We start from the raw sequence: 552,598 nt of genomic DNA, 5'->3' as shown, positions 1-552,598 counted from the left end.
ATGAACATGGAATGTTTGTCATTTGTTTAGATCTTCCTTGATTTCTCCCAGCAATATTTTCTCATTTTTGAAGTGTTGCACTTCCTTCTGTTAAGTTGATCCTAACTGCTTTTGTGGATGGAACTACACTGACTTAATTGTATTTGGGGAGGTGTTTTTTTGCTAGTATATAGAAATGCCATTGGTTTTTTGTATATTGATCTTGTATCCGGTGACGTTGCCAAACTCATTCATTACTTATTCTTTCTTTCTTTTTTAGCTGTGCTGCACAGCTTGAAGGATGTTCCCCAACCAGGGATTAAACCTGAGCCGTGGCAGAAAGCCCCAAATCTTAACCACTAGACCACCGGGGATCTGCTAACTACTACACTCCCTTTAAAGTCTTTATCTTTAAAAAAATTTTTCACATATGTGTATTCCTTGGGATTTTCTACGCATATAATATTCCATCTGTGAATAAAGATAGTTTTATCTTTCCAATACAGATGCCTTTAATTTTTTCCTGCTTTGTTGCACTGGCTAGAACCTCCAGTATAGGGAGTTCCCTGGTAACCTCGTAGTTAGGACTCAGAGCTCTCACTGCCATGGCCTGGGTTCAATCCTGGTTGGGGAATAGATCCCACAAGCTGCATGCTCTGGCTCAAAAAAAAAAATAGAAAAGAACCTGCCATACAGTGTGGTATATAAATGGCACAAATAGACATGGTTGCCTTGTTCTTAGTCTTAGGTAGGAAAACATAATCCTTCACCAGTGAATATGTTAAGCTGTGGGGTTTTCATCAGTGACCTTTTTCAAGTTAAGGAAATTGCATTCTATTCTTACTTAGTTGAGGTTTTGTCATGAATAGGTATTAGATTTCATCAGATGCTTTTCCTGCACCTATCAGCTTTTCCTGTCCTTTCAGCTGTTAATACGGTATATAACATTAATTGATTTTCAAGATACTGATACAACCTTGAATTCCTAGAATAAATCCCACTCAGTCATGGTGTATAATCCTTTATATGTTGCTGAATGGCTTGCTGATATTTTTTAAAGGAGTTTTTTTATAATACATCTGTGTTCACTAGAGCTATATTCTGTAGTTTTCTTTTCTTGTGATGTCATTGGCCGGTGGTACTGGCCTCATAGAACGAGTGAAGTGTTTCCTCCTTCTTTATTTCTGTAAGAGTTTGTGAAGAAGTAGTATTTTTTTTTTAATATTTGTTAGAATTCACCAGTGAAGCCATCTGGGCCTGTTATTTGAAGGATGATTCTAAATTTCTAATTCAGATTTTTCACTTGTCTCCAGGTCCCCTGAGGGTGGATACCCACTTCTCTTAGGAGATTGGAATGATTGATGTTTTGATACAACATAAAAGAATCTCAAAATAATGATGCTTAGTGAAAGAAGCTGGTCAAAAAAGAAGGACATTGCCGTGTGCTGTCTTGGTCTGTTCAGGCTGCAGTAAAAATTACCAAAGACTGACCGGCTTATAGACAGCAGGAGTTTATTTCTCACAATTCTGGAGGATGGGGAGTTCAAGATGAAGGGACTGGCAGATTCAGTGTCTAGTGAGGCCCCGCTTCCTGGTTCACAGACAGCCGTCTTTTTGCTGTATGTCTTCACATGACAGGGATGGCATGCGAGCTCGCCACAGTCCCTTTTATAACATCAGTTATCCCAGAGCCCTCATGACCTAATATCAATACATCCCAAATGCCCAGTCTGCAAACACCATTACTTTAGAGGTTAGGATTTCAGCATGTGAGTTTTGAGGGAATACAAACCTCCAGTTTATAGCAGATTTCCATTTATATAGAACTCTGCCCAGCACTTCATGGCAAATAGATGGGGAAACAATGGAAACAGTGACAGACTTTAGTTTTCTTGGGCTCCAAGTGGACAGTGACTGCAGCCATGAAATTAAAAGACACCTGCTCCTTGGAAGAAAAGCAGTGACCAACATATTAAAGAGCAGAGACATTACTTTGCCGAGAAAGGTCCAGACGTCTAGTCAAAGCTATGGTTTTTCCAGTAGTCATGCATGGATGTGAGAGCTGAACCATAAAGAAGGCCGAGCGCCGAAGAATTGATGCCTTCAAACTGTGGTGCTGGAGAAGACTCTTGAGAGTCCCTTGGACTGCAAGGAGATCAAACCAGTCAGTCCTACAGGAAATCAGCCCTCAATATTCATTGGGAAGACTGATGCTGAAGCTCCAATCCTTTGGCCACCTGATGGGAAGGGCTGACTCATTAGAAAAGGCCCTGGTGCTGGGAAAGATTGAAGGCAGGAGAAGGGGACGACAGAGAATGAGATGGTTGGATGGCATCAGCGACTCGATGGTCATGAGTTTGCGCAAGCTCCGGGTTGTTGAAGGACAGGGAAGCCTGACGTGTTGCGATTCACAGGGTCACAGAGTCGGAGACGACTGAGTGAACAGCAAGTAGAAAATGTAAACTAACATAGCAACAGAAAGTAGATCGCGGAGTGCCTGAGGACAGCAGGGTTGATGGGGAGGGCGTTGGGGAGGACTCAGAATTTAAAGGGTGTGAGGAGACTCTGGAGGGATGGTGGGTATATGCACTGTCTTGTGGGGATGGTTTCACAGATGTACATTATGTCAGACTTACCAAATGTGTACTTTGAATATGTGCAAGTTATTCTATGTCAATTACAGCTCAATAAAGCTGTTTAAAAAAAAAAAAAGTTGGACACTGATTTGCACTGTGGCCTCTAAGGCCCCAAGGTTTACTGTCTCTTCTGGGCTCCAGATCCTGGGGTGCACTTCAGGCCGAGATGATGAGGGGACCTGTGGACCCCAAGGGCTCTCTGGTCTCCATCACGTGGAGACAAACCCAGCTTAGCAGGTCCTTTTCTCGAGTCTAACACAAGCATTTTCCTTATAACATTGTCTTCAGATTTACCTTAAAGGCTGTACAATATGCAGTCCAGTGAGTATAACACAAATTACTTAACCATTCCTCTAGTGGCTGGGCACTCAGGCCATTCCCTATTTCCAAGTAGCATAAATAAAACTGCCAGAAGAGCAGTATTGCTTAACTGCTGTCTACAATCCTAGATAGTAATTTAGCAATACATTAAGTTCTTAACATGCTCATACACTCTGATACTATTTTCATTCGAGGAACTTATCTTTATCTCAGCATTGTTTAAAAACAAAGCAAAAAAACGGAAACAACTTCAACAGCAGGAGTAACTTAAATAAATGGAGGTCTAGTCACCCAATGGAGCATAAGACAGAAAAAAAGAAAAAATGTGAGCCAATAGTGACTGAAGTGTATTGGCTGATAGGTTAGATGAAAATAAGCTGGTTGTAAAATGGGACATAAAATGACTATGGTTATTTTTTCTTTTAAAAAATAAAGCTCACATCATATCTGTCTATGGTGATGGTGGTTTAGTCGCTAAGTCCTGTCCAGCTCTTGCAACCCCATGGACTGTAGCCTGCCAGGTTCCTCTGTCCATGGGATTCTCCAGGCAAGAAGACTGGAGTGGGTGGCCATTTGCTTCTCCAGGGGATCTCCCCGACTCAGGAATTGAACCTGGGTCTCCTGCATTGCAGGCAGATTCTTTACCAGCTGAACTACAAGTATCTGTACAGGGAGTGAAAGTTGATTTCTGAAGACACTTAGATGTTAACCTAGAGGTCTGTTCACCCACTGTGTTCCCACGCCCAACCCCGGTGAATTCTCCCTTGTCAGTCTTGCTCTGATGGCTCTGAAGACTTTCAGAAGCTGCCAAGGCCAAGAGGCTGAGCTGTGTTTGGTGCCTTGGTGCTGTCTCAGGGCCTGCTCGTGCTGGGGCTAGGAGAACGCAGCAGGGCAGCCCAGCAGAGCCTGGTGGCTGGTCCCATAGGCCTGCCTCTCGCTGGGTACAGTATGATGGGCCAGCTTCCCCGACCGTGTGTGATGGGGCATTGACTGCCACAGATGAGTCTTGAACTTCCGGGGAGAAGTTGCTGAGCCCCGTTAGTGTCCAGGCCCCCACAGAAGACCTGGCTGAGGCCTGGGAGTACTCTCTCGGGCTGGAGGTCAGGCAAGGGAGTGATAGCATGGTGTGCCTCGGCTCTGGCACCTCCTGTGGGGCTACAAGGGCCTTCTCCAGGTGAACATCATCACCCACCACAGGGAGAGATGGTCTGAGGTCTAGTTTATCCTGGTCCACACAAACCTGCCCATTTCCCACCTGAGGGTCACTCCCTCAATTTAGATTTAGATTACACACTCCTAGATTTAGATTACAAGGGGATTGGAGTGTGGACTACAGTCGAGTCAACCAATTTCCTTGAGGCATCGTTTTCTCACTTAAAGTTGCTGGTGATGCATGCACCTTGCAATACTGTTCTAAGACCTGGGAAGTGTGTTTCCGTTCACTGGGAAGTAGCGATCATGAATCATGGCTATTATCATTAATAGGAGTCCTTGGCTTCCCTGTGCTGTGCCTAGTCACTCAGTCATGTCCGTCTCTTTGCAGCCCCATAGACTGTAGCCCACCAGGCTCCTCTGTCCATGGAATTCTCCAGGCAAGAATACTGGAGTTCGTGGCTTCTCCTTTCTTCAGGGGATCTTGCCAACCCAAGAAGTGAACCAGGGCAGATTCTTTACCAGGTGAGCTACCAGGGAAGCCCTGGCTGAAAAAACCCATTCCCCCGAGGGGCTCTACTCCATGGCCCCTCAAATGAGAGAGTTTCCCACAGATATTTCTCTAGCAAAGACTTGAAAAGGGTGGCCTACTGGGAAGAAGAAAAGGGCTCTCGTCCACTCGACAAGTATTTACTGAGCAACTGCCATGTGCCAGGCCCTCTTCTCAGGGCTGGATGGATCAGGAACCGAGAGCAACTCTCTCCAAAACCAGACTCTCCCTGAGAGACAGCAGAGAGTCTGAGCAAGGCTCAGGTCCTTGGGTGGATGAGGCTGCCATCCGCTGGATTGGGCTGGGATGGTCACTAAGAAGGGCGGTCTGGAGGGAAGATTCTGAGTGGGTGGCACCCCTGGGATGTCCTTGGGGCGGCGTCTATGAGGCCATCTGACGTGCGAGTCTGGGGAACCAGAAGAGGTTCTGGCTGGAGCTTTATGATAAAGGAGGAAGAATAAAAGTAGCCGAAAGGAAGGAAAGGTGGTTCCAGAATAGCCTGGGGGCAGGTTACTTTGCCTTCTTGAGCTCCCAGGATGGCCCTCAGATGGCGCCCCTCATTATCCCGTTTCTCGTCATTGTCCCTGCCCTGACTGCAGGGAATCTGTGTGCCCCAAGGTGCACAGTGGAATCTCACCCCCAGGACCTGCCTCCTTGGTCTCTTCCTCCCAAGTCCAGCTGGCTCATCCCTGACACTTGATTCATTCACTTATTCACATAATCGTTTAACTTAGAAACTTTTTATTGAGCTTCACTCCTGGTGCTCTCAGTAGAGGATGCCCTGGCCCCCTCTTGGGGGTGCTAGATATATGAAGGGACATTTCATTGTCACAGTGACTGGGCAGGGAACAGGGGCACTCAGGGTCCTGCCCAGAAAGGACTGCCCTCCCGGGATTCGGGAGCACTTGGCAGAGAAACTCCCTCCCAGCCCCCTGCAGCTGGCACAGGAGGGCCCGCTGGGAGGAGAGACAGTGCTCTGTAGCCTGGGGCGCAGCTGGTACTTGCCAGCGTGGTTTGAGGATCGTGACTGCACCACGGACCAGAGAAGAGCAGAGAGGCTTCCCCGGGGAGGTGACTTGGGACCTGTGCCTGGAAGGATGTGGAGCATCCACAGACACAGGATGGGCAGGAATTCCCCGGCAGAGGGAAGCAGGTATGCAAAGGCTGAGGAGTGTGGGTGGGCTCGTTTACCGGCCAGGGAATGCGAAGGGCAGCAGAGGAAGAGAATGGGTGGGAATCGCAGGTCGCTGTGGGCTTGCAGGACATCCCTTCCCTTCTCCAGCCCTAGAAATTCCTCAGGATGTTGGAGAGGATGTCGTACTTGGCTCTCTCGTACAGGTCCCTGGCCGCAGGTGGCAGGTTGGAGCTGTCAAGTTGTGGAGGGTCTTCCCCCGGAAGACTCAGCAGAGTCCTCCCCCGGCGGCGGGGCTGCAGAAGTGATGCGGCGGTGAGCGCCCTCATCGATCGCCTCCTGTCCCGCGTGTGGCCCCTCTCTCCCCAGGTGGGGATGAGTCTGGAGGCCCAGGCAGTGACCTTGGTGATGGCGCTGGAGGGGTCCCCAGTCAGGCCCCAGAGGGGCTAGGAACGCCTGCCACTCGTCCACCCCGGGAGGCTCCACCTCCGGCTTGTCTTCCCGAAAGTGGTATGGGGAGGCGGGTTACCAGAGCTCAGGGCCCAGAGAACAGCCGGTGGAAGACTGAGTCCCCTCCCAGCCCCAGGAGGAGGCCATCAGTTCCTGTCCCCATCCCCTTCTACCAGACGACTAGCCGTCAATCATCAAGCTCTGGCCACGCCTCTCCTCTCCAGACTACTGGCGTTTAGACCGGTTCAGTTTCCAGGTCTAAGGTCTGGGACCTCCAGAACTGAGGTTCCACGCGCCTAACTCAGTGGCCCAGGTGAGGGACCCTCGATCACTAGGGGTCACCGGGCAGAGCGCCGCTGAGACGGGAACTGGGGCAGGTGAGGGCGCAGGGGCTCACCTCCGGCTCCAGCTCACGGTCCGGCACGCAGTTGAGCGACAGGAGGCGGAGTTGCCGCAGCATAAAGAAGGAGCCGGTGCAGTTCCGCTCCTCCTGCCGGGGAGCAAGCACACTGGCTGCAGCGGACGGCGCCCTCGCCCAGGTCTCCTGACTCCCGAGCTCCAATCCGCCCGCTAGACGCCGGAGGGAGCAGCGGTCGCTGGGGACACCCGGGCAGGCTCCGTGCGCGCCCGATAACATTGACTTTCCTGCAAGTTCTTACACGGGAAATGGTCTCCATAAATTAGCCGAGAGAGAGTAATATTGTTTAAAACACTCGTGTGTACATCAAAAAGGTACCGAAGATGATACACCAACAGTTAATGTTGTCTCCTGAGTAGTGGGGTTGCAGATTTTTTGTTTTTTACGTCGCTTCTCTAAATTTTGTTAGTTTGCTATAATAAAATATTTTCCTAATTTTAGAAAAGCAATTATCTGTTCAGTTCAGTTCAGTGGCTCAGTCCTGTCTGACTCTTTGCGACCCCATGAACGGCAGCTCGCCAGGCCTCCCTGTCCGTCACCAACTCCTGGAGTCCACCCAAACCCATGTCCATTGAGTCGGTGATGCCATCCAACCATCTCATCCTCTGTCATCCCCTTCTCCTCCTTCCCTCAATCTTTCCCAGCATCAGGGTCTTTTCAAATGAGTCAGCTCTTCGCATCAGATGGCCAAAGTATTGGAGTTTCAGCTTTAGCATCAGTCCTTCCAATGAACACCCAGGACTGATCTCCTTTAGGATGGACTGGCTGGATCTCCTTGTAGTCCAAGGGACTCTGAAGAGTCTTCTCCAACACCACAGTTCAAAAGCACCAATTCTTCGGCGCTCAGCTTTCTTTATAGTCCAACTCTCACATACATACATGACCTCTGGAAAAACCATAGCCTTGACTAGACAGACCTTTGTTGGCAAAGTAATGTCTCTGCTTTTTAGTATGCTGTCTAGGTTGGTCATAACTTTCCTTCCAAGGAGTAAGCGTCTTTTAATTTCATGGCTGCAGTCACCATCTGCAGTGATTTTGGAGCCCAGAAAAATAAAGTCAGCGGTTATCTGGGTGGATTATAAAAGCATCAACAAAAACTAAAAGAAAATTTATGCTTTTCAACTGTGGTGTTGGAGAAGACTCTTGAGAGTCCCTTGGACTGCAAGGAGATCCAACCAGTCCATCCTAAAGAAAATTAGTCCTGAATATTCATTGGAAGGACTGATGCTGAAGCTGAAACTCCAATACTTTGGCCACCTGATGCGAAGAACTAACTCATTGGAAAAGACCCCGATGCTGGGAAAGATTGAAGGCAGGAGAAGGGGACGACAGAGGGTGAAATGTTTGGATGGCATCACTGACTCATGGACATGAGTGTGAGTAAGCTCCAGGAGCTGTTGATGGACAGGGAAGCCTGGCGTGCTGCAGTCCATGGGGTCACAAAGAGTCAGACATGACTGATTGACTGAACTGAACTGATGTGGATTATGGTCCCCCTTTGTTCTTTCTCTTTTAATATTTAGTCACTTCTTTTAGTGTGTATTGCTTTTCTAATAAGGATGGACAATTTGTAGTAAGAAAAAGCCATAAGGAAAAACCCAATTTAAAAAAAAAAAGCTTCCACAGTCAAACCTCACCTGTCTGTGGATGGGTGGAAGCAAACTCGGCCTCCGGGAAGGAGGTGAGAGAGAGGGGAGATTCCTTGTCCTGCTCATTGGGGCAGGGAGCCAGGGGATGGATGGGAGACTCACCCCGCCCTCCCTGAAAGGACACTGTCGGGGTCTTCGGCGGTACCGGAACAGGAAGCACACAGTCTCTTTAATCCTGAAGTTGAGCGGGATCGTGGTGGAGTTCTAAAGAAGCAGGAGAAGAGTCACGGTCATCTCCCTTTTACACAGGAGAGAACAAAGGCAGGGAGGAGAGAGATCACAGTTCCAAGTTGACAGGGCTTGCCCGAGGTCTGCACTTCCCACCTAAGAGAGGCGGCCGCTTCAAACAGCCTCAGCAGAGACTGAAGGCACGCAGGGCTTCTGGAAACCAGCAGAGGCCACCACTTCATGGCTGGACCACCTTGAGGGGTCACCTCCCATCTCTGCACCTCAATCTCCTCTTCTGTGACAAAGGACCTAGAATACTTGCCTCCCAACTGCCAGGAGAGAGATAAGGGGGTGGGAAGGGGGACCCTGGAAGGCCCCGGTGAGGCGCCTTCTGGTGGGACCAGTCTGGCTCTTGTCCATCCTTTGAAACAGCTCTGCTTACTCCTTCAAGTCCAGGGCCTGAGAGCAGAATGGACTCCCAGACCCCACATTCCACTTTTGGGCAAATCCCGGAATTGATCAGCTAGCCAGCTGTCAGGCCAGAGAGAGAGTACCAGTCTCCATTTTACCTTCTGAGTAGAGAAACATTATAGTAATAACACCAGCATCTGCTGTTAACCAAGCACTTTGTGCCTGTTTGGGGCGCTCGCTCCTGCCTGCTGGCCTCACGGGATGTTGTGAGGTAGGTGGTACCCGCGCCCCGGGCTTGAGACCCTGACCCTCACCAAACCAGGTGGCGGCGGGGTGCTTTCCAGCAGGCCAAAGATGCGCTGTCCTCGCCGCCCCTGGTTGAAGAACTTCAAGGCCTGGGTGACAATCTCTTCATAGCTCAGACCACGCTGGGCCACACAGGCCACGGCTGCCAAGCCTGCTACCAGCACCAGTGCCTTCCAAGCCCCTGCCATCGTCCCTTCTCAGATCCTCTGCCACTTGCGGCCCCTTTTAGGTGGTAATCACGCAGCCTTGCCCAAGGCCTGCTGGCGACATGCGGGGGCTGAGGCCTTCCTGAAAGGGGCCTCTCTTTTCCTTTGCTAGGCACCCAGTGTTAGCCAACATTCCAAAATACCAGTGACTAAGAGGCAAGTAGGATTGGCCAATAGGCCTAGCAGTGAGGCAGCCCCGAGCTGGGGGCAGGAGACCAGTGCGATGCTGGGCACGACCCTTCACTCTGGTCTCAGTGGCCGTCTCTCCCCCCACCCTGTGCCACAGGGAGGCCACCTCTGGCTCTGATACTCCAGGACCCCGTGCCATCTCTGGCCTGGTTGGTGTGGTTTGGTTCCAAAACAGCTGCCTAGGATCCATGAGTTCTCTGTGTGACCGCTTCTCAGCTGAAGCACAGACAGATGGTCCGGTCGAAGGCTGTACTCTGGCTGACACCTACCATGCATATATTTTAAAAATACTAGTTGTTGTTGTTTTAGTTGCTCAGTCATGTCTAATGCTTTTGTGACCTCCTGGACTAGCCCGCCAGGCTCCTCTGTCCGTGGGATTGCCCAGGCAAGAATATTGGAGTGGGTTGCCATTTCCTCCTCCAGGGGATCTTGCCCACCCAGGGATCGAACACACATCCCCTGCGTTGGCAGGCAGATTCTGTACTGCTGAGCCACCGGGGAAGCCCTAAAATACTGTCAATCCTTAAAACTCTGGATGCCTGACTGACAAAAAATAATCATAAGCTCTGACAATTCATGGCTCACTAGTCCGGCTCACTAGTCCCTCTCACTGGGTTTGACGGCAGCAACCTCTCCAGGGAGAGCCTCGCTGCCCACATCCCCCAGGCCGATCCCTGCAGGCAAAGAGGGGAGGCTGTCCCCAACAGGATCAGGGTAGGGACCCCTGGCTGTTGACACAGGCGGCCCCAGGCAGCAGCCCGCAAGGGGAGCCGCAGGAGCCTCCCCCTCCTCCGAGGGCTCCCATTTTCCTCCACTCCCTGTTACTGGGGCCAGCGTGTTGACTTGCCAGCCCGCCCTTTGTTCTGGGTTCCTGTTCTGCAGGAGACTCAGAACTGGGGAGGAGGGGAGCAGCCACCGTGTTCTCACTGAAGCCCGCCAGTGGGGAAACCAAGGCACAGAGCAGCCCACCCTTGCTCCAGAAGCTAAGGGTGGAGCTGTGGAGCTGAGAAGGACAGAGCCGGAAGTAGGGAGAGGGGGCAGAGCACAGAACAGTCCTTGGCAGACCCAGCAGGTCCTCAAAGGCCCGAGTCTCATCATCAGATCCATGCAGCCGTGGCGTATAATGGTGAAAAATTACAAACAATAGAAACGTGCTTCAAGAGCAATTTGGTTAGAGCACTTGGGGTATTTCTACTCATGGAATACTGCTACTACTTGTTGGAATACGTATCCAGTTGTCAGCGGGATTGCATTCATCAGCGGTTCTTAGCTGGAGAATGAAGGTTCTGCTGCAGCTGATCTTGTGTCCATCCCAGGAAGTGTGATAGGGCGAGATGGCAGGTGCTCACTGTAGAATCCTACGCTCTTCCTATCATGAAACGTCCTAATTTCTCCTCCGAGTTAAAATGCAATGAGAATCTGTGTGGTAAAAAGGAAAGTGCAGTTTTAATTTTGCTGCTCACAAGAAAGCGTTTCCCTAACTTTCACACTGGCACCCTAACTCACTTTCAAGTCCTCAGGAGGACTTCCTCCTCAGGCCTTCCTCCGCCCCCATCTCTGCTTTCTCATTCAGATACAGTTTTCTTCATAGCACTTGCTGGTGAATAACAACAGTTGTTTATTGTTTATTTTATTTCCCACTTTGAGGGTAAGCTCCTTGAAAGCTGATTGTTTACCCAGTGCCAAGACGAGTATCTGGCATACAGCAGCTGCTCAGTAAACGCTGGCTGAGGGAATAAATGATTTTGCCCTTGAAGGATTTTATGCATAGCTCAAAGACCAGTTCCTCATACCCCACACATTTCCACCCAGTATGGCTCAGCGAGATGGCAGCAAGGTTCTCTTACACTCAGAACATCCGGAATGGAATTTTGTTATAGCCAGGCCTCTTTTTTTCTGGATGTCTCGCTGCAGCATATATTCTATTTCTGGTACAACAAGTTGTTATAAAATGTTTATCAGTTTGAAGGATGCATTCTGATGTATTTTCCACACATATACATGGAAAGGGAAGCAAGGATTCCCCGCTGGGGAGATTTTGCCCCTGGATACCCAGGACAATTGTCAATGTCTGGAGACAGTTTTGAGTGTCACAGCTGGGGAGAAGGCGCAACTAGCACCTACTGGATACTGCTGATCACCCCACAGTGCATAGGGCAGCCCCCACAAGAAGAACGATCCAGCCCCAAATGTCAGTGTCCTGAGGCTGAGAAATCCTGAGACAGCAACACACCAGACGAGCACATAGCAGCTGGACAGATCAGTCTTAAACACGTGGTGCTTGGCCAGAGAGGAAAGAAATAGAATGAGATCTGCAACCCCCCCCCCCACTTCTCTCTAGCCATGTATATGCATGGAAAACACATCAGAATGCATCCTTCAAACTCATAAACATTTTATAACACCTCCAAGGCACAGGTAAAAATGAATGATGGTTGACAGGGCAGGAAATGGTATGGGAGGGAAAAAAGGCAGAGAAGGGGCTTGCACAGATCAATACAGCCCCCACTGTAAGATTCAGTTCCTTGTACAGAAAAGTGTACACTGGTCAGTATCCATGACAACATCACTAGCAAGGTGCCTGAAAGGATGTTTGCTAAAATGTTAGTAATGATTACCACTGTGTTCTTCTCTGAATGGAGCTGGCAAAGGATTCTGAGGTTTTTTTTTCTTTTCAACTTGATTATTTGACAATTTTTTTTTACAATAAACATCTTTGTTTTACAAAAACAACAAAAATATTTTTATTTTTAAAAATTATTAATTTTAATTGGAGACTAATTACGTTACAATATTGTAGTGGGAAAACAATGAAAATATTGTTAAAATACTCATATGGAGTCTATGTTTTATTCCATATCTGCAACTGTTATTTTTTAAAGATGAATGGAGCTCTTTTTATTGAGGTGAAATTCACATATCATAAAATTTGCCCTTTCAAAGTGTACAACTCATAACATTTTCATCCTCCTAAAAATAAACCATGTGCCAATTAGCAGTCACTCCCTGTTTTCCCTTCCCCTTTCCCCTGACAGCCAATAATCTTCTTTCTGTCTTTATGGGTTTCCTTTACTGGACATTTCATGTAATTGAAATCATAACATATGCGGTCTTTTGTATCTGGCTTTGTTTACTTAGCATCATAGTTTCAAGGTTCATCCATGTTTAGATTAATTCCTTTTTATGACTGAGTTAGATTTCATCATATGGATAAACCACATTCGTTGATCCATTCATCAGTTTATAGACATTTGGATTATTTCCACATTTTTGCTTTTGTGAATCATGCTACTATGAATATTCACATACTAGTTTTTTATGTGGACATATGTTTTCAGTTACCTTGGGCCTATACTTAGGAATGGAATTTCTGGGTCATATGGTAACTCTGTGTTTAATTTTGTGAGGATTTATCAAAGTGTTTTCCAAAGAGCCTGTACTGTTTTACATTCTCACCAGCAGTCCGTGGTATTCCACATCTCGCCAACAATTATTATTGTGTCTCTTCTTCGTATACCCATCCTAGCGGGTGTGAAGTGATATTTCATTATGGTTTTGATTTGTATTTCCCTAAGAGCTAATGACATTGAATATCTCTTTGTGTCTGTTTATATATCTTCTTTGGAGAAATGTCTCTGCAAATCCTTTGTACAATTTTTAATTGGGTTCTTGTCCTTATATTGCTGAGTTGTTCACATAATGTTTTTAAAATTAAAATGTTTTAGATTTCCATTGGAGGGGGAAATACCTCCAGTAAAACCAAGGCTTTAGACGTGTAGAATATTTCTTCAGGGACTTTGCAGGCCCCCATCACATGGCTCCCCATCAGCGTGAGAAGCTCCAGTTGTCCCCAGCCTTGATCAGTGAGGCTGATGAGGCCTGGAAAAGTTAGTAAGCATGCCCAAGTTACACAGTTGAGTCCTGTGTAGAATGATGGGGAACTGGGAAGTTTTATCTCGAGGAGAGGAATGACAGGGTGACTTTGATTCCCTGCTCTGTCTCTGAAAGGCTGCCATGAACAAGAGGACCAGATTGTTTTTGTGGACTCAGAGGACAGAGACAGAACCAAAGGTTGGATTCCCAGGAAGAGATATATCAACAAGAAAGGTCTCAAATCCGAGAAAGGTCCCCTTGACAAAAGCTGGAGTGCAGCGTGGTGGAGGAGGCCTGGGAGATGTTGAACTGAGTCTGGAAGACCACTTGGCAGGGAAATTGTAGACCTGAAGGGTCATTTGACGCCTGGCTTCCCCAGTATCCATTTCCCCCACCCCTTCTCCCTACCAATGAGGCCCAGTTCCCCTTAGAGGATCTGCATGGTTCTGGGAGAGGAAAACTCAACTTGGTCTAAGTCAAGAGAACCTGTCATCTCTCCACCACTATTGATGATTGATTCAGTGTGTGCATGTGATTAAGCTGCTCCACTTAGAATACATCTCAGAATTTTCAATGGGAATACTAGGCACTTGCCCTCCTCCTGGAAATAAACAAGGAACAGTGACTAGCTGAGACAAAGAAAACATCTCGGGATGTGAGGTAGGCCCCTAAGGATGAGGTCAGCACCACAGAAGACAGAAAAACAGCTCCTGATGACATCACTGAGCTGCTGGGTCACACCTGGCCTGAAAGTGGAGGGCCTCGGGATGTTACCCTTAAAGCGTCTCTGAATGGGCTTTTCTGTTACTTGCAACACATTACAACACATTTAGCGTTCAAACATCCAGTAGAGAGGCATAGGGACAAACTATGTAGCCTTTATAATCCCATCAAACCGTAAGACTGACATGTCCAGAGGTTTGAGGTTGGATGGCATAGTCAGGGCTGGGAACTCAGGCTGGGGGCTCTTCAGTGGAAAAAAAAATTGGGATTTTTTTTTGACAGGTAGACTTTACAGAGTATGAGTTCAAAAGGTCACACTCTGTGATAGCCACATAAAAATCCTTCAATACTTTGTGCTCAGTAATTGACCTAGAGCAATGCAGAATACAGCTGTCTGAGCCCTGCCTCAGCTTGAGGATTCCATAGATCTGGGTTCAAATCCCACTGCTGCCACATCTCCACTGGTTCTTGGCCAGTCTCTCTGGGATTCAGTGTTGTTGTCAATTGCTCAGTTGTGTCCGACTCTTTTGCGACCCTATGGACTGTAACCCTCCAGGCTCCTGTGCCCATGGGATTTCCCAGGCAAGAATACTGGAGTGGGTTGCCATGTCCTTCTCCAGGGGATCCTTCCCGCGCCAGGGATCGAACCCACTTCTCCTGCACTGGTAGGCGGCTTCTTTACCACTGCTGCTATTCAGTAGGTCTCATCCTTGCAGCAGAGATAACAACTCTTACCTTGTAAGTACAGTGAGATCTTTAAGGCTAATGTGAGTGGAGGCAGCTCAGGTGTGGTGGCTTTTATTTAAGGCTGTGATAAGTCAGATGCAGCTGAGACCATTAGTAAGCACGGAGCTCTTAACCCTCCAGTCTCTGACAGAGGGACTCAATTTTGCACAGAGACCCTGATTACAGGGCTGGTCAGTGGAAGTGCCAGGATTCCAACCCTGGGTCCCAGGGTCGTGTCCTCCACCGTGCCGCTCTGCCTTCAGCCTGGGGGCTGCGTGTCTTATTCCCTGCATGCTGGGAGCTGAGCTGCAGAGGGTGAGGGCAGGATTCCACGTGTCCAGCAGGAGGTTTCTCCAAGACCCACCCAGCTTGTGACTGGACCCTGGGGCCTGAGGTTGGAGCAGGGCATGGGTGAGGCTCTGGAGGGCAGCTGGGGGTGCAGGGAGCAGGAAGTGGACACTCCAGGGAAATGTTTACCACCTGCTGGAGCTATGAGATCCCATTTGAGTGACCGTTTCCACTGCACATTCTGCTGGCCAGAACCACAGACAGCTGAGACCCCTGACTCCTCCTGAATGACCCCATGGCTTCCATGCCTCCTTGAAAACATGGTTGGAGCAAAAAACTTTCACAAGGTCTGAAATAATGAAGAAAGAAGCCTGGTGGGATATTGGGCAAGCTCTGCCCTTCATGGGCCTCAGCTTTCTCCTGGCTGTAACAGGGTGGTCAGGAAGGGGACACAGATTTCAGAAACTCTTAGCCCTTGCCCAAGTGACCTGTGCAAGTCCAATAGGGTGTGGAGAAAGCGGCTGTGGCCACATTGGTCCCCCGGGGACACACATCTGATGTTCTACAACCAGCAATCTGGATACAAGCTGCCCCAGAGACACAGAGACTTAGGAAGACTGTGGCCTCAGTCCCACAGGTTGACCTTAGTCCTGAGCCAGCAGGTTTGTACCCCCTGCCCTGCTCCACCCCCCACCAGGGGGTGCCACCCAGCCTCCAGGCTCTCACTGCCAAGGCCAGAGTGTCTCAAAGTTCTGCCCCATGTGGCGCGCTCACAGCCTGGCACCAAGCAGTTGGGAGGGTGTGTCTGGGACATCCCGAAGGCCGTCTACCCTGAGGCTCTCCCTGGCAACGCCTGAATGAGGACATCTGTCCTCGGAAAGGGAGGAATGAATCCCCCATTGCACTCCTTCCACTCACAGACACCCCAAGAAGTAAACCTGGTTCTGAGCAAAACAAAACATGTCCCTAATTTCCAATTCCAATCTATGGGGCTTTGGTGCAGTCAGTGACTCCCAGGATTGCAACTGCGTCGTTACAACCCTGTGGCCTTGCTGCCATCTGCTGGCCAAGTAACTTGGGTGCTCGGGAGAGGTTCGGTTTCGTGACTGGGCCTCAGAGATCCCCAACCTTCTTCATATTTGCAAATCTGTCTTCTTGGAACCTTTTCTGTAGAGAGAAAGTAACCAGTGCCTCGAGGGCTCCTAGAGGGCTCTGGACACTCTGGAGGGAGGAGCAGCTACTTCTTCGCTGCTCTTTCTGAACCAGGGGAGCAGGGGGCCACCTCCGCAAGCGCCAGGAACACGGATGTTGGCTGAGACAGAAGAGACACAATGGCATTCTTCTGCCTCTGGCCTCTAGCCTGCCAGGTCTGAGACCAGGAGAGCTCCCATCTTCCCTTCACCCTTCTCCTCTCCCTTCCCTGGCCACAGCAGACCTCTCCTCTGACCTTCCCTCAGAGGCTCCATGGCGTTTGGGACAGCTTCTTTCCCCTCTCCTTGCCTCAGTTTCCCCACCTGTAATGCAGTGATTCTGGATTCGCATCTAAGAAAGGTGGCCCCAGGGGAGGGCTCCATGCTTCCTGTTTGGGTGGCTGTGACCCTTCTTTCTGGACACACCTCCTGGTGTTCCCTGGGCAGGAGTTGTTCAGATGTCCTGAATACCCTGTATTCACACACCCAGCAATTCCACTTCTGGGGCACAGGGGACATAGAGAGTTGTCAACTGAAAAAAGAAAGAACAACCTAAAAGTTGAGAATTCTGTTTTATTCAGAAGCCTTAGTGAAGACTTAAGCCTGTGATGTAGTCTCTCAGCTCGGAGGGACTGTTCTAAAGATGTAAGGGAGGAGCCAGAATGTATGAGGGTTTTTTTTTTTTGCTGAGGAAAAAATGTGCAGTTGGTCATCCAAGGGCTTCCCAGGTGGCACAGTATGAAAGAATCCACCTGCCAATGCAGGAGATGTAAGAGACATGGGTTCGATCCCTGGGCTGGGAAGATTCTCCTGGAGTGGGAAGTGACAACTCACTCCAGTATTCCTGCCTAGAAAATTTCAGAGGCAGAGGAGCCTAGTGGGCTACAGTCCATGGTTGCAAACGTCCTCGCTCATTTCCTTCCTTCTACTTTTGCCCCAACAAACCATTCTCCATTTTACGAGTTTTTAAAGCTAGGTAATATACACATGATTTTAAAATCCTTGCTCTACAGGTCATCTCTTCAGAGCTAATAACTGTTCTCTGCTCCCTGGTCCCCTTCCAGACTGAAAGGCATTCGCGAGGCTGTATATAGTCATCCCCACCCCCATCACTCTAGGCCTCTCTATCTCTCTTTTTTCCCCTTACGCTTTACACTTCGTTTACCAGTTCTCTCCCCATCATCAAAAACGGACTTGGCCGTCTCTTAGGCAGTGCCCGGTCTTACAGGCTCAGCCGAGCGTGCCAGTCTTCAACCAGTCACTCCTCTGTTCCAAAGCTCGACACCTGGGGTGCCACGCCTTTGCTTGTTAGCCCTGTCTCCTTGGCCAGGCAGCCCCTACTCCAAGGCTGTTTTTAAGTCACTTCTTCTGGGGGTGGCCCGCCACCACGTTATCTCTACCAGAGCATCTGACCCCATCTACCAAGGCCCGCGACACTACTTAGGGTCTACAAGTCTATGGCTACGTTCTCTAATGTCCTTCCCCTGAGTGGGGAGCGCCTGGAGCCCGAGCCAGGTCCCTGCGGTCTACTTTGCCCAGGAAGAAGAAACCAGTTACCTCCCCGCTTAGCAATTAGATGCAGATAGACTACGACTCCCAGAAACCCTTTCGCCTCGGGCTGGAGGTTTGCCCTCTACACGTGCCCGCGTGCAAGAAACTGAGCATGCGCAGCTGGAAATGAGCATGCGCAAAAGCCTACACGGGCGGAGACAGCCTCTCCCAGCAGGCAGTAGGGGCATTTTTTTCATCCCCGCGTGACAAGTGACTTCCGGCGTGGAGGGGCGGGGTGCGTGGCTGAGCCTGCAGCTGCGAAAGCTTGGGGGGCGGCCGGGGGGCCGGCGCGTGCCTGAGGCCATGGAGGCCGTGCCCCGCATGCCCATGATCTGGCTGGACCTGAAAGAGGCCGGTGACTTCCACTTTCAGCCAGCCGTAAAGAAGGTGAGGGCCGCTCCTCCTCCCCGCCCCCTCCCCTTTTCTCCCGCGTCTCTCCGTCCGCCGGCGCGTGACGCCCCCTGCGCGTCTATCATCTCCCCAGGCCCTGTCGCGGGGTCGGGTGAGGCCAGGAGGGGCCTCCACTGGCTTTCCTTCGCCTGGCGCACCCCCATCGCACCTTGTCTGATCCCTGCGCGCTCGAAGAGCGTCTCCCTCCCCTCCCCCCGACCCCACCAGCCCCGGGTAGCCCCCGCTGTCTGATCGGAACCTGCTTTCCGATTCCGTCCCCCGGCCCTCCGCGGTCCCCGCCGAGGCACCTCACTTCCTCGGTGTGACGCTTTGAACCTAGTTCTGCTCCTCCCCGCATCCACGCCAGCACCGCCCTGGGAGAATCGGTGGGTGGCCCTCCTTAACCGTCAGGGTGGAAAGGCTGTGCCTGGCCTTCGTTGTGCTGTCCGTCTACGACCGGACTGGGACGGACGCCGAGGATGGCTCAGGATGTGTTTTAAGGCCCCGGCCAGCCTGACCTCTGCGATTGGAGTCGCTCTAACGCTTGGTGCAATTCTGTCTGGTCTCAGAAGAAGAACCGTAATCTGGAGCCCCTTTGGACCAAAAGATACAACTTTTAGGGGAGCGTTACTGCTTTCGCGACTGCGCAGAGGGGATAAATACTATTGTAGCTTCCAGAGCGACCCTAGCAGTCCTTTGTTTACTCCTCATTTGGATGGAAGAGACAGGCAGTTTTGGCTTTGAGGGAGGCAAGGGATCGCTGTGGGGAGATCAGGTGTGGCTGGTACAAAGCAGGACCAGGTGTGTCGACTGGGCATCAGGTACCCTGTGAGACATCTGCCTTGGGAAGGACTGTCTGGTACCGTTGAAGGACAGAGCAGAAGTGAAAAGGAACAACCAGGAGGCTGCTGCAGGTTGACATCCTTGTGGGTTTAATGTGGCTGCTGCCTGAATATTGACGGAGCCCCAATGAGTAAGGTGGTGGAGAAGAAAAAAAAATAGAAGAAAGAAAATGGGTCGGGGAAGAAGTTTTCCAAGAAGCTCTCCCTTTCTCGGTTCACACTGCCCCTGCCTTCGTTCAGACACTAACAGTTTGTATTCCGTTGAGTCCATCATTTAATCTCTTTGGGCATCTTTTTCCTCATTTGTAAAACCAGAAAATTAGATTGAAAAAAAAAAAAAATTGGCTGAGCTTCCCAGCTTATGGGATCTTAGTTCCCTGACCAGGAATCAAACCCCAGGCCCCAATGGGCCAATGGAGACATCCGAGAAATTAGGTTAATTGATCTAAAGTTCCAGAATTTTACTTCTTTCCCAAAGTTTGGTCTCCTTTCCATCTACTGTTTTAATTCCAAGATGTATATCAAATTAAGAACAGAAGCTAAATACTCCCATCATCCATGGTGGGAAAAAAGAATACACAGAGGAATGAGACCATGTTAGTACCAGAGAAAGTGAAACAAAATCTTGACCCTGTGTCAAGAATTAGGAAGTTTGGCTCAGAGTTCTAGAACTGCCATTGCTGATCTCTGGTTTCCATTTTTCTACTGCAAAAGAATGTCAGGATCTGGTGATCTCATCTATCCCTGGTTGCTCAGCTGGTAAAGAATCCCCCTGCAATGTGGGAGACCTGGGTTCGATCCCTGGATTGGGAAGATCCCCTGGCGAGGGGAAAAGCTACCCGATCCAGTATTCTGGGCTGGAGAATTCCAGGGACTGTATAGTCCGTGGGGTCACAAAGAGTTGGACATGACTGAGTGACTTTCACTTTCATCTGCCTACAGAATTCTGGGCCATTGGTTTCTTGGTAAAAGGGCAGAGTAATGTCACAGAAATAGTATAGACACTGGAATCAGGCCAACTTTGGTTTAGGTCCCACCTTTTCGACTTAATAGCTGAGTGACGTCAGCTGTTACAGATGATTACCTCACTAATCTGGGCCTCATTTTTCTCACCTGTAACAGAACTAATACTATGCTTATAAGCTTACAAGCATCAAGAGTTAACGCAGGGACTTTGCTGGTGGTCCAGTAGTTAAGAATCTGCCTGCCAATGCAGGGGACATGGGTCTGATCCGTGGTGCAGGAAGATTCCACATGCTTTGGGACAGCTAAGCCCGTGTGCCACAGCTACTGAGCCTGGGCTCTAGGGCCCACGTGGCACAACTATTGAAGCCCTGGGCCCAGAGCCTGTGCTCTGCGACAAGAGACGCCGCCACAATGAGAAGCCTACGCATTATAGCAGAGCAGTTACAAAAAGCCGGAGCACAGCAGCAAAGACCTAATGCAGCCAAAAATAAAATAAATAAAAAGAGAAAAACAAGATATACTTAAAAAAAAAAGAGTTAATGCATTTGAGTCCCCAGTACAGGCCTTGGCATATTGTAAACAACACTTTGAGCTTAGCATCCTCTTTCTCTGTTTAGGAAATAGCTCAAGTCCTATGACATCTCTGTGAGTTAGAGCGGGTAATTGTCGTTGTTCAGTAGGTAAGTCTTGTTCAGCTCTTTTCAACCCCATGGACTGCAGCACGCCAGGCTTCCCTGTCCTTCGCCATCTCCCAGAACTTGCTCAAACTCATGTCCATTGAGTCGGTGATGCCATCCAGCCTTCTCCTCCTGTCGCCCCTTTTCCTCCTGCCCTCAGTCTTTCCCAGGATCAGGGTCTTTTCCAGTGAGTCGACCCTTCATATCGAGTGGCCAAAGTATTGGAGCTTCAGCATCAGTCCTTGCAATGAATATTCAGGATTGACTGGTTTGATCTTCTTGCTGTCCAGGGGACTCACAAGAGTCTTCACCACAATTCAAAAGCAGCTACTATGAACACCATATTACAGGTGCAAAACCAAGCTCTGGTCTCACAGCAACCTAGGGGCACAGCCAGGACTTCCTCTGTTTTGGTGTTTGTCTTTGGAAAAAGTCTTTCCAGCCTGTGTATTTGTAACTTATAACTTCTTTCCCTGCTTTTTCCTCCCAGTGGCTCTGAACCCTGGACATGCTTTCAACATGACACTGTTCACAGGTCTCATTGTTTGCTCAGGAAAAAAGAAGCCCAGCTTCTCCAAAGCCTGGTTGGGCTCGGGAGGGCCCCTGGCCCTCTCAGCCCCAACTGGCTGGCGTTTGTGTAGGTGTGCTGGGGTCCTGGCGGCATCTTCTAGTATCTTAACTCCTAATCCGTGTTGCCGAGGTCCAGGCTCTGCCTGCTGCAGGGCCTGCCTTCTCAGGCTCTGTGGCGACACTTATGTCCTGACCAGACCTTGTTTCTCGCTCTGCAGAAGTCTGTGCTGTAGGGACACTGTCTGAGAGAAGGTCTCTGTCCTTTACTCTCGAACCTTCAGCCGCCTCTCACCTCTGTGTAGTAGGGGGAGTGAGTGATCAAGCCACAGAGGGTTTTGTCAGAGATTAAAAAATCACCTCTCTGCTGCATTGACTCACCTTGTGGCTGGAGATTTGTTTTCACTTCCCCTTTTTTTGGTGTTTTATGAGAACTGTGTTTAAAAAATAGAAATGGATTGGTCTGATGTGTGGTCAAGAATATGGGCTCTGGAGCCCAAACTCCGGGTTTCCAGTTGGTGCTCTGTTGGTGGTTAGTGCTGTGACCTTGGCGAGTGTCTTACTTCCCTTGCCTCAGTTTCCTCAGCTGTAAAATGGGGCCGACAATGCTGTCTACCTCTTTGGGTTGTTATTAGGGCTGAGTGACTTACTGGGCACTTGGCAAGTGTCTGGCCCGTGGGCAGGAGCTCTGTGTTTGCTGCAGATCTTGGAGGAGGAATAGGACAGGTGGACAGCCTTCTTCGCGGACAGTTTGCTGCGATCAGAGGCATCATCTCTCACCCCGTCACCACTGCGTGACCGCAGGGCAGGTGTTCCCAGCGGTGGCAGCTGAAGCCTTGTTTCTGGGACTCTCAGATGTCACTCAGATCCCTTCGGCCTCTGTCCCACAGGGCCTCTGGGCTCCACTTTCACTGTCGCCTCGGGGTGAGCAAACAGAAGCCTCCTATGAGAAGGGAGTTAATCGGAGAAAGAACATGTTCCTATTTAGATAGTCAAGTTTTACCCTATAGCTCAGGTCACATTTTATGTCTGTGAATTGGGGGACAGGCGGGGTGAGGGATTGGCTAGATCACAGCGAGGATTGTAAACCAAGAGCCCATAAATGGGCTTCAGCGTGTCTGTAAACCCCCTGAACATGTTGGCAGATCCTTACATTTATGCATAGATGGACATTGGTGGGGAGATTGTTTTGTGGCTTTTATGTTCTCAAAGGATCCAACAAGAGGCTAAGAAATGATGATGTAAGGAAAGTGTTTTTTTTGGTATCATTTAGCTCAGCAACTCATTTTTTTTTGGCCACATCGCTTGGCCTGTGAGATCTCAGCTCCCTGATCAGGGTTTGAACCTGGGCCACAGCAGTGAGAGTACCAAGTCCTAACCGCTAGACCACCCAAGATTTCCCTCAGCAGCTCTTAAGACATTCATTTTCCAGATTTCAGACCTACAGAAGAGTTGAAAGAATAATGCAGTGCTCGCCCAAATTCCCTCTACTTAATTTTGAGAGTTGGCCTTCTCTGGTGGTTCAGTGGTAGACAATCCGCCTGCCAATGCAGGAGGAGCGAGTTTGATCCCTGGAGAAGGAAGTGGCAACCCACTCCAGTATTCTTGCCTGAAAAATCCCGTGGTCAGGGGAGCCTGGTGGGCTGCAGTCCATGAGGTCATGCAAAAAAGAGTTGGACGTGACTTAGCAACTAAATGACGACGATGGTAATAGTTACATTGCACCGTATTTGTGTTCTCTCTCTCTGTAAACACACACAGACGCACACACACACACACACACGCACACAGACACACACAGACACACACACAGACACACCCACCCACCCACCCACCCACCTCCATGGACCTTTGAAAGTAAGTTGTACCCGTATCAGCAGGTCCTAAGAGAATTTTCTCGTGTCTAACTATACTGTTTTCATCATACCTTAGAAAATCCACAACCATTTTCTACTATGTTTTATATTTAAATTTCACCTGTTATCCCCAGACATCCTTTATAACTGTTTTTTTCCAAATTCAGATCCAATCACGGTTCTCATAGGGTAGTTGTTCTTTTTTTTTTCTTTAATGTCTTTTAATCTACAATAGTCTGCTCCCCTCTCGCCCCCTTAATGGTACTTGTCTTTCACGGAGACTGAGGTAAGTGTTGGGTAAATTGTCACACCGTCCCAGTTTTTCTGAGTGCCTCCTGTGGCCTTATTTAGTGTGCTCATCCATCCTGTGCATTTCCTGTAAAGGCAGCTGTTTGCTGAGGATCGAACACATCAAATCAGGCCCCTGCCATTCCCGACAGACTCATTGTTTGGGGCGGGGGTGGTTGCTGACATGTCGCTGCTGGGAGGCGCACAGTCTGATGGAGGCACTTCCTGAACGTGGGGAGAGCAGCAGCTGATGCTACGGGAAGTGATATTTTAGCTGAGTGTTAGCAGAGAAAGTGGTGGGGGCAACCTGTGGACAAGCGTTGAGAGCCGAGAGCGGTCATTCCAGAGTGCTGTTGGCTGGGTGTCCCTGGGAGCCGGCGCTGCTGGGAGCTGACTGTGCAGGGCCGTGAGCTCTGCTCTGAAGGGTCTGGTCCTGGAGGTTTGCGGAAGCACTCTTGTGCACATTCTTCTCAGACTACTTTTTTTTTTTTTCCTTTAGATTATAGCTCTTTCCCCATAATCTCACTGTCCTGAGCAAAGCAAGCTGGGCTTTATTGTTTTTTCCCCCAGGAGTGCGTGTGTTTCAGAAGGATATAAAGCCAAGAGGAACACTGGAGTCATGTTAGACGAATCTGACCATCGGATGAGGGGTGGGTTTGACGGGGTGGGGAGTCCCGGCCGGAGGTGGACGGGGATAGCGAACTGGCAGGAGGTAAAACCACTGGAAGAGGGTCGGGCTCAGAGATTTGGAGCTGTGGCCAGATGGAGCTGAAGGAAGCTCAGGACTTGCTTCCCTCTGCCTGTCCGTCCTCTCGCTTCCCTGCCAGGCGGCTAACGTGGTCCCACGGCCTCCCAGGTTCCCGTGGGCTCACCACGTGGCCACGTGTCACAGCCCCTGGGGAGGGGCCCAGGAGACGGGTGGGCCGCCGCTGGAGAGAGCAGGCCATCCCCGCCCTTCTCTGCCTCACAGACCTTGGCTGGGCCTTAAGGAGCCTTGGGGGCTGGTGCCCTTAGTGCATGTGGGGTGACGGACCTGGGCCCCGAGACTGCTGACCCAGACGCCAGGTCCCCCAGCAGGAGTGGCGGAGCTGCCACGATGTGTGTGTTGTCTTGGTGGTCCAGGCCCCGCCTCCAGGCTGGTGGGTGTGCCCACCGTCCATGAGAGTCAGTCCTGCTGTGGGCGGGCGTGCCAGCCCCGCCTCTGCTATGCGGAGTAACCTCCCCTCCTCCCTTCCCCGATCATTCCCAGATCATTCCCATCACACCTGCCGCAGGCCTTTCCTCACCGAGGAGGACGCTGGTGAACCCTTTCCCGAGGAGGGCGGGCTGGTGGGGAAGGCTTTGCACACTCACTCTCCTGTGACTCTCTTCCCGACATTGGCTGGTGGGTTGGGATTACGATGGTGATCCTGGGCCCCTGCGGGGCCCCAGACACAAGGGAGGCTTGAACTCGGGGCCCGTTTACGAATGCTCAGTAGGATCCCACTTCAGCTGACTGAGTTCCCCGACTTCCTGAGCTGGCCCAGTTCTGGGTTTGGTGGGGAGGACAGCAGCATGGTGAGGGCCAGCCAGGGGATTCCAGCCAGGTTGTGCAGGTGTATTTTCCATTTTGCTCAAAAAAGGAGGCTGCCCCAGAAAGTGTCTCGGTGCTGCCTTGCTACAGAGGCCGAGTTCCCAGTGGGGCAGGAGAGGAGATGCTGGCAGAGCCGTGGCTGGTGCTTGCCGAGGACTCCGAGGGCAGAAGCTGGAGCAGGGAACGATGCTCTGTGCCTGGTTCACAGCCTTCCCCCTCTCTCTCTCTAGTTTGTCCTGAAGAATTATGGGGAGAATCCAGAAGCCTACAATGAGGAACTGAAGAAACTGGAGTTGCTCAGACAGGTAGGAGGACAGTGTTTTTACACAGGTGTGAACAGAATTGGTTTGATTGGGAGATAAAACTGTTCTTACTTAAATTCAATCATTTTTCCTCTGTAAAAGCAGAATGATGGAAAATATATAAACTGTTGTCATTGCTCAGTCGTATCCAAGTCTTTGGGACCGCATGGATTGCATCATGCCAGGCTTCCAAGTCCTTCCCTGTCTCCTGAAGGATGCTCAAACTCATGTCCATTGAGTCGATAATACCATTGAGCCATCTCATGCTCTCTGAGTCCTTCTCTTTCTGCCCTGTCTTTCCCAGCATCAGAGTATTTGCAATGAGTCGGCTCTTTGCATCACGTGGCCTAATTTTTAGATTCAATGTCAGCAACAGTATTTCCAGTGAATATTCAGGGTTGATTTCCAATAGGATTCACTGGTTTGATCTCCTGGATTGATGTTTGACTAGCTGAATGGGACTGGCTTATTTCAATAAATGACCTTTTTCCCGACCCACAATTTGCCTTTGTACGTTATGATTACAGAGTGCACAGTAGGTTGCGCTACGGTGTAGCATAGGTATCTTCCAATGGTCTGTTATCCTTAGTTGAGTGTGTGTAGCTATGTCTTACCCTTTGAATATATCCCTCGTTTCCTCTAGGTGTACCTCTGGTAAAATAAGCTTGTTTTCTGAGTGACAATTGGCGACCTTTGCCAGAAAGCTCGTGGGTGTCAGCTTTCAGACGTTGCCGCTCGTGGCTGTCTGGATGGATCCCTTCTCGTCTTAGGCGCTCTGTAGCGTGTGTGTGAGTCTGTGTCGCCAGTGGCGCCGCTTCGTTCTGGGCGGGGCTGATCTTAGTACACTGTAAAGCCCTGCTGCATGTGTTTTTCCTGCAGGCCCCTGTGCTTGGGAGTTTTGCTTCTGCCCATGTCTCAGTTATTCTGTTGCTTCAGGAAAGGACACCATCCGTGGGTGTTTTTGATCAGGGGTTGTCCCCTTGATATCCAGCCTCATGTGGACCTGCCGGATCATGTAAACGGCTGTCAAGCTCTGCCCTTAGGGACCCTCCTTCCGGGTCTTCATAGTGCCTGCCGCCAGTTTCCGTTTCTCCCCACATCTTTGGGGCCTTCCGTTTTCTCCCTGCTCTGTCAGTAGTCTTTTTGTTGATGTCCATTCTGAGCTGGGGAGGAGATACCCTGTTGTAGCTTTCATGTGAATTTTCCCGCTGATTAGCGATGCAGAGGCAGTGTTCCTCAGCTGTCATTTAGAAGAGTCCCAGACCAATTTGTACCTGGTGAACAGGAGCTCTGGAAGGTGGGCCCCTTTTTGAATTCTGTTTTGATTACCCACCCCAGGACATTTCGGGAGGGCACGTGTCATTGAGAGCCCAGCAAGCCTTGAAAATGCGTCTTGAGTGTGTTCCAAAGCACCGGTTTCAAGCTGCTGTTACGGGAAACGGCCACAAGATGGCAGCACTTTTCCTGCCCAACTGGTGACTCTGGCAACCGGGGCCTTGGAGAAAGTCCTGCTCCTGGGCTGTCAAATAGAGGGGGATGTCCCAAAAAACACTGAAGGGCTGGGGTCCCTTGCTTCTTTCTCCTCACCTTTAACCCTCCAGACACGTCCCACCCCCTGGAATCAAGGTGCTTAGGTGTTATTGTTCATGGGTGGGCCGAATGTCAGGATGGAGGCTGGAGATGGGATGTTCAGCACAAAGAGGCGCCCTGGAGGTGTTCTTTGAGCTAAGAGCTTCCACCATCCTTTGGGAGTGCCTGGCTTCGTTTGAGTGCTTGAGGGCCTAGCTGGATCTGCAGATGGTGGTCCCATGCTGAGGGTTCAGGCCCTCCAGGGGCAGATCGGGGGTTCACTGGCTGACTTGTCGTCCCCAGCTCCCTGGGCCAGCCATGCAGTCCCGCCTTGATCCCAAGGCTGCCCAGCCCCAGGCATGCGACAGCCACACCTTGTCACCTAGGCTTGAAGGCCTTGTAGTAGACTCTTTTTTGTCATTTAGTTCTTTTTTATTTGCTATTTCATTTGGAGCTGATCAGTGCATAGAGTATTTTTGACGTCATATTTATTATTGGTTACTACTACTACTACCAAGTCACTTCAGTCGTGTCCGACTCTGTGCGACCCCACAGACGGCAGCCCACCAGGCTCCCCCGTCCCTGGGATTCTCCAGGCAAGAACACTGGAGTGGGTTGCCATTTCTTTCTCCAATACATGAAAGTGAAAAGTCAAAGTGAAGTCCCTCAGTCGTGTCCGACTCTTAGTGACCCCATGGACTGCACCCTACCAGGCTCCTCCATCCATGGGATTTTCCAGGCAAGAGTACTGGAGTGGGGTGCCAAGTGTACGTAAATGAGGTAGCCAGATACATGCGCCTGTTGTTTACTTTCTACTTACTCATTGCCTTTGTACGTTATATTCCAGAGTGTGGAATAGGTTGCCCATTGCTGTAGCATGAGACTGTTTCCTGACGATCTATTTTCCCTAGCTGAGTGTGTGTAACTGTGTCTTACCCTTTGAACTTATTCCTCATTTCCTCTTTGTCTGCCTCTGGTAAAATCAGTTCATTTTTTATGTGAGAAAATCTGCGTGCCTTTTGTCACATAGTTCCCGTGTATCAGTTTTCAGACATCACTTCTTGTGGTTGTACTGTGATGGGTTCCTTTCTCTGTCTTTCTTAGTGTACTTTGTAACATTGTGTCTTGATCTGTGTATGATGTTACCAATGGCCCACTTTCATTTTTTGGGGGAGGGGGTGTTCGGCCTGATATTATTACACTGTAAGGCTGTACTAATTTTTTTTTCCAGGCCCTTGTGCTTGGAAATTTTGCTTCTGCCCATGTCTCAGTTATTCTATTGCTTCAGGAAAGGACACCATCTGTGGGTGTTTTTGATCAGGGGTTGTCCCCTTGATATCCAGCCTCATGTGGGCCTGCCAGATCATGTAAAGGGCTGTCAGTCTCCGCCCTTAGGGACCCTTCTTCTGGGTTTTCATAGTGCCTGCTGCCAGTTTCCGTTTCTCCCCGTATCTTTGGGGCCTTCTGTTTTCTCCCTGCTCTCTCCCGGTTTTGGTCAATAGTCTTTTTGTTGATGTCCATTCTGAGCAGGAGAAGGTGGTACCTTGTACTTTTCATGTGAATTTCCCTGCTGATTAGCCATGGGGAGGCTGTGTTCCTTGGCTTTCCTTTAAAAGAGCCTGAGTCCAATTTGTACCCCATGAGTAGGAGCTCTGGAAAGTGGGCCCCTTTTTGAATTCTGTTTCGATTACCCACCTCAGGACATTTCTGGAGGGCACATGTCATTGACAATCGCAGCAGACACAAGCACAGGTCTTCAAGTTGCTATTACCGGGAACGGCCACAAGACGGCAGCACCTTTCCTGCCCGACTGGTTACTCCAGCAGAAAGCCTTAAGGAAAGTCCTGCTCCTGGGCTGTCAAATAGACGGGGACGTCCCAGAAAAACACTGAAGGGCTGTGGTCCCTTTCCCCTCACCTTTCACCCTCAAAACACATCCCCCCCTGTGGAATCAAGGTGCCGTTAGGTGCTGTCGTTCCTGGGTGGTCCGAGTCTCAGGCTGCAGGCGGGATGCCCAGCACAAGGAGGCGACCTGGAGGCCCTCTTTCAGCTCAGAGGTTCCACGGTCCTTTGGGAGTGCCTGCTTGGTTTAAGTACTTGAGGGCCCAGCTGGATCTGCAGATGGTGGTTCCACCCAGAGGGCTCAGGCCCTCCAGGGGCAGATGGGAGGCTCACTGGCTGGCTTGTCCTCTCCAGCTCCCCGTCAGCCACGCAGTCCCGCCTTGATTCCAGGGCTGCCCAGACCCAGGCATGCGACAGCCAGACCTTGTCACTGAGGCCTGAAGGCCTTGTAGGAGACTCTTTTTGTTACTTAGTTCTTTACTTGATGTTTCATTTGGAGCTGATCAATGCATAGAATATTTTTAACATACTTTTTATTGGTGGAGTGTACCTAAATGAGGTAGCCGGGTATACGCAGCTCGTTCATTGCCTTTGTACGTTGTGACCCCGCAGTGTGGGATAGGTTGCCCGTTGCTGTAGCATGAGTCTTTCGGATAATGTATTTCCCCTACTTGAGGGTTGTACCTGTGTCTTACCCTTTGAATATACCCGTTTCCTATCCGTCTGCCTGCGTTCTGTCACGTAGGTCCTGTTACCAGTTTTGAGACATCACATCTTGTGGTTATCCTGTGATGGGTCCTGCGTGTGGGTTCACTTTGTAACGTGGTGTATGGTCTCTGTATGGTGATACCAGTGGCCCAAGTTAATTTTTTTTTTTTTTGCGGGTGGGCAGGGGCTATTACTACATTGTAAAGCTGTGCTGCATGTTTGTCCAGTATTTTTACACTCTGTCATTTTGTTCATTTTAAATTTCATTTCAAACTTATCAGTGCATAGAGAATATTTTTCATGTTTATTTTTCCTGCGCTCTGGTTGGTTGATGTAGTGCGATACATGTATGTTTTTTCTTCCCCTGGATTATTTTCTTCGTGCACTGTTACTACAAATTCTGGAGTAGGTTCCCCCATGCGGATCTGGAGTTACTGGGCTGCCCAGAGTGGACCAGGCTCTCCATCCAAGGGGCTGCTCTGTTTCTGGCATATACTGCCCACTGCCTCATGCCCAGTGCGCTCCCACCCGGGAACCCTAGCCTGCCTGGGTGGGTGACGTGTGACCCAGTATAGGTTACCGAGGCCTCATGGGAATAGAGCAGGCGGTTGTTTCAGGTTTTTTGTTTTAATGCAGTTTTATTCTCTCTTTGAGTTCATTTACAATTGTGTATGTACTTGAGATACAAGGAACATGATTCACATATGCATATGGCAATTCTTTTTCCCATTCTATTTTCATATACATCATCACAGAGTGGTGAGCAGATTTCCATGTACTATTCGGTTGGACCTTTTTGTTCAGCTTATAGATAAGCGTATTAATGTTATGTGTATACATAGTATACACTTTATATATAGTATAAAGCATGCATAGCTTATATATGTTTAATTACGTATATCTCATTCAAAGTGTTCTATATCTCCGTCTTCTCCAGCTGTCCTTCTATGACCCTAAATTTGTTTAGTAAGTCAAGAGCAGCTGTTTGGCAAGTTCATCTGCATCCAGTTCTTCATCTGTGATGTCACAGAATATTCTTCTCTCCGTATCTGACTGACCTGGGGTGGTCATCTCCAGATCCATCCAGGTTGCTGCCAGTGACACTTCTGCATTCTTTTCTGTGGCTGCTCGTCCACTGTGTGCACGTAGCCAACCTTGTGTCAGCTGGTGTGTGGCTGTAGGCTTTGGACGCTTGCATCCTCGCCTGTTGTAGACAGTGTCCCAGTGAGCGTTGGGTGCACGTGTCTTTTGAAGGATGGTGTTCTCTGCATCACTCCTAGGAATGGATTGCCGCACGGGCTGGTCGCTTGTCTCCGTTTGTGAACCTGCAACTGTAGCCTTCTCCATGGCAGCTCTTAGCAGTTTACATTCCCATAGCCGAGCCGCCGTGTAGGATGGTTCCCTTTTCTCCACGGCTTCTCCAGCATTTACTGTTTGTAGACTTTGGGCTGAGTACTGAAAGATGATACCTCATCGTCATTTTGATTTGCACTTCTCTTAAGAATTAGGAGTGGTAAAGGTATTTTTATGTGCGTTTTTACTTTCTAAGGATGAGTAAGATTTACTTTGGAAATTGGCTTTTGAAAGCCATTGCTAACGAATTCTTACCTACCGCTATTTCTAGAGCATAGGTGTCTTTTTAAAAGAGTCTCACAGGCCTTGTGAATATTATGTGTTCTTAAGCACAGGTTTTCCAGTTGTTGTTACCAGAAACGGCCACAAGATGGCAGCATTTCTTCAGACCCAGCTTTAGTCTCTGGAGCAGTCAGAGCCTCAGGAGAGAGTTGGGTTCCTGGGTTGTAATTAGAGTGCAGAGTGCACAGAGAATACGCAAGCCCTTGCGTCTCACTACTGCTTCCTCACCCTTCACCCACCAGTCAGCGTAACCGCAGAAAGGTGCTTTGCTGGGGGTGCCGCCAAAGGTCTGTGGATGGACTTTAAGGAAGGAGGCTGAAGTGGGAACCCCACGAGGAGATATGAAGAAAGGGTTGACTTTTCACAGCTCTTGAACCCCAGAATGTCCACCAGTTTTGGGGTGCTGTAGGCTTGCAGTAGCTATGGGAGGGCCGGCCTGGATCTGGAGTTTGGGGTCAACCAGGCAGTACAGATCCAAGGAAGGCTCACTGGCTGCCCCAGACTGCCCAGTGCCCTCAGCCCTGGGACCCAAGCCTGCTCAGGCTGTGAGGATGTGACAGCAACCCAGGTCACCGAGGCTTGAGGGGAATACTGCAGGCCTTTCTTCTTCTATTTGTTTAAAAAGTTTATATATACGTACAGTGGATTGATTTGCAGTGTTGCTTTAGGTGAACAGCAATCTGATTTTTCATATTTTATTACTGTTCTAACATTTGAGGGGAGAGTTTACTTACCAATATAATATAATCAAAGATGTCCCTGTATATATGTACAGAGTTTATCCAGGGATCACTTATCTCTTTGGTATGGAACTGTCTAGATTTTTTTCACTTTGTATAACTAGATGGATCTATTTCTGTATTATTTTCAACAGTGAGATTATGTTGCTTATCTGCTAGATGATTTTTTTCTCCCCAATAGTAAATGTGTTATGGACATGTTGACATGTCAGTAGAGAGCCTTGTCTTCAGTTTTCACGGCTATTGTACCTCATATTTTTAGATATAGAGATATGGGTCAAACATTAAGTACAATAAAAATTTTAATGCATGTTTTGTGGAGAAGTGGAGCCGATCTGGTGGAAGCGTCTGGCCGGCGGGCTGGTTGTGCAGTGACTGCAGGTGGCTGTGGGCTTCCTTTGGCTTCTTACGCTGCACAGTCCACCAGCTCCAACGTGTCCGTCCGGGCATTTGTGGGCACACAGGCGTGTCTTCCGCTCCAAATGACAGTCGGCCTCCTCTCACCCTCCCGCAGAACGCTGTCCGTGTCCCACGTGACTTCGAGGGCTGCAGTGTCCTCCGCAAGTACCTGGGCCAGCTCCACTACCTGCAGAGTCGGGTCCCCATGGGCTCGGGCCAGGAGGCCGCTGTTTCTGTCACCTGGTGAGCGCGGGCGGGCAGAGCCGGGGAATCCTGGAGGGTGCCCCTCTCCCCTCCCCGTTTCCTTGCTGTAGAGGACGGGGAGCTGCTTGGGGGGTTTTCCCAGTCCTCCTTCCCTCCCGCCCTGCACTGGGAGGAGGCTCGCTTCACCAGCTCCCGCCTCACAACTGTGGTGGCCTGTCCCCAGGACTGAGATCTTCTCCGGGAAGTCTGTGGCTCACGAGGACATCAAGTACGAGCAGGCCTGCATTCTCTACAACCTTGGTGAGCTGCCTCCCCTGCCCCAGGGCCCCCTTGCTCCTGGCCTTGCCCCTTAGAGCAGAAGACACCTGGATCCTGGCCCTGTCCTGCCTTCCCGCAGCTCTGCCTGCCTCCTGGGCTGCAGGGAGCCCCCCGGTGGGAGGCTCTGCTAGGCTGCCTGCTCTTGGAGCTGCTGCTGTGTGCTCCGGGCACAGAGGTGGCCTCCCCTCGTTGTCTGGACACCCCATCTCCCCTCGAACCCCTGGTGGCTCAGGTTTGCTTCTGGCGGGAGGAGACCAAGGCTGGCCTAGGCTGGCCTTGCCATCAACCCTGCTGGTGCAGCCTCAGCCTGCAGAGCAGAGGCTACGAGGGCCCCTTCCCTACCCCGTTCCTGCCTGGTGCAGAGCTGGAGCTCCATCCCCCCAGATCCACTGGCTCCCCACACCCCCCGCCTCTGCCTGGGCGCCGACATGGGCAGTAGCCACAGCTGAGCCCTGACCCGTCTTCCTTGCTTCCCCAGGGGCGCTACACTCCATGCTGGGGGCCATGGACAAGCGGGTGTCTGAGGAGGTGAGGAAGCGGGGCGGTGTGCTGAGTGCTGTCAGCTCCAGAGTGAAGCCCACCCTGGAGCGGCCCCGCCTCTGACAGCCCCTCTCCCCCAGGGCATGAAGGTCTCCTGCACCCACTTCCAGTGTGCGGCTGGCGCCTTCTCCTACCTCAGGGAGCACTTCCCCCAGGCCTACAGCGTGGACATGAGCCGGCAGATCCTCACTCTCAACGCCAACCTCATGCTGGTGAGGAACCGCCCTCACTGGGGCCGGACGCTGGCACACGGGTCAGGGAGGGACAAGCCGGGGCCTGGGCTGCGACCCTCTGAGCCCCAGGTGGGTCAGGAGCTGCTTGGAGGGGAGGCTGGGCGGAGAGGGGTGAGCGTGGTCTGTCCCGGTGAGGAAGGAGGGCCTCTGTACCCACCGTTCCAGGGCCAGGCACAGGAGTGCCTCCTGGAGAAGTCCATGCTGGACAACAGGAAGAGCTTCCTGGTGGCACGCATCAGCGCACAGGTAGGCCCGGGGAACGTGGCCCTCCAGGGACTGGGGCCAGGCCTGGCCTCCTCCCAGTCCCCGACAGAGCCCATCCCGGCCCCCAGGTGGTGGATTACTACAAAGAGGCATGCCGCGCCCTGGAGAACCCCGACACTGCCTCGCTGCTGGGCCGGATCCAGAAGGACTGGAAGAAGCTGGTCCAGATGAAGATCTACTACTTCGCGGCTGTGGCTCACGTGAGGGCGCCGCGGGTGTGGGGGTGGGGCGGGCCGGCGCCGAGGTGCCCCCCTGGTAAGCAGGGCTGTGTCTTCCGTCCAGCTGCACATGGGGAAGCAGGCGGAGGAGCAGCAGAAGTGCGGGGAGCAGGTGAGCGAGCCGCGGCCAGGAGGGCACTCAGGCTGTTCCAGCCCCGTTGGATCCCCAGCGGGGATGGTCCCCCCTTTCACCCTGGGTCCCTGCCGCCCCAGGGGACAGGCGTGGCAGGCTCCCCTCTGAGTGGCTGCCTGGAGGTGTGCACTGTGGGCAGAGCCGCAAGCAGACACTAACCTTGGTGCTGTGGGCTGGCTGGCGTGTGGTGGCTGCTCAGCCTCCTGTCTCGTCGGGGCTACCTGCTGGTCAGACAGGGGAGGCAGGAGCAGCAGGGTCTACACGGAAGGCTGGACCAGGCTCTGCTGCCCCCTGCAGGTCGCGTACTTCCAGAGTGCCCTGGACAAGCTCAACGAAGCCATCAAGCTGGCCAAGGTAATGATGGGGAGAGCCTGGCCAGGCCAAGGGGGTCCTCGCGCCGGCCATGGTTGTACTGAGCTCCGCTCCTCCCCACAGGGCCAGCCCGACACTGTGCAGGACGCGCTGCGCTTCGCTATGGACGTCATTGGGGGAAAGTGAGTCTCTGGGCCTCGAGGGGCTCTGGTTCCTTCGCTGCCTGCATCGTTGGGAGGCAGCCACCAGGGCCAGAGAGCAGGGGCCCACATGGCAGGGGCGAGGTCCTGGGTCCCTGCTGACAACTCAGGACTGCCCCCCTCCCATGCCAGGTACAATTCTGCCAAGAAGGACAATGATTTCATCTACCACGAGGCTGTCCCAGCACTGGACACCCTTCAGCCTGTGAAAGGTCTGAAGCTGAAAGGAGCCTGGGATGGGCTAGGGGGCGAAGATGCTGCACAACAGAGGCAGTCAAGGTTGGGTGGGCCTGGTCTCCAGGACACTCTGCCTCTCCCTCCCAGGTGCCCCCTTGGTGAAGCCTTTGCCGGTGAACCCCACAGACCCTGCTGTTACGGGCCCTGACATCTTTGCCAAACTTGTACCAATGGCAGCGCATGAAGCCTCATCTCTATATAGGTGAGTGGACAGACAACCCTGTTAGCCCAAGTTGGGGTGTCTCAAGAGACATGGGCTGCCAACAAATTGGTCTGTCCCCTTCCTGCAGTGAGGAGAAGGCCAAGCTGCTCCGGGAGATGATGGCCAAGATTGAGGACAAGAACGAGGTCCTGGAGTGAGTGCAGAGCCCAGGCGGGGGGTTAGGGGTGGGGGTGGGATCCTCGAGTGCAGTCTGCGGCGGAGGGAGGGAGGGGGTGGTGAATGGCCACGGAACAGCAGGCTCCTGGCTCAGCCTCTCTGGCCAGGGCCTCGTGCGTTTCCAGCAGTGCCCAGGGTAGGTTTTGTGCTTCTAGGCCCTTGGACGTTGCTTCATTTGGGGGGCGGGGGGTGCTCCTTCTATGTGAGAGGTTGAGCCCACACCCACCTGGTCCTGTTGCCCCATAGCCAGTTCATGGATTCACTGCAGCTGGATCCTGAGACAGTGGACAACCTCGATGCCTACAACCACATCCCACCCCAGCTCATGGAGAAGTGCGCGGCTCTCAGCGTCCGCCCGGACACCGTCAGGAACCTCGTCCAGTCAATGCAGGGTGAGTATGGAGCAGGTGGAGGTCACCTGCTGTCCCCTGTTAGGCAGGGACGGAGGTTCCCACCTCCCCCGGCACAACACCCACCCGCAGCTGTGAACCAGCACCCCCGTGCCCTGTGGCTGCACTGAGCTGCACGTGCGTGTGACGGGGCAGTTGTGCCCCAGGAGCTGATCGCCCCGTGCCCCCCTCCCCCGCCCCGTGCCCGCCCGCAGTGCTCTCAGGGGTGTTCACGGACGTGGAGGCCTCCCTGAAGGACATCAGGGACCTCCTGGAGGAGGACGAGGTGCTGGAACAGAAGCTGCAGGAGGCAGTGGGCCCGGCGGTGGCCAGCACGGCCGTGTCCAAGGCTGAGCTGGCAGAGGTGAGGCGAGAGTGGGCCAAGTACATGGAGGTCCATGAGAAGGCCTCCTTCACCAACAGCGAGCTGCACCGCGCCATGAACTTGCACGTCGGTAACCTGCGGCTGCTCAGCGGCCCCCTGGACCAGGTGCGGGCCGCCCTGCCCTCGCCGGCCCTCAGCCCAGGTGAGCCCTCCTACCCCCACGGGGCGGTCTGGGGTGGGGTGAGGGCTCCGGCCTCACCGCTGCCGCTGCTCCCAGAGGACAGGGCGGTGCTGCAGAACCTGAAGCGCATCCTGGGCAAGGTGCAGGAGATGCGGGACCAGCGTGTGTCCCTGGAGCAGCAGCTGCGAGAGCTCATCCAGAAGGACGACATCACGGCGGCGCTGGTGACAGCCGACCACTCGGAGATGAAGGTGGGCTGGGCGCGGGCGGCGGGTTGGCTCTCGGCACCCCGCCTCAGCGGCAAGGCCCTGAGCGCCCGTCCTCCCCACACCCCCGCAGAAGCTGTTTGAGGAGCAGCTGAAGAAGTACGACCAGCTGCGGGTGTACCTGGAGCAGAACCTGGCCGCCCAGGACAACGTCCTCCGGGCCCTGACCGAGGCCAATGTGCAGTATGCGGCTGTGCGGCGCGTGCTCAGCGACCTGGATCAGAAGTCAGTATCCGGCCCTGGGCCCGCCTCCTGGAGCCAGGCTGCAGCGGCTCACCTCCCGCTCTCTGCCCGCCAGGTGGAACTCCACGCTGCAGAGCCTTGTGGCCTCCTATGAGGCCTACGAAGACCTGATGAAGAAGTCCCAGGAGGGGAAGGACTTCTACGCAGACCTGGAGAGCAAGGTGGCTGCTCTCCTGGAGCGCGCACAGTCCGCCTGCCAGGCCCGAGAGGCGACGCGCCAGCAACTCCTGGACAGGTGAGTGTGGGGACACCCCGGGCACAGCTGCAGAGCCAGGCCGGGCTGAGGGGGCTCTGACTCCCCTTCTCCTTTGCTCACCCGACAGGGAGCTCAAGAAGAAGCCCCCGCCACGGCCCACAGCGCCAAAGCCGCTGCTGCCCCGCAGGGAGGAGGGCGAGGCAATGGAGGCTGGGGACCTGCCTGAGGAGCTGCGCAGTCTGCCCCCTGAACCCTTCCTGGGGGCCGCCACCCCACTCCACTTCCCTCCTAGCCCCTTCCCCAGCTCTGCAGGCCCAGGACCCCACTACCTCTCTGGCGCCTTACCGCCTGGTACCTATGCAGGCCCCACCCAGATGCTGCAGCCCAGGGCTCCCCAGCCCCCGGGGCACCCAGGGGTGGCCGTGGCCCCTGGACCAGCTCTCTACACGGCCCCCGCCTACGCCCCGGAGCTGGGCCTTGTGCCCCGGTCTTCACCCCAGCACGGCATGGTGAGCAGCCCCTATGGGGCGGTGGGGCCACCCCCTCCGCTCGCTGGCCTCCCCTCAGCGCCCCCTCCCCACTTCTCAGGCCACGAGTTGGCCATGGGGGTTCGGCCAGCCACCACCACCGTGGATAGTGTCCAGGCCCCCATCTCCAGCCACGCAGCCCCGCGGCCAAACCCTGCCCCGGCCCCTCCCCAGGCCTGCTTCCCGGGCCCCCCACCACAGCCGCTGCCCCTGCCCTACACCTACCCGATGGGGCCCAAGCAGCCCCTCACAGCGCCCCCCGCCCAGCACCACTTCCCTCCCGGGGTGCCTGCGGGCTTTCCAGCCCCAAGGATGGCACCCCAGCCTCCCCCACAGCCCCTTCCACTCCAGCACCCACATGTCTTCCCACCCCAGGCTCCAGGCCTGATGCCCGCCCAGGCACCCTACCCGTTTGCCCCTCAGCCTGGGGTCCTGGGGCAGCCATCACCCGCCCTGCACACCCAGCTGTACCCTGGGCCCTCTCAGGACCCTCTGCCCCCCCACTCTGGGGCTCTGCCTTTCCCCAGCGCGGGGCCCCCTCAGCCTCCCCACCGCACCCTGGCCTATGGTCCTGCCCCTGCCCCCAGACCCCTGGGCCCGCAGGCGGCCCCTCTCTCCATTAGAGGCCCCCCGCCTGCCATCCAGCCGGCCCCTACTCCCCACCTGGTGCCTTCACCCGCCCCTTCCCCAGGACCGGGCCCCGTGCCTCCACGGCCCCCTGCGGCAGAGCCGCCCTCCTGTCTGCGCCGAGGCAGTGCCGCTGCTGACCTGCTGTCCTCCAGCCCTGAGAGCCAGCACGGAGGCCCTCAGCCTCCTGGGGGTGGGCAGCCCCTGCTGCAGCCCACGAAGGTGGACGCGGCTGAGGGCCGGCGGCCACAGGCCCTGCGGCTGATCGAGCGGGACCCCTATGAGCGCCCCGAGAGGCTGCAGCAGTTGCGGCAGGAGCTGGAGGCCTTCCGCGGCCAGCTGGAAGCCGCAGGGGCCCTGGACACGGTGTGGCGGGAGCTACAAGACGCACAGGAGCTCGATGCCCGGGGCCGCTCCATCGCCATTGCCCGCTGCTACTCGCTCAAGAACCGGCACCAGGACGTCATGCCCTACGACAGCAACCGCGTGGTGCTGCGCTCCGGCAAGGACGACTACATCAACGCCAGCCGCGTGGAGGGGCTCTCACCCTACTGCCCGCCCCTGGTGGCCACCCAAGCCCCCCTGCCTGGCACAGCGGCCGACTTCTGGCTCATGGTGCACGAGCAGAAAGTGTCGGTCATCGTCATGCTTGTGTCAGAGGCCGAGATGGAGAAGGTGAGGGGGGGGCTGGGTAGGCGCCCAGTGGGGACCCTGGGACACCAGCCCTAACTACCTGTTTGTGCCTCAGCAAAAGGTGGCTCGCTACTTTCCCACTGAGCGGGGCCAGCCCATGGTGCACGGGGCCCTGAGCCTGGCCCTGAGCAGCGTCCGCACCACTGAGACGCACGTGGAGCGGGTGCTGAGCCTGCAGTTCCGTGACCAGAGCCTCAAGCGCTCCCTTGTGCACCTGCATTTCCCGACGTGGCCTGAGTTGTGCGTCTGCTGCCCTGGTGGTGGTGGGAGGGGTGATGTGGGCTCAGACCAGGTCTGGCTCAGAGACCCCCTCATCCCTCCGGCAGAGGCCTGCCCGACAGCCCCAGCCACCTGCTGCACTTTATCCAGGAGGTGCATGCCCACTACCTGCATCAGCGCCCGCTGCACACGCCCGTCGTCGTCCACTGCAGGTAGGTGTGGGCAGCTCCCAGGGCTCCTCGGGGGCCCGGGGGCCGGCCTGACCCCATCTTCTGGCCGCAGCTCGGGAGTGGGCCGCACGGGGGCCTTCGCACTGCTCTATGCGGCTGTGCAGGAGGTGGAGGCTGGAAGCGGGATCCCCCAGCTGCCCCAGCTGGTGCGGCGCATGCGGCAGCAGAGGAAGCACATGCTGCAGGAGAAGGTGAGGCTCAGTGGGCGGGCATGCGCCCTGCCCCGGGGGACGGCCCCAGCTCACCAGCCCGCGTGCCCCCGCAGCTACACCTCAAGTTCTGCCACGAGGCGGTGGTGAGACACGTGGAGCAGGTGCTGCAGCGCCACGGCATGCCCCCTCCCAGCAAGCCCACAGCCGGCACCGGCATTGCCCAGAAGGTGAGTGGGGCCCCTCCTGGGGTCTCTGAGCACCTTGTGCACCCTCTTCACCCACTCGTGTCTCCCCAGAATCACCTTCCTCAGGACTCCCAGGACCTGGTCCTTGGCGGGGACGTGCCCATCAGCTCCATCCAGGCCACGATCGCCAAGCTCAGCATCCGGCCTCCTGGGGGCGTGGACTCCCCGGCGGCCAGCCTGCCAGGCCCTGTGGAGCCCCCAGGCCCGCCGCCCCCCAGCCTCCCAGAGTCCACCCAACTCCCCCCCTCCTCTCCACCCCCCCTTTCTTCCCCCGTGCCCGAGGCTCCCCAGCCTGAGGAGGAGCAGCCGGTCCCTGAGGCCCCCATCCTGGGGCCGCCCTCCTCCTCCTTGGAGCTGCTGGCCTCCCTCACGCCTGAGGCCTTCTCCCTGGACGGCTCCCTGCGGGGTAAGCAGCGCATGAGCAAGCAGGACTTCCTGCAGGCCCACAACGGGCAGGGGCTGCGGGCTGCGCGGCCCACCGATGACCCTCTAAGCCTCCTGGACCCGCTCTGGACGCTCAACAAGACCTGACTGGGTGGACACTCAACAAGACCTGACCGGGCGTGCCCGCCTGGTCCTCACTACACCGTCTCCTGGGTCCGTCTCTCTCTCATTCCTGCTGCCTTCAGCCCTGCCTGGCCCGGCCCGCACTTCTCTGGGGTAGCGGGTCTTGGGTCAGGCTCCGCTCCTCTGTGGGACCTGTTTTTCAGCTCTTTGCTATCAAATAAACAAACCTGTTCTGTGGCCAGTGTCTGCCTGTTGCTGCTCCTGGGAGGCCACCCTGGCTTCCACACTCTGACCTGCTTACACAAGGAGCGTCTAGAGCTGGCGCCAAGTCCCCCCCCACCTTGTAACTGCCCTGTGACTTGATGTGGCTCCTGGCAGGAGCCGCTGTGAGCTGAGCAAGGTCTAAGCCAGTGCTGCACTTCAGGCACCAGGAGGGTTTGAGTGATGGCAGAGCTCGTCCAAGGGAAGACACAAGGGGCTCAAAAGGCCCCTGGCTGATGTCATTTAAAAAAACAGGTTTAATATTACAGTCATGAGGCAGGACAGGACAGTCAGAAGCAGCTTCCCCAAGACTCAGCACTCCCCCCAGTCCAGGTCCAGTGCGTTGCCCACCGAGCTCCCCAGCCAGAGGGGTGGGGAGGCCCACCCTCAGTCCAGCTTCTCCAGCACAGAGGGCACGTACACCAGGCTGAGCTCGCTGCCAAAGTTGCAGACAATGGCAGCGTTGTCCAGCACCAGGATCTGGCGGGCCGGCTGGGCCTCGCTGTTCTTGCCCAGGTAGACTGTCTGTAACAGGTCCCCGTAGTTCAGGTCCCAAAAGGAAACACAGCCCTGGCCGCCAGTCACCAGCAGGTTGTCTGAGATGACACCCAAGCTTGCGCCACAGCCCAGGTCCTGGAGACAAGGACAGGACAGGCTTGAGGTCTGGAGCCCTTCCCGACAACCCGAGGCCCCATGGCCCCCACACCTACCTGCTGGATGGAGTAGAGCTTGATGCCCGTGCTGCGGTCCCAGATGCTGATGAGGTCGTCCAGGCCACTGCTGATGACACATGAGGTGGTGCAGGTGAGGGAGGTGACATCCCCACGGTGAGCGAACATGTGGCTGACCCGGCTGCCGGTCAGCACGTCCCACAGGCAGATAGCCCCATCTTGGCCTCCGCTGGCCAGCACCATGGTCTGTGGGAACAGGTGTGGGGACCTGGTCACTGTGGAGCCACCTCTGCCCCAAGGTGTCCTAGTGCCCGGGTGGGAGGGAGGCTTGGCCTGCCTCTTGGAGGCCCTGGGACCAGCTCCCAGGAGTCAGAAACAAGGCCGTGGTGGCTCTGGCTACATCCACACCCCACCCATAGCCCTCACCTGGTCGATATACACAGTCGTGATGGCCCCCGAGTGGCCCTGCAGGGTGAAGAGGCAGCACGAATCCTCCAGACGGAACACCTGCGGCAGAGACAGGCCTCAGGTGCTGAGCTCTTGGGGTTTTCTTTTAATTAGAGGATAACTGCTTTACAACAGTGCTGCTCTCTGCTGTGTGTTACCAGCTGCGAGTATCCACATGTCCCTCCTTTCTGTCCCCCACACCTCCTCCTGTCCACCCCACCCCTCGCCGTCTCCAGAGAGCGCGGGCTGCACGCCCTGTGTTGCACAGCAGCTTCCCGCCGACGAGCTGCTCCACACACGGCGGTGGATGCCACTGCCACTCTCAGCTCATCCCCCCTCCTTCCCCGCTGTGTCCACAGTTCCGTTCTCTATGTCTGCGTCTCTATTCCTTCCCTGCAAATAGGTTTAGCAGCACTATTTTTCTGGATTCCACAAATACATGTGATTATGTGATTTTCATTTTCCTCTGACTTCTCTGGGTTTTTCCAAATCACACTTCGGTCAGGAATTCCCTTCCACAGTTCATCCAAGACACCTCCAACCTCTCCCCGACTGACCCCAGATGCCCCCCAACCCCTGTGCTGGGCCACCCCACGCCCAAGAGATCGTGCCGACACTTACTCTCAGTGTGTGGTCCTGGCTGCCAGTCACGAGGCGCCCGGCAGCCGCCTTCAGGGCTGTGATGGGCTTCTGGTGTGCACAGGGCACGGTGTGGGTCAGGTGGCAAGCCACCCTGTCACTGCTGCTGCAGACGGGGGAGGCGGGGGAACTGCCCCGCCCCGGGGCCCCTGGGGACAACAGGCCAGGTAAGGGGCCTCGGAGAAGACGTCTGCAGTGGCCCCCGTGCTCCACCCACTAGGTGAGGCCCCTGGCCTGCCCAGGTCCCTCACCTCGGAACTGCAGGGGGCTGAGGGCAGCATGGGTCTCCAAAGAGAAGAAATCGAGGGAGCCGTTGAGCCGGGCGGCCACGATCCTGAAAGACAAGGGCAGCTGCCAGGGGGCTTGCCCTCAGAGCCCCTGGCCGCGGGGCTGAGTGCCACGGGCCTCCACAGGCCCGTCCCACCGGCCGGGGAGCAGTGAGGCCACGAGGGACCTCGGCCAAGATGGACGCCCAGGTGCTGGGACCAGCTGCAGAGCAGGAGGGCCCTGCAACTCCAGTGCCACCCTCTGTGCCTCAGATATTTCATGTGTGAAATGGGAACAACCGTGTGCACCTTGGGGAGGCGGGTGGTCATGAAGAGGAAATGAGCTGATGATAGTATAAAGTGGTACCTGGGGAACATCATGAGTAAGACTGGAAATTTAAAAGCCTGGGGGAGGGGAGTCCCCCTCCACAGCCTGGAGCCACAGGAGAGGCTTCAGTGGAGGAGAGAGGAGCTGAGGTGGGGCTGTGAGGAGCCACAGAAGGCACTGCTGCCCTACGACAGAAAGGCAGCTCCGACAGAGGCACTGCCTCCTCTGTTCCGTTGCCACAGAGAGATAAGGCTTCCCTCCACCGCCTGGGATTCCCAAGCGCAGGCGGACGGGCCGAGATGGAGATGTGTGTGCTCTGTGGCCCCAAAGCCGTGAGGCGACTGGGCTTCACAGGTTTTCAGCCCATAAAGCTGAATGTTCCACAGCAGAACTGGAGCAGAGGAAGGAGAGGGTGGAGCCAGGGACTCAGAGCTAGGCTGAGCCATGTGGGCTTTCCCTAAAATGTCAAAACACCACCAGTGGGGGAGAATTCCAAGCTCAGGGGAAGCCAGTGAACTTGGCCAGGCTGCACGGTAGGATGTCAGCTGAGGCCTGAGCAGAAAACCAGGCCATGGCGGCAATGACAGCAGCAGCCATCAGAAACTGACAGCTCAGGGCAAGGGGTGGCCCCACCGCAGAAAACAAGGCTCAAGGCTAGCTCAGACGCTGGGCCACACAAGCTCAAGGGCCTGGAAGGAAGAGCCAGCCAGCACGACGGGCAGCTGAGGTGGTCACCAGAGGCACCTGGGTGGGTGAGCCCTGGGTCTATCAGCCCAGGGGTGCGTGGGCCCAGGATGAGTAGCTGTGATCCCCACCCCACCCCACCCCCACCCCCACGGAGGCAACGGTGTGATGGCGCCCTGGGAATACCCAGCCAAAAGGCATGGTGAAGAGGGAGGTGAGAAGAGTCTACAGCATCAAAGGGGGAGGCAAGTTTTTACAAGGCAGTAGTTCTAAAGATGCGTTTTTCTGGAACTGAAAACCCAGAAGGGTCAGTACTGACAGGCTACCTAGACAGGTCTGACCTCAAAAGGTGAGAGGAAGACTGCACTCTGCACAGTCAGTGGTGAAGGGCCCTCTTTCGCTCCCCACCTTTACCCTCTTGAGTTGTCACCTCCCATCAAGACAGACTTCCTGCAGCTCCCAGGTGTGGGTCCTGTCACACCAGGGAAGGGGAAGCAGGGCTCGACCTCAGTGTGTGTGGAGCTGGCCGTCTAGGGGTGAGGCAGGCGTCCTAGCGCTCCCACCTTTTGTCTAGGAAAACGAGGGCCGTGATGCCTGACGACACTTCCTCACTGCTGCAGCGCAGGGTGCCCTCGATGGCGTCCCACACCTGGGGACCCAGAGGCTGTGAGCACCTGTAATTGGGAACACCCACAATCCCCCTGCCTCCCTCCAGCTTCCGCTGCCCACCTCCAGCCGGCCACTGCTCCGCCCCACCACGATGAGGCTGCCCTGCAACTCCAGACTCCAGATGGAGCCGTCTGCGCTGGGGGCCCAGGCGAAGGACGGGCAGCTCTTCTCGGAAGGAAAGCCAGCCTCGTCCTCAGGAGCCGGGGGGAACGTAGGCCCGGGAGAGGGTGGGCGCAGGGCTGGCGTGTGCACGGGAGCCATGCTCCCCTCCTGGTACACGCGCTGCACCAGGCGGCTGAAGTCGTAGCCTGAGGAGTCTTGAGCGCGGCGGCCTGCCCGGTACCGGGGCTCGGGCTGAGCCGGCTCGGGGAGCTGTGCTCGCGCGGAGAAGTTGGTGTCAATCAAGCAGGTGAGGTCTGGCTGGTCCCCAAAGAGGGCAGGTGGTGGAGGGCCCCGGGGCCGGTGCCGCAGCGGAGGGCTGTCCCCAGGCTCCTCCGGGCCACCCTTCCCGCCGTCCGACAGCCGTTCCCAGGTCTCCTGAGTCTCCAGCCCACTGCCAACACCGCTGTCCCGCCGCTGCCTGCTAAGGGCGGGGAGACTGGGTGAGGGCGGGGCCTGGGCGAGGGTGAGGGAGGGGCCAGGGTAGGGTGGGGTTGGTCAGGGCTGGGGCGGGGCGGGGCTGGGGCAGGGCTAGGGCGGGGCGGGGCGGGGCGGGGCAGGGCGGAGCACCTACCCCGGGTGTGGGATGCGGGTGAGGCAGTCTCCGGTCTGAGCGTCCCATACACACACGTGGCCTGCCAGGCAACAGCTCACCAGCAGCATCCCGTCGCTGGCCAGACACTCGATGTCCTGCGGGAGCGCGGCATGCACGTGGGCACTGGCGGGGGCGCGGCTTGGTCCCCCGCGCCCCCGACCCCGCCCACACTCACCATGAGGTGCCCGCGCAGCACCAGGGGCACAATCTCCGTCTCGGGAGGCGCGTAGCCATAGTCGTCGCAGGGCAGCTCCCCCCGCCGCCGCCGGCCGGGCCCCGCGCCGGGCTGCCCGTAGTTGCGCGGGCAGAGCACACGGTACAGGCAGAGCAGCAGCAGCACAAGCACGATGCCCGAGGCCAGGCCAAGCGCCGCCACCCTGCATCGGGCAGAGTCTGGTGAGCGCTGCCGCGGCCCCCCACCCCGCGGCCGCCCCACCCCCGACCCGTGCGCCTTACTTGTACAGGGTGAGGTCTCTGTGCGCCTGCGCCGTGCCTGGCCCCTTGGGGCCGGCCTCCCAGAGCCCACCCTGCCCGGGCCGGGGCGGGGGCCAGGTGCTTCGGCCGTCCTGAGGGTGCCGGCCCTCCAGAGCCTCTCGCGGGTTCAAGCGGAGCGTGACGGGGATGACAGGCAGCAGGCTGACGTACCTGGGCCGGGCAGCGCTCAGCCTCAGCGGAGACACCCGGGCCTGTTGCTGCCCAGGGCCCCCTCTACTCTCTCCATGGGACTCGGCCTGCCCTGCCAAGCTGCAAGAACATCCTCCCAGGACAGTCTTCCCAGCAGTAGGTTCCCCTCCTCCAGCTCTGGCACCCCAACCTTGCTGTGTCATGGACACCAGCACCCTAGCAATCAATGCCCCCTCTGTCACAAATTCTGGCAGAGTGGGAGGAAGTGAGGTGTGGATCTCATTTTAGCTAAGTAGCTGACAGCAACCTATGACCTCCCGCCCAGGGACTCAGGTTGTGGCTACTGGGAGTACTGCTTCCAACCCCACAACCTGATGGGTGTTTGAAAGAAAATTCAGAATTCAAACCCACGGTCTCCCTCCTGAGGGAAGGGGACCAGGTGGGAGGGGGGGCCCAGCTCTGCCCGCCCACCTCTTGGCCAGTGTGATGTTGTAATAGCTGAAGAGCGTGGGCCAGTGGCGGAAGGACAGTTTCCTCCAGAGCTCCTCGTCCTCGGGCCCCCAGGTGACCTCTGGGGCCGGGCTGTCATGGATGCCCTCGGCTGGACCCCCGGGCTCAGGCGGCTCCCCTGGCAATGTCTGATTCTCGGGTAACTTGGAGGCGTCCGGCGGGAAGATGGAAAAGGCAGGGTCCGGGTGGCTGGCAGGCAGCACACCACTGGGCACAGGCAGAGGAGCCAGGGCACCCTCACCCAGCGGGCTCTGCTCCGTTACCTGGGCGGCCAGGTAGGTGCGCAGCCCAGCTGGGTCCGTGTACACAAGGATGCCGATCCAGACCACCGTGCCAGCCTGCAGCAGGGAGTGGGCGCTCAGCAGGACCCCAGGGAAGAAGGGGCAGCCCTCACCCGCTGCACACTCGGCCCTCACGCTGCAAAGCGGCAGGACCAGCCTCAGGCCAGGGGGTAGAGAAAGGACACAGGCCACCGGTCCTTCCCTTCTGCCTCAAGTCCTCTATGACTAGGACCAACTGCCCCCATGGACAGACCCAGCTCCCTTTCCAGCCTCGAGTTTGAGACTCCTGGCCGAAACAGAGAGAGGCACCCCGGGTTTGATACAGAACTTTTCCACCCTAACCGCCCCCTCAGCTTGGGCCCCACGGTCAGCATAGCCACAGGACCAGCTGCCTGACCTGCTCCAGGGATACCACGGGTCTCAGTCCTCAGAGGGCCTCAGCCCCGTTTCCCCTCTCACTTCAGCCAACCTTGCTCCTGCTCCCCTTTGCCCAGCCAGCGTTTCCTGCTGCCTGCACAGTGAACCCTGACTTGGGGAACCACCTGGTTCCATCCCAGAGCACCCGTCCTGGTCACTCTGGGCAGATTCCTCTCCCTGATGACACCAGCTGCTTCTCCAGAGACAGGCTTCTCACCCCAGAAACCACAAGGTCTGGGCAGGAGAGGAGAAGGGGAGGCTTCCCAAAGCCAGGCTTCCAGAGGCCACGAGGGCCTGGGGAGCACCCCCCAAGACAAATGCAAACGGCAAAAGGACTCTGAGTGCAGGCCTGCAGGCGGGGGTGGCAGGTACCATGATGAGGCGTTGTGCCAGGCGGGTTCGGGCCAGGAAGTAGATGACACGCAGCCGCTTGGGGAGACGCAGGTTGCGGAAGGAGGATGGCTGCAGCGTGATGGTGTGGGGCATGGACGGCCGCACAGTCGGCTGCCGCTCAAAGCGCGTTGGCCGCCCCACCGGCTTGGCTGGGGGCAGGCAGGCCTCAGGGGGCAGCCGCTTGTTCAGGTCCGCCAGCTGTTGGGGGTGCAGTGGTCAGAGCCTGGAGCCGCGGTCCCAAAGCTCCCACGTGCGACTGCGGCCCTGCCCTCTCTTGCCCAGAGACCCCTGAGTACAGCCAGGGCTGAGGAGGAGGTGGGGCAGTGCTCAGCTCACTTCTACCTCCATCCGGCGAATGTCAATGGACAGGACAGTGGTGAAAAACAGCATCTGAAGGAAGAAGTCAGACACCAGGCCCACGACGGCAAAAAGGCAAAACTCCTGGAAAAAGGGAAATGAGAGGACACTGCGACCTCAGGGCCCAGCACTGGAGAACTAGTTCCCTGCCTACTGCGGCCGCAGCCCCATGTGGGAGCCTCCAGACCACGGCCATGGGCCCTGACCACTGCACCCCCAACAGCTGGCACCCTGGATGCTGCAGGGCAGTTTCTTGCCAGGCACAGCGAGGAGGAGAGATGCTGGAACTTTGACATCTGGGAGCCGCCAAGGAGGCTGCAGCAGCAGCTCCCTCCCTCCTCACGAGGGGGCAGCAGAGACCCCTTGTACTGATGCCCCAACCTGGACAGTTCTGAGTGCCAGCAGCCTGCAGTATTCCAAAAGCCCTACCTACCTGAGGGCCCACCCCTTCATGTGCCAGGGACCAACACTTACTGAGAGCCCAGGCCTGGCCTGGTTTGGGGGCTCTCAGAAATTTCTTATTCCTGGCCAGTGACTACACTGGACCAATGAAAGGAGAGGAATAGCACAGGGGAGAATTAATTCTACCCAGAAACTGAAAAGGGGAGTCTCTTTTCTCCCCAAGCTCTGTGGATAGACGGAGTTTTCTCGAGTTTGGGTTTTCCTCCTCTGCCCTTGTTGAGACCTCTAGTGCATCACCATGGCTTCTACTCAGATGTGAGTAAAATGAAGAATGGAGTGCACGGTGGCTCGTCAGTCCTCATGTCCCGAGACCATCCGCGTCCTGCAGATGCCCTCTGGTGGGGTAGGGTGGGGAGCCTGGGGGCCCTGGGCTCCTTCCCAAGCCTCAGCAGGCCTGCCAGTTGTGGGGAAAGGACAGGAGGCGATGACTCCTTACTCCCTTCACAAAACTCCCAGAAAAGGCAGCAACAGTGGGCTTCCTGCTTGCAGCCCCACGGCTCAGCAAGGGCTGGCGGCTCTCCCAGGGTGGGGCCACGTGTCTCGAGGGTTGGGAGTGGGTCAGGGCTCAGGCCTTGAAAGGCAGGGGAGCCTCACCATGTTCTGCCTGAGAGCTGGGAAGCGAGGCCTGACTGGACTGTGCTGTGCGCAGCCAGCTTCCCCTCCTGCCACTCAAGTGAGAGACGGCAGCAAGCAGCCACGGGCGAGAGGTCACGGGTCTCAGACTGCCAGGCTGGAGCTCGGCTTACTGAGTCCTCCTCCTGGGCCAGTTACACCAGGACCTCTCTGTGCACAGTGACAGCCAGCCTGCCAGCAGAGGGGCCACCTCACAGGAGAGGGCAGCAGCAAGGCGTGGTGTGCCCTGCACAGCTGGGAGGCTCAGTAATGGGCTCCACACGGCCCAAGCTGCAGACCCGGAGGCCTCACCTGGATGGCAGGCACGAGGGTGAAGTAGCCAATGAGGACGATGCCCAGCTCTGTGGCCATGTTCTTCATGATGGACCAGCTCTCACTGCTCAGGCCTGCAGGGGACAACGGGGCCATAGGGCAACACATAACCTCTGTCCACCGCATGTGGGCCGATGACTGCATGGCCCACAAGACAGCCGCCCACCAAAGTGCCCCAACCCTAAGGACCCTGCTATGGGCACAGCTCTACAGGGAAGAGGGGCCTGGAGGTCCAGAGGAGAGCTCCGACCATCTGAGGAAGGGAGAAGCAGGGTGCTGACTTGAGCAAACCCAGGAGAGCTACATGCACCCAGACCGGCATGTCCAGCCTCACACGTGGCAGAGGGCTCGAGGGACAGGAGAGCCGGCTGCGTCCTACCTCAGCCCCTCCCGGGCCCCAGGCTACCACACAGTCGCACATTTAAAGCTCTGAACGCCTAGTGGGCAGTGGCCGTTTCCCCTGGTCTCCTCGGAACCCCACGTCTAGTGCAGGGCCTGGCGTCTCACACAGGCTCACAAAGCTTTGCTGAGTGAAGGAACAGCCTGTCTCTGGCCCTGTTCCCACAGACACGGGCTGAGGTGGAAGAGGAAGAGGAGCTGTGAGAGTTCAGACCTCCGGGCCCAGGCTCTTTCCCCACTTTCCCCAGGACCCAGCTCCTGCCACTAAGGCCACATGAGTCTTTCCTGGCAGTTGTGGAGGCGCCTCTGAGCTGACCGGCTCCAGGGGCCTGGGCCTCATGTGATAGAGTGGGGCAGGAAAAGAGTAGCTGCCAGCTGGACAACGGGCCAAACACATGAGCCCACAGCAGAGGCGGTTTGTGGTCTTACTGACACGTGGACCTGGACAAAACAGGGCCCTGGGCTCCATGGCCACACAGGGCTCATGCTAACAAGTGGGCGTGTTAGTGGAGGCTGGGGCGAGGGAGGCTCCTGGGCTCCCCGTTCCCTCGGCAGGAGGAGGTGCAGCACAACCCCCGCCGCCATGCCCCCGAGTCCCCTCCTGTTACCTTGGGCGATGCGCAGCTTCACCTCGAGGTCCACCGGGGTGGAGACGACGGACTTGGTGAGCACCAGCACGTTCTCCAGCCCGATGACCACCACCAGGTAGGGGAAGATCTCCCTGGGGACAGAGTGGGGGTGGGGGGAGGAGGGTGCTGAGGGAGCCCCCAACACACGGCTGCTCCTCAGCATGCCTGGCTCCTGGGGGCCTGCGAGGTCTGGTCCACAGTGGGGGCTGCCAAGCAACTCCCACATCACAGGCCTGGAACCCCACCCTCCAGGAGGCCTCTGTCTACATGGCTTGCAGCTTTCAGGCCGGCTTCCAAGTCGTGCCGAGGAGCCAGCCACCATCCTGCTCTCCATCTGTCTAGTACCATGGGAAGAGGCCCCCACTGCCCAGCTGCCAGAGCACAGCTCCCCAGCCCTTCCCACACCACACCATCAGCCAGAGGAGCCCCCACCGCAGCACGCCGGGCCAGGCCAGGCCATCAGGACTAAATGGAAGGGGATGAGGCCAGCCTGAAGCCCTACTCGCCTCTGAAGAGAAGCTGCGTGTGGAGAAGGGTGATCGTTTCTAGAGAAAACTCCCCTAGCGCTCTCAGACCCCAGGCTCCTGCTCCCTGACTAGGGAGCACCAGGCTCTGGGGGGCGAGGGGAGGGGCTCTGAGGAGGCAGAGCAGACAGCTATCGTGGAGGGCTGATTAGCACCATCCGGTCTAGGAAAGGAAACGAGCGTTCTACAAACAAGGGAAGGAAGAGGAAACACATGATCGCTGTTCCTGGGAGCAGCCTGACAAACCAAGGCAGGGCACAGGCCAGTTGGCCATGATCACTAACAGGCCGGCGGGGTCCAGGGCAGGACCATGTTTCTGAGAGAAACGGAAGGGAAGCAAATGATGGGAAGGTGACAAGTCAGAGTGTGCTTACGGCCTGTGTCTTTTAGAAAGCTTACTCCAAAGGGACCCACCAGGCAATTTAAATGTTTTAATATTGAGCAAGGAAGATACGTACTGTCTCTACGTTACACTCATCTATGGCTTCAGCTGTCGAGAAGCAATGTGCACATGTATTTAAAATATATAAATACATGGTCGGATGGCATCACTGACTCAATGGACACGAGTTTGAGCAAACTCTGGGAGACAGTGAAGGACAGGGAAACCTGGCATGCTGCAGTCCACGGGGTCGAAAAAGTTAGACACAACTCAGCAACTTAACAAAAACAACTCACACATCTATATACCCTCAGACACACAGACACAATACATACCCACATATATGCATAAACACATACATACACACATATAAATACTTACCCACATATACACACATGGAAATACACACATGAATATACATATACATACACACGCCTATGGATGTATTACATGTAAATATACATATGGTTTGTATATACATATGTATGATCATAAGCCAGGTAACTCAAAGAAGAAAAGACACATATCTCTTAAGTGTCAAAATAACCACGTGAAAATATGGGTAACAGCAAGTGTCCAGCACAGGGCAGGCCAAGCACCCAGAGGTGCACGATGCTCCAGCCTGCAGGCCCACCCTGCCACCCAGGGGAGCCTGCTGGGACCTACCCGCCATTGAGGGTGGGCGTCAGGCCGAAGAGTGTGCAGAGCCCCACAGACATGAGCAGCGAGCTGAGCACCGTGACCACGGCAGCCAGAGCCAGGCCCCACTTGGACTTGACCATGTCGATCTTGCCTGGAGGGCAAAAAACGCGTCAGGGCAGCCTCTCCCCAGAGCCTGGCTCACCAGGCCCTGTATCCTGAGAGCTGGGAGCGGGCATGCCTGACGGTCGAGGAAGGGAAGGCCCTGGTTTGTGCAGAGAACGTGGACCCTTCCCAGTCTCGGGGCACGGTGTCCTTGGAAACCTTCCCAGGAAGGGACTTTTTGTGAGTAGTGGGAGGAGCCCTGTACCTACTCAAGCCCCTCAGGCCCCGCTAGGGGATGAAGCCCCAGCTTTGGTGACCAGCTGGCACATTCTACATCTCTGCCTGGGCCCCTGAAAAGGCAGGGAAGGAATGATCTGGAAATGCCCTATTATCTGGGAGAAAGCCCCAGCCTCCATGCTGTGGACCTACGTGTGGAGAAGTAGATGTAGGCAAACAGGATGATGTAGGTGGTCACCAGGGGGATGAGCTCAGCGATGCCAATCTCCTCCTTGAAGTGCACATGGACCAGGCTCTCTGCCCTGAGGCTGCAGTTGGGGCTGGGGTGCAGGAGCATCAGGCGGGCCCGCAGGCTGCCCAGGAACCTGGGTGGGGGGTGGGAGATGGCCTGTCCCTCTCTGTCCGGGGGACAAAGGCAATCCCTGAAGGAAGGTCTGCTGGGGATTCCCTCCTCGCTGTGTCTAACCTTCCCTTCAGTCTTGAGGGGGTTGGCCCAGCTGTCTCAGAGCGCCACTGAGCACCCCACTCCCAGCCTATCACTGCACTCTCACTGCCACAGGCCCAGAACAGCCCACTGGGGGCCCCCTCCGTGCCCTCGCCCCTTGGGGAACTGTCTGCTGCACTCTCCCAAGTCACATGGGGCTCTGCAGTCACCAGCTGGGGACCCCCACCCGAGGCTCCAGAGAGACCATGGAGGCACCAGGACCCTGAGCTTGCCAGGCCTGCCTTTCCCCCCGTTCTTAGCCAGCTGTCAGGTGGCCCCCCTCAAGCATGAGCAGATAGCACCCTGAGGGACATGAACATTTCAGCAGAAGGCCTGAGAACTCCGAGCTCCTAGGGGCACTGTGGACACTCCAAACAGAAAAGCTGCCTGCCATGCTGCAGCCCAGCCTTACTTGGCGTGGTAGTTCTGGAAGACCAGGGTGATGGTGTATGAGACCAGCCGCTTCCTGGTGTACAGGCTCACCCCGCTGTACTTCCCAGGGACGCCGAACAGCAGGTCTGCAGAGGGCAACAGGTGATAACAAAGGAGGGGCAGCTACGTAGAGACACCGAGGACCCCTCTCTACCCCACCCTGAGAAACTCGGGGTAACCACAGATCTGCTGGAGCAGCCTCTGAAGAGGACGTGGTGACTGACAGGCCCCCAGTGGCTCTCGAGGGACTGCCCCGGCACCTTTGAGTGTGGCCGAGGTCTGCAGGGTTTTGGGCTCGTGCTGGTGGATGGTCCTGATGATGTCGGGGTCTGCGTGGAAGCGCTCCCTGTCATTCTGCCAGAAGTTCCCCGGGGACAGCAGCAGGCATCCATGCTCAGGCAGAAGGTTGCGGAGCTTCCTGAGGCCTGGCAGCAGGTCAGTCACCTGCAGGCACACGTCCTCTAGGCTTCTGGTCCCGGAGCTGTGCAGGGGACAGGACGAGGTGCTGCCGAGTCTGCCAGCTCCACGTGTGAAGCTCCCAGGCACTCGGTGTCTCAAAGGGCTGAGGACAAGGGCAGCCGGGGAAGTTCTTCCAGGGGCTCAGCCACCACGCTGGGAGGCAGCCTGACCTTCCAAGTGCAGGTGGAGCCCCAAAGCCCAGCCCCTCCGAGGAGAGGCGTGCTCAAGAGTGAACAAAGCTCCTTCACTAGAACTCCTGCAGTTCGGCAGGCAGAGGAGGCAGGGTGAAAACCAGGGGCTGTGTGTGGTCCAAGCCCTCAGCTAACCTCAACTAGCACTGAGGCAGCCTGCAGGGCAGCACGCCCCAGAGAAGCACTGTTGGGCTGGGACTCCTGGAGGGGACCTCTGGGCACAGCTGGCTTCTCGTCAGCTTGGCCACCATCACACTTGCATCTCACAAGCCCTGGGCAGTGAGCCCTCAGGGCCACCAGTCAACTGGGTCTCGGAGAGCCTGTCCCAGGGTCAGCCCAGTGGACCCGTCTGTGTGAGGCCTGGGGACGAAGCTCAGGGCTCTCCCTGGGCTATGGGCACAGGTCTGAGGGGCAACACAGCTGCAGTGGACCCACTGCGTGCTGAGAAAGGCGAAGAGAGCTCACCCACCCTCTTAGTCTCGCAGAGCTGGCCAGCCCGGTGGATTTATATTGAGGGCCGCGCCCCACCTTAGGTGTGGAGCTGGGTCAGGGAGGCTGGGCCCCAGCATGGATACCTGTCTTTCAGCACGTGGTTCCGAATCTCCTCCACCAGCTGGAATGCCCTCGAGAGAGGTGAGCGGAACACATCTACTGCTAGGAGGTTCTTGTGCCAGGGAGACACGGAAGACTTCACAAATATCTGCTGGATATAAGCCACCGGGGGCCCCACGTACTGCGGAAGAGATGGGGGACGGTAGAAAGGTCAGTATTCATGCTGGGAAAATCCTGTGGACAGAGAAGCCAGGTGGGCTATACAGTCCAAGGGGCTGCAAAGAGTCGGACACGACTGAGTGACTAAATCACCACCAGAAAGGTAGCTCAGCACAAGAGGGAGAAACACGGCCGGTCCTGGGTAAGGACTGACTGAGCACCTAGTATGGGCAAAGCCATGCAGCCCTTCAAACACGAAGATGCCCAGGGACTTCCACGGCAGCGCAGTGGTTAAGACTCTGAGCTTCCACAGCCGGGGACTCGGGCTGGATCCCTGGTCAGGAAATGGATCCCACATGCCACGAGTAAAGATCCCGCATACCCACAAAGATGGAAGATCCCTCATGCCACCATTCAGACCTGGTACAGCAAAGTAAGTATTAAAAAAAAAAAAAGACTCTGTTCTTCCACCGCAAGGGGTGTGGGTTCCACCCTGGTCAGGGAACTAAGATCCCACATGCTGCATGGTGTGACCAAAAAAAAATTTTTTTTTACAATGAAGACATTCACAAGGGCCTTCTCACCACCGAATAAACCACTTTCCTACCTATTTCTCAACAGAACAGCGACCACAGCCCATTAACTGAGTCTGGCACCTGTTTCACTAAATAAAGCTTTCCTGGAACAGAGCCACGGCCGCCCCATTCCACACTGTTCTGCTTTCACACCACGAAAGGTGAGAGTTCACAACAGGCGGAGTGACGCTCAAAGCCTGCCCAAGACCTGTACTACCTAGCCCTTGACGCCAAACGCCTGAGGACCTGCCAAGAGGCCACAAGCTCCCCAAGGGTAGAACCTATTGTGCTGACCCTGGTTTTGCCACTTGCAGGTCAGTGGATTTTGAGTTCAGCAGATCCAGTTTTAAATCTCTGCTCTCCAAAGTGTGTGGCTTTGGAAATGACTCTGATGTCTCTGGATTTCAGTTTCCTCAGTGTGACATGGGGATAATGACATTCACACTGCAGCATCACTAGGACGCGTGTACACACACACACACACACACACACAGTGCACACAGAGACTAAGTGTCCATGGACGCGTAGGCAAGCACAGGTGTGGCTTGCACAGGTGTCCTCTCACTGGCTGGCACGACTCTCCTATGAGCAGCAAAGTGACTCCAGGTCTCAGGACTTGAGCAGGATGGTGTGAGGATTCATACCCAGATCTCACTGAAACACCACACTTCCCTCACTAGAACCTGCCATTATATCCTTAAAGGCACTTAAGTGACAAAGTGACACACACGTAACAGGAAAGGAATGACTCTCGGTGGATGTGTCGAGGAGCAGCCCCAAAACAAGACTGGACTGGCTGCGGCAGGGTTATGGCCGGGAGGAGCTGCGTGGGGGCCACAAGGTGGGGAGGGGTAGTGGCGGGGGGTGAGAGGGGTGGTGAGGCGGTGGGGAGGGGTAGTGGGGGAGCGGGAGGGGTGGGGGGAGCGGGAGGGGTTGGGGGCGGGAGGGGCGAGAGGGGCAGTGAGGCGGCGGGGAGAGGTAGTGGGGGGCCGGGGAGGGGTGGGGGGGGCCGGGGAGGGGTGGGGGGGGCGCGGGAGGGGTGGGGGGGGGCGGGAGGGGTGGTGAGGTGGTGGGGAGGGGTAGTGGGGGAGTGGGAGGGGTTGGGGGCAGGAGGGGCAAGAGGGGTAGTGAGGCGGCGGGTAGAGGTAGTCGGGCGGGCGGGAGGGGTGGTGGGGGGGCAGGAGGGGTGGTGAGGCGGTGGGGGGGTAGTGGGGGGCAGGAGGGGTACTGGGGGGGCGGAAGCATTGGTGAGGCGGTGGGGAGGGGTAGTGGGGGGGGCAGGAGGGTTGGTGAGGCGGTGGGGAGGGGTAGTGGGGGGGGAGGTAGTGGGGGGCAGGAGGGGTACTGGGGGGGCGGGAGCGTTGGCGAGGCGGTGGGGAGGGGTAGTGGGGGCGGGAGGGTACTGGAGGGGCGGGAGGGTTGGTGAGGCAGTGGGGATGGGTAGTGGGGGGCGGGAGGGGTAGTAGGGGGCAGGAGGGTGGTGGCGGTGGGAGGGGTGGTGAGGCAGTGGGGAGGGGTAGTGGGGGGGCAGGAGGGGTAGTGGGGGGCAGGAGGGGTACTGGGGGGGCGGGAGGGTTGGTGAGGCGGTGGGGAGGGGTAGTGGGGGGCGGGAGGGTTGGTGAGGCGGTGGGGAGGGGTAGTGGGGGGCAGGAGGGGTAGTGGGGGGTGGCGGGAGGGGCAGGAGCAGCCCAGACAGCACAGAGGCGTCCTGATGGGAGTCATAGAAATCACAGAGCAAGGAGGGAGCCGGGATGACGCCTGACTGAACTGTCTGGATTTTAACCAGGTGACGAAGAAAAGCCCCGACTATCTCAGAGGGAAGGGCGACCTTACAAAGCAGTGCTCCAGGGAACACTAAAGTTAGGCCATCATCCACCCGGGACAGGGAAGGCCAGCCTGCAGCCCTGAGGTGCTGTGAGGTGCCGGCTGGAGGAAGCCAGGCCTGGTCGGGGATGGGGGGACGTCCCGACACCTGTGCGGCCGTCAGGAATTCTGAAGGGCAGGTGTGAGCAGAGGACGCCATCCACCAGCAATGATGCTGTGCTCCAGCATGAGCACGGGCCAAGATACTGATCACACAAAGCACCCCAGGCACCACCTGAGCCTTGGTGAAGTGTGCACTTCTGACAGGCGCTGGGGACAGAAGCCTCACCGGCTTAGCCTTCTGCATGGACCAGGCCCAGCGGACGATGCCAGGAGGTGCAGAGGGACCTGCACAGAACGGACGCCACCTGAGCTCCTCGACTCGACACAGCTCGCAGCTCCACAGGAGAGCGACACTGGGGTAAGCACCCTCCAGCATCTCCGTGAAGGACACAGCATGGCACCCAGGGACAGCTGGCCCTGTAGCGCCGCTAGACTCTGTTCCCAGTGGGCACGAGGCTGTGACCGCAGCGACCACCTCCTCCACCCCCCACCCCGAGGCCCAACTGAAGCTTCAGTTTCCGAGCAGGACTGCTCCCTGGCCTTCCAGTCCAAATCCAGCCCCCGCCAGGCCTCCATTTCAGCAGAGCAACAAAGACCGCACTTCAGAACCAGAGCTCTCGATCACGGCTCTTGGGGCGGCCCCAGAGTTCTGTGAGCACCACATTTCCTCTCAGATTTCTTCTCCGAAGTGTATCTACTATCATCACCTCGTCATTGTTAGGGGAGGGGATCCACGGCTTTCAGACTGCACAGAATCTGAGCCCCCCTCGGCCCTGCATGCCTCTCTCTCCTTTGACCTTCCATCCGCTCTGGTAAACCCCCTGGCTCGTCTGCTTTCACCCCTCAGCAGGTGAGCCTCACCAGGCAAAACCACAGAGAGGACAGCCCACGCTCAGCCGTGCACTTTGCCCGGCTGGCACTCCGTCTGCAGGCCGGCCCTCACTCGCCCTCCTGACTTCCAGCTGAACTCTCCAAGCGGCTATCCCACATCCACCCAGCTCTTTCAGGATGTTGGGTCAGTCCAGCATGTCTGTATGAAACTCATCGTCCAGTGTATGTGCCTTCAACTCCCCTCTTCCAGGCATCCAAACTCTCTTATGGCGGTTTATCTAACAGGCAGGAGCCTAACTCCTGTCATTCATTCACTGTCCCACTCACTGTCTTGGTTGGGGCTCCCCCAGCAGCAAACCCTGGACACACGGTGTCCTCAGGAAGTGGTGGGAACACGGGGAAGGGAGCAGGGACGGGGCAGGGCAAGGAAGGCTGCCACCACGGGTGGGCTGCTGAGCAAGTGACCCTTGTGGACGACAGTTTAGCTGAGTTACCCCACATAAAGGATGACGGCTGAGGTTACTCACCAAGCCCTCCTACAGTTACAGATTAAGGGCAGCTCCTAGGGGATGTGGATTCTCCAGCACCTCAGGCCTTCAGTGCCAGAGGCCTCTGACAAATGAGATGTGGATGCTGGTGGCTGGCAGGCACGACCATGGGAGCAGAAGAGGTGGGCAGGACCTACCGCTCACTGCTGGGCCTCCCCATAATCCCTGCTTGAAACTCAAGACACAGACATGGAAGCCTACGACATGGAAACAGACGACACAAGGTATCCTAAGTGGGTGATGGAGAGCGCGTAAGGGCCAGTGGACTCCAGGTGCCTCTGGGAACAGAGGGAGGGGCCCTCACAGATGGGGGCTTCTAATGTAGCCCCCATAAGCCCCACTTCCTCATGCTCATGCCCAACGGTAATTCCCCTGGAGAGTGGGCTGGACCTGGTGACTTTCTTCTGAGAATATAGCAAAATGATGAGCTCTTTATTTCTGATTGGGCTGTGAAAGAGGCCATTATGCTAAGTGAAATAAACCAAGCACAAAAAGGCAAACACCACATGATTCCACTGATATGAGGTGCCTAAAGGAGTCAAATTCAGAATGTCAGAAAGCAGAAAGATGGTTCTCAGGGGTTGGAGAAGGGGGAATATAGTTATTGTTTAACTGGTGCAGAGTGTCTGTTTTATGAGATGAAGCATTATAGAGAAGAATAGTGGTAACGGTTGTACAATGTGAATGCATTTAATGCCACTGGACTGTACACTTAGATATAGTTAAGAGAGGGGATTCCCTGGTGGCCCAGTGGTTAGGGCTTAGTGTCTCTGCTGCCACGATCTGTCTTAAACGGAAGGAAAACATCCTGACTCTCCCACGGCCCCGTCCTCACAGCCACCACTCTGCTGGCATCAGCCGCACTGTGACACGCTCCAAAAAGGTCCGCAAGGCACGGAACTGAGGGGGTTTCCAGCCAGCACACAGTGAGGGACCAGGGGCCGCAGCCCCAGCCTGCAGGGGGCGTGCTTCCCTCACTGTCTGACATGGATGCAGGCTCTGAGACAACTGCAGCCTTCACAGCGTGACTAAGAGACCCTGAGCTAGAGGACCCAGATAAGAAAATCAGTCTCAGAGAGATGACAAGAGGATGCCCAAGGCCACACAGCAGCAGAGGCAGGATTCAAGCCTGGGGCTGCCCAATTCCCAGTCTGTGAGTCCTACATGCCGGGGTGGTTCTGAACCATGTGGGTCCCATGGAGAACAGGGCACAGAAGCAAAGGCCCAGCACAGCAGTGCTGGAGGGGAGCTGAGGTCCTAGGGCCTGCGGGGTCTCAGTTGCCACTGTCTCAGCATGAGAGCCCTGACCTGGGCTCCTCGGAAACCTCACATTCAGGCTTAGGATGCCACCACCCACGCTGCAGGGCTGGCCTGGAAGCCCAGGCACCCAGGCGGACTGGCAGGCAGGGTCTGGCATGAGGGTCAGGTTTCCATGATGAGTCAGTCTAGCAGGGCCAAGCCAGAGCAGGACATCTCAGGCTTGCTGTTGCTTTAAACACAATCCCTGGGCCTCCCTGGTGGTCCAGTGGTAAAGAATCCGCCCGTCGATGGACGGTTTGATCCCTGGTCTGAGAAGATCCCATGTGTGGTGGAGCAGTTAAGCCTGTGGACCATGTCTGTTTAGCCTGTGTTCTATGGCCCGGGAGCCCTAGGGTGCTGAAACCCGTGCACCCTAGTATCGCAACAAGAGAGGCCACTGCAATGAGAGGCCCGCGCACGGCAACTGGAGAAAAGCCAGCGCAGCAACAAAGACACAACGCAGCCAAAAATAAAGAAAATTAAAACAAAAAGCTTGTTTAAACACACACATACACACACACAAAATCTGTCCTTCACTTTCAGAGAAAGCATCCTAGAGCTCCAGGCCCGTTGCCTTTGCGCTGACATACCCAGGAGCCCCTGAGAGCACTCCCACTGCTCAGCTCCTGGAGGACAGGGCTCCTGCTCCTTGCTCCCCAGCCCTGGACAGGCGGGGAATGGCTGTGGGGGGCGGCACAGGGGCCATGCTGGGGTTCACATTCTAGCCCTACCCCCAGCTGCGTGCCTCAGACAAGGGTCTCTACGCTCTCCAAGCCTCAGTCCCAGGCTTACTGAGGGAAACGGGGACAGACCCTCAGAACTCGGCAGATCACTGTGCGGACGGAACAACACAACACCAGCAACCAGCCAGTGAGCCAGGTGGCCCGGCGCACGCCAGTCATACCTAGTGGCGTCATTGTGTCCTAAAGCTCTTACATGCAGCCTTGCGATCCCTGTAAAATGAAGCCCCCTTCGCCTCTCTGCCCCCTCACCCTCCTCCTAGGCACCATCATCCCCGTCTCCAGGTTTCTCGAAGACTGACCATCTTACCACCACTCTCACCACGTCGCTGCCTCTAAGGGCTCAGCTTCCCACTGCCGAGAGGATTCATTTAAACTGAGAGCCCAGGATTTAACTTGGTCCCAACTACCTGATCACCTATCAAGCTTCAAGAAGAAAGCCTCACTTCAGACTTCTGTCTCTTAGTGACACATATGCAGAGCACGCCTGGTGCACTTAGAACCTCTGAGCACAGGACCCTCTGCCCTGCCCTCCGCTCTGGCCAGATGTAAGCAAGGACAGTGGTGACAGCCAGACTCATTTACAGATCCAGTGATGGGCCAGACACCGACCTGAATTTGCATCCTTTCACTTCATCCTGTGACAACTGTAATGCAGGTATAACTATTATCCCCATTTTACGAATGTGGAAACCAAGGTACAGAGTCGTTACATAACCTGCCCAAGGTCACACAGTTGAGAAACGGCAAGTCTTCACCTTTCCGCTTTGCTCTGGTAAAAACACCCCTCCTCCCAGTGGGAACTGACCTCCCCACACCCCCACATGGGGGTGATCAGTGACTCCAACACATGCCAGGCCTAACCCAGGGCACAAGATGCCGGCAGAATTGATTGGAGTCCTTTCTGGAGGACACACACACACGAGGCCCAACCGCAGGGTGCAGCCTCCATCCCACTGCAGGAACATATCAATAAAAGCGGAGAAGAGGGCTACACAGAGAGATACCTCCAGCACACAGAAAGAATTATAACTCAGTAAAAGAAATCCATCACCCACACACCTATGGGCACCTTATCTTTGACAAAGGAGGCAAGAGTATACAAAGAAGAAATGACAGTCTCTTCAATAAGTGGTGTTGGGAAAACTGGACAGCCACCCGTAAAAGGATGAAACTAGAACACTTCCTAATGCCATACACAAAGGTAAACTCAAAATGGATTACAGACCTAAATGTAACACCAGAAACTATAAAACCCTTAAGAGGAAAACTCAGGCAGAACACTCTTTGACATAAATCATAGCAAGATCTTCTATGACCCATATCCTAGAATGATGGAACTAAAAACAAAAATAAATGGGATCTAATTAAACTTAAAAGCTTCTGCACAGCAAAGGAAACTATAGGCCATCATCAAAATATCTACAAACAATAAATGCTGGAGAGGATGTGGAGAAAAGGGAAACTTCTTGCACTGTTGATGGCAATGTACACTGATTCAGCCACTGTGGAGAACAGTATGGAACTTTTCTTTAAAAACTAAGACTAAAACTACCATATGACCCCAAAATCCCACTACTGGGCACACACTCTGAGAAAACCATAACTGAAAATGACACCTGTACCCCAATGCACACTGCAGCACTGTTTACAACAGCCAGAACATGGGAGCAACCTGATGTCCACTGACAGATGAATGGATAAAGAACCCGTGGTACATATATACAATGGACTATTACTCAGCCATAAAGAGGAACACATCTGAGTCAGTTCCAGTGAGGTGGGTCAATCAAGGGCCTGTTATTCAGAGTGAAGTCAGAAAGGGAAAAACAAGTATCATATAGCAATGCATATATATGGAATCTAGAAAAATGGTACAGATGAACCCGTTTGTAGGGCAGCAATAGAGATGCATGGGAGATAAGTCATGTATCTTACAAGTCACACTCATCTCCCATGCTAGTAAGGCTATGCTCAAAATCCTTCAAGGCAGGCTTCAGCACTATGTGAAATGAGAACTTCCAGATTTGCAAGCTGGGTTTAGAAAGGCTGAGAAACCAGAGATCAAACTGCCAACATTCTCTGGATCATAGAGAAAGCAAGGGAATTCCAGAAAAATATTTACCTCTACGTTTAGAGGTAAACATTTAGCTTCATTGACTACACTAAAGCCTGTGACTGCGTGGATTGTAACAAACTGTAGAAAACTCTTAAAGAGATGAGAATACCAGACTATCTTACCTGTCTCCTGAGAAATCTGTACACGGGTGAAGAAGCTACAGTCACAACCTTGTATGGAACAAGCAGCTGGTTCAAGACTGAGAAAGGAGTATGACAAGGCTGTTTATTGTCAACCTGTTTGTTTAAACTTTACACAGAGCACATCATTCAAAAAGCCAGGCTGAATGAGTTACAAGCTGGAATCAAGATTGCTGGGAGAAATATCAACAACCTCAGGTATGGAGATGACACTACTTTAATGGCAGAAAGCAAAGAGGAACTATAAAGAGCCTTTTGATAAGGGTGAAAGAGGAAAGTGAAAAAAGTTGGCTTAAAACTCAATATTAAAAAAACACAGATCATGGCATCTGGTGCTATGACTTCATGGCAAACAGAAGGGGGAAAGGTGGAAGCAGGGACACATTTCCTCTTCTTGGGCTCTAAAATCAGTAAGTGGATGGTCACCATGGGTCACAGAAGGTCTTGCTATGATTTATGTCAGAGTGTTCTGCCTAAGTTTTCCCCTTAGTAAGGGTTTTACAGTTTCTGGTGTTACATTTAGGTCTGTAATCCATTTTGAGTTTACCTTTGTGTATGGCATTAGGAAGTGTTCTAGTTTCATCCTTTTACGGGTGGCTGTCCAGTTTTCCCAACACCACTTACTGAAGTGGATGGTGACTGCAGTCATGAAATTAGAAGATGACTGCTTCTTGGCAGGGAAGTTATGACAAACCTGGACAGTGTGTTTAAAAGGAAAGATACCACTTCGCCAACAAAGGTCCATCTAGTCAAGGCTATGGTCTTTCCAGTAGCCATGTATGGATGTGAGAGCTGGACCATAAAGAAGGCAAAGCACAGAAGAATTGATGCCTTCGAACTGTGACAGCAAGAAAATGAAACCAGTCATTGGAAGGACTGATGCTGAAGCTCCAATACTGTGGCCACCTGATGCGAAGAGCTGACTCAGTGGAAAAGCCCCGATCCTGGGAAACACTGAGGGCACAAGGAGAAGGGAAGACAGAGGGGGAGATGACTGGGTGGCATCACCAACTCAATAAACACGAACTTGGGGAAACCCTGCGAGATGGTAAGGGACAGGGAAGCCTGGCGTGCTGCAGCCCATGGGGTCACAAAGGGTCAGACATGTCTTAGCAACTGAACAACAACAGAGATGCAGACATAGAGAACAGACTTACGGACACAGCGGGGGAAGGTGAAGGTGGGATGAACTGAGAGAGAGCACTGAAGCATTACCATATATAAAACAGACAGCTAGTGGGAAGCTGCTCTAGAGGGGCGGGATGGGGCGGGGCTGGGAGGGAAGTTCATGAGGGAGGGGACACATGCCTACCTATGGCTGATTCATGTTGATCTATGGCACAAACCAACACAACATTGTGAAGCAATTATCCTCCAATTAAAAATACATTTTAAAAAAGTAAAGTCTTCACATGGAAAGAACAGGGACATCACAGTTATCCTGCAACAATTCTAAATATAAACTTTTCCTAAGGGGGGTGAAAATCACTTAAGAGGCAAAAATGCCAGTTACAATTAAACATCCCTGAAAACTTGTACCTGTCCATGTTTAACACGTTAGTTAAGAAGAATGCTAAACTATTCTCTTGGTACAAATTCCTTTCTAAGATACATTAAACAAGAAACAGGGCAAGTTTGTTAGAGAAAGTGCTAGCGTATAATCTTTTTGAAAATTTATCTTTTTTTTTTTTCTTTTTGTAAAAGCAGTGCAAGTCTATTGTAATACACAACCTAAAAGTGTTGTTTGCATTTTAATGGATTTGATACTAGTTTTTTCCCACGCACCAGGGCTTCCCTGGTTGCAATGCAGGAGACCTAGTTTTGATCCCTGGGTTGGGAAGATCCCCTGCAGTAGGAAATGGCAACCCACTCCAGAATTCTTGCCTGGAGAACTCAATGGACAGAGGAGTCTGGCGGGTTACAGTCCATGGGGTCACAGAGTCGGACATCATTGAGCAATTAATACTTTTTCTATGCATGTATTTTTTAAACAGTTGGTATAGTACATGTAGTGTTTTATCTTTGGCTTTTCTTAATTAATCTACTTTGTTGAGCTTAAAAATCTATTTAATGGGTACATTCAAGTATCTGGCTGTACTGCAGCCATGAAATTAAAAGACGCTTACTCCTTGGAAGAAAAGTTATGACCAACCTAGATAGCATATTCAAAAGCAGAGACTTTACTTTGCCGACTAAGGTCCGTCTAGTCAAGGCTATGGTTTTTCCTGTGGTCATGTATGGATGTGAGTTGGACTGTGAAGAAGGCTGAGTGCCGAAGAATTGATGCTTTTGAACTGTGGTGTTGGAGAAGACTCTTGAGAGTCCCTTGGACTGCAAGGAGATTCAAACAGTCCATTCTGAAGGAGATCAACCCTAGGATTTCTTTGGAGGGAATGATGCCAAAGCTGAAGCTCCAGTACTTTGGCCACCTCATGCGAAGAGTTGACTCACTGGAAAAGACTCTGATGCTGGGAGGGATTGGGGGCAGGAGGAGAAGGGGACGACGGAGGATGAGATGGCTGGATGGCATCACGGACTCGATGGACGCGAGTCTGAGTGAACTCTGGGAGTTGGTGATGGACAGGGAGGCCTGGTGTGCTGCGATTCATGGGGTCGCAAAGAGTCGGACACGGACTGAGCGACTCAACTGAACTGAACTGAAACTTTAGTTATTTCTCTATTTAAAGGATATCTAGATTATTGCACATTTTCCATTATCAATATACTTCTTTGAATAGCTTTGCATATTAAAAAAAAATCCACACAGCTCAGCTCAAAATGAGCAAAATACTGATACACCCTTCTTGTCACAAAAGAAGATGTGCAAATACAACAAGACCTCAAAAATATTCATCTGGAAAATGCAAATTTAAAACCACAACTAAGCACCTCCCTGATGGCCCGGTGGTTAGGAATTCACCTGCCAATGCAGAAGACATGGGTTCAAACCTTGGTCCAGGAAGATTCCAGATGCTGCGAGGCAACAAAGCCTTGAGTGCGGCTCAACTACTGAGCCCGAGACCCACAACTACCAAAACCTGAGCACTCTAGGGCCTGTGCTCCACAGCAAGAGCAGCCACCACGATGTGAAGCCCACATGCCGTGCCTAGAAAGCAGCCTCCACTCGACGCAACTGGAGAAAGCCCACTTGCAGCAATGCAGACCCAGCACAACCAAAAATAAATAAAATTCTTAAAAAAGAAAGCCACAGCTAAATTGTTCCATACTTCTGTAAAAAAGACTAAAAACAAAAAAACACAAAAAAACCCCTGATGGTACCAAGAACTTTAGAGCACAAAGACTGAACTTTACTGTACAGAAATTTAAAAAATACTTTAGGAGGCTGACAGACGTGAAAAGAGTGACACTTGACCTCCGTACTCTTCCTTCTAAAACCCCACAAGCTGAGACTAGTCTAGAGAGATAGAAACAAAGCCCCGCTTGAGGAACACTCCTCGAAACTGTCAAGGTCATCGAGACCAAGCCAAGTCTGAGAAACTATCACCAAGGCAAAGTAAGGAAACCAGATTTCCTCAGCTCGTCCCCACGTCCTTTCTTCTCTCCTGAGATCCCATCCAGGATACCATGTTATATCCAGCTGTCCTGTCTTGTGAGGCTTCTCTTGGCTGGGACAGTTTCTTGGCCTCTTTTTTCTGATGACCTGGACAGCCGTGAGGAGCGCTGGTCAGGACTGTGTAGACTACTCCTCACAGATCTGTCTAATGTTCTTCTCATGATCAGACTGGGATTATGGTGTTTGCAGAGGAAGAACATAGAGATAAGCACCCTTCTCGTCACACATCAAGGTACATACCATCAACCTGATTCACCACTGCTGATGGTGACCCCGAACACCGTGTTGAGAGCCACCTATCAGGGTTTCCACTGGAAACCCACTCTCTCCTCCCCTTTCCACTTGGCACTCTCTGGAAGGAAGTCACTGTGCGCAGTCCACAATGAAGGAAGGGGGATTATATTCCACCTCTCTGAGGGTGAGCGGCTACATAAATTCAGAATTTTTTGCTCAGATTTGTCTATTCTCCTCCACTTAATTATTCAATCATACAGGCTCAGCTATGTATGTATTTTGCTGTGAAATGTATCTTCTTTTTCAGCACTGACCACTGGGAGCTCCTGGGGCTGGCTCCCGTGTGCTGTTGACAAAAGAACCCACATCTCCGTGTTCTCTTCCCAAGCACCCTGCGTCTCCTCCGGGGCAGTGAGGCTCCATGTGTCCCCACGACCGTTCTGCCAGGCACACTGAAGACAAGGAATAAACGTGCTGAATAATAAAGGAATGGATGAGGAATGAAGGACATCACAGCTTCCTGCTGTGAGCAGCGGATGCTTGTGCTGTGCTGCCCAGGGCCTGCACTTCCTAATCTTCCTTTGGAAACAGCCTCTCTCACCCGCAGCGTGGTGATGAGGCCAACCAGCAGAGCACCTCCCTGCTCACAGGGTCTCAGGTGGGGGCAGGCAGGTAATCTCATGCAGAGCCAAGCGGGCACCCACACGGTTGAATCTGCTGTAGCCCCCATTAGGGAGAGGACACTGAGCTGACCCAGAGGGGCTACAGTTGAGGGATGGACTCGTTCTGAGGCCTAACCCATGCTGTCCGTTAGTAAGTCCTGCCTGCGGGTGAGCTCTATGACCCCCAAGTGCCCTCTCACTTCCCCAGGTTTGGGTTGAGTTTTCTGTCCCTTATAATTAAAGCAATCCTTACAAGTCCTGCATTGCTGACCTTTACTGTTACAACAGTCAATCCTGGTCAGATAACTGACCACGGAGAGGCCTGACACCAGGTGACTGAGCCAGGGCCTACGTCTCTTTCTCAACCTTTCAGGGGCTGGGGACCCCAGTGAGAAAGAGAAACCCTCAAGCTATTTTGTACCCCCACACTATCATCATCCCAGGCCAAAAGAGGACATCAAGGAAGTGGAAAGGGCTCACAAACAAGTGAACCCCTGCCCTTGGATAGACCCCTAACTGTACCATCAGGCCCACTGAACTCTACTAGTCACAAAGCACTCACAAACGCAGACTACCCCACTGTGACCAGGAACCATCAACTCCATTATGTGGTAAAACCCTATCAAGAGGTTAATGGAGGGACTTTCCTCGCGGTCCAGTGGTTAAGAGTTTGCCTTCCAATGCAGGGGACATGGTTTCGATCCCTGGTTGAAGAACTAAGACCCCACACACTGCTGGGCAATTCAGCCTGTGCACCTCTACTAGAGAGAACCCCGCATGCTGCAATGAAGACCCAGTGGAGCCATTAATAAATACTTTTTTTTTAAAGAGAGAGTGAAGGAGACAAAAGGCTTGATCCCACAGTGAGCCAAGTGTCAAGCTGAGACATGAAGCTATGAACTGGTTTCTGCCTCATCAGCTCACCCTAACCTTCGTGGCTGAGTACCACTGAGCCTGTGTTCTGCACTTCCTCCTGAAACCATGTGGAGTCATAACACACACCTATCTAACCAGATCTCTACTTTAGCAACATCAGAGCAAAGCTGACATCAAGTTACCTGGCTGCTACATTACCCGGAAAGGCAACAGGAAGGAATGTGCGATCACTGCACAGAGAGGGTGGGAGAAGAGGAGCTGTGTGCTCTGAGCTGGGCTCTGCTCCTCAACAACAGACTTAGCAAGCCCGGCACCAACCCACGGGACCAGGGACCAGCACACGAGGGGAGAACATGTCATCCACAGCTGGTAGGTATAAGCCAGCAGGACGAGCTCATCATTTCCTATAAGGTTTCCAAATAATGAGTCCAGAGTTCCCACAAGTCACCTGCCGCAGCCCAGACCCTCACCTGGAGGTTTTGCATTCCTATAGGTCTTCTTCCTGTTTCGCATTCATGCTCAGCTCAGAGACAGCTGGCTGAGGAGAGCACGATTCAGAAGTAGCAGCTGGCTTCAGGTCAGGAGATCTGGAGTTCTAACCCAGTGGTGACCCCATGACAGCTAAACTGAAACTGAGTCACACTGTCATTCCCAGCTTCCTCAATTGCAAAACAGCTAAACAAGCAGAACCTGCACACTTTACCTGACTGCACTGTGAGGATGAAACAGCACCTACCAGATTTGAAAAAGCTAAGTGCTCACTGCTAATATTAAACAGTGATGGGACTCAGAAGACAAAACATTCTCCAGGGATACTCAGTAGTTCCCGCAACCACTTGGGCTCAAGGAGGAGGTCCTGTTCGCCAGGGCGCTGCCTGGACTGAGCACCCACAGTATGGACCCAGACCTAGCCGGCCGCAGCTACGGCAACTACAACCCAGCTTTTCTAGGACAGTCCCCTTCCTTCCATGTCGTTCAGTGTTTCCTTTCAAAACAGGAACGTGTGACTGGATGTACTATTAAATGTAAGCTAAACACTTTCAGCGCCTTTATAAAGTGGTTCAAGTGTTAAGCATTCGCCCATCAGAAGCTGACCACCCTCGCTCCACACAGAACCCCTGCCATGGCCAATCCGCACCCAATGCCCAGGGCGCTCCTCAGGACACGCTGAGCACCTACCCACTCTGGCTGCTCATTGGGCTCTCCAGGCTTGTGGTCAGAGGTCAGAGGTGGGGGTGAGTAATCTTTCACAGGAGTGGTGAATTCCACGGGTCCTGTTCCTGGCAAGGGCAGCTTCAGCAGGGGGTAGCTGGGATGGACAAAAAGGAGAGAAGAGTCAGGACATGATGGCAGGTAGAATCCATGCTGAGATAACAGTGACACGGGAATCACTGCAGCTGCACTCGCCTCCTGTGCTAGAACTGCACAAGTGTACAAAATACTAGTCATCAAACTTCAGGGCTATGAGGAAACGCAGGAGCCTCTAGATTAGAATTTTCAAGCTCCTTTTCGGTCACAGGAAACCCAATTCATAAACTACTTAATGAAATAGATTACTGGCTGAAAATGTCTAGAGATGTAATAAGGCAAGGTGCTAAACAAACTTCTGGTCATATCAGACACACGTAAGACAATGAGAAAAAACTGGGGAAGGACTTCCTCGGTGGCCTAGTTAAGACTCCACGCTTCCACTGCAGGGGGCACAGGTTCGATCCCTGGTCAGGGAAGTTCCACATGCCAGGCAGTGTGGTCAAAAAAGAAAAACAAAAAAACAGAGAACCAAAAATCCAGAAGGATCCTGATTCAGACTGCTATGAAAATTGCTTTAGTTTAAAAGGACAGACCATAAGACTGTGTATAACACATTGAGGGTATGGTTTACACTAGACCACGCTGAATTGAAAACAATGGATCCACCACTGGCAAAGGAAAAAGCTTGGACTAACATCAAAAAGTTGGCAAATGGATGTGCTTTTGTTTCTGACTTCATTTCTTTAAAAAAAATTTTTTTTTTAGAACTTCCCTGGTGGGCCAATGATTAAGATTCTGAGCTTCCAGGGTCTGCAGTACATGCAGGTTCGATCCCTGGTCAAGGAAGTTACGCATGCCACATGTGGTCAAAAAAAATCTTTTTTAACTGAGAATTAAGATTTATGTAATACAATGCACAAATCTTAAGCATACAGTGAGTGCAATGAATATTTACACATACATGCATCTGTGTACCCACTATGTAGATCAAGCTACAAAATATTTTTAGAACCTCAGAAGGTGGCCTTGTGCGCTAGTGAAGAGCATCGTCTACCACAAACCACTATCAGAATTTCTATAATCACAAATCAGCTCTGTTTGTTTCCTCTGGCATATAACTGAAATCACCCATTCCGCTGCCTACTCATTTGTGACTGGCTGTTTCAACTTACATCCACCAGATTCATCCACACTGGTGCGGGCAGTTTCATATACATGCACTGTTTCATGCATACGCACTATTCCACCAAGTGAACATATTACAGTGCATGTATCTATTCTAGTGTTGAGGAGAAACATTTGGCTGTTTCCAGCTGAAACTATCAAGAAGAGAAATTATGGAAATTTTTATGTATACACTCATTCTTATGTAAGCACTCGTTTCTGTAAGGTATATCCCTTGAACGAAATGGCTGGGTTGTGGAGCATACACACATTTAGCTTTGTGGATAACACCAGATTTCCAAAGTACTTATTTGAATTTATGTTCCCGCTGGCTGCGCGATGGGAGTTTCAACTGCTCCACCTCTTGATCTTGTCAGTCCAATTAACTGGAACCATTTAAAGGAGGAGGTGCTGGTATAGCTCTGTGGTTTCAATATATAGCAAACAATGTATGCTTATCTTTCATATGCTTATTGGTCACCTGGATAATTTGCACATATTTCCAATTTTCCTTCTTTTCTTGATTTTTAGTTTCATTCCACTGTCACTGGAAAAGATCCTCTGTAGGATTTCAGTCTTTCTAAATTTATTGAGACTTGTTGTGATCTAACACAGGGTCTAACTGTGATCTAACACATGTTCACTTAGGAAGAATGTGTACTAGTCTCGTTGGTTTCAGGGTTGCTCAGGTCCTCCATTTTCCTTGTTGATTCTGTCTGGTTGTATCCATCACTGAAAGCAGAGACCCACTGTCACTGGAGAACTGTGTATTTCTCTTTACAGTTCTGTCCATTTTTGCTTTATATATTTTAGGAGTCTGTTAGGTGTTAAGAGGTTTATAATCATTATATCCTCCTGTTATACTGAAGCATATATATAGTATCAACATATCAATATAATCAATATATCATCAACATATAGTGTCCTCCTTCTTTGTCTCTAATAAACTTGTTAATGTTGTTTGATAATAATATAGCCACGTCAGCTCTCTTTTGGGTATCATTTAGCATGGAATATCATTTTCCATCCTTTTCCTCGCAACTGCTTTGTGTTCTAATATCCAAAGTGTAGTGGATACCTACAGTGTCTCCCGAGGCACCAGGACGGGACCTGCAGGCCACAACCACTGAGCCCACACACTCTAGAACCGTGCCCTGCAACAAGAAGAGAAGCTTGTGTGCCGCAACCCAGAGCCCAGGTGTCGCAACAGAGACCCAGCGCAGGCAAGAACAGAGAGCACGCAGACACTTTTCTTAAATATACAAATCGTGCTGCCTTTTTGTGCTGTTGCACTGGGTCTTTGTTGCTACGCACAGGCTTTCTCTAGCTGCAGCGAGCTGGGGCTACTCGTCTTTGCAATTCGCAGGCTTCTCAGCGCTGTTGCAGAGCACAGACTCTAGGTCTGTGGGTCTCGGCAGCTGCAGCTCACAGGCTCAGCAGCTGGCTCGTGGGCCTAGCTGCTCCTCGGCATGTGGGATTTTCCCACGGCATTTGTGATCTTCCCGGACCTGTGTTCCCTGCATTGCCAGGCAGATTATTTTTTTTTATTTTTTACTATTTTAAATGTTTCATTTATAAAATTTTACCTCACATATAGAAGGAATTCTAAATAATAAACAATTAGGTAAAATGTTATAAAGATAAGTTAATAATTATTTTTACTAGCAACAGATCCTTGGTCCCCGGTACTCCAAGGGATTATACTGGTAATCCAAGGCAATTTAAGCAATAAAGTAGGAATTCTGTATATAACTGGATCTGGATTTTTCAAATGTGTGGAGAGCAACAGAATTTTCAATGGTATTTTCATACATTTTCAATGGTATTTTTTTTATTAGCAGTTATTAATCAGACCCTTAAGAAAAAAAACTTTCCAAAAAATAATCCTTGAAAATGGTTTAAATTTAAACCCATTAACTTCACAGGGTTTCTATTTAGTCATATATCTTTTAAATGTCAGACTGTCAGGCTTCCTTCTTGAAGGGAGTATAACAGTGCCTGTATCAGAGAATAAAACTATTTATAAATATTTTTAAATTGTCTAAAATATAATTTTATATAAATGGTAATTAATTTGGGAAATCAAAAATTGATTATAATTAAATTGCAAATTATAGTATTACATTGAATACACTTTATGTTTTTGGCCTATAATAAAGATACAGGTTGCTGTACATCAGGAAGTCAAAAAAAATCAATGTAAATTAAGTTGAAGCTTGAGAGGTTAGCTCTGTTCAGAATCAGTGTTGATTTAAAAATTAATGCAAGTTTAAACAAACATGCTTTGCTTTATCAACATAACGTGCATAACACTAAGACAGAGTAAGGAATGCATTAAAAAAAACCAAAAAGGTGCTTTCAGCCTGTGTGTGGACATGAAGAGGTGTGCACAGAAACACAGAGCTGGACAGGGAAGTCTCGATTCTTTAAAATCAAATTGTCTTTTAGCAGGAGAGTTTGACCCACTTACACTTAATGTGAACACCGACAGGGAAGGATTGGCTTATGCTGTGCAGCTATCTGTTTTCTGTTTGTCAATGACTTTTGCTCGTCGATTCCTCCATTGCTTTTTTGTTTTTAAATAACAGGGAGGGGTTGATTTTTCGTAGTGTGCCACTTCAACTGACTTCTACTTTCCTGTTCTATATATCTTAGAAATTATTTTCTTAGTGGTTACCTTGAAAGTGAAAGTCACTCAGTTGTGTCCGACTCCTTGGGACCCCATGGACTATACAGTCCATGGAATTCTCCAGGCCAGAATACTGGAGCAGGTAGCCTTTCCCTTCTCCAGGGGATCTTCCCAACCCAGGGATCAAACCCAGGTCTCCCACATTGCGGGTGGATTCTTTACCAGCTGAGCCATGAAGGAAGCCCGTAGTTACCTTGGGAGTTCTATTATTAACAACTTATAGGACTTCCCTGGTGGTTCAGTGGTTATTAAGAATTCACCACTAATGCAAGGGACACGTGCTCAATCCTTGGTCCAGGAAGACTCCACATGCTGCAGGAACTGCTGAGCCCACGCTCTGGAGTCTGTGAGCTGTAACTGCTGAGCGCACGTGCCATAACCACTGAAGCCACCCGCCCTAGAGCCTGTGCTCTGTAACGAGAGCGCCCAGCAGGGAGAAGCCCACAGACAACAGCAAAGACTCGGCACAGCCAAAAACTAAACAACAGCAAAACCGTGTAACAATCTAGGCTGAACAGTATCATTACAGAGGAATTCAAAAGCAAATCTGGGCAGGCAGAAGAAAGGATCAGCAATCACGAAAATAAGACAACTGAAATTAAGCAGACTGAGAGTGTTGCATCCACAGTATACACTCTGACAGTACATCCTGGTCTTTCTCCTTTTATATTGTTACTGTCACAGATTACACTTTACACATTTCTTCTCATTAACATAGCTTTTACGTTACATTTAATACACATGACCTTTAAATCACACAAGACAAAGAAACTACAAACCAAACCAAAAGCACAGCAACACTGATCATTTTGCTAGTGTTTATTTTCTCTTATGGTTTCAACCTGTATGGCAGGTCCAGTGGTAACAAATTTGCTCAGCTTTTGTTTATATGAAAATTGCTTACTTTGTCCTCCAATACTGAAGTACAGTTTTGCAGAAGATAGAACTCTTGGTCTAGTCTTTTCCTTTCAGGACTTTAAATGCCTCCATGGTGAAAAAGTTGTCTTAAAACTCAACATTTTGGCATCCAGTCCCATTAAGTCATGGCAAATAGATGGGGAAAAATGGAAACAGTTATAGATTTTATTTTGGGGGGCTCCAAAATCACTGCAGATGGTGACTGCCGCCATGAAATGAAAAGACGCTTGCCCCTTGGAAGAAAAGCTATGACCAACCTAGACAGCATATTACAAAGCAAAGACATTACTTTGCCAACAAAGGTCCGTCTAGCCAAAGCTGTGGTTTTTCCGGTAGTCATGTATGGATGTGAGAGTTGGACTGTAAAGAAGGCTGAGCGCCTAAGAATTGATGCTTTTGAACTATGGTGCTGGAGAAGACTCTTGAGAGTCCCGTGGACTGCAAGGAGATCAAACTAGTCAATCCCAAAGGAAATCAGTCCTGAATATTCATTGGAAGGACTGATGCTGAAGCTGAAATTCCAATACTTTGGCCATTGACTGCAAAGAGCTGACTCACTGGAAAAGACCCTGATGCTGGGAAAGACCAAAGGCAGGAGGAGAAAGGGACAACAGAGGATGAGATGGTTGGATGGCATCACTGACTCAATGGACATGAGTCTGAGCAAGTTACAGGAGCTGCTGATGGACAGGGAAGCCTGACATGCTTCAGTCCATGGGGTTGTAAAGAGTCGGACAAGACTGAGTGACTGAACTGAACTGATGGTTTCCGAGAGGAAATCAGCCATTAATCTATTAAAAATTCCTTTTATGTGAAGAGTTGCTTCTCTCTTGCTGCTTCCAAAAGGTAAGGTTCACCTGTTTGGAAGCAGGTATCAAGGGCTGTCTCTGGACTCAGCTAAGGTTCTGCTGGGGGAAACTCTGCACGAGGGCTGGGCTGACCCCTGGGTGTAGAGAGGAGCCCAGGGCCCAGAGCTAAGGCTGCTGGAGCTTTAGCTCTACTAGAAGATGAAGGCGGGCCATATGCTTTATTTATCTACATTCACTTTCCACACAGTAGCTGCTCAAAACACACTCACTAAACTGAAGGCAGCCTGTTTCTCAAGATTTGAAATATTTAAAACATCTGTGAATTCCAGGACTTTAAACATTCCTGCCAAGGAAATCAAACTAGTCAATCCTAAAGGAAATCAATACCCTGAATATTCACTGGAAGGACTGATGCTGAAGCTTTAATACTTTGGCCACCTGATCTGAAGAGCCTGCTCACTCGAAGAGATCCTGATGTTGGGAAAGACTGAGGACAAGAGGCAAACGGGACGACAGAGGATGAGATGGGTAGATAGGATCCACTGACTCAATGAACACGAACTTGGGCAACCTCCACGAGACAGTAGTAAAGAACCGGAAAGCCTGGCATGCCGCAGTCCATGGGGTCCCAAAGACTTGGATGTGACTTACTGACTATACAAAAACAACAACAAAACATTCTAGCAGGAAAAAAAAGAAGGGCAGCACGCCCCAGAGCATCCGCTTTCTTAGGATGAAATCTATTTGGAAACAGCCACAGACCTTGAGATACCTAAAATGGCTCACGGTCATTCTCCAAGCTTGCCCTGGAGCCACATACAACTGCCCTTCTGCTTCTGAGGCTCTGCACCTGGCTGACCACTCTTGCCCCTTCTTCTTCAGGATAACTCAGTTTCAAGCCTCAGCTGCAGTATTCCTTCCACAGGAAGTCCTTCCGCTCCCCCGCAAAGTCCAGGTTAATAAGGCCTCTCCTCCTCCTGCTGCTGCTGCTAAGTTGCTTCAGTCGTGTCCAACTCTGTGCAACCCCATAGACGGCAGCCCACCAGGCTCTGCCGTCCCTGGGATTTTCCAGGCAAGAACACTGGAGTGGGTTGCCATTTCCTTCTCCAACGCATGAAAGTGAAAAGTGTAAGTGAAGTCGCTCAGTCGTGTCTGACTCTTAGCGACCCCATGGACTGCAGCCCACCAGGCTCCTCCGTCCATGGGACTTTCCAGGCAAGAGTACTGGAGTGGGGTGCCATTGCCTTCTCTGGCCTCTCCTCCTAGGATCTACCAAAGGGCCCCATACTCCTCCCTAAACGGTCCTTACCACTGACCGGGAACCTGTCTGTTTCTGTCTCTGTAACAATGACGACAGCTTCTAACTCTCACTGAGAACCTGTGATGTGCCAAGTGCCTTCCATCTTTTTGCTCATTTAAGCCTCACCACCGCCCAACGAGGCACGCAGAAGCTATATCTCACCCAAGAAAGTGACAAAACCAGTATGTGAACACAGACAGTCTGGGCCCAGAGTCCACTCTCTATCAAGCTATACTACCTGGTATTACAGTTTTGTTCTGTTTTGTTTTTTCAAAAATGACCATATATTCCTTTTAATATAAGCACAAGAAAAAGATTCTACAGAAATACAAAATGCAAGGTAATCATCACCATCCATGGCTACCAAATGTGAGACCAAAAGGAATGCTTGGAAGAAAAGTGTCGGGCAATTTTACAAGCAAAAGCACTCACTGTATCAAGGTCAGAAAAAAAAGACCAAAGACAGAAACTGGAGGTTTCTACCACCACCCCACATTGCTTCTGCAAACTCGTTTCATAGGCCAGATTCTGTCGTGGCTTACTCTGACCTTACAGGGGCACAGGGAAGGAACCAAGTCTCTAAACCCCTCCCTGAATTTCCTGTCTCAGCTCCACCCATCCAGCTGCTCAGGCCAAGCACTCTGAGCTTGCGCTCTCTCGCACTCCACACCTGGTGCTCAGAAAAATCCCAAAGACTCCACCTTCAAAATACATTCAGACTTGGCCACATCTCACCACCTCCAGGGCCTCCCCTTAGACTGAGCAACAGCTATCAACTCTTATCTGGAGTAATGGATGCACTAGCCCAGCTAGACTTCCTGCTTCTCCTCCTGAAATCACTTGTTTCCTCATCAGGTGCAGGTCACTCTGAATTTCCCCATCTCCCAGCCCACACACCTCTCTGCTGCTGTGCCCGCAGGGCCCACGGCCAGCCACCCAACACCTCTCCAGGGCCTGCTGCTGCCCTACCCTTGATCCCCCTCATCTGATCTCTGGACATGCTGGCTCAATTTCCAGCTGCCAGCACTGGCATCTCTTCACCTGAGAGTGTTCCACTGCTGCTGGAGGCCTCTCTGCCTCACAGAGACGGGCCCCAAGTGCCAACTGAGGGTTAATGCTAGCTGGAAGCAGCCCTGTCGGTGGTTCATGTTATTATTGTATAGATTAGGGGTCGGCAAACTACAGTCCATGTCCTGTATTCATGTGGTCTGTGAATTCAAAGTGATTTGTACATTTTAAAAGGGTTAAAACCAACAAGACCTACTATAATTAACAACCCCCCCCCCAAAAAAAAGATGCCCTTTCCACCACAGAGGACTGCAATGCAAAAATTGGAAGTCAAGAGACACCTGGAGGGGAAAAATAAAAAAGAGATAACTGGAAGAACAGGCAAATTTAGCCTTGGAGTACAAAATGAAGCAGGGCAAAGGCTAACAGAGTTCTGTCAAGAGAATGCACTGGTCATATCAAACATCCTCTTCCAACAATACAAAGAGACCACTCTACACATGGACATCACCAGATGATCAGTACAAAAATCAGACTGATTCTATTCTTTGCAGTCAAAGATGGAAAAGCTCTATACCGTCAACAAAAACAACACCTGAAGCTGAGTGTGGCTCAGACCATGAGCCCCTTCTTGCCAAATTCAGATTTACGTGAAGAAAACAGGGAAAACCACTAGGCCATTCAGGTATGGCCTTAATCAAATCCCTTACGATTATACAGTGGAAGTGACAAACAGAGTCAAGGGATTAGATCTGATAGACAGAGTGCCTCAAGAACTATGGATGGATGTTCATACACTGTACAGGAGGTGGTGACCAAAACCATGCCAAAGAAAAAGAAATGCAAGAAGGCAAAATGGTTGTCTATGGAGGGCTTACAAATAGCTAAAAAAAGGAGAAGCGAAAGGCAAGACAAAAAAGGAAGATACCTAACTGACTGCAGAGTTTCAGAGAACAGCAAGGAGAGATAAGAAAGCCTTTTTAAATGAACAATGCGATGAGAAAGAGAAAACAACAGAATGGGAAAGACTAGAGATCTCTTCAAGAAAATCAGATAATAAGGAACATTTCATGCAAAGATGGACACAAAAAATGACAGAAACAGCAAGAACCTAACAGAAGCAGAAGATATAAGAGATGCCAAGAATACACAGAACTGTACAAAAAAGGTCTTAATGACCCAGATAACCATGGAGGTGTGACCACTCACCTAGAGCCAGACATCATGGAGTGTGAAGTCAAGTGGGCCTTAGAAGGCATTACTACAGACAAGGCTAGTGGAAGTGATGGAATTTCAGCAGAGTTATTTCAAATCCTAAAAGATGATGCTGTTAAAGGGCTGCACTTAATATGCTAGCAAATCTGGAAAACTCAGCAGTGGCCATAGGACTGGAAAAGGTCCATTTTCATTCCAATCCCAAATAAGGGCAATGCCACAGAATGTTCAAACTACTGGACAATTGTGCTCATTTCACATGCTAGCAAGGTAAAGTTCAAAATCATTCAAGCTAGGCTTCAAAAGTATGTGACTGAGAACTTCCAGATATACAAGCTGGATTTAGAAGAGGCAGAGGAGCCAGAGATCAAATTGTCAAGATCCACTGGATCTAGGAAAAGCAAGAGAATTACAGAAAAACATCTACTTCTGCTTCACTGACTACACTAAAGCCTTTGACTGTGTGGATCACAACAAACTGGAAAATTCTGAAAGAGATGGGAATACCAGACCACCTTATTTGCCTCCTGAGAAATCTGTATGCAGGTCAAGAAGCAACAGTTAGAACTGGACATGGAACAGACTGGCTCTAAATTGGGAAAGGAGTACATCAAGGCTGTATATTGTCACCCTGTCAATTGACCTTATATGCAGAGTACATCATGCGAAATGCTAGGCTGGATGAAGTAAAAGCTGGAATCAAGATCGCCAAGAGAAACATCAATAACCTCAGATATGCAGATGATACCACCCTAATGGCTGAAAGTAAAGAGGAAATAAAGAGGCTCTTGATGAAGGTGAAAAAGGAGAGTGAAAAGGCTGGCTTAAAACTCAACATTCAAAACACTAAGATCATGGCATCTGGTCCCTTCACTTCACGGCAAACAGATGGAGAAAAATGGCAAGAGTGGGAGACTTTATTTTTTTAGGCTCCAAAATCACTACAAATGGTGACTGCAGCCATGTAATTAAAAGACCCTTGCTCTTTGGAAGAAAAGCTATGACAAACCTAGATAGCCTACTAGAAAGCAGAGACATCAGTTTGCTGACAAAGGTCTGTATAGTCAAAGGTATGGTTTTTCTAGTAGTCATGGGCCATAAAGAAGGCTGAGTGCAGAAGAACTGATGCTTTTTAACTGTGGTTTTGGAGAAGACTCTTGAGAGTCCCTTGAACTGCACGGAGTTCAAACTAGTCAACTCTAAAGGAAATCAACCCTGAATATTCACTGGAACAACTGATGCTGAAGCTTCGATACTTTGGTCACCTGATGTGAAGAGCTGACTCACTGGAAAAGACCCTGATGCTGGGAAAGACTGATGGCAGGAGGAGAGAAGGGGACAACAGAAGATAAGATAATTGGATGGCATCACTGACTCAGTGGACACGAGTCTGAGGAAACTCCAGGCGATGGTGAAGGGCAGGGCAGCCTGGCGTGCTGCAGTCCATGGGGTTGTAAAGACTCAGACACAACTGAGCGACTGAACAACAACATATAAAACAAAACAACCAAAGAAAAATATGTGATGCAGGCTCCACGTGGCCCTCCTATGCGGCCCTGCAGGGGATGAGTCTGCTGACCTGGTGGAGGGTGCAGCTCTCCCCGTCAGGAAGCTCTGACGCGGACGACCTGCACTGTTCCTCAGTGTCCCCAAATGTGACTCTCGGGCAGCCCACAGGGTAAACTTGCCAGATAATGTGCCTCCCCTTCCAGCTACCTCTCCCACCCACTGACCACTATTCATTCCATCTTGCACATAAGCTGCTGCTGCTGCTAAGTCGCTTCAGTCGTGTCTGACTCTGTGCAACCCCAGAGACGGCAGCCTACCAGGCTCCCCTGCCCTTGGGATTCTCCAGGCAAGAACACTGGAGTGGGTTGCCATTTCCTTCTCCAATGCATGAAAGTGAAAAGTGAAAATGAAGTCACTCAGTCGTGTGTGACACATAAGCTACATGCACTCAAATCCTTGTCTCGAGGAGCCCGAACTAACACACGCCCTCTACCCACTAAATGCTAACCAAACTCCCGTGTATCCTTCAAGGCCACCTCATCTTTCCAACCCAAGCAGTTAGGCACCTCTCTTCTACACTCCCATGACAACCTGCAGACACCGCTCCTCAATTCACCTGCTTAATTAACGTAAGAGATGTGACGTGGGAACATGTCCTTCTAACTTTCGCATCCTCATACCAGCCACATGGAAGATGTTCAAGACATGTAGGCTGATTTTTAACCTACCAGATGCTGTACTGAGGACTAGCTTCATGGTGTGCACCTATATGGCTGCGTAAGACCCCACGTTCAGAAGGGCCTGGAGCTTGGGGTTTAACGCTCTGCAGTAGATATACAGAAATTCTTAACAAATCTATCTTTTGATTTGTGTTTCATAAGCCAAGTCCATCACAACGGCACATGATGCGGAGTATAGGTTCACAGGCGGTCTCTCCACCCTCGGCCAGGAGTGTGACCACCAGCGCCCCTGCCCGCCTGCGTCCCAGGATCTGGCCATCCCCTCTCAGGCCAGGTGTCCATGTGCTGCTGCTGCCTACAGGCACCCGACCAAAACCAGTAGGGCTGTTCAGCAGCGCACCCCTCACTGTGTCCTGGAGCTGGGCGAGGCGCCAGCCGTGGCTTATCGCAGGCTGGCTGTACCACAGCACATCGGATGGGCAGGAGCAACTTGGCAGGAGCAAGCCTTTCACCCACTCGCATCTGAGCATACTCCAGCACCTTTAATGGTACTTTTCCCTTGCTTTTTGAGGAGGCAGCCCTGCACCTTCATGCTGCACTGGGTCCGACAAATGATGGTGTTATGATGGGAGCTCAGGCGACACCAAAGACACACAGGAAGAGCACCCAGAAAGATGGCACACAGAGGCATGGCACAGGACTCCCCTCCAGAGGCACCAGCAGTCGGACGCGCTTCCTCTCTCCCCTTCTCAGGGGAGAGCAGCGCAGAACTAGGATTGGGTGGTCAAAGTCTACAAGGGGAAACTTCGGAGATCTCCTGATCTCTCTTCTGTTTGAGGAAGTCTGGGTTGATAAGGGCGCCTTTGATTTCCTCCAAGCCCTTCAGAACTTTTCCAGAGTTTGTGTGTGGGGCCAGGGGTAACTTATGCTTGGAGGGAGCCTCTGGCTTCAGAGTGCTGAACAGGACCCAGGAGCGGCTGCTGTAGCTGGGCCCCAGGCTCCTGCATCTGGGCTTTGGGACACAGGTCCATGGTGCTCTGGGACATCCTTCCTGGCCAACCAGCCCAGCTCTCAAAGCACAGGTGCAGACCCAGCTTCTGTTACTCAGATTTCTTTCTCATTCATGAAAAGAATCTAAGCATGTTCAGAGTGGTCACAGGGTACAGAAAGAAGAAGCCTGTTCTATAAGCCCGTGTGCCCACCTGCAAAGGGGCGACGATAATCATGGGGAAACCTGAGCCACGGCAGACACGGGAGAGAGAGGTTGAGAGCAGAGGCCACCACAACCGAGACGTCCGGTCTCAGCTTTAACGGGCTGCTTTGCTCCAGAGAAAAAGGAGGAAAGGGCCATGTCTGCTCTCGGACACCCACACACCCTGCAGGATTCGCCTCCTTTAGGGGGTTCGGAATGGTCTCATTGTGATTCCAACTTGCTCTCTAAGGTAAAATTCACCCTCTGTAAGCACGAGCAGCACGTTATGGAATCACAAGTGACCCAGTGACCCCCACATAAACCTCTGACCCACAGGGACGGCAACCCAGCTGGCCTGGCACCCAGACACTGTTCCTTCACACCACAGCATGCCCACCGCTTCCCACGGTAGACCCAAGCGACAGGATTCTGCCTTGCTGGGCCACTGCTGGGCATCCTGGTGGCCTAATTAGCTCTAGGAAATGTAAGTAGACACCTGTCGCCACAGTGCCTACTTGCTACAAGTTTCATCAGATTTTCCCAAAGGAAAGAGCATTCATGGCTCCCAGGGTGATCCTGTGATGAACAGGCGCACAGCTCAGGAAGCTGCTAGAGCCAGACAGAGGGAGCGAGAGCAGCAGTCCCTTCATCAGGCTGAACAAGTTTCTCGTTCCACGTAGAATACAGGTAAGCAGTTGAATCGAGCCTGGGCATCTAATGAAACCACTATAAGCGGTCTATTCACTTCTCCAAAGAAGACATACAGATGGCCAATAACCTCATGAAAAGATGCTTGACAGCACGAATTATTCAGTTCAGTTCAGTCACTCAGTCGTGTCCAACTCTTTGCGATCCCATGAATCGCACACGCCAGGACTCCCTGTCCATCACCAACTCCCGGAGTTCACTCAGACTCACATCCATTGAGTCAGTGATGCCATCCAGCCATCTCATCCTCAGTCGTCCCCTTTTCTTCCTGCCCCTAATCCCTCCCAGCATCAAGGTCTTTTCCAATGAGTCAACTCTTCACATGAGGTGGCCAAAGTATTGGAGTTTCAGCTTCAAAATCAGTCCTTCCAATGAACATCCAGGACTGATCTCCTTTAGAATGGACTGGTTGGATCTCCTTGCAGTCCAAGGGACTCTCAAGAGTCTTCTCCAACAGCACAGTTCAAAAGCATCAATTCTTCAGCACTCAGCTTTCTTCACAGTCCAACTTCACATCCATACATGACCACTGGAAAAACCATAGCCTTGACTAGATGGACCTTTGTTGGCAAAGTAATGTCTCTGCTTTTGAATATGCTGTCTAGGTTGGTCATAACTTTCCTTCCAAGGAGTAAGCGTCTTTTAATTTCATGACTGCAATCACCATCTGCAGTTAACTTTGGAGCCCCCCAAAATAAAGTCTGACATTGTTTCCACTGTTGCCCCATGTATTTCCTATGAAGTGATGGGACCAGATGCCGTGATCTTCATTTTCTGAATGTTGAGCTTTAAGCCAACTTTTTCACCCTCCTCTTTCACTTTCATCAAGAGGCTTTTTAGTTCCTCTTCACTTTCTGCCATAAGGGTGGTGTCATCTGCATATCTGAGGTTACTGATATTTCTCCCGGCAATCTTGATCCCAACTTGTGATTTTCCAGCCCAGCGTTTCTCATGATGTACTCTGCATATAAGTTAAATAAGCAGGGTGACAATATACAGCCTTGACATACTCCTTTTCCTATTTGGAACCAGTCTGTTGTTCCATGTCCAGTTCTAACTGTTGCTTCCTGACCTGCACTAATTATTACAGAAATGCAAATTAAAACTACAATGTGGGGTTGGGAGGAAGATTCAAGAGGGAGGGGACATATTTACAACTATGGCTGATTCATGTTGCTGTATGGCAGAAACCAACACAATATTGTAAAACAATTATCCTCCAATTAAAAATAAATAAAATTTAAAAAATACTACACTGAGGTACTACCTCACACTGGTCAAAATGGCCATTGTAAGACTGTCTACATATAATAAATGCTGAAGAGGATGTGGAAAAAATTTACATTCCCACCAAAAGTGGTGGGAATATAAACTGGGACAGCGCTACAGAAACCAGTATAGAGGTTCCTTAAAAAATCAGCTCCCATACAGCCCAGCAAGCCCACTCCTGGGAATCTATCTGGAGCAAACTCTAATTCAAAAAGGCAACAGGCACTCAGGTTCACAGCAGCACTCCTTACAATAGCCAAGACATGGAAACCACCTAAATGCCCATGGACAGATGAATGGATATGGAAGATGGAGCATGTATATATAAAAAAAGGAATATTAGTTATAAAAAAAGGATGAAATAACGCCATTTGCAGCAACATGGACGGACCCAGAGGTGATCGTACGAAGTGAAGTCAGCAAGAGAAAGACAAGCACTATATGATATCACATATATGAAGCTAAAATATGACACAAATGAACTTTACAAACAAAAACAGACGCACAGACACAGAAGTTTAGAACCAGTTACCAAAGGGGAATGGGGAAGGATAAATAACGAGTTTAGAATTAGCAAATACAAACTACTATATAAAAAATAGGTAAAACAAGGTCCTACTCTACAGGAAAGGGAAGAATATTCAATATCCTGTAACAAACCATAATGGAAAGAATGTGAAAAACAGTATGTATACATGGATAACTGAATCACTCTGCTGTAGAGAAGAAACTGACACATGAGAAATCAACTATCCTTCAGTTAAACACAAAAATCACAGGAACTTCCCTGCTGGTCCAGTGGCTAAGGATCTACCCTGCAGGGGCTTCCCTGGTGGCTCAGCGGATAAAAATCCACCTGCCAACGCATGACACGTGAGTTTGATCTCTGGTCCAGGAACATGCCACATGCCAAGGGGCAACACAACCTGTGCACCAGTTACTGAGGTCATGCGCCCGGAGCCCGTGCTCTGCGACAAGGGAGGCCACTGCAATGAGACGCCCACCACAACTGCAGAGTAGCCCCGCGCGCAGCGACTAGAGAAAAGCCCGTGCAGCAAGAGGACCCAGCACAGCCAACAGAAATATACAAAAATTATTTTTCAAAATAACAATAAATGCACAAACTTAAAAAAAATTCAGCGGCACTGCAATCGTCTCTCTCAGGCTGAGACTGTGGGAGGGTCTGTGTTCGGCATTACTGTCTGGCACAGCTCTTGGCATACACTACAGCCATCTAGATTGAGGTGGCTATAAAACCCAACTGCGTGCACTCTCCTCAACGTCTATTATGTAGGGCGGCTACCTCAAAAAGCCTCTCTGTCCTCTGTCTAGGCAGATCCTGGCCCACTGGCCACTGGCCCACTGCAACTGACACTCTTTCTCCGGCTTCTTGGTCAAGGAGCAGACCCCTGCAGTGACAGTTATCAGCACCAAAGCATTCCTCATAAAGTTCACATCACCACAGTGAAGTGGAGAAACCACAGATGTGGATCCACCACACAGACCTATCAGCTGCCGCACACACCACTTACTATCTCTCCGTACAAGTGTCATCATCAGCAGAGGAACCAGGGAATAACTGCCGCCTCCAAGGATGTCAGGCGAGCAAATGAAACAGCATGCGGGGAAGCGCTCGCACGCGAAGCCAGTGCTCAGTGAAGATGAGTCTCCACTCCCTCTCGCCAGCCCAGCCCCACCCCGAGGGCCCCCACCCGCTTCCCAGGACTGATGTTCCGCCAGACACACGTGCGGGATCTAAGACAAGCGTCTGCCCAGCTGGGCTGCAACTGGGCTGCTGCTGCTGCTGCTCAGTCACCAGGCTGCAGCTGACGCTTTGTGAGCCCATGGACTGCAGCATGCCTGGCTTCCTGGTTCCTCACCATCTCCCAGAGTTTGCCCAAGTTTAAGTCCACTGAATCAGTGATGCCATCCAACCATCTCATCTTCTATCACCCTCTTCTCCTTCTGCCTTCAATCTTTCCCAGCATCAGGGTCTTTTCCAGTGAATCGGCTCTTCACACCACGTGGCCCAAGAACTGGAGCTTCAGCTTCAGCGTCCGTCCTTCCAGTGAGTATCCAGGACTGGTTTCCTTTAGCATGGACAGGTATGATCTCCTTGCTGTCCAATGCACTCTCAAGACTCTTCTCCAGCACCACAGTTCGAAAGCAGCAATTCTTCGGCACTCTGTCTTCTTTTGTGGTCCAACTCTCACATCCATACCTGACCACTGCAAAGACCATAGCATTGATTATATGGAACTTTATTGGCAAAGTGATGTCTCTGCTTTTTAATACACTGCCTTGGTCATAGCTTTGATTCCAAGAAGCAACTGTCTTCTAATTGTAAGGTTGCAGTCACCGTCCACAGTGATTTCAGAACCCAAGAAGAGGAAACGTATCAGCGCTTCCACCTTTTCCCCGTATATTTGCCATGCAGTCATAGCAGCAAATGTCACGATCTTCATTTTCTGAATGCTGACTTTTAGCCAGCTTTTTCACTCTCCTGTTTCACCCTCATCAAGAGGCTCTTTAGTTCCTTTTGCCTTCTGCAATTAGAGTGGTATCATCTGCATACCTGAGGTTGTTGATATTTCTCTCAGCAATCTGGATTCCACCTGTAACTCAGGCAGCCCAGCATTTCGAATGATGTGCTCTGCATATGAGTTAAATAAACAGGGTGACAATGTACAGCCTTGGGGTACTCCTTTCTCAATTTTGAACATCAGCTGTTCCAAATAAGGTTGTAACTACTGCTTCTTGACCTGCATACAGTTTTCTCCAGAGACAGGTAACATGGTCTGGTATTCTCATCTCTTGAAGAGTTTCCCACAGTTTGTTATGATGCACACAGTCAAAAGCTTTAGCGTACTCAATGAAACAGAAGTAGATGTTTTTCTGGAATTCCCTTGCTTTCTCTATGATCCAATGAATGTTGGCAATTTGATCTCTAGTTCCTCTGACTTTTCTAAACCCAGCTTGTACATCTGGAAGTTCTTGATTCAAGTATTGCTGAAGCCTAGCTTGAAGGATTTTGAGCATAACATTACTAGCATGGGAGATAAGTGCAATCGTCCAGTAGTTTGAACATTCATAAAGAAAGCTGAGTGCCGAAGAATTGATGCTTTTGAACTGTGCTGCTGGAGAAGACTCTTGAGAGTCCCTTGGACTGCAAGGAGATCCAACCAGTCCATCCTAAAGGAGATCAGTCCTGGGTGTTCATTGGAAGGACTGATTTTGAAGCTGAAACTCCAATACTTTGGCCACCTGATGCAAAGAGCTGACTCATTTGAAAAGACCCTGATGCTAGAAAGAGTGAGGGAAGGAGAAGGGGACAAAAGAGGATGAGATGGTTGGATGGTATCACCAACACAATGAACATGGGTTTGGGTGGACTCCGGCAGTTGGTGATAAACAGGGAGGCCTGGCGTGCTGTGGTTCATGGGGTCACAGAGTCAGACACAACTGACTGACGGAACTGAACTGAACTTGAACGTTCTTTAGTACTGCCTTGTTGGGAAACTGGGATGAAGACTGACCTTCTCTAGTCCTGTGGCCGCTGCTGGGTTTTCCAAATTTTTTGACATACTGTGTGGATCACTTTAAAAAGCATCATCTTTTAGGATTTTAAGTAGCTCTACTGGAATTTCATCATCTCCACTAACTTTAGTGGCAGCAGTGCTTCTTAAGGCCCACTTGACTTCATACTCCAGGATGTCTGGCTCTAGGTGAGTGATTACACCATTGTGGTTATCTGGGTCAATAAGATCTTTTCTGTACAGTTTTATGTATATTCCTGCCACCTCTTTTTGATCTCTTCTGCTTCTGTTAGGTCTTCACCACTTCTGTCTTTTCTATGTCCATCACTGCATGAAATGTTCTTTTGATATCTCAAATTTTCTTGAAGCCATCGGTAGTCGTTCCCCATTCTGTTGTTTTCCTCTATTTCTTTGCATTGTTCATTGAAAAAGGCCTTCTTGTCTCTCTCTGCTATTCTCTGGAACTCTGCATGCAGGTGAGCATACCTTTCCCTGTCTCCCTTGCTTTTTGCTTTTCTTCTGCAACTGGGCTACAATGGTCGCTCAATACTGTTATTATCACATCTGCCTCTTCTCCTATTCCCCACCCCATTCTAATTCACCTTGAGTCAAGGAATCTTCCATACTTGAGACCTTAGCCACAAAGGTCAGAAAGTTTTCATACCAGAGGCCCCTATCATAAATCCAAGGACAATTTATTTTGAAACACATGTGTGATTTCAAATTATTCATTCAAAGATAAATCCCAGTTGTACCCAGCTACATTCACAGCTGCTGCCCACATCACACACTCCCTGTCTGGGAAGCTGTCTGGACCCGGCTGGCCAAATCCAATCCTCAGAAGGTGAATGGCAAGAAGAAACACCCTTTCCTTTCTGGTACTAGAGCTGTCCTTGTGGAAAGGGAGTCACAACTACCTCTTCAACTGCCCATTGAGAAAACAAGTTTAATTCAGGGTGTTCATCCATTACGGATTTACTTAACACCCTTCCAGGTGCAAAGGCACATACACAGAGGCTATCACAGAAGTGAGAATTTATGACAGGGGAGCTGGACACCACCCACCCCTACAGAAGGCGAGAGGAGCAATAATGACCAGGAGTGTCACCACTGCTGCTACAGAAGTCAGAATAAAAAATACTTTTAGCTGAGATGTGGTAGAACTTTTCAAGACAGACACACAGTCTAGTGTTCTCAGCATGTGGGCCCCTGGCCTGGGAAGCTGTTTAGAGACGCAAGTTCTTGGCTTCACTCAGACCTGACGAACGAGAAACGCCAGTTTCGTTTAACGGGCCTTCCTGGTGATTCTGATGCTAGCGCAGCTTTAAGAATCTCTGACCAAGCACATGAGCCAGACCTAGAAAAGGATGATTCTGAAAGACAGAGATGCATAAATTGACGTAAAGGAAAGAATACAAGCAAAACCAAGAGCTGGGTTCTCCGAACACTCCTAATTCATCAGATGCAGGATAAAGCCATAAGCATCTTATCACGTACAACACAAATTATCAAAGTTTAAACAAATACACTGAGCCAGAGTGAGGAGACCGGGGGAACACAGTGCCATAGCTGCAGGCACCAGGATCCCTGGCCTGGATCTGAACTTGGTTCCCTGCTCATTGGTTGTGTAGACCAGGCAAGCTTTAATCTTCCATTCTCCCTTTGGTTAAATGGAAATATAACTGGACCATTTCCCAAGGTTTTTATGAGGATCAACGAGACATTTAATTATATACCTGCTGAAGCACCCAGCAGGAAATTCTCAATGAATATGCTCATCTTTCCTTGTCCTAATTAAGGAAGAACTTGGGATCATTAACAACTGAACAACGAGTTCAGTCCTGAACCATCCTTCTTCCAGCACAGCAATGCAAACTTCTATAAACATTAGATGTGCAACAAATCTGAAAACCAGAATTCTTCCCAGAGACAAGGACAACGAGGTGGGCTCTTTTCTTGTCAGTGTTTGAGAGCCAAAGGGGACCACTGGTTGTCACCTTACATCAAGCCTCTCCTTCTACAGTGTCTTCATCAGCCGCAGCTTTCAGGGTTCTCCAGGGCCCTGGGACAGCTCAAAAGACGTGGAGAGAGGGCGGCACAGCCTCCCAACAGTGTGGTGAGTGCGGCGGCCCTGGGACCAACCAGAGGTCAGAGGAGGCTCCCCAGGAACCCAAGAAAATGACTGGAGAGGGAAGTGCCCGGTGATCCAGTGGTTAAGAATCCACCTTGCAATGCAGGAGACACCGGTGCGATCCCTGGTCCAGGACCTAAGACCCCACATCCTGCAAGACAACTAAGTCCAACATGCCACAACCAGAGAGCCCGCACGCTGCAAGTACTGGGCCCACACACAACTAGAGTCCATGCAACAAAAGGTCCTGCGAGAGGCAATGACAGGCCCACGTGTAGAAAACCCTATCCTGGGATTAGCCTGCAACACTGATGGGATCCCAAGAAGTGTTGAAATGGACTGTTCCTGCAACACTCCAAGGCTCCTGCTCTTAACCAGATACCAAAAGGAAGCTACCACTGCTGAGAAGGAAAATTAAAAGATCACACGTTTATTCACCCTGCAGTTTCTTAGCAACATCTCAACGTTATTTTGAGAACTTCTCAATAATATGAACAAACCTGGCGACTTACTAAATTAGGGTGAGCCTGGGCTGTTTTAGTGCAGCGGCTTCCACCCCAGGACTACAGGTTCCCACTGGTGGCCCAGAATGAGCCTCAAGTTCCACTGTGTAAAAAGACACAGTCCAAGGGCTACACAACAGTCAGGGTTAGGAAGTCGACTGGCCTACCATATCCAGGGCAACTTGGAAACATACCAGCAGGCTAAGATGCAGAGCCCCGTGAAGAGAATGATGGGGATGGGGTAGGACGCACAGAACAGCCCATGGTTGTAGAAGGCCTGAGATATCTTCTCACGCAGCCTTTCAGTCAGGGTCATCCTCAGCTGAAGTCACCTTGCTGCCATCCCGGAAAGTGACCATGGATCAGCCTGGCACACGCTGGATGGCACTGACAACGTACACCATTTGCAGACACCTGGCAAGAAGGGAGAAAAGCGAATTAGCAAGGAGGACCTAGCTGTGAACACTAGAGCACCCAGGGGAGGTGGCAGGGATGTGGAGACCGAATCAGGATGTGTACAGGCAAGAGCTGGAGACATCAACTCCAACCCACACACTCATATACACACGTGCATAATCTTGGTCAGCTCCTAGTGACTGCGGGCAGTGTCCAAGTAAGTCTAACCAAAGAAACCAAAAAACTGCCCCTCTAGCTCTAGTGACAAACTGTCAACCATCTTCCACATTAGGCACTTTCTTAAAAAGGCCACTTCCTCGAGAGGGCATTGTTCTCACATGTGGCACAGGAGAGCATGCCTGTGTGATTGACAGCAACTTCAGCTGCTCTCAGCCAAATGGACATTCTGGAAACCCTCCCCCCTGTTCTCTGTGCAAAGGCCAGACCAAGAGAAATCCTTGGGAAAAACCTTCAAGGACTGACCCCTCAAAAAAACACGTTTCTTGCACAAACAGTGATTCACTGATAAAGAATGTTCAGTAAGGTCAGCCCTCAACGTAAAAACACCAGAAAGCCTAGGCCCCTGGCATAAAAGAAACTGCACTGCAAGGTGGAAGTCTCTGCTTCTGGTCCCCCGTTGTTCTGGGAACATGTGGGGCAGAGGGCCCCTTCTGCTCCTGCTGCCCAAGCTGTCTCCTTCTTTGAGTGACAGCGCCCAGCGCGACTCAGAACACCAGCTTTCTGCACAAGATCCGCCCTGCACGGACTGTCAGTTAAGGTCCCCTCCCTGACCCCCACCAGGCTGGTCATGTCTGTCTCCCTGGACTTTGACTTCTAACAAAAAGAAGCAAAACTGGACATGGCGGTACTGAATCCTCCCCGAGAGGTTCTGGCTCCCAGATCACTGCGCTGCTCTGGCTCCAGTCCTTTCTGAAGACTCATTAGGTCTTCCTTCCGGCCATCCCATAGTCTTCCAATTAAATCTCTGTTTTGTCTGTGCGTTGCTTCCCAACAGAGAAACTTACACCCCAAAAAATCAGAATATAAAATTCTAATAGAAAGGCCCAAAGAATTCCTTTCCCTGCTGAGCTCTCCAATGAAATTCACATTTAAATCTACTTCTGGAATTCCCCAGTGGTCCAGTGGTTAAGAATCTGCCTGCCAATGCAGGGGACACAGGTTCAATCCCTGGTCTGGGAAGATTTCACACGCTGTGGAGCAACGAAGCCCATGGACCACAACCACTGAGCGCGTTGTACTAAAGCCCATGAGCTGCAACTACTGAAGGCCGTGCGCACCGACAGCCCGTACCCCACAGCAGCAGAAGCCATGGCAAGGAGAGACCACGCAGCACAACTAGAGAGCAGCCCCCTGCCCGCTGCAACGAGACAGAAAGCCAGCGCACAGCAATAAAGACCAAGCACAGCCATTACATTAACAGATAAAAATAGAACTATTTCTTAAAAAAAAAAAATCGACTTCTCCTGTTCCATGTTGCTATTTTCCAGTCTGTGCTACACAGAACCTGCCCAGATGTGTGTCTTGGCGTGATCTGGTTCACTGATGAAACCCAGGCCAAAGAGGTGATGCCTCAGCAGTGTGACACCAGAAAAGAGAAGCCAAAGCAGCCACACCACAGCCGGTTAACGAGAAGGGACTCACTCCATCCGCCTTCCCGGAGGCACACGCCTCAAGCATGCGTGCAACCCTCCAGTCCAAGAACCTTCTAAGGAGACACGACCCAGAGCCCTCTGTGGGTCAGCTCAAAAGGCAGCAGGCAGGGGAGCCAGCAAGTGACAGCTCTGCCCAAGTAGCAGAGCTGCGAACAAGAGCCCAGCCCCCCAGGCTCACCTGCAGCCTCAGAGCTCACGAAGGTCTCAGGCCAGGGCCCGCGGCAGGACCCTGCAGCTGCGCTCCCCGCCAGCATAACCCAGGACTCTGGGGAAGCGACCTTTCTGCTCCCACGCCCCTAACCCTCCGTCCTGCCCCAAGGGGGAAACAAACACTAATGAGAAGCCTGTTTGTAGAAAGACACTGTCAGGAACAAGCTGGAGCTTTTCCAACCTCAGTCCTCTGCCAAGCCCCACATCTCTTCCCTTAAAGGTCCCCAAACCAAGCCCACCAGGAAACTGTGATGCTGCTAATCCTAATCTCCTTCTCAGGCCTCTTCTGTTCTCTTATACATGAAATTACTAATATGAGAAAAAAAAAAAAAAAAGAAAAACATCTCCCTCCCATTCTGCAGCAAGTACAAGTCTTTCTGACATGATCTTAGTCATTTTCAGTTCCCATTCATCTTGATTACGGAGTAAAGTTATGACCAACCTAGATAGCATATTCAAAAGCAGAAACATTACTTTGCCAACAAAGGTCCATCTAGTCAAGGCTATGGTTTTTCCTGTGGTCATGTATGGATATGAGAGTTGGACTGTGAAGAAAGCTGAGCGCCGAAGAATTGATGCTTTTGAACTGCGGTATTGGAGAAGACTCTTGAGAGTCCCTTGGACTGCAAGGAGATCCAACCAGTCCATTCTGAAGGAGATCAGCCCTGGGATTTCTTTGGAGGGAATGATGCTAAAGCTGAAGCTTCAGTACTTTGGCCACCTCATGAGTTGACTCATTGGAAAAGACTCTGATGCTGGGAGGAATTGGGGGCAGGAGGAGAAGGGGATGACAGAGGATGAGATGGCTGGATGGCATCACCAACTTGACGGACGTGAGCCTGAGTGAACTCTGGGAGTTGGTGATGGAGGCCTGGCGTGCTGTGATTCATGGGGTCCAAAGAGTCGGACACGACTGAGCAACTGAACTGAACTAAATTGTTCATTTTCATAGCACCCGGAAAACAAAATCATAAAACAAACAAAAAAAAAAGAAATCCAAATTCTAGTTCATTACACAGCCCACCTACCTGAACCTGGGAAGAGAATTACTTATCTTTCCTCCACTATGTTCACTTTGACACAAAGCTATTCTAAAGCACAATTTATCCAACCTGAACTGAAATTTTCTTTCCTACATTGCCCCACACTTATAAATTTCTTCAGCTCAAAATCTACACTCTGAACTCAGCTTCCTGAATTTAAAGAGACACAACAGTTTTTATGTGATATATACACATACAGTGGAATGTTATTCGGCCACAGAAAGGAATGAGGTTCTGACATACACTACAACATGGACAGACCCTCCAAACATGCTAAATGAAATAAGGCAGACGCAACAAGACAAACTTTATATGATGCCACTTATAAGAAACATCTAGATTAGGAAAATTCATAGAGACAGAAGACAGATTAGAGGTTACTAGGAGCCTGGGGACAGAGAGGATTGGGAGTTACTAATTACAGCTGCTTTCTGGGGTGATGAAAAGTTTTAGAAATAGATAATGGTGATGGCTGCACAACACTGTGAATGTAATTAATGTACCTGAATCACACAATTAAAAATAGTTAACATGGCAAATTTTATGTTTATACATATTTTAACACAATAAAAAATAATTTAAGAAATTAAAAACATAATTAAAAAAATAAAAAATAGTAACTTAAAATAATTTTTAAAAATTAAAAACAGACAGAATATGTAGAAGGGATGGAGGCTCTGGGGGCCTGAGCGGACCTATTACACAAAAATGCAAATGATTTTGTCCAATGCCTTCACGGGAGACCCTGCTACACGCAAAAACAAAGGGCTCTGTTGTTATAGACCCAAATTACAGAGCTGTATGTATGAAGAAAAAACACTATTGGAACCAGGACAAAGAACAGCCCTGGAGGAAGTCTACGGAGAGGACAAGCCCAGATCAAGTCAGACCCACTGGCTCAGAGGACAAAGGGCACAAAGAACAGGAGGAGTCCCTGAGGGCGGGCTGGGGAGGCAGACTGGTGCCACTGTGTCACGGGCTTGCCAAACCCGTGATTCTGAACCTGCCCCGAACCAGACCACAAATGCCCAAGTTTTAGAAAAATCCATACACGTAACATACATTAACATAGAACATTATTTTTTTAAAAAAGAGATGATGGTCTATTTTGTGCCTGTATTCACCAAACTTTCAGCATTTAAAATTCTCTTCAACCAACTCACAAAAGTTAAACACTCAACCAAGAAAAATAAATGTGTCAAAGCCCCAAGAAGAGAGTAGGAAAAGAGATGCAAAAAACAACATAGACTGCAGGCTCTGTCTCAAAGCTTTCCAAGAGCACTTGTTGAAAAGCCTTACCATCTCCCCTAAATTTCAGCCATACTGGACCCATCATGCTTATTCTTACCACAAATATTTACTATCTCCTTTCTCTGGAATAAATACCCAGAACTGAAACTGCTAGGAAACATAAAATGTACTATACAACCTAAGACTGCCAACATATTTTCCAGAGTGCCCACACCGCTTTCCACCAGATGGACTTTGTTTCTTGGCATACACACCAGCATTTGCTATTGCTACTATTCTTTATTTTAGTAGGATTAATAGAGTGTATAGGTATCTCATTTGATCTTGATTTGCATTTCCCTAATGGATAGTGAGAGGAAAAGGAGACAAGGAAAGACACACCTTGAATGCAGAGTTTCAAAGAATAACAAGGAGAGATAAGAAAGCCTTCTTCAGTGATCAATGCAAAGAAATAGAGGAAAACAACAGAATGGGAAAGACTAAAGATCTCTTCAAGAAAATTAAAGACACCAAGGGAACATTTCATGCGAAGAAGGGCACAATAAAGGACAGAAATGGTGTGGACCTAACAGAAGCAGAAGATATTAAGAAGAGGTGGCAAGAATACACAGAACTGTACAAAAAAAGATTTTCATGACCCAGATAACCACAATGGTATGATCACTCACCTAGAGCCAGATATCCTAGAATGTGAAGTCAAGTGGGGCTTAAGAAGCATCACTATGAACAAAGCTAGTGGAGGCGATCAAATTCCAGTTGAGCTATTTCAAATCCTAAAAGATGATGCTGTGAAAGTGCTGCACTCAATATGTCAGCAAATTTGGAAAACTCAGCAGTGGCCGCAGGACTGGAAAAGGTCCGTTTTCATTCTAATCCCAAAGAAAGGCAATACCAAAGAATGTTCAAACTACTGCGCAATTGTACTCATTTCACACGTTAATAAAGTAATGCTCAAAATTCTCCAAGCCAGGCTTAACAGTACATTATCTGTGAACTTCCAGATGTTCCAGCTGGACTTAGAAAAGGCAGAGGAACCAGAGATCAAATTGCCAACATTCACTAGATCATCGAAAAAGCAAGAGTTCCAGAAAAACATCCACTTCTGCTTTATTGACTACACCAAAGCTTTTGACTGTGTGGATCACGATGAACTGTGGAAAATTCTTCAGGAGATGGGAATACAAGACCACCCTACCTGCCTCCTGAGAAATCTATAGACAGGTCAAGGAGCGACAGTTAGAACTGGACATGGAACAACAGACTGGTTTCAAATCAGGAAAGGAGTATATCAAGGCTGTATATTGTCACCCTGCTTATTTAACTTATATGCAGAATACATCAACATCATGTGAAATGCCAGGCTGAATGAAGCACAAGCTGGAATCAAGATTGCTGGGAGAAATATCAATAACCTCAGATACAGATGGGCAGATGACATCACACTTACGGCAGAAAGCGAAAAGCCTAGAGGAACTAAAGAGTCTCTTGATGAAAGTGAAAGAGGAGAGTGAAAAAGTTGACTTAAAACTCAACATTCAGAAAACTAATATCATGGCATCCAGTCCCATCACTTCATGGTCAATAGATGGGGAAACAATGGAAACAGTGAAGAGACTTTATTTTGGGGGGCTCCAAAATCACTGCAGATGGTGACTGCAGTCATGAAATTAAAAGACACTTGTTCCTTGGAAGAAAAGCTATGATCAACCTAGACAGCATATTAAAAAAGAGACTACTTTACCAACACAAGTCTGTCCAGTCAAAGTTAGTTAAATCTTCTTTAAAGATTTGACAGAATTTACTAGTGAAGCCATCTGATCTTGGGCTTTTTCCTTCTGTGTGGGAAGTTTTTAAACTATTAACTCAATCTCTTTATCTGTCAAGTCTATTCAGATTTTCTATTTCTTCTTAAATAAATTTTGTTAGTTTGTGTGTTTCCAGAAATTTGTCCATTTCACCTAGGCTATCGAATTTATTAGCATAATATTTGCTGTTCATAGTGTTATAGTCATTTTTATTACTGAAGGTTGGTGGTACCGTCCCGTCCCCACTTTCTGTAATGATTCCAGTTATTTGAGCTTCCTCTTATTCTCTGTTGATCTTTTAATAAAACAAACTCTAGCTTTTATGTACTTCACTATCTTCCTAGTCTCTCTGCATTTGTTTACACTCTAGTCTTTATTATTTTCTTCATTCTGTTTGTTTTGGGTTTATTTTTCTCTTTTCTAGCTTCTTTTTCTTCTTTCTCTAGTTTCTTAAAGTTACTGATCTGTTTTTTCTTTCTTAATACAGGCACTAACAGTTGTAAATTTCCCTCTAAATACAACTTTAGCTGTATCCCACAGCTTCTGTATTTGTGAATTTTTGTTTTGTTTTCATTCATCTCAAAAGTATTTTCTAATGCCTCACGTACTTTCTTCTTTGATCCACTAGGTATTTAGGAGTTGCTGAGATTTCCTTATATAATATATTCTAGATATTCTAGATGTAAGTCCCTGCCAGATACGTTGTTCACAAATATTTTCTTCAAATCTGTAACCTGTCTTCTTAAAAATTCTTTTATTTATCCTAATTTTTTTTCCCCTTTATGGGTCATGCTTTAGGTGCCATGTATAAGAATTCTTCACCAGACCTCCTTGGTGGTGCAGTGGATAGGAATCCACCTTTCAAAGCAGGGGACACAGGTTCGATCCCTGGTCTGGAAAGATCCCACATGCTGAGAAGCAACTAAGTCAGTGGGCCACAGCCACTGAGACGGCGCTCTGGAGCTTGCAAGCCACAGTTACTGAGGCCACACGCCACAACGACTGAAGCCCACGCACCCTAGCGCCTGCACACCGCAACTACTGGAGCCTTCACTCTACAGAGTCTGTGCTCTGCAACCCGAGAAGCCACCATAATGAGAAGCGATGAGAAGCTCGTGCAGAGTAGCCCCTGCTCGCCGCAACTAGAGAAAGTCCATGCAAAACAATGAGCACCCAGCACAGTCAAAGGAAAAAAAATTAAAATACTACAATAGATAAAAAATAAATTTTAAAAAAAGAATTCTTCACCAAGCCTTACTTCTGAAATTTTTCTCTGATGTTTTCTCCTAAAATTTTTAATTCTTGTATATTAGTGGCTCAGTGGTGTTGGACTCTCTGCGACCCCATGGACTACAGCCCACCAGGCTTCTCCGCCCATAGAATTCTTCAGCCGTTTCCTTCCCCAGGGGATCTTCTGGAACCAGAGATCAAATCTGGGTCTCCCGCATTGCAGGCCATTGTTTACTGTCTGAGCCCACCTTTAATCTATGAAACATGTGAGTCACTTTTTTGTGTAGATGTGAGGTTAGGTGCGCATTTTGTTTTTCCCCCCGTGGATAACCAATTGTTGCAACACCGCATGTTAAAAAGACTACCTTTCCTCCACTGAATTGCCTTGGCACCCGTCTTAGCCCTCTGGGCTGTTACAACAGAAACAGCATACACTGGGCTGCTTAAACAATAAATATTCACTCCTCCCACTTCTGGAGTCTAGGAAGTCCGAGCCGAGGCACTGGCAGGTTCAGCTGCTGCTGGGGGCCCATCTCCTGGTTCACAGACGCCGTCCTCTCACCGTGCCTTCACACGGCAGAAAAGGCAGGCAGAGCTCTGTGCGGCCTCATTTACCAGGGCAGGTTCCCATTCATGAGGACTCCACCCTCACGACTTAACTATCCCCCCAAAGGCTATGACTTCCTAATATAATCACACTGAGGGTTTCAACATAAGAACTTGTGGGGGACACAAACATTCAGTCAAAAAGCAACTGGCTGTACTTGTGAGTCTATTTCTAGGTTTTCTAAACTGTTCCACTGATCTGTGTGTCCATCCCTCCCCCAACACCACGTGGTCTTGATGACTGTAGCTCTAAAGTCTTGAAATGGGTAAAGAGATTCCTCTCATTTTACTCTTCTTCAAAATTGTTTTACCCTTTCTAGTTTCTTTGCCTTTCCATATAGATATTAGAGTAATCTTGTCTATGTCTAAAAAAAATCTTGATAGGAATTACAATAAACTTGCATTATCAATTTTGAGAAGAATTGATGTTGCTCCTATGTTTAGTCTTCCAACCTATGAACAAAATATCTCTATTTATTTAATCTTTTGTTCCCCCCCCCCACCCTTGGCAGCACTGCAGCTTATGGGATCTTAGTTCCCTGACCAGAGATTGAACTCATGTCCCCTGCAATGGAAGCATAGAGCCGTAACCCCTCACAGGAACTCCCTCTTTAATCATTACTGTATTACTTTAATCATTACTGTTTTTAGCGTACAAGTGTTGTACATGTTTTATTAGATTTACACCCAATTTTTTTTGACTGGTTCTGTTTTCAATTTTAGTTTCCCCATGTTAATCGCTAGTACAAAGGAATATAACTGATTTCAATATGTTGCTCTTGTATCCTGCATTTGTGCTGAACTCGATAATCAGTCCCAGTCTTTTTTGTACATTTCTTGGGATTTTCTAAGTAGAATATCATGTCAACTGCAAAAGAAACATCTTTCTTTCTTCCTATAATGTCCACACACACTTTTACTGCACTCCATCTCCACTCCTTCTGAGACTTTGATAACATGAAAGATAAACATTTTGTTATTTTCCCACGGGCCCCTGAAGATCCCTGCATTTTTCTTCAGTTTATTTTAAAAACCTGTTGTTCAGATACATACGTTTTACCCTTCTACCTTCAAGTTAACTGACTTCTTAATATATCTCTATTCTGTCACTGAGTCCACTCAATCAATTTTAAATATAGTTTCAGTTATAAAACTTCCAATGTAAGTGTCTATCTTTCCATTTGTTTCAGAAATGCTCACCATCGAGAGGAATAATGTGGTAGTCCAGGGGTAGAGAATCTGCCTGCCAACGCAGGAGACATGGGTTTGACCCCTGGTCCAGTAAGATCCCAAAAGCTGCGGAGCAACTAAGCCCATGTGCCGCAACTATGGAGTCTGCGCTCTAGAGCGGGGGAGCCGCAACGCCTGAAACCTGCACCTACAGACCCCGTGCTCCACTACAAGACAAGCCTCTGCGACGCGAATCCTGTGCGCCACAACCAGCGAGTAGCCTCCACCTGCCGCAACCAAAGAGCCCACGCAGCAACAAAGACAAAGCACGGCCAATATAAACAAACTTATAAAAAAGAATGTGCACCCTCAAGTATTAGAGCCAGGTTTTAACTAATAATTATAGTTTAAATTCCTTTGTTGATTCCAACATCTCTATTATGTCATGACGGCCATCTGTTGACTGTATTTTCCCCTTAGGAGATGATAAGATTTTCCTGATTGCTTATATGTGGAATAACTTTGAATGTTTGGATACTATGCTACAGTATTCTGGATCTTGTTCAAGTCCAATAGAAAATGGTGGGGTTTTTTTTTTAGTTTTTAATTGGATGATATTTGCTTTACAATATTGTGTTGGTTTCTGCCATTATCAACATGAATCAGCCAAAGGTATACATATGCCCCCTCCCTCTTGAACCTCCTCCCACCTCCCATCCCAAGCCACCCCTCCAGGCTGTCACAGAGTCCCTGATTTGAGCTCCCTACCTCATACAGCAAATTCCCACTAGCTAAGTGTTTCACATATTGCAATGTATATGTTTCCATCCTGCTCTCTCAATTCGTCCCACCCTCTCCTTCCCCGACTGGGTCCACGAAAGTCTGTTCTCTATGTCTGTGCATCCACTGCTGCCCTGCAAATAGGTTCATCAGTACCATCTTTCTAGACTCCATATATATGCATTGATATGTGGTATTTGTCCTTCTCTCCCTGACCCATCTCACTATGTGTAACAGGTTTCAGGTCCATCCACTTCATTAAGACTGACTCAAACGTGTTCTTTTAATGGCTGAGTAACATTCCATGGTACACACGTACCACAACTTCTTTATTCACTCATCTGTCAATGGACATCTAGGTGCTTCCATGTCCTGGCTATTGTAAACAGTGCTGCAGCAATCACTGGGGTACATGTGTCTCTTTCAATTATGGTTTTCTCAGGGTATATGCCCAGTAGTGGGATTTTTGGGTCATATGGTAGTTCTATTCCTAGTTTTTTAAGGAAAAAAAAGATGAAACACTTCAGGAATTTGCATGTCATCCTTGCACAGGGGCCATGCTAATCTTCTCTGTATTGTCCCGATTTCAGTGTATGTGCTGCTGAAGCGAGTGCACATTTTTGTTTTAGCAGCAATCTCCCTGATTAAGTCCAATCCACAAATTCCTATCCTCTCTCCCTGGGCTGTGGTTCCAACACCAGATCATTTCAAAGCCCCTGCGGTATCATTCTGACTTGTCTCAAGCATACTGTGCAGATTCCGGCACGTGACTTGGGCAGCAGTCTAGCCTCTGGTGTGCTGTTTAGGGTCAAATGCACAGATAATATTTAGGAGAATCCAAGAGTTCATACACGGTATTACGGGTTCACTTTGTTGAGTTCCTTCCTCTTTACAGGGCTTCCCTGACAGCTCAGCTGGTAAAGAATCGCCTGCAATGCAGGAGACCCTGGTTCACTTCCTGGGTAAGGAAGATCCGCTGGAGAAGGGACAGGCTACCCACTCCAGTATTCTTGGGCTTCCCTTGTGGCTCAGCTGGTAAAGAATCTGCCTGCAATGAGGGAGACCTAGGTTTGATCCCTGGGTTGGGAAGATGCCCTGGAGAAGAGAAAGGCTACCCACTCCAGTCCATGGGGTCGCAAAGAGTCGGACATTACTGAGCGACTTTGATGTTCCTCTTTACAACCTCTCCAAGACATTCCAGCTCCCAGAGGACCTTTTGCGGGTCTACTGGCAAGAAAGGAAAGAATTTCATTTCTTTCTACTGCTGAGCACCTCCCACAACTATGATTGCTTCCCAGGTCAAGTAGTAAGAATTGAGAACAAAATCAGCAAATTTCTTGAGACCATAATCCCTGTAAATAAAAGGATTCCTCTCCCTGCTGGCTGCCAATGTCATTATTGCCTTCACCACCACAAAATTTCATGGGGGACAAGAGCAGGAGAAAATGGAAGGGAAAAAAACAAACAAGACACCAGACTTTCCTCCTGCATCCCTACCCTCCAATCTCTTAAGAAGTCCCTTTCTCACTCCTCAGCCTGGAAGGACAGGCTTCTCTTGGAATTCTGTCTAAACCTAGTGTCCAGTTCCAGGTTCTGGGTTACCTTTGAGTCCATGCTACAAGATACTCTATGGAGAGAAAAAACAAAAACAGTTTCCTTTCCAACCGCTGGTCCATGCCATTGGCCCTAGTCATTTAAGTGTATTTAGCCAGGACTTACCAGGTGACACTAGTGGTAAAGAGCCTGCCTGCCAATGCAGGAGATGTAAGAGATGCAAAGAGAATGGGCTTCCCTGGTAGCTCAGCTGGTAAAGAATTTGCCTGCAATGCAGGAGACCCTGGTTCAATTCCTGGGTCCAGAAGTTCCCCTGGAGAAGGGACAGGCTACCCACTCTAGTTTTTTGGGCTTCCCTGGTAGCTCAGATGGTAAAGAATGTGTCTATAATGCGGGAGACCTGGGTTTGATTCCTGGGCTGGGAAGATGCCCTGCAGGAGAGCACAGCAACCCACTCCAGTATTCTTGCTCGGAGAATCTCACAGACAGAGGAGCTTGGCGGGCTACAGTCCATAGGGTCACACAGTTTCAGACACACTGAAGCTACTTAACACACATGCAGCCAGAGACAAAGGGTACTGTGTGCTTACCACATGCTGAGCAAAATCAGGACCCTTACATTTTCCCTTGTTTGTTTTAAGGCCACGCCATGCAGACTTAATTCCCAACCAGGGATTGAACCTGTGCACCATCCATGGGGAGCATGGAGTGTTAACCACTGAACTGCCAGAGAAACCTGAGAACCCATTTTTAACCTAAAAATCTTAAATTTCTGGGTTCTTTGCCATTAATGAAACTTTCCATACTATGGTCCTTGGCATCATTTTGTCAATCATATTGTTATTCCATTGTGAGAAGCATGGCCTTACTGCGTTTAGCAACTTTTCAAAGAGAACATGTACTTTTCCAATCAGAAAAAAAATTAAGTAAAGGATATAGGCAAAAGACACACAACAGGTCTTTCCTGGTGGTCCACTGGTTAGAAGACTCTGCGCTTCCCATGAGGGGGCATGGGCTCTATCCCTGGCTGGGGAACTTCCACATGCCACGTGGTCAAAAAAAGTACAAGAGAATGGAAAGAAATGTTGCTAACAGGGCTTGTTTTTCTCCATATGATATTCTTACATGCAAAGGCAGTTTAAGTCAACTTTCTGTACTTTTAACCTTTTTATAACAACTATTAAGTCAACATTAAGTAAACTTTTAAAGTTTAGCATAAAATATTACAGAAAAGCACACATTATAAGCACACAGCTCCATGAAAGTAAACAAAGCCATTTGATCTAAGTATCACTCAATCAAGAACGGGAGTATCACCTCCAAGTTACCTTTTATGAGTTGAAATGGCAATTACTTTTCAATTATAAAAGTGGTATACATGGACTTCTATCAAACAGTACCAGAAGGTAGTTCTGATTTTAGTTATTTTAATGCTTATTATCGTCATAGATTGTCAAGATATGTAATATTCACTTTTTCAACTCTTACAAAATCTCCCATATGTTTTCTACAGGTTGATTCTAAAACTCAATAACCATTAAAAAAGCATTTCGAGTAGCTGCTAATGAAATTTTCATTTTCTGAGAAATCCCTAGCAGGGCTGACAGAAGTTGTATCTCTCCTGAAGCCTGGAAGAGATGATGGCTTCAAGCGCAAAGACAGCAACACGAGACTTCACGGAATAAGAAAACTCCATGAAACATGACACCACCGAAGGAACACAGTAATTCTTCAATTACTGACCCCAAAGAAATGGAGATCTGCAATCTACCCAACAGAAAATTCAAAGTATTTGTTTTAAAGATATCCTCACTGAGCTGCAAGAAAACAGACAATTCAATGAAGTCAGAAAAATAATACGTGAACAAAAGTGTTGGTTGCTCAGTTGTGTCCGACCACAGACTTAATCAAGCAGAAGAAAAAAAAATCCATGAAGTCAATGACAGGTCATTTGAAATTATCCAGGTTAAGGTGAATGAAGAGAAAATATGAAAAAGTGAAGAAAGCCTTCACAAATTATGGGGTATGAAGAGAGACAACCTAACAATTGTTGGAGTCCCCAAAGGAAGAGAGAGGGAGAAAGGGGCAGCAGAAAACTTATTTAAAGAAGTAATAGCTGAGATCTTCCCAATCTGTGAAGAGATTTAGACATCCAATGGCAATCCACTCCAGTACTCTTGCCTGGAAAATCCCTGGTGGGCTGCAGTCCATGGGGTCGCTAAGGACTGAGTGACTTCACTTTCGCTTTTTACTTTCATGCATTGGAGAAGGAAATGGCAACACACTCCAGCTTGCCTGGAGAATCCCAGGGACGGGGGAGCCTCGTGGGCTGCCGTCTATGGGGTCGCACAGGGTCGGACACGACTGAAGCGACTCAGCAGCAGCAGCAGCAGCAAAAGATCTCAAGATACAACATAATGAAATCACGTAAAATCAAAGACAAAGAGAATTTTAAAAGCAACTAGAGAAAAAAATTCCTCGCATACAAGGAAACTCCCATAAGGCTACCAGTGGATTTCTCACATATTGCAGGCCAGGAGAGAACGAAATGATTTATTCAAAATGCTGCAAAAAAAAAAAGAGACAAAGAGAGAGAGAAATCTGCCAACCTATATCCAGAAAAGCTGAAAACTCTAATTTGAAAAGATAGATGCACCCTAATGTTCTCAACAGTACTATGTACAACAGATAGGAAAGGAAAGGAAAGTTGCTCAGTTGCATCCAACTCTTTGCGACCCCATGGACTATAGCCTACCAGGCTTCTCAGTCTATGGGATTTTCCAGGCAAGAGTACTGGAGTGGGTTGCCATTTCAGATAAGTACCCCTCAAAAGATGAATGGATAAAGAACATGTGTTCTTTATGTGATACACACATACCCCTACACACATGCATATAATGGAGTATTTCTCAGCCATTAAAAAAAGAAAGAAATATTGCCATTTGCAGCAACATGGATGGACCTAGAGTACATCACACCAAGGGAAGACAAAGACAAGTATTATATAATACCACTTACATGTGAAGCCTAAAAAATAATACAAACCATCTTATTAACAAAAGAAAAACAGGATCACAAAGCAGGTCTTGGTAAATTTAAGAAAGTTGAAATTATATCAAGCATCTTTTCCAACCACAACGCTATGAGATTAGAAATAAAGTACAAGGAAAAAAAACTATAAAAAACATAAACACACAGAAGACAATATGCTACTACACAGCCAGTGGCTCACTGAAGAAATCAAAGTGGAATTCAAAACATACCCAGTGATTAACGAAAACAAAAGCACAACGATCCAAAACCTGCAGGATACAGCCAAAGCGAACCTAAGAGAGTATTTTACAGCAACACAACCTTATTTCAGGAAAAAAAATATTAAATAAACAATCTAAACTTACACCAAAAGCAACTAGAGAAAGAACAAACAAAACCTAAAGTTAGTAGAAGGAAAGAAACCATAAAGATCAGAGCAGAAACAAATGATATAGAGTAAAGCAATGACACTCCAATAAAAATAAAATAAAGATATAGATGAAGGAAATAATATCAAAGGTCAATGAAACTAAAAGCTGATTCTTTGAAAAGATAACAACTGATAAACCTTTAGACAGACTCTTCAAGAAAAAAAGGGAAATGACTCAAATCAAGATCAGAAATGAAAAGGAAGTTACAACTGACAGCACAGAAATACAAAGAATCATAAGAGGCTATTACATTTTTGAAAAATATAAATGTCCAGGTATTGCTTTTTTCCTCCAAAGCTCCAGAAATGTTTCTAATGAGCAGCCATGCTTAAAAACAACTGGACTATATGATGATCTTTCACGTTTATCTAGTTTGTTCCACTTTTTCTATTTCATATTCAGGGCTTCCATTTCCTTTATGTTTTCTAATTTCTCCATCCCTTCCTTTTTTTTTACATTCTTTCTCAAGCCTTTATCAAGCGTAGTATATACAAATATATATAGCATGTATAATATATATTTTAGAAAACTAATGAATTTTTGCCTAACTAAAAAATTTATGACATTTTGATTCCACTAGTTTGACCCAGTATGATTAGAATGCTAGATTTCTAACTGAAAAAAACAGATATGCAACAAGAAACAAAAGTTCACCATATAGCACTGGGAACTATAGTTAATATCTTTAATAACCGACAATGGAAAATAATCTGAAAAATAATATATGTATATATGTGTAACTGAATCACTTTGCTGTGTACCTAAACATTATAAGGCAACTATAGTAATACATATATTTTTAAAATAGACTTATAGCAACCATACACCAATGAAAAGGACAGCTTGGAAGATATGGAGAAATTCTTAGATACTATTTCCTAAGACTGAAACAGGAAGAAACAGAAAATATGAACAGACCAATCACAAGTACTGAAATTAAAACTCTGATTAAAACACTCCCAACAGGACTTCCCTGGTGGTCCAGTGATTAAGAACTCGCCAGTCAATGCAGGGGACACAGGCTCCATCCCTGGTCCAGGAAGATCCCATATGCTGTAGGGCAACTAAGCCTGTGCTCCACAACTACTGAGCCCGCAGGCCTGAGAGCCTGCGCTCTGCAGCAAGAGAAGCCCATTCACCACAACGGAAAAGTAGCCCTCGCTCTCTACAGCTAGAGAAAGCCCACGTGCAGCAACAAAGACCCAGTGCAGCCAAAAAAATGACTACTGTTTTAAAAAAATTAATATGTTAAAAAAAAAAGAGAAAAAGAAACGTGTCTACCTTAAAAAAAAAAAAACTCTCAACAAACAAAAGTCCAGAACCAGATGGCTACACAGGCGAATTCTGTCAAACATTTAGAGAAGAGCTAACACTTATCTTTCTGAAACTGCTGCAGAGGAAGGAAGTCTCCCAAACTCATTCTGTGAGGCCAACTATCACCCTGATACCAAAACCAGACAAACATACCACACACACACACAGACAGGCCAAGATCACTAATGACAGACACAGAAATCCTCAACAAAATTCTAGCAGTAGAAATCCAACAATACATTAAAAAGATTATATACATCATGACCAAGTGGAGTTTATCCCAGGGATGCAAGGATTTTTCAATATCCATAAATCAATGTGATACACCACATCAACAAATTGAAGACTAAAAACCATACGATCATCTCAATAGACGTAAAGAAAACTTTGGACAAAATACAACATCCATTTACAATAAAAACTCCCCAGAAAATGGGCACAGAGGGAACCTACCTCAACATCATAAAGTCCACTTATGACACACTTACAGCTAACATCATACTAAATGGTGAAAAGCTGAAAGCATGTCCTCTAAGGTCAGGAACAAAGAACACCCACTCTCGTCACTTTTAGTTCAACAGAGTTTTTGGAAGTCTTAGCCATGGCAATCAGAAAAGACAAAAGAAATTAAAGGTATCCAAACTGGAAAAGGGAAAGAACCGGTGAAATGTCACTATTACAGGTGACATGATACTATACACAGGAAATTCTAACAACACTACTAAAGCTCATTAATGAATTTGGTAAAGTTGCAGGTTACAAAATGAAAACATAGAAGTCTGTTCAATTTCTATACACTAACAATGAAAGATCAGAAAGAGAAGTTCAAGAAACAACTCCATTTACCATCATATCAAAGAGAATAAAATACTGTACCTAGGAAGGAGGAGACAAAAGACCTGTGTTCTGAAAATTATGACACTGATGAAAGAAATTGGAGATGACACAAACAGATGGAAAGATATATCATGTTCTTGGATTGGAATAATCAATACTGGTAAAATAACATACTACCAAAGGCAATCTGTAGATTCAATGCAATCCCTATCAAATTACCAATGGCACTGTTAATAGAACTAGAACAAAATATCTTAAAATTTGTATGGAGACACAAAATATCCCAAATAGCCAAAGCAATCCTAACAAAGAAAAATGGAGCTGGAGGAAAAGGCCCCCTTTCTTCAGACCACACTACAAAGTTATAATTATCCAAACAATATGGTATGGGCACAGAAACAAAGACAGATCAAAGGAAGAGGACAGAAAGCCCAGAAATAAACCCATGTACCCATGGTCAGTTAATCTAAACAAAGGAGGCAAGACTATACAATGGAGGAAAGACAGTCCAAACAGTGCTTGGAAAACTGGACAACTCACACGCAAAAAAATAAAATTAAAACATTATTTAACACTATACACACAAAAAAATTCAAACTGGATAAAAGATCTAAATGTGACACTGGATACTATAAAACTCAGAGGAAAACACAGGCAGAACACTCACGACAGAAATCTCAGCAATATCTTTTTGACCCGTCTCCCAGAGTAATGGAAATAAAAACAAATATAAACAAATGAGACCTAATTAAGCTCAAATCTTTTGCACAGCAAAGAAAACCATAAACAAAATTAAAAACAACTCATATAATGGGAGAAAATATTTGCCAGTGATGTAACCAACAAGGGATTAGCATCCAAAATTTACAAACAGCTCATGTGGCTTAGTATCATCAGAAGAAACAACCCAATCAAAAAATAAGCAGAAGACCCAAACAAACATTTCTCCAGAGAAGACTTACAGAGGGCCAAGAGGCACATGAAGAGATGTTCAACATGGCTAATTATTACAGAAATGCAAATCAAAACTAAAATGGCTATCACTTCACACCAGTGAAAATGGCTATCATCAAAAGCCACAAACAATAAATGCTGGAGATGGGGTGGAGAGAAGGGAACCCTCCTACACTGTTGGTGGGAATACAAACTGAAGCAGCCACTATGGAACAAAGAAGTACGGAGATTCCTAAAGAAACTACAAATAGAACTACCATGAGATCCTGCAATCCCACTCCTGGGCATGTATCCAGGGAAAACCTGGTCTGAAAAGATACATGCACTCCCCAGTGTTCTTTTTAGCACTGTTTACAATAGCCAAGACATGGAAGCAACCTAAATGTTCATCAAAAGAAGAATGGATAAAGAAGATATGGTACATATTACAATGGAATATCACTCAGCCATTAAAAAGGACGAAATAATGCCATTTGCAGCAACAAGGATGGAACTAGAGACTGTCATACTAAGTGAAGTGAGTCAGAGTAAGAGAAATATGGTATGATATCATTTATATGCAGAATCTTTAAAAAATTATACAAGCGAACATATTTACAGAACAGAAATAGACTCACAGGCTTAGAGAACAAACTTATGGTTACCAAAGAGGACAGGTTGTGGGAGGGACAGTTAGGGAGTTTGGGACTGACATGCACACACTGTTATACTGAAAAAGGATAACCAACAAGGACCTACTGTATAGGTATTATGATACCTATACAGTATTATGAAACAACCTAAATGGGAAAATAATTAAAAAGAACAGATACATAAAAAACACTGAATCATTTTGCTGTACACTTGAAACTAACACCAAATTGTGAATCAACCATATCTCAATAAAACAAAACAAAGCAAAAATATCTGCCAACCAAGAATACTTTACCTGGCAAACCTATCCTTCAGAAATGAAGGAGAGATAGACTCTCCCACACAGGAACCTTCTTGTTGGTCCTGTGGTTAAAAATCCACCTGCCAATGCAGGGGACATGGGTTCGATCCTTCGTCCAGAATCTAAGATCCCACAGCCACAGGGCAGCTAAGCCCGCGGCCACAACTTCTGGAGCCTGAGTGTCCTGGAGCCCATCTGCAACAAGAGAAGCCACAGCAACAAGCCCCCAGCACAGCTGGAGGGCAGCACCCCACTGGCCACAACTAGAGTTTGCTCATAGCAAAGAGTCCAGTGCAGCAAAAAAGAAATATATAAATTAAAAAAAAAAAGATTTTCCCAGTCAGAAGAATGTGTAGAGCATTCGTCATCACTAGATCTGCCTTACAAGAAATGCCAAAAGGAGTTCTTCAAGCTGAAATGAGCGGACAGTAACAACACGAAAACATAAGGAAATATAAAGCACACTGGTAAAAGCAAGTACACAGTCAGATTCAAGATACAGTTGGCCCTCCCTGTTCAGGAATTCCACATCCACAGACTGCACGAGACTGACTGAAAATATCTGAGGAAAACAAACTCAGAAAGTTCCAGAAAGTAAACCTTGAACATGCACTATTCCAGCTACAATTTACATAGTATTTACAACTATGTACATGATATCTACACTGCACTCGGTATTATAAGTAATCTCAGATGACTTAAAGTTTATACATAAGCACTACTCCATTTTATCCAAGGGACTTAGACATCCTGGATTCTGGGTATATACAAGGGATGGGGGGTGTCATGGAACCAATCTCCCACATACTGAGGATGACTTTAGTACTGTATTATGCTGGTATGTTATCTCTTAACTCTAGTATAAAGGATAAGGCACAGAAGTATTAAAAATCACTAAAGCTACAATAATTTCTACATGAAAAGATGCAAAGTGATATCAAAAACATAAAGTGGAAGAAGAGAGAAAAGCACAGAATTTTTATATGCTATCAAAGGTATTAGCTTAAAATTGATTCTTATCACTGGAAGGTGTTTTTTACAAACCTGACAAAAATCACAAAACAGAAAACTAGAGCAGACAGATAAAAGATCAAGATCAAAACATGCCACTAAGCATTCTCCAAAATATAAAAGCAGTTCAGGCAGCTCAATATCTGAAAAACAAACAACCCAAGTAAAAAATGGGCAGAAGACCTAAATAGACATTTCTCCAAAGAAGACACACAGAAGGCCAAACACAGGAAAAAATGCTCAACACCACTCATCATTAGAGAAGCGCAAATCAAAACTACAATGAGGTAGTTTAAATGGCCATTATAAAAAACTCCATAAACACTAAATGCAGGAAAGGATGTAGAGCAAAGGGAGTGCTCTTGCACAGCTGGTACAAATGTAAACTGATATAGCCACTAGGGAGAACAGTGTGGAGATTTATTTAAGAAAAAAACTAAAAATAAAACTACTATAGGACACAGTAACCCCACTCCTGGGCATATATCCTGAGAAAACCATAACTGAAAAAGACAAACGTACCCCAATGCCCAGCGCAGCACTATTTCCAACAGCCAGAACACAGAAGCAACCTAGATGTCCACTGACCAATGAATGGATAAGGAAGTTGTGATACATATACACAATGGAATATTACTCAGCCATAAAAAGGAACAAAAGTAAACCAAAAGGAATAAATCTGAGTCAGTTTCAGTGAGGTGTATGAACCTAGAGCCCGTTACAGTGAAGTAAGTCAGAAAGAGAAAAACACATATTGCGTAACAATGCATATATACAGAATCTGGAGAAATGGTACCGATGAGTCTATCAGCATGGCAGCAACAGACTCAGACAGAGAGAACAGACTGTGGACACAGAGGGGGAAGGAGAGGGGGCCAAACCGAGAGAGCAGCGCTGACACATGTCCATCACCACGTGTAAGACAGAAGCCAGTGGGACGCTGCTGATAACACACGGAGCTCAACCGTGCTCTGTGGCAACCTAGAAGGGTGGGATGGGGGTGGCTGGGAGGGAAGTTCAAGACGGAGGGGGCGTATGTATGCTTATGCTGGTTCACACTGTTTTATGGCAGAAACCAACACAACACTGTAAAGAAATTACTCTCCAATTAATAAAAACAAACAAACAAAATTGTTAAAATACAACTCTTCACTTTACATTGCAGGCTGATTAGATGGGTCTGTTTTATTTATTGTTTTTTTTGTGGGAGGTGATAGATATGTATATTATCTTGATTGCAGTGATAGTTTCAGGATGTGTATGTGTGTATATATATACGTTAAATTCATCAAATTGTACTTTAAATATTGTGCAGTTTATTGCATGACAATTTTACCTCAATTAAGGCACTAAATATACTTTAAAAAATATATACCACTAAGGAAAATTATCAATTCAAAAAAAAAATATCAAGAGAGGAAGAAAGGAAAAAAGGAACTACAAAACAGTCAGAACATAATAAGATACAACCAGCTGAGCCAACAAAAAGACCTAGTAAATCTTTACCTATCAATAATTACTCTAAATTTTACATCTTTAAATCATCCATCTATTCAAAAGGCATACAGTAGCTGACTGGATTAAAAAATAAAAAATAGACCCAACTATATGCTTCCCACAAGAGACTCAATTTAGATTTTTTTTTTCATCATCAAGGAGAAACTTTATTAGAACAGGTAACCAAATGACATTCTATATCATCTATTCAAAGAGACTCAATTTAGCTTTGCTGCTGCTGCTAAGTCACTTCAGTTGTGTCCGACTCTGTGCAACTCCATAGACGGCAGCCCACCAGGCTCCCCCGTCCCTGGGATTCTCCAGGCAAAAACACTGGAGTGGGTTGCCATCTCCTTCTCCAATCCATGAAAGTGAAATGTGAAAGTGAAGTCGCCTAGTCGTGTCCAACTCTTCGCGACCCCATGGACTTTAAGGACACAAAAAGACTCAAAGTGAAAGGATGGAAAAAGATATTTCATGCAAATGAAAACCAAATGAGAGCAGAAATGGCTATACTTATACCAGACAAAAACTTAACAAGAGGGCTTCCCTGGAGGTTCACTGGTAAAGAATCTGCCTGGCAATGCCGGAGACATGGGTTCAATCCCTGACCCAGGAAGATCCCACATGTCACAGAGTAACTAAGCCCATGAGCCACAGCTACTGAGAGTGAGTTCCGGGGCCCCTGCTCTGCAACAAAAGAAGCCACCACAGGGAGAAGGCCACGCACCAGGACAAGAGCACAGCCCCCGCTCACCACAACCAGAGAAAAGCATGCGCAGCGAAGGAGACCCAGCACAGCCAAAGACGAACGAAGACAAAATCAACAAAGACACTTTTTAAAGTTGGACAAGAGACAAAAAAGGTCACTATATCTAAATATGCTAAACAAATGCTAACAGATCTGAAGGGAGAAAAGGACAAGACAGTAACAGTAGGGGACCTCTACACCCCACTGTCTACGCAACAGAGATTGTTCAAACAGAAAATCAATACGGAAGCATTTGAATTTGAACTAAACTCCAGAACACATGGACCCATCAGACATACACGGCACAAAATATTTCATGCAAACAGCACTGGAACACACATTCTTCTCAAGCGCTCACGGAACATTCTTCTCAAGCGCACACGGAACATTCTTCAGGATAGATCCTGGGTTGGGCCAGAAAACAAGTCTTAGAAAACTAAAGAATGAAGGAGGGACTTCCCTGGTGGTCCAGTAAAGAATTCGCCTTGCATACAGGCGAGGCAGCTTTGATCCCTGGTCACGGAACTAAGATCCCACACGCCAAGGAGCAACTAAGCCCGTGTGCCGCAACGACTGAACCTGCACCACAACTAGGCAGAGGCTGGGCGCTGCACGGAAGACCCTGCGTAACGCAACTCAGGCCTGACACAGCCAAAGAAAGAAGCCGATACCTAAACAACGAAGGGTCTTTTCTGACCACAATAATATGAAACTAGGAGTCAGAAACAGGAAGAAAAATGGAAAACTCACAAATGTGGAAAGTAAGCAACAAACTCTTGAAGAACCAATAGATCAGGGAAATCAAAAGAGAATTTAAAAAATTTTTTAAATCATGATACAAAAATGGAAACCAACATACCAAAACTTATGGAATGCAGCAAAGGTAGTTTTAAGAGGAAAGTTTATAATAATAAAGGTCTGTGCTTAGAAAAAACAACTATCTCAAATAGACAGCCTAACTTTACACCTCAAGAACCAGAAAAAGAAGAATAAACTAGGCCTTCTACTTAGAAGGAAGGAAATAACAAAGATCAAAGCGGAAACAGTCTAGAAAGACAACAGAAAAGATGAATGAAACCAAAAGCTTGTTTTTTGAAAAGACAAAACTGACACAGCTTTAGCTAGACTCACCAAAAGAGAAAATTCAATCAGAAATGAAAGCAGATGATATCACAGAAATACAGAGGATCATAAGAGACTTCTATGAAAAATTAGATGCCAACAAAATTGACAACCAAAAAAAAAAAGAATAGTATCTTAGAAATACACAACCAATAGAGTTGACTCATTGGAAAAGACTCTGATGCTGGAAGGGATTGGGGGCAGGAGGAGAAGAGGATGACAGAGGATGAGATGGCTGGATGGCATCACTGACTCGATGGACGTCTGAGTGAACTCTGGGAGTTGGTGATGGACAGGGAGGCCTGGTGTGCTGCGATTCATGGGGTTGCAAAGAGTTGGACACGACTGAGCAACTGAACTGAACTGAAGATTAAATCAAGAATAGAAAATCTGAACAGCCTGATTACTAGTGAGAAGACAGAAAGTTTTAGTCACTCAGTTGTGTCCAGCTCTTTGTGACCCCGTGGACTGTAGTCCACCAGGCTCCTCTGCCACAGAATTCTCCAGGCACCAATACTGCAGCTGGGTAGCTCCAGCTTCCAGTTTAACGTGGCAGAGTAGAAGGACACGCACTCATCTTCTGCCAGAGCACCAACATCTCAACTAGCCGTTGAACAACTATCGACTGGCAGGACCCACCATCCTGATATCCAACACCCAAAGACAATGAAGAAGCCACAGTGAGATGGTAGGAGGGTTGCAACCGTGATAAAATCAAATCCCATAACTACCAGGTGGGCGGCCCACAAACTGGAGAACAACAGTATCAAAGAAGTTCTCCACTGTAATGAAGGTTCTGAACCCCACATCAGCCTGCGGATCCAACAAAGGGAACTGGGAGTCCCCAGGGAATCTGACCTTGAAGGCCAGCGGGATTCGATTATAGGACTTCCACAGGGCTGAGGGAAACAGACTCCAGTCTTGGAGGGCACAAACAAAATCATGCACGTACCAAGGCCCAGAGCAAAGGAGCAGTGACCCACAGGTGACTGAACCAAAGCCACCGGCTGGTGCTGGAGGGTCTCCTGTGGAGGCGTGGGTCCGCAGGGGCTCCCCACAGGGATGGGGGCACTGGCAACAGCAGTCCTGGAAGACTCCCCTTGGAGTGAGCCCTCCTGGAGGTCACCGTCAGCCCTACCATAGAGCCTGCAGATCCCAGAGGTGGGTCACCTCAGGCCAAACAGCTGACAGCTAGAGAGTGCAGCCCCAGCCACCAGGAGACAACTGGATTAGAGCTGTACTGAGCAAAGCCTTGCCCACCAGAGCAAATCCCAGTTTTTCCCCACAGCCATTCCCTCCCATCTGGAAGGTTACTCAAGCTCATTACCCTCCTCCATCAGAAGGCAGACAGAAGAAGCAAGAAGAGCCACAATGCCACAGCAGCTAGAACAAAAACCACATTACAGCAAGGGAATCAGGGTGAAAAAGCAGATAGTTATGTCCCAGAGGAAGGGACAACATAAAACCGCAGCAAAACAACTAAATGAAGTGGAGATAAGCAACCTTTCAGAAAAAAAATTCAGAATAATGATAGTGAAGATGATCCAGGATCTCAGGAAAACAATGGAGAAGATGTAAGGAATGTTTACCAAAGACCTAGCAGAGCTAAAGAGCAAACAAACAGAGATGAATCATACACTAGCAGAAATCCACCGCAGGATAGCTGAGGCAGAAGAGCGGATAAATGACCTGGGGGACAGAACGGTGGAAATCACTGCCAAAGAACAGAATGAAAAAGATAATGAAAAAAAGGAAACAGCCTAAAACACACCAACATTTGCATGACAGGGGTCCCAGAAGGAGAAGAGAGAGAAAGGACCTGAGACAATATTTGAAGAGATAACAGCTGAAAACTTCCCTAACACGGGATAGGAAATAGTTAACCAAGCCCAGGAAGTAGAGGGTCCCAGGCAGGATACACCCAAGGAAGAACACACCAAAACACATAGTAATTAAACTGACAAAAATTAAAGACAAAGATAAAATATTAAAAGCCACGAGGGAAAAATGACAACAACCTACCAGTTGATTTCTCAACAGAAACTGTACAAGCCAGAAGCGAATGGCAAGATTTATTTAAAGTGACAAAAGGGAAGAACCTGCAACCAAGAATACACTACTCAGCAAGACTCACATTCAGATTTGATGGAGAAATCAAAAGCTTTCAAGACAAGCAAAAGCTAAGAGAATTCAGCACCACCAAACCAGCTTTACGACAAATACTAAAGGAACATCTCTAGACAGAAAACAGAAGAGAAGGAAAAGACCTACGGAAAATAAACCCAAAATAATTAAGAAAATGGTAATAGGACCATACATATGAATAATTACCTTAAATGTAAGTGGATTCAATGCACCAACCAAAAGACATAGACTGGCTGGGCAGATGAAAAAATGTGCATGTATGCACCTCACTCACACATCATTCTGCTTGGCCACCGCCCCCAGGCTGTAGGTGCTTATTTTATATTGATAGGTTAATCATGTTCCTATTCTGGCCTACAACTGCAATCACCTTTTATTTTCTGCCCGGCTATTGACTGTGAAAACTGATAAGCATCTTTTACTATTGTGATTATGTAACTATTACTCACATAATACCACTGTATCATGATTGGTCAATAGAAAAATAGAATTCTGTATCACTAAAACTACCATTTAATAGAAAAAGTTGTAATCACTTTTTAAAACCCAGATGCATATCAGAATTATCTTGGAATTTAAAAAAAAAAATGCCCAGGCACTGCTTTTTTCCTTCTCCAAAGCTCCAGATCTCTTTCTAATGAGCAGTCATGTTTAAAAAACAACTGGACTATATGATGATCTTTTACGTTTATCTAGTTTGTTTCACCTCTTTTATTTCATATTCAGTGCTCCCATTTCATTTAGTTTATATTTTACAAATTCTCCATTACTTCGTTTTTGATGTTCTTTCTCAAGCCTTTATCAAGCATAGTAGAAAAGCTTTTGTATACATAAATAACATACATTTTATATATATTTTAAAACTTATGAATTTTTGCCTAACTAAAAAATTTATGACATTTGGGGCCGGGGTGGGTGGGGAAGAATATTGGAGTGGGCAGCCATTCCCTTCTCCAGGGAATCTTCCCAAATGCAGGGATCAAAACCAGGTCTCCTGCATTGCAGGGAGATTCTTTACCATCTAAGCCGCCAGGGAAGCCAGAAGAGACTGAATCGGAAATCAAAAACCTCCCAACACACAAAAGCTCAGGACTAGACAGCTATACTGGTGAATTCTACCAAACACATAAAGAGGACTTAATGCCAATCCATCTCAAATTCTTCCAGAAAAACTGAAGAGGAAGGAACTTTTCCATACTCATTTTAAGAGACCAGCATTACCCCAATACCAAAGCCAGACAGGGGACACTGCGAGAAAAGAAAATTATGGGACAATATCCCTGACAAAAAGAAAGTCAAAATTCAACAAAATCTTAGTAAACTAAATTTAGCAGCACACTGAAAAGATCACACTCTTCCCTGGTAGCGAATTCCCCTGGTGGTCCAATGGTTAAGAATCCACTTGCCAATGCTGGGGACGTGGCTTTGGTCTCTGGTCCAGGAAGATCCCACACGTCACGAAGCAACTGAGCCCACGTGCTGGAACTACTGAGCCCAAGGGCTGCAGCTACTGAACACCTACACAGCCTGCGCTCCGTAAAGAGAGAAGGCCCTGCAATGAGAAGCCTGCGCACTCCAGTGAAGAGCAGCCCCTACTCGCTGCAACTAGGAAAAGACTCAGCACAGCAACAAAAGCCCAGCACAGCCATAAGTTAGTGAATTATTTAAAAAAGATCACACACTATGACCAAGAGGTTTTACTCTGGAATATAAAGATGGCTCAACTTGCAAATCAATAAAGGTGATACACCACAGTCACAGAATAAAAATCCTATGATCATCAACAAATACAGAAAAAGCATAACAAAATTCAGCATCCTTTCATGATAAGAAAAAACTCTCAACAAACTGGGAACAAAGGAATGCACCTCGACACAGGAAGGGCCATATATGACAAGCCCACAGTCAACATCATAATCAATGGTGGAAAGCTAAACGTTTTTCCTCTAAGAGCTGGAGCAAAACAAGGGTGTCCATTACTTTTTTTTTTCTTGGCCATGCCATGTGGCTTGTGGGATTTCAGTTCTCTGTCCAGGGATCAAACTCAAGCCCTCATCATTAAGAGCATGGAGTCCTAACCACTGGACCACCAGGGAATTCCCATGAAAGTGAAAGTTGTGCAGTCATGTCTGACTCTTTGCCACCCCATGGACTATACAGTCCTTGGAATTCCCCAGGCCAGAATACTGGAAAGGGTAGCCTTTCCCTTCTTCAGGTGATCTTCCCAACCCAGGGATCGAACCCAGGTCTCCCTCATTGCTGGCGGATTCTTTATGAGCTGAGCTACAAGGGAAACCCAAGAACTGAACCAGGGTCTCCTGCATTGCAGGCAGATTCTTTACCAAGCTATCAGGGAAGCCCTGGGAATTCCCAAGGGTGCCCAGTATTGCTGCTTCTATTTAACATGGGACTGGAAATCCTAGTCAGATCAATTAGGCAAGAAAATAAAATTTTAATACTCAAATTGGAAAGGAAGAAATAAAACTGTCTCTGCTTGCAGATGACATGATCATATGTCCTAAACTCCACCAAAAAAAAAAAATTCACACTGATAAATTCAGTATAGTTGCAGGATATAATATCAATACACAACAGTCAGCTGCATTTTTATTGGGTTGGCCAAAAGGTTTCAAGCTTTTCTGTAGCGCCTTACAGAAAAATCCAAAGGAACTTTTTGGCCAACCCAATAAATATTAACAACAAATTGTCAGAAAAAGAAACAAGAAAACAATCCCATTTAGAGTATCATCAAAAAGAATAAGGCTTAAGAACAAATTTAACCAAGGACATAAAAGACCTGTACACTGAAAACCATAAGATACTGATGAAATGAATTGAGGAAGATAGAAATAAATAGAAAAACATTCCAAGTTCATGAATTGGAAGAATATTGTTAAAATGTCCATATTATCCAAGCAATCTAGATTCAACGCAACCTCCATCAAAATTCCATTGGTGTTTTTCACAGAAACAAGAAAATAATCCTATAATTCGTGTGGAACCATAAAAGATCCCAAAGAGCCAAAGCAATCTTGAGAAAGAACAGTAAAAGTTACAGGCATCATATGCTGTAATAATCCAACAGTATGGTACTAGCATAAAAACAGAAACACAGACCAGCGGAACACCGCAGCTAAGTTCTGATTGAACCGTACATGTAGGGCCAACTAGTCTTTGACAAGGAACCAAGAATACACAATGGAGAATGGACAGTCTCTTCAATAAATGGTGTTTGGAAAACAGGATATCCACATACAAAAGAACAAAACTGGATCCCTATGTAAGTGGTGATCCCTTGCACCACTTATAAAAGTTAACTTAAAATAAATAGATCAAAGGCTTAAGTGTAAAATCTGAAATCATAAAAATCCTAGAAGGTTACATAGAGAATATGCTCCTTGACACTGGTCCTGGCAATGCACAGGCCAAAAAAAAAGTAAAGAAAAAAAGTATTAGGTTGGCATACAGTTCATTTGGGTTTTTCTGTATCATGAAAAAACCAGAACAAACTTCTTTTTGGCCAAAACAATACTACATTAAAGTACAAGGCTCTATCCAGCAAAGGAAACAATCAATAAAATGCATAGACAATGTATGGACTGGGAGAAAACATTTGCAAACCATTTATTTGATAAGGGATTAATATCCAAACACACACCACTCAAGAGCAAAAGAAAAAACAAAATAACTTGATTACGATATGGGTAAAGGACCAGAAAAGACATTTTTCCAAAGAAGACAAACAAATGGTACATGAATAGATGCTCAACATCATTAATCAGAGATATACAAATCAAAACCACAATCAGACATCATGTCACACTATTAGGATGGTTTCAATAAAGAAGACAATATATGCTGGCAAGGATGTGGAGAAAAGGGGATTCTTGTACACTGCTGGTGGAACTGTAAATTGGTACAGCCATTATGGAAAATACTATGGAAATTTCCCCCAAATGTAAAAACCAAACTACCATTTCTTCAGTAAGGAGTCCTGGGAAAACTGGACAACTACATGCAAATTAATGAAACTGGAACACTCCCTAACACTATACACAAAAAAGAAACTCAAAATGGATTAAAGACCTGTATGTAAGGCTGGATATTATAAGACTCTTAGAGGAAAACCTAGGCAGAAGACTGTTTGACATAAATTGCAGCAAGGTCTTTTTCGATCCACCTCCTAGGGTAGGGAAAATAAATAAGACCAAATATAAACAAATGGAACCTAAACTAAAAGGCTTTTGCACAGCAAAAGAAACCATAAACAAAAGGACAACCCTCAGAATGGGAGAAATATTTTCAAGTGAAGGAACCAAGAAGGGATCAACCTCTAAAATATATTAACAGCTCATGAAGTTCAATATCAAAAGACAACGCAGTCAAAAGGTGGGCAGAAGCTCAGGCTTCCCTGGTGGTTGAGTGGTGAAGAGCCCACCTGCCAGTGCAGAAGAGTCCCACGTGCCTCAGAGCAGCTGGGCCCGTGCTCTAAGCCCAGCAGACAGCGTCACTGAGCCCGCAAGTCGCAGCTACTGAAACCTGCACAGCCTGGAACCCATTCTCTGCAACAAGAGGAGCCACTGCAAAGAGAAGCCCCGGCCCCACAGCTAGAGGGCAGCCCCACCAGCCGCAAACCAGAGGGAAGCCTGCACCGCAACCAGCAGTACGCGGGGCCAAATACAAAGAATCTTTTTCAAGTGGGCAGAAGATCTAAATAGACATTTCTCCAAAGATGACATACAAATGGCTAAAAAGCACATGAAAAAATGCTCAACATCACTTATTATTAGAGGAAAAACTATAATGAGGTATCACCTCAGACGGGTCAGAATGGCCATAATCAAAAAGTCTACAAACAATAAATGTTGGAGCAGGTGCACAGAAAAGGGAACTTTCCTACACTGTTGGTGGGAATGTAAAGTGGCACAGCCACTATGGAAAACAGTATAGAGGGTCTTTAAAAAAATAAAAGCAGAGCTACCATGTGACCCAGCAATCCCACTCCTAGGCATATATACAAAGAAAAAACCATTTGAAAAGATACATGCATCCCAGCGTTCACTGCAGCACTATTTACAATAGCCAGGGCATGGAAGCAACCTAGAAATGCTCATCAACAGATGAATGGTTTTAGAAGATGTGGTATATATATACAATGGAATAATAGCCATAAAAATTAATGAAATAATGCCATTTGCAGCAACAGGGATGGACCTATAGATTGTTCTAATGAGTGAAGTCAGACAATCAGACAATCATATGATATTGCTTATATGTGCAATCTAATAAAAGGGTACAAATGAACTTACCTACAAATCAGAGAGCTACAGATGTAGGAAACACACTTATGGTTGCCAGAGGGTAAGAGCAGGGAGATAAACTGGAGGACTGGGGTTGACATATACACGCCACTATACATAAAACGGACAGCTAATGAGGATCTGCTGTAGAGCACAGGGAGCTCTACTCAATACTCTAACAGCCTAAATATGGGGAAGGAGTCTAAAGAGAGTGGATGTATGTGCAACTGGTCCACTTCACTGTGGACCTGAAACTAACATAAGACTATGAAGCAACTATACTCCAATAAAAATTTAAAAAAAAATCAGCCTACCATATAATCCAGCAATTCCACTTACGGGCATACATCCAAAAATACCACTTCTTGAAGAGATTATCTGCATGCCTAGACTCAGTTCAGGATTATTCACAATAGCCAAGATATGGAAACAACCTACCTGTCCATCAGCAGATAAACAGATAAGGTAGGGTTGTGTGTATTAACATATTGCTCAGTCATGAGAAAGAAGGAAATCCTGAAATTTGCAGCAACTTGGAAGAATCTAGAGCACACGATGGTAAGTGAAATCAGCCAGAAAGACAAATACTGTATGATCTCCCTCGTAAGTGTAATCTAAAAAAAAAAGTGTCAAACTCATAGAAACAGAGAGTGGAATGGCGGTCACCAGGGCCTGGGAGAGATGGAGAGATGCTGGTCAAAGGGCAGAAGACTTCACTGATAAGATGAATAAGCTCTGGGGAATTTAACACACAGCACAGTGACCACAGTAAACAATACTGTGAGTACCCGAAAACTGCTGAAAGAATAGACTACAAGTATTCTCACTACAAAAAAAAGAAAAAAGGTAACTGAGGTGATGATGTGTTGACTAACCTGATTGTGGTAATTATTTCACAAAATACACATATGTCAAATTACCATGTTGTATACTTTAAATAAACACAATTTTGTTAATTACACTTTAATTAAACTGACAAATGCTTGAATATTTATATACATATTTACATTTAAAAATATACAATAAGATACAGACTTCAACTACATATTTACATCCTTCTCAACCTCAAAGCTAAAGTCAAGCCCAATGGGAACACATTAAAAGACTTCCCACTAAAGTCAGAGGCCAAACAAAGCTATGTACCTCACCACCAGTATTTACTACTGTTGTGGAGGTACCACCAATCACAAAAAGACAACAGAAGGAAAACACAGGTATACAACCAGAGGAAAAATTTACTTATGGATAATATTATATACCTAAAAAATCCAAGAGAAGCAACTGAAGACCTAGCATAATTAATTAAAAATCAGGTAAGATGATGAAAATTAATATATACAAATCAACACTTCCATATGCACCATCATCAAGTCGATAGAAGGGAAAATGCTTCAGGATTAAAAACAAACAGGAAAGCCCTGAGAATACACTCGGCATAAAGCCCAAGTGTATTAAGAAATCCATCAGAACTAACCAGACTCAAAGAGAAAGGCATGTGATCTCAATAGGGAAGATTCATCAGCAAAATGCCACTTTTCTTACACTCAGCTACAACTATAATTTAGTCCCAATAAAAACAAACAGGGCTTTTAACGAACAAACTTGTCTTAAAGTTCATATAGAAAAACAAAAAACAGCAAGGAAAGTTGTGAAAAATAAAGATAATGAATTAGAATTTACTTTACCAAACACTGATATATGCTATAAAACTAGGGTAACTAAAACAATACAATACCAACACATTAAAACATGGATTAATATCTACAATCGAAAGTCCAGAAATAGACCCAATATACATGATATGTGGCAGAGTATATCATACATAGTAAATGATAAAGGATATTTAAAGAAGTGGGGAAAAGATGAATTGTTCAATAAAAGGTATTTCAACAAATGAGCAGCCAACTGAGAAAAATTAAGTTGGACCCACACTTCATACCAAAAAAATTCCAAATGGATAATGACTAAAAGGTAAAAAAGGAAACATAAAAAGTACTTTAAGAAACCACAGGATAATTTTTCATACACTTCTACCAGGGAAAATCTTTCTATGTATGATAGAGAACCCAGAAGCCTTAAAAAGTCAATTAAAAATCAATTTTTTCCATGCCAAAACCATCCTAAGTATCAATAAAAAATTTTTTTAATCTATAAAAATATAACTGCAATTGCTATCACTGACAAAGTACAAAGTTTCTTCCTATGTAAGTTTTTTTATGAAACTAAGAAACACTAAAGCCCAGCAGAAAAACAGGCCAAGGATACAAACTGACTTCACAGAAAACAGAAATGGCCCTTAAACCTTAAATTAACTTTTCTACAGGATGAACTAAGAAGTTTTGGAGGAAAAAAATCTAGTTTTTTTTTAACCTAACAAACTGGCAAAGGTCAGGACTTCCTGGTGATTCAGCGGTTAAAAATCTGCCGTGCAATGCAGGGGACACAGGTTTGATCCCCGGTCCAGAAGCTAGATCCCACAGGACTCGGAGCAACTAAGCCCGCGAGTCACAGCCACTGAGCCACAACCAGAGAGACCATGTGATGCAACAAAGATCCCCCGCGCTGCAACCAAGACTCGACACGGCCACATAAATACATTTAAAAACAAACCAAAAAACTGGCCAAGTCCAAACTGTGAGATACCACAGTGTTGGTGAGGGTGTGCCATACTGGCTGGGGGCTTAAGTGGACAAAACCTCTGCTGCTGCTGCTAAGTCACTTCAGTTGTGTCCGACTCTATGCGACCCATAGACGGCAGCCCACAAGGCTCCCCCGTCCCTGGGATTCTCCAGGCAAGAACACTGGAGTGGGTTGCCATTTCTTTCTCCAAAGCATGAAAGTGAAAAGTGAAAGGGAAGTCGCTCAGTCGTGTCCGACTCTTAGTAGCCCCATGGACTGCAGCCCACCAGGCTCCCCGGTCCATGGGATTTTCCAGGCAAGAGTACTAGAGTGGGTTGCCATTGCCTTCTCCAGGACAAAACCTCTACGGAGGTTTAACTTGTAAGAGCTAGCAAAACCACAGAAGCACATACTCACCGCCCAGCACTCCTGCCTCAGGTAAGTGAACGGACACATGCCCGTGGCCACTCGTGGACTGATGCATACAGAATGTACCTCAGCAGTGTCTGCATTAGCAAAATGTAAAACACCTTACATATCCATCCACAGAGCGATGGCTAAATAAAAGTACATCCTGACAATGGAATATTCTCCAGCTGTAAAAGACAATAAAAAGCTCTTTCGTATTGACAATGATCTATCACAAACAGAGAAAAGAGCAAGTGCGCTACTTTTCATGTAAAAGAAAGGAGCTCTCTGTGTATTCGTCTGTATTATGCATAGAACAGGCCTGAACAGACACTCGAGAACTTGTAACTCTGGCTGCCTCTGGGAGAAGGATCTGGTGGCCAGGGGCAAGATGGAAGGGAAACATTCTGGTGTATACCGTGTTGTACCTTTTAAATTTTGTGCTCTGTGAATACAGTATACAGCTCTGTGAATACTGCCCTGAAAAGCTAAAATTTAAAAAAAAAAAAAAAAGTGAAAGCCTCCTTCTAGGAGCAGCAGCCTTCTGCTCTGAGCTTCTGTAACTGTATTTCGACTTGGCCCTGTGTTTATTCTGACTTTCCCAGCCTCCACTGACTGACTACAGTCCCTCCTGGGAGGTCACGGCTGAGTCACCTTTGTGTTCCCTAGAGTGGTCAGGACTTCATTTGGTGCCGAGAGGAAAGTCACTATAGGTCTGTTCACTGTCTACTGGTGCCAAGAATTCACCTTTGGAAGGCAAGTTGATTTGCAAAGTGGATCAATGATCAGGACAGGAAATTCTGCTTCTCTGAGCATTAAAATTACCCAAATAAGCTGGAATGATTTTCAGCAGACTTAAATTAACTGTACTGAAAAAAGAAAGGAGTTTCAGTTAATGAATGAAAGCTGATTTCAAAGAATTTGAAGCCTGAAGACTTCACATTCAAGAGGATGACTACTGCCACAATTAGGGTAATTGCTGGGATGGCACAGCAATACTCGTACTGAAGGAAGACCAAATTAAATGGTTGTGATGATCATCGCAAATAACCATTACAGGATGCTGACCCCTCTGCACAATTCAGCATCAACAAATACAATGAAGACTTTCTTCCACAACGCCAGCAACCTACATTTTCATTCCCTCTTGACATGGTCAGCAATGACTAACAAATGGATTGAACTGACTGCTAAGAACATGGGCAAAGAATCTGTTTTAAAGCTAGAAACAACGCAGGAGTTCAGTGAGGCAGCCCTGTCATTTCGTAAGACTGCTGGCCCAGAGGTAGGGTGCCCTCAGCCTTGGTCTGAGAAGCACAGCCAGGACCAGACTCCTGTTCTCAGCCACACATGGCTATGTCCAGACCTCACGGAACGGAAGCCTCTTGCCTGTGGCTTCCTGAGAGAAGTGTGTTCTTCTGAAAAGTACCATGCTTCTTGAGAGTTTTCTCAAAAGTGAAGGTGCGATGAGTCTAGATTTTATTACTGTCTCAAGAGCTTTTAATATAAACACCATATGGAAGATGGTTCCATTCCAAACACAAAGCATGCAGAAGACCTGTTAGTGAGGGAGAGAGTGCCGAAGAGAGCCAACAGACGAGAGGGACACCTGGTGAAAGTTTTTTTGGCAACTGGTGCTGGGAAAACATGACAGCCCCATGCAAAAAAGTTAAAGTGGACCCTTATATCATATGCAAAAACTAACTCAAAATCGATCAAAGACCTAAATAAACAAAGAACCAGAACTAATAACACTCTTAAAAACACAGGGGTAAAACCTTCATGATACCGATTCTGAAAGGATTTTGTGGATGTGACACCAAAAGCACAGAAAAGAACAACAGATAACAAAATCCTTTTTGTACATCAAAGAAAACTATCCACAGAGTGAAAGAACAACCCACAGAATGGAAGAATATATTGACAAATCATGTATCTAAGAAGAGATTAATATCCAGAATATAGAAAGAACTGCCACAACTCAGCAACAACAAAAAACTCGATTCAAAAACCGGTAAGTAGGGACTTCCCTAGGGGTCCAAAGGACTCTGTGCTTCCAATGCAACAGGCACAGGTTTGATCCCTCGTCAGGGAACTAAGATCCCATGTGCCTGCTGCATGGCCAAAAAAAGGAAAAAAAAAGAGCAAAGGACTTGAATAGATACATTGAATATAAATGGTCAAAAAGCACATAAAACTGCTCAACATCACTAATCATTACAGAAATAGAAATCAAAGCCATAATGAGATATCACTTCACACCCAATAGGTCGGCTCTTATTTCTTAAAAAAAGAAAACTAACACGTGTCAGGACACATGACTGGGCTTGCAATTCATCTAAAAACTAAGACATATTATTTGAGAGCATGTAATGTATTAAGGAATTTGGAAGGAAATCGCTACATTACTTTATATGCAACATACACTGTCTGTATGTCCTGTATATGTATAATCAATGCACTAATTCTTCTCAGTCTGGTTCTGGGAGTTATATGAATGCACAATTATTAAAGTATCCCCCGCAAAATAAAAGGGACTTCCCTAGCAGTCTAGTGTTTAAGACTGCGCTTCCAATGCAGGGGTGCAGGTTCGATCCCAGGTTGAGGAACTAAGATCCCACATGCTGTGTGGCTAGCCAAGAAAAAAGTATCAGTAAGGATGAGATGTAACTAAGTGATACATCACAATGGATCACTACTCTCTGGTTCTGTGTATATTTCAATTTAATGATAATAAACATTAAGAAGCAGAGAAGTCCTTTGAAATGTACAAGGCTTTTTCAGAATGTACCCCTTTACAAAATTTAGCAGCAATGAATACACAAGGATCAAAGCTCTGAACTTAAGACTATAAAAACTCTTAAAAGAAAATAGAGGGCAAAAATTCACATTAGATTTGGCAATTCCTTGGTATAACACCAAAGGCACAGGGAACAAATGAAACATAAACAGACTGAACTTCATAAAAATTTTTAAATTGTGTGCATCAAAAGAAACTATCAACAGAGAACTTTCTGGGATCCAATGGCTACAGCTCTGCATACTCACTTCCGAGGCCCCAGATTAGACTCCTCGTTCGGGAACTTTTATCCCATAAGTTGTGCAGCATGGACCAAAAACACAAAGATACTGTCAACAGAGTAAAAAGGCAACCCACAGACTGGGAGAAAATATTTACAAATCATATATCTGATAAACGATTAATATCTAGAATATAAAGAAAAGTCCTAAAACTCAACAACAACAGAAAAATTAGATACAAGGTTAAAAGTTTAAAACCAAATAAAAAATTTTTAAACAGTGATCTGATTAAAAAATGGGCAAAGGGCTTGAATAGACATTTCCCCAACTAAGATATACAAATGGCTAATAAAAGTATGAAAAAATGCTCAACATACTGATCACTAGGGAAATGCAAACTGAAATTACAATGAGTCAATAGCAACCATGGAAAACACTTCAGAAATATTAACAGAACTTGCTCTGAACCCAGGACAGTGCTAGTGCTACAGCTGCTGGGATTAAAAATACAAAAACAAAAGCCCACCACTGAACTGTGTCAATCCAGACTCCTGCCCATTTATAAACATTTAGGAAGGCAGGGTTTAGCAACGTGAAGTGAAGCAGGGGGCTAGTAATTTGAGACAATATATAATCAATACTGGGCTTCCCCAGCGGCTGAGGTAAAGAATCAGCCTGCAATGCAGGAACCACAGGAGCCACGGGTTCAATCCCTGGGTGGGGAAGATCCCCTGGAGGAGGGCATGGCAACTCACTCCAGTATTCTTGCCTGGAAAATCCCATGGACAGAGGAGCATGGCGGGCTATATACAATCCATAGGGTCACAAAGAGTTGGACACACTGAAGAGACTTAGCACACATACACAATCAATACTAGGTTGTGGGTTCAGAATGTAGACTCATAATTTCTTTCTTCGTGAATTAAAGCAGATGCCAGTATACTTAGATAAATATTGCTGCGACCTTACATCAGTTAGACATCTCCTCTGTTGTCTCATCCATTTTATAAACTGTATAAGCACAAATTTAGGGCAGTCTTTGCTATTTTTTACGGAGAAGGCAATGGCACCCCACTCCAGTAGTCTTGCCTGGAAAATCCCATGGATGGAGGAGCCTGGTGGGCTGCAGTCCATGGGGTCGCTAAGAGTTGGACACAACTGAGCGACTTCACTTTCACTTTTCACTTTCATGCACTGGAGAAGGAAATGGGAACCCACTCCAGTGTTCTTGCCTGGAGAATCCCAGGGACGGGGGAGCCTGGCAGGCTGCTGTCTATGGGGTCGCACAGAGTCAGACATGACTGAAGTGACTTAACAGCTTAACAGTTGCTATTTTTTTTTTAATTTATTTAATTGGAGGCTAATTACTTTACAATATTGTAGTGGGTTTTGCCATACATTGACATGAATCAGCCATGGGTGTACATGTGAGTATTTACCATTTAAATTATGAATATTTTAAAAAGGTTTTAAGGTCAAATTGAGTACATGAACTTCAAAAATATTTTATAAAATGGTCAGCTCTGTGATTATGATATTTAATTGTTAAACTGCTTATGCTAGAATAAATTTCAAAGTACACATGTAAAATGAGATTTAGAAATGCTGCTCTCTTCTAGGCTCATATCTTCTAGAGTACACTTTCACTTCTGCCTTAGTTACTGAAGATATCTTTCTGAATCAGTGTATGATGCTGTCAATGGATCCTATCTCAAGTCATAAGTCTTCATTTGCAAACATTAAGAAAGTTGCTCTTAATCTGAATACTGATCAAGGGATAAATTTTAATTGTATTATTTGTTAAATACTGGACTATATTATGGAAAATGTTTTTTCAAGAAATCATTTTAAGTATATAGATCAGTGTTTTTTACAGGTAAAATGCTAAAATAAGCTGCCCATGATAGATATGAATATCTTTGAGTTTTACAGGATATTACAAATTAACAGAAAAAATATTTAATTTATGCAACAGTTATGTTCACACAAATTTGTAGGACTTACAAAGAATTGATATTTGAGAAAAGCTTTGGTTCACTTACACTACATATACTTTCAGAGCATTAGGTACCTTGTACTTTAAACCTGTGATAAACTGACAAATTTTTAAAGGGGAAATATTACTGTAAAATGAACAATTACGTATTTCTAAAGACTGTACTGCTGCAAATTTGATCGGTAAAGCTCTTTATTCAGAGTTTTGAAGAAATATTCTCTCTTCAATTAAACATTTTCATACTGGAATGATGTAAGTTAAAGTGATAAGGAGTATTATTAAAATAAATGTTTATATATAATAAAATTATTCTTAAGATGTATTCTCAGTGAATAGTTGAGATCTGTACTATGCAACCATTTTCTATGTTGATTTTAAGTGATCTTTTAAGAAATTTGTTCACCAAAAAAATATTTTAAAAAAACTACAAAAGAGATAATCACTTCATAGGCATTACAATGGCTACTATCGAGAAAACAACAAGTGTTAGCAAGGATGTGGAGAAACTGGAACCCTTGTGCATTGCTGGCAAGAATGTAAAATGGTACAGCCTCTGGGGAAAACAGTCTGATGGTTCCCAAAAAATGAATCATAGAATTACCATACAATCCAGCAATTCCACTTCCATACTGGCCCAAGAGAACAGAAAACAAGGACTTGAACCAATATTTGTATACCCACGTATACAGCATCACTCACAACAGCCAGAAGGTGGAAACAATAAAAATTTCTATCAACAGATGAATGGATAAACAAAATGAGGTATATACACAGAATATTATTTAGCTTTAAAAAGGAAGTAATTCTGACCCATGCTACAACATGAGAATATTATGCTACATGAAACACACCAGTCACAGAGACAGTAACAGGGTACAATTCCATTTACATGATATACTTAGTCAAAAGCATAGTTATATAAAGTATTTAGGATGGTTACTTCCAGGTACTTGGGAGAGGAGAAAATGAGTTACTACTTAATGGATATAGAGTTTCAGTTTTGCAAGATGAAGAGAGATACACAGAGAATGGGATTCCCAGGTAGATCAGCTGGTCAAGAATCTGCCAGCAATGCAGAAGGTCCCGGTTCACTTCCTGGCTCAGGGAGCTCCCCTGGAGAAGGGATAGGCTATCTACTCCGGCGTTCTTGGGCTTCCCTGGTGGCTCAGACAGTAAAGAATCTGCCCACAATGAGGGAGACCTGGCTTCGATCCCTGGGCTGGGAAGATCCCCTGGAGGAGGGCATGGCAAACCACTTCAGTGTTTTTGCCTGCAGAATCCCAAGGACAGAGGAGCCAGGTGGGCTACAGTTCATGGCATCGCAGAGTCAGACACAACTATCCATAGCACAGAAATAATGGTGGTAATGTTGCAAAAATTTATAAATGTTTTTTAATATCATTGAACTGTACACTTAACATGGTTAATATGGAAACTTGTATATTTACCACAATAGAAAACTGGAACAACAAAAAACAATGCGGAAACAGCAGGGGGCAAGCGAAAGCAGAGTTCAGAGGGATTCAAGTGTACAAAAAAAAATGAAAGGATATAGGATAGCAAGACAGATTTGGAGACAGGAATGTAATCACTGTAATGTTTAGAAAAGACATGAAATGTGTTTTTTATGGTAAAATTTGAGAGAAGGAGCAAAATGTCTAGCCATTAAAAAGAAAAAAAAAAAATGTTATAAGCCAGAAGTAAGAACACACAAGCCAGGGGATTCTGAATATACATGAGACTGTGAGCTCCCTAGGGAGCAAAGCAAAGAGAGACCCATTCTGACACAGTTCACAGTATGGTTTAAACAAAATCAAACCAATGGTTCAGAAGAGGCATGACCACTCCCAGGCACTGGACCTGAAGGAAATTTCTATTTGGACTCACAGATTTTCTTGGAGACTTCTTGTACAGCTCTTAACACAAGCTGATGGGGCAGTGTGAAGCAGGAGGAGGCCAGAAATATGCTGCTAATGATCCAGTTTCATTCAAAGACAAAACACTGCCTGGAACAGGTGCACCGAAGCATGTGCCAGAACAATCCCATGGACATTCTTTACCACAGCTGAGTTCAGGATAGCTTTTGAGGGGGTGAGGAAGTCAAGTTTATCCTCCTGACAAGAATATGAGACGCAACATTCTCTGCTGCCTGCTGAAGGCAGGTCTTGATATTCCTAACAGTCACTGTTGCTAGGGGGACAACTGAGAATGAATGTCAAACCCAACCAGGGCTCATGCCTGAAAGATGAGAACTAATCGCTCCCTGAAGCTGCGACAGCACAGGGCTTCCCTGGTGGCTCAATGGTAAGAATCCACTTGTCAATGCAGGAGACACGGGTTCAGTCCATGGTCTGGGAAGATCCCATGTGCCTTGGAGCAACTAGGCCTGTGCATTGCAACTGTTGGGCCTGTCCTCTGCAGCCCAAGAGCCTCAACTGCTGAGCCCATGTGTCACAACTACTGAAGCCGGGGTACCCTAGACCTGTGCTCAGCAACAAGAGAAGCCACCACAGTGAAAAGCCCGCACGCGGCAGCTGGAGAGTAGCCCTCACTCACTGCAACCAGAGGATCCAACATGGCCAAAAATAAATGAAATCATTTTAAAAATTCTTCCATTCAAGTGGCCTCTTACAAAAAAAAAAAAGATAAGGCAGCATAAACACTGCCTGGCAGAGGAAGAAGGGGTGGATGCGCCAGCCTAGGGCAGATTATAAGAATGGGGAGCTACTGAAGATTGTTGAGAAAGAGAGACCATGATTGAAGACTTTGTGAGTGACAGCACAGTCTTCTGAAAGGTGCAAACGAAGCCCAGAGCCACATGCAGCAGGCTGGACTGGACAAGGCTGCTCAAAGTGAAAGCCACTGAAAAACATCAAAATAAATGAGAGCCCATGTTTAAAAAAAAAAAATGTTCTAGAACAGTTTTATACTTGAAAAAAATGTTCACACAGAAAATGGATACAGAACAGTATGAACCCATTACACAGAGAAAGAAAAGAAGGATGAGCAAGAAAGAAGCCTGAGAAGAGCCCTACAGGTGGTTGCCACTGGGGTTATGGACATCACAAATTCTGTGCGCGCACATGGGTGAGCTTACCAGTTTTTAAGAAGACGAGTGATTCGGATTAAAAAAACAACTCTAATTCCTCAACTTAGAAACTGCAGGGAAAGCAGAAACAGCACTACAGTTGAGAATATAATTATGACATTATCCACAAATAAAAAGGAAATTGACTAAAAACAGGAGCCAGAGACGCACAGATCTTCCTCAGTTTACAGAGGAGTTACACCCTGATGTGTGTGCGCGCGCGTTAGCCGCTCAGTTGTGTCCAACTCTCGGAAACTCCATGACTGTACCCTGTCAGGCTCCCCGGTCCCTGGGATTCTCCAGGCAAGAGCACTGGAGTGGGCTGCCATGCCCTCCTCCAGGTACGTGCTGATAAACGCATCCTAAGCTGACAACACTGTAATGCCAAAACTGCGTTTGCTACACCTAGCCTGCTGAACGTCATCACTTAGCCTAGCCTACCTTAGATGTGCTCAGATCACTGACATTAAAGTTGAGCAAAATCATCTAACCCAAAGCCTATTTTATAATAGTGTTGAATATCTCATGTAACTTATTGAATACCATACTGAAAAATACCAAAATGAAAAAATGGTTGTCTGAATACAGAATGGCTCTAACTGTATTAGTTGGTTACCCTCATGAGGACATGTCTGACTGGGAGCTGTGGCCCAATGCCGCTGTCCAGCATCACGAGAGTGTTGCTGTCAACATATCAGAGCCCTGAAAAGATTAAAAAAATTCAAAATTTGGAGCATGGTTTCTACTGAATACGGGATTGCTTTGGCACCATCATATCACTGAAAAATCGTAAGTTGAGTCATCATTAATTCGGAGGACTGCCCAAGCTTGGCAAAATTGTAAGGCGATGCTGATGAGATTCCAAGTGAATCATGAAGACACTGACCTCGTGCTCTGGTTTTAGAGCCAGGGCTCTCTAACTGTGGTTCCCTCAGGCAGCAGTGGCTCAGCAGTAAAGAATCCGCCTGCAATGCAGGAGACACAGGAGAAGCAAGTTCAATCTCTGGGTCAAGAAGATCCACTCAAGACGGACATGGCCACCCACCTCAGTATTCTTGCCTGGAGAATCCCAGGGACAGAGGAGCCTGGCGGGCTATAGTCCACGGGGTGACCAGAGTCAGACACGACTTATCAACTAAGCATGCAAGGCAGCAGTAGCAGCACCTAGTAACTTGTCTGAATTTCAAATTCCAGGGTCTCCCTCTGACCTACAGATTCTGGAGGTGAGGTTAAAACAACTCCTCCAGGTAACTGCAACTCACACTTAAGTTTGAGAACTTAGGTATGAAGTAATACTATCTCATCTGGGTAATACCAGCTTATATAATTAGGAAACTATATTTCTTGCTCAAAACCCATTCTGTTATTTTAACCTAAACTCCTGAAGAACACTAATCTAGTCAATTGTGAAATAAGCTGGAAGATGACAAAGATATTTTTTAATTAGATACAATTCTGAAACCACTCATTCTGAAATAATGCACTAACCACTGGAGTGGAATGAACTAAAGAATCTAGTTTATAAAAAGTGATAAGGAATCAACATGTTTAGAATTTCAACATTTAGATGATTTGAAAATATTCTAAGGTTGCAGAACACCACAACTCCAACTATTACAAATGCCATATTTGTGTACACTGATTAGTCTCTTGGGCTTCAAACTCAATGAAGTTGTTTAAAATAGAAGAAGTTCTGCTGCTACAATGCTGGTGGGAATGCAAACTGATACAGCCAATAAGGGGAACAGTATGAAGGTTCCTTAAAAAACTAAAAACAGAACTACCATATGAACCTGCAATCCCACTCCTGGGCACACGCCCAGAGAAAAACATAAGCTAAAAGCATGCACGCACCCGTGTTCCCTGCAGCACTGCTGACAGCAGCCAGGACGGGGGAGCAGCCTCGGTGTCACCAACACGGAATGGACACAGATGCAGCACATACATGCAACGGAACGCCGCTCAGCCGGGAGAAGAATGGAAGAACGGCGACTGCCGCAACACACAGGGGCCTGGAGAGTGAACTGAGTGAAGTGAGCCACGCCGCAGAGGAGAACCACCTTATGACATCCCTTACGTGTGGAATCTAAAAAGAAATGATACAGATGAATTTTCTTAGAAAGCAGAAAATGATCTTATGGTTGTCAGGGGGAAGGGAAAGTTAGGGACTTTGGGAAGGCCATGTACACACCACTCTATTTAGAAGAGATAACCGACAAGGACCAACTACATAGCGCACAGGATTCTGCTCAGTGTTACAGTATGTGACAACCTGAATGGGAGTAGGGTTGGGGAGAGAATGGATACATATATATGTATGGCCAGTCCCTCATCTGAAACTACCACAATATTGTTACTTGGCGATACTCCAATATAAAATTAAAAAGTTAAACTCTGAAAAAAAACAGAAAAGGTTCAACAAAATTTTAACTTCCTTTTTTTTGGTGCCACATCACACAGCTTATGGTACCTTAGTTTCCTGACCAGGAATTGAACCCAGGCCCTCATCAATGAAAGCACAGAGCCCTAACCTCTGGATAGCCAGGGAATTACCAAAACTTTAACTTCTAAAGGGCTATATCAGTCACTATAGCTTCAAACTTAAAGAGTACTACTATATTTGCAACATAAAGGCTACTGAAAAACCAAATCTTTGACACTCAGAATACAATTTCTAAAAGAATTTATCATTGGTCATTAATATGAAATACCCTGATTATGCAGAATTACACTGAACTTCACTAGACTTCCAACTTAGGAACAAACAGCATGACACTTTACATATTTTATGAATTCAGAAAATGCTGAGTATTAAATAAACCAGGGGGTTATTACTGTTTTTACAAACTCCCAACAACAAAAACTCAAGTACATATCCCCAATATGTGTGTACATATCCCCAGTTTTTGTGTAAAAATTATATGTATGTTCTACTGTGATCAAGATTGCCAGGAGAAATATCAATAACCTCAGATATGCAGATGACACCATCCTTATGGCAGAAAGTGAAGAAGAACTAAACAGCCTCTTGATGAAAGTGCAAGAGGGGAGTGAAAAAGTTGGCTTAAAGCTCAACATTCAGAAAACGAAGATCATGGCATCTGGTCCCATCACTTCATGGCAAATAGATGGGGAAACAGTGGCTGACTTTATTTTTTTGGACTCCAAAATCACTGCAGATGGTGGTTACAGCCATGAAATTAAAAGACGCTTACTCCTTGGAAGGAAAGTTATGACCAACCTAGATAGCATATTCAAAAGCAGAGACATTACTTTGCCAACAAAGAAAGGTCTGTTTAGTCAAGGCTATGGTTTTTCCAGTGGTTATGTATGGATGTGAGAGTTGGACTATAAAGAAAGCTGAGTGCCAAAGAATTGATGTCTTTGAATTGTGGTGTTGGAGAAGACTCTTGAGAGTCCCTTGGACGGCAAGGAGATCCAACCAGTCCATCCTAAAGGAGATCAGTCCTGGGGGTTCATTGGAAGGACCGATGTTGAAGCTGAAACTCCAATACTTTGGCCACCTGATGTGAAGAGCTGACTCATTGGAAAAGACCCTGATGCTGGGAAAGATTGAGTGCAGGAGGAGAAGGGGACAATGGAGGATGAGATGGTTGGATGTCATCACCAACTCAATGGACATGGGTTTGGTAGACTCCGGGAGTTGGTGATGGACAGGGAGGCCTGGCGTGCTATGGTTCATGGGGGTCGCAAAAAGCTGGACATGACTGAGTGACTGAACTACTGTGATAATACCAACTATACTTATAAAATACAAAATAAAAATTAAATAAGGCTGAAATAAAAAGACTGGCTTAATTTTTTTTTTTCCTGAGACCCATGTGCCCCCGTGATGCATACACATACCCACTTTGGACTCTACTGCAAAGTGTCCACAGCCCAGCAACCCTGCAAGCTGTGTCCCAGACCACTCAAGGGAGAAGCTATGGAATGCAGAGGTCAAATGAATATCTCCTTCCTGTTGAGTTGGACCATCCCTGACTCAAGTCTGTGACTCTGGGCTCCTCCCTTCACCCCAATGTCGTCTTCTGCTACCTCTCATTTGGTGGGTAGTGGAGAAGACTGTGAAGCCAGCAGATGCAAGAACGGCATAAAAGTATGGACTCTGTTTTCAGACAAACCTGGATTTGCAACTGGGCTCGGCTTCTAATTCACCGGGTTACCCAGGGCCAGTCAGATAACGTTTCTAAAACTAATGAGTAAAGAGGGTGATAACAGGGTCATCTCTCCTGGTTATTATGATGGCTAAGAGAGATAGGCTGCCATGAGAGCACTCAGCAGAGACTCTAGATAGCCCAAGTGCTCAATAAAATATCTTACCCAGAATTATTACTTCAGGAGGCAAAAGAAGTCACCTGGACTTTGTTTCAGCAGCCAACTCAAGAAGGGAATACGTTACTTTGGAAGGCCTCCCTTGGGGCTCAGCTAGTAAAGAATCCGCCTGCAATGTGGAAGACCTGGGTTTGATTCCTGGGTCGGGAAGATCCCATGGAGAAGTGAACGGCTACCCACTGCAGTATTCTGGCCTGGAGAATTCCATGGACTGGATAGTCCATGGGTCGCAAAGAGTCGGGCACGACTGAGCAGCTTTCACTTCTACACTTCTACTGTGGAAGTAGTAGGTAGTGCAGTCGGGCAGACTTGGTTTGAAGGTCTGATCCCCAGTGACAAGCTGGGTGACCCTGGCAACTCCCTTTCTCTATGAGTGGGGAGTCTTCTTATCCGTTCAATGGGAGTGTTGATACAAACTCTACATGAAATGCCTGTCAGAACCAGTAAAACTAACAGTCTCTCTCTTTGTCGCTAAGTCGTGTCCGACTCTTGTGACCACATGGACTGTAGCCTGCCAGGCTCCTCTGTCCATGGGATTCTCCAGGCAAGAATACTGGAGTGGGTTGCCATTTCCTTCTCCAACTAACACTAGTGGGAACCAAATGGCCACCGAGGGTGAGGATAAGCAAATAACACATAAACCTAAGTGTTATTCCAGAGTCCTTGGGACACGTTCAAGTACATGTTAAGAGTAAGCATCCTCTAAAGTCTACCATCAAATGTTAATAAATGCCTATGTACCAAACCCCACAGGTATGGGTCATTTCCCAACTGGACAGGTGACTTCTTCATAACTGCTTGAATTCTTCAAGCAATTCACAATCTTCATCCTCCACTGTCATAAACTGGGTGCAGTAGAGTTTTCATACCCACCTCCGGACAGTAAAGAATCTAGATGAGGGGGCGGGGCGGGGGTGGGGAAGACCTAAACCACCGCATGGAGACCACCCGGAGAGGTGCTGTTTTTGCCACAAGGGCAAAAGAAAAGCGGGGTCTCTCAAACACCAGAGGAGTTCATAATCAATGAGGATTACTTCAGCTTCAACACACCACCGAAAGAATGACTGTAGAGATATAGCAATACACATTTTGTATTTTTTTACATCGCGTGTCCCCCACAGGAAATGCTGCAAAATGTGAGACACCTAAAACTCTCATCAGCATAAAATTATAGATACAAGTCGTCAATTAGAGGAACACCTAAAAATACACCCAACCGGACACCCTTGCCCCTGACTCCCTTACAAAAGCTTCAGTTTTTAGCTCGATACCCTAAGATGGCAGCACCCCCATAAGGACACTGCATAACCCAACTTCACAAACGTTGGGTCAGAAGCACACTCAAAGCTAGCATCGTGAAAGAAACCTTTACTAAGTCCTCTTCACAAAATGTATTGCAAAATCCCCAGGAGTTTAGTCACCCAGCTCTATCACCACAGAAGGTGCGGGCAGCGAGTGAGACGACCGGGGAAAGTCACCACGGCCAAGAGCATGTCCAGCTGCACAACCATCCTGACTTCAGGCTCCAGCACGGTACACTGGGGCGATGAGCCCACCCAGAGTATAAACAGAGGCGACAGTAGTGAGCACGTTGATTGGTGAGGGAAACAGAAAACTAGACACCAGGCAGAACCCAGGGAAGCAGCTAGCTACGTGTTGCCTCTCAAGCAGATCACGCAGAACAGACAGGTGCGGACAGCGTGCTCTCCCCTCCCCGCAACACGCAGACAGTCCAAAAGCAGGTTCTAGAACCGGCAGCTCCCCGGGGCACGGCGGGGCCCCGGGGGCGCAACAGCGCGACCCCGTCAGGCCAGCGGTCGCGGGGGGGGGGGGGGGGCGGGCGGCGAGGAGGAGGGCGACGGGCGCGCGCGGTGGGCCCGGCCGGGGGCGCGGCCGCGGTGACGGTGGGGTCGCGGCAAGCCGGCCCCCTCTTCGGCCGCGGTCTCCCGGCGCGGCCCTCGCGGCTGCTGGACAGCGCCCACGCCGGCGCGCTCGCGGCCCGCATCCCGGAACCCCGCGGGCCGCGCAGCGTGAGGCCCGGGCCGGCCGGCGGACGCTGAGGGGACGCGCGCGGAGGTACCTGCGGCAGCAACAGCTTCTCGGCGGCGGCGGCCGCGGCGGGAGGACGGGGGCGGGGCGCGGCGTGCGCGCTCCCGGCCCGCGCGGTCCGGGGCGAGGCGCCCTCCCTCGCTCCCTCCCTCTCTCTCTCCCCGCCGCCCGGCGCCCGCGCAGCTCTCCGCCCCTTCACCTCTCACCTCCTACCTTTCCCCTCCCGCTCCCGCCCCCGCCGCACTCCGCACGTGCTCCCAGCGGCGCGCACATGCGTAGTCGAGCCCTGCCGCCCGCGACTCCCGCTCGCCCCCTGGCGGACGCCGGGCCGAAAGACTCCCTGGTAGGGAAGATGTCCGGGCGGGGCCGGCGAGGCAGAGCGTCACGCCGGGACAGAGCCCCGAGTACAGCACCGGAGCTTTTTAACAGCACATTCCAGGGCATATTAGCAAGAACACTCACAGGACGCCCGTGTTCTCTGTTTTAGAACAGGGAAAACTTAAAGGCAGGGGAAGTATGCAACAAATGCAGTTGGGTCAAATTATGTCCATGAAAGTGACTTTCTCTAAGGCCGTTTGAAAACGATGTTGCTAAGTCGTGTCTGATTCTGCGATCCTTTGCGCTGCAGAAAGCCAGGCTCCACTATCCCCCGGAATTTGCTCAAGTTCATTGGGTTGGTGATGCTATCCTACCATTTCATCCTTATCTTTAAAAGGATGTTTTATGAATACTTAACTAATGTGGAAAGATGTTCTTAAGAGAAGGTTCAGACTGAGCTCAATTTTTTAAAAAATCCAAGGAAAGGATTTTAGAGTGATGCTGATGTGTGCTCAGTGGATACCTCTGGGTGAAGGATTAGGGTGTTGAGATTTTTCCATTCCCAAAAATCTCCATGAGATTTTTCCATGGGCACACATGAAACGTGGAACACTTGGTTGTATTCCATGGAACACGTTTCTTGTAATAGCAATATCTATGTCCCATTTACTCCGTGCCAGGTGCTTGGAACCAAGACACCCTAAAACCAAGTTCCTCTGTGGAGTTTATGATTAACCTCTCTAGCCAAAATGTTCCTCCCTTTCTTGTCCGACACCTGTTTCCCTCGAGACTGAGGAGTACCAGAGTAAAGAGGGGATTGAAACCAAGCAGGACCCTGTGGTGCCCTCCAACAAGCAAGTAAGTTAGGGGGTGCCGGGAGAAAGAATTACAGATGTGGTTTTCTTGACATTTTTTGATCCAATCCTATGATTTAAGGGCCCTGTAAGGGCCACCACGATGCTTGTCCTTGAACAGGTGTCAGTAATCAGTGATCTTAAGGGAAGACAGAAATGCAGGAACAGAAAAAAGGCCATCAATCAATAGTGCAGAGATAGAGCAGAGACCTAGTTCCCCCTCAAGGGATACACACACCATACATCTTTGAGTTCTGCAGGAGCCAGGCCTGCACCCAATGGAGGATGGAACAATGGTGTTGACCCTCCTGACTTCAATCAACTAAAGCCTGGATTGCAGGTTCAATCCCTGGATCAGGAAAACTCCCTGGAGTAGGGAAATGGCAACCCACTCCAGTATTTTGCCTGGAAAGCCCATGGACAGAGAAGCCTGGGGGCTACAGTCCAGGGGTTGAAAAGAGTCAGACACGACTGAGCACGCATGCACCCTTAGCGTAATCCTTCCCCAGTTTCGCTGTCTGGGGAGACATTGCTTTGGGAAAGATGCCTGGTGTTCTTCTTACTTGCTGCAAGTAACCATCAAACGTTCCTTCTCACAAACTTTGAGTTGGTTGTGTCTGTTGCCTCAGTATCCACCAAGAGGCAAACCGGATTTTCAGGTAACACTCCTGGGTAAAAAAAAAGCCTATCGTGGTGTCCCTGTTTCTTGTTTGTAGGAAAAAGGCTTGACCTTCCCTGAGTTCCAAAGGGCAAATTCAAACAGTTACTAATCCAGGAAGTGAGGGAATGCAGAAACAGAGGGAAACAGTCCCTGTTCCTCCGCCAGGGATTGATATAACAACAAAGCCCTTTGAGTTCCTCTGCTTGAAGGAAGGCCCCCAGCCAGGTGGACAATAGTAACTTCAGGCTGAGTACAAGCTTCCTAGACCACCACCCTGTTCATCACCAGCCAATGAGAAGAAAGTCACACACTGCAGCCCTCACCCCCAATTTTGCCTATAAAACCATGAACACCATGGTGGACATTCAGGTCTTTCAAGCACGAGTCGCCCATTCCCCTCAAGTGATCCTTGGAATATATCTTTCTCTGCTCCAAAGGCCTACATTTGTTTGTCGGGCCTCACTGTGCACCCACCATGTGAATTTGGGTCGGACAACATAGCTGAGCTGAGCAATTTGCACAGTCCTTGCATCTGATCTTCCAAAAAACCCCGAGTTAGGTCTTGTTACCAGGTCTCTCAAGAAGAGGCTCTATCCGAGACGAGGGTACAGGTCCCAGTGGACGCACTGCTGGTACATTCCTGGGATGGGTAGTGATCGTCTGCAGGTCTGAGGGAACCTTGGCCTGATCATGCCACACACAGGTCTCAAGTGTCAGGGCTCAGCCTCACCCCATCATGCTACCCTGGGCACACTCCCCTCAGAGCTATCTGGACATAGAGACGAACCCTGTCCTGCCCTTGAGGGTGGCATCGCTGGGGGTGCATAAAGGGCAGATGTAACCACACCAAGGTTAAAATCAGTGGCGGCCCTTCGGGCAGCTCCAGCTCCCATCACCCCTCACAGGCCAGTCATGCCCCTCCCATCAACCCTGTACCAACATCTCCAAAGCCTTGCCCTCCTCGCTCACACCACCGTCATGGCAAAATGAAACAATATTGGTGTTGGGCTGCATCCCCACAGGCTTACAAGCCCTGTGCTTGCCCACTTCAAGACGGAAGAACGAGCCTGGAGTCAGCAAGAGAGACACCAACAGTGTGAAGAGGTGGTCCCCAACCTCTTTGGCACTGGGGACTGGTTTTGTGGGAGACAATTTTTCCATGGACTGGGGAATGGGGGTCAGAGGTGGTTTGCGGATGATTCAAGAGCATTGGAGAAGGAAATGGCAACCCACTCTGGTGTTCTTGCCTGGAGAGTTTCAGGGACGGAGGAGCCTGGTGGGCTGCCGTCTGTGGGGTCGCACAGAGTTGGACACGACTGAAGCGACTTAGCAGCAGCAGCAGCAAGAGCATTACATTTATCGTGCACTTTCTATTATTATGTCATCAGCTCCACCTCGGATCACCAGGCATTAGATCCTGGAGGTTGGGGACCCCTGCTTTAAGAATGGGGGAGCTTACCTAATCTAAAGCAAGGTCCTGGAGCAACACCCCACCAGTGGCAAGCGGGACATGGAAGAAAGGGAAACTGATTACCAGCTGTAGGGGAATTGATGTCAGGTGGGCTCATAAGTTAACAGGGAAACCAGCGGGAGGAGCACGCACCAGATGGGCCCTTTGATCAGAACAATCACCAGCTGGGGTGGGGCAAGTACTAGCAAGGTCAGGCACGTGAGCAGCGTACAGGTGAAGCAAGCATGTCTGGGGCAGGGGAATGTACCAAGAGCAAGAGAACAGCCATCTTGAGTGGCCTGACCATACAAATGGGGATATTGACCTCGGCCCAGAGTGAGCTTTTAACATTTTGTCCTGTATTCAGACTTGGCTTTTGGCTTTAAAAGAGAATGTTTATTCTATAAAGGAAGAATTTTTTGGTTATTTTTAGAGGGGCAACAACAGAGAGCAGTATAGGGGAGCCTGACCTACACCCTTACCCAGCTCGCATCACTCTACATCTGATCCTTTATAAGCCATCACCGGGCCCCTCGGAAGGCTTGGACAAAAGGCACCTCAGTTCTCTGTCACCAGTCTCCCTTCGCTCTGCACTGCCTCATTCCTTTTGACAAATATGATGTCTATCCAATGTTTTTCGTTTTCTGAGTGATGTCACCCTGCGTGACCAAGTCCCGATCTCTTCCTTTCACCGTCAAATTCCTACAAAGAATATGGCTCTGAACTTGGCAGAAAATCTTGGGGGGAATGTTCAGTTAAGTCAGAGTCTTCCTGAGCCCCACCCCAGGCCCACGGGACCAAAGTCTTCTCTCCAAAGGGCACTGGAAATGTCTTTTCACAACCCACACCACAGGGATGTACGTGACTAGACTGTCTATTGGGTACTCCTGTCACCCTGCTTACTCCCCATCCCTTCCCCACCCAACCATTTCACCCAACCTTAGTTTACAGGGGACTGACCCTTAACAAGATCTATATGCCTTCTCCCAAAAAACAAGGGCCTCCAGAACTGACACTTGGTTAAGTCCTTCTGTGCCCCGCAACACTGCCCCAAATCCCCCACTGCACAAGAACCCCCCCACTGCACTGGGGTCCTTCTGGGGACCCTAAGGCTCATGGGTCCGGGGTGAATCCACTCTTGAATCTCCCCAAGGAGTTGAACGTAAAGTGGCCATGATCTTCGGTCTTCTTATAGTTAACAACTATGTATTCTAGATTCTACAACTGTTAACATTTTCTAGTGGTGAAGAATCCACCTGCCAGTGCAATACACGCAAGAGATGTGGGTTCGAACCCTGGGTCGGGAAGATCACCTGGAGAAGGGCATGGCAACCCACTCCAATATTCTTGCCGAGAAAAGTCCACAGACAGAGGAGTCTGGTAGGCTGCACTCCATGAGACTGCAAAGAATCAGACACAACCAAGCACACACAAACAGCATCACATTTTTCTAGAAGCAACCAAAAATACCATCCCTTTATCCACCTATCAATCTTATTCCTTATGCATTTCCAGGTTAAGTTGCAGACGCCCGATTTTAGTTTTTAAATACAATTCAGGTGGAACGGCTTGTCAACTGGAAAACAACACACAACCTGGATGCTAGAACGGTGTTTTCTTTGGGGACATGACAGCCAACTAACTACAGCCTGAAAACAGCCTCTCAGATAGGAACTGTTGCAAAAAGGTAAGAGGTGAGCCAGGATACACAGCAAACAAACAAAAAACATGTAGTCAAGCACCCAAAGTCTGCTGCTAATCACAAAAACAGACATCTCAAGTATGGGAAGACGTAAGAGTCTGGGCTCACTGAAATCATTCCATTGATATGCATCTTAACTGTGAGGGCTAGTACCCTGGTTTTCTTCATCCTGAATGCCCCTCGGGGTGTACTACTGGTGGGAGGTAGGCAGCTGCAGTGGCTGACGGCTCAATGGCAGGCAACATTTTTTATTGAAATGGGCTACAAGCTCCACTTTGCCCTTACTACCCAAAGCTCAACCTTATTTTGGATTGCTCCCCACGGTAAATTTAAAAAAAAAAAAAAAAAAGGAGCTGAAGAGTTCATCCAGAAGTAATAACAGTTCCCAGTTCTTGAGATTCCATGCAGAGCCAAATCTCATGACAATCTTGAAAAACAAGGGCTAGGTCTATTTCACAAACGAAGACAACTTCCTTGAGAGGGGAGGACATCTCCCCAGGGTCATTCTGGTAACTGATCAAGCACATAACAGCCACAGGCTGGGTTCCAGCCCACTGCCCGACCACCTCAGCCTGTCATGGAGACAGAGAAGGGTGTTCATGATGAAACGGTGCTCTCTTTGCAATCAATTGCACTACCAATCATGCTCATGCGAAATTAAGCATTAGTGATAGCAGCTGGCAACATAAGACCACAAAGGGCCGCTTTAGACCAGAATCCTTGGATTTGAGTTAAGGGTCTGACCTGCAGCTGCTCTGCAGTCAGGAAAATGAACTTAACCTCAGGGAACCTGGACTTCAGAGTCAGGTTCAAAGACACAACCAAGAAAACTGAACTCTGTGGTTTCCAAAAAACTTACATCACTATGAACACAGGTAAAACTCTTAAGATTCTTAGAGCCAGCAGTCATCTGAATAACCATGATAACAGTCATTAAAAATACTCAAAATCTCCAAGTTGTATTAATATTCAGTCAATGCCTTTATTAACTATCAAGTTCCTACGTGTCAGAGACAGGGATCCAAGTTAATTCTCTGTACTGGAGAAGCTGTCTTAGTGGACGCCTTCAAACAAGACCTTACAGGCAATATTATAAGGTCATAATAGCTGCCGATAACAGTGACAACTATTGATTGTAAAGCCCAGAGACGGGCTTCACAATATTATTGCTGCTACTGCTAAGTTGCTTCAGTCGTGTCCGACTCTGTGCGACCCCACAGATGGCAGCCCACCAGGCTCCCCCGTCCCTGGGATTCTCCAGGCAAGAACACTGGAGTGGGTTGCCATTTCCCTCTCCAATGCATGAAAGTGAAAAGTGAAAGTGAAGTTGCTCAGTCGTGTCCGACTCTTAGCGACCCCATGGACTGCAGCCTACCAGGCTCCCCCGTCCCTGGGATTCTCCAGGCAAGAGTACTGGAGTGGGGTGCCATTGCCTTCTCCAATTACTACCTCATAAAATCCTCACCGTGGCCTTTAGAGGCAGGTCAGGTACATACGCCTCATTTTAAGGATACAGAAATGAAAGCACCCAGAGCCATAACAACTTGTTTGAGGTCACAGAGAGGCAGCATCAATTGGCAATCTGCACAACCCTGAAGTCAAAATTTTGCCACTGAGCTTTCAAGCTCTGTGGGTGGGAGTTGGTGGGCTCAGGACACCAAAGAGAAGGGACCACCAAGGGGATGCTGTATGAGCAGGGCCTTGTAAGGTAAGAGTTTGCAGCAACAGCTACTGCTTAAACCACATGCCAGGGCTATCTTACTTTCATCGCTTATTTGATCCTGACAATGTTTTAAACCCCATGAAACAGGCTCTTCTTATCTCCCCATTTTGTAGATGATAAAACTGAGGGCTGGCAAGGTTAAGTCACTTGAGATTATAGTCAGTGACTTCATTGTTCCCTTCTCTGTGAGCAGATCCTACACACAGCCCTGCCCACTGTTAAGTGACCGTGATCCCTCCCTGTAGGGTGAGCGACTTCAGTGTCAGCCCTGGCCACAAGTCTTGCTTTGGTCAATGGAGTGTGAGTGAACGTGACCTCCACAGGTCTGGCAGAAGTTTTTTTAAGCACCACTGCTTGTGTGGGTCAGCCTCTTGTTCCTTCCCTTGGACAAAAGAGCAACAGTCCTGCTTTGGGACTGGCTCCTTCCACTTGGGTCCCAGACTGAGAGGCCCTGGAGCAGAACTGTAGCAATGAGCTGCGGCCCCTGGACATGCCCTGCGAGTGAAGACTATGTTTGTTAGTGGAAGTCACTAGGATCGGGGGATTGTTTGTTACTAACACAGAGCTCTCAGTGAAGAGGAGTCAGGATGCTAACCTCAGTACCCATCATTTAAATGCCATAAAATTCACCTGTTTTAGGTATAAAGATTTTTAGGCAAGTGCAACTATCACCATAATGTAACTTTAGAACATTATCATCATCCCAAAAAAGCAGCTCAGTGGAGCTGTTTCTCATTTTCACCACCCTGACAGCCCCGACCCCGCATCCCACACGACTGTATGACATGTAATCTCTGTGTCTGGCACAGAGTTACGGAAGTTCATCCATGTTGTAGCATGTATCAGTAGTCCACTTCTATTTACGCAAACAGTACTTCATTTATGGAAATGCCAGACTTTGTCTCTCTTCATCTGCTGATGCACGTTTGGGTTGCTTCTACTTTCTCGTGATTATAAATAAGACCGCTGTGAACATTCACATGACTGCTTGTGTGGATGTATGTTTTCATTTCCCTTGGGTGAGTACCTAGGAACTCAGTTGCGGGGTCATACACTGGATCTACATTTAACGTTTTTAAGAAACTGCCCAACCGTTTTCCAAAGTGGCTACACTATTTTACGTTCCTGCCTACATATGTGAGGGTTCCAATTTCTCCTTATCCTTGCTAACACTTGTAATTGTCAGATTTTTTTTTGATATAGCTGTTTCAGTGGTAATACGGTGGTATCTCATGGTGGTTTTAATCTGTATTCCCCTAATGGCTAAAGATGCTGATCAACTTTTTACGTGTATGTTGGTTATTCCTATGCTTGCTTTGGTGAGGTGTCTATTCAAATCTTTTACCCATTTTTCACCTGGGATATTTGTCTTCTTATTGAATTCTAAGAGTTCTTTATATATTCTAGATCCAAGTCCCTTATTGTAGATCTGGTTTACAAATGCTTTTTTCAGACAAACAAATAGAATGGGTAACTATTTCAGAAATAAATAGTACTGGAACTGATACAACAAAGAAAAGTAGCCACAAATAAAGGCCAATAACAAAGAAAAAGTTTTAAATTACCTCCAAAGAGTTACTTGACCTTGACCAACCCAAGTCCAAGTCCAAGAATAAAACGCACTAAGAATTTCAAAACATATAAAAAGCAGCAAATTCCTCAACACGGCTTATGAGATACATACTGCTCTATGCTCAAACAACTACAATTTTTTACATGAGAGCAAAATGTCCCCGAAGAATATTTTAGACCTTGGTAAGATCTGGTAAGTTTCATCTGGCTAAATACTGGATTGGACCAATATTTATCCATAAGATCTTTCCGAAAAATGCAAATGAACTTTCTGGCCAACCCAGGAAGTGGGCATAATATCCTTTAAGTGATGACTTTTTTTTTTTTTGCCTCACCAAACAGCTTGTGGGATCTTAGTTCCCTGACCAGGAATTGAACCTGCATCCACAGCAGGGAAACCCCTAGTCTTAATGACAGGATCACCAGGGAATTCCCAATAATGAAAAATCTTGATACTGACATACATTAACCTTTCAATAGTTACTAAAGACAAATTTCACAGAGGTTCATTTATGAACTTCACACATAAATAAACCAGAACTATATAAGGAGAAAAGAACATTACTTCTTAGTAAATACTATTGGGTTATTTATTAATAGCTATCAGCATGAAGACAAATTTGAACAAGTCTACATTTTAAGCATATTTTTAAAACTATTGATATTTTAAAAGTAGAGAAAAAAACAAAGAATAGCATCTTCATTCCATCAAGGAAGAAACATACATTTCTGAATTCTGAAGAATTAACATACCATCAGAAAAAAAACCCAGAACATTCCAAGGTCCTGTTCAAATAGTACTGCTTCCATATATTCCTCCCTGATTCTCTGCCCCCTCAATATAAAGAAAACAAAAAAAGTGAGGGTAAATAACTGCTCTTTCCTGTGACCATCAGCCTATAAGCCTCACTCACATTACCTGAACTGCCTTGATGGGCCTTGTTACCTTCTCCACTGCATCACGTTTAGCTCCTATTTTCTATGCCCATTCAAGTACAGCAGGTGTCATTATTTTATTAAACCCTTATACAAAATAGGTATTTGAAAAATATTTCTTGAATTGATGTGTATCTGAATATTAAAAAAATGTTTCTGAAGATTATTTTCTAAAAACCAGAATGTAGAAAAACATACACAAAGGCAATGATAAAATCTTACTTCCCCCAATATTACAAAGAATAAAAAATAAGGTTGACACCAGCTTTTAAATGGTAAATGATTAAGGGTGATAAATAGATCCTATACACGTGGAAAATTCAGAAAATTATATCTAGTTGTCAACCTAAAGTTGGTGGAGGAAACCAAGAGGTGGCTGTTCACTAGTGCCGTCATCCAGAATGGGACGACCTGATGGCAGCTGGGGGCTGGCCCACGCTTCCAATCGTGAATTCCACTCCAGGGAGTAGGCTCTCAAATGCCATTATTCCTTACCCTCGTAGGCCCCCTCTCTGCTTTATTTAGAGGACTGATCATGGTCTAACTCTACATCCCTTACTTCTCAATTCTGTTGACTGTCTGTCTCCTCCCCTGGAATGTCAGTTCCACGAGGGCAGAGACCTATTTGGTCATTGTCACACCCTCAGAAAGTGTTGGTTGCTCAGTCGTGTCCGACTCTTTGTGACCCCATGGACTGTAGCCTGCCAGGCTCCTCTGTCCATGGAATTTCCCAGGCAAGAATACTGGAGTGGGTTGCCATTCCCTTCTCCAGAGGATCTTCCCGACCCAGGGATCAAACCCAGGTCTCCTACATTGCAGGCAGATTCTTTCCCATCTGAGCCACCAGGGTCCCACACCCTCAGAAGGTACTCAATATTTGCTGAATGGATGAATGTTCTAAGGAAACAAGTACTTGCCTCAATCCCCAAACAGGCATACTATATAAAATTCATAAGAGCATAATTTATAATTACAAAAATCAGAACCCACATGCCCAGAGAATAGCTATGCAAATTAGAAATTAATGATACCATAAAATGCTAAGTAGCTATTAAACATTATAAAAGTTTACTGAAAATATTTATAAACCAAGTGAAAAAATACGTATCATGTAAAAAGTGTCCTGCGGTGCCTTACCCATTCAGAACTGCAGCTAATATGAAACGTGTATAAATACTTACATATTAATAAAAGAATGGCGTTCTTTAATAGCTACTTTAAGTGACTTATACTCGTAATTTTAAAATATTCTATCAAATGCCGTATTTTGAGAAGAAAAGCAGCTACTGTGTCAGGATGAAGGTGAAAAGTAAACGTGACCATCCATGGGAAGCCACGAGGTGGGAGCTCACTGTGTATCGGCCACGCTTATCCTAGATGTCACCCTGGACACCTGCCATCCAGGACTGCCTCCTGGCTGGCACGTTCACACCCACTCCAGCTTTGAAAGTCACCACAACCAAAAATGGGGAGTTGGAGCTAAAGCGTTTTGTATGAAGAAGGCTCCAAAGGACCCCATTTCTGCTCTGTTGCTTTATCTTTCACCACCAAAAAACAGTCCCAGGTAGCTTCAACCACCCCTAAATCAGGTCACAGAACAGCAGGAGACATTCCTTTGGCGAAAAAGGACACACTCTTGTCCTGTATCTTGTACTGGTACGTGAGGCTTCGATCCTGGTGGGTGTTGGGCTGCAGTGGTCTTCTCCACAGGATCCTCAGCTAAGTGACAAAGAGAACAATGAAAGAGGAGAGGCCCCCTAAGCACCTGCTCCACTGTGAACCCTGTCTGCCTCCTCAGTGACCTTCAGCTGAGGCCAGGTGCGATGCGGTAAATGGGACCAACTTCCGAAACAAAGCTTACTACCCATCACCTCAAAATAAAGGTTTCCCCTCCATTACAATAGTAATATTTGCTCATCCTGGAAAACATGAAAGACAAAGAAAAGTAGAAAACACTCATCCAGAGAAAAACCATGAAAGTACTTTTGTGTATTTCCTTTTGGTCTTTTCTGTGAGCATGGTTTCGTACTCTTGGGCTAGGTGAGCTTGGAAGGCCAATGCACTAGAATGCCCACACTCAATCCCGAGGCTCCAAAGACTGGACATTTGTCCTGAGTGACTACAACGCTCTGCACGGCTGAGCGGCTTCAGAGCCACACGCTGCCAGTGGAAGGGTCTCCTCGGGGTGTGCCTGGCATACCACCAGCACAGCCTCTCTGAGCCTGCTCGGATGCTCTGTTTTCCAGACCTGACTCTGAATGACTCTGGGCCAAAACTCCCACCCACCCTTAATGGGTCAAAAGTGGTCAATGCAAAGTTAACCTGGAAGAGGTGGCAAAGGCTCTGGGGTGATCCCGAAAGAGAAGTTTCAGAAGGCAGAGAAGCACGGCAGCCCCCGGGCATGGGGAGAACCTGACCTCCCTTCCAGGCACAGGCAGGACTCCATGCTTCCCCCTAAGTACTCCAAACATCCCGGCGGTGGGGTTAGGGGGTGGCAGTAATGCCAGCCCAGAAGAACAGCCTCCCAAGTCTCCACTTGAAAAGGAATGATGTTGCCCTGAACACACAGAGCCTGCTGTGACCCTGCGGTGGAATTCTGCTGTTTACTGCCTTCCCCAGGGGATAGCTGGACAGTCATCTCCTCTCCAGGAGCTCCTCTCTGGCTGCAAATGACCACCGCGCAAAATCTGCCCTCGTGCACGGGGCTGAGAACCCCTGGAGTGGACTCTGACCTGCACTCACACAACTTCCGAGACCTCCCTCCCACCTGAAGACATATCCTAGTTGACTACCCCAAGGCCCGACACTGTCCCATGGGCAATAGGGCGCACAGAGGAGGCGAGCAGCTCCCGCTGAGCCAGGGCCCCACGCACCTGCCCGTGCACGTCTTTGCAGAAGCCGGTGGCCAGGCCCTCAGCCCGCAGGATCAGGTGGCTCTGGTGACTAAGGCCATTCAGCAGGACGTCGCTCTCCTCATCCTCAGTGTCTCCACTGTCGTGTACAAGGCACACAACGTTTCCCTGCAACAAGATGGAGGCTGTTGGGAGGGACGCCAGGCTCAAGACACGCGGGTCTCTGGGAGCCTCCACTGCCCCGCACGCCCTCTCACGGGCCTGGGCTCGGGGCCCGGGCCTGCAATCGTCTGCTGGAACAGCTTCACCAGCACACCCAGCCTGGACGTCCAGCTCAGTTGGTCCGCAAGCAAGGAAGAGCATCCAGTTGTGGAAAAGAACAAAGCACATCAGTGTGTCCTGTTTCGGGGGCAGTGGACAGCAAAACACACACTGTGTGTTAGTAATTGAAAAGAAGTACCAAACCGTGTGGATGGTGGGTTACTCGGAACGCGGAAAGAAGAGCAGGGAGACGAGCGTACATACAAATGCGTTCATGCCTGCTCAGACGCTCCGGAAGGACATACGAGGGAGGGAAGGAGAGACTGACTTTTTGCTAAAGTCGACTTTATATCCTGTTTATATCTTCTTTTTTTCTTTACTAAACTATTTTAATATTAAAACTTTAATTAAAATATTAAAAACTTTATAATATAAAGATATTGAAATTTTAGTATTAAACTATTTTATTAAACTATTCCCAAGATTTACTTTCTCAATTAATTTAAGTATTTTTACAAAAAGAAGTTGGTAGTGGCCCACACGGGGCTTCCCTGGTAGCTCAGCTGGTAAAGAATCCGCCTGCAGGAGACCCCGGTTCGATTCCTGGGTTGGGAAGATCCCCTGGAGAAGGGATAGGCTACCCACTCCAGTATTCTTGGGCTCCCCGGTGGTTCAGGTGGTAAGGAACCCGCCTGCGATGTGGGAGACCTGGGTTTGATCCCTGGATTGGGAAGACTCCCCTGGACAAGGGAACAGCCACCCACTCCAGTATTCTTGCCTGGAGAATGCCGTGAACAGAAGAGCCTGGCGGGCTACACTCCATGGGGTCACACTGAGTGACCTAACACAGCACAGGGGGCCACACAGCAGGCTGAGCTGCACAAGCTGACTACCTGCTTCACTCCTCCCCCAGCCCCACTGAACTGTGTCCTGAGGCGCCTTACACGTCCCCCTCCTCCCATTCTCTCCCCATCACCCTGGCGCCTGGCCCTGCGACTGTAGGCAGGATGGCCTGAGAAGGTCCCCTAAATCCAGCTTCCAGGCAGGACCCTGCACGCAGGAGGTGAGTGGCATGCACCTCTGGATCCACACACCCTGACTAACCCACTTCCCCCGTCCCCACTGCCCTGTGCCCAGCTGGCCCTGTGGGACACACGCTCAGCTGATGGCTGCAAGCTCCCCCTCAATTAATTCTTGCCGTCTGGTTCCTGGGAGGTGGGTACCACAGGTGTTACTGTTTTGTTAAAATCTCTATGAGGCAAAAGCTCTATTTTTGCCTCATAACTTAACAGTGAAGGTTACACCCTATCCCTGCATCGCACCTCACAATTTTCATATTGTTGTTTTTGTTTTGGGACACACTGTGTGGCATGTAGGATCACAGTTCTTTGCCCAGGGATCGAACCCACACCCCCTGCAGTGGAATCACAGAATCTTAACTATTGGACTGCCAGGCAAGTCCCTTCACCTCACAATCCTTAAAGCAGTTTTACATCTATTATCTTAACTGACCTTCAAAACACACTCAGAGCGATACTGCCATGTGGCAGAGCGGGGACAGACGCAGTACCACACGTGGCCAATCCCAGTACAGACAGGGCCAGGCACCCTTCAGTTTTCAGGGTCTTACTTTTTAGCAATGGAGGTAGTAGAGTGCAGGCTGCGTGGGGTGAAAATTTCTGGGCTGCCGAGTAAAGAAAAAGCTCCAAGCCATCAGACAGAAGAGGTAACTGCCAGCAAGTGGCCTCTGGGCCTGTGGGGTTCACGACAGGAGCTCGGGGTGCAGCCCCTGATTACCTTCCACTCCTGGCACACGGTGGCCCTGCAGTAATGGACGAAGTCCAGCACTGCCACTGGCCCCACGCCCAGGCTCAGCAGCACGCTGAGGTCGTCCACCAGCAGCACCGGGCACCTCCACGCGGCCTCCCCACTGTCCACAGGCTGGAGGGCGTCTCGCACAAACGCGTACAGTGGCTGCAGGTCCCCGGCGTTGGCCTCCCTGGGACACAGGGCAGAAGTCACCAGATAGCTCACGTGCTCTCCAGATGTTCAAGAGACAACACAGCAGCACGGGGTGGGGGTGGGAGGGAGGAGGGAAAGAAGTGGGTCCAGTGCTTGACACCAAGGGGCTCATGAGCTGCCTGGAAAGAAAAGCCATGCTCCCGTGGGCATGTTTATTTCAGTTCAACTATTCCCTGAGGCCTGCTGGGTACAGAGCACTGTGCTAGAAACTCAGGGACACAGAAATAAACCCCCCCCAGAGGCCCACACAGCCTCTCAGTCCAAGGGCTTAACGTCTCTGCTTTAAAGGGAGAGGCCTTCCTGGGAGGTCATAACTGAGGATGAAAGCTCAGCAGCAGTTCACGCATCCAGGTGCCAAGCGGCAGCCTGAGTGCTCATGTTCGGACCAGGTCCGACCTACTATTGGCCCCGCTACCTCTGCCTCCCCATTGACTGCAGCAGCGGTCTCCCAGCAACGGGGGTGGTGGGGAGGTGGGCTCAGAAATCAGAGCCTGGGGCACAGGTACTGGCCTCATGGCCCCACACTCCAGGGCCAAACCCCGCTAACAGCAGGTAGAATGATGCTGTCTATATAATCTGGGCTCAGGTGGAGGCCAGGCCCACCTGTTCAAAGACACCCAACTTCAGAGACGGGACAGGCTGTGCACAAGGCCACACACACAGGCCACACACTTGGCCTTTTTTAAAAAAAAAAAATTATTTATTGATTTGGCTGTGCTGGTTCTTAGTTGCAGCATGCAGGATCTCCCATCTTCGTGGGTTCCTTAGCTTTCTACAGCTTCCGGGACAGGCACACAGTCTCTGACAGAAAGACCTTGAGTGATGATGCGACACGCAGGCAGTGCCTGCCTTCCGCAGCCGGCTCTGCCCTCCCACTCGCCGGGGAGAGAGGGAGGGCTCACACGGAGACCGGGGCGGGGCCCCCGTGCGGGTGTGCTCTGGGCTGGGGGCGGGCTGACTGACCTGAGGAACTGCAGGGGGTGCGGCTCCTCCCGGGGCCGGAAGAAGACGTCCACCGCGGACTTGAGACCCTCGAGGACCACCAGCTGCCCGCGTTCCCGCGCTGCGGTCAGGCTGACACCCTGCACCCGACCACGGAGAGGAGAGTGAGTTCCCGGGCTAGTGGGGGCCTCATCAGAGAGGACCTGGCACCAAGGGGCTCATGACTGCAGGACTCCAGCTCCTGCGAGGGCTCCGGGCCCATCTGGAGCCCTGCAGACGCGCGTCTGGCTGCCTGACATGGGAGTCCAGGTCTTGTCTCCCCTGGGTGTTCCCCACACACAACCCCTGTTCTATTATCACATGTGCATTTACATGTAGTTCTCACATTTTCTTTAAAAATATATATATATTTTTACTCTTTTCTTATTTGGCTGCTCTGGGTCTTAATTGTGGCATGCAGGCTCTTTCCCAGCACCATGAGGGGTCTAGTTTCCTGACCAGGGATCAAACCCAGGCCCCTTTCACTGGGGACACAAAATCTTAGCCACTGGACCACCAGGGAAGTCTCTACTTGTCACATTTTTTTAAAAACTTATTTCCTTTTGCTTATATACTTATTTTTTACCTAGTAATGCTTTTTACTTTATGATAGTAATATAAAGTTGCCTTTTTAAGGGCATGTAGTTACAAAATCCCATGGATGGAGGAGCCTGGTGGGCTGCAGTCCATGGGGTCTCTGAGAGTTAGACACAACTCAGTGACTTCACTTTCACTTTTCACTTTTATGCACTGGAGAAGGAAATGGCAACCCACTCCAGTGTTCTTGCCTGGAGAACCCCAGGGATGGCGGAGCCTGATAGACTGCCGTCTGTGGGGTCGCACAGAGTTGGACAGGACTGAAGCGACTTAGCAGCAGTAGCAGCAGCAGTTACAAAATAAAGTACATTTAAAAACAAAGTAAATAGTAACCTGGTGGTGGGGTGACAGTCTCTGTTGCAACAGCTCAACTCTGCTCTCATACCAGCCACAGACCACTCAGACACAAATGGGGGTGGCTGTGCTCCAATGAAACTTCACGTACAGAAAACTTGGGGTGCAGACTGTGGCTGGTCAACCCCTGCTCTTGACCAGCGCTTCGTAAACATGGGTCTTTATGAACCACGCAGTCAAGAATCTCCTGAGGGCTTCCCTGGTGGCTGAGTGGTAAAGATCTGCCTGCTAATGCAGGAGTTACGGGTTTGATCCCTAAACTGGGAGGATCCCACATGTGTCAAGAGCAATTAAGCCCCTTCACCACAACTGTTGAGCATGTGCTCTAGAGCCTGGGAACTTGAACTACTGAAGCCCACACGCCCTAGAGCCTGTGCTTCCCAACAAGAGAACCCACTGCAATGAGAAACCCATACACCGCAGTAAGAGAAAACACCCGCAGCAATGAAGACCCAACCTAACCAAAAATTTAAAAATAAAAAAGAGAATCTCCTGAGATACCTGATTAAAATGCAGATCTCTGAGCCCCACTCCAGAGCTAGAAGCCTTGGGGGCAGGGCCTGGGAATCTGCATTTCAACAAACACCCCGTGATGGTGACACTGTCCAGACGTGCAACCTGCGGTTCTGCAGAAGAAGCAGGTGACGTAGAACTCAGACTCCTTGTGTCCCCAGACCAGGCCTTGATCGCTCAGTCACACACTGGTGTTCACTGTGCAGCACCATTAGCAACAACAGCCGGCCTGGCAGAGAGGACTCCTGACCGTCTCCTTTGCTCTTGCTCATTACTATTGTACTGATACAAGAACAACACTACAGCAAGAGGACGGAAACTCACGCTCTAATGCTTGGCACACCCAGAGCTGTGCATGCCATTCCTGCCGTGTTGGTGAGTCAAAGGTAACAGGAAAAGCAGCCAAACCGGATATGAGAATACACACCTTTCTCATCCCAGCTCAAGATGCCAGGGCCAAACGCATGCCTCACCGACCTGGAATGCAACCCGTGTTCCTGACACGACCGTGCTCCCTGCGCTTGTGCCCTGACCTCTGGCACAGGAACCTCTCCCTTCCCTGCAAAGGATGGGAAACCCTCTCGCCCTCTCACTGGTTTCCCTCCAATCAGAGAAGAGGACTGACAGGCCGTCATTTCGAAGATCACTGCTGATGGGTGGCCTGGTTCTCTCCCGCTCTGGGCCTGACTTAAACCAAAAACCAAAAACACGTAACAACAAGAGCCCCAGAAATTCACCTGGTCACAGGTCACAAGTAATGTGCCAGGTGAGGTGCCAGGAGGGTCACCAGCCCCTCAGACATCTTACTCTTGCTTGGCTGCATTCAGTAAGACAAGGGGCAAACCAAGACGAGGTGAGGGGCAAGGGACAAAAGCCCTAGGCTACGGGAGAGACGGTGGGAGGCACTCAACTGGGCAGAGACCAAGCTGTGATCTCTAACCCACTGGGGACAAGATTAATGTTCACCCTGACAAGGAAGAAACTTTAACTGGTCCAGACTCAGTGGAGAAGGGTTTGATTTAATCCATAAAAGGTCTGGTTCTAAACACTCGACAAATGAACAAAACACGCAGAGATGCTGCCCTCGCCCTTCAGATAAAGGGTTCAGGATCCCATGATTTCCTTAGTCCTTCCCTTTCTAAGTTCCCTGCAACCCAAACAGGGAAGCCCAGCCTGACAGCATACATGTGCCTGGCACACACACTCACTCAAGGATCTCATCACAGAGGTCTAACATACTTACCAGCTTCTGCCCCACGATATTATAGTGACTAAAGGACTGGACGAGGGCCACAAAGCAGACTTTACAATTAGCTGGAAAACAAAATAAACTGATTCTTAACCAACTCTCTATTTACAATCAGTCTCAGATACTTCCTGCCTCTGGAAACAAAAGAACTGAGGCAGATCTAGAGAACCCATGCCTTGCAACCTGACATACTCAATTTGATTTGAAGAGGTACTTTTTTCATATCAATAATTATACCTTATATTAATAAGCATATCTTATTTCATTGATTCTGAGATGTACTTTACCTGTGAGATGTATCACTAGGAACCTTAGTTTGTTCCCCTGAAAATACATTACAGTTTTAAAAACGCTGTACTTTTCTAACTACTTGTTGGTTACAGAGATACAACTGAATTTTTAAACCAGTCTAATATCCAAGAGGATATAAGAAGAACACAAAGAAACTCTAGCTACTTTATGAACTTAATTAACAACTTATCTGTAGATGCTCTTGCTCTGTATAAGCTGACAATAACATCATCTAGAAAGGAAAATCACTTTCAAAGCTGTAAATTATTACAACTCAGAGTGCCAAAGGTCAGCCTTGTATTCTGGCCTGGCTCAGTGGGGACTCAAGGAGAATCAGTAAGTCTTTTTTTTTTTTCATTTGGCTGTTTTCTTCTAATCGATTTCCGTATGTGAACCGCAGAGCTGTTTCTTTTCCCCCTCTGTTCCTTAGGAAGCATCTATTGCCAGGGCAAAGTGTTAATAGGTTGAGTGCCTAGAGACTTCAACTACCCAAGGACCAAGGATCAATTAAATGAAGAGGCCACACAAGGCCCTAAGGGAGTCAGTGCCTGCACAGGTGGTAGAGAAATGGAAGGCAATACTGGATATAGTGAATACATGGCAGACTCTGGCATAGTAGGGGTGGGAACAAGATGGTCCAGTAATCCCATTAACTAACAAATAACCATCTGGTTACCCAAACACCAAAGGCCTGACTAGTTAATACTATTTCTAGTGCTACCTGAAACAGGCCTCTTCCTCCCCGACCCCCCGGCCTTGGGTTTTCTTTTTTGATAGTCTTATACCTTTGAGATAGAAGGAGAGAAAGTGGTGCACAAGGAAACTGCCATCTGTCTTGGCATCACAGAGTAGAGTCAGCTTCCCCTACAAGTAAAGAAGAACACAAAAAGATGTATTAGACTCCCTGGAAAGAGGTCAACTGAGTGTCAAAATCTGGTGGATTGTGTCTACTCTTAAATCTCTATACCTGGACACTCATACGTGTGTGTGTGTTTATTTAACCAGAAAAAGAAGAAAATAAGTAAAAATTATAGAAAAACCAACAATGAAAGTGATCTGTATCAAACGTACTCATTTTGGGGAAGCGTATCTCAAGCTATCATCTTCCCCAGGCAATGGAGAATAAAATCCCTTCGTTTCCTCACTCCTCTCCAGTCTTGCTGCTGCTGCTGCTAAGTCGCCTCAGTCGTGTCCAACTCTGTGCAACCCCATAGACGGCAGCCCACCAGGCTCCTCCGTCCCTGGGATTCTCCAGGCAAGAACACTGGAGTGGGTTGCCATTTCCTTCTCCAGTGCATGAAAGTGAAAAGTGAAAGTAAAGTCGCTCAGTCGTGTCCGACTCTTCGCGACCCCATGGACTGCAGCCTACCAGGCACCTCCGTCCATAGGATTTTCCAGGCAAGAATACTGGAGTGGGTTGCCATTGAGAGAATTAAATCCTGAATAAAGTAAGATTTTACCATCAGAACCCAACAAAAATCACCGACTTTCCAGATTGCAAGGGCTCTTCTAAAAGGTCATCTAATCCAATGTCCTCCCTAACTCTAATCCTCATGCCAATTCTGTCCCATAGGCAGGGGAAAAGAAAGCAGTCGTTCCAAGAGACAGCCAGGATCAAAGTCCTCCTCCCAGTGGCCTTGGAAACTACGTCAGGCAGAGCTCTCATTGTGGAGAGCCCTGGAAAGACCTCTAAAGATGGCCTTTGCAGGATCTGGCTGTCCTGCCTTTGCAGGGTCTGGCTGTCCTGCTCCAGTCACCCTTTGTTCCTTGTCAATGATAGGGAAGGTCATCTCTCTGTTGTCCTGATATTTTTTCCTCTCATAAAACATGAAAGATTACACTAGCAGACTCTGAGGGTTACCCCTGGCGCTGTCATTTCCTGGTGCCCACTTCTATCCCTCACTGTGGCCCTCAGTTTGGACTTTGGAGGTGTTAGTAGTAACTGGCAATGTAAGCAGCGCCATCTGGAGGCTTGGGCAGAGAAAAACTGCAGGGCAATTAAAATGCACAAGGATTTACTGAAAACTATTCGCCTGGGACTATGGAGTAACACAAAGGCTTTAACACTAGGTGTCTTGGCTGCCTGGACGAGCTTACCATTTCATCAGAAAGACAGGAGTTATGAAATAAATCACCTATGTCTCTAGGAGAGGCAACCCTCGGGCTAACGAATGAACGTTTTTGAGATGCTCCAGACCGTGGTAAGGAGAGAGCGACGAAAACAGCAGGGAGGCTGTGGTGCCAAAGGCGTGCTGTGCAATCAAACGTTAGCTGCGAGCAACTCAGAGAGCACTGTTCAAAAACATGGGGAGGAAGACGAGCAGAAGCATTCGCTGAAACCTGCCGAGTGTTCCCAGGACAGAGGAGGCCGTTAAGGAGAGGTCGTTAAGAAGTTGCTCCCTTGTGATGGGGAGGGCGGGGGGACGGGGGGGGGGGAGCGGGGACAGAAGAGACTGGCGGGCTACGGTCCATGGGGTCACAAAGAGTCGGACACGACAGAGCGACTAAACCACCCCCACCAACCTGTTTGGGCGCTGGGACTCCCACCACGCTGAACACGCACAAGGGTCGCCTATACACTCAAGTCAACTCAAACGAATAACATGCTTCCTGTGGTCTTTCAAGGGCGCACGCGACCTTCGAAAACCCGCAGGATGCCCATCTTGCGCGGGCCTAAGTGTCTAGCCTAGCCTCGGGGTCGGGTCCTCTGCGGACTACAACTCCCAAGCGCCGCCGGGCCACGGACGTCACGTGATTTCCCACGGGTCCGCGCGCGCTTCATCCGGGTGTGCGGTCTTGTGCCGCGCTCCCAGAATCCAACCTCCTCCTCGACCTTGCGACCTCTTACCTGCTCCGCCCCTTCAGGGGTGGTGTTGAGAAGGTTATTGAGTTCTGGGAACATTCCGAGCTCCAGAACGCACGGGGGCCCCGGATGGGAAGATGGGCTGTCACGGATACAGCGGAGGCTGGAGGGCAAAACCCACCACACAGGACCACGCGGGAGGAGTGCGCATGCGCGATTCCTCTGGCCGCAGCCAATGGAACGCGCGGATCGGTCGCACTCGGCGCATGTGCAGAGACGCGCACAAGGCCGGGGAACCTGGACGCTGAGCTGTGCGGGCTTCTTACCTGCATTCCACTCCCAGAGAGCTTCCCACGACCAAGGCATGAGGAGGTCGGGTCTCTTCTTCCTTCCCTCAACCGCGCGTTCTTCTCATCTCAGAGCCTCCTGTCAAGCTCCTGCGGTGTGCCTCACACTACTAAACGCTTTGGCTGCAATGGGCGAACCAGACAGGCGAAGACGCCCGCTCTCGCACAAAACAGAAAACAGACGTAATAAACATGGAATAATACATTGAAAATTTCTTTGGGGGGGGGGGAAATGAAGCTGGATAAAGGAATAACGGTGAGATGGGGGTAGGTTTTGGATAAGACAGGTTATCAGAGTAGGGTCACTGACCAAGTAGGGTTGGAACACGCCCTGCATGATTCTCTTTGAGGTTTTTGCACTGTTTCCCCTCCCTGGGCTGCAGCCGTTAAAAACAAACAAACAAACAAAAAACATATCACTTCTTTCAGGTCTTTGTTCACATGTCAGTTTATCAGCGAGGCCTTCCCTAAGCCTCCATGGAACAAGAGATCAATTGCCAATTTTCCGCTGGATCATCGAAAAAGCAAGAGAGTTCCAGAAAAACATCTATTTCTTCTTTATTGACTACACCAAATGCTTTGACTGTGTGGATCACAATAAACTGGAAAATTCTGAAAGAGATGGAATACCAGACCACCTGACCTGCCTCTTGAGAAATATGTATGCATGTCAGGAAGCAACAGTTAGAACTGGACATGGAACAACAGACTGATTCCAAATAGGAAAAGGAGTACATCAAGGCTGTATATTGTCACCCTGCTTATTTAATTTATACATAGAGTACATCATGAGAAACGCTGGGTTGGATGAAGCACAAGCTAGAATCAAGATTGCTAGGAGAAATATCAATAACCTCACATATACAGATATGCAGATTACACAACCCTTATGGCAGAAAGTGAAGAAGAACTAAAGAGCCTCTTGATGAAAGTGAAAGAGGAGAGCGAGAAAGTTGGCTTAAAGCTCAACATTCAGAAAACGAAGATCATGGCATCTGGCCCCATCGCTTCATGGCAAATAGATGGGGAAACAGCAGAAACAGTGAGAGACTTTATTTTGGGGGGCTCCAAAATCACTGCAGATGGTGACTGCAGCCATGAAATTAAAAGATGCTTACTCCTTGGAAGGAAAGTTATGACCAACCTAGACAGCATATTAAAAAGCAGAGACAATAAAATAAAAAGCAGAGACATTACTTTGCTGACAAAGGTCCATCTAGTCAAAGCTATGGTTTTTCCAGTTGTCATGTATGGATGTGAGAGTTGGACCATAAAGAAAGCTGAGCGCTGAAGAATTGATGCTTTTGAACTGTGGTGTTGGAGAAGACTCTTGAGAGTCCCTTGGACTGCAAGGAGATCAAACCAGTCCATCCTAAAGGAGATCAGTCCTGAGTATTCATTGGAAGGACTGATGTTGAAGCTGAAGCTCTAATACTTTGGCCACCTCATGTGAAGAGTTGACTCATTTGAAAAGACCCTGATGATAGGAAAGATTGAAGGTGGAAGGAGAAGGCGACGACAGAGGATGAGATGGCTGGATGGCATCACCAACTCAATGGGCATGAGTTTGGGTAAATTCCAGGAGTTGATGATGGACAGGGAGGCCTGGTGTTGTGCAGTCCATGGGGTCGCAAAGAGTTGGACACAACTGAGCGACCGAACTGAACTGAAGTTCCCTAAGCATCCTATTTAAGTTCTTAACTGTCCCTTCCCCAGCAATTCTTGTCCTTTCCCCTCACCCCTCTTTTATTTTTCTCCATATTATTTATATCTGGAGCTAGTGAAGGACAGGGAAACCTGGTGTGCTGTAGTCCATGGGGTTGCAAAGAGTTGAACAAGACTGGGCGACTGAACAAGGCAAGTTATCAGAGTGAGGCACGAGGAAGTGCTGCCCCCTTGTGAACACACCGCAGAACAACTTGACAACCAAGCAGCTTAATCTGCAACAAGGCAGGGTTGCTCAGTCGTGTTCCTCTTTGTGATCCCCGTGGACTATAGCCCGCCAGGCCTCTCTCTTTAGAATTTTTCAGGCAGGAATAGTGGAGAAGGTTGCCATTTCTTCCTCCAGGGGATTTCCCTGACCCCAGGGATAGAGCCCGCGTCTCCCACACATCTCCTGCATTTCCAGCATTGCAAGTGGATTCTTTACTGAGCCACCAGGACAGTCCACTGCAGTTGAAGGGCACTTCATATTCACAAAGCCTGCAGGCTGTAAAGGACGCCTGCCCTCAAGAAATGTAAAAAGGCAGGGAATCGATAAAGAATTGAAAAGAGGGCAGACTTAGGACTTCCCTTGTGGTCCAGAGGTTAAGAATTTGCCTTCCAATGCACTGGACACCTGGTCAATCCCTGGTCCAGGAACTAAGATCCCACATTGCCATGGGGCTACTAAGCCTGCTCTAAGACCTGACATAGCCAAACGAATAAATGTTTTAAAAAAACAGAGCTGACTTTCAAGAATCCAATTGCAAGAGGGAAACTACACTCACGCTGTTTACTACAAAAGCACAGGATAACATGCTGCACATTGCTAATTATTTAAGAAATGTAAGTAAAATTGACAACTGGGTGTCTTCTCCAACCAGATAGAAATGGCCACCTGCAAAAATCTACAAAAATCAATATGAGAGGGGCATGGAGAAAAGGAAATCGTCCCTCCTGCACCTGTGTGGGAATGTAAATAGCTGATAAGGTGCTATGGAAGCGCCATAGGAAAGGAAAACCAGAACTACATTAAGATCCTGCAGTTCCACTCCCGGGCCTATTTGGATGAAACCATCATTCGAAAAGTCACATGTACTCCAAGGAGCATTGCAGCACTATTTACAATACAAGGACAGTGAAGTCACCAAAACGTCCAATGACACAGGAATGGAGAAAGGAGATATGGCCCATATTTACAATGCAATATTACTCATAGAAAAGAGTGAAATTATGCCATTTGCAGCAACAACGATGGACCTAGACATGATCATACAAAGTTAACTAAGAGAAAAAAAAACATCATATGTTACCATTTATGTGTGAATTTGAAAATCTGATAAAATTTAACTGATTTACAAGTAGGAACAGACTGACAGGCCTAGAAAACAAACTTATGATTACCCAGGGGCAAGGGGAGTGAGGAGCAGTGAGTTAGAACGTTGGCATTCACAGATACACACATATGTGTGTGTGTGTGTATACATACATATATATATATACATATACATATATCGACAGGGAAGCCTGGCAGTGCTGCAGTCCATGGAGTCACAAAGAGTCAGACATGACTGAGCGACTGAACTGAACTTATATGTATATTCACATATAAAATAGACAGTCACCTGGGATCTACTGTGAGCACAGGGAACTCAACACAACATTGGCCAATAAGCTGAACAGGAAAAGAATCCATAAAAGAACAGCTCTCTGTATATATAAAAATGTATCACCTTGCTGTACATTTAAAACAAAACATTGTAAATCAATTACATTCTAATATAAAGCCCAAATTTGTAAACAGAAAGGGAAACAAGAAAGAAATACCTACTGTATTCTGCTCAGGCCTCAGTGTCCTGTGCTGGGTCACCTCCAGAAAGCCTGAGCGGGTTTGGGTTTCAAGCCTGGAGTGTCCAGGGGCACTGGGAGCAGTGGAGGACGTGCCACAAATGAGCGACACCTTCCATGCCCCGGTAGCACCTCGTCCCCTCTGGAGGAAACCACTATCTCAAGATGGGGGGCCCCTAAAGGTAAACCAAGCCAAGTGCACCCAAAGGATGCTGGGCCCTCTGGCCTGGAAGAGGTCTGAAAAGTCACCTGGTCTCCACATCTGCTGGACCTGATGCTCCCATGGTTAGCCTCCTTCCTTAAAGTTGCTGCTGGTATTTAAACCAGCAGCCGAAGTATATAGCGGTTTGGGATTCCTTGCAGGGGGTTGGGAGAAAGGTGAGGGTAAAGAAATAATGGAATACAAGCCCTTGGGTGTTTATGCTGGCACATTCCAGTCTTGTTTACAACCCAGGAACTGGATTTCGAAAGTTCCATTTGCTTGAGCTCGAGTGGGGCATAAGGAAGTGCTGCCGCCTTGTAGACATTTCTCCTAATAGTAACTTTACAACCACCAACGCTTAAGGGTCCTTCATATTCATAAAGCCTGTGGGGCTGTAAAGGACAGCAGCCCTCAAGAAGTGTCAAAAGGCAGGGAATCGAAAAAGAATTCAAAAGAGGACAGCTTGGGACTTCCCTTGTGGTTCTGCTGCTGCTGCTGCTAAGTCGCTTCAGTCGTGTCCGACTCTGTGCGACCCCAGAGATCCCTTGTGGTCCAGTGGGTAGGAATCCTCCTTCCAATGCATGGGAAACTGGTTTCATCCCTGGTCCAGGAACTAAGACCCAGCAGCTCCCAAGGCCACGTTAAGACCCCACACAGCCAAATACATGAATAAAGAAACATTAAAAAATAAAATCAGGGCAAGTTTTCAAGAATTCAATTTCGAGAGGGGAAACTGTACGCACACCCTTTAAAAAACAGCACAGAATACTATGTTCCATCCACATGTCTGATTATTAAAGAAACGCAAACAAAACTGACAACCATATCACCTGGACACTATCATACCAAGGGAACTTAGAGAAAGACAAATCTCACATGTTACTACTTAAAGTTGGAATTAAAAAACTGATATAAATTGAAATCATTTGCAAAACAGGAAGAGACTCACAGACTTAGAAAACAAACTTAAGATTACCAAGTGGAAAGGTGAGGGTGCAGGAATAAATTAGAAGGCTGGCATTCACAGGTACATATATATACGTATGTGTGTGTGTTTGTGTGTCTGTGTATGTAGATATACACCTGTCTGTCTATTTTAAAGATATGAGAATCATGTCTAGTTCCCTTCTTGTTGCTGCAAATCTCTCCCCTGGGGACCTGTGTTGCCTGGTCCGCTCTAGAAGAAACTACAGTCTCCAGATGGGGGATGGGGGTGCGGGCCCTCCTAGAGCTGAACCAAGCTTAGTGCAACCAAATGTGCTCACTCTCTCTAACAATTAAGGAAATGCAACCCAAAGTACTGTGATGTAACTGCCGCACCCTAGTTCACTTCAGTTCAGTTCAGTCGCCCAGTTGTGTCCGACTCTTTGCGACCCCATGAATCGCAGCACGCCAGGCCTCCCTGTCTATCACCATCTCCCGGAGTTCACTCAGACTCACGTCCATCGAGTCCGTGATGCCATCCAGCCATCTCATCCTCGGTCGTCCCCTTCTCCTCCTGCCCCCAATCCCTCCCAGCATCAGAGTCTTTTCCAATGAGTCAACTCTTCTCATGAGGTGGCCAAAGTACTGGAGCTGATTCAGCTTCAGCATCATTCCCCCCAAGAAATCCCAGGGTTGATCTCCTTCAGAATGGACTGGTTGGATCTCCTTGCAGTCCAAGGGACTCTCAAGAGTCTTCTCCAACACCACAGTTCAAAAGCATCAACTCTTCGGTGCTCAGCCTTCTTCACAGTCCAACTCTCACATCCATACATGACCACAGGAAAAACCATAGCCTTGACTAGACAGACCTTAGTCGGCAAACTAATGTCTCCGCTTTTGAATATACTATCTAGGTTGGTGATAACTTTTCTTCCAAGGAGTAAGCGTCTTTTAATTTCATGTCTGCAGTCACCATCTGCAGTGATTTTGGAGCCCCCCAAAATAAAATCTGACACTGTTTCCACTGTTTCCCCATCTATTTCCCATGAAGTGATGGGACCGGATGCCATGATCTTTGTTTTCTGAATGTTGAGCTTTAAGCCAACTTTTTCGCTCTCCTCTTTCACTTTCATCAAGAGGCTTTTTAGCTCCTCCTCACTTTCTGCCATAAGGATGGTGTCATCTGCATAGGTGAAGTTATTGATATTTCTCCTGGAAATCTTGATTCCAGCTCGTGTTTCTTCCAGTCCAGCGTTTCTCATGATGTACTCTGCATATAAGTTAAATAAGCAGGGTGACAATATACAGCCTTGAAGTATTTCTTTTCCTATTTGGAACCAGTCTGTTGTTCCATGTCTAGTTCTAACTGTTGCTTCCTGACCTGCATACAGATTTCTCAAGAGGCAGGTTAGGTGTTCTGGTATTCCCATCTCTTTCAGAATTTTCCACAGTTTATTGTGATCCACACAGTCAAAGGCTTTGGCATAGTCAATAAAGCAGAAATAGATGTTTTTCTGGAAAACCCAAGTAAGATGGTAAGTGTTGCAAGAGGGCATCAGAGGGCAGACACACTGAAACCATACTCACAGAAAACTAGTCAATCTAATCACACTAGGACCACAGCCTTGTCTAACTCAATGAAACCAAGCCATGCCTGCAGGGCAACCCAAGACAGGCGGGTCATGGTGGAGAGGTCTGACAGAGCGTGGTCCACTGGAGAAGGGAATGGCAAACCACTTCAGTATTCTTGCCTTGAGAACACCATGAACAGTATGAAAAAACAAAATGATAGGATACCAAAAGAGGAACTCCCCAGGTCATTAGGTGCCCAATATGCTACTGGAGATCAGTGGAGAAATAACTCCAGAAAGAATGAAAGGATGGAGCCAAAGCAAAAACAATACCCAGTTGTGGATGTGACTGGTGATAGAAGCAAGGTCCAATGCTGTAAAGAGCAATATTGCATAGGAACCTGGAATGTCAGGTCTATGCATCAAGGCAAATTGGAAGTGGTCAAACAAGAGATGGCAAAAGTGAACATCGACATTCTAGGAATCAGAGAACTAAAATGGACTGGAATGGGTGAATTTAACTCAGATGACCATTATATCTACTACTGCAGGCAGGAATCCCTCAGAAGAAATGGAGTAGCCATCATGGTCAACAAAAGAGTCCGAAATGCAGTACTTGGATGCAATCTCAAAAACAACAGAATGATCTCTGTTCGTCTCCAAGGCAAACCATTCAATATCACAGTTATCCAAGTCTATGCCCCAACCAGTAATGCTGAAGAAGCTGAAGTTGAACGGTTTTATGAAGACCTACAAGACTTTTTAGAACTAACACCCAAAAAAGATGTCCTTTTCATTATAGGAGACTGGAATGCAAAAGTAGGAAGTCAAGAAACACCTGGAGTAACAGACAAATTTGGCCTTGGAATGTGGAATGAAGCAGGGCAAAGACTAATAGAGTTTTGCCAAGAAAATGCACTGGTCATAGCAAACACCCTCTTCCAACAACACAAGAGAAGACGCTATACATGGACATCACCAGATGGTCAACACCAAAATCAGATTGATTATATTCTTTGCAGCCAAAGATGGAGAAGCTGTAGACAGTCAGCAAAAACAAGACCGGGAGCTGACTGTGGCTCAGATCATGAACTCCTTATTACCAAACTCAGACTTAAATTGAAGAGAGTAGGGAAAACTGGTAGACCATTCAGGTATGACCTAAATCAAATCGCTTATTATACAGTGGAAGTGAGAAATAGATTTAAGGGACTAGATCTGATAGATAGAGTGCCTGATGAACTATGGAATGAAGTTCATGACATTGTACAGGAGACAGGGATCAAGACCATCCCCATGGAAAAGAAATGCAAAAAAGCAAAATGGCTGTCTGGGGAGGCCTTACAAATAGCTGTGAAAAGAAGAGAGGCGAAAAGCAAAGGAGACAAAGAAAGATATAAGCATCTGAATGCAGAGTTCCAAAGAATAGCAAGAAGAGATAAGAAAGCCTTCTTCAGCAATAAATGCAAAGAAATAGAGGAAAACAACAGAATGGGAAAGACTAGAGAACTCTTCAAGAAAATTAGAGATACCAAGGGAACATTTCATGCAAAGATGGGCTCGATAAAGGACAGAAATGGTATGGACCTAACAGAAGCAGAAAATATTAAGAAGAGGTGGCAAGAATACACAGAAGAACTGTACAAAAAAGATCTTCACAACCCAGATAATCATGATGATGTGATTACTAATTTAGAGCCAGACATCTTGGAAAGTGAAGTCAAGTGGGCCTTAGAAAGCATCACTATGAACAAAGCTAGTGGAGGTAATGGAATTCCAGTTGAGCTATTTCAAATCCTGAAAGATGATGCTGTGAAAGTGCTGTACTCAATATGCCAGCAAATTTGGAAAACTCAGCAGTGGCCACAGGACTGGAAAAGATCAGTTTTCATTCCAATTGCAAAGAAAGGCAATGCCAAAGAATGCTCAAACGACCGCACAATTGCACTCATCTCACATGCTAGTAAAGTCATGCTCAAAATTCTCCAAGCCAGGCTTCAGCAATACGTGAAGCATGAACTCCCTGATGTTCAAGCTGGTTTTAGAAAAGGCAGAGGAACCAGAGATCAAATTGCCAACATCTGCTGGATCATGGAAAAAGCCACACCCTAACATACACATTATTCTACATATAATTTAGATAACCAACAAGGACCTACCTTGTAGCACAGGTCAGTATATTCAATAACGTATAATGGAAAAAGCTATCTATCTAGTTACCTTTATCTATTTTTAGTTGTATGTAGATAGAGCAATAACTTCTGTACAACTGAAAGCATGTCAATTCAATATACTTCAATAAACAAAATTACCCACTGTGTAATTCACAGCATTCAATTCCATACAAACCCTCCTCCAAACCATGGGACAATTTCTAATAAATAATTCTGTTCTTCTGTTCTTTTAATACTATGTCCTTTAGTTTCTCTGGTTTACCAAGTCATTGGCTGTTTAGACAAAAAGATACTGCACACCTAAGAATCTAGTATTTTTCAGTCGTTCAGTTGTGTCTGACTCTTTGCAACCCAACCCCATGAACTGAAGCAGGCTTCCCTGTCCTTCACCAACACCAAGAGCTTGCTGAAACTCATGTCCATCGAGTCAGTGATGCCATCCAACCATCTCATTCTCTGTTGTCCCCTTGTCCACCCATCTTCAATTTTTCCCAGCATCAGGGTCTTTTCCAGTGAGTTGGCTCTTTGCATCAGGTGGCCAAAGTATTGGAGCTTCAGTTCCAGCATCGAAGTGAACCCACACTGTCTCTGAGGTATGTGAATACTCATTTTGAAGGAATAAATTTATGAATTTTTCTGCAACCGTGAGTCATCTTTTCACTTTTCCCTCCACTTTCTTGATGATGTTCTTTGAAGCAAAAAAGTTTACAGTTTTGATAAAGTCCAATGTATTTACATTCTTTGGCATTGCCTTTCTTTGGGATTAAAAAGAAAATCGATCTTTTCCAGTCCTGTGGCCACTGCTGAGTTTTCCAAATTTGCTGGCATATTGAGTGCAACACCTTAACAGCATCATCTTTCAGGATTTGAAATAGCTCAACTGGAATTCCATCGCCTCCACTAGCTTTGTTCGTAGTGATGCTCTCTAAGGCCCACTTGACTTCACAATCCAGGATGTCTGACTCTAGGTGAGTGATCACACCATCGTGGTTATCTGGGTCGTGAAGATCTTTTTTGTATATTCTTTGTATTCTTGTATATTCTTTTCTGTATATTCTTCTGTGTATTCTTGCCACCTCTTCTTAATATCTGCTGCTTCTGTTAGGTCCAAACAATTTCTGTCCTTTATTGTGCCCATCTTTGCATGAAATGTTCCCTTGGTGTCTCTAATTTTCTTGAAGAGATCTCTAGTCTTTCCCATTCTACTGTTTTCCTCTATTTCTTTGCATTGATCACTGAGGAAACCTTTCTTATCTCTCCTTGCTATTCTTTGGAACTCTGCATTCAAATAGGTATACCTTTCCTTTTCTCCTTTGCCTTTAGCTTCTCTTCTTTTCTCAGCTATTTGTAAGGCTTCCTCAGACAACCATTTTGCCTTTTTGCATTTCTGTTTCTTGGAGATAGTCTTGATCCCTGCCTCCTGTACAATGTCACGAGCCTCTGTCCCTAGTTGTTCGGGCACTCTGTCTGTCAGATCTAATTCCTGGAATCTATTTCTCACTTCCACTGTATAATCGTTAGGGATTTGATTTAGGTCATACCCAAATGGTCTAGTGGTTTCCCCTACTCTCTTCAATTTAAGTCTGAATTTTGCAATAAGGAGTTCATGATCTGAGCCATAGTCAGCTCCCAGTCTTGTTTTTGCTGACTGTATAGAGCTTCTCCATCTTTGGCTGCAAAGAATATAATCAATCTGATTTTGGTGTTGACCATGTGGTGATGTCCATGTGTAGAGTCTTCTCTTGTGTTGTTGGAGGAGGGTGTTTGCTATGACTAGTGCATTTTCTTGGCAAAACTCTATTAGCCTTTGCCCTGTTTCATTTTGTACTCCAAGGCCAAATTTGCCTGTTACTCCAGGTATCTCTTGACTTCCTACTTCTGCATCCCAGTCCCCTATAACGAAGAGGACATCATTTTTGGGTGATAGTTCTATAAGGTCTTCTAGGTCTTCACAGAACAGTTCAACTTCAGCTTCTTCAGCATTACTGGTTGGGGCAGAGACTTGGATTACTGTGATATTGAATGGTATCCCTTGGAAACAAACAGATCACTCTGTCACTTTTGAGATTGTACCCAATAACTCCATTTCAGACTCTTTTGTGGACTATGATGGCTACTCCATTTCTTCTAAGGGATTCTTGCTCACAGTAGTAGATATAATGGTCATCTGAGTTAAATTCGCCCATTCCAGTCCATTTTAGTTCACTGATTCCTAACATGTCGACGTTCATGCTTGCCGTCTCTTGTCTGATGACTTCCAGTTTACCTGCTTGATTCATGGACCTGACATTCCAGGTACCTATGCAATATTGTTCTCTGGACTTTACTTCCATCACCAGTCACATCCACAACTGGGTATTGTTTTTGCTTTGGCTCTGTCTCTTCATTCTTTCTGGAGTTATTTCTCCCCTCTTCTCCAGTAGCCTATTGGGCACCTACCCACCTGGGGAGTTTATCTTTCAGTGTCCTATCTTTTTGCCTTTTCATACTGTTCATGGTGTTCTCAAGGCAAGAATACTGAAGTGGTTTGCCATTCCCTTCTCCAGTGGACCACATTTTATCAGACCTCTCCACCATGACACATCCGTGAACTTCCAGATGTTCAAGCTGGATTTAGAAAAGCGAGAGGAACCAGAGATTAAATTGCTAACATCCACTGGGGATCATCAAAAAAGCAAGAGAGTTCCAGAAAAATATTTGTTTCTGTTTTATTGACTACGCCAAAGGCTTTGACTGTGTGGATCACAACAAACTGGAAAATTCTGAAAGAGATGGAATACCGGACTACCTGCCTCCTGAGAAATCTGTATGCAGGTCAAGAAGAAATAGTTAGAACCGGACATGGAACAACAGACTGATTCCAAATCGGGAAAGGAGTACATCAAAGCTGTATATTGTCACCCTGCTTATATAACTTATATGCAGAGTACATCATGAGAAACACTGGACTGGATGAAGCACAAGCTGGAATCAAGACTGCTGGGAGAAATATCAATAACCCTGGATATGCAGATGACACCACCATTATGGCAGAAAGCGAAAAAGAACTAAAGAGCCTCTTGATGAACGTGAAAGAGGAGAGTGAAAAAGTTGGCTTAAACCTCAACATTCAGAAAACGAAGATCATGGCATCTGGTCCCATCACTTCATGGCAAATAGATGGGGAAACAGTGGATACAGTGACAGACTGTGTTTTCTTGGGCTCCAAAATCACTGCAGATGGTGACTGCAGCCATGAAATTAAAAGACGTATGCTCCATGGAAGAAACGCTATGACCAACCTAGATAGTATATTAAAAAGCAGAGACATTACTTTGCCGACAAAGGTCTGTGTAGTCAAAGCTATGGTTTTTCCAGTAGTCATGTATGGACTGTGAAGAAGGCTGAGCGCCGAAGAATTGATGCTTTTGAACTGTGGTGTTGGAGAAGACTCTTGAGAGTCCCTTGGACTGCAAGGAGAGCCAACCAGTCCATTCTAAAGGAGATCAGTCCTGAATATTCATTGGAAGGACTGATGTTCAAGCTGAAACTCCAATTCTTTGGCCACCTGATGCGAAGGCCTGACTCATTGGAAAAGACCCTGATGCTGGGAAAGATTGAAGACGGGTGGAAAACGGGACAGCAGAGGATGAGACGGTTGGATGGCATCACCGACTCAATGGACATGAGTTTGAGCAAGCTCTGGGAGTTGGTGAAGAACAGGGAAGCCTGGTGTGCTGCAGTCTGTGGGGTCGCAAAGAGTCGGGCACGATTGAACGACTGACCTGAACGGAACTGAATGTAATTACTGTTTTTCCTTTGTTTGCTTGCACTTTTGGTGTCGTATCTAAGAATCCATTTCCAAATCTCAGATCATGAAGATTTATACTTGTGCTGTCTTTTAAGAATTATGTAGTTTGAACTCTTACAGTTATGTCATCGATCCATCTTGAGTTAATTTTTGTATATGATGTGAAGTAACAATCTCTGTCATCTGGGATTCTGATAGGGATTGTGTTGAATCTGTAGATGAATCTGAAGCACATTGCTATCTTAATGATGTTAAGCTTTTTTGATTCATGAACCTTGGATACTTCTACATTCATTTAGATCTTCTTTAATTTCCTTCAACAGTTTACAACTTTCAGAGTATAAGGTGTGTGCTTGTTATGTTTATTCCTGTACGTTTTATTCTTTTTTATGCAACTGCAAACTGAAATTCTAAATTTTATTTTTCAGGTTGTTCGCTGCAAGTGTGTAAAAATACAATTTTGTCTATTTATCATGTATCCTGCAACCCTGATGAAGTATTTGTTCCAACAGATTTTTAGTAGATTCCTCAGGATTTTTTATATATCAGACCTTGTCATCTGCAAGTAAAGGTAGCTTTACTTCTTTCTTTCCAATCTGGATTTCTCATATTTATTTTCTTGCCTACTTGGCCCAACCCGAGCCTCCGATGCAATGTAGAATAGGAGTGGCAAGGGCAGTCATCCTTGTTTTGTTCCTCCTCTTAGCAGAGAAGCATCCAATCTTTCACTATTGCGTTTGATGGCAACGGTGGTTTCTTCACTGATGCCCTGGATCAGGTTGAGGAAGTTCTCTTCCATTCCTAGTTCATTCTCTCAATCTTTGTGATGCTTCTCCCCTAGCCCTGGGTAGTTCCCTTACATGCTGAATACGGAGGGTGACTCTGCAGGTCTCTGGGTTCTCTCTCTTTGCAACTCTCTCTTCTCCGGTACTGGGTCCGACGTCCATGGCAGCCTTGGTCTCCCCAGACTCTCAGCTCCATCTTTTCCACTCCAAGATCTCTACACCTTAGCTCCTCCTCCCTGCTGGAAACTTGAGGCAGTGTGCCGGGACAATCAGAGGGTTCACTTTGTTATTTTCCCTTTTCTCATGGATCACTGTCCTTTGCTACCTGATATCCAATATCTTTAAAGTTGTTCTTTCATATACTTGCATATTTTGCTTTTGTGGGGGGGTGGTTGTTTGAAGCAAGAAGGTAAATCTAGTCCTTGTTACTTTAACTTGGATGGAAATGGAAGTCTGTGGATTATCTTTTTTTCCATTTAGCCACAGACTTTATTGTTTGAATATTTGCAACTATTTTTCTGCACACAAATTTCAATTTCTTACAAAATTCTATATTGCCTACTGCTACATCATTCTCCATTTGATGCCACATTTCCGTCAAGAACTATTTCCCCAAATCACAGTCTGCCTGATTGTGTGTTGTTGTTGTCCAGCTGCTCAGTTGTGTCCGACTCTTTGTGGCCCCCTGGACTGTAGCCCGCCAGGCTCCTCCGTCCACGGGATTTCCCAAGTAAGAGTACTGGAGTGGGTTTCCATTCCCTTCTCCATATGCATTATCTTTTGATGACCCCAAATTTATCAAAATTGTCCTTTATTGTTTGAGCTGTTTAAGAAAGTCTTCCTTACCCCAAAGGTCATAAGGATATATAAGATTTTCTCCAAAAGTTGTGAAGTTTTTCTTTTTACATTTAAGCCTTTAATCCATCTGTATTTGGTTTTTGTGTCTGGGGTGAAGTACGGGATACTATTTTATTTTATGCCATGTAGCTTGTAGGGATCTTAGTTCCCCAATCACAGATTGAACCCAGGCCCCTGGCAGTGGAAGTATGGAGTCCTAACGACTGGACCACCAGGGAATTCCCCAGGTCACTGTTAGTATATTTTGTTCAGGCTTCCCTAGTGGCTCAGATGGTTAAAAAAAAAATCTGCCTGCTAATGCAGGAGACCCAGGTTTGATTCCTGGGTCAGGAAGATCCTCTGTAGAAGGGCATGACAACCCACTCCAGTATTCTTGCCTGGAGAATCCCATATCCCATGGACAGAGGAGCCTGGCAGACTACAGTCCATGGGGTTGCAAAGAGTTGGACATGATTGAGCAACTAACATTACTATGTTTCATTTAACCTTGCTGTAACTTGATCAAAACTGACTGAAGCGACTTAGCAGCAGCAGCAGCAGAGGAGAAGCTGTGTCATTTTAATATAAAATATTGGCTCTTCCTGTGTTTATCCATCTTCCTATCAATACTCATGGGTTGGTTATAGTCTTTTTCCAATTACAGTGTGAACATACTCAACCATGTCTCTTTGATACACATGTGCAAGTGTCTACAAAGGGCATTTAGGGTGATTTTACCATAAAGCTAAGAAAGCTCATTTTTTATTCATAATGTTGCATTCCTTTTCTTAAAGAGAATTACTCTCCCCTTTTGAATAAGCCTCAGGTTCCCAAATACCTGGATTTGCCCCAAGCCATAGTTTATGCATAGACAGACCAACACAATACAGAAAATTCTAACAGAAGAAGGATTTGATGCAGAAAGAGGGTGTTGGAAGGCACTGGAGGAACAAAAGAGAGAAGGCGGGAGGGTTACACAGCAGCTGAGAGGCTGGTACGGCCCCTGGACTGCAGTGCTCACTTCCGCACAGAAGGGGCTGGAAGTCTGAAAGCTACACCCTCCGGATTGCTTTGCCAGCTGCGAGAAGCCTTTTTTTCCCCCTGCTGCCAGTGACTCTTCTGGCAGCATCAGCAGCAGTGGTGGGTGACCTTGGGCTTGTGGCGGAGGGAGGAAGTTGCAGCAGCTGCCAGAGTGCAGGCTCCTAGGTTTCTACAGCAGCAAAGCTTTCAGTTGAGGCAGGAGGCAAATATGCCCCCACCCTCAAGCACTTGGAGATTCATTCTCTACTGACCTCCTAAACTCCAAGATAAGAATAGCAGGGAGGAGGCTGGAGCCTGCATAGACCACATATTTCTCGTTTCCAAAGTCAGGAAAACTCCCCAACCGCACATGCACAGAGAAGGCTCCTTGGAGGCCAAAGGGGAGTCATGTCAAGGGATGTTCTACCCATAGGCCTTTGCGGTAGAATTCATCTTGGCCAAGAGATGCATATGCACACCTGGGAGGTTCCTGAGGTACATCAAATATGGACTGTGAACCAGGCAAGTCAGAATGATTGGCCAAAGGAAACCTGGAGGAAATACCACATAAAAATAACTCAAACTGACACTAGAGCGCAACTCAGGGACTCTCCCTCTGAATCTGCCCATGCGTCTTCCACACTTACTGTACTCTTTTTCCTCCTAAGAAACATTTTACTTGCTTCACTGCTTTCTGTCTTTGTGGAAATTCTTTTCTGCAAACACAAAGGGCCAGGGCCCTTGTGACTGACCACTGGCAAGCACCCTGTGTCTCCACCTTGTCCCCTTCTCTGCAGCACCTGCTCCACAGCACCTTGGCCTGGTGCATCCTACATCCCCACCTCCCTCCTGGATGCTGCCAACCAGGGCTGCTAGAAAACACACAGATCTGCCCCAGCTTCTATTTATACCATAGTTAACCCCTGCCGTCTTGTCTCAAAATTAATCAGTTGCTTCCTCCAAGTGCCTGATACCTCCACCTTCTGTAACAAAAGAGTTTTTATAGCCCCAAGTTGTAGATGAACCTGCCAAGTCCATAGCCTACAGGCAAAAGCTGAAAGCAGGCTGAGGTGATCTCCTGCACGTCCACAAGAGGGCAGCAGACACTGGCTAAAGCTGCCCACTAACTAGCCCTGCAAAAAGCAACACTTAGAACCAGACATGGAACAACGGACTGGTTCCAAACTGGGAAGAAGTATGTCAAAGCTGAATATTGTCACCCTGCTTATTTAACTTATATGAAGAGTACATCCTGCAAAATGCCAGTCTGGATGAACCACAAACTGGAATCAAGATTGCTGGGAGAAACATCAATAGCCTTAGATATGCAGGTGACACTACCATTATGGGAGAAAGCAAAGGGAAACTAAAGAGCCTCTTGATGAAGGTGAAAGAGGAGAGTGAAAAAGTTAGCTTAAAACTCAGCATTCAAAAAAGTAAGATCATGGCATCCAGCCTTATCACTTCACAGCAAATAAATGGGGAAAAAAAGTGATAGACTTCATTTTCTTGAGCTCCAAAATCTCTGCAGAAAGTGACTACAGCTATAAAATTAAGAGACATTTGCTCCTTGGAAGAAAAGCTATGACAAACCTAGACAGCATATTAAAAAGCAGAGACATTACTTTGCCAACAAAGGTCCGTCTAGTCAAAGCTATGGTTTTTCCTGTAGTCATGTACAGGTGTGAGAGTTGGACCATAAAGAAAGCTGAGTACCAAAGATCTGATGCTTTCGAACTGTGGTGCTGGAGAAGACTCTTGAGAGTCCCTTGGACAGCAAGGAGATCAAGCCAGTCAATCCTAAAGGAAATCAACCCTGAATATTCATTGGAAGGACTGATGCTGGAGCTGAAGCTGAATACTTTGGCCACCTGATGTGAAGAACTGACTCACTGGAAACACCTTGATGTTGGAAAAGATGGATGGCAGGAGCAGAAGGGGACGACAGAGGATGAGATGGTTGGATGGCATCATCAACTCAATGGACATGAGTTTGAGCAAGCTCCAGGAGAAAGTGAAGGACAGGGAAGCCTGGCATGTTGTAGTCCATGGGGGGTTGCAAAGAGTCAGACATGACTGATCGACTAAACAATATCAACAACCAGCCCTGAGGGTTACACACTCAATTTACAGACCTTTGGCCAGAAGCCTGGCTCATTGGCATCCTTACCTCTCTCTCTGGAAGTGCAGCAGTGGACAGTTCACGGGCTTTCTTGCTCCTCAGCAGTGTCCCCACCACCCCATAGAAAGAAAAAGAAAAACAGTCAGTCATGTCCGACTCTTTGCAACCCCATGGACTGCAGCACGCCAGGCCTCCCTGTCCATCACCAACTCCCAGAGTTTATCCAAACTCATGTCCATTGAGTTGGTGATGCCATCCAACCATCTCATCCTCTGTTGTCCCCTCTCCTCCTGCTTTCAACCTTTCCCAGCATCAGGGTCTTTCCAAATGAGTCAGTTCTTCACATCAGGCAGCCAAAGTATTGGAGTTTCAGCTTCAGCATCAGTCCTTCCAATGAATATTCAGGACTGATTTCCTTTAGGATGGACTGGTTGGATCTCCTTGCAGTCCAAGGGACTCTCAAGAGCCTTCTCCAACATCACAGTTCAAAAGCATCAATTCTTCAACGCTCAGGTTTTTTTATGGTCCAACTCTCACATCCATATATGACTACTGGAAAAACCATACCCTTGACTAAATGGACCTTTGTTGGCAAAGTAATGTCTCTGCTTTTTAATACCACCCCAAGGCTCCCTCCTAATAAAGGCTGGAATCCTCACCTGGCCTCCCCGGGCTGCCTGCTCCTGCTCCTTGTTCCAGCGCCCCCCCCCCCCAGGCCTCCCAGGTTACATCTCTGACCTAATGCCTTCTACCAGTCTGTCCATCACTCACTCCTCCCCACCTCCTTGGCCTTCTTGCTGGTTCTTGAGAATGCCAGGTGGTTACCTCCAACTGGTTCCCTCTGCCTGGAGTGCTCTTCCCTCGTGTATATGATCTGCACTAGGTTGCCCCTTCCCCTCCTGACCTTCATCCTTTTGCTACCTCCTGGGGCAAATGGTATCCAGCACACACCAGTACATATCCCATTACACATCTTCTTACATGACGCTGATGCTACACTGGGCAGTGGGGTGGGGGTGAGGGTATCTATGATTCCTGCCCTTGAACCTAGGCAGGCTTCTGTAATTGCCTTGACCAAGAGGATGGCAGAAGTGACATCATGTGATTTCCAAAGCTGACTTTAAGAAGGCAAATAGGTCCCACCAGGCTGTCTGCCAGACATCCACCTTTGGAGCCCTGGGAGCTACATAAATGTCTGACTGCCTTGGGGTTTCTCTACTGGAGAGTCCCAGTGGGAGGACCATGGGAGACAGAGGGAGGCACTCAGGGAGTCTCAGTGGGAGGACCACAGGAGACAGAGGGAGGCACTCAGGGAGTCCCAGTGGGAGGACCACGGGAGACAGAGGGAGACACTCAGGGAGTCCCAGTGGGGTCAGTCTCCAGCTGTTGGTCTTAAATCAGGCCAGACACCAGACATGTGAGCCAAGGAGGCTTCAACATGGTGATCCCAGTCCATGTAGCCTCTAACTGCAACCTAGAGAGACATCCCAAGTCGGAACCACCCAACTGTGATGCTCCCAAATTCCGGAGCCACAGAAAGCATGTGTGTATGCTGAGTTATGTCCAACTCTTTGTGACCCCATGGTCCATAGCCCGCCAGACTCCTCTGTCCCTGGGATTCTCCAGGCAAGGAGACTGGAGTGGGTGGCCATGCCCTCCTCCAGGGAATCTTCCCGACCCAGGGATGGAACCCACATCTCCTGCATTGGCAGGTGGGTTCTTTCCTGCTGAGCCACCAGGGAAGCGCACTATGGAATACACGCAGAGATAAAAAGGAACAAAGTTCGGATCCACTGGACTCCCAAAGTCATGATGCTAAGAGAAAGAAGGCTTACCCGAAGGAGTATGTACTGTATGATTCTGTTTATAAGAAATTCGAGAGCAGCCAAAACCAATCAATGGGGGAAAGGAATCGGCTTTGGTGCTGTCATCAGGCCCAACTCCCAGGTCAGCCCAGGAGCTGCTGTGCCTCCTGCTCCTCCCTCCAGGCCCTCCGTCACTAAGTGACCCTGGGAGAGTCACGACCTCTCTCTGGGCCTCAGTTTCCCCCATGGAAATTTCAGTGGAGGCTGGAACCAGTGTGCATTCTTCCTTCCATCCTGACGCCCCAGGATCCAGGGGTTCCCATGGACTGCAGGCCTCTGGACCAGGCTGGGTGTCAGCCATCCCACTTGTGGGGCTGGGGCTCCCTGTACTCCCCTAAACTGCAGGGCCTGGCAGGTGAGAGAGCTGGCAGTCCCTCCTCAACTTCTGAGCCTCCTCTCTCCAAAGGCTCTGCAGTGAAATCGCAGCGTTGAGAATAAAAGCCCCTTGTCCAGCATCCTGAGCCCTAATCCTCTTACGTGAAAGCCAGAGGAGCTGCTGGCAGAAGGGCTGTTCTGATTTCCCTGCCAGCCGGCCCTCGTCTCATGCTCCGATGCCAGCCCTGCCCCATCACAAAGGGCCGGTGCCCCCGCCAACCAACCACACAGCTGAAGGTAACCCCATGGACCTCTGATGATGGATGAAGCGGTCAGACCGTGAACTCTGGTAGGGGACGGAAAACCCAGCAAAGTCTGAGCACCTGCTCCAGTGTGCCCTGGCCCAAGGGTCTGCCTTCCTCCTCTGGGAGCCCAGACTATTCCTTGAGCAATAAGGGGGGTCTTCAGTAGGTAGTCACGCTGGGTCTCCTGGGCTCACCCATCCCTTCAGGAAGCATAGACTGAGCCCAGCTCAGCTAAGGTTGACAGCGCCCAGAAGAGATGGACAATGGGACTTCTACCCAGGGTCTCCCCATCCGAGAAGCGGACAGATAGACGCTTCCAATGAGGCCAGATGCACCACAGCACTGGTGTGGCCACAGGAGGATGCATCCAACCTGCCCAACCACCCTCCACCCAGGGAGGCTGGGCAGGGCTGTGTGGACTTTGGTGAGTGAATGGAGATGGGTAGGTGGCTGGGCTTCCCTGATGGATCAGCAGGTAAAGAATCCGCCTGCAAGGCAGGAGCTACAGGAGATGCGAGTTCGATCCCTGGGTTGGGAGGATCCCCTGGAGGAGGAAATGGCTGCCCACTCCAGTACTCTTGCCTGGTAAATGAAATGGATAGAGGAGCCTGGTGGGCTGCAGCTGGTGGGGCTGCCAAGAGTCGGACACGAAGCACAAGGTGGCTGGGATCGGGCTGGGAGGAGAGGAGGCGACAGCCTCTCTCAGGAGGAAGGGGTCCAGGGAGAACAGCTGGCCATGGCCGCATGAGGCACTGCAAAATGTAAACTGTGCTGGAAGCCCACAGACCCAAAACATGGGGCCCCGCAGCCTCCACGCAAAGAGCCCCAGGCAGGCGGCCTTTGGCACACGGTGGCTGCCTCTCCGCCCTCTCCTGAGCCTGCTTGAATCTTGCTTCCGTCCCGCTGCCCCCTGGACCTGCTCATTCAAGGTCGTTGCCGGCCCTCCAGCAGGCCCCACCACCGTCATCTCAGGTCAGCAGCAGCAGGCCACACAGACCAGCCTCTCTGGCTCAGTCACCTGGGTGGTCCTCCTACCTCCCAGACTGTTCCTTCTCCAAACCCTCTGAGGGTGCCTCCTCGTCCTCAAGACTGCCTCACTGTGCTGGAACCCAGGGCATAGGCTTGAACGCCCTGGTGGCTTCTGCTTTCGAAATAATCACAACCAGTGTGGAGGGCTCTCTGCTGGGCCTCAGGAAAAGAACAGCCCTCTCGTTCCTCCTGCCTCACAGCCCTGATGCGCTGCTGGGACCCCGCTCAGCCCCCACCCTGTGCTGCTAACACAGCTGTGTGCCTGGGTCTCACACGGTACCCATGGTGCGAGTGCCGTGTGGCTTACAGCAGACAGGTGAGAACGGTTCTCCAAAGATTTCTCACTGTACCTGACACTCATCACACACCGTCACGGCATTTCACACCCTTGTTGATCCAGCCATTCATTCATTCACTCGCCATTGCTCATTCAACCCCCACGCATTCCCTTTTCCTAGACTCCTGGGAAACACAAGGAAGGCTTCATGGAGAAATCAGAAAATAAGTACTGTGCCCAAAGGATAGATTTTTTTTCTTTAAATAGAAATTTCAAAATATTTCTCCTAAAGGATTAATAAAAGCATAAAGATTCTGCCTGGGTGAAGATATTTGAACAAACAGATAGGAACATTAAGAGACAGAAACACCAGTCTGGAAAAAAAAGCCTATAGAAATATCCTATTAAATATCATATATCCCTCTCTCTGTACACTTTGTGAGTGTGTGTGTGTGTGCACACATGCTCAGTCATGTCCAACTCTTTGCAACGCCACGGACTGTAGCCTGCCAGACTCCTCTGTCCATGGAATTTTCCAAGCAAGAAAATTGGAATAGGTTGCCATGCCCTCCTCCAGGGGATCCTCTTGACCCAGGGATCAAACCCACATCTCTTGCATCTCCTGAGTTGGCAGGCAGATTCTTTACCACTGAGCTACCTGGGAAACCCCATATACTTTGTTTAAACAAAAATAAAATCATATATGGATTCGTGGCATTATTATAATTTGTACTTGGGAATAACGTGACTACATTTATGTTTTCTCTTAAGAAAAAAATGTACAGTTTGTATAAACCTAATAAAAAATAAAAGCAACAGAAAATAAGAAATACTGGTCTGAAGTGTGATGTATTGAGTGAGTGACTGTGTGATAAAAATCACTTCCCAGCAGTGCACGCTTGATTAATTTCATCCATGAACCTTCAGGTTCCCACTCAGCATAAAAAAGAAGGAAATCCTGGGACTTTCCTCGTTGCCCAGTGGATACTGTGTACTCTGCACTTCCACCACAAGGGACACAGGTTTGATCCCTGGTCAGGGAACTAGGATCCTGCATGCCACACCATTAAAAAAAAAGAAGAAGGCAATCCTGCCATTCTGCATTTGTGACAACATGGACCTAGAGGGTATTATGCTAAAGTGAAGTAAGTCATATAGAGAAAGACAAATACCATGTGACCAGGACCTCCCTAGCAGCCCTGTGGATAAGAATCAGCAATCCAATGCAGGGGACAGGGGTTTGATCCCTGGTCAGGAAACTAAGATCCCTCCCATGTGCTATGCAGCATTTAAGCCCACCCACCATAACTACTGAGCCCATGGGCTCTAGAGCCCGTGCTCCACAGCAAGAGACGCTTGAGTGTTGCAACTAGAGAAAGCTTGAGTCCCCCGAAGAAGAGCCCACAAGCTGCCAGGAAGACCCAGTGCAGCCAAAAAATGATAAATGAACACCAAAACCTAAAATACCATATCATCTTACTTATATGTAGAACCTAGAAAAACAAGCCAAACAGACTCATAGACACGGAGAACAAACTTAGTTGTCAGAGGAGAGAGGGATGGGGAAATCGGTGAGGAGATGAAGAGGTCAAGCTTCCAGTTATAACAGAAATGAGCCTCAGTCAGGGATGTAATATTACAGTGTAAAGAATATAGTCAATAATACTGTAATAGCTTTGTATGGCGATGGATGGTTACTAGACTTGTCATAGTGATGACTTTTGTAAGGTATTTGAACATCAAATCAGTAGGTTATACACCTGAAACATAATACTGTATATCAACTAAAAAACAGGAAAGGCAAAACCTTCATACCTCTGAGGGTTGTCATGAGGATGAAATGAAATTCTGCTGTTGAGTATGTTACATAATATCTGGTAACTATTAGAAAAGAATCTGCCTGCCAGTGTAGGAGATCTGGCTTTGATCCCTGGGTCAGGAAGATCCCTTGGAGAAAGAGATAGCAACCCACTCCAGGATTCTTGCCTGGGAAATCCCATGGACAGAGGAGCTTGGAGGACTACTGTCCATGGGGTTGCAAAAGAGTTGGACACGACCAAGCAACTGAACAACAACAAAAATTATCATGTTTACCAATCACAGTTCAATAAAGCTTAAAGAATCGAAAGTTTCTGTGAAGGAATAAGCTGGTCATCCCAGGGTTAAGCAGAAACCTTTCAAGTTTCATCATCATGCCGTTATCACTCCCCCATCTACAAACACGCCAGAGAAGTCGAGGTATGATGCAGGCCAGTGCCAGCCTCGGCTGACCCCACAGGGAGCCAAAATGGGCCAGCAGCGTTGTCTAGCACTGGGTCAAGATGGCCAGCTTTTTACCCCCACCTGGATCAGTCACTGGATGTGGGCCACGCTGGGGAGGGGGTGACCTCAGGCCAGGTGGCTCCGCGCAGCTGGGGCAGTGCCTGAGGGGCTGGGTTGCTGACCACATTCTTGGGGGGAATCTGGATGGGACATGGAGGAAGTGGGCTGGAGGGCAGAACCAGGCCATGAAGGGAAGGCGGAGATGACAGGAATGGGGTAGTGGGAGGAGCCTGGCCTGGGGCTGGGCCCTGGACAGCCGAAGCTGGAGCAGTGCTGGTGAGGTGAGGCCTGTGAGCTGTCACAGCCTGAAGTGCCAGGCTGAGCCATCTGCCACGTAAAGGCCCAAGCTGATGGGCCCAGGAAGTTAACTAGCCACCCCAGACGCAGCTGCACAGCAGGAGCTTTGCAGTCTACAAAGCACTGCTCAACCTCCCCTGCATCGTGAGCTGGCTTTCAGCATCATTAAGCCTGCATCCTGGGACCAACGTAGCCAGAAAGGAAGAAGGGACACCAGGGGAAAGAGCCAGGCTCCTTGAGGGGTGAGAGATGACCTCTAGAGGGCTTGGCTGGGGTGCGAATGGAACACTCAGCAGATGTACAGATGGCGGAGACCCAAGCAGTTTGCTCCTTCGTGGCTCCTGGAGGACAGAAGGGGCTTGAAACAATCCTAGCAGGTTAAAAATATTAGTAGGAAACTCAGGGGGCTTCCCTGGTGGCTCAGTGAATAAGAAGCCATCTGCCAATGCAGGGGACACAGGTTTGATCCCTAGCCTGAGAAGATCCCACGTGCTGCGGAGCAACTAAGCCCGTGTGCCACAGCTACTGAGACCGTTCTAGAGCCCGTGAGCTGCAACTGCTAAAGCCTGTGAACCTAGAGCCTGCGCTCTGCAAAAGAAGAAGCCACCACAATGAGAAACCCGTGCATCGCCAGGAAGAGTAGCTTCCACTCACTCCAAGTACAGAAAGACCACAAGCAGCAATGAGGACCCAGCACGGCCAAATTAATTAATTTTTAAAAAAGAGAAATATGAAATTCACAAGGCCCCATCCAGCACATGGGCCCCCAAATCCGGCTGAACAAACGAGTCATCACATCCCTTGGAAAATGACATCAGGGACCGTATGGGTCTCAGCTCCAGGATGACTCAACAGAAGGATGTGTGATGCTGGTCGCGGGAACAAGGCCACTGAGTGAACCCCTCCAACGCAGGTAAGGAGGGTCCTGATTGCCCTCATGGGGCAGGGGGTCCTCAGGGCCAAGGGACACGCCTGCTCTCCTCCAGACCACACTTGCTGCCTGGGACCCCAGACTCTCTTGCCCTAAAGGCCCCAAGCCTGCTTGCCTGGCTTTCTTCCCTAGGATGGTGTCGGAGAGGCCAAAGTGTGTGAGGAAAGCTGGGACACGTTAACTGCGGTATCCCTATGCTTGCTCCTGGACCAGCTCATGTTGAAGGTGGAGCCAGGAGTAACAGGGAAGGGGACCAGGCTGGGGGCCGCAAGGCTGCTCTTCCAGCCCCTCACATTCTGGGACAGAGCTCTGGGTCCAAGAATTCTAGGTCCAAGTTTAGCCTTCCGAGTCATTGGGAAGGTGTGAAGGTCAAAGCAGAGGTCTGCTCCTTGAACCGTTAGCCTGAACCATAACTTGTGAACTTTAAGACATGGATCTGCCTGGCTCTGTAGACCTAAGTGGCCCCTCTGGGTTCACACCCGGGCTACAGAGAGCGCTTCTGGGCCAGCAGCATGCTCTGAGAAGAGCACCCAGGCATCACCCAAGAAAGCTGTCATATGATGAGAGCTGAAGGGACTTGAAGACCTTCACCAGGAGAAGAGAAGGGTCAGGACCTGCATTTTGGCTGAAGATCACCAAAGGAAAAAAGATTCATTTTAAGTGCACACAGCGTAGAACTAGGACCAAGAGGAGGCTTATGGAAGAAAAATGACCCATTTAACAAGAAAAGGGGGAACTTCCCTGGTAGTCCACTGGCTAAGACTCCTCATTCCCAATGCAGGGGGCCCGGGTTCCATCCCTGGTCAGGGAACTAGATCACACACGCCACAAGGAAGATAGAAGATCCTTCGCTCTGCAACTAAGACCCAGTGTAGCCAAATAAATGAACATTTTTCAAAAATAACAAGAAGGCCTGGAAGGTGGGAGAAGAAAAAGAAGAATGGGTCATGGTGGGAGGCAGTGAGTGCCTTCTTGCTGAAGGAAGGCCTGCGGGGCTGGCTCAGGTTCTTTGGGGATTTTCTAGACAAGATCTAAGCCACAGCTAGAAAAATAGGAAGGGGCTTTCCCCATGACTCACTGGTAAAGAATCAGCCTGCAACACAGCAGACCTGGGTTCGATCTCTGGTCGGGAAGATCCTCTGGAGAAGGAAACGGCAACTTACTCCAGTATTCTTGCCTGGAGAATCCCATGGACAGAGGAACTTTGTAGGCTATAGCCCATGGGGTCACGTCCAAGTCACGCATGTGACTTGGCAACTAAACCACCAACCACCTCCAGAGAAGCAGGCCCAGCTGGTAATTAAGCTCTTTCCTACCTGAGAGGGTCTCTGAGTGTGACCAGTGAAAGGCATGCAGCAAGCCTTTCACAGACAAAAAAAAATCTGCCCTAGTCCCGCTGTGACGCATCTGAAAACTCTTTCCATTTTCCAGGGAGTGTACACTGAGGCACAGAGCAGAGGAGTCACAGGAGTCCTGGCTGCCCAGCTTTCCCCGCGATGCTTCAGAGGGGACCCACCCTCTGCTTCTTTCGGCCATGTTCCCATCTGCCTTTTTGTGGGTTTGTCGGCATTTAGGGGGGCAGTGACAATTCTCACATGGACACATTTTCATGAATGCCAGCAGCCAGTCCTCTTCCTGATACTTGGCAGCAGCCAGGTGGCCACAGGAGCCAAAAGGAGGTCTTTTTTTTTTTTTTTTTCCTGTGGGAACTCATTCCAGTTCCAGCAGAGGAACAGAGCCGCGTCAATGGGCTTTCTCGGGCTTGCTCCTGGAAACCTTGCCTGGCCTTGTTGTGGTTTTGGGCAGGGACCCAGTCTTACCCCCAGGGTTTCTGTTTCTCTGTCTGTAAGACAAGGGTGAACTCCAGCCCTGGCTGGCCACAGAGCCGGCCGGATCAGGAAGCATGCCGTCCTCCTTGAGAGGGCAAAGCGGCAGCCAGAGTGAAGACAAGTGAGAAGCAGGGCCGGCTGCCTCCCAGGAGAGGCCCAATTAGGGCAGCGGGCAGTTCCCACCAGAGGCCCTGGCCAACCCTCAAAGCCGGCCGTGCGGGCAGGCGGCAGCAGGCTGCGTGATTCACAGCGGCAGCTCAGGCCGCCCACTGGGCCGGCCTCAGGGACTTCAAGTGTGCACATTAGTGCCAAGGGGGATGCAGGCCAGCTCCCTTCCTTCTGCAGGGAAGGGGTGAGAGGGAGCCAGCGTGCAAGCACCCAGCTACAAGAGGGCAAAGCCAGATGAGGGGCCATTCTTTTGAGGTTCCTGGGACCTCTGCAAAGCCTCCCCTGGGGGTCTCAAAGATGGAGAGCGTGGGGATCCAGAGATGGTTCATTTCACAGGCCCCAATCAGCACACCCGGAAGAAGGTTCAGCCCTATCCCAGCCTTGGGGACCATGGACGCAAACAGGAAACTGCCCTGTTCTCAATGCACCAGAGTCTACTGTTCATTCATTCATCCATCCATTCAACAGAACTGCTGCCTACCTACCGAGCCCTGGAGCCACGGCTGTGAAAACACAGTCAGGATCTCTGCTCTCGGAAAACTATATGCAGGGGCTTTCCTGGTGGCTCAGTGGTAAAGAATCCGCCTGCCAACGCAGGAGACATGGGTTCGCTCTCTGGTCTGGGAGAATCCCACATGCTGTGGCGCAACTAAGCCCGTGAGCCACAACTATGGAGCCTGTGCTCTAGAGCCTGGAAATTACAGCTTCTGAAGCCCCCGTGCCCTAGAGCCGATGTTCTGCCACAAGAGAAGTCACTGTAAGGAGAGGCCTGTGCACCACGACGAAGAGGAGCCCCTGCTAGAGAAAAGCCACATATCGAAGAAGATCCAGCATGGCCAAATATAAATAAATTACACACACACACACACACACACACACACACACACACACACACACAGAAGTCACACAGAAAGCAAGTAACCCAAGAATGAAAAATCAGAGCGGCAACAGTGTGGTTTCGAACACTGACTCGAGTCAGGAAGCCGAGGTTCAAATCTCAGTTCCAACTCTGGCTTCTGACTAGGAGGAAGTTATTTAACCTCTGTGCCTGAGCTTCCTTCTTTGCAAGTGTTATTTGCTCAGTTGTGTCCAACTCTTTGAGACCCCATGGACTGTAGCCCACCAGCCTCCTGTGTTCATGGACTTTTCCAGGCAAGAATACTGGAGTGGGTTGCCATTTCCTTTTCCAGGGCATCTTCCCGACCCAGGGATTGAACCCAGGTCTCCTGCCTTGCAGGCAGATCCTGTACCACTAAGCCACCTGGGAAGCCTTCTCTGCAAAGTGGAGATAATAAAAATATCCATTGCACAGGGTAATTATAAAGAAAAAATGAATTAATATTTGTAAAGTACTTCAAACTGTGCCTGACATACAGAAAATATCCCTACGTATTTGCATCCCAGGGACGAGGGAGCCTGGTGGGCTGCCATCTATGGGGTCGCACAGAGTCGGACACGACTGAAGCGACTTCGCAGCAGCAGCAGCAGGTATACTAGAAGAAGGACTGAGCCAAGCACCCATAAAGAGGACAGAAAAAGAACAGCAAATAAACTCAAAGAGGGAATTCCCTGCTGGCCCAGTGGCTATGTCTCTGCGCTCCCACATGTCAAAACTAAAATCTGGCACAGACAGATAAATAAATAACAAATACTTTTTTAAAAAGTCAAAGAAAGTTAAAGAATGGCAATAATAAAAATAAAATCAGGAAATAAGGAAATAGAAAACAAATACACAACAGACATGATGAACGCAAAGCCAAAAAGTTTGGTTTTTGAAAGGACTGATATAACTGATAAGCCTCCTCTGTGACTAATCAAGAAAAACAGAGAAGGCACAAATAACCAATATCCAGAAGAAAGACGAGACACAACTATAGATCCTGCAGGCATTAGAATGGCAGGAGGATGCTGAAAACAATATTATGCTAAAATTTTTTGACCTTCTAGGAGAAATGGACAAGTTTTCAGAAAAATATGTCATCAAAAGTGACACAAAAATAGAAAATAGTTAAGGAAGCTAAATCCACAACTAAGAAAATATTCCACGAAGAAAATCCCAGGCCCTGATGGCCTCACCAGAAAAAACGATGCCAATATTAGACACTCCTCAGAGAATATAAGAAAGGGTACGCCACTCAATACACCTCATGAGGTTATCATAACCTTGATAGCAAACATCTAACAAGAAAGGAAAGTTAGAAGCCAACCTAACTCAGGAATGTATATGCGAAATTTCTAAAACTACATGCTATCCAATTTAGCATAGTAATAAAGCAAAAGGTTAATGCATCCAACCAAGTTATATTTATTCCCGAATTGCAAGATCAGTTTAACATTTGAAAACTCAATATAATTTTATGCATTAAGAGGATCAAAGAAGAAATTACATGATTATCTCAGTAGATGCAGGAAAGCTTTTGATAAAATTTAAGATCTATTCAAAGTAAAAACATGTCGCAAACTATGAATAGAAGGAAATTTCTTTAATTTGATAAATGATATCTGCAAAAAAAGCCCTACAGCAAACAGTATTTTTAACGATGAAAGGGTGAAGGCTTTCCTTCTGAGGCTGGCAACAACATAAGCATACCTGTTCTCTCCATATCTATTCCTAATGAAACATCCTGGCTAGTGCAATAAACCAAGAAAGCGAATAAAAATGTATAAGAATTGTTAAGGAGGAAATAAAACTACTTTTCTTTGCAGATTATGTAATTATATACACACATAGAAAATCCAACAGAATCTACACAAAAATTCTTATGAGTGTTTATCAAGGTTGCCAAATATCAAATCAGTGTTAACAATGATTGAAAGTGAGTGAAAGTCGCTCAGTCGTGTCTGACTCTTTGCAACTTCATGGAAATATACAGTCTGTGGAATTCTCCAGGCCAGAATACTGGAGTGGGTAGTCTTTCCCTTCTCCAGGGGATCTTCCCAACCCAGGGATTGAACCCAGGTCTCCTGCACTGCAGGCAGATTCTTTACCAACTGAGCTATCAGGGAAGTCCCATTAACAATGGTTGTTTCTATGTAAAATACATTAGAAACCAGAAAATGAAAAGATATCACTTATAATACTATTTTTAAAAACCAAGTACATAGAAAGAAATCCAAAAAACATGTATGATGCAAAAGACCACAGAAAAGTATTTAGAGAAATTCTAGAAGACCCAAATAAATGGAGAGATAGACCATGTTCATTGACTGGACAACTCAATACTGTAAAGATCAGCTCTTTCTAGATTGACCTATCGATTGTATCCAGTTGCAATTAAATCTCAAAGATTTTTCAAGATGTTTTTGTTTTGGTGGAAACTGACAAGCTGGCACTAAAATGTGTGTACAAATGCTAAAGACTCAACACTACCAAGACACTTTGAAAACCAAAGTGAGGCGACTTGGATCACTGGATATCAAGGCTTACTGTGAACCTAGAAATGCAGCGTGATTGCAGTACAGAGGCAGACAAACAGACCAAAGAGATAAAGTAAAGGACTCAGAGGCAGACAGATTCACATAGACATCTGAATAATGCTCGAGTGACACTTCAGAGCTGACGTGGGAAAGTGAGAAATGGCAGCCCTTCGGTAAGTGATGCTGGGCCAACTGGATATCCACCTGCCAAAAAAAGAGAAAGAAATTGGATCCCTACCTAATGTCACTTACAAAAATCAATTCCGGTGGATTACAGAGAGCAGTGTGCTGATAGATGTTTTAACAACTAGCTACCCCAAAGGAACAATACCTGACTTTCAGTGTTTATTGAACCTTATGTTATAAATACTCCTACCATGGCTCATTCCAAGTAACTGGTGTGAGGTCACTGAATGCCGAGTAGGGAAAAAAAATGCACAGAAGGACTACATAGATGATATTTTCAACATACAGATTCAATTGACATAGATATAATAAGATGTGATGAATCCTGACTATTTATTACTTTTTGTTTTGTTTTTTGGCCATACCTCGAGGCATGCAAGATCCTACTTCCCAGACCAGGGATCAAACCCTTGCCTCTGGCAGTGGAAGCGCAGAATCCTAACCACTGGACTGCCAGGGAATTCCATTACCTTTGTTTTTAATATTTTTATTTATTGTAAATTATAGGTTATTTTTAATCATTGCTGTATTTTGAAACTGGTTCACAAAATACATGAAAATTTAACAACTTTCTCATGAGCCAGTGTTAGCCACTTCTAATGTACCACTGCTTTTAGACCTGAATGTGAAAGGCACAGTCTTTTATTTAATGTGGAATTATTCTTCAATCTTTAGAAGTTTACTATAAAAAGAAAAGATTATTTAGTAAAACACTTTCATGATCTCAAGATAGGGAAACACTTCTTTTCCTTTTGGGGGTAGGTTTGTTGAGGTGTGTGCAGAAAAGTGTTAATCTAGCAGGTCTGAGCATTCTGTCCTTAGAAAGACTTGCTTATAAATTGGCCCTTAGCTAGTGTCTGGGAACGTAGTGTTTGGAAGGGTTCTCACTGTTCCCTAAGTACAAAGAGTTTAGACACTATCCGCTGTGCCTAAACTGCTGTGTAAACAATGTAGTTTATGCTAAATAGCCGGTTTCTTTCCGGGAGACTGGAATTTTGGTATGTGCTAAGCTGTATATTGTCACCCTGCTTATTTAACTTCTATGCAGAGTACATCAGGAGAAATGCTGGGCTGGAAGAAGCACAAGCTGGAATCAAGATTGCCGGGAGAAATATCAACCACCTCAGATATGCAGATGAAAGTGAAAGTTTGGAGAGTGAAAAAGTTGGCTTAAAGCTCAACATTCAGAAAACGAAGATCATGGCATCCGGTCCCATCACTTCATGGGAAATAGATGGGGAAACAGTGGAAACAGTGTCAGACTTTATTTTCTTGGGCTCCAAAATCACTGCAGATGGTGATTGCAGCCATGAAATTAAAAGACGCTTACTCCTTGGGAGGAAAGTTATGACCAACCTAGACAGCATATTCAAAAGCAGAGATATTACTTTGCCAACAAAGGTCCATCTAGTCAAGGCTATGGTTTTTCTAATGGTCATGTATGGATGTGAAAGTTGGACTGTGAAGAAAGCTGAGCACTGAAGAACTGATGCTTTTGAACTGTGGTGTTGGAGAAGACTCTTGAGAGTCCCTTGGACTGCAAGGAGATCCAACCAGTCCATCCTAAAGGAGATCAGTCCTGGGTGTTCATTGGAAGGACTGATGCTGAGGCTGAAGCTCCAATACTTTGGCCACCTCATGTGAAGAATTGACTCATTTGAAAAGACCCTGATGCTGGGAGGGATTGGGGGCAGAAGGAGAAGGGGATGACAGAGGATGAGATGGCTGGATGGCATCACCGACTCAATGCATGTGAGTTTGGGTGAACTCCGGGAGTTGGTGATGGACAGGCAGGCCTGGCGTGCTGCAGTTCATGGGGTTGCAAAGAGTCGGACACGACTGAGTGACCGAACTGAACTGAACTGAAGCAGTGGATGTCTACATAACCATTCCCCGCTAAAAACTCTGGATATCTCATGAGCTTTCCCTGTAGACACCATCTCAAAGGTGTTGTCACAATTCATTGCTGAAGAAATTAAGCATGTCCTGTGTTGCATCTGCTGGAAGCTCCTGGTTTTCTCTGGACCTCTCTGTGTATGGCTTTTAAATTTGCTGATTTTGCTTTGAACCCTTTCCTGGGAATACATGACCTCATGTGAGTCTGACCTCATGCCCAGCTGTATAAATCCTGCTAGTGAGTCATTAAAGCTGGGAATAATCTTGGGCAGCCCTGACACAAGGTATGAAATTCACCTTTTTAAAGTGTACAGTTTCATGAATTTTGACAAATGTACATATTTGTATAGCCATCATCACAAGCAAGTTACAGAACATTTCCATCGCTACAAGTTTCCTTATGCATCCTTGCAGTCAGCTCTTTGTCCATCCTCAGCCCCTGGCAACCACTGATCTATTCTCGATAAGGTTCTACTGTATAGCATAGGGAAATGTGTTCAATATCCTGTGAAAAACCATAATGGAAAAGAATGTGAAAAAGAATATATATGTATAATCAAGTCACGTTGCTGTGCAAAAGGAATGAACACATTATAAATCAACTATACTTCCATAACATTGAAAACAAAAAGAATGCCCGTGAATGACTAAGGAAAAGATGATAATAGAACAATTGGCTAAAGAGTTATTAAACGGGTGCATCACAAAAGTAGAAATATAGATGATGAATAAATATATGAAAAAGGGTGCAATCTCATTAATAATTAGGGAACACAAGTTAGAAACACAATTGCGTACCATGAGGAAGCCTGTAAGAATGACTAAAATTGAAAACGTATGACAATATCAAGAGTTGGGAAGAATATGGAGTAAAGCAGTTCAGCTCCACTGTTGGTGGGAGTTATTAGCTGATAACAAGCACTTTCGACACTATCTTGTAAAGACTGGCTAAATTCCATCCCAGCAATTCCACCCCAAGGTGTACACTTGGGACATGAGTCTCTGGAGGCTAACGCCTATGATGGACACATTCCTCCTGGGCTGTGATGAACCTTTGCCCGGAGTACTGCGGAGTCTGACTGGCCATCTGATCCCTTCTGATAACTTTGCATATATTTGCTTCCATGTGCATGGCAGAATCTCATTGTAACATACTCAGGAGACAATATTATTGTAAGTTCTCTTCAGTGGAGCCCCATACTTTCCCCAAGCTACTCTGGTACCTGTGTTGAGTTCCTGGGGTGAGGGAGGGGCCTCTGCTATAGTTCTCAGCAGTGGTGGTGCTCACACACCTCAGGAAAGCCCCTTCATCCCTGTCCAAGGATTCAGCCTTTCCCTGGGCCTGGAGGTGGGTGTGCACAGCCCCTCCTGTGTCTCAGAATCTCTCCATGGACTTTACTTCGTGTGACCTCATGTTGTGGGGAGTAAGCTCCACCAGGCAGGGCTTTGGTCCACTTTGGTCCTTGCTCTATCCCATGCCCAGATAGTCCTGTGAAAAGACAGGGATGTTACAGGTGAAGATGCTGAGGCTCAGAGAGGCCACCTGATTCCTACATGGAGAGGCCTTTCAGCCCTGAGTCCCAGGTTTCCGGCTGCTTTTGGAGTACAGGATAACTTTTTTATGTCTATAAACCACTGGTCATCCAGTGGTTAAGACTCTGCCTTCCAATGCAGGGGATGCAGGTTCGATCCCTGGTCAGGGAACTAAGATTCCGCATGCCACGGGGCAACTAAGCCCACGTGCTACAGCTGCTGAGTGTGTCCTACAGCCCATGCTCCGCAACAAGAGAAGCCACTGCAAGAAGCCTGCACACGGCAACTGGAGAAAAGCCTGTGCAGCCGTGAGGACCCGACAAAGCCAAAAATAAATACATAAACAAATCAAAGAGAAAAGGAGGCCTTGTGAGTAGACAGACACACACAGACGGAAGCCGAGCACGTGAAGGCAGAGACAGTGATGTAATTACAGGTCAAAGAACGCCAGGGATGGCTGGCAGCCCGCAGAAGCGAGGAAAAGACAAGGAAGGACACTTCCCCAGAGCTGTGAGAGGGGGCATAGCCTGCTGACCCCTTCATTTCAGACTTCCAGCCTTCAGAACTGTGGGAGAATAGGTTTCTACTGCTTGAAGGTGTTCACTTTGTGGTCATGTGTTATGGCAGCCCCAGAAAACTAACAGAGGTGTGTTATGTGTGTAAACGATATGCCTTGTATCCACAGATGGTTCACCACTGCACAGAGGTGAAATGTTTCCCAAGTGAAACGACCCATCGGTGCCCAAAGGCTTCCCGATGATTTTCCTTCCATGCTGCCTCAGTTACCCACATTTTCAGTCTGTCCTTTCTTTAGGGAGGAGGACACAGGACAAGCTGTGGAGTGGGGTGGAAAAAACACAAAGACGGTCTCTGAGAATCATCCTCTTAAAAAAAAAAAAAAAAGCACCAAGGGGGAAAATGAAGGGGAACTCAGTGCGAGGCAATCACTGGTGGGCAGGGGCAGGTGAGGGAAGGGACGACAGAGAGAGACAGGATGCTGGCCAGCCCCACGGAGCAGAATTACTGAGAAACACAGGCAGAAGGCAGGAAAGAGGACCACCGGCACAGATACACATCAGTATACCCTATTCCAGCACATCAGCCCCTTCGTGTGGTCAAAGACCCTTGGCAGCACTAGGGAGGTCCATTCGTTAGGCCTGCACTGTCTCTGGTCCCCTTCCCATCTGGGTTCCCCCGTCTCTCTTGCATGTGCTATGGAGGTAGGAGAGAGCCAAGGGGTTGATCTCCGTTTCATAATATTCTTGTGGGAAAAACAAACACAAAACTAACAAACCCTTGTGTCTGGATGGGATTTAGAATTTACAAAGTGCTTCCACATACAATCCGTCTTGACTGGGCCTCCTTGTGAAAAGAAGTGCTTATCCATGAAAGACAGGTCTGTCCCCTAAACCAGAGATTACAGGAAGTCCTGAGCAGAACCACGCCAACGCTCCCAAAGTGGATACAGGTCAGGTTAGGAAACCACAATACACACACAGACCAACACCCCAGTACGCAGCCTTGTCCAATAGCAAAGAGCAGGCTGAGCTCACAGGCACCAGCGGAATGCCATCTGGGAAAGAGTCCAGAGATGAAAACAGAGGACTTAGTTGTCGGTAAATAGGAGACTAGGTGAATTGGACCAACTTTTCCACCAAGGACAATCAAAAGGCTGTACGAACATCTTAAAAGCATCAAAGAGCTAACGAGATTCTAAAGAATTGCTAGGCTGACATCCCAGAGAGGACAGGAATCTAGACAGGGGAGCCAAGCATTCAGGGCCCCTTTTCCCTGGAGGTGCTTGCCCATTTTAGGAGAGGTGACTAAGAGAATGAATTGTGTTTCTGAAAGTCTTCAAGGATCGGGGCTGGGGGAGGTGTTGGACACTGATAAACCACTGCCTGCCTTGGGCTAAGACTCCAGACTGTGCCCTAAGCCTTCCCTTCTCCAGGGGATCTTTCCAACCCAGGGATCCAACCCAGGTCTCCCGCATTGCGGGCAGATTCTTCACCAGCTGAGCCACAGGGGAAGCCCCCTAAGGGGTCAGGATGAACCGAAGTAAACCAGCCCTTGCACAATCTGCTAAATCCACAGTCTGCCTTTTGTGGCCAGGAAGTGTCAACCTGGAATCTGCAAGAACGTGATCTCAGAATTCCATTGCCCCTGGGCATGTGACAGCAGCGACTGAAAAGCCCCTCTATCCATCCTAGATCTGGAAACTGCAATAAACAATTTTTCAGATACAGTGTCCAGCACAAACTAAAAAATAATGAGGCACCAGAGGAGACAAATCAGGGAGAAGCAGCAGAGATTAGGCAAAAGAAACACTCACAGGGATTCCAGTTATGGAATTATCACAGAGGGAACACAGGCAAAGTTCTAGAAAACTCTCACCAGTAGTCAGCAAAATTCTGACTATTTGAACTGTTAAGTCTCTAATCCATTCTCATTTCCTGCCTGGATTGCTACAGTCATCATTCCATCTGCCTTTACCATCACCTACCTTGGCAATTAGCTTCCCTGTGGCTCAGTGGTAAAGAACCCGTCTGCCAAAACATGAGACGTGGATTCAATCCCTGGGTCGGGAAGATCTCCTGGAAAAGGAAATGGCCACCCACTCCAGTATTCTTGCCTGGAAAAGCCCACGGGCAGAGGAGGCTGACAGGCTGCAGTACACAGGGTTGCAGAGTCAGACGTGACTTAGTGACTAGACAACAAGCACCTTGGCAATCTGTCCTAAAATGCACTTTCCAACCCCATCCCCTAAGATGTCTCCCCCTCACAATCTTCTAGTCACACAGCAGAACTCTCCTGTGACTGTCCTTTTCTTCTTCATCGTCCTGAAAAATGCCTCCCATCCTTCAACGTCCAGTGTAAACCTCTCTCCTTGAAGCCTTTCTGAATTCATAAATCCAACTCTCACAGCTTTGTATATACTAGACTCTGTTGACACAATGTATTAAAAATGTTTAAAAGACTATTTCTCACATACACTGTTAACTTTTTGAGGTTACAGTTTATCTTATTCATCTAGAGCTCCTGGCATCTAGCATAGCACCTGGCTGAGTATGTGCTGAATAAATGGTCTAAGAAAGAGGGAGAGTATTTTGAATAATAGGTGCTATGGACTGTTACGGACTGAATTGTGTCCTCCCCAAATATCATGCGTTGAAGCCCCTAATGTGACTGTGTTTGGAGATAAGGTAATTAAGGTTAAATGAAGTCATCAGAGCAGGGCCTTAATTCAATAGGACGGGGTCCTTATAAAAAGATGAAGGGACACCAGGGAGCTCTCTCCCTCCATATGCACACATAGAAAAGGCCATTGTGACACAGCAAGGAGGTGGCTATTTGCAAGCCCGAAACAGAGGCCTCACCGGAAATCAACTCTGTCGATGTGATCTTGGACTTCGAGCCTCCAGAAAGTTCAGAAAATAGATGTCTGTTGGTTAAGCCTCCCAGGCTGTATAGTATTGTTATGGCAGCTCAAGCAGACTAATACATAGACCATTTCTCGGATATGAAACGTGTATGAACACACATCCTCACTAAAGGTAAGAATTCAACTCAAAGTGACAAGAAAGGGTAGGGAGTAGACATAGGTACACCAGGAAAATGGCTTTTTAAAAAGTTTTATTTCAAGAACTTTGTTGTTGTTTGTTTTAACCGGTATCTCAAAAAAGGGTGGGTCAAAGTACAAAAAAAAAGTCAGTTGAATAATAGCATAGGTTTAGAAATCACAGCAGCAGAAGCAAGGTACAGACAGCACAGACAGACAATCCAACGCGTTGTAATTCTCTTCGGGTTCTTTGCTTATGGTGTGTTTTTTCCCTCCTGTACAAAATACACCAAGGCATGCCATGAGATCAGAAAAAGAAAGGAGTTTAACAAATGGTTACAAGAAACAGAATCTGTACAAGAGGAGATAATGCTTCTTCCCCCGCCCCCCGCCCCCCCATTTCCTCTCTTGCTCGGCTTCAGGTTAAGTTGTTCTGAAGACAGTTCACTTCCAGGTCAGCCGGGTCACCCTTGCCACCCTCGAGTTTGGGCGACATGGAGTTCTGGATGTTAAATGGCTCCTCCTCTTTCAGGCAGGACTTGAGAGCTTCCTGGATTTTGTGGGGAGCGCTAGAATCATCCTGGAAGAGAAAAATAAAAGCTGAGGCAAGAGTGGGAAGGAGACAATGGGTGGAGGAATCAAGTAACATCTCAGACTTTTCTATTTTACTTAAAAAAAAAAGTAATACTGAGAAAAGGAAGAAAGTGCTGGGGCTTGGATGAACCAAAGTGACTCATTAGCAGCTACTTTTTTGGAACATCATCCTTAAAAAACACTGGCCATGTACGGATGAAAACCCAACAGGTAACTGCGTTACAAATACCTGTAATGGAAGCCAGACTGGGGAGAAACAGTCCCTTTTAATACTCAGCCTGGTCCCTCTAAAGCCTCACCTGCTGGTGAGCTGTGCCCGGCCCCTCTTCACACGGCCCTCCATCCTGAGGAGTTCTGCTCTCGCCAAAAGGTCTTGATCAGGAACATGACTTGTTGGTGTGCAAACAGGGCTGTGGTCAGGCACAGAGCTGATTCCGGCAGAGTCAGGGCCCCGCTCCCCACAGCAAATTCATGTTCTCTGACTAGAGGCCAGAGATGTGCGAGCCTATCAGACTTTATCTACCACACAGATGCCGACTTACATGGTGCTCCCTCAGCCTAAGCCCCGTGCTGCTGGTTTGCAGCCCCTCTCTGATGGGTCCCCGCACCTCCCTGCCTCTCTGTGTTGCCTGCAACCCCAGGACAAGCTCCTGAGTCTAGCTGAGCTTGTTAATGCTTCCCAGGAAACCCGCACCGGTACAGTCTTCCAGCTCTGCGTTCAGAGAACTCCTACAGCGACACCTTCTTCCCACTACTCTTCCTTCAGGAGTCCCTGAGCAGATTTTACCCAGGGGGCTCGGTTCTTTCTCAGAAGCCCCAAATAGCTATTGTAAGTGCTCAGAATCTTTGCAGATCAAAGAGGCTGTGTAGCCACCCAGGCAGGTTCATGGAGGGCAAGAAGGGTAATGTGCCTATCTGACCAGCCAGCTCAGCCCTTTCTTGCTTTAATCACTTCTGAAAGCCAAGGTACTCATGGTGATTAAGGACCAGGACATTCTCTACAGAATGGTGAGCCCGAGTCCATGCTGCCTGGTCCTGAGTCTGACCTGTAATGGCACTAGGTCAGGGGAGGGACTAGTTGGAAAGTAGGGAAAGGCGCTAGGCTTGCATCAGACGCTACAGGTGTTCAGTGTACTGTCCGTGTAGAAACCACTATGACCTGCCCCCACTCCAGCCTCACTGAGCACTGTCGCAGAAGGCCGGCTTGCACAGAGCAATCTGAGAGTTTCAAAGACTTCAGGAGTGATTTACAGACAACAGCGGAACACACGCTCCCCACTTCCAGTGTGTATGAGACAGGCACAAGGCAAAATGAACTTCATTCTGTGTTGAGGCAGATTTCAGGCAAGGCCGCTGCACACAGCGCCTACAGGCAGTGGGTATTTTCTACCCCTGCTTGGAGAGGCTGAGAAAAAACTGGTCAGTGGCATAAATGTATATGTGCTGAGATGGAAAAATGGACCTGATATATTAAGTGTATTATGTACACACACACACACACAGAGGTTTTTTTTATGGGAGAGGGAAACAGGATGAGGTAGAGCTCATGTGAGGTGTTGGGGGAAGACGTTGGACATAAACACCTGAGACCCTGAGGAGAAGGGACTGGGGATCACAGCAAAATTTGGAGCAAGACAGGATGGCCTACACTCACCTCTCCTCTGGCAAGAATGGAACTCACTTTCACGTTTTTCAAGATAACCACCCCTACCCTGGGCCCATCACACTCTCCTTGGCATACAGGGGCACAGGGATATTCTCCTAACATGAAAAAGTGAATTTAGTGAGTTGTATAGACCTGTGCATCAAAACTGATGCCATGAAGGTGGGGAACCTAATTAAACCTGGCCTCTTGAGGACTTGGACAGAGGAGAAAGCTGCCTTCCAGGCCAATGGGTAGGAGAAGTCAGTCCTACAGATCAGGAACACAGGTATCCATCCGACAATGGTATGAGACAAGCTAAGTGCCTTCAGCAGGTAGAACAGGTGAGGGCATGTCTAGACCAGGATGGAGCGATTCTCATCCACGTGTTTGCTCCAGAACGCCATCCTCTTAGGCCTAGGGTGGCTGAGTCCCTCCAGCTGAAGGCCCCTCTGGCCTTGATTTGGTGGAAGTCCCTTATCGTAAGGAAACTGGACCTCCCCCTGGCCTAAGCCCTGGGAACTATTTCCAGCTTTCTGTCCCAGCCATATGGGCATTCTTCCACCAGGGGTTCAGGCCTGGATGTCTTCTTGTTCAGACACAAGCCTCTATCAGAAGGGGGCGGGCAGCCAGTGTTTTACCAAATATATGGAGGAAACAGAGACTGGGAAGTAGGAAAGATTTAAACTGGCAGGGTGGGGTGAGGATGGGCAACACTAAGGGGCCTCCTGGAAGATCCATCCACTCTCAGGAGGACCAAGTCCCCGCCACGACACTGCTGACAGCACAGCTGGGAGATGGGCAGGGCGGCTTCCGGCGCTCAGACACTTCGCTCACTTCGCTCACGTCGCTCACGCCATACAGTGGGAGGTGCCCAGCCTTCCACACACTTGCCATTCCTCCCGGAAAAGGGCAAACCTTCATAACAGGGGCTGTAAAGCCACAGGCTTTTCCTTTTCCTTCTGAAGTTTCTTTCCGAGGCTGGCTGCTCAGTGACACAAGACCCTCACACACTCAGCTGCTGGCTCACCAGCCACAGGGTCCCACGTCACTGCAGAGGGCCCAGTCCAGGAGCAGCACAGAGTGATGAGTGTAGAAGGGGAGAGGGACGTGCCCCGACACAGACACCAGCCATGGACCCTTTCCCAACCAGACCCAAAGTGGTACTTTGTTGTTTGAAATCTTTTCAGACAGTGGTTTATAGAGATTATTGGAACTGAGTAGGAAAACGACCCATTCTATCTCCTTGACTTATGTAAAAGAAATAACCCCTCTACTAAGATAAAGAAAACTCTACAAAATTTTAGGAGATGCCAAAATCAACAAGGTTTTTTTTTTTTTTTGAGGGGTGAAGGGAGAGGGATGGGGAGACTAGCTGCCCCTGTTTCGGCTCCCAGCTCATCTGGAGGTTCTCTCACTTTCATCCTGCTGCCAGCAGCACTTGTCAGCAGTCACTGCGGTGGCTGAAGCAATGGCCAGGGCTCCACTTCATCATAAGGTGGTAACTGTCTTCACTGTCAGTGCACAAGATCTTGACTATGACCAAGTCTGACTTCTGGGTGAGGTGGAGGGAATGAGAGGTGAAGTGGAAAATCCAGCTGCTGGACAGGAGAGCCACCCCCCACAGGCTCAGGGCTTTGGCAGAGGTGATAGGATGTACCCTGGGGCACAAGCTGAGGGAATGATGCCCATGGAAATGGCCCGCAGGATCCCAGAGGAGCCAGAGAGCTGAGCGCCGCCCAGACAACCCCAGGGCGCTTCTTGGGCAGAGTCCACCATGGCTGACCACCCTGCTCCACTCTGTTTTTGCTCTGCCATATGCTGAACTCAAGGTCAGTGGCAGTTTTCCTGGATAAATGCCTTGCTTTCCCAAAGTTGGGTCCGCAAGAACTGGAGACCTTTCTGTTGGCTCCTGCAACCAAGGCCTCCAAGAGACGCTATTTCCTTCCCCTCCATCTTTGTGAGGAGGAAAGGTGGACATACCAAGGCTGCCAGAAATGCATGAGTCAGAAGCTTTGCCAAGGACCCTTGCACTCTGTGGCTAATAAATATCCTGATTGCAGGCACTCCTGTACAGGTCAGGCCTGCTGTCCCTCATGTATGATATGGCACACCAGACAGTGGGTCTGAGAGACCTCATGGCAGGCCACTGATCACCGGTAATTCATAAATGGCAACTACATGCACATCACTGCCAGGGGCTGGGTATGTTGGGATGGGGTGTTCCAAGACAAGGCACATCCTACATCCTTGTGGGTTGATTGGAGTGGTCACCAATCTCAGACGTGATAGGACATCTTGTTTCCTTGACAGTTATGCTCATCTTAAACTTAGTATCTTGGTACATATCACGTAAAATATATCTGTTTTTTCTCTATCCTTTATAGCAAAGTCTTTTAAAAATTAGCTTAAATTGGCCTTTTTTATTTCTTATTTAAATTGACTCCTTTTCTCCTCCTTCTGCAGGTCAACTTGTTCTTTTCTGGGGTTTGGTGAACAGCCTCATAGACTATTATTTTCTCCTTTGCCTTCTGGGGATGCACTTTCCCCAGTTATAAAAAAAAGGAAACGGTCTATCGGGAGACCTCTTATTGGGTTTCAACTTACATTTATAAACCCATCCTCGTTAAGGACAGATTTATCCCTACACTATTGGTTCTGCCAGTGTTCTATGCTTCCCTTTATATCAAAACTTTAAAAAACTATCCTAGATTGGCCTCTTTCGGTGTATATAACCAGTGTATATAAGCCTGCTCATTTTTAGGGCTCTCAAAACAGTGTCAAAGAGATTGTTTTTCTGGCAATCCCAGAGGTTTTCCCATTCACCCCAAAGAACAAGCACCATCTGCTTCAAAGACCAGCGAGAAAGTCCCTAGCAAGAAAAGCAGAGGCTTTCTTCTCAATGTAGAAAAGAAGACAAAAATCAGACTTCTAAAGCTGAGATGAAGCTGAAAATCATGCGCCATCCCAGAAACGGTTCTTCTGTACTTTGTGCTACTTTGCCTGTCCAGGAAGTGACACGGCATCACGCCCTTCTTCTCACTCTCATGGCCTGTACAGGCCACACTATCCAGACCCTCAGAGCTCTGAGCAGTGGGTCCATATGCTGAAGTGAACCAGAGACGCGGGCAGGGGCGGGAGCAGGCACAAGGGCAGATGCGAAGACCAATTACCTGACAGATAGCATTTCATAGCGAGCCCAGGCACAGGCAGTGAGAGGGAGGGGAACGCGGAGGGTCGCAATGTTTCCTTACGTTTGGGTGAGAGCCCTCGGCAATGGTGGACAGGGAGAAGTTATCATTGTGGAGCTCAGATGGGGTCCGGAATTTGCTGGTTAGGACAGAAGAGAGAAGGGAAAATGTAAGTGAAACAATCACAGCGACATCTGATAGAAGCTTCACAGGGCAAACACTGTATTTCGTCAAATGTCATGAGTGTACCCCTATTTTCTGTACCACTAAGAAAAACCTTCTGTCATTTAAACCATGGTCCAACCCTTTCTTATCACCTAGAGTTTTCATTACACACTTTAAGGCACTCATTTAGACTTTAGATAAAGAACTGACAACGATATGAACAGCTATGACCACGTTTGTGCCTGCCAGACAATTACAACTACATCATGACTGCCATCTGGCCAACAGTGATTATAAGATGCCAGCGACTGTAAGACACAATCCAATTTCAGAGATGCTAATATGTGGGGAAAAAATGGGTATCTTAGAATCAATACGCTACAGCAGTATCTGTAGTGCACTGGGTACATGTATTAATAGCGTTTGCAGAGTGGCAACCAGGCTTGGGAAAGAAAGGAGGTGTGCAGAGGAAATAAGGAAGGTGGCATTTGAGCTGAAGGGCTGGGGGAGCCATGCTCTGTGCAAAACGCAAACTGGTTCCAGGAGGAAGACCTAGAGGAGGCTCCTTCCCTGGGCCTCAGCTCCTGCTTCTCTACTGCCCTGGCAGTGTTCCTTCTCTCCCCAGTCATCAGCAGCAGCCCTGGTAGGTGGGCCCATTCCCACCCTGACCCTCCCCCCACCCCTCAGTGGTGGTGTGAGGAGCCAAGGGCCTTGGCTTATGATCACATGCACAGATACAGCCCTGCCTCAATGCACAGGCACAATGGAGAGGCCCTCGCAGCCCCAGGACGGTTAGCTGAAAGGCGGCAGAGAGCTGCTGGCATCTGCACGTCCCACGAGTTTACCCAGCAAAGGAGCAACAGATGGCGTTTTGTCCCTTTCCCAGGACCCAGGGCAAGTCCTTCAGTCCCATTCTCTGGAGAGTCTCGGGTCAGGGGGAGGGAATTAACTGGGGGGGAAACAACAAGGGGAAAGGGGGGAGGGGCGGTCCTGCATAAACTGCCTCTTGGGTACTGAGGAAGCTGAACTCCAGTCTCCTCCTTGTCTGACTCCTGTGACATTTCAGAAGGTTCTTTACTTTGCTAAGTGGTAACAGTGACTGTCTCATGGTGGGTAAGGTCACATCCAAGTGTTCAAGGCGTGGGCTTCAAGGGCAAACGCATGCTGGTTCTCACAGGTGCACGGGTGTCACTCCTCTGCCCGGAGAAGAGCTGAAATGAGATTCCACATGCACATATGGCCCTTCAAATCCAAGTGGAGGAAGTGAGGCCGAGGTCCTAGCACTCCCCACATCCTACTGAGAGGGAACGGGGACTTCCTTGAACCCTCTGTTCTGCCTGGACCAGGGTGGACCAGTTTGAAAAGCAATGTGCTGCTAAATCCTTTCACTGAAGAGGATGGCACATCCTCTAGGGGCTTACGTCAACATCCTGCTCCTATGAGCAGCTAGATAGAGGGAGCTGGAGGAGTCACTTCATGCTGATTTGGGAGCGAAATCCTCATACCGGCCTCTGGCTGTCAAAGACCTGGGAAGCAGGTGTAATCAGATGGGGGTGGGGGGCTGAGCGCAGTACTTAACCAGTTACTTGACCAGAGTCAGGAGCTGCTATACTCTGGTTGCCTTTCCTAAGCATTCTAAGAGAAGGTGGCGAGTGTGTGTGTGTGGAATGGTGCTGGACAGCTGCAGTCTGCCACAAGGGCCTAACCTCTGCTGCAATTCCAGCACATTCTGTGTAGGAAAGGGTAAGCTTGGGTGAATCTCTGGTATGAAAAACGCAAGCAGGGATGGACAGCAGATGCCAGAAACTCTCAGGACCACATTCCTAGATCCCACAGGGCGGGGCTGGCAGTCACAGACTCACTTGGTCCTGCGCAGCTTGGTGTTCTCGGTCTTGAGCAAGTAGAGCTTCTTGGCGAAGAACACCGTCATCATGAAGAGCAGGAGCAGCACGAGGGCGGCCGAGCCGACGGCCACGCACATCACCTGGAAGTCGGTGATGATGGATTCGCAGCGCATCCCCTTGTGCCAGATGTAGTCCTGCGTGTTGCACCTGCAGCGGTGACAGGGTGAGGCTGAGGCGACGGGCAGGTAGCCGTGGCCGCAGCGAGCGTCTGACCCCTGACCTCAGGGCTTAGGTCAACATCCTGCTCCTATGAGCAGCTAGAGGAAGTGGGGTGTCCTCATCTGTGCAGACTTTAGGGTTGCTATTCTTGCCTCATCTTTACAACCACACCAGGAAGAGTGTGTGGCACAAATGCATCAAGGGCGGTTGACACAAATGAGGTAAATGGGGTGCTGAGAAACTGAGCACACTGGCCATTCACAGGCCTGTGAAGTGACTGAGGGAAGGGAACCCCGTTTTCCACTTCAATGACAACAATCACAGGATCCGCCCTATCCTGGGGCATTGCAGTCCCATCTAGTTCACATGGCTAACCAGACACTGAAAATAAGGAAGCGACAGACAAGGACAAGCACAAAGATAGATGTACATTCTCCCCCATCTCAGCAGCCCCCCAAGTGCCGCCCCTATAGCTTCCTGTCCTGTCACCATGAGAACTGTCATGAAAGCAGAGTGAGAATCAACCCTCTGGGTGGGTTTCAGTCCTTTTGTTGAGTGACTTTCTCCTGCCCTTGGGGACATTCCCAGGCTCCAACTCTTCCAATGACATTGCTGTTTCCATGGGAACCAAGCTGCTTCAAAGAGGAAAAAATGTGGAAGGATACAGAGGCAGGCAAAGGAGGGACATGAACCTCAGAGTGAATGACAGAGGAGAAAGGAGTGCAGAAATGGGGAAATCAAACCCGGGAGAATTAGCTACTCCACACCTAGAAGAGGGTGGGGCTCTGTGGTGAGCAGTGAATTCTCTTATCCAGCAGCCCCTCTGCAGTCGTGGGAGACTGTTGGAGGACAGCGGGGAAAGAAGGTCCCTCTAACACAGTGCTCTGGAGAAGTTCTGCCATAGCTCTGCTCGCTTCCCTGCAGCGGTCGGGTGACACAGACAAAAGCATGCTGCAGTCTGCAACCAAGGGCTCGGCAGCCTCCTGTGAGTGGAATGTAAAACAGTTTCCAAGCTGGGGCTGGGCCTGGGTTACCCGTCAGAGGAGGCATTTCTGGTAGGGAGGCCCAGGGTGGATGATCCTGGGATGGAAGCTGTGCAAGGGGGGCTGGAGTAGACTAGTGAGAAGTCCTCCTAAGGCAGGATCCACTGGAGGATCCATGGTCAGTTTAGGCATGCCACTCAGTGAGGTCATGCTTACTACTGGGGGGTCCCTTGATAGCTCCAGGAGGTTCTGGGAACTGTTCTAGTGCTCCAGAGGCAACGAGGCCTCCAAATTTAATACTCTGATGGGGAGCTAACTTTGAAGGTGAAAACCCAGGCCTCCAATAGGATGAAAGATACTAATTTTGCACAGAGATTCCATAGCTCCCAGGCTAAAATCATTACTATAGTCCTCCCTCCACAACTAGAGTCTGAGGAGCAAAATCAGGATTTCCTTGTATTTCTGGTAGCCCTTAAGCAGCCAGCAAGGTCTTGTTGCCATAATATCTTGATCACAGTTCTTTTTGGCAATGGCTGGACAGCTCCAATCAGAGCTGTGTGGACACATTTTATAATAGTGACCCTAATGACACAATCATTTATAGGAAAGAACTTCATAGGAAAGAAACTCAAGCTTTAATGACAAAGGCACAGCATGCATGCATTATATTATTCTTCTATCAGAACATTAAGACCTATAGAATCTGAATTCTTTATATACCTCCAAAAAGCCCCAGAAAAAGAAACATAGGGAATGGCACTTAAAAAAACAGAGATACCCAGATTACAGAAATGTTTCACTCTTAGGACTGGTGGAAACAAGTCCCAGAAGAATCTGAGGTCTACTTGCCACTTCTAGGGCCTGTAGAGGATGGAGAGAAGCAAACCACTCAGCCCTGGACATGTGCTTCCTCCAGAATAAGAATAAGCCCGTGAGTTCTCCAGCAGGTTAACTACCTTGCCGTGAGGGCAGGTATATGCGGTTAATTACTAATGAGGCATGGGCTGGTGGCTGCACACAAGATCGTTACTCTGACACTGAACTTTCTGGGTCTTTAAAACATGTCAGATTGAGTATCTCCAGGAAGACAACAACCAAGGTAGAAGGAGCAAAGTCACTACCCAGAACTAAGAAATGCCAAACATCTGCTGTGTGAGGAAGGACACTCTGCTTGACTTGACCTGTTTGAGTGGCTGCTCTCTGGGTCTTTATCCAGTGAGAAGGTCCTCATTCGTGCCACCTGAAGTGCGTGCCCCCCTGGGTCACAGAGCCCTTCTGCCTCGCACATGGCTCAGAGGGAGTGGTCAGCAGTTCTCTCTTCTCCCAGGGCGTCTATGGACTTTCTCCTTCTGCAAATTTAGCTAGAACTTGCCAACAAGAACTTGCCCTCAAGCCAGCAAAGGCCTTTTCCAAAACCCTTGGCCAAGTCCTTTCGTTTCGCCTTTATAGTTTACTGGTTTGGTAAAGAGCATGACACTTAGAGGAAATGCACAATCTTACTTCTGAGGAAACTCTCCTAGTGATGAGCTCACAGAAGTACATTTAAGCTGTTAGTCTGTAGAATATTTACTGGGACCATCTCTTGACCCATAAACACACAAGTTCTGGGAACCTGTCACACCCCCCTCTCTGCTGAGGCAGCCTCCCATGCCCCCTTCAGGAGTTCTCTTGACAAAACCCCTGGACACCTGCCTGCCACATCCTTACCTGCAGAAGGCCCCAATGTTCTCCACCAGGTAGCACTGGCCGCCATTGTGACAATAACTTGGGAAGAGGTCGCACACTGACCGGCAGGAGCCGTTATGTCTCACAAAGCCACTGCGGCACACGGTGCCATTCTCGCTAGGGGCCAGGTCCCTGCCTGGCTCTCCTGGGCGGGGCCTGAGGGCAATGCTGCTGCCCGGGACCATGCCCAGAGTATGCTGTGGAGGGACAGCGTGCCACCGACTGGTGGGCTGGCCTGTCCCGGGCCCCAGACCAGGCTTCTCAGTGGGCACTAGAAGGTCATTTTCATCTTCCAGGTCTCCGCCTCCCACTGCATCCTTGTCCTCCTCTTCTTCCTCCTCTTCATCCAAGTCATCATAGAAGGATGTAGTAGGGTAGAAATCAGACTCATCAAAGGGAGTGAAGTCATCGTATAAGTCAAGCAGGCTCCAGGAAGGGGTCTCTCCCCCGGGATCAGGGTGGTGCTCTGAGGTACCTGGCGACCCAGGGAAGCTCCCCAGGTCGGCGCCACGGCCCTCACCATCCAATCCTTCGAAGTAGTCGATGTCAATTATATCTGATGCTGGGTGGGGCTCCAGTGTGCCCTGAAAGGGGTAAGTGGGCTCCGGCCCGTGAGGGTCAGGTGTGCTGCCTCCCAGGTTCAGCCAAACCTCCATGGGGCTCTCCTTGGGGAGTTCAGGGCCTGGGCTCGGCTTGTCGCCAGGGGTGCGGGAAGGTGGTTCACTGGCCTCCGTAGCCTCGAAGGTGGCTGCGGACGTCGAGGACGGCCCAAGGGCCTCGTCGGGAGTCGGGAGCGTGGCTGGAAGGGCCTGGGTGTCGCCGCTGCCCGCCTCTGCGGTCACTCCGCCCAGGCCTGGGCTCTCGGCCTCCAGCCAGGCTGTGCCTGTCACCGCCGCCGACGCCTCCAGCGCCTCCTCAGCCCCGACCCCAGGGCCCACCAAGGCCTGCTCTCCGCCGGGCGCAGTCCGAGAAGTCTCATCTTTCCCAGCTGCTGGTGGGCCGGCCTTCTCCCGCGTGTCGTTAGCACGCGGCTCCCACGCCGGGACGCTCTTCACAGGCGTGTCTGCCTCGACGGCGCTGCCCGCCTCAGGCACTGTGGGAGGGAGGGAGAGGGGCGGGGCGTCAGCGACCGCGCGCGCGTTAGAGCTGGGGCAGCGCCCCGCCCCCGCCGCGGCTGCTCTCTCAGACCCCCGCCAACCTTAAGCCTCAGCGCCAAGCTTTCCCAAGGCCACGCCCCATCATTACGCCCCGCCCCGAGCCCGCCCCACAAGCCGGAGAACACACCCGACCAAACGTTATCCTCGCTTGGGCCCTGCCCCCAAGCGAAAGGCCCCGCCCCCGACATCACCCGCGCTCTAACCCGGGCGGCCCTCAGTTCTGGCTCCTGCCAAAGTCTTACCTTCGGGGCTCCATTACACACCAGGCCCCGCCCCAAAGTCTCACCCTTAGGGCTCCGCCCCGAACTCGCATTCCCCTGCCCCGCCATCACCTCCAGGTCCCGCCCCGAAATCTCACCCTCAGGCCCCGCCCCAACAGGCCCACCCCCAGCCAACACCTCTGTCTCCACACTCTGGTGGCGGCCGCCGAGTCGCCTCCAGCAAGTCCCCGCATCTCCTCTTGCGCCCCTTCCCCCGCCCGAGCTGCAGGCAAGACGCTGCCCCGCCCCCTTGGCAGAGCTCGCGGACACCTCTTGCACCCGAAGCCAACGGGACCCTGGACCAAGGTGGGGCGCCAGAGCCGCTGGGGTCCCGGTAGCTGTCTGTACCTACCCGGCGCGGCCCCAGAAGCGAGCACCAGCGTAACCCCCAGAAGCAGCAGCAGCGGCGGTGGCCCCCGGCCCGGGCCCCCGCCCTCGGCTCGGCCCATGGCGCGGCGCCCCGACCGCTGTCCGGGGTCTGCCCGGCTGGCTGCGCCCTCGGCTCACCGGCCGCCGCGCCTCCCGCCCGTGCTGCGGCCGTCTCAGCCCACGATGGGCAAAGGGAGAAGCCGCATGCCGCCGCCGTCCGCCGCTGTCCCCGGCGCGCCGCGCCTCCCCGCCTCCCGCGCCGCCGCTGCCGCGCTCAGCGCCGCCCCCACCCCGCCCGCCGCGCCCGCCCCGCCGCACGTAGCTCTGACGCCGGCCCTGCTCAGTCCTCCTGCGGTGGGGACAGACAGACCCCCGGCTCTGCACGCGGAGACAAACGGACGCGGGGTATTGCGCGGACAGGCGCACAGTGCCGCTCGTGGCATTAGCCGCCAGGTGCACTGGCGGGGAGACCTGCGGGGCGGGGCCGTGGTCCCGCCTTCCCAGTGGAGGGGCTGGCGCGGGCACCCCAACAGCGAGGAACCCACCCGCCAAGCGGCGAGCACAGAGGGGGGCGCCCAGACACCCGCAGGCTCGGGGCGGGGCTCGGAAGGGCCGCAGGGGGCGGAAGCCCCAGCCCGCGCTGTGCCAGTGAGCCGAACCCAGGGCACACGGAGCTTCTCGGATTTCTGCACCAAGCCGGTGTTCAGGGCGAAGGGTCTCCAGGAGATCCCCGAGACCCCACGAGGGCGGGGAGGGCGCTGACAGTGCCAGGCAAGGGGGCGAAGTGGACCTCCCAGGCTCTAATCGGATCAGACCTAATCCGTCTGCAGCCAAAGCCCCAGACCTCGCACAGCCAGGTCCGCCAGAACGCATCCTGGGGGCAGGGGGCAAGAATTTCCCTCCTCAAGGCAGCCTAGGGTGCGACCTGTAATCCCGGTTCCTTGGTCCCTCTCCAAGATACATCGCCCCCCATTCTTCCGGGCCACCAAAGCTCAGGTTGGTGGGTAATCCCGGCGCTTCGTCGCTCAGTCGCGTCCGACTCTTTGCGACCCCAGTGGACTGTAGCCTGCCAGGCTCCTCTCCATGGAGATTCTTTGGGCAAGAATACTGTAGTGGGTTTGCCATGTCCTCCTCTAGGGGATCTTCCCAACCCAGGGATCGATCCCGCATTGCAGGCAGATTCTTTACTATATGAGCCACCAGGGAAGCCCAGGAAGACTGGAGTGGGTAGCCTATCCCTTCTCCAGGGGATCGTCCCGACTCAGAAATCATCGAACCGGGTTCTCCTGCATCGCAGGCAGATTCTTTACCAGCTGAGCTACCTATCCCTAAGAGACTAGATCAGAGTCTAGGGAAACAGCCTATGCCAGGCCAGGTGTTACAGTCTGTGGGTCCTGTCCTAAGCCCGCTCTGCGGTACAGAGCCACTCATCTCCAGATGCCTGCTTGGTGGTAGGAATCGCAGCCTAGTCACCTACTTTGTCCACCAAACCGACTGTCTGCCTTTTGATCTATTAACCCTAATGATGATATTCAAGGTCACTGCCAGAGATGTGGGCACTCTGAGACACTCCCATTTCTGTCACTTGGGACCCACATAACTGACCAAGAACTGTCACTAGTACATGTCTCTGGATGGGGTTGCCTTGATTCAAAGCCTGTTTCTTTCACTGGAACTAGATCTACTTGCTCGTCCTGGTTGGTCCCTCCTCTCACCATCTACCTGGCAAATCCTTTAATCCAGAAAGGTCAGTTCCCATAACCTTCCCATCCAGGAAGCCTTCTGTCTGACCCAAGTAGTTAGATACTTTTGCCCTGATGGGGCTTCCCTGGTGGCTCAGAGGTTAAAGCGTCTGCCCGCAATGCGGGAGACCTGGGTTCGATCCCTGGGTCGGGAAGATCCCTGGAGAAGGAAATGGCAACCCACTCCAGTATTCTTGCCTGGAGAATCCCATGGATGGAGGAGCCTCGTGGGCTACAGTCCACGGGCTCGCAAAGAGTCGGACATGACTGAGCAACTTCACTCACTCACTTTGCCCTGATCTCATTGTCTGTCTCCAATAATTCCCTACTAGACTGCAAGACACTTGCACGGGCAACAGGTGCAGCTGCTTAAGGAGGGTAGGAGGCATAAATGAACGGATGGCAACCATCTTAGTCCCACCATAGGACTGTGGGTCTAGAAGGGGCTGATGTGCTAAAGCTCTTTTCATGGCTTCATATTGCCTCTGGGGACAGTATATACCAGTTTGAAATACAACTTTCTCTGAGCAGAGGACCAGGCAGAGGTTTGCTCTTGCCTGTAGCCAGAAAGGTACTAATGGACCTGCCAACACCACCCCTTCTTTCCTGTAGCTTTTCTCTGCATCTTTTTTTTTTTTTTTTTGGCCTTACATTCAAGGCCTTGTGTGTTGCTTTGTGTGTGTCTCCTTGAGTCTTGAGTAGGGTTGTCAAGGTGGAGGATCTTGGTGGACATGCCCACCTCCTCCTTCCTGAGGCCAGTCTGTGGGAAGGAGGCCTCATAGATGGGTCCTTTGGTGCCTAGAGCATGACAATTACTCCTGTGTTTTTCACAAGAAAGGTCTGGGTGGGGGCTCTTTCCACACCCCTCTGTTAAAGCTCTACTTACCCCAGTTTATATTTCCTGTCATATATTCTGTTAACACTTAAATATATCCTTTTAAATTCAATTTTTGATTTATGTAAAACAAGCATATGGTATAAAATATGAAATATCTCCTTCCTCAGTGACCTTCCTCACTTCTCTGGAATGAACATTCTATTACTACTTTCTTCATTTGGGGATTTTTTATCAACTATTGTCAGTTTCATTCTGATCCTCTCCAGATCTCACCAGCAATTTCAGAACTAAGCACAGCACACCTGGTTGGGTGATAACCTCCATAAGCTAGAAGCTCATCAAGGCAGTGACCAATAACCCATAGAGTGTCATATGAATGTGGTTATTTTTTTCTGGGCACAGTGTGAGGGTAGGCTAAAAAAGAGAAGCGAGAATATGTAGAAATTGGAGAGTGAAAGAAAGGTAAGTAAGACTACTGTCTAGAGCTTACACTCCATGTCCCCACATTCAAGTCTCCTGGATTTGGGCATCAGGGATGTTTGAGGCTATGGCTTCTGCATGCCTCTGAAGTTCCCATTGGGTTTGGCGGAACCAAGGAAGGCACGAGGCCCACTGCCATGGATACAGCCTGCCACTCTGTGCATAGAAGGCCCCTGACAAAGCCAGGGGGCTGCTCTCCAGGGCATAGCTGCTCCTGTTGCTGTGGCTAGGGCATATTTCAGTCTGAACAGGAAGTGGCACAGTTCCTGGCTTTAAGTCCTCAGGAGTAACCATTAACATTTTCCTGAGGTTTCAGTTTTCCAAGTGCTCTAATTAGTCTTACTCTTCACAACCATACTACTACTGTTGTACTGGTCACTTTACATGCTTGCAAATGGACACTGAGATCATGCTAATAAACTGCTAAGATCAGGACTTGTACTAACATTTTGATTTCAAATCTTCCCATTTTATTATGGAGGCTTTTCATTCTTGCTTCTTAATTTCAGAAGAGTAATCAGGATGCAGAGGTAGGGCCTCACTTGACAGAATGGAACCCCAGCCTCTCCCCCTGGCCCCCTGGGTGTTTTAGGAGTTGATGCTATGGGGTCTTCCCTAGTGGTCCTCCATGCTTCCAATGCAGGGCTTGCAGGTTCAACCCCTGGTTGGGGAAATAAGATCCCACATGCTGCACTGCATGGCCAAAACTTAAAGGAAACAAACAAAAAAAGCTGATTTTTTTTTTTTTTTTTTTTAAGAGTCAATGTTCTCTTAACAGGGTATAACACTGCCGTCCAGACTCATGTCCTGGATCAGCCAGAAAGGGACATCTAGCATGGCCTACTCTCCAGCGCTCAAGAGTAGACACACCTGGTTCTGGGCTACAAGGTAGTCAGCTCTGTGACCTTTTTGGTGATGAGCTGCTGGGAATGATCCTTCTTGCACCATTACCAGGAAGATGCAAAGAGCCAAAAGGCAGGGGTCTGAGTTCTTTGTGCTGACCACCACCTCCTCACTACCAGAAGCTTGGCATTCTCAATTTGCACAAGTGAAATCATCTTAGAAAAAGAGATTACAACTTGGAGGTGGTCATCCTGTTTGGAAGTGGGGCTGCCATCAAATTGGAAAGGCCCTGAACTTCATTACCTCAAAGCCACATCAGTTGGGAGAAAGGCACACTGCACATGCCAACACAGCCTCTGATGTGGAGCAGCCAGGCTTGCCTGAAGAGTCCTGCCACCTCAGCAGGCAACCTAAGCTCTGCTAGAGAACCCCACAGCTCCTGCAGGGTGACTGGAACAAGGAATGCTGGTCAACTTGGATGGCCATGGGAGAGCCATCACTGTCAGTGACAACCAAAGAAATCAGGAGCTCCGCCCACTTCCAAAGCCCTTGCAGATCCCCTGACAGTGGTGTCACTGTACTGTATTAGGAATGGTGATTCTGCTGAGACCCACAAAGGCTGTACCCTGAGTATGTGGTGGTATAAGGTGGCTGCCAGCAACCAGGCATCTGGCTGATCCACATGGGTTTGTAACGGCCTGGAAAGGCCTCTGGAGGCAGAAAGGAGTAAAGATGGCTCCAGTTCTGCAGGGCGAGCCAGAAGCAAGATGGGGGGCCACACAAGGTTCTCTACCGCTGGTGTCCCCTGACAGCTGGAGTAGGGAAGGGTGGCCCAAGAGAGAGGTAGTTATGATTAATTCAGTAAACTTTGTTTTGGCTGATTCTTTGGACTCTCTCTTCTTTTACCCTTTTAGTCATCCTCTGGGAATTGAAGGTCAACCCTCAGTTTACCAAACCTTGAAGGACAGAAATCATGATGAACATTTTAATTCACAGACTATGCACATTATCCCCCAAGAAACAACTGATTATACCGTTCCTTTTTGCTTCGTGGACACCTGGCACTATAGAACCTCTTGACGGTCTGGTATTCCCCAGACCATATACGTTATCCCCCATTTCTATCTACAAAAACTTAAGTGACCTGGAGTGCAGGGGTCTTGCCTTACCTTATTCATAATTATGACTGTATGCCGGGTCTAGTGCCTGCTACACAATAGGCTCTCAAATGTTTATGAGACTAGTGGGCTCACAGAGTGACTGTCAGAAACTGCAGAGAGCTTGCTCTATCATACAACTTTCTTAACCAGGAATCCTCAAAGGGTAGTCCCAAGACCCATCAGAGTTCCCTGAGAATCTGTTAAAAAGGCAGAATTTCAGAATGGACCCCAGACAGACCTGCTCAGCAGCTTTGAGAATCGGGCCCAGAAGCTTGTATGTTAACAAAGTTGTAGATGTTCCTGATCTGCACCAAAGTTGGAAAAACTGCTGTTCTTGATTGCATTTGGGGGTGGGAGGCGGTTATTCCACAGAGAGGATTCGAGGAACCTGTGGAAACGTAGTTAACTGTACAAGTCTTGGTGTGTTCTAAAAAGAATTCACACCCAGGTTGACAGACCAGTCTTTCGTCTGAATCAAGGATTAACATCCCTCATCACCCCGAGAGGAGTGGACGAGTCCTGTGAGACCCAGCTGGTTCCAGCACTCTTCCACTGGAGGGAAGGGTCGAATAGGTCAGAAAGCACAGCACCATCAGCTAACATACTTTCATGGAGGACCAAGTGTCCACTTCCTGGGAGACAAAGAATCCGCTTCTTTTGCTTAGCTAGGTTCACAAGCATCTTGAAAGCACTGTTTCTGTTTTTTGTGCAGGGCCTGCACCTGTGGGTGCTCAAGGGCCGGCCATGAGAATGTGCCAGAGTTCACAGAATCATCAGCCCTCAGTGCCTGCCTCTGAGTCGGGGATGTCTAAACTGCGACCTGACCAACATTCTCTTGTGCACCAAGCAGAACTACCACTCTGCTGGAGGTGCTGGGATGCTGGCCACCTTTCCTGAAGAATACCCACCCATGTCTCTTCAGTTTGACCACGGAAATCAACAGTGCGCCAGGAACACTCAACCAGACGTTCCTTAAGCCTCATGAAGGTGAGAAGGTGGCCAGTCAGTCAGGAAACTCAAACCACTGAACTTTAACTAATGACCAAGACGAGGTGAGCTGAATGTTGAGATTCCTCCTAGGACACATGAAGAAACTGATACAAACGCAGAGAATGGGACCAGAATCCAGAAATGATGTTCCATTTATTCACTGAAAAAGAGGGAGATTAGGCCTTCTTGATCAATTTCTTCCAGTCTCCCCAAACTCCCTCCCTTCACTTTTCCAAAATAACACACTGAGAAACATTTTTGTACAAAAACCACGTATTATTCCCCCCCTCACAAAATTGGGTGGCTGTATTACAGGAACAAAACCAGATCAAAGACATAAAAAGAAAAAGTCACCACTTATACTGAAACACAACAGTGTTAAGAATTCAGGTATTCTGTAGAATTATTACCAGCATAGTTAAAATATTTCCACCTGGATCTTTTAAATTTGAAAGTGATCACATTAAAGACCTGAGGTTGCAAGAGACCACAGTATGAACCAGAATTCCATCTTCCTTTAAAGACCTCAGTGGAAAAGGTATTTGGAATGAGTTTCCTTTGGGAAAGACTGGCGGGAAAATTCAGAAAACCCTGGCCATTGTCGAAAGGCACTGGGGTCTTTCTGGAGTCAAAAGCAATGGAACTAAACTCCAGTAGGAACAAGCTCATTTCCACTCCAACAGTCTGGAATAAACTCACAGAAGGAACAAGGTCTCCTTGGTTCCAGTACTCTGATGGTGACCAGGGCCACCTGGTTAGAGGTAACACCTGAGGGTTTGAAAGGCAAGTCTTAATTGTGGTTTGATTTTTTTTTTTTGCTTTCTGATATTAAGGAAAAAGGTTCTAAGGTGTTTTATAAACACCTTCCCACACCCTCACACATGTAAAGCTTTATAGAATATATAGAAAAGATATCCAAAAGATGTTCCACTTTGCATTCTAAAGGAAACTGCCACTTGAGAATGTGAAGGGGCCAGGTGCTTCGGAAACCAAGCTCGACCCAAAACACCGTTTCCCCACCCATGGAAGGATAGAGGAGAGGGAAGACAGACAAGAAGAGAAAACCAAGAACTCTCAAGTCACTCATCAGGAGGGGTAGAAATGGGCTCATATTAAGGCATTTTTGTGGCTCTTCCTCTGGAATGGCATTCCACTCTCCCAGCCTGAGCACCCCACCCTCAAACCATGATGCTTTGATTGCCAAGTGAGTTCTCTGGTACCCACAGCATCTCCTTGACAACCAACCATGTGATAGATGAATGTGAGATCTCAGACGGGGAAGGGAGAAGGTATGAGAGGCTGCTGGTCTTGCCCCACTTCTCCAATCCCACCCCAAACCTTAAGTACCGCTTCACTAAATCCCACTCACCCTGACTACTTCAAGAGGTAGTTTGGGGACCTGTAACCCCAGCCAACCTAACCAAGTCCATGAGCTAAACTCAGCACTATCTACTTTTTTTTTTTTTTTTAAGTTTTTTCTTTCTTGTAAAGAGGGAGAAAAAAGAATGCACACAAAGCAGTGAACAGTGGGCTAGATTCACTGGATGACCATTGCCCAAGACCCTCAGAACGTTCCTGGTGGGAAAGTTCCCTAGACTCAGGGAACTCAGGAATGCCTCCCAAATCGCAGCCCTCAAAGCTTACACTGCTTACACTTTTGACAAAAACAAATTGCCCACCCCCTCCCCTAGCAATCAAACAAACCGTCTGCATAGAAAACCAGAACCAGTGGGCCAGGGCAAGGAGTGGATCTCTTCTAAAGCTTGTGCTCTCCCCTACCAGGGATAAAAGGGGGTGTTCTGCCAGGCAGGCTGGAGGCTCTCACGGTCCTCACTAAGGATAACATCAGGGGGGGTCACTTTTCCCCATCTCTTTAAATTTTGGTGCGTCCACGTGTGGCAAAAGTCTCATGAAACTTCACCATCAGCACCATTCTTAGCTCAGATAAGCAGAAATAAGGTCACTTACAATGCCTTAAGGTTTGTCCCCTCTGGCTATCCCCTCTGCCCATCACTATTTTTTGGTTCCTATTAATTTAGGATGCTCTCCTTTAAAGCAATAATGACCAAAAGGAAAAAAAAAGAAAAGTGATAATGATTATAAAGCATTATCCATATAAGCATAAGACAAAGCAAAAACAGAACAAAACTGCAGGAGAGCAAAAAATGATACAGACACAGACCACTAACGTTGACAGGACCTGCAGACACACTGTCAGCATACCCCACAGCGGGTCAGGGAGACGCCAGGTATTTCAGGGTGACCAGGGCACACTGGCTTCCCCTTTGAGTGCTGGAGGAGGACTAACACAGCAGGTGTCAGAGCACGGAGAGGGGTGGCAAGAGGAATGGGGAAAAGTCAGGGTGCGTGCTTGGGGCTGTGAGAAGAAAACTCCTGAAAGAAACCCAAGGAAGCGGAGGAACACAAGTCTTGTCATCCCCACTCCAGCTGGGGGCACTGGGCGCGGACGTCCCCTGCGTCTTTCGGGCTACGGCGCAGCTGAGGCTGGTGGGCCAGGAGCGGGAGGTGGAGGGCCTCCGTCCGCAGGTGCTGGAGGTGGTGGCTGCTGCTGCGGCGGAGGGGGATCTGCAAACACATCCAAAAGGAACTTGTCATTGCCGGAAACACAAGGGGCCTGGGCAAGAGCCCATGCAGAGAAACAGGACTTATAACGGAAGTTTCTTTATGGCCTGTGAGGCACGGCTGCCGCTGCAGGCTACATGGGGTAGTCCACCTGAACCTCCACGTCACCGCCCGCGTGGCTCCCCTGACCCACGCGGCTCGGGGGTGCGGAAGTGTCTGAGTCCGCCCCACTCTCAATCCCTCCAGACCTTTGCAGAACTTAATTATATTTTGATTTTATCATTATCTTAATGGTTCTCACTGCTAATTCTATCTCTTCAGTTAAATGATAAGTTCCTTCCTGGACAAGTTCTGTGTCTTCTTTGCGTTCTCTCAGAGTGCCAAGGCTAGCTGGGGACGAAACTGCCTATCAGAAACTGCTGGCTCTTATGAACTGTCTCCACCAGGGTCACAGAGATTGACTTGAGGCAGCGGCCAACAAGCTGGATAGCCTGGGGAGGCCCCGCAACTCCTGAACTGTAGTCTCTAAATTTTTGGCCAAAACTAGGTCAGGTCCTGAAGGGAACAATTAGGAAAGGAGCTCTTTCCTATTTCTACTTTGACTGCTTTAGTGTACAAAGCAACCATAGAGATAATTCAATCCAGGGTTTTAAAAACTTCAAGATTTTGCCACGGATGAAAACGAATGAAACAATTAAAGCACCTCCTTGCTTACCAGCTAATTCATCCAACCTTCCCCTCAGGAGGTGTCCACCCAATTGCTAAGGCTCTTCAAAGCGTTCTGAAGCCCATCGATTTACTCCCTAGTGTCACCTTTCAGGGGAGCAAAGTAAGGCCTGAAGAGGGAAGTGACTTGCCTGATGAGGCCTGCCCAATGCCCTGAAGCCAAATCAGCAGCTCAGGATCCCTGAAATTCATCTGGGGCAGGAAGTGATGGGGAGCACCCCAAACATTCCACACCCTCAAGGTACTGCACTGAGGGCCCTTCAGGATGGAATCGTGTATACAAATCAGGTGTTATCAGCAGGACAGGACAGTGGTAAAGACCAAAGATATTATGTTTGCAACGGGGATGGCAGCGTGGTCAAGCCTCCCAGTCAGCCAGCACATTTTTACACTGCCTGTGGGGCAGCAAGGCTAGGAAAAGAGGTACGCACTAGACTATGATCTCTGATCCTTGACTTAACAACAAAGATCGCTTTAAAAAAAATTTTTTTTATTTATTTGGTTGTACCGGGTGTTAGTTGCAGCATGCAGGATCATTAGTTGCAGCACGTGGGATCTAGTTCCCTGACCAGGGATCAAACCCGAACCCCGTGCATTGGGAGCGCAGTATTAGCCACTGGACCAAGGAAGTCCCTTGTTTCTCAACTGTGATCCTGTACTGACCTGGCTCAAGTGCTGTCTTTCTTCTGTGCACCTAAATCTGTCCTTGTTCCTAGGGGTCCAATGAGAAAGGAGATGCACCTGTGTTGATGGCACTTGTCTCCTGGCCCTAGGAAGTCTCCCAGAGAACTATAGTGAGCTCAAGCCACTTAATAGCCTTGTGTAACTTACGGTAAATCCTACACTACTATCCACTTGTTCATGTTTTATTTTCCCAACTAAAGCTCCTGGAGGCCAGGAATACCTCTGCATCCTAGCTCTCTGTGTTGTATTATAAATTCATTATTATTACTTTATGTTTTTATATTATAAATACATTATCATATTATAAGCTGTATTACTATAAACAAACAGGGGCTGACTCCACCTCATGAGGACCCAGGTCCTCCTCTAAAAGGACCTGGGATCACAGATGTGGCAGGGTATATGGCCACTGTCAGCTGCGTTTTGGAATCATTACCATGGTCCACAGGGTAAGAGGGCAGGCCAGGCTCTGATGCACCCCTCTGGAGGCCACGGTTGGAGCAGAACAAGGGCTCCATGGCGAAACTGAGCTGGTTTTGCACAGTGCCACAGACACTGTTCAGCAGCATATGTGCCCGCTCGATGGAGCCCGCTAAGACTTCAAACTCCTTCTCAACACAGCCCTGAATACTCCTTTCTAAGTCTAAGCAGCCACTACCAATATATTGGACAAAAACTTATTATTATTCCTGCCCTAAACCAGACCCTATTCTTTTCTTTACACTTACCTCTTTTAAATCCTGAATCCATAAAAGGCTCCTGTAGAGAAAATAACTACCAGTAGTTCTGTGTATCGACTCGGATTCAAATTAGATAGGCTCAAACAGGCATGGGTGAGGCGTGCCCTTGGCCTCGCCAGAGCCCTTGGTGTCACGAATGCATCCACGAAGGCTATGGAAGGCTCCAGACTAACTGGGAGCACTCTGTGCTCGCCACATGGGTACCTGTCCACCAGGGATGCTGAAGCGCAATGACCAAAGCCCAGCTTTTAGAAGCGCCCCTCACAGGCCATCCTGTCCAGGGATCTGTCACACCCCAGAGGGAACAAACGGTGCTTGCCTCCCTTGTGTACAGCTCTCCCCAGAAGTCCCGAGGGTAGTGCCTCCCCCCGCCTGGGTACTTACACATGCCGTTAGGTGCCGTGAGGGGTACCCGGGGTCCTAAGATGTTTCCTGGGATTGGAGGCATACCAGGAGGGGTGGGGCCACCCCCAGGGGGGTGGATGCTGGCTGCAACGGTGGGCATCATGCGGCCTGGCATGGGCTGCCCAGGCATCATGGAACCTGGGCCTGGTATCTGACCTGTGGAGGGAGATTCAGAGTACTAAGGTAAGGAAGACAGGAATCAACTCACTGCCCGAGAGTGCTAAATACAGACAGATATCTAACCTCCAAAAGGATTGAAAGATCAACAGAACAATACTCTGGAATAATTTGTCTAGCTTTTAATTCAGGGTGGGGTCGGGGACATGGAGGGATGGCATGGAGGGAGGCCGCTCTGTGGGGTCGACGACTACCCTAAACCCTGGTATAGGCAGGTAGTTTTAAGACGCTTTTACCAAAAAAAATCCTAACAGAAAGCATTCACTCTGGTGAGTTTGGGTGAACAATGGATTGTCAAATATCTTCCTGAGGACACGAAATACCAAGCACGGACCACAGGGAATAGAGGGCTTACCAGCAAGTCAGTGCAGTCTAAGAACTGAAGCTCAGTCCAGACCGAGCTTCACGCACAGGCTATCTGGGAAGGTATGCCTGAAAGGGGATTGGTCACTACCATGAAATCACCATTAAAAAGGGATCCTAATTGAAAGTCTCAAGTCCTTTTCACACACAAAATATCTCTCGCTCTACCCCGGCCATGAAGCACTGGCCCTGGAGAACCATGGTGGGGGAGACACACGAGGGACAGACAACTCCTTCGTCTCTTCCTGTTGCTCTGATGTGAAACATGGGAGACGCTGGACACAAGAACGGTGAAGCACCTCCTGTGTTCAGCCTCACACTGAACCTGCAGAACTTTCAGCACACTCTTCCTGAAAAGAACCAGACAGTAAATATTTGGACTTCACAGGTCATATGGCCTCTGTCACAACTTTTCAACTTGGCTACTGTAGCATGAAGACAGAGAATATGCAACAAATAAGTTTTGCTGTTGTTTAGTCACTGTTCAACTCATTCGCAACCCATGGACGGTAGCCTGCCAGGCTCCTCTGTCCATGGGACTCTCCAGGCAAGAACAATGGAGTGGGTTGCCATTTCATCCTCCAAGGGATCTTCCCGACACAGGATCTTCCCAAACTCGTGTCTCCTGCGTTGGCAGGTGGATTTGTTGTACCACTGAGCCACCAGGGAAGCCATACCGAATAGGTGACATGTATTATAATACACCCTTATGGACTCTGAAATGTGAATTTCCCATAATTTTCATGTGACATAAACATTTTTTGGTTTTCTCCAACTACTTAAACTGCAAAAGCCATTCTTATCTTATGGCCCCTACAAACACAGGAGATAGACCAGATTTGGTTGTGATTAGCCAATCCTGCCTTTTAATTTCAATTTCAAAAAGAAAAGCAAGGACTGGCTAAACTACAAACAAACGAAATTAAAAGATGCTTGCTCCTTGGAAAGACAGCTATAACAAAGAGAGACAATATATTAAAAAGCAGAGGTATAACTGTCAACAAAGATGTGTATAGACAGAGCTATGATTTTTCCAGCAGTCATGAATGGATGTGAGAGTTGGATCAAAAGAAGGCTGAGCATCAAAGAACTGACCCTTTCCAACTGTGGTCCTGGAGAAGACTCTTGAGAGTTCTTTGGAACGCAAAAAGATCAAACCAGTCAAAATCCTAAAGGAAATCAACCCTGAAGACTAAATGGAAGGACTGATGCTGAAGTTGAAGCTCCAATACTTTGGCTGCCTGATGGGAAAAGCCAACTCATCAGAAAAGACCCTGATGCTGGGAAAGATTGAAGGCAAAAAGAGAAGGGGGCAGCAGAGGATGAGATGGTTAGATAGCGTAACTGACTCAATGGACATCAGTTCAGTTCAGTCACTCAGTCGTGTCCGACTCTTTGCGACCCCATGAATCGCAGCACACCAGGCCTCCCTGTCCATCACCAACTCCCGGAGTTCACTCAGACTCACGTCCATCGAGTCAGTGATGCCATCCAGCCATCTCATCCTCTGTCGTCCCCTTCTCCTCCTGCTCCCAATCCCTCCCAGCATCAGAGTCTTTTCCAATGAGTCAACTCTTAGCATGAGGTGGCCAAAGTACTGGAGTTTCAGCTTCAGCATCATTCCTTCCAAAGAAATCCCAGGGCTGATCTCCTTCAGAATGGACTGGTTGGATCTCCTTGCCGTCCAAGGGACTCTCAAGAGTCTTCTCCAACACCACAGTTCAAAAGCATCAATTCTTCGGTGCTCAGCCTTCTTCACAGTCCGACTCTCACATCCATACATGACCACTGGAAAAACCATAGCCTTGACTAGATGGACCTTTGTTGACAAAGTGATGTCTCTGTTTTTCAATATGCTATCTAGGTTGGTCATAATTTTTCTTCCAAGGAGTAAGCATCTTTTAATTTCATGGCTGCAGTCACAATCTGCAGTGATTCTAGAGCCCCCAAAATTAAAGTCTAACACTGTTTCCCCATCTATTTCCCATGAAGTGATGGGACTGGATGCCATGATCTTTGTTTTCTGAATGTTGAGCTTTAAGTCAACTTTTTCACTCTCCACTTTCACTTTCATCAAGAGGCTTTTTAGTTCCTCTTCACTTTCTGCCATAAGGGTGTTGTCAGCTGCATCTCTGAGGTTATTGATATTTCTCCCAGCAATCTTGATTCCAGCTTGTGCTTCTTTTAGCCCAGCGTTTCTCATGATGTAGTCTGCATAAATGAGTTTGAGCAAACTCTGGGGGTAGAGGAGGAGAGAAGAACCTGGCATGCTGCAGTCCATGGGGCCATAAAGAATCAGACATGACTCAAACAACTTAGCACGAACACACACTACCAGATATCTAACTGGCACCTAACAGAGGTAGAGCAGGAGAGGAGACAGCTCAAGTGAAGAGCTGTTTAGCAGTGCTTAGAAGACGGCCTGTTTTAACAAAGACAAAGCTTTAAGCCTCACACCATCTATTTCCAGTGTCTGTTCCCTGAGCCAGGACTCAGAGAGAGAAGCCTTTTACTACAGGGTGTCCATGAAGAGAACCTCAGTGAAACACAAGAGGCAAGAAGAGAGGTGGTCCATTGTCTCTGGGGGACTTTTTTTTTTTTTTTAATTTTTAAGAATATTGATTTTTAAAATATTGATTCCTGTGGCTACACTGGGTCTTAGTCACGGCATGTGGGATCTAGTAACCTAACCAGGGATTCAACCTGGCTCCCTGCACTAGGAGCATGGAGGTCCACTGGTCCACCAGGAAAATCCCAAGACTGCTTTTTAAAAAACATAATACATTGGCCTTATGCCTCAGAATAAACAGGAGAGCAAGTCTGGGGCTCTAGGGGACCCCTGCTCTCTTATGCAATCTGAGGAAGTGCAGAAGAGTCCCAGAGGTCTTCTCCACATGCTGGAGAACGAGTTGATCAAATCTCCTTAGAGAAAGCAAGAGTAGCTGCTGGGCTGACATGACTGCCACCCTCACACCACTGAACATGTCATTAAAGCTGCTGGGGCCTGGGCCACAGGGTGAGGACAGATTTAGGCAGTGCTGAAGTCTATCCATGGAGAGGGTGACGCAGAGATGAAAGACACAAAGGCCAAGTGCCCTACAAGCCATACAAAGGATGAGGACACGTGAAGGGTAGGCAGGCAAACCAAGGGCAAACTATGGAAGGAGCAAGCGAATGAACTTGATACCTTGTGGCTAATTAAGACCAATCTGTGGACAATTTAGGATTTTGGATGATGTGTATACAAACTGATGGAGGAGAATTAGGAACAGGGTAACAGGAGACTAAAGTAAGCACAAGGCCTAGCCTGAGTTACAGAGTCACGAGATAATAGGAATGTTGTTTCATGTATATGCAACCTCTTCATACTTGGGCTTCCCTGGTGGCTCAGAGGTTAAAGCGTCTGCCTGGAATGCAGGAGACCCAGGTTCGATCCCTGGGTCGGGAAGATCCCCTGGAGAAGGAAATGGCATCCCACTCCAGTACTCTTGAACTGGAGAATCCCATGGAGGGAGGAGCCTGGCAGGCTACAGTCCATGGTGTCGCAAAGAGTCGAACATGACTGAGCGACTTCACTTCACTTTCTTCATACCTGCCCTCCCCTCTGAGATAACTACATCACCTTACTATCTACCACCTGCAGTACATGTAGGAGTAATGAGCTCAAAAGATTATTTTAAAAAAACTCCCAGGTTAGAACTAAGCTGTCCATGCTTGGTCTGTCTCCACGAATCAAGGCACAAGGGATTGGATGAGTCAAGCACACAGAACGAGGTGAAAGACGTGGCCAGTAAGGCTACAGGGGCCTGGCTAAAGGGTTCTGGAGAAGCGCCTGATTTTCTGTGTGATGCAAAGCGATAAGGAGGGATGGGGAGAGGTGCCCTTGGTGGCTCAGTGGTAAAGAATCTGCCTGCCAGTGAAGGAGCCATGGGTTTGACCCCTGGTCCAGGAAGACCGCACATGCCCTGGAGCAACTAAGCCTGTGAGCCACAACTACTGAGCCCACGCTCTAGAGCCGGGGAGCCACAACTACTGAAGCTCTTGCACCCTAGAGCCCGTGCTCAGCAACAGAAAAGCCGAGAAGCCCATGCACCACAACTAGAGAGTAACTCCCATGGGCTGCAACTAAAGAAAGCCCACATGTGGCAACGAAGACCCAGCACAGCCTTAAAGAAATTTTTTTTTTTTTTTTAAAGAAGGAATGCAGAGGAGTCTGAGTCTAGAAGAGCTTTTGCAGAGAAGTAGGGGCTGAATGAGGGCAGCTGGAGCAGAAAAGAGCTGGGAACAGCACCCTACAGGCATCCTGGAGATGGAGGAGAGAATGAGGAAGAGGAAGGGGGCAAGCATGAAGTTGAGAAGGAGAAAAAATGGGAGTCTGGCGTCTGACTGGCATGTGCAGTGAAGAGAATGGGGAAGGACTTTCACTCTGCGGTCAGGAGGTACGTGACTGGCTGCCATTCCAGTGGAACGCTGAGATGGGGCGAAGGGAAGGCGCAGAACCCTCAAAGTTTCCAATGGGAGGTAAGCAGCACACACAGAGCCTCATTATTCTGAGAATTAGGGTCAGTCCTCTGGAACTCTCCCAGTTTCCTTCTTACCACACACGTGCGAGGTCATTACTAAAAACAAGGCTTTGTTTCCCACTCTCTGAATCTCGTTACTGTTGTCATATACTCGCTCAGTCTCGTCTGACTCTGCAACCCCATGGACTGCAGCCCACCAGGTTCCTCTGTCCATGGGATTTCTGTGGCAAGAGTACTGAAGTGAGTTGCCATCTTCTTCTCCAGGGGATCTTTCAGACCGAGGGACTGAATTTGTGTCTCCTGCTTGGCAGGCGGATTCTTCACTGGTGAGCCACCTAGGAAACTCTCCGTCTCTACTGATTCTCTACTGGTATTCCAGGTGGTGAGCAGGGAGAGAAGAGAGATCTTTGCTGTTGTTGGGGACAGGAGGCCTAGTTTGAGTCCAGACCTACAAAATCTCAACCTGGAGATGAAAGAACCCTTTTAATGGACTTGCTGTGATGAATGGAAGCTGTTCACTAGAGCAGATAATACAGCTCATGGTTGTTAATGGGTACAGACTGCCCCCTTCTACCCAGTTCAACCTGGACAAGAGGCCTTTGAGCAAGTTAGGAAGAACATTTTGCCAGCCGTTCTCAGATCTCTCTCTGGAAAACTGACATTAGAGCACTGAATAATGCCTTTACAAAAAGGTCAGACTGAGTAAGGGAGAAAGAAAGAAGGAAGAGCACAGACCAGGTGTATGCTAAGTGAACGGACACGTAACTGCTCAGTGCTAACCATTCTTATCTGCAGCAGCACAAAAGAGTTTTCCACTGTGATATCTTGAGCAAGGTATGGGCTGCCCAAACTCCTGGCTGACCAGTGAGCACACCCGTCAGTAAGCCATCCAATAACACTCTCAAAGGGGAAAGTACTGGTGGAAGTTGCTCAGTCACGTCTGACTCTTTGTGACCCCATGGACTATACAGACCGTGGAATTCTCCAGGCCAGAATACTGGGGTGGGTAGCCTTTTCCTTCTCCAGGGGATCGTCCCAACCCAGGGATCGAACCCAAGTCTCTGGCATAGCAGGCGGATTCTTTACCAGCTGAGCCACAAGGGAAGCCCAAGAATACTGGAGTGGGTAGCCTATCCCGTCTCCAGTGGATCTTCCCAACCCAGGAATCAAACTGGGGTCTCCTGCATTGCAGGCGGATGCTTCACCAACTGAGCTAGCAGGGAAGCCCCTACAATTCCATTCTCAACAGGGAAAGCAGAGATGAACGAGACTGCAAACTGAACAGTGCGATCTCCACTTCACGCTGACCTAGATGAGCGGTTCTGGACAAGCTGTTTAAGATGACCCAAGCCTCAGTTTCCTGAGATTACTATAAACAGCAATGCTAAATACATGCTGTACTCTAACATCCAGTTCTCTGTACGATCAGGGAAATGGTTTGTTATGATGCCTTACTATGTCTATGGCTCTGACTTATGGGAGGAAGAACAAACATTCTCAAGTTAGAGTAGACAGCAGCTCAGAAAAAGTTAAGAGATTTCTTTACGGTCTTCAAACTTTTAAGAGGAATCAGATCCAAGTCTTTTGATTCTAAATCTAATTCTTTACCATATTATTCTGTGCTCAAATCCAACAGGTCATGTGAAAGGACTTCATGTACCAGTCAGCATTAAAAAAAAATGATATAAACTTTAATTCCAAGCACCATGTTTTCTTCTTCACTGTATCAACAGTAAAGAGACTGCTCTGCCTCCTGCAATATATAACTCTAACAAACATACTTGCTAGCACCTTGCAGTGGGTGGGGTGGTGGCCTCCAAACACATACACACACATTCTAATACCTGGAACCTGTAAATGTAACCGTATTTGGAAAAAGCATCTTTGCAGATTTTAGCTGAGGATCTTGCAGTCACCCTAGATTATCTCAGTGGGCCCTACATCCAATGCTGAGTGTCCTCATAAGGGACACATGGAGGAAAAGACATAGGGACAGGAAGGAAGATAAAAGATGGAGTAAAGAGAGGTGTGACCATAAGCCAAGGAAAGCTACCAGCTACCAGAAGCTGGAAGAGGCAAGGAACAGATTTCCTTGAGAGCTCCTGGAGGGAAGCATGACCTTGCTCCAGCAGCTCCCAGAAATGTGAAACCCCTACATTTCTGTTCCTATGAGTTACCATGTTTATGAAAGGGGAAGACAAAGACTTGAGTAGCTCATCCAATGTCTTAAGTAAGGGAGCCTGGCTCTGACCTAGGGGCTCTGGCTCCAGACATGGTGCCCGTAACACAGAACACTCTGAGGATGAAAGTGTGGAGCATCCGTCTTCCAGTAGACTATATGATGGAAACCCGGTTGCACTAAACACTTAGCTCCAGAAACAGTCTTGGAGAGAGGGGAATCAGTGGCACATTAACACAGACGCACAGGATTCCCTGGTGGCTCAGATGGTAAAGGATCTGCCTGGAATGCAGAAGACGCGGGTTCCATCCCTGGGTCGGGAAGATCCCCCGGAGAATCCCATGGACAGAATCCCCACTCCAGCATTCTTGCCTGGAGAATCCCATGGACAGAGGAGCCTTGTGGGCTACAGTCCATGGGGTCGCAAAAAGTTGAACACGGCTGAGCAACTGACATTTTCAACCTTCACAAGGTGCTATCTACTAAAGCAACACTGGGATAAGCTGTAAGTGCTGCTTCCAAGCCACCTGCTCAGAGGCAGTGGGTGACTCCTCTATTACCCTAAATCTGTATAACAACAAGCTGGGCCAGGGGCGCTCTAGGCTTTTAAGACCAAACTATATACCCAACAGCTGGAAAACAAAACAACGAACCCTTTCGTTTGCAATAAATCCTGAAGCTTTCTGTACAACAGAGTTCCTCTATCCTCCTGTCATAAACGGAGCCATAAAGCCACCGGAGTACTGGTATTTAAGGTATGAGAAGACGATGGCTCCTTGGGAAGAGCTGGCAACAGAAAGGAAGGACTAGAGGAACAACAGTTTACTTCTGCTTGTGGGACTTTGCACAGACAGACATTCCTCAGGAAAGCAAGGAACACTGTGAGTGAGGCAATGTCTCTATGCCATCCGGAGGCGCTGGTGTGCCCAGGGCAGTGGATTTAGAGAACAGATAGCGAGGAGACAGAATGCTGCTCTGAGTTGGGGTGTGTTACTTGCAGGCAATGACAGGGACCTCATGGAATCTTTCAGGTTGTTAGAAAGACTGAAAGAGAGGGCCCAGACTATAATTAAGGAAATGAAGTCTCAGAGAGGCAATGGAATTTGGTCCCAAGTCACAAGGAACAAGGGACTGAGCTGTCTGACCCCAAGGTTCATTGTCCTTTCCTGTACATCATCCTGCCTTAGAAGGGTATTCCTTTCCCTGGAAAAGCTGATTTCTAAGGACAAAATTTGAAGAGGGGTAGAGTTTAAGAGGACTGAGGAGAAGCCAAAAACCAACTTCTTATAAGTCAACCCCTGTCCTTTTGCGATCTAAACGTCCTTGGCTTTTCTGGTTTTTGATATAGGTCTCATCATTTTTAAATGGATGACAAGATGTGAAGGCATTTCATTTTTACTGAACATTAAGAAGTCTGGCTCACAGGTACCCAAAATGAATAGGGGCAGGCCTTACCAAACAAAATACAGGGTGTGGGCATGTATTTTTATTAAGGGAAAGAAAAAAAACCAACAAACTCAGGTGCTTCCTTTTCCAGTAGAGAGGGAGGTGAGAGAGAGATGTGGCTTCAGAACAGCAGCATCAAAGCATAAACTGGTGGGAGTCTGACCTACATACTGAGATTTTTTTTTTTTTTTAAAGCAGTAGGCATCTGAAGCCTGAAAAATTGGAAGGTTTGCTAAAATTAGGCTTTGCCTAGTGGAAAAACTCCTCTCACTCTCAGGTTTATTAGACCTTATACTGAAGTGTTACAGCCATCACACTCAACAGAGTATCATCTAAGGACTTCATATTTATTCTCTGGGATGGGAGAGGCAGGTGGGTAAAAGAACACAAAACAACGAAAGGGAAGCCATGAACTTCCAACCAGAAGCACATTTCCTTGCTGTTTCTAACCACCCACAACACACCCGCTGGCGAGTCCCCCAGAGAACGGAAATAACCATGAGGGCCAAGGGAGGGGAAGCCGGGGCTCCCCGGAGGCAGCTTCCGGGAGGGGGGAGGCCCACAGACGCTCTTTGTTGAAGACTGTGCCCTCACTGTTCTCTCTGTGGGGATAACCTGCCACTCCGGAAAGCGGCACGGCAGCCTTGTTATCACATGATGCGAGCAGGACCCAAGGCACCGCAGATAATAAAAACTTGGCTGCCGTGATGAGCTGGTCCAGTTCCCTTTTCAGTGTGGGGCTCTGAGTTGGGGGGAGAGAAGAGGCTAGGAAATAGTGAGTGGCTGTAATCCTTTCCTGAGCACTACTTCCCACAGGGAGGGTTGTGTAAGTGGATCTAACGTGGGGGCCTGAAAGTCAAGCGCTTAATGCCCTGCTTGGAAATTTCATTGAACAACCAGTATTTTATTCACTGATGCAAAATATTCTAGTTTTATTATTAACACATCTCTATCATCCCTGAGTTCTCACTAGATCAGATCAATTCCTATTCTGATTTTGGGGGGGGGGGGTGCCGCACTTCTAAAAATTCTTACACTATTGATGAGGAAATGATACAGGTTATTTAAACCAACATGTCCTTTTCTCTCTGTTTTTCACATACAGAAACACAAAAAAAGGCTTCCCCAATGCAGGCGGCTCACTCCAGATCCGTGAGGCATGAATACTCAAGAGCACCTCATTGACTATTAAAAGCCCGAGGGGAAGGCAGAGCTTACACTGCACTCACATTCTAGATTTTTAGGCAATCTCCCTAAAATACACTTGGCCCTCTGTTCCTCCGTATCCATGGGATCGGCATCTGCGGGTATGGAGGGCTGACTGTATTCACTGTTCAGTATCATTTTCTTTAAGAGACGTGTGCATCTATGGATACTCATGCACCCCCGACTGGGGTCCCGAACCAACCCCTGGTGGAAACTGAGGGATGCCTTTAGGTGCCAAGGCCCCTGGGGGAGACACCCTACAGTAACAGGTGTCCTCCTTGATCACAATTGAGAACACCTCAGGGAAGAGCAGCCACTACCCCGCCATGCTCCTTGGCTCCCCATGTGCTGTCATGAACGCAGTGGGCCAGGGCTGTGGGCAAGCATGTGTTCAAGAACTGCTGGCTGCCATGACTCTTTCATCTGTGCCAATTGAGAAAGGAAGTCGTGCAGGAAGAACTAGTTATGGCTTTAATTTTCGAATCACTTCTATGAGATCAAACTGTGTTTCAATTTAGATGAAAAGACAAAGTGCAGTGCTGTGTATTTTATGAAGATTGACAAAACCTAAGGGTGGTATGAGGATGGCTATGGGCACCTCCAGTTTCCACCTGCCAACTGTACACTGGAGATTCTTCCTTTGACTTTTCGTTTGATGAAAACAAATCATCTTTGGACACTTTATAAGGGAGAAGAACAAAACCTACAAAAAGCTAGAGTTCGCAGGTGAGTAAGGGGTACGACCAAATAGTAAGAGCCCAAGAAGACAGATAGCAGCAAACAGATGTATTCTGTATACAAAAATTCTAAGCACATGAATGAATTAAAGGGGTGGATGGAAGGACTGCAGAGGTACAAACTAAATGGAATATTTACAGGTGTTGGTTTAAACTAGCCCCTCTGGTGCTTGGGCCCAAAAGGGCTTGACAGTCTCACAACACGGAGCCATATTTTAATGGGTTCTACCATGAACTGATGGCCAATTATGTGGAGAAAGATTACATGTGTTTTATCTACAAAATAACAAATTCTATGAAGTCAGAGAGCTGGACAAATTCATCACTTGACCATCTTTCACCACTTTCCCAACTTGGCTGGTTTTTAGAGGCTGATTTTTCTCCTTCCTTCACACACCATAAATTCTGGCCAAATACCAAAAGCTTGTCTACTGACCTGGATAATTACCCCCAGCTTATAACATAAATGTTGCTGCCTGCTAATTTTTCTAAACCTAGGAAATATTAGTCAGAAGGACTATATTCACAGTTATGAACTTACACCTGTGACAAATAAGAGACTAAAGTTGTTCTCCACCTAAAATATTAGAGACTCCCTCGCTTGCCTTAATACAAAAAGCCCCTTTAGCCAGTTTCTAGAATCTGGTGTACCAGACTTAGCGGTTAAAACCAGTCTTTTCTGAACTGCTAATATTAAGTTAGCTTTTAATTAGTGGGTTCAATTTATTATTTATAATTTTACTTTCCAACACATCTGATTTTTATATTCAAACTCCAAAGCAACCCCACAAAAGGGGAAACTATGGAAAATGACCACCTTGAGGTGGTGGAACTCTTGTACCCTAAGGGAGAGAATGTAAACTGGCATTACCATTTTGGCAAAATTTTGGCAGCATCAACTAATGTGAATACATGGATTTCCTAAGACTCATTCTAGGCACACGACAAATTTCACTACTTCAGGGCGCACACAACAGAAATGTATATACCAATGCCTTAAAAAGACAAGGGCAAATGCATGTTCACAGCAGCACTATTTCTAATAACTAAAATGGAAAAGAATTGAGCATCCATCAACAGGAGAATGGATCATGGTATATAACAAATCACGGCAGAGCCACACAGTGGAACACGGGCAGTAAGAAGAAAGAGCAAATCTATGACCAGCCGTGACGATGTAGATGCATCTCACATCCGCAGTATCGAGTGAAAGAAGCCAAACCGACAACCACCAGGACGAGAGCCCATCCAGGCATCATTCACCACCAGCCCAACTGGTCTATGGTGTTGGACTTCATGAGGGGTCTTCTGAGTGTTGGTTACAAAGGTACGTTATCTTTGTTAAAAATCATCAAGCATTTACTAGGGCTAGTCTATTTTTTCATATGTATGTTACATTTCAATAAAAAAATTTTCAAGAAAAGGGACTTTCTTGGCAGTTCAGTGATTAAGGCTTCACACTTCCACTGCAGGGGGTGTGGGTGCGATCCCTGGTTGGGGAACTAAGCTCTCACATACCACATGGCAGAGAGAATAGCTTGGCACAGAAACACTCTCATTACACACACAATGATCCTTTTCTTCCAAATTCACTTAAGAAAAGCTTATTTCTCTAAGTAAAAAGAGAAACATAACCTATCTACATTCTTCAGACTATTTTACGAACTCTAGTTTTTCGCCACTGTCTCCCTGAAAGAATATAGCTGTATCTGAGTCTATTACCAATCCCCTTGGTCCTCCATCACAGGAAGGGGCATCGTGATGTCACTTTGCAGGAAGAGGGAGTCCGGCAGGAAGCCTGGCTCCACCGTGCGGCAAGGCAACATAGCCTTGACATGCATTAGTTCTTCCCTTCTAAAGGGAGGACAGTGGAAGTAGAAATACTGTGGGTGAAGGGCCTGGCGTACAAACACCTGTTCTCCCCAGGATGCAATTTAGAAAAAAAGGCAGAAGGATACTTTTCCTAAATGCAGATGGTGGAGAACTTCCTGAGAAATTCTGTGAATAGTTACTGCGGATGGTGATGCTTCAACACCATTAAGAACAAATGCCACAGCAAACCTCTTCTTAAACATTTATCCCAAGAGTTTAAAGAAAAATTTAAAATAACTGTTTTTGAAAAAAAATCACTTTGGGATCATCATTCTGTTAAGCATTGATAGCTTTTAACATGTTAGAAAATTAGATTTTAAGACCCACTCAAGCAGACAGACAGAAGGACTGAGAAGTAAAGCAATCCCGTGTCATGAGCCTGGCAGACTTCTGAAACGATCTCCACAAACGTCATACAGATCAAGCAGCCAGTCTAATAGTGGTAGTAAACTCCACAAGTGCAGAGTGTGTGTGTGTGCGTGTGCATGCGTGCGTGTGTGAAAGAGAGAGAAAGAGCGAGAGAGAAAGCCCCATTTTTGAGTCAAGCCAATAAAAACTAATGGCTAAACATGTTTGGGGCTGTAAAGTAAAAATTCATGTTGGTAACATAAACTGTCAGATCGTAGTTGTTTCAGTCATGGCTTTCCCAGGCAAACATACCTTGTTTATTTCTATGAGATTTAGAAATTCTGCCATTTGAGAAGTCAGGTCAACCGACATTAGTAACAATGAGAATCTTCTCAGGCTTCCAAGGATCTTTCTATTTCTATTTCACCTGAGCTCTGCACGCCTTGGCCAGAGAGCCTGCATCCCACCCTAGAAAGTACAGACTTTGGCCCTGGAGGCACCTAACACATTCCCATAAAGTACCTAAAAAATCTTACAGGAAGACTGTTGCTAGAGCAATATAGTACACCACACAGCCACACATATTACCTTACAGGAAGGGAAGGAATATGGGGAGAGATGTAGTTAAAGGTACATTTTAAGTTTTAATGATGTCAGTAGTTAAGTTTGAAAGAATTATGAGCTCGACTTTCAAGGTGGTAAAAAGCTGCCAACTTGAAGGGCACCCATGAACTAAAAGATGGGACAATTTCAGAATGAAAATGAGTAAGGTCCATAACACTGAAACACATAAAAATACAGGATATACAAATTCAAAATACTAAAAGCATACACACGCAACAGAAAAATCCTTATTGGTCACTTTTGGAGACTCTTTGTGGGGGAGTGGAGGGGTGGCTTGGGGGAGGAGGGAGGACTCATTATTCAGATGACTGATAAATAAAGGGAAAGAATGAAGCATTTATCTAGGCTTTCTTGCAAGGACTGATTTTCAGGGTAATAAAATGACTGGTGAATAAAAGCTTTTGTAACAAAAGAATCACTGCTAACAAATCAATGAATATAAATAAATAAAGGCAGAAAGGACAATTAATTCAGAAATCTCACATTTTGCAACACCTGATGAAATAACTGATCTAGGAAGCAATTCTCATTGGCAGGTGAAATCTTAAGTGAGTCATTTAATGGGGAACTTAGGAACACCAAAACCACTGGCAAACCTGAATGTCACCAAGAGAGAACGGACACCACAGGAAAAATGTCTGCATCCCCAAAGTGACCCTAAACCTGTGAAAATATCCAGCGCCATCCTGTGGTTTATTTTTGGGAGATGTGTGGGAGGAGGAAAGAGGGGAGAAGGCCATGTGAAATGACACCATGCACCTTGAATGCACAATCGGGCACAGCCACAGGCGCAAGATCTAGATTTCTTTAGCACATGAAGTGAAGCTGTGTCATAGGTATTTGGGGGCTTATTACACTATTCTACTTTCACCTACGGAAGACTTCTACGACAAAAAGCTAAGAATGGCACAAAGGTGATGATCACTGAAAATGCATCGTAAGAGATCACTGTACTTTGAAATGTCAATTAAAAAAATAGCGTAGACAATCCAAGGATGAATTTTTAAGGAACTTTTGGGATATACTGGCAACCTATCCAAGAAAAAGGCATCATGCCAAGAGGACCCTGGAAAGAGAACCCAGCAGGCTTCATGTGCTGATGGCTACAAAGCCAGATTCACTTGTCTACCACGTCCTGGATGACGATGGACATGCTGCCCAGTCTCAGTCAGAAATCCCCAACAGTGAGGTCTGCCCCTCTCATGCTCCGAGCACAGGGATGAGCCCAGCCACATCTGTGAGCAGCTTCCTCTCACCTGGCTGGGGTGGATGAGGCGGCGGCATCTGGTGGTGCATCAGAGGGTAGGGAGGGGGCTGCTGATGAGGCATCATGCCGGGATGTCCTGCTGCTCCCAGCGGCGCCAGGCCGGGTCCTCCTGAGTGCTGGTGTGCCTGTTGAGGGTTCGGCCCATGCTGCTGCTGTTCCATTTGCTGTCGGGCTCGCAACTCAGCGTATTTCAGCTGCTCCATGTGGAAGTTCTGGCGCTCCGTAAGCAACTGCTGCCTCTGTTGTTCTAACTGTTAGGAAAAGAAAGGCGAAGAGAAATGACACCAGGAGAGGCTCTCAGGATTGAATGCCAACACAGGACATCTACACGGTGCCGAAGTTCCCCAAACCTCATCACCGTTACATAGTCACCTCCTCTCCTGCAACCACCACAGTCAGAGAAAAGGCACTGCTTCTTGAGTAGCACTGAAGTCAAGCTTTTCTCTATGTTAAGTGTAAGATTTGCCTTTCCTTGGAACTTTCACCCCATGTGGGGCAACTGTACTCAGCGCACTGGTAATCCCTTTGTTGGCAGGCCCTCAGATATTTAAAAAATAGCTTCCATGACCACCTTAGTCTCTCAGGTGACACAAGCATCTCTTGTTCTCTTGATAGTTCCTTAAGATACTAGTATTTCAAGTCCAACCATTTTAGGTGCTCTCTTCTGAAAGTGATCCTTTTTGGCTACTATTTTCGAATGTGACATCACAGTTAAATCCTCTGCACGAGTGGACGTGGCCTTAGCTGAAAAGATACACATCTTCTCGATGGAACTCTGGCACTGCCACTGTAAATCTTAGCTTCCAAGTAGCCAAAATTATACTGGGTGACACATTCAAAGCATATTTTCAAAGTCTAAATAAAAATTTACATGACTCGTGGTCTGAAGAAAATAAGCATTTCAGTATTCAAGATAATCTTTCTGGGACCCAAATTAAAATACAGAGAAATAAGAGAAGTTAGTTATTATAAATAAATAATAAATACATTATTATAAATACATGAGAAGTAAGTTATTATATGTGCTAGAAAATTCAGAAACCATATGCCAAACAGTAGCACAGAATGGGTGGTCACCTTAAAAGCCATCAAAATTAATTTAAACCCAGAGCTGACAGAGAAAAATCATCTTTAACATGAACAAAAATAAAAATTCAGGTTTCTAGAAGTAAGCATTATAAAGATCATAAGGAGGGTTTGATCTATTTCTACTCTATAATGTTCTACCCCACCATTGTCGAGAGCAAGATCTTATTCACTGGGAGGCATTGATCTATAGCAGCCACAATGGCTCTTGGGCACTTGAAATGTGGCTAATCTGAAAGGAGATGTACTATCAATGTAACATCTGCAATGAATTTTGAAATCTGAAAAAAATTAACTTTTCATACTGATTACATGTTAAGAATAACATACATATATTGCATTAAACAAACTATCTTTATGATTTTTTTTTTTTTTAATGTGGCTACTAGAAAAATTTAAATTAAATATATGGCTCACTATATTGCTGCCGGAGAGCACTACTCCAAGTTAAGGAAATGTAAGGTTTTGGCTTTCAGGAGCAGTCAGTTTTATAGATAAATATTACATACTATCATTAGCAAAATCTAGGTAGAATATGCATGGTATTTGCTTGCGAATCTGGGCTCTTAGCAGGGAGCAGCTTGGGGAGAAATCCCTAAGGAGCCTAGTGAGAAGCTTCACTGGCTGTCAGGAGTTAGCCAGGAGCGAACATCCACAGATGGACTGGGTTTGGGAAGACAGGCCGTGGACACAGCGTGAAGCCAACCAGCATGGCCAGGTGAGGAGGAGAAGAAAGGGAGAGAACAGATGGCAACACTTATACCATGAGTGTGTTTAGCTGGCTTGCAGAGAGTCTCCATTGGGAGATGGAGATCTGAAACAAAAGGATTCTGTGAGTGGTTGAGGGTGATCAGGTGGAGAAGGCGATGGCACCCCACACCAGTACTCTTGCTTGGAAAATCTCATGGACGGAGGAGCCTGGTAGGCTGCAGTCCATGGGGTGGTTGAGGGTCGGACACAACTGAGCGACTCCACTTTCACTTTTCACTTTCATGCATTGGAGAAGGACATGGCAACCCACTCCAGTGTTCTTGCCTGGAGAATCCCAGGGACAGGGGAGCCTGGTGGGCTGCCGTCTCTGGGGCCGCGCAGAGTCGGACACGACTGCAGCGACTTAGCAGCAGTAGAGGGTGATCAGGAGAGAGGAGACAGGGTGCTACTGCTACCACGGTCTAATAGGCTGGTGGGGGCTCTTCCTAACAGTGACCGAAGAGGCAGGAGCTGGCTCAGTAACATACCCTTCTTTTCAGAATTGGAAGGGAGCTGTAAGAGAACAAAATTCTCAACAGCCAGAGAATCCTCTGGAAGTCCAGCTCTGCAAGATGACTAATCAGTGAGATAAGGGAGGTAAAAGATAAATCAAAAAAAAAAAAAAAGAGAGAGAGAGAAATCTAAAGATTCTGACCATAAGTCCTAGGTTTTGCTTTCTTCTAACAGTTCTTTCCAGGAAATTTAGCACTACCCTGAAGTTAGACTTACGAGGTTGCCAGAAAAGGACCTCAACCTACGTTCCTCTTGAGCCACTATTGCTCTGGACAGCTTGGCTGAAGTCCTGCAGTTATGTAAGAACTCTAGAATATAGGTCAAGATCTGCTTTATAAAAAGCTGAACTGTTACTGGAGGGAGATTTTGTGTCTCTGAAGGGAAATTTTACCTATCTCCGTGTTTGTTTGTCTGTCTTTAAATCAAACTAGCCTTTCTTCAGGAGCTGACCTTAGGATCAAAGTATTAATCTTGAAGAGAAAAATCTGCCCCACCTTCTTTGTCTAGTGAAGTTGCTCAGGCATCTGACTCTTTGCAACGCCACGGACTGTAGCCTGCCAGGTTCCTCCATCCATGGGGTTTTCCAGGTAAGAATACTGGAGTGGGTTGCCATTTCCTTCTCCAGGAGATCTTCCCAACCCAGGGATTGAACCCAGGTCTCCCACATAGTAGGCAGACGGTGCTTTACCATCTGAGCCACCAGGGAAGTCCAGTCCTTGTCTAAAATGAACTGACCTCAATTATACTATTTTCTCATGAGCTTCAATTATCACTTCAAAACATACAAAGTAATTAAATGATAATTAGAAGAATTAAAAAGGATGTGATTAAATACACACACACACACACCTGGGAAGAACCCAATTTAAGCTTTAGATTAAATGTGCAACGAACAGCTCCTGTGAAGTGAGAGCAATGTTCACGGCAGGTTACCAGCTGGCTCCAGGAGGACCACTTCTGTTCTGGGGAGCCTGCAGCAGAGCTTATGGACACATACTGGCCCCACCATGCAAAAGAAATCCCTCTTGTTACAGGTAACTGACTATTGCTGCCTGCATGCTAAAGTTGCTTCAGTTGTGTCCGACTCTGCGTGGCTCTATGAACTGTAGCCTGCCAGGCTCCCCTGTTCATGGGATTCCCCAGGCAGGAACACTGGAGTGGGTTGCCGTGCCCTCCTCCAGGTGATCTTCCCAACCCAGGGATCGAACATCTCTTACATCTAACCTGCCCTGGCAGGTGGGTTCTATACCACTAGCACCACCACTGTTATGCAATCTAACTGCCACTTCTGTGGCAATCAAATGTGAATGTGAACTGTGAATTTTTGAGGAGAGTACAATAGTTCTCAGCAAACTTGAAATTCACAAAACCAATAATCCAGCGATTCTATATGTGGACATCTGTGCTAGAAAACTGTATGTATGTTTGTATAAGGATAGTCATTAATGTATTATTTTTGATGTACATTTATGTCTGAGATACACTGACCAGAAAAGAAACAAGTTGCAATAATAATGTTTCTATCAATTATATATATATATATATATAAACACTTTGTGGTCACATACAAACATTATCTACTCATTGAAAATGTTCTGGAAGACACTAAATTATTAAGTGATTATTCCTAGGAATAAATTTGAAGTCACTTTTTAATGTATTCATATTATCTATGTAACCACAAAACAAAACACTAAAACTGACCAAGTAACATGCTTCAGATAACCTGACTTTCTTTTCTCCTTTTTCTATGATCAAAGACTATAGATAAGTCCCCACGGCTAAGCCAAATAGTATAGATTACTCCTGTAAACAGGGAGCTAATGAATCTGTTCACTTTCTTTCGCGGCTCCAATATGGGTCTAGGGAACCCGATATCACACAAAGCTGCCTGTGGCTCTGATCGGAAGACATCCTCGACCCCCACAGCATTCATACTCTGCCTTCCTCTCCCTCTTCATTCCGATGCTGTGTATGTATAAAGCAGCAAATCCAAGCAGAACCGGAACACAACAGAGCACTTTTCTACAACAAGACCCCAAACGCACACACAGCTGCAACTGCAGCTGAAGTTCACACAGAGCTTCTCTCCCAACTTCATTTGCATAGGACAGGGAGGAAGGGTGGGAAACAGTAAAAGAAAGTGGCGGCCTCAAAAATCCATCTACACTGCCAAGGGTAGTGGCAGAGCCTTGAAGACTCTGACTAGTTGGCCTCAGAACCGAAGTAAACAAACACACCTTCCTTTGAAAGGTTTGATATCAATGAACAGAAATCCACTTAAGAAATAAGCGGGCATAATCATTCCTTTGTACACCTCTGGAAAAACAAAACAACTCAACTGCATCTTTCTGCTTCCACACCTGCTTCTGGAGGTGGAAATCCCAAAGCAGAGCTGACATCATTTTTGTGACCGGTCACCTGTAAAGTCCTTGTAAAGTGCCTGCTGCCTGAAGCCCTGTGTCTTTTCAAGTAAACTCGCTTCTAAGTATAGCTTTCTTAATCTCAGATAAAACTATCCATAATGTCACAGTGCCTGTCTACCATTAGATTCAATTACATGACAGGCAGTACAAAGATGAAAGGAGGCTACCCCAGTGGCTCAGAGGTATGAAGAAACCGCCTGCAATGCAGTTGCCGCAGGAGATCTGGGTTTGATCCCTGGGCTGGGAAGATACCCTGGAGAAGGGCATGGCCACCCACTCCAGTATTCTTGCCTGGAGAACCCCACGGACAGAGGAGCCTGGTGGACTGCAGTCCTGCGTCCAACTCTAGGGTCACAGAGCCGGACACAACTGAAGTGACTTAGCACACACACACGCACAGAGATGAACTACTGTCAATACAAATACACAGGAAACTATTCTTCTGCGGGAGTATAAAATTAACTTTTTTTGCTAATTTTTCCTTAATTTGTCATAAGAGACTTCTGTGATTAGAGCACCATTGTCCCTGACTTCATGCTGTTCCCTCCTCCTAACTCCTGCCCACCCGCCTACTCCTTAGTTTCAAACATGTCAGTCACGCTTCAGCCTCAAGAGTCTCTGATACTGGCTGTTTCTAGGCCTTAAAGACATTCACCCAATTGTCAGTTTGCCAAGGCCTACTCAGATGACATCAGTTGATACGCAAACCCTTCCCTTGCCTCTCCCAGTCTCACCTACCCATCCTGAAACATAATGGTATGTATACATACACAGTAATACACATGCGTACAAATACACAGCACACGGCACCTAGCATCCTTCATTAATATTTAAGGTCTACTAAGGCAAACAGTTTTATTCACCAGTGTATCCACAGTACATAACATGCCTAGAACAAAGTAGGTGTTCAATAAACATTTGCTAAATGAACAAATGAACTTAATCCACTGTCTATGCCATGCATACTGCCAGATCTAGGCAGTAGATCTAAGTAGTCTAAGGAGACTCTTGGTCTCCTTAGCAATCACACCTTCCTCTTCACAGTTTGGCATTTGGGCCATTTTAAAAAAAAATAACCAGCTCAGATCAGTCCTTCCTCTACCAGAAAGATGTCCTTGACAATCGGAGGCAATCCTGAAACTGTCCCATCTTTTAGCTCATGGATGACCTTTCAAGTTGGCAACTATTTAACCACATTTTAACTACCTTGAAAGTCGAGCTCACAATTCTTTCAAACTTAACTACTGACATCATTAAAACTTAAAATGTACCTTTAACTGCAGCATCTCTCCCCATACTCCTTCCCTTCCTGTAAGGTAATATACGTGGCTGTGTGGTGTACTATATTGCTCTAGCAACAGTCTTCCTGTAAGATTTTTTAGGTACTTTATGGGAATGTGTCAGGTACCTCCAGGGCCAAAGTCTGTACTTTCTGGAGTGGGATGCAGGCTCTCTGGCCAAGGTGTGCAGAGCTCGGGTGAAATAAAAATAGGTAGTTAGGGAATATACAGAGTTTGTCTGGGAACTGACAAGATGAAAACTACTGACCCCAGTTAAGGTGAGGACGCTGAGCTGGCCCTGGGTTAGAAACTCAGAGAGTCTGCCCAACTGTGCAGCCTTCCATGCCAAACGGATGACCTGACTTTCTCAAATGGCAGAATTTCTAAATCTCATAGAAATAAACAAGGTATGTTTGCCTGAGAAAGCCATGACTGAAACAACTATGATCAGACAATCTGTGTTGCCAACATGAATTTTTACTTTATAGTCTCCGCTGAACTCCCTAGGCCTCATTTACCTCATGCGGTATCTTTGTGTCAATCTCTCATCTACTCTCTCACTTCCTGAAGGTTTCTCACAGCTTCCTACAATATCTCTTTTTCAGAAGGTACATGATTTCTATACCTAGCCAAATGAGAGCATCAAATCCAGAGGCTATAAAAGAAATCAAGACACAGATCCTCATGGGCCTCCACGTATTTCCTCCCCTTTAATTCGAGTAAGAAGGCTGTAGGTAGGGCCCAGGCCCTCCAGCTCTCTCCAACCTGCAACACAGCCCATGTCTGGCACCTGTTCCCTTGGGTGACGTGTGCCATCGGTTTGGCATGGAGCGCTGCAGAGTTGGGCAGACTCTGAGTTTCTAACCCAGGGCCAGCTCAGCATCCTCACCTAAACTGGGGTCAGTAGTTTTCATCTTCTCAGTTCCCAGACAAACTCTGTATATTCCCTAACTACCTTCCTCCTGTACCAGTATTTTATGAACGGGCTGTAACAAAACTACTGAGCTCTAATTATAGCTGTATTCATAATATCTACACTAGATACTGAGTTGTTAACAGCCTTACTCTTAATTTCTCAGTAAGACTCAAAAGAACATCTGATTTTTAAGTAATCAGAAGAAATATCATACCTGATTCTGAAAGTCTAAAAAAAGATTTTTGAAACCTATTGCTACATAAACAAAACCAAATGTTTAATTCAAAAAAGTATGTCCTGAAGCTACTGATCTGTAGGCAGAGATGAGCAGGATCGGACTGACAGCGCACTGAGAGCCGGGGCCAGAGCACTAGGCCGCGGGTTGTAACATGCTGCTCCCAGCTCAGCTGACCGCTCTTCTCAATTTCAACTTTCAAGAGTCACAACAGGGGCTTGTTAAAACCCTGCATATCTCAGTCTCCGGGTGAAAAAGAGGTAAGAATGGCTCATTTCCTTACAAGTTATGAAGTAATAGATCAAAACATAGAGCTGAACTAACATGTTTGAGACCCAGCTCTGTCATTTATGAACTGTGTGATCTGTTCAAGTTCTAGAACCTTTGTCTATGAGAAGAGTTAACCAGAAATAGCCTCACGCTCTCACCTAGCATCCCTGCTGGATTCTAAAATGTTCATAAAGCAAGCAAAGGCTTATAAATATTAACAATTTAATCTATAATTCTTGATAACTGATTTTCATAAAGGGGGCATATAAATATTTATTGAACACTTACTCTGTGTTCTAGGCAGTGTGCTAAGCACATGCCATAGTTCTCTCATTTAATCTTCACAACAGGCCTGGGAGGACAGGAAATCATCAGCAGGAAACAGCCAAGGCTTTGCTCGCCCACAGGATAACAGGAGAAAAAGAGCATGTCTTACTGTGCATGGAATGAATGGGAGCCATTTTACAGTTTGGAGGACGTTCTGGCTGTTATGACAGAGAGCCTCCAAGCGGGCCCCTATGACTCTGCTTCCTAACACTGAGGCCTTGCCCACTGAGCCCTGCCAACCTACGGCACCCCCAGGCCAGAATCAAGGCTGGGCTGTGGGGCTGAGAGAATACAGCAGAAGCACAGGGCTGTGACTGACAAACTGAGGTTATAAAAGATACTGTGGCTTCCACTTTGGCTGCTCTTTCCAGTCGCTGGCTCTAAGAAGGGAAGCCACTTCACGAGGAACACTATGGAGAAGCCCATGCAGTAAGGGACCAGAGTCTCCTGCCCACAGCCATGTGAACAAGCTTGGAGGTGTGTCCACCAGCCCCAGATGAGCCTTACGAAGAGGGCAGCGTAATCAGAGACCCTGAGCCTGATGCACTTAGAAAAGCTGCTCGCAGATTCCTAACCCCTAAGAAGTGTGTGAGGCACTGTCTTCAGTCACTGCTTTGGGGTAATTTTTTACACAGCAGTAACTAATACAGATAGGTTACTGACATTCAGTGCCTAGGGGTAGGGACTGTCTTACACAATAAACTTTCCTGCCCCAAATGTTGATTTACAAAAGACAAGCTGATCACCAAAGGATCTGAGAAGAGCAACCTTGTGTGGTGAAAAAGATTCAGCAGAATGTTTACCCACGTTTTTGGTTGTACTTTTTTATTCAGACTATTCTGTAAAATGTTTTATGAGCTCAATTAGAATTTAACATTAAAAAAAGATTCAAATAAGAGAAACAGAGCAGTTAATTAGAGATAAGTAACTATTAAAACTCCAGAGCACAAGGAAAATTTGGAAGGGCTAAGAACCATCACACACTACCCCTAGATGTCTGAGAATCCGTGGAGAGAACCAAGGAGGGACTAAGGGCTCTGCCATTCCAGGGGACACAGTCTTCCACTAGGGGGTTTAAGAGTGATGCATCCACAGGCTCACCCTCTGAAGATAAAGTGTTTTTATTTTTAAAGCTGAGAAAAGAGCCCCATGACAGCTTCAGGGTGATAAACACAACCACTCATTCTTCAAAGTTCCAGCTCCCCTCTTGGAGGTTTTCTCGAGCATCCTCTCCGCATCTTCCAGGTATGTTCCCATAGGAACTGAACACACAGTACTGTCACCTGGTCTCTGTCTTCCCTGTTAAACTAAAGTCAAGTCCCCAAAGTTAAACTTTCTTTTCCACTTTCCCAGCTTCTGACACTGACGCGCTCATTCGACAGACACTTACACAAGCACCCTTGATGTGCCAGTGGTGTGTGAACGGAGACACTCAAGGAAGAGTATACACTCTGGTAAGGGAGTCACGTGCATGAACTAGCATTTACAATACAGCTAGTGCTCTGTTAGGCTGCCACAGCAGCAGAGACGGAGGACACATCACCCACAGGTCCAGGAGGTTGGCAAGGAGCAGGAAAAACACCTTGCTGGTGGAAAAGCAGGTGCACACAGGTGGAAGAGAACACAGCCATGAAGGAAGCCTGCATCTGGTGTGCGGCGGCATGGCTGGTGCTCAGAGACGCAGAGGGGACAGGGTGGCCAGCAGCTCCTGGACAGGAGAGGGCAGGGGATGTGAGAGATACCAACAGGGCTTCGGGACTGGGGATAAGAGAGGACAGGGTGTGGGCAGGGTAGTTACCGAAGCAGCTTATTCCTCATGGGGCCAGAATGTAAGAGGCAGAACAAGTCTTAGGACAAAATGAAAATGGGCTACTGTGATAGTTACTGAGCTGCTGCTACTAAGTCGCCTCAGTGGTGTCAGACTCTGTGCGACCCCATAGACGGCAGCCTACCAGGCTCCCCTGTCCCTGGGATTCTCCAGGCAAGAACGCTGGAGTGGGTTGCCATTTCCTTCTCCAATGTGTGAAAGTGAAGTCGCTCAGTCGTGTCCGAGCCTAGTCAACGTGAATCTGCCAGAGGACTTGCCTGGACTGACCAAAAAGAAAGAGTTAAACAGAGGCAAATAGATCCTTAAGATTAAAACTATTCTGGAATGGTTTAAGGTTGTCTCATTTACAGAATCAGCATATGGCATGCTCACAAAGAAGCCAAAACAACCCGAAAAATTCCTAACTACTAAATCCTCAAACTTAGCCATTATTTAGAAAAGACATCAATTCCTTTCCTGGTCAACTCATGCAAAAAAACTTCTTCAGAGAACTTCATCTCTGTTTCTCAAAAAAAAAAAAAGTTCCTTCAGATAATCAAATGTTCCCTTGCTTCTATGCTTCTTGCTTCTTGTGGCTTCTCTTCTTATTCTTGGCCTTTGCTGTAATTCTCTTGGTCCTGTTTGGGGCATATCAGAAATGTACACCCCCACAAAATGCTGCTTCTAACTACTCCTCTAGACCTGGCTCTCCATAGAAGAGAGGGAACATAATACATAGGTAATACAGTAAGTATAAGATCCGACTACTGAAGAAGGGAGAATCTGATACTGTCAAGTATCTGCAAAGCCAAGAAGTGTAAGAAGCTGAGGTTTAGATAATTATTTTCAGACTTCCTTTAATTTACCATCACTGACTGATAATCCTTTTGAAAGAGCAAAGCAAATACAGAAAAAGTTAAATGATAGCGATGGAGACCAACAAATTAGGTTACCATATTTTCTTTCGTTTGTGTTTTATGAAAAGTGATCCAAGTTAACTGTCAAAAAGCCACTATAAAATTCCCATTACTTACAGCTTCTTTCTCTCTGTCCATGATAGTTTCTAGTTCTTCAAAATGTCTAAGTTTAATCTCCAGTTTCTTCATTTGTGTCTCAACCAGAAGAGCTACTAGAGACTTGATCTTTCTCTCTTCCACGGCAGCCAGGTGCTAAGGGCAAGAAATCATTTGAAGTATTCCGGTAAACATTTGCTTAGAAAACAGTAAGACAATGCTGAAATTGCTACTGAAAGTAGGAATTATGTAATTGAGAATGGTGCCCTAGATGCCCTCTTTGTAAGTTTCTAGCATTTATTTCAATTTAACAACTATCCATGCCTCAATTTCTAGTACTTAACAGATATAAATCAACCCTTTTTAAGGATTAAAAGGCAACTTCTACCATGAAAATCTACTCTCTTCAAAGAGCCCACCAGGAAAGGGAGAATGAATCAGGGCCTTGATGGGCAAACAGAAGGACACAATGGCCCGCAGGGCACTTCCCCATCTGCCGCCGAGCCTGCCTCCAACCCTCACTCTGTAACTCTGCCCTTCCCTTCTCAGGAACTGTCCAGGGGGCAGGCAAGCAGTGGTCTCCCTCAGCGCCCAACACGCAGATGCACAGCCCCTAGTGAGGGTCTACTGGGAACAGGGAGGAAAGGAGGTGAACAATACTTCACCCCTAGTTTGAAGATAAACAGGAAGACATTCTGGAAGAATGTATCACTCACTCCCTGCAACAGGACTAATGGGTCCTATTCTCATTTTCTGTCAACTCAGCAGCACCCAGAGGAAAATGCCACATCAGTCAGAGAAGATGAGGATCCCTCAGAGAGGACGAGGATCCCATACTTGGCCAATGTCCCGACTATGTGCAAAGGATCAGTCCCACCTTCTCCAGATACCATCCAAGAGGTTACAGCAACACACCCCCAACACTATTTTCCACTATTTTATCAGCTGAATTTGTGTGCTTATCTTGCTTCTACACAAGGTTTTGAGAATTAACACAGGGTGGCTGTCTTACTGATCTGTATTTCTTATAAAATCTAGAAGGAGTGAACACGCACAAGGAGTTGAATATAGTTTTGGGGACCTAAAGAGAACACTGATTAAATAAGAGCCTTATATTTCATTCTTTTATAGTTGAGAAAGAAAAACAGTTTTATACTTTTGGAGACTTACCTGCAAGAAGATTCAGAAGTGTAGGTGAAAGATTTTATGAAAGAATCTGTAGCTATTAATGGTCATGTTTCCCTCCTTAAACTATATTAAGCTGCATCAACAATACCAAAAGTTAAAATGAAGATTACATGATTCTAAGTCTGCTATCATCGACAGTGCTGTAACTCTGTACTTCTGATAAAAAATTCACTGCGCAAGGAGGTGTAAAAGAAGAAGTGGCTTTCTTTCTCATTTGTGTCTCTCCCTTCTCAAGAGCCTACTGTTACCGGTTTCTAGTTTTGTTTTGCTTTTTGAAATGAGAATGGGAACCCTAGAACTCTGCTGGCTTTGGCAGAAAATGTTCTACTTTTTTGAGAGTAATACAGGAACTTAGGGAAAATGAAAGTGAAAGTCGCTCAGTTGTATCCAACTCTTTGCGACCCATGGACTATGGTCCATAGAATTCTCCAGGCCAGAATACTGGAGTGGGTAGCCTTTCCCTTCTCCATGGGATCTTCCCAACCCAGGGATCGAACCCAGGTCTCCTGCACTGCAGGCAGATTCTTTACCAGCTAAGCTGCAAGGGAAGCCGGGGAACTTAGGGATATCCCCACTCATTAGCAAATAAACACAGCAAAATACTTCCTCTCAAAACTGAAGATCACAAGTTATTAAACATAAAGGGATTATTACCATGTAAGCAAATAAACATTAAAAAAAAGATTCACAACAATGAACTTTGGAGATTTAAGAACAAAAGACTGAAAATTCTAAAAAATTTCAGACAGACCAAAAAGAAAAAAAGGTTACAAACAAAAATTCAGACTATGTTAGACTTCTCAAAAGGAAAACTAGATTTTTGAAAACAAAGATAAAAATGCCTTCCAAATTTTGATAGATAATAAACTTCAGTCTAGAATTTCAAGTACAACTTAATTAGGTACAAAATAAAGACAAACTTCCAAAATCAAGGACTCAAAATCCTATACATGCTATTCAAGAATGTATTCTGGTTAACTTCATGTAAAATGAGAAAAAGATACAATTTTCCTATCTCGAGAGAGAATTTCAGGCATAAGGGAGCAAGTTATGAAGTATTTCTGAGGGATAAGAAAAAAAATCTTCCTGATGTCCTAAAACTAACACGCAGTTACCATGAAGACAAATCTCCTTTTTAAAGTAGGTGGGTATGGCATGGCAGTAGAAAAGAAACCTGAAGTAAATGTCTACTGCTGCTACTGCTAAGTCATTTCAGTCATGGCCGACTCTTAGCGACCCCATGGAGCAGCCCACCAGGCTCCTCCGTCCATGGGATTCTCCAGGCAAGAGTACTGGAGTGGCATGCCACTGCCTTCTCCAAAGTAAATGTCTATGTGGGCTTAAAAAAAAAAGTGATTTCTGCTATCTTATGAGAACTGAATCCTACTGCTACTGATAAAGGAGGACATACTCTATTTTCTGGAGTTTCTAAGTTTATCCAGCAGTAGTTCTGGATGGTTTCTTCCAGCTAAACCCAGATGGAAGGCATGGAAGGCACTAGGCCAACAGTGCTTTCTCACACCCACACACCACTCTTCAGGTGAGTTAGTCCACAGCTTGTCAGTAGGTGGGATGAAAAAGCCTATCTCTCCACCCAAAAGCCCCTCATCTGGCAAGGACGAGGAAAGCCAGAAAGCATAACCACTCTGTATGTTTCGGAGCTAGCTCTAGAACCTCTAATTACCACTCCATGTCAGAGTGTGGCAAACTATTAAAATGTATCAAGGAAAACTCTTAATAACAAAGCTGTTTATAGACTCAGAAGAACAAAAACAAGAACAACAGAAAGCTTGGATAGGCTAGATAAGTTGTACTAATTACAGTAATTTAAGCAAATTCCTTACTCCTTAATTACAACGTAGCACAAAAATGATTATGTGTGCTGTGAAAGTAGCATGGAACAATTCATGAACCAAGTCATGTAGTGTGAACATCTGTAACACTTTCACAAGTTAGTGGAAGACACAGGTATTCCAAGAATGAAGACCCAAGTTCCAAGTCTATTAGAAATAAAGAGTGAATGATTGATGAGGGAGTGGAAATTCAGTGACCTGGACAGAAAATGTTCTTTGGACACTCTTCTAAATATTGTACGGACTATCCAAGGGCCACGGTAATTGACCCGTAAGAGCAGTTCCTCTGTAATGAAGGAATCAAACAACAGTGGCAAGGTGGTCAGTGGTACAAACGTTTGTGTCCAAAGCACAAAAAGACCTTTGAGGCTTTTTATGGTCATCTACTACTTTAATTCCTTCTTTGGTAACTTACAATGAAGCACACATAGTAGTACAGAGAGGAGAAATAATGGGAAGAGACAGTGAGACTTCAGGACAGACGGTAGAGAAATGACCCTTGAGAACTGAGAAGGGTCCTGATCAGGGAAGATCCCCAAACTCCCTAAGGCGTTCGAGCCTGAAGAGACAGAGAGGTTATTTAAGAAAGTACCATGCTTATATCGGTATTTTTAAAGGTTTTTCTGCATATGATTCCTTCCATAAGAAGTAACTTGTTAGGAGGCATGCAGCATCTACTTCTGAAGGGAAGCAGTCACTGGAAGGGATATGAAGAGGCTAATGCTAAGCAGGTAAGGTTATATATACAGCTTGACACAAGTGCTGTTTATGAGCCTATAGTGGGTTCAGCCTGTGAAAAAATGTACTAGTTGTAGACACACGTATCTACTTATTTGTGTCTAAGTTATACTTCAATGCAAAGGTGACCTGAGTGAAGACTGGGTGGACAGCTGTGTCTTTCAATTCAAAGGCATAAAGGAGGGAAGCCCTCCTGGCTTGGCTCCTTTTTAGAGAAAACATGCCCAATTGATGACAACATGAACAGAAATAACTTGGACAGCTTAGAAACAATGAGATAGCCAGGAATCCAACCTCGCAGGAGACAGACTCAAAAACTGCTTCCAATGAAGGAAGAAAAAACCAAACAAATATGAAACAACAGTCAAAGTATTCACTAAAACAAGAGTACCTCTCACAAATTCCTAGACATCGGGGGTGGCAGACAAGAGAGAATACCTAAAATTATACTTAAGAACCATGAGGATCAGGACACATCTTTAGAAGAGACTGCCTAGTATGAATATGCAAGACCTCAATCTATTGTGGAGTAACATTCAGCTGGGGTATCTGACTGAACAATTCTGTGACCGGTGAGCAACCCTCCCCAACACCGTCTGCACCTATATCAAATGGGCAGGCACTCCAAACAGTGCTCTTATGGTTTGAACTGGGTCATCAATGGATCTGTGTGGCACGTTATAAAGTCATGCCACACAGATTAAACACTTGGAGAAACAGTTTACAACAGCTAAATAGTCTGGGGTAATTAAACACCATGAAAAACATCTTTACCAATGGATCAAGAACAGGTCCAGATAAAATAATTAGCCATGTCCTACTAACCACTGCTTAAAATGTGGTGACCTATAATGGAAGGAGACTACTTTTGAAGGTAAAATAGAAAAGGGGTGAATAGATTTTTTAAACTTGACATATTCATGCCTAGAATGCTTTAAAGTGCTAACTTAACACAAAGCAGGGAAAATAACATTCTCTTTTCTTCTTAAATATGCTGGGAAGTCAATACCATGTTATAAATAGAGAAAACCACCCCCAGAAAAGCTGGCAAATTCAAGAAGAAAAAGAGCTATTTTAGGTTCCTTCTTGTTCCCTCCAGTCTGTAAAAGCAGGGTGAAGTATTTATACAAGGAAACAGATTTTTGTCTTAAAAATTACAAATATTTCAATCTGGTAGAAATTATTGGAACTACAGTCCAAGACAAGTTCTGCAGGCACATTTGAGACACTTTAAATTCTGCCTTCAATCACTGCAGTCTTCAGAAGACTGAATGAATGACACAATGAATGACTCGAAAGCAGCCACCACTTAGGCCCAGGTCTGCTATTTCCACCATCCACCTGCCCATGGAATTCTTAACCTAGAAATGTCATTCAAACAAACAGTCATCTATGAGGTGCAAGGCTCTCTATACTAAATATTCCCAGTAACGTCAAAACAATACAGCCATTCATGGATTAAGAGAGCACTAGGAAAAGAGCTGTCAGGGGCAAACCTTGGCTTTCGTTGCAGCTGAGGCAAGAGCAGCTGCTGCGGCTGTGGCTACGTTTCCTTCAGAAATTTCATGTTCTACTTTCTTCTTCCCAACATCACTTTCTCTTTCTTTACAAGAATCAGTGAGTTCCTTGTTCTCTTCAGCCTCCTTTTCTTCTGGGGGGGGAAAAATCAGGAAGCTTTATTACCAGTGTGCCCAGTCTGAATAAGCCATCTTACTTCTCACCTCTGCCACATGACGAACTAGGACTGATATTACAAAGAGATCCCAGTGCCTTTCCCTTCTTAAGGTTTCTGTTGATCCACTCCGTGCATGTTAGTCGGCTTCTACTTGAGATGGATTTTCTAAATAGGACACTCTGTCTTCTCTGAGCTCTCTATGTAGTTTCCCTTGGATATAAAGGAAAATTCAGGGGAGCTAAGTCCTAAGACCAAAATGTTTGTTCATCAGTCAATGAGATGCTCTGGGAAATCCTAGGGTCTGGAGCAAATCAGAAGCCGAGAACAGGCACCTCTGGAAGCCTTTCAAGTCAGGCAGGACGGGACACGCCAGCAACGAACTGGAAAGAAAATGTACTGAAGTACTGACTTCAGTCACAGCCAGACAACTTGCTTGTCTCTGTATCGCTGAAAACAATGTAGTCATCATCATGGTGATGGTGCCTCAGTGCAAAATAAAACTCAAATTCATGTTTACTGTTAAGAAACACGTAGCAAACGAAGGACTATTTCTACACAATTTAACTGCTCACATTTCTCCAGTGCTTTTAGTGTTTTACATAATAAAGTCCAAAGAGTTTCCTCAAATTACCTGATTTGGTATCCTCGCTAACTTCACTATCCTGTTCCTTTTCACTGTTTTTTTCATTTTCTCCATCTTGTGCTTTATCACCTTCATCCGTTTCATTTTCCCCCTTGTTTTCTGCCTGAAAGGGGTACAAAAGAAAAAACAGAGACTTGACTTGAGAAAAAGAAAATAAAAGGTCCTTTTACAAGTGATGTTATCTTAGAATAACAAAAGTTTCCACTATTTTTGGCAACAGGTGGACTAGGTTCAGAAAAGTCTTGTCGAGAATAGCTGGAAAAAAGTCAATAAATTCTGAAAAATACCTCTCACTATCCACAACTCCTGAATGCTCATGAGACTTCATGTTTCTTAAGTACAGTCCCACCCACTCTGCCATAATGCTGGGGACACAGTGTCCAGAAGAGTGTCAGTGTGACTTATTTACTGGTTAAACAAACAAACACATAGTTAGTCGTCTGGATGCTCAGTTGCTTAGTCATGTCTGACTCTTTGCGACCCCGTGGACTGCATGCAGCTCGCCAGGCTCCTCTGTTCTTAGGGACTCTCCAGGCAAGAATACTAGAGTGGGTAGCCTTTCCCTTCTCTAGGGGATCTTCCCAACCCAGGGATCGAACCCAGGTCTCCTGCATTGCAGGCAGACTTTTTACCATCTGAGCCACCAGGGAAAGTACTAAAAGTATTTAAAAAGCACAGTACAAGAAGGTCCTACTGTACAGCAGAGAATCATATTCAGTATGCTATAATAAACCATACTGGAATATAATATTAAAATTGTGTATATATGTATAATAATCATTTTGCTGCAGAGCAGAAATTAACACAATACTGTAAATCAACTATACTTCAATATATAAAATGAATAAAAATACATAAAATGTACAGTATCAACCAAGAAGCAAAATGAAATGCTGCCAAAATTAAAAGTTGACAAAGCTCTTCAACACAGGCATTTACAATGGCTCTTAGAAGAGGCACAACAGAGCAATCAGTGATCATTTTCTGGAGACTGAAAGCTTCAACTGCTCTATGGTCAGGAGCTGGCATCATTTACCAATTTTGAAATCCTTGGACAAATTATATAACATCATCTATAAAATGAAGAGACTATCATTGACTTGAGGCTGTTTTAGCAACTTGATAAATTCATAAATGTAAAGTATAAAGCACAGAATTTGAGACGGTGTAAGAACAATCATTAATTTTACTACGATTCCCTTCCTCTCCTTATCTATAGACAATGATAAAGCACAAAATGTAATTAAGACCTTAAATCCTTGCTTCATTTAAACAGTGACTGACTAATTATTCTGTATCCTGATCTTGAAGAGGCTTGACAATTCTGTTCTGCTTGGCTTACCTCACATTTACAGCCTTCATGAGACAGTGGTCAGGACACAAACATGCTGGGCACCTGGATGCCTTCTGCACACTGGTTGCAGTGTCTCTCCCTCCACTGCCACTTGGAATATCTGATTCCCCATTCTTCATTTCAAGCGTTATAATTTTATGTGCTCTTTAAAACATACTTCAAATGTCACCTTCTTGTTAAGTTTTCCAATTTTTTTTTCTGCTGACAGCTAAGTCTCCCAGAAAATTCCTCAATACTCTCTAATTCTCTTCCGGCATAAGTACAGAACCCAAACCCTACAAAATTCAATAGTTTAAAGTTTTCAATAGTCTCTTGTATTCACATTCCCCAACTCTGTCTGAAGGAATTACAGAAGCAGTAGCTGGAAGAGTGGATAGATAAATCCTCACTAAAGTGAAAGTGAAAGTCACTCAGTCATGTCCAACTCTTTGTGATCTCACGGACTATACAGTCCATGGAATTCTCCAGGCTAGAATACTGGAGTGGGTAGCCGTTCTCTTCTCCAGGGGATCATCTCAACCCAGGGATCGAACCCAGGTCTCTTGCATTGCAGGTGGATTCTTTACCAGCTGACCCACCAGGGAAGCCCACCGGGAACCTGAAGAGTGGATAAATCCTCACTAAATAAATGAAAAATGTCCTGTATTATGTCTTATGGGAACTGCACCTTAAACCAGGAAAGTGAAAATGGCTGACAGAATCACTTATAGTCCCGAGAGGGACTCAAAAGATTAAAATAAACCCAAACTGCTTTGTGTGAAAGACTGCTCTCTATGGCTTTTCTGTCATGGGAGAATTCAAACAGACTGACATGTTACCTTTTCAGGCTGCTGAGCATCAGTATCTGTTTCCATTTTTTCCTCTTCAGCTCCTTCTACAAACAAAGGAATAAGAACAAATAGTACAATGTGGGGAAAAAGTAAAAACTATTATAAAATTCTGAGAGTATCTGAAATACAACTATACACAGTATAATGGACAGATCTCACAACCAGAAGGTTGACATAAAACCACACATACTTTATGATTCTAGTAATTTAAAATTCAAAAGCAGGTGAAAGTAATCTGTGATGTTAGAAATCAGGACAGTGGTTCAGCAGGAAAAGGGTGGGTTCAAGGGTGGCTTGGGGTGCTGGTAATAATCAGTTTTCTTGATCTTGGGGCTGCTTACATGAGTGTGTTTAATGCGCGAAAATGAACTGAACTGCCCACTGTGGGTCTCCATTTTTCTGTACACATAAAAATTAAAAGTTCAAAAACACTTTTTAAGTTAAAGTTGTCTTTGTTACCACAATGCAATGAAATCAGAAGCTTAAAATACACACTTCTCTGTGTTTGGAAATGTAATTTTGAGATTCAGTAAAAATACCACTTATGGGAAAAGGTAAAATATGCCTTTTATTCTTAGATTAGAAAAGAAATAATGGTCAAAGTCTATAAGCTGTACATTCTTTATAGAAAAGAAAGAAAGAAAAACAGACTAGAGGAGGTAGGCAGAAAATAACAAGGGCAAAAAAAATTAAAGAGATAACAAACAAACAAAAATACAACAGTTTAAAAATATAAAATAGAATCAAGGTATCTCTTCTGTGACAGATCAAGAAAAGAGAGGGAAGGCAGAAATTAATATTAAAAATGGAAGAAAGGCCAGAACTATTGATAAAAAAGCAAAGATCAAAAAAGAAGTGGTAGCAACCTAACTGAAGAGGTGAAAATATTTACAAATAATATTGACTGATGAAGGGTTAGTATTCAAAATATATAAACAGCTCATACAATTAAATATTTTAAAAAACACAAATAATTCAATGAGAAAATGAGCATTAGACTTGCATAAACACTTTTCCAAAGAAAACAAACACACAGCCAACAGACACAAGAAAAGAGGCTCAAAGTTGCATATCTTCAGAGAAATGAGAGTAAAAATCCTAATGAGGTATCGTCTCACACGTTGTCAAAATGGCTCTCATCAAAAAGATTACAAGTAACACACGCTGGCGAGGATGTGGAGAAGACAGAATCCTAGTACACAGTCAGTGGGGATGTAAATCAGTGCAGTAGGGAGGTTCCTCAAAAACAACAACAAAAACCCACTATATGATCTAGCAATTCCACTCCTGAGTAAATATTTAAGGAAGTGAAAACACTAATTCAAAAAGATACTAGCACTCCAATGTTTGGAGCAACCTTATTTAGAGTGGCCAAGATATGGATACAATCTAAGCATCCAACAAAAGATGAATGGACAAAGAAGATGTGGAACACACACACACACAAATATTTCTTAGCCATAAAAAGAACAAAATTTCACACTGTGCAACAACATGGATGGACCTGGAGGGCATTACATTTAGTGAAATAAACCAGGCAGAGAAAGACAAATATTCTGTTATCACTTATATGAGAAATATAAAAAATAAAACAGAAACAGACTCACAGAATAAATTAGTGGTTACCAGTGAGGAGAGGGAAGGAAAGAGTGTCAAGATGGGGAAGGGGGTTAAGAGCACAAACTACTGTATATATAAAATAAATAAGCAACAAGCAGCACTATTTACAATAGCTAGAACATGGAAGTAACCCAGATGTCCAACAACAGATGAATGGATTAGGAAGCTCTGGTGCATATATACAGTGGAATACTACTCAGCCATAAAAAGGAACACATTTGAGTCACCTAGTTCTAGTAAGGTGGATGAACCTAGACCCTTTTATACAGAATGAAGTAAGTCAGAAAAAGAATATAACTATTGTATACTGACACAAATATATGGGATCTATAAAGATGGTACTGACAAATTTATTTGCAGGGCAGCAATGGAGAAACAGACACAGAGAACAGACCTATGGACACGGTGGAAGGGGAGAAGGGAGAGGGTGAGATGGATGGACAGAGTAATAAAGAAATTTATAACACTGTATGTAAAATAGACAGCCAATGGCAATTTGCTGTATGACTCAGGGAACTCAAACAGGGGCTCTGCGACAATCTAGAAGGCTGGAATGGGGAAAGAGATGGAACAGAGGTTGGGAAGGAGAGGGCATGGCTATACCTATGACTGAGTCTTGTTGATGTATGATAGAAAACCAGAAAATTCTGTAAAGCAAGTATCATTCAATTTTAAAAATTAAGTGGCAAAAAAAGATTATATAGCAGAGAACATAGCCAATATTTTATAATAATTGTAAAGTATTATAAGCTATAAAAATACTGAATCACTATGCTATCCACCTGAAACTAATATTGCAAATTGACTACACTTAAAAAAAAAAAGAAGTGACAAACCACTCTAAAAAAGTTTATGCCAAATAAAACAGAAAAACTACATCAAATTAACAAATTATGAGAAAACTGATTTTCCTAAACAGATCTGGGAAGAAGAAGAAGTATAATAACTGAAAAAGCTTAAAAACTTAAGACAAAAACACCAGAGGTCCAGATGTTTTTACTAGGGAATTCTACCAAATATTTAGGGGAAAAAAATGATTCTAATCTTCATAAATTTTTCCAGAGAATATGGAAGACAGAATATCTCCTAACTCATTCTATAAGGCCAGTAATAACCTTGATTCACAAATTGAATACAGACAACAGATAAGGAATATTATACAGGCCCCTAGGCTAAATCTCATTCATAGTCACAAATGAGAAACTCCAAAGCAAAATACCAGAAACCAGTAGTGTATTTAAAAAGGTAATATATTATGAAAAAAAATATGACAATAACAGAAGAGTGATTTACCATTAATATTTCTATCAACTTATTTGCTCATATGCATAAAAGTATCTGATAAAAGTCAGTATCTTTTATGACAAGGGTTAAAAATAAAAGGAAAGTTCCTGAGCCCCCCAAAAACAGTCAGTGATAATCCTATAATATATGTCATTCTTCAAGAAGAGATGCCTATAGTATTCCATTTATTATCAAGAGTAAGACATGAATACCAGTATACTACTTTCCTCTGATATTGCCATAGAGGTCACAGCCTAGGTAGTCAATAAAGAAAAAGAAATAAAAAAGGGGTAGAAAGGAAAGAAGAAGATAATTATGATCTGCAGAAAATAAAACGATGTACCTAGAAGAATCTGCAGGAAAGTTACCAGAAATAAAGACAGCATTGCAAAACAGTTAGCTATAGAATTAACATATAAAATCAACTGCATTTCAATATGGTAACAAAAAAAAATCAATTCTAGATAAAGACACATTAAAAAAAAACCTGAATAATCTCTTAATCACAACATAAAATGTGCCCATAAAATAGAAGAAAAAACTATTAAAATGAAAATAAAGGACTTCTTTACACTGAGATACCAAAAAGAACAAGTAACTAACACATGCCTCACAGTAACTAGATTAGTTCCTCAGATTTATAAAGAAAAAGGCAAACACTATGGAAAAGTGAGTATAAGACAAGAACAGTTATTCCACAGAATGACATATGACTGATAAATTTAAGATACTGCAGTCATCAGAGAAATGTAATTTAAAACCATAACGGAACATCATTTACACCTGCTACATCAGCAGAATCGAATACTAGGAAGGTAATGGATCAAGTGTTACTGGTCAACTTTAGGGAGAAACTAGGAATTTCCTAAAACAGTGCTACTCACAGAAGCAGTTCACAACAAAATAAGTTAAGCAAGAATGTTCAAGGTTCACTGTTCAAAAATGGTCAATTCTCTTCTCTCCTTTCCTTTATTAAGAAATCTACTTTATGAAAAAATGACAACTGAATTAGTGATGCAATCACCTTAACACAGTGTGGCAACTACACTTAAAGCAATACCATATCTAAGGAAAACTTTGTATGTACGTGTACAGCTGAACACTACTCAAAAATTCACAATTCTCAGCCCTGGGAGTAGGAAAGTGAGAACATCAGGTACAAGGGAAATAACAACTACAGGTAATGTTCTAATTCCTAGTTCAGATGAAATATGTAACAAGAATTAAGATACATTAAAATATAATAAAATGATGTGAACAAAAAAGCAAATGCAGATGGAGCTTTTTTAAACCCTAAAACCTCAAAAGTTACTTTTAATTGAATGTGCATTAAGCCGCCTTTGCTGGATCAACTTAATTACATACTGAATAAGTACTACATGGGAGAAAGGCAGTATTTTTTTTAATGAAGGTAATCTACATTTGAAATAAATAATCACAATCTATAGGTCTGCATTCTAAAAAGAGAACATACTCTTTCTACTGAAAGCAAGCCAAATTTGATATCAACTCTTATAATTTCAAGATGAACAATATATTAATATAATATTAATACCTATTCATAAAAGGATGGTAGAGTTAGAAATAGACTCTCTGTAAGGGGGACTATCTGAAGATGAGTGTTCAGACTTTTAAGGAGATGTTTATTAAGAGTTTAATTATGAGCTGTATACTTCTCAGGATGCTATGTGGAAGAGTAATGGTTTCTAGTCTATAGAACATTTTGTTACAGTGGCTATTAGAAATCTTCCTGGAAAGAGAGAGCAAGCATGTGCACACATGCGCTTTGTCTTGGTCTGAGATCTGGTCAGAGGTGTAAAATCTGAAGAGGTTGCAGTCATTCACATATCCCTTAATGTCATCCTGTTGCCGATCAACTAGAAGGTAAAGAACCTTTCCCTACAAATATATGGCCTCACCCATGTCGGCAGAGTTAATTAAAAATACTAGAATGAATAAAAGAAAATTCCCAACCTATAAGAAAGCACTTGACATAAACTAGTGAGCCACGGACCAAAGACAGAAAGATAAAGAAAAAAAACTCCTCTGACCAGATACTTAATGCTGCATCAGCCAAGGGAAAATATCGACATCACAGTTTACAACTAGCTCTTAGCAGCAGATCAGGGGTTGGTAAACTTTTTCTGTAAAGGGTCAGACAGTAACTGTTTTCAGGTTTGCAGGCCCTACAGTCTTAGTGGCATCTACTCAACTCTGCTATAGCAGCAGAAATCGGCTACAAAAGCAGCTTGGAAATGAATGGGCGTGGCTGTGTTCTAATACAACTTCATGAACACTCAAATTTAAACATCATATAATTTCTATGTATCACAAAATATTATTCTTTCAGTTTCATCCAAACATTTAAAAACGTAAAAACCATTCTCATATATTGTGGGCTAAATAAACATAGGTGGCAACCTGGATGTGGCCCAAGACCCTGCTCTAGAAAAATAGGATAAGCTCTGGATACACACTAATTAGGCTCGAATCCTGTCCCGACAATTTACCAGCTCAAGTAACACCAAGCAAGCTACTTAGCTGACAGTGGCTTAAGTTTGCAAATACACAAAAGAAGAGTATTATTTCCTTCACAGGGATGGACCTAAGGATTTAATTAGTTCATGTAAAATGCTAATAACTGTCTGGCTCATAGTAAGTGTTCAATGGCAATTAGTAAAGTCAGAAAGCTCAGCTGGCTGCACGTGAGCTTTTCAGTGGCCTCTGGTGCTGCTTCAGTGACAACAAAGGACTCTCAATCTTCCCTGGCTGCCAAAGATCTTTCGCAATCTGGTGTGTCATCTGTGACTTCCCCCTCACCATGTGATCTTTTCTGTAAAGGACCAGATCAGTTTATAAAATGACCTGCCTGGCTCCCACTCTCTTATGTTACTAACGACTCAAGAGATATCTGATCAATCCAACTGACAAGGGGTCAGCAAATGATGGCTGCTTTTGTCAATAAAATTTTATTAGAACACAGCCGTGCTCATTTGTTAAGATTGCCAGGAGAAATATCAATAACCTCAGATATGCAGATGACACCACCCTTATGGCAGAAAGTGAAGAGGAGCTAAAAAGCCTCTTGATGAAAGTGAAAGTGGAGAGTGAAAAAGTTGGCTTAAAGCTCAACATTCAGAAAACGAAGATCACGGCATCCGGTCCCATCACTTCATGGGAAATAGATGGGGAAACAGTGTTAGAATTTATTTTGGGGGGCTCCAAAATCACTGCAGATGGTGACTGCAGCCATGAAATTAAAAGACGCTTACTCCTTGGAAGAAAAGTTATGACCAACCTAGATAGTATATTCAAAAGCAGAGACCTTACTTTGCCAACAAAGGTCCATCTCGTCAACGCTATGGTTTTTCCTGTGGTCATGTATGGATGTGAGAGTTGGACTGTGAAGAAAGCTGAGTGTGGAAGAATTGATGCTTTTGAACTGTGGTGTTGGAGAAGACTCTTGAGAGTCCCTTGGACTGCAAGGAGATCCAACCTGCAACCAGTCCATCCTAAAGGAGATCAGTCCTGGGATTTCTCTGGAAAGGCTGATGCTGAAGCTGAAACTCCAATACTTTGGCCACCTCATGCAAAGAGTTGACTCACTGGAAAAGACTCTGATGCTGGGAGGGATTGGGGGCAGGAGGAGAAGGGGATGACAGAGGATGAGATGGCTGGATGGCATCACTGACTCGATGGACGTGAGTCTGAGTGAACTCCGGGAGTTGGTGATGGACAGGGAAGCCTGGCGTGCTGCGATTCATGGGGTCGCAAAGAGTTGGACATGACTGAGCCACTGAACTGAACTGATGGCTGCTTCTGCACCACAAACGCAGAACTGAGTAGTTGCAACAGAAACTCATCAAAGGCGGTAAAAGTAAAGGTCCTGTAAAGGACCATTCAGTCCTTTACAGGAAGAGCTTACAAACTTCTGTGATAGAAAATTCATCCTAATACAACAGCCCTGCTTATGAACAAAGATAGTCTTGGAGACACTGCCAGACTCTCGAGGTCTCAACTTGAATGGTGGGAATTGAGGGGCACTGGTGGTGAGATATGAGAATGGCTTCATCGGATCCCTGCCTTGAGATTTTCATGCCCTTGTATAAATCCCTTCCAAGTGTGAGCAGCATCTGTGATTTACTTCTAGCCACAACAGAACATAGCCAGAGTGATAGAATGTTAAATGATACGAGACCCTGTGTTGTTACCAGACTCGCTCTGGAGACTCCTTGTTGGACTGATGAAGTATGCTGCCATGCAGGGGAAGCCTCAATGGCAAAAAGTCCTCAGTGGCCCTAGGAGCCGAGGGAAGCTTCCGGCTGACAGCCAGCAAGAAACCAAGACTTTCAGGTCTACAACCATAAGTAAATTAATTCTGAGAACAAGAGTGAGCCTGGGGATGGATTCAACAGTCAAGCCTCCAGAGGAGAATGTAGCTCCACCATCAACTTGATTGTTGCTTTCTGAGATCCTCAGCAGAGGACAAGTTAGGCTATGCATAGACTTTGACTTCTGACTCACAGCAACTAGGAGATAATAAATGTACTGTGTTTTAAGCCACTAATTTTGTGGTAATTTGTTTTGCACCAATAGATAACTACTGTACCTCCACCGAGCTTCCCTGGTGGCTCAGACAGTAAAGAATCTGCCTACAATGCAGGAGACCCAGGATCAATCAGTTGGGAAGATCCCCTGGAGGAGGAAATGGCAACCCACTTCAGTATTCTTACCTGGAAAATTCCATGGACAGAGAAGCCTGAAAGGCTACAGTCCATGGGATCACAAAGAGTCGGACAAGACTAAGTGACTAACATACACATACCTCCTTAACTTCTGAATGAACCTCAACCAAGGGTGAGAAGCAAATTAGCCAGCATCCGTAAGAACATCTTCAGAGAAATGGTCTCATCCACTAGTCCAGGACAATTTCATCCCCAGTCACCACCCCTTTCTCCCAGCTTCCACAAGGTGTACTTTTTGGTCTAGTAATAATATGCTTGAAAGTGAAAGTGTTAATCCCTTAGTTGTGTCCAACTTTCTGCAACCCCATGGACTGCAGCCCACCAGGCTCCTCTGTCCATGGGATTTTCCAGGCAAGAATACTGGAGTGGGCAGCCATTTTCTCTTCCAGGGGATCTTCCAGACCCAGGGATCGAACTCGGGTCTCCTGCACTACAGGCAAATTCTCTACCATCTGAGCCACCAGTGCATGCATGCTCAGTCGCTGCGGTCGTGTCTGACTCTTTGCAACTCCATGGACTATACTCTGTCCACGGTACTCTCCAGGCAAGAATACTGGAGTGGGTTGCCATGCCCTCCTCCAGGGGATCTTCCTAACCCAGGGATCGAACCCAGGTTTCCTGAATTGCAGGCTGATTGCTGAGCCACCAGGGAAGCCCATAAACAATATGCTTAGCAAAACCAAAATGAGAGATAAAGAAACCATTTCCTAAAGTCTTGAGGGAACTGGAGAAGTTAGCTTTGAGGAAAGAATTAAATGCTTGCAAAATACCTGCCTTTAATAAAATATGTTATAAATAAGTCATGATTCTCCTTGGAAAAGAATGACATTTATTTGTTGAGAACATTCTTACACATCATCTGTAAACTGTCAACAGTCACTTTCTAGAATAGACACAACAATGTTACTTCTACAGAGACTCTGGCCTTCTTCTCTACAAGGTAAAGTCTACGAGGTAAAAGCCTTTCAAAACCAGTCGCACACCTCCACAGATGCACTTGGCCAGGAACTCTGCTCCCCACAGATTTCTTGTATTATTTTCAAAATATGCCACCTACGTTCACTCCTTCCTTTTTCACTATTGGTTACAAGGTCATTTCCTTTGTGAAGCCTTCCCTAACTGAATGAAGTGTAAGTAACTGTGCTTCCTCCACATGGGCCTCTACTTATAGCTGTTTTTCTTTTTATAATAATGTCCCCTCTCCCACCATGAATATTCTTCACGTACAAGATGATTATTTAATTCAGTGACTGAGTCACAACATGTGGTCCAGGTACCCTAGGAGTTCCCAAGGTCAAAACTATTTACATAGCAACACAAAGATGTTACTTCCCTTTTCACTCTCATCTAAGTGTGGAATCTGACTTTCCAGATGCTACATGATGAAGGTAGTTACAGAAATGTGCACCTATGTATCATTTTGTTTTAGAAACTTTGCCAGTTTCAATCTTTAATATAGTAAAAAATATCAACAATACAATCCAGATAAATGGAAGCATTTGGAGTTCCCTGATATTTTTTTAAATAGTTAAAAAAGTCCTGAGACAAAAAATTTTAGAAATGTGATTCCAATAAGTTTTGTCTTCCCAGGGAAGGGAAAAATGAGGCCCATGGTCAGAACTCACAATAGGAACATTTCTGGGAGAATAATCAGGTCATTCCCTGTATTAAAGTCCAAACATTCCATAAAGCTGGCAATACCGTCCAAGCAAGCTCATGAGCCTGTATCATTCTCTATAACCTCACTCCAGCTTCTGTACGCTGTTCTCTTTCTACATCCTTATTTGAATTTTGTATTATGGCCAACATGGTTTACTTCTCACCTTTTAAACAGCCTTCCATTTCTACCTCTGGGCCTTTGTTCATGTTGTTCTACAGCACAGAAAATTATATTTGCTCCAAGCTGGCTCAGTGACATTCTAAACCTCTTTTTCAATACTCAGCCCAAATTCTACTTTCTTTGTGAAGTCTTCCTTAGTCTAAAATTACACAACCCATTGTGTTCCTTCTTATATCACTTCCTTTGTAGTCCTCCTTGAACAATACTATTTCATTTTATCTCGAATTCTCCAATAATGAATAATTTTTCTATGTTTATGTAACTCATCATAAAATACAGCCCCAATTATTAGTATTACCTGTCTTACATAACTGCCTCATAGCAAGAGAGCTATATCAACTAACCATAATATGGCATTTGATTTTTACAAATCACCTAAAGGCAGACAATAATATACATGAAGCCAATTTCTTCCTAAAAATTCTTGTCCTGTCATCTACTGAATGAGTCATTAGATAAGTCACTGAAATCCTGGATAGTCCTTAGAGGTTAAATATCCTATTCTGAGCTGCTCAGAAGTCTGAATCTCTATTTCAATGCCTCTTGATACAGATCTGAAAGAGCCCTTAAAATATAACAGTGACAAAGAGAACAGAGAAGTCCACTCCACATGACGCAGCTTGAAGATCAGATACTGATCCCTGTTTCCTTAGGTTCACGAGCCTAGCATGGTCTCACACACTGGTGTTTTAGAAGAGCCTGATTTTAAAGATGTTACGGGAATCCTCAGGGTGAGAAGAATGAGGCTATTTATATGCTATAACTTAACAGTCACTTCTGGGCTTTATGTTCCTAGAAAGTGATCTTTTCAACATTATTATTATCAGTGTGCTCTTCATCTCCTGATGGACTAGACTAGTTCTTAACCTTCTCAAAAACTAGGAATAATGAGTTGGGTTCTTCTACACAGAGCTGTGACAAATGGCTCAAGATACACTCCTTGAGTCCAGTATTTCACAAGGCATTCAGGAGCTCAGGGGACAATTCACTCATTGATATAAAAGAATCTTCTCTGAACACTCTATATATAATAATATCTGTGATTCAAGTTCCCCAAAAGCATAGTCAATAATAAGGAAAAAGCATCAATGAACTTAATCTTTCAAATTTCTCTAAACCAGAATTAAGATACAGACAGTGAATCTAGTCAGCATGCAAAACAATAAAATAAAGTAAAACCCATACTTCAGATTCAGTTCAGTCGCTCAGTCATGTCCGACTCTTTGCGACCCCATGAACCGCAGCACGCTAGGCCTCCCTGTCCATCACCAACTCCCAGAGTTCACCCAAACCCATGTCCATTGAGCCGGTGATGCCATCCAGCCATCTCACCCTCTTGTCCCCTTCTCCTCTTGCCCTCAGTCTTTCCCAGCATGAGGGTCTTTTCAAATGAATCAGCTCTTCATATCAGATGGCCAAAGTATTGGAGTTTCAGCTTCAACATCAGTGCTTCCAATCAACTCAGGACTGAACTCCTTTAGGATGGACTGGTTGGATCTCCTTGTAGTCCAAGGGACCCTCAAGAGTCTTCTCCAACAACACAGTTCAAAAGCATCAATTCTTTGGTGCTCAGCTTTCTTTATGCTCTAACTTTCACATCCATACATGACCACTGGAAAAACCACAGCCTTAACTAGATGGACCTTTGTTGGCAAAGTAATGTCTCTGCTTTTCAATATGCTGTCTAGGTTGGTCATAACTTTCCTTCCAAGGAGTTGTGTCTTTTAATTTCATGGCTGCAATCACCATCTGCAGTGATTTTGGAGCTCAGAAAAATAAAGTCATCTACTGTTTCCACATCTATTTGCCTTCAGATTAGGCAATACAAATGGAGGGTACAATAATATGTATTTAACAGACTCCTGCCTGACCCCTGAATATACATGCACATTCCAACACCCTAAGGGGAAGGGCTGATGACCTTAAGTGACTAAGAATCACTGTATTACAATATTTATTTAGGAAAATGTCCTTATTCTTAGGAGACACATGCTGAGTTACTTAGTGGGGATGAAAAGAATCATGATGTATACAACTTACTTTGAAATAATTCATAAAGATAATAAAATAAAAATTATTTAGATGCCTAAATAGATTAAAATGGCAAAGTTGAACCTAAGTGGGAGGCATAGGAGACTACACTATGCTATCCTATCAACTTTACAGAATGCTTGGCTACAAATAAAGAGATGATCAGAAAGGCAATTCTGTTTTATTTCCAGGTCAAATTAAAAAAAGAAAAAAAGAAGTTCTTTAATAAAAGGCGTGGTGATAAAATAAAAAAATCTTAATATTCAAACACAGTACATAATTATTACAAAAATACATCAATTTAACAATTCCTAGATGGGGTCTATTTTCAGCCTAACAGAATGAAACATTAGAACACAGGTTACACCCTGACACTCTTCTGCTCAAATCCCTCCTTTGGCTCCACCTCCAAGTAAACGTTAAACTGTTACAAAGACCCACAAGGCCCCTCATAGTCTCCCCTGACCTCCTCTACCCTGCAATACAGCTAGCTACCTGTCTGTGATTCTTCTTGCTATTCCTCCATATAGCAGGCAGCTCCTGTCCAGAGGCCTATATGCTGGCTGCACCCCATGCCTTGAACCCTCTGATCTTGGATGTCTACGCAGCTCCCTTCCTTACCTTCCACTTATATCCTTGCCCGAATGTCACTTTCATGGTGAGACATTCATTCCCCTAACCATTTAAAACTGCAATTCCCCACACTTCACTCTTATCCATGAGTCCCTGCTCTGATATTCATGATGCCAGGTACTGGCCAACACACTCCATGTATTTACATTTAATTTATATATTCTAATTCTATCTTCCATGTCTAAAATAAAAGTCCACAAGGGCAGGAATTTTGGACGATTTTGTTTACCAGTACTCCAACACCTAGAACACAATGAGACACCATGATAACACAACATATTTACAGTCTCATTTATCTCTGAGTGAAAAAGGTGGGTGGGTGGGGCCTACAGTCTAGCTTAAAACTGATCTCCCATCCAAGAATGCTTATGTTTTATGCTCATATACTGAATCACACTGACTGAATTTTTCTGTGTGTTTCTTAATACTTACTCCAGTACAGATGAATCACCCACAGCCACTCTTCCCTATAGTCATGTATGGATGTCAGAGTTTCACTATAAAGAAGGCTAAGCGCCGAAGAATTGATGTTTTTGAACTGTGGTGTTGGAGAAGACTCTTGAGAGTCCCCTGGACTGCAAGGAGATCCAGCCAGTCCATCCTAAAGGAGATCAGTCCTGAGTGTTCACTGGAAGGACTGATGTTGAGGCTGAAACTCCAATACTTTGGCCACCTGATGCAAAGAGCTAACTCATTTGAAAAGACCCTGATGCTGGGAAAGATCGAAGGCGGTAGGAGAAGGGGATGACAGAGGATGAGATGGTTGGATGGCATCACTGACTCAATGGACATGGGTTTGAGTAAACTCCGGAAGTTGGTGATGGACAGGGAGGCCTGCCGTGCTGCAGTCCAAGGGGTCACAAAGAGGCAGACCTGACTGAGTGAGTGAAGTGAACTGAATTCTTCCCAGTACATCTGCCTGACTCCTTCTGTAGAGCCTAGGTGTTCAGGAGGGCCTGGGTCTTTTTCCATAGTATTTGCCATACTATATAAGGCAAAACATACAATGGAGCCATTAGGCCTTTAATGATCCCTGTTTAATGAATGAAAAATACACAAACATACCTATACAGTTTACAGAGGAAAGAGGTTGAGGAAAGAAGGAAGGGTCAGAGATATTTAGGTTCAAATTCTAGTCTACTCTTACAAGCATGCCAATGTCATCTTCCAACACCTCAGTTCCTTTGCTCCTATATGAAAACAATGCCACTTTTTCCAAAGGGTTGTTCTGAAAAGAATCTCAAATGACCGAAGTCCTATATAAGAACTTCCCTGGTGGTCCAGTGGATAGGACTCTGCACTCCCACTGCAGGGGGCCTGGGTTGATTCCTGGAAGGGGAACTAGATCACACAAGCCACACCTAAGACCTGCCCATTGCAGTGAAATAAATAAAAACAAAAATTTTTTTTAAAAAACAACCCTATAAAATGTGTAAAAAATATGGGTGCTCAGAAAGAAATGTTGTATACAGTTATAGTGACTTCCAAGCTATGTTTAAAATTTCTTTCCATTTCTTTTGTCTTAACTTCTCCCATCTTTCCCCCAAGCAAATAAAATCTCATGATATTTTTAGATTAAATAAAAAAGGTATCAAATATCAATATCATTTTTTCTATTCCTAAAACGGTCTCTGCTCAAACAAAAATCCATACAAAAAAAAAAAAAAATCAGTATATACTAATCAATGACTAGAGTGTTAAAGAGGATAAACTGAACAAAATCCTAAGCTGACACTTCTTTACTAAACAATTCTCATGAGAAACTGTAACAAATGAAATTCACATAATAAATGAAAAATACTGTGTTCCAGACCTAGTGTTCATTTATCTTAACTTTTATTTCACCAAATACTCCCTTGCAATTCACAATAAAAAGTTAGATAAGGGACTGCGCTGTTGGCACAGTGGATAAGAATTCGCCCCCCAATTCAGGGGACACGGGTTCAATCCCTGATTCAGGGATTCCACATGCTGTGGTGCAACTAAGTCCATGAACCACAACTATCTGAGCCCATGCTCTAGAGCCTGCGAGCTGAGACTACTGAGCCCCCATGTTGTAACTACTGAAGCTGGTGCACCCAGAGCCTTTCCACACAGGAGAAGCCACTGCAGGGAGAAGTGTGTGCACCACAAGGAGAGAGTAGCCCCTGCTTGCTGCAACTAGAGAAAGCCTGTGCAAAGCAACAAAGACCCAGGGCAGTCAAAAATAAAAACAAATTAAAAAAAAAAAGTTAGATAAGCTAATGAGAGAAATCCAAAGTCTTATTTTCATAAGGAAACATTTTTCCCCGTATTGTTTCATCATCATCATCAATACACATTAGTGCAACTGCAAATTAAGTATCACAATAAAAAGTATGACTAATGTACCACCCAAGCATGATATTATCTTGATAAGGAAAACCTATGTCATTCTATTTTCAAATCTGTGTGCTATGTATAAAGCACTATTTTGTTATAAAAAGTATAAGTTTAGATGTACATTTGATTTTTCCTTTCTTTGAACTCTGAACTTAGTATGTGGTTCAGAAAGATAGGACGCATACTATTGATTCCCCACTACAACTTTGCTGAGTCAACTCTACAGGGAGTACCATTTGCTATTTCGTAATTTATTCTGTTAGTCACAGCCCAAGATAAATCACTTTAGCTGTGATAGGCCAGCATTAGTTATAGAACTCTGTTCATGACTCATTTAGAAACATTCACATTATCCTGGCTCTTTCCCTAACCTTATTAAATGGTGGCTATTGTTGTTCAGTCACTCAGTCGTGTCTGACTCTGCGACCGCGTGAACTACAGCACGCCAGGCTTCCCTGTCCTTCACTATATATATACCTGAGTTTGCTCAAACTCATGTCCATTGAATCTGTTATACTATCCAACCATCTCACCCTCTGTCATCCCCTTCTCCTCCTGCCCTCAATCCCTCTCAGTATCACGGTCTTATTAAATGGTAAAGGACCCAAATTCTGCTGCTGCAACTACTGAGTACACACTGCACTTCAAAAAGGTTAGCTGGCAAGGCTACCTCCAGGTACTACAAGTGAAGCTTACAGTTCATGTCATTCTAAGAATCACCCTGTGGAGTCGCCAGTACTTCCTGCAGCAGTCTGATTCAAGCTTTGTACACTGTAGAAACCATACGTTCACTAATGAATCAGAAAAATTTAGCCTCACAAGACTAAGGTTGTTTGATTTTGGGGGGAGCTGTGGGGAAGAAGTCCTCTTTTAAATCCCACTAAACCAGAAATGGCCAACTTTGCAACCTGTTTCTTAACCACTAATGCTTTATGATATTATCTACCAAAAATTTTTGAACAAATTTATATGTAAAAGCATGTCTCAGATACCACAAAGCACAGAAACACTTTTTGAATCAAATAAGAAGGCTTTGCCAACCCTTTTCAATTCCATGACCACAGGGAACCAAAAGACCCTACAGATGAACCAAAAACACACAAAAAAAGTTGAGGAAAGTAAGACCTTTCCCAGGCATTCAATAGACCCAGGTTTTCCTGGCCTGAACTGGGCACTGCCACATGGTGTAGAATCAACAAAAAGCAACAGAGACATGGTCTGGCTTGCTAATTTCTGTCTCCATCTAAGAGAAAAGAAAATAGTGTGTTTTCAAACTCAGAAATACTGTGGATACTGTAAATTACTTTTTAATTCAAAGCCTTGATACTCTGGATTAGTAACCAATATTAAGAACAGTTAGGTCAATAATGTGTTCTTAGGGCTGGAGTAAGAGGTTTCATGAATCTGAAAATCTGTTTTCATATTTGCAAAATAAAGCTGCTAGATTGATACTTTAAAGAAAGCAGAGAAAACAAGAGGGCTAGGTCCTATGGTAACTCACAGAAACCGTGAGGTTTGAGGCTAGAAGAGACCTTACTAGCATCTACTCAAACCACCTACAACAGAGCACCAGGAGTTCAAACGGTATCATCTGTGCAATACTGGCTGACAATTTAAATTTTAACTTCATATTATCTTTTTCTGTAAGAATAAATAAAAAGACAAAAAGCTACTGCAGCTGAAGCACAGATTATATAAATTTCATATAACTAAGACAATGACAGAACTATTAGGAAAGATGACAGCAATAAATATTTAGCTTGAGTTATTCATCAGAAATTGTTTCATAATGAATGAAAAAATTAATGAACACTGTAAAAAACAGTGAAAATACACGACTGATAACTATATATAAAACAGGATTTTTACTTTAGTGTGAGAATAGGAACACTTCTCATTCGAGAAGTGGGTTGTCATTTCCTTCTCCAGGGAATCTTCTGGTCCCAGGGATCAAACCCGTGTTTCCTTCTTAACTACTGAGCCACCAGGGAAGCCCGATTGTCTCCACACATTTACCTATTTGGAACATTTCATATAATTGCAATTACACAATATACTGTCTCTTTTCACTGGCTTCTTTTACCTACTATAATGTTTACAAGCTACCTCCATGATGCAGAATATGTTTAATACTTCATTCCATTTTATGGTCCAATAATATTCCACTGAATACCACATTTTGCTTATCCATTCAGTTGATGGACATCCAAGTTGTTTCTAGTTCTGGTTTTATGATTTTTTTTTTGCATGCATGGCAAGCAAACTAGATAATCTTAAAAATTCCTACAAAAACACACACTACCAAAACTATCCCAAAAAGAAAGAGAATAATTTCCTATAGCAAGCAAACAAATTTTGAATCAGTAGTCAAAAAACATTTCAGTATAGCCACTTCAGAAAACAGTATGGAGGGTCCTCAGAAAACTACAAGTATTTCTGCGAGAATGTGAAGAAATCAGAAACCTTATACATTGCTGGTGGGGAAGAAAAAGGTAAGAGCACTGTGCAAACAACTGAGTAGCATCCGAAAAGTTAATTATACAAACTCCCAAGATCAGCAATTCCACTCCTAGGCACCCAAGAAGCAGACAATGTTATGGACATGAATGTTCGTAACAGCATTATTCAAATGAATAAAAAGCACAAACAGACCAAACAGCCATGAACTGATTAATGGATTAGTGAAATGTGGCATATCCACCCAAGAGTATTATCGAGCACAGAAAGACACAAAGTACTGAATTATAGGACAACATGAATGAACTTTGAAAGCATTACACTACATGAGAGAAGTCAGACACAAAAGGCCACAACAGCATGCTTCTATTTACAAGAAATGTCCAGAATAGGCAAATCCATAGAGACAGAAAGCAGATTAATGGTATCAGAACTGAGGAGAGAAAGAATGGGAAGTCACTGCTTAATTGATACGGGATTTCTTCTGGGGGGAGGAAAATGTCCTGGGATTAGACAGTGGTGATGAATGCACAACACAGAGAATTTACTAGAAGCCACTGGATAATATGCATTTTAAGTGAATAAAATGAAGAATTTCACATGAAGTTTATTTCAATTTAAAATAACCCAAAACAACAATCTACTCAGCAACATCTAAATTAAAACAACCACAAAAGTCCATTTGGAATTCTTAGGTCTATACACTCAAAACCTAGATTTAAAAACAGGCATCAGATACCTCACAACTGTGATTTATTAACAGAAGACAATTTTTTAAAAATTATATCACAAAAGGAAGAGATTTAAAAAGTCATACATAAATTCTTTTAAGGCCTAAGTTTGTACTGATCATTGTAGCCACTTTTAAATGCAAGCAAACCCAATTATTCTAGCAAGCTGACAGGAAAACACAGCCACTATTAACCATCCTCGGGGGCAGCAGGGACTCACCCAGCTTCTCTGGCTCATCTGGCCCCGTGCCTGCAATGCAGCTGCTCTCCAGGCCGTAGGTGGGATCCACCTTCCCGGAGGCTCGGGCTGCTTCTTGAACTTTCTTGACATGAGCCTCCACCAACTCCAGGGGCACCTCCTCCCGGACCCGAGAAAATTCCTCTGTGTAAGAATAAAAATGGAACAGTGATCTAGTGTTGCGTGAGTATTTGCTTCAGTGTAAACTAGGAAATCTGACACAACACTAGCGTGTCGTGTGTAACCTAGTGACCTTTCTCAAGACTCAACCTAACCTATCCCAGGAAGTCAAGAAGGCCAAAGTCAATAAACGTGTACAGTGAAGCAATTCCATGACTCCTATGTCTTACCTTACGCGTCACAGTCTTACTATATAAACAAGAGATTAGATCTTTAAATATCTATCAGTAACAATCAAAATTGCTGTCCAAATTTCATCTAACTCTGCTGTTTGGATTTTAATCAAGAAAACAGTAAGGATGAAACAACCAAAGTCAAGAAAGAATTCTATAGTGTGAGAAAGTTTTAGTTAGAATTCATGCAATCCAAGAATGTTAAATAGCTTTTTACCAATTGTATAAAAATCCATATGAATCACAAAATACCATTAAAAACCACTGTTTTGTCCCTCTAAATTCTTAAAAAATGCTCATAGTTTGAAAAATGTTGTATGCTAACTGCTTTATTTAGAAAACATAACCTACTATCCTTAAGGGGTAATACATAAAACTGCAATGAGTGTAACAGCTGATAACACCTAAATCTGAGATAAACTATCATGAAAGCATGAAACCATGCTCTGAAATGGTTACGCTCGCGAGACAGCTTAAGAAAGTCCATACCCAAAGCTGCTTTGGCTGCAGCAGATGCCACACGAGGATCCACCACAGATGCCAAAAAAGCAACCGTGCTCATGACTGGGTTTCCCGACTGACTGAAGGGGACAGGCTGGTAGGCCAGGGGCCCCAGGGAAGCATCAGAATTCTCAAGGTATGGGTCCTCAATAGGAAGCCTCAAGAAGTGAAGGATGCATTCATCCTGAGTGCGACTTCCAACGTGCTCTGACACTTTGTTCCAATCATCTTTATACATCTCCAGAGCCTGTGATGGAAAAAACAGGAGCTTTAATTATCAGGTAACAAGGAAGTAATACTTAATGACATCAGAAACCTGCGACTGTTGTTTAGATGGGCTTTAAATTAAAAACAGTAATGAAAATAGTTATACTGTTCACAGCAGGTAGATCTGATTGCTTTCCTTATTATGTTAAATTCTCAGTCAAGAAAAACAAATAAAAGGCGTGTATATATATATTTTTTCTTTCGAGATTTATTTTTTTTTAATTTTCTTTTTTAATTTTTTTTTTTAGTTTTTATTTTTACTTTATTTTACTTTACAATACTGTATTGGTTTTGCCATACATTGACATGAATCCACCACGGGTGTACATGCGTTCCCAAACATGAACCCCCCTCCCACCTCCCTCCTCATAACATCTCTCTAGGTCATCACTGTGCACCAGCCCCAAGCATGCTGTATCCTGCGTCGGACATAGACTGGCGATTCGATTCTTACATGATAGTATACATGTTACAATGTAAAAGGCGTGTATATTACAAAGAATTATGGTGCTGGAGAAGACTCCTCAGAGTCCCTTGGACTGCACAGAGATCAAACCAGTCAATCCTAAAGGAAATGAACCCTGAATATGCACTGGACAGACAGAAGCTGAAGCTCCAATACTCTGGCCACCTGATATGACAGCCGACTCACTGGAAAAGATCCTGATGCTGGGAAAGACTGAGAGCAAGAGAAGGGGATGACAAAGGATGAGATGGTTAGCTGGCATTACCAACTCAAAGGACATGTTTGAGCAAAATCCAGGAGAGATTGTCTTGATACTTTCCAGCATAACCTTTTCAGATGAGCTTACTTTTAAGCTTTTTCCTTTGTTCATTTTCCTTTAGCCAGAGAAAAGTAAAGAAAGTTCAGGAAGTTTTTTTCTCAGAATAAAGCAAAGGAATTGACATGCAGAATTCAAGCCACTGTCAGCATCCAGAAAAGCACAAGGCTGAGAAGCAGTGAAGTTCTGAGCCTGAGCACCAACAGAAGCATTACATAGGAGAGGCAGAATGAAGAGAGGTTTTCAAAACAACATGGCGACAGGCCTCCACGAAGGAAAAGGGTGACATACAGAAAAAAAGTCATCAGCAGACATTTACACTACGCAACACCTCCTCCTGCCATCACTGGGGTCTTCACCACTGCTTACCTGGATTCTTAGACTTGCCTGTCTCTACCCTTCAATCCATCCTTCTTCCAGGTGCCAGATATGTGACACAGGAGACTGTTGCTTGCCTGCCTAAAACTATTTCAGTTCTCATCATTATGTTATGGAATTAAGGTCAAACACGACAGGGATCTGCTAATTCTTCCATCTCACCATCATTCTTTAATGTTCGGGAATACCCAGATCCCACATCCTAAGTATTGTGTGTATGTACAGTTTGTTCTGTACTAGAAATATCAGGGACCAGAACCAATACTAGCACCCTACTCCAGGAAGCTGTCCATTATATCTTATCTACCCAGGCCAGCTACAGAGCCACTCCTCTGTACGTGTCTCGTCATACCTCTAATCGTGTTTCAATCAGTTTCTATCACAGTAGACTATTACTGAACTGAATTACTGTAGACACTATATCTCAATCTGTCTGCCACAGTGCCTGAAACACAGTACCAAATAAAATGTGCTGAATTTAATCACAGGTAGCCAAACTAAATTAGGAAAGGAATCTCACTTTCCATGACTCCAAGCATTAAAAGAAAAACGAAAAAATCTGGGGAATTCCCTGGCAGTACAGTGGTTAGGACTCTACTGAGAGGGGCAAAGGTGCGATCCCTGGTCGGTAAGATCCTGAAAGCTGAGGGGTGTAGACGAAAACACCCCATAATTTTTAAAAAGGCCTTTCTTCAGGACAACTGGAAGCTGAAGTGTAATATAAAATTACACAGGAAGATACCTGGTTAAGTAGCCTATGTGATATGCATGTCTGATAAAATGGTATGATTTGGGGGAGGGAGAATGGACAATAATATACTCTAACGAGTCTTCCAGATGTGTTTGTCGGTGAAATTGACGAAGCTTTTGGTTATAAATCGATTAAAAAATTTTCCTCTGACTTCATGTTCTTAAGCTATTAATTATCGATAAATAAACGATAAAAACAGAAGGTGTGAATAGTCAACAATGCTGTTGGGAAGACTTTTATATTCCTCTGGGTAAGTGCAGACATCTGTTGGTTCAACAGCATGTTTAGAAGGAAAATCAACCGGTTGCAAAGCCTCCAGCTGCAGGAGAGAAAACACACTATTGTGTGGAGATCTGTGGCTTTGTGGGATATGTTCAGGGTAAACAGGAGCTCGGCCATTCTGACCTCACTCTTTATTTACTATCCTCTAATCTTAACCAGTCAATCTTACGGGAAATCAACCCTGAATACTCAATGGAAGGACTGATGCTGAAGTTGAAGCTCCAGTATTTTGGTTATCTGACGCGAACAGCCGACTCAATGGAAAAGTCCCCAATACTGGGAAAGACTGAGGGCAGGAGGAGAAGAGGGCACCAGAGGTCCAGATGGCTGGATGGTATTACCGATGCGATGGACATGAACTTGGGCAAACTCCAGGAGATAGTGAGAGGTCTGGTGTGCTGCAGCCCATGGGGTTGCAAAGAGTTGGACACAAAGAAGAAAACTCCTGAGTATTAATGTACAGCAAGGAAAAGAACCGATAGGAAAATGCTGTTTCAGGCAGTACTGCACAATTGCCTCTCTTCCCAGAGCCCACAGATTCTATATGAGCAATACAAAAGTATTTCCCATACATTTCCCCACAAGGACTGAGAATGGTAAAATCAATACCCACAAGCAGACATGACTAGACAAGACAGCCCTGAATTAAAGAAAAAGGAGTTCAGGAAAGAAGCTCTCTGCATACCAATGACACTGAAAGGACAGACAAGAACAAATGAAAATAGTGGTAAAAACGCAAAAGGAACCAATCTTTTTGAATATAGACAGACACAGAGAGAAAGAGACTGAGAAGAGAGAATAAGGAAAGTAGAAGAGGCTGGTAAAAATGAAAACAGAAGAGTTAATACACCATTAAAATTTTTCATGAACCATGACTGTTGGAACAATTCATAAAATCAAATTAGAGCAAAACAGATACGTGCGACACCCTAGGCCCAAAGGATCCCTAAGTGTGGTCTGGAAACTCACAGAGCACCAGACCCCTTCACAGAAACTGAGAGATCAAAATAATAACACTGGGACATTACTGTCTTACTTGTTATGTTGACATGTGCACAACGGTACAAAAGCAACGGGGGGAAACCACTGGCCCCTTAGTGTCAATCAAGGAAGTAGCACCAGATGTCTTAAGGGTCATTTAAGTCCTCATTACCATGTACTTGGAGAAACCACATAAGCCAACTTAAACATTTCCTGGATGAAATAGTAAAAATGGTTTTATTGAATCTAATTATCTTAGCCCATGTGTTTTCAATATTTGATGTTATGAAATGTCAGGTAAACAGGAAGACTACCAACTCTTGCAGCATGATAACTATCTAAAGGAAAAGCACTTGTGTGATGAGTTTCAAGTTCAAGTAGCCACTCTCTTCTCCAAGTATCACTGTCACTAGACAGAATCGCTAACACACCACAGTTTTACAGACACAGATGTTTGGCAGACACTGTCTCAAAAATAAACAATGATTCTCAAAATTATCACTCCAAGGAAAACAACTGATACTGTCTGTTGCCAACAATTAAGTGAAAAATTACAATTCTGAAAATCATGCATCTGCCATGAAAGCTTGTTCTACTCTCTAAAAGACTTCCTAATGAGACTGGTACCAATATGATCAATTTGCATTTTTTGATATTGTATAATAAACTGCATCGACATTTGGAAGATCTGCATAAATCAGAAAACCAGTATTTTCCATCTTATCAATGAAAGACACTATGTAATCATACATGGGTATAAGATCCATTACTAGTCCAACAGGAGAGACCAACGGATTTCACACCAACTAACCTTTAAGAAACTACCAGTGGTCAAGGTTTATTGTGATACTGGACAAGCATACCTTGGTGATGCTGCAGTTTCAATTTTGGACAACTGTGATAAAGTGAGGACTGCAATAAAGCAAGTCACACAGATATGCTGGCCCTTACGGTGCATATAAGTTACAAGTCACACTATGCTGTAGTTTACTAAGTATGCAATAGCTTTATGTCTTCAAAAAAAACGCACGTACTTTCATTTTAAAATAACTTGTTGCCAGTGCTTCCTTGGTAGCTCAGTGGTAAAGAATCCACCTGCCAACGCAGGAGACATGGACTTGATCTCTTGTCTGGGAAGGTCCCACATGCCAAGGGGCAACTGAGCGCATGCACCGCAACTAGTAAGCCTGTGCTCTAGAGCCTGGGGGCTGCAACTACCGAAGCCCTGGCAACACAGAGACCATGCTCCACAACAAGAGAAGCTCAGACACTGCGATGAAGAGTAGCCCTCACTGGCCCCAACTAGAGAAAAGCCCCCACAGCAGTAATGACCTAGAACAGACAAAAATAAATTAATTAAAAAAATACTTTGCTACTAAAAAGTGCTAGCTATCACCTGAAAGTAAAAGTCGCTCAGTCATGTCCGGCTCTTTGCAACCCCATGAACTATATACAGTCCACGGAATTCTCCAGGCCAGAATATTGGAGTGAGTAGCTGTCCTCTTCTCCAGGGGATCTTCCCAACCCAGGAATCGAACCCAGCAGGCGGATTCTTTACCAGCTGAGGCACAAGGGAAGCCCAAGAATACTGGAGTGGGTAGCCTTATCCCTTCTCCAGAGCATCTTCCCAACCCAGGAATCAAACCTGGGTCTCCTGCATTGTAGGCAGATTCGTTACCAGCCGAGCTATCAAGGAAGCCCATAACCATCATCTGAGCCTTCAGTGAATGATATTTTTGAAATAGTAACATCTAAAACCACAGATCACTATAAAAATATATACTTAACAATAAAAAGTTTAAAACAATTCTGAGAGTCACCAAAATGTGACACGGACACAAGGTGAACAAATACTGTTGGGAAAATGGCACCAACACACTTGCTTAATCAAGATCCCCACAAACCTTCAGTATGTTTTTTAAAAAAAGGGGGGGGGCAGGGCAGATGCCTTTATCAAAGAATACTAATTATCTGAAAAAGCCATTTAAGATATTTCTCCTGCTTCTAACTACATATCCAGGTGGTAACAAACTTGCCTAATAAACTAAAACAATATACCTAATGGACAAGCAAATTATGAAAATCCAGATCCATCTAGTCAAAGAGATGGCTTTTCCCTAGTCATGTATGGATGTGAGAGCTGGACCATAAAGAAAGCTGAGCACCAAAGAATAGATGGTTTTGAACTGTGGTGTTGGAGAAGACTCTTCAGAGTCATGTGGACTGCAAGGAGATCTAACCAGTCCATCTTAAAGGAGATCAGTCCAGGCGGTTCATTGGTAGGACTGATGTTGAAGCTGAAACTCCAATACTTTGGTCACCTGATGCGAAGAGCTGACTCATTTGAAAAGACCCTGATGCTGGGAAAGATTGAGGACAGAAGGAGAAGGGGACAACAGAGAATGAGATGGTTGGATGGCATCACCGACTCAATGGACTTGAGTTTGGGTAAACTCCAGGAGTTGGTGATGGACAGGAAGGCCTGGCATGCTGCAGTTCATGGGGTCGCAAAAAGTCAGACATGACTGAGCAACTGAACTGAACTGAAGACAAACAGTTCTCCTCTGAAAATGGCAAATATGAAACCAAAGATTCTCTTTTTCCTACCCTTCAGAGTACAATTAAGAGATCTGCAAGAATCTCCAAAGACATAAGGAAACTGAAAAAAGCAACGTGCTGATGGACAGAGATATTGTGTATAATCAGGGATTCATCACAGCCTTCACCTTTCATTCACAAGGTAATTTTTTCAATGGCAGATATTTTCAGTCCCTTTTCTGAAATCCTTTTGGGAGATATGGAGGTTGTATGCTCAAATGCATAGAAACTCTAGGGAATTAGTCTACAATGACTGACATGGTCTAAGTTAAGAAAAACTGGATATGAAGAAATGCCCCAATTCAAAGGAACATCTGCTACCCAAGGCCAAGGAGATAATTACTGCTGTGTGAAAACGAGGGTCCAGAGTTGCTAGAACTTCTAAGCATGGAGGAAGAGTTAGAAATCTAGACTACCTTGGGAAAGTTCCAGTATTTGTTGGTAACAGATTTAAAATAAAAAAACTCAACCCGTGCCAAAATAACACATATTCAAGCTTGATCTCCCCTACTGACAGCCAGCACGTTACCTCTAGTGTGATATACTAACTTTAACAGCCCAAGAATATTCTATTAAAACTCACTGCATGGATTTAATATTTTTAGGATAAATTTCAAAGGTTTATTTACAATGCTAGGCACAGAAACTTGGCACCCATCTCGTAAGAATAAAGGGAGTCCACCATTAATGTGCTTACCTCCAAGAGTAGCAGAGTCTCCTGTTCAGTCCATTCTCTTCCAGCACTAGCACCTTTACTCTAAAGGAGAAAATCCAGAAACTATTTAGCTCATTCCTAAAGGCTGAATATGGAGCTCATCAGAGCTCCTTTCTAAGTTCCAGGGACTGTTTTCTGCAAACCACCAAAATAAGTCCCTGAATAACAGGAATAAAACATGTAAGAAACTTAAACTCCCAAGAGAAAGGCTGTTTTATTTCAAAGATTTCTTGCTGTCTACCAAGAACTCATGGACTACCTAGACATGGATCACTTATACTAGCTCATTTCTACTACTTTGATATTTAAAAACACCTTTTGAATCTACAACAGCATAGCATTTTAACTCACACTATGGATGCAATATAATATTAAAACATAAAACTAATGTTTGGTATACCTTGAAGGCTGTACTTTATCCAAGGTTTAAGGACAAACTGTACTACACATAGGGCACTCTGGCAGATAGTTCACTCCAAATGCAACAGGTCCATATATCTCATATTTAACATCTCTTGATTAATAAAATCTCCAAGTGACTCCCTAAACTCCTAATCACTTTTTTCAAGAGAATCTTCGACAACTTACAAGTGAGCTTGTGTCCTCTTGATTGATTAATACCTTTATCATTATGAGATGCCTCTATTTAATTCTGGTAAAACAACTTGTTTTGATGTCTACGTTTATAAATATTAATATAGTGATTTTGGCTTTCTTTTGTTTAGAAGGCATGTCTTTCCCATTCATTTTCATTTAGTATGTGTCTTTATATTTTGAGTGTCTCAGACAACGTATGTTCTCAATTTTTCATCTAATTTGACAATCTCTGCTGCTCAATTAAAACATTAAAACCATTAACGTGCAATTCAATATAACTGTTCCCATGGTCTTTATTCCTTCCTAACCATCATGTGCTTCCACTTGGAATCACTACCCTCCAACTTCAAGAATTTCCTTCAGCTTTCCTACACCTTGAGCTAGTTCCACCTTTTGAATGTCTGTGAAGGTCTTTACTGTACTTTCAATTTTGAAAGGTATTTCTATTGAATACAGAATTTCAGAGTGACAGTTTCCCTTTCAGCATTTAAAACTATTTTTACATGTCCTCTGGCTCCTACAGACATCAGTTTTATCATTGTGCCATTGACTTTCATATGCCCACTTCCACCCCCACTCTCCTTGGTTGCTTTAACACATCAACTTTTAGAGTTTAAACATCAAATGCCCAAGTATGCTTTTCTCTGTATTCAATCTCTCTTATTCTGGGTATTGTTATTTTTTCATTAGTTATGGAAAATTTTTAACCCTTACACTTTCAAATATCAGTTCTGTGCCATTATCTCTCCCCTTATGGGTCTCTATTAATGATAAATGAATCCTTCTTCTGACCGTATCTCATGAGTCTTTTGCCTTCTTTTCTCTTTGTCCTGTCCCCTCAACTTCAACCATATTTTTTCTCTTCGTGTTTCAATATATCTATCCTGTCTTCAGCTGTGTCCAGTCTTCTGTTAAACCCATCCAACGGGTTAATTTCAGGTATAGTTTTAACTGTTCAATAGGTATTTGACTCTTTTTATATATTCACTTTCTCTGTTGAAATTCTCCATTTTCCCCTCATTTTCTTTAACATATTAATCAAAGTTACTTTTATATATCTATCTTCTAACTATACCATATAGTGACTTCTATAAAATGCCATCAGATTTATGAAGACAGCTCATCTTCTTACCCTACAGAAAGTAAAGCAAGTTGCTTACAGAAAATGCTGCTTCTTAGAAGTAAAAAGGAAAATTAGGATATGCTAGATTGTAGTCCATAAGTCCCTATCAAAAAATCCTTACCTTTGCTAAGGTTTTCTTGGAGTAGATGTCAGTACGAAGACCAAAGTTCTGCAAATCAATTGGTTTTTCCTTGTTCTTCTCAGGAAAATTTAACATCTGCTGAGCAGCAGGAATCTATGAGTCAAATAAACGATAAATGGCTGTACTAACCTCTACAAAGTCAAGGGGACAGAAGTTTTTAAAGCTGTTTAATACTGGCACTTAAATGACGCCTGGTGGAGATTCTACAAAACAAAACAAAACAAAACAAAAAACCCTTACGCTAAACTAACAAAGTTTCAACATGTAAGAAACTTTTTTTTTGCCTCTCTTAAGTCATAGAGACAACAGACAAATTTTCTTTAATGTTTCACAGTGGGGGCAATTTATAGGTTTCCTTTGTGTTATTCCAATACAATGATACACATAATCTGACTGACATAATAATCTTTTCAAGAATGTGTGCATAAATGTCGATTTTCCAAATGTTAAGGAAAGGGAAGAAGTTCTAAACAATTTAAACAGTCTGTTTCTTGATTACTGTCTTTGATGGCAGAGGTGATAAAGGAATCATATGAGTTATGAAAGTAAATCTGTAACATGATAAGATAAAGCACAGACTCTTGGGATTAAGGAGAGAGCATTATCTTAAAACCTAAAACATTCTTATGGACTCAAACATTTACAACAGATAAAAACAAACACAACCTACCAGCTAAGAGACAGCACAATTATATAACAGTAATTCTTAAATACAAATACTAGAAATGGTTGTCTGTTGTCACCCAGACCTGAAGAATGAAAACTGAAACTGTCAGTCACTCAGTCATGTCCGACTCTTTGTGACCCCATGGATTTTGGCCCACTAGGCTCCTCTGTCCATGAGATTTTTCAGGCAAGAATACTCGAGTGGGTTGCCATTTCCTTCTCCAGGGATCTTCTGGACCCAGGGATCAAACCCTGGTCTCCTGCAATGCAGGCAGGTTCTTTATCATCTGAACCACCAGACCTGAAGAATAGGTGGTATTAATTTACCTGAGGTGATCGAAGATGTAGAGGAACAAGCCCCGAAGGGGTATCAGCTAACACATTGAAATGAGGAGTTGGAGGAGGCCCCATTGCCATGGGTCGACTTTCTGGATCCACTTGGTAATTAACAAGCCCCCACTGTTCTAAAAAGGCATGAACCCTGAAGGATAAATATCTGAAAGTTAAAATCTAAAGAATGTACCTCATCATCTTCATAACCATCATTACATTTCATTAAAAAAAACAAGTAAAAATGTTCTTTTGCAGGTTATGAACCTTCACAAAGTAACCGACAGTTTTGGTTTGAGGGACAGTCTCTACAAACTCAAAATAATGTTAATAATATAGCACCCCCAAACCAAGTAGAAAGCCTAATCATTTCAACCACAGAAATGAGAACAAATGCCTGTGTAGGTCCACGGTGAAAGAACTCACACATAAACCAAACTTACAAATGGAATCTATTGTTTTCTTTTCTTTAGACAGATTTAGGGCACAGAGCTTATTCACTCCCCATCCTAACCCACTCTCTATCTATGGTCAGTTTATGATTAAAAGATAGAAGATGTGAATTAAAAAAAAAAGATGCTGCTTTAGGTATTTTATTAACCAAGAAAACATCCAGTTTAATCAGCCTAACATTAGCGAAGTACCAGTAACCATCTGCAGTGAAATATCTGAGAAAAAGTCCAGACATTCTTACCTCATCACAGCACACACATCTCCAGTTAAGTTTCTCCGACAAGCAGTGCTGGTTAAATATTCTTGGGGATTTAGGCGGTATGTGTCAATCATGAAATTTCGATATGCCAAGTATCTAAAAAGTAATGGCCAAATTTGTAAAGTGAACCCACATCCTTTCAAAAACAGTAACTCACAGAGCAAAGTAGTTTCACATTCCTCTGGCAAACACACCAAAAAGTTAAGACAACAGGCCAATAAATCAGAGTGATACTGTACCGACTATTAACAGTCATGCATGCAACTCAGGGTAAGAATCCCTAAAACACAAAACAACTGTCTGCTAACATGTAACAATAAGTACAATAGAGTAATGTGATGAAGTTAATGTGAAGTAAAACAAGCATAACCTTGGTCACAGAGGTGAATCGATAAATCCTTAGCTGCCTGCAAAATTTGCAAATAACACTTGGTTACTCAGGCTGTCTCCCTAACTACACTACACTATACCTACAATTTATTGTGTGCCAGCCTTAGGTCTAAGCACTTTCTGTGTGGTAACACATATAATCCTCACAATCTCTCTATATGGTAGGATCTATTATTATTCCAATTATAGATGAGGATTAAAGAATTTGTCCCCAGACCACAAGGCTAGTCAGTGGAGCTAGAATTCAGCACCGTGCGATGACTCTGACATTAGCAAAGATTAACTAAGAAGAGTGCTTTAAGAAGCCCCTGCCAAGCACATCCAAATAGTCAGGTTTTCTAAATACTGATCCCACTAAAATTGATATCAGTATCAGATCAGTATCAGGATCACATTTTTACATTTCACTCACATCTCTGGGGTCTTGGATTTGTTTTTTCCATTGAAAAACTCAGGAAGAGCACGCCGTTCAATCACATGAATACTGAAGAGAAAAGAGAGAGAAACAATTAAGAGTCCTCTTAGAAAATCAAAATCCTGAAATGAGTTAAGCTTGTTTAATTTTCAAAGTAAAACTGGATAAAACCAAAAACTGAGCACTACTTGCAAAATTTAATTGGCCTGCACAAGTTCCTATGTACTGAGAGTACGTAATAATAAAACTAAAGAAAATATAAACTAGAAGTTCAAAACAGATTTCCCTTTCTCACCTCTAATACTGTAACTACAGTCTTTCTACTCACATAACCAAACTCAAAAAGTTCTACCAACACATTAAAGGCTTTAGATTTTATGGAATTGTCCTAATATACCATAACTAGATGAAGAGCCAGAAGATACAAGAAGTTCTTTGGAAATCATAGGACAAAAATCACAGTAACTGGTATGGCAACAAATTGGTGAAATGAATAACCAAAAGACAGTGGAATTGACAATGATCAGTTCTCAGATTCAACATTAGTGCATGTTTTTGACCAGTCCTCAGAAACTTTGAAGTGAACTTAATTTTTTAATACAGTTTAGTGACTTACTACTTTTAAAAATAAAGATCACAGCACTAAATTTTAACATTTAAATAAAAGCGTTGATAATTTTATAAAATGTTACACAGGTGATAAGCACTGTAGAAACCATGTAAAATGATCAGGCCCAAAACATTCTACAAATGAATCAACTGTACGTTTAGCACAAAGTTTAGACATTAATGGTGGCTCAGTGGTAAACAACCCGCCTGCCAATGCAGGAAACTCTAAGATTCAATCCCCGGGTTAGGAAGAGCCCCTGGAGGAGGAAATGGCAACCCACTCCATTATTCTTGCCTAAAGAAATTCCATGGACTGAGTAGCCTGGCAGATTACAGTCATAGGACTGCAAAGAGTCGGACAAGACTACGCATGCACCGACGTTTTTCCAAATGATACATTTTAGTTTCTCAGTGGCTTTCCAGGTACAGAGATTGCATGGGAAAAAGCAGATCAATAGTCTGTGAATACAAATAAAAGCATTCACTCTTTCTTTATCTGCTAACATTTAAATTATTTGAAATGAATATTACCAAATACTAAAAATAAAACGAATCACCTGGAAACGTCTAAGAAGATAATTTCTAAGATCAAATGTTCCATAGATCTAGTATAATGAAATTCCAGGTTTTACTATAAAAAGAGTAACTGTAAGTAATTACAAACTGGTTCTAACATGTTATGTTATGTTACAGGTTAGGAAGAAGCCAAAAAAACAATTTCACCAAGAACAAAACACAAAAGAATATGTAATCACAAGCACTTTCTTTTTCAAAATCTATGTCTGAAGTACTGGCAGCCGATTCCTTAGGTTCTGTGAATGAGTCAAGTAGTGGAAGGAGTGGTATCCAGAATTAGAAAGCCTGAGTTCTTCCAACGATCAACCCTGCAACTGAAACACTTCAACTGAGACAGCAGTTAGCTCATCTATAAACAGGGATATAACTAATACCTCTACTGTCCACCTAACAGCACTCTGTGACATGCAAATGGAAGTGTTTCTGGAACCTATAAAAACATACAATGTTATATACTGTTATGACTTTCTCCTTTTTTGAGAGGAAAATGCTAGTTTCTCAAACCATTCTGAATCTTTTAAATTAACAATAATGTAACTTCCAAATTTAAAACTCACTGATCATCATAATGAAGACTGACCTTCAAAGTAGAGCTATTTACTTATTCTGTTTCAGCTTCCACTTATTCATAACACTGAGAAACAGCATCAAGAGTTAAGTTTTAAAAAGTATGCTGAAAAGTCTCAACAGTAGAAACCATACCTTCTGGTTTGGGGAAAAAAAGGTTTGACTCAAATGAACCATCCACTTTATTCTTCTAAGGCGGTTTTATAGATATGTATGTGTGTGTGCGTGTGTATAATATATGTATACACATACACATATATATGTATATAAGGATATACAGGCACATATATCCTTAAAAATAACACAAAAACCATTGAAAGCAGGAAAAATGTCCAAACAGGACCACGAGATTCAGAGTGAGGGCGGCATCACTAGACTGAGTATAGTGATATAGTGAAGTCGCTCAGTCGTGTCCAACTCTTTGCGACCCCATGGACTGTAGCCTACCAGGCTCCTCTGTCCATGGGATTTTCCAGGCAACAGTTCTGGAGTGGATTGCCATTTCCTTCTCCAGGGGATCTTCCCAACACAGGGATCGAACCCGGGTCTCCTGCATTGTAGACAGATGCTTTACCGTCTAATCTGGACCTTAAAGAAACTAATCTATTTAGAGTTCTGGTACATTTATTTTAAAATAAAAAACTTGTCAAAAATCAGCCTGATATGAACAGTTACACTTCAAAAGTAATCAGGAAGTAAGATATCTAGGTCTGCATTTATTTCCATCCATGTTCCAAGGATGCCACAGTGGTTGTGGTAAAGGACAAAGAAGATGCTGAGATGAGTGTTTTCTTGAACTCTTTTACATGCCAGGGTTTATATGTGAAAGGGCTCCTGTTTCCCATTAACAGAAAGCCATGACTGGGTAGTCAGAGGAGATTTTCCTTTATGTATTTCCATAACATTTAGAAACCACACGGCTTCCCTGGTGGCTCAGTGGTAAAGAATCCACCCACCAATACGGAAGACGGGGGTTGGAACCCTGGTTCAGGAAGATCTCACAAGAGCAATTAAGCCTATGAGCCACAACTACTGAGCCTGCACTCTATTATTTAGAGTCCGGGAAGTACAACTACTGACCCTGTGTGCCACAAGGACTGAAGCCCGTGCACCCTAGAGCCAATGCTCCACCACAAGAGAAGCCACTGCAAATGAGAAGCCTGCATCCGACAACCAGATGGCGGCCCCTGCTCATTGCAACTAGAGAAGAGACCGCATGGCAATGAAGCAGCACAGCCAAAACTACATACACAAAATTATTTTTTTAATCTGTTTAAAAATCATACAATAAACATCAGTATTTCATAATAATTAAATACTCAAGCATTTGCCTGTCTGAACTAAAACTGACACCAAATGAGTTAGGCTTAAGTTTATAAAATTTTATAACCCTAAGTTACAACATAATCTAGTTTCTATCCCTAAGTAAAACAACTAAAAGAGCACATTCCAGAGTTAAAATAACTTTCCATCCCCCATCATCTAGTGTGACAGGGATTACCGATGAGAGCACTTGGGCAGAAGAGCACAGTACTGTTTCAAGGACAGTGTCCCCACTCCTCAGTGCCAAGTTCACAGATATAAGCACACACTCACCAGTTATAATCAAACCACGATGCATAGCTAGGAATAATAATGTGATTGGTCTGCTCAGTCACATTATCTTCACCAGGGTCAACGGATCTACTCTGATCACCTTTGCCAGGATCTTCATCTTCCTACAGAAAATAAGCCAAAGTTTAGAGAGAGAAGGAATAGCTTTCAAACTTCTGACAGCAGTTTAGAGAAAATGCAGCTAGTTGATCCAATTTCAAGGACTGGGAAAACGAATGTCAAGGAAAAATAGCTTTTCAGTTTTTAAAGGTACCTTCACAAGATGTCCAGATGAGAGAGCAGATTTTATTCCTCCTTTTTAACAGATCAGGGAATCAACTCAAAGGCGGCCTGAAACTTTTTCCACAGTAGCCTGCATCGTATTTGTCTAGTTTTCCCTAATCCTAGGATCAGAAATCTAAATGACTAGTTCTCAATTTATAAGGAGGTTAGCTCAATGACACTAGTAAGACCTAATGATCAAGTTTCTACAACTTCAAAGATTGAGTATTAAGCATCCACCAACAGCTATACCTCACTTACTTCTCACAGTAACAGCAGGTACTATTTATCATCTCTTTTGCGGATGAGAAAATGATGTACAGAGCTAGTATAACATCAACAGGACAAAATTTCAGGAAATCCAGCTAGAGGGCCTATACTGTTAACCATTCTCACTGCCAGAAATTAGCTGACTTTTATCATATTTATGGAGGTTTTACAAATGAATTCACCTAAAAACCTGGCTTTGCTAATAGTAATTGCAAATACCACTGCACTAGGTCAAAACAGAAGAATATTTTTATACTATAATAATCACTTTTAAATAATATCATTTAACATACAGTTTACATTCAAATGGATCCAAGTGTCCCAGAACTGTCTATTACAGATTTTTCTCCCCAAACCAGAACCTGATCACAGAGTCCATGTGCGTCTCTTTAGTCTCCTTTAACCTCCTCCTCCTTCTGCGAGGAGGAGGAGGAGTTTTACAATGGCTTGTAGAGTATCTTCCAATCTCTATTTAACTCAATGATTCCTTGTAATTAACTTCACATTGAACATTTTTATCAAGATACGATAGGAAATAAGTTTTTTGACACTGAGGTGTTTTCAAACTGTATAGGGTTATTTCTGTTAGCCTTTTATATGTGGTGCTTTTACTGTTTTAACCTTATGAAACTCTTTTAAGAAAGCAGTCAAGTTTTGAATCACATTCTTTTATAATGGTCCCAGAGTTTAATTTCTACATTTAAGGTAATTCAACCTTTATTTCCTGGTAAGGATCTAGTTAGTGCTAGAAACTTAAAGACAATAGTTTCCTTAAGATCAATGCGTATCAAAAAAATTTAAAATGAAAGCACTAAGGAAACTGGTTGTTACTTAAATAATGTTAAAGCAAAAGTGTTAATATTGATTACAAAGGTAAGAAATTTTATTTCCCAAACCAGGGAAGCTAGTGAAAACCATGCTTAAGTTACTTTTGTGCCATAGGTTTTACAAATTCAATGTGATTCAATTCAGAAAATTTTCTTGAGGAAAAGCAGGGAGAAGTTGGCACTGAAATGAATAAAAGCTGACAGTCTAGAGTTTAATCATCTCAATGAGGAAAAAAGCAGAATGACATTGTGGGACCAGTTACTGGAGTAACCACCTCTAACTGTCTTAGCTTTAAGTTATACAAAAAACTTGTCCACAATTTCAAAATTACTCTCATTCTTGATGTTAAAAAATTGGGAAATTCTTTGGCTTGTATTTTGCTCTTTTACTACCACACAATATTATATACTCTAAATGATGACATCTTCTCACAAGCATAATATTCATCAACGTTAATAAGTTGATGAATACAGAATACTTCTCTGAATACAGAAGTTTGATTTCAAAGAAAAATCATAAGAATGATTCAGTTAAAAAGCCATCTACACAAGAGTTTCTTGAAATACTTTTCCTTGAAATCCTGTCATGAATATTTTCATTTCATGAATGTATAAAAAACAGTAAATGTCACTATGGGGAAGTTCTCTGACTCACTGAAAAAGAAAAAAAAGAACTATTCATTTTCAGCATTAAGGAAGTTATTTCACAGAGATTAAGCATTAGTTACACATCTTAACACAGAGATTACAGCCTGAATAAACAGTGGGGCCATTTATTTAAAGAGAAGCAAACCCTGCCTGAAATCCAACATCATCCAAGACCTTAATTACTCGTATGTCTCCAGAGCAGAACTGATGAAACATGAAGTAACTGTAAAACTCAAAAGAGGTGAAGAGTATGATCAAAAGCTTCATCAGTCGTGGACTGGGGCTGCACTAACAGAAATGGGAGTGAGAAAATCAAAGCAAGGCACTGTCTCTGCTCACCTGGAACACTGCACAGCTGATTTTTCACATGAAACCAGGAGAGAAACGGAACCAGAAACCACAGTACATGAGAAACGCTTACCTGGGAGAATGGCAATTCCTCCTGATAGCATTGTAGGGGGTCAAGAAAGACAAACTATCTGGCGGGGGGAGAGGTTGTTAAACAGAAATTAAAAAAATCAGAAGGATCTCAGAATATTTCTAAGGACACCTGCAGTTCAGTAGGTCTACTGCTGAACACATAGGACCCTTAAGAGTTACCACTGCACCAGGCCTAACTAAATAAATCATTACCTTTCCTCCTGTCGTGACTGTTTCTTCATCCTGCTCATCTGCAAAATCAAACATGGAATTGATTTAACAGGTAAACGTTCTTTGGATTACTTGGAAACTTTAAGGTTTAAGGAAATGATACTGGACAGAGACAAGGCAAAAAGGAGAGCATTATTAAAGCAAATTCACTGTGAATAATCCAGTAAATGAGATCCGTACACAGGAGCATAGAGGTGAGTAAAAATTCAAAGCACAAATCATTAAAGATTTCCAACAATAGGGAATTTATAATTAATTACTGCTTGGCCTACAATCTTAGTCACAATCTTACTTAATAACAGGTAACGGACTTGATTAGGGCTCCAGCCTCTTGAAGTTTAGTGAAATGAAGTAATGACATTTCAGATCCCAGAGGAAATGAGTAAAGAAGGAGGTGATAATCAATCCCTATGGACAAAGTTCTGGTAAGAGTGTTTATATACCTTCTGAGGATAGGGACTCCAGGACCTAAATGCTAGCCTTGCAAAAGAACAGAGGCAAATCCATGTATAATTCAAATAGTTGACTTCCATAGCAGAAAGGCAGATAACTTTCCACAGTGGAAAGGGCAAGAGGTTACAGCACAAATAATTACATTATTAACTTCCTGTAATATTTTTAATATAATTATCCTGACTCTTGGCAGTGATGAAGCACTGTAAAGCTTAAAGAAAATACAAGGAAGCCATCTTTTCAGTATTTTGCCATTATTCATTCAGCAAATATTTCTAAGAATCTGCTTTGAAAGCACTAAATAAACTGCTCAGACTAGGGGTCAGGATCTCTAGCCCACAGGCTAAATCTGGCCCACTGCTTGTTTCTGTAGGGAATCTGGGCAAGTGACTTGGTGTGTTCCTAACCGATAGTTAACTGATAGCAAGGGTGGTGCACTGCACCTAGACCGTGGCACAACACAGCTTGTGATGAATCTCTGCAGCGTGAAATTTTGGTGTGTGTTAGGCAGAGGGTACCCTGCATGACCAATAAAAACACTGATCTTGGACTCTCACAGGGGCTTCTGTGGCTGGAAACACTCCACGCGTGCTGCCACAGGAAGAGTGCACACCGTGTGACCCCTCAGGTGAGCGAGCGCGGGAGGAAGCCTGCGTGCAGACTCTGCCTGTGTCCCTTCCCTTACGATCTGCTCACGCTGCCTGTGTCGCTCTGATATATGTCAGCTGCGCAGACAACTGAATGCTGAGTTCCACCAGTCCTTCCAGAGAAGCTCCAAATCTGGGCATGGTCTGGGGGATTCCTATCTCACCTGCAGGTGAAGAGTGATTTTTGCATTTTCGAATGACTAAATTTTAAAAATTAACTGAAATTCAAATTTCAGTGTCCATAAATAAAAGTTTTATTGGAATAAGCCATGATTATTTGTTTATATATTATGGATGACTGCATCTGCATTATAATGGCAAACTTGACTAGTTGTACCAGAAACCTTATAGCCCAAAATGCCTAAAATATTTATTATCTGGCCCTTTTTAGAAAAAAAGTTTGCCAACCCCTACTTTAGAGGATATAAATATATCCTTTAGATGACATAAATATAGTATTTTAACAGGTAATAAGGAACTAGCATTCAGACATTTAACTTAATTTTATTTATTACCTATTACGCACCAGCCACTGTCCAAATGCTAAAGACACAATGATGAAAAAGAAAAAGCTCCCGTATTTATGGAGCTTACATTCCAGTTATGAGTGGTAGGAGACTGAAGAGAAAATAAAAGATATCAAATGCTGACAACTGCTATACAGAAAATAAAAACAATGTTGAGTGGGTAGATCTTTCAGAGCCCATATACCAGGAAGCCTCTCTGAAAAGGTGACATTTAAGCTAAAACTTGAGAGAAGGACAAAGCAAGCATTTCACAGAGGGAAAGAAGCCAAATCAAAGGGCCTCAGGTGGGGATGTACCTGATGACTTCACAAAACTGAAAGACCAGTAAGCATGAGAGAGAGGCTAACAGAAAGAAGCAGAGTGCAGTGAGACAAAGCACTGCACTACTGGCAGACCTGGGTTTGGGCTCTCTCACTTAGCAGCTGTGCACTTAGGAATGTTCCTGAACCCCAGAAGTCTTCATTTCCTAATTATAAACTGGGGCTAACGTGGTTTTATGCAAAAATGCACACAAATATAGAATGACACTTGACATGTACTCCTGTAACATAAAGATGGGCACTGTTCCTTGATTTTTTTTTTTTTTAAACATTTTATTTATTTCTTTAGGCTGTGCCAGGTCTTAGCTGTGGCATGTGGGATCTAGTTCCCTGACCAGGGATCGAACCTGGGCCCCCTGCATTAAGAGTACAGAGTCTTATCCACTGGGCTACCCGGGAAGTCCCATGTTCCTTGATTTTTAAGTCAGAAACAAACAGCCACAAAGAGGTAGTGTAAGTTACAGTATTACCAACATTAGTCCTCCTACTCTGCACAGGGACTATTTTTTCAGAGGAAGTGACTAACAGAAAGAAATCTGGGTAAAGCTGTCAAAATTGAACTTTTGTCCTTTGGGTCATAGTAAACCAAAGGATAATCAACTTCTCACTAGATGCTGGTAGTACAATAATCGCTCTCTGGTAAAATTATACTATTTCATTTTAGTTTAACAGATTTTCGTCCTTGAGGGAGTCTTGGTACCCAATGGAAATACACTTCTGATAATACAATATACTGATTCCCAGATGGTAGTACAGAGTCAATGTTGTCCTCCTGCCAGGTATGGACACATGCACTCTCACGTCAGCCCCTGGATAATGACCTTTCAGAGATCTCAACAAAGAAATGACTGGGTACACTTAGCTTGGTGGCATATAAGGCAAAATATGGTTCAGTTAAAACAATGAACAACTCTGAACAATAATTCCTGATGAATCAGTCAGGTTATAGCCAATGCAGAAAGTCAAATGCTTAAATGATCCTTGGAAAGCCTGTTGGTCCGTGGATAAAAAGTCAGGACAAACACTTCAGATTCCAAAGAGTCAAACCCTTCAGTTATGGTCAGCAGCATCCGTAAGCACAGCCCTCCTGACTGAGACCTCAGCCTGCTCACTAACACAAAGGGAAGATCTCCTACACCTAGCACTGAAACTCTTTACCTAGTCGGGAGCCCATTCTTTCCCTAATCATGGTTTCAATCTGACTCCTCTGATAAAGTCTACTACAAAAATACTACAACAGACACCTCACTTTTAAAAGAACAACTGTCCACTCCCTTAAAACTATCGAATAATTCTTTCTTGGGATTTAACTTTTAAAATATAAACTAGCATTCTATTTAACAAACTGTCCCAGTGAAGATTATTCAAGTCTTAAGAATATTTTACACTGCCACAGCACTGAGAATATAGAACAAAATACTGTATATCATTAGCTTTTGTGTTCTTGGCCTTTTAGTCAGTGGATAAGTGATGGTTATAAAACAGACAATATAAACTTATGGACAATGAAAATTGTTACTATTTAAAATCTATATTCTGTTACTAATATTAAAACAGCTATGAAAGAAGCATTTTGATAGTAACTTTATTTTGCTGACCTAATAGCACCTCTCTATAAACTGTCATTAAGACAATTTTCTGCTTTACTTTCAACATAATCAAAAACAGAATCATCCACTGATGTCCAACGACAGGCTTGAAGCCAGAAAAAGCAGGATGTATTCAGTGAAATGAAGTAGAAAAACTCTCCCAACACCCACACATGTCTGCCATCAAGAATCACAGCAATTAATTTGAAATACAGAATTCACCTGACTAGGAGACAGTAAAGCCAAGACACTTTTTCTACATAAGGAGATCCTGAATATACCCATTAGGTCTAAAATCCCATCAATTCATAAATTTAATATATACTGAAAACACTAGGATTACCTTTGACTTTCACAAATGAACAAAGTAATCGAGATCATTACTTCATATATAACTTTCACCAAAAGAGATGTTTCAAACTATTTTTAAAAATTGGAACAAATGACTACACTCTTTTCTACCCTCACAGCACATCCAAGAGTTAGACCTTACTTGTGAAAATGTACTCGATAACCTGAAAATACAGTAGAAGGATGATGTGACTCTTATCCTGTTAGGGAAACTTTCCGTTGGCTTACAAAGTATTAACAGTTACCAGATTTTTGTTCTGAAGACATAATCAATTTGCACACATCATGAAACAAGTATTCCAGGCAGATTATAAAAAGTGCATTAACTACAACTGTTTCCTTAAAACTCAGATATTCTGATTTAGGTATCATACTACCACCTTTGCTGGTTTGCAAAAAAATATTATGCTTAGAGAAAGAAATTCATAAGACTGCAAAGAATGGACCTTAAGAAATTAAATTTCCTAATACAGTAGGTAACTAAACAATGATGGTACTAACATAGCCATAGTAAGTATCTGTGCTGCAAAGCACAGCAACTGAAAGTGACACCTCTCAGTAAAGAAAGGATTCTCAAAGGACCTGACATATCTCTGACACAAAACAACACGAAACTATAGATTTTGATTTTTACCTAGATCTGCCACAGTTCCTCCTTTAACAGGTGTATTTTCACTATCTTTCTTTGGGTTTACTAGAAAGAAAGGAAAAAAAAATCATGTTTTAAGGGGAAAGTTCTACTTGTTTTTAAGAAAACAGAATAGAAGATTAAAAAATACATGAATCTCAGGGCAACTCTACTGTCATTCGATACTCACCTCCAAGTAAATATCTTAAGCTCAGCTAAGAAATATTAACAAAGTAACAGACTATATTTTGTAATAATTAAATAAGCAGAACTCTTCTGTCATCATAGAAGTAAACAATACAGAAATACAGAGAAAACCCTGAAAAGAACCTTTCAACTCCCTTACCAAAAGTATATTTTATTATTTTTTTCTATGCTTGTGTATCCCCGTTTGTGTGCCATTCATTAAGACAGACAAACTGAGGGAGCACTGATGCCTTTCACATCTACAGAGACTTGAAAACATCCCAAGGGTTTTAAATCTTATGGGTGTGAAGTAATCATACTGTGCTTAATCCTTAGTACTCTTTTTATCTCATGTTATAATGCACCTATGTATCTTCCATGTATTTTTAGTTACATCTTCTTTTTTTGTTCTTTTGGCTGCACCACAAGGCACGCAGGATCTTAGTTTCTCAACCAGGGATCAAGCCCGCACCCCTGCACTGGAAGCACAGAGTCTTAGCCACTGGACCGCCAGGGAAGGCCCTTTCATTTTTAAGAGCCTCTGTGTCCATGAGTGGATCAGAAGGTAACTAGCCCTATGTCAATGGAAACTTAGTTTATTTACCCTCAATTTTTCATTACTCTGTAATCAACATTCTTTTACACTTATCTTTACATAGACATGAAATTATTTAATAGGGATTCTGAAATTAAGACTGCTACTGGATGTGTACTTTTTTATCTTGGCCACACCACACAGCAAGCATAGGAATCTCAGTTCCCTGACTAGGGATAGAACCTGTCCGTGCCCCCTGCGTTAGAAGCACAAAGTCTTAATCAGTGGACTGCCAGGAAAAGTCCCTGGATGTACCCATTTTTAAATTTAAGAGATAGCCAAATCATGTTAAGTGGCTTCATCAATTTATACTTCCACTGAGAACTAGGGACATACAGCAAGGAGAGCATCGTCCCATGGCCCTGCTGAGAGTGAGTAAATCACAGCTAACATTCCCATGTCTACACAAAAGGATACAAACCATTTTTTGGAAGAACCACTTCCTCTATGTTGGGTACAGGTGTTGGGTCTTCCATGTCCTTGGTAAGATCTTCTTGCTCATCTTCCTCTTTCTGACTTCTCCGCTTCCCATAAAGACTAGCTTGGCTAAGACACAAAAGATATGTGAACACAACAAGACTGACTATAGCTACTTACAGCAATCAATTTCAGAGATTTTAACTACATCGTTGGGAACCTATGCTCAGAATCATTTTAAAGGACAAACATAAATCCAAACAAATTAGGTACATTCCCCAAAGTACATCTCACCTGTCAAGAGGAAAATAAAAATTACAGGGTATAAGAAATGGCCACAGAAATCCTACCATTCAAACTGCAGACAGTATCCTAAAAGGCAATTACATCAGTGTAGCAAAAAAAACTTTGCTATGGAAATACAGCAAGTATTTTAAAGATTATAAAGAATCACACAAGAAATTTTCTCAAAGATATATACAACTAAGTGGGTGGTTTGGGTTTTTTTCTTTTGGTTTGTTTGTTTTTTGTATTCTTCCTGGCTTTCTATATCATCCAAACACCAGGAAGTGCAAAGTAAAATCACTAAAAGCAGTACTAACATTTAAATTTGTAAAAACTGCCATTGCTCTTTCATCAAGCAAATCAACATCTATTTTTAAAACTAACACACACAAGAAAGCCTATTTAAAGTTCACACAAGAATGGACTGATTCCTTATCTTGAAGAATTACAGGATGAAAATCATGAACTACCTCATTTAATGTGATGTGCATCGACACAAAAAAAGGAATACAAGGACCAAAAAAAAAAAAAAAAAACAAAAAACAAAAAAACCCCACCCTCAGAGAGTTAGTCAAGTGACAGTTAAGCTAAACCTTGGGAACTAAAATAATTCACTAAAAAGTTGGCTATGTTTCAGGATGATGAGTAAAAGCATAAGAAAAAAATTCTGTTTTGAGATAATAATTTAGAATATACTGACAAGGAAATGAGAATGGAGAAATAGAGTGAAGATTCCTCACACTGCTGAGAGAATGCACATAGCTCTCTTTCTACAGGGACAACATGTTGGCACAGGTGAGACTAAGGTATACAGTGTAAAAATAATTTTTAAAATAAAAATTATAGGACAAATTTTTAAGCCTATGAAATTAAAGGGGGCAGACAGATCAAATACTTTAAAAGCAAGAAAAGATGCGAGGAAGATGAATATAACAAATGTTAGGAAAACAGGTTTCAAGATGTTTTGGTTAGATAAGAGTATTCTAAGCGGATTTAAATGAGCCAAGTCCTGCTTATTAGAAGGCAGATGCATACATTAAAGGATATGCATACATTTATTTTAGGAACGTCAATGTGGTGGGTTTTATACTCAAAAGAGTGACGTTTCCCTGGTGGCTCAATGGTAAAAAACCCACCTGCCAAAGCAAGACATGTGGGTTCAATCCCTGGGTTGGCAAGATTCCTGGAGAAGGAATAGCAACCTAATCCAATAGTCTTGCTGGGAAATCCCATGAACAGAGAAGCTAGGCAGGCTACAGTCCATGAGATCACAAAAGAGGTGGACATGACTTAGTGACTATAAACAACAATACTTACAGCAGAGGCTAAACGCCACCACTGTGAGCTTCCTGGACATAACATTTTGGTTCTGTGGCCACTCCTGTCCTAGCAGCCCGTCTTAGGCCATAAAGGGAAAAGTAACATTATCAATTTCAGGCCCCAAAACACTTGGAAAAGTTGTTATATTACAGGTAGCTCTGAAATCTCTGAACATCAACAGTACATTTCAGAATTTATGAAATTTGTTTCCTAAATTTGTAAGTTTGGGAAAATAAGGTTACCCTCCTCAAACCCCAAAGAACAATCTATTTTAACAACAAATACATGTGACTTGACAAAGATAACAAAAATCTTTTCTGTATCTGTGACTAACTCATTACTATTATTTATGAGACTAAGAGTTTCTTAAATTCTCTAAAAGCTTCTACACATGTTTAAGAATGCTTCAAGAAACCTTTCAAGAAATAGTGAGACTCAAGGCATGCTCTGGGCAGCAAAAGGCAAATGTGGCTAAAGAAAGTCACAGAAGGAAACTAATGGAAAAAAGATGTCTGCACTGTGAAGATCTACTTGACAATAGCCAAATTCAACTAATTCACTGTCACATGAGAAGAATAAATTTTGGAAACTCTCATCTTCTAAAACTAAACTGTAACCTTTAAGAAATTATTAAAATATATTTTGAACTAAACAACCCTAAAATTATTAAGTATTTATTTAATATGCATTTATTACATACATAATATATGCTATGTATTATGAACCATCTATTATCTACTTCAGGGCAGGAAGACCTTAATCCCTACAAGAACCTACTCAATAGAAATCAAAACCTCCACTCAAACAAGATTCACTAAATACAAATGTGGCTTACTGAACAAGGCACTACACTGCTACACCATGCAGAACATAAAACAGAGGTTCACTCCTCCGTAAGTCACCTGGATCACGTACAGGACCAGGTGGTAAAATCAGGGAAAGACAGTACCAAGTCGAAGCTAGACTTCCCACAGCCAAACGTCCCATGTAAAGGTAAAAATTGGGGAAGTCCTGTCGAGTCTGTTTCAGTGCCTCCTGTATCACAGTGCAGTTCTTACCCTTTCTTCCCACTCTTCTTCCGGGATTCTGTGGGTGTCGGGGGCGGAGGGGAAGGTGAATGTTTCCTTTTTCGAGCATTAGCTGACGCTTTTCTATCTCTTCTCTCTGGACTTCTGACTGGCTAGGAAGAAGGAAATGGAAATAAATATCAGCCAGCTTTGCTGACGTCTCAGTTTCCATAAATCCTTGTCCAAAACCAAGATTTCACAAAGAAGATGTCAAACCTACTAGCTCAGAGTAAATGAAAGGCACAATATAAAGCATCCTGGACCATTAGCAGCCAGAAGACTTTCCCTACCTTCCAGGTGACACACCATCGATAGACATGTAAGAACCACCCCACAGGTATTCAAACTTTGCTACAGAACAGACATGCTCAAACCCCATACAACTAAAAACTGTTCCTGTTCAAATTCTGCGTTTCGGGAAGGTGGGGGAGGAGGAGGGAAGAGAAGGGACGGGAAACATTTACAATAACCACTGGAAAAAACATGAAACACAAGCTAATAAATCAATGAAATACAAAGACTGGATGAATAACCATGTGAAAGAGTACCAGAAACTACTCCTAGTTCATCATTAAAAGAAACAGAAGAGATGACTCAAAAGAAGTAAAATTTAATAAGCCTGCAATTTTTTCTTTAAAAGCCAACCCACAGGAGTAAAACTATTCCTGTTTGCAGATGACATGATCTTACATATGGAAAAAGAATCCACAAAAACACTATCAGAGCTAATAAATGAGCTCAGTAGAGTTGTAACATGGGCTTCCCTGGTAGCTCAGCTGAAAAGAATCCACCTGCAATGTAGGAGACACTGGTCTGATTCCTGGCTCGGGACGATCCCCTGGAGAAGGGATAGGCTACCCATTCCAGTATTCTTGGGCTTCCCTGATGGCTCAGACAGTAAAATCCACCTGTAATGCAGGAGACCTAGGTTCGATCCCTGGGTGGGAAGATCCCCTGGAGGAGGGCATGGCAACCTACTCCAGTATTGTTGCCTGGAGAATTCCCATGGACAGAGGAGCCTGGCAGGCTATAGTCCATGGGGTCACAAAGAATCGGACGTGACTGAAAACTAAGCACAGCACAGAGTTGTAAGATACACTGATAAATCAACACACAAACGTCAGTCTGTAGGTGATAATTACCCACTTAAAAGAACAGATCATAATAAAGACAAGACACCTGAAATGATCCAAAGTACTGTATCTGAGGTTAAAAAAAGAATCAGAGATTAAAACATCAATTAAACATCAAAGTCCTCTGGTACCCTCATACTCCTTACCACTATCCATTTCCTTTCAGAAGCTCTGTAGCATCAAATTCAGAATGTGGATTATCTTACAGGCGATCAAAGAAGTTTTTGTTTGTGTGTGGCCACAACCAAATGACATACAGGATCTTAATTCCCCAATGAGAGACTGAACCCATTCCCTCTGCAGTGGAAGCACGGTGCCTTAACCACTGGACCACTGGAAAAATCCCGATCAGAGAACTTTTATAGAAAATCTAAACCACGTATCCCTGATTGTATAGCCTGAAGTTAAAGTTTTAAAGGGGGATATTAGTTTTTATATAATCCCCCCTAAAATAAGTGAATAAACAACCTAAATCTGAGCAGGAGTAGATCTGAATATGCCAATTCAATAATGTAGTTATTTTCAGTAACAAAAGACTCGGCTTGAAATACATTAAGGAGAAACAAATCCATAAACATATAAGTGAAATGGCTGAATGGCATTGCTGCTGACTCAATGGACATGAGTTTGAACAAACCCAGGGAGATAGTGAAAGACAAGAGAAGCGTGGTGTGCTGCAGTTCATGGCGGTGCAAAGAATCGGACGTGACTCAGCAAATGAACACCAACAACTTAAGTGGGGGAAGAGTAAAATTTAAAAAAAATTTAAGTCAAATGACAAAGAAAATAGGAATTTAAAAGATATGAAAAAGACTCAACTTTTAAATATTTTCTTAAAAATAAAGAATCTTCAGTGTGTGACAAACAGTTTTAGTAAGAAAGTCTCAGGGCTGAAAATAGGTACAAAAGAATTGTATGTTCTGAATTATGTTTTAAATGTATTACGTCTCAAGATTTTTTTCGGAAAACTAAAATACAAGACAAAAAGCAAAAATGTTAAGTGTCCCCAGCAAAACAGACTCCTGGACTCACAGGTGTCCATCTGAAAATGTCACAACCCAACACGAACACACATCAGCCTTCTTCTCAGTCTCAAGTGTTTCTCTAGTGACACACCCACTTCTAAACTTTTACCTTACAAGGAAACATGGACAAATATTTAAGTGGCTTAAAGATTAAGTGTTAACTGTCAAGTTCGGCCGCCTCAAAAGAGAACTGAACTATAACTTTTGAGACCTTTAAAGCCTACATTTTATTGTGCATGCTAATTCACTTCAGTCATCTCTAACTCTGCAATCCTAGACCGTAGCCCACCAGGCTCCTCTGTTCATGAGGTTCTCCAGGCAAGAATACTGCAGTGGGTTGCTACACCCTCCTCCAAGGGATCTTCCCCACCCAGAGATAGAACCTGTGTCTCTTACATCTCCTGCATTGGCAGGAGGTTTCTTTACCACTAGCGCTACCTGGGAAGCCCAACAAAGTTATTAAAAAATATTAAAACTAAACTAGTTTTCCTGTGGAAAATGATATTTAGCTTACAAAATTCATACTCAAGATCTAGAAACCAAAATCAGTTGTACCACCTTACATACTGCATGACCCACTTTAAACCTTAATGACTCTCTGAGACTGTCATGCTCCTTTTTGGGAGACGCCAGCTCCTGAGATGGTCATTATGGTCATTTAGTAACTTTTTATATACACCTGATGGCTGATGACCCTTGCTTTGTACATTAGTTTATTAGTAAGATTTGATAAGATACAGGCCAAGGAAGAAAACACCAAGAGAAAAAAAAATGGTGCCAAACCAAATACCTCTTCATTCTTTGTTGTAATTCGCTGACGAAAACTCACGGGCTTCCTGTTCTCATCCACCTCATAATCCTCCTCATTCATCCATTCATTGAAAACATCAGTGTCCAAAATCCATTTTGCATGAACCTAAAATCACATCAAAGCATGAAGAGCTAGTAAATAATAAATTGCTACAGTTTTAAAGTACTCAAAATGAAACAAGCTGATTTATTATACTTAAAGCTTTAACTACATATAGTTTAAAAATGTAAGACTACTAACGACACGAGTGGCAACTTAACCGTGTCTAATTTTTATTCCATGTCTTTGAGTAAATAGTAAAATAGCATCACAAGTTTTGTGTGCACTGAGGTTTTGATAATCAAGACGCTTAAAGTTTATAATCATGTCCTCTTTTATTTCATTTCATTAAGATATAACTGAAAAATAAAAGTGAAGGCGTTTAAGATGTACACTGTGATTTGACATGTGTACCCTTTGTGATGGATTCCCTGCCCCAGTGAATCCATCACCGCACATATTTATATCACGTGTGTGTTAGTATGAACATAAGAGAACATTTAAGTCTACTCAGTAAACTTCAAGTCTAAAATACACTGCTTTCAACTTTTTTCATATTTGACATTAGCTCTTCAGACCTAATTCATCTTGCAGTGAAAACTGGTATTCCTATTTCTCTTACTCCCCGATCCTTGGCATCCACTTTTCCACTGTTTCTAGGAGTAAATTTTGTATTCTACATATGTGATACCATATGGTATTCGTATTTCACTATGTGGTTCATTTCACTAATCACTGCATCTTTATCTTCAAAAAAATCAGTGAGAAAAACATTCAAAAACAGAAGGCCCAAGATAATCATTTCCTTATGCATAAAGGATGTATCTATATTTATACATTCAATAACATTCTAAGTAATTACAAAAGATAAATTTTAGATAAATTTCAAATGTCACAGCATTTGAAAATTTAATAGTTTTTCAAAGTACTGAAAAGAATATATGTATTTTAAAAGCAGAGCGGAAGATGAACATTGTACATTCTTTACTATCCAGCAGACCTTGGTAGAATTCTCTTGAGAAAGTATGTTAGGATAGTAGGGACAACTAACAATGATCTGTGCCAGTCATTCTGCTGAGCACCTTACAAACAATATGATCTCATTTAATCCCTCTAAAGCAATGCATGTTAGCCTCTCCAGTTTTCTAATGAGCAAAAGTGACAGTGTCAGCAAGCTGCCCAATTACTTACTCTACTAGAGAGAAAACTTAGGCTTGCACTGCGTTCTGCCTAAGCTCTTAAACTACTATGCTCTATTAATCTTTCTCATAAAAATACCTTCGCCTCAGAATAATATTAATAGGTTGTATAATCTTACATAAAACCAGCCCAGTTTCCTTACCTATAAAATGATACTGTGGTAAACTGCTATCAAGCCCAGTTCTAAACTTGTGATTTAGTGTATTAAGTTCTAAACGTCTATGCAGAGTACGTCATGCGAAATGCTGGGCTGGATGAAGCACAAGCTGGATCAAGGTTGCCAGGAGAAATATCAATAACCTCAGATATGCAGATGACACCACCCTTGTGGCAGAAAGTGAAGAGGAACTGAAGAGCCTCTTGATGAAAGTAAAAGAGGAGACTGAAAAAGTTGGCTTAAAACTCAATATTCTACATAAGTTCACTTTCTTTTCAAGTTTTCAATGAGAGAATGGTTTGGATACAACCTCTTCAGTTACATTTAAAGGTAGTTTTTGTTGTTGTTTTTTAAAATCATCTTCCCTGAAGATAATGGGACAACACAAATATAGAGGGAATTGACATGCTTTACTGCGAGGCTGGAGAGTGAACATTTGAGGCTTGCAAGCCATATGTTCTCCAGGTCTATTCAACTCTGCTGCTATACTGTGAAATCACCCACAGAATATATATAAATGAATGGGTTTGGTGATCTAATAAAATTTTATATGCAAAAACAGGTGCCTTTAATTCACCCAAGAGGATACAATTTGCCAATCTTTGTCAAAGGAAAACATAGTTTTATCCAATTGACACTCCATATACCAGACTTAGTAGAGGAAAAAATTTCAAAATGTATAATTACTATAGATTATTCTGAGATGATCAGTGAAATCTGAAGAGAAGTATACAACTTTACTGATATAAAAGATCTAAATAAATAGGGAGATAAATTGCTTCCACAAATTGAGACACTCAATACTGTAAAGATGTCAGTTCTCTCCAAGTTGTTCTATAATTTAAATGTAATTCCAATCAAAACTTCAATGAGTTTAATATGGACCTCAACTGATTCTTAACTTTATACAAAAGTGCAAAGACCCAAGAGACTCCTGAAGAAAAAAGTGGGAGTACTACTCAGAACAAATCAACTAATTAAACTTCGTAACTGTCAAGAAACAAACCACAACTTGTATAAAAGCTTACTTTTGACAGAAATGGCATGGATCATTGGGAGACAAATCCAGGTTCAATATCTTCCCACCCTGAATGGAGAGCTGACCTAACACCACATCAAGAAGAAATCTTTCCTACATCGTAACACGTTAAAAAATTAAAGCTCTATACACAAAATGCAAAACTAAAGAGTAATTTTTAAAGATGATATAGGAAAATATCAAGATGACCTCAGTAGCAAAAAACAAAAAGCTAAGCTTACTAGGAAAATCTATTTTTAACACAAGTAATGATGACATAACCATGCATGTTCTTATGCAGAATATCTAAATAACATCCACAAAGAAAAAGACAATGAAAAAAGCAGGAGGTAGAAATAAGCACTTCATAGAAGAAACACCGAAGTCAAAGAATTCATGAAAAGATGACAAAGCTATTTGCCACAGATGTAGAAAACAAGCACACGGTTACCACGGGAGGAAGGGGGAGACTGACATGGACACACCACTATACGTAACACAGGTAATAAGAACCTATTGGATGACACAGGGAACTCTGCTCAATACTCCGTAATGACCTATATGGGACCAGAATCTAAGAAAGACTGGATAGATGTATAACTGATATATACTCTGCTGTACAGAAGAACACAACCCTGAAAATCAACTATGTTCCAATAGAAATTTATTTTTAAACAATGACCAGGTCAAGCAGCAACAATGAAATATGAACAGTAGACTAAAATACCTAAAGACCCATTCCATATGCATCTTTACCGCAAATGATTTGGAAAAAATATTTATATGCAAGTATCAAATATAAATAGTAACTCAAAAAGGGAGTAAAATGTTAACAGGCAACTGTGGATAATGGGTATTCAGGTATGCCATATACTATTCTTTTTCTTGCAACTTTTCTGTAAGTTTGAATCATTTCCAAATTAAAAGTTTATTTAAAACAAAAAGTAATTTTTGCTAACTCCATATGGATCTAAAGCTCAAAGGCTATCTCTCTGAAGGTCACACAATTGGAAACAGGCTGAACCAGGTCTAAAATATAACACTTTGATCCAATTCAAGTGTTGCTTATCCTATATAAAAGTCAATAAAAATCATGTAAAATCACTCATGGAAAACAGAGCTACCTGTAAAAATACTACGATAGGGACATTACAAAAAGAGTTTGGAACATCTTTTGTCCTAGAAAGTACGAGGTATGCAAAAATGAATCAAACAGTGCCAGAAGATCACAGGAGGCAGCCTAAAGGAGTTTCCACCGGCCAAATTCAGATAATTCATCAAAAGGAAGGAGCACTGTCAGTGTTCTGTGAGTGCCCACAGAGCGCAGACACACGAGGGAGAAGGGGGGACCTGTCCCCACTGCGAAATGCCACCTGCAGACAGACAGCATCATTCGCAGGAACTACTCATCAACGAGCAAACCTTCAGATAGAAATTCAATTTTAAAAAAAGGGTATTTCTGCACTCTCAAAGTTTTTCCCTATAAAATATCTTAAATGTTGATGAGAAAAATGGTAATGTTACAGTGAGAAAAGCAGGCAGATAGTATCTTAACAAACAATCCAACTATCAGCCATAATGGGGAAAATGGATAATAGGAGGTGCCCAGTATGATGCACGGAGGAGGATACAGTATTAGGTATGGAATACTGCAGCCCAAGTGCATAGTTTGAACATAATAATGAGGAAACATACAAACTAAAATTCAAGGACATTCTAGAACTATAACAACAACTAACCTATGTATTTCAGAAATGACAATTGTCACAGAAGAAAAAAAAAAAGATCTGAAAGTTTCAGATTAAAATAGAATAGAGATGTAACAACTAAATGTAATGTGTAATCCTGAATTGGATCCTGGATCAGGGTAAAAACTTAAATATACTATAAAGCCTACTGTATCAATGGGACAATTCGTGAAAATGGAATACAGGCCCTGTATCAGATAATAAATTATTTCAATAATAAGAGGGGAATCTGGAAGAAGAATATAAAACAGTGCTTTGCTTTGTACTATTCTTGCAACTTTCAAAATTTCCACATTAAAAGCTGAAAACATTATAATAGAAATGAACAGTAAGACAAGTCTATATAAAGTCATGCAAGCACTGCTCCTAGCCTTCCTAAATGACATCAACAATGTTCAACTCCACTTCTAACACTCCTTTCTCAATATCTCAAACTGCAATCTAACTTGCTTTGAGGTGTCCTCAAACATCACTGCAGACATCTAATCTAAGACCTGGATAATGAGGTCTTCAAGACCATAGGTATCTCTTAATAGGATGATAAGAAAGGTCATCACTCTGCATATATCTCTTTAAAACACTATTGTTGAGAACACCTAAGAAGAGCTATTAACTTATGAAACAGTAAATTTTGTTTTTACTTTTTAAAAAATTCTGTTTTAAAAAAGATCTCTCACCTTCCATGGTTTTTCTGGAATCGGTGGATCTTCAATTTCTGCATCAACATCATTACTATGGACCCAAGTATCATAGCTATAAAAAAAAAAAATGGAAAAAGAAATTAGAACCCAAATTCATTCACTTTGATCTAGAGGTAAAAACACATTTTAGAAATACTGTTAGGATCCAGTAATAGCAAATTATCACCTTCTTTTGTCTCTAACACTCTAACAAGAAAACTCTCCTGCAGAGGTCTACAGTAATCTTCACGTCGTGATACCCAAAGGTTAAGCCTCTGTGCACAGAATTTTAACATGTTAACCACTCCTCAAAGGATGTCCCTTACTTGTCCTCTAAGACAGAGCTATTATCTGGCACTCCTTCTGGACACTAGCCTCTCCTCTGTGTCTATGGCTAGTTTCTCCTCTCCTCCCAAACTTCTTTAACACTGAAGCCCCAAGTTTCACTTTCTGGAATAATCCCCATACCTATTCAATCCCTTGATGACCATCTCATGCAGTTTCACGGCTTCAAACATACCCTGACGACTTGAAATCTTGTATCTGCCTATCTGTCCTCTTCTCTGAACTCGGGACTCACAAATTCAATCGCCAATTCTACATCTCTCACTATACGCCAAATAAAGCTTCCAAACCTAATACACTCAGAAGTCAACATATAATGCCATCCCAACCCCAACATGACCTAGCAAAAAATCCCAATTCCATTTTTCTTGTTGTTATGGCCCAAATCCTTGGATGATATCCTTGACTTCACTCTCAGTTACCCCTATAATCAAATTATCAACAACTTCTACCACTTCTACCTTCAAATTATGTCTGCAATCTATCTAACTTCTCACCACTTCCACTCTGGGGCAAAGCCCTTGGGATTCCATTTTTCACAGAACAACCAGAGCAGTTTCTTTTAAAAGCTGTCAGTCCATACCACTCACTGTTTAAAATCTTCCAACTTGCACCGAACTCAAGAGTTAAGTCAAAATCCTTACACTGGTTTGCCAAGGCTTCATGATCTGGTCCTATGACTTCATCTCCTAGAACTCCCTCTCACTCATGTTATACTCAACCCACACGGGCTTTAGTAATGTGCTTTAAATACACCAAGCGGGGGTCCCTTCATACCCTTTATATATGCTCCTCACTACCCATATATCTATCTAGCTCACTCCCTCCTATCTTCAAATGTCTCTGCTCAATGGTTCTCTTATTAGTGAAATCCAACACACTGATATAAATTACTCCCCTCCCCCACTACAATTTTTAAATAAGAATAAAATTACCTGCCAAGTTACCTACTTTATCAATGCTCCTGTATTGGCCAATAAATCTTTACAGAACAAAGTCATAACTAAATGAAATATAAATACGGTAACAAGCACTGGCTGGCTTTAGCCACCTCTCAAAAGTTAGTTCAAAAGCATTTGGAACAAGTACAGCTCAACATGCCTATAAATAGCACTGTGGTAAGTTTTCTAGGAACATTTAAACATGAACTGGAGGAAAAAAGTTCTTCTGCCAAATAATTAACTATAACAGGTAAAGATTATGATGGTGATTAAAACTTACATTCTTTAAGTCTTAGTGAGAAAATGCTACCCAAGAAGTGAGGGCACAAACTAAGTTACTAAAGACAGTGAACTAACAAGGTCCCTTGGGAAGATAAGACATGAGCTAGCCATTCCAATCTATTTGATATATAGACAAAAGGCTAGCAAAAAGGCTAACATGTCTTATAAAGTGTTAACTATAAAATTCGTTTCAATCCTATGCTTTACGGAGCTTGTCATAAACTTGAGTTTCCACCTAAGTGTTTCAAACTCCAATAGTTCCTGTGATAGTTCTTGTAAGTTTAATAGTGCCGTGAATACCTAAAGCCTTGAGATAAGAATTGTTCTCTAGAAAGAATTTACCTAAATATTATTTTTAAAAAAATGTTAGTTCATGTAAAGTGGTCAATTATAGTTCAGAAAAGGTTGACAAGCAAGCTAACTTCATATTGGTTCTAATTAACTCAACTTGTATAAAAACTGTTCTTTAAATTTTTAAGATACCAAAAAATGTATTTCTTTCAAAAAAAAATATATTTACAAGTTAAATAAAGTCACTCAAACAGATTAACTTAAAAACACCACATAACCAAGACATTATATGTCTCCAGATGAAGAACCCACACCTATGCAGGTTTTGTTCCTTTCCTAAACTGAAATAGATTCTGATCAACTCTAGACCCAGAGAATGGAAAAACGTTCAAACAACATCACAGTGACACCATAAAAAATCCCAGTGTGGTAAAATCTGCATGACAAACAACCCAATTTCTTGAGTAATACACTGTAAGGAGGGGTGAAGACACAGGGAGAACCCACAGGGAGAACTGAAAAATACTTAAGAAATAAATCGACACAAGATGTGTTTAAATTCTAACAAACATCAATCTTATCAATTAATCAAATATACATGTGTCAATGATTTGACATTAAGGAATTCCCTGAAATTTTTTAGGTTTGACACTGGCTTTGTGCTTATTTCTTAAACAACAACAACAACAACTTATCTTTCAGAAATGCATACTAAAATATTTATAACGGAAATACTGAAATGATGTCTTGGATTTGCTCACAAAAATGTGGTAGCAAAGGTTAAAAATGGATGTGGATACAGGTGAAAGACGACTGGTCTAACATGAAAAACCCACAACGGAGTCTGTTCACTTGACAAAAGTGAAATGAACACGTGAACAGCTCTGCCACAGGCTGAAGATAAAGGACATGAAAGGTTATCCTTTGTCTACATTCCCTCTATGCAGCCATAATATTAAATAACAAGAGCCACTATTTTTACTGACACAGGTTCTTGTTTATAACATTAATTCAAATTTAGATACTGAAATACAGTACGAGTTATGATACATGCTTCATTTTATACAAAATTTCATCCTTAATAAAGAATCCATAAACTGAAAAATAAAATGACTTATTTTTAATAAAATGGCCTATTTTTAAAAAATAAATAAAACTAATGTCATTAAAATATCCAGAAGAAATATTCATTTCCTAAAGGAAACAAATCCAAATTAGCAGTCAGTATTAGACTGATTACTGAAAGACTGTCTTGACAAATACAGAAAACTTACCAGTTTAAGATAAATAAAGCCTGTGAACTCCACTGAACTCAATAACTTAATAAACACGAAAGTCAGTAAGGGAATACTCAAAAGAACTGAGTTCAATGACTAAAACAAATCAACAAAATTGTTACTACTCAGAAAGCAAAACTGTATATATATAACTGACGAAACTGTTTATATACCAGCTCTAAGGACATTTCACCATTACCTGTCAGGGTAAAACCCCCAGTGCACCAACACCTGCTTGTCTTTTCTCATCACAGGTCTCAACCACTCTTCTGAAAGGGAGAAAGAGAAAAACTTTTAGTCAATCTGACAGAAGAGATGAATCAACTATTTCTTGAACTTAATTTCTACCTAGAGTTTTTGGTTTGCTAGAAGCTCCTCCAAAAATTCCTTATTAAGGGGAGGTTTTTCAGTGGTTATTCAGACTTATTAGATTCCAGGTCTATTATCCATCACTCTTGATAAAACCAACTGTCTACTTCAGTAAAATACTCCCCGCCCCCCCCACCTGCCTATTTGTCGCCAGATCCACCCAAATCAAGACCACTGTTCTTTACAGCTTCCTTTCCCACACAGAACCTCTCCTTCATTTTTCTGGTAAGCTTTGCAATCATGACACATCTTTCAATGTGTAAGCCATGCTTCAGCTCCTTGACGAAAGTTTTACCAATTGCTCTTTTCCCTCCAGATTCACTTTCTCTGGTATCCTACAGCACTTCATAGTGCTATATCAGAAGTTTTAGCAATAATACTTGATTATATGCGAATGACTTCCTGTTAATTTAGCCCGCCCAACAAGAGTGTGAACAATATGACATAGTGTAGATACCTTCAAGTTTCCTGAACAAAAAGAGATGCACATGTATATAATCAGATGATTCTTGATTTAATCATAGCGGAATCATATCTGCATTTCAGTACTTGTTATGATTCCTTTGGTAGCTTAGAAAATTCTGGTAGCTTAAAAAACTCATTTCCAGTACTAAAAAGGAACTAATGAGGTGATAAGGCCCTTGAATCTCACATAACAGCAGAACAGAAAAACCAAATGAAATCAGCTAAGTAAAACTGGCTTCTCATTGCCAACATCAACAGGAAATAGCCCCAGCTTCACTGACTAATACCATGAAGTCCACAAACCTATAGGACAGGTTTCTGTCTCAACTAATTCAGTGTTAATGGGAAACCAGCATACTCTGAAAGCCTGGGCACCCACAAATCAGAGTTCACTCAATGGCTTGATGCACCAACAGCAAACTTGTCGTACGGCAGACAGACACTAGAGAGAGCAAGAGATTATAATTTCCTGAAAGAGAATCTAGCAAAGCTCTCTGAGAAATCATATACTCAAGCCCAGAAACTGTCTGATGGATGCCAGGTCTCAAGCTGAGCTGATCTGTGCAAGTCTTTGCCTATATCAAGCCAGGCCATAAAGACCGAGAGATGCAGCTCTTTATCCAAATGCACAAAACACAGCAGGAAAAAAAAATACAGGAAGTAAAAGGGAAAAAGGTCCAATCAAAGGAATGAAATGAATCGATCGTAAAGAAACATCTATGGATTACCTGACAAATTCAAAATTATCATTTTAAAGAAGCTCAAAGTACTACATGAGAACACACTTAAAACAACTAAACAAAACTAGGAAAACAATGTATGAACAAAATAAGAATAATCAACAAAGAGATTCTGGAGTTTAAGATTATAACAACGAAACTGAAAAATTCTCTAGAGGGGTTCAACATCAGACTTGGCCAATCAGAAGAAAGAAAGCAAACTCAAAAACTGGTGGTTTGAGGATACATGTATATGTATAATGGAATCCCTTTGCTGTACACTTTCCAATATAAAATTTCAAAAGTTCTTAAAAACTAGTCATTTAAAATTATCAAGTCAGAGAACAAAAAAAATTAAGAACAGATATGAAAGCCTAAGGGCCTTTTCTATCTAAATAATTTATTTTGAACAATATTTAGTCTGTTTTCCTCTTCTAAATAGTATCTCAATTTTTTAAAATTCTCTTTTCTTCTCTGAGAAAGTACACATTCTTTCTGCTAAAAGCTGTAATTCAACCCATGTTCTTAAACCAATCCCTTTATTCCTACCAGGTCTTAACTCAACTATATGCTCTGCCCAGAAATATACTGTAAAGCCACCAATGAAAGACACAACCGAAACCATCTCTGATGTCTTTTCCCTGCCATAAATTCTGGGGCAATGGTGATCTTCCACCAACTCCACAACTTGCTCTCATTTGCAAGTTACTGAAATTTCATTCTCAAAGGTTATCAATTATTTCCTGATTGACCAAATGCCTTATATCAGGCTTTACTTTCTTGTAGAAAAATTCCACTGCCCACTGCTTGTATTTGGAAATGTTCTACTTATCTTCCCTTGACTGTTAAAGATATGGACTCATCTCCTGTGCTCTCCTGATATGTGGACTTATCCCAGACAGTGGTTACACATGCCCTCCTCCGGCAATTTGAGACCTTCCCAATGGATCCTGTTCTCTAACCAGCTTCCTTGTATCAGGTATCCCAGGAATCGGCTCCCAGGAAAATTCTACTACTACAGCCAATAGCTACATGTTTTTCTTCACCAAACCATCAAAATTTGTTTATCCTCTGCTTCACTCACCAAATAAAAACAAAACTCTTTACATCAGACTCATGTTCTCTGACCTACTCACTCTTATTCCCACTATCCTGATACACAGTCAAACTCTGCCACTTGATTTTCCTCAAATTTCATAATTTATTACCTTTATAGTTTTATTGTGTGCCCCCTTTAGCATACCATATTCAAAATATTACTAATATCTTAAATATCACCTTTTATTTTAAACTTAACTAATCTATATAAAAGACATACTGCATTTGCAAGAGTTTTACAACACGGTTGTAATGTGCTGTGGCTGGTACTGTTATCATCTACAGTTACCTAACACAGTATATGTAATAAACCCAACACAGAGCTTTGCTGAGAGTCAACATTTACTTGTCAGCTTCTCTAAGGTAAATCCTGTAGTGTGAAGAAGCATATCTTACATTAAAAAATAGCTTCCAATATATTAAAATTAAAATGCTATCTCCTAACAATTACTGTAACTACTGACAGCAACATACCAAACAACCATCAGTATGTAGTAATCAAGGTTGTGTTAAACAAAGGAGAAAAACAAAAGTAGCATGAATAAGAAATCTAGATATAACAATTACAGTTCAAATCTTTTGTAAAAGGTAATTTTTTTCAAAAAGTTCATAAGCTAAAAGTTCCATACCAGCCTTATTGGAGGAGAGTTAGCCAACAATAGAATGCTATATACACAGCTAATTCACCACCTCCATCTAGTGGAAACCAACTGCTATTACCTAAAAGGATAAAAATCTGAGAAACCACCAATTAAACCAGGAAGGCAGAGAGAGGTTTCACGCTTTATAGAAGTATCATAATCACAGAGCTAAAATTATGACTGTTACAAACCAAATCAAGATTTCTGCATCAAAACGGATAATGAAAAGACCTAAATGTCATAGCTAAACTATAAAACTCTTAGAAGAAAGACAAGCGTAAAACTTCGTGACTCTAGATTTAGGAAATGGTTTCCTACATTTGACACCAAAAGCACGAGCAAGCAAGCAACCAACCAACCAACCTAACCTCTTACAACTGTAGCATCTGCTGGATCTGTAGTGATGCCCTCTTCCATTCTTCACATTCTTCTTTTTCTTTCTGTCGCTTACATGCCACATGATTTTGTCTTATTAGTTTTTCCTAAGAACCGTTTCTGACACTGCTCATCATCTTGCTATTACTACTTTCTAGTTCATTAAGTTTTGCCCTTGCCTTTGTTTCTCTTAAATTCTTGAGATAAATTTCTTGTGAACCACTGAATTTTCAGTCTTTTTTCCTAATACATCCATCTAAAGATAAAATTTCCCTCTGAGCATAGCTTCGCTGCATCCTACAAAATTTAATGTTCTCACACTTTATTATTCACGTCATAATTACTCAGCTCCAAAGTTTTCCCATTTCCATTATAGTTTCTTCCCTGACCCATGCATGGATTATATGGCAATATGTTTCTTAACTTCCAAGCATACAAGGATTATCTGGTAATTTTTGTTACTGACTTCTAGCATAACTGCACTGGTCAGGAAAAAACACTCAGCATGGGGTAATTAGTCATTCAAATCTGATATAATTTGACTTTTCATATAGATGTCCTGAAGGGATATGATGTGCTTACCAGAGATTTGATCCCTATAAGAGATCTCTCAATCTAAGTTAGTTAACCTGGTTGATTAACTCACAGCTTGTTTCCCAACTTTCCAACCTTTGAAAGAATGGTTGGCACAAATCTTTGTAAAAGGTACAAAATCAGTTTTCATAGGTCTAATGAACTCTGGCCAATGACAAAATTAACTTTCATGACAGTCAAGTTAAAGATCAAAATCTGAATCACTACAAATTCACCAAACTAAAATATTGCTGAGGGGCCCTGTTTAGACAGTAATCTTCCAAGAGATATTCCTCTATCTTGCAATTTCTCTTAATTTTCAGAACACAAGAGGTACGGCAAACATTAACAAAGTTAGTATATAAGGCTGGCCTAGACTTAACCACCAGATAATGATTACCAACAAAGAAATAAGTCTAATGATTAGAAAACTGGATGTCACAGAGTTAGCTTGCTAATCATAACTCAGCAAAAATTAAAAACCCCTACGAACTTAAATTACCGATGAAATTTATTTGATACTTAAAAGTCTCTTATCTTTAAAAAGCTGGCTATATTGTTTAAACCACTTGAGATAATTTAAAAATCTAGTGAAATATAGTTTTTTAGTTCATAACCAAAAACTAACTTACCATCCTCTTGTGAGGAAGGATATGGGTAAACGTGGTGGGAAGCTTTTGACTTCTCATCAGTAAATGTTCCCTGGAAAGCAAATGAACAAGTAATGTAAAAATAAAACATATGACAAATAAACTATGAGATGCCAGATGCAAACTGCCTGGGAATTACAGGGGCATTATTCTACATCTTAAATTTAACAGCACTATTTTAAGACTACAACATTTTTATTATTTTTAGTCAAGGAAAGGGATATGATTAACAAGAAGAAACAAAAATTATCTATAGACAGTTTTTATTTTGTATAGGAAAATAATGCTAATTTATTAGCTAACTCTTGGCTAATTCTCTTCAGAACTCGCTCTCTAGGTAACTTTATCAGTAATTTGAATACCTTCAACTAATTTTGCAAGCTATCCCGAAGTCATCACAAATTATCAATGTTACCTGAAGTGAATCAATGCAAGTTTAAGGCCATGAGTCATAAGCTAGGGCCACATACATACAAGATGGACATTTGACTTCCCTCCAGTATGTATGTATGCTACTGCAGCTGCTGCTGCTGCTGCTGCTGCTAAGTCGCTTCAGTCGTATCCGACTCTGCGCGACCCCATAGACGGCAGCCCATCAGGCTCCGCCATCCCTGGGATTCTCCAGGCAAGAACACTGGAGTGGACTGCCATTTCCTTCTCCAATGGATGAACGTGAAAAGTGAAAGTGAAGTCACTCAGTCGCGACCCCATGGATGCTACTGCTGTCTTAAGTCAATGATAGAATGCTGAAGTCAAGTTCTGGCTAAGCCACAGCTAGAATACCACATATAGTCTAGAACACGACATGGAAGTCATCTATTTTTATTTTATTATTATTACTTGGGGGGTGGGGAGAACATACAGGATGCAGGATCTTAGTTCCCCAACCAGGGATAGAACCCATGCTCCCTGCATTGGGATCCCAGAATCTTACGCACTGAACCACCAGGGAAGTCCCATGACTTGAAGTCACTTACACACAAAAAATGCTCACTCTTGGGACTTCACTGGTGGCCCAGTGGCTAAGACTCTGCGATCCCAGTGCAGGGGGCCTGGGTTCAATCCCTGGTCAGGGAGCTAGATCCCATACACTTCAACTACAGATCCCACATGCTGCACCCAAGATCCAACTTGGCCAAATAAATAAATGCTTTTTAAAAAATGCTTATTATAGAAACCATAAAAATGACAAGAAGTCTTAAAATCAGGTATAAGTAGCACATTAACATACTACCTAATTTTGTCTTTGACAATGAGTATTCACTAAATATCACAATCAGAAAGCACTATAATGCAATTTCCAATGAAGGAAACTGTAAGCCTCGCAGACTCAGGGCCATCTAAGAATGACTCTTGCGCTTGTGCATGCACAGTCATGCCCAACTCTTGGCAACCCCGTGGACTGCAGGCCACTGGGCTCCTCTCTCTATGGAACTTTCTGGACAAGAATACTGGAGTGGGCTGCCATTTCCTACTCCAGGGGATCTTCCTGGCTCACGGATCAAACCTGCATCTCCTGCATGGGCAGGCAGATTCTTTACCACTGAGCCATGTAAAGATGAAATAGCTACCAAAGAAGGCAAAGAATTCACAATCATCAGAAGTATTAGAGCACACTTCTAACAGCCAGAGGAAAGGTTAAAAAGGGAATGTCAACAACTAATGTGTGAGGCAGCAGTCGGAAGAGCACACTATTGAGGACTCTGGCCTCTAGAGTCCATCAGACAGGCCTGGGTTTGCACCCTAGCTCTATCTTGTACTACTTAACATGACATGGGACAAGTACCCAATGTTTTTGTGCTTCAGTGTCTTTTGTGAAATTAAGTTGTAACAATAAAACGTTTTTTACAAGAATTTTGTTAGGACTAGGTTAACAGACACAATGAGCTAAGAACAGTGACAGGCACACTGTAAGTGATCAATCAATAGAGTTATTAGAGCATTTTAAATGCTTGAGCAAAGGCCTGATCATCTGATCTTAGTATTACTTTCATAGAATGTTAGGGAAGAGATCTTGAAACCAGGAAGCTCTTTTTATCTCTCTGGAGGTTATCCTTAGAAAACAATCACTGAGTCAGATTTCCTAAGAACTATGACACCTAAATGTTCAATATTAAATTGCAGGAAAACATATAAATTTTTCCCAGGATGATTTCAGAGCAATAAAGAGTATATAATTTTAGCTTGAAAGCAGAAACCCACTGGTTAACTTTTTCCATTTATGCCCTCTAACATTCCACCTGTAATTAAGATACATTTGACAGTCACTCCAAGAAAGAATCTAAAAGAAAAAAGGTTAAGGGACTTGTTCAAAGTCATAATACTAGTTAAAAAAAAAAAAAGAATTCCATTTCAGACTGCTTGATCTAAAGGCACCTTCCTATCATTCTTCTCTTTTGTACAGATGTTATAGGTAAGAAAAAGACTGTTCTAAATTGCCAATTTTTAAAGTACAATATCAGAGGGATTTCCCTGGTGGTCCACTGGTTAAGAGTCTGTGCTTCCACTGCAGGGGGCACAGGTTTGACAACTTGGTTGGGGAACTAAGTTCCTGTATGCTGCACATTGCAGCCAAAAAATTAAAAAAGAAAATATAGGTGGCCATTTTCAACTCTGCGGTGATCTAAATGGTAAGGAAATCTAAAAAACAGGGGATACATGTATATGTGGGCTTTCCTAGTGGCTCAGCAGTAAAGAATCGACCTGCCAATGCAGTAGACATGGGTTCAATCTCTGGGTTGGGAAGATCCCCTGGCGGAGGAAATGACAAACCCACTCTAGTATTCTTGCCTGGGATATCCCATGGACAGAGGAGTGTAGTGGGCTACAATCCATGGAGTCACAGAGTCAGACACAACTTAGCAAGTAAACAACAATATCGTGTATACGTACAGCTGATTCACTCTGCTATATAGCAGAAACTAACACAACATTGTAAAACAATTATACTCTAATAAAAATTAATTTTAAAAAAGCAGTATTAGGAATATTTGCTTTGAGAACTTAATAGACAACTTTAATAAATGCTAAAATATAATTCAACAAGCAATTTCTCTTGCAGCAGGAAAAAAATAAACAGATATTTCATGAGGTTTCTCAACCAATTCTAACGTGGTAAAACTTTGTCATTCAAGTGACGCTGCTTCAGAAAATTATCTTGAGTGTCCTCAGCTAGTTTACCATGACAAAGATCTGCTTACAGTTTAGCCACTATGTAGTCACAGACCTATACATGCATAAATACCCAAGGTCTTCACACAATAAAGTTAGAGAAAGGAACTGAAGATGTGAGAAGATAGCACTGGTACATGTAAACCAAGGGAAGGGAAGTTTGTGGAGAAAACAGAATCTTCCAGTCATTTTTTCAAAGCTACAAATATAAATACAATCCATATAATGGGAGAGAGGCAGGTTTACTTGAAGTAATATTCGACCTTCTCCTACTAATAACTGTGTCACTAGCTCTCACTGTTTGACTTTGTAATTACAAGGAGGCACAGTACACTGGTCTCTTTAACTCTAAAAAGACGTATTTCATTGTAAGACTGTTACGAATCCACACCAATGACTTTCTTAAATGCTACTCAGGAAACAGCCATGTATCAAATCATCACATTGGACACCTTCAATTTATAATGTTATGTATCAATTATATCTCAATAACGCTAGTGGAAAAATGCTATTCTAGGCTAAGAACTGGAGGCAAGGGGAGAGAGAAGAAAACTTGGGACTATAAGAAACCAAAGAGAGGAACTTTCACTTTATGCACATATATATAGAAATCAAAAGATATAATTTATAGCTGAGATTCACAAGAATTCTATATACACAATGTTTCTGAAGTGATCATGTATATTACCTGATGTCGTTTGATTATATCTTTCAATTTGTTGGCCAACTTCAGATCAATGTCTGGAATGAGGTAGATGTTGGGTCTGGCCAGACAATTGCTCTGAGGAAAAAAGAAAACATTTCCAAATTCTTAGTTTTGAAATAATGTCACATTATTTATCCATTTACCTTAATGACAAAAGTTGGCACTCAAAGCCATACTGCTTAAAATAGGAAGACATACTTTGCTGCAGCATGTAACAGCCTTATTTCAATACAAAACCCAGGTGTTCAGCAGGCTACTTAATGCCATTCACTGATCAAAAAACTGCTAAGACTCATGAACTAGAGAAATTCATTATACTTTTCATTAAGGCATTATACTGATAAATTAATCCTAGTCAATTTTACCTGGACTCGAGAGTCTAAGTCTCATGTAGCATTTTTACCTAACCTGGGGGTGGAGGGATGCCCATTTTGGTTCCTCATTTAATTTACTTAAAATATAAAAACTGATTATAGTTCTCCCATTTCTAATCTTATGAATAGCAATGATTAAAACATGCATATTAACTCCCCAAATCATCACCAAAAATTAGCCAAGATACAAAAACTGCTCAGTTATTTCTCTCAGTTAAGAGCCCATGAGAAAAGTCTCAGGAATTAAATTTATGATAATACCCAGCAGAATTGCCAGTTGCCTCTCCCAACGAAGGTTAATTCAGTGATTATTAAAAATTACTTATTAGTAAAAACACTAAGAAAGAAAAGAAAATTAAGTGTTCTCTTCTCCCAAGTTATAATCTAGTTGGGGAAATAAGATTTCTATTTATGGTACAACCATGAAGGTACAATGGAGAAGGCAACGGCACCCCACTCCAGTACTCTTGCCTGGAAAATCCCATGGACGGAGGAGCCTGGCGGGCTGCAGTCCATGGGGTCACGGAGAGTCGGACACGACTGAGCAACTTCACTTTCACTTTTCACTTTCATGTATTGGAGAAGGAAATGGCAACCCACTCCAGTGTTTTTGCCTGGAAAATCCCAGGGACAGCAGAGCCTGGTGGGCTGCCGTCTATGGGGTCGCACAGAGTCGGACATGACTGAAGCGACTTACCAGCATGAAACAAATCCAAAGAAAATGACTGTATAAACAAAGGACTATTAGGATGAACGAATGTTCATATTAAATATGAAAGATCTAAATAATGGATTAGTGAAATTACTAAAGAAAATATTATGAATTATTTTCCATGTTTAAGAAAAATATTTATAAGTGACAGAGTCATGACACAGTCATACCTTATAGCTCTAATCCCCAAAAATCATAAAAATAATACAATAATAGATTTCAGGAAACTTTTCTCCCTTTGATCTTTGAGCTAGAATAAAGCCAATCTTAGAATTAAAAGCTTATTAAAGGAAAAAAGTTTTAACAATCAAATTTTCTGAGTTACCTGAACCAATGTTTTTTCAATGTTCATAAACATTTCAACATTACGATCCATTCGGGATGGATTCTGCAGATCAAACCTCCGCCTGTAAGCAAAAAATCATTAGTTAATTTGTCTCCTACCTTAAACAAAAGTGAAAACTTGGTTTTAGTACCCAATACAAATGAGCTCAAAAGGTTTGGATATTAAAATAGCACTCTACAAAATGCGTAACATATTTTCTTGGCAGTATGAGAAATCAGTGTCAACACCATCATAAAACATTACATTTAATGATATTCAATCTACTCCAGTCAAAATGAACTACCAAATTCAAGAAGCATCCCCCGTTTTCTGTAAATCTAAGATATTTTACATCATATATAAAAGTAATCCACAGATCCAAAGGCAGTAAACTACTATACCATTCTCCAAGTATATGGAAAGTCTGTCTACTTTATATATGCTTAAAAGTCATCTGTTCAAAGTCAAGAGTGTCTATAAGGCTCTAACTACTACTGTCCCAAATGTGGTAAAATTCATCTATTTACCTACACTTCAACTCCTTCCCGAATGTTTCTTTATCTAAGTACCCAAGCATAACATGTTACTGTTGTCTTTACCTATTCTTAGTAATTTCCAGAGATTCAGTTCAGTCATGTCCTGACTCTTTCCGACCCCATGGACTGCAACATGCCAGGCTTCCCTGTCCATCACCAACTCCCGGAGCTTGTTCAAACTCATGTCCATTGAGTCAGTGATGCCATCCAACCATTTCATCCCGTTATCCCCTTCTCCTCCCACCTTCAATCTTTCCCAGCATCAGGGTCTAGAATTCCATCACCTCCACTAGCTTTGTTGACAGTGATGATTCCTAAGGCCCACTTGACTTCACATCCAGGATGTCTGGCTCTAGGTGAGAGATCACACCATTGCGGTTATCTGGGTCATGAAGATCTTTTTTGTAGAGTTCTTCTGTGTATTCTTGCCACCTCTTCTTAGAATCTTCTGTTTCTGTTTCAGGTCCATACTGTCTTTATTGCGCTCATCTTTGCATGAAGGGCTCCCTTGGTATCACTAATTTTCCTGAAGAGACCTCTAGTCTTTCCCATTCTATTATTTTCTCCTAAATACTTTGGTTGGGATAAAGCCTTTTCTCCAGGAGGAAGAGGGGGCAACAGAGGATGGGATGGTTGGATGGCATCATCAACTCAATGGACATGAGTCTGAGCAAACTCTGGGGCATAGTGAAGAATAGGAAGGCCTGATGTGCTGCAGTCCAGGGGATCACAATGAGTCAGACATGACTGAGTGGCTGAACAACAAGAACATAATACAATTCTACAAGTCAGCCTGTTTTTATTTTTTTTGAATGTAGTTTTTTCAGGAAAACAAGAAGAGTGAGAAAGAAAGTCAGAACTGTTTTAAGAAGCTTAAGAGTCAGGCTTCCCTGGTGGCTCAGTGGTGAAGAATTCAAGGCCAATGAGGGAGCCGTGGGTTCAATTCCTGGTCCATGAAGATGCACATGCTGCGGAACAACTAAGCCCATGCATCACAACTACTGGGCCCGTGCTCTAGAGCCTGCAAGTCACAACTACGGCGCGGTGTGCCACAACTAGAGTGGCCCCTGCTCTCCGCAACTAGAGAAAAGCCCACACAGCAACGAAGACCCAGCAGAGCCAAATATTTAAAAAATTACTTAAAAAAGAGACTTAAGAGAGTCATATGAACCAACTGTAGTGTATGAATCTTGTTTGGATACTGATTAAAACAAAATATAAAAAATATTTGTGAGATTATCAGGAAAACAAACATTAAGTGGACAGTACTTAACAATACTGAAAAATTACTGATAATTTTCTTGGCTGTGATAATGGCACTATTATCATGCTTTCTTAAAATCTAATTTTTTTTAATCATGCCATGCAGCACGCAGGATCTTAGTTCCTCAACCAGGGATTGAACCATGCCCCCTGCATCGGGAGCAAAGTCTTAGCCACTGGACTGCCAAGAAAACCTCTAAAATCTAATTTTAGAAATACACAGAAGCATTTACAGATGAAATTCTAAAAAGCAGAAGATGCATGACTAGAAATAATTCACTGTATTAGTCTTTCTTCTTTTATGTATAATTTATATTTTCCATCATAATAAACCAAAATGGCTTGCCAAACGGTAATTTGATAACATGGCACATTAAAGCTTTTCTGAATCTACAGTGTAAGTAGCAAAAGTACATATATGAATATTAAGAAAAACTGAACAAAAGAAAACAGATAAATATAGTATAACCTTTACTTGAAATATTTTATCTGACTTATTTTTAAATTACCAAGAGTATTTAAACTTTACTTTTTAAATTATGCAAAGATGCTCAAACCTGTCCAAAAGGGAAATGTAAATTAAACTAAAATTATAAAACCTTTTTCAAATCTATCACAAATTGCTAGGATGAAAAGATGGAAGTAATACAAATAAATACAACTGCTGGCCAGTGAAAGGGGAAAAGGTACACTCTTAATACATTCTGGTTGGACAATCAACCAGCACAATTTTGTTTGAAGATTTGCCAATTGTTTGAATTATGTTTCATGTTATTTCAACCTGAGTATCTTAATTCCTTATGATCTCATCTGAGTCAGCAGCATGATCAAGACGACAACCCACTATTCAAGTGCCCAAATGGGTGGACAGTTATTAACATATGCACTGTCGGAACATAAGTGATCCACTCACTGCAAGTGTGTAAATCACAGGAGACAAGGGAAGGTTTGTACTGCAACTGGTTTATAACTGTACTTGAAAGAGGATAATTCTGCTATAATCTGAGAAGATTTGGAAAAATTATTACTTTTCATTCCTCTTAAAAAGTCTGTAACTCTATCCTTTACTTCTTTGTTGGCCTGATATTTAAGCCATAGATGATTTATTTCACGTAGCCTTCTTAACCACCTGAAATCTTTTCAGATAAAAATATTTCATTGTATTGATACATTAAATAAGCAAGTTTCATAATGACTTAGGAAGTCATTTCACTTTGAGACTCTTCCCTTACACACATCACAGCAAAACGTGCAAATAAATAAAAAAAAACTTACCATCCCTGTTCATTTTTGTATTTGTAAGCAGCCCCAAGAATGTGACACAAGGTGCCTCCAGCTTTGAAATCCATGAAACATTTTGCCTAAAAGATGATACAAGTTACACATGAGATAAATAAAAACTTCTGACAATTACTCCTGTCTGAACTCTAAGCTTTGTAAGTAAGTGCAAGCTCATTTGTGTCTGACTCCTTGCAACCCCATGGGCAGTAGCACGCTCCTCTGTTCATGGGATTTCCAAGGCAAGTATACTGGAGTGGATTGCTATTTCCTCCTAAAAGGGATCTTCCCAACCCAGGGATTGAACCTGCATTAACAGGTGGATTCTTTACCACTGAACCACCTGGGAAGTCTAAACTTTATGTAAACTCAAAATTATAAACAACTCCTAATTCAATAAGTTCCTTACTTTTTTGGAACAAACTGAGGCACAAAAAAATGTTTAAGTGAACAGTCTATGAAAAAGAAGACTTACTTACAAAAGATACATCAAATTTTTTCAGCAGAAAACATTAATGAACAAATTAATGATATACTACTAACTCCACTGGTAAATTGAAATTGAAATTTAAAAAACTAAATAAAACTCAAATTTTAAAATGTATAATAAGAAATATCAAGCCAACTTCACTGATGAACATAGATGTAAAAATCCTCAACAAAAGACAAGCAAACCGAATCCAACAGTACATTAAGAAGATCATACACCATGATCCAGTGGGATTTATCTCAGAAACACACAAGGGTTTTCCAGTATCCATAAATGAATCAACATGATACACAATAACAAACTGAAGAAATCATATTATCATCCCAACAGATGCAGAAAAAGCTTTTGATAAAATCCAACATCCATTTATGATTAAAAACACACACACACACAATCTCCAGAAAGTGGGCACGAAGGGAACATATCTCAACATAATGAAGGCCATAGACAACAAACCCACAGCTAACATCATACTCAATGGTAAAAAACTGAAAGCATTCCTTTAAAGATCAGGAACAAGACAAGGATACCCACTGATACCACTCTTCTTCAACATACTCTTGGAAGTCCTAGACACAGCAGTCAGAGAAGGAAAAGAAATAAAAGGAATCCAAATTGGAAAGGAAGAAATAAAACTATCTTCAGATGACATGATACTATACTTAGAAAATCCTAGACACTACCAGAAAACTACTAGAGCTCATCAATGAATTTGGCAAAAGTGCAGAATACAAAATTAATACACAGAAATCTGTTGCATTTCTATACATTAACAACAAAAGATCAGAAAGAGAAATTAAGGAAACAACCCAACTTACCATCATAACAAAAGAGTAAAATACCCAGGAATAAACCTACCTAAAGAGGCAAAAAACTTGTACTCTGAAAACTGTAAGATGCTAACAGAAGAAACTAAAGATGACCCCAGCGGATGAAAAGATATACCATGTTCTCAATATTGTCAAAATGACATCACTACCCAAGGTAATCGAGCTTCAGTGAAATCCCTATCAAATGACCAATGATGTTTTTCACAGAACTCGAAGAAAAAAATTTTTTACTTGTATGGAAAAACAAAAGACCTTTAACAGCCAAAATGATCTTGAGAAAGAAGAACAGAGCTGGAGGGATCGCACTCCCTGACTTCAGATTATACTATGAAGCCACAGTAATTTTAACAGTATAGTACTGGCCCCAAAACAGACACAGATAACAGAACAGGACAGAAAGCCCAAAAGACAAACCTACGCACTTATGGTCAATTAATCTGTGACAAAGGAGGAAAGCATATACAATGGAGAAATGATGGTCTCTTTAATAAGTGGTGCTGGGAAAACTGGACAGCTACATGTAAAAGAATAAAATTAGAACATTCTCTAACATCATATACAAAAATAAACTGAGAATGCATTAAAGACTTAAATGTAACACCAGTTATTATAAAACTCCTAGAGGAAAACATAGGCAGAATGCTCTTTGACATAAATCACAGCGTATTTTTTTTTGATCCATTTCCTAGAGTAATGGGAACAAAAACAGACAAACGGGAAAAAAATTAAGAAATGGGACCTAATTAAACTTAAAAGTTTTTGCACAGCAAAGAAAACCATAAGCAAAATGAAAAGACAACCAACAGAATGGGAGAAAATATTTACAAATGATGCAACTCAAACAAGGGATTAATTTCCAAAATAGACCAACAGCTTACACAGCTGTTTAAAAAACAACAAACCAACAATCCGATAGAAGAAAAAAATGGGCAGAAGATCTAAACAGACATTTCTCCAAAGAAGACATACAGATGGGTGACAGGAAAATGAAGATCACAAATTATTAAAAGAAATGCAAATCCAATCAAGGAATGATGCTGAAGCTGAAGCTCCAATACTTTGGCCTCCTGATGTGAAGAGCTGGTTCACTAGAAAAGACCCAGATGCTAGGAAAGATTGAGCACAGGAGAAGGGGTTGACAGAGGATGAGACGGTAGAATTACATCACTGACTCAATGGACATGAGTTTGAGCAAACTCTGGGATATAGTGAAGACAGAGAAGCCTGGTGTGCTGCAGTCCATGAGGTCACAAAGTATTGGACACAACTTACTGACTGAACAACAGCAAATCAAAACTACAATGAGGTATCACCGCAAGCTGGTCAGAACAGCGGTCCTCAAAAAGGTTACAAATAATAAATGCTGGAGAGGGTGTGGAGAGAAAGGAATCCTCCTATACTGTTGATGGAAATGTAAACTGGGCTAGCCACTATTGAGAATAGTAAGGAGGTTTCTTAAACTAAAACTACCATATGATTGAGCAATCCCACTCCTGGGCATATATTCAAAGAAAACCATAATTTGAAAGGATACATCACCCCAATGTTCACTGCAGCACTACTGAACAATAGCCAGGACGCGGAAGCAACCTAAATGTCAATCACCAGAGGGATGGATAAAGATGTGGTACATATACAGTAGGATTTTACTCAGCTATAAAAGGAATAAAATCATGCCATTTGAAGCAACATGGACAGACTTAGAAACTAGCATATCAAGTAAAACAAGTCAGACACGAAAAACAAATATCATGGTATCACTAACTTGTCAAATCTAAATTTTTTAAATGATATAAATGAACTTAAAAACAGATAACCAAAGAGGGCTTACTATAGCACAGGGAACTCTACTCAATAGTCTATAATAACCTATATGGGAAAAGAATCCAAAAAAGAATGGATATACGTATAACTGCATCATTATGCTTTAAACCTGAGACTAACACAACACTGTACATCGACTATACTTCAATACAATTTAAAAAACACACATAAATAAAAAAGCAGAATACAAAATCAACTAGCTTTTCGTGTTACAATTATGTTTGTGTTATGAATGCATATGTACTAAAAGCCTTGAAGGAATTATGGAATAACAAGAAATTTTACTTGTGGAGGTAAAAAAACACTTCTGTTTCAATTCATATCATGTTTATCTGTGCAATATATTTTTAGCCTTACAAAGCACCCTTTCCCCCCTAATTCTAATTTCTCAGCATTAGATAGACCATATCCTATGTTAAGCCAGCTGTTTAACATCCAATATGACTTAGTAAAGTGACATGAAAGTCACTCTGCTGCTGCTAAGTCACTGCAGTCATGTCCAACTCTGTGCAACCCCATAGATGGCAGCCCACCAGGCTCCCCCGGCCCTGGGATTCTCCAGGCAAGAGTACTGGAGTGGGTTGCCATTTCCTTCTCCAATGCATGAAAGTGAAAAGTGAAAGTGAAGTCGCTCAGTCGTGTCTGACTCTCAGCGACCCCATGGACTGAGCCCACCAGGCTCCTCCGTCCATGGGATTTTCCAGGCAAGAGTACTTGAGTGGGGTGCCACTGCCTTCTCCGGAAAGTCACTCAGTCACGTCCAACTCTTTGAAACTCCATGGACTAGGACCCACCAGGCTCTCCTCTGTCCTGTGGATTTCCGAAGCAAGACTACTGGAGTGGGTTGCCATTTTCTCCTCCAGGGGATCTTCCCACCCTAGGGACTGACCCCAGGCCTCCGGCATTGCTGACAGATTCTTTACCATGTGAGCCACCAGGGAAGTCCTTAATATGACTTAGGGAGCTAGTAACTAACAAGTCTAGTTTGATTAAAAAAAAACAAAAAACAGCCCGAATAGTGAGCTCTTACACCAGTACTACTCATTCAGGAAAAAAGCTTTTTAAGGTAAATAGCTTACGTGTTTCACTGAAACACTGTCTGCTTTACCGTCTCTCTCCTTCAGTTTCGTTTTACACCATTACACTTTATTGTATCAATCCCTTTCATTTGGGAACAAGCTAAACACTATTTGGAAAAAAAAAGAAGTAAATCTGGTTCCTCTAGCACTAAACCATGAATTATTTCTAAGTACAGCTTATGCCTAAAAATATTCTCTTTAAAATCTTTAAAATTCAGAAAAACTATAATGGATTAGTTCCCAAGAGTTTAATATTCCCCAAATAAACCATCCTGTAAACACTACTTTTTAAGACACTCATATAACCCTAATTAGGAATACCAATATAATGCAAATCACCTTACATAAAATACTTCATATAATGCTACATGTAAATTTTATTCTAAATGATTCTATACCTGATAAAATATAAACTGTACATATTATAGTGTTTTAAATGATAAAAACTTCAACCAGTTCCTGATTTGATCATTCTAATCTAGTTGATAATGTAGAAGAACAGGAAATAAACACTCAAGTATTTGGAGGTAAAGGAACATGGAATTTTCAGATGATTCAGAATATGTACAAACATGTGGAGAAAAACAGAGTGAGAGAGCAAATGTGGCCAAATGCTAAAAACTGAGGATTCTAAATGAAGGAAAATGAAAGTTCTTTGCACTATTCTTGCAAATGTTTACTTTCAATTAATTTTAAGCTTATAGAAGTTACCCCCAAACCCTCAATCTGCCATAGTACAGAAAATATGCTCATTAATCAGCTGAACAGCTCCCATTAAGTACCTCCAATATCTAAACATGTATTTATAAATTATATACACGTATTTACTATAATGTTAATATACTATCTAACTTAAATTACATGTAAAAAAGTAGGTATTTTAAAGAGTAACCGAAAAATAATTAAAACAGAAGGAATGCTCTTGCCCTACAAATGTGAATTCAACCAGCACCCTGTAACTCTCAAATGTCTTCCTCTAATTCAACCTTTTCTCTAAACTCCAGATCTCATTTCCAACTACCTACAGGATTTCAGAATCAGAGATGCCCTACAGGAGAGCCAACTTCAAACAGACTAAACTGAGTACCGTTCTCCAGAAACCTGCTTCTGCACTCTCACTTTCACCTTAGTGCTAAAGGAATCTGTTCAGTGCAGTCATCCCAGGCAATTCTTTCTTATTTTAGCCCCACAACCCATCCTCCGACCAAAACAAACAAAAACGCCCACAAAGTTCTACCCCCTCTCATTATTTCAACTTTCTATTCTGACTATAGCTCACTGGATTATGCCAGCTTCTTCATGGAGAAAGAGATTGTAAAGCCTTCAATCTCAAGGCTTCCAAATCATTGTTCATATCAAAGCCTGCAGGATTATTATAAAACCCAAAATTGATTAAGCTACCTCTACTCTCCCCCTTGCTCTGGTTCCCAACCACTTTCAAGATAAAAGCCACACTTCTACCCTTTTGTGACTGATTCTGGCCCATCTCTCTGCCTACTGTTCTAACCCTGCTGAACTATCTAAAACCACATTAAAGTGCCAAAATTTTCTCAGGCCTTTAGGGTTTTACACATTGCTCTCATTGCTTGAAAATCTCATCTTGCAGCATGTCGCTGAAGAACTCACACTCTACTTTCAGAACTCAGTTCACATGTCTTTTCCCTGGGAAAACATTTCCTGAGACCAGAGGCTCTATTTATACAGCTCGAATAAAGAGTGTGTAAGCCCCTTGAGGACAAACAATACGCTGCATTACTGCGTGAATTCTCAGAACTTGGCACATACTCAAATGCTTAATATTTGCTGAACTCAAATCAGTGGGGGTAGGCAGTACCCTTGAATAACTGTTGTTGTGTTAACCAGATGATCATATGGAAGAAGATAAAACTAGATTCATTGCTCACAATGAATACCAAGACAAATTCTAGACGGATAGGGAGTTACATGAAAAATCCCACACCATACAAATCATTCAAGAATGCATTGCTGAAACCCTTTATCACCTATGAGTGGAGAAAGAATCCTAACATGATTCATAAAACCACATCCATTTATTTGACTTAATGAAAATAAATATCTGGGTGGCAAAAATACCATAAGCAAAGCGGACAGATTCATTCCAAGGTCAGTAAAATAATATTTTTTAGTCTCATTTATATGAGAGATCAGTGAGTTATCAAAACAAAAAGGTTAATGATGAAACAAGAACACACAAACTGGAAGCTTTTTAGATTTAAAAAAAAGTCTACTAATAACAAATTCAGTAAAGGCAACAAATAGCAGACTGGAAACTACAAAAACCCAAACCACAGAACTGGAAGACAAAAATTACAGGAAAATATGACAGGTAGTTCCCAGAAATCTAGTATTTGTACAATCAGAGTTCAGAAATATAAAGAAATACAGACAAGCAGAGAAGACTAATAAACCGAATGTTCCCAGAGGTAAAGAAACGTAACTGAGTTTTCAGACTATGATTTATGAGAACTAGAAATAGTTATGAATTTTAAAGATCAGTGTGAAAAAGGGAGAAATCAAAGGTAGTATCAGATTTTTCTGTATAAAATCAAATGTTTAAGAAAGAACAAAGCCTACAAATTTAAAAAAGAAATAAAACATGACCAATTTCTACACCAAGTCCAACCTCTAGTCAAAATACCAACTTCAAGGGGAACAGAATCATATTCTCACATAAGCTCAGAAGAATCTCATGGACAAAATAAAAGAAATTCCACAAAACAGCATTCTAGCCACAAGAACTGAATCAGGAGAAAAAAAAGGGAAAGACTTAGTAAAGACAATATAGAAATTACAACATAGTAAAATGTTAACAGGTAAGTCTAGGTAGTAACTATTGTGATGTCTAATGCCAATGTTAAATGACTCCTGAAAGAGATGCTTCCTGTAGTTCAAAAGCAGTAAAATTCTACAGCAAAAATTCTGTAGAGATTCCTCCTTTTCCCTATTCTGTACAATAGCACTAGCAAAATAAAGAGCTGCAGGCTCCACTCAAGAATACAGAAACAGAAGCTGTCTCAGTCTGAAAAGCTGATGTACTTACCGGGAGCTTGGTGAAGGCCGGGTTGGTGACATGCTTCCCAAAGGCATCTTCCTGGAACTGAAGAAGCTGTACCACCAGCCCAGCCAGAGTTTTATTCGTAGGAGCATCCGTGTGAACATACTGCAAGATAAAGACAGAGACTCAAAAACTGGGACAACTGTGCAGAAGACAGTGTTATTAGTTTACTTCCTAGTACCTAAGTGCTGGCCCAGTGGCAGATTTTTAAGTGTCTGAGACACTTCTATAAACAAATATTGGGGGCAGTGGGCTGGATAAATAACACATCCTTTTAGGGAACAGATCTTAAGGATGAGAAATACTATGTCCAAGAAACCAAACCGAAATTATCTCATCCCCACCTGGATGGTGAGATCCTGAACCTCAAACTCAAGCCTGATACTATAAGGGAATGAGAGCTATTGGCCACTGAATTTCCTATGTGGCCAGAGAACCGACTATGTTAAAAGTTTTTCAAACTAATCCACAAACTCTCTGATGTTCCTCTCATCTAGAAGTGGGGATCTATGCCCTCTTCTATTGAATCAGACCATCCTTGGGGACTCACTGAAAACCAATTAGCATGCAAGAGAAGCGATGCTGTGTGACTTCCGAGGATAAATCAAAAAAGATCAGACAGCTTTGCTTCCAAGTAGTTCTTTTGGGACACCCACCTTTATAGCCCTGAACAGCAACAAAGGTGTCCAACCACCCTGACACCACCACACTGAGGCAGCCCAGGCCACCCAGAGAGGTCACATGGAAAGGCCCCAGCTGATGTCCCAGAAGACTGACATATAACCACCAGACACATGAGTAAAGAAGATTCCAGGTGATTCTGGTCCCCGGCTGTCAAGTCACCCTCAATCACCAAACCTCCCCCATCAAGGGCCCAAACACCACTGAGCAGAGACAGTCATCCTGAACATGCCCATCCAAATTCCAGACACACGGGAACTATTAAGCATAATAAAATGGTTGTTTTATGCCATTGAGTTTTGAGCACATTAAAATGGTTGTTTTCATGCTCTAAAAAAAAAAAATACATGTACAGGCACTTAAAAATGGTTACGATGGTAAGCTTTACAAGTTTTTGGTCAAAATTTTAAAATCTTTTTAAATAAATGTACATGAAAAGTTATCCATGCTGATGTATGTAATGTCACAAAGGGCAAATCCATGGTAGACAGCAAATGAACATCACAGCAAGGAAAGATAGAGTACATGACAGGAAAAGCATAAATTAGTGAGTTCAATTAAATGTATAAGTTTAATTTTGTATTAAGCATTCAATATCACTTTGAAAGGCCATCATTTTTTTTTAAACCGCCAATTCTGAGCAGGTAGAAATATCTATACTTCCACTGAAAAAAAACAAAACACTACTTCTCTTTCTGGAAAAGCCTCTTTCCCAGTACCACCTCACATTTCAAAATTAATGTTTCTATTGCAATAAATAATGTCTGATATCTGTACAGCAAAATATCCGCTATATCATCTACTGTTAGTTACAAAGCCTTAAGTTGACTAGTTCTCAATATGTGCTGCTGCCAATCAAAGAAAGAGCATAATATATTAACAAGAGGGCAGGCAATTCTTCTTAAAGCTTAGTATCCTCTCACTTCTTTGTTTGTTCAAGTACACTAGCTTTCCTCTCTATGTGGAACAGCCAGCATAAGTTAAATTTTGCCGAAAGCTGGTGTTTTGTTGGAATGCTTTGTTTTACACGAAACTCTCTAGACCAAAGGTTGGTAAAATCCAGCCCACTGCCTGTTTCCGTGTGGCCCACAAGCTAAGAATGGCCCAACATTTTTAAATGCTTGGGGGAAAAGTTCTAAGAATAATATTTCATGACACACGATTATTATATGAAATTCAAATGTCAGTGTCCATAAACAGTCTTATCAAAACACAGCACACTCACTCATTTGCACTTTGACTATGGCTGCTTTCCTCCAACAGGAGTCGAGCAGTTGCCACTGAAGACTGCCTGGGCTGCAAAGCCTTGCTATTTACTCTGGCCTTTTCATAGAAAAAGTCTGCCTATCCTTGTTCTAAACTACACCTTTTTATCCTTACAAATAGCTTCCTTTTATATCAAAGGTGTTCTGTAAAAACACATTTCCATAAGGCTACGAAGTGAAACGTGTGTCAGACATAAGCCAAAAACTAGAAATACCTTTCATACAATTAAGCACATAAGATGTCAGATCTGTTAGTGTAAAATAGTGGTTCTTAAGTTTTAGCCCCACTCCCAATCAGGTCCAAGAGTCTGCGTTCGTAACAAGTTCCCATGCACTACACTTTAAGAACCACTGGGCTTTCAAAAAAAATCCACTTCAAATATTGTCATATGTCATGCATCTCAGTTAAAGAACACATTTATTATAATCTAAAAGTTAAAAAACGAGGTAAGCAATTTTTAAATGTTAAAAACTACTTACAATTCCCCTTTCCTATAATACCAATTCACACAAAAACCATCAAGTTTAATTTTCTGAGGACTATTGTTCAACACAGTAAATCTTTAATAAGGAATACTCAATTTCAACAGTAATACTGAATGCAGTATTATCTATAATAAAGAATAAACTCTTCAAGTGTAACCCACAGAACTGGCAAAGTATGTTGTACATACTCACAAGGTAACTTTACAATCTTTAATAAGTACAAGCTTCTCCAAGGGACTGCAGGTTTTTAGCACATGGTAAGGCAACATGAAAAATTAATACCTGCAAACAACTGAACAGTGTCAAATTCTAAAATTGAAAAAGGCACCATTTGGAGGAAGGTTGTTCAGCTAAAACCAAACCCTTTAGGCAAAAATGAATTGTTAATGACCTATATACATAGCTTTGTATGTATTCTAAACTTCACCACTATCTACAGCTGTTTCATTTTACATACTGTCATTCAAAATGAGAAAGATTTCACGTGGACAACCCTACAGTTTCAGAATAAAGATAGCAGGTTCAAGGCTCAATCAAAATGATTACCTTAGATATATTAAAATCCAATTTTTAAACTATAAAATATTTTTTAACTGTTTAGATACTTTCTCAAATCACAAAAATTATCAAACATGAAAATACATGTAAGAGATGACATTTTTAACTCATAAATTTGACATTTACATATTATGTAAACTGTATTTATACCCTCTCAAAAGGCAGGGTATAACTATTATAAGATTTTTAAATCAACTTTTAAAAATTTCAAAGAGTAACATTCTGTTTAATCAATCAGAGGGATCAGGAGATATACGGCAAAGGTATCACTAGTATCTCAAATTTATATAATCCCATCTTCAAGGACTATCTCATTTGATTCAAAACAGCTTACAGGAGTTAAAAATGAACAAGTAAAATGTAGAAATCAAGTGATCTGCTCAATGACATCAATCAGTGGCCAAGAGTACCAAACTCACGTTTACCAACCCAATGTAATGCTCATTCTACTATCCCATACTGACAGTTCAACTCCTCCCAAAAATCTCATTTAAACATAAAAAGATCCTAATAGTTTTCAAGATAATAAATCCTAATTAAAGGTGTTTCAGCACCTTGATTAAAGGTGTTTATTAAAGGTGTTTTACAGGGGGAGAATTTAATGATTATAGAGACAACTTCAATCATAAAAATTTTATTTTTAATCCAAAAAAAAAAAAAAGTTCAACAGCATGTTTTACTTAAGCCAACAACAAAAAATCTTTCAGTCTCAAAGTTTTGATTAAGAAAGTTAGGAAAATATGCTTAGAAAGCTGTATCAATAAATCTGCTTTATATTCCCTGTGACATTAATAACATATTAAAAGTTTAACTTCTCCCTAAACAATTCTATTGCAGCAGATGTCCCATATGAAAAAAATAACTGTCTTAACCTGTTAAATACTATATGTAAAGGGCATGGAAACACCTTCCTTGGGCAATCTAGTCTGTTTTAGTGATCATCGTTAAATCTAAAGCATCTTTATTTAAATCATCCTGAAATCTTTAATTTCAGGAGTAAGCCAAACTTTGGGAAGAAACCTACCTGGGAACTTAATGGCTTACAGATACACTTCACCTTCTCAAGGTTTGATCATCTGAAAACCACTCTGAACTATGGATAGAAAAATATCTTTCAGTGTTAAGGATAAACGATACACACCCAATAATACAAAGCAGGCACCTTAGGTAGATAACCAGCTTCTGTACTGCTGCAGTGGACTGAAAATGCAACCTTGGGCAGTTTCCGCTTCCCTAAACTGGTCACCTCCTCTAGACTCCTTTGGCAAGTAGAAGCTCATCCTAGTCAAGAAGTATTCACTTTCCTTTCCGTAATGCAAATGTATCAACAAAACCTAAATAAATAGGTTTCTAGAGGTTTCTAATCTAGTTAATCTGTTCATTCATGGAACAAAGATTAACTGAGCACCTTCTATGGACATTCAGAAGACAAAAACAATACAAGGGAACTCTCTTTTAATTTGAAATCACCTGGCTTTTACAGGCAGGTGCCAGTGTCTATCTTTACCACAACATTGTTTCTTAAGGAGAGGAATTACAAATAGGAAAAAGAAAATAAAAGGTGTGGGGGGGGGGGGGCGGCGAGGTTGGAGCTGGAGCCAGGTGGACCTTCTCTGAATCCTGAATTTGTAACTCCTAACAGTTTTGACACTATGGCTCAGATGGTAAAGAGTCTGTCTACAATGCGGGAGACCAGGGTTCGATCCCTGGGTTGGGAAGATCCCCGGAGAAGGAAATGTCAATCCACCCCAGGACTACTGCCTGGAAAATCCCATGGACAGAGGAGCCTGGTAGGCTACAGTCCATGGGGTCGCAAAGAGTCGTGTGACTGAGCGACTTCATTTCAACTGTAACTCTTCGAGAAATTACTTAAACCTGAAGTCTCGATTTCTCTCATGGGGAAAATGAAGCAAATAATATCTATCATACAGGACCACTGTGAGGATTTAAGCGAGTAATGTTTTAAATGCCCGGATAAAGTCGATGCTCAAGTTGTCCTCATAGTGCATGCATAAACTCATCAATAAAAGTGCTACTATCAATGTCACGTTTATTTATTTGCTGAGATTTATTAATTTGAAAATACAGTATTAAATGCAACACAAAAGTTAAAACCCATCAATGTGTACACCAAGGAGAGATATAGTGTGTATGGCAGAAGCAAAGAACATTGTTGTAAATATTTTTACCAAATCAACACCACTCTAAGAGGCTAATAGGATTCTGACTATCAAGTCCAAGGATATGCAATTCTGAATCTGAACAGGCCTAAGAAATACATTTCAGTTTTATGAAACATTGAGAGGTCAAACATAACTTTAACTCTGTCTTCAAGGCCTCAGGGACATGGAGCCAGCATTAGCCTACTGGCTTCAACCCTCTCTTGCAATCAGGCTCACAGCCACTTCCTCATCCACCCAAACCCAGCTCTGAAAGACTATCCAACCCTAAAGCTGCCCTCTGAAACCTGGCCCAAAAGAGATGCAGTCTGCAAAGGTAGAAATAACTATCACTGTACTTCCTTTTTTCCTATTCCCTTCCTTGCTATCCAAAGGAATATTCCTCCTGAGTATCTCTCTGTTAAAGCTACACTGATAAAGCAATACAATATTATATGTCAATCATATCTCGACAAAACTGGGGTAAAAAATCCACCCTGGGCCTTCCCTGGTGGTCTAGTGGTTAAGAAACCGCCTTGCAACACTGGGACATCAGTTCGATCCCTAGTTCGGGAAGAGCCCACATGCTGTGGGGCAACCAGGCCCCTATGCCACAACAACTGAGCCTGTGCTCTGAAGCCCATATGCAGCAACTACTGAAGCCCTGAGCACCCTAGAGCCTGTACTCCGCAACAAAAGAAGCCACTGCAATGAGAAACCCATACGAAGAGCAGCCCCTGCTCTTTGAAATGACAGAAAGTCTGAGCGCACCAACATCCAGTGCAGCCAAAAAATTAACTAAAAAACATTAAGGTATATTAAGACCCAAAATATTGCCTGAAAAGCACGTGATAAACAATAATTTCATAATATAAACATATTCAATTCCCTTAGCTACTACCATAAGCTCTACTGTTTACACACAAAAAAAGTGACCAACTTACCAATGTACAAGGAAAAACAATACTGTCTACTTAACATATAAATGAGGAAAATCTACAATCTCAAATGAGACTCCAAAATTCCCAGGGGAATAAAGTCAAAGCACCAAAAAATATATTGTAAGTAAGACTATATGTCACCTCTCACTTTCTAAAAACTGATGTGTGTGTGTTGTGTGCCAAGTCACTCAGTCGTGTCAGACTCTTTGTGACCCCATGGACTGTAGCCCGCCAGGCTCCTCTGTCCATGTGGATTCTCCAGGCAAGAATACTGGAGTGGGGTTGCCATGGCCTCCTCCAGGGGATCTTCCCAATTCAGGGATGGAACCCAGATCTACCACACTGCAGGGGCATTCTTTACTGAGCCACCAGGGAGGCCCAAAACTTGAGATAAGAAATGGTGAGTTCTGAAAGTATCACAGTGGAGTATCAGAAGAACCTTAGACCCCTGCCCATGCCTAACAACTTCCAAAGGCTGATAAGTTTCACTGCACTGTACACCCGAAACCTAAAGCAGGTTTCTAGACTACTTTATCTTTTCATTCATTCAACAAATATTTACTACGCAACTACTAAGGGTCAGGCAATGAGGATCAAAAATGTTCCACGGCACACTGTAGTGAACAGGCCAAACAACGTCCTAGCTCCAGGGCAATGGTCCACAACGGAGGAAGTAGAGAACTGTGAAGGGTGTTCAGGAAATTCTGGGACACAGAGCAATTTTTTTTTTTGGCAGTCGGCTTCCTTACACTTTCTAAGGGGGTCAGTCATTTCTAAATAAGTTATATAAAGGGGAAACTAAAAAAGTTGTTATAAACAATGGGACTAAGTCACAACTTTCAGTACCAATGACTCAGTCCAATTAACACTCCAAAGGCAAGACAAGCAGGTAAATGAAAATAATCCCAAAAAAACGGTATGAAGAAAACGAAGGTGATATGAAGTGGGGTGACCTAACACGAAAGGGGTTCTCAGGGAAAGCCTCACATTAGCTACAAGCCAACATTAACTCTTGCATTCCCACTATACATAAGCAGAGGGAACTGTGAAGTAAAAGCCGTCGATTTTTCAATATTAGTGAGTCCCCAAGAACACTGTGATCCATTATATTAACCTGCAGTTACCGACGTCCGAGTACAGCGGTCCACAGTCCTTCTTTAGCGTATCAACTACAGGTTTAAGAAAACCTTGGTTACCTCACTGGACTTTGAAGACTGGTCTCTTAAACAAAACTTGCCGCGGCTCTTACAGCTCGGCTCAGACAGTTTTAATAACCACTGTTCACACACCTAAAGCGGCTAACAAAGAGGAAGAGTCACACCCTCCGGGTCACGAAGCCCGACCCGCTCCCTCACAAGCGCGGGCAGGGGCTTTCGCCCCGGATGCCCGGGCTCCCAGGAGCGGCGCCCCGAGGGCCCGCGGAGCCGCGGGCGCGCGGGCGCCGAGTTCGCGGCGGGGGCGTGGCGGGCCCGGCGCCTGCCTTTGTTGTCCCTCGTGGCGCGCGGGGGGAGGGGCGGCCCGAGGCCCGCGAGCCCAGCAGCCGCCCCCGGCCCCCGTCGCGTGGCCTCCTCGGCCCCCACGGGCGCGCGGACCCACCTTCTTGTAGTGCTTGCCCAGCCAGACCCGCACCGAATCCAGCTGGGACACCGTCTCCGGGCTCTCCCAAAACTTGCTCGCCGGGCCCCCGTCCTTCCGCCGATAAACGGCCAGGCCCGTGGCCGCCGCCGCGCCTCCTGCGCCCGCGGCGCCGGTCGTCGTCCCCAGCCCTCCGCCGCCCGCCGCCGCGGCCATCGTCGCCGTCCGTCGTCCCCACCGCCCGGCCCTCCCCGGCCCTCGCGGCGTGCCCCGTTCGCACCCGCGCGCGCGCGCGCGCAGCCGCCACCGCCGCCTCCCGGCCCCGCCCAGCCAACCCTCTTCCGGCGCGGAAGCCTGGCCCCGCCTCCTCTCGGGACCGGCACCCTAACCGACGAGAGCACGCGCGCACGCATGCGCAGCACTCGCGCCGGGCGGGCCTAGGACGAGCCCCTCCACCCGCCTCTTCCGCCTGCACGGCGGATCGCTTATCCGCTACACCTCACAGCTTGGGCTTCCGCGCGTGTGGCTGTTTCCCCTGTACCTGCGTTGAATGGTTATGTAGTCTACAACTGCACGGTGGTTGTGTCACCGTCTGCCACCGCCGGGGAGAAAGGAGCTGGTGTGAGATGTTCCGAGAGGAGAGCGCGTTTCGAGTGTCCCGTGCCAGCAGTGGAACCCACACGCCGGGTGGGAATCTGCGCCTGTCCTCGCTTGCCTTCAGACCTTCTGCACGTAGTGACCCTGTCGTCCTTTGTAAACATCCATCTGGGACCCACACCTTCGGCTTCACACACCTTCCTCCCCCCTCATGACTCCAGCCACACCAGCTCATTCCTGCCTTGGGGCGCTCGCAACAGCTATTCCCGCGACCTGGACCTCTGATTGTGCATTTGTGATGTGAAAGTAGCTCAGTCGCATCCAACTCTTTGCGACCCCATGTACTAATATAGTCTATGGAATTCTCCAGCCAGAATACTGGAGTGGGAAAGTGGCCTTTCCCTTCTCCAGGGAATCTTCCCAACCCAGGGATCGAACCCAGGTCTCCCGCATTGCAGGCGATTCTTTACCAACTAAGCTTGACGCTTTCAAAATCATAGCTTAAAGGTACTTCAAAAAAGTGATCCCTCCTGACCTTGCAGTCTTGAACAATCATACTTGCTCGACATTGTCGCGGTAGGACTCACCATGACTTGGTATTTTTCTTACTTTCCATGCTCACAGGTGTACCCTCAGTGCTGAGAAGGCCTGTTACCCAACAGATGTTCAATAAATATTTAATGAATGAATGAATGACTTATAGGGAGGCAGAAGAGTTTTAAATTATTAACGAAGTGTGATTGGCCGTTATGGAGTTTTGAACATAATGCTCTCTGACCCCAGAACAGAAAGTGACAAGCTGTTTGTGAGTTTTTCAGACCAGCCTTTAAAGAGAAAAGAGAATATGATCAGGGAGGAAGGGAGATTGCAAACACGTGAGGGGGAAAAAAAAAAAAACTGGAACAAAGGCTTTAAAAAGTGTGAAAGCATGCTTGGTGAAACTCCTTAAGCCCATGGACTGGAAGCAAAGATGTTGCTTGGGGTGGCAGTGAATTTTGAATATCCTATAAGCACTGGAAAACCAGCTTGAAGACACAGAACGACATGACCAGATTTATAGATTAGAAAGTAGCTACTGCAGTAGTGTGAATGATAGAATAGAGAAAGCCTGGAAAAAAAATGCACGGACAACAAAACAAAAAATAAATTGGACTTCATCCAAATTAAAATCTTTGGTGCTTCAAAATACACTGACAAGAAAATGAAAACACCCACTGAATGAGAAAAAACACTTGCAAATTATAAACCTGATGAGACATATTCAGAGACTACGAAAAAAAAAAAACTCTTAGAACTTGATAATGAAAAACACCAAGATCCAATTTGACAAATTAATAACCAAATGGAATAAACTTAGTACATGCAACATTATGGATGAATCACCAGGTATTATACTGAGTTAAATAAATCTTACCTGAAAGGATATATACGGGATGATTCAATATATATGAAGTTATAGAACAAGCTAAACTTCAAAGTAGGGTTCCCTTTGGGGAAATAGAGGGGAAGGAGGGACATGAGGGAAATTTCCTGGGAGTGACAATAAGTTGATTTGAAATAGATTTGCATTACACAGATGTATGCATACCAGTTGTGGAATGGTAAAGAAAATTTATGCATTTTACTATAAATTTCCCCTCAGAAGAAAAGAACACTAAAGAAATACTGAACTCTTGTTCAAAATATGCATGCTCAAGTGTTCAGTGATGAACTATATCTTTCACCTAGTTCTCAAAGCTACATGCTAAATTCACACAGTGATCTATCCAAAAGTATCTTTATTGCTCAATACGTGAAGAGTTGATTAGGTTTCTTCAGTTTTGAAGAAAAAAGAATTTTGAAAAGAACTGGAAATTGCATAATGGTTTGCCAGTTGTTACAGCCTTCTCAGTTCTGGGAGGTATACCAAAAAGCCTTCTCTAAAATGTACCAAAGAGTATGGTTTAGTAAATATTTTCTCTTTAATTTTTTATTTTAAAAAAATTAAAAATTTTTTTCTTTCCATTCTCTTTGTTTTTCAAAACTTTGTGTTGAGGGCCGACTTTCAATAGATCACAGCGAGGGAGCTGCTCTGCTACTTACGAAACCCCAACTCAGAAGCAGGTCCTCTATGAATGGTTTAGCACTAGGTTCCCCACAAAGGAAAGTAAGGTGCGTGACAGGTAAGGGGGTGGCCGCCTTTCAGGTTTAGCAAATATTTTCTATAAAGGGTCAGATAACAAATATTTTAGGCTTGTGGGCCATATGTTCTTTGTGACAACTACTGAGCCCTACCCTTGTACCACAAAAGCTGCTATAGGCAATACATAAATGAGTGAGCATGGCTATATTCTAACAAAATTTTATTCACAAAAACAGGTGGTAGACCAGGGTTTTTGTTTGGGTTGATGAAAACGTTTAGGAGATGGATGGTAGTAATGTTTGTACAGCATTGTGGTTGTACTTAATGTCACTGAATTGTGTACCTAAAATTGATAAAATGGTAAATTTTATTATATATTTACCACCAAAAAAAGATTTTTTTAAAGCACAGTGGCAAGCCAGATTGAGTCTGTGCTGTATTTTGTTAAAAACTCCTGACAGTGACTAATATACATGTTACCTTTAGCTTAGAAGCATCTCAGTAAAATCAATTTACTCAGATCTGCTTGAGAATATTACAGTATTGCTTGCTTCATTGAGCTTTTATTTTGCCAGAGGATTAGGTATATTGGTAGATTAGGTATACCATCTAGACCTTAGAGCCACAAATTTAGCTCATGTAATTTATGGAAAATGTCTGTCATATTACCTAACTGACAAAGTCAGTCTTATTGTCAACTCAGTTGGAAAAAAATGGTTTTGTCAGAGAAAATTTTACTTCATTTTTCAATTCAAATAAATGTGTTAATATTTAAGTCAAGAAATAATATAAAAGCTCTGAGGAATAGATTATGTAACATTTTATTTGATGGTTATTAAAAGCAGTCTGGTCAAGACTGAAATGATTATTTCAAAAACCTTCCAACAAAAACAAAGAAACTAAGAAAAGAGAGATTAAAAAAAAAATTCCCAACAAAGAAAAGCCTAGATATTTTGATGGCTTCAATGGCAAATTCTACCAAACATATAAAGAAGAACTGATATTTACCCTTCTCAAACCTTCCCCAAAAAACTGAAGGGAAGGAACACCTCTAGACTCATTCTATGAGTCCAGCATTAACTTAATCCCCAAAACAGATAAGGTTACTACAATAAATACCACTTATGAACACTGATGAAAAAATCCTAAACTAAATACTGGCAAACCAAATTCAGCAGTATATTACAAGGATTATACACCAAGGGAGATTTATTCCTGGAATGCAAGGTGGTTCAGCGTACAGAAATCAATGTAATACACCACATTAAGAAAATAAAGGGAAAAAAACACATGATCATCTCTATAGCTGCAGAAAAATCATTTGACATAATTGAACACATTTTCATGATTAAAAACGCCAGTCTATGTCTGATGCAGGATACAGCATGCTTGGAGCTGGTGCATGGGGATGACCCAGAGAGATGTTATGGGGAGGGAGGTGGGAGGGGGGTTCATGTTTGGGAACGCATGTAAGAATTAAAGACTTTAAAATTAAAAAAAAAAATGCACACACTCAACAAACTAGGAATAGAAGGAAACTATCTCAGTATTAAATATAATAAAAGCCATGTAAGAGAAACCTACAGTGAATATCATACTCAATGGTGAATTAATGTTTTCCTCTAAGATCAAGAGAAAGGTAGAGATGCCTGCTTTCACCGCTTGTATTCAACATAGTACTGGAAGTTCTAGTCAGAACAATTAGTCAAGGAAAAGAAAAAGCATCCAAATTTAAGAAAGAAATAAGATATCTCTGTTTGCAGGTGATATGATTGTATACATAGAAAACCCTAAAAATTCTATTAAAAAAAAAAAACTTGTATGACTAATACATGATTTCATCAAAGTAGCAGGATGTAAAATCAACACACAAAAAATCAGTGACATTTCTATATATGAATAATGAGCAAGCTAAAAAGGAAATTACAACTATTTCATTTACAATAGAACAAAAAACAATAAAACACTTAGGAATTAACCAAGCAGGTAAAATAATTATAAAATGAAAACTATAAAACTGCTGAGTGAACGAAAACACAAATAAATGCAAACATATCCCTTGTTCATAGATGGAAGACCTAATAATTTTAAAATATCAGCACTACTCAAAGAAATCTACAGATTCAATACAAGCTCTATTAAAATCCCAGGGATGTTTTTTGAAGGAATACAAAAACCTATATAAACATAATGTTATCAATAGAATGTAAAAGAAAAAAGGAAAAAACAAAAAATGTTGAAAAAAATAACAAAGTTGGAGAAATCAACTTCCTGAATTCAAAACTAATCAAAGCACTATAGTACTGGCACTAAGACAGACATATAGATCAATGGAAAGAATAGAGAGCCCAGGAACAAACTTTGCATGTACAGTCAAGTGATCTTTTGATAACGGTGCCAAGACCATTCAATGGGGAAAGGGCAATCTTTTCAACAACTGGGACTGGTTAAACCAGATTAACTATATGCAAAAGAATGAAGTTGGACCCTTACCTCACACTATATACAAAAATTAATTCACAATGGATCAAAAACCTCAGTATCAGAAATAAAACTATAAAATTACTAGGAGGAAACACAGAGTAAAATCTTAATGACTGGATTTGGCAATGATTTCTTAATATGACACCAAAGGCAATGATTTCTTGAATGTGACATCAGAGGCACAGGCAACAAAAGAAAAAGTAGACAAACTGGACTTAATGAAAAAATTTTAAATTCTGCATCAAAAGAATATCAACAGAGGAAAAAGGTGACCCGTAGAGTGGGAGAAATCCCATAGACAGAGGAGCCTGGTGGGCTACAGTCCACAGGGTCACAAAGAAACAGACACACCTGACGCGACTTAGCACGCATGCATAATAAAGGATTTTATCCAGGATATGTGGTGGACTCCTAAAACTCAACAACAAATTCAAAAATTGACAAAGGAAATGATCAGATAGTTCTCCAAGGAAACTATACAAATGGATAATAAGCACATGAAAAGATTTTCAACATCTTTATAAACATTCAGTTCAGTTCAGTCGCTCAGTCATGTCCGACTCTTTGCAACTATCGCAGCACGCCAGGCCTCCCTGTCCATCACCAACTCCCGGAGTTCACTCAAACTCATGTCCATCAAGTCGGTGATGCCATCCAGCCATCTTATCCTCTGTTGTCCCCTTCTCCTCCTCTCCCCAATCCCTCCCAGCATCAGAGTCTTTTCCAATGAGTCCACTCTTCGCATGAGGTGACCAAAGTATTGGAGTTTCAGCTTTAGCATCAGTCCTTCCAATGAACACCCAGGACTGATCTCCTTTAGAATGGACTGGTTGGATCTCCTTGCAGTCCAAGGGACTCTCAAGAGTCTTCTCCAACACCACAGTTCAAAAGCATCAATTCTTCAGCGCTGAGCCTTCTTCACAGTCCAACTCTAACATCCATACATGACCACTGGAAAAACCATATCCTTGACTAGACGGACCTTTGTTGGCAAAGTAATGTCTCTGCTTTTGAATATGCTATCTAGGTTGGTCATAACTTTCCTCCCAAGGAGTAAGCGTCTTTTAATTTCATAGCTGCAATCACCATCTGCAGTGATTTTGGAGCCCAAGAAAATAAAGTCTGACACTGTTTCCACTGTTTCCCCAAGTATTTCCCATGAAGTGATGGGACCAGATGCCATGATCTTTGTTTTCTGAATGTTGAGGTTTAAGCCAACTTTTTCACTCTCCTCTTTCACTTTCATCAAGAGGCTTTTTAGTTCCTCTTCACTTTCTGCCATAAGGGTGTTGTCAACTGCATAAGTGTAAGTGTAGTCACTCAGTCATGTCCAACTCTGCGACCCCATGGACTCTAGCCCACCAGGCTCCTCTGTCCATGGGATTCTCCAGGCAAGAATACTGGAGTGGGTTGCCATTTCCTTCTCCAGGAATATCAAAAGCACAAGCTGGAATCAAGATTGCCGGGAGAAATATCAATAACCTCATCTGCATGTCTGAGGTTTCTCGATAGGCAGGTCTGGTGCTCTGGTACTCCCATCTCTTTCAACATTAGAGAAAGGAAAATCAAACATATAATGATGTACTACCTCATATCCATTAAGATGGCCACTATTAAAAATAATAAGTATTGACAAGGATGAGGAGAAATTGGAACCCTTGTGTACTGTTGGTGAGAATGTAAAGTATTACACTCACTATGAAAAACAGTATGATGATTGCTCAAAAAATTAAGAACAGAATTACCATATGATCCAACAATACTACTTCCAGGTATACACCCACAAGAATTGAAAGCAAGGTCTTTAGGAATATTTGTACAACCACATACACAATAGCATGATTCACTAGCCAAAAAAAATGTGATACATACAATGGAATATTGTTGAGTTTTAAAAAGGAAAATGATTCTGATATAAGCTGCAACATGGATGAACTTTGAGGATATCACACTAAATGAAATACAACAGTCACAAAAAGATACATATGATTCTACTTATATGAGGTACTAAAATGGGGAGTTACTGTTTAATGAGTACAGTTTCAATTTTATAAGATGAAAAGGGATATGGAGAGAGATGGGGTAATGGCTGTATAACATAATGAATGTAATTAATCACCGAACTGTACACTTAAAAATGGTTAAGATGCCTAAGGGAAATAAGTCTGACAGAGAAAGATACCACATGATGGTCCCTTACATGTGGAGTCTAAAAAACAAAAATAAATACAGGCTTAAAGACAGAGGAGAGACTGGTCGTTGCTAGAGGTGGAGGGTGGGGGATTGGAGAAATAGATGAAGAGGCTCAAAAGGCACACACTTTGAGTTTTAAACAAATTATAGGTATGAAATGTATAGCACTGTGACTATACTTAACAATACTGTATTATGTATTTGAAAGTTGCTAAGATGGTAGATCTTCAGTTCAGTTGCTCAGTCGTGTCCAACTCTTTGCAGCCCCATGGACGGCAGCACACCAGGCTTCCCTGTCCATTGCCAACTCCCCCAAAGCCTACTCAAACTCTTGTCCATTGAGTCGGTATTAGTAGACCTTAAAAGTTCTCAAATCAAGGGACTTCCCTGGTGGTCCAGTGGCTAAGACTTCGTGTTCCCTATGTAGGGGGCCCAGGTTCAGTCCCTGGTCAGGGAACTAGATCCCACATGCTGCAACTACAGATCTTGCATATTGCAACTAAGAGTTTACACACTGCAACGAAGACTGAAGGTCCTACGTGCCGCAACTAAGACCTGGTGCAGCCAAAATAAATAATAAGGAAATACTTTCTTAAAAAGTTATTATAACAAGAAAAAGCTTTATAACTGTGTAAATGATGAATATTAACTGTTGTGATCATTTTGCAATGCATACAAATACTGAATCATGTTGTACACCTGCAATTAATATGTCAATTATATCTCAATGTAAAAAATAAAAATTAAGGGTTTCTCTGATGGTCCAATGGTTAAGAATCTGCCTTGCAATGCAGGGGACATGGGTTCAATCCTTGGTCTGGAAGATTCCATGGGCCAGGGAGCAACTAAGCTTATGTGCCATAAATACTGAATCCATGCACTGCAACTACCGAAGCCCAGAAGCCTAGAGCCCATGCTCCGCAACAAGCACAGCCGCCACAATGAGAAGCCCGAGCACCACAACTAGAGAGCAGCCCCTGCTTGCTGCAACAGTGGACACCCCCACAGGCAGAAAAAAGAGAAATCAGATAAATCTTGCTTAAAAAAAGAATGGACTGATGCAAAATCAACCTTGTCAAAAAAAGTTTAAATTACAAAAATTGTTAACATGGCAAATGTTATGCGTATCTTATCACAATTAAGAATTTGGAAAGAAAGAGAGAACAGACCGACAGGGACTTCAAATATTGAGTTTATTACATATAAATCCATAAAACTGCTAACTTTTTCCTTTTTTCCCCCCTCAGCTTTATTGAGATACAATTAACATATAAATTTTATTAGTTTAAGATTCAGTATGCTTATTTTTAAGAAGTAAAATATAAGTTTGAAAGTTTCATCTAGCAATTGGAAAACTATGAGAAGTGATAGGTTTGAAAAAGAGCCAATGAGAAAATAAAATAAATGAAAGTGAAAGCTCACTGGACATGTTGAACACTAGACTGAACACAGCCGACGGATCAGTGAACTGGGGAGCTAAGTCAGAAGAAATAAGTCCTGAAGTTCAGAAAGACAAAAAAAAATGGGAGGTATAAGGCAAGGGAAAGACAGGGTAAGAAAGAAGATACAGTGTTCTAACATACATGCTGTTGAGTCTCCGGATGAGAGAGAGTAGAGGCAATTGCTAAAGAATGATTGAAAGTTATGTAAAAATAACAATGGATAGTCATAGACTCAAGAAGCCTAACAAATCCCAAGCATGATAAATACAAAGAAATTCTCATTTATACTCATTTTAGTAAAACTGCAGAAATTCTAAAGGATGTACATCAGACAGAGAAAAAATGATTCCTGATTTGCAAAAAAGGAATGAAGAGCAAAGAGAGTAGTAAATAGTGGGTAACTCTCAATATTTACTGAGTAACTCTCTTAAAAATAAGAGTGTGTTGTGTGGTTTTAAAAGACAGAATTTAAATACTTAACAAAAAAGTTAGGCAAGTTGCGAGTGGAGAAATGGTAGTAGTCTAAGAAGGAAGGTAAACGTATTGATTACCATTAATATCTGACAAATTAAAGATACATGTTTAGTTTCTAGAGAACCAGTAGAGACTTGCATGTCGTCCAGTTATAGTTAGAAAATAATAAGCAATAAAAGACTAGAATTGAGTATAGGGACAAATGAAAAACAGAAAACTGCATGGCAGGGCCAGCCCCAAATTTAGTAGCAATTGCATTAAACTTACCAGAAATAAAAGGCTTCGCTTAAATGCAAAAATTTCAGATTAGATTTTTTTTAAACTAAAGCTTTCTCTCCTTCCCATTCCCTTCATATCCTGAAAAATAGCTTCCAAAAGCTTTGGGCTTCCCTGGTGGCTCAGAGGGTAAAGAATCGGCCTGCAATGTGGGAGACCCAGGTTTGATCCCTCGGTTGGGAAGAGCCCCTGGAGTAGGAAACGGCAACCCACTCCAGAATTCTTGCCTGGAGAATTCCACGGACAGAGGAGCCTGGCGGGCTATAGTCCATGAGGTCGCAAAGAGTCAGACATGACTGAGACTAACACACCAGGTGAGCAACTGTTTGCGTGAGGAAGGGGACTACAGCAGCCCAGAGTGGGTTGAGTGTGGTGAGAAGGGTATTCACACAATGACTGAGGGCCTGTTTTTTCTTGGGGTGACAGTCCAAGAAGAATTACGAGGGTGTCCATGGAGGGGGGGGGGCGGCAACCCAGCACAGTATGTGAGGTCCCACGCGTGGTAAGGAGGGTGCTCAGAATGCAGAGGGGCAACCTGGCATGAGGGCATAGCCTAGGTGGAGTGAGAAGGATTTCACATGGGAGAGCTGCTTGGCATGTTTGATCAGAGCCTGAGTTAAGTGAGGAAAGTCTCTCCAACAAGAGAGCAGCCTGGCATGAAGTGTCAGAGCCAGAGGCATTTTTTCAGTCCGTCAGGGGCTGTCGATAATGTGACGGTCAAAAATGGACTAAAATTAAGTAGTCTAACTTAAAGAGAGGAAAGAGGAGATTCTAAATTTCAGGAAAGAACTAGATATTAATACTATCAAACAAAAAAAGAGCATGTGTGTGTCAGTCGCTCAGTCGTGTCCGACTCTGGGATCCCATGGGCTGTAGCCCGCCAGGCTCCTCTGTCCATGGGATTCTCCAGGCAAGAATAATGTAGTGAGCTGCCATTCCCTTTCCCAGGGGATCTTCTCAATCCAGTTGGATTTTTTTTTTTTTTTTTACCATCTGAGCCACAAGGGAAGCAAAAAAGAGCATAACAGGTTTGAAAAGAAGCAAGTAAGAATACTAAAGTCAAAAAACACAATAAATGTAAGTTGATGCATACTTTTACTTTTGGGGGGGGGTTTTGGCTGCATGCCAACCAGGCGTCAAACCTGTGCCCCCTACATTGGGAGCGTGGAGTCTTAACTGCCAGGAAGACCCCCAATGGGTAGTTTTAATAGCAAACTAGACACAGCTAGGTAAACTGGAAAAATCAAAAGACATATCCACAAAGAAGCATGAGAAATAAAAAGAAAATACAAAGAATATAGGGTATGTGATGAAACGTTAACAAGAAGGGAAATTCGCAAAGGACATACAGGACTTCTTTGCACTATTCTTTAAATTTCTCTGTTAGGGAAATTATTTCAAAAAATTTTTAAATATACTTAGATATACTTCACACTATAGTCCAAGCTTTATGACAAGTTTTTGATATAACAATAAGGATAATATCTTTATAAAGTTAAAACCAGGTTTAATAACTTGTTAAGGTGCTGACCAGAGTTATAACTCCAAGGTCACTACCAGTCTCATTCTCTAATTAACACACAGAGGACAGTGATATTGAAACATAAAACATACACTCTACTATATTCAGAAAGACAGTGGTGACGTCACTTCTAGACGCCCAGTGAGTCTTAGTTGGAAGAAACTGGGGAGGAGTCACTGCTCAGTAGGCCTCCTGGAACCCAAAGGAACTAAAGTGTTGACAAGGCAGGCTAAAGACCAGGCACTTGGAGAAGGTTCCTTCACTGAAGAACTTTAGAATGTAGTTTGGGTTAAAATGGAATCCAGTAAACAACAATTTTAAATTTTTTCACTGGAGTATGATGTACTTACAAAAATGTAAATCATAATCTGGTTCACCAGATTATACCAAAGTAAACCCATTGTAAAACCATCACTCAGCTCATGACCTGGAGGTAACCAAAATGTCTTCTCCACGCCTTCTCTAATCCTTACTGCTTCCCAGTCCTAGAGCTTCTCTGTCATCCTGACTTACTGCGCCAGAAATTCTTCTACCAGTTCTAATAATACTCTAAACTGCCATAGGGTTTCAGCATTGAGTTTTACTTTTAAAACTCAATTTCCTTTTGTTTTTCTGCATAAACAGAACTCAGATCCAAGGTAGAAATTCTGAGCATTTTATAAAACTTAGAACAAATGGCATAGTTCAGTTCTGGAAAAGCCATTTGACAAGGGTGAATTTCACAGCTCAACTTGAAAAGTTCTTTCCCTTGGTCAGTCGCTCTGGAAAGAAACAACTCCAGTAGCCAATCCATACTGACTCCATAAAGTTACTAGACATCTATGATGGGCCACAATAATACACTAAGGTCTTAGTAGCACAGAAATTACTCTGTTCTCATGTGAACACATCAGCTAAATGAAGTTAAGATGAGCCACTGCCTACTTAAACACAAGTTAAACATAACTACTGGTTTCAAACTCTGAGTAATCAAGTATTACTTGCGGAAAGTGACTAATAGCCACTACCACTAGAATTAATATAGTAAAGATGAAAACGGCAAAATTGGACAATTGGCCAGAGCAGAAGGGTACTCCCTTCTAGGCATCCCTGTTGGTTCTCGCTTATCGTTAGCAAAGGTTAAGACCAAGCCCTGTAAACTTTTGAGCAAATAAAGCCAAAGGTGAGAAAAAGAATCCTATCTGGGAGACCTCCAAGACAGTGAAAAAACCATATGATTTTTCAAGGTCAACTGTTAGCCAGAAAGATTCATAACAGTCTTCAGCAACAGTAAGACAATGTCTTGTATAAATCTATTTGTCCTAAGATCCTACGAAGGCTCTCTAGGTACACATACTCTGCTTGAAGTCGCATTCTGTAGCTACGCAGCCATATTCACAGACTATCTAACTAATTCCCATCAATGAAGAAGTACCATCTGTAAAACTCTGGCTTCCTAGATCTACCAGGCAGTTAAATACACCCTCGGCAACTATTTTGAGGAAGCTGAAATTCTAAGCGCCATAACTTAAAAAAAAATCTGGTAGAGTCTTAGATGAAAGATAAGCTCTAAACACAAACGCATTCCTGCTTTGTGAGAATTTGACAAAAGTACTACGGTGAGTCCTATAGGGAAAGAAATGGAGCTTCCCAGGTGGCTCAGTGGTAAAGAATCCACCTGCCAATGCAGGGAGATGAGGGTTCGATCTCTGGGTCAGGAAGATCCCTTGGAATAGGAAATGGCAACCCACTCCAGTATTCTTGCCTGAAAAATCCCATGAACAGAGGAACCTCGCAGGCTGTACAATCCATAGATAGGGTCACAAAGAGTAGGACATGACGAGGCCACAGAGCACAAGTGTGGTGGGGAAAGGATTAGTGAACCCTGCTGCCCTCTAGTGTGAATATAAGAACTGCACGTCCTGCGGCTACCGCTACTGCTGAGTCGCTTCAGTTGTGTCTGACTCTGTGCAGCCCCATAGGTGGAAGCCCACGAGGCTCCCCCGTCCCTGGGATTCTCCAGGCAAGAACATTGGAGTGGGTTGCCATTCCTTTCTCCAACATGTCCTGCTCAAAAGACCCAAAGGACAGGCCTGACACCCAAAAAGCAGGAAAGTTTGAATCTTTTACAGTCATTGTGATTATTGCTGTTTTGGTGTACATGTTTATTTTTCTGTTTACCATGCTTTTTCTTTACTTATATTCTGCCTTCTGTTCAATTCATAGTTTTATTTTTCTCTGTCTTGGAGAACTATATTTCTATTTCTTTAGTAGTTATATTTATATTTCCTTTATACTCTAAATAAAAATTTTTAACAAAATCCTATTCACCATCTTATCTTCCTCCTAAGTAAGACCTTACTTCTCCTTCTGAATCAGGGGTAGTCATTATTGCCCTAAGTGTTGGTGTATCTGCTCATGATGTGCTTGCTCAATAACTGTATTTTTAATTTCTAGGATTTCTAACTGGTTCTTTAAACATTTGCCATTTCATTTCTGATCACTTTTTTCATAATTTCTTCTTTCAGTAAAAGTATCTTTCCTTTATGTCTCTGAGTATTCCAAACATACTTAAAAGGTTTCAGTTCACGCCATTATTTTCATTTTAATTACAATGAATTCATCTCTTGATTCTGACTTTGTAGGTTATTTTTCTTTTGACTAAGTTTTCTTGTATGCTTTAACATTAGTAAATTGAGACTCTGTTTGTACCGTGAAATTTGGGAGCCAGGAGATCCAGTCACCAAGTGAGAGGGTCGCTGGATTTAGGTCTGGATTCAGTGTTGTGTCTGCTTCCTAAGTATTCAACTTCACATAAACTGTGTCTTCATGCACAGATGGGATGAAGTTTTTTCCAATATTAAGTTTAGGGAGCCCTACCTAAATTCCTAATTGCAAGCTGCAATCCAGGCCCCACATAGCCACATTCCGTCAATCGGTTACTTTCTAAGTTACAAACTCCAGACTGCCTCTATTTCTGAACTCATAGCCCGCCCAGCAAGATTACAGTAGTTTGTTCGTGGTCAACAAAATTGTTTATCTTGTTTTTGAATATGGATATGTTATTTCAACCTTTTCTGGTTAATTTTACCATGTGTTTGGAGCAGAGGGAATAGCATCAAAGTGTGTACTATCTTGACAAGAAGTCAGTTTCATTCACTTTTAAAAAAAATGTTGGTCCTTAGGCAGTACCATGGTTAATAGTGATGGCTAAAAAGTGGCCTGGTAGCTGTACATTCTCTTTCCAGTTTTATCAAGAGATATTTTATAAGGTTGGGGATAACTGACTTGTACAATTTGGCCAATGACGTTAACTAGAGCTTCTGTTTGAAATAACTCATTTTGTGTTTACCGCATACCAAAACACGTGATACTTCATTACCTAAATTCCCCTATTTCTGCACTTTGAGGCTCAAAAAATTAATCCATGGAAAGTCAATACATCAATAAAATATAATCATGCTTTGATGCTGCAGTGGTACCAAACTTAAAATATTGGTACGAGGGAGAGAGGAGAGGGAGAAGGGTAAAATTTACCCCAAAGAACTTACAGTGAACAGTGACAAAAATGATACTAAGGATTTACTAGCTTTCTAAAGTATGATACTGGTTTTGTTATTACACTGAATAAAATGAGTCTTCTAAAGACGTGCCCTGGAATTGTTACAGATGAAATGGTATCTGATTAAAAGAATCTGGGGTGGTAGACACTGGCTGATCTGGATGTAAAGATGAAACAGTTTTGGCCTTGAGTTGATAATTGTTAAAACTAGGTGGGAAAGATGGGGACCATGGGTGTTCATTGTACTGTCAGGATCTGGGCACGTGCAGGTCTGGAATTTTAACCTGCTGCTGCTGCTGCTAAGTCACTTCAGTTGTATCCGACTCTGTGCGACCCCATAGACGGCAGCTCACCAGGCTCCCCCGTCCCTGGGATTCTCCAGGCAAGAACACTGGAGTGGGTTGCCATTTCCTTCTCCAATGCAGGAAAGTGAAAAGTGAAAGTGAAGTCGCTCAATCGTGTCCAACTCTTAGCAACCCCATGGACTGCAGCCTACCAGGCTCCTCCGTCCATGGGATTTTCCAGGCAAGCGTACTGGGGTGGGGTGCCATTCCCTTCTCCCAAACCAACTCTAACAACACCTTAATCTTGGTCCTATAGACTCCAGAACTACAAGAAAACAAATTTCTGTTGTTTAAATCACCTGGTCTTTGATATTTTGTTCTGATAGTCCAAGCAGACTATCGCAGATGTATTCTACTTTATTTAATTTCCTGATAAGAGATGTGGGGATTTTTAAAATTGAATGTAAGGTAGCAATGACTTTATCACACATATATGATTATGCTTAGATATACTCTTAGAACTGCAATGTGTCAAAGGGCACACACATCTGAAATCTGATTCAGCCAACCACTCTTTTTTAAAAAGTACTATTTACTGTCCCCTCAATACAAATGCATGTTTCCCTAAACTGGAACCAGTTTGCCACGTAACAACGCTCCCTCATTCAACAACACTTATTCAGTATCTATTTCGGAATAGTACCAGGCACTGTGCAATGTGTTTAGGGTATAGTGGTGAACAAAGGATTAATTCCTTGACCTCAAGGATCTGTATTCTAGGTGGAAATGGGAGCTAAGGATACACATATAAATACACAAGATGGCCTGGGAAAGCTGTCTCTGAGAACATCTAAGCAGAGACCCAGATGGAAAGAGGAAACACATCTTACCAATACTTGAAGGAAGAATGGCAAGAGCGTTTCGTGGTTTTAATTGTCTTTTTAAAATAAGCAAAGTTGGGAGTTCCCCGGGGGGCTAGTGGTCAGGATTTGGTGCTTTCACAGCCATGTCCCTGGCCCAGGTTCAGTCCCTAGCAGGGAAACTGAGATCCCTGCAGCCCCTTAAGCTTGTGAGGCATGGCCTAAAATGAAGGCAAAAACAAGCTGCAATTCTATTCCTCACATACACCCCAAACAACAGAAAACAAACAGGTGTCCCAGGACTTGTGCACCAGCGTTCTCAGCAGCACTGTTCTCAACAGGGCCACTATACAGGGAAGAATACACAGCCCAAAGCAAGGCTGCGAAGGATAAGCAGGAAACTGTCAGAAGACGTGGAGACGTTTCTAGAGAAGTTAGCAAAGAATGAAATCTAGGGACTAGACAGTGATAAGGGGAAAAAAAGGCAGTGATAAGGGCATAAGACTAGGCAGTGACTAGGACATAAAAAGTGAAATATGGGTGGGGGGAGGGAAAAGACAGACACTAACGGGCACTTACCTTTATATAAAATGGGTCATTTTATCAGCCTCACCAGATACGGCCACTCATTAAGAATAGTCCCACGGCTCAAGAACAGGAAAAAACCTTCAGGGAAAAAACTAGAAACATAAAATGTGCAATAAGGAAAAGTGCTTAGAACATTCCACTTGTACCTCTTGCAGGCCTTCCTCTAGCTTTTAAGACTTATGTGCATGCTTTTCTCATCCTCTCTTCAGACTAGAATTTTCTCTGGAGCAGGCACCGCACCGTGTCTTTGTCATTTAACATTCTCAACAGCACTTCAAGGGCAATCTGAATGAGGCTGAATCTATCACCTCCAACTTAATCGTATTAACATAATCCCTCTAGGCTTTCCTGGTGGCTCAGAGGTTAAAGCGTCTGCCTGCAATGCGGGAAACCTGGGTTCGATCCCTGGGTCAGGAAGATCCCCTGGAGAAGGCAATGGCACCCCACTCTAGTATTCTTGCCTGGAGAATCCCATGGACGGAGGAGCCTGGTGGGCGACAGTCCATGGGGTCGCAGAGTCGGACACGACTGAGCGACTTCACTTCTAGTCACCTGGGTACAACCTCAAAGTCATCCCTCCACACTCCTATGGCCAGAGACCAGTCTGGTGCTCTACAATCACCCTCTCATCTTTCTTGTCTTTTTCACTGCTGAGCACAGTTTAGTCCTTCATTACACTCATCTGATTAGTATCCTAGCTAATATTTTTCCAGCTGGCTCTATCCTCACACTTCCATAATACTGTCCCTAAAATAGAACAATCATTCTACTCTACTTAGAACTGTAAAAATGTCTTACAAAGAAATAGATTAAAGTAAAACTCCTAGTGTAGGAGAATGGATACATGTATATGTACGACTGAGGCCTTTTGCTGTTCACCTGAAACTATCACAACATTGTTAATCGGCTATACTCCAATACAAAATTTAAAAAAGTTAAAAAAAAATCCTAGTGTAGCATTCCTAACTCTACTTTTTCTGCTCTATCTCCTCTAAAGAACTTACACATATCCAGCCCTCTGGTCACACTAAACTACTGAATATTCTAAGGATTTCCCCTGTGTTCTGCCTGCATGCCTTTGCTCACAGGGTTCTCTCATCTTGGAATACTTTATACTTCCTCCCCAGCATTTACAACTTTCTTTTTGCTTGACGCAGATTTTCATCTTCTGTACTAGGCCTTAAGCCCCTTGGGGGCAGGATCTTTGTATCCTCTACACCTGCTTATCAACTGCTTTCTATCAATATTCATGCACAGATCATCCGCACGCGTCATAGCACCACGCCCTGCTCAAAACAGGTGACAATTATTTAAAAGAACGATGTTCCATGCTCACCTCCCTCACCCTTCTGTCCAACGCAGAGAGAAAGTAAATAATAACAAATACTTGTTGAATTTGTGTGTTTAGACAAAAATAACGGGATATGGCCACATCTTAAAAGCACATTTTAAGTCCTTCCAGCTGAAAATGGTGACCCAGCTTCAGAACTATCCCCTACCGAGATTTCTCCTTTTGAAGCTGGAATTCACTGAACTCACACAGGAGTAGCCTCACTTCGAGGACAGAACAGAGCTTAAGGCCCTTTCTCACTTCTGAGCCGTGAGGCCGGAGAGGGAGGGGGCGTGACCTTCACAGCCGCCCAGCAGCACTCCGACCTGCAAGGGCCCCCTGGTCCTTTCCCTAGCGGAGTACTGTTTCCGACGCGCCATCACGTAGATTTCACCCTCGTAACAATCTCGTGAGGCAGAAATTCTCATCATCTCCCTGAAGAAACAAGATCTGAGGCGGGGTGGGGAGAGGGAGATGGAGAAGCCAGGAGAGGCGTGGCAACGAGCCGCGGCGAAGAAGGCGGGTGGGAGCCCAGGACTCGAGCGGGATGGATTTCGTTCCCGGCTCAGCCCTGATTCGAGCCCTGTGAGCTCACTAGCAGCGGGAGGCGCGGGGCGGGCGCGCAGACGACCCGAAGGCCCTCCCGCTCTCAGCCCGGAGGCGAAGCCTCTGTGGGAGCCCAGCGGCTCACACTCGCCCCCTCGGAGGCCCCAGCGCCCCCCGCGCGCCCGCCCCCTTCGCTTTACCCTGACGGAAGTCCCGCCTCGCCCGGCCGCCATTGGACCCGGCTTCGGGGGTGGGGGTGGGGGTGGGGGTGGGGGTGGGGGTGGGAGTGGGTCTCGCCGCGGGTTGGCCGCCCGGGGGCGTGAGCCCTGGGCGGCCACTGCGAGCCCCAGGCTAGGGGGACCTTGCTCAAGAGCCGCGAAGACGCGGGGATCGAGCGCGGAAGGCGGGGTTGCTGGGGGGCGGGGGCGGTGCGGGGCACCGAACCCCGGCAGCCGGCGGGACTTCCGCCACGGGACCCGGAAGGGGCCGCGCCGCCGCTGGTGGGAGTTGTAGTCCGGCCGTGGTTGGGGGGGCCCGCGGCTCATGCGCGGTGCATCGAGGCTTGTTTCACATCTGTAACAACAGGTGAATTGGGCTTTTAATTCTCCCCTTTCGTGCCCCCACCCCCGAGGAGCTTCCCGCGGCCGGGGGTGGTCAGCGCGAGCAGTGGGTCCGGGTCCGACCGCCGGCTTGGCTGAGAGTGGGGCGGAGAAGCGGGCGGGCCCGAGGAGCAGGCCGGGCATCCTAGGCCTGCCCGGGAAGCCGGCCGGGCCGAGCCTTGAGCAGCCAGGCCTCGGCCTGCCGTTGCCATGGAGCCAGGGCGGGGGCGGGGGCCAGACCGGTCCGCCAGGGCGGGCCTCGTAGCCAGGGGCACCGCGGGGGCCGCGGGAGAAGCCGCTCGATTGGCGCAACGACGCCTCCGCCTCAGGGGATGCTCTGTTTCCCCGAGGCAGGGCCTGGAGGAAGCCCCCGGAGTGCCCTGGGACCTTTGTCTGCCCCCGTGCCGCCTGGACCGTTCGTCCAAAAGGAGGCCTGGTGCATTCGGGCCCTCCTGGTTTGCCCTCTTTTGCACCGACCTTGTCACTTGGGGAGGCCAAGGGGTGAGATGTTCTTTGTTTGCTAGTGGCGACTTGCCCCATTTTGCAGGGGAAGACCTAATGCATGTTGGGTCCTTTGTTTGCAGTGATCTGGAGTCCCAGGAGTCCTCAGAACCCCTGAGCCAGGAGTATGGCGTTAGCATGCTGTCTGGCTAGTCCTCGTGTAGCAACACTGGTCACCTTAATTACGATTTTGCAAGGCGGAGTTTGTCCACTTTGCAATCCCCATCCACAGGGGCTTGTCATACACTTTAGCAAGTGGACTGCAAATGGCCAGTTGCAGATTCTCAACCTGTTTTTGGTTGCAACTGAACTGGTCAGAACGAAATGAGACATTGTTTGACGACTTCCCTTGCAGTTTCTTTGAAGGCGATAATTCCACTGCCATTGTGGGTCTTGACTACATCTTATAATTTACACTTAAGTCTTGGAGTTTCCAGGAGGGAGATTTTTTTCCCCCGATACAGTATTTCGGATTTCCATAGTGCTCTTTATCTATGTAGCTGTTTTAGGTGCATAAAATACACCCTTTGTTGTGTTTTCTGCTGTGTAGATTGCCCCTTTACCTTGAAAAGATACTTACTCTCAAAGTGTTTTAATTTGTGGAACTGTGGTCCAAAGTTTATCAGGTGGACCTTCTTGCCTCTTTCAACCTTTGAAGATGTCAGTATAAAACAGTCTTCAAAGAATGAACCATGGACCCTGTAGGCAACAGCGTGACATCATGGAAGTAAGTAGTATAGTATAAGCATAGAAAACTTAGGAGCTCAGTACCTTAACTGCGATTTGCATTCTGCCCTGAGGCAGTTATGGCATCCTGAGCAGGTTGTGTAAACTTCTCTGGGAAAATCTGCCTCCATTTCCTTCTCAGGGGAAACAGATTAAGTGAGATAAAATCTGTGGAAGTACTTTGTAAATGGTACTTTTACCAATACAAATGGTACTTAACAGTCTGTTTTCACAACCTAAAAGAGCTTCTTTATCTAACTTAGATAGGTTTCTATTATAGTCATAGGGGAGTCGAACTCAAAAGTGAAGCAAGTTTTGCTCTGGGCTTGCAGAAAATGCTTTCAGGACTGTACATCCTTGTTTACCATGACATTGTATTTCTTGGTATCTTACAGGTTCGGATATAGGACAGCTCACAACTTGATGGGTATAGAGTGGGTCATGGCTGGTCCTGAAGTGAGGCCAAAGTGTACGATGTGTGTTTCACGCCACTAACAAAACTTGTCCTTGTGTGTTAGAGTTAGTAGATGAATTTCAATGGTCCGGAACAACTTTCTTCCCCTGTGGGGGCCATCACTTTAGTGACCCAGCGTTGTACTTCCCAGGAGGAGGCCCAGCCTCGTGATGAGGAATAGCAAAGAGAGAATTCAGCTCCAGTTCAAAAGGATACAAAATCAGAGACTGTCACTGCTCTTGTAAGGTAAGTTGATTTAGTCACACACACAGAGCAGTGGTGGCTCTTCTGCTCAGCCACACTGTGAAGCAAAAGGCATGTGTTAAATCCATTTGTGACTGTCTTGGAAGAAGGGTATCATTTAAAATTATACTCTCTCTCTATCCTTGAATCATCTCAGAGAAACTCTGTCTGGAGTTAGGTGGTGTTTCATTATGCAAGAAATCTTGGCATAATATTGTTTTACTTTTCTCTAGATTATTTAAGAGAAACTCTAAACTACAAAGGTTTCTAACATAATACTGTATAACAGCGAAGGCAATTTTCTTTCAGATTTCTATGAAATTTCCTGTGAAGTATCTCTAAAAGATCCTATTTTGAATCTCATCATATATATTCTTTAAGACTGATACAGGAAAAGAGTGTCATATGAGCCTTGGTTGGCATACAGCGGATCAGGGGCTTTTTGAAAGCAAAACCAAGTCTATTTACAAGCAAATTAACTGAAAACGTCTTAGCGAGAAAGTATTGATTCTTCAATTAACAATCACTTAGATGTTTTAGATTGTATAATATTCAGATTTTCTTTAAAATCAGAATCTCAAATTCCACCTTTTTTCTTTTAATTTGGATAGAAAGAATCTATAGAATGTAACTAATTAAAGTAAATTGTATCATTGTTGATATTGTATTGAAGTTTTCTCTCTGAGCTACCATATCCTATCGGCTGAAATTTCCGGCATCCCTGGGGGAGAGGAGGCCATCAGGGCAGACCTGCTATGGACCTGAAAGATTCGTCCCCAGGTCAGCCCTCCACCCCCACCCCCCCACGATTTGAGAATGAGAGGGAATAGCAGGCAGGAGCAGGAGTGTAGGCACCATTAGACTCCCAGTCACGTTGGATTTGCACATCATCGTGATTTGCTAAAATGTGTTAGATGTTTTTAAACTAATGCCACATAGGGTTACTGCACTGAGACAGGAGTAGTGCAGTATTAAAACCTGTGGGGACTTCCCCGGCAGTCCAGTGGTTAAGACTCCGTAAGTCTGTAAGTGTGGAGTTGGAGTGTTTTTTAAAACAAAACTGTTACGCCAGAGGTGTTTCTTTCGTGTACATGCGTGTTTTGGAGTCTCTAGGTATATTCCTAGTTAAATGTACTAATGAGCGAAATGCAGCAACGTTTTTGGCCGGCAGTTGAACTTTAACTTAACATTTGTTATTTCATAGAGATTCCGCCTTGAAAAGCCTTTTGTTTTGAATCACTCTTTGATACTGTCAGTGAAGTGCCATTCCTTGGGGGCTTGACTAGGTTTTCTGACAGCCCAGTACACCAGTTTGTCCATAAGACCATCATCAGTCCCATTTCCTGACGCCATATGAGAAAAGGGGTCATGTAGGATTTCCTTTCTTCCCACACGTCCCAGGATAACTGCAAGTATTGTGATGAGGTGGAAATACGTGTCTCTCGTGATGAAATCATCCCCTTCTGTTTAGGAGGGATCATGGAGTTTAGGACAGAGAAAAGAAGGAAGCTCTCAATTAGAAGCAAAGACGTGTAATTACTTAATAGTGGAGGTGGCCCTTCCATCCTTAAGACTGGAAGCAGTTGGGGCTCATTAGTGAAGAGCTTCATTTCTCTTGTGTTTTGTACAGTGCTCTCTGTGTTACTGAAATCAGCTCTATGGTTCCTGAACCAAGAATGTTAACCACTTTTTTTCGGCCATCCTTCTTCTTAGGATTCCAGCTTTCCCTCCTGGCCAGAAATGTTCAGCCTGGACTCATTCAGAAAAGGTAAGGCTGTGACTGCACTTGTGGCCTCAGGCCTGTCTTCCCTGTGATGGGCAGCTGTGAAGCCTGTGAAAATCCCTCCGGTGCATATCCACTGCTTACTGAAGTCCAACTGTTTTTCTAGGCCAATGTTTTACACCATTTCCTCTGTGAACCTTTCTTAATTCTATCAACCAAAAACAGTCTCTCTCCTTTCTGATTTCCTCAGCGCCGCCTCTGTACTTTGTCATGCATCCTCTCTCTGAACTACTCATTGCCTCACTAGATTAGAAGCTCCCTGCAGCCAGGGCCTGTTGAGCTCTTTTATCATCCATGGTACGTGGCATAGCGTTTTGCACATAACAGACCTCAGTAAAAGCTGGTGGAAGTGGACTGAGTCAATGTTTTTTATTAGTGGTTAGAGAAGTTGCCGCAAGACTTGAAATCAGTGTCTTTGCAGCAGCTGGGGTGAGAGAGTTGCATAAGCAGTAGCAGAGCTGAGCCATGGCAGGGCGAGAGGACAATGTCCAGGAGCTTCTTGTAGAAAGTGGTATAGCTGGTGAAGATTCAAGGCACCAGATCGCAAAGGCGTTGTATATCTTAGACAGGCGTGTAACTTTTCTCCTTTAAGAGAGTAAGGAGTAAAATGTCTGTCACCTGTATTAAAGCTGACCATGAGCCTCCTACCTGTACATATTTGACAAATAAGTGAGAACCGTAACAGACTGTCTGTAACTGCTGATGAAAAAGATCCTCCCAGTTGTGTCTCCTCTCTGACTGGTGTCCCTGGAAGCTTGGAAAACCTTGGCCAGGTGGTGCCCTCTGTCGCTCACTGAATGGGGCCAAAAGGAGGATGGATGTTCCAGATCTCAGAGCCACCTCTTCCTTCCTGTCTCCTTGTGCGTTTCCAGCCGCTCCATCTGTTTTCATACTTCATGAAAAAACTAATTTTTGTCTTCCTCGTTGTGTTGGTTAACTCTGTCTAATAGGAAAACACTAAACTTGAGATGAACGTGGACAGCACATTTTGAGCTAAAAATTAAGTGCATTTAATTGCTCTGCGTTTATCTCCTCATCAGTGGGTGTCGATGTGCACCCACTTGTAACAGTTGGATGAAAATGGATTCTCTCCTGGTGGGAGTGTCTGAATTAACAATACTGATTTCTTAAAGAGATGGACAGCCCGATAAAACTAGAGTCCTCATCCTCCTCACTGTGGTAGGGACATGGTACCAGGTGAGAGAGTTTCGGGGCAAATTTGCTTTCTAGCCTTTTCGACTTCACTTTCTAGGCTGGAAATTGATTTGTTCAAGCGGTTTTCCATCAGGGATGACACTGTTAGCACTCATCTTAGTGGGAGGCAGCAGAACCTGACTGAGCCAAAGCTGCCGACCCCGATGCCCAATTTACATCAGGCTTCTGTGTCTCACTGGCCCAGGAGGCTTGGGTGGAGACCAAGCCTTGCTATGCCTTCTTCTTCACTATCTAAGTGATCATAGGGTTGTTCTAAGGATCAGATGAGTTAATATGTATAAAGAGCTTAGAACAGTGCCTGACACCTGGTAAATTCACAAATCCATGGTATTAAGTAGTTTGAGGACATAGTAATCAGACACAGTCTGAATTTGGGGCCTTGCTTTCCACACAGTTTAGTATTTTTACCAAGAGCTGTCTTATGCTTGAAGGTCTTCAGGAAAACCATTAATCAGAGAGGGTAGCTTATTTGAATATTTTCCTTCAGGCAGACCTATCTTTTCGTGGCTGTGAGGCTGAATACCTTCTCCTGTCTTCTGAATGTGGCTCTCGTATTTGGCTTGCATCATGACCTTGACAGTTGGTCATGATGGGCCTCCCAGTTGGCACTAGTGGTAAAGAACCCACCTGCCAATGTAGGGGATGAAAGAGACACGGTTTTGATTCATGGGTCGGGAAGATCCCCCACAGGAGAGCATGGCAACCCACCCAACCCACTCCCAGCATTCTTGCCTGGGAAATCCCATGGACAGAGAAGCCTGGCGGGCTACAGTCCACGGGGTCACAAAGAGTTGGACATGGCTGAGCGACTTAGCATACACACACGCCCAGCCTTGTGACACTCATTGTTGTATAGCACTTCTTTTTCTCCTAGGGAGTTTTCTGTGTTTCTTTGTTCCTCGTGGTGAAATTATGTGCTCCCTAGGGCATTATGAATCTTGAGAGAAAATGTTAACATGGTGTAAGGTTTGAGTCAAACTGGCTAGGGTTCCAATTTGGTCCCCATTAACACTAACAAGGTGTTAACTTACCTGTTTCCCTACCTTTCGGGGTGCAGTGAAGACAGAGGTGATACATGAAAAGTTTTTGGTTGTAGTCTGTCCCTGGCCCTTAGCCATGGGTTGGCAGGCACTTGATAAATGTGAGTTGATCTGTTTGGGGTAACAGCCATATAGCTCATGTTTTTCTGGAGAGGGACAGCCTAGCTGCAATATGCAGTGTGCTGTATGGCTGCAAAATTGAGGACCTGCTGTGTACAAGCCACTAGGGTGGAGATAGGTGTGTTTCAGAGATGATTTCTGGTGCTCGGGGGTTTATGTTCTCAATGGGCTGGGCCTTTTTATGGTTCTGAAGGTAATGGCCCTAGCAATTCCCTGAAGCATTATAGACAGTGGCCCAGTGGGTCTTGTGGCTACCATCTTTCCTATTATGTAATTAAACAAAGCTGCCAACGTCTGCCAACTAGAAAACTTGTGTGCCTGGTAACTAACCTGTTATTAACTTTGCCAGCATCTTAACAGTTTTCTTGTCTCAGCTGTAATGCCATCAGAAGCATGCCACAAAGAGCTAGCTGAGTCTTTCTTTTACAGTCCACAAAAAACTTTGAAAAATACCATATCAACCTCAAGAATGTACAATTTTCCTCCAGCTCCAGTGGTCAGAAGAGGACTGTGTGATGTTGTTGTGGAATTGTAACAACCTTCCCCCAGTTACTGGAAATGCTTAATGGAATAAAATAATCATCAAATCACTTATTCTTTTTTTTTCCCCCAAGCCAGCACCCTTGGATATGAATGAAGACCTTCCTCAATCAGGAAAGGAAAGGTTCAGTTTACAACCTTAGCTTCAAGACAGAGCCAGAATTAATTCCAAGATAAACCTTGATCTTAGGCACTTGGTTCCAGAAGTAACAGCATTTCTGCTGTGACTCCACCTGTGTTTTCCACAAAATCACACACCTATATATAATGTTTTAAGAGGGTTTATGGCAGAAATCAGAGAAGGCAATGGCACCCAACTCCAGTACTCTTGCCTGGAAAATCCCATGGATGGAGGAGCCTGGTAGGCTGCAGTCCATGGGGTCTTGAAGAGTTGGACACGACTGAGCAACTTCCCGTTTACTTTTCTCTTTCATGCACTGGAGAAGGAGATGGCAACCCACTCCAGTGTTCTTGCCTGGAGAATCCCAGGGACGGGGGAGCCTGGTGGGCTGCCGTCTGTGGGGTCGCACAGAGTCGGACACGACTGAAGCGACTTAGCAGCAGCAGCAGCATGGCAGAAATAGAGTTGAGGCAATACACTGGCAATATGACCAGGATATGACAAAACTGTCATGGGCGACTAGGAAGGAGCTTTGGCCCACCGAGGCAGGCGGCTTAGGGTGATGCTGAGAATGTACAAGGAGCCTTCAGAAAGCAGAGCGGCAGCTGCTGAGACGGAGGCGGAGCCCTGCGCCCTGCGGGGCTAACCCTGAAGCAGAGAGTGCTGCTGGGAATGTAGGGGAGGGGGCCTTGAGTGCAAGTCGGTGCTTCCCCCAACACTGTACTATGAGAAAGATTTCAGAAATCCTGAAATGGTGAAGCACTTCTATAGTGAGCGCCTGTGTGTCTACCACCTCGATCCCCTGCAGGCACTTGACTTTAATTTAAAAAAAAATAAAGCTGAAGGGGCTTTTACTTTTCCTGTTGAAAATGATCATTCCACTCCCACCTTTCAGTTCCTTTGCCTTAGCAGAATTAGATTTGAACCAAAGGTTCTTACATTTCACTGATGTCATTCCCCCACATTTGCCAATCATATATGAGCTAATTTGCATGATAGAAAGAGGCAACATTTTTGCACTGTGGGCTGTTTCTCAAGTGTGTAGAGTGTGTGTGACTGTCTCTCCCTGCTCCTTTTCTCCCCCATTTATTGTAGCAAAACCTGTGGGGCGGAGAGCAGAGAGCTCATGCACCTTTTCCCCCAGACTGGTGTTCTCTGATGTTGTCACCACTTAGGTGGTTTTAAAGACCTTACACCTTCCTTAGCCATAGATTTCCACCTTCCCATGGAATGCTCAGTGAGCATTTTAATTTTAGTTCGTGTATATCAAAAATTTGGAACTTCCTAAAAATGTACTTTTAGGTCACTGATGGATAGTATTTAGTCTCCGAGTGAATGGAAATATTTGGAATGGTAAATCATTAGCTTCAAGAAAGAGAAGACTAGAAAGTGTGGATCTGATACTGGCTCTTGGGGAGGACACCAGGAGTCAAGTAGTCCCTTCCCTCCCCAGTTTGTAGAGAGAGAGAGTAATTTGGGATCCAGTGGCTCATATGGGGAGCCTATAGCAGATGCAGGGATAGTTTCCATAAGTGAAGAACCCTGCCGATTTTCTTGGTACCACGAGACTATGGAGAAGCTTATGGGGTGGGCATTACACTCACAGAGGGTCTGGAAGAACTGGGACACTGGGGGGGCTTCTTGGAGAGCCGAGGGGAACTGAGGCTGTCATGTATCGCGTCTGTATCTATAAAACAACTGCCTTCTTTCTGAGCGGTGTTGGTGGCACTGTTTCTCAGAACCTGTGACTGGCTCCAGGTGCTGTCCTGTTGCCCAGAGCTCCTCCTGGGTGCTCTGGGGTGAGTCATTGCAGGGGTCTGTAATGGTGAGGGGTGAGACCTCGTCACCCTGATGCCCTCTCTCTTTCCCCAGATCGGGCCCAACACAGGCAGCGTCAGTGCAAACTTCCTCCACCCCGTCTTCCACCCATGTGTGTCAACCCTGCCCCTGGAGGGACCATCTCTCGAGGTAAGGGAGGAGCCATGTCTCCAGCACCAGCTGGGTCCAGGGCCTGCGGGGAGGCGGGCGGCACAGGGAGCCTGGGTGCCAGGGCCGTAGGCCTCTGGAAAGGGAGTGAGGAGGAGCAGGTTAGCAGAGCTCTTGCTGCCCTCAGGGGGACATCATTTGGAACGGTCTGGATTATTTCATGATGCTCGGCCACTTGGCTTAGACCCTACTGTCTCACTGGGCCTCCTCGTGTGACCAGGGACAAAGCCTAGGCTCCGCCTGGGTGTCTGGCTCCAGGGCGGAGACGCAGAAGGCTTGGACCTTCTAGGCAGTCTCGGCTCCGGTCTCAGAAGATGCAGGGCACTCATAGCAGGGTCAGAGCAGGGAGCCCGGCTCGACCCAGAGCCCTCCTTCTGGAGGCTTTGGGGACACCTGACATCACCATCCTCTCTCCTCCGGTGCCTCAAAGCACTTTACTGACATTCAGCTCTGCCTTTCTGGCTGTTTGGCAAGGTAGGCTCTCCCTTTGACCGGGAGAATATCAGAGCCCCGAGACAGGTGGCCGCTCACCTCAGAGCCCACTGGCACCCAGGGCTGGGCCAGTCCTAGGACCCAGGGAAGCGTCTCTGCCTGCGAGCGTCTCTTCTCTCCCCTCAGACTCAGATCTTCTCCAGCTTTGCTGAGAACAGTGCTCCTGGCCCACAGCCCTCTTCCCAACTCCACTGGCTGTCTGTCTCCGCTCCCTCAGGTTTTTAGTGGAAGAACACTATGACAGTTCCTAGAGTCTTTGCCTTCTGTGAAGACAGCATGTCCACTTGAGGCTCTGTCTGTAAAGTGCTTTGAAGGTCAAGAGCTCAGGAAGGGTGCGGGGAGTGCCCAGCGCCTCCGGTTCTGCAGCGCACGCTGCTCTGCCCACACGGTTTGTACACGCACTGCCCCCTGCTGCGGTGGCCCTGACTACAGACAGCAGCGTAGAAATCAGTCCTTCTGGCCCCTCTGCCCATTTGACTTAGGTATTAAAGAAATGCCACCCCCTACCGTTGCCAAAACAAGAGTTGATTGCCCTTTTTTCTTTCTTTCTTAAAATGCCCTGTAACTCGAAAAGGCTGAACGTTAACATTTCCAACATGGCAGGTGAGTGGCTCTGAGAGTGTCAGATGTGCTTTGGCTAAGCTTACAGATGGTTAGCCGGGATTAACCAGGCAGCATGACTAGGCAGTGCCTCCTGGAGCACACGCAGAGAAGGCCACTGCTCTTGGGAGCGGCAGCTGCCCTGCACTGTCGGCCCCGGAGGAACAGACACCCCCCACCCCTGAGCCTGGTTGTCTTCTCACAGCTGCGTCTCCAGAAGGCATCTGGGTGTGTGCATCTTTGCCTTCCCCGTCTCTCTTTTTTAAGCTACAAAGAGTGCTTGCCTCTGTTCCTTTGTGACGGGAGCAACAAGCCCGTAGTCCACGTGACTCTTGGACCTTTCTGCCATGCTCTCTGATTCCCTAGAGGCTTTGCTGGTACCTCTGAAGAAGGAAGTGCGAGGCAGAAACAGTCTCTCTGGTATTCAAATGGGAGACTAGTGCTCGAGAAACGGTGGCCACTGAAAGAGGTTACAGTGCCCATCCGAGTCAGATTTGAAATTGGAAAAAAAATATCACCTCCTTTCCCAATCTACCCCTGACTCGACCACCAACCTCTAACCAAGGCCTTGTTCCAAAGTCAAGGGTGAATAAATTAAGAACCTTGTCCCGTCCCCTCCCCTGGGACTCTTTCCCACCACACAGATCTGAGATGTAGAGCGCTGGAAAGTGACACAGAATAGTTCACCTTCCGGCAGGATCCCGGAGACCACAGTACTGGTCCTGTCCATTTGCTGGTGTAGACGTGTTACCTCTTGGTGTGGTGGTTTGCCTCGGGGACCTTGTGGCTTTCCATACATTGATGGGAAAGCTGTGAGAACGGGTAAGGTGGTCAGGGTGGTCCCCTAGCCCCTGTAGGTCCCATTACCTTTCTTGTTGCCGAACTGATGGACCATTTCTTGCCATATGACTGTCCATAAAATATCAAACTCTGACTAGGTGGACAGGACGTTGACCCTGGTTTTAACAGATGTCAGTGGCCCTCTGCTTTCCCTCCAGAAGTTCTCTGGTCTGCCCGAAGTACAGACTATCTTGGGCTTCCTCCTGTTGCTTTTTCCTGGGGCCAAAGTTTAGAATCCTCAAATTGCCCTCCTGCGTATTCAGCAGATTTTTAACCTTAAGTGCATGCTGCTAGATGTCACTGTTTAGCACTTTGAGTACCCGATGTTGTGCTTGATCCAGAAGTGATGGAGAGATCTCTGAGCCAATAAACCCTTCGTTTTTTCAGAACTTCCCTCCTTTTTCACAGGCAGAGGAGTCAACTTTCTCTCCCCAATGAATGGACAGTAGAAGAGAAGGCTTAATGTTGGTGGAAAGGAACACGGGCATGCCTGAACCCCCTTTGATTTTCTTCAAGGTCCTCTAAAGCAGGAGTCGGCAAACTTTAAGTCAGAGAGTACACGTTCCAGTCTTGGCAGGCCATGTGGTTTCTCATGCAGCTACTTAACTCTGCCATCATATCACGAAAGCAGTAATAGATAACCCAGGAACGAGTGAGCAGTAATAGATAGATAGATAGATAGATAACCCAGGAACATGAAGCCATGTTCCAACAAAGCTTCAATTATAACAACAGGCAGTGGGTGGGTTTCGTCTGCAGATAACAGTTTGGCCACCCCTCCTCTAGACTAACCGAGAGATCGCAGAACCAGAGGGGTTCTAAGACCTGGTCTAAGAGTTGCCCTCATTTTGGAAAAAGCAGTGAGGTTTGTGGAGGTGAAATATTTGCTCAAGGTGACACTAGCTATTAGAACCCAGATGGAGAAAATGAAATAGGAAAAGAGGGCAGAGAGCTTACCAGAGAAAGAGCTAGTTGGTTGGCATCCATCACCTGACTTTTTTTTTTTTTACATGAAATCTCACACATTTGTTTGAGATATGTTTGTAAAACAGACAAAACAGTATGATGAATCCCTGTGTACCTGGCTTGAACAATGAACAAGCTCATGGCTGATCTTCCTATCCACTTTGTACCCTTTGGCAGCAAATCCATGAAATCCATAGCATTTCAACCTTAGCTTAAGTGACTGTCAGAGCAGAGTGCTATTCTGCGGGTTTCTCAAAACACAGGATGGGCCCAGGCCCTACTTTCCAGAAGGTCTAAGCTGTTGCCTCCTTCAGCTTTCAGATACCATAGTTTTCAAAATTTGGCCTCAGCTGCTGCCGCCACTCCCTGACTTACTAAGCTTTTGGATTCTTTTGAGGGAATTTGGGCTGCTAACAGTCCTTGAAAACTACTACTGAAGCTGGGTGGATGCCTTAGCTTTTGGCAAATTAAAGTGCCACTTGGCCACATTCAAAGCTCTGGTAGCATCATTTTCTGCTCCAAGGGTCTTGCCATTCCTAGATGGATCATAACAACCGGCAGTGGGTGGGGGTAGAGGGGTTTGACACAGATGGTGATGTCCCTTTGTGAGGTCAACCATGGCGCCAGGGCCACCTTCCCTTTTTCCCGCTTTTATGGTTAAACACTGAGATGGGGAGGGAGGAACAAGAGTTACAGCTGCCCCATTCTGCCCTGGATCTGCTTCCGAGAGCCCTGTCTCCCATTGTCTCAGACCTTAGAGGGCAGAGGCGTCTCTGTCAGAGCACTCGGCAAATCCCTCTTCCAAACATCCCCATTTTATCTTTTTATAAAATATTTATTATTTTTTTAAATTTTACTTTACAATACTGTATTCATTTTGCCATACATTGACATGAATCCGCCACGGGTGTACGTGAGTTCCCAATCCTGAACCCCCCTCCCACCTCCCTCCCCATATCATCTCTCTGGGTGATCCCAGTGCACCAGCCCCAAGCATCCTGTATCTTGTATCAAACCTAAACTGGCGATTCGTTTCTTACATGATATTATACGTTTCAATGCCAACATCCCTATTTTATCTTAACCACAGCCATACCAAGTGAGTAGAGCAGGTTCATCCTCATTTTCCCCAGAGATAAAATGGCCCAAGGTTCACAGCTGGTAAGTGGTAGGCTTGGAATTGAGCCCAGGTGTTAGGACTTAAATCCCATGTTCTTGTTATAGGCCAGCGGTTCTGAGTGTGACCCCAGACTGGGAACCTCAGTATTATCTGGAAACTCGTAAGAAATGCAGGTCTTGGACCCCGCTCCAGAGCTAATGACTAAGAAACTGTGGAGGGTGGCTCCCAGTAACATTTCAACAAGCTCTTCAGGGGATCCTGGAAATCTTACCTAGAATTATAAAGCAAACAAACAACAAACAGCTCCCCCCCCCCCCCCCCCACAGCTTACCTCCAGCTGCACTGCTTGCCTCTTACAAAGGCCTCCTTCCAAGGGACTGGGACCCTGAGGCCCTTGCTGTCACTGCCCGGCCCCAACATGCAGTTTCAGTCTGATTCCCACCTGACCCAAAGCCCTGCCCCTCAGTGCAGGAAGAGGCAGAAGAGGCATGAGCCTGGCTAGAGCCCTGGGGGCGCGGTTTGGAGGCAGAATCCCGTCTGGCTTTCACACACGTGCGGAACAGCAGCAGCTTCAGACTTTCACTGCTGCACCAGCTCAGTTCTTGGGCACAGGGTCTGAATCGGGTATTTTTCACCTTTGACTCTTCTGGAGATTCAGTCTGGTTTGCTAATATTCAAGAGGTCTTCCCTGTCCTGGTTCCAGATTCTTCACTTGTTGTAAGCCATTAAATGAGGTGGATGTGCCCCAGCTTAGCAGTAATCGCTATCTTACAGTCCGCCTGCTGGAGTGCAAGCCAACTGGGCACGTAGAAGCGATCTACCAGCCCTGGGTAGGACCCAGAGGGAACTTCTACTTCATTTCTCTGGGTGGACATTGAGCTAAGGCCTGTACTGTTTCCCGAAAAACCCCACACTCTCTTCCGGCCTTCAGATGACGAGTTTGTGGGTTTGGATTTCCTAGGGGAGTGATTTCTGCAGGATCCCAGACCGATCCAGTCGACGCACCACCGGTCGACTGGAGTGTGATGTCGGCTCGGTCCCGGGTCCGCCCGTCCGGCAGGGGGCGCGCGGTGCCCGAGTCTCCCGTTCCTGCCCTTCTGCCCGGCCCCTGCCCGGCTCCGGAGTCGCGGGGGCGGGCGGGAGCGAGATGGCGACCGCCAGGAGACTCATGGCGCTGGCCGCCGGCGTCTCTCCGCGCCTGCGGCCATCGGGTCCCCGCTCCATCGGGCGACAGGGAGGCCCGCGCGGCCTCTCGACAGGCTGCTCCCGCCCCGACCGCACCCAGGAGGCCGCCGAGGCCGAGGCGGCCCCCGGCGAGCCTGGGGAAGGCGATGGAAGCATGGTGAACGGTGAGGGCAGTGGCGGGGCAGCCAGGCTGCGACGCCCTTGACTCCTGGGGATGGCAGAGCTAGGGGCGCGGGCCGGGGTCGGGCCCTCTTCGGTATGGCTGAGACAGCCATTCAGTGTCGGGCCGCAGCCCAACTGCTGTAAAACTCAGTGTGGTTCAGGTCCAAATGGACCCCAAGCGCAGAGGTCTGGGACTGGAGCGCCTGCCCTGGCAACAATAGGTGAGAGGTGCGTACCACGAGGGAGCTGGGGAAAACAGGTGAACGTCCAGTTCCTGCCAGGGCGGTGGTCTAGGGTTAGAGCATCACGGGTAAGCACATCCTTCCCGTTGTAAGAAAAAGAGAAAGCTCAGTATCCATCTGGGACGTTAAGATCTGAAATAGAGACAGAATGATTGGTCACAGTGGATCCCAGCGCTTGCCTCCTGAATAGTGCAGGAGATGAAACTAGTAAGAGCACCCCTGCCGACCAAGGATGGACAGAGTGTGCTAGCCTCTGCCTCTCTATAGAGCTGGAGTGGGTACCCCTGCACATCTGTATTATAGGTGTGTCTGATGGGCTACTTAAAGTTACGCCCTCCTGTGAGGTGGAAGCCCTTTGAGTTTGCTTACATACTCTTTCTTGGCTACTTGATTCTCAGTAGTTTTAAGAGTGATCCTTCAGAAGGAGATAGGGCCAGGCAGAATCTTCCCTCTTGGCCAGTTGACAGGGGAGTCTTCTCCAGGGAAACAGTTTGAACCCAGGCCGCAGAGTTACAGCAGAGCTTGTGGAGGAGCGTTTTCAGGACACAGAGACTTGCCCAACACCACGGCCATTCTCAAGTGTCCTGTGGGGATCAGTGTGCAGGGCTGTGAAGACGTTCCCCACGAGACTTATGATCGATGCACACAGGTGCATATATATACAGACACACACGCACACACACACAGGCCCTATAAAAAATATTTTTTGGAGCTGAATTATAAGCCAGAGACTGTGGGTGGAGAATGAAAAAGCTCTCCATCTCCTCTGACTCTGCATCTCCTGAAGGTCCACTCTGGTGCTTTGGGACTCTTCCTTCTGTTTTCAGTCACTCTCAGCAGGATTCTTCATGGTCTCTCTTAAGTCCTGTGTTTGGCACAAGCTGCCTCTAGGTGGACATCTCACCCATTTGTGCTCTGGAATTGATCCAGAGTGCAAGTGAGCAGATGTAAGGTATCTCTCATGATGTCTGATGCATCCTGCCTCCACTTGGTTCACTGCAGTGAACTCCTGGGAGGACCAGCTCATGCCTGTGGCTCAGCTCTGGAGGTCTCTAATCAGTGTCCCTGCACATAATCCGGATGAAAGGGGAGGTCTTTTGCAGGGTGCTGAGGTGTGATGGAGAACTGCGGCTTGGTGTTCAGACTCTGCAGGCATTCTTCCCTTTTGTGTATCTGTTGTTTTAGGAGGGGCCTTGCGTTGTCTTGACCTCCAGTGTGTGTACGTGTGCCTGTGTGTGTGTGTGTGCCTGTGTGTGTGTGGTTGGTTTGGTTTTGTCTATTTAGTGCTTTCTTTCAGACATCAGATTAGGGGGGTTGCTGTCATCTAGGCTTCTATAGCTGATGTGTAAAGTCAGGAGCTTGGGTGAGGAAGAGGATGCTGGCTGGTTCCCCTCTGGTGTCTGGGGCATTGACCCTTCTCTTTCACAAGGAGATGCTTGTCCAGTGGGTCTAGGTCCACTGTCCCCTGTAAACCCTGAAGCCATCTGTCCCTCCTTTTTAAGATGCTCCTGGGTGGTTTGGGTCGCGAGCCAACATCCTCAGTATCCAGCCCAGGGTTGCCCTGAAGCATACCCCACAGAGTTTTTAAAGCAACACAACTATAATGCTTTTGTCCTTATTTTCTTAGCTTCTAGGGACCTATTAAAAGAGTTTCCACAGCCCAAAAATCTTCTCAACAGTGTGATTGGAAGAGCCCTTGGCATCTCACACGCAAAAGACAAATTGGTCTACGTGCATACAAATGGACCGAAGAAAAAGGTATGGTGGCAGGGAAACACGTTGGTCTGAGCCTCCGGAAGGAAACCAGCTGCCCTTTGCTCCCCCGGATTTCTCGTCAGGGAGGCCACAGTGGAGGTTGTTTGAATTGCGAATGGTCAGCAGAGAATCTCAGAACAAAGCTAGGTCTGGAGCAGAGTCTGGTTTAGGGAAAGGAAACATGGGCAAGTGAAGCGAGATGCTCTCTCGTCTTGTGTGAGACAGGCCACTGTAGTGGGCCCTGGTATTGGTCCTTCCTCAACTTCCTGGAACTGTAGAGGGTTAGGGTTGATGATGATTCCTGCTCCCAGAGTCTTGTAGGTCCTGGGACCAGGAAGCACGCAGGCAAACCATTCTGAATGAAGATTTTTAAGAATAAGGGTGGGTCCCACCTTGCCCTCTGGCTGGAACATGGCACTTTGAAGAAGCAAAGCAACTTGAGGTGGGACAGTGGCTTGGTGGGGGCGGGGGGAGGACTGGAGCCTTCCAAGGAGCTAATGATGGGGTCGGGGTTCTGTCTTGCACCCAGCCCTGCTGCCATGAGGCCTGCAGCTTTCCTGTGGATTCTCCGTGTGATTTGTAATACCTTTGTAGTCCAGAGGCAAGGGTTCTGATTCTCTCTTCTTTTTCTCAGAAAGTCACCCTCCACATAAAGTGGCCCAAGAGCGTGGAGGTAGAAGGCTATGGCAGCAAGAAGATTGATGCTGAGAGGCAGGCTGCAGCCGCGGCCTGCCAGCTGTTCAAGGTGACCCTCCCCTCATGAAAACCACGCAGACCTCCCTCCTGGGAACTTTTTGCAGTAATGGTCTTCCTGGGCCCAGATGCTCCTAGGTTTAGGATGGCAGAGTGTTCAACCACTCAACCTATCCTAAGCCCTTTTCATCATGTGGTTCCTTTTTGCTTCAGCCATTGAGGGAACAGATGGATATTATTTTCTTGCCTCCGTAGTTACTCACTTTCTGTGGTTTCAGAAACCACAGCGAAGAACCTGTTTGTGGGGAGCACTCCCTCTGTGCAAACAGACTTCTATCTTGGCTTCTGTTCTCTCCCTGTTATTTCATAAAGGTTTTTCCTTGTGGCCCCATAGTCCTCTTGCTTACAACGAAAGAATCATAGTCATTTCTCTGTCACTTTGCACTGATCGGACATGGGTTGCTTTGAGCTGTTGGTCAGGCGGCAGTTCCCAGATGTTCACTGCTGCTCCCAGTCTTTCTTTCCCTTGCTGACTGACTCCTTTCATGGCTGTGCCATCCTTGGCTCTTCCTCACATATCCTGGTCTTTGCTCTGCCGGGGACAAAGCTGTATTCCTTCAGCTTCTCTCCCGCTCACAGTCTGCAGCTTCATTGTCCTGCTTCCTTCCTGGATCTGAGGAGGAAAGTCCCTCTTCCTATCCCGGGTCTCCATACAACCCTTCTCTTTTCTCTTTCCCCTCTCTGTGTCTTCTCCATCCCATCTCTCACCCTTTTATTTAATTTTCCAATCCTTCCTCATCTGATTCTTTTCTGTAGGCATCAAAACTTCTTCAGTGTTGGGTAATCCCCTCGCGGTCCAGTGGTTAGGACACCGTGCTTTCACTGCCGAGGGCACGGGTTCGATCCCTGGTTGGGGAACTGGGATCCTGCAAGCAGTAGAGAGGCTTAGCCAAAAAAAAAAAAAGGCTTCAGTGTTCCGATCGCTCCCCCGGCCCTGCTTCCCCGCACACAGCTCTCCGTGCTTGCTGTCTGCTCCCCTCGAGCGCCACAGCCCTTGCTGTGGTCCCGGTTCCCTACACATCCCTGTGGTGTTTGACGGTGATTGTCGGCTGACTGGGGCAGCTTTGCCAGCGCCCAGCCTCTCCCCAGGCCTCACTCTGCTTGAATGTCTGTGGCTTCGGCCCCGTGGGGCGTCTTTCTCAGCCAGTGGGTGTGCCTGCTCTCCTTTTCTCTGGCTCATTCCAGGTTCCTCTTCGTCTCCCACTCTGTAAATGTCTCCTTTTCTGTACTCCTTCCCCCGGTGGATCCTGTCTCTCTCAGAAGTTCAACCATCCTTTCTTTGTTTAATGTCTTGGAAGTTGCTGTCCCTCATTGAGTGCCTCTACCTTAGGGATTCTCAATTAGAGGGGATTCTTCCCCCTAGGGGACACTTCATAAGGTCTAGAGACATGTTTGGTGGCCACAAAAAGAGGAATGCTGCTGGTATAAGGCCAGGGATACTTCTAGATGTCCTGTAATGCACAGGACAGCCCTCTCTGATAAAGAATTACCTAGCCCCAAATGTCACTGGGTTTCCCTGGTAGCTCAGATGATAAAGAATCCGCCTACAATGTGGGAGACCTGGGTTCAATCCCTGGGTTGGGAAGATCCCCTGAAGGGGGGGCCTGGCAACCCACTCCAGTATTCTTGCCTGGAGAATCCCCATGGACAGAGGAGCCTTGTGGGCTTCACTCCATGGGGTCGCAGAGTCAGATACGACTGCGCAATTAAGCACAAATGTCAGCAGTGCCGAGGATAAGAGGTGCTTTTCTACCTGGATGTAAAAGGCACTTTAAACCGAGACCATGCGCAGCAAGTTGTGCTCACGTTCCTCCCCAGCCTGTTCTGTCTCCTCTGTCTGTGCTCGTAGTCTTGTTTGTTTGTATGTTTAATTGTGGGTAAAAAGTTTGCTCTCTTAACCGCTTTTCAGTGTACGCTTCAGTAATAGTAAGCACAGCCACATTGTTGACCAACCAATCTCTAGAACTTCATCCGCTTGCAAACTGAATCTCTGCACCCAAGAAACAACTGTTCAACCTAGTCCCTTCCCCAGCCCCTGGCAGCCACTGCAACAGCTTATGGGAAAACCTGAACAAACTTTTTGGCCAACCCAGTTCTTTCTGTTTCTGTGAATTTGACTACTCATCATATAAGTGAAACTTGTAACTGCCTTATTTTACTTAATGTCCTCAAGTTTCATCCATGATGTAGCAAGGGTCAGAATTTCTGTGTTTTTAAAGGCTGCTATATTCTATTGTACGTATATATTCATTTTGTGTATCCGTTCATCCATTGATGGACTCTGGGGTCCACCTTTTGGCCAGTGTGAATAATGCCGCAGTGAACTTGGGTGTACAGATAACCCTTCAAGACCCTGCTCTCAATCCCCAGAATTGGAATTGCTAGATGATATGGTAATTCTTAATTCTTTGAGGAACTGCCGTCGTGTTTCCATAGTGACGGCCCTACTGTGCCTTCCCCCAGCAGGGCACTAGTGTTCCAGTGTCTCCACGTCCTCCCCACACTTCCTAGGTGTCTCCGGTAGGAGTCTTGACTGATGGTGTTGGAATGGGTGTTGGAATGACACGCTGAGTTCGCCTTTAGGAATAGTCCTCAGCAGCCGCGGCAGGGTCAGGCAAGCCCAGAGTCGGGGACCTGGAACAGGCGCGGATGCCGGTAGCAGCAGGCAGGAGCTTTTCTCTGGGGTTAAAGAGCTGCAGAGGTCAGTGGAGGGTCCGATGGCGGAGGCAGCAGGAAGAGCAGGTGGTGGGGAAGCGTGAGTGGGCAGAAAGAGCCCCTGGGAGGGAGGCAGGCCATGCAGGGAGCAGGCTGGGAGTGAGTGGGAGGCAGGGAGGAAGAGCTTGCTGTCGCCTTGGGGAAGGCCAAGGGAGAGGGTGTTGCGTGTGTTTTCCGTATAATCAGACGGTCCATGTAAACAGTGAGGCAGAAGCATGCAAGCTGAGCCTGGGGCCAGGCACCCGTACTGAGCGGTTATGGCTTTCCTGCATGGGGGTGTGTGTGGCGTGCCCTTTTCCCGTCTTCTGTCACAGCATCTTACTGTCCTAGGATCTTCGTGTTCCTCCGTAGAGATCTGACAGTTTGGCCAAGGGCCCAAAGAGTCTGTCCACACCTTGATTGGAGTTACGTCACATGGCTTAATTCAGGAGGCTTTGCTCTCCTTGGGCAAAAACGTTTCATCACAGGAACTCCCTTTGTGTCCTTTTACCAAGTTCTGTACCTTTTAAAAAACATATATACATGGTCACTGTTGCTGTTGTGAATAGGCTTTACCTGATACCATTTTAAATTACAGCTGGTTCTTTCAGAAACCTGAGGGGAGAGTTTTCAGAAGGGCGGTCACTCCTCAAGTTGTCGGGAGTCAGGTGGGGCTGAAGCTGCCCGGGAGCGGCGCCTGGATTCCAGCGCCCACCGCCCACTGTCACGTGTTGAAGCCTCTTGACTCATCTGCGGCTTGCCTCTCTTGTCTTTGCCCCTCGCAGATTGAGCTTTTGAACCTCGTGCCCTCTTCACATGCCACTCCTGTTTGTTCTGGCCCCTTGCTTACTGTTTGCTCCTCAGACTCTGGTTTTCTGCGCTTCTCTTCTGCCTCAGGTTCAGAGCTGCTTGAGGGCAGGGACCGGGTGTCCCTCGCTTGGTGCCCAGAGTGCCAGGCGTGTTGCTCTGTCCATGTTAGAGACTTGGCAAATGTCTTGTTTGATTTTCTCTAGAAGAGAATGTTTTAAAATAATGTTTTTCTGTAATGGCTTTAAAAACATTTGGTGTTAGTTCTAGAATAGGTTCCCAGTGTAGGATTCTTGTTTCAGAGGTCTATCTGTTTTACAGTATAGACGGCATATTTCCTAATCACCCCACTCACTGAAGCTTTCTAGATCACTTTGTGAATGCATCTGCTTCCTGTTGCGCTATGGGGTTTTTAATGGGAATTTTTCTTTAGTTTCTTGGTCTTTTGTCTAACAGCTGTAAGAATTTACCTCGTCATTTTCATCTGTTGATGCTAGACAGTTTAAGTGCTCTCTCTCTGCCCAGTTCTGGGCCAGGCCTGAGGTGAGCAGATAGGTGAAAAAGCATGGCTTCCACACACGAGGGGCCTACAGGGTAACTGGGCAGGCTCTGAACAGCCTGCGGTGTGAGGGTGCTAAGGGCCCTCACAGCGCCCCCCTTTCTCCCCTAGGGCTGGGGTCTGCTGGGTCCCCGGAACGAGCTGTTTGATGCAGCCAAATACCGCGTGCTAGCCGATCGCTTTGGCTCTCCGGCTGACAGCTGGTGGCGCCCAGAACCCACCATGCCACCCACTTCCTGGAGGCAGCTGAATCCTGAGAGCATCCGGCCAGGGGGACCTGGGGGCCTGTCCCGCTCCTTGGGTCGGGAAGAAGAGGAGGATGAGGAGGAAGAGCTAGAAGAAGGGACCATCGATGTCACTGAATTTCTGTCTATGACCCAGCAGGACTCCCACGCCCCACTCAGGGATTCCAGGTACAGCCAGGGGCAGGGCAGGCTGGGGAAACGGGCTGCGCCTTGACGTAGGGTGGGGACATATTCCCTGGAGCCTTCTCGGAGATGGGAGACCCTTGCCCGGCGTCTCAGTCAGCGCCTCTCATTCTCAGTACGTCTGCCTGTTTGGGGACAGCCAGCTGTGGCCGTGAGCTCTGGCTGGGCTCTTGCAAGACAGCAGCATGGGCCTTCCCTCCAGCTCACACTTGAGCCCTTCAGAGCCCTGGCAACTGCTCTGCCTGCCCGCTGCTCTCGCTCTCTTGTGTGTCTGGGGGGACTGAGGGCACGCCCTGTGTGCTGTGTGTCTGTGAGAGGACCACAGGCCAAGTGGAGATGCCCCCACCTCCTGGCTGCCCACTGCAGTGATGCCGCATCTGAGCCCCTGGGTTTCAGAGCAGGTGAAACTGGCTTGGGAAGAGAGCGCTTTTTCACCTACACTTTTGGTCCTCTCAGGGGGGGTTCCTTTGAAATGACAGATGACGACAGTGCTGTTAGGGCTCTGACCCAGTTTCCACTTCCCAAGAACCTTCTGGCCAAGGTGATTCAGATAGCGACATCCTCCTCCACAGCCAAGGTGAGCTGGGTCTCCTGAAGGTGTGTGTGAGTGGGGAGCCGGCTTGCTCAAGTCTGGGTTTCCCCAAGATCAGGTGGGAGGGAGACTTAGGTCTGTGGGAGGCCTTAGATGCCCGTTCCCTTAGCCCAGCCTGCGCCAGCTGAGGGAGCTTGGGGTCCTTGGAGGGTGAAGCAGCAGGGGCAGAACGGAAGTCAGGACACTGGAGCCTGGGAGGGGGCTGAGGACTGTAGGAGTGGAGACCCCGGGTCTGTTCACCGGGTGCGGGCACCGATGGAGGCTTGGGGAGCGGGTGGCTGACTTGCTGAGGTTTTCCTCTTCACTGCCGGGCTGAAGGGCTTTCGTTACTCAGAGCTTCGCTCTAGGTGCAAGGCCTTTTTGTTCCCCCGGGATGTGCTTGGCTCTTAGCTTGTGTTGGCAGCTCCCACCAACAGCTGCCATGGCACCTGTGTGCCTTGACAGTGCTGAGAGGGCAGTGGGCTAGGAGGGCAGGCAGTGGCGTTGCCCAGATGCCGCCTCCTTCTGTGAAACCATGCCAGGATCCTGGAACTGCAGCCCCACGGGGCTCTCTTCCGCCTGTTCATTGGCACTTCTTTTGCGGCTGACGTTTGGTATCTGCTCAGATGGGGGTAAAATCCGTATCTGGGTTCCTTGGCATTCAGAGAACACTTAGACGTTCTCGTTCCTTGCTGTCTTGTAACCCCCTCTCTCGCCCTTTGTGTAGAACCTCATGCAGTTCCACACTGTGGGCACCAAGACCAAGCTGGCCACCCTCACCCTGCTCTGGCCCTGTCCCATGACCTTCGTGGCCAAGGGGCGTCGCAAAGCAGAGGCAGAGAATAAAGCGGCAGCCTTGGCTTGTAAGAAACTGAAGGTGAGTGCGGAAGGGTCCCTGGTGTGATGCATGAGCTCCCTGCTACCGTTGGCAAGTGGTCCACTTTTCCAGGAAATGAAAATCCACCTTTGCCAGGCTTTTGGAGTAGCTAGTATCCCAGCCTTGTGTGTCAGGCTTTGGAGGCGCTATTTCCAGGGCTTCTCCACACTTCCTGCACAGGGGCTTTGCTGTGAGCTCAGCCTTTTCAGCGCTGTGGGCTGGAACCTGGGTGAAGCCAGGAGGAGACATGCTCATCTTTCTGAATGGTGTGGAGCTGGAGAAGTGGTGTCTCTCTTAGGGGCCAGGCTTGGTACCTAGAAAGATCTTGGTACCTTGGGCTTTGTGGCCAACACGAACAGTGTGAGTTCACGTGGGATGCAGACTGAGGGGACCAACAATCAGGCGAAGGCAGTGTGGCTTGCAGCTGGCAGGCGTTTTGAAGCAGCTTTGAAGATGAGATGATTCATGGGTGTTGTGGGTGTTGTTGAAACCAGTGGAGGTCTGATTTGTAGACTAAGAGGAGAGACACCATGTTTTACTCCAAATGGACAGAAACCTTTGGTACACATTTGGCTCTGAGAACTGAATATCATATATGACTGATGGGGAGAGGTAGCGAGATTCAGAGAATTGAAGAGGGATGGGGTTGGGTAAGTGGTGAGAGAGAGTGGCTGTGTTGTTACCTGTGGCTCAAGAGGACAGAAGTAGGGCTACTGGGAGGACTTTGAGGAAGTCTGTATTTTAATCTGACAAAACTAGTGACAAGAAGATTACCCAAGCATGGTAGACACCTATCTCAGGAAGGAGCAAGCTTCCTGGGGGCAGCCGTGTTCTGCCAGCACCTGGCTGCCCACAGGCAGACTGCAAACAAATCCTCAGAGTCCTGGGAAAGGACAGGGGCCTCCCCTGAAGCAGGGTGGCCCTGTGGGCACCTCTTTTGTTCCTGGGACTCAGAGGCTAGAGGAAGGTGATTGGTCCCTGCAGGGGTAGACTTCCTTAGAAGTGCAGAATCTGGACATGACGGAGTATGAGGGAAATGGCTGGCTTTCCAATGTGTTAAAGGAATGCTTTGTCTTACCTCTGGGGAGGTGGTTTTGGGTATACGTGGAAATAAAACAAGTTTCCCTTCCAGTGGCTTATTTTACCAAGTTGTGTAAGTAGATACAGGAATTTCCATGTACATTTGTGTGATGAACTGGGTATCACACAAGAGTAGGAGGTGGTGTGGCAGTTGGACTTGGAAGGCTGGTGGGGGGATCGGGGTGGTGGCTTTGCTGCACAGAGAAAGCGGAGGAGCTTGCAGGCTGTGTTAGGGGTGGTTACGGGCCTGGCCCAGCTGGCCTGGAGGTCTGTGTCGGGAATTCATGGACGTGAGACCGGGCTGTTGTGGGAGCCCCTGCTGCTCAGGGAGAGATTTCTCAGGGGCACGGACCTGGCCAGCTGGGGGCTGTGATTAATACTCAGACACGTCAGGTCTTATTTTCCTTGAATTGTTTTTAACTTTTTTTGGTGGAGACTTAACATTTTCCTGGTTCCTAATTTCTTGTTCCTGTACCATGTCAGTCCAAACCCAAAAATCTCCTAGAAAAGAGGTTGCTCTGAGGGTGGGGCGGGGGAGGGGAGGTTGCTTTGCAGGACTTCTCTGGAGCTGCCGAGCAGGTCTGGGCCAGTTCTGGGGAGCGGGCCCTAGACTAAGCCGTCCATGTCCCTCTGCAGAGCCTGGGACTGGTGGACCGGAACAATGAGCCGCTCACCCACGCCATGTATAACTTGGCCTCCTTGCGAGAGCTGGGTGAGACCCAGCGCCGGCCGTGTACCATCCAGGTGCCTGAGCCCATCCTCCGCAAGATTGAGACTTTCCTGAACCATGTAAGAGAATCCCCATGTTCCCCCTCACTTGCCCACAGCCTCCACCTGCAGTAGGCGAAAGTGACCCCCTGCTTCCCCACTGGGGTGGAGCCTGGAAGCACCCTGGCCCCGAGCCGTCTAGTCTTGCCCACAAATGTCCCGGGGTAGTCAGGGACTGAGCCCTGCTCAGCGGATTGGACCACAGCCTCTGGTCGAGACGTGAATCGTGGAGGGACTGGCTGTGGGTAAAGGAGGAAGTATTCCTCTTCATCATCTCATCTGCCTCTCCTGTCACCCAGTACCCCGTGGAGAGTTCGTGGATCTCCTCAGAGCTCCGGCTGCAGGGTGAGGACATCCTGCCCTTGGGCAAGGACTCGGGGCCCCTGAGTGACCCCATCACAGGCAAGCCCTACGTGCCGCTGTCAGAAGCAGAGGAGCTGCGTCTGAGCCAGAGTCTGCTGGAGCTGTGGCGGCGGCGAGGGCCGGTCTGGCAGGAGGCACCCCAGCTCCCCGTGGACCCTCATCGGGACACCATCCTCAATGCCATCGAGCAGCACCCAGTGGTGGTCATTGCTGGGGACACAGGCTGTGGGAAGACCACGCGCATCCCCCAGCTGCTGCTGGAGCGCTACATAACCGAGGGCCGCGGTGCGCGCTGCAACGTGATCATCACCCAGCCACGCCGCATCTCGGCCGTGTCTGTGGCGCAGCGGGTCAGCCACGAACTGGGCCCTTCCCTGCGCCGGAACGTAGGGTTCCAGGTGCGGTTGGAAAGCAAGCCTCCGGCCCGCGGAGGGGCCCTGCTGTTCTGCACGGTGGGCATCCTGCTGCGGAAGCTGCAGAGCAACCCCAGCCTGGAGGGCGTGAGCCACGTGGTCGTGGACGAGGTGCACGAGCGAGACGTGAACACGGACTTCCTGCTGATCCTGCTCAAGGGCCTGCAGAGGCTCAACCCGGCTCTGCGCCTGGTGCTCATGAGTGCCACCGGCGACAATGAGCGTTTCTCCCGCTACTTTGGTGGCTGCCCTGTCATCAAGGTCCCCGGCTTCATGTACCCCGTCAAGGAGCACTACCTGGAGGACATCCTGGCCAAGCTGGGCAAGCACCAGTACCCGCACCGGCACCGGCACCACGAGGTGAGGGGTGCGCCCGCCCCATCCCGCCGCGGCTCCTGGCCTGTCCTCCCGGACTCCCCTCCTTCCCTGCTAGAAATGGCAAGGATCGGGCCTGCCTGACGAGGGTGTGGTGAGGGTTGGAGGTGAGGTGTCATGTGCCTTGGCCTCACCGAGTCGCGGTGGCCGTGTCCCATGCACGACCCCTGGCCCCAGGACTGTGACTGGCCTCTCTTCCCACCGCAGTCTGAGGATGAATGCGCTCTCGATTTGGACCTCGTGACTGATCTGGTTCTGCACATCGACGCCCGCGGGGAACCAGGTGGGTGCTTTCTTCCATGCCCCAGGCCCACCCTGCCCTCCATCTGCCGGGAGCCACTGGCTCATGCCTGTAGGGCCCCTTTACAGGTGGGATCCTCTGCTTCCTGCCGGGCTGGCAGGAGATCAAAGGAGTCCAGCAACGCCTCCAGGAGGCCCTGGGCATGCACGAGAGCAAGTACCTCATCCTGCCAGGTAAGAGCATGTCGGCGAGGACAGTGGCCCCTACACCAGGCCTGCCCTCTGTCGCAGGGGCTGACTCGCCTCAGTGGGCTCAGGGTCTTGGGTTTGTCACCAGGCCACACTACTTTTTACCGGGTTGGTGACCTCTACTGGGCATATTACTAATCTGGACTTTAGTTTCATCAAAATAGGGTCAAAATTCTTGCCCACCTGTTTATGGGGAGGATTTGACGGAGGTGGTACGTGCCCATGACCAGTGTGTTCTCGCTGCCACCAGTGCACTCCAACATCCCGATGATGGACCAGAAGGCCATATTCCAGCAGCCTCCCATTGGGGTACGCAAGATCGTCTTGGCCACCAACATCGCTGAGACGTCCATCACGATCAATGACATCGTGCATGTGGTGGACAGCGGTCTGCACAAGGAGGAGCGCTACGACCTGAAGACCAAGGTGGTAGCCCTCTCGCGGGCTGGCGCCAGCCCAGGTCTACCCCGGGTCTGTGTGTCTGGAAAGGGCCGCGCTCATGGGTCTCAGTGTCCTTGCGGGAGGGCCATCGAGGGGTCGAGTAGAATGAAGGCCAGGCCTGGGGGAGCGTGGAGGAAGGGCTCTGGCATGCGTGTGGCTGCTCATAGGCCCCCTCCCCCAGGTTTCCTGCCTGGAGACCGTGTGGGTGTCACGAGCCAATGTGATCCAGCGCCGGGGCCGGGCGGGCCGCTGCCAGTCTGGCTTTGCCTACCACCTCTTCCCGCGGAGCCGGCTAGAGAAGATGGCCCCTTTCCAAGTACCGGAGATCCTGCGCACACCCCTGGAGAACCTGGTTTTGCAGGCCAAGATCCACATGCCAGAGAAGACGGTGCGGCAGGGGTGGGCGGGGGGGGGGGACCCTGGGAGCGCACAGACGGGGTGCAGGCTGACAGAGGCTCTGCCTCGTTCACGCTGTAGGCAGTGGAGTTCCTCTCCAAGGCCGTAGACAGTCCAAACATCAAGGCGGTGGATGAGGCCGTGATCCTGCTCCAGGAGATTGGTGAGTGGGGCACGGCTGGGCCAGGCTGCCGAGTGGCTCTCAAGGGCGGGACTGACCGCTGAGCTTGCAGGGGTTCTGGACCAGCGGGAGTACCTGACCACCCTGGGGCAGCGCCTGGCCCACATCTCCACTGACCCACGGCTGGCCAAGGCCATCGTGCTGGCTGCCATCTTCCGTTGCCTGCACCCGCTGTTAGTGGTCGTTTCGTGCCTCACCCGGGACCCCTTCAGCAGCAGCCTGCAGAACCGGGCGGAGGTGGACAAGGTCAGATGCGGTGCCTGCACGTGGCCCTCCTCTTCCCCCTTCCGGCCCTCCGCTGCCTTCTGTCCCGAGGTGGCCTCCTCTGGCCCCTGCCCTGTGACCCCGGCACCCTCCCCCCTCCCAGGTGAAAGCACTGTTGAGCCACGACAGTGGCAGTGACCACCTGGCCTTCGTGCGGGCGGTGTCCGGCTGGGAGGAGGTGCTGCGCTGGCAGGATCGCAGCTCCCGTGAGAACTACCTGGAGGAGAACCTGCTCTACGCACCCAGCCTGCGTTTCATCCACGGTCAGTGGGCCCCACGCTGCCCTGAGCCCCCTGCCCCTCCCACTTGCACTGGGCCAGTGTGGTAAGCGGTAGGCTTACCCCGACTTTGCCTCCCCAGGACTCATCAAGCAGTTCTCAGAGAACATTTACGAGGCTTTCCTGGTTGGGAAGCCCTCGGACTGCACCCTGGCCTCTGCCCAGTGCAACGAGTACAGTGAGGAGGAGGAGCTGGTGAAGGGGGTGCTGATGGCGGGTCTCTACCCCAACCTCATCCAGGTGCTGCCTCGGGGTGGGGGCACCAGGCCACGGTTTCTTCCTATCTTGGCTCCTTGCTCAGCCCACCCACCTTTTCCCTTCATCCCTACAGGTGAGGCAGGGCAAGGTGACCCGGCAGGGCAAGTTCAAGCCCAACAGTGTCACATACAGGACCAAATCCGGCAACATCTTGCTGCACAAGTCGACCATTAACAGGTGGGGACTGTCAGGTAGAGCGGGGCAGCGGGGGTGGCTCAGGAGGGGGCCTCACCCAGCCCTTTGTTCCCAGGGAGGCCACCCGGCTGCGGAGCCGATGGCTGACGTACTTCATGGCTGTCAAGTCCAACGGCAGCGTCTTTGTCCGGGACTCCTCCCAGGTGCACCCGCTAGCTGTGCTGCTGCTGACCGACGGGGACGTCCACATCCGTGGTGGGTACCTGCACCCCTCTCTGCGCCTCTGGCTGCCCTGCTTCCCTGGGCCTGGCCTCACCCGGGCTCCTCGCACCTTTTCCTTCCTCTAGATGATGGGCGCCGGGCCACCATTTCCCTGAGCGACAGTGACCTGCTGCGGCTGGAGGGTGACTCGCGCACCGTGCGGCTGCTGCGGGAGCTGCGCCGGGCCCTGGGCCGCATGGTGGAGCGGAGCCTGCGCAGCGAGCTGGCGGCACTGCCAGCCTGCGTGCAGGAGGAGCACGGGCAGCTGCTCGCCCTGCTGGCGGAGCTGCTGCGCGGGCCCTGTGGCAGCTTTGATGTGCGCAAGACCGCTGACGACTGAGCCCCGTCTCTGCTGGGGCCATGTACAGAATGAAAATGTTTATTTAAAATAAAGTTCTATTTATCCCTTGTGAGCATCGCTATCCGCGAGGCTCCTCTCTCAGGGAGGACCTCAGCGCCCTGGGCTGGGGGCCACGCTCCCCGAACCACGAGAAGCGTGAAGGCTCAGAAGGGAGGGACCCAAGGTCTTAGAAGAAGGGGCTGAAAACCCACACATCAGGAGCTTGGACCAGCCTGGTCTGCACCGTCCTTGCAGGTATGGCAGGGCCCACCGTGTGCGTCCGCATTCAGTCTGGCTGCCACCTCCCAGCGCAGGCGGGTGGGGGAGGGAATAGCTCCATAAGCAACCAAGGCCCGCGGAGACCCTGCCCCTCGGTCACAGCCATAGGCTCACAGAGGAGGTGCTGGGGTGAAGACCACAAGGCATACACCGGTCCCTTGATGGAGAGGGACAGCGACGGGGTGGGCCACAAGCTGGAGGGGTAGAGACCAGGACGCACAGAAGACAGGGCCTACGTGTTTGGGACATAAGAGCTTTATTTACTCTGTAAATCGTTACAACAGAATCACAGATTGACATGAGGAATGGCTGAGCCATAAGCAAATGGGGAAGCACAGAAACGTCCCTGCCCCGATGGCTGCAGAGCAGAGCATGCAGGGCCTCTGGGCCCACCTGTTGGGGCAGCCTTAGCTGCTCTGGCTGGTGGGACCCATCAAGGCAACTGTGACCAGACCACCCTTCAGAACACTAACCACTCCAGCGCCCCCTCAAGGGCCCTCCACGGGGGTCACCTCTCCCACCCCTGCTTTTGGCCAAAGGAGTAAAGACCCAGAGCTCGCCCACCTCAGTGTCAACATGTCACTGCCACCCGCCTCCCACTGTCCTCCCTGTTCCCTCACCCCTTTCTGCAGACAAAGCATGGACACCGTGATGTCCCTGGCGCTACTGAAGCACCCTGGACGGCCTCTGGCTCTGGAAGTACTTTTTCCACAAGATCCCTGCAATTTCTACCCCTGGTAGTGCTTGGGGAGTTGGGGATGTGGTATCAAACCTCTCTGGAGAAAATGCTACCTCAGAAACGGGGAGAACCTTCCCAGCCCAGACACCCTCCCTCTATACAGACATCAAATCTGCATGAAGCCTAGTTCGAGGTCCCCCCCACCTTCTCAATGCCAGGGGACGCCCGAAGAGGAGGTGGGAGGGTAAGGGGCCAAGTCTGCACTGCAGAAAACACTTCAGAGGAGAAGCCTTGGAGACTCCCAGGCCATTTGACTACAAACTGTTACATTTTAATCCTTTATTAGAAACCATGCAAACTTTAATACAAAAAAATACAAGTGCAATAAGAATCTTCATGTCAATATAATCCCCAGGGCTAATCATTGCAGCCATCCCAAGACCAGGCCTAACTGGGACACGCTTCCTCAGGCTGGGCTTGCCTCGCCTCTCCCCGTCTCCAGTCAGGCTACAAGGGAGCCTGGATGGCCCACTGCATGTCCTTGTTTCTAAATTTCCAACATTGATTCCCCACTATCCACACACGTGCTGGACACATCGGGCTCCCCGGCAGTGTCCTAGGCTGCAGGCTTGGAGGAATTTGACCTCCGTGGCCCTCTCCAGTCCCAATTTTATGTCTTCCACCAGATCCCAGGGAATGAGACAAACAGATGGCAAAACCAGCCTCTTGGTTAGAAAAGAAAAGCAGCATACACACAAAATGCCAGAACCACCAGTCCACACTGACCAGCCCCTAGCGGTCCCTGCCTGCTCTCTAGCCCACAGCCCCCACACCATGCCTGCCCTGCCCACACCATCTCCGGGGCTGGGGCCCCGAGCTGCCCAAGCCAGGGCAGCTCCCGACACCTGACCCCCCGGCTGGAGGCTTCAGAATCTCCCCTCCCTGTTTCCTTTAACACCTACTGAGGACTTTCATTTAGACATGGCTTCAACCTGCAAAACTACTCCACTGGTTTTTAGGTTATTAAAAAAGAAAACAAAGTGTGACAGCAGCTAGGCAGGTATGGGGAGGAGCGGGGACAGGCAACGCTGCCTCTGACTAACGGGGAGGGCAGCAAGTGGCGCCTGGTACCACCTGCACGGCGGGCACCATCGTAGGGTCAAAGGAAGAGGCAGTGGCTTAGCAGGCTCCAGGGGATGCAGTTATAACAGCAGGCGTCACGTGGACGTCTGCTTCCACTCTTCCCTCTGGAAGGACCAGTGAGGAGGGAGGGTATGTCAGTTTCTCTTGGGTTTGGTCCAAAAAACCCAAACAAAATGAAGAGGATTGCTGGGATCCAGCTCGCCCCTACACCCCAGGTCTCAGGAGATCCCAAACTTATTCTTCCCCACCCCATTTTCCACCCAACCTTCTCCGTGGAGCACTGGCGCGAAGTGGTGAGGATGCAAGCCAAGCAGGGAGCTGGGCCTGGGGCAGGAAGTGGAAGGAACGTGGGTGTGGGGGGAACTGCTGCTGCCCTGGGCAAGCGAGGGAGGGAGGGAGGGAGGGAGGGGTCGCCTAGAGGGCTGCCCGGGCCGAGCCACAGGCTAGGGGGCAGCCTGGGGCGGGAAGCTAGGGGCCTGGCTGCCTGAGCTGGGGCCGCCAGGGAAGTGAGGGCGGGCGGGAGACAATGTCGGCCCCGTGATCGGTGCGGGCCCTGGCGTTTGCCCGGAACGTCAGCCTGTAGGTCTCAATCTGCAGTGACACGGGAGGAGGGAAGGGAGAGGGTAACGGGAGACAAGAGGGGGGACATGGGGGACGGAAGACGAGACCAGAATGTCATCATTAGATGCCTGGAAAATAAAAGGTTGCTTCGTTAAAATTCAGGCCACTCTCCAGTCAGAAAACAAAGGAGTTTCAATTTGCAGCCAGTGGCAGGGCCCCTGGCTGGCCCTCAGGCCAAGCCCAGCCACTTACTTGTCTCCTGGATCTGGCTGTCCAAGGTCTGGGCCTCCCTTTGGTCACCACCCCCTGCCAGGGTGGTGTGGCCACTGAGGCCACTGGCTGAAGTGGGGGCGCCAGCTTCAGGCGCTGCCTCAGGGATGGCCAGCTCCTCCCCAGCAGGGGGGCCTGGACACGGAGGGGCCTCGCTGCCACCGCCCTCAGTCTACAAATGAAACAGTGGGGGAGACAGTGCAGGGTCAGTCGGGGAGGGAGTGGGATGGTGATGGTGGTGGGTTCCACACACTGCCCCCACCCCCCACTGCCTCGACAGCCTAACGTACAGCGCATCTGGGAGTCGAGCCCAGGCACTCCCCACCCCTACCCCAACCCAACAGGCCAAATCCTGGTTTGAATGGCCCAATGCTCGGCAAGAACCCAGGCGTGGGCTCTGGGGCAGGAAGGGGGTGCAACCTGGCTAGGGACACACTCCAGGAGCCTCCTCTGGGCAGCCTCACGAAGCCTCTGACATGACAGCCCAGCTCTTTAACAAGGCTGATGCCAGATCAAAACAACTATGACAGCAGGTTGTTAGCAAAAAAACCCCAAGGAATGATCTCAAGTTGCAGGTCAGGACTTGGCTAGGGAGCTCTGGGAGCTGGACCCATTCCCATGGGGTGCAAGCCACCACCTCAGACCTGAGGGACCCCACAGACTCCCTGCCTGGCTAATCACTGTTCACTCACCCCTGACACAGGCCTGTTCTGTGCTGGGCACCCTTTCAGGGCCTGGGACAAAAAGGAGTCAGGAAAGTGTCCAAGAGACTACAGGGGCCGGGAGAGCTTCAGGGTAGAGTAACGACTGTGGGGACCATGGACATCCAGTGTGGATCAAGAGCAGAAGAGAGTGGGCTTTAGGGGTGGGGGGTGGGGCCCAGGGCACTGGGTGAGCTGGTACGCCTGTGCCACAAATGCCCAGAGGTGACAACGGAAGGCTCCAGAGTGGTCCTTGCTTAGAAGAGTGAAAGATATGGCCTCCGTGCTAGAAAAATCGTTCCAGAAGTGGTTAAAAGATAAAAAAAAAAAGGGAGATGATGTGAATAAAGAAAAGATTGGTGGTCAGAAAGGCCCAGGAAGTGAGCCCTAGTCTGCACGTGCTTGTCACGTGGCTGGGACCACACTGAAGTTAGTGCCCCAGGGAGGGCGACCAGAGAATGGCCCCTCATGAGGTGTGGAGCACGACCCCAGAGTCTGTGATAGAGCCAGGGTCCCCAGCAATCAAGGGAGCCGGTCGGGGCTTGACCTCGAGCACAGAGGGCGACCAGGACAAACCTGGGATGGAGCTTGCGAGGGGTGGTCGGACACTGGAGGAAGGCCCACAGCGCTGCTCACATCCCCGCTTCCTCACCCATTTCCCCGAGGCAGCGCAGCCACCCTCAGGCTTGGAAGCCTTCAAGACGTTGCCCCCATGTGTCCCCTGCCTGATGACATGGAACATGGACAGAATCTCTGGCAGACAAAGGGTCTCACAGTACTGTGGAAGGAGGGGAGGGAAGAGAGGGGAGGAAGGCAGGAGAGGCCCAGCCAGGATAGGAAGCCGAGCACTCTCCAGGGCCTGGCAGTACAGGCCTGAGGAGGTGGACGTCGGGCCTGCCGCCACGGGCAGCTGAAAACGCGCCACCCTGTTCGCAGGCCCAGAAGGAAGCCTGACACAGAGCACCGCACTGCCCTCTCGCGAGGGGCTGCGAGAACTGCACTCCACTGGCCCCTGGCCTCAGTGGGGCCTGCACATCAGCTCTGCTCCTCTGAAAACGGCCGAGATGGGCTCACAAAGGCAGCCCATGGCTCTCAGGAGAAGGTTCTGTCTCCAGCTGGACAGATGAGAGCTGACTGGGCTGGGGCCTCTTCACCTCTCCTGCCTCACTCAAGACGGATGACTGACGATGGGAACAGTAATGAAGTGGGTAAAACATGACTCCTGAAGTGACTGAGGGGCGGTGACAGGCGCCCATGGGCTGGGACCAGACTCCAGCTGCACAAGCCCACCCCCCACCTCCAGCCCCATCAGGACCCAAGCACTACCTTCACAGCACCTCCTGCAGGCAGGTGGCCCACGTTATCGAGGGATCCCACCTTTGCCTGGGCCTTTTCTTTGAAGTTCAGCTTCTGACTTTCGATCTTGACATCTCCTCCACCTGGAACCAAAAAGAAATGGGTCATTATGGGTGACAGAAAAATACCCCTACAAGCAGAGCCAGGAGGCTGGCCAAGGACTGGGCTGCACCCAGGAGACAAACAGGGAAGATGTAATCTGCTCCTGGTGGCCCCGAGGACGGGGGTGGAGGCACAGCGCACCCATCTGTCATAACAGGGCTCCTCTTCTCCAGGTCAGGCCGAGCCACTTTCACCACACAGCCAGAGAGAAGGAAAGTTACCCTACCACCACCGTGCGTGCCCTGCCGCAGAACCAGGAGAGCCTTGGAAGGAGCCAAGATGCACGCCTGCCTCGGGGTCACTTGGAGTGACATCCCCCTCTGACAGCAGTATGGGAGTCCAGCCCGCTTTCAGCCTCATGGACACCCTGCTGGTCAGGGTCAGGATCCTGGAATCCTCAATTTCTACCTGCCAGCACAGATACTGGAGGAGAGGAGTGACCAGCAAGACAGGATGGGCATATGGTTTGGGTGAACAGTTTACCCAATCTGTCGTGAAAAGAAGAGAAGGTGAGAGGTGGGAGCGGAGGGAAGGCAATCTGTACGCGGGCAACATTTGCAGCTCAGCCAGAGTGCGGCCATGGAAGCAAGGGCCAGAGAGCTCTCACGCCACCCAGACTCTCAGCTGGGCTTTCCCCTGAGCCTTCTTCACTCTCCCATCTCCTCTCTGCTCATGTCAGCTAGCCTCCTGCCCAATTCTCCCGGTATCCTACCCACTGGACTTCTGGCCCCTGTAAAAGCTGGACCTCAAGTCACTCAGTGTCACTAGGGAAGAAGTTACCTCGAAAGGGAGGGTTTTCTAGATAGAATGGAAAAATGAAGGTGAGCTGTCAGCCAGTGTGTCTGCTACTGCAGATGTGGTTCTGCCCCACGTCTGCTGCAGACTCTTGACCAGGACACACGAGACTCCAGGTACAGCCAGAACGCAGGCCCTGCCCAGACAACATGCCAGCTGCCACAGGTTTTTGCAGGGGCGCCAGGCCTGTGCTGCTGGAAGGAAAGTCTGGACTGCTGTGGCAGCAAGATCCAAGTCCATGGGCCGAGGCAGCATTGCTGAATGGCTTCCTGTCCCTTGTAGGAACTGTGGTTGATGCTTCACTGCTTGGAAATATTCTCTGCTCCTGCATCTGACAGGCAAGGCCCGGCCACCATTTTCCAAAGCTCCTTCAGCCCCAGCTCCTGAACATGCATCAGGGAGGCTGAGAAGGGTCTCAGCTGGTAGAGCACCTCTACCACAGGCCTAGGTCAACAGTGCTGTGGACACAGTGGGGCCTCAAGACTCTGCCCGTGCAAAAGGCAGCCTTTACAAACTGTTCCTCCTCCAATGAAGAGGTTAGTGCCCAGAAAGCCCCTCCCTGACAGGGGCTGAGGACTATGCTGTTTTCACTGCTGTGCCCTGGGTGTGGGTGGCTCTAGGAGTCTTAATAAAAAGGACAGAGGCGCAGGGGTGAAACCTGGGATGAGGGAGGCACCACTCACCAGGCTTGTGCTTGATGTTAGCCTTCGACCCACACTTGGAGGAGACCTTAGAGATGTCTACCTTCTTGTTCTGAATCTGAACCTGAGGAGAAAAACATACACACAAAAGCGATTCACTCAGAGAGAGGGGTACTGTCAGGTTCAAACCCAAGCACTCTTTATGGTCCAAAGTCCAGCTTAGAGGCCGCCTTTTCCAAAGCCTATCCGTGTCTCCCCTCGCTCCATCTCCTCTCCATGCTGTCTCTTGTAGGGGCGTCGGCTCTATACTAACTGCTTCGCGTGCTCAATCATCATTTACAGAGTACCTCCTACCATCAAAACGGCAGCCTCTGCTTCAGCTCTGGCTTTCCAACAGTGCTACAATTATGCCTCAACAGGAGCGTGGGGAAGTGCACTCTTCCCAGTCACAGGTCTGGCAGCTGCTAAAGCAGGCCACCACGTGTCCTCAGCAACTGTGGCAGGCTCATCTTGCACCATACCCGAGATGACCTGTGAGGGGTCAACAGAGGTCACTCGCCATGGCCAGGCTCTTGCCAGGATGTGGAGCCCACACAGCTCTTGACCGTGTTCCAAATGTGAAGCCTAGTCCTCAGTGAAAGAACAGTTGATGAGGGCAAGTTTTCCTTTATAGATGCATTCCAGCCAACAAATGAAGAAGGGATGGGAGAATTCCAGTTTCACCACAGTGCACCTTTGCTGAACTCAGGGTTTTGAGCAAGAACAGCCACCAGCATCAGGAAGGGAGAGACGAAGAGAAGAGTGAGACATTATGTGCCTCCTGACAGAAACACCACCACTGCCTATGAACGTCCTGCAAAAATGTGGGGGTAAAAGAAAGAACCACGCCTGAATTAATCTGAAGAAAAATGTGGGACTAAGGAATATCTTAAGTGAAACCATGGGGATATCCTCAGTAGAACTCAAAGTCTAGGACAAGCCATTCAGTTTTACTCATGAAAAGTGTTACCATGAAGAAAGAGAAATGAACCAGGAGCTTGTGCAGCAAGAGGCATCTAAGGTTACAAGGGGGCAAATCAACCAACCACAACCTATGCACCTTACTTGTGTCCTGATTAAGCAAACTTGTTTAACATGTTATGGGGTTTTATACTATACATATGTATATTAGAGTTATCTGTTACAGTTATATATTGGGATATTTGCAGATAAAAGATATAACTAGAACTGGCTTCAGAATAATGGAGATATACATAGATAAGACTGGCCACAAAAATAATAAATGCTGAGTAAAAAAGGACATCCAATTCACTTTGCCATTTTTTTTTTCTAATTTTGTATATGTTTGAAAATGTCTACAATTAAAAGTTTTAAAAAGCTTAATTGCTTCTTACTAAGTTTAAAGCCACTGAGACGAGGCTGGTACATCGAGGAACCACGTGCTGCTGTTTCTCATGCTGGCCCCAAGGCCCTACCCAGGGATGCCCAGTGGCCAGCACAAGCCCATCCATGACCACCCAGCATCCACACAGTTCCTCCTGTTACCCGCTCGCACAATCTGCCCCTGGGGCAGCACAGGTGTCAATACTGCTAATGAAGTGACCCTGCCAACAAGTCTCAGAAACCACTGACATACACACCCCTCCTCACGAGGGTGAAATGGAACTAAATCACTGCAAAATTTAAACTCTGATCATCCGCAGAAGTAGCTGTGATGTTCTCGCTCAATGGCCTTTTGGTTCTCAAAAAGGGGCATGTTTGTATGTACATGGGGGCTTGTGTAGCTCCAAGCCACTCATCTGTGTGGTAACCCCAGAATTTCTCTCTGGGCAGAAAGAGGGCTTTTGGCGGGTCAGGGTTACATGCGTATGGCTGGTGGCTACCCTTCTCCCATGCAGGTATGACCGTGGTGGCTTTACGGAGGGGCTGATGGAAGGCGCAACAGTAACTTAGTCTGGGCTGTTTACCCTCATCTTCCCACCTGGAAATATCTCCACAGGCAGTTTCCTAAAGCTCTGCTGTTTAAGGAAGCCTCCTAAAATGAAACACTTGAAAAAAGTGCATTCCCTGGCCAAAATAATCCTTTTTGAAGTCATGTGCAGGCAGTGTGGGAAGACCATAGTAGGTGAGAGATAAATGAGGACTATTTCCAGAGCTCTGACATATACCACACAACATATACTAACACATTTCTATTTCACACATATATACACACACACAAACAACCCAATTCCCTCACTGTTCACATTCTGTTTTTGCATCTAGGCCAAAAGCCTGAGAGGAAAAGCTAGAGCCAGTGCCCACTGGGCCCCTCACAGGCTGGATCTTTATCACCTTATCTAGGTGCTGCCTTTACACCTTACCTATCTCAATCTTCCCACACCAGCATGGCCAGTGTCTGGCCAACTTCCAAGTTAGCCCAGCACCATCCACCTGAGTGCCAAACCATGCCAGGAACAGCCAGCGGTGGGGAGATGCCCAGGAAGGACATGAAGCAGGGGAGTCATGTAGGGGGAAAAAACAGGTGCTCTACGTTTACACCGTCACAGTAGAACTGTGCAGCGGGGGCCTCTGTAACCCATGGGCAGGATGGCATGACCACTGAGACGGCAGAGGATGAAGCCTAACAATGAAGAGGGTAAGCAGAGTGGGACTTAATTCAGGTCACAGCAGCAAGGAGAAGGAACTGAATGAACAAGGGAGACCAGGACAGGCAGCTCTCCTCCGGGAGTGGGAGCGAAGCAAGGGGAGCGGCGGTGAGGGCAGAGCCCGCCCGCTGCGGTCTGCCACAGGGGCGTGGAAAACGCACAGGGCCTTCTCCACGTGCTGGACGGCAATGGTGGCCAGCGCAGTCCCTCCCAGGAGCGCCCTCCGAGCTCTAGATACGTGTGTCCCCAACACAGACCCTAAGGGTGGCACAGAGCAGCACCGTGACAGACAGGATATCTGAATGGGACAGGGAGGGAGAGGAAAATAAAAGGGAACTGGAGGAGAAAGGGGTAGAAAAGGGCAGCAGTGAGGGAAGGAGAGCAGAAAGAAGAGAGGGAGGAGGCGGCAGAGAGAGGAGGAGAAAGAGGAAGCGGGAAAAAGACAGCAGAGCCATGAAAATGAAGGGAAGGCCCAGGAGACGGGGAGGGCCTGGCCACGAACTGCCTGCTCTAGACCAGCAAGGGCTCCAGGACGGGCTCTGGAGGAGTCCTGACGTCTGTCTCCAGGTCGGAACCAACACATCCCCGGGGCGGACCTGAGACAGACGGCGGGCCAGCTGCTGACCGCATCCCTCAGACCAGGTCTCTGACAGCAAGGCCTCCCACCCACAGGGGCGAAAAGATGCCAAGTGGGTGTCACTGAGCTGTCACTCAGGGGCTCACCAGGGACACCCAGTCTGAACTCATGTGAGCATCAGGGTCTCCCCAAATCCATTCACCCACCAGTGAGGGGGTGGCCCTCTCCCCAGTGCGCCCCATGGGGGGCTTGGCCTCAGACACCAGTGGCCCCGAGCGCATACTTACATTACCACCTCCAGGGACATGCTTAATATTGTCCTTGGAACCACACTTGGACTGAATATGGCTGTAGCTCACTTTTTTGGAGACTATCTGGACCTGGAGTGTTAGAGAACAGAAAAAAAAAAAAAAAAAAACACAAAGGGAGAGGGCTGGTTAGAACCGACGTGGGGCAGGCAGTGAGTCCACACGTGACCATGACGAGCGGCAGATGGTGCTGTTAAAGCCCTACCTCCAGCGGAACAGCTGTGGAAAAGCGCAGGGCAAGGGGCGGGAAGGAGCAGGAAAGAGTGAAAACACGAACAAACAACACAAAGACAGCAGATGTCGCCAGAGTGCTACACGGACATCCTCACCACTCCCCGGGCCAGCTGCTGTCCACAGGGTCCAGACAGCAGTGGCCTCAATCCCCATCCACCACAGCCCACCTGCATCTGTTCTCCCCCCAAGGCTCCTCTCCGCAAGAGTCCTGCTCATCTGGACCCATCCTCACCCAAGGACGGCACTTCCCTGAAATCTAGGGTCTGGAATCGCTGCAGAAAGACCTGCTCTGGGAAAGCAAAGGCTGCACGGAGAAGCCTGGGGCAGCTGGCTCACAGCTCAGATCTGATGCTGCCAGGAAGGACAGCAGAGGCTGCAGGACCTGCGATGCAGAGCCCTGGGCACCAGGGGGCACCACCACAGCCACTGCTACACAACCACAGTGAGCCCGTTTCTCTCAGGGCTAAAGAAAGGATGCTGCAGTTGCAGTTAAGCTCTGGTCTTTTTTGATGTCAGGGTAAAACCTCTCCCACGGTCCTCCAGATGCCCAACCTTCTGTGTCCTGTGAGTTTCATGTGCAAAGGGACCAGGTTCTGGGCAGGGCTGCAGTGAGGCACAACTGGTGGGCAAGCCCACTGCTGTACACGAACGCTCCACTTGAACAGAGCAACATGAAGGCCCAGGCTCCAAGTGGGACAAAGAATTCTTTTTGAGGCTTCTCAAGAAGAAATATTGCCAGCTTCCTTCCTTTCCTTCCTTAGAGCCCATCCCAAGTGACGCAGCCCCTAAACTGAAGAGTTCTCCACAGAGTAGAGAAATCTACCCTGAGATACTCCAACTGTTTCTTGCCTTCTTAACAACATCAGTGATAAAACCACTTTCCTAATGAACCGGGTCTGAACCAGAGGCCTGTTCAGGACCTCTGGGAGGCCCCGGGAACCGTGGCATAGCATTCCGCGCCTGCCAACCACACAGAGTCCTTGGCCTGAACCCTCCCATCCTGGTCCCTCAGGGCTGGAACTCAGGCTTCGCTGGCAGCCCCCGAACACCCATCTGCCACAGAGAAGGGCAGAAGGTTCCCAGGGCAAGAGGAGGGTCCTGGCTCCAGGGTGTGGAGGCAAGGGCAAAGAACCTAGCACCTCTACTCACCTCTGCTGTCCACGTAATGCTGCAATCCCTATGCCAAGTGTGTTTTCTACTGGGAAATGGGAATGAGCATGCTAACTTTCAGTTCAGAGGTCCTGGGGGAACCAGGGAAGCTAATTTCACACCCAGCGGTGTGGAGAGGGGCCTTCAGCTGAAATTGAAGCATGGGGCTCCGGGTTCCTGGTGCTGGACGGTTGCCAGTGCCGTGTCTTACTGAGGAAGATGGTGGATGCTATGGGTGTAACAGGTAGGTTTCAGATCAAGGTCAGTGTGAAGGACGTGACTGAAAGTCTTTGCATCCATTTTATCCGCCTGAATAAATATCCCCTAAAGGGCTAATGGGCTCCCAGCTCTGTTAACTTTCAAGGTTATTAGAGAAAATTTTCTGATGCCTGAGTCATCAAACACAGAGGAGGGAACACGGGGAGGAGTAGAAACTAGTTAGGGATAGGAAAAAGGTGCAAAAGAAGGGAAAGTGACTCAGGCTGGAAGAAACAGTTGACCGTCTTTTACCTTCAAGAGGTAAAAGTCTAAATAAAACTCACTTTCCCCGTAGGCGGTTTCTGTGCATTGCCAATTGGGCCGGCTGCTTTAGTGACTGCGTTAGGTTCAGGCTTTCGAGCTGGAGCAGCTGCCTCTGTTTTTTTCTCTACTTTGGCCTGGATGGAGATAAAGGGAGGGCAAATTTCAAACCAAGAGGATAACAGCCCAAATGCTATGAAGGGAAGAAGGCTGAAGGGGACTTGAATCCAGGCCAGGCCACCATGCAGAAGCAGGTCACCCTTGCTCCTAGAAAGAAAACGACCATTTGCCAGGGCAGACCAAGCTGGAAGGAGAGGGGTTGCAAAACAGTCTTGAGATACAAGGAAGAGATCAAGACACCATTCGTGGAGAAGAGGCAGGAAGAAGGGATAAATATGAGTATGTACCGCGGGTTTCAAATCACAGTCCACCCCTCCCCTGGGCCCCATGTTCTGATGCGCTCCAAGCAAGCTGCCGTGGTCACAGGAAGCTGGTGTTGATGACGGGAAGCGTCACACCCTCAGGTATGTTGGAACAGAAAATACTTTCATCACCAGACTGAGTTATTCAACTCCCCACCAAGACCTGTAGCAAGTTTTGCGCCATGTACGCGTAAGAAGAGCACAGAAGTGGGGAAAGGCCATCAACACACAGCGCAACACCTGGCTGCGTATGCCAGAGCTACACTCTTGGCACAAGCAACCCTTAGGCCCTCATCCCATTTTCCATAAACGTCCTCCAACAGAACAAGGATTCTGTCTCATTTTGGACCCTCTTCAATTTTTTCAGCAGCTCTGGACTGAAGCAATTTAAATGTCCTACTCTTGAGTAGGGGGAGGCAGTGGCAGCGAGCGGTTTAAGCACTAGAGAATGATGCAGGCAATGAGGAGGTTACTGCTCCAGAAACTGAGCCTGGACTCTTGCCACCACCTTTTCACACACAGAAGCCCCATGGTTGCTAACAGGTAAATAATTCTGGGGTGGACGCACTCAGAAAGTCCTTCAAGTGAAGAGCATGGTTCACCATGACACTCTCCCACAGTCCTTTTGTTTAGGAAAGCCAGGGATAGAAGAAAGTCACCCTGGCCACAAGAGGACACTAGTCCTCGTCTAGACAGACTCTTCAGCCAAGACACAGCTCAGGGAACAAAGAGGCAGCCCATCTTCTGCCTAGCCTGCGCGAGGAGAAGGAACAGAATGGACCAGGTTCCTGCCCAATGTCTCTCACCTATGCAAGGCTCAGAGGCATTCTCTTTTTCGTAAATAAAGCAGAACCCTTTGCCTCCAAACAAAAATGTAAGCCCAAACCCCAATATGCAGACTAGGAGAGAAGAGAAAGCCTGAGCTAAGCCCACTCGCATCCCCTTGCTGGGAGAAGGAGCCCAGGCTGAAACTCCCTGACCCTGAACCGACTGTCCTGACTGTCCCCTGCATGGTGGGGCCCCTTGGGCTGAGGCAAGAACATGCCTGGGAACAGTGCTTAGATGTGGCAGAGGATGAAGCAGGGGCCAGCATGCCAGGGACCCAAGCTCCCTGGACTCACCCGGCCTCCTCCAGGCTGGTGCTTGATGTTTTCGGTGGAGCCGACCTTGGAGCGGACATTTTTCAGATCAGGGGCAGAAGCATTGGGAGCCACGCGGCCCAGCCTCGGGGCAGAGGAGCTGGGCTTGGCTGCTGTGGGCTTCTTGTCCGCGGGAGGAGTCCCGGAGGGCCGGGGAGGCGTGGCTGTGGGCTTGGCTCTGCTGGGAGCCCCTGCTGGGGGTGCTGTCCCAGGGACAGCGGTGCTCTTCTTCACAGAACTTGTGGTGGTGCTCTTTGGGCGACTCAAGTCAGCTGCTCAGGGAGGAACAAGAGATAATACGTGTTCAGGGGAGAAGGCAAAAGGGAGCCTTAAAGCCAAGGAAAACGTGGGGTTTAAATCTGGATTCCACAACGTGGGGAACAGATCTTACCTGGTGCAGACTTTGTAGCCATCTTCTTGATCTCTGCAGGTTTCCCCTCAGTCTTGATTGCTGCACAAATATATACTTTTTAATATCATGTTTAAACAAGATGACCCATGGAACAGTTCATCCTAAACTGAGATTATGCATTCGTTCAACAATGACTGAATCATTTGAGTCAGGGGCTGTGTTAGGTTTTGGGAACAGACTGGTAAATGAGACAGTCAAGTAGAGACTCGCCCAGATGGAGCGTCCAAGGCCAGGCACTTAGTCATTTCTATGGTCTTGACAATGCTTCCACGTGGCCTTTCTTTAAATGGCCTATTTCTTATTACAAAAGACCATGAACACAAAGTGCTGGGTACTGTGGAATTATGAAGAAAGGAACAGTAAATTCTACCTGGCAATTCATGAGAGTTCCCTTCACTCAGGATTCTTCTGGATACACATAGCTGCTAACTTCACATGGAGATCGAGGCTCCACTTTTCAATGGGCCCGTGTAAGACTGGTTCCCAAGTCCTTCTATCTATCTACACAGCTGTCTGGAGCTGTCTGGGGTAAAGCCACTGGTTCCCATGGGAGGGACATTCAGTACTCACCAGTGGGCCTCTTGGGCAAGGGTGTGGACAGGTTCCTACTGGTTGACCCAGGTGAAGCAAGAGCCGCAGTTGCTGGGGCTTTGGGAGCAGCCTGGGTGCTCTTGGAGCCAGGTTTGACAGCTGGGGCAGAAGCCGGCTTGGATGGAGAGACCCGCTTCTCAGGAATCTTTGCCTCTGCAACAGGCTGTCAAAAATGGGAAAGTGGCAATAAGAGCGGTAGGTCAGGAACAGCCCCAGGAAGTCATGCCAAAGGATGGTTCCATATAAGCAGATATCAGAAAACAAGAGAAGAGTGGGCTTGGCAGCTACTAATAGGAAATATGTGGCTCTAAGATCAAAGTCCTCTAGACAGCATGGGAAATGGCCATGTAGGGTGCCTTGTGATTGGAATCAGGAAACAGGGAGTCAAACCGCCTCAGCAACCTGAACCAGTGAGGATGGACAGCCCTAGAAATACACCACACTACAAACTATGTCTGCTTCAGGATCCACTGCATTAAATACTGATGCATTTAATGTAGCAATACTTAAATACCAGAAGGTAAACGAAATTATAAAAAATTACAAATGTTTAGTCCAATCCAGCTATTCTGTGGGCTAAGATGCACCCAGTGAATTCTGAACAGGATGGGGCAGCAGATGGAGACTGCATTGGCCAAATCAATCAGGTCAGAAGCCTAAGCTCCAGCCCCAGGCAGCCCCCGACTCACGTGTGCTCTTGGGCAAATCACTGAGCCTTTCTGGGCTTGATTCCCTCATCTGGACAAAGGAGGGCAGAACAGAGGATCACCAAGGATCAGCTCCATTAGGGACTGGAGGATGAGAATTCTGTAAGAGCACAGGGACAAGTGGGAAGGGGCAGGTGGAGGGTGTGGGCCTGACAAGCAGAGGGCAAGAGGAGGCTCATGCCAGAGCTCTGACTGAATGCCAAAGCGAAAAGCCCCTCAGGCACAGACACAGGCATGTGGGTCACTCCAGCTCCTCTTCCATGGAGGCTGGGCACACTATCACTACCAAGAAAGGGAAGGAATCAATACAGGCTGGCGTCTACAGGAACACAAGATGGACAGACCTACCACGTTACTCAAGAGAGTAAGCCAAGCCAAAGACACAGTGGGCCTGTCTCTTATACTCCAAGAGAAATGGCCATACAGAGGGCAGGATGTGGGCGGAGACAAGGACATTGCTTAAATGAAAAATCAGCTAAGGAGGTTCTCAGAAATTAAGGGTTGGCATTGATTTAGAGAAAATCTAACCCTACTGAGCATTGCTACAAATGAAGGGCCCAAGCATCATGTAAAGAACCTAAGGTTGGAATCAGGGAAATGGTTCAACTACCAGCTCTGTCTAGAAAAAGTCATGGGTTCTGCGGAGGGGCACTCCTGCTCTATTTGCTCTAAAATGTTAAGGACTAAACCAGGAGCTTTCTGGCAGCTCTTTTCAATTTTCAATACAGTCAGTCAGAATAACTGAGTGGGGTCTTATATTTTGCTAGTAACAGTAACAACGATAAAATAATTTAGAAAAAGGTTACAAGGGATCGGAATCTCTGAAAGACATGACATTCTTCAGGTTGCTTTTGGCCTCAGCGAGCTGCAGAACTGGCCTGCTCTCAGAGTTACTCTCCTGATTTCCCAACTTTCATTTTCTCCTCTGCCAGACTGACAGATCTGAATAGTTTTATCCCCTTTGTTTCTGTAAATCTTTCTACCAAAATAAGGAAAAAACTAGACTTCATTAGGCTTTAGTTTTTATCCATCTCTCAAAATATCTAAACATCTATATCTTATCTAAAAGGTAAAGAGGAGTGTTGATAGAGGCCCTGAGCACAAGCCCTGGAGTTAGACCCAAGTTCAAATACAGGTTCCTCTGCTTACCTGCCCTTAACTAAGTTTTGAAATGAGAATGCTAATATCCGTATCACGGGTTTCTGAGAGATTTAAAGTAGGTAATGTCTATAAAGAAATCTGTACCGTATGCTCCATTTTTGTTATTGTTATAGAGTGAATTTCACCAGATGGATTTCACCCGTTCCTTCCCACGGCCTCTGTCTCCCTCAGGATTTGCTGCTAAGAAAGTGTCAGGGTGAAGCTGCTGCCACAGCTCCAGCCACTCTCCCTCTGCCCGCTCATTCAAATAAATTGGTTTCTAAAGATCAGGAAAAGCATTCAACTTGGTAAATAAGGATCAGAAAGTGTTCCGAGATTTTCTCATTCCTAGTCTATACTAGGATTTCTCAGTTTCTTGGCCGCAGTTTCAACCTAGCCTTCGATTCTTAGGTTCCACCAGTTTTATGTACTAGATTAAATTAAAAACACAATCATTTTAACATGGTAAGCTACTCCCCATCATGAATTTGAAGAGTAACATCAGGCTGACCTAAGGCCATTCTCAAAGAAAACAAGATGTTAAGAAAAGGCACCACAGAGTCCACCCACCCTCTCTTCCCATACCAAACCTCTGAAGTTAAGGTTGTTCTGAACTACCCAGTTTCTAAGCAGTAATGTGTGGGTGACCTGGAAAACTGAAAAACTTCAGAAGAAGCCCAGGAAGAAGAAGCCTAATGCCAGGTGCAAGTAAGTTATCAAATGATGCTAGAATCTGCTGAGATAAGCTAGAAGAGCTAATCATAATCAGCTAATAGAAGAAATTCACTTCTGCAGGATGATTAAGAAGAAAGACAAAGAACTGAATCTGATTTGAGAATCTGATGTCAGAATTATACCAAAAGTGAGTATGTGATTGGCATGAGGAGTAGGGGAAACTGGTTAACAAGTATTGAAATAGATGAAGAGTACGGAGGAGCTGGGAGAAAGGAGGAGTGGAAGCAGAGGCAATATTGCCTCCAACCAGGGCAGAGAAAGGCACAAAGCGAAAAAGATGGCGGGGACTTCCCTGGTGGTCCAATGGTTAAGACCCTGCACTTCCAATACAAGACAAGCGAGTTTGACCTCTGGTCAGGGAACTAAGATCCCACAGGATGTGCAGTGGCCAAAAAAGGTTAGAAAAAGATGTAGAAAAGGCCTTCAAATGTCCTGGCTGCATCATGGGTGCCCAAAGTGATTTGAATTAACCTTTCCCATTTCCCTTTCCTTTCCCTAGCCTCCCAGCCTATTTCCATGTCTGGAAGCAACAGCGCCTAACTATCTGATGCTGGGAGGGGAGAACTTTTCCCTGGAACAGTGCTCGGGTGACTACTTACCTTGGGCTTCGTGTCTTTTGAAGGTAAGGTGGAAGGCCTGGCAGTGGCAGCAGCAGGGCGTTTGGGTGGGGCAGCTGGTACTGAGCCTGAAGCAAGGCTCATGGGTTTTTTATTCGACCCACCAAAGGTGGTGGGAGCTGTCTGCTTAGGGAGAGAAGTGGGCTGTGTTTTGGCTTTCGATGTTGAAGTCTTTGCAGGTTGAGTGGTGGCCAAAGGCTTTAAGTTGATTTTTGTTTTTTTTAAAGGGCAACATCAAACACACAGACAAGAATAAAAACAAATTTAAAAAAAAGTATAAATTGCACAATTCAAAGTAAAGCTATAAACAATGAGGAAAGATGCAACTGAAAATTAGCATTCCTTTCTTCTGAGCTCAGTAAATAGTGGAAAGATGGCAGGATGAGCATAAAGAAAACTGGAAATTATTTCTTAATGACAGTGTCACAAATTCCAGCAGTTGGACATCTCAAGATTTCAACTCAGTAATAACTTTAAACAATTAACTAACTTTTGAAGGCTGCAATAATTCTGTGAACAAAGTCACCAGCAGGTGATTAAGCTATTTACTATCTGTAACTCTGTGACGTAATATCAACCACACTAAAATGAGCATTTATACTTTAGAGTAAGCGTCTAGAGCTATATTCCACCTTAAAAATCTGTGCTCCTTTTTCATGAAGAAAGACTTCAGAATGGATTTCTGAATAATTCTGTAATTCCCTTTATTGGTGGTGTTAAAGGAAGCAGAAATATCTACAAAACAAATATTCACGATAATAGGATCAAAAGCAGAGATTTAAGGGTTCGAGTTAGGCCACCATGATAAAATGGGAATATAAAATATTTTCTAAGTATGTTTGAACTTGAAGAAGGAGAACACATTATTAGCTCAGAAAAAAGTAATTTCACTTACATAATCCAAACAATAATAGCAGAAGGTAGTTTTAAAAAATTACAGCAGTAGAAGACAGCCCACCCTTCTTGCACTTACCTTTGTTTTCTTCTCTGGGCTTGGTGGGAGCTCCTTGTTTGGAGGGGCGGTGATGTCATTTCCAGACACGCTTCCGGTAGGTTGTCCTTCTTCTGGCTTGGCTATTCCTAAAGGGGGGAAAGTTATGCTAAACAAATGTTTTTAACACTTATTGCGAAGAGGCAAGTCTTTGCAGTGACGCACCACTAACTAGCACTCCATCCTGAGAAAATCCCCAGAACTGTGCTGCTGCAAGCGGACAAGACTCCCCAGTTTCCCTCACTGTGACTAAGGGCAGTTTTAGATTCCAGCCTGTCCCTGTGGAGAAGCAACCTAACTAGGATTTGCACAAATGATCAATGGAAGGAAATGGCCCTTGAAGTTTGGTTTCCCTTCCCTGGAGACTGGCAAAGGCGTTCTGTCACCCTACCACTAACTCCCAGAGCAACAGGGGACAAAAACCACTTCTACTGGAGTTTATCTCGGAATAAAGGGTGCTGAGAGATGGGATAAGAGCCAGATGATCATCCAGTGTTCTCCCTTTACTTCCTTTCCCTGCAAAGCACCACTTTATGGAGGATGTGAGATGAACCTGATCTGGTTCTAGCGGTGACCCAGATTTCCAACAAGGCTGAGGAGACCCGTGCAATCAGATCCAGGGCCAGAAATAAAGTCTATGGCCTAAGGCTATGCTCGGCAGCACCACTGTGGGGAAGTGACTCCAGATTTCAATAACTTACACCAGAAAGCATTTAAATACCATGAAACTTGTAACTTGGGTGTGGGGAGACCATTCCAACCAGCACAATCTCTGCTGCTGCTGCTGCTAAGTCGCTTTAGTCGTGTCCGACTCTGTGCGACCCCATAGACGGCAGCCCACCGAACTCCCCCATCCCTGGGATTCTCTAGGCAAGAACACTGGAGTGGGTTGCCATTTCCATCTCCAGTGCATGAAAGTGAAAAGTCAAAGTGAAGTTGCTCAGTCGTGTCCAACTCTTAGCGACCCCATGGTCTGCAGCCTACCAGGTTCCTCTGTCCATGGGATTTTCCAGGCAAGAGTACTGGAATGGGGTGCCATTGCCTTCTCCAAGCACAATCTCTAGATGCCACAAAAGATAAGTTGGAGTATAGAAAAATAAAAAGGCTCAATGTGCCCCAAACAACAAGAAGAGTCAAAAGGCAAATGATAAACAGGAAAAAAGCATTGAACTTCGCATCAAATACACAGAGCTTATTATGTTTACTCCTACAGATCAGTAACTGCTATAAAGGCCAACAACCTGCTAGGAAAATGGCCAAAAGAATATGAACACAATTTACAGAAAAAGAATACAAATCACTTTGTATTTGTATTTGAAAATATTAAAAGATATCCAATCTTTAAGAGAAATGAGATGTAATTTCCAATCTAATATTTGTTAAAAGTCCTAAAATTTGAATGTAGCTGCTAGAGAGAATATGAAGATATACATGGCTAGCAAGTATGTGAAGCATACAACTCATATGCAGGGCAATCTAGCAGAGCCTCTGAAAATTCCAAGTGCACATAAATTCTAATTCAGAAGTACAGTTCCTGAACATTTATCTTAGAGATATATTCACATACCTGCCAAATAGCAAATTTGCAAGCTTTTCCCCCAGAGCATTATTTCCAAAGGCAAAGTAATGAAACTACCTAGAAGTCTATTAACTGAAAACTAGTTAAAGCATATGGCAGAAATATCAACGTAACCTCTGAATCTGAAACTGGTTCAGAATCTGAATCTGATTGATAGGGAACAACTTCTTCTAAGCAAAAGCAAAGCAAAGCACATAACTGTAGGTATAACATGAGACAAGACACTTCTATTGCAAATATACTTGTGCATGCATTTTAAAAAAGTCTTTGGAAGGATCATGATGAAACAAAACAATGGTGATTTAATTCTGGGATGGGACAAAACTAGAGAGGCTATATATTAAACCTTTTTACTTTGAAGTACTGATTCACAGGAAGTTACAAAGAAATGTACAGGGAGGTTCTATGCACTGTTCACCGGGTTTCCCCCAAAGACATCCTGCGTAACAACAGGACACTCTCAAAACTGGAAAGCTGATACTGGTGCAATCCACAGAGCTTCTCAGATCTGTCCAGCTCTACATGCATTCATTTGTTTGTGTGTGTGTGCATGTAAACAGTTCTGTGCAACTTTATCACATATGCAGCTTTATGTAACCACTACTAAGAATCAAAACGGATTAATTGTTCCACCACCAAGAGCTCCCTCATGTTACCCTTTTTATTTTTTTAATAGCCACCCCACCCCGCTTTCCCTTTCCAATCCCTTAATCTCTGGCAACTACTCATCTGCTGGCCATCTCTAAAATACTATTTCAAGAATATTACATAAGTGGAATCATACAATGCACTACTTTTCGTACCTGGCTTCTTTCACTCTGCACAGTGCTTCTGAGCTGCGTCCATGTTGTACATGATAAGTCCATGGTATGGCTGTACCACAGTTTAGCCCTTTGTCTACTGTAGGACATTTTGATTGGCTTCTGGCTCTTTGCTATTTAGGAATTTTATTACAGGATTTTGAATAAAATAGTTTCCTTGTTACTATATGGAAATGCAGTAGTTTCTGACATGTTCATGGGGTATCCTGTGACCTTGATAAACTAATTAGGTCTGGGGGTGCTATTTCCCGGTAGGGACGGGGTGGGGGGGGGTTTTCCCTGCATGTGGGTGGACTAGGCCTTCAGTGCGGCCAGGTGTGAAGGGAGGCCCTGATGACCTCTGCTGACACTGTACCTGCAAGAGGACCGAGCCCATCCCTCTTCCTGGAAATGGGTAGGGAAATAGGCTTTTCCTTTCTGGGTCTTTTGGCAAAAGAGAGCAGGTCTTTCATTCTTTCTTTTTGTCTTTTCTTCTTTATTTTCCCCTTTTTAAAAAAATCTATGCTTGTTGATGATTCCAGGTTGAAGATACTCTCCAGTACCCAGACCAGGACACATGGGAGGGTCTTCCTCAAACCGTGAGCCCTACCCAGCCTGCCCTCTCCCTTCTATCTTTCACATTCCTTTTCTGATTATCTGGTACATTCTTTCCAGAGTATTCAGCTGTATTTACAAGGGTGAGCATGAAGAACTGAATCAATGTCACTTTCTCTTGGTAGGAGATTTTCTTGAGAATAGCATTTTGTACTTTTTGATGTTTGAAACCATATATATTTCTAGTCAAAATGGAACTTTTTTACTTTTAAAAATATGAAAAAAGAAAACCACTCCCACCATGTAAGGTATTGGTAATGTCTTTGTTCTACAGCCAGCTGAAAGAGGATCCCACCAAACGTGTGACTTGCTGTCACTGGCCCCAGACCACCACGAACATTTTTCAATAAGCACAGGATTTTTCAGCAAACAACATAAACACTTCACAAAATCTCACTGCAATGAAACAACCACACAACATTTCAACTTGCACCACTACCCAAATGTCCCCACAGTTCCACAAAGAGTGTTCAAAAGGAACACATAACTGCTCCACAAAACTGCTCACTTCTGATGGATCTTTCCCTCATTTGTATTACCACGTGCCGGAAAGCACAGGCTCCACATCACAGCATCATCTTCAGTTCCTCCCTCCCCACTGCCCCGTCTCTCTCTCATCCCCCACACCCAGTTTTCCGTCCAGGTGACTTCACCTATGTTATACTTCCCCCATCTCAGCAGTTCCCTTTGTACTACTACACGAATCCCACTGTCATCAAGGGAATTTTTTTCCTTCAAAACCTCTAACTTCCAGTTTATCTTATTTACTGAGAACAGCTGAACTCCTCAAAGCCAGCTTTCGGCCACTGCATTTACTGTTACAGGCAGGCAAGCAGGATAGCTTTTGGAATGTGGGAGTAATGTTTAACACCTTACAGGACAAGTAAGTTTGGGTTCCATACAAACTTTTAGATTTGTTATCCCATTATTTCTTGCTCAGATGTACAGATGGCTTTGGCATGTTTGGTCAACCTACAACCTTCTCCAGAGGAGCCCCAGATGAAGTGGGCTGCTCAAAATGGCCAACACTGGTGAAGGCAGCTTTGGAACCTGGCAAAGAGGTGACCAGACCAAGCAAAGACAATAAAATATATTTACTCATTTTTTCCCTAAAAGAAAGAAGATATGAAAACTACAGTCAAGCAACCTTGGGTTCCTGAGATGTGAAGTGGCATAAAGTAGGGCATAGAACCCCAAACCATGGCAACCAATGTCCTGTGCAGACCAGAGTCACAGAGGAAGCAAAAAGTAAGACAGTAGAGAATCGTTTCCAGAGGGGAAGAGAATGGAATGCGTGTTTAGAGGGGAGCAGAGGTCCTCAGAGAGACACACGATGGCTGCAGCCAAGCTACATTTCCTGCAATTAGATTCCCTGAGATTGCCTGTCAGTAAATACCTGTTTATAAACTAGAGTTCCTGTGCGTGTGTTTCTGTTCTATGAAACTAAATAATAATTAAGAGAAGCCCCACAAATACTCATCACTATTCTTTTACCTAATGTGAGCTGTCTGAGCATCACACCTTTGACTGGAAGGCTTTCCCTCCACATAGTTAGGCATCCGAGGCTTCCAAGGCTACCTCCTCCAAAAAGCTTTCATGATTTAGAAACCCTCTCACACAACCCCACCACCCTGACCCTTGCCCAGCCCAGCTAGTCACTTGATGGTACCTAGGTAGTAACTGGCATATGATATGTATGTTGAATAATGAATCTTCATATAGCTTTATCTACAAATTTTAGCAGTCAGCATTCAAACATCTATAAGGTGAACAGGTCAGTGAGGTTTATCAGTCATCTGACATATTTTTTTCTTACCAGCATGAACTTCTGTTAGTGTGAACTAGGACAAAGTTGTTCTGAAATAAGTATCTTCATTTATTACCACCTAGAAGGTATAGAACACTGAATTGGGCATGTGGTGATCAAGGGAGGAAAAGATGAGACAATCCTATCCATGAGGACCTTACAGTTCTGCCAGCATAGAAGGAAGCTACAGCATAGAACATTTGAGTCTTAACATCATAAAGGAAATATGATGTGTATTTGGCCATCTCCATTAAAAAACAAACAAACAAAAAAACACCACAAAACTATCAGTCTTCAAGGGTCCTTTCCCCGAGAAAATACACTTAATATTAAGAAAAAAAGTTAAACATTTTTGAGAAAATGTACTCAGAGGTATAAATACTAGAGGAAACGGTTCCCAGAAACGGCTATTTTTTTCTTAAAACAAACAAACAAAACACACATTTTCAATCTCCATTAAGTAGCTTGTAAATCCTGATCCTTTGTGCTCAAACTGGACTCAGAGGAAAGCACGCTTTCGTAGACCACCAACAATAAGACTGGTGGGGGGCTGGGGGTGGGGAAGAGAACAAAGGGCGAGGAAGAAAGACACAGGGGCAGCGAAAAGAGCCGCGCCTTCAGCTGTTTATTAACTTCAAGTCTTTCCTCCCTCCTCTTTCCCCTTCTCCCCACAAATCTTCCTGACACACAGACGGAGAAAACTAGAAGCTAGACTGGGTCAAACAGGAGTAACAGGAAAAGAATATTAAATAGCCAGCTTTACAAGGCTCTTTTTCAGCTAGAACAAAAGTAAAACATTCTCAAAAGCAAAACGGGAAAGAGAGCTCGCACCCAGACTGCGCTACTTAAAGAGACGAGGCTAGTGCTGATAAAGCCATTGTGAGTCCACACAGTGACAGATTTTCAAGCAAGGAAGTCAATCGGTTGTGATTGGATGATTTAGGGCTTGGGAATCATCTGGTTCAAACCAACAGAGAGCCGAGGGGTGGGAGGACGGGGGGGGGGGTGGGCTGGGCAGGGTGACATGAGGTCAAACAAGGGGCTCTGTGTCTTAAGCCCACCCCTCTCTGACCCCAATCGGCCCACACCCTCAGTCCACACCATCTGTCACGCCAGCAGACATGCAGGCTGACCCAGCTGGAGTCACTTTGTGCACTCTCTCGCCTCACTCTCCCCAGCCTTCCGATGCAAGGGAATTCGGCTTTCCCCAAGCAGTCATAGACTCCAACAGGAACGAGCTGCCTAAGGCTCCTGCCGGTAATCTGGCACTTTGGTTCCTTCCTTGCTGTCTGCTTGTTCCCCATGGAGGCAAAATTTAGAAACATACCATCACGTGGGGTCTCTTCACACAGGAACGATGGAGTGCTCAGGGTTGCAGTGACCTCGATTTCCTTTTTCCCTGCCAGAACCGGCTGTCCTGGCTGTTTCTCACCTCCCTGGCAGACCTGGGAGCACAAATCCGCTGTTTCACTAGTATCTTCCTGTCCTTTCTCTGCGCTGCTCACTTCAGGAATCTGCTCCAGCTTACCAGGGAGAGAGAACCCAACAGTGCCCAGTTCCCTCTTCCCAGAGCTGCTGCTGCTGCTGCTGTGGTTGTTGCTGAAGTGGGTCAATTCCTCTCTCTTCTTGGCCACTGGTTCCTCACAGTTGAAAGGAGGTGTCTCTTCAGTAGACAGAATGGGCAGTTCTCCAGGGTTCAATTTGTGGCTGGTTGTCTGCTCCTCAGCCACCGTCATAGAGCGTCTAATGGCAGGAGCCCCTGGTTTTTTGGCTGTGGGACTCGGCACTGGGCTACTGGTGAGGGGCAGCAGGCCAGAAGAAAGATCTTCTCGGGCGGGACGTTCAGGATACTTGTCTGCAAGGTTGACAGCTGGGGGCACTGAGAGGTGAGAGCATTCAGACAGGGCCCGGCGCACTGCCTTTTTCTGCTGAGGGGCTTGCTCAAGCAAAGCCCCCTCCTCAGGAAAACTCAATTTCTCTACTCCTTATCATGGACTTGGATATGAGAGCTGGTATCCCAACATTCTGGGGTGAACTCGACCCTCGTGATTGGTGGAATGGCAGGGGGTGAGTGCGCTGGGGCTGGGTGGGCTGCTGCCACCGGCAGTGAGGACTCACATTCGGGCTGCCTGGAGCTGGCACTCCCCACCCCAATCACCCTGCAGCCAGCAGGGGTGCCATTCTCCTTTCCTGGAGTTCCTTCCCTTGAGTGCTGAGGGACTTGAGCCTCTGACATTGGATGAAAGTTGGGGTTCCAAACACTGGTTTCCTGCTCCTTAACATACTGGGTGGGCATGTCAGCAGCCCCGGGGAAATGCAGATCTGGCTGGCTCTCAGTCTCCGGCGCATTCTTCCCCATCACCGTCCCCAGGACTGTAGTGGCTTTGTTTTTGTCTGGCCCCTCTCTGGGTCCCAGATGGAACTCGGCCGCCTTCTGGTACATCGAGCTCCCCTCTGAGGGATGGTAGGTGTCTGCAATCACATACCTGCTCGCAAGGTGACCCGAGGTGGCTTGATACTCCTTGCCCTGCGCTTCAATGCCGAGCTCTTTGTCTAGCTTCCCCTCAAAGAAGCAGAGCTTATTCTGCTCCAGGAAGCTGGCATTCTTCACAAGCCCGTCTTTCAGCTGCCCGTCCATGCTGACATTCAGCCCAATCTCATTCAGCTTGCCCTCTGTCCTCTGCCACTCAAACCCGGCTTGGCTCATTTCTTTCGGAGAGACTGCCCGGCACTGTGTGGGCTGGCCCTGACGGAGCTGGCTGGGAGCGGCGGTGTGCGAGGCTGGCTGCCTGTGTGAGAGCGACATCGCCTCTTCCACTGCTCTCCCCGCCTCGCTCCCAGAGCTCTCACACCACCTACGATCACATAGCTGGCAGTGACATCACACTGAGTCCCCAGCATTCATGACGAAACCCATTCCCCCCCCCGCCAACACTCCTCTCTCCGTGAGCAGTTGGTGCTAAATGTATTTACTAGCGTGAAAGGAAGGAAGGAATGAATGAAAAAGAAAGAGAAAGCAAGGAACCTAACTCCTTTCTGTACAACCGAATGTCACTGTTAAAAGTAAAAATATAATTTTCTGCTAACTAGCATGCTGTCAAGATCTGCAGTTTTAAAGATGGGATGGTGCTAATCTGGGTATGGAGGATAGTAATGATGCTGGCTTTCACCAATATAGATACATGTATACCCACACACTCGCTTATCTGACATTATGCTCACGCTTCTACCCACTCAACAAAACTGTTTTAAAAATAAGACTCATTTGCCAATCCTCAGCCACAACCCTTGAAGAACAATGACTCTATAAAAAATTGTTCATAATTTCACTTAAAAAAAAACCAAAACACAACAAAACCCTCAATGTAATATCAAAATTGGAGACATTCATTCCTCAGGGGAAGAGCAGGTTCACTGTCACAACAACCTGTCAAATTCACTTGAAAACTGACTTGACTGAGTCCCCGAAGCCCACTGAAAGCTCCATCCTGAAACTCTGCACTGTGCAAGAGTCTAACGAACGGTTCATTCAACGGTTTCTGTGATCCGTGCTTTGGCGACATGTACCCCAGCTGTAAGACCCTTGTGTGACAGTACGTCCCTCGTACTTCTACTCCTGCGCCTGCTCCCTCCTGGTTCCTTGGACGAGCTGTGTCTCTCCTTCCTGCACCAACCCCGCTCTTTCTGGCCTGATGATCACTGAGTTGCCACAGGAACCCACTGGAGCAGTTCATCTTTCTTGGACCTCCAGCACTTAGGGATGCTGGCAATCTGTGGCCCACCAGAGCCCACTGCCCCTATGTAATTCAGTACAGTTCTTTGCTATCCTGAGCTTTGAGTTTACAAACTGTACATCTGGGACTGAGGGACCTACGAGAAAAAAGCCTCAGAGAAAACGTTACACTGAAAAGATATAGGTCAAACTCTGCCTTGAACAAAGCTGAGATTTGTTGCCTGGCCTCTAAGTCCCTAACTGAACTAACATAGGATATTGTGAAATATTCTACCAAGAGCACAAGAGATGTCTTTCTCTAAGATGAAGAAAAGTTGTTTTTTCTTTTTAAAATGGATTCTTTTAAAGCCATTTGCCATCAACTGCAATGATCTGATTATAATTTTTAAATAATGCTTTAAAAAAAAAAGAGCAAGTTAAGATTGTTCTATTGTTGGTCTATAAAATGAGAGACTACCAAGGCCAGCCCAAGACAGTTTCTTTAACCAGAGCATCTGTCCCCATTACTCACCTTCTCTGCTTACTATTCATACCCTTCACATAATTTTCTCAAGTTCCCAGCTAGAGTGCAGGAGCCACACCCAACATGCTTCCTGCATTAACATCAGCACCTGATATGGGTCTATGTTCATGGTCGGAAGTGGCAGTGTTGCAATGCTGGAAAAAATGTGAATTTGACCTCTGTTCTGAACATAATCTGAACTCATATACACTGATCCTTCATCTTAACCTTAAGCAGCTCAGGGGCATTATAGGTAAAAGCACAATAAAGGTGCACTGGCAATAAAATAGGGTCACCTTACTCTACAGCAATGCTCTCACCAAGGAAAAACGAGCAAGAGGTATAATAAAGTGAAAAATGCAGGTGGTACCAACAGGGTCATAGTTCTAATCACCAATGGGAAAAAATAAAAGGCGAGTCTAGGTTACAAACAGGCTTAATGACAAAACATAGTCAAATTTTGTCTTTAAAGGAATGAGGAAAGTGTGTCTTATTCCTTAGCTATCTTCTGTTACTATTTTGCTTTCTCAAGAGAACTTACATTCACGTTGGTGTCCTGTTACAGCTCTCAGAACTGTGAGAGCATCCCTTCAGACTGCTTCTGAGCGCACAAGCAGGTCCTCCTGCTTCACTAAGAAAACCTGGGGATCCAGAGGCTTTTCAAGAGGGAGGGGACAGAGTGGCTTACAGCTTCATTACACGACTGCTTTGCAGTACATAGCAAGGAAGAGACCACATGGAACAAGAATGAATGGGTTTATTTATCTCCCAATGAGGTGCTACCTGGATGGTAAATCAAGAGGAAAACCCAGTGCAGAGTAATTAGCAAAATCGGAGGAAGGTCCTGCCAGTACCCTAGTCCGGTTCAGAATTACAGACACAATCTCACTCACGAATGCACACTCACCCACAGGAGGCAGCTGCGTCAAGGAGCTCAAGCCTCATCAGTCACTGTGACAGTTTATCAAGCTGGTGAATGAGGAACCTGAAGCCTTAAGAGGATGAGCATGCCCAGGCAAAAAGAAATGTGCTCAAGAACCTGAAGACATAAATTCTAGACTCAGCTGCCACTAGAATTCCTTGCCTCTGGGTTCTGATCCTCCTCATTCGGAACCCACAGAAACGTCACCTCCTCTGTAACGTCTCCTAGACCTCCAACTCCCAAACTGAATTCTTCATGTTGTCATAGAACTATACTTGACCTACCTACCTCTTCTTAGGATTTGGAAACTACACCATAATCTTTTCCTTATGTGCCTTTCGTGGAAGCTTCTAGAAGGCAGGAAGATTTGTCCACCTCTGCTCTGAAGGTGCCCAGCAGTGTTGGGTACATATTAAGTGGGCTCGCAAAAAAGTTCTGCTCAAGGAGAAATGGACAGATTCTGTTCACAGACTTTTATCATTTGGCCTGATCTCTCTCATCATTAAACTCATCTAGACAAGCGGTGATTCGGAATGCCCTTCGGGCTGAAGGTTTTTAAGTTCCATTATGTCTGAGTCTGAGTAAAGTGCACGGATTCTCTCGCATGTATGGTCAGAAGGTAACCTCTACGGTTCTTTTATCAGACTGTATAATTACTTGTCAAGCTTTCAAGGGCGCTGGTACAGCTTGATCTCAGCAGGTGCCCTGGCAGACGTTTTTGGTTTTTTGCCCTTTGTCTTGAGCTTGTACTCAACCTGTTCAAGGCCTTGGTTTTGATATGCTCTACAACTGGCTTCTCTGCATTCTTTCAGTTACCAAGGGAACAAAACTACTTCCCAGATTGACAAATGTTCCCAGTTACTGTCTCCAGGAAACAATTTCTAATAAATTATCATTAGTCAGTAAGTCTACTGGTTAGTGATGGATGACATTCTTCACTAATAACAGCTAAAGATTGTGAAGCTGCAATCTAGTTTCTTACCTGGAAGTAAAGGCTGCTTGTGTTTATATATATAAATACATATGTCTGCAAAAATATTTCAAATTCATATTCTACTAAATTTTAGAACCATTTCTTAGTACATGTTTAACTCAAAAAAAATCATGATTCTTCCTGATTAACTCTCAAAAGTTGGGAAGCAGAGAAGGAAAAAACTGAAGCTAGTTACCTGATTTACACGACCTTTGATAAAGGTAGTTTACCAGGATCCACAAAATGGATGCCATCTCGGTCGCCCCTGAATCTAAGTCAGGTTGAAAAGGGAAGCACCTGTCAAACCTAAAACACACCAAACACAGTCCTCCAACTCAGCTTCAGCCAGTTCACCTTACCCTCGAAAACAGGACCTGCCAGCCTTACATAAGGAAACCCTAGGCCTCAAAAACCAGTCATGCCCTATTTCTCCCAGTTGCCGCTTATAATGCTCTATAAAACTCACTCTTGCTCAGAATCTCTCGGGAAAAGTGGTTCACTGCTCTCCACTGTACGCCCCCAATCCATGGATTGTTCTCCCTTAAGTTAACAACATCAAGTTCAATACTAAATTGCATTATTTTTGTCATTTAACAGGCCAAAGTATTAAAATGTTTATAGATGAAAGTCCTTCAAGAAGTACAACTTAAAAATCCCAGGCCTTTGAGTACTGAGCCAGGCATAGCCTTCCTGAAAAAGATAAAGAGAATACCTTGCTTACTAGCTCTTCAAACTTCCAGATCCGCCAAATGTCACGCCCTCCAGGAAGCTTTCTCTTGCTCTCCTAAGAGGACTTAAGTTACTTTCTGCTCTGTATTCCCATAGCTCAAACTATTATAGAACTTCTCTCACTAGAATAAAACTTATGTGTTATCTCCTTACTCAACAATCCTTGAGGTGTAAAGGATGTGTCTTCTCAGTCTACCCTTAGAATGTGAGAGTAATGATACATTACAATGTTTGTTCAACAAATGAACTAAATACTAAAAAATCCAAATCACATTGCTGCTGCTGCTGCTGCTAAGTCGCTTCAGTCGTGTCTGACTCTGTGCAACCCCATAGACAGCAGCCCGCCAGGCTCCCCCATCCCTGGGATTCTCCCTGTCCACTATCTGCAGAGCAATAGACAATGTTTATCTGATGATCAGATCTTTGTCTAAACTTAAACAAATAACCATCATTGCTAAACAGCTTAAAAACCAGCAATTTTAGTCTGCTCATGGCTGAATGACCTACTTAATGTCACAGGTTAAAATAAGAATGGAAGCCCCCTCTACTGTCCACTGCATATTTTAAAGAAGTAAAAATACCTACAACACCAAAAGTCAGAAGCAAGTTACTTTTGGTTTTCATTTGCTGTATGACTCCTCCAATGCTACTGTCAGTCAGAGGGTAAAGAAAAGTGAGGGGTGAGAGAGTGTGAGGGGGAGAAACTCCTTTGAAAGTAGAACAACCAATATTTGCTGGACTCATTTCCCACAACATCTGGATGTTCAAAGAAGATGAACAGTAGCACAGAACTGTTCAAGGGTTAAAACAGTTTAACTGAGCATGCAGGAAGTTTCAACAAATGATAACTGATTTAACTTATGGAACATACAGAATTTCCCAATAACTTTCATTAATACGTAGCTAGTAAAAAGATGGGAAATAGATGGGGAAACAGTGGAAACAGTGTTTATTTTAGATAGCATATTAAAAAGCAGAGACATTACTTTGCCAACAAAGGTCTGTCTAGTCAAGGCTATGGTTTTTCCAGTGGTCATGTATGGATGTAAGAGTTGGACTGTGAAGAAAGCTGAGTGCTGAAGAATTGATGCTTTTGAACTGTGGTGTTGGAGAAGACTCTTGAGAGTCCCTTGGACTGCAAGGAGACCCAGCCAGTCCATTCTGAAGGAGATCAGTCCTGGGTGTTCATTGGAAGGACTGATGCTGAAGCTGAAACTCCAATACTTTGGCCACCTCATGTGAAGAGTTGACTCAATGGAAAAGACCCTGATGCTGGGAGGGATTGGGGGCAGGAGGAGAAGGGGACGACAGAGGATGAGATGGCTGGATGGCATCACTGACTCGATGGACATGAGTTTGAGTGAACTCCGGGAGTTGGTGATGGACAGGGAGGCCTGGTGTGCTGTGATTCACGGGGTTGCAAAGAGTCAGACACGACTGAGCTGCTGAACTGAACTGAACTGAGTAAAAAGAAAACAAGCCAGAAAATGAGAGGGAAAGTGGGAAGAAGGCAATTAGGAAACTTCACAAATGGCACTACATTTAAGATATTCTCAAATAGGCACATCTCCAGTTGTAAGACTGTAGCGAGCTCTAAGATTACAAATGATTTTTTCATCTGCTGAGCATATTTTGTTTATGTACAAGGGCCTTGAAACTGTTAGGAAATGGTGTTTATAAATTACTTCAAGTTTCACACAAGAGAATTTCCTACCGTAAACTGATATTCCCAACTGTTCTAAGACAGTAGATGGGCACAAGCAAACTGAAGAAAAAGGACTGCAGCCAGATAAGAGGGGGAAAACGCTCTCACTGCGGCAAAGGGAAGGGCCTATCTACGGAGACCTGTGATGACTGTCTTATGCCCAGCTCTCCCTGGCTTCCTTCTGGGGGAGCACCTACTGTAGAGCCATCGGATATACCAGAATCCAGGAAGGATCTCCCCTTCAAAACAGCTCCCCTCTACACAAAACACACAGTCCTCAAAGAAGTCCTTTTCTGACAAGCTGGGCTCAGATTTTCTAAAGTATCTCAATGTTCCCTGCTTAGAACAACATGCATAATATGCAAAGGAACCTTCTGCTGAAGTTTCCCTAAACTTAAGGCATGAAAAAACAAGAGAGGAATCATTAAGCTGGAAGAGACTTTAGCAGTATATTTACTTTCTCTACTTCCAAAGAAGATAAGCCTAGCAAAAGGTAACTCATTTATAATTCAAAAACTGTCATTAGGCATCATATATATAAAGTCAAGCTCTACACTGGGTACTAGGGAGAACACATGAATAAATCAAACATAGTCTCTGCCTAGAGACTAAAATGCTGGACAGACCTAGATTCTAATCCTAAATTAGATTCTGATTCAGTTTATGTCCTCATGACGTGTCTCCATTTTCCAACTAGAAAAGTGCTTAGTAATACAACTTAGGTATTAGAATTTAAAAAAAAAAATTACTAATCATCAACCTTCACCTTTTTTTCTTTTTAAGAACCTAAAGCCTCTAGAAGGTTCCTCTGAGGCAAGAATGAGAAAAGCATGGGCCTGAGAGTCAGAAAGACTTGGGTTCAAATTCTATTCTGCCACATTACTATCTGTGTGACCTTACCATGGTCATGACCTCCACAGTCATAACATGGGAAGCCTCCACCTTCTCATGTGTAAAATGGGGAGAATCATTCAAAGTACCGTAGGGTGAGTGCATGTGTTTGTTTACGTGACCATCTACCTACCTACCCACAGACAACTAGGCACTTAGTACTCACTTAATAGGTGGTAACTGCTATTAATTTTATGGATACCTCTAATAACACATTGTTCAAACCCTGAAAACCATGGGTAACACTATCTGACCACAGGAGATGATTCAAAGTGAGGAACAAAAGTAAAATTTACTAAACCCAGGTCTGTTACCAGTTATATATGAAACATCAGAGCCCACATGAACCAACGGCGGTTGGGCATAAGGGGTCACCCTGCCCCGTTCCCCATGACAAACCCAGACACTCTCCATATTCCAACGCAGTCCCCCGCCTCAGAGCACAGCCTTGCTCAACGCTCTCTGCACTGGAACATTCACCTGCTTTCTGAATACCTTCAAATAAGACTTACTAGAAATATACAAGATATGCACAAAGGAAATATCAAAATACCAGCAAGGGATGAAAACACATAAACTTAAAACGTGTGATATTATTGAACGTGGCATGTATTATGTTGTTGGACAGAAAATCTCAGTATATACAACAACTCTCCCTAGGGTAATCTATACATTTACTGTGATTTCAAGAACAAGATTGACTGACTCCCCACTGCAAAACTATGAACTATCAAGTTTATATGAAATAATAAGCAAAAATAGTAAGGAAAACTGTGAAAAATAGGGTGAGATGTGGGGCTAGACCTATTAGATATTAAAATATACTATTAAGCCACACTGTGTTACTTAGAGCACGACAAAGGTGGCATTTCAGAGGGAGATACAATACCCCAACACAGAAGGAAAATCAACTAATTGTGTCTCACATCTCATAAATAAAAAACAAACACACAGAGAGAAATAAGCAAATACTACACTGATCAGAAAGATTAAAAATGTGAAAAATTTAAATTTTTTATAAACTCAGAGTAGATACAGCTTTCATAAACTGGGTAACAAAGCAAGTCATTTGAGAAGCAAAACACAAAATAAACTTGTACCAAGAATGAATTTTTTAACCTATTAGGTTGGCACACCTAACAAAAAAGAAAAACCACACTATTAGAGAAAGCAGAGAGGAGCAAGTACTGGGCTAGATCGGGGTGGAGAACAGCTCCGGTGCATCTTGGCCCGAGGAGGAACTTCGGCAACACCGATCAAAATGACAAATACATATTCTTCAAGCCAGAGGTGTAAATTCAAAGCCCCTTTTTATTACATAGATGTACTTTTAAAAGTATATACGTAAGTATGACATTCTGTATGTACAAGATTAGTTTATTTACCTGGTTTCTAACAGGAAAAAAAAAGGAAAACACCTATATATTTATCAATAAAGAAGTAATAAAATACATTAGGGTTATTTCCATACAACGAAATACTATACAGCTATTTAAAAAGGGGGCTTCCCAGGTGGTGACAGTGGTAAAGAATCCACCTGCCAATGCAGGAGGTGTGGGTTCTATACCTGGGTTGGGAAGATTCCCTGGAGTTGGAAATGCCAGCCCACTCTGGTATTCTTGCTTGGAGATCCCATGGACAGAGGAGTCTGGCTACAGTCCATGGGATCACAAAGAGTGGGACATGACTTGGCCCACATGCACACATTTAAAAAAAGACTGAGGCCCCTTGCTTTGCTGATTTATAAAGAGCGCTAAAATAATTAGGTTTACAAAGCAAGGTACATGTCATTATGCACGGTATATCTCACTTTTATAAGATCAGGAAATACATGTCATTGATTCTTTATGCATAAATTGTCTGGAAGGCTGTGTAAGACACTGCAAACATTGGTTGCCCCTGCAAAGAGAAGCCTGCATGGGGCTTAAAAGAGAGAAGCAGACTTACATTCTACTGCATATCCTTTTATACCATGTGAATGTATTAGCCTATTAGAAAATTAATTTTTGAGAATTTTAATTTTACCTACCAAAGTTTTAAGTAGCAAAAAAAAAAGGATAGATTGTCCTTAGGGAGAAGGTGTGATAAAATCTAGAGAAGATTTTTTGTCTAAGATACATCATTTCCTCCTGGGCCACTCTGCAAAGCTACTCCTAACACATGTCTCTGAGGGTGGCTAGCCAAGGGAGGGGCCCAAAAGTCTTGTTGCACCCGCCTTGTTTCCTCAACAATCAGAACAAATCCTCTACATTTTCCAGCAATACTGAGCTAAAACAGACGCCTAAGTTTCAGAAAACTTAACATGTTATCTTTTAATTACCGCTGAAACAAAAGAAAGGGTCTAGAAGCTACAACTAATGAATCAGATAGAGGGCTGGGAATCTCAATGAAAGCTGGAAGCACTTTACATACATTCTCATTTCTGGCCTTGCCAATAGGGTAGCTAATAGAAAGAAGATACAAAAACAGAAAAGATCAGAATGTCTTAGGCAAATAACAATGTTTAAGCATTCTCTACTGTACACAGAACACACATTCCTTACTGGGTACAAATTCATGCAAAGCACAAGCTCTACCCAAAATAACAAGTCCACACCATGCAGAACACCATCCCATGATGAAGCCCCTCCAAAAATCTAACTGGCTACCCCAAGGCCAACCAGCGTGTTTTCATTTCTGGAGTTAGTAGCTACCTCATGCAAGCTGGAAACAGTGATTAAGAAACAGCATTGTTGGTAGGTTGTGAACAACCTCAAAGGCCATGATGAGATGTATACTTTTCAGGGAAAAAAAACAAAAACAGATACAGTCCATCATTGAGAGATCATTTCCCAGTATGAGAAACACAAATATATAAAGTCTGTGCCTACCAATCTGGTTGGAGGCTACCATAAAGGGCCTTCCATTTCCATTTACTCCAAAAGCAATTTGGATATTGAATCCCACCAGCATAAGCTACATACGTATACTGGAAAAAAAAAAAAATCCCCAACACAGCTGGACTCGAAATGGTTTCTTTCCTCCTGTGAATCCTAATGGTTAAAATTTGGCTGTATGCATAGGAGGCACATTATTTTGGTCGTTTAATTGAGAATATTGTGGATGGTGACAGGCTTCCTGCTAAACAATTCATCGTTTGAATTCAACTTCCCCTGAAAGTCAAGGTTCAGTGCTGGGTAAAAAGGCATGCAACCAGGTCACCAGCCTCCCAAGCTGGACACAAGGCATGCATGCCTTGGCTGCAGAAAACACATCATTAGCAGTTACAGGTCTTCATGCCAACAAATCAATGGTTAACAAGGATGATTAGAGTCTGAATGAGACCAAAGCACAAGCTCTTTGCCTTTTTGATGCTGACCAAAAGCCACAAGCACACACATTTCCCCACGGCAGGTGCATACCACTGGACTTGAGCTGCTTGGATCGCTCTCGCTCCTGGATGGTAGATTTTGGTAAAAGTGGAGTCAGTCCTCGGGACTTGGTAGGTCTCATGTAGCCTTTCATGGGTTCGGCCGCTCTGCTTTTATCTTCCTTCTTCCCTTCTCCCAGTGCCTTTGATTCAGATTTTTCTGTCATTTTCTTAGGTGCCTCCAAGATCTTGCCTTTGGATTCTGGGAGTTGAGGAGCTTCAGAAGCAGTTAGTACTAACTCATCTATCATTGTTGAAGAAGTCACTTCAATTTTGCCATCTAAGACATCTGATTGGAGTTCTGGTGGTGCCAAGGAAACATATGCCATTTCTCTGATGTCAGAATCCAGACTGATTTCCTCCAATTTATCCTTTTTATCCTTTTCACTTTCTGGAAGCGAGAGAGTCATATCTACCTCCTTATTCAAATTATCTGGGCCCTTGGAATCTCTACCTTCAGTACTTTGGTCCTCACAGAAACTGGGCTTTTGTGCTTTGTCTCCCAGTAGGTGAGGAATTGAAACTGGAGCAGAACCTTGCTCAGACTCTTTGTTTACTGGACATGTTGGGAAATTACTCCTATCTGCACATGGTTCTAGGCGTCTGACCTCACCTGCCAGGCTGGGTTCGTTTATCAGCACTCCAGAAAGAAGGTGTCCCCCTGCCGGCTCTGTGGGTTTCTCTACTGAGTGCTCTGATGCACCACTGGGCATGGACTCAGAGTCTCCTATCACATGCTCTCCATCTCTGCCTGCTTCATCTTTCACGGCACCAGCAAGCTCACTTTTATGCTGCAGGCAGTTAGAATGATTGCTAACTGTTTCTATGGCTCTTGTCAGAGTTGAAGCAACTCCTCCTGTGCTCATAGAGGGCATAATAGCTGAGGGACCCTTGGATCTTTGTTCCTTTGAGACTCCATCTTTGCTGTAACTATCTACCTCTAATAATTTGGGAATCTGGGCTGGAGCTGTCTCTTGCTTACTTTCTGTCAAGGTGCCTGGAAATGAATCACTTTCCTTTACTACTTGAGAAGCAGAAGTGGGTGGTTTTTCACAGGCTGCTGATTCCTGAGCCTCTAGGGGGACTGACTTATTCATCAACCCTGGTGGAGTTCTGGGGCAGGTAAATGTAATATTGCTATTTTCGTCCACATAGCCCATTCCTTCAATTCTGTGGTCCCCTATGGTTTCCATGGGAACATGTATTTTTGTTGCATCTATCTTATTCTCCGGAGTGTGCTTCTCAGGGAAACTATTTTTAGTCTTTGTGCTTTTTCCATCATTACTCCTTTTATTTGGTTCGTCAGCCACTGCAGTGTGCCCTTTGGCCACATCTGTCTTATTCTCCTCATCCAGGACCGAAGGAACAAATCCTGCCCCCTGGATTTGGTCTTGGCAACTCACGTCTGTCATCTTGGAAGCCAGTTCAGTAACAGGAGAATCCTTGCCTGTGTTTGTTTTATTTCCACCAAGAGCCTCAAGTTCAAAAGAATTAACCTCAACATTTCTACCCTTCTGGTCAACTACTTCCACTGTGGGTGTATCTGATATACATGAGAACAAAGGGACAGTAGGTTCTAATTCCTTGTTTTGATGGGGAGTACTACCAGTAACCCCATCCTTCCTTACAAAAGGTGGGTTAAGGATTTCTTCCTTCCTCTCCATTCTAGCAGGCTGTGTGGAATAATTATTTTTATACTTTTTGGTTTTGCCTTCACTGACTCTTTTTTTAGGCTTTTCAAAAATCCAAGGAGCTGCCTCATGACCCATCCAAGGACACTTTTCCTCCTTGCTCTGGTTGCTGACCCCCATGTCTGTGGCTACAGCGCCTCTTTCTGCTCTAGCACTGGAAACCTGACTCATGCCTGACCCATTTCCCAAAGGAATCAATGCCTGCAAAGTGCCTGCCCCCCTAGGGTCCATCATCTCCTTAGGCTCCCCCATCACTATTGCTTCAGGGAGCTCAGCCACAGTCCCTGGCTGCTTTGAAGAATCCAGCCTCACCTCCTCGCTTTTATCGCCAGTAGCCATCCTCCCACTTGGCACAAAGACAGCTCTGCTGTCCTGGCTATCTGCAAGGAACGGTGGCTCAGACTTTGCTCTCACCTTCCCAGAACCTGCTCTCACCTTCCCAGAACCTGTCCTTCCCTTCCTGCTTTTGCCTTCACCTGCCATTCTCTTCAACGGTTCATTCCCTAGTCCAGGGGCCTGAGCTAAAACCGTGTCCTGCAGCTGCTCAGAAGCAGAGATGCTGTTCTCATGTCTTTGCCTGGGAACACTTTCCTTTTTTAGTTCTTTAACCTCTTCAGCTCCTTCAGAAAACTCTTTCTGTTTGTCATTCTGCAGTTCAGTCATTTTACTTTCATCATTCCCTTCTTTTAGACTGTTTCCTAATGGATGACCTGCTGTCAAAGTGGATATGGAAGCAGGCAGTTCTTTGGCTGCATTGGGTTCTGAAACTCCACCCACAGCCTCTTGGTTCATGATGGGAGAGCAACCCTCTTTGGGTCGGACCTCCAAAGGAATTTCTACTTTGTGTGAAGAAACTTCTGTCAGGGGTCCTTTCAGATTGAGGGAGCTGACTGTCTGGCTGTCATCCGCAGGAGTCTGGCGGTGGGGTGCAGCCTGCAGTTTGCACTCATCTTGCAGCAGTTTCTTGTCCTGGCCCTGTGGTGCTGCCTTGTTACCTTTCACCTGTGCCTCAACTCTCTGTTTGGGCTGAGAATTTACCAGAGTTTTCGGGGCTTCTTCCAAAGGATGTGAAAGAATACTTAGACTGTCTGAGACAACGCCCTCAACCACCAGTTTGGCTTCTCTGGAATCGGTTTCACATCCCCCTTTCAAGTCTTCTCTGGACACTAGTCCATGTTCTGTGCCCCCACTGGTGGGCTGGCTGGGGGGCACAACTGACTTTTGTGACTCAGTGGCAAAGGAAGAACCTTTAGGCTCGTCTCCATTGTCATCATCCCAAGGTCCCCCAGCCCGGGGTTGAGAATACCTCTTCTGCTTTGGTTTCTTCTTTTTTTTCTTCATCATCATTGGTGAGCTTTCTATATCCCAGGCCTCCCTGCCAAGATCCCTCTGGGGTTCAAGGAAGTCACCATGAATAGTTTTCCTCTGGTTCCCAGGCTCACCATAGGAAGACGAACCAGAAACCCAACCCAGCTCAGACAAAGGGCAGGGGCCCAGCCCAGGATCAAGAGTCTTCCGTGGAGAAGAGCCTCCCAGTAGCTCGGGAGGGACCCTGGCAGGCCTGGGCCGGGTGGGCCGGGCGGACCTGCGGTCACCGGGTCTGCACGCTGGTTTGGCTTGTGTGGGAGGGGTACCTGCAATACATGAAGCTGGCTAAAATTCCAAACAGAAAATCCCTCGTTATTGTTTCTTTTTTAAAAAATCCATTTACTGACATTTAAACAGTGACATTTTCACCAACCCACAAACTGATTCATTTAGGAAAACAGTTTTTTCCAAAACATTTCTCATTCTTAACTGGGATTAACAAATATTTAGCAAAGACCCAAGATCATCTCATCTCAGGTGAAGACTTTTTTTTCCCCCAAAACAGATTTACAAAATACTCGAAACTTGAGAAAAGAAATTCAAACAGAGATCTTCTGAACTGTATAATATGCACCCAAATACCTATAAATCTCAACTGATGCTTATTTGTAATTATTGTTAACAGGTAGATAATTCCCAAGATAATAACAATGGTAAGCTCCTCTTTTGGTCCCACTGATTAACTGAATGAAATACATATGATTTTACAATTCTAATAGTCTGTCACCAAAATTACACTACTTTTCAATATTTTACCAATTACTTGGGAAACAGACCAGAAAAACAGAACTACACTACTTTAAGAAAAAAAAAAGAAAGAGAAAAAAGAAGAAAAAGGAAAGTTACTGAATTAGTATTTTGGCCAGAGAAACGGCCACACTATTTCAGAACCAGAGCCTCCTACTTTGAAAAGACCAGTGTGTTAAATTTCAATGTTCTGTTGCTAAAGGTACTTCCCCAAAGACAGAGATCTATACATAATGAAAATAGAGTGATGAATTAGAACAATTAGGGTGAGCATCCTTGGAAAAGTTTCAGGAAGTCAGCTAGTACCACCTCTGGCCTATTAGTTAATGAATGCAGTATGGATCCAAGATCCTGGAAACAGGCTCAGTGAGAGCAGCCTAGGACAGCTCCTGCCAAGTCTGATGCAATGAATGACTTCAAAGAACATGAAAATACTTAAACCGTGACTTTTGTTCTTGTCTTTATCCCGCCAATGTCCTCTGAATCCTATCATTTACTTAATACACCTCAGGCCAATTATTGTTTTTCTTGAAAATTGCTAGGCTTTAGCAGCTCACAGCATTTATAACATTTAACCTGGCTATTAATCCACAGCTATTTGGTGCTATCTCTTATACTATTTAATTCAATTGCTATATAAACCTTTGATTTCAGAGTTCATGCCTGGGAACTTATGTCTTAGCATGACGTGTACACAAGGACTAGAGAAATCTTTAATGGTATGCTAAATCACTAAAACAACATTTTAAAAGTCATATATTTATTTACTTGGTGCTAGACAGTGTTCAAAGCAGTAGAGATTCCAAGTGAACTAAGTCTTGGTTCCTGCCCCCAAGTGCATGTTCTAACCACAGTCACAGAACAGCAGACAAAGAATCACCAAGTTGATAAAGTTGATAATCACGTGTACATGCTTCTGGCTTAGCATCAAAACCGCATGAAGCTCACTGAATAATTCAACTTTCAGGTTAGCAAGTATTTTAGGCTCCTTTAATGTATTTAAGAATTTGTTAAATTCTGGAAACTTATTAAAATGCATCTTATGACTAAAGGCCTAAGGAGGAGCCGACGATCCTGCATTTCTAATAAGCTCCTAGGTAATGGCTGAAGCTGTTGGGCCATGGAGCGAACTGTAAGTAGCAAGGAGTGACAGAACATATGACCAGTTCATTCATCTTGGAACTGAGTTAACTGGATATAAGGAAACTAAATAACCTGCCTAAGGCGACATAGGATATAACAGTAAATGGCTGTCTTGGATGAGGTGTCTTGGGTTGATGCACCGATAACTTTAAAATATCTAACAAGATGACTCTCTGCCTAATCAACACAAAATCTCGTTAAGAAAGAGAGCTGGCTTCGTAAGTGGTCCTGATGACTACCACCTTATAACCAGGAAAAATGTCTTCTAACACCTTCCCATCTTTCCCAGTTTAAGTGATTTCAAAGAGGCCACTTTGTTTCCTGACTTACCTGAAGTCTCTGAAGGAAGCTCAGAAGTTTGACTAGATGGTTTCTTTTGCTCTAGTTCTTCTAACACAGAATCCTCATCTGTTGGCAAGCTGTGCTTTTGGCCCATGGCCACGACTGCTTCTGAAGGTAAAAATCAAAACCACAAAGATTTCAGAAAAGCACTGATTCAGCTACCTCTCCACCTTGCAGAAACTGGAAATGGGGACAGTTTTTGAGGAATGAGGGATGCTCCTATGAGGGCAGAGAGAACTGGAGTGGTAGTTTGAAGGGGGAGGGCAAGGGGGATTGGGATGGTTGGTTTCTTTTTGTTGTTTATTAACATAAGGGAAAAATAGCAACTGTTTTTATGTTTGTGGGAAAGATCCAATATAAAGCAGGGTGGGTGGGGGGAGTGGCGGAAATTGGTGAGAGGCAGGAAGAGAGAGAATGGCCAGGGCAATGTGCATAAGGAGACAAGGTGGGATTTAGTTTAAGACAAAGATGCTGGCCCTGATGAGTAGGAGCAAGGACCATTTGCTGATGGCAACAAGAGGGAAAGCAGAGTCTAAGATAAAGAAACAGGTAGTAAGATACATGAGCAAGTGGAATTCTGTGAAAGTTCTCTTTAATTTCTTCAATCTTCAATTATCTATAAAGAAAACAGGAAGATGAGTGAGAAAAAGGATGGCGAAGGGGCTGGCAGTCAGTGGAGGGTGATGTGAGAAAAAACTGTCTAGGGGAGCAGGAATGTGTGTAGGCTTGCAAAGTACAGTGGGCGGTCTTCATCCTACCTAGCATGACGCTTGTCCCTTACCCGTCTGGAGGCTACACGGACAGAAATGTTGCAAGTAAATGTAAGCCCATACCTGGTGAAGTCATGAGAGGAGGTACAGCTGACTGTCCCTCATCCTGGAGAGATTTTAACTGGGAATCCTCACTTGTTGCTTCCTGGGTCCGTGCAGTTTCCATGTCCTTAACAGGAACTGGTACCACCTCTGCTTCTGAGAATTTGGCCAGAGCTGCATTGTTGGCCAGGTTCACGTCCGTTTCAGGGGGCTGAGCAACATCCTTTGCCAGGGTTACCTCTGTTTCTGGGGGCAGAGCCACATTCCTGCCCAGGGCCATCTCTGTTTCTGGAAGTGAAACCGTATCCTTGCCCAGGGTCACCTCTATTTCTTGACGTGGAGCCACGTCCTCAGCCAGGGTCTTCTCTATTCCTGGGGGTGGAGCCATGTCTCTGACTGGCACGATGACTTCTGTTTCTGGAGGTGCAGCCATGTCCTTGTCTAGAACGGCCTCTGTTTCTGGGGGCAGTCCCATTTCCCTGATCAGGGCCACCTCTGTTTCTGAGGACAGGGCTCTCTCTTTGGCTGAGCGTATTTCTGTGGATGACACTATGTTCTCATCCAGGGGCACGTCTATCTCTGAGAGTGATGCTGCACCCTTCACTGGGGCCATCTCTTGGTCTGTAGGTGGGACTGTGCCCTCAGCTGAGGCCAAATCCATGGTAACAGGTGGTGTGCTCTCTGTTTCTTTGAACAGCAGTATGTCCTGGGCTGTGGATACCTCTGTTTCTGTGGACAGTGCCAGGTGCTTGTCCAAAGACACATCTGTTTCTGTGGGCAATACGACATCCTTAACTGCGGTTTCCTCTGTTTGTATGGGTAGTACCACATCCTTGACTAAGGCCATATCTGATTTGATGGATGATTCCACGTCCTTGACCAGTGCCTCATCTGGTTTGGTAGGTGATTCCACGTCTTTAGCCAATGCCACCTCTGTCTCTGTGGCTGGCACCACATCTTTAGCTGGGACCATCTCAGCTTCTCGAGATGGCACCATGTCAGCAGCCTGCAGATTCACCATCATCTCCAACGATTCTGCTGGTGCTCTCTCTTCTCCTGATGCCATTTCTACTTTCTCAGCTGGCTCTAAGGGAAGTAAGTTGGACACTTAGTTGGACACTTAGGATCCATCATTGCCTGCTCATAGCTCTTCACTCAAAACTTACTTTTTTAGGGCATAAGAGATCTGGCTTTTGTGACCTTAATGTCCTAAACATAACTAAAAAGCTGTCCAGTTAATGCATTTGTTGCTACTCTTCAACAGTTTCAATATTTAGAAGAATAAAATATTGGCAGAACATATAGTGGAGGAGGAAAGGCAAAGGAGAGAAAAAAAACACAGGTCAAAAAACCCCCAAAAACCAAAAAACACACACCAACACAGGTACACAATTAGTGGCAGGAAGGGAACCTGTGGACATCAAGAGTTCTAAATCTGTACTGATTTACACGGACTGTCTTTGCCCTCTAACCCTAACTGTATTTCAACTACAACTTAATTCCTCCAGCTGTGAAGTCAGTACTTTAAAAACATTTAAAAGTTTAGAAACATTTGTGACAGTTGTGAAAATTTTATCCATACTGCAAGCGAAAGGCTAAAACCTATATGATGATTACTGATACTGCAACTATTAAGTGCAAAGAGGGAGTCTAATAATGTACCTGCTGTTGGCTGCAGAGGCTGTGGAACGGCCTCAGGGGAAATGAAGGATTCCAAGTGTGCAGGGTTTGGGGCTTCCGCAGACCACCCCTGAGGAACAACAGCTGCAGGAGCAAATGTGTCGCAGGGTAACATACCTAACAGTAAAACAGAAATCCATTTTTGAAACTCAGTCAACATTGAGGAAAAAACACATTTGATATTGAAATCAGTTTATATACTGCCATAAAGACATAGGTCAAAAGGAACAATGAGAAACAAAGCGGGAAAGTTTAAAAATAAAAATCGCTGGCATCTGTCAGGTTTGGCTAATTGTTAGGCTGTCTCACCACTAGTCAACATTGACTGGCCACCTACAGTGTTTTGCAAAGATTCAAAAATTACAATTTTGTGAAAATGATTTGTAAATTATTAAGAACTAGACAGATTTAAAGTATTATTTTTATGCTGTCCTCTGCGAGACATAACACCACATGGGATTTACTATCACCAGGTCCTTGCCATCAGGATTACAATTTAGCTAGAGAGGCAAAAGACACATATATCAAATAAGGAAAATGGTGTTGTATGGACTCAGTGTTATTAGACAAACAACCATGAAGAAGACCAGAACAGTCACAGAAGGTTTCAGAGGAGAAACAAGAGTAAGAAGAGAGAAGAGAGAAGTCAATTTCAGGAATGGAGATACCAGTGAGCAAAGAAACGGATGAAGATGCCAAAAGCACATGAATCTTTCTGGGACTCTGAGATTAGTCTGATTTAAATACGTCTTGTAAACGAGAGAGGTAAAACAAGATTAGAACACACAAAAGAAGAAGGATCTGGAAAACCAGATAAATCAAGAGCAAAAAGACCCCAAAGGACAGGGGCATGCTATCTTAAGGTATTAATCATGAAAATGAGATAAGAATAAAGAACAAGGAGTCAGAGTGATCAGGTATATTCAGAAATAATTTTAAAAGGGAGCAGGATTCTGACAGGTGACAACTGAGATACTCTAGGTATGAAGTGATAGGGGCATTCATTGGGGTAAAGCAGAGAGAAAATAAAGGAAGAAAAGAAAGATGCTGTAAAGAGAGAAGTCAATGCAACTAACTGACTCCCTAGCTAGTGAGCTGAAAAAAAAAAACAAAAAACAAAAAAAACACCAGGAGTCAAAGCCAAAATCAACTCAGGAGATTAGATGACAGCATCAAAGTCAATTTATTCAACATCCTTCTTCCAAGAGATCATCAGGCCACAGGAAAGCACAAGTGAAACATATTACTACTAGTCAGGATCTTTACAAAAGCAAAACTATAAACATAATTTGAAGTGGGACTTACTGATGATGGGTACTGAAGGAAATCAAAACATGTCACCCTCAGATATGCCACTCTGACATAAAAATTTTCAGCTGAAGGCAATCAAGCAAACAGCAAACCCAGAAAAAGCTACCGCCTTTCTGACTAAAGGCAGGATATAAATTTTCCTTTCACTGGCAAGAGATGCTTCTCAGGCCAGAGAGGGCACCAGAGGAATCTGCCAACAAACCTGACTCCATTAAGTTTCCTCCCACATGCTTACCCTCCCACACTATGGCTCTTGGAAGTGTAAAATTGCTTCATTTTTCCTGTCATTTCTCTATAAGTTTATTATTCTTTTTTGAGGATGTTACACAAACTGAATTTCTAAGCTACCACTTTGAGTTGCTTTCTTCCCGTGTGATGGATGTTGCATGCCTCTCTGTCCATGGGGATTCTCCAGGCAAAAATACTGGAGTGGGCTGCCGTGCCCTCCTCCAGGGGATCCTCCCAACCCAGGGATTGAACTCAGCTCTCTCGCATTGCAGGTGGATTCTTTACCATCTGAGACACCAGGGAAGCCCAAATTATTTGCTTTTTTTTTTTTTTGATAAATCTTTTTATTAAACTCAACTGAACACCAAAGATGAGCAGAAGTCAAGTTTTGCCTACCCTACAGGACCCTGGCCACATTCATGTTCAGCTATATAAAACCAGGAATGAGGATACTCCTAACTGACAACTAAGATCTGTTTAACCCTTTATTACGTACCAGACACTATGTGGTATACTTTCACATAATTTTATTTAATCATCACCACATCTTTAAGGTAAGAACTAATGGTGGCTCCATTTTATAAAGAAATCAAACTTTAGGGAGGACATAACTTGCTTAATAAGGCCACGAGTTAATAAAATGTGGAGACAGAAGCTGGCCCTAGGATACAGGATTCAAGATTCTCCCACAACAGGAGGTGAGCAGCCCCTGAGCAGTCCAACTGTGAATTCTCTATGACTAAAACTCTGTCCATGGAATTTTCCTGGCAAGAATACTGGAGTGGTTTGCCATTTCTTTCTCCAGTGGATCTTCCTGACCCAGAGATCGGACCTGGATCTCCCACACTGCAGGCAGATTCTTTACCGAACCATCAGGGAAGCCCAATTTAGAAACAGCCTTGTGTCAGACAGAGTCCCTAAACATGACTTTCCCTAGTGGTTCACTTCAACTGTGATGAATGAAAGGCCACATTAATTGCTTGGAGTAAAGAAATAAATCCAGTTAGAGAAATCATACCATAACTGTCTTTCAGGGGATCATTTTGCTCTACAAATGCTGAAGTATCGGTTGTTCCACTGGGGGGAAAGAGCAAATCTTCTAGGCCATCATCATGGTGCATCTTAAAGGGATCTGGAATAAAGAAGGAATTTAAAACTCATTTCCAGAACACAACTAGAAAGATTAGCATTTATTATTGAATGAACATTCAATATTATTGAATATTGTGTGTTGTCCACAGTGTGTTAAATAAGGTAATATGTGACTGAACATGCCAGGGAATCAAATATTCACTAATTCATTTTCACAGTTAAAAATACAAAATCTCATATTCTCTAGTATTTGATTATCTAAATCAGTCAGGCAACAAATACACAAAACTGAAAGTACAATTCATGCTTGAGTCTATACTAGGAGGTGAGAGTACAAATATAACTAAACTTTCAATATGTATTTACAGAGCAGACATTCATTCCAGGTTATTAAAAAAAAAAGTAAAAAGGACATTTTCACCTCTTGTGAACATCATGAAGAAAATTGCATTTCAAAAGCTGTCTGAATGAGACAAGGTGAACAGCTGGCATCTGAAGAGAATGAACTCTATACTCAGGAGCTGCCATGAGTAAAGGCACTGAGAACATCAGGTAAACTCTACCTTCTTACGAAAAAAGAGCAAAGCCACTCAGGCCAAGCAAGACTTCTGCTCTCTAAGGAGGCCATCTCAAAATGCAACATACATCTGAATTACCCCGGAAAGCCTTAAAAGATTGCCAGGACCTAAGAACATGCATTTCTATTCTCAGTGAACTAATTCTGTACTTCCACTGTCAGAGGCGGCTGCACTTAAGTCTAGGCCTTAAATTAGCAACAAAAATAACTGTTGTATGGTTCCCGTATTAGGAGAGGAAGACTGCCAAATCACATGTAAAAATCAAATATTTCATGAAATTCTGTCATTTATTCATTACTATTTTGTTATTGTTCAGTTGCTCAGTCATGTCCCACTCTTTGTGACCCCATGAATTGCAGCACATCAGGCTTCCCAGTCCTTCACTATTTCTCAGAGCTTGCTCAAACTCATGTCCACTGAGTTGGTGATGTCATCCAATCATCTCATCCCCTGTGGCCCCCTTCTCCTCTTGCCCTCAATCCTTCTGGGCATCAGGGTCCTCTCCAATGACTCAGCTCTTAGCATCAGGTGGTCAATATATTTTACTGGGTGTGTATGATATGCAGACCCTGAGCACTCTGAAATTCCTAAGATGTATAAAAATAAGGGTTGAAAACATTTAACAGATGGATATACTTTAGTTCATATTTAAGCTGAGAACTAAAGATGGGGGAAAGATGAAGATCTTTCTTTTTCTACATTCCCTCCCCTTAGTGATCTCACCCAATCTCACAGCTTCACAGGTAAATATACAGAGACATAAAGTAAGTTAGTGGTGGCTTAGGGCTGGGGTGGATAAGGAGGTAGGGAGTGAGATCTAAGGAGTACTGAGTTTCTTTAGGAGGTGATAATTCTAAAATGGATTCTTGTGATGACTATACATATATATAAATATACTAAAATCCACTTAATTGTATACTTTGAATGGGTGAATTGTATGTTCGTGAATTATATCTCAATAAAGCTTCTTTTACAATTACATATATCCAGGGTAACCAACGACTGGAGAGTGGCACAGAACATCAAGCACTAGATCATCTAGAACCAGTTATGAGCACCTTACTTCCCTGGTGGCTCAGACGGTAAAGCGTCTGCCTACAATGCGGGAGACCTGGGTTCGATCCCTAGGTCAGGAAGATCTCCTGGAGAAGGAAATGGCAACCCACTCCAGTATTCTCGCCTGGATAATCCCACGGACAGAGGAGCCTCTTAGGCTGCAGTCCACGGGGTTGCAAAGAGTCGGACACGAATGAGCAACTTCACTTCACTTAATGAGCACCTTATAAGTTAGACAACAAAAAAGAAACCATATAGTAAAAGTGGAAACAAATACCTTGAGCTCTCTACTTGACTGCTCTGACTTGGAGGTATCAATGCCACTGCTTTGAGGTCCTTATGCAGCCCACCCCTCCTGCCCCTTCTAGCTCTAGGCAACAACAGATATGCTTTTTTTCTCTATATAGTTTGAATTTTATAGAAACCGGGTATAATTTTTCATTTCTCTTTTGTCAAATGAAGATAATATATATTTGGCAGAGTTAGGTAATAAACGTAGAGAGTACGTATATTGAGGTTCTAGCACTGTGCCTGGAGCAAAACAGGCATTCCACAAATGGTGTCCTTATTACTATAATTCTCTACAGAAGAATTAAAGTTCTAGGGTACAACTGATCATTTAGTCCTCAATGAAAATGAATTTCAGTTAATTTAGTCAAAATAGGTTTTGAAGGGGAGAGAACAAAGGGGCACTTGCCTCAGAGGAAGGGATAAATAGGAGAAAGGTCAACTAAATGTTCAGAGGAAATAATTACGCCTGGGCTGTGCTTTACGAGCAATACTTAGGCTGGAATGTTTTGTCTGCACGGTGACTGGAGGCTTTTCGTGTTTAAGTTATTACATTCAGCGGTCACAAGCAAGTCTTGCACTTACCAGTCTGGATAGGATTTACCATTTGCTCGGGTTCAAAGCAAAAGTTTGTATTTTCTGGCCAGTTCTGGCTGTTCTGATATCCCTGGTAGGCCATCTTCTCTTCAAGGAATTCAGTTGGAAACCCTTCAAACAGAAACAGGAAATGAAAGTTAAAAGGTATCACTGTTGACATTTGATTGCTTCTATTTCTGTCTTTTGTAAATAAAACTGCTCTGAACATTCCAGTACAGGTGTTCACGTAGACATATGTAAGATTTTATAGAATTAATTTAGCTTAGTTCTCAAATAACAAAAACACAAATGTAATAGCACGGCCCCATTCTGAATTATTAAGGAGAAATCAACCAGAAGATGATAAGAGAAAACAAGATTTTTCTGATGCCCTGAGGTTGATGATAGGACTCCATTTGTAACTGACTCAACAGACTGCAAGCAACAGTCTCAAAACCTGGCTCTTTGGCTGTCTTCGAGAATAGTTTTTCTTTCCCCCACTTCAGTTCAGTTCAGTTCAGTTGCTCAGTCGTGTCCGACTCTTTGCGACTCCATGAATCGCAGCACGCCAGGCCTCCCTGTCCATCACCAACTCCCGGAGGTCACTCAGACTCACGTCCATCGAGTCAGTGATGCCATCCAGCCATCTCATCCTCTGTCGTCCCCTTCTCCCCCACTTAACTACTAGTAAATATTCTAGTAAATCTGCAAAGGTTAAACTACAGGAGGGACAGGAGGGATAGAGGGAGGGAGACAGAGTAAACAAGCAAGCAAGCAAGCAAAGGGCTGGGTACTAGTATAGACTGAAAAGCTAACTGTTGCTGAAAGTTAACCGTTCAAGCAAAGGACAGCCTTTTTATTTCTCCTGGTCTCAGTAATGACCTCTAAGGATACTTGTCACTTTATCAATAATTTTACACTACACAGGAAAGTATTAGCATTTCAGTCTTTGAATTATGGCCTACTTAGAGAAGGTACACCAACCATCTCTTATTTCAAAGCTAATAAAGTCAATCTGCTTAGGGTTTTAACACAACAAATGCTTCCCACAGAATAAGAATGAAAGTGTTGGGTGCTAATCTAATACCATTCCTCATCCACTGAAATGGACCCATGCCAGGCTTATTTCCCGTGACTCCAACAGGAAAGCAGGCTAGTGCCCTCACGGCCCCTGCCGAAGCCCGTGCTTCTTGCCCCTGTGCCTTTGCTCACGTGATCCACCTGTCTGAAATGCTCCCTCTTGCACCAACATCCCAGGGCCAGGACCCAGGTCAGAGCTCCCACAGAGCCTCTCTTCAGATTTTAATGCTCACTTTCCTTTTCTTAGCTCTTTCAACATTTGTTGTTGTTCCTAACAAACAGTTTAGCCCTTAGCCAGATTACTTTTTTTAATTAGCCTTCATTTAAAAAAAAAACAACTTAAACCTAGACAGCATATTCAAAAGTAGAGACATTACTTTGCCAACAAAGGTCTGTCTAGTCAAGGCTATGGTTTTTCCTGTGGTCATGTATGAATGTGAGAGTTGGACTGTGAAGAAAGCTGAGCGCCGAAGAATTGATGCTTTTGAACTGCGGTGTTGGAGAAGACTCTTGAGAGTCCCTTGGACTGCAAAGAGATCCAGCCAGTCCACTTTGAAGGAGATCAGTCCTGGGATTTCTTTGGAAGGACTGATGCTGAAGCTGAAACTCCAATACTTTGGCCACCTCATGCGAAGAGTTGACTCATTGTTAAAGACCCTGATGCTGGGAGGGATTGGGGGGAGGAGAAGGGGATGACAGAGGATGAGATGGCTGGATGGCACCACTGACTCGATGGACGTGAGTCTGAGTGAACTCCAGGAGTTGGTGATGGACAGGGAGGCCTGGCGTGCTGCGATTCATGGGGTAGCAAAGAGTCGGACACAACTGAGCAACTGAACTGAACTGAACTGAAACCTTTTAAGTATTCTATGTTCATCATTTAAAAATCCATTATTTAACACGTGTTAATCTTATTTCTCCAAATCATTAATATGTGTTCTTTAAAGAGTATGCTTTTATCATTTTATTTCTTCATAATGCTTAGTTCAGTGCATGGCACAGAATTGTGCTCAAAAAACAATGTGCTATCAAAATTACCACAAGAGTCATTATTCTAGACCGGATGATTTAACAAATTCATATACATCAGCCCTCTCGGAAAGCAATTTATACTTAATATGAAAAGCATAAGAAACCCAAGAAGCATTTAAGCTACAGTCTATCATTTCTAAAATAAACTTTAAAAGGCTGTGATTCTGCTTAAATTTCTTACCCTTTGGGAAATAAAGCAGTTGTTAATCAGTGAAGTGGGTACATTTCGCCCACACATTCTGGATAAGAGTAAGCAACTCTGGTGATCTCCACTCTGTGCTGGTGAGGCGGCCCAGCCTGGAAGCAATGTTCAGAATAGCCTCTGGCCAACAGTGTTATTAATGAGCATTTTTGACACAGGCTCTCTCCCACATTTTCATTCAGTGTTACTGACCTAGATTTCCTTCTTAAAACTGCAAAGTATAAGCAGGAAAACTCCCTTGCAGGAACAACAGCCTTCAGAATAAATGTGTTGGATTTTTGTTTTTTGAAAGCACAACTGCAATCTACTTAGAGAGTCTATTTCAGACAAAGAATGAAAAATGAAATTTAAAATAAGAAGTAATTTACTTAATACAATGGAAAAAACCCTAGATACTTTGGTTCTCCTATAAATGGAGGGGAAAAAAAGTAGAATGGGGGAAAAAAAGGCCAGTATCTATTTCTATGAAACTGGAAGCATTTTACAGAAAAGGCAAATGGCTAGATACTTAAAGTGTCAATTAATCTAGTAATATCTGTATCTCTATATATCAAAGCCAGAATAATTGTATCAGATAAGAGCCATTCAAAGTGTAACACAGACCAATAGATCTTAATTTTAAAAAGTTCATTGATATGGTTTCAGATTCTACAATGCAAGTAACCTTTAAGAAATGACCACTTCTCCAATTATGATGTCAAATCAAAGAAGAATATCTAGTTACCTGAGAAAAAACTATCAAAATACCCTTTATCTTAACTTACATATATATATGTGTGTGTGTGTGTGTGAAATGATTTTCTTCTTATAGTTCAACTCTAACAACATATTGTGACAGACTGAATTGCAGCTGTCTTCTATTAAACCAGACAGTTCACCAGAAATTTAGATACACCACCAGCCTTCTTACTGAACATTTATTTTTTAAAGTATACTCATTAAAAATGTTAAAGTTGGGCAGGGGGTCTTGGGTAGGTAACATGTTAACATATCATTATATATTTTAATATAAATTATTTCACCTGTACCACCAAAGCACTGTACCAATACCTGGTATCTAAGCTCCCTTCCCTTACAAAAGTCTGTTAGTCTACACCCTACACCTCTATGTACGATACTGTAGGCTCATATTTACTATCATTCTCCTAGCCCCCTCCCCCAACACCCCCCCCTCTTCTCCCCCGAGTCAAGAAGTCCAAGACTAAGTTTAGGCTTCACTACATTTTTGTGATAGATATTTAACCATCCGAGGAATGGGAATACATATAATAAAATATGTCATTATCTCATTAAGCATTAAACTATATGATGATGTTTAAAGTACACGGAAAGATAAGAAAATTAATGCTGGCAAGAGGGTTTCATAGATAAGATGGGGGAAATCTAGGAATATGGCTGTTGACACTATAACACATGAGAATGTCTTAGATTATTATCACAAAGATAAAACAAAATTGGCTAGGGAAATAATGTGTATATTCACATACATATTGATTATAGAATGATAAAGCAATTGTGGCAAAATGTTACTGATTGGTGAACCTGGAAAAACATATGAAAGTTCTTTGTTTTATTTGTTCTATTCTTTCATTGTATATCTATAATTATTTCAAAATAAAAATTGAAGTACTTCTAGTTTTATTTTCTAAAAATAGAAACAAGTGACAGAAGAAAATTCTTTTCTCAGATTTTCCACCAATTCCACTTTTTATAATAAAACAGCTTTAAATGCTCATATCCAACTATATTAGGGTGTCTTTCTCCTCTGCACTACACAGGCAAAGACTTCATTAACCTTCCTGATTTGAATGATATATAGCCATCCCTAAATTGTTGGAGACGTTTTTAAAAGACTTCTAGAGTTCTAATACTATTTGAAAACACCAAAGCACTGAAGGTCTCAAGAAGAGAGAGAGATTGAGTTAACAGTTTCTATTTGGTTGGCCAGCATGCTTGTCTTAGAAATTTACTAACAAAAAAAACAAAAACAAAAAACACAGTATGCTCATTTTGCTTCAACCAGAAACCTGTGCCCCTCCCAGAATGGGCACAGGTGAAGCTGCCACCATAGGCCACAATACACCCTAAGTTAGCAACAGTTGAGCTATAGACACTACATTGTTTCAGCTGTTCCTTTTACTTGCCCTGACACTGGATTTACTACCATCCTGAATGTACACTGTTCCTATAAAAATGTTTCTACACGAGATCCTTTTTCATTCTCTAAAAGGTTGTTTCTGTACTCTCCTCGCCAGCATCCTCCATCCCATACAAACCCTTACTTTATAGAAAACAGTATTCTTCCACTGACCTTGCCTCTATTCCAAACTTATCTACATGAGTCCATCATTACTTCTTTCCTTCCTATTTGTGAGAGAGGTTATGATCCTCCACCTTCACTTTCTTTTTAATTTGGAAAAAAAAACACACACACACAAACCTGTCAAACTAGAGAATATAAGAAACGCGTATCATTCTCCTTTCCAAGGACAGCATTCATGCAAGTACCCCATTCATCATCTTTCCCTGTATCATCTACTGCTCCAACCTCCTAGACTTGGTCTCTTATCCCTTCTCTCCTCCTGTTATAAGCACAATAAATCTCTACCATCTTTAAAACACAAGCAAGATTCAAACTGTATTAAATAATATTTCCTATAGAATTATGGATTAAAAGAAATTTAGATTCTACTTTGAACAAACCAACAGTTAGTGAAAAACAAATGAGATAATTTGGGAAATATTGGTGAACTGAATACTAACTGGACATCTGACATTATGAAACGGGGTGTGAATGTGTGTGTGATGACCTTTAAGCCAACTTTTTCACTCTCCTCTTTCACTTTCATCAAGAGGCTTTTTAGTTCTTTGCTTTCTGCCAGAAGGGTGGTGTCATCTGCATATCTGAGGTTATTGATATTTCTCCCGGCAATCTTGATTCCAGCTTGTGCTTCACGCAGCCCAGCATTTCTCATGATGTACTCTGCATATAAGTTAAATAAGCAGGGTGAAAATATACAGCCTTGATGTACTCCTTTCCCAAGCTGGAACCAGTCTGTTCTGTTTAAAACTCAACATTCAAAAAACTAAGATCATGGCATCTGGTTCCCATGACTTCATGGCAGATAGATGGGAAAGCAATGAAAACACGGACAGACTTTATTTTGGGGGGGGTTCCAAAATCACTGCAGATGGTAACTGCAGCCATGCAATTAAAAGATGCTTGCTCCTTGGAAGAAAAGTTATGACCAACCTAGACAGCATATAAAAGCAGAGACATCACTTTGCCAACAAAGGTCCATCTGGTCAAAGCTATGGCTTTTCCAGTAGTCACGTATGGATGTGAAAGTTGAGCCATAAAGAAGGCTGAGCACTGAAAAATTGATGCTTTTGAACTGTGGTGTTGGAGAAGACTCTTGACAGTCCCTTGGACAGCAAGGAGATCCAATCAGTCCATCCTAAAGGAAATCAGTCCTGAACATTCATTGGAAGTACTGATGCTGAAACTGAAACTCCAATACTTTGGCCACCTGATGAGAAGAGCTGACGCATTTGAAAAGACCCTGATGCTGGGAAAGATTGAAGGCGGGAGGAAAAGGGGGTGACAGAGGATGAGAGGGTCGGATGGCATCAGCAACTCAATGGACATGAGTTTGAGTAACCTCCGGGAGTTGGCGATGGATCTGGACCGGGAGGCCTGGCGTGCTGCGATTCATGGGGTTGCAAAGAGTCGGACACGACTGAGTGACTGAACTGACTGATTGTGTGTGAATGGATAAGCATGTTTTTAAAAAGAATCATATTTTTTTAAAGCAAATCCAAGACATCATATTATCCTATCCATATATCAATCTTTATGCCTGAGATTTGCTTAAAAAAAAAAATCTAGGGGTAAGTGGAGGGAGTTAAGTACAGGACAAATGAAATCAGATTGCCCATCTGTTTGAAAAGTTGAGCAACCAACTAGAGTCTCTGCCTCTAGTCTGACGTTCCTCTTCCTAGCATAAAACATACAAAACTCTTCAGCGTTTTTCCAAAACTCACAGATTACTGAAATTAATCACAGAAGAGTCTACACAAGCCAGTCTTAAATAATGTTTCAGCATCATTCCCACCTAACCATACTATTCCTTACCCACATCCTACTGTTTCACATGACCTGCTCTATCCATCTGTAATACTTTACTTTGCTCCCCCATGCTGTCTGCCTGCTCCAGGCTTACTCATCCTCTCAGGTTCACTCCTCTAGGAAATACATGCATGTACCACTCCACGGGGACTTCTTTCCTCAGTGTTCGTGTGGAAGACTGTGCACACACATAAACATGTGATACATGATATGGCTCAATGGCGGGCCACCTGAGAGCAAGGAGTGCGTCTTTCTATTTGGTATTCCCAGACACAGATGCTGTGTCTGACACCTAGATGGTGCCCAATAAACGGTTGTTGAAAGAAGAAATGACTGCAATTTGGAGGGGGAAGAATTAATCTGGACATTGTGGTTGTTCAGTCACTAAGTCGTGTTCAACTCCTTGAGACCCTGTGGACTGCAGCACACCAGGCTTCCCTGACCTTCACTACCTCCTGGAGTTTGTTCAGATTCATGTCCATTGAGTCAGTGATGCTATCTAAACCATCTCTTCTTCCGCTGCCCCTTCTCCTTTTGCCTTCAATCTCTGTCAGCTTTTCACATCGGGTGGCCAGAGTATTGGAGCTTCAGCATCAGTCCTTCTAATCCAGGGCTGATTTCCTTTAGGGCTGACTGGTTTGATCCCCCTGAAGTCCAAGGGACTCTCAACAGTCTTCTCCAGCATCAATTCTTCGGCTCTCAGTCTGCTTTATGGACATACAAAATACTGATAATTCCGGTGGGCTTTTGTTAAAGATACAACCGGAAAATTAAAGATTCTACTTTTTGCAACACCTTTGTTCTATTTAATTTCATTCACATTATTTTTTTTTTGCTGAATATTAAAATATAATCAGTATACAATTTACTTGTCACTCTGTCATGTCCAACTCTTTTCGACCCCATGGCCTATATAGTCCATGGAATTCTGGAGTGGGTAGCCATTCCCCTCTCCAGGGAATCTTCCCAACCCAGGGATTGAACCCAGGTCTCCCATATTGCAAGCGGATTCTTTACCAGCTGAGCTACAAGAATAGGGAGAGAGAAAAATATGGTTATTTCTTCAAACAAAATAAGAATTCAAATATCTCCTCAAAATATCAATAACTCATAATAAGCCCCATTTATATTTTCACATTCTGACGAACAGTTTTATATAAATAGAAGTATTTTAATTATTTTGGTTTAAAGCCAGAAAACACCTTATGAGTAGCCATAATCAAAATTCAACTGCAGTAGAAATCCCATGTGAACGTTAAATTGCATTCAGGTCCACAGTCCATATTTCACGACTTCTGTTCATTCTGCCAATTTATTCCAGGATAAATTGACATTTGGATAATTGACATTCCAGCTCTAAACTGAGAATGAAAACCCACTGTCCCAAGTAGGGCAAATTATTCATGGATATTTAACATTCTCATTACAGAATATGATTTGGAACACTACAACACACACGAAGCACGAAGGAAATTAATGTCCAAACCATTTTCTCTCTTCCTGTTCCCTCAGATTCTGAAGGATGTCTTCATATTCTGAGAAGAAGTGTGTCAGCAGTGTGGGATTGTGGAAGGGTTTGGCTTCCCATGATTTCCGTTCCCCCTCTTCCTCCTGACATGGAGGCGACATGATCTTCCCCCCGAGGCAGCAAAGAGAGGCACCAAGCTAGTTGCAGGGTCAGGTTTCCATCTCTTCTTTCTCTCCACACACAGCCAGAGGCACATTTCTTTCCCACTCTCCCTAACTACCATACAGCAAGGGAGGCAAGGCCAGATAACCTGCCAGAAATCCTCCAAAACCCAACAGACCTCTGCTTCTTCAGTTCACTAATGCCTGATAAAAGGGTTATCACTGCAGGCACTTGATGCGGTAGCTTTCTCTCTGCTCCGAGAAAAAATTAGAATGAAAACTTAAGTCGTTTGTGCCCTCTGGTCACAACTGTGGCCCAGTCTTCTAAACAAGGGGGGTGTGTTAACAGTGCAAACACACCAAATCTTCAGAAGGATCCACTGGTGCCCAAGGAGGGTGATTTCCTGTAAGCCAAATGAAGGTATCCTTTAACACAACCATTCAGAATTTCATATGTATCAATTTCAATTGGATGGACCGGGTCAAATCGGGGTTTTTCTTTAAGTTGAATGAATCAAACATAACAAAGATAGCAACAATTCAGTGCTACCTTGAGCTGTACTCATTTGTTCATTCAACGTCTATTTAAGCATCTACAGTATGTGCCAGGCTCTGAGGTGTTTTCTTTCGTTCTTGCTCTTCGGGTGAGTGAGACACTGAGCGGTGCTCATTTCCACAAGTTACAGTGGCTCCAAACAGGTGACCTTTCTTTACTTCTGCTGTCAGCCCAGTCAACTCCTACCGAGTTTCATGGAGAGTTCTGTTGGTACCCCTCAGTCCGTGGCATCTCAGAAACTTCTCCACCCTCCAGGAGACTTCAAGAGGTCTGAATCTCAGCCTGGGGTGGGCTCTCTTTCAAATGTATCCTTTTCTTGTATCTCCTGCCTCAGTTCCCTTATCTGCTATTCGTTTATTCCTCAGGGTTCTCTTTATCCTTCAGTGGGTAATATCTTATTGCTTTTATGTGTGTCTGCTCAATCACGTCTGACTCTTTGTGACCCCATGAACTGTAGCCTGCCAGGATCCTCTGTTCATGGAATTATCCAGGCAAGAAGACTGGAGCAGGTTACCATTTCCTTCTCCAGGGGATCTTCCTGGACTGGGGATGGAACTCTTGTCTCCTGTATCAGCAGGTGGGTTCTTTATAACTGAGCAACCAGGGAAGCCCAGTATTACTTAGTTATTGTTTATATTAACTTTCTCTTGTTCAAACTACTGTTTCTATTTGCTGACTGGACCTTAACACAAAACTGGTACCAAAAGTAAACAGACTTACAAACATGGGATGTAGAGACTGGTGTGTCAGGCATTTGGGTTTCAGTGCAATGCTAATAAGCACCTTACCAACGGGAAACAGGATACTATTAATCCACAGCAGACAGTGCAACAGTTGAGCTGTCAAATGATGATTGTGTTGAAGTGTAAACTAAAGCAAGTACCTAGGGAGCCCAAGCAACTACTGCACTTGAATGTTTTGGTGAGAGCAATGACTGCAATAACTGTAGTATGGACAGAGCCTGCTGAATATGCTGAGTGCTCAAAGTAAGAAAATGACCAACTGAGGTCTCTCAAGTGCTGAGAGTTAGCTTGAAAATCAGAGTTTATATCACAGCCCCAGAGAATCTCTTATTTCCTGTAGCCACAGGTCCATAACTGAAATTTATAATCATGAGGCCCCAGGTCACTGTGGGCCTCATGAATGAAGGAGCTTGTCCTTAGGAGCCTGAAGATACTGACTAAATCCCTGAGAAAATTTCACCTGGGGCAGATGCTTTGAAAGAGGATGCTCATTCTCCTTGAGGCCTACCACAGCCACTCCCTCTCACTCTGGGCCCATCAGTTCAGTTCAGTTCAGTCGCTCAGTCTTTGCGACCCCATGAATCGCAGCACGCCAGGCCTCCCTGTCCATCACCAACTCTCGGAGTTCACTCAGACTCGCATCCATCGAGTCAGTGATGCCATCCAGCCATCTCATCCTCTGTCGTCCCCTTCTCCTCCTGCCCCCAACCCCTCTCAGCATCAGGGTCTTTAACAATGAGTCAACTCTTCACATGAGGTGGCCAAAGTACTGGAGTTTCAGCTTTAGCATCATTCCTTCCAAAGAAATCCCAGGGCTGATCTCCTTTAGAATGGACTGATTGGATCTCCTTGCAGTCCAAGGGACTCTCAAGAGTCTTCTCCAACACCACAGTTCAAAAGCATCAATTCTTCGGCGCTCAGCCTTCTTCACAGTCCAACTCTCATATCCATACGTGACTACTGGAAAAACCATAGCCTTGACTAGACGGACTTTAATCAGCAAAGTAATGTCTCTACTTTTGAATATGGGCCCATAACCAGGGTCAAATCTCAGCATGCTCTAGGACAGTCTTTGGGAAAGTACACTCCATGGGCAAAATTTGCTCAGCCACCTGTTTTTGTAACAGCCCACAACCTAAAACTTTATAGACTAGTTTTAGGTTCAGAGCAAAACTGAATAGAAAGTAGATTTCCCAAATATTCCTGTATCACCAACCAGAAGGCTCTCCTCACATCAAAATACTCACCACCAAGGTACATTTGTTATAATCAATGATCCTATACTGACACATCATCACCCAAACCTCATTTTTCAATGGTTTAAAAAAATGACAACAGGAAAGAATATTCTGAGAAATTCACATTTCAGTGACCAATTAATAAATGGGCACAGACACACTCATTTGTTTACATACTGTCTAAGGCTACTTTGGTGCTACAGCAGCAGAGCTGAGTTATCTGCTGACAGAGACCATATGGCCTGCAAAGCCTTATATACTTATATCTGGTCCTTTATAGATAAATGCCAAGCCAGGTCTAGGATAACAGATGTACCTTATGAATCCTGAAGGAAACAGCCTGCACAGCAAAAAAAAAAAAAAGACTCTGGTAATAATATATTGGCAGAAACTTGGGGACTAGGTGTAGAAATAGTTTCTAAGGACATTTGACCAAGGAGGGTAGAATATAATTCTATATTTGGTCTTTAATGTGTTAACTTATGCAGCTAAAAGTGGCTCTAAAAGCTTGCTCAGTTAGGGAAGAAAAAACTCCAGTCTGGTTTATACATGAATCTGCACAGACACAGCACTCGAGCCCCACTTCAAGGTAACCCTGAAGGACAATGGTGAGAGAAAATCCTCCAAGTGGGTGGACCTTTGAGCGGAGCATCTGGCTGCCACTCTCCATGGAGTGAGACATGGTTTACCCTGATTATACTATTGTACCCCACATCACTAATCATTTAAAGGGTATCCACTGTAAAGAGAAAAAAAGTCAAAGTGTTAGTTGCTCAGTTGTGTCAGACTCTTTGCGATCCCTTGGACTGTAGCCCACCAGGCTTATCTGTCCACGAAATTCTCCAGGCAAGAAAACTGGAGTGGGTAGCCATACCCTTCTCCAGGGGAACTTCCCGATGCAGGGATGGAACCGGCACTCTGCACTGCAGGTGGATTCGTTACCATCTGAGTCACCACGAAAGCCCACTTATTGTAAAGGAAGACCTTAATAACCAGGCTGACAAAATGACTCTGTGGACATCAGCCAGCCTCTTGGCTCAGGCACCAGAGTGCTTCCTCAATGGATCCACAAAAAAGTGACCACTGTTGAAGGGAGAGAAGCTATGTATGGGATCAACAACACGGGCTTTCCCTAAATCAAGTTGACCTGGCTAAAGTTATTGCCAAGTGTGTCCAACTTGTCAACAGCACAGACTCAAACTCAGCCTCCCATAGGGTACCATTCCCAGGGAGACTAAGTTGATTACACCACACCTGAACATCATGGGGAGACTGTGGAAGCAATTAAGGAGAGGCAGAAATTTGTTCTCAGTGGACTAGAGATGTATTCTGGATATAGATTTGCCTTCTCTTCCTACCTTGCTTCTGCCAGTGCTCATGAAATGCCTGATCCAGCATCGTAACATTTCATACAGCACTGCTTCCAATCAACAAGGCATTTCACAGCAAAGTGGGGGGTGGGGGGGGAACCACTCAAGCCCAGAGAATTAACTGGCATAATCCCAGCACATCACCCAAGATGGCTGGCCCAATTAAAAGATGGAATAATCACTTACTCAATTGTAGTTTCAACTGGGAAACAACACCCTAAAAGAATGGGGGTAATGCTTTGAATCAGAGAACCTTATAGAGTGCCGTCTCCACAACAGCCATAATATGTGGATTTGAGAATCAAGGGGAAAACACTATTGTGTCCAACAACTGACTCATCGAATTTTCACTTCAAGTCCTGACAGATTAGAGTTCTGCTAATTTGAAGGTCTTAGTCCCCAAGGAGGAAATATACCTACCATCATATACAACAGTTTAACTGAACTAGAAAATGAGACTCCTACATGGCCATTTGGGACTCCTTACTCCAGTGAAACAATGGGCAGGAAAAAGGGCTACTGTACTTCCTGGGAGAATTGAGCCTCATTATCAGAGGTAAACTGGATTGCTGCAACACAATAAAAACAAAGAGGATCGGGTATGGAACCCAGTGGAGTCTGTGAGGTACCTCTTAATACTTCCATGTCAATAATAAAGGTCCACGGAAAACTAGGACAATTTATCCAAAAAAGCCCATACTACTGACGAAATGACAACTTGAAATTCTAGATCATTTCACTAAGAAAAGAATTTCTACCAGCTGAGGTTCTGGCTGAGGGCAAGGGAACCACAAAATGGGTAGCTGAACAAAGAACTCAGAGATACCAATTCTGGTCTTGTGACTAATGACAAAAATAAGAACTGTGATGGCTTTGTATATTTTCTCTTTGTTATATTCTGTTTGTGTATTCCAATAATTTTCTTTTCTTCTTCTTTCCATTATTATAATTTGTCAAAGGTTAACTTTACAATCAGCCTCTTGACAAAAGAATATTAAACACTGCCACTGTGATTTGAGGATTGCATGCATAGCATGACTATAGGTTCTGACCATCTCACTTCGGGGAAAGGATGAAAGCCACCTCCATCATATGAGAGATAGTTATATCTTGTTAAATGCAAATGTAAGAGTTGTTCTGTTGGTATATGAAAGCTCAAATATATGTAGACAAGTACAGATGGGTACTAAGTAGCCAAACAGGTAGATTGCGCCAGGTGTCAATGTGTTCCCTCAGTTCACTCAGTCTCCATTTACTGCCTTGCTTGATAATGGAGCCGGACCCTGTAAATGTGTCTCCTTTGCTCATTGGCATGATATAAAAGTTAGCAGAGGGTGACGAGGAAGGGGCTTCTCCTGCTTCCAGTGTGCTTTTCCATCTCCTTGCTCCTGTGATGCTCTGCTGGTGTGCAGAACATCCAGTGGCACTCATCCGAACATCTTTTAACGGGCACTCTTGTGAGCATCTTCTCAGGCAAGTTCTGCCAGTGCCCCAAGCTGACTTCCCGCTGATTCAGCAGCACGTCCACATACAGCTTCCTGTTTGCCAACCTTGGTCTATATTTCCTCAGCAAACACCCAGTGAAGACATCCAAGAAAAGAAACTGGCTTTGGAGCAGGAGGGCATTCTTCCAAATTTTTCTTTACTATATACTCTGCTGCAGTCTAGGGTAGTTGACTGCTCCCTATACCTGCCATTTCCGTATCCTTTAGAATAGCAGCTGCCAACTTTCTGGCACCAGGTTTTGTGGAAGACAATGTTTCCACAGACTGAGGGTGGGGTGGAGGATTTAGAATGATTCAAGCAAATTACATCCATTGTGTACTTTATTTCTATTATTATTACATTGTGATATGTATTAAAATAATTATATAACTCACCATAACTTGTCACTCACTGATAGGATTTTGATGTGAGTCTGCAAGCAACTGATTTACCATGGGCTCTGTGCAAATGTCTCTGCTAATGACAATCTGTATTTGCAGGGGCGCTCCAGTGTGAGCATCACCGCCTCAGCTCCAGCTCAGCTCATCAGGCATTAGAGTCTCAGAAGGAGACATGTGCAGCTCACAGCAGGGTTTGTGCTCCTGCGAGAATCTAATGCTGCTGCTCACCTGACCAGAGGTGGAGCTGAGGCAGGAATGCAGGCGACGGGGTGTGGCTGGAATACAGAGGGAGCCCTGCTAGCTCCTCTGCCGCACCCTTCTGCTGCAGCCCGGTTCCTAACGGATGAGTCCCTGGCCTGGGGTAGGCAGGGCATCTGCTTTCAAGCTCTCTTTATTTATTTTTTAAAATTTAAATTTGTTTATTTTAATTGGAGGCTAATTACTTTACAATATTGTATTGGTTTTGCCATACATCAACATGAATCTGCCATGAGTGTACACGTGTTCCCCACCCTGAACCCCCCTCCCACCTTCCTCCCCATACCATCCCTCTGGGTCATCCCAGTGCACCAGCCCCAAGCATCCTGTATCCTGCATCAAACCTGGACTGGCGATTCGTTTCATATATGATATTATACATGCTTCAATGCTGTTCTCCCAAATCATCCCACCCTCTCCCTCTCCCACAGTGTCCAAAAGACTGTTCTCTTCAAAGTGAAGTCGCTCAGTCGTGTCCGACTCTTTGCGATCCCATGGACTGTAGTCTACCAGACTTCTCTGTCTATGGGATTTTCCAGGCAAGAGTACTGGAGTGGGTTGCCATTTCCTTCTCCAGGGGATCCTCGTGACCCAGGGATCGAACCCAGGTCTCCTGCATTGTAGGCAGATGCGTTACCCTCTGAGACCCCTCAGTAATTAATTCTCCATTCCCACTACTGTGCGGTTTCTGACTCTTGACTAGGCCTTGATTGGTACAGATACTGAGAATTAAACCACTGAGATGGCTAAGAGTGAAAAGTTCTCATCACAAGGGGAAAAAAATTTCTGTAACTAAGGGTGGTGACAGACACTAACCAGAGTCTTTTGTGGTCATCATTTCACAACCTACACAAATTCCAACTCATTATGTTGTACACCTGAAACTAACAGTGTTTTATGTCAATTATACCTCAATTTTAAAAAATCCATAAGATGGTTTAAATCCACATTACAAAGAAAAAATGGGGAGAAGAATAAGCAATGTTTATCTCAAAGAACACGAATCACAAGGCACCTGCTCATCTCTAAAAGGGCTGCCACGTGCAGGAGAGCACACTGCACCTCTGCTGCTCGGCACCAACACCGATGACAGCTGCAACAGCAGACTGGCTCTTTACTCCACACAGAAAAACCAACAATCAGAAATACTATCTTTTATTAATCAGAAATTGTAACTCTTTAATGAAGATCACTAAGAAGACTAATGTTAATACTTAAATTTATAATCTACACAGCTTTGCCTCTTCTCAGCTCATTTCAAATTGCTGTAATCTCCACTGGAGGATCAACAGTCCCAGATTTTGGCAGTGACAAAGTCCTAAGTTAATTTCCTCACAAGAAACAAAACAAAGGCTCTTCCTTTAGCGTGCCTGGAGTCTTTTCAAAGTTTCACCTTCAATTTTCTCCTCCAGAAACACAGAATCTCCAAAGACAAAGGACACTGAATGTGCTCTAGTTACATCCAATAAAAAATACACACATTTAGATAGGAAAGGGGGCTGATGACCTAACAGAGAATGATTTATTGGCAGCACTATTTACTAGGCTGGACTTGTAAGAACTGTCTATGTGGATGGTAATCATTATTACATTTATTAAACCTCTAATTAATCATTTTACATTTATTAACCCCTCAAACAGGTTCAGTTCAGAAGCTCAGTCGTGTCCGACTCTTTGCGACCCCATGAATTGCAGCACGCCAGGCCTCCCTGTCCATCACCTACGCCCGGAGTTCACAGGTTACCAAGCACTGAAAGTATTTTCTGTCCCCTAATGCAAACAATTCTTTTATTACTAGTTCTCCTGTTATACAGGAAGAACTTTGGGCTTGAAAAGGGCAAACAACCTGCCTAAGAGAGCAAAGTTAGCAGGTGATAGATCTAGGCCTGCTCTTTACACAGCTTTCTCAAATGTAAACAGACCACTAGAGGGACTTATTTCCTGAAAGACATGTACCAATAACCTGTCAAAAATCACCGCAATTACATCTGACCCTGCTCTTAACATTCCCTGTCTATGTGAGTCCTGAAACAAACAGAAAGAACCACCTACTCAGAGAAAAATGCTGGTGAAAAAAAAGGAAACATAATCAAACCCTTATGAAACTTCACAGTATACAAAAATTTAAGCCAGGTAATCTGTTTAAACACAAAATAGCAAGGTGGCCCACTCCTCTTCAACATTAAACAGCTATTATGGTCTAGCAGTTTGTAATTTTCTCAATAGCACAGGAAGTTCATAGCACAAGTCTTTATTTCCTGCCACATCTCTCAAATGCTACAGAAATGTAACAAGGGATCTATGGGCCAAAGTCTTGATATGCTTGAGAATGATGCAGAAATCCCCTCCTCCACTGCCAGAGGGGTTCCGCGGCACTCCTCCCCCAGAGCTCGCCTCTCTGCTCCAGTGTGAGCCCATTAGAGCCTCCTCCCAGCCTCTACCCTTTCATCTTAGCAGATAAAACACTGTCAATTTAAAACAGACTCCTTCTGTAGAACCACATTTCTTTCCTTCATCTTTAAAAATAAAAACAAACCCACATTCAACAAGACTGCCCATTCAATAGCTACTGCGCACCTACTCTATGCCAGATACTGGTCTAGGTGCGGGGCCACAGCAGTGACCAAAGCAAAAGCCCTGTCCCTCTTGTAACATTTATCTTCTAATGAGGAAAGTCAGGCAATACTAATTAATTGTACAAATGATAAAGCAATGGGCGCCACGGATAAAACTAAAGCAAAGTAGGAGAGAAAAATGGAAGGGGCACATTGTCAGGTAAGATAGAGAAGACCTCTCTGAGAAGGTGGAGGGTGAACTATAAGTGTATCTGAGGGAAAAGCATCCCAGATAGAAAAATCAACGAATGCTCAGACCCCAGGGCAGGGGCCCACCTGGCTTGTCCAGGAACTCTGGTAAGAACAGCAGGGAAGTAAAGCTACAGGGAAGAATAAGGAAATGTGGTCACGAGGCCTTATGGCATCTGAGTAAGGACTTCAGCTCTTACTCTGAGTTAGGAAACTCCTGGAGGATTCTGAGCAAAGAATAACATGATCTATGTACAGGGCCACTCTGGGTGTTTTTGAGAATATACTATAGGGAGCAAATGAATGCAAGGAGGGAGACTCATCTGGGAGGTTGTTACAGTAGTCAAAGTGAGAGGTGGTAGCTCAAACCAGGGAGAGAAAAGGAGGGGAGGTGAGAAGCGGTCGGTCAGTTTGCAGATCTATTTTTCTGACAAAACAGACATGGGATGCCAAGACAAAGAGAGGATAGGGGAAGTCAAACATTTAGCCTGAGCAACTACAAGAATATTCTATTTCTGTTTAATGAGCTGGAGAAGGTTTTGTCTTCTATTTGTTTTGGGGAGTGGGACAGAAGTTCAGTTTAGGACCCCTCAAATCTGACATGTCAACTCTACATCTAAATGGAGATTTCAAGCTCTAATTTCAAATTTTCTTAGTTTTCATCCAACCTCCTCATGGAATTTAACCAGTATTACATCTGTTCTCACAAGATGTTCCTTAAAACTCTGGTTAGCATTTAAATAATGTTTATAAATTTGGGCATTTCTCTGCACAACCAGAAAAATTAGTACAAACTCACAAGATAGCTAATACATAAAACAACATTTCAATTCTGACGAGGTCTGTAAGTACACGATGGTTACTTTGAAAAAAAAATTTTTTTTAAGTGAGCTAGTATTGTTTATTTATTTATTTTTACCATTCTTAAATGTACAGCTCACTGGCATTAAGTATATTCAAACTAATACACAACCATCACTGCCACCCATCTCCAGAACTCTGTACACATTGAAAAACAACTCCCCATTCCCTGCCTCCTCTCAATTCCTGTCAACCATCATTTTACTTCCTGTCTCTATGAACTTGATTACTTATATACAACACCTCATGTAAGTAGAATCATATAAGTGGCATCAGTGTTTACTCTTTTGTGACTGGCTTTTTTCACTTAGCATAACGTCGTCAAGGCTCATCCAGGTCGGAGCACATGTCGGAAATTCCTTCCTTTTTAAGGCTGAATATTGTATATCCTCTTGTGGTTCAGCTGGTAAAGAATCCACCTGCAATGTGGGAGACCTGGGTTGGGTCCCTGGGTTGAGAAGATCCCCTGGAGAAGGGAAAGGCTACCCACTCCAGTTTTCTGGCCTAGAGAATTCCAAGGACTATATAGTCCATGGGGTTGCAAAGAACCGGACACGACTGAGCGAGTTTCACTTTCATCACTCTATTATACATTATGTATATATCACTTGGGTTGTATCCACCTTTTGGCTATTAAGAATAATGCTGCTATAAACACGGGTGTGCAAGTTCATGCTTTTATCTGGGTATATATCCAGATGTGGGCTTGTTGGTTCATACAGTAATTCTATTTTTAATGTTTTGAGGGCCTACCGTACTATTATAATGGTTCCACCATTTTGCATTCTTACCAGCAACGCACAAGGGTTCCAATTTTTCCACATCCTCATTAATACTTGTTATTTTCTGTTTGTTTTAAAACAACAGCCTAGATCCTAACAAGTGTAAAGCAGTATGTCACTGTACTTTCGATTTGCATTTTCCTAATGATTGGTGATAATAAGCATCTTTTCGTGTGCTTCCTGGCATATAAGCCAATATATGGAGAAGTGTCTACTCAAGTCCCTTGCTCTTTTTTATTAAGTTTTGTTTTCACGTGGTTGAACTGTAGGAGTGTTTCACATATTCTGGATAATTAACCCCTTGTCAGATATCTGTTTTTGCACATATTCCCACCCCATGAATTGCCTTTTTATTCTACTGATAGAGTCTTTCGATGCACAGAACGTGTTTTTTTGGTGGAGTCGAATGTATCTGTTTGTACTTTTGTTGCTTTTACTTTTTACTTCTGTACTTTTGGTGTCGCATCCAAGTCGTTGCCAGATCTAATGCCATGAAGCTTCTGCCCTACGTCTTCTTCCAAGAGTCTTATAGTTTTAACCCTTATATTTAGGTCTTTGCACCATTTTGAGGTAATTTTTGTATATGATATAATGTAGGGATCCAACTTCATTCTTTTGCATGTGACCTCCAGTTTTCCTAACACCAAGACTATCTTTTCCCCACTGGATGGTCTTGGCACCTTTCTCTAAAATCATTTGACCATATATACAACGGTTTATTTCTGGGCCCTCTATTCTATTCTTTAGTCTATAAGTCTGTTTTTATGCCAAGAGCACCACTGCTTTAATTCCTGCAGCATTATAGTAGATTTGGAAGACTGACAGCTCTAACTTTATTCTTTTTCAAGACTGTGTAGGCTATTCTGGATCCTTTGAGATTCCATGAGAGTTTTAGGATAGATTTTTCAACTTCTACAAAAAAAAGCAGTTGACTCCTAATTCAGCCCTCCCCCCACCTCCTTGGCAACCACATGTCTGTTCTCTCTGTCTGCGAGACTTCTTGCTTCCCTGCAAGTTCGTTTGTGTCATATTTTCAGACCTCACAGGTATGTGGTATCGTATGGCACATGTCTTTCTCTTCCTGACTTACTTCACGTAGTATGATAATCTCTAGTTGCACGCACACTGCTGCAAATGGCATCGTTCCATTCTTTTTATGGCCGAGTAGAATTCCATCATATGCACGGCTTCTGTATCCATTCATCTGTTGCTCGGCATTTAGGTTGCTTCCATGTCTTGGCTATTGTAAATAGTGCTGCTATGAACACAGGGGTGCATATACCTTTTAAATTATTTTTTTCCAAATACATGCCCAGAAGTTGGATTGATGGATCCTATGGCAACTCTATTTTTAGTTTTCTGAGGAACCTCCGTATTGTTTTCCACCGCAGCTGTACCAACTTCCATTCCTACCAACAGTGTAGGAAGGTTCCCCTTTCCCCACACCCTCTCCAGCATTTGTTGTTTGTTGACTTGTCAGTGATGGCCATTCTGACTATGTGAGGTGGTACCTCACTGTAGTATAGTTTTGATCTGTGATAATTAGCGATGATGAGCATCTTGAACTAGCACTTTGAATCTTCCCACCAGTGACTGATATTTCACTACTGTTGCTGTAAGCTCATAGTTGGAGTAATCATGTGTATACATCCTCTTATCCACACCCATATTCTTTCACAACAAATTAATTTTTGAACAGTGTAATGTAAAAAGTATTTGAAATTATTATTATTTGAATTTCTCCTCAAAGCATTAGGACGGGAGCTCTAAAATATACCAAGCAAAAACAAAATTGAGAAATAGACAAATCAACAATGATTGTTCGGAGACTTCAATATACCACTTTTAATAATGAATAGAATAACTAGGAAGAATATCGGTAAGAAACAGAAGACCTGAACAATATTATAAATCAACCAAACCTACCAGACATTTATAGAACACTCCACTCAACAAGAGAACAACATACATTCTTCTCAAGTACACATGGAACATTCTCTAGGACAGACCATATGTTATGCAATAAAACAAGTCTGAATATATTTAAAAGGACCGAAATAACTCAAAGTATGTTCTCCAATCACAACAGAATGAAATTAGGAAATGGCAACAATAAGTTAATTTGTGAAATTCAAAAATATGTGGAAATTAATAACACACTTCTAAATTACCAATAGGTCAAAGAAATCACAAAGGATATTAGAAAATACTTTTGAGATAAAGGAAAATGAAAACACAACACTTATGGAAACCAGAACTTATGAGATGCAGCTAAAGTACTGCTCAGAGGGAAATTTATAGCTGCAAATACCTTTATTAAGAGGGAAGGAAAAAAAATCATGTCAGTAACATAACCTTCTATCTTTACTTAAAGAACTAGGAAGAGAAGAGCAAACTAAACCTAAAGCAAGCAGAAGGAAAGAAATAATACAGATGAGTGTGGAAATAAATGAAATAGAAAAGAGAAAAATAGAGAAAACCAAGGTGACTCATTGAAAAGCTCAATTTAATTGACAAATCTTCACCTAATCAAGAAGAGAGAGACGACTCAAATTACTCAATTCAAGAATAAAACAGAAGACATTATACTAATTTTATAGACATAAAAAGGTTATAGAGGAACACCAAGAACTACAGCATGTCAACAACTTAAATAACCTAGTTGAAATGGACAAACTCCTAGAAAGAGAGAGAGAAACTGCTAAAACTGATTCATAAAACATTAGGAAATTCCAAAAATAATGGTTACACAGTTTCTAACAATTAGGCTTTGAAATCAGTTTCATGGTAGATGAGAGTTCAGTTTTCCCTGTATAGAGCTCAAGGATACCATCCTCTATGGTGAAGTATAGGCAGAAACATCTTTTGTTGAGTTAACTTCCTGGTCAGTTGGACACCACTTGTGCCCTGCACCTCTCACCCTTTAAATTCTACCTAACAGGAAAAAGACCTCTTTGTCCACAGCAGTGACAAAGTTAGTAATACTTGATTTTATTGGTTTTTCTTTTTTCCTTTTCACTTTTTACAGTCTCCCACTCTTGTTTCCCAAATCACTTCTCAACATAAATTACCTACATGCAAAAAGACCTTTGCCTCAAGTCTAGATTTTCTCCCAGAAAACAGTGTCTAAGAAAGGCTTTAAACAGGACTTCAAACGTCCATTCTTTCCAACTGACTTCTGAAAATTAGAAGATTTTACTGAGACAGGACACTGTGGTAGAAAGAGCATGGGACTTCTTACCAGACTAGGTTCAATTTTGAGCTCTCTTATTTAACCTACTTCAACTTCTTCAAATGAAAAATAAATACTGCTATACAGTAAAAAGCACTCTATAAACTTTAATGTGCTTTACAATAATAAGTTACCCTTATTATTAACAAGGTGAATCAGACAGAAAAATATGTTCATGTCTAGATTCAGGTAAAAAATACAAGATCAACTTACAGTAGCTGTGTGTGAACGTTAGTTCTGTGAGTAAAAATTTCTGGTCTCTGATAGTGTGGCTCTATCTATAATGCATTAATTTTTCTTAGAAAGGAGAATGTATTCTTTTATTACTTACAGAATTACATATAAAAAAGAAAATATCCTATTATCGACATATGCTTTCTGGCACAGGGTAGAGTTTCATGCCACAAAGAGAAGCAAATCATATAAACAAACTTAAGTTTAAAAAGTGTATCAGAAACCTGTACTCACTCAAAGCTCAGGAAGAAGCTATTTGGTTTCATTTAACTCCAACAGAAATAGAAGTCGAATGGCTCACTGTATAATTAAACGCTGTGTTTGGATGAAGGTTCTCAAGCTCATTCCCTGAGCTGCTTTCAAGGGAGTCCTAAATACCCGAGAAGTAAATGTAACATGTTGTGTTAATGGGTACATGTGGATTTTTCTAAGAAGTTATTTATTTTTACCAGAAAATAATAAACAACAACAAAAAAAACTTTTAAGAAATACTAGATTGGAAAAACAAAACAACCAAAAGAAATATTAGGAGCCCTGGTGTGTTTCCAACACGAAACTCGTATCTGTAAATGAAAAGAAAAAAACTAAAAACTAAAGCTTTGTTTTCAGGATTGAGCAGGGGCGGGGTGGAATGCCTGCCTTGCTATGTCTACATCCAACAACACAGCGTGCAGCTTTATGCTGAGGCTTCATTTACAAGATCTAATGGCAGCTTATGGGTTGGTTTCAATAGCTACTCAAAGACTCTAACATTACCGATTTTTCTGTTTAGATTTTATATTTTTGATGGCTTAGAACTTTTCTAACACAAAATCCTTTGCATTTCATCTAATGATACAGGTGACAGGAATGAAAAACACCCAGGACGTTCTCAGCGTCATGACATTCTAACAGAGCAGTTTTGCAGTTTGTTTCGCTGCTGGGCTGACCTGAGGTAATGGTGGCATCACATTCAGAAGAGTTATCACAATAAAAAGCCACCCCCTCGGATCACAGTGCAAACACTGGTAACACTGCCGTTTGTGGAGCACTCAGTGTACTGCATCCAGCCCCCAACTGTAAATAACTGTAATCTGCCTCCATGGCAGCAGATTTATTCTACATATAATTTGTGGTTAAATCTTATTAAGCCTTCACTGTAATGGAAACAGCATCAAAATAAAATGGAGGATAATCCAGGTTTATGCATGACTTAGAAATAAAACTAAAAGTCTGTGCCTGCCCCACCAGTCCTATGTGTTTGTCCAGAACCCTCTCCAGCCTTCCAGCTCTACCATATTAACAGGTTAATAAAGAGGAAGAACCCAACTGAGTCCAGGTTTCATCTCACTTTCATCGAAATGAATACACTAATAAAACACAAGGATTGCCCCATCATGAAGAGTTTAATCGTAGGGTACCTATAAGGTCAGTCAGGACTGAAAATCATTCTTTATAGTATTTAAATTACTGTGCTTCAAAACTAAGAATCAATTACTGAGCTCTCAATGAAAGGAAACCCAAGAACAAAAAATTGATCTTTCTTAAAAAACAATAACTGCTTGCCAAGCTAAAAAAGTTTATTTATGCCTTACAAATTACCTTAGATATTCTCTTTTCACTGTCTTAATTCAGTCAACATATTGCATTTGCAAATCTATCTACTGTAAAGAAAACACTAACCAAGAATGGCTAGGAAATTGGGCATTCCATTAAACTTTTCCCCGATACAGACTACTAGATGATCAAACAATATGGTTACAAAACTGAAACACTTCTGAATGTAACACATTTTATTTATCAATTCAGAAGGCATTTTAGGAAGAATGTAAATGTGAATTTTCATTAGACTAAACAAAATTTAAGTGTAGCATTTAGAAAGTATCTTAACAGTAATTGATATGCCATGGAATAATTTTTGGAATAACTTATTGCTACCTTAGGGAGATACTAGAAGACAGAGGAGCCTAGAGTGCTGCAGTCCATGGGGTCACAAAAGAGTCAAACACAACTTAGCTACTGAACAACAAACCACAAATTGCTTACTCTGCCAACTATCTTACTTATCAGATGCTACAAAATATCAAATAATTATTTCGGTTTCCTAACTCTTATAGATTGCAGATAAAAGGGAGTACATTCTGTCTAAAACGACAATGTAAGTGAAGATAGATGGCAGAAAGTAAAAAACCAATTATGGAATTATTATGGGTCAAATTACAAGCTTTGTTAGACCAAAAGCACAAGGGTCTTTATTTACAAATCTCATGTTCTGGTCACATTATACTTCAATAATTAAGAACCCAGCCAAAATCCAGTCCATATAGTGTTAGTGTAAGATGTTTATTAGCATGATTTATTTAGCACAATGATCACATAAAAATGTTCCAATGTACAAAACCACTGAAATCTATAATCACAAAAAATACAAACTTATGTGTGTAAATAAAGTTATAAAAATATTATTTAAAAACAAAGCTCTACATTGGGCCAAAGAAGAATAAGAGAAAGAAAGAGAGATTGCATATAAGAGACAACCATTTCAATAGAGCAACCTTTATCAGTCTGGCAACCTCACCAGTGAGATCCTGGGCCATTGGGTATGACCATCATAGCAATACAGCATTTTATTACAGGACTTCATATGAAGCTATACATGAAATATTACATATATTTCCTTCAAAATGAAACATCCAAGTGAAATACAGCTAACAATATATATGAAAGTTTAGCTGGCTATTAGTAGAAATTTTCAACGATTCCATAAATTCAAAATGAAAACATATTTAGAAAACAAAAACAAATTTCAGACAAAAATAAATACGACAAAATGGAAATTAAAGTGGAATAAGCCAATGTCAATAATGAAGCGTGAGTGTGTTTCTGAACACAGCCATACCGCAGGGCTCGCACCCAGGCTTTTCTACCCACCTGTTACCTAGAGAAGCTGCAGAGACTGTGAAAGAAGTGAAAGAAGGATGTCAAGTTTGACTATTTAAAGTTACCACTATCAATTCTGAAAAGTTCCTTTGCCAGAAAAAAAAAAAAAAAGGCAAAAGAAAAACATATGAGAAAGAGTTGTTTTATTAGATGTTCTAATCTCCTGTGCTATTTTTCAGATTTTTCTCCAGTGGTAAGAGTTTTCATATTTATCAACTGCTTAGAAGCTAAGGCTAAGCACTTCCTCTAAAATGTGCCTCCTGTGACTGTCTTCTCTCCAGAATCCACAAAAGGAATTCCTGGCAAAGGAACAAACCCTTGTGACCACAGGAGGGAACACTTTCTAAATTCTACAAGTCATTGCAGAGACTTGGTTTAAACTTTCATAACATTCTAACTTTCACATCCCAAATGTACTCTTGTATCAGAGGATCTAAATGTTCATCTTGAAATCTTCCTCAGAACATAGTGGTAAATATTCAACCTGAAACAATCAGTAGCTTAGTGATTATAAAATACACATAGTCAGTAAGAGGACAGAAAATTTTTTAAAGAGTATCTCATATTCTAGATCTTAAATCAGAACTCCTCTACAATATCAAAGCATGGCCCATGCTTTATATTCTACTTTTAAAAATGCAATCAAAGCCTATCATTTGAAAAGTTCTACAGTGTATGTCCCAGATGGTTTCAGATTTTTTTAGCTATTATTTTGGAAAAATGAGGAATGAGAAAAAAGAAATTCCAACTGGGACAATCCTCAGAATGTGTAAAAATAAATGGTAAGGTTTATGGTAAAGGACTTAACACACAAGTCTTCACATGTGACCCACCAGTTCCACCTCAGGCTGCACAAAGACACCACCAGAGTCTAAAGCAGGCAAACTCTGAACAGAGCTTGAGTCCAGTCAGATAATCATTTCATTAGAAACCTGGTAACTGGTTGTAGTTCTTCAATGTGTTGCCATTTAACTTCTCAGGTTGCTACAGAAAGCTATTTTCTATCTATAACAACATCCCAATATTCTAACAATACAGGATTCCATTTTCCTTAACTTACCAAGTTCCTTTTTTTTTGATAGCTCATGATCAAGCTAAGAAAGAAATTTTGGATCTGAAATTCCATACATAATAACAAGGCTGTCAAATTTTTAGGAGAATCTAAGTCTGCACAAATAGATTATAATTTCATAACAGAAACAATTTCAGCCCAACCTGCAAATAAGAAAGGATGATTTCATTTGAGGAAATATTTTTCAAAGTTTAATCAGAACTACTCTAAATTAAAAAACTTTAAATTAAAATAGCTATCATTATTCAAATGTTAGTAAGGTGGAAAGAAACACAGGTAGCCTGAAGGATAAGTCTACCCTAAAAGCAAGCTTACAGAGGGAAAAAGGAGAGGGATAGGGAAGTTCACTGCAGTACTGGTGGAGTCAATCCCTTTTTGAAAGCACACCATCTCATTTGCTGTTACAGCACCCTGATTCAGGTTGAAGATCGGAAAACCAAATGAAAAAGGCCAACTAAAAATGTTTAAAGAAAAGAAATATGTGTGACTGAATTAAATGATAAAATGAGTTTTAAAAGAGAATGAGAAATAAAAGACACTGGATGACCCTCATAAAAACACTAGGATTAAAAAAAAATCATCTGGTACTTTGAGCTCACAAAGGGAAAGCAGGTTCCATCAAGCCCTGCGGAGCACAAAAGGAAGCAGGTGGTTTGCTCAGCAATCAGCAGAAATGGGCCCCGAAGAACTACCCTCAGGTTCTTCTATATCGTGTCCAGGAAGGAAAGCAAAGCTCTGCAAAATGCTGAAGGTTTTACAAGTGTAACGATGCTTAGGAAATATCACTGGTCTGGTGTTGCAGCAGCCCCAGTGTTGAGAGACACGCTAGGCTTCTAGGAGGAGAAAAATAGAAAGGGAGGGAGAAGTAGGAAGGGGAAGGAAAGGACGGAAAAGCACAGGTCATTAGTAAACAGCAAGTTCAACATAGCAAGATGCTCATAAACCCTTATTCACTGTCAGCAGAGCAGGTGTGCTCTTAGAACTACAGATAACACTCTGAAGGAAACAAAAATGGGAAATTTCAAAACGGCACAAAGCTACATGCTCCAGTTAGTGAGGGCCAAATTAGAATGCAGTCACACCATGCTCCGAAAACATGCACTCTTTGCCCACTTCCTACCCCTTCCCAGCCCCAGTGAAACATGCATATTTTCAGTAAAGCACCTGCTTTAACATAGTCAAGAGGTCAAATTCAGAAGACAGCATCTCCCCAGGTGTGCAAACTATATTCTACACTTTGGGCGGGGAGGTGTCCAAGAGCAGAAAGACCTGCTCCCATAATGGCAACAGACAGTTCATAAACAGTCGGGTTCTTTTTTTGATGCCACAGAACTAGTCTTCAAACAGTAAGGGTCAGGCTGCGTGTTTTTCCTGTTTTGTTTTTCTTTTTTTTTTCCCCTTGCACTATTAAGCTGTGGCAGTGGGAAAAAACCTGCTACATCAAGTTTAACTCTCCTCTGGTCAGCCCTGACATCCTGCTAGAGAAGAAACCTACTCTAGTGGCGATAGTCATTTCCTTACCACATGAAAATGGAATTCATTCTTCCCAATGGCTAAGCAAATCAACCCCCCTTTTTCCCCCTGGTACTGCCTCCTTGTTAAAGAAAGTGGAATCTATTCATTTTTTAAAAGTTTATGTTCAAACTTCTTCTTCGTTAGTCATGGGAATATTTCTCTAACCATTTTCTTAAAGCCTTTCTTAAAGCTTATATAGATCTTTGCTTTCTTCAAAGCAGGCACAGAAACAGTCAATACCACATATGAACTAAGATTATTAAAAAAAAATCACAAAGATTTCAGTTCACAAAACAGAGAGATAAGTAAATTTGCACTTCTTGTTTCCAGCTTTTAAAGTAAAGTGTTCCTAATTAATGAGTTGCTAGTAAGGATTTACTGTCACTGGGTCAAACTAACATTCATAAAAATAGAACCTGAGTGGAGGGAGGGGGGAAAAAAAGAACTTAGTCATCAATAAACCTACAGTATAAAGATGTATACAACATTTCTAAAGGTCACAGGATCAGGATAAACAGTAAATCCTAGAATAACTGATATTGCTAACAGAAGGCTCTGCATAAGCCTTAGAAACTGAGAAATCCCTCGATAACTCAAGGCAGGACTTCTAAAGGCTGAGGTAAGCACGCAAGAAGAGAAACACAGCCACAGCTAGTGCTGGCCTCCCTACAGTAATGTGAAGCAAACGTTATATGCCCCAGTTAAACAGAAGTCTTTTCATTTGGGTCAACAGCATCAGCCTGATTGTTCAATTAAGCAAATTAAGTGCAACTATTTTAAAAAATTCAGTATGGCTCTCACATTAGCTACCTAAACAATTTATTCGCAGAATACATCCCTGTGGACCGTGCTACTGCTTTGAAAATTTTGCTCACTACAAATACACAAGGGGGAACCACAGTAACTCAGCGCTAGCCCTGGTAATGGGCTAGGCATTACAGACAATTTCAAAGTAACAGTTAAGGGGAAAAAAATAAAGACAAAACAGACTGAGGGCCCAAGAGAAAGGAAAGAACTCTCGATTTCCAGCTCACAAGTTTCCTAACAGTGAGCCATGGAAAGCAAACCAAGTGCAGTCAGGGACAAGACCTGCTCAGAGAGTTGTGGCAGCCAAAGGATTCCACACTACATATTCTGATGATGGTCATTCTGCATCAAAAGTCTATTATTAAGATTGATCCAACTCTCGAGTGGTATAACTGTAAAAAAATATTCACAGAATATCAAATGAAGCTCACTCTCTCCATTGTTGGAGATGTTATGGGGCAAGATGCCCTGGATTTAAACACAACCAGCAAGAATAAGAGTACCCTGACAAATAATCCATATGCTTCCACTAACAATCCTCCTCAAAGGAGCTGATCAAGGTGTTAGGTGTTTACCATGACTGTCTCACCCACACATTTGAGGACTCCTGGGAACCACTTACCAGTGACATCATTCCGTTCTATTCCGTGGTCACCGTTGGCGAGCACTGTGGCTTGAGAAGATGGAGTACCTACAACGACCACAAAGGATAATTACCCACTCTGACAAAAAAACGAAAAACAGATGCCACTGCTGTCTAAGTACTAGGATTTTTGTCACTCTTCATAACATTAGCTTACAGCAGATAAAATCTGTCCAAAATTTAAAGATCAAATGAAAGGAAATCCAAATACAGAGAACAGAACTGAGTCATTAATTTCTACGGCATTCAAACTCTAATAGGATCCACAACTACAGGAGAAGCCTTCCTTACAGCAAGTCAAAGTCTTTCCTGCCCTGTACGTTGTCAAAGACTATCGTTATACTCACTAAACTACCATGAAGAACCAGTGGTTTAGAACCAGTGATTCAAACCAAATTCTCCAAGAACACAGACTTCCCTGGTGACCCAGTGGTTAAGAATCTATATTCTAATGCAGAGGATGCAGGTTTGTTCCCTGGTCAGCAACTAAGAACCGATGCAACCAAAAATAAAACAACTGCCACATAAAAAGTCTAAGGTCCCATCTCTGCTTCTTTACATGATGATTACCTGGAGGTCACCTGCAATACTTCTGGAAGCAGTGGGCTTTAAAAAAAAATTAAAAAAGCTATTCTAATAGACCATGTGGGCTTCCCAGGTGGCTCAAGGGTAAAGTATCCGCCTGACAAACCAAAGATGCAGGTTCAATCCCTGGATCCCCTGGAAAAGGAAATGGCATCCCCCTCCAGTATACTTGCCTGGGTAATTACATGGACAGAGGAGCCTGGCGAGCTACCGTACATAGGGTAACAAAGAGTCGGATGCGACTTAGTGACTAAACAAAAACAACAATATACTTGTGTCTCATTTCCTAATAACTGAGGATACTGAGCATCCTTTCATGTTTGCCAGTCTTTCATTTTCTTTGATGAACTGATTTTTTTCTTTGATGTTCAGATTTTCGGGACTATTTTTTTAACTGGGCTGTGTATTTTCTTATTATTGAATTTTGAAGATTCTTTATTTTTCTGAATACATACAAACCCTGATCAGGAGAGTTTTGCAAATATTTTCTTCAATTAAAGTATTTTCCAAAAACATATACCCCAAAAATATCTTCATTTTCTTAACTGTGTCTGTTGAACAGCAAAAGCTTTCCATTTTGATAAAGTCTAATTTACCATTTTTCCTTCATGTTTCCATGCTTTGGTGGGGTATCTAAAATATTTCTCCCTAGCTCAAGGTCACAGGATTTTCTCCGATGTTTTCCTCTAGAAGTTTTATGGTTTTCATTTAGGTTTCACACTGAGCCCTTTTTTATGCGTTGTTACAATATGGGTCTAGGTTCACATTTTTGTACATTGATATCTAATTGTTCCTTTATTTCACTGATTCCTTTGCACCTTTGTTGAAAAGGTGCAACTGACCATATTACATGTAGGTCTGTTTCTGGACTCTCCTGTTCCACTAATCTATAAACTTACCTATCTGCCAGTACCACAATACAATTAAAATACAATTGATAATTTTTTTTATAAAATCTTAAAATGACATCATGTGTGTCCTCCAAATTAGGTCTTTTCCAAAACTGTGTTGTTATATTTTAATGTTTTTGCTTTTCCATATAAATTTGAGAGACAGCTGTTGATTTATAAAAAAAAAAATTCTGATGGGATACTGACTGCTCTTACTATATAGATCAATTTGAGGACATATAACCTTTCTGAAAGGCTCTGACTATATCTAACATTCAGCAACCTGCCTAGCTCTGCAGTTAGCCTGCCAACCCAAGAAGTTCCTGCAAATTCTCTTAACCTCACAGATTTTTCATAAGACAAGTAGAAGTCTAGAACGTATGCTACTAAAATATGAAATGCAAGAGTTTACTGTGGAAGATAACAAACTACAATGTCCAAGTTTCTGGGTTTCACAAACCCAATGCAGACAAAAAATCTTTCATATAAACTCACTGAAAAGATCATGGAAAAAGCAAGAGAGTTCCAGAAAAACATCGATTTCTGCTTTATTGACTATGCCAAAGCCTTTGACTGTGTGGATCACAATAAACTGGAAAATCCTGAAAGAGATGGGAATACCAGACCACCTGACCTGCCTCTTGAGAAATCTGTATGCAGGTCAGGAAGCAACAGTTAGAACTGGACATGGAACAACAGACTGGTTCCAAATAGGAAAAGGAGTACGTCAAGGCTGTATACTGTCACCCTGCTTATTTAACTTTTATGCAGAGTACATCATGAGAAACACTGGACTGGAAGAAACACAAGCTGGAATCAAGATTGCCAGGAGAAATATCAATAACCTCAGATATGCAGATGACACCACCCTTCTGGCAGAAAGTGAAGAGAAGCTAAAAAGCCTCTTGATGAAAGTGAAAGAGGAGAGCGAAAAAGTTGGCTTAACGCTCAACATTCAGAAAACGAAGATCATGGCATCCGGTCCCATCACTTCATGGGAAATAGATGGAGAAACAGTGGAAACAAGTGTCAGACTTTATTTTTTGGGGCTCCAAAATCACTGCAGATTGTGATCGCAGCCATAAAATTAAAAGATGCTTACTCCTTGGAAGAAAAGTTATGACCAACCTAGATAGTATATTCAAAAGCAGAGATATTACTTTGCTGACTAAGGTCCGTCTAGTCAAGGCTATGGTTTTTCCAGTGGTCATGTATGGATGTGAGAGTTGGACTGTGAAGAAAGCTGAGCACCGAAGAATTGATGCTTTTGAACTGTGGTGTTGGAGAAGACTCTTGAGAGTCTCTTGGACTGCAAGGAGATCCAACTAGTCCATTCTGAAGGAGATCAGTCCTGGGATTTCTTTGGAAGGAATGATGCTAAAGCTAAAACTCCAGTACTTTGGCCACCTCATGCGAAGAGTTGACTCACTGGAAAAGACTCTGATGCTGGGAGGGATTGGGGGCAGGAGGAGAAGGGGACAACCGAGGATGAGATGGCTGGATGGCATCACGGACTCGACGGACATGAGTCTGAGTGAACTCCAGGAGATGGTGATGAACAGGGAGGCCTGGCGTGCTGCGATTCATGAGGTCGCAAAGAGTCGGACACGACTGAGCGACTGAACTGAACTGAAATCTCAGGTAACAGAGGAACAACTAGAGAAAAACCTAAAAGAATAAGGCAGACTGAAAAGAAAATATCAATTAACTGGAACAAGAGGAGGAAAATAAAAGGAACAAAAGATAACAGACTTTTCTTAAGTACCCAGCATGCATCATGCACCATGCTAGGGTTTCACATATTGTGTTTTACTTATCAAGAGAGAGAACAAACATGAGCTAGAACATATTTCACATAAATAAATCCACACTCATACAGTAAGCTTATAAAATGTATTCTTCCTAGCTCAAGAAAGAATGCCTATTTTCCAAAATCCACCTCAGTTTAAAACACAAATTGCAAAAAGAAAATAAAATGTAGACTATAGGAAAATGCGTATTACAAAATGATATCATCTTTCGGCTGTAAGCATGATGAAATCTTTTTTAAATTTGATAATAGCCCATGATGGCAAAGGTGTAAGAAAAAGGGTAAGCTCATACACCGCTGGAGAAATATAAATTGAAACAAACTTTCGACAGTTTACCAAATTTTGAAATACCAGTGTAACAATTCATTTTAGGTCGGTAGTTCATGAAAAAGATATAAAAGTACACAAAATTGAACGGAACTTTTATCATGGCATTGTTTTAAAAGTAACAAATGCCTACCAGGAGATTCACTAAGCTGTGAAATAAGATGCAGCTATTAAAAGAAATGAGGTAGCTAATATGGGAAAATTTCAGGATGCCAAATGTTATTAAAGAAAAAAGCACATATATTAAAATATAATCAGGGACTTCCTTGGTGGTTCAGTTGTTAAGAATCTGCCTTGTAACACAGGTGACAGAGGTTCAATCCCTGGCTGGGGAACTGGATCCCACACGCCTGCGTGCTGCACTGAAAGATCCCATATGATGCAACCAAGATCTCACGCGCTGCAACTAAGACCCAATGCAGCCAAATGAATAAATATATATATATATATATAAAATCATGTTACTTTTTAAAAAAGAAAGGCATAAAGTAAAAGCAAGTATGACATAATAACACTATGAAAAACACACATAAATAATCAGGAAAAATATGGAAAAACATATACCAAACATCACTGCTAACTGCTAAGGAATGAAGTGCAGGAAAACAGAGACGGGGGATTAAAAGGAAGACCTTCACAGATGTAAACTACTGTTTTAATTGAGCACCTTAAAGAGTGGACAGATAGCAGACTGAAGCACACAGGCCAGCTTCAACATGCTATCACAAGCAGTCAGAAGTAGCAGGAAAGACTGATTTTTTTAAAAGGCAATAAAAGATCTGGAAATCAAGAAGGGTACCCCCTAGCAGACCAGAAATTACAAGAAATATCCAAGTAAATGAAGCAAACAGACCACCCTAAGAAGAAACCCCAGCCCAAAGAAGGCACAGGAAGGAAAACAGCACTCCTTGGAGGTAACTCTAGCCTTGGAGACAGCCACAGCGGCGGGACTTCAGGAAAAGCTGCCTCGCCAGTCCCGACTTCCCCCATGCTCTCCCTCCCTCACCCACAACAGCCAGCTTTATGCCAAACCCCAGCGGGAAGACACTGAATGCTTTGGCACAGGAGGAAGCCTGCTCACCGGGTGGATGGTGAGACCCGGGGGCGCTGTGGGGGAGCCCCACGCTGCACCAGCAGCACCACCAGACCCGCCAGAGGCAGGTGGCAGCAAACAGTCGGGCATCACAGGGAACCTCAAGAGGCAACAGCATGGCCGAGCAACTCAGGAAAGCCACTGCCAAAAACAGACATCACAGCCAAAGAGAGCAAACTGTCACCCAGGGAGACAAGGCGGATACAACTAGACTCTTAAAAAGGAGTATGTTATTTTCCTCTTAAGGATGAAAGAAAATACCACACATCCATGAAACAAAAGCAAGCCCCTAAACAAAGTGATTATCTAATGATTAACAAATCCTTTCCAGGTTAGGGAGTTTCCAATTATTTGATTTTCCAAAATTGAAAGAGGTCATAATGAGGTTGTCGTCTGATAGGACATTAAAAATATATTTTAATAATACTGAGTTATGGAATTCTTAGCATAGAACTCAAAGAACTGAATATATTGCTATAATAAAGCTTCCATTCTCACATAGGAAGCTGTGTGAATAGAGCTTTTTGGCTGTTATTATCTATGAAAACAACAGGAATAAATATTGTTAAGTCCTTTCCATCGTAGCAAAAAAATGGTTACTCACAGATTTAGAATCTAATCAAGGAAAATAATAGAGCAAATAATCTCACTGGAAAAACACTTCCAGGGAATACCCTGGCAGTCCAGTAAATAAGACTCTGTGCTTCCACAGCAGAGGACTCAGGGTCAATCCCCGGTTAGAGAACTAAGATCCCACAAGCTGAGGAGCCAAAAAAAAAAAAAAAAAATCCAATCAGATTCAACTATTATGGTTGGTAATAATTTGTCAAAAATTGTGACAAAGGTCACAACTGGGTACTACTAGTAATTGTGATGATAAATCTCCTCTGGACCAAGTTATACTTAGGATCCTTTGGTTACAGGAACTTTTAAATCAAAATTTAAGTTTACATACTTGTTATAGAAATATGATAATTTACCCAAGAAAAAAAACTTTCAAGTTTAAAAATATATTCCATTAGGATAAAAGTCTATGACAAATGGAATAGAAATGAGGGTTCAAGGGATCAAAAGAAAGATTTACATTTCCAATGATAAAGAACAGCTTGCTCATGCATTTTTTAAGTAAATGATAATAGGAATCAAAATGCTATATTATTTAGAAGCATTTGGATACATTTAAAGGACTGATATAACTATTATTTTATGTGGTAAAAGTGAAACATCCTGAAAATTACATACTTTCCAACAATGTAAACTTCTGCTTAAAAAATTTAGATGTCAACTTAAAAATGTACAAAGAGTACAAAATTTTTGAGAATTCCCACATGGCTATGTGACTAAAAAGTTTCAAGACTGCTACTTTAGACAAATGCAGAGTTACAAAGAATGGTTTATACATTCTAGTAGAAAAATTTCCAAGTGGCAAAGTAAACAGAGATTGAACCCATTTGTTTAAAACTTACAAATTTCTGTTTGTAATTTACATAGTAAATAATCCTAAAAGATCTATTTCTTCTTAAAAAATAAATAGATAAGTCAGAGTTAGGGGAGATTTTCACTTACTTGAATTTCAATTTTTTAAACAAAATTTTTACTGTAGACTAGTTTTTTAAATTTACAGAAAAATTGTGATGCTAGGACAGAGATTAAGTTTTCCCTATAAGAAAAGATGGCCAAAAGAAGCTGGGTTGTTTCCAAAGCAAAGGCAGATTGATATCTGATGACAAAGTCATATAATGTTTGCCCGAACACTCCTGTCTACACCACACTCTGAAATGTCTTCTCTAAACCACTTCTATTCCCTTCAAAACTGTAGCCCTTTCCACCTCCATTTTTCAGCATTATGACCTCACCTCTTTCAAAGAAAATAGGAAGCCGAGCCAGAAGAGATTTCCTGCCCCTTCTACCACCACACACGCAAACCTAAAGCATCTGCAATGAAACGCTTCTGCCCGTACCTGTGCTTCCTTCCAAAGACAAGCTTCTTCTCCTTCTAGTCTTGAAATCAGATAGTATCACACCCCTCTCAAATCACACAGCTCTTTATTTGCTCTTTTCTTTTGGCACTTGACTACCTTCACTAATGAACTGTAAACTCCTTGAGGTCACAGCTTTGAGCTTCATTTTTTTCTCCTTAATAACACAGCATTCTCAACAAACATTTGCATACAGAATCAATGAATGACTGGAATAAATGTGACTGTCTGTGTGTGTACGGGGCAGCAGCAGGTGACAAAAAGGAGGGAGAAGGCAAAAGCAGCAACTCCTAAGTAAACCTTCAATTTCTAAACACAAAATTTTAGAGACTGTAAAACACTTTACTTTAGAGACTTTAAAACACTTTAATTTTCTAATTTTCTTTACAGTGAAGTTTCAGTGTTATAATCAAGGGAATAAAGCTGTTAACAGAAGATTTCAAATGAGAGCAATACCAGAACCCATGAGTCACGTGCTATTTCCTTGTTTTCAGGACCAGACATGCCATCTACACAGGGGAGGGAGGAATACTGCTGTGGCTTCACAGAGCAATCTTAACATAAAGATGCCTGAATCATATCCAGAAATTTAACTGTAAGAAACAAATGCTCCTCCCAACTTACCTGGAGTCTGTGCCTAAGAATAACGTAAACGTTTTATCTCTGAGGAAAGGAACTTTTTTTAAAAAAGTACGTAAAAGATAGCTGGATTCGGAGAGTTTATTTCTTTGGTATCTCTGTCCTATGCAACTCTTAAGAATTTCTCAGCTACAGATAAAACATGGCAAATTAACCTCTTAAGAAATCTCTGCTTCTCTTTCATACCAGGTAGGGTACCATTATTATGAACTATAACTGTTAGTACTATTTTTTTTTCCTATTCCAAAAAGAAATTTAGGTAAGAAATAGAGTATATTTTCAAATCAAAGTCAGAAAACAATTTTTGCAAAAACTTATAAAGAGGGTTCAGGATCAGACACTTACACCTAAATGAAGACCTACCACTTTAGGCTGCAGACTTAGAGTTACTTGTTAGTCTGCACCTTAACATAACCCAAACCTGAATAAGATGACTTTAGTTCAGCAACAGACCAAATGGTCTCAGTTCAGCTTAACAAGCAATGACTGTATCTCTACATGTGCCAAGAGCAGTGACCTCGCTAACACACATCCGACGAGCTTCCCACTCGCCTCCGTCTCTGCACAGACTGTGAGACTCCGCGTAATGTCGCTGGGCGTGTGTCTCCTGCTTCCGCTGTCACTTGTCTCACTTGTCATTTGACCTCTTATTTCTTATCACTGAGCAACCTGAAGCTGCTGGTACACTATGAACTTATTCTGTGCCTCTTTGCTTTTGCTAACCGTGTCATTCTGCCAGAATATAAAAATAAACAAAATACTATCCCTATGCTAGAGTAGCTTGAGTGTGAGACAACAAATAGCTTAATTATGATTTTACAAGTGCCTTGAAAAGGGCAGGCTCAGGTACGAAAGGTACCAAGGAGAAGAAAAGACAGAGGCCGGTAAGGGGCAAGTCGCGAGCAAGGATTGCAAGTCAGGAAATGTTCTTGGACAATTACAACAATCATAAAGGATTTTTTGTAGACCACCACCTTCAGCCAAAGCTTTAATTATCATCACCTCCAGATGTGTATCCCCAGCCCAGAATTACGCTCTCAATTTCAGGTTCTTTTATCTAGCTGCTACTGCTCTTGACTAGATATCTTCTCTACTATCAGATAAGCTGAAATTCTTACCTTTCCCTCAAAAGCTACTCCTTCTACAGCCTTCCCATCTCACGAAATGATAAATCACTCCTTTTGGTTGCTCAGGTCAAAGTCCTCTAGATTCATCCTTGCCAATGTAAAGGCTTGTACCTTCAAAGGAGCAGCTGAGTGAAATGGTATGGGTGAAAGTTGGATGGAAGTGGGTTTAAGAGGGAAAGCAACTGACATTAGAGAGCAGATATATTTGCTTCAAAGAAGGAGCAAAATAAAAGAAAAGTAAATGAGAAAGGCATGGATTGAGACAGAATATTTTTTCTTATGAAGGAAAAAGTTAGGGTATATCTGATGCTGATCAATGACCCAGAGAAACTGGTGATAAAAGAGACAGAAGAGGCGAAGGCTACAGTAGTGCCCTTGAGCGAGAGCAGGAGCAGTTCACTCCTGAACATTAGCGCAACGGCAGAGCAGAGGACACAGGACAATGCAGGCTAGGAGACTGGCTGAGGGGCCAAGCAGGATATCAACTCTCTTCCGATTGACTTTACTGAATGTCTGTTCTAAAAGCCCTCAAATGAACAAGAAGATGCAAAATAGTTGTTTATAAAGTAGAAGAATTAATAAATTTATATAACTTGGTAGTAGAATTCTGAAGTACATGCTCTTTATGCAAATAAAATAAGACTCTGATTTACATTTCCCTGAACATAGTGTTTACAGGTCTGATAATTCTTTTGATTTAAATCAAGTGAATCTTTAGTTTTGAAAAACAGTATCTATAAGACAGTAAATAAATTAGAAAGTAAGCATTCATGAAGACAGTATGGTTTCACAGAAAGAACACACAGTTTTAAATCACAAGATTTGGGTTCAGGTTGTGGTTCTATCACTATAAACTAAATGATCATATACTATTCCCTTGTACTAAGAAATCAGTCCTGTATATTCACTGGAAGGACTGATGCTGAAGCTGAAACTCCAATACTTTGGCCAGCTGATGCTAAGAATAGACTCATTGGAAAAGACCCTGATGCTGGGAAAGACTGAGGGCAGGAGGAGAAGGGGACGACAGAGGGTAAGATGGTTGGATAGCATCACCGACTTGACGGACATGAGTTTGAGCAAGCTCCAGGAGCTGGTGATGACAGGGAAGCTTGGCATGCTGCAGTCCATGGGGTCGCAAAGAGCCAGGCACAACTAAGCAACTGAACTGAACTCCTGAGCCTTAAAAACAGCCTCAATCTGAAAGAGGGGTAATATCTACCTCCCACAGTCACCAAGAGGACTAAAGCAATAACACTGGAGGCAGCACTGTGGCAAATGCATTTTGTGAAGTAAATGTCAACTATTATTATTCTCATTGTTGTTGAACTATAGATTGAACAACCATATTGATCTACCTATACAACAATAGATCTTCCATAGACTGATCACTAAACTACAAAGTAACCTTGAGAGAACACTGAAATTAACTTTTGCCTTATGAAAAACTCATTAAAGTGACATTACCAGACTAGATCATAATTGTAAAACTAAGAAATAAGCCACTTACCAGAATTAAAAAAAAAAAGGCAACGCAATGAGTTTAGAAAAAAAATAAAAGGGAGATGGAGATTCTAACCATATAACAACTAATGATCTCAAAAATCTAAGCTCAAGAGAGAAGAAAAAAAACATCACTGCAGGAAAAAAAAATGAGGTTTTACAGCAGGAAAAAGGTCTGCATACTTCTCTGTAGGTAAGACATGGGTTCTAATCATGGGAAAGCTGTGCATTACTGGGTAAGTCTTCATTCAAATGAAGCTAAATTGTCTTCTTTCTGATTTCCCAGAGGACAAGACTCCGGCTTCAGGAAATGAAAACATTCTCAGCTAAATACACACAGCACTGAAAACAACACTTTTTTTTTTTTTTTAAACTAATCACATGCTCTGAGATAGCTGTTACATTTTTTTTTCTCCTGCAAGAGATTTCAGAGTCCCACAGCTGGCAAATCAATTGGCAGAGAAGGGAAACAGCAAGAAGCTGAGAAGGCATGTGTGCTGTGAAGAAGAGAGCCGCAGTAAGTCCGCGTTGGGCAAAATGGCGAGGATTCAGCACAGTCTCAATGCAAGGCCTCCTCCTTGTGCAAAAGTCAGACCTGTGCCAACATCGCCCTCTGGTGGCCAATGAAGTTAGTTGCGAAGCTCCTCAACAGAAAGCCCAGTCAGCTGAAGAAGGACCATTTCTGAGGCTCTAGCTATCATCCTTCCCAGGACTTACTTAGGCCCTTTCTCTAAGACCAGTGTTTCTCAGTCAAGGACAGGCATCCAAGTCACTTGCAAGAGACTGTTAAAAAACAGACTGCTGGGCTTCCCTGATGGTTGACTGGTAAAGAATCTGCCTGCCAACTCAGGAGACATGGGTTCGATTCCTGATCTGGGAAGATCCCACCTGCCTCAGAGCCACTAAGCTGGTGCGCCACAACTACGGAGCCTGAGATCTAGAGGCCACCGGTCACAAATATGAATGAAGCCCACACACCCCAGAGCCCAGGCTCTGCAACAAGGGCAGGCAATGAAACGAGAAGCCCAAACACCACTCGCCAAAGCTAGAGGAAGTCCAAGCAAAACTTGCTGTTGAGATTATCGAGTCCTATCTAAGGCGTGCCTAAGAAATGCATTTTGAACAAAGAAACTATAAAGAAAGCTGAGTGCCGAAGAATTGATGCTTTTAAACTGTGGTGTTGGAGAAGTCTCTTGAGAGTTGCTTGGACAGCAAGGAGATCCAACCAGTCCATCCTGAAGGAAATCAGTCCTGAATATTCACTGGAAGGACTGATGCTGAAGCTGAACTCCAATCCTCTGGCCACCTAATGCGAAGAACTGACTCATTTGAAAAGACCCTGATGCTGGGAAAGACTGAAGGTGGGAGGAGAAGGGGACAACACAGGATGAGATGGTTGGATGGCATCATCGACTCAAAGGACATGAGTCTGAGTAAACTCCAGGAGTTGGTGATGGACAGGAAGGCCTGGAGTGTTGCAGTCCATGGGGTCACAGAGTCGGACCCGACTGAGCAACTGAACTGAAATAAGGAAGCTCTTTTCCTTTCTTTATTGATGTCTCCAAATAACCACCTCTCCTCTTCCTCCAATTTATCCTAAGTTAAGCCTTCTATAAACAAGGTAGTATGGGGGGGAAAATTGACCAAAATTACGCTAATGGCTGTGCTGTACTTAGTCACTCAGTCATGTCCGACTCTGAGACCCCATGAGCTGTAGCCCACCAGACTTCTCTGTCCATGGGATTCTCCAAACAAGAATAGTAGAGTGAGCTGCCCATGCCCCCTTACAGGGGATCTTCCCACCCCAGGGATCAAACCCAGGTCTCCCGCATTGCAGGAATTCTTTATCATCTGAGCCACCAGGGAAACTCTGCTAAAGGCTAAGTGAAGGCTAGCATGAGAGTAAGGGGTCCTTGGGATCCACAGACACAAAAGGACTTCAAATCCACTCCCAGGTTACAAAGACTGGCGGCGGGGAGGGGGACACCAGGGTGCTGCCCTCTGTGGTGCAGACTAGAAAAATCTACCACTAAAGCAAAGACAAGAAGCCCTGTTCCCTAGGACCCTTCTCCCCTACGGAAACAAAAGCTTTCAGCTGCTGGCGGAGAAGTATCAAACGCTGTCAACCCCAGGGCCAGGTGAAGGCCTGAGGAAGGAGTAATGAGAAAAATCCTAAGGTAAAGAAGCCAGAAAGTCTGAGCCCAGGATCCCATACCAATACTTAGAAAACCCTATCCATGTAAGAGGGATAATATTACTGAGAAAAACACTCAACCATGAGATACATGCACACAGGACTGAGCCTAAACCAAAACCAAAAAACAAAGATAAACAAAACTCCTGCCCCTCCCAGGCTACCCCGCCCTCTTCTGACAAGGGAGGGGAGAGAGGGCCTCTGGAGGCACAGGTGCACAGCAGAGGCCAGAAGCTGCGAGTGGAACAAGGACTGACAACAAGCCTTTCAGCCCTTCAGCCCCTACTCTAAGAACCAGGAATAGAAGCATTTAAAACCAGTAGTGCAATGAAGACCATCACAGTAACAACAAAGCCCAACCCTAGTTCAGCCCTAGCCTCAACACTTTGAACTGACTACCTAGTAAAACAAGAGATATGCCATTGTTGGGCTGTAACCTACAGGTCTATAAGGTCTTGCCCAGTTCCAAGACTGAAGAAAGAGCCCACAGTCAGCAACAGAGACATCACCAGTATAATGGATGGGGGATCTCACACAGCTGAAGCAAGGTCCTGGAGTGACACCTCGCATGTGCAGTGGAAGGCAGGCTTAGGACACGGGGGTAATCTTTGCTCCCAGGTGGCAAGGGTGATTATCAGTTATACAGGACTTGATGTCAGGAGGGCTCATTAGGCACCAGGAAAACCAGTGGAGGCGCACAGCCCTCATGGCCCCTTTGATAAAAAACAATCACCAGCTAGGAAAGAACAAGTGTGTAGGAAGGTCAGTCATGTGAGTAGGGCATAGGTGAAGCAGGCACTGGTCGGACAGGTGATGTACATACAGAGAGCAAGAGAACAGCCATCTTGAGTAGCCTAACCATACACTCATTTCCAGGCATAAATCCTTTTTTAATCTCAGTCTCTGTTTTACATGTGAGGTCTAGAAGTCACTCAGAAATTAACACACACATAAAAAGTGCCAGGAAAAAAACAGTGAAGAGACAAAATAATCAGACTGAGGAATGACCCAGATATTTAAATTACTGGACAGATGTTTAAAAATTATGATTAATGTGTTAAAGTCTACAGTGAAAAAGGTAGAAATATGCATTAACAGGTAATTTCAGCAGAGAGATGGAAGCTCTAAAGGTCACATAGAAATGCTGTAAGTTAAAAACAGTAAAGGTATTAAAGATAAAGAATGTCACTGAGGGTTTATTATTAGACTCAATGTAGCCAGCAAAAGAACATCAGGGAACTTGAATACAGGTCAAAAGAAAATACCCAAAATGAAACATAAAGAGGAAAAAAAGAGGGAGGGGAAAAAAACCAAAGCATCCAAGATCCCTGGGACAATATTCAACAATTTAACAAAAAGTAACTGGAATCCAAGAAGGAGAAGAGAAAAATAAAGAAGCAAAGCAGAGAACAAGCTCAGCGAGTGCCAGGAAGGCAAAATATCAGCTAGGGCTTCCCTGGTGGTCCAGCGGCTAAAACTTCGAGGTTCCAATGCTCTTGGGTCTGATCCCTGGTCTCACATGCCACAACCAGGAGTTCGCAGGCCACAACTGAAAGATCCTGCATGCCACAACTAAGACCTGGTGCAGACAAAGAAATACCTTTTTTAAAAAGCATTTATTAAAGGTATTTATCATCTAAACACAACATATTCAAGCTGCTAAAAACCCGAGATCAAGATAAAACCTTGAAGGCAGCCAGAGGACAGGAATAAAAGGAATAACTATCGAAACTGTAACAGACTTCTTATCGGAAACTGCAAGTAGGAAGACTAATTTTCCTTTAAGTTACTGAAAGACAAGAATAACACAGAATACAACATCTAGCAAAAAATAACCTTCCAAAACTTAAGGTTTGTTTTTCAAATTAAAAAAGGTGAGATAATTTACTGTTACATAGATTTGTGTGTTTCTGTATTCTCCAGACAATACTGGAGTTAAAACAGTATCATAAAAATAGTCAATTAATCCAAAAGCAGACAGAAAAAGAAAATCAGACGAAAGAACAGATGGAAGAAACAGAAAACTAACAACAAACTGACAGATTAAATCCAACCATATCAACAATCACATCAAGTATTTCAATAAATAGTCTAAACACATCAACTAAAAGATAAGAGTTCTTCAGGTTAGATTAAGAGAGCAAGAACCATCTATATTCTAAGAAACCCATTATTAATAAATAGTAAAAAAGAAACCTGTTGAAAGTGAAAGGAAGAAGTTAAACATACCAAGCAAACACTGCCTAAGAAAACTAGAGTAGTTACATTAATGCAAGATGAAAATTAAAATGCAGAAAGAAGAAAATTACCAGGAATAAAGAGAGACGGTAAGAGGTCAATTCATCAAGGAGACATAACAATGTGAGTGTATATGCACATGATGACAGGTCTCCACGCAGCAAAAGCTGGCAGAACGGAAGGGAGAAGCAGGTCCACAGAATTACATCAGAACTCCAGTATCTTTCTCAAGTCATGAGAACAAGCAGACATAAAGTAGGCAAGGACAGGAAAAACCTGAATAACACTATCAACCAACTGGACTTAACTGACAGTAAAAAAAAAAATCCCTAAATACTGAGAAATGAACATACTTCTAAATAACTGACAGATTGAAGAGGAATTCATAAGGCAAAATAGAAAACATTTGAACTGAATGAAAATAAAAAAACATATCAAAATCTATGGGACACATCTACAACTTGGATTAGAGAGAAATACGTAACATTAAAAGCCTATTTTATGGTGTTGCCAGAAGTGGGGAGTGGGTGGGAAATGGGTAAAAGGAGTCCAAACAGTAAAACTTCTATTAAAATAAATAAACCCCAAGGAGACAATGTACAGCATAGTTTTTATAGTTAATAATAACACTGTACTATATTTCAAAGTTGCTGAGAGAACAGACCTTAGCAATTCTCATCACATGGGGAAGAGAAGATATAACTATATATATGTGGCAATGGATGTTAACTAGACTTATGGTGATCATTTCACAATACATACAAATACTGACACATTATGTTGCATACCTGAAAATAAAAAAACCAAACCTATGAAGCCAAAAGCTAGATCTTTAAAAAAAAAAAAAAAACTAATAAACTAGTATCTGGACTCCTCAAGTGAAAAGAGGAAACAAATTTTCATAATGAAAGAGAGGACATGACAAGAGATCCTCGACATTAGAAGAATATGTAATATTATAATTTCATCTCCATTAGTTCAATGACTTAGAGGAAATAGACCAATCTCTTGAAAGATACAAACCACCAAACCTCACTTGAGAAGGGAAAACATGTACAGTTCTCTATCTCTTAAAGGAACTGAATTCTTAGTCAAAAAGTTGACAAAGAAAACTCCAGGTCCAGATGGCTTCACTGAAAAAATCTGTCAAACATTAAAGAAAAAAATCAATTCAACACAAACTGTTCTAGAAAACAGAATTAGGAGGGAACAATTCCCGACTCATTTTATGATGTCAGCATGACCTCAATTTTAAAACCAGACAAAGGCCTCACAAAAAAACAGACCAATATCCCACATGCACATAAATACAAAATTCCTCAATCCAATGTTAGCAAATTTGATCCAGCAATATAAAAAGGTAGCAAATCTCTTTTAAAGGATTTAATCCATTTTTTAATCCTGACCTAGGATTACTCGCAAAGACAGGTGGCATCTGACTCCAATCCAAATTAAGTCTTGGTATAAAGTATCTAACTTTACAAAGCTACTTTCAAAGAAAGGCATAGCAGGCAGTTTAATTTAGGAAATTAATAAGCAGATTATATAGTAGTTGAGACATTACAGAAGAAACTTTAGGGTTAAGAGGTTAAGAGTAATCTACAGCCTGAAGAATACATATTCAACTAAAAGGTAATGAACCTACCTCCTTGGTTTCTAAGAAAGGTAGATAAAGAGAAAGTGCTTATACTTAAAAACTCAAGTTTAGTCTCCTCGAAAGTCTGTGAGATTTGACCCAAAGTGTAGTCCCTAGCCTACTTTCTGAACCTGTGTCCAGGTTAATTTAATTACTTACCTTCAACCTGGCGAGTGTCTGAGCATGGTTTCTTCTTTGACTCCGAACTCCCGGTTTTTTCATCAACATCCAGGAGCGGAATATAGTCTGTTTTTCCAACAGTTTCTCCCACAACATCATCAAAGGCCTCTGCCTCCAGCGTGGCAATAAAGTCCCGTTTTATCTCTTCCTCAATTTCTGGAGATGGCTCTGTTAATGCATCTGCAAGACTGAGGTCAGCCATTCTGCACCACTGCAACTGCCTGGTTAATGGGGAAAAAGGGTTTCATGTGATGAGCAGTGCCAAAGAGAAAAACATTCCTAGAAACTCTTGTCATTGTTTTAAACAAAACATGGAATTACAATGCAAAATTTTCAAGCTAAAAGAGACTCTCCCATTTTATAGAATGGAAAACCAAAGCTCAGTAACAGACTGTCTTACCCAAAGTAAATTCGTTTCCTCATATCCTGGGAGGTAAACAGAGCACGTGTCACTCTGTCCTTTTCAACAATAATGAAAGTGAAGGGCAAAGAAGACCCCTATATTTATCCAGGTTTGTTAGCCACAAGAATTCAAATCAGGTCTTTTGATTTCAAGTCTTCAAAACCCTTTTAACTATTCCATTTATCTTAATTTCCAAATCATGTGCAGAGTAATTCTTAAAATGAAAGTGAAAGTGGCTCAGTCATGTCCGACTCTTTGCGACCCCATGGAATATACAGTCCATGGAATTCTCCAGGCCAGAATACTGGGGTAGCCGCTCCCATCTCCAGGGGGTCTTCCTAACCCAGGGATCGAAACCAGGTCTCCTGCATTGTAGGCAGATTCTTTACCAACTGAGCCACCAGGGTAAAAATACACACAAAATGAGGTCAGATTAGGTTACATTCCCATTTTATTTTAAAGAAAGGTTAAGTACTATCAGGCAAGTGAAATCACTTTTCCTTACCAGAGACTAGGAATCTGGGCCTTATCTTGTAAGGGTAAATACTGCTTCATGAATCACTTGTAAAGGACTTGGTCAACCAAGCTACACTTAGCCCTGCTGGCATGAAAAATGCAGGCACGTTCCTTGAATTAGCTCGAGAAGGCGGTCTCTGTGGTCATGTACGTTACTACCTTTACAGAACACCAACCAGGCTTTCAATTTTTAAACATAACCTAAAACTAAAAAGCACATAGGAGGGTTTCCCTGGTGGCTCAGTAGTGAAGAATCTGCCTGCCAGTGCAGGAGACATGGGTTCAATGCCTGATCTGGGAAGACCCCACAGGCTGTGAAGCAACTAGGCCTGTGGGCCACAACTGTTGATAGAGCCCAGGAGCTGCAGCTGCTGAGCCCACCCAGCCTGGAGCCCGTGTTCCGCAACAAGAGAAGCAACCACAATGAGGAGCCCCTTCTCCTGCTTGCTGCAACTAGAGAAAAATACTTGCAGCAACAAAGACTCAGCACAGCCATAAATAAATAGATAAATAAAAGCATTTTTTTAAGTTAAACAAAAATCTTATATACATAAATGTACACAAATACACTGGTTTAAAAAAAAAAAAAAGTATATGGGAAGTCCCTGGCAGTCCAGTGCGTAGGACTCTCACTTTCACTGCCAGGGGTGGGTTAAATCCCTGGTCGGGGAACCAAGATTCTACAGGCCGCACAGCACAGCCACACAAAAAAAATAATTTTGTAAAGGCCTGATGAATGTCAAAGGGTTCCATAAAAAGGAACCGCTTTTCCCTTTTCTATTTATGGTAACTATTATTACAGTTAGCCTTTGAAAGCTGTTATGAGCAAAAAACAATAAAGGATGTCTATAATTAAACAGTTTCATAGTCAAAGAGACCTTGTAAGAACACCTGTACCACCTTTAAAAATATACAGTAAGAGCCCAACAGATCTACTTTTCTATAATACTTCATGCAATCTACTCCAACTTTCCCTAATTTAGGATACTGGTGAAAACACAAACAAAACCAGGAAAACCTTTTAAACCTCATTTATCCGAGTGCAGATTCTCAGAGGGCAGCTTTTTATTCACTGTAATCTTACTCTCCTGCCTGCCTTGCAACCTCCAAAACCATTTTCTTGGCTGATATGGGGTTTACAGAATATGAACAGCAGCTTACATTCTGCTTAAGAGGGTAAAATTGATAGAAAATCTGACAGCTGGAAAGTGGGAGGGTCGTGCAGCCAACCACCCAGCATCTGCCTTTCAACACAGTTTAGCTATTCTTTTCATGTCATCACATATAAATAGAAGTGTGATTTAAACACACACACAACATACTTACGGAACATGACTCTGTAAAGGCAATATTAGCCAGTAGAAGTGAAAATACTGGCTTTTAGCCCAAAAGGCCCAGTTTTTAATAAGGAGAAAATGATTCAATTATAATTATTCTACTCTAAAACATGGTTTTTCCAGTGGTCATGTATGGATGCGAGAGTTGGACTATGAAGAAAGCTGAGCGCTGAAGAATTGGTGCTTTTGAACTGTGGTGTTGGAGAAGACTCTTGAGAGTCCCTTGGTCTGCAAGGAGATCCAACCAGTCCATTCTGAAGGAGATCAACCCTGGGATTTCTCATGAAGGAATGATGCTAAAGCTGAGGCTCCAGTACTTTGGCCACCTCATGCGAAGAGTTGATTCATTGGAAAAGACACTGATGCTGGGAGGGATTGGGGGCAGGAGGAGAAGGGGACGACCGAGGTTGAGATGGCTGGATGGCATCACAGACTCGATGGACATGACTCTGAGTGAACTCCGGGAGACGGTGATGGACAGGGAGGCCTGGCATGCTGCAGTTCGTGGGGTTGCAAAGAGTCGGACACGACTGAGCGACTGAACTGAACTGAACTGAAAACATGTATAATAAATTCCTTAGGTGCTCTACAAATCTGTTAAGCTAGTTCTGCAGGTGCTCCAAAATTGATCTTAATAAGCTCATGAATGAATGTCATTCAACACATACAGAAACGGTTAAGGTCACTTAATAATATTTATTCACACAGTGTCCTTCTCTAATCTGGATACTCAAGAAAATCCAAAGACATAGTCTTGGGAATGAGAAGTATCTACATTTAAAAAAATTATCTCACATTGACTATTTATGCTGTTCTTCTTCTATCTGTATAGATAACAGAGAAACTTATCTGAGTTTGGACTTTTTAAATTGAAGTATAGTAGATTTACAATGTTTCAGGTGTACAGCAAAGTGATTCAGTTATATATATATATATATATATATATATATTCTTTTTCAGATTATTTTCCTTTATAGGTTATTGTAAAATACTGATTATAGTTGCTTATACTGTTAACTTTGAATGGCTTTGCTGACAGGAGATTGTTAAAAAAGCTGTTTTTTTTTTCTTATGGAAATGTGAAGACATTTCCGTGCTTCACTAGTTCAGTCTGATTCTCAGTTTGGCTTTGAGTGGGTCACCTTCCAGGGTTGAGTTCCCTAGGCTGTAAAATGAGAATGGTATGTGAAACAATTCCTGAGGTTGACTGTTCGATAAACTACTTAAAATTCAGTTTCATCACTTGGACCCTCCCTGTGACTATTATTTTATACATCAAGTACTCTCAATTATAACTAGGTTCAGGTTTATTTAAAAAGGCAAAGGCCTTTTGGCAAAGAGAAAGACTAAAAACCAACTCCCCAGTGCACAGAGCCCTGATTGAGCAAATCCCACTGCAGCTTAAAAAACTCCACCCAGTTCTGGCTAACATCAAAGGAGATACGACACCACACTGCCAGAAAATAAGCCCCATATTATTTAACCAAGCACGAGAGCACACCGTTTTCAAACACAGCACTCCGGACATCTGATCTTCATTCTGATTACATGCCTGACGTGAAATTATCTAGTGAGGATTTTGAAAATACCTAGGTAAACCAAAGCAAGAGGAAATGACAGGACATGATGATGAAGCACAGAAGACAATTTTTGTCTCTTGACTAGCCTTACTATTAATAGCTATGTGCTCATAAAGAGTAAATAAGAATATATGATGAAGTCACAAGCACCTTCTCTTCTGTATGGTTTACTTCAGATCACAAACTCTGGATTTAATCACTGGACTAAATATTTTCTAGGTCTATACAGATTGAATAGTGTTCATATATAATTTAAATGCACAGAAGTATGGGTAACTTTTCAAGCTCCCAGAGATTTAGGTCAGTCTTACCTATAGTCACTCAGTTAAGATCTGTGCACTTTCTGTCTCGTTGTCTGCTGAGAAATTAGCATTCTAGTTAGCAAATGGCCTCTTGTTGCCTCTGTCCTCCTTTACTTTTCTCCCCATCCCAGCCCCCGACCAAAGGTGCTAAACTCTGAAACTAAACTGGAGGAAGAAAATTCATGAAAAAGAACAGAAGCCTAATTCCCACCAACATACTCAGACACTTCGCATAACCACTGCACTTTCATTTCATTTGGTCACATTAGCCAAACTTCTACTAAGATTAACTTGCACAGCTAGCATTCTCTTTTTAGAAGTACAGAACCCTATTTCACAATTTAAAGGGACATAAGGGGACATACACCCCTTGAAGGGCCATCATTCCGCTTTGTGTGTATTTAGTGATAAAGTTTGCTTTCCTCACCCCTGAGATAAATTCCATTGAAAGTGTCTGAGTTTCTGGTTTTAGGGTAAAAAGGAAGAAATATAATGTAGCAACATGGAATACTTCAGGGAATAAAGCAGATTGGATAAGGTAACCAAGTAGGGACAAGGTATATGGGCCCAGAGGCCCTAGGAGGTAAAAGGAAGAGAGGAACGCCAAAAGCAAGCTCAGTCAGTTTTAGAAAAAAGGAAGATGCTTTCTTCTCAGTAATTTGGATTAATTTAGAACCAAAATTAATCATCACTTATAATACTGTTTATCTAAGGGAAATGCATTGAGTTTCAAATAACCAATTTAATAAGAAACATTTAATAATAATTCTTCCAGGTAGGAGACTGTTCATAATACTCACTTAAATTGTCTCCATGATTGATATTCTGTCCTGTTTAGTAGGGGGTGGGAGTGGAGGGGTGAGTTGTAGACAAGACATGGAACTGTAAAGATATGTGGGCTAATATTTTCTTCTTCCCTTTATTTTTTTGCCTGACAGAGAATTTTGAAGCCAGCACTAAGCTGCCATCCCAGGAGTGCTGCGGCCAAAATGCAGGGCGTGTTCCTCAGGCTTGGAAGAAACCCAGCATCCCAGAAAGTCCCAGGGATCACGTATAATCTGACAAGGTCAAAGGTATAGTCTGCATCGTTAGGATTTCATATTCAACATGAGACTTTTTTGGTCTGCCTAGCAAGCTTTCTGGAGAAGGCAATGGCACCCCACTCCAGCACTCTTGCCTGGAAAATCCCATGGACAGAGGAGCCTGGTAGGCTGCAGTCCATGGGGTCACTAAGAGTCAGATACGACTGAGTGACTTCACTTTCACTTTTCACTTTCATGCATTGGAGAAGACAATGGCAACCCACTCCAGTGTTCTTGCCTGGAGAATCCCAGGGACTGGGGAGCCTGGTGGGCTGCCGTCTATGGGGTCACAGAGTCGGACACGACTGAAGCAACTTAGCAGCAGCAAGCCTTCAGTTACTAAATGGGGACTTGATTCCTCAGATTTGTTTTAATGAATTTCTTTCAGAGGTCTATCACACATCAAGCTGAACCTCGTCTGGTGGCTGTGCTCTGTTTTTACTTTATTTAACTTGAAAACCCTGATTTATACTTTCAATCAAAACAGTATTTCTTTTGAAGTAAAACCAAATCTCTATGGACATGGGTTTGGGCAGACTCCAGGAGACAGGAGAGGACACGGAAGCTTGGCGGGCTGCAGTCCATGGGGTCACAAACAGTCGGACATGACTGAGTGCCTGAACAACAATGACAAAAGAGCTCTTTACACAGCTTGCAGGCACGTATCAGCCCTGAGGCTGAAGCCAATTTCTCCTGCTCCTCCCCAGAACCAGGCTGGAAATGGCAACAGACAGCTCAGCAACATCTTAACTGTCCTGAGCAATAAACTCCAACCCCCCCTGTAGAATATATTAATTTTCCACCCCCAGGTGCCTCCCTACGCACTAAAGACAACAGCTGTACTATGACGAACTGATGGAATTTCCAGGCTTGGCGAGGTTCTGTTTATCACCACCATTTGTCCTGTTCATCATAGGATTAGCAACAGGAGAGCGTCCTTGATTACTAGAATAGCTGAGGGCATCACCCAGTGAGATTCCTGTATGAAAGAACACACTGATTCACGTTACTTCCATGCAGTCCCCACAGCAAAGAATTCCTTTTTGCACTGCTATTTTAGGGAGCCTTGTCCTGTAAATACAAAAACACTGCACACACATGCTCACATAACTAAGACCTTGCAGCATGAGGCTGAAAGCCTCGCTTGCTTACTTACAGGAGCTATCCAGGCAGCTTATATTCCATCCTGACTGAATGCATTCTGGGTCTCTAAACAAAGCACCTGCCACATTTCTATCCAAGTAAATTTAAATCTATTTCCCCAAGAAGAATCTACACTAGATACCTCCCACTGTTAGCCATGTGATACAGACAGCATGATGTCTGCTGAAGACTAGTTACGTGCGCCAAAACAAGAGACGGCAATGACACAGCACTTAACATTCCTGTTGTAACCATCCTCAAGAGCAAACGTTTCTCTCGGTGTTTTTAAAAGAAGGGTGAACCTTAAGATGATTCCCAATACCTAATGCCCCCAAAGTTTGAAAAAGGGAAAGCATTTTTTAAACCTTTACTATTCGTCCCAATTAATGTAACCTCAGTCTAGCAGGCACAAAAACCTCCAGAGTTTGCTTATACTTATCCAAAAATTATCTCTAAACATTTAAGATCTCTAAAGGCTTAAAAAAAAAAAAAAAACTAGTTGAAAAAAAAATAGTTCACATAACCTAGGATTCAAGTTCCTCACTTTAACAGATGACAAAGAATCAGAGAAACAAATCCCTTGTAAATGAAACTGGGGTTGAGGATCAGGCTAAGAGCCGATCCGGAGAACACCAGACAGACGCAGCGTGTGACAAAACTGGCAAAATCTTGAAGTTTTACAGTGATATCACTACACTTCAAAATTTATTTTTTTGCTCTACCTTTCCTTCTTAAAGGATGAAGGCAGTTGGGAAAAGACCTGAATATCAGGAAAATATCCTGGTTGACTGAAGAGGACTCCAACACGTATTTAAAAATAAAAACAAACTTTTTAGCATAATACCAAGGCCACACAATCTGAGAGGACCCAGTTCTACCACCTACTACAACCATCAGCAGTTTTCCACTTGGGTCTCTATAATACATTTCAGTCACAAAAGACCGGCTTGCCATTTTACAAGCAGACCACTGATGTTATCAGTGCATACCCTGGCTCATATTGCTCTCCATACTTCAAATTGTCTTTACTTCCTCTTTGTCTTACGACTGTCTTCCTCTAGTCTTACAATTGAGGTCCACATCCTATCTATCACCTTTTCTCTGATTTCATTTTAGAATCTGCTCTCCAGTACTATTCAGGACTAATACATCATCTATACTTATAACAGTACAATTTAATCTATAGAGGGAGCTCCTGTAAACTACCAGGTCCCAAAGGGGAAAGACCCTAAGTAATGTGCATATCTTCTCTTAGTGCTTTACTTTACACAGAAGATGGGCCGAAACAACAAAAGACAATAAAACACAGGGCCTTTAAAAAAAAAAAAAAAAAAGGCAAAACAGGGCTTAACTAAACATATAGCTCTAAAATGGTAAACCGAAGATAATGAAAAACATGCCTATTTTTAAATTAATTGGAGAAAAAAATAAAATAAAATAAAATTAATTAGAGGTGCCAAAGCTACAAAACTCAGAACTGGAAAAAGAATGAATAGATTCAAGGTAGAAGGGTCATCACTAATGAAGAATATTCACCTCATTTCTTCTACTTTCCAAACATGGCCTGTGACACAGCCATCACGAAAAGAAAGCTAACAGGGAGTAACCAGACAAGCCAGCTCTCCAGGCTGGTCATCTTATCGTTATTAGGCAGGGCAATAAAAATAGCTCTGCTTCTAGAAAAGCACAGCAACGTGATGCAATGTGGCAAAAACAAATTGTTTTCTGTTCAAGAGATCAGCTACCACCATCATGTTAACATCGCTATATAAGTATTAAAACTTCTATAATCGGCAAAATGTTAAATCTCTATAGCAACAGCTCACCTGTCTCTGTCAGGGAGTAATAAATATACTACGGAATTTTAAGCTACTTAGGTTAGGGAAATTGGATGGAATAATCATGACTGATCAGTTCTTAGCTTTAGAGAACTGTTTTATTTAAGAAAAACCTTTCCATTAAGTGAAGTTTCTCTCTGAAGTTCAGAGCCACGGTATTTCATACTTTATTGTATAAAACGTCAGTGAAAGTGAAGGGAAATAGAAGATAGAACTAAGGAAATAGGAATTCGTGCTCATAGTTCTGTAATTATTTATTCACAGTGTGTCTCTCTTCCCGAGCCCACCTTGAACTCCGAGTTCCAAGATGGAAAAGAAAGCACCTTTTTTCCTAGGCATCAAGTATAAAAACACTCCTCTTGGCATCATTATCACACGGGCATCCTGCTGGTTGTGCTTTGTTCCGTATCAGGACACCAGCCTGCTCTTGGTGGGGTCGACACTGACCCAGCTGAAGGAGCCTGCTGTATACACCAGACTCAGAATCAGTGCTGGAGCACAGTGGCTCCCCTCTGCTGAGCAAGAAGACGGCATAAACTCTATGGGAGTACTTAGGAGGCACTTTGTGGAGTAGCCTTAGTGGTGGTAAATGTCTTACCTTTAACATAAAGTGAAAACCAAACAAGCAAAATGAAAAGTCAAAGGAACCCTTTTAGTTATTATTTAACAAAACCCTTTAACATTTTACCTGAAATAGAGGAAAAGATCTGATTTAAAGTGAAAAGCCACAGGCACAGGATCAATTAGAGACGGTCCAGCAATTTCAAAACGAGTTAATTCTGAAGGACGCCACAGTTGAGAGCTACTGAATTAAACAAAAATCTACCCAATATATCAAAGATGAAGTTCACCAAAACAAAACAAAAAACAGGATTTATACAACTTAACACTAGAAAGAGAGATCAAGTTCTCCCTTGTTGAGATGGTAGACGCTTTAGATTCAGTTTAACAGAAGAAAAGCCTGAAACAGGGATTTCTTATAAACTGAGAGAGTACCCTCAGGAGAAAGCGGTAGGAGAGGGAAGGGAGGTAAAACTGGGTTTAGCTGAGGCCAGCCTCTGCCTCTTCCCTGGGGAAGCTGTGGAGCCCAACTGCAGCCCTGAGTCAGTGCCACCAAGAGGTAAGGGGGCCGGGTTACTGTAACCCTTGCAAAGCAGTCATTAGCTGAGTGACACACTGGCTGGTTAAGGGAATCCAGAAAGGGCACCAGCAGCATCTACTACAGAAGGTTCAGCTGTGTAACAAAATGCATACCAGATTGGTGTAGGCATATAATTGTCAACAAAACTGCCTCGAAGCAAAAACACCATTAGTAGAAATAAAATGACAGAAATTTTAATTCGCTAAGATTTATCAATATTAAATATTAAACTTGTTCCCATCTAACAACACAGATATTCAAAAACACATAAAAGTGATAGTAATGAGGAGAAATAGATGAATCCAACTTCACAGGGGCATGTTGTTGTAAACCTTCTGCCAGAAACTGACACATCAAGACAAAAATCAGCAAGTACACACAAGCTTTTAATTCAATATACAAGAACTACTAGACTACACTGGAAAGTACGTGGTACACTGGAGAAGACACTTTCTCTTCCAGCATTCACAAAACTTTCTTTTTAAAATAAATGTATACTAGGAAATGTCTCATATTTTTAAAATTATTATGCATTCCACATTTATGAAACATATGAACAAATTAGAAATAAAAACCTGAATTTTTTAATGTATTAGGAAATTTGAAAACACTACAAATAACCCATAGATTAAACCATAATAATAATGAAAAAAAAAAATACTTAGAACTGAATACCAAAAAAATTACATAGCAAGGTTTGTAGAATATACCTAAAAAGAAAATTTAAGCAATGTCCCTAGTCTTAAGTGCTTATATTAGGAAAAGAAGAATAAAATTAATTGGTTAACGTATATCTTAGATTAAAATAAATTTCAGTAAAGTCAAAGGAAGGAAAATAAACTCGTAAACAAAAATAAAGTACAAGGAAACAGGCGAATAGATCAGCAAAGTAAAAGTCCTCTTGGAGGACTAATAAAGCTAACAGGGGCTTCTCCAGTGGCTCAGTGCCAAAGAACCTGCCTGCCAATGTGGGAGACACAGGTTCGATCCCTAGGATGGGAAAATCCCTGGAGAAGGAAATGGGAACTCACTCCAGTATTCCTGCCTAGAAAGCCCCATTGACAGAGGAGCCTGATGGGCTGCAGTCCATGGGGTCACCAGACAGACATGATAGAGCAACTAAAAAACAAAGTTAACAAACCTCTGGGAAGATGGTTCAAAAAAGAAGAGAAGGAATAAATGAACAATTTTAGGAAGGAAAAAGAAAAATATCACAAATGCAGGAGAGAAAAAAAGATTATAAGACTATGACAACAAATTTGAAGAGCAGATGAAAAAGATCAATTACTAAAACAGTATATGTAACAAAAACTGATTCAAAATATGATAAATAGAAAACCTCAACAGCATGAAATCAGTTAAAGAAGCTGAAAGTTATTTTTAAATCTTTCAAACACATACACACATACAGACACACCCTACAAAGGGTTTTACAGTATTCTACCAAATATTTAAGATACTGATCTAACACAAACTCTAGAAATTAGAAAAAGAATGCTTTCCAACTCATTTTATGAGACTAATATAAGTATAATGTATATAAGTGCAATGTAGTAGGTTAGAGGCCACGATCCACACTGGACTACCGGAAAGTGAAAGTGAAGTCGTTCAGTCTTGACTCTGTGAACCATGGACTGTAGCCTACCAGAATCCTCCGTCCATGGGATTTTCCAGGCAAGAGTACTGGAGTGGGCTGCCGTTTCCTTCTCCAGGGGATCTTCCCAACCCAGAGATCAAACCTGAGTCTTCCACATTCAATCTTAATATCTGTATCAATTAATATCTATGTGACCATGGCAAGTTTCTTGTTTTACTTCAGTTTCCTCACATGTAAGTTGGGAATAACAGAATAACTACTTATGGATCTGCTAACATATAAAATGTTAAAACAGTGCCTGGAACGCTGTACCTTAGGTATTTGCTAGTGATTACTATATAATTACTGGTAATATACCCCGATATCAAAACCAGACAAGATAGTAGTGAAAAATTATAAGTTCAACAACCTGGTTCAAGTTCCAGTATATTAACTGTGAATAACTGCATAAAGCACAAATTTGCTGCTAGCTCTTCAGTCTACAAATTACTACATGAATAACAGTTTGTGCGTCAAGATTAGTGACCCATCACGTCACAAAGCCTGTTAGTGACTTGTGACTGAGCATCTGTTATTCAGTTCAACCATAAACGTGTGTTGCCTCGTCTACCAGTAATGAACCCATGTGACGTTTTACAAAAAAGGTAGCTTTAAAAGGGAACCGGTCAAAATGAAAGTGTAGCCAAGAACTAAAGAAGAGTAACACTGGAAGTGAAATTCAAACGGAATGTGAATGGAGTTACAGAAGCAACAGCTTCACTGTGGGAATGCAGACCCTACAGCCGCTCCAGAGTCGGTACATGCAGTCAGAGGAACACAGCAAAGGTGAGTTCATCTATGGATTTTGGTGAAAAAGATGAGGATGTCCAAGACGAAGTGCCACAGGCAAGATATTTCACATTAAAACAATTCTCAAAGGCACATTGTGACATTGAAAACACAAAGCAAACAATGTGGGAAGCTGGTCCAAACTTAGAAACCAGGATGACAACTTGCCAAGGGAGAGAGAAGGGGCCCATTCCACATCATATCACAAAAAGAGAACAACTCTTGCTAAGCTTTTCACTACAAAAGAAAACATTTTAATTCTCAATGTTTCTAATGTTTTAAATTACACTGTACTATATATTCATTTTCCTTTTTTTTTCATTTCCCTATGCTTTTATAACAGGAAACAAGAGAAGTTTCTTAAGTTCACAATAATTTTTCACACAGATTTTTTTTTTTTGCCTGTTGCATGGCACACAGGGATCTTGGTTTCCTAACCAGGTGCCCCATCTAGCGGAAGGGCAGAATCTTAACCACTTGGACCACCGGGGAAGTCCCTCCCATTGATTATTAATACTTTGCACAGTTTCACCCTGCATGGCCATTTTTATAGTCTTGAACTACTGTGCTAAAGCAAGGTCCTCAACAACTAACTGTGCATAGCCAGAACTGCCTGTACTCCACACTGCCATTACAGTATGAAAGCTTCAGAAGACAATAAAGAAATGAGAGTGTCTCTGTTACATTAGATTTTACTTATGGACACAAACTCAAATGTGTTCACTTGTCATGAAATATTTTTCTTTTAATTTTCTGTCAATTATTTTTAAATGTAGAAGCCATTCTTAGCTCAGGGATTATATTAAAATAGGCAGAGCAAACTTCCTGGTGGTCCAATGGTTAAGATTCGCTTGCCAACACAGAGGACACAGGTTCGATCCCTGGATTGGAAAGATTTCACATGCCTCAGAGCAACGAAGCCTGTTGCCCAGTCCAAGCTCACTCTGCAGGCCACACAACAGGCCAATGAATCTGAGAGACAAGTTGTTCAGGCAAGGAATATGATTTTATTCAGAAAGCAGACTGATTAAGAAGATGGCACACTAATATCTCAAAACAACCATCTTTTATAAAAGAACAGCCAGGTTCTTTTATAAACCCAGAGAGAGAAACAATGAGGAACTAAAGTCAAAAGCCAGAAAAGAGACAGTGAGGCAGTGAGGAAGGTCACAAAAATCACTAACCATAAAAGGCTAAAAATGATAACCTGGACAATATCAAAGGCAAGAATTTATATCCACCCAAATATACCATTAAGAAAGTGAAAGCAAACCAGAGCTGACAATATGCACAGTATGTATAAAGAAAGCACCCATATATGGGCTATATAAAGAAATCCTACAAATGAAAAGCACAACAAAATAGAACAGCTAACTAGCTGACTCATTGGAGAAGACTTTGATGCTGGGAGGGACTGGGGGCAGGAGGAGAGGGGATGACCGAGGATGAGATGGCTGGATGGCATCACTGACTCGATGGACGCAACTCTGAGTGAACTCCGGGAGTTGGTGATGGACAGGGAGGCCTGGCGTGCTGCGATTCATGGGGTCGCAAAGAGTCGGACACGACTGAGTGACTGAACTGAACTGAATCCAAAAATTCAATACAAAAAAAAAAAGTGCTTACTTTCACTAATCAACAGGGATAGGTAACTTAAAAACTATTCTGAGATTCAGTAAATACCTGCCAGAGTTGCTAAAATGAAAAAGTCAGACAATATCAAGCATTAGGAAGAATGAGCAGCAACTGGACCTCCCCTGTACTGCTATAAATTGATACAATCATTTTAAACAACAGCATGTCATTGCTTATAAGAATTTGTATACACCCTTAGACCCAGGCTTTCCAGTTCTAGACTTGTATCTCAGATAAGCTCATGGATCCATGTTCAAGAATGTCAAAGCAATATTATCCACAATAGCAATAACCTCATAACAACCCAAATATACACCAACAGATACAGAGAATAAACTAAATACAGCACTGAAAATGAATTAATTAGAGAAATATACATCAACATGGATGAATTTCAACACAGTGTTAACAGAGTCCTACATCTGTACACAAACATTAAACACAACAAAAGGCATAAATTCAGAACAGTGACACTCTGGTGGGAAAAAAAATTAAAAGGGAAGAAACAAGAGATTTAGAAAAGTACAATTTTGTAAGCTGGCTGGTAGAGGCATAAATGTTTACCTTTTTATTATCTTTAAACGTTGTACATTTTACATACCAAAAGGTATATATAATGTATCACAGCATAAAAGGGGGATGCAGAAGACAGAGATGATGGAGAGAGTAGAAAGACAGGACAGAAGGGGAAAAGGAGAAAGAAAGAAAATTCCCCCAAACAATATCTACCAAGTTATGAGAAACAGCAGCAACTAGAATGCTAGAAATGCTAGGATGCAAGAAAGCAATGGGGAGATGGCTTTAAAAGTGAGAAGTTATTTTGAACCTAGAGTTTTATACTCAACCCATTTATGGAATCAGAACCAGAGCAGGAAATTCACACACGCAATAAACAAAAAAAAGTTTATTTTCCAGACATCCTTCCTAAAAATGAACTTTCGGCACAGAGTTTGGGAAAAATGACAAATGAACGCAGCATCCGAGGAAAGCCACAGTATCTGAATAATAGTACAATTAACCTGTGAGACATGAAAAGAAATCCCAGGACAGTGGTTATGCCTAGGACATGGAAACAACTCTGTCTAAAATCAGTCTTTCCAAAAACAGTATAATTTTTAAAGGCTAAAAGACTTAGATATATGGTACCTATTCTTCTGCCTAAAAGGGAAAAAAAGGCCAACTGCAGTGGGGGTTGAGGGGTAATTTATCAGAGGGAGAACTATACAAGAGAAGTATTGATTCAAATTATTTCAAACTGAACTGTGGCATTATTTTGAGCTAATTATACATTTTAAAGAGCTTCCCTGAAGGCTCAGATGATAAAACATCTGCCCGAAATGCGGGAGACCAGAGTTCGATCCCTGGGTCGGGAAGATCCCGTGAAGAAGGAAATGGCAACCCATTCCAGTACTCTTGCCTGGAAAATTCCAGGGACTAAGGAGCCTGATAGGCTACAGTCCATGGGGTCGCAAAGAGTCAAACATGACTGAGCGACTTCACTTTCACACGTTTTAAGGGAAAATTGTATTTAATACTTAGGCTTAAAACATTCTCATAAGATTTACTAACAGAGGACATATTTATGAGGAAAGATACATTTTGCCCTTAAGTACAAAAGCGAATGGGGGTTTCCCAAGGTGGCTCAGTGGTAAGGAATCCACCTGCCAATGCAGGAGACTCAGGGGATGCCAGTTCAATCCCTGGGTTGGAAAGGGCAACCCACTCCAGTATTACTGCCTGGAAAATTCCAGACAGAGGAGTTTGGCGAGCTATAGTCCATGAGGTCGCACAGAGTTGGACAGGACTGAGTGACTGAGAATGTACAGAAGCGTATATGTACTGGATCACGGAAAGAAGGGGTGATAACTGTAACAGCAGCTGAAATGAAAGCTGAAAGGCTTCTGCTGACTCTCTAAGTTTAATCTCAAGTGGGCAGAAGGCAAAGAGAACTTTGCCTCCTCACTGGAATGTGCTTCTCTATTGGTCTGCAAGCCTGCATGTGCTGACCTTTAAAAAAACGGGATAAGGTTTCTCTGTTTTCCCTTCTGCTGGTGGGCTGACAGACTGACCATGAGTGGACAATGACTTGGTGGCTCTGGGGCTGACGATGTTCAATATTCTGGTGTATTTCTTGAATAAGAAATGGGAGATGTTTGCCATAGATGCATTTTTTAATCCTTCAAAAATAAACAAGGCATAATGAAGTTTTCAAGAAGTTTAAACCAGTAATGAAATTATAAAAGAAAATAACATGATATAACCATCCTGGGGTAAAAAACCAAAAAAACAAACAAACAACAAATGTCTTAAATATATCAAATACCAAAGAGTTTATAAACTAAAACAACAAAGACTTTCAAACTAAATTCCTTCTAAGAAATCTGGAAGTAAATTCTGAATGACCAAAGGTACAAAAAATAACATGCAATAAGAGAAACATTTCTGTGGTGAATACAGAATCCAAGAATGCACAAACTGCGTGGGAGTATGAGACGCTCAATGCTCAACCAATCTGCTTTCTTCTTCCTGGGCACTCAGAACTAACACCTCCCACCTCCACTGAAGTGACAAGGTAGACTACGTGACTGGGTTCTAGCTAGCAAGATTCCAACTAAAGTAATATTTGTTGTTGTTCAGTTGCTAAGTCCTGTCCGACTCTATGCAACTGCATGCACTGCAACAAGCTAGGTCTCCCTGTCCCTCACTATCTCCCAGAGTTTGCCCAAGTTAATGTCCACTGAATCAGTGATACTATCCAACTATCTCATCCTCTGCAATCATCTTCTCCTTTTGCCTTGGATCTTTCCCAGCATCAGGGTTTTTTCCAATGACTCTGCTCTATGCATCCGGTGGACAAAGTATCTGGAGCTTCAGCTTCAGCATCAGTCCTTCTAAGGAATATTCACAGTTGATTTCCTTTAGGACTGACTGGTTTGATCTTTTTGCTGTCCAACAGACTCTTAACAGTCATCTCCAGCACCACAACTTGAAAGCATCAGTTCAGTTGGCACTCAGTCTTCCTTATGGTCCAACTCTCACATCTTGTACATACAAATGGAAAAACTATAGCTTTGACTATACGCGCCTTTGTAAGCAAAATGATGTCTTTGCTTTTGAAAATGCTAAGTTTGCCATAGTTTTGTTTTCAAGGAGCAAGTGTCTTTTAATTTGATGGATGCAGTCACTGTCTGCAGTGATTTTGGAGTCCAAGAAAACAAAGTCTGTCACTGTTTTCACTTTTTCCCCTTCGACTTGCCATGAAGTGATGGGATCAGATGCCATGATCTTTGTTTTTTTCGATGTTGAGTTTTAAGCCAGCTTTTTCACTCTCCTCTTTCACCCTCATCAAGAGGCTCTTTAGTTCCTTTTTGCTTTCTGCCATTAGGGTGGTGTCATCTGCATATCTGAAGTTGTTGATATTTCTCCCAGCAATCTTGATTTCAGTTTGTGATTCATCCAGCCCAGCATTTCACATGATGTATTCCGCATGTAAGTTAAATAAGCAGGGTGACAATATACAGCCTTGACATACTTCTTTCCCAATTTTGAGGAGGTGAGTTGTTCCATGTCCACTTCTAACTATTGCTTCTTGACCTGCATATAGATTTCTCAGGAGGCAAGTCAGGTGGTCTGGTATTCCCATCTCTTAAAGAATTTTCCAGTTTGCTGTGATCCACAGTTTGCTGTGATCCATAGTCAAAGGCATTGGCATAATCAATAAAGCAGAAGTAGATGTTTTTCTGGTATTCTCTTGTTTTTTTGATGATCCAATGGATGTTGGCAATTTGATCTCTGGTTCCTCTGCCTTTTCTAAATCCAGCTTGAACATCTGGAAGGTCACAGTTCATGTACTGTTGAAGCTTGGCTTAGAGAATTTTGAGCATTACTTTGCTAGTGTGTGAGATGAGTGCAATTGTGCAGTAGTTTGAGCATGACCTTTTCCAGTCCTGTGGCCACTGCTGAGTTTTCCAAATTTGCTGGCATATTGTGTGCAGCACTTTCACATTATCATCTTTTAGGATTTGAAATAGCTCAACTGGAATTCCATCACCTCCACTAGCTTTGTTTCGTAGTGAGGCTTTCTAAGGCCCACTTGACTTCACATTCCAGGATGTCTGGCTCTGGGTCAGTGACCACACCATCACGGTTATCTGGGTCATGAAGATCTTTTTGTATAGTCCTTCTGTGTATTCTTGCCACCTCTTCTTAACATCTTCTGCTTCTGTTAGGTCCATACCATTTGTCTTTTATTGAGCCCCTCTTTGCATGAAATGTTCCCTTGGTATCTCTAATTTTCTTGACGAGATCTCTAGTCTTTCCCATTCTGTTGTTTTCCTCTATTTTTTTGCATTGATCACTAAGGAAAGCTTTCTTATCTCTCCTTGCTATTCTTTGGAACTCTGCATTCAAATAGGTATACCTTTCCTTTTCTCCTTTGCCTTTAGCTTCTCTTTTTTTCTCAGCTATTTGTAAGGCCTCCTCAGACAACCATTTTGCCTTTTTTGCATTTCTTTTTCTTAGGGATGGTCTTGATCATTGCCTCCTGTATAATGCCATGAACTTCCAACCATAGTTCTTCAGGCAGTCTGTCTACCAGATCTAATCCCTTGAAACTATTTGTTGGAGTATGTCAAGGCTGTATATTGTTAGTCTGCTTATTTAACTTATATGCAGAGTACTTCATGGGAAATGCCAGGCTGGATGAAGCACAAGGTGGAATCAAGATTGCCAGGAGAAATATCAACAACCTCAGATGCACAGATGACACCACCTTTATGGCAGAAAGCAAAGAAGAACTAAAGAGCGTCTAGATGAAAGTGAAAGAGGAGAGTGAAAAAGCTCGTTTAAAACTCAACATTCAAAAAACAAACATCATGGCCTCTGGTTCCATCACTTCATGGCAAATATATGGGGAAACAATGCAAACACTGACACACTTTATTTAGGGGGCTTCAAAATCACTACAGATGGTGACTATAACCATGAAATTAAAAGCCGCTTGCTCCTTGGAAGAAAAGCTATGACCAACCTAGACAGCATATTAAAAAGCAGAGACATTACTCTGCCAACAGAGGTCTGTCTAGTCAAAGCTATGGTTTTCCCAATAGTCATGTATGGATGTGAGAGTTGGACCATAAAGAAAGCTGAGCACCAAAGAATTGATGCTTTTGAACTGAGGTGTTGGAGAAGGCTCTTGACAGTTCCTTGGACTGTAAGGAGATCCAACAAGTCCATCCTAAAGGAAATCAGTCCTGAATATTCATTGGAAGGACTGATACTGAACGTGAAACTCCAATACTTCGGCCACCTGATGCAAAGAACTGACTCACTGGAAAAGACCCTGATGCTGGGAAAGACTGAAGGCAGGAAGAGAAGTGGATGACAGAGGATGAGATGGTTGGATGGCATCACCAACTCAATGGACATGAGCTTGAGCAAGTTCCAGGAGTTGGTGATGGACAGGGAAGCCTGGCATGCTGCAGTCCATGCGACTGCAAAGAGTTGGACATGACTGAGCAACTGAACTGAACTGAAAGTACTGAAATGCTAGATATATTATAGTGAAGTGAAATCGCTCAGTTGTGTCCAGCTCTTTTTGACCCCGTGGACTGTAGCCTACCAGGCTTCTCTGTCCATGGGATTCTCTAGGCAAGAATACTGGAGTGGGTTACCATTTCCTTCTCCAGGGGATCTTCCCTACCCAGGGATCGAACCTGGGGTCTCCTGCATTGGAGGCAGACGCTTTAACCTCTGAGCCACCAGGCATTAATTAACCTAATACAGGGATTTTATTAATAGATATCAAAAATCTCAGAGGTAGCCATCCCAAATACTATGATTGACACTAGCTCTCACATCTGACCTGTATCTTTAAAAATACTGCAGAATTATCTAAAACTCCGTATACCACAACAGACAAATAAATTACATAAACTTTACCTAATTTGTTACTCTTATTATCTCCTTATTTTCTATGAAGTAATTTTAATCTATTATGTGAAAATAGTATTTGTGGTCTTTTCTATGAAGAGTAACTAACATGGGTCCATGGTCAAATACATAGCTTCAGGTTATGTGTTTATTTCTACAAGAAAACAAAATAAAGCTTTTAATAGTATCTCAAGTCAAATTTTCTGTAAAAAACAAAATACCAAGATTTGATACAATGAGTAAAAACTAGATGTCTTAAGTTTGTAAAACTTCACAGGATATTAAGTTTAAATACTGTACTCCTTTAGTTTTATAAAATTATATACATGTTACTGACGTTTTCAAAAGCACTAAATGTAGACCATTTATGATTTTCATTATCAAACTTGATTTTAAGCTTCCCAGATTGCTTGTTTGTCATATGAAAATTTTGGGAAATGTCCAACAACTTCGTTAAAGTGAAGATTTAATTCCCGATAGACAGTGATGTTGGTTTAGCTGCTAAGTCATGTCTAACTCTTGTGACCACATGGATTGTAGCCCACCAGGCTCCTTTGTCCATGTGCGTTACCAGGCAAGAATGCTGGAGTGCCTTGCCATTTCCTTCTCCATCAAGTCAAATTTAAAATAATTCACCACTGGCAGATCATCTGGAGTCTTTTTACCTCTGCCATAAACTAGATATAAGATCTTGGGCAAATCACCTCACTTTATTTATAAAAAGAATTATCCAGAAGTCCTTTTTAAGTCTACCATGATCTCATTCTATTCAGGTCAACAAAATGTATTGAATATTTATTAAGTGGAATCACATAAAATTACTGATATTTGTTTTTAACATAGAAAACCTTCATTTTTGTGAGGCTTGACCTAATACTAAGTGCTACCCACTGTGTTTAAAATATACTAATTGTTTTATGCATGTACACCAATGTACTTCCTTAGGGGGGAAAAAAAAACACTATTATGCTGATTTAGGGGCTCCTGGACATGGAGCAACAGATTGGTTCCAAATAGGAAAAAGAGTACGTCAAGGCTGTATATTGTCACGCTGCTTATTTAACTTCTATACAGAGTACATCATGAGAAACGCTGGGCTGGAAGAAGCACAAGCTGGAATCAAGATTGCCGGGAGAAATATCAATAACCTCAGATATGCAGATGACACCAGCCTTATGGCAGAAAGTGAAGAGGAACTAAAAAGCCTCTTGATGAAAGTGAAAGAGGAGAGTGAAAAAGTTGGCTTAAAGCTCAGCATTCAGAAAACGAAGATCATGGCATCTGGTCCCATCACTTCATGGGAAATACATGGGGAAACAGTGGAAACAGTGTCAGACTTTATTTTGGGGGGCTCCAAAATCACTGCAGATTGTGATCGCAGCCATGAAATTAAAAGACGCTTACTTCTTGGAAGAAAAGTTATGACCAACCTAGATAGTATATTCAAAAGCAGAGACATTACTTTGCCGACTAAGGTCCGTCTAGTCAAGGGTGTGGTTTTTCCAGTGGTCATGTACGGATGTGAGAGTTGGACTGTGAAGAAAGCTGAGTGTGGAAGAATTGATGCTTTTGAACTGTGGTGTTGGAGAAGAGTTTTGAGAGTCCTTTGGACTACAAGGAGATCCAACCAGTCCATTCTAAAGGAGATCAGTCCTGGGTGTTCATTGGAAGGAATGATGTTAAAGCTGAAACTTCAATACTTTGGCCACCTCATGTGAAGAGTTGACTCACTGGAAAAGATTCTGATGCTGGGAGGGATTGGGGGCAGGAGGAGAAGGGGACGACAGAGGATGAGATGGCTGGATGGCATCACTGACTCGATGGACGTGAATCTGAGCGAACGTCGGGAGTTGGTGATGGACAGGGAGGCCTGGCGTGCTGCGATTCATGGGGTCGCAAAGAGTCGGACATGACTGAGCAATTGAACTGAACTGACTGAACTGACTGCTGTCATTAGAGCTAAAGAGCAACGTCTACACATGTGAAAAGAAAAACCTCTTATATATTGTCTTCTGAATTCTTATAGCTTGTGCTATTTACAAAGAAGCTACATAATTTTCGTTAATTAGTATACTGCATTAGAATACTAATTCAAATGTTTTGGCCAAAATTGCTTCAGTAACTGTATAAACATAAATCCCACTTGTCTGTTACTCCACTAGTTTAGACTTTTACTTAAAATTTAGGGTTAAGTTTGCCTGGTGAAGTTCACAGAAGATTAATTTACCTGTAAATAACCATTTACAGGTAAATCATGAATGCTCATTTACACCCAATCAAATCAATGCTGCTGCTGCTGCTGCTGCTGCTAAGTCGCTTCAGTCGTGTCTGACTCTGTGCGACCCCATAGCTGGCAGCCCATCAGGCTCCCCCGTCCCTGGGATTCTCCAGGCAAGAACACTGGAGTGGGTTGCCATTTCCTTCTCTAATGAAAGGAAGTCAACTTTTCCTTCTCTAATGCATGAAAGTGAAAAGTGAAAGTGAACTCAACTTTTCGTGATCCCATGGACTGCAGCCTACCAGGCTCCTCTGTCCATGGGATTTTGCAGCCAAGAGTACTGGAGTGGGGTGACATCACCTTCTCCAAATCAAATCAAAGGGGTCTCTAAAAACTTCGGCAATCTATACAAAATAGGAATTTAGACTGGCCATCACAATAGAAGTATGTTTGTTACCAAATTACCTAACAATAAGATACTTTATTCCAAAGACAATGCCCAGAGCCAAATGAACATATTGTTATAAAAATGCTACAGCTGATCTATCAAGTGAATATTATTATTCTCAGAGTACATGAAAAATTTATATTTCCTTTGTCTTTAATATTTTTCTAAAAGAATCTAAATCTTCCTTCCTGATAAAAAGCAGTCTGAGGTCAAAAGAGAAGGTAACAATAGTCTTTTCTTATCTCTGTAGACTAAATTCCAGAATTTAGTTTTTCAGATTTCAATTTTGCTGTTAATGAGGATGTCATTATGCAATTTTAAGCAGCGAACATCAAATACATAGTTACTCCAAACTGCCACCATCTGATTAGCTTTAACTAATGAAACAAATCAAACTAAAGAAATTATACTATGTTCTTCATAACTAAGAAAACCCTGTCCACTGTCGGTTTTACCATAGCCCCCAAAAGGCCCACGCACCAATACAGCTATCAATACAGGTTTTCTCATTAGAATCAATTTATCTGAAGAAAGAGAAACATTAACATGTATCATTACATGTGCACAACTGCCAGATACCGACTGGAGGCAGCAAGGAAAGCAGGCAAGAATCCTCTGTAGTCTACGTGTGTGCATGCTAAGTTGCTTCAGTCGTGTCCAACTCGATCCTATGGACTGTAGCCCATCAGGTTCCTCTGTCCATGGGATTTTCCAGGCACCACCTGGGAAGCCCCTGTAGTCTATAAGAAACTACTTTTGGAGAAAACATTAACGATCCCTCTATTCCTAAACTGCTTATACTGATAAACCTGTACGGTCATTCTAGAGTTCAAGTGAAATACATGCATAAAAACATAAAGAGTAAAAGGGAATTCTTAAATTATCAAGCTTACTCTCATACTGTACAACCAGTGAGATCCAAAGAGGATTCCCTCTGCCCAAAGGCATCCAGCTAGTTAATGGGAAAGCGACAATCAGAGCCAAGGTCTTACAACTGCACCCAGCCTGAAATTCTCTCCCCAGGGAGCATACTCAATGAACCTGTAAGAGATGCCCTAGTTCAGGGGTCATAAAGCAGTTATCCTAGGTCTAACAGGACCCCTTGTGCAGTGGCCTACAGAGTGTTTTGGAAAAATTTGTGCCAACATCTCAAAAATCAGAAATTTGTGAATGAAGACACAGATCTATAGCTTCTTTCAGAAGTCAGATCAGACTACTAAACATTCCCACTCAGCAATAATACACAGGAGCTGAGAAGCAACTGCCTTTAGAAGACACCCACTCAAACAGTATTGCAGCATAAGCTTCTTCTATTCACTTTAACTGCCAGGTTGCTCTAAGAGTCTGACTCCTACTCTAGAGTTATTTAAAGCATCATCAATTCTAAACAGCTCCTAACAGTAACAGAATTTCTGCTGTGTTTTAGCAGCTGGGTGTAAGTAAATTACTTACTACATAGGCAAGATGGAAGAGGGAGAGGAAAAAAACACACATAGCATGAAAATGGTGGCAGTTTCTTTAGCGCATATAGCCCAAAGTGTCTTACTTTCCTGGAAGCAAGAATTACTAACTCCTCTTCCAAGAGTTTTAGTCAGTGACAGGAAAAGCTGTGTCCTGATACTGCTGCTTTAAGGAAAGAGCAGTAATGGTTACTCATATTTCCTAAGGCAGTAATAGTTTTAAATTCTATATATTATAGCTACAAACCACTAGTTTAATGGCATTTTATATGATACATATTTTAAGACTTAGTACTATATTGAAAAAGGAGGTGGCAGAAAAGAGAGCAGAATGGGAGAAAGAGGTCTATAAATAAGAAACAAGCCTAAATTTTCCCTCATAAATAGGACATTTCCATTCCATTCAAACACAGATAAAGTTTAATTGAAATCCTCAGGGGCATTCCAGAAGTAACCAAACAACAAGCACACGGAGTGTACAGGACTTGGTTTCTAATATTTTCTCTTACACAGGAAAACGGGCTCCTTGGAGAAATGACTACTTCTAGGATCAGGACAGAAATTGCACAAGCAAAGTCTGGGACATCTTGTAATGCCAGAAAGGTGGGAAATGCTATTGAAATAGTAATTAATTAATTAATGAAGCAATGTGAAAGGAACACATGGGTTAACTAAAAGCTGAAATAATTTGAGCAACAAAATACTGTATTGGATTGTAACTCAAAACACAAGCATTCATGAATTCATACTGATATAAATAAATGATGATTGAATAAATTAGTGAAAGAGAACAAAATTCTTCTACCACGAAGAATTCCAAAGCATTAGTCTAGACTTTTCAGCTTCGAGGTTGTAGAACTTAACCCTGATTGCTTAAGCGTGGTGGGTCACACAGTGACCTCCTTCCAGAAAAGTACAGCATGAAAATGGAGACAAAAGAGAAGCCTACTCTTGATCTCCTGATACCTAAATCAGGAGATCAAGAGTAACTAACAGCGATGAGTCATGCTGATAGTATGTACCTTTGATACATGATAAGAATGGCATTTTACCTCTATAACCTTCCTCTTGAAAATATAAGCAGTCAAAACATAAAAAAAAAAATCAGATAAATCCAGCTGAAGGCATCTACAAAATAACAGACCAGTATACTGCATAAATGTCAAGGTCATGTAAAAAGGTCATAAAAAATTAAGCCTGAGAAACTGTCCCAGCCAAGAGAAGCCTAACACTAAATGTAATATGGTATCCTGGATAAGACCCAGAAGAGAAAAGGTTTGTTAGATTAAAAAACTAGGAAATCCAAACAATAATAATTAATAATAATGTATTAAAATCTTAATTCATTATAACAAATATACCATACTAATCTAAGATGTTAACAATAGGGAAGATCCTAACAACTTTTCTGTAAATCTAAATCTATTTACCATAGTTAACAAAATTAATTTTATAAATACTTAGATGATCTTATTTACATAAAAATATTGATGTAATAATTATAAGCTATCTTTATTTCTGAACATGGGCAAAACGTACACTTCCAAAGTAATCAGGGAGATTGCTCTATGGCTCTAAAGCAATCAAGCACTTGAATGGCTAATGCCATTTCAGTATTTTACATTGTTTAAACACCCAAGTCATGAACTTGGGCCATATTTACAGAAATTCTGAAATACAGAAAAAGATAAAATGCCCACAATATATCCCCTATTGTTCCCATAACAGATATTCAGGAACAGATCTAAAGAATAGAGAAGTATAGCCCTGCATGACTCACAGTTGGCTGAATCCACAGATGTGGATATGGAGGGCTAGCTATGGAATTTAGCCCTCCAGGGGATTTTGGTATCTGAGGTGGGTCCTCGAACCAATCCCTGGTGAATACAGAGGGACAACTGTATATGATACCCATCTCCAACATTCCAATAACAGTATTTACTTCCAACTGAAATCTGATTGTTGTTGTTCAGTCGCTAAATTGTGTCCAACTCTTTGTGACCCCATCGACTGCAGCATGCCAGGCTTCCCTGTCCTTCACCACCTTCTGGAGCCTGCTCAAACTCATGTCCATTGAGTCAGTAATGCCATCCAACCATCTCATCCTCTGTCATCCCCATCTCCTCCTGCCTTCAATCTTTCCCAGCATCAGAGTCTTTTCCAATGAATTGGCTCTTCGCATCAGATGGCCAAAGTATTGGAGCTTCAGCATCAGTCCTTCCAATGAATATTCAGGGTTGATTTCCTCTAGGATTGATTGGCTTGATCTCCTTGCAGTCCACGGGACTCTCAAGAGTCTTCTCCAGCACCACAATTCAAAAGCATCAAATATTCACTGCTCAGCCTTCTTCCCTGGTGGCTCAGATGGTAAAGCGTCTGCCTGCAATGCGGGAGATCTGGGTTCAATTACTGGGTTGGGAAGACCCTGGAGAAGGAAATGGCAATCCACTCCAGCACTCTTGCCTGGAAAATCCCACGGACGGAGGAGCCTGATAGGCTACAGTCCATGGGGTCGCAAAGAGTCGGACACGACTGAGCAACTTCACTTTCACTTTCAGCCTTCTTTATGGTCCAGCTCTCACATCTGCACATGACTACTGAAAAAAACCTGAAAAGCCTGTGATCCATGAAGGAGATAAATCTGATCCATGACCTAAAACTGCACTCTCTCAAAATCTACAATTCCGTTGAGAAACTTCCTATGGAAAACAGTCTGTATACCAAGACTGTAATCACTGAAAATTAGCTGGCTCTCCATTAAAGTTTCAAATCTGAAGTTCTACCACTGATACTCTTAACTCTAACTTTGTAGCTTCACAAAGAATGACCAACTCTAATAAGGACCTATGCTGTGAAATATAGAACCCTACATTCAGAGAAACAAAATAACTTAGCAATGTATGTCTAATATTTCCAACCAAATCACAAACACACACCAAAAAAGGCATTTGAAACCAGATCGTGCGCACACACATACACAAAAAGGCATTTTAATCCAAATTCCTTATTTTATGAGAAAAGGGCTCAGGGAATTAACAAAGATACTGTTCAAGGTCATTCCTAAATCTCAACTAGAACCAGGATTTCCTCTCAGTTCTATACTATTCCAAAGCAGGAAACTAGGGAAAGATAAGGGGTATTAAAATTCTGAACACTTCCCATGCTAGGTTAGGAAGCTTTAGTTTTCTCAGAGGTCAGCCTACCTACTGGAAATAGCACCAAACAGCTATTCTTTTTTAAATGGCCCTCCTGACATAGATTCTTGTCTCCTATTTAATTATCTATTCTTGGATTGTGCCACTATTCAGTATCCATGATGTGAACGTTGAAGCCCTGGTTAAAGCTCCTAAATGTTCAGTTTAATTTGGTACAATCAGAAAAATGAGTGTATAATTTTCCTTCCAGTTATCCTTAATAGTTCTTTTCCTTTTGTTATTGAGATGAAATTTACAGAACATACACTTAAGCATTTTAAAGTATTCAACACTGAGGCATCAACTTTTCTCTAGCTTGAAAATGCCAAAAAATTTTAATTAGAAAAAAAAAATTTTAATTAGAGACGCACTAATCCAAATGCAGAAGGACTACTCTGTTCTCAATTAATTCATCACTTCTCAAGGAAGGCCTCAATCCAGGTTCCACCCTTGAGTGTGGCCTGAGTCCCTTTATCATTCTAATCTCTTTCCACACGCGCCCAACCACGGTCCAGAGGTACTGTGCCAAGTACCTTTCACCTTCTTCCACATATCAAGGGTATTCTATCACACTCTCCTGCCCTGAACATAACCACAAAATCAGGCTTATTGTGTGGTTAGCTGACCCAGCAGGCTTTTGTTTCAGTAAATACTTCAACCATTGCAAACTACTTAGGAAGGAATGATCTCATCCCACTGACCAAACAGCCAACTTTATCAAAAAGCTTTTTGTTACAAGCTGTGATAACCTAGGAAACAAGATCTATTTTTACTGTCCAGGCATGGAAAAGGAAAAGAAGAAATCAAAAGGAAAAAAACAGCTCACATACTGACCATTTTTAAAAATCACTTTTTCTACAGAATTTCTCCCTTTCTTTGATAACTGACAACAACTGGGCAAAAAGAAGTACTTTTAGAACTGTTTAATGCTCCAGAGAAAATTATTATGACAGGTGAAAACCAAACTTCAGGGACTTCCCTGGTGGTCCAGTGGTTAAGACTTTGCATTTCCACTGCAGGTAACACAGGTTTTAGCCCTAGGTGGGGAACTAAGATCCCACATGCCACAGAGCATGGCCAAAAAAAAACAAGCAAACTTCATATTCCAGTCCAAATATTGAATCTACTTTGGGTCAATTTGTATGAATAAATAAGGATTCCTCTCCAGCATCACCTCAACATTTATTGCATGCTTGTGTTCCAGGTATTATTCCAATCACTTTACATATAATAATTCAAGGAGTATATTGAACAATTCTAGTATGGAGGTATATTATTATTTCCATTTAAAATGAGGATACCATGGCACTTGGAGGTTAAGTAACTTGCCTGATTTGTGGTGCTAGAGAAGACTCTTGAGGGTCCCTTGGACAGCAAGGAGATCAAACCCAACAATCCTAAAAGAAATCAACCCTGAATATTCATTGGAAGGACTCATGCTGAAGCAGAAACTCCAATAGTTTGGCCACCTGATACAAACAGCTGACTCAGTGGAAAAGCCTCCAATGTTGGGAAAGACTGAGGGCAGGAGGAAAAGAGGGTGACAGAGGATGAGACGGTTGGATGACATTATCTACTCAATGGACATGAGTTTGAGCAACCTCAGGGAGATAGTGAAGGACAGGGAAGCCTGGCGTGCCGCAGTCCCTGGGATCACAAAGAGTCGGTCACGACTGAGTGATTGGGGGCATTCAAAGTACATGGATGTGCCTTTTCTGTGCTTGGCTCCAAGCGGTATACTGTCACCGATGGAGCTACGGCCAAATGCGCCAACACAGGGCCATACCCAGGCTGTTTCTTCTGCTTATGTGGTCAGTGATCAGCCTCTGCTCTAAAACACGCAGGTAAAACAAAACAGATCAAGAGCACTATCTAGAGTGAATCGTCCTAAATCTCTGTTATTATGTATGTGAGAAACAGGTGCCTAAAGGTGGCTGATGCGAACCAAGGATTCTACAGTAGAATCCTATAAGGAACAAACTATAAGCAACCAAAGCTAGCACAACCTCTGATGGTTTGTGGCCAGGCTGCTGGACATTCTAAAGGTGAATGCCAGCCTACCTTAAGATGAAACAGAAAGATGGCTATAAAGTCAACTGAGAGATAAAGGCTAAAGTTAAATTACTGGCCTAGAGCCTGAAAAGGATTCTGAAGACAGAAGGAGACATAGAGTTGACCCTTCTGAAATGCATGAAGCTCTCTCCAGATCTCACCGAGACCACCACCCCCCACCATCTCCTGAACTCTTAATGGGTAAAAACACACCTAATGAGGACAGTGATACAAGCACTAACATGAAATAAAATCTGAAAAAGAAACAAGCAAACTACAGCAAACAAAGTTCCAAGAAAAGGAAAGAAAGAGTGTCTCCAGGAAGAGGATAGCTGTGACAAGAGCTCGAGAACCTCCCTTCACCTCCTCACACCCTAAGAGATCCCCATGCACTCTGGTGCCACACCAGAATTCATGTAGGCAGTACATGAGTAAGAGTGGGTAAGCACATCACTACACTGAACTAGAAATAAATATAAATATGGATGATATCAATTCTTCCTCTACAATTCTAAAATAATTCTCTCTCATTAACTAAAATGACATTGTTCTTTTCCACTTTTTCAAGGCCTACCTTTACTCACTCAGTTTGTCTCTAGGAAAGCCTCCATGGCTTCCAGAGCACTCTAGCTATGTGATGTGTGTTACTAGCACGCCACTAACCAACTTTATTATTTATATGTCTATTACCTATTATGGGGTTTCCTGGTGGCTCAGTGGTAAAGAATCCGCCTGCCAATGCAAGGGACAGAGGTTCGATCCTTGGATTAGGAAGATCCCCTGGAAGAGGGAATGGCAACCCAACCAGTATTCTTGCCTGAGAAGTCCCATAGACAAAGGAGCCTGACAAGCTACAGTCCATGGGGTTGCAAAGAGTCAGACACAACTTAGCAACTAAACAACAATTACCCGTTATAAACTGTGAGCTCAAAAACAACAATGTTCAGTGATGGGCACCAACACTTATTGCAGTTTCATGAAAATGAAAGATACAAAATAATATAAAATATCTTTAATATTTTTCTAATTCTGATACCTTCAATTTTTTTCTCTTTTGATCACAACCCATAGGGAAAAAAATCACTTCATATAATGACCCATATATATTAGCACCCATATAATTATACATTACACACACATATACATATAAATGAAACATATAAATGAAGTATGTAAAATATACTGATGTCTTCTGTTCCATTTTTTTAAGGTCTTCCTGTAAAATTTTCTATTCTGGTAAAAATAATCTCTTAAGCAAAGAAGGTACACAATTAAAAGCAGTTTTCAAACTTTAATGTGGACATCCCTTGGGGAGATGATTTAAAATGGATTACAGAGTCCTATTTCCAGAATCTGATTTAGTAAGTTTGAGTAGAAGCCGGTGTTCTGCCTTTTGAAGTACCCCAAATCATTCTGATGTAGATGATAAAACTATACTTTGAGAAACATGCCCATACAATTTCAGATTTAATCTCAAAAGACACAGTTTCAACTCTCCTTACACTAAAGTACAGGTTAACCAAACTATCTGCAAGAGGTTCCTGCCTTGCTAATAGACTGGTTTTCAATCTGAAAGCTGTCTGGCTCAACAATCCATTTATAGACTTCCTCTAATACAACTTGGTAAACCACTAAAATCTAACTGTTCCTCTTAACTACAGCTATTTGCACCAAGAAAAACAAAAGAATGATATGAATGAAAGGCATTTTTGTTGCCAAGTCATTTGCTTTAGAACTGAAAGGGCTTTTCAAAACCAGTCACATTGGCCATACAAGTGGCATATGTAGTCATCAGTTTGGAACTCCTAAGTACAAGTGGTCTATAGCTCAAAAGTGCTCGGTGAATAACTCAACGTCTGACCACAAACTGCTTGAAAGCTACAATACAAGCCTCCTCCACTTGTAATTACAAGCCAATAAGAAGACCTTTGATTCCTGAAAGTTTTAAATTCAACAAGTCAATATTAAAAGAGCATCAAACACTTGCAATGAACAATCCAAAAATGAGATTAATTCCATTGTCAACATCAAAAATAACACAATAAATTTAACAAAGTACAAAACTTATAGTACTATGAAAAATACAAAAATACAAAAAAATACAATATAGTACTATGAAAAAATGCAAAAATACTAAAAAAAAAAAAAAAGAAAGAAAGAACATGCCCCATATTCATAGGTGGGAAGACTTAATATTGTTACGAAGGCAATACGCCTCCCAAACTCATCTACAGACTCAATGCAATCCCTATCAAAATCCCAGTTGGTTTCTTTGCAGAAATTGACACGCTAAACAGCCAAAACAATCTTGAAATAAGAACAGCACAGTTGGAGGACTCACACTTCCTTATTTCAAAACATACTACAAAGTCACAGCAAGCATTAGTACAAGCATAATATAAAGATCAATGGAACAGAATAGAAAGTTTGAAAATAAATCTTCACATTTACAGTCAATTCGCAAGAAAGGTGCAAATACAATTCAACAGGGAAAGAACAGTCTTTTCAACAAATGGTGCTGAAACAACTGGATATCTACAAGCAAAAAGTGAAGTTGGAAAAAAAAAAAAAAAATAGAGTCCAGGAGCCACAACTACCACTACAGAAGCCCATGTGCCTAGAGCCCCTGCTCTGCAACAAGAGATGCCCCTCCACGGCCCCCAGCCTCTGCAATGAGAAGCCAGCATACAGCAACACAGAGCAGGCCCCACTCACAGCAATTAGAGGAAAGCCCTGGCAGCAAGTGAAGATCCAGCAAAGCCAAAAATAGAAAAAAATAAATTTTTCAAATGACACAAAAAACAAAAGACACACACAAGCCAACACAGGATAGGAGAAAATATTTACAAATCGCATATCTACAATAAGAAACTTCTATCTAGAATACATTTTCTAAAATACTCTTCCAAAGCAGTAATAAAGAAAACATTACCTAATTTTATTAATAAAATGAGCAAATAATGTAAGCAGACATTTCTCCAAAGATGATACACAAATAGCCAATAAGCACATTAGTCATCAGGAAAATGAAAGTCAATACCACAGTGAGATATCACTTCAGACACACTAGGATGATGATAAGCAAACGAAGGACAGATAACAAATGTTTAAAATTACAAGGACAGAAATTGGAACCCTCATACACTGCTAGTGAAAGTCACTCAGTTGTGTCTTACTCTTTGCAACCCCATGGACTATACAGTCCATGGAATTCTCCAGGCCAGAATACTGGAGTGGGTAGCCTTTCCCTTCTCCAGGGGATCCTCCCAATCCAGAGACTGTACCCAGGTCTCCTGTATAGCAGGCAGATTCTTTACCAACTGGGCCACAAGGGAAGCCCAAGAATGCTGGAGGGGGCACAGACTGCTCAGAGCACTGTAAAATGGTGTGGGTATGTTAGAAAGCAGCATGGCAGCTCCTTGACAGGTTAAACATATGATCCAGCCATTCCACTCCTAGGCGTAAACCCAAGAGAAGTTAAAACATGTCCACACAAAAGCTTGAACACAAATATTCACAGCAACATTATTCATAATAGCTAAAAAGTGGAAACAAAAATGTCCATCTACAGACGAATGAATAAACAAAATGTGATATATTCAAACTGTAGAATTTTGTGTGTCCATAAAAAGGAAGGATACTAATACAAGCCACAAGACAGATGAACCTTGAAAACATGCTAAATGAAAGATGACAGTCACAAAAGACTACATGCTGTATCACTTCATTTATATAAAATATCCAGAACAAGCAGATCTAGAGGGACAGAAAGATTAAGTGGTTCTCAAGGGCCTGTGGGAGGTAGATAATACAAAGATCAGAGTGATGCCTATAGAGTATGTGGTTTCTTTGGGGAGTGATGAAAACGTTCTAAAAGTGTAGTATTAGTCACACATACCTGTGACTATACTAAAAACCAGGGATTTCTACACTTTAAATGGGTGAATTGTATGGTAAGTGAATAATATCTCAAACTGTTACCCATCCCCCCCAAAGAGAGAAAGACAAACAGCACCACACACATGAAACTAACATCTTTCCTATGAGATTACCCTAAATATCAGCTTCAGGGTTATTTTTTTAATTATTAGAAGACATTTTATTTCTTTTTCCATAAGCACAATTTTTTTTTAATAGCAAAGCTTGGTAAAAGAAACACGCTTTGTTGTTTGAAGAAATCATATACAATGTTAGATGCACATAAAATTATACACAATGTTGCTGCTACTGCTGTTAAGTCACTTCAGTCATGTCCGACTCTGTGTGACCCGAGACGGCAGCCCACCAGGCTCCCTCATCCCTGGGATTCTCCAGCCAAAAACACTGGAGTGGGTTGCCATTTCCTTCTCCAATGCATGAAAGTGAAAGTGAAGTCGCTCAGCCGTGTCCGATTAACATTGCCTTCTCCCAATGTTAGATGCATATAAAAACTCCTGCAAGAAAAGGCTACAGGGAGCCACCAGATGACAAGAAAAACTAAACTTTCAACAGTGAAGTGTAGGCAGTCTTCATTTTCCATAGCAATATGAGACCAAAGTAACAATACAAGTTGAAACCATGCAAAATTACAACTGTTCTGTTGCCTTTAAAAATTTTGTTGAAATATTAAAATTCTGTCATTTATAATTGTATAAGAATAATAAAAACAGACAAACTAACATTTATTTAGTATGCTGTAAATGATTAGAAACATTGAAAATTGTAGTTATCAAGAAATCAAGAGTAGTTAACCTGTGATGTGGAATGGGCATCTTTTCTATGCTTTGGCAAGTCACACTCCTTTCTAAGTCTACATTAGCTTCCTTTGTGTTTTCAATGTCAAAAAGTATCTTTGAACATGCTTTTAATGTGGAATTTCCTGCCTGAGTCACTTCCTTCTCTGGGACACCTTCATCTTTTTCACTAAACTTTTTTCCTCATTTACAGAGATGAGCTCACCTTCACTGAGTTTCAGTAGCTCCACATCCAGAGTTTTTTTTAATGCCAGTAGTGTCAACATTCCCACAGTGAATTATTTTTTCTGTAATTCCATTCACATACAATTTGCATTTCATTTCCAACACTGGAAGTGAACTCTCTGGTTCTCTGCTGTACTTTCTTCTTTATTGGCTAGTTTCTTCTTTCAACTGTTCATTTTTGTAAAATGTCACATACAAGGAGGAAACAGAACTGCATGCCTTACTATCTGTGCATGAACTGAATAACAGATGTGCAGTGATCAGTCAGTCACCAACAGGCTTTGAAAGGAGTAAGAACAAATCACTGATACTGATAACACCTGTTTTTTACATAGTAATTTGTAGACAGAAGAGCTAGCAGCAATTTTGTAGTTTCTCCAATATTATTTTATAATATAAAATCTGAACTGTGTTATTAGGTAATGGGTATTACTTGAATCACAGAATCTCGGGACTTCTGGGAAGTTCCCTCGGGGTTATCTAATCTGACCACAGAGTACACAGGGATCAGATGCTGGTGACCATTATGTGACACACATTACTTCACAGCAAAGCTCTTCCACTGCTGAACAGCTCTAATGATTAAACCCCCAAGCAGTCAAGAGCACTGCTTCTAAGCCAGAAGGCCTGACTTCTCATCCTGCTTTTCCTTTTGTTCAGTTCAGTCGCTCAGTCATGTCCAACTCTTTGTGACCCCATGGACTGTAGTCAGGCCTCCCTGTCCATCACCAACTCCCGAAGCTTACTCAAACTCATGTCCATTGAGTCAGTGATGCCATTCAACCATCTCATCCTCTGTCATCCCCTTCTCCTCCTGCCTTCAATCTTTCCCAGCATCAGGGTCTTTTCAAATGAGTCAGTTCTTCGCAGCAGGTGACCAAATTATTGGAGTTTCCAATGCATATTCAGGACTGAGTTCCTTTAGGATGAACTGGTTGGATCTCCTTGCAGTCCAAGGGACTCTCAAGAATACTCCAACACCACAGTTTAAAAGCATCAATTCTTTGGCGCTCAGCTTTCCTTATAGCCCAACTCTCACATCCATACATGACTATTGGAAAAATCATAGCCTTGACTAGATGGACCTTTGTTGGCAAAGTAATATCTCTGCTATTTAATATGCTGTCTAGGTTGACCATAACTTTTCTTCCAAGGAGTAAGCGTCTTTTAATTTCATGGCTGTAGTCACCATCTGCAGTGATTTTGGAGCCCACCAAAATAGAGTCTGTCACTGTTTCCCCATCTATTTGCCATGAAGTGATGGGACCATGGATGCCATGATCTTAGTTTTCTGAATGTTGAGCTTTAAGCCAACTTTTTCACTCTCCTCTTTCACTAAGAGGCTTTTTAGTTCTTCTTCACTTTCTGCCATAAGGGTGGTGTCATCTGCATATCTGAGGTTATTGATATTTCTCCCAGCAATCTTGATTCCAGCTTGTGCTTCTTCCAGCCCAGCGTTTCTCATGATGTACTCTGCATGGAAGTTAAATAAGCAGGGTGACAACATACAACCTTGACGTACTCCTTTTCCTATTTGGAACTAGTCTGTTATTCCATGTCCAGTTCTAACTGTTGCTTCCTGACCTGCATACAGATTTCTCCAGAGGCAGGTCAGGTGGTCTGGTATTTCCATCTCTTTCAGAATTTTCCACAGCTTGTTGTGATCCACACTGTCAAAGGCTCTGGCATAGTGTAGAGCTAGGTAAACTTGGGCGAGTTATGTAATCTCTCCATGACTCAGTTTCCTTATCTGTACAATACGAACGTTATGACCTGCAATCATGGAGCTGTTACAAGAGTTAAATGAGAGTTAACCTCATTAATTCTAACATATTAAGTGTTCAATAAATGACAGCCATTATAATTAATCATATCACCATCATGAATTGTACAGTGCTTGAGCTTCCTCATTGATCCCCATCTGCCTTGGTTCAAACCTTCTCCCTTACCTGGATTCTGTATCAGCCTCTTATCAGAGCTCTCCGACATAGCTCCTCATCCGACTCTCTATACAGTCATCAGAATTATCCCCCGAAAAATCAAATCTGATCCTCTTCTTGCCAAACAATTGAGCCTAAAGCACTAGGTAGGGGAGAGCAAAATCAGAGTCCTGTTTTGCGGTGGGGAGGGAGCCCTGGTGGCCCAGAGTAGGGCATCAAAAACCTAGTAAAGTAAGGCAAGAATTCGCACAGCGAGGTGGCCTGACCCAACTTATTTAACTTACAAGGAGTCAAAAGATAGCTACAATTTTAAAAGATCAAATGAATTTCAAAACTGAGGAAACAAATAATAGTCCAAGGAAGAGTAATTAAACTTAATTTTAAAAGAAAACAACTTGTCAAAAGGAGACACAATTACAATACACAACTGGTAACTCTAATTCATTAGAAATAAGTTGGCATTTCAGTGTTTGTTCATTTCATTATTCTCAGTTCCGATTTTCACTGCATTCTCTTTCAAAATAAAATCTCACTTGGAATGGTGGTCTGTCTTGAATTTGTTAAAAGAAGGAAACTGATGAAGGCTACTCATCAGGTACATTAAGTATTTGAAAAAAATGCTAGGTCTTAAACAACACATTCCTAGTTTTCCACCTCTTAAAAGCAAAGAAGGAAAAAGGGAAAAGCGAAAAGGATGATAGAGAAAAAAACAAGACAAAGAACAAGGCAGATAATAATAACTCGGAAACTAAAATAGGTTGTAGAGCTGCTCTTGAGCTGTAAGCTGATCGTGATGGGCTGATCTTCTCCCATTACAGCAACACATGAAAGCCACAGGCAACGGAGCAAGCACCTTCCTCGTATTACAATCTCATACACTTGCTTTGGATGCTGTTCCCCCATCCACGCCTGGTTCAAGTAGCACCATGCGTCTGGGATCATCTAGAACCAAGTAAAAGCCTGAAAGGAATTAACCAGGCAAGGCTGCATGGTACTGAGCAAGAACATACACTTCATCATCAAAAAGACTGACATCTGAATCTGTCCTTTTATTGGCTGTACAACCTTGGGCCTTACCTTCGCTAACAGCTATCATTCCCAACTTTATAAATAAGGAAAATATCTACACAGAAATATTATAAGGACTGAATGAAACAGTACATGAAACACCCAGCACAAGCCTGCCTCAGACCACATCATAAAACCCCTCAAACTCAATTCGAATATAAACCACAGCAGTTTAAAAGAAAAAAACTAGAAAAGAAAAATAAAGATTTCCCCCTCCAACCAACAGAACAAAGTGTAAAGGCAGAAGCACTACAAAGGACGCACTCAAAATCATAGCCATGTGACGAGCCGAGGGTAAAACCTACATGACTTAGTGAATGTGAAGGATACACTCCATCATATTTGTTGTACAAAATAATGACAAGTTAATGTAAAATATTATATTTAGGTTATAATAATCACTTCCTATATATGAACTTATTTTATGTCAAGTTCAAATATGCATAGATTCTATTTTAGTTATAAAATAGATTCAATTTAAACATAAGAAATTCCCAAGTCATGCCTACTGGGATAGGTAAAAATACGGAACTGGGCAACTGGGGAACGAAAATGAACATAAATGGATAATACAACAGAAGTCACTTTTGTAATGCAGTCTTAGATCGAGACAGCTAGCTGTGGGACTGCACTTATACAGGAGGAAGAGGTGAATAAGTAAACAATGACAGGCAAGTATTATTACCCTCTTGTGAAAAAGAAAGTAGTATGGGTCATAACTTTTACTAACATATGAAGTGGGGAAAGTTGATAAATTATCCCAGAATACATGTGGATTCACTCGGTAATGGGGTTAACTTAGGCTTTACCCATCTCAAGAAACCAAGTTACTTTCCATCTCCCTACCAATCTGATCCAGAAATGAACATAGTGGTTATGAAACAACAAATTCTAAAGCTATTAAACATAATCAAATGTAAGATCGTACAGGAAAAGGTGTTCGTGTGCAACATGCAATAAGACACTGAAACTTGAAATGCAAGTACAGAAAGTAAAAAACTTAACTGAAAGAAAAAAATTATGAATTTAAGGTATTTGAAGCTGTTTTATTATGAGCTGTCTGCTATTTAAGGAACTGTAAAAATAGACACATAGATTAAAACAGCTAAAATAAAAAGAGTGACTATACCAAATGCTAGTGAGGATGCAGAAAAACTGGCTCTCTCCTACACTGCTGGGAAGGTAATGCTACAGCCAATCCAGAAAAACAGCTGGACAGTTTCTTCAAAAATCAAACACACCCTTCCCATACAAGTCAGCAATCAAACTCTTGGGTATTTATTCCAAAGAAAACATTATGTTCACTAAACAACCTATACACAAATGCTCATAGCAGATTTATTCACAACAAAATATGAACCAACCCAAATATCTTTCAACAGTATAAAGCTAAACACATGATATCTATACCATGTAATATTTGTTGTTTTTTAGTTACTAAGTCATGTCTGACTCTTTGCAACCCTGTGAACTACATGCTGCGAACTACAGCATGCCAGACTTCCCAGTCCTTCACTATCTCTCAGAGTTTGCTCAAACTCATGTCCAGAGTTGGTGATGCCAGCCAGCCATCTCATCCTCTGTCGCCCTCTTCTCCTGCCCCCATCTTTCCCAGCATCAGAGTCTTTTCCAATGAGTTGGCTCTTCACACCAGGTGGCCAAATCTTCAGCATCAGTCCTCCCAATGAATGAATATTCAGGGCTGATTTCCTTTATGATTAATTGGTTTGATCTCCTTGCAGTCCAAGGGATTGAGTTTTCCAAGCACAAAAATTTGAAAGCATCAATTCTTCAGCACTCAGCCTTCTTTATAGTCCAACTCGCATATTTGCATGTGACTACTGGAAAAACCACAGCTTTGACTATATGAGCCTTTGTCAGCAAAATGATGTCTCTGCTTTTGAATACTCTGCCTAGGTTTCTCATAGTTTTCCTTCCAAGGAGCAAGTGTCTTTTAATTTCATACCTGCAGTCACCATCTGTAGTGATTTTGAAGCCCCAAAAAATAAAATTTCTGTCACTGTTTCCACTTTTTCCCTTTCTATCTGCCATGAATTGATGGGATCAGATACCATGATCTTAGCCTTTTGAAAGAAGTTTCACATCAACTTTGTCATTCTCCTCTTTCACCCTCAAGGGCTCTTTAGTTCATCTTCACTTTCTGCCATTAAAGTAGTATCATCTGCATATCTGAGTTTGTTGATATTTCTCCCAGCAATCTTGATTCCAGGTTGTGATCCATCCAATCCAGCATTTCACCTTCATGAGCCTTGTTGTGGCAAAGGGGCTTGCTTAACTCAGTGAAGCTATGAGCCTTGCCACACAGGACCACCCAAGGACAGGTCACTGGAAGAGGGAATGGCAAACCACTCCAGTATTCTTGCCTCAAGAACGCCATGAACAGTATGAAAAGGCAAAAAGATATGACACCAGAAGATGAGCATCCCTCCTTGCCCAGGTCAGATGACGTCCAACATGCTACTGGAGAAGAGCAGAGACATAGCTCCAGAAAGGAAGAAGAGGCTGACCCATAGCAGAAACGACGTTCAGTTGTGATGTGACTGGTGGTGAAAGTGAAGTCTGATGCTGTAAAGAACAATACTGCATAGGAACCTGGAATGTTAGGTCCAGGAATCAAGGTAAATTGGACGTGGTCCAGCACTATATTGCAAGAGTGAACATTGATATCTTAGGAATCAGTGAACTAAAATGAACAGGAATGGGTGACTTTAATTCAGATGATCAATGTATCTACTACTGTGGCTAAGAATCCCTTAAAAGAAATGGAATAACCCTCATAGTCAGCAAAAGAGTTCAAGAGCAACCTGGAGTAACACGAAGTTTGGCCTTGGAGTATCATGTAATATTCAGTTCAGTTCAGTCGCTCAGTCGTGTTCGACTTTTTGCGACCCCATGAATTGCAGCACGCCAAGCCTCCCAGTCCATCACCAACTCTCGGAGTTCACCCAAACTCTTGTCCATCGAGTCAGTGATGCCATCCAGCCATCTCATCCTCAGTCGTCCCCTTCTCCTCCTGCCCCCAATCCCTCCCAGCATCAGAGTCTTTTCCAATGAGTCAACTCTTCACATGAGGTGGCCCAAGCGCTGGAGTTTCAGCTTTAGCATCAGTCCTTCCAAAGAACACCCAGGACTGATCCCCTTTAGAATGGATCGGTTGGATCTCCTTGCAGTCCAAGGGACTCTCAAAAGTCTTCTCCAACACCACAGTTCAAAAGCATCAATTCTTCAGCACTCAGCTTTCCTCACAGTCCAACTTTCACATCCATACATGACCACTGGAAAAACCATAGCCTTGACTAGACAGACCTTTGTTGACAAAGTAATGTGTCTGTTTTTGAATATGCTATCTAGGTTGGTCATAACTTTTCTTCCAAGGAGTAAGCGTCTTTTAATTTTATGGCTGCGATCACAATCTGCAGTGATTTTGGAGCCCAAAAAAATAAAGTCTGACACTGTTTCTACTGTTTCCCCATCTATTTCCCATGAAGTGATGTGACTAGATGCCATGATCTTTGTTTTCTGAATGCTGAGCTTTAAGCCAACTTTTTCACTCTCCTCTTTCACTTTCATCAGGAGGCTTTTTAGTTCCTCTTCACTTTCTGCCATAAGGGTGGTGTCATCTGCATATCTGAGGTTATTGATATTTCTCCTGGCAATCTTGATTCCAGCTTGTGCTTCTTCCAGCCCAGCGTTTCTCATGATGTACTCTGCATAGAAGTTAAATAAGCAGGGTGACAATATACAGCCTTGACGTACTCTTTTTCCTATTTGAAACCAGTCTGTTGTTCCATGTCCAGTTCTAACTGTTGCTTCCTGACCTACACACAGGTTTCTCAAGAGGCAGGTCAGGTGGTCTGGTATTCCCATCTCTTTCAGAATTTTCCACAGTTTATTGTGATCCACACAGTCAAAGGCTTTGGCATAGTCAATAAAGCAGAAATCGATGTTTTTCTGGAACTCTCTTGCTTTTTCCATGATCCAGGTAATATTACTTAGCTATAAAAAGGAACAAACTATTAATACAATGGGGCACAAGGGCATTATGCTTAGTGGAAAAAAGCTAATCTCAACAGATCACATACTATATGATTCTAATTTTATGTCATTCTCAAAATGACAAACCTATAAAGATAGAGAACAAATTAGTGGTTATCAAAAGATTGAGACAGGTTGAAAGAAGAGGTTTACAAGAACTACACACACATCCACAAATGCAGGTTAAAAAAGTAAGGGTAAACTGAATAAGGTCTGTAATGTGATTAACAGTAATGTACCAATGTAAATTTCCTGGTTTTGATATTACACTACAGCTGTTTAAGACGTCAGTCACTATTGGGAGTAGTTGGGTACACAAGAATACTATTTTTAACTTCCTGTGAGTCCAAAATAACGTCAAATAAAAAGTTAAACAGTAAAATAAGGGCTTTTATGGATTCACTTTTTCATGGATTCACTTTCAAGTTCCACTGAAAAGCATTACACAGCGGCAAAACGTATGACCACCCATTTACTATGTGGTGATCTCTTGATACCTCAACTTCCATGTTCATATAAAGAAGATAATTATTAAAATTCTTACTAAATTTCTCAAATGCAAACTTCCCTATCAAGAAGGCTCTCAGGATTTTTTTTATCCTTGTGTATACGGAAAAAATACTTTATTACTGAAGTTCAAAAGCCCATAAATCAAAATATTGAAAATTGTGACTATGCAAAAATTTTTAAAGCTTATTTTTAAAATAACATAATTTAAAAGGCAAAAAAATTTGACAAACAAAGAAGAAAATATCTGTATTACAAATAATAAAGGGCTTTGTTTTTAACTTTTATAATGTACTAATAGCTCTCACAACAAGAAAAATGCCAACAACCCAACAGAAAAACAAGCCCAGGATACAAAACTGTTCATAGAAACTTCGATGATTAATAAACTCATGTGAGCCTTTCTCATGTTACAAAAAATACAAATTAATCAGAAACCAATTTTCACTTGCCAGGAAGAAAGTTTCAGTTTTCATTTAATGCTCCTATCCTGCTTTATTTTCTTACTGTTATTTGCGCTTACCTTACAGACATTTTGGAAACTATTTATTTATTCATCTTTGGCTGTGCGGGGTCTTCGCTGCTGCATGGGCTCTTCTCTAGTCGTATCAGGCAGGGACTACTCTGCTCCAGCGTGCAGGCTTCTCACTGGGGTGGCTTCTCTTGTTGCACAGACTCCAGGGCACACAGGCTTCCGCAGCTATGGCACATGTGCTCAGCATCTGAGTTTCTGATTCCTAGAGAGCAGGCTCAATTGTTGTGGGCCACAGGCTCTCAACGTGCGGGGTCGCCCTGGATCAGGGATTGAACGCGTGCCTCCTGCACTGGCAGGTAGATTCTTTACCACTGTGTCACCAGGTAAGTCCCACCATAAACTTTTTTTAAAAAATTACTCAGCATGTGTCACATTCTGGAAAAATTTTGTTTCATTTAGAAAACTTCCCGTTTGTGAAGACTTTAAAAGTGAGTTTAACTGAAAATTTTACTTCAATTAATCACTGCATTTTCCCTATAAGAAAAAAGTTTTTATTATACCTGCAGATTACATGTCTGATTTTTCTCAATAATATTATACATTTAAGAGAAGGGATGATGACTTTTACCTTTCTTTAGTGCTTCATGTTATCAAACATAATACAGGACAAAAAATGACAAACATGAAGAAAAAAATGAAGAGATAATGGGAGAGATGACAAACAGATCTCAGATTCACATTTAGTCTCACTAAACAGCACCACTTCTGAAAACCCTAAGATTTAAAAACATACACACACATCCTCTGCCAGTAAGTCATATTACAGTCAGTCTCCAATTTCATTTATAGGGCTATTGAGACATTTTAAACAAATTTCCATTAAAGTATTTTCTTTGAAAGAAACTATAAAATCAGACTCCATGTACAATCTTTTATGCACTCACTGATTTTGGTACAGTAGAGGGATTAAAGAGAGTGAACACAACCTGCCACACAGACCTGGAGCAGACCAATGAGGTTGGTGAGGGGCATTTGGGGTTTACTACCAGATAGCAATGAACATTTCAAACCACAAGCTGTAGAGACTGGCAAAGAGGAAACAGCTTGTTGAGCACTCCTCAATGATTAATTGCTTGTAAAAAGAATACGAAAACTGGCAACTTGGTAAATACTTTCCTTTTTCTAAATTAAAAAATTTTTTTCATAGCATTACTTATCACTTTTGGAAAAGCAAAAGCGATACGATTTTGAAGTTTCAAAAATATTAAGCAATAACATTACAGCTTTATGTCTAATTAGTGACTCCATGTTAGGTTGAAAGAATAGCTTTCTAAACTATGACATATGCACCTTCATATTTAAGAAACAGAAATTAAAACAACTCCAAATATTATATAATTCTACATGTGTGTTTATCTGTAAAGTGATTTTATCATTATTAGTTTCAGTTTGACATACAGTGCAACTATTCATGATACTAAGAAAAGATACAGAGTGAAAAAATGAAATACAATAAATTTTAATTAGATCTACATGAATCTGGACATCAAATATTAAATTCCCAATCTATGAAATAATCTAAAAAATCTGAACATCTGGAAGTATACTGCACAGCAATTAGAAAAAGTTGCACTATGGAAAAATATTAAAATCATTCTGGCTTATGTTTTGCAAACTTCAGCAGAAAACTAATGCTAGGGTTTACTGAAACAAACACTGCTGGTATCTCCTATTTCCTCCAAGAAAAAACAAAAAGCCATTATTATCTGTGATTTTCTCCTAAAAAGTATAATGACCCTTCTTATGACATAATGGAAAATATGAACTTCAATCAAAATAGCATTCATAAAGACATGTGGATACTTTTAAACTTTAAAACCTAAGTATCTACCCATACATCCAGAGTTTCTGAAACTAATAGCTAAATATGGTTTACTTTAGACTCCCTTCCGTAAAAAAGCCATGTCTAAACACTGAGATTCATGGGAAACAGTACATCCTTTTAATGTATGGGGGCTCTCTCTTAAGCACTTAACCTAGCAGAATAACACATATGGATCACCTCCTGAATATACACATTACAACTTAACTGATACCACAAAAAAATGTCATTATACACAAGCATTTCCTGACCAGGAATGATACTTATAATAGTTAAGTGGAAAGTCCTTGAATAGTATAAACAGTTCATACTTTATGTATGAAGAAAAGTAAGTATATATATTCACAGAAAACAGCTAAAAGATTACATATCAAAATGTTGTTATTCTTTCATTTTTTTATTTTCTAAATTTTCCACATTACATATACATTCTCATAAATAGAAAAATAAATGTCATTTTTGAAACAATACAAAAACTTATGCTTCTTGGAAAATACAGATTTACTTTTTCCTCTTCCTCTCCTTAGTTACAACTAAAAATCCTGGATATCATACATATATAAAACAAACATAAGACTTTGAAAGGTGGAGAGAAGAAGGTAGAATGTCAAGGGACCTTGGGATCTAAGGAACAAAAAAGTGATGAGTTCCCTGGGTTTTCTTTTTGTCTAATATATCTCAATATTGGAAATGACGAGCCTGGCAATCTAGAAACACCTAAGAGTGCAGACAAGGAAAACTCCAACAAAACTCTGCTCACTTTAGCCCAAGGACCAGGAAAGAAGCAGCTAAGCAAGACAGGAAACTTTTAGACAATAACCATTTTACTCTAGCCAAACACCAGAGAAAACACAGTAGTCCCAACACTACCATATGGCAAAGGTGGAACTCTCTCTAGGATGGAGTCAGGGGCCAAGGAGCGGATTCAGAACTTCATCCCTGAAGTAGGTAAAGAAGGAACTGCAGTATCAGTGAAGACCACTTGCAGAGCCCAGACTGCCGCCACGTTATATCAATATAAATGGCATTTCTCTAAAAACTAAACATGCAACTACCACACGACCCAGCAACTGTACTCTCGGGCAAACTGGCAAACTGCTTTCCAGAGGGGTTGTACCATTTACTGTTAACTGTTTCTATGTCAATATCCTTGTTATATGGTTTTGCAAAATACTACTAGGGCATCAAAAAAGCAAGAGAGTTTCAGAAAAACATCGATTTCTGCTTTAATTTTCTATGCCAAAGCCTTTGACTGTGTGGATCACAATGAACTGTGGAAAATTCTGAAAGAGATGGGAATACCAGACCACCTGACCTGCCTCTTGAGAAATCTGTATGCAGGTCAGGAAGCAACAGTTAGAACTGGACATGGAACAACAGACTGGTTCCAAACAGGAAAAGGAGTATGTCAAGGCTGTATATTGTCACCCTGCTTATTTAACTTCTATGTAGAGTATATCATCAGAAATGCTGGGCTGGAAGAAGCACAAGCTGGAATCAAGATTGCCGGGAAAAATGACACCACCCTTATGGCAGAAAGTGAAGACGAACTAAAATGCCTCTTGATGAAAGTCAAAGAGGAGAGTGAAAAAGTTGGCTTAAAGCTCAACATTCGGAAAACGAAGATCATGGCATCTGGTCCCATCACTTCATGGGAAATAGATGCGGAAACAGTGGAAACAGTGTCAGAGTTTATTCTGGGGGGTTCCAAAATCACTGCAGATGGTGATCACAGCCATGAAATTCCATCTAGTCAAGGCTATGGTTTTTCCAGTGGTCACGCATGGATGTAAGAGTTGGACTGTGAAGAAAGCTGAGCGCCAAAGAATTGATGCTTTTGAACTGTGGTGTTGGAGAAGACTCTTGAGAGTCCCTTGGATCGCAAGGAGATCCAACCAGTCCATTCTAAAGGAGATCAGTCCTGGGTGTTCTTTGCAAAGAATGATGCTAAAGCTGAAACTCCAGTACTTTGGCCACCTCATGCGAAGAGTCGACTCATTGGAAAAGACTCTGATGCTGGGAGGGATTGGGGGCAGGAGAAGAAGGGGACGACAGAGGATGAGATGGCTGGATGGCATCACTGACTCGATGGACGTCAGTTTGAGTGAACTCCGGGAGCTGGTGACGGACAGGGAGGCCTGGCGTGCTGCAATTCATGCGGTTGCAAAGAGTTGGACACGACTGAGCGACTGAACTGACTGACTGACTGACTGACTGACTAGGGCAAAGGGTACAAAAGATTTCTCTGTATTGTTTTCTTACAACCTTATATGAATTGACAATTATCTCCAAGTTACAGGTTTAATTAAAAGACAGAATTCAAAAACCATACAGAAAACTGACAAATACACTAAATATTTGGATTTCCTAAGGCAGCACTTGAAGGTCAAAGTGTTAGTTACACAGTTGGGTTTGACTCTTTGCCTGCCAGGCTCCTCTGTCCATGGGATTGTCCAAGAAACAATACTGGAGTGGGTTGTCATTCCCTTCACTAGGGGATCTTCCCAACCCAGGGATCACACCCAGGTCTCCCGCATTGTAGGAAGATTCTTTACCATCTGACTCACAGTCTTATACCCAAAGAACCTAAACTGAACCTAGAACATATAAATTCACTCTTGGCCTTGTGGTTAGAATTCTGGGCTTTCACCACCAGGTCAGGTCAGGTCAGGAGACAGATTCTGCAAGCTGAGTGGCACAGTCAAACAAACAAACAAAAAAAAACCACTTACTGAATTAGATTGAATAATATAACCAACATTTCAAAAATAAGACCCTTAAAAATCTAACAATTCCATTTCATTGGTTTTAAACAAAACAATCTTAGAACAACAACAACAAAAAAGGTGATTTCAAGAAAATAAAGTATCCTGGTATTTCTCCACAAAAAGAACAGTAACTGATATCACTTATATGCGGAATCTAAAATATGACACAAATGAACTTATTTACAAAACAGAAACAGACTCACATTGAAAACAAATTTACGGTTACCAAAGGGAAAGAAGGTGAGGGAGGAATCAGGAGTTTGAGATTAGCAGATATAAACTACTACATATAAAACAGATAAACACCAAGATGCTGCTGTACAGCACAGGGAACTATATTCAATATCCTGTCTAAACCATGATGGAAAAGAATATGAAAAAGAATATATATGTATAACTAAATTACTTTGCTGTACACTGAAAGCAAACACATTATAAATCAGCTATAATAAAAAAATTAAATATAAACCTCAACTGAAAAAAAAAGTTCTATGCATGAAATCTGAAATTACCATATAGCAGAGATTCTTTACAAACCAAGCAGCCCACATAAATACCATGTATCCAGTAATAGCAGCCTCCCCAGCACGAACCTGCAGTGCGAGGGGCCCTTCCTCCATCGCCACGGCCAGATCCCGCTCCATTAAGGCAGGGCAGGAGCAGGGGCAGCTCTGCAGCACCTCTCCTGCATGTGGCCACAACTAGCTCACCAGGCCTGCCCACTCTGGGGACAACAGCTCCCAGGCTACCTCATCAGTCACCAGCTGAGGAGTGAGGCCAGTCGCAGGCTGAACCAGCCACCTCAGTGATCCCACTAACGGGCATGTCAACTGCCTCTGCAAGGCCACCGAGGTCTCCACCATCTGCAAGCCTAGCTCCACCGAGGGCTAGAGGTCCTGGTCACTTTCTGGTGTCCCATCTTTCTGCTCAGAGTACAGAGGCATCAAGGCCAGTGCACAGATTGATAGCTGCTGGAGCAGCCATTAGGGAGCAACTGTCAACCAGCAACCGTTAGTGGTCCTGCTCAGCCATTGGTCAGTGCCCAGACAGGCCCTCCCTCTCCTGTATACAAAAGGAGTCCAAATTCAGACTGAGGCAAGATGGGTTTTTCAATATGTAATTTTATTTATCTTTGGCTGTGGTGGGTCTTTGTTGCTGTGCAGGCTTTTCTCTAGTTGAGGCGAGTGGGGGTTAATCTCCGTTTGCAGTGCCCAGGCTTCTCCTTGTGGTGGCTTCTCTTGTTGCAGAGTGCGGGCTTTAGGGAGCCGAGGCTTCAGTAGCTGTGCCGCACAGGCTTCGTTGCTCCAGGGCATACAGGGTCTTGCCGGATCAGGGATCAAACCCATGTCTCCTGCCTTGGCCAGCGAATTCTTTACCACTGAGCAACCAGGGAAGCCCAGAAGATAGTTTTTTGAGATGTTAGTCTGCCATCTTTTTGGTCTGCTAGCTTTCTGATTAAAGTCGTTATTTCTTGTTCCAACAACTCACCTCTCAATCGATTTATTGATCTGTTTTTAAGAATAACTGTCATTAATTGGTGACTGTCTCTATTACGTATGAACACAGCCCTTTTTACCTGACAAAGCGTAGCGTTAGTCTCTCAGTCGTGTCTCTTTGTGATCCCACAGACTGTAGCCGACGAGGCTACTCTGTCCATGGGATCCTCCTGGCAAGAATACTGGGGATTGCCATTCCCTTCTCCAGAGGATCTTCCCGACCTAGGGATCAAACCCAGGTCTCCTGTACTGCTGCTGCTGCTAAGTCACTTCAGTCGTGTCCGACTCTTAGTGACGCCACATTTCAGTCATGTGCGACTCTTAGTGACTCCATGGACTGCAGCCTACCAGGCTCCTCTGTCCATGGGATTTTCCAGGCAAAAGCACTGGAGTGGGGTGCCATCGCCTTCTCCTGTACTGCAGGAAGATTCTTTACTATTTAGGCTACAGGGAAGACTATTTGGGTGGGCTCCAGGAGTTGGTGTTGGACAGGGAGGCCTGGCGTGCTGCAGCTCATGGGGTCGCAAAAGTTGGACACAACTGAGCAACTGAACTGAAGATCCTTTACCTGACAAAACTGTCATTCAATAACAAGAAAGTCTCTAATTTTACTAAAAAGATCCAAGCCATTCATTAATTAAAGGGAAAAAATGTATATAGGGACCTGTGTTGTCACTTCATTTAAAAACAATAAAACAGTTGTCTTTTCTAAGTCCCCTGCATGAACACCTGATCTGAAAATCTAGGTGCAATATCAGCTGACTTTATGATTAGTGAAGGTGAGGGTGAAGTCGCTCAGTCGTGGCTGACTCTTTGTGACCCCATGGACGGTAGCCTACCAGGCTCCTCCATCCATGGGGTTTTCCATGCAAGAATACTGGAGTGGGTTGCCATTTCTTTCTCCAGGAGATCTGCCCGACCCAGGGATTGAACGTGGGTCTTCCGCATTGTAGGTAGACACTTTACCATCTGAGCCACCAGGGAAGTCCAGGCTCTATGACGGAATAGGGCCAAGAGTGCTAGGCTGCCACCAGGAGGAGCTACCACACACCCGAGGTCAGTGGCGGCAGTGAAGAGGAGCAACCCCACGTCCAAGGAGCAGTGGCTATGCGGGCGCAGGAGGGCCAAGAGGAGCTACTCCTCCTCCTCCAGGTCAGGAGGGGTGGCCATGAGGAGATATCCCTCGTCCAAGGTAAGGAGCAGTGGCTGCGCTTTGCTGTAGCAGCTGAGAAGAGATACCCCACATCCAAGGTAAGAGAAAATCAAGTAAGACGGTAGGTGATGCGAGAGGGCATCAGAGGGCAGACACACTGAAACCATAGTCACAGAAAACTAGACAATCTAATCACACTAGGACCACAGCCTTGTCTAACTCAATGAAACTAAGCCATGCTGTGTGGAGCCACCCAAGACGGACGGGTCTTGGTGGAAAAGTCTGACAAAATGTTGTCCACTAGAGAAGGAAATGGCAAACCACTTCAGTATTCTTGCCTTGAGAACCCCATGAACAGTATGAAAAGGCAAAACGATAAGATACTGAAAGAAGAACTCCCCAGGTCGGTAGGTGCCCAATATGCTACTAGAGATCAGTGGAGAAATAACTCCAGAAAGAATGAAGGGATGGAGCCAAAGAAAAACAATACCCGGTTGTGGATGTGACTGGTGATGGAAGTAAAGTCCAATGCTGTAAAGAGCAATATTGCATAGGAACCTGGAATGTTAGGTCCATGAATCAAGGCAAATTGGAAGTGGTCAAACAGGAGATGGCAAGAGTGAACGTTGACATTCTAGGAATCAGCAAACTAAAATGGACTGGAATGGGTGAATTTAACTCAGATGACCATTATATCTACTACTGTGGGCAGGAATCCCTTAGAAAAAATGGAGTGGCCATCATGGTCAACAAGAGAGTCCAAAATGCAGTACTTGGATGCAATCTTAAAAACGACAGAATGATCTCTGTTCATTTCCAAGGAAACCATTCAATATCACAGTAATCCAAGTCTATACCCCAACCAGTAACGCTGAAGAAGCTGAACGGTTCTATGAAGACCTACGAGACCTTTTAGAACTAACACCCAAAAAAGATGTCCGTTTCATTAAGGGAACTGGAATGCAAAAATAGAAAGTCAAGAAACACCTGGGGTAACAGGCAAATTTGGCCTTGGCATACGGAATGAAGCAGAACAAAGGCTAATAGAGTTTTACCAAGAGAACGCACTGTATCCTGTACAATGTCACAAACCTCCGTCCAAAGTTCATCAGGCACTCTATCAGATTTAGTCCTTTAAATCTATCTCACTCACTTCCACTGTATAATCATAAGGGGTTTGATTTAGGTCATACCTGAATGGTCTAGTGGTCATAGCAAACACCCTTTTCCAACAACACAAGAAAAGACTTTACACATGGACATCACCAGATGGTCAACACTGAAATCAGACTGATTATATTCTTTGCAGCCAAAGATGGAGAAGCTCTATACAGTCAGCAAAAGCAAGACTGGGAGCTGACTGTGGCTCAGGTCATGAACTCCTTATTGCCAAATTCAGACTTAAATTGAAGAAAGTAGGGAAAACCACTAGACCATTCAGGTATGACCTAAATCAAATCCCTTATGATTATACAGTGGAAGTGAGAAATAGATTTAAGGGACTAGATCTGACAGAGTGCCTGATGAACTACAGACGGAGGTTTGTGACATTGTACAGGATACAGGGATCAAGACTATCTTCAAGAAAAAGAAATGCAAAAAAGCAAAATGGCTGTCTGAGGAGGCCTTACAAATAGCTGAGAAAAGAAGAGAAGCTAAAGGCAAAGGAGAAAAGGAAAGATATACGCAGATGAATGCAGAGTTCCAAAGAATAGCGAGGAGAGATAAAGAAAGCCTTCCTTGGTGATCAGTGCAAAGAAATAGAGGAAAACAATAGAATGGGAAAGGCTAGAGATCTCTTCAAGAAAATCAGAGATCCCAAGGGAACATTTCAGGCAAAGAGGGGCTCAAGAAAGGACAAAAATGGTAGGGACCTAACAGAAGCAGAAGATATTAAGAAGAGGTGGTGAGAATACACAGAAGAACTGTACAAAAAAGATCTTCACGACCCAGATAATCATGATGGTGTGATCACTCACCTAGAGCCAGACATCCAGGAATGTGAAGTCAAGTGGGCCTTAGAAAGCATCACTACAAACAAAGCTAACGGAGGTCATGGAATTCCAGTTGAGCTATTTCAAATCCTGAAAGATGACGCTGTGAAAGTGCTGCACTCAATATGCCAGCAAATTTGGAAAACTCAGCAGTGGCCACAGGACTGGAAAAGGTCAGTTTTCATTCCAATCCCAAAGAAAGGCAATGCCAAAGAATGCTCAAACTACTTCACAACAGCACTCATCTCACACACTAGTATAGTAATGCTCAACATTCTCTAAGCCAGGCTTCAGCAATATGTGAACCATGAACTTCCAGATGTTCAAGCTGGTTTTAGAAAAGGCAGAGGAACCAGAGATCAAATTGCCAACATCCACTGGATCATCAAAAAAGCAAGAGAGTTCCTTGAAAGCAACATCAATTTCTGCTTTATTGACTATGCCAAAGCCTTTGACTGTGTGGACCACAACAAACTATGGAAAATTCTTCAAGAGGTAGGAATACCAGACCACCTGACCTGCCTCTTGAGAAACCTGTACGCAGGTCAGGAAGCAACAGTTAGAACTGGACATGGAACAACAGACTGGTTCCAAATAGGAGAAGGAGTACGTCAAGGCTGTATACTGTCACCCTGCTTATTTAACTTATATGCAGAGTACATCCTGAGAAACACTGGGCTGGAAGAAGCAACAAGCTGGAATCAAGATTGCCAGGAGAAATATCAATAACCTCAGATATGCAGATGACACCACCCTTCTGGCAGAAAGTGAAGAGGAACTAAAATGCCTCTTGATGAAAGTGAAAGGAGAGTGAAAAAGTTGGCTTAAAGCTCAACATTCAGAAAAGTAAGATCATGGCATCCAGTCCCATCACTTCATGGCAACTAGATGGGGAAACAGTGGAAACAGTGACTGACTTTGCTTTCTTGGGCTCCAAAATCACTGCAGATGGTGACTGCAGCCATGAAATTAAAAGACGCTTACTCCTTGGAAGAAAAGTTATGACCAACCTAGACCGCATATTAAGAAACAGAGACATTGCTTTGCCAACAAAGTTCCATCTAGTCAAGGCTATGGTTTTTCCAGTAGTCATGTATGGATGTGAGCGTTGGACTATAAAGAAAGCTGAGCACCAAAGAATTGATGCTTTTGAACTGTGGTGCTGGAGAAGACTCTTGAGAGTCCCTTGGACTGCAAGGAGATCCAACCAGTCCATCCTAAAGGAGATCAGTCCTGAGTGTTCATTGGAAGGACGGATGTTGAAGCTGAAACTCCCAATACTTTGGCCACCTGATGCAAAGAGCTGTCTCATTTGTAAAGACCCTGACGCTGGGAGATTGAAGGTGGGAGAACGGGACGACAGAGGATGAGATGGTTGGATGGCATCACTGACTCAATGGACGAGTTTGGGTAAACTCTGGGAGTTGGTGATGGACAGGGAGGCCTGGTGTGCGGCAGTCCATAGCGTTGCAAAGAGTTGGACATGACTGAGCAACTGAACTGAACTGAACACATATATATGGAATCTAGAAAGAAGGTAATGAGGAAGCTATTTGCAATTTCTTTTAAAGTTAAATATACACCTACCTTCCAAACCAGCCAATCCACTTTCAGTGTTACCCGCTCAAAAAATAAAAGCATGTATCTACACACAAACACACCACACACACCCAAATCACCCCCAGCACTTATCACAATGCTATGTGCAAAGAAGATTCAGAAGGAGCTGTGCTATTAAGCTGAACATAGTAAAAAGAATGCTAGAAATTAAAGTTCAAGTCCTGACTCAGCTTTGTGGTATGTGACCTCAAAGAAGACAATTATTCCAGGCCTCAAAGTACTTTAATGAGTCTATGATTTCATCGTTTCACAGCCAATTTACCATATATATGGTAAAATGAAGCTTTTAGAGGCAACGCAAATCCCACTGAAAACACCGAAACACCACCAATTCCACATCCACCAAGATTATAGTTTTACTTGGACCACTAGGCAGTATCTCACTAGCATTTTAAAGGGAGCCTTCCCCATTCACTTATCTCTTAATTCTCACAACAACCCTGTGAGATAGGTATGATCAGCACCCTGATTCTGTAAATAAAAAGGTTCACTGAGTTGCCCCAGACTTCAGAACTCTTTTGTGATAGAGTTGGGACCTAAACTCTTGTCTTTTGACACCTGGTTCAGTGCTAATACTGCCATACTATAACAAATATATCTGACAAAGGATTTGTATCTAGAATATATGAAGAACTCTTAAAGTTCATGGATTAAAAACAAATAACCTAATTTAAAGTGGATGAAGGATCTGAATACACATTTCTCCAATATGTTCTACCTATAAGAAAACAATCGAGAGCTGTCTAGAATCTTCCTGTGTGTTTCTATTCCTAAAAGAGAAAATGGGTTATAATCTAAATATCTCAGAACTTCAGACAGTTTAACAGCAAAAAAAAAGATATCGTAGAATTTCAGACAGACAGCAAAATGATATCTGAGAATTTCAGACAATTTAATAACAACAACTTTAATAAAGCAAACTTTTTCTTAAGGGTCTCTCTACTCATCACCTATCCCCAATCTCCCCTAAATTTTTCCTCTTTTTTTTCCTTTTTAAGAATATAGTATAATCTTCTGTAAAAGCTTTTTAAGTTTTTTCACGACAGTCTCAACCTATGTGGGGTGGGGGTGGGGTGAAGGATGAGAGAGAGGCTGTAACTGTTTTATATGTGAGTCATTTATAAGTCAGAATCTATACTTTGTCATAATAAAAAAAAACCTTATAAACTAACTTCAATCAGTAATCATTAACTACCGTTTGAAGGAAACTAGCTGTGCCTTTAGAGTAGTAAGATGTAAAATATTTTAATTACAATTTTGCACACAAACTATAGCAGAAAATAAGAAACAAGATCTCTTTTGGAAATACTTCACTTCAGGACCTGATCTTGAAATTCTCTAGCTGAATATTAATCTATTCAAATAAAAATAAAGAAAGAACATATCAAAGTTACAGATATAGAAAGGATAAATAAAGCAAAGAGAATGGAATCAGGATTCAAAAGGTCCGCTATGGAACAATGGAGAGAATACAGGAATTACAGAAAGGATATGAGTGTACTGGTGGGTCAGATGGTAAAGTGTCTGCCTACAATGTGGGAGACCCGGGTTTGATCCCTGGGTCGGGAAGATCCTCTGGAGAAGGAAATGGCACCCCACTCCAGTACTCCTGACTGGGAAATCCCATGGACAGAGGAATGTGGTAGGTTACAGTCCCTGAGGTCGCAAAGAGTTGGACATGACTGAGTGACTTCACTTATAGGAGTGTAAAGAAGTTCTATACATAGTTTCAAGAAACCAACCAAGGACAAAGACTGGTTAACAGCAGCTCTAGAGAAAAAAAGACCTAGAGATGCGCTTACTACCAGACAAGTATAAACTTACACTGAAAAAAAGTGGATATTGGAAGAAAAAAGAACCTAATTTATTCTGAAGCAGCACATATGGAAACTAAGCTCCCTAAGGGCAGGGATCATTTTTAACTCCTTAACCACTTTACCTCCAAGGCCTAATACAGTAGTATCTGTGTGTGTTGTTAGTGGCTTAGTTGTGTCGGGACTCTGCGACCCCAGGAACTCTAGTGCACAAGGCTCCTCTGTCCATAGAGTTCTCCAGGGAAGAATGGGGAATGAGTTGCCATTCCCTTCTTCAGAGGATCTTCCCCACCCAGGGATAGAAACTGGGTCTCCCAGAATTGAACCATCTGACCCACCAGGGAAGCTCTTGAGGACAGAACATATGTGACAAACTGCAGCACGTCCAAGGATAATGCCCAAGATGGTAAAAAGTTTAGATAGCACATTTCAGAAGATGTGGCTAGAAGGAAAAAACTGCTTAGGCTGGAAAAGAACAAATTTAAGTAGGACAAAATAACTGTCACTGAATAGCTGTAAAGTGGACACTGGATCTACAGGGGATAATTGTAGACAGCAAAAGTAGAACCAGTAAATAAAAGCTATGGGGAGGCACCTCTCAGATCATGATCAAGGAAGTCTTCCTAAAATGACAAATTTGCAAACCTGGAATTGATAGCCACCAGCTGTGAAATCCCTATCTAGGGGAGTACTTATGAAAAGAAAGGGCTGGAGGATTCACCTGCACTGTGTGGAAAGCTGCATTAGATTATCTCTAAGATCTCTTCCAAGTCTATGATTCTGCAAGTAGAAAGAAGTCCAGTAAAGTAACTGTTCTTGCTCTCAACACTCCCAAAGTTTAAAATTTAAATATAAAACCCAGGAAAAAAAATAAAAATAAAAATAAAACCCAGGAACTTTGTTAATTAAAGGAACAATCCCACCAAGAAGGGACAAAGGTAGTCAAGATACCTGCTATGAAGAGATTGTTTTGCTTGGGATTAAACTTATCCTTGGGAGTGAGAATAGGTCACCTATTTCAGCTAAAGTCACTCATTCCCTGTTTGGCCAGGGGCAAATGATTTCATCTCTCCACTGGAACTGAAAAAAAGTAATTTAAAATACCAATATTATAGAAATATAATTTAAATCGGTTAACTGCAAGATGCTTTGGAATTTACCTCAGGTGACAGTTAAAACTGTACTTTCCACCTGAAACTAACACAATATTGTAAATCAACTATATTCCTGTTAAAAGTTAAATTTTAAAAAAAGAAATACTGAAAGAAAACCCTGTATTTTACTTTACTTTCCTACTTTATATATTAGGGTTGAACTAGTAACTAAATCTATTATAAATAATAAGAACCAAGTATCTCACTGTCAAAGAAAGAAATTACAAATAAGCAAGGAGGGGAATGCTACAATGAACTCTGTGATGCTGGATTAGAGTCAGAGAAACCAGCATGAATCCATGTTTATATTTATATACAGATAGATACAGAAACAGGTATGTGTAGGGAATTCCCTGGTGGTCCAGTGCTTAGGACTCTGTCCTTTCACTGTTGAAGGCACAGGTTCAGGGAACTAATACTCCGTGAGGGGTGGCCAAAAAAAAACACAAAAATCAGATGTCTATACCTGGGTCAGTATACATAAATATATTTCCTAACTCTGTTCCCTAAGAGTGTCAAGAAGCAGTAATATCCCAGTAGCAATGAGTAAATGAACACCCAGTTCATTTAGAAACCAGATCTTGGTTTCTAAATATTTTTCTCCAATATAAGAAACCAGGAGAAATGGTTGATTCTAGGACTGAGGCAGAGAAAATACAAGATCAGACTGGGGCATCTGTGATATCAGAAAGTAAAAATGTGCTCAAAAAAAAAAAAAAAGGGACAGGGTAGGAGAGGGACGTGTCAAAAGAACATAGGTGCCAAATGGTCAAAGCTAGAAGAATTTATACAATGAAATACAACCCAGAGGGGGAAAAGTATTCATTAATCCACACTAAATGATTAAATTAAGTAAATGGGAGGAAAAAACACAAATCTTTCTTACAGAAGAATTCCAAACAATAAATGTAGGAGGAATGAGAGAAACAGAAAATCACTGGTAGAACAGCACAGTAATTGCTGCTGTGGGCAAGTTTCACTGACATTAGAGGATGAAACTTTAAGAAAAAAATCAGATCTTTGTATAGCCTCTCAGGGATATTTACTAATTACTGCGGGTGGTTTTAACATATGCTCACAAATTCTTTGATACTCAGGAGGTGGAGCTTAAATTCCCTTGCCCTGGAGTGTGGGCTTGACTCGGTGACTCATTTCTAGCTTCTAACAAATGAAGTAAGGAAACGGAAAAAGAGTCGCTTTATAAAAAACCAGGCAGCCAAGTCACTAAAATCAAGTTACTAAAGTTAATATCAGCAATAAGCCATGATGATATCAGATACCATCTGATACAAAGTGTGTGCCAGGAAGGCCATACTATCTCCCTGATATTCTTCACTAAAATGCTTAATCTCAGACTAATCAAAAGAAAACAAAACAAAACAAAATAACAAAAAACAGAAAACTCAAATTCAGGAACACTCTACAAATGATCACTACTCTTCAAAAGTGTCAAGTGTTAAAGGCAAGAAACTGAAGGTAGTGGGTACAATATATATTTGCTTGATCCCCTTTCTTGACCCTAACTGTCCTCAACACACTCACTTCAAGCAATAAGGCTGTCACAGTGAGCTGGTTCTAGGGGGCTTCCCAGGGGGCACAGTGGTAAAGAAACTGCCTGCCAGTGCAGAAGCTTGGTGATAGACCATGAAGTCGGAAAAAGCTGGACAGGACTGACTGACTGAGCGCACACACACACACAGTCTGGTTCTAAGAATGCCATTTAGAAGGACAAAGAAATCAGAGATACCTACTCGGTTTCCTTTTCAAATTGAGCAAACCATATGAACTATATCAAGACAACTTCAAAATGTTCCTTTCAGATGTCCCTGCTTTTTAAGGAAAAATAAAACCTACATATCAACAAGTGATGATTAATACTTTAAAATAAACAGGAAAAGGAGAATAGTGATGCCAAAAGTTTGAAGTGTCAACAGCAAAAGTTTACACAGCCAAAGGATGGATCACCAAGTTCAGAGACAAGATCAGGGAAGAAAAGAACAAGACCCTAAGATCAATAGGAACCACATCTTTAAAACTAAGCCACCTATCTTGGTGTAGGTGGGAGGTTCAAACCACACAAAGGAATGCTCATCCCCACCCACCCCCACTCTACACCCAAAATTAAAACTGCAAGCATCCTTCCCTGTTCTCAAGCCACTCTGATAATGTTTGACAAACTTGTCACTCTCCCTTGAAAGCCAATTAGTACACCAACATTTTTATACCCTCTAAAAAAATAAAGTCAAGCCACGTAAACCTAAGAAAATCCAGGTGTTTCCTTCACTGTCACCAAACAATGGAAAATGACTTTTTAAATATGTAATATAAGCATATTTATAAATTTGGGGATTTTAACTCAAGTAAATATATGCTGGGATGACAAATATATGCAGAGACACCTTAAGAAACTGAAGAGGCTTCCTTGGTGGCTCAGTGGTAAGGAATCCACCTGTCAATGGAGGCCATACAGGTTAGATCCTTGATCCCTGATCCAGGAATATCCCACATGCCATGGAGCAACTAAGCCTGTGCACCACATCTATTAAGGCTGTGCTCTAGAGCCTGGGTACCACAATTGCTGAAATCCCCAGTACCTAGAGACAGTGTTAGGCACCAAGAGAAGCCAACTCAACGAGAAGTTCACGCACTGCAACTACGGAGTAGCCCCCTCTCGCCAAAGCTAGAAAAAGTCCCTGCCCAACAATAAGTAAATAAAATTATCTATGACAAAAAAAAAAAACTGAGACAGTGAGGAAATGTGTTAGAATCTCCTCCCCCCAGCACTGTCCAACGTAAATATGTGAGTAAATACGTGAGTTAGCACAATGCAGAAAGAAGGCTGACCCACTAGGCTTCTGTAACTTGATTAAAACATTCCCTAAGAACATCCAGTGCTCTTAGTTTCAATTCTATAATCAACTGCACTCTTATTACTGATTTGCCTGCCCAGAAACAAAGGAGGTGTCCTGGGCCTGTAGGTAATTAATGCCAGTTGTTCATATGGCACTTAAAACTTTGGATGTAAATAAATTGATATCTGGATTATCATTCTCCAGTGAGATTACTTTGCATGAATAAATTCTCAAGTGTTTGAATCACCCCTGTGTGAACCTACAGTTTCTGAACTACTGTGTGGGAGTCAGAAGGACCCTGGTGTGGATGCCACTTAATCTGTGTGACCTCTGATTTCCATCAGTCTCAATTTTCTCACCTAGAAATAAACACCTACAACTAGTGCCTGGCAGACAGCAGGTACTCAAGAAGTGATAGCTTTATTCTACTTAAGCCATATTTGAAAGCAAGCGTATAACTGAGGTAAAAACATTTCATTTGAAAAGCAGCAGTATGGACCGTCAAACCACAACAATTTAAAAGACACCTCCAGAAGAGAGACGTGCTGTACAAGAGAGTTGAAAAAAGCAAAGTTAAAACGTTGCAAGTAAAGTACCCCCTGCACTGTACAGGAGTCTCTTGCTTAGCAACTCTAGTGTTGTCGACCAAACACCCAACCCGTAATAGTTAGAGCATGACAACTGTTCACTCTAAATCCATGTGCTCAGCTTGGATTCAGGACTGATTTATAAAAATAGCTGCTGCTGCCGCTCTTTGAATCTCTCTGAGCTGATGACTGGGCAGTGTTACCCTATAGGCCTAGAGCAGCTGTATTCCCTCACCACACCCATTTCTCTGTCTGCCCAGCACCACCTCCCCCTCCCCCAGCCCCCATCTCTGCAGCATACTATTCTCCCTCTTCCTGGGCTGAGTGAGCAAATTACAAGCACAAATATCCCCTGATGCAATGCCACAACCATCCCTGGGAAAGAGCAGAGGCAGTTGCCAAAAGTGCAGCAGCAGGGAAATGGGCGGGACACACACAGAGCAAGAAACACAGCAATCCTAGGGAGCCAGGGAAAAGGAATCGAGAGGCCCTGGAGAGCAATACTGTAACTGGACCGAGGAGGGAGGGGAGAAGAGGGGGTTCCCGGGAGAAAGCTGGGTAACACTATCCTGAGAAGCACGTTTCACTCTGGGTCTGGGTCCTAAAACACAAGGCTAAACGTAATCCTGTCTCCTCCCCAAAGCACCAAATGCATTCACTTTACCCATTCCAGGATGAAAGCAAAAACCCTAACACTTCCTTTCCCCTCCAACCCCACCCCGCTCAAGGAGTAATTTCTCCAAAGAACAGCTCAAGCAACACACTAGTGGAGAACCTGGCCCATGTGCTAAATCACAATCTCCGTTCTGGGTAACGTTTCTAACTCCCCTCCAGGTCCTATCCTCGCATCCGCGGGCTTTACAGCGACCCATGCGCACTCCCGCAGCCAGACACATGCTTACTCCCCAAATCTTGTGCTAGGGCAGCGCGCGCCGGGAGAGCCCAGCCTGGGGCCACGTTCTGTCGACCACTACCCCCTACCTCCTCCCGTAACTCCCTAGCCTAGCACCCTCTCTGAGGTTCACCTCCGCCCCACTTCAACTGACCCTCAAAAGCTTCACAGCACAACCTTTGAGTTCTCCCGTGTCTCCGAGCCCCACCCAGGGCCCCAGGCTGCAGCCGACCCTCGCTCACCCGGCTCAGCCCCAATCCCGCGCCTGAGAAAGGCGGCTCAGCCCCGTCACTCCAGACTCTCTGGGTCCGCCCCGCCCTGCGGACCCCCTTATCGTGCCTCCAAGACTTGGAAGATCCAGCCCGCAGGCCCCCCTCGCCCGACCGCCCCCGCGTCCCGCAGGCCGGCGGCCACCGCCCTTCCCTACTTCGGGCGGGCCTGGTGGGGTCCCGGGCGACCGCGGGGGAGGCTCGGGCAGTCCCGGGGACAGTGAGGAAGCCGCTCCTCCGATCGGGCCCCGCCTGCCGCTGCACCTACCCGCCGCCGCCGCCGCCGCCGCGCCGCAGCCGGAGCCGGAGCCGGAGGGAGCCGGGAGAGGGCCGGGAGGAGCCAGGAGCCAGCAAGCGAGCCCGAGGGGCGGGACGCAGGGAGGCGGCCGCTTCCTCGTCGCCCTCTTGAGGGCCGGCGCGAGGGAGGGGCGCCGCCGCCGCCGCCTATCCCGCGGGCGCGGCGGCCTTGGCCAATAAGCGGGGCGAGGGGGCAGGCGGAGGCCCGCGGCGGACCAATAGGGGCCGGCCCCGCCGCCTCGACCTAGGCGGGGTAGAGGCCGAGCGGAGGAGGGCAGTGGCGGGCGAGGTACGTGAGGGGTCTTCAGACGCCCGTCTCCCGCCAGCCCGCTGCTGCTGCTGCTACCTGGGCGGCGGGAGGACCGACCGACCTCTCCCGCTGCTCTGTGTGCTGGTCGTCGCTTCCTTTAGAATTTGAATGCGGGGAAAGGGGAAGATACGAGAGGCCCAGTACACGCGGCCGAGCCCGGGTCTCCCCGCCGGCAGGGCCAGTGGGTTCTATGACGTAACCTGGGAGGGGCGCGGGGCGGGGCCGGGGCGCCGGCCCGCTGGTCGCGGTGAAGAACTGTTGCTGGATGAGGACGCGACTGGGGGGGCCTCTCACGGGCTGCTCTGCCACCAGTCCCAAGTGACGTGGCTGGTCCAAGCTGAGATGTGCTATAAAGTATAGAATACACACCGAAATTTCGAGGCTTAGCTCATTCTTAAGCTTAAATTGATCACAATGTGGGTCGTTAGAAAATTGATTGCAGTTTGGTATATCTTTAGTCAAATAAAATAGGTTTAAAATAATCTTGCTTATTTTTTACTACTTTTTAAAATGCGGCTACTAGGAAAAAAATAGAATTACTGTTTGGTTCACATTGTATTTCTTTTGGGTAATGCTGGTTCAGAACTTAAAAGTGATAGCTGACACCCTATTGAATGCTCACTATGCTCCAGGCACCCGACACCTAATAACTCATTTAATCATCGCAATTCTGTACGGTTGGTATTCATGTTCTCATTCTCATTTTACAGATGAGATAACAAACACAGAACTAACCCAATGTCAGCGAGCCAGTAATTGACAGAGTGGGATTTAACTCTGTCAACCAGACACTGCTGCTAAGTCTCTTCAGTCGTGTCCGACTCTGTTCGACCCCAAAGATGGCAGCCCACCAAGCTCCGCCATCCCTGGGATTCTCCAGGCAAGAACACTGGAGTGGGTTGCCATTTCCTTCTCCAATGCATGAAAGTGAAAAGTGAAAGTGAAGTCGCTCAGTCGTGCCCGCTTAGCGACCCCATGGACTACAACCTACCAGGCTCCTTCGTCCATGGGATTTCCCAGGCAAGAGCACTGGAGTGGATTGCCATTGCCTTCTCCGCAACCAGGCACTAGGGTCCATATACTCAACTTCTAGAGCAGGCTGGTTACCAGAAAGAACACTGACTTGGTTGAAAGCCAGAGGTCTAGCCCTGATACTTTCTAGATGTGTAACAGTAAAGCAGTTAAGCGTCAGTTGCCTTATTTATAAAAAATGAGAGAATACATCACCAGCCTCTCATAATTACTGGTAAGATGACCTGGAGATAGCATACTTGGGTAGTTAAAACTGGACTCTGACCTGGACTCCCTGAGCACTGCTACTTACAAGCTTGTGAGCTTGTGGAAGATATATAATCTCTCTGTACCTCAGTTTCCTCAACTATAAAATGCATAATAATGGTGCCTACCTTATTAGTGTTTTGTGGATCAAATGTGTTAATATATGCAAAGTGCTTATGTTGGTGCCTAACAACAAGCACTTACAGAGTTTACAATTAATATCATAATGACTGTCAAGGAGGCTTAAGAGCCTAGACATACATGAAGGGATTAAAAGGATGGGGGCTTCCCTGGCAGTCCAGTGGTTAAGATTCCATGCTTTCAATGCAAGGGGTGCAGGTTTGATCCCTGGTTGGGGAACGAAGATCCCATATGCCTTCTAGGCTGCCAAAAAAAAAAAAGGGAGGGGGAGTAAAAGGATAAGTGGAGGGGGGGTATTTACCCAAAGAAAATAAAAACACTAAGTTGAAAAGATATAGGCACCCCTATGTTTATTGCAAGTGCATATCAGTAGATGAATGGATGAAAAAGGCGTGGTATATTTATACAATAGAATATTACTCAGCCATTGGAAAAAATGAAATTTTGTCATTTGCAGCAACAGGAACAGACCCAGAGGGTATTATATTAAATGAATCAAGACAGAGAAAGATGAATACCATATGATTTAAATTATCTATAGGATTTAAAAAAACGAAACAAAGCAAAAACAGAAACGAGTTCATAGATACACAGAACTGATGACTGCTAGAGAAGGAGGGTGGGGAGTTGGGCGAAATAGGTGAAAAGGATTAAGAGGTATGAACTTCCAGTTACAACTAAGTCTCAGGAATGTAATATACAACATAAGGGATATAGTTAATAATTACTAAACACTGAAATAATTTTGATGGTTATTAGTCTTATTGTGGTGATCATTTTGTAATGTACTTAAATGTTAACTCACTATGTTATATATTTGAAAATTAAAATATTGCATATCAACTATACTTAATAAAATTAAATAAAAGATAAGTGAGAAAGGGATAGCACTATGAATCTGGAGCACTGGAAGGGACTTTAGGACAATCACAGCTAACTGAAATAACTGGCCTACATCACACACCAATTAATGTCAGGTGTCTTAGCCCAAACACAGGGCTTTCCCCCTCTCTCACCTTACCCAGACTCCAAAGTAGAACTACCATTGCCAAGCCTGAATTCACTCATCCAACAGATGTTGACTGAGTACTGGCATATCAGGAAGGGCCACACAGTGACGAGCACCTGTACAAAAATGAATAAGATAGATTTCCTGTCTGGTGAAATTAGCATTACTTCACACCATAGCCCACTGCAGGTCTAAGCAAGAACTTAACTATTGTAGGGAACCACACAGGTGGGAGCTAAAAAAGTTACTTTGTTCGTTCTTCCTGCTGCCTGGAATAATCAGCCCCTAGATGTGTCCCAGGCTTCAGGACTAGAATTGGCTTTGGGCTTTGAGCTCCTTAGACATAAAATGGCTAAGAAGATTCAGAAGTGTTAGAATGCTCCACTCCATAAGATAATAGAGTCATCACGTTCTGTGTATTCCAAGCTAGACACCAATTTCAGTTATCCCCTTCCTTCTCTTCTCAGGCCTACCAGATACTCCTTCTGTCTCAGAAACATCTCCATCAGCATGGATGCTGTTCCCTGTTCTCTTCGCTATATACTGCCACAGCTACTTCCAAGTCCCCTGCCAAGGTTGATGACCTTCTGCCTGCCCCCTCCAATTCATATACCCACTCCTGCGCTTCTTATATACCTATTAACAGGACTTACCACATATGAACTAAAGAACCTCTTGATGAAAGTGAAAGAGGAGAGTGAAAAGAGTTGACTTAAAACTCAACATTAGAAAACAGATCATGGCATCTGGTCCCATCAATTCATGGCAAATAGATGGGGAAACAGTGGAAACACTGTCAGACTTTATCTTTTTGGGCTCCAAAAATCACTGCAGATGGTGACTGCAGCCATGAAATTAAAGGACATTTGCTCCTTGGAAGAAAAGTTATGACCAATCTAGACAGCATATGAAAAAGCAGAAACATTATTTTGCCAACAAAGTTCTGTCTAGTCAAGGCTATGATTTTTCCAGTAGTCATGTATGGGTGTGAGAGTTGGACTATAAAGAAAGCTGAGCGCCAAAGAATTGATGCTTTTGAACCGTGGTGCTAAAGAAGACTCTTGAGAGCCCCTTGGACTGCAAGGAGGTCCAACCAGTCCATCCTAAAGGAACTCAGTCCTGAATGTTCACTGGAAGCACTGATGCTGAAGCTGAAACTCCAATACTTTGGCCACCTGATGCGAAGAACTGATTCATTTGAAAAGACCCTGATGCTGGGAAAGATTGAAGGTGGGAGGAGAAGGGGATGACAGAGGATGAGATGGTTGGATGGCATCACTGACTCAATGGACATGAGTTTGAGTAAACTCTGAGAGTTGATGATGGACAGGGAGGCCTGGCGTGCTGCAGTCCATGGGGTTGCAAAGAGTTGGACACGACTGAGTGGACTGAACTGAACCACATATGTGGTAACTTATTTGTATAAACATGGATCTGCCCTGATTCTTTCTTGAAGTACAGGTACTTGCTGTTTGTCCACCTGCAATGGGAAAGAACATTCCCTTCAGTTTCAGGGTACCAAGGATGGAAACACAAATCACCAGTAATCCCTGTCAATCCAGTGATTAGGATGCTGCGGTTCCACTGCTGGGTGCTCAGGATGGATCTCTGGTCAGGAAACTAAGAACACTCAAGTCACACAGTGTAGCACACACACACACACACACACACACACACACACACACACACACAAAACACCACATAGATCCCCAGCATCTCAGAGTTGGAGGGGATCTTAGCAAACATCCAGTACATAACGTCAAGTGTCTAAGGATATATCCTTGAGGCTCTCAGTTCAGCTCAGTTCAGTCACTCAGTCGTGTCTGACTCTTTGCGACCCCATGAATCACAGCACGCCAGGCCTCCCTGTCCATCACCATCTCCCAGAGTTCACTCAGACTCTCATCCATCGAGTCTGTGATGCCATCCAGCCATCTCATCCTTGTTCATCCCCTTCTCCTCCTGCCCTCAATCCATCCCAGCATCAGAGTCTTTTCCAGTGAGTCAGCTCTTTGCATGAGGTAGCCAAAGTACTGGAGCTTCAGCTTTAGCATCAGTCCTTCCAAAGAACACTCAGGACTGATCTCCTTCAGAATGGACTGGTTGGATCTCCTTGTAGTCCAAGGGACTCTCCAGAGTCTTCTCCAACACCACAGTTCAAAAGCATCAATTCTTCGACGCTCAGCTTTCTTCACAGTCCAACACTCACATCCATACATGACCACTGGAAAAACCATAGCCTTGACTAGACGGACCTTAGTTGGTAAAGTAATGTCTCTGCTTTTGAATATGCTATCTAGGTTGGTCATAGCTTTTCTTCCAAGGAGTAAGCGTCTTTTAATTTCATGGCTGCAGTCACCATCTGCAGTGATCTTGGAGCCCAAAAAAATAAAGTCTGACACTGTTTCTACTGTTTCTCCATCTATTTGCCATGAAGTGATGGGACCGGATGCCATGATCTTCGTTTTCTGAATGTTGAGCTTTAAGCCAACTTTTTCACTCTCCTCTTTCACTTTCATCAAGAGGCTTTTTAGTTCCTCTTCACTTTCTGCCATAAGGGTGGTGTCATCTGCATATCAGAGGTTATTGATATTTCTCCTGGCAATCTTGATTCCAGCTTGTGCTTCTTCCAGCGCAGCATTTCTCATGATATATTCTGCATAGCAGTTAAATAAGCAGGGTGACAATATACAGCCTTGACATACTCCTTTTCCTATTTGAAACCAGTCTGTTGTTCCATGTCCAGTTCTAACTGTTGCTTCCTGACCTGCATATAGGTTTCTCAAGAGGCAGGTCAGGTGGTCTGGTATTCCCATCTCTTTCAGAATTTTCCACAGTTTATTGTGATCCACACAGTCAAAGGCTTTGGCATAGTCAATAAAGCAGAAATCGATGTTTTTCTGGAACTCTCTTGCTTTTTTGATGATCCAGTGGATGTTGGCAATTTGATCTCTGGTTCCTCTGCCTTTTCTAAAACCAGCCTGAACATCAGGGAGTTCACGGTTCACGTATTGCTGAAGCCTGGCTTGCAGAATTTTGAGCATTACTTTACTAGCATGTGAGATGAGTGCAATTGTGCAGTAGTTTGAGTATTCTTTGGCATTGCCTTTCTTTGGGATTGGAATGAAAACGGACCTTTTCCAGTCCTGTGGCCACTGCTGAGTCTTCCACATTTGCTGGCATGTTGAGTGCAGCACTTTCACAGCGTCATCTTTCAGGATTTGTAATAGCTCAACTGGAATTCCATCACCTCCACTTGCTTTGTTCATAGTGATGCTTTCTAAGTCCCACTTGACTTCACATTCCAGGATGTCTGGCTCTAGGTGAGTGATCACACCATCATGATTATCTTGGTCATGAAGATCTTTTTTGTACAGTTCTTCTGTGTATTCTCACCACCTCTTCTTAATATCTTCTGCTTCTGTTAGGTCCATACCATTTCTGTCCTTTATGGAGCCCATCTTTGCATGAAATGTTCCCTTGGGATCTCTAATTTTCTTGACGCGATCTCTAGTCTTTCCCATTCTGTTGTTTTCCTCTATTTCTTTGCACTGATCGCTGAGGAAGGCTTTCTTATCTCTTCTTGCTATTCTTTGGAACTCTGCATTCAGATGCTTATATCTTCCCTTTTCTCCTTTGCTTTTCACCTCTCTTCTTTTCACAGCTATTTGTAAGGCCTCCTCAGATAGCCATTTTGCTTTTTTGCATTTCTTTTCCATGGGGATGGTCTTGATCCCTGTCTCCTGTACAATGTCACGAACCTCATTCCATAGTTCATCAGGCACTCTATCTATCAGATCTAGTCCCTTAAATCTATTTCTCACTTGCACTGTATAATCATAAGGGATTTGATTTAGGTCATACCTGAATGGTCTAGTGGTTTTCCCTACTTTCTTCAATTTGCGTCTGAATTTGGTAATAAGGAGTTCATGATCTGAGCACAGTCAGCTCCTGGTCTTGTTTTTGTTAACTGTATAGAGCTTCTCCATCTTTGGCTGCAAAGAATATAATCAGTCTGATTTCGGTGTTGACCATCTGGTGATGTCCGTGTGTAGAATCTTCTCTTGTGTTGTTGGAAGAGGGTGTTTGCTATGACCAGTGCATTTACTTGGATTCAAATTCAAATAACATAGAGTAATAGAATAGGACCTGGAAGGGTCTTTTGGGGTCATTTAGCCCAAACCCTTTTTAGAAAAGGTAAAAAAAAAATTTGCCACTACACACAGCATGTGGGTTGTAGGATCTTATTTCCTTGACCAGGGATTGAACCCGCACACCCCATATTTTAGAGATGAAAGAAAGACTTCCCTGATGGTCCAGTAGTTAAGACTCCGAGCTTCCAATATGCGAAGTATGGGTCACTCCCCCTGCTGAAGGATCTAAGATCCTACAACCCACATTCAGGAAACCAGTCCTGAATATTCATTGGAAGGACTGATGATAAAACTGAAGCTCCAATACTAGAACTGACTCATTAGAAAAGACCCTGATGGTGGGAAAGATTGAAGGCAGGAGGAGAAGGGGACAACAGAGGATAAGATGGTTGGATGGGATCACCAACTTGATGAACATGATTTTGAGCTAGCTCTGGGAGCTAGCTGGTGATGGACAGGGAAGCCTGGCATGCTGCAGTCCGTCGGGTAGCAAAGAGTCCAACACAACTGAGCGACTGAACTGAACTGATATATATATATATTATGCATATGCCTACATATATGTATATATACTATACATGTACATACACATATACTTGTTAATTTATACAGTAAGTCCCTTACATAGGCATGAGTTCTGTTTTGAAAATGAGTTCCTAAGTCCAATTTGTTCATAAGTCCAACAAAGTTAGTCTAAGTACTCAGCTCACACAGTCAGCCATATATATAGCCAAACTGTACAGTAATCAGTTTCTAATGCTTTTCACACAAATAATACATGAAAAGAAAACAGTTTTAACCTCACAGTACAGTACCTTGAAAGATACAGTAGTAACCGCTACACCACTACTGCTTTTATGCTTGCTTCGAGACATCCTGGGCTTGAAATAAAGTGACTGTACTACTGTACTCTACCCAGTACTGAACAGTAAAGCCCACAAAAGCACAACCACTTGCAGAGGGTGCACACATGGGACAATGTACGCCAGACACAGGAACTAACTTACGTGTGTGAATGAACATTCGAATCTTTGAAAGTTCACAACTTGAAGGTTTGTATGTAAGGGACTTGCTGTTAAATATAATACAACATGTTAATACATAGCATAGGGTATTTTATAGAAATATTATATATATATATATATATATATGATATGGAGCCTTCAGGTAAGCCTTTATGAAAAGACAAATTCAGCTTCATTTCTTCTACCTGTCCAGAATATGGACACAGTGCCTACAGGAAAAGCAGCCATCTCAAGAAAATAAGGACAAAAGCCATGGGCTGAGGGTGAAAATAAGAAGATAAGAGGAAAGGAAAAAAAAAAAAGATAAAAAGAGAAACCAAAAAAAGAAGATAAGAGGAGACTAGGTCCTTAACATCTTCCAGCAGCTACGTTAATCTTTGACTTTCCACCTCCAGACTTCTTAGAAAATGAGAAAAGTAACCCCTATCTCTTAAAGCCATCATTAGCAACAAATATCCACTGGTGTAAGCCACCATTGGTCTCTGCCATTTGCAGTGAAATGCAATTCCAAATAGTACACAGAGCAAAAGAACTGGGCTTCAAATTGAGAAACCCCATTACAGTTCCAGCTCTGCCAGAAACAAGCCATATGGCCTTGGGCAAGACATTTCCCATCCCTAGCCCTCAGGTTCCTCATCTCTCTCAGGGGAACTAGAACAAGATGGTCTCACCTCTCCCTTCTGTGATCTCCCTCACTTACGTGCTGTGTAATGCACTGGGTGGGACTTCCTCTCCCTTAAAAGACTACTTCTTTCAAGGTTCGGTAAGCATTTCCTTGTTCCTGTGACCTCTGGAGAAATTACAAGGGGTTGTCCTTTTTTTTTTTTTTTTTTTTGCGCACTGGGTCTTTGTTGCTTTGCCTGAGTTTTCTCTAGTTGCTGGGAGCTGGGGCTACTTTTAGTTGTGGAGCTCAGGATTCTCATTGCAGTGGCTTCTCTTGCTGTGGAGCGCAGACTTTAGCCACGTGGCCTTCAGTGATTATGACGCACGGGCTTAGTTGCTCTGCAGCATGCGGACTCTTCCCAGACCAGGGATCGAACCAGTGGCCCTTGCATTAGCTGGCGGATTCTTACCCACTGTACCACCAGGGAAGTCCAGGCCTGTCACTTTTGAGTACATAGGATGAAACACATCATTTTGGGGTATCCCTTGAACCCAAAGCCCCCTTGCTAGCTCTCTCTTGGTAAGCTGTAGTCCATGGGGTCGTAGAGAGTGGGACACGACTGAGCGACCATACTTTCACTTTTCACTTTCACGCATTGGAGAAGGAAATGGCAACCCACTCCAGTGTTCTTACCTGGAGAATCCCAGGACGGGGGAGCCTTGCGGGCTGCCGTCTGTGGGGTCGCACAGAGTCGGACACGACTGAAGTGACTTAGCAGCGGCAGCAGAGGGAGCACAAAGGTAGTTCTACTCTGAAACTAACGGAGCACTCTGCCTACCTCTGCCCTACACTTGCTGTGAAATTTCTCCTCTGGGCCTCAAATTCTTCATATGTGAAATGAGAGGTTTGCAGACGTTCACATGGCCCTTTACCCCTAACATTCTAAGACTACATTATACCTCCTGAATTCCACCTCACATTGGGATAGTGTTTCCCCAGCTGCTAAGTGCTTTGCTCTGTGGTATGACAGTTAAGCTTTCTATAACTCTGAGATAGTCAGGGCTAGTATTATCATCTCTGTTTTGAAGTTGAGGAAACGGGTTCAGGGATGTGGAGTAATATGCCCACAATCACATGATCAGTAAGTGGTAGATCTGGAACTAGAAATCCCATCCTTTGATTCCTTGCTCAGTGCTCTTTCCACTACACCTTGATTGTTTTGTTTCCTCTTTCCTTTTTCTCTCCAGGATCCACTTCCTGGCTACAAGTCAAAACTGCTCTCCACTGTGACCCCATCACTGTTACTGATCACAGTCACAGCTTCGGTTCCAGGCACTTGGCCAGCTCAGCCGACACCTGACTTTCCCCCAGTTCTTCTATCTTCCATTCTGAACCCTTGGTCTCAATAAAACCTCCTAGTTTCTTCCCAACTTTGACCAAGTATCACATCCCATCTCGAGCCCCACTGGTTATATCACCAGGTTGAACTAGACTCTGGCCCTCTGTCTCAAAACACTTGAGATAACTCTCATCCTGGTTCTGTTATTGCTTCTTCACCACACTCTTCACTTCATCCAACCTCTTGTTCAGCATCCAAAGCCCCCAAAGAGATAAGCCATGGTCAGGGAAGATGTGAACTGAAAGGCCCTTAAAGATCTTCCAGTCCAAACAGCCAGCAGAAATTGTAAATGGAGAAGCTAGTTAGCCACAGTATAAAAGAATAGGGTAGGGGCTGCGAGGAGCAGGAGGGCATAGACCCCACCTCCAGCAATTGGCTAATTGCTAATTGCTGCCAGTTACTGGAAATTCGGACCCAGTGTGGTCACACTGGAGCCAAACATTTATGTACAGTACCCTGGTTGTTGAGTGTCAACAACTGATAAAGCTTTTAAGAATACTGTGTTCAGTTCAGTTGCTCAGTTGTGTCTGACTCTTGGCAACCCCAGGGATTGCAGCACCCCAGGCTTCCCTGTCCATCACCAACTCCCAGAGCCTGCTCAAACTCATGTCCATTGAGTCAGTGGTGCCATCCAACTGTCTCATCCTCTGTCATCCCCTTCACCTCCTGCCTTCAGTCTTTCCGAGAACACTGTGTGGCCCATGTCGTTGTTGCTCCACATCTGGTTGTTGCTGCTTACATTCCTTTATGAGCCCATATCTTCATAAGCTTTTTGGCAGGTATATGTTGAACACTTTAATTTCATGGTCAAGAAAGGACCAGAGCCCATGGTTACTGAAAACCGATTTGTCTGTTTTCTTTGGCCTTTTTCCATGACTGTGTTTACCGCCTCATCTTGGTTTACAAGCAAAACCTAGAAAACCTACAAAAAATAAGTGTTTTGTGGTTTGCCTAAGAATAATACAGAAAATATTGCTGTTATTTTTGGTGAGGAAAGTCAATTTTGTATAGTTTATTCCAACCTAAATGTGAATTTTGTTTAAAAAAGAAAACAAAAAAAGAATACTGTGTAGGCCAAACACCTCTATGAACCAGTGTCTCCTGGTTTGCCAGTTGGCAACCTCTGCTCTGGTCCAAACCCTTCACCTCACAGATAAGAGACCAACATCAAGCACCAGATCAGCAGGAAAGGAGACAGGACCCAGACTTCAGACCCTGTATTTGGAGCTCACTAGGCATCACTCTGACACCAGAAAGCAGGTCTGGCCAATTCAACAAGCTTCTGATGAGAATGTGCTCTAGAAAGATGTTCTAGATGAGAGGAGACAAAGAAGAAGGGATTCTTTTAAAAGATGCTTGTCTTAGCTCCATGGCACTTCACTTAGCTTGGGATCAACCATTTGGCTTGACAAACTGACTTATATTTAGCAAGGAGCTGTCCATGTTCATGGAATTTCAGTCCACACTGACTGAATTAGGATTCTGGGCACTTTGCAGCGGAGCATTTTCTAAAACTTTTCTTTGGCAATAATTTAAAACATACAAAGTTGCAAGGATAAAAACAGTGCATAGCACTCTCATGTACACTTTACCAAACTTCACCTCTTTTCCATATTTTTCTCATTTGCTAGATTATGTGCTATGCACACACACACACATACACCCTCACAAATAATATTTTTGGAGCTGAGTGTAGATCACATGTATCATAGCTTTTTATCCCTGAATAGTTCAATGTGTGTTCCTAATGAAGGTATTTTTTATAACCATAATACAGACTTCAACTTCAGTAAATTTAAATGACTCAGTTCTATCTAATCTACCATGAGTATTCCAATGTTGTCAACTGACCCAGTAATGTCTCTTAAATTATGCTTTTTCTTCCTCCAGAACAGGATCCAGTCCAGGATCAAATGTCACATTTCATTGTCACGTCTCTTTCATTTCCTTTAACGTGGAATATTTTCACAGCCTTTGTGTGTGTGTGTGTACATGGGGACTTTCTTTATGATATTAACATTTTTGAAGAATACAAATTCTTCAAAATTTCTTTCTTTTATTAGAATGTATCTCATTTAGGGAGTCTGATGTTTTCTCGTTGGTTAGATCAGCCTGTATCAATACATCCCCATAAGAATACGGCATGAGCTATGGCATGTCCTCAGGGCATCATTCTAGGAGGCACAGGGCCATCTGCCCTTCACGAGTGATGTTAATTTTGATCATGGAGACAAAGCGCATTCTGACTTCCCCGGCATACTCTGACTAATTTTTCCCTTGCAACTGACATGCAGTCTTTGGAGAGACACTTCACGACATGCTCAGATGCTGCTTCTCGTCAAAGTTACTCCCCGATGCGTCATCCCTTGTTGATTCTTGCCTAACCAACCTTCCCTGTGGTGACTGCATAGCAGTGCGTTTTCCATCCCACATCTCCCTCCACAGTTACCTGTTGACACTCGGCGGTTTGTGGTCGACTAGATCCCTCCCTCCTGTTTTGATCTCTATCAAGGTGAGTGAGATCTGGAGTTCCACTAGAAAACAGTCATTCATGTGTAACAGAGGGAAAGGAGAGAGCCGATCTTGCCCAGCCCCTAAGGGCAGATAAAGGTGAACTGGGTCAACCACTCCAAGGGCTTCAGCTAAGGGAGCTAAGAGAAGAAGAGTGGCACAGAGATTCCTCTCCGCAGGGGCTTCACACAAACAGTGTCTCTTTCAAATTCTGTTTCTTCCTCTCATCTGCTCTGTGACCTTCAACAGCTCACCTAACTTCTTTTCCCCTCTGGTTCCTAACTCTTACCTTAGAGGGTCATTGGGAAGATTACAGGAAACAGTTCTCATCTCACTGGGCCCATGGTGTGCTAAATGAGAGGTACATGTTATATAGTATATAGGAAAATTAGGTTGTGCTTGAATTGTGTTTCATTTCCACAAACATCTGCTGAGGATATACCACATACAAAGGAACCATGCTGGCAGCTAGAGGGAAATACATCGGCTCTATAAAAGCTCACAATCCAGAGGAATAAAGACAAACTTAATTCCAGTCCTAGAATTTACCTTTCCCCTCCCCAAATTGGGGCTTCCCTGGTAAAGAATCTGCCTGCAGTGCAGGAGACCCTGGTTCAATCCCTGGGTTGGGAAGATCCCCCGGA

At 44.6% G+C, this 552,598-nt stretch overlaps 8 protein-coding genes and 3 non-coding genes across 31 annotated transcripts; 3 read left to right on the top strand and 8 right to left on the bottom strand.

Annotated features, from left to right (window-relative positions):
- LOC102173049 (15 kDa protein B-like) lies at positions 5,366-9,480 on the bottom strand. The gene is made up of 4 exons (XM_005696018.3): positions 9,181-9,480; positions 8,390-8,491; positions 6,618-6,710; positions 5,366-6,066 (listed from the first exon to the last, which is right to left on the bottom strand). Exons 1-4 carry the CDS (start codon positions 9,358-9,360, stop codon positions 5,923-5,925), a joined length of 519 nt encoding a protein of 172 aa, XP_005696075.1. The 5' UTR covers positions 9,361-9,480; the 3' UTR covers positions 5,366-5,922.
- On the top strand, positions 18,149-40,351 carry PTPN23 (protein tyrosine phosphatase, non-receptor type 23). The gene is made up of 25 exons (XM_018067067.1): positions 18,149-18,305; positions 25,308-25,382; positions 32,388-32,515; positions 32,700-32,776; positions 33,273-33,322; positions 33,415-33,546; positions 33,733-33,813; positions 33,900-34,031; positions 34,114-34,161; positions 34,480-34,536; positions 34,618-34,676; positions 34,827-34,906; positions 35,019-35,133; positions 35,222-35,287; positions 35,557-35,702; positions 35,915-36,226; positions 36,302-36,456; positions 36,545-36,696; positions 36,770-36,949; positions 37,038-38,739; positions 38,813-38,997; positions 39,084-39,188; positions 39,259-39,397; positions 39,472-39,585; positions 39,655-40,351. Exons 1-25 carry the CDS (start codon positions 18,222-18,224, stop codon positions 40,132-40,134), a joined length of 4,854 nt encoding a protein of 1,617 aa, XP_017922556.1. The 5' UTR covers positions 18,149-18,221; the 3' UTR covers positions 40,135-40,351.
- On the bottom strand, positions 40,609-138,124 carry SCAP (SREBF chaperone). Of its 5 annotated transcripts, none has more exons than XM_018067068.1 (25): positions 138,029-138,108; positions 133,450-133,681; positions 132,482-132,560; positions 89,611-89,830; positions 68,714-68,843; positions 53,875-54,032; positions 52,910-53,130; positions 52,630-52,735; positions 51,926-52,098; positions 51,419-51,545; positions 49,826-49,938; positions 48,798-48,892; positions 47,397-47,495; positions 47,034-47,252; positions 45,925-46,301; positions 45,286-45,474; positions 45,005-45,206; positions 44,809-44,924; positions 44,136-44,658; positions 43,970-44,055; positions 42,380-42,462; positions 42,111-42,277; positions 41,469-41,549; positions 41,082-41,288; positions 40,609-41,004 (listed from the first exon to the last, which is right to left on the bottom strand). In XM_018067068.1, exons 4-25 carry the CDS (start codon positions 89,730-89,732, stop codon positions 40,759-40,761), a joined length of 3,840 nt encoding a protein of 1,279 aa, XP_017922557.1. In that variant the 5' UTR covers positions 89,733-89,830; positions 132,482-132,560; positions 133,450-133,681; positions 138,029-138,108; the 3' UTR covers positions 40,609-40,758. The 5 variants fall into 5 exon arrangements, with proteins under 5 accessions (XP_017922557.1, XP_017922561.1, XP_017922560.1 ...); XM_018067072.1 differs by having other exon boundaries at positions 44,136-44,655; positions 138,029-138,107; XM_018067071.1 differs by lacking the exon at positions 132,482-132,560.
- On the bottom strand, positions 146,850-159,697 carry ELP6 (elongator acetyltransferase complex subunit 6). The gene is made up of 7 exons (XM_005696017.3): positions 159,182-159,697; positions 157,119-157,197; positions 156,037-156,107; positions 153,312-153,430; positions 152,124-152,325; positions 150,087-150,233; positions 146,850-148,932 (listed from the first exon to the last, which is right to left on the bottom strand). Exons 1-7 carry the CDS (start codon positions 159,500-159,502, stop codon positions 148,804-148,806), a joined length of 1,068 nt encoding a protein of 355 aa, XP_005696074.3. The 5' UTR covers positions 159,503-159,697; the 3' UTR covers positions 146,850-148,803.
- On the bottom strand, positions 196,444-209,436 carry CSPG5 (chondroitin sulfate proteoglycan 5). The gene is made up of 5 exons (XM_018067113.1): positions 208,519-209,436; positions 206,732-207,842; positions 203,841-204,029; positions 201,877-201,952; positions 196,444-196,966 (listed from the first exon to the last, which is right to left on the bottom strand). Exons 1-5 carry the CDS (start codon positions 208,613-208,615, stop codon positions 196,805-196,807), a joined length of 1,635 nt encoding a protein of 544 aa, XP_017922602.1. The 5' UTR covers positions 208,616-209,436; the 3' UTR covers positions 196,444-196,804.
- Positions 214,722-337,193, bottom strand: SMARCC1 (SWI/SNF related, matrix associated, actin dependent regulator of chromatin subfamily c member 1). Its single transcript, XM_018067112.1, has 28 exons — positions 336,891-337,193; positions 329,190-329,309; positions 321,903-321,988; positions 318,829-318,910; positions 317,400-317,492; positions 313,523-313,592; positions 308,850-308,919; positions 305,512-305,587; positions 300,652-300,777; positions 297,695-297,816; positions 295,036-295,160; positions 293,840-293,899; positions 289,301-289,338; positions 286,644-286,765; positions 283,293-283,364; positions 282,473-282,586; positions 281,776-281,929; positions 280,762-280,875; positions 278,903-278,962; positions 272,155-272,413; positions 271,295-271,456; positions 253,361-253,416; positions 251,177-251,291; positions 250,367-250,521; positions 245,113-245,247; positions 234,458-234,719; positions 219,706-219,882; positions 214,722-217,174 (listed from the first exon to the last, which is right to left on the bottom strand). The coding sequence occupies exons 1-28, from the start codon at positions 337,083-337,085 to the stop codon at positions 217,077-217,079; spliced, it is 3,318 nt and encodes a 1,105-aa protein (XP_017922601.1). The 5' UTR covers positions 337,086-337,193; the 3' UTR covers positions 214,722-217,076.
- On the top strand, positions 223,643-223,714 carry TRNAS-GGA. The gene has a single exon. It is a non-coding gene; the product is annotated as a tRNA-Ser (tRNA).
- On the bottom strand, positions 291,592-291,664 carry TRNAK-CUU. The gene has a single exon. It is a non-coding gene; the product is annotated as a tRNA-Lys (tRNA).
- Positions 355,434-384,622, top strand: DHX30 (DEAH-box helicase 30). 9 transcript variants are annotated; one of them, XM_018066786.1, is made up of 25 exons: positions 355,635-355,713; positions 356,847-356,955; positions 357,560-357,654; positions 358,325-358,431; positions 359,365-359,419; positions 364,343-364,438; positions 365,523-365,551; positions 371,691-371,821; positions 372,453-372,563; positions 376,743-377,044; positions 377,516-377,636; positions 378,358-378,507; positions 380,224-380,376; positions 380,655-381,491; positions 381,714-381,789; positions 381,876-381,980; positions 382,246-382,421; positions 382,618-382,824; positions 382,914-382,995; positions 383,066-383,259; positions 383,381-383,540; positions 383,638-383,795; positions 383,887-383,990; positions 384,064-384,203; positions 384,296-384,622. In XM_018066786.1, the coding sequence occupies exons 4-25, from the start codon at positions 358,407-358,409 to the stop codon at positions 384,547-384,549; spliced, it is 3,666 nt and encodes a 1,221-aa protein (XP_017922275.1). In that variant the 5' UTR covers positions 355,635-355,713; positions 356,847-356,955; positions 357,560-357,654; positions 358,325-358,406; the 3' UTR covers positions 384,550-384,622. The 9 variants fall into 9 exon arrangements, with proteins under 9 accessions (XP_017922280.1, XP_017922277.1, XP_017922273.1 ...); XM_018066784.1 differs by lacking the exon at positions 356,847-356,955 and having other exon boundaries at positions 355,612-355,713; XM_018066785.1 differs by lacking the exon at positions 356,847-356,955 and having other exon boundaries at positions 355,626-355,713; positions 357,473-357,654.
- MAP4 (microtubule associated protein 4) lies at positions 385,064-485,481 on the bottom strand. 9 transcript variants are annotated; one of them, XM_018066775.1, is made up of 20 exons: positions 485,413-485,480; positions 479,016-479,257; positions 462,814-462,882; positions 433,852-433,974; positions 431,271-431,384; positions 428,696-428,830; positions 427,055-428,119; positions 426,210-426,329; positions 420,923-424,255; positions 403,248-403,354; positions 402,257-402,472; positions 399,055-399,238; positions 398,464-398,523; positions 398,055-398,344; positions 396,535-396,648; positions 394,589-394,681; positions 391,119-391,200; positions 389,509-389,621; positions 387,464-387,653; positions 387,129-387,241 (listed from the first exon to the last, which is right to left on the bottom strand). In XM_018066775.1, exons 2-20 carry the CDS (start codon positions 479,236-479,238, stop codon positions 387,237-387,239), a joined length of 6,636 nt encoding a protein of 2,211 aa, XP_017922264.1. In that variant the 5' UTR covers positions 479,239-479,257; positions 485,413-485,480; the 3' UTR covers positions 387,129-387,236. The 9 variants fall into 9 exon arrangements, with proteins under 9 accessions (XP_017922263.1, XP_017922265.1, XP_017922266.1 ...); XM_018066774.1 differs by lacking the exon at positions 485,413-485,480 and having other exon boundaries at positions 385,064-387,339; XM_018066778.1 differs by lacking the exon at positions 396,535-396,648 and having other exon boundaries at positions 387,098-387,241; positions 485,413-485,481.
- Positions 498,132-498,204, bottom strand: TRNAW-CCA. The gene has a single exon. It is a non-coding gene; the product is annotated as a tRNA-Trp (tRNA).

Source organism: Capra hircus, chromosome 22, assembly GCF_001704415.2.
Source record: "Capra hircus breed San Clemente chromosome 22, ASM170441v1, whole genome shotgun sequence".
Classification (NCBI taxonomy): domain Eukaryota; kingdom Metazoa; phylum Chordata; class Mammalia; order Artiodactyla; family Bovidae; genus Capra; species Capra hircus.
This window is presented reverse-complemented; position numbering and strand designations above follow the sequence as displayed.

Bases quoted from the DNA above. Each gene is read 5' to 3' on its own strand.
- LOC102173049 (XM_005696018.3), bottom strand. From the start codon at position 9,360: ATGGCAGGGGCTTGGAAGGCACTGGTGCTGGTAGCAGGCTTGGCAGCC. The intron at 8,492-9,180 runs GTGAGGGTCAGG...CTGCTTCTTTAG, and splicing joins CCCCGCCGCCACCTGGTTTG to AACTCCACCACGATCCCGCT. The intron at 6,711-8,389 runs GTGAGTCTCCCA...GCTCCCCGGCAG, and splicing joins GTCCTTTCAGGGAGGGCGGG to GAGGAGCGGAACTGCACCGG.
- PTPN23 (XM_018067067.1), top strand. From the start codon at position 18,222: ATGGAGGCCGTGCCCCGCATGCCCATGATCTGGCTGGACCTGAAAGAG. The intron at 36,457-36,544 runs GTGGGCTGGGCG...ACACCCCCGCAG, and splicing joins CCGACCACTCGGAGATGAAG to AAGCTGTTTGAGGAGCAGCT. The intron at 38,998-39,083 runs GTGCGTCTGCTG...TCCCTCCGGCAG, and splicing joins TTCCCGACGTGGCCTGAGTT to AGGCCTGCCCGACAGCCCCA.
- SCAP (XM_018067070.1), bottom strand. From the start codon at position 89,732: ATGACCCTGACTGAAAGGCTGCGTGAGAAGATATCTCAGGCCTTCTAC. The intron at 49,939-51,418 runs GTAGGTCCCAGC...CTCTGTCCCCAG, and splicing joins ACGCCCACCCTCAATGGCGG to GGAGATCTTCCCCTACCTGG. The intron at 44,925-45,004 runs GTGAGTGTGGGC...GCGCTCCCGCAG, and splicing joins TGCTGCGCGGGCACCTCATG to GACATCGAGTGTCTGGCCAG.
- ELP6 (XM_005696017.3), bottom strand. From the start codon at position 159,502: ATGCCTTGGTCGTGGGAAGCTCTCTGGGAGTGGAATGCAGGTAAGAAG. The intron at 152,326-153,311 runs GTCAGTCAGCCC...CCTGTGTCCCAG, and splicing joins CACCCCCTGCAGTTCCTCAG to GGAGGCCAACGCCGGGGACC. The intron at 150,234-152,123 runs GTAATCAGGGGC...ATCTTGTTGCAG, and splicing joins CCGTGTGCCAGGAGTGGAAG to GGAAACGTTGTGTGCCTTGT.
- CSPG5 (XM_018067113.1), bottom strand. From the start codon at position 208,615: ATGGGCCGAGCCGAGGGCGGGGGCCCGGGCCGGGGGCCACCGCCGCTG. The intron at 207,843-208,518 runs GTAGGTACAGAC...TCCCTCCCACAG, and splicing joins CGCTTCTGGGGCCGCGCCGG to TGCCTGAGGCGGGCAGCGCC. The intron at 201,953-203,840 runs GTGAGTCTGTGA...TGTCCTAACCAG, and splicing joins ACCAAGCTGCGCAGGACCAA to CAAATTCCGGACCCCATCTG.
- SMARCC1 (XM_018067112.1), bottom strand. From the start codon at position 337,085: ATGGCCGCGGCGGCGGGCGGCGGAGGGCTGGGGACGACGACCGGCGCC. The intron at 329,310-336,890 runs GTGGGTCCGCGC...TTTATCTTGCAG, and splicing joins TGGGCAAGCACTACAAGAAG to TATGTTCACACGGATGCTCC. The intron at 234,720-245,112 runs GTAAGTAATGGG...TTTTCCTAACAG, and splicing joins TGGACAGAGAGAAAGAAGCT to TTAGAACAACAGAGGCAGCA.
- DHX30 (XM_018066784.1), top strand. From the start codon at position 358,407: ATGGACCTGAAAGATTCGTCCCCAG. The intron at 372,564-376,742 runs GTGACCCTCCCC...TTTCTCCCCTAG, and splicing joins CGGCCTGCCAGCTGTTCAAG to GGCTGGGGTCTGCTGGGTCC. The intron at 382,825-382,913 runs GTGCGGCAGGGG...TTCACGCTGTAG, and splicing joins TCCACATGCCAGAGAAGACG to GCAGTGGAGTTCCTCTCCAA.
- MAP4 (XM_018066774.1), bottom strand. From the start codon at position 479,238: ATGGCTGACCTCAGTCTTGCAGATGCATTAACAGAGCCATCTCCAGAA. The intron at 396,649-398,054 runs GTGAGTCCAGGG...ATCTCCATCCAG, and splicing joins ACCAGCCTGGAGGAGGCCGG to GCCAAAGTAGAGAAAAAAAC. The intron at 394,682-396,534 runs GTGAGTTTTATT...CTAACACTCCAG, and splicing joins AGAAACCGCCTACGGGGAAA to GTCCAGATAGTCTCCAAAAA.